The sequence below is a fragment of the Phocoena sinus genome, chromosome 9, assembly GCF_008692025.1.
Source record: "Phocoena sinus isolate mPhoSin1 chromosome 9, mPhoSin1.pri, whole genome shotgun sequence".
NCBI classification, from domain to species: Eukaryota; Metazoa; Chordata; class Mammalia; order Artiodactyla; family Phocoenidae; genus Phocoena; species Phocoena sinus.
The window spans coordinates 74,478,614-75,055,329 of record NC_045771.1 but is presented as its reverse complement, the minus strand read 5'-3'; the positions used below and the strand labels follow the sequence as shown (position 1 = coordinate 75,055,329).

The 576,716-nt window shown below is 39.9% G+C and overlaps 3 protein-coding genes across 6 annotated transcripts; 1 reads left to right on the top strand and 2 right to left on the bottom strand.

The window, feature by feature from the left end:
* The first annotated feature begins 111,407 nt into the window (after positions 1–111,407).
* Positions 111,408–163,777, top strand: CDCA7L (cell division cycle associated 7 like). Of its 3 annotated transcripts, none has more exons than XM_032643359.1 (10): positions 111,409–111,826; positions 148,479–148,619; positions 153,115–153,249; positions 156,378–156,752; positions 158,387–158,458; positions 158,573–158,743; positions 159,502–159,627; positions 160,565–160,714; positions 161,737–161,873; positions 162,391–163,777. In XM_032643359.1, the coding sequence occupies exons 1-10, from the start codon at positions 111,803–111,805 to the stop codon at positions 162,419–162,421; spliced, it is 1,362 nt and encodes a 453-aa protein (XP_032499250.1). In that variant the 5' UTR covers positions 111,409–111,802; the 3' UTR covers positions 162,422–163,777. The 3 variants fall into 3 exon arrangements, with proteins under 3 accessions (XP_032499253.1, XP_032499250.1, XP_032499249.1); XM_032643358.1 differs by having other exon boundaries at positions 111,412–111,826; positions 153,112–153,249; XM_032643362.1 differs by lacking the exons at positions 158,387–158,458; positions 158,573–158,743 and having other exon boundaries at positions 111,408–111,826; positions 153,112–153,249.
* Positions 163,402–479,715, bottom strand: DNAH11 (dynein axonemal heavy chain 11). Its single transcript, XM_032643357.1, is given in 88 exon segments — positions 163,402–163,683; positions 164,653–164,671; positions 164,673–164,735; positions 164,737–164,769; positions 164,771–164,796; positions 165,251–165,350; positions 165,352–165,364; positions 171,040–171,155; positions 171,235–171,417; positions 174,123–174,365; positions 180,421–180,540; positions 183,659–183,850; positions 188,711–188,938; positions 192,256–192,383; positions 193,229–193,377; positions 194,549–194,742; positions 198,299–198,421; positions 201,630–201,800; positions 207,071–207,211; positions 209,114–209,278; positions 210,200–210,404; positions 229,544–229,666; positions 230,871–231,106; positions 243,872–244,038; positions 251,252–251,390; positions 257,267–257,368; positions 259,040–259,222; positions 260,118–260,261; positions 262,347–262,460; positions 267,518–267,664; positions 270,768–271,001; positions 279,726–279,887; positions 291,115–291,257; positions 291,674–291,797; positions 292,729–292,891; positions 296,983–297,176; positions 297,446–297,607; positions 299,126–299,365; positions 301,074–301,176; positions 301,966–302,131; positions 304,832–305,032; positions 308,608–308,785; positions 313,688–313,819; positions 317,445–317,595; positions 326,305–326,453; positions 327,713–327,863; positions 329,821–329,957; positions 332,437–332,514; positions 333,345–333,539; positions 334,766–334,858; positions 339,794–339,932; positions 345,212–345,328; positions 348,208–348,353; positions 348,471–348,627; positions 351,928–352,088; positions 353,905–354,036; positions 367,721–367,954; positions 370,973–371,122; positions 387,564–387,690; positions 389,275–389,366; positions 390,443–390,667; positions 392,827–392,949; positions 400,690–400,812; positions 403,718–403,876; positions 405,386–405,469; positions 406,598–406,756; positions 412,329–412,415; positions 412,539–412,655; positions 416,964–417,186; positions 417,407–417,576; positions 417,660–417,914; positions 418,756–419,088; positions 425,289–425,681; positions 425,832–425,936; positions 428,487–428,682; positions 429,242–429,366; positions 429,684–429,821; positions 436,404–436,520; positions 452,055–452,222; positions 453,433–453,666; positions 458,825–458,842; positions 458,844–458,930; positions 458,932–459,038; positions 461,598–461,697; positions 462,441–462,625; positions 463,113–463,308; positions 477,868–478,011; positions 479,365–479,715. Coding segments are annotated over 88 exon segments (13,548 nt in total). The 3' UTR covers positions 163,402–163,435.
* A 12,582-nt stretch (positions 479,716–492,297) lies between these two features.
* SP4 (Sp4 transcription factor) lies at positions 492,298–564,954 on the bottom strand. Of its 2 annotated transcripts, none has more exons than XM_032643670.1 (6): positions 564,764–564,954; positions 564,233–564,354; positions 562,161–563,712; positions 525,236–525,464; positions 516,404–516,603; positions 492,298–495,725 (listed from the first exon to the last, which is right to left on the bottom strand). In XM_032643670.1, exons 1-6 carry the CDS (start codon positions 564,768–564,770, stop codon positions 495,478–495,480), a joined length of 2,358 nt encoding a protein of 785 aa, XP_032499561.1. In that variant the 5' UTR covers positions 564,771–564,954; the 3' UTR covers positions 492,298–495,477. The 2 variants fall into 2 exon arrangements, with proteins under 2 accessions (XP_032499561.1, XP_032499562.1); XM_032643671.1 differs by having other exon boundaries at positions 564,233–564,349; positions 564,764–564,906.
* Positions 564,955–576,716: the final 11,762 nt, after the last annotated feature.

Genomic DNA, 576,716 nt, shown 5'->3' with positions numbered 1-576,716 from the left:
TTCAGGCTGTGTTCACGCCGCCAACCCCAGTCCTCTCCCAGGGATCCGACCGAAGCCCGAGCCTCAGCTCCCAGCTCCACCCGCCCCGGCGGGTGAGCAGACAAGCCTCTCGGGCTGGTGAGTGCTGGTCGGCACCGATCATCTGTGTGGGCCTCTCTCAGCTTTGCCCTCCGCACCCCTGTTGCTGTGCTCTCCTCCGTGGCTCTGAAGCTTCCCCCTTCTGCCACCCGCAGTCTCTGCCCGTGAAGGGGCTCCTAGTGTGTGGAAACCTTTTCTCCTTCACAGCTCCCTCCCACTGGTGCAGGTCCCGTCCCTATTCTTTTGTCTCTGTTTTTTCTTTTTTCTTTTGCCCTACTCAGGTACGTGGGGGAGTTTCTTGCCTTTTGGGAGGTCTGAGGTCTTCTGCCAGCGTTCAGTAGGCATTCTGTAGGACCTGTTCCACATGTAGATGTATTTCTGATGTATTTGTGGGGAGGAAGGTGCTCTCTGCGTTTTACTCTTCCGCCATCTTGAAGGTCTCTAGGCCTTGGTTTCATTACAAGTTCTGTAGACGATTCCAATGTTCAGGCAGGATTGAACCCCGGCGAGGTGGTCGTGTGTGACCCCAGGGCTTCAGGAATACCTGTGAGTGTCTCGGCTTGGCCCCAGCACTCTCTCCTCTCCTGGCCTCAGTGCTACCTACTGCTTACTCAGCCTCTGTACGATTCTCAATCCGATCCCAGGGTCAAGACCAGGTACGGGTGAGTGAGGCATCTATGGCACAAAATTTAAGGAGACACTCACTTTCAGGGCCCCTCGGTACCTTTCTTGCCTCACCCTCATCCTGGACCTGCAAATTGGTTGCTCTTCACAGAAACTTGCTCTTCACAGAAACTTGATTGGCCTGGAATTGAAACCACGGACTTATTTACTTTCCCTCTTCTCCATCTAAGCCTACGTGTTATCTACCATATTTGGCAATCCTATTTAGCAAATATCATTTTAAGGAAACGAGATGTCTTTCTAAATTGCCTTCAGAGCCAGCACAAAGTCATACTTAAAGACACTGTTTTCTTCCCTTTAGAGGTACAATTGCTTTTTCTTTTAACCAAAATATCTTATCCTGAGTAATTTGTTTCACTGTTCCCTAATGCAAATCCCTCCTCAAAAGACCAAATTCCAAAATTCTTGTTCTGTTTCTGAGGAAATGCCATCACAGAGTTCCACAGGCTTTTTTACATTGACATCCCCAAACCACCTTCTAGGTGTGGAACTGTTTAACTTTGATGATGATTAAATGATATGATATATTCCAGATGACTATTCCAGACACTGAAAGTCACAATAGATGTCAGTTTTGTTACCTTTTGACCCTTAATTCCAGTTGCCTACTGCATTCACCTCCACCAGGAGGCCCCGCACCTCCCTCAAGTAACTGTGTCTGAAACTCATCTCACTGGCCTTCCCTGTGGACTGCCTTCTTCTAAACCTTTATGCCTCCCAGCCTTATCCTTGTGGCTCGCCAGACTTTCTACCCCACTGCATCAGACCAGAATCCTGCCACCCTCCCATTTACATATGCTTCCAACCAACCCAGTTCTAAGACCCTGTGAATCTCCTCTCTGTGCTGTGCCTCGTCTCCATAACCAACACCAGCCGTTTCCTGACCCGCCATGTCCTCTCACTCTGCTTTATCTTTGCAAGTGTTGCCTTCCTGCCAGATGAGTTCTTCTGACTCCTGTCAGACCAGTGCACAGTCTTCCTAACCTAGTTATTGGCCACCTCCCACGGGAAGCCTACTTTGAACCCTCTAAAGAGTGAACTCCCAGTTTTGAGTCCCGACATCCCCTGGTGAGGGCTTCCACCATAGCTTTTATCATAATCACTGCAGTTGTCTATGGCTATGATTCTTTTCTGTGAAACCCTTATTTCCTTGAAGACAAGAGCCATTTCCCATCTATCTCTATAGCCCCAGGTTTTAACCCAGTTAAGGACACTAACAGGTTTACAAGGGTTGCCTATTATGTATGAGAGAATAGCATCATGGAGATCAAGAGTTAGGACTCTCAAGTTAAACTACCTGAAATCAAATACTTCGGTACTACTACTTGCTGGTTGTATGAATCCAGGTAAGTTACTTGAACTCCCTCTGCTATAGTTTCCTTGTCTGTAAGTTGATATAATAAGAGGATCTACCTCATGGGCTTATTGTGAAGAGTAAGTGAATTAATAACTTGAAGGCAATTCCCAACTCTAACATTCTAAAATTCTATGAAAACACCCCCTTCCCCTCCTCCCTAAACAAGTGTGTAAATGAGTTCAGAGATAATCTGTAATCTTGAAATCACCTGTAGCACCTAACCCAGTGTAGTGGTAAAATCAACTATTTCATAGGATGTTTGTAAGGATGAGTGAATGAACACATGTATAGGGCTTAGTGCCTGATACATAGGAAGTGCTCAACAAATGTTAGCTACTTGTTTTTATTATTATTGCCACCCCCCCCAAATTCCTTCAATAGCTCTCCCATGTTAACTTAATGAAGTCCAAAATCTGTTGCCCAAGATTATGACAAATGTACCTGAATCTAATTCATGACCGTTACTACCTTCGCAAATGCTATTCAGTCGACCCCATACTCTGTGCCAATCTTACTCTCTCTTTCACTTGTTAGAACCTACTCAGTCTCTGAGGCCATCTCATATGTTAGTTTAATAATACATTTTCTAACTACAAATGAGCTTTTTTCTTCTGAATGTTGTGTGAACTTTCTTGGTATTTATTTTATTTTTTACTACTACTATTACTACTGGCATTTATTGAGCACTTACTATGTGCCAGGATGCTGATAAGCATGAAACACGTGTATTATGTTATTTAACTTCAGCAAGAAGGAGGTTTAAATGGAAAAGGATTCAGACGGGGCCAGCAAGGGGGTAGGGTGTGACTGTAGATACGTCTCCACCTGTGTCGAGGATATTATTTTCCTTGTTGCAGAAGAGGACCATTTGTTTTTGTCTTGGTGGACAGGAATTGTACCTTTACTCATCTTAGTAATACCTCTAATATGGAAATAATATATTTTGCAGCCAGTCATTTTTCTTTCAAATTTAGTAATGTATCCTAATGTGAAACCCATAGCAGTTTTACTAAATCTTCACATCAGAGAGAACCTAATATACTTTTTCTCTGATGATCCAGACATCTCCTCTGTCAATAGGAAGATTGCTATCAATGCTCTACAAAACACAAAAGTCCAAAAAAAAGACTTTTTTTTTTGATGTCAGAAATCAGCTGTTATTACATCCACTTGCATTTGTTCTTATTTTATTACACTGTTGGTAAGTGCAAAACGTGTTGCCCCTTCCCATGATGAATCATCTTTATTTATACACTCAAAGCATAATATTGAGCTGGTTGATTATTGAGTCCCACTAGTGGAGTAGGTTGGGAATCAGAGTATCTCCAAATGGTACGTAAATTGCCTGAGGAATTTGACTGCCCGAACCACCCAAATGGAGACTATCTTATCCTTGGAATAATTTCTAATGCACATTAGCCTATGTGGAATGTTCAACATGTAGACACCTAAGTGCATTTATAGACCTTTTCTGGGTAGTTTGGTGTGCTGGCTATCCACTCTACCTTTTAGCCCTACTCAGTGCTCAGGAAGGCTGACCTGAATCAATGAGTTTCTGTACCCTCTGGTTTCAGTTGGGTTATGGCCAATGGTAAGCACCAGTAAGAGAATGGAGGGAGGGGAGGAAGTGATTTGGGGTATTTATTTTCAAGCTTCTATCCTGCAGTGGTGCCTTTGTCACATGTCCTGTTGGCTACCTGTTCCACCCACTTCTCTCTGGCTATAGATAACCACCCCCTTCTCGTTGCCTGTTGAAGCCTAGGGGTGGTAACAGCCCCAGGATCACTAGTCTTATGGTCTCCTTTACCCTCATCACATCTTTGTAAACAGTCCCTGTATCAAACTTTCCTGAAATCCCCAAATTTAGGTATATCACCTGCTTTCTAGGTTCTGACTGATAACCTATTGTTGCTCTAGCTACATCTCTAAAGGTAATTTAGCCTCCAAGGCCAGCGAGGCAACAAAAGACATCTAGGTGCAGCAAGGAGGTCTTCCCAAATCTATAACAAGTTCTAATTCGAGGTCCTACAAAAACTCCCAAGGAAAGCCCTGACTGAGGGAGAAATTTCTCATACGGTCCCCACTTCCTAGATGTGGATCCAGAGCAAAAATGCCAGTGAATTCTGGAGATGACCTGTCAACGCAAATCCACGTTTACTTGAGAGGCTGCAAATTCATTGCAGCAGGTTTTGAGCAGAAAATATTTGTCTAAAGTGAAAAGCTGGAAGCCAGCAATGTATGATTAGAAAACAGAAAATGTCATTTTTTAAATTGGGGAAGATGGATGTAAAGTGGAAGATTCTATTCTGTCCTTAATTATGTGGCTGGGTCTTCCTGGACTCTCAGTCTAATCCGTGTAGATACAAAAATTACACAGCAATCTAGAAGCTTAAAAAGAAAGAAAGAAAAGAAAAGAAAACAGTGGCAGTAATTAAACGACAAAGAACGGTATTCAAATAAAATTAAGGGTTTAACTTAAAGCTATGGGGGGCATCTCCTTTTGTTTCTTCCTATGTACCATTTAAAGGAGAATGAAACAAAAAGAGCTTTCTGGAAGTGTCTCAGCACTGACTTGTAGCCCTAGCCTGAGGAGCAGTTTGCTGGTCCAAGGTCCTCTGTGCGTCCAGCTTGTCCATTTTACAACTTTGGGTTCTATTCCTATGCCTCATGAAAAAGCCCCAGAGAAGAGTCCAAGACTAAACTCAGAGTTTAGTTGTTACATTTGCCCCTCATATCAAGAGGTTAAAGATCCATTCTTGATAAAATGGAAGTTATGATAATAATTAAAAAAAGAGAAATATTTCAGATACAGTAAAAGCACCCATATCTATGCCCACCCATATTTAATAAACACCCTGCCATGTTGCTTCATTTTTTAAAGTAATGAAACCTTTCAGATATAGAAGCTTCCACTGCAGCACTCAGCCTTTCCATGTCTCTGTCCCACTCTTTCCAGAGGTGACCACAGTATCAGTGTCAATGTTTCCCTTTTCTGCCTATGTTTAATACTTTGACTACATAGGCATGGCTTTATAAATAGTATACATAGTTGTGGTATTTTGTGTTGTGCTTTTAGAATCTAGGTAAATTGTATTATATTCCATTGTGTTTTCGGGAATTATCCATATTGAGACAGGTACCTCGACATCATTCACTTTAAATGCTGTGGACTCTTCCATTATATGAGTATATACCATGATTTATTTCTGTTTCCTATTGATAAATATTTAGAATGTTTGCCTTTCTACCATTACAATGTTTTGATGAGCATCATTGTAAACAACATCTTGTACACATCTACAAGACTTTCTCTAGGATATATACTTTGGGATAAAATATTGGGCTGTATGTCAAGTACACCATCACCCTCCCTGCCCATTGATGTATCCTCCCCAGAGTGGCTGGACAGTGTACATGGTTACACGCAGGAGCTGAGAATATTCATTTCCCCCTGCCCCCCATCCCCATATTTTATATGATCAAACTTTTAAAATTTTGCTAATGTCATAGTGGTTTTATTTTCATTTCCCTGCTTACTAGTGAGGTTGTTTCTTCTCAGATGTTTATTGGTACTTCAGGTTTTCTCTTTTTCAATGATCCTTTCCTTTCCTTTCCTCTTGCCCCTTTTTCTTTTGGATTGCTTGTCTTTTCCTAACTGATTGGTATGGGTCTTTTATGCCTGCTTCTCATCCTTAGGCCGTTACTATGTATCGAATAGCCGTCTTAGTGGGAAGTTCCAGGTTCTGTACACTAAGCAGCAAGCATCGTGTTTACCTTTCGTGCATGATCCATTATTCCAGGTTGACTCTCGGCTTTGTCAAAAGGAAGAAGCAGATGTGTCATGATATGTATTAAGGTGAACGTGATAATAAAGCAAGTCACAGCCCTTTGGGGATGAGGGCCTGAGATATTGGGGTGAAAGCCTTGGAAGATACACCATGCAGGGAATTAGGAATCTGTTGGAGAATGGGTCAAAGCTCATATAGCCGGGAGAAGCCTGGAAATTGACAGAAGCCTGGAAATTGACAGCAGAAGCAGAGGGTTTTCTTAGAGAATGTGACTGGTGGGAGGTGCTGAGGGCTCTGGAATGAGGATGATGACTACCTTGAAGGATAGATAGCCTCTAATGGCTTTTTGGACTCAGAGAAAGGGGCATCCTAATCCCTGATGGTCAGCCCAGTTCACAGCATGCCAGTGTGGGTAGATAGCAAGGAGCGAAAGCAAAAGGGATTCAGAGGGCTTCCCTGGTGGCGCAGTGGTTGAGAGTCCGCCTGCCGATGCAGGGGACGCGGGTTCGTGCCCCAGCCCGGGAAGATCCCACATGCCACGGAGCGGCTGGGACCACGAGCCATGGCTGCTGAGTCTGTGCGTCCAGAGCCTGTGCTCCGCAACGGGAGAGGCCACGTACCAAAAAAAAAAAAAAAAAAGGGATTCAGGAAGGAAGGAACTCAGTCAGCTGCCGTTCCCCACTATCAGAGCCCCTAAGGGCTTTACCGTGACCAGCTGTGAGGATGGCGAAAGCCCCAGACTACTGTCCTCCACTGCAGAATGTGATACCTAAGAAAGGGTAGGAAACTAGAGCTCTGATCTGTTACCAAATTGTAACTTGACTTCTGAAAGTCAAGCTTTATTTTATGCTCCCTCTAACCTCCAACCAGCAAATTGCAAAACTGAATGATTTGCATTTTACCTTCTTTGCTTTCCCTTTCTATCCACATAATAGAGGTGAAGTGAGTGACAAAATGAGCCTCAAATTAGGTGGAGGCAGGTAAAAGGAAGTCCTATGCATAGATGGCTGGCCACTGAATGAGGGATTGATGAAAATCGATTAGCAATACTGCCCCTATCTTCTGCCCTGAGTGCAAGGACCTGTGTGTTATCATCCAAGAAGACAGGTAAAGGCTGAAAAGCGGTTAAATGCTAAATTCCCCCATCTCTTAGGTTTCTAGCTATTTCAGGCCCAAAGAAATAAAACTAAGTCTGTTTTCGCTTGGGCAGTGAAACACTGTCTCATCAATCAACCAAGTGAGGGAATTGAATCAACCCCAGTGTCTTGGGCACAATAAGCTATTGATACATTAGAGAAGGAATTAAGAGACACTCCTGTCCTGCCTATTTTAGCTAAATGCGGCCTTTCCTTGTAAAGCCAGACATCAATCTTTGTTGCTGTCTCTGGTCTTCTTGCTAATACATGTGAGGGTTGGTGTTCTCACCTGAGTGTAGACTACATAACAGTGAAATAGAATTTGCCGTGGACTTGGGAGGGCTTGCTGTAAGCATGTAAATAAGGCTGCTCGTGCAGAAATAAGCACACTAGTCCTGCAGTATTGATGAATTGTGCGGACTTACTTTTGTTCTGTTTCATACAGCAAAGTCTGTATTCTCTAACTTCCGCCTTCATGGTCCATCAGTACCAACTCCACATGTCCTCGAAGCAGATTTGGAAAACAAACAAAGGCAGGTCAGAAAATTCCCAGATTTCTTTTTCAGCAGCATCAAGGGGCTATTCTCCCAGAGCCAAGCAATGTTGCCAGAGACTATTTCAAAAAAAAAAAAAAAGAAAAAAAAAAAATCAACAGATAAGGGAGAATCAAACCAATCTAGCGTCACAGACTGCAGGGAGTGAATTAACGTGCCAGAGGATGTCTCCTGCCTTTTCCAACAGCTAGAAATAAACAGACAAAGAAAATCGTGGGTTAACGTGAAATTTCAAACAAATCAAATGCCTCACTCACCCTTGACATTCATCTTTACAATTCTATTAAAAGATTTTTTCATAAGAGTAGATTATTGGGTTTCCAGAAATGAACTGACAGTCATCACTATACAATTTCTTTTCTAAGGGCATCATTTGCGCCGTTTCTGGAGTTTCTCCTTCATTGCAACTTGAGGCAAAATTTACTTTCACACAGCACAGGGATATGCTCCAGATTATAGTGGGCCCTTAAGCAATAGCCCATTGTACGTTCTCTATATCCATTTTTCTCCCACCTGTTTTACTGTATTTTTTTAAAAATATTTATTTATTTATTTATTTTTGGCTGTGTTGGGTCTTCGTTGCTGCACGCAGGCTTTCTCTAGTTGCCGTGAGCGGGGGCTACTCTTCAGTGTGGTGCACGGGCTTCTCATTGCGGTGGCTGCTTCCCTTGTTGCGGGCTTCAGTAGTTGTAGCACGAGGGCTCGAGAGCGCAGGCTCAGTAGTTGTGGTGCACGGGCTTAGCTGCTCCGTGGCATGTGGGATCTTCCCGGACCTAGGGCTTGAACCCGTGTCCCCTGCACTGGCAGGCGGATTCTTAACCACTGCACCACCAGGGAAGTCCTTACTGTATTTTTTAAAAATTTATTTTATTGAGGTATAGTTCATTGAGGATGTCATGTTAATTTCTTGTACAGCAAAGTGATTCAGTTTTATATGCATTCTTTTTCATATTCTTTTCCATTATGGTTTATCAATATCCATTATATAAGGGACCCAACTCTCTCTTTACTTATGCTTCCAAGCCAAAAATATATATATATATATATGTGTTTTAGATTAGGTTTTCCTTAACATTTCCAAATCTGTTCCCAATCATAACCTGATCACCTAGTTATCTGTGTCCTTGGAAAATATTTGTATTCAACAAAGCCATTTTGCTGCTTTCTCTGGAACTGTGTAGTGAACCTTATCCCATTAGGTAAGAAGTACTGACGACGTGAAGGAGACGGAGGACTGTCTTCTTCCTGTGTGGAAGAAAAATGCAGCCCGTATTGGTCAGGTGTGCATAGGGAAAGTCTTGTTGCCCTGCTCAGTGGTTCTCCAGCCTGGATGCACATTGAATCACCTCAGGAACTCTGAAAAATGAATAATACTCAAGTCACACCACATACTAATTAAATCAAGAGCACAAAGTGAAGTCCCTGGACCAGCAGCACCCAGGAACTTGTCAGAACTGTATATTCTCGGGGCCCTGCCCCAGACCTGCTGAATCAGACACTCGGCAGGTGGGACCAGGATCTGTGGGTTAACTCCATAAACCAAAGCTCCAGGTGATTCTGATCTCATATAAGTTGGAGGGGAAGTGCCTCTGCAGTTCATATTTTAAATATACCTCTAGATGACTCTGATGTGCAACCAGGGTTGAGACCTCTTAGGTCTTTCCTTCCAGTTGTATTCATTGTGCTATGATATTTTATATAAGGGGCTTGAGCATCGGATTTTGATATCCGTGGGCTCACCTGTGGATACTAAGGGACGTTGTATTTACTTCTGTTTGGTTTCAACTGTGAAAAGGCCAACTGCCTGTTTTGTTTCTGGTCCTTTAGATCAAACAGCCATAGCCAAGAGCATTTTGGTTTCCTATGCCATGGCTCTAAAAGGCTCAGGCTAAAAATGTGTCTGGGAGAATCAATCTCCTGGTCCAACCCTTTGACAGAAATGAAACCTCATCCCAGAGTACTGCAAGTACCGCAAGATCACTGAAGAAATGCAGAAACGCAACATTATTTGTTAGTCACTATAATATTAATCATGACCTCTTTTTTTTTTTCATTTTGACAGTGTTCAAAATCTCAAGACCTTTTAGGGTTTTTTGTTTGCAATGGATCTGAGTGGCTTCCTGACAGCTATTCACTTAATAAAGTCTCACACTCCATATCATTGAGCTTGAAGTCTGATTGATAAGCAGGCTTGCGGCTTTAAACAGGAAGCGCTGTCCATAAAAGCATTTCCTCCTCTCAGCTCAGGTTTCTTTCAATTTTCATCCTCTCCCTCTTCCTTTCCATGAACCCTCCCTACACTCCGTTCTTCTCCCTTTTTTTGGCAAACTTTTATCCCTTCGGGAGACAACAAATGACTCTTACCAGAAGGACAATTCCCTTTCTGAAATGCTTAGAACTAGCTATGTTTTTTTGAAGTTCATACTCTTCAATTTTACAAGAGTAATAGACTGTGCATCCCGTACGTTAAGGTCTGAAACAAAAGGTAGATATTTGGACTAAAGAGAATAGAGACTATAAATAGCTTCATGATGGTTAGGTTTAGGTTTTACGAATTAAAAATCAAGCAAGTGAAAAGCAAACCTTGTGGGCCTCCGGAGCTGTTTGCATTTCAGCGTGCTGAATACGAGACTGTGGGCAATAGTCATTCTTGAACGAGGAGGCAAACCAGCCCCAGCAGGAATGAAAAGTCCCAGGATCTTAAAACAAGTTTAAAACATCTTGCTTATATTAAGTTTAGACCGTTGGCATTTAAGGACAGAACGTATGAATATGTAGCTTTGAATATTAGTGCCTAAGTCTGCGGTTAAAGCAGCCAGGCTTCAAACATACTTTTCTTTTTTTTAACATCTTTATTGGAGTATAATTGCTTTACAATGGTGTGTTAGTTTCTGCTTCATAACAAAGTGAATCAGTTATACATATACATATATCCCCATATCTCCTCCCTCTTGCATCTCCCTCCCACCCTCCCTATCCCACCCCTCTAGGTGGTCACAAACCACCGAGCTGATCTCCCTGTGCTATGCGGCTACTTCCCACTAGCTATCTGTTTTACGTTTGGTAGTGTATATATGTCCATGCCACTCTCTCGCTTCGTCACAGCTTACCCTTCCCCCTCCCCATATCCTCAAGTCCGTTCTCTAGTAGGTCTGTGTCTTTATTCCTGTCCTGCCCCTAGGTTCCTCAGAACCATTTTTTTCTTTAAGATTCCGTATATATGTGTTAGCATACGGTATTTGTTTTTCTCTTTCTGACTTACTTCACTCTGTATGACAGACTGCAGGTCCATCCACCTCACTGCAGATAACTCAGTTTCGTTTCTTTTTATGGCTGAGTAATATTCCATTGTATATATGTGCCACATCTTCTTTATCCATTCATCTGTTGATGGACACTTAGGTTGCTTCCATGTCCTGGCTACTGTAAATAGAGCTGCAATGAACACTGTGGTACATGACTCTTTCTGAATCATGGTTTTCTCAGGGTATATGCCCAGTAGTGGGATTGCTGGGTCATATGGCAGTTCTATTTTTAGCCTTTTAAGGAACCTCCATACTGTTCTCCATAGTGGCTGCATCAATTTACATTCCCACCAACAGTGCAAGAGGATTCCCTTTTCTCCACACCCTCTCCAGCATATATCGTTTGCAGATTTTTTGATGATGGCCATTCTGACTGGTGTGAGATGATATCTCATTGTAGTTTTGATTTGCATTTCTCTAATGATTAATGATGTTGAGCATTCTTTCATGTGTTTGTTGGCAATCTGTATATCTTCTTTGGAGAAATGTCTATTTAGGTCTTCTGCCCATTTCTGGATTGGGTTGTTTTTTTGATATTGAGCTGCATGAGCCGCTTGTAAATTTTGGAGATTAATCCTTTGTCAGTTGCTTCATTTACAAAACATACTTTTCTATGAGATGACAGTCTGGAGAGGTCACATTGCCCCTGAGCAAATGGTGTTGGGACAGTGGCTATCCACGTGGAAATGGCGTGAAGGTGGATCTGTCATGCCCTTAACTACAGTTCATCCCAGATGGAGCCATAAACATTCTAAAAAACTAAGAGTGAAGAGTCTTACAATACTAGACTGGAGAGGACTTTTCAAACCTAATGAAAATCCCCAAAGTCATAAGAGATAAGAGTCATAATGTTTGCTTAAATCCCAAGTATTTCTTTAGGACAAAAATCATTATAAAAAGCCAAAAGTGACCACAAAAAGGATTTGTAACACGTGCTAGATAAACATGCATTAAAAAGTGTGTTTATAGATCACTTAAAAAGACCATCAACCTAACTGGAAAATGGGCATATAAGCAAGATCAAGAATAAAAGAATTGCAAACGTCTTTGAAACAGGAAATGTTTCTCAACCTCATATTCCATTAAATAAGACTGAATGTGAAAAACAATCAGTTGTCAGATTGGCAGGGATTTGTACTATTTGGTAACTGTTTTTAGGGCTACCTTACAAATTCTACTCAAATGCGTGAAGATTTATGTACAAGAATTTTCAGTGCTACATCATTATCAATAGATGAAGCGTTGGAAGCAACCCAGTTGTCCTTCGTAGAAGATTGGTTAAATAAATGAATGTACCCACAGGCCAAAGTATTCTGTGGATGTTAGAAGGAATGAGATGAATCTACAAGTGCTGACATGGAAAGGTGGCCACTGCGTTGGTTGCAGAATAGGGTGACTCCATCCGTGTGAATGTTAGTATAAGCATAGAAAATGTGTGGGATCATTGCACAACATCCCTTACAACAGTGGTTATACCCCAGTGAAGGCCAGTGAAGGCGAGCACAGAGGAGTGTTTAATACAGTCTTCTGAACTGTTCAGTTTACCTACAATAGGCATGTAAGAATTCAATGATATTCTACTGTAAACTTTTAAAATCTGTGTACCCTTCTTGCAAATCAAAGACAGTCTGGCTCCAGTCTTGTTTTGGTAAACTCATCTATGACTGCACGTAGATGGAGATGGGGTTGAAGGGATAATGTCCTTTGGCAAGGATGCCTTAACATCCATTTACAAGAATACCTTGTTATATCGACGTATTGCAATAACTTTAGTTAGTGAGTCAGAGCCATTTGCCAAGGTGACCCAGACTGTGAACGGTGGCCTCACCCAAAAGAGACTTAACGGAGTTCAAGTTTTCTTGACTAAGGAATATTCTTCTTTTCACTCCTTATAACACATTCTGTGTTCCACAGTGTGTCAGGGCCAGAGGGAGGCTGTGGAGACACAATTTTGTCTGAGTGTCTAAGGCCGATGCAAGCCTAGTCCTGGGTTGGGGGGCTGTGCGAGCACCCCACCCGCGGACTTCTGTCTACCCTGCCCTGCCTAGCTTGTCAGTGTGCACAGGCCGTGTGGGTTCCTGTCAAGCCACCTTGCCCAGGCCCTCTTCTGGGAACTTTCACAGGCTGCCTACAAGGACATGACGAGGAAATTTGGAGCCAAAATTGAGATTACACAAGAGAGGAAAAATAGAGGTGCCAGCTATGAGACCCTGTTAGTTTTGTCCCTGACAGTGTGGGAAGAACAGAGCCGACGGGCACTCATAATACCAGGCAGTCGTCCCACAGACCACACTGTAGTTAGGACAGACTCAGAACACACTTTAAACCAAAACGCTACTGTTTCCTTACCTGCCAGGGCCTCGGCCCAAAGGGAGCCAGTGGGCTTGACCCTGGGAGTGAAACCTGAGTGGAGACCCCAGTCCCACGAAGAAGGCAGCCCCTTTCCCTGTCCCAGCTGGCAAGGAGTGGAGTCCAGTAGCCAGAGGTCCAAAGGTACAAAGTTTGGGACTATGCAGATTTTCTTGTCATCTTCTCTAATTTTAGTTTTTTTTTGGCAAGGGGGTTTGCTATCTGAACCTGTTTTAAGCTTTAGCACGCAAGTTGGGTTTCTATTAGTAGAAGCCAGTTGCACTGTTCACAAAATAATCGATGAGTCAAAAGGGGTTCTATCACAAAAATAAAAGCCATGAAGTTTTTTTTTAATCACTGTGATTTGCATCACTCGCTTGCTAGCAAGCCATCTGATTTACTATGATGTCTTCACAGCTCCGAATTTAGAATATTTATTTGGGAACTTTGCTTCAGTCTCTTAACAGCTACCTCCTGACAAGGCACAGAGAAGTGGATGCTGTCTGTTTTGGGTCTGCTCACGCAACAGTCATTTCTGAGATCCATACAAAGGAAAAACATAGCAATAAGACACGAAACCCTTAATTACTCTAATGTATGTACGAAGCTCTCTCCTCATAGCACCTCCCTCCCTGTCTCCCTCCTCCCCAACCTTTGTTAACTCCTCCGGGCATGATCCACTAGTTGAAGCCTCCAGCCCATCACCGCTCACTTAAACGGCTGCAGGAAATTTGTTTTACAAGGCTGGTTTTAACTGAACTACCTGCTGTGCGGCGCATTGCTACTGTTTGTGAAATGAATGATGGGAGAGGCAAGTCTGTGATTTCATTTGTTCAGACGGATGACTCACATGTTGCACACGGTATCATTTGCTTGTCACTTAATGACTGACCAGCCTGCCTGAATCATTAGTGCTGCGGCGCAGTGAAAGGGAGCCCTCGGCATAATGAGGAGCTGCAGGAAGTGGGGTGCTGCTTTACCTCAAAGAAATGGTGTGCAGAAATCCAGCACAGCTGCAGGTGTTCCGATGACAATGTGGGAAGCAGTTAGCTTCCAATTTAGCAGAAAATTAAGAGGGAAAAAACTGTTATTTGTGAGAGAAGATACTCACGGCAGGCAATCATCCTCGCTCTGTATCCACAAGAGGAGCTTTCAGCTGTCTTTGTCGTGACTTAAAACAATTGGTGTCTTGGGCTGCGTTCAACACCAGATTGGTGCTTATTATCTGCAGTTTATTCTTTCTTGGGATATTTTGTTTTTTTTTCCCCCTCTATTTTATGGTTAATTTGCTTGCTTGAATGTAACGCCATTTAAGCTGAAAAATCTGGATTGTGGCTGATCATTGTGCCAGGGCTCTGAGCTGTATGATACAAGATAATTGGCAATTTTCAAATTCATAATCCATTTTGTTTCACTCGTTCCCCCCCTCCCCCTTTGTCCCTTCTGCGAGCTCCTCTACCCTGTTCTTTGGCATCATCTTTGAAACTGGCAACAGAGGGAAGGTGAGGGAATGTAAATTCCTCCACTCAAAACCTCAGACTCCTGAGACTCACCTTTGGGGAAATTAAAGAGCTAAACTACGTGATGTAAACCTATCCACCTCTGGGAAAGCAGTCTCAAAACCAGACAGATACTTTCCCACGCAAAGATGGAATTCCATTTGGAACCAAAGCTCCAAGTTCTGTTGGTAGGATAATAAAAAGATTTTGTTTTCACTTGAGGGTTTGCTGTTCGAGGCAGACAAGAAAACCCAACATTCTATAAACCAACTGTCAGTTGCCCGTTTGGTTGTGGTCCAATGGCTAGATCTAACATAGCACATTCTAGTCCTGTTATCCCTTGCTATGTCAGTCAAGGTGATAATAGGCAAAGATGCCTAAATCTCTTTACTGGTTAGATAGCTCTAACATAGCATATCGTATGCATGTTACCCCTTGCTCTGTCAGTCACAGGGATGATAGATAAAGATGCCCAAGTCTGTGTCCGCTGATATCCTTCTCTATGTTAAACAACTCTAGCCCAGGGGATTCGATCCTAATAGTGTAATCTCTTCTTGTTTCATTTTTTGCCATTTTCCTGACAGAACAATATCATCAGAGTTGACTCATTTTAGTCAAGTTATTCCAGAGCAACAAAGTTTCCCCCAGGAGATGTCTTCAGAGATGAGGTAGCATGCTCTGGTTACTCTATCCTACCCTAACTCAGGCCAGTGGGAGTACTCTGAGGACCTCTCCACGGAATTTGTTAAGGGCGGTAACAGCAGTATGTTAAAGAGACAAGGGGACTGTGAACAGCAGTCTTGCTGATCCAGCTAAATAGAACACACAGAGAGTCTCTCATTAAGAGGAGACACTTTTTTTTTTTGCGGTACGCGGGTCTCTCACTGCTGTGGCCTCTCCCGTTGCGGAGCACAGGCTCCGGACGTGCAGGCTCAGCGGTCATGGCTCTTAGGCCCAGCCGCTCTGCGGCATGTGGGATCTTCCCAGACTGGGGCACGAACCCGTGTCCCCTGCATCGGCAGGAAGAGGAGACACTTTTTGATGATACATATTTTTTAATTCTTTACAATGGCCAGACCTTCTTTCCTTGAAAGCGGAGAGGAACACCCTTGCCACTTTCCTTCCATTTATTGATGACAAGGCATTTATTTTCCTATTCTGTCATTCTGATATTTCTATGGACATGCTTGCTCACAACACCAGTTAAAACTGTAAGACATTATGCTTCCCCATTTTGTAATGATTTTCCACTTGAATTGTAATGTTATTTTTCAGGTACATTTGTATAAACTCGCAGAAGGAAAATGCAAAAGAAAAAAATAGAGAGCACAGACGTGGTGACCAATCAGAGACCAAACAAGCAATAAATTAGACCTATCAGAGAGGGGTTAAAAGGCTTTCCACCCTCAGATGCTATTTGGTGTTTATCTTCCCTTACACTGTCTTTCTACTTTTGCCTTCCTCCCCAACGCAGATACTCACATTCCCTTTTACCGTAGCCGCGTTTAGTTTTTGAAATGCTGGCAGGCCTAAATTTCGAATCTGTGCCCTGGTTTCTGCAGTAGAGCGTGGATATCCAAGCACCCCCCATCCCATGTGTGGATTCTCATTTTACTACTTCCTCACGTGGACATTCTGCTGTCACCTGCTGGCCTGAGAAAATGCTCAGCCACGCTCTATTTTGGCGTCCACTAATAGTCACTCAGTCTTCCGTTCTGCCAATTGGGTGCATAATATTTTCATTTTCTCTATATTCACTTCCAATACTCCTGTCAGCTTGCAGCATCTACTTCATTAAGCTTCTCCTCTGGTTGAACAGCCATCAGCAATGAAGGATCCCTTGAGAGGCCGAGGGGGAATTGATCTTGTTTTCTCCCAACACTTGCAGACCTGCCAGGGCAGGGGGATTTACTGCCCATCACCCAGATTGCTTGGAGGACGCGCTCTGTGTCCCCATTTGTCACGCAGCTTCCGTTGCTCACCAGGCGAACGGGCTTGTAAACTTATTTCAGAAAATGTGAAAGGATTATCCTCTCTCATAAAATGCAAAATTTGCTTAACTGCCTTAGAAGATTTAAGGCTGCTGCGCTTGTTTTTCAGGAAAGGCTGATTTGAATTACAAAGTAAGATCACCGTGGTGTGGGAAAGAGGGTGGTGCTGGCCACAGACCGGTCATCCCCTCCTTAGGGAGAAAGCCAGACAACAAGCAGCTCCACCAACGGCACAGAAAGGAAGCTAGCATGTCGCCTTGTGTGTGATTCCACACTGCAGAACAAAGCAGTGGATAAAGGCACCTGTGTCTTTTTAATTTAAGGATTCTTGATCCAATCTGCCTAATTTTCCTAAAGGGCAAAGAAACTTCAGTGCAAACAGAGCATTTGAAAAGAATTACACTCCAGTCGTTGTTTCACTTCTATTAAGCTCCTAAGGAATTATAGATTCTAAGTAGAAGACACAAAGACCCAGACCAAGGATAGTGTCTCCATATTCAGTAAGTCCAGTAACAACTTCCTAAATATGCATGTGAAAGCTTTCTTGCCTTTCACCATTTGCTAAATCCCCCAGTTAACCTATCTGTACACTCAACCAAGACATACACCAACTCCTACAAACTAAGTTGGATGTGACATTTATAATGGACTCCAGACAGAATTATATTCTTGTAAAACCATCAATCAGCCAAAAAAAAGAAAGCCTGGTTCCCTTATTAAATCTAGTTTCTTCAGAGAACACCCCTTCGCACTAGGAATAAAACAAAAATAGTCATGGGAATCTTTCTGCTGATAATCTTTTCTTCAGGGCAAATTTAGAAAGATTGACTCACTTATCCATCTCTCCCTGAAGATTCCTTGGCAACAGTGACTATGTCTTATTTGGAATCTGTGTCCCAAGCACCTATGTTGGTGATTGATACATTGTAGGTGCTCAGTACCTGGCTGTCTGAATAAATGGATGAGGGGTGTGGTTTGGGGGTCATTTATTTCTTCTTCATTCTCAACGGTAATTTCAACTCAGTTCACTCAAGGTAATTAGTAAAATCATACATTTATAAAAGGATAAGATAGATCTTCCAGTGAGGAGAAAACTTCTGTTGAGGGAGTATGAAAATGTGAAGTTAAAGATTTATACAAGGGGATATGGAATAGAATTTTCAGGTGTAGCCTCATGGATGAAATAAATGATAGATATAGAGATGGAAGAAGGAAATGGAGCTGTTATGCGGTCAGTTGAGCTAAATGTCCATCGTCTTCAGAGGTGAGAGGAAGCAAACTGATTTTAGCAGCTGAAAGTGAGGCATTTCAGGACTGGGCATCAAGCTTGTGAGTTGGGAATCCAGAGCCTCCTCTAAGCCCCATCTTGACTGTATTTGACCATTGATTTTTTTCTTTAGCTTCCATATGATGGGACTCAATTTTTGTCCCGTCCACTTCACTGGTTCCATTTTTTAAAATTCAGTCTCCTTTTAAAAAAAATGTTTTTAGTTGATTTTACAATGTTGTGTTAGTTTCAGGTGCACAGCAAAGTAAGCAGTTATACATTTACATATATTCATTCTTTTTCAGATTCTTTTCCCATATAGGTTATCACAGAGTATTGAGTAGAGTTCCCTGTGCTATACAGTAGGTTGGTTATTTATCATATATATAGTAGTGTGTGTATGTTAAGCCCAAACTCCTGATTTATCCCCGCCCCCCCGACCCCAACTACATTTCCCCTTCTGTCACCATAAGTTTGTTTTCAATGTCTGTAAGTCTGTCTCTGTTTTGTAAATAAGTTCTCTTGTGTCATTTTAAAAAAATTAGATTCCACATATGAATGATAAGATATTTGTCTTTCTCTGTCTGACTTCACTTACTATAATCTCTGTGTCCATCCATGTTGCTGCACGTGGCATTATTTCTTTCCTTTTTACGGCTGAGTAAGATTGCAGTGTATATACGCACCACATCTTCTTTATCCATACCTCTGTCGATGGACATTTAGGTTGCTTCCGTGTCTTGGCTATTGTGAATAGTGTTGCAGTGAACATTGGGGTGCATGTATCTTTTCGAATCATGGTTTTCTCTGGATATATGCCCAGGAGTGGGATCGCTGGATCATGTGGTAGTTCTGTTTTTAGTTTTTTAACGAACCTCCATACTGTGCTCCTCTTCATTCTCCTTTGAGAGGCGCTCTCCTGACTATCAAATCAGCCCCGCCTCTCATTTGGAGATCTGGTGTTCTACACCCAGGCTCCCTTTGAGTTGTGCAGTTCTGTGCTTTCCCGTTACTGTCACCGGTGCCGCCCTCATCCCAGTGCCCTACATTTGCAATTATGAAATTACCTGGAGTCTTCTCACTCCTTTTTCCCCATCAACTAATCAGTCCCACCAAGTGATGTTGTCAAGTCACTGTAAAAGTCTTTTCCATTTTTCTCCATTCTTACTGTCACAACCCCGATCTAGACATTCATAGCTTTATACCTAAATTACTGTTTTCGCCGATGCTCTATTCTCATCACCAACACTGCTCCCCACAAACATGTACACACACCTTCACCTTCTCATGCATGTGACTTGTAGTTGTCAGGTTAATAGTGCAAAAACACCATTTCCATTAAGCTTATCTCCTTCTTAACAGCCAAAAAGGTTCCCAGTTGGGAGAACAGCATAGATTTTATTAACTATTATCCCTCAATATAAATTTAAACTTGACAATTTTTTTGTACCTTAATACCAAAAGTTTTACTCTCTATAGTTTGGAATGCAACTAAGAGAACTACCTATTTGTTCAGAAAATCACCTCTCTGCTTAGAATTCAAGGATCTCCAAACTCCAATTACTTTCATATGAAAGATGCTTTTGTCCACCCAATTCTTTCTGCATCCCTTCAAAGATAAAACTTTTCTTTTATCCATGTAGATGGTTTTCAGTGGAAAGAAGAAGAGCATAGATATACTCAGAGGATACAGAAATTACCTAAAAATTGGTCTGTGTTCCTTTTTACTTAGGACAAGCTTAAGTAAACTGGTTTTACTGACATCCATCTAGTTCGTTCTTTCCAAATTCTGCCAAGGTCTGGAGAATCATGTGCTTCATAGAAACTTAACTTATTGAAAACTTGTCTTATGTAGACTACCTGAGATTGTATTTAAGATTATATTTTCGGTGCCCTCACTAATAGGTTGAGATATTCAAGGTCATTGAATATTTTTTATAAAAGGACAATGGATATTTCTCATTCTGATTACTTTATAACACATTTGAAGAGAGGAATTTTTAAACTATGATTTTTGTCATAGTTTTCCATGGGATGGTGGGGTACTAGGGAAGAAGTAGAGGGTCCTTTTGCTCAGCTGAGGTCTTGGATGGTTTTGTAACTATACAAAGTCAAGTTGGGAGTTGTGTTTGAGAGCAGGGACAGAAGTGCTAAACAGGTGTGCTTAATAGGGAGAAAAGACTTTGGAGCTCCAGAAGGCCAGTCTGAGAGGAAGGGGATGAGGAAGCAAGTGGGCAGGGGAGAGATACATTAGACTGAGGTGTGGAGTGTTGTATGGAATGGATCAGTCAATGAGAAATCCCTAGTGTCAAATGAAAGGTGAACGGAAGGACTTTCAACAACAGGAATGATGGAACACCCTAAAAGCCCATCAAAGGGATCAATATATGTGGGTATATTCATATAATGGAAGGCTCTATAGCAGAAAAAGTAAGTGAATTAGAGCTACACAAATTAACGTGAATCGTGTAAGCTTGATATAGAGTGAAGCCTTTTCAAAAGCAGGTGTCATCGTCTGCCAAATATAATCTTAAATACAATCTTAGACAATTTAGACAAAAATTTAACACATGCAAACAATATGTCCTAAAGGTATTGATAAAGGCCTGGGAATAATAAATACCAAGTTCAAGATAGTGGTTATCTCTGGAAGAAGGGAGCTGGGAGTATAAATGAGGAGGGATACACAGGGAACTTCAACGCTATTGGTTAGCATAATTTCTTGAGCTGGGAAGTGGATACGTGGTGTTAATTTGATTTTTAACCTTTTTTTTTGGTATCTCATAAATACTTTATAATGTATTTTTTCGTATAAATTTTATTTCTTCAAATTTTAACTTAGAGAAAAATTGCAAAGAAACTAGCGAGTTCCCATATATCCACACGCACCTAGTTTCTTCTCTTTAGCATCTTACATTAGTGTGGCACATTTGTTACAATTGATGAGCTGGTATTGATACAGTATTATGAATTGAAGTCTATACTTGATTCAGATTTCCTTAGGTTTTGCCTAATGTGCTTTTTCCATGCCAGGGTCCCACCCAGGATACCATATCACAGTTAGTCATCGTACTTCCGTAGGCTCCTCTTGGCTGTGATTGGTTCTCAAACTTTCCTTGTTTTTGATGACTTGGAGAGTTTTGAGAGTATTTGTCAGGTATTTTGTAAAACGTCCCTCTATTAAAATTTGTCTGATGTTTGTCTCATGATTAGACTAGGATTACGTGTTTTGGGGAGGAAGAGGCAAAGTGCCATTTATATCACACCATATGAATGGTACATGACTTCTCACTATTAATGTTGACCTTGATCACCTGTCAGGGATAGCGTTTGTCACATTCGCCACTGTAAGGTTATTCATTCTTTCGTTTTTTATATTTTACACTTTGGAAGGAAGAGTATACAGCCCCCACTTAAGAAGTAGTGTGTTACCATTTACTTATTTCTTCAAAAATTTATTTATATCAGTATGCACTCACAGATATTTATTCTATATTTTGGGTTATAATTCAATGTTACTTTATTTATTTTGTTACTAAAATTTTTCCAGCTTTGACATCGGAAATACTTTCAGTTGGCTCCTACGGTTGTGTCGTGCTGTGTTATTTGTTTTAAAAAACATGTCCTTACCTTGTGGTACTACAAGATACTCCAGACTCACTTTGTATATTTCCTGTCCTGGTCCTAGAATTAGTCATTTCTCCAAGGAGTCTTGGTTACTTTTATTGATGAATGGTATTAGAAACCAAGGTCTAGGTGCTGGGTGTGCTCAGTGCTACTGAGATGTTGTTGCTTCTAGGCCCTCTCAACAGGCAGAGCAAGATATAATATACCAGGCATAGACATATATCTATAAATGTTTTCTATATATAGTCATCTGTATCTATATTAAGCTAAACATGCATTTATACTGATGTCTCCAGCTCTAACTCATTATCATATGGATCATCCTCTTCTCTTCCCCTTGCTTATCTGTAAATTCTCACTCCAACAGTGAGAAACTTGGCTCCCACCATAATTCATTGTTAAGCCAGTCTAGAAATGAGAAGAAGAAAAAAAACTGTATGCATATGAAGAATGGGTATTAATATATAATACAAGCTAATATATATATAAACAACCCAGTAGTTGTTCTGCTACAGAAAGTTAATTCCACTCATCCTCAGCCTACACAGAGAAATAAAAAACACAGTAACTGAAGACTGTAAATAGCCCAGAAGCAGAATATATGTACATCCTACTTTAATATACAAACTACACGCAATTTTAATACAAGATAACTGAACTCCTATTTACAAAAGAATAAATTCATAAAACCTAGTAAACCTAAGCACAAACCAATTTTAGAAATAATTAAATTAAAATTAAAACAGTAATATTCTTTTGCCCTAAACAATTAAGATATATATACACACAAGATATAGCAGAAGATTAGCAATAACCGAAACGTTCATCAAAGGGAACTGGATAAATAAATTACAATACATCCAATGACTAGCATGCCCTGAGGCAGTTCTGTATGATTATATGTGATCTCAGAGATTCAGTGTTTAGTGAGAAAAGCAAATTGTGGTATGATATTTTCTTCTTTTTTTAAAAAAAGATAACATTTACATAATTTTTATACTCATAGGCTAGCTCTTAAGGATATACAAAAAACTAGTATGAGTAGTTACCTCTGGGGAGGGCAGCTGGTAGCCAGAAGGTCAGAGATGGGAGGAAGAACTTTGACTTTTTTGTCTTTTTCATATTGTTAAATATATTGCTAAAGCTATGCATTGTCTTTGAAAATAAAATGTTTTAATTTTAAGTAAAAGAATCAAGAATCTAGTAAATAATTTTAAGTGGTTTGCTGTGTGGCAGTCCTGTAAAAATCTCTCCCCCAAATCCCTCCCCCAAATCTCTCCCAGACGTTCAAATTAAGGCTTCACTCAAGGGTCTTCTGGGAGTGGGATTTTTTGGTTGTTAATTTGGCATCAAGGAAAGCCATTGAATTTCACACGTAGGCTTAAACAATTAAGAAAGGGAAAGCAGTTTTAAGAAAGTGAAAACATTCTCAGAATCAACTAAAGCCACAGATGAAGCTCAAAGAGCTGGGGGTAGCCATAAAAGTGAAAGTCCCTCAGAATTAGATATCTTGGGGAGGGCATCAGAATTCACGCAAGACATAGAAATAGATGGAAGGGTGGCTGAGCTCATTTTGCCTAGAAGGGTGAGTGACACCATCTGGCAGGGGGTTGTGGGGAGAAGGTATGTCTATTTCTATCTGAAAACTGTTCACACCCTCATTGACAGTTTCTCAAGGAAAACTGACCATAGAAAAATAACGAGCAGGAACTATTATCAGTCTTATGGATAATAAAGCAACAGATTAAGCTGGGTTCAAAAGTTTTTCTTAAAATTCCAGGCAATGTTTGAGACTGACTAACTCATTGGAATTCTTCAGTACCTTTTTTTAGCACATGAGAAAATTCCTTATGTGGATGGATGCATGGATCCTATTAGTGTACAAATCTGACAGAAGCCTCACAAAATCTTATAAATCCATTAGGAACCCAACTAAAATATTTACATCTGTGGTAATTAAAAAAAAAAAAACTGGCTCTAAAGGCAAACCAACGATTTAGCATGAATAGGCTCTTGGGAGCTAATGGAAGAACTTCAATGCACTACCCATAATATTTACTAATTTTTTGATAGATTACTAATGGTCCATAGTAAAGGCCAATAATAGAAGCTAGAAAAAGATAATTGATTGCTTCTGGGGCCAATTACTTTTAAAATTTGGGATGTCAAGAAAACTTCCAAACAGCCAACACTTTGCAGTGAGATGTACAGCACACAAAATACTAAATGGTCGTATGCCTTTGGAATTTCCAAAGCATATCCACCAAGAATAAAGGAGACATATGACCTTTCCACCAGTCTTCTTTGCTCTTCTGTGGAACTGCTAATAGTTTTGTAACTGGCATAACATTATAGTTCCATACAGTTGCAAAGACAGCTTAGTGTGTGCAGTGTGTATTGATTAACCTTGGAGAGAAGTAACTGGCCTAACTCTCCCATTCAGATAAGTTGCATATGAGGTCCCAAAGGACATAGGAATGTCTGAAATGAACCAGAAGGTTACATCAAAAGCACTGACATCCGGATGCTTACGGCACTGGCAGGCAGTTTAACAGGGATTATTCCTGTCCTCAAAGCTTGGTCTTTAAATGACTGTCAGTACCTTTAAAATGAGGCCCGAACAACAAATTAGCTGTACAAAGTAACAAAGCACGTTTCAGCCTAATGTTCCCAAACAGGATCTTTGTTTGTTTGTTTGTTTGTTTGCGGTACGCGGGCCTCTCACTCTTGTGGCCTCTCCCGTTGCGGAGCACAGGCTCCGGACCCGCAGGTTCAGCGGCCATGGCTCACAGGCCCAGCCGCTCCGCGGCATGTGGGATCTTCCCGGACCAGGGCACGAACCCGTGTGCCCTGCATCGGCAGGCGGACTCTCAACCACTGCGCCACCAGGGAAGCCAACAGGATCTTTTAATCTTGTGGGTGTTGGGGCTAGGAGAAGGAAACGTTTCATTTGCAAGAAACCCAGAGTACTTCACGAATTTCCAGAGATGCTAGGAGATGAGTCGGGAATGTTTTTCAGCACTGGGCAACAGCGCCGCACCCTTGGCAAGGAGGGGAGGGAAGGGACCCGTGGGGTTCCTCTATCTCCACCCCAGTCTGTGAGGCACCACGAAGAACAGGCGACCGCCCTGTGTCTCCTCCTCCCCTTTTTACATTCTACCCACACCAGCTTCAGCCATCGGCTCAGCAGTGTCACGGCAACATTCTCTGTTGTTTTCATGGAAAGGACGTGTTGACACGAGCTCACGGCAACATTCTCTGTTGTTTTCATGGAAAGGACGTGTTGACACGAGCTACCTAGCTGCGAATGTAAACACGATGATGCTGGCAACAGCCAGTGCAGACGGGCTAGCAGGTCCCTGTGCTTATGTGGGCAGATGTTTAACCTTGACGTGAACAGTAATTAAGCAGAACCTCCGTAACCAGTGCCTCCCCAGGAGCCAATTAATAATTTGGTGGGGGGAGATGTTATATGCAAATTTCCCCCACAGACCACTGAGGTGTGCCTTTCCACCCTCCCTGTAGTGGTCGGGGCTGGGCAATCATTTGTAACAAAGCCCCTGCGGGTGTGAACAAATTGTAATTAGGCAAATTAAATGAATGTTGCATGTACATCAATTAATTTCTGGTCACAAGATATACAGCCATCATTTGCAAAACAAAGGCTTCATCTTGGAGCCAGCACTTACCCACCTCTGCCCGCCCCTCTCTCTTCTACACCCACCCCCAGGAAAAGCCTTGGCCCCCGCTTAATTCTCCTTGAGTTACTTTATCCCAGTTTACTTCTTCTTGAACCACTATAGCAATATACACATTCCAAGGAGTCTTCTGACTTTTAAAAGAAAAAAAAAAAAACCCTTAGCCTGCTTAAAAAGATGTTTATAAAATGCTTGTATCTAGCATATACTGCTCTTTCTGGGTCCAACACTGATAACGTCCACTTCCCCTCCCTCTGAGGCAAAGAAAATAAGGCTTCTGTGAAAGGATAGGGGGGCACAAGTTGGGGACTTCCCCACAGAGTAAATTGTACAGGGAAGGCACATGATTCAATGTAATTGTCCCAAGTAGGTCCCCCTCCTGTGGATTTCTGTGGGACTGAGTCATCCCACTAAGGAAGAAGCCTCACTGGAGATGGAGTTCAAGAAGACACCTCTCTTGGGCTTCCCTGGTGGCGCAGTGGTTGAGAGTCCGCCTGCCGATGCAGGGGACGCGGGTTCGTGCCCCGGTGTGGGAGGATCCCACGTGCCGCGGAGCGGCTGGGCCCGTGAGCCATGGCCGCTGGGCCTGCGCGTCCGGAGCCTGTTGCTCCGCAACGGGAGAGGCCACAACAGTGAGAGGCCCGCGTACCGCAAAAAAAAAAAAAAAAAAAAAAAAAAAGACACCTCTCAGTTTTTGCTGCTCAGCCAGATTGTGTGGCATCAACGCCCCTCATCGCTGTGGTCGCGCCCCTGTAGAACTGCCTAAATTTGCACACTAACATTTTAAGGAAGAAAAACGAAATAATTTTTTTTTTTTTTTTTTTTTTTTTTACTATACAGGGCCTGGCAGGAACAGAATAAATAAAAGCAAAATTCAGGCCTGCACTATAATTTAGCCCTAGCAGTCCCTTCATCTTTTTTTTTTTTTTGGGCGGGGGTTCGCGGGCCTCTCACTGCTGTGGCGTCTCCCATTGCGGAGCACAGGCTCCGGACGCGCAGGCTCAGCGGCCATGGCTCACGGGCCCAGCCGCGCCGCGGCATGTGGGATCTTCCCGGACCGGGGCACGAACCCGCGTCCCCTGCATCGGCCCGTGGACTCTCAACCACTGCGCCACCGGGGAAGCCCGGCTCATTCATCTTTGACGGAAGGTCCTGGATGCTAAACATTACTTCATGTGCTGATTCGTTTATTATTATAAACAAATTATTTCATTTTCTTCAGGAGCTGTCATCTATTTTTTTTTACTCTGGCAAAACTGACCATTCAAGAGTTGAAGAGAGGGCTTCCCTGGTGGCGCAGTGGTTGAGAGTCCGCCTGCCGATGCAGGGGACACGGGTTCGTGCCCCGGTCCGGGAAGATCCCACATGCCGCGGAGCGGCTGGGCCCGTGAGCCATGGCCGCTGAGCCTGCGCGTCCGGAGCCTGTGCTGCGCAACGGGAGAGGCCACGACAGTGAGAGGCCCGCGTACCGCAAAAAAAAAAAAAAAAAAAAAAAAAAAAAAAAAAAAAGAGTTGAAGAGTAGTTCTTCTGTCCTAAGTGCTTTGAAGCAGAGGGTGGTAGAGACCATGAGCAAAGGGACACAAGGACAACCTGCTCAGCACTCATAGCAGGACCAATGTTTCTCCCAAAATCAGAGCTGCAAACTTAACAAAATGCCCAGCTTCAATTTAGGGATGCCCTTTACAGCTAAGTACTTTTTATTTATATGTATTATGTCAATATAATCTAAATAGGTTAGAACATAGGGATGAACGGATGGATGAGTATTCATTTATATCAAAGCCCTCCTTTTCTGCCCCCCCATAATGCTTCCCACCTGGCCTCCACTTGGTTCCACCATCCTACCGTAGACGCTGCCGTCTCGCTGTGACCACAAGCTCCTCGAAGGCAGACCCCAGCCCTTTCCTTGCTTTGGCTTCACTTCCCTGGCCCCATAGCACCTAGTGCAGTGCTGAGTATAACATAGCAGGGGCGATCTGCTCAGAAAACTCTCCTTGAATTGAATATAGCCAAGGAAAGTAAAATCCTGAGGAATTTGAGGAGTTAGGGAAGTAGAGGATCCTGGAGACTTGGGATGAAGCCCCAGTTTTGGGGTGTGCCCCACGTGGCTTCTGCCAGCGTCATCAGTACCCATCTTCCCACTCCCTCCCCTTACTTTCTCTCTTCTGGTCATACTGAGCTTGTTTTAGCTTTTCAAACATTACCACGTGCTATCCTGATACTAGATCTTTTCATTCCTGTTGCGCTTTATCCTTGTCACACCAACTGATGGACAGCTTCTAATTGTCCTCCACGTCTCAGCTTAAAATTTCTCTCCTCTAGAAGCCTTCATTGCTTTCTCAGGGAGGGGTTAAAGTCTCCTTTTAAAGGAGTGATCTGCTTTCCTCCTTTGTAACCCTCATTCCACATGTAATGTTCAACAACTGTCCTTACTGATGTACTTTTTTTTTTTAATTTTTATTTTATATTGGACTATAGTTGATTTACAATGTTGTTAGTTTCAGGTGTACAGCAAAGTGATTCAGTTATACTGATGTACTTTGGATTTGATGAGCGGGAAGGGACGGGGGCTATCATGTCCATTTTATTCCCAGATAAATAGTAGATGTATATGTTGGATGCCTGGATACATGGATGGGTAGGGGGATGGAAGGATGAGTGGATGACAGGATGAATGATTGGGTGAATATGGGTGGTGAGATGGATGAATGGATGGGTGGGTGGGTAGATGGATGGGTAGATTTGTCTGTTTTGACCCTCACTGCCCCCCCTTTGGAGCTGGAGACCCAGGGCTCTGCTATGGGCTGAGCTCTCTGGAGATGAGGAAGGATTTGGACTGTGGAGGCCATCCCTGCAGGGAGTAGATCAGTGGGCAGAGCCAAAGATGTGGAGGCAACATGAAAAACCAGAGGACTAAAGAGAGGATCGAGGTGGAGAGAGAGGTGTGTTCTGAGGATGAGGGACTGCAGCCAGCCTTCCCAAGGAAGAAGAGGAGTCTGAAAACTGCCTGGTGGTAGGGGGGCTATATTTAGTTTTAGGCCCTATTAAATAGAGGTTTCCTGGTTTCTTCTGATGATGAGAAAGGAGCTGTTGATCACATTGAGCTGTTTCAGACAAACACATAAACTTGGGGGAAGAGTCACCATTTAAAGTGTTTTCTGCCAGAAGTTTAACACAGGGATATCCTCTGTTGTTGCACATTTCTGATTTCAATTATACTCCGTCATTAGTAGCATAATGACGGAGTATAAATGTCCAATTTATCACACCCTAGCTAAGTGGTTCTCAAACCTGGCTGGAGATTGGAGTCACTAGAGAGCTTTTAAAAAACATCAATGCCCAGGCCCCACCCACAAAGACCCTCATATTCACTTTGTGGAATTATCCCCAGTGAAGAAAGAATTAGGAGGCAGCTACTGTCACTGCTCAAGAAGGCTACAGTCTTGCTACTCAAAGTATGATCTGTGAACCAGTAACATCAGGGTCACCCAGGAGGTTGTAAGAATTGCAGGATCTCAGGTCTCACCCAGACTTGCTCTATCAGGATTGCATTTCAGCAAGATCCCCATGTGACTCATATTGAACATTGACGTTTGAGATCAAGGCTCTAGTTAATCCGAAAGTTTAACTGGCCCAAGATACATGGGTATCTATTCTAGTTTGCTAAGGCTGTTTTAACAAAGTATCACAAACTGGGTGGCTTAAACAACAGAAATGTATTGTCTCACAGTTCTGGAGGCTAGAAGTCCAAAATCAAGGTAGTGGTAGGGTTAGTTATTTCTGAGACCTGTGAGGCTGGGACCTGTTCCAGGCCCCACTCCTTGGCTTGTCGATGGCCATATGCATGTTCACATGTGTTCTTCCTGTTTGAGTGTCTGTGTCCAAATTTCTCCTTTCTATAAGGACACCAGTCATAGTAGATTAGGGGCCCACCCTACTCCAATATGCCTCGTCCTACCTTAACTAATTATATCTGCAGTAAACCTATTGCCTCATAAGGTCGTATTCGGAGGTACTGGGGACTCCTACATTTGAATTTTTGGAGGACACAATTCAATGCACGACAGTGCCCAAGGCAAGGCTTTTAAATTGTCATCCCTTTAAATACTCTTTAAATATGTTTTTGTAAACTAAAGTCTTATCTAAAGCAACTTTTCTAAGTCATGAAAAAAAGAAAGGAGAAAATGAGAATTTACTAGTTCTGCTTCCATGGGATAGGTGCATCCCACCTTTCATCTGCCTCTTCTCTTCCTGATTCCTTTATTTGCTTCCACCGCCAGCACTAAATAATTGCAAAATGCTATTCTTGTCTTAGCAGAGACTTAACTAAACCAGCAGGAAAATCCAAATTCCTGCTTTCCCCAGGGGCACTCCTGCAAAGGTATGGATGCCACCTTTTGACCTCACCATTAAAAAACTTTTCTCCCCGAAATACCCTTCAAAGGACCCAGGCAGCGTTAGTCCAATAAAGAAACAGCAGTATTTTCAATGAAAAATAGCAAGCTAGGAATAAATTAGGAGTTTGGGATTAACAGATACACACTACTATATATAAAATAGATAAACAACAAGGACCTGCAATATAGCACAGGGAACTATATTCAATATCTTGTAATAATCTATAATGGAAAAGAATCTGAAAAAGAATACATATATATGTACGTATATAGATAAGTGAATCACTTTGCTCTACACCTGAAATACTGTAAATCAACTATACTTCAATTTTTAAAACTACCAAGCGATTTACCCAGTGGGCAAAATAAATGGTTTGCAATCGATTCATTTTGTAAAACACGGCTTTATAGAAAGTGATTTGTGTCTCATTTCTCTTCTACCAAACTGTGAAGGCGATGGGGAGGTGGTACTACAACGTGCCAATGTAACACCAATTTCTCCTTTGTGATGGCCTCCTCAGGGTGTATTTTGAGGATAAAATCATGTGAGAGACCTTTAACCAGAGGGAAAGATTTTGTAGCGTTAAACCAGGGTTTCTCAATCTCAGACTGTTGACCCTGGGGGCAGGATAATTCTTTGCTGTGAAGGCCGTCTCGTGCATTGTAGGGTGTTTGGCAACATCCCTGGCCTCTGCCCACTAGATGCCAGGAGTGGCATTCTCAGTCATAACAAACATGTCTCCAGACATCGTCCAATTCCCCATGGAAGGCTACAGGGCAAAAATCACTCCTGGTTGAAAACCATTAAGTTAAACAAAAAGAAGGACTTACTCATCAGCTCTGTCCTGGAAATCTCATTCTTAATTCTCCTAAGACACAGTGTTCTTATTTTTTCAGTGTGTAATAAATTCCTACTTCAGTTAAAATGAGATTTCTGCTGGTGATAAAGGTAATTTTTTCCCTCCTTCCTTGTACCAACCACAGTTCTTCTGAACTTTAGAGAGTTAATAAGCAAAGGACAATGACTGATAATTCTAAAACTACTGGCAAAAGATAAAGACATCTTAAATTTGCCACAATTGACCTTAGTCTGATAATATCTCTTCTTCAGATTCAGCCAGACAGTGTCCTTAAGCGCAAGTGAGTCTCATAGGAAACAAAAAAGAGTCAAGACGATAGTTTTTAAGTTTCTTAATTTAATGAGTTCTAAATTTTATCTAAAGATAAGAGAAAGAGAGTCAATTTAAGAGCTGCGTTAAAAGCAGCATAATTTCCGGATCCATATTTTGGGCTCCTTTGTTTGTGTCAGGAGGAACCACGAGGAATGGGATTAGAAGAGTGAAAAAGGACTAGCCTTTGTTAAGGAGGGAAAGAAAAAATGATGTTCTTAACCAAAAATTCCTTTAGAAGAACAGTTCATAAAAAGCCTATAGCTTTGTTCCCTTGGAAATTTCTTAAAACAAATTTTCCTACTAAGCTATCATGTTTTATCACAAATGATAGAGGGCATAGTTTTCTGCAGTTAAATATATATACGTATATCACGTGCCATGTTTCATATGTATATGAAAGAGATCCTTCTCTGATTCAATTTTGTGCTGCCTCAAATCCTATGGAATATGATGCTATAAAAATAAGCATGCAATTATGTCTATATCTATATCAAGATAGATGCTCTTCAATTGTATATCTTCCCCATTGCACTGCACGTAAATAAATGGCCTCAGGAGAACAGAAGGAGGAGGTTGAATTCCCCAGCTGGCTGGACTGATGATGAAATTTAGAAATCAAGTCCACTTAGAGAAAACACAGCATACGATATGCTTGTACATGTGAATCTGTGGACTGAGAGTCATGCTAGTTATGTATACATAGTCTATGCTGCTGTGAGACGTAACAAAACCACAGAGAGTTGCAATTTGTCTATTTAGAAGCCTCTCACATGGTGGTATGTACGGAGTTTGTGGAGATAAGCTGGTCCAGGGAAGACCAGTCCTATCAAGTGTGGCAGGCAGACAGGAGCTGCTTTGTGTAGCCTACAACATCATCAACGTCCAGCCAGTAACAGAGACCTGAATGAAAACATTACAGATCAGAGATGATGAAGACACAACCACTGCCCTCAGGGAGCCCATAGTCTCAAAGGGGAGATGGATTTTAAAAGTATCTATTCAGTGGTTGCATAGGGAAGTAAGTAATAAATCGTTGATGAGGACCAAGGGAAGGTCAAGGAAGTTTTCCACAAGAGACAACTTTTAGGGCTTCCCTGGTGGCACAGCGGTTAAGAATCTGCCTGCCAATGCAGGGGACCCAGGTTTGAGCCCTGGTCTGGGAAGATCCCACATGCCGTGGAACAACTAAGCACATGCGCCACAACTACTGAGCCTGCGCTCTAGAGCCCGCGAGCCATAACTACTGAGCCTGAGTGCCACAGCTACTGAAGCCTGTGTGCCTAGAGCCCATGCTCCGCAACAAGAGAAGCCACCACAATGAGAAGCCCACACACCGCGAGGAAGAGTAGCCCCCGCTCTCCGCAACTAGAGAAAGCCTGCGCGCAGCAACAAAGACCCAACACAGCGAAAAATAAAATAAATTTATTTAAAAAAAAAAGAGAGAGACGACTTTTATATCAAACCTTGCAAATGCAGACCCAGTGTTTACCTGGGTGGAAGGGGAAAGACAGAATATCGGGCAAAGGAAATCATGTGTGCGAAGACAGAGGGACGTAAATTGGCAGTCAAATTCAGGAAATGATTCAGTATTAGGCGGGACCTGGCAAGAGGCAAGACTTAATACAAAGGAAATGGGCAGACAGTGAAGGGCTTATAAGCCGTACGAAGAAGTGTGGACGTTATTCTGAAGGCAGTAGGAAGCCACTAAAGGAAAGGAGAAAAGTAGCAAAACACTCATATTGATTTTATTATTTATTTATGTATTTGCTTTTGAGATTTTTACGAAATTATTTTTATTTTTTGAAATTTATTCAAGTATAGTTGATTTACAATGTTGTTAATTTCTCCTGTGTAGCAAAGTGACTCAGTTATACGTATATATATATATATATATATATACATTCTTTTTCATATTGTTTACCATTATGGTTTATCACAGGATATTGAGTATAGTTCTCTGTACTATACAGTAGGACCTTGCTGTTTATCCATTCTATTTATAATAGTTTGCATCTGCTAACCCCAAACTCCTTATCCATCCCCCCCCCATTCTAATATTGATTTTAGAAGACAAGGCAGCAAGGAATCCATGGTCTAGTATAGCTGTCAGAGACAGTGAGAATGTTCATTTCCATGACAGTGATATTACATTGCGGGTCACCCGTATGATCTCATTTACCTGAATTACCTCTTAGAAGGCCCATCTCCCAATACTGTCACATTCTAAGTTATTGGGGGTTAAGGAGGTCAACATATGAATTTTGAAGGGACACAATTTGGCCCTGGCAAACAATCAAAGTTGGTTTCAGCTGCTTGAAAAAACCAAACCAAAAAAGTAGTGCAGAGGATCCATATGTTTCAGATTCTTTAGTCATTTTGCTTAAATTGTGGCTCTTCTGATTTCAGTGCTGTGGTTCCTAACAGTCCTCTCCTACTGGGAGGAGACCAGGTCTTGTGTAGCAACAGCCCCTTCTGCACCAACCCTGCATCTTAACAAGCCTGACCCAGTGTTTGATGGGCTAGGACCTCCAGGTGAGGACTGGGGTATGGTCTTCCAGGGTCCCCTCTTTTACTCTCGCAGGGATCCCCAGTCCCACAGAGAGAGCTGTGGTCACAGAGCTGATGTGGATACAAAGCCCTGTTCGTTGAAGCAGAGTGATCCAGCTGCCGGCACCAGGGCACGGCTCTAGGCTTATATCTGTTCTTCTTCAGCACTTTGCACTCAGATTTCATAGAAACTGTCAAGTTGCTTTTCTGACCAGTTTCTCTGTTACTGATACTTGAGCAGCAAGAGAGAAAGACATGGAACAGGATAGACTAGCAAAAGGAGAAAATCTGAGATGAATTTCTAACTAGATGGGCTTTCCACTTTCACGTGTAGCCTTAATACCCATTACAAAATTTCCTATCAGGGAAAAGGCTGGGAGGTTGAGGGTACCCCTCCTCTCCATTAATAATTTTATTTATTTATTTTGCTGCATTGGGTCTTCGTTGCTGCTCTCAGGCTTTCTCTAGTCGTGGCGAGCGGGGGCTACTCTTCATTGCAGTGTGCAGGCTTCTCGTTGTGGTGGCTTCTCTTTTTGCAGAGCACGGGCTCTAGGCACGCAGGCTTCGGTAGCTGTGGCATGGGGGCTCAGTAGTTGTGGCTCGTGGGCTCTAGAGCGCAGACTCAGTAGTTGCGGCGCATGGGCTTAGTTGCTCCGCGGCATGTGGGATCTTCCCAGACCAGGGATCGAACCCGTGTGCCCTGCATTGGCAGGTGGATTCTTAACCACTGCGCCACCAGGGAAGTCCCTCTCCATTAATAATTTGTTTGAGTTGTATAGCATTATGTTCAAAATCTGAATTTCAGATGAATTCTTGTTGAATATGGATCCCATGATATGTAGAACCTAATTAAAATTCGTAATGTTAGTTAATGTATCTTCACATACATTTCTATAATGTGTAGGACTACTTAATTTAGCATAATTATCAAGATGAACCACATCTAACATTACAAGAAAATTACAACCTGTCATAAAATAAGAGGGACATATTATAGGAGAGTCCTCACCCTCTGAGATATCTTGTTAGAAAAGCCAAATAATGCAAATAAATTGTCACTCCACGATCTCATGCTGCTTTGGCTATTTGATTAATTATTGTGAAGTGAAACAGCTAACAAAGAAGGATAAATAAAAATAACTTCTTGCATCCAAAAAAGGGTGTAAATTTTAACTCCAATGGATGACAGCAAATGTAAGCAAGAATTATAAGCAATGGGGCCAGCTGAGTGAATTAATATGCATCAGCCTTTATTGCTAGAAATAGGCCCCTGTATTGTACTGGTACACTGGTTTCACTCGACTGCAAATTTGGCTTTTCTTTTCCACTGCTCCTGGGAATTCAGAAACTGTGTTCTTATTAACAGCAGTGGGGGAACACCAGGGCAAAGGGGGGCCTGGAAGTGTGTAACGTCTCATCTCTCTGGGTGCTTTGCCCTTTTTCTGACATCCTGCTATTTTTATAAAGCATTTCTGGGTTTCATTTTGTTTTTGATTTTTGCTTCTCTGCATTTCTTTTTTTTTTTTTTTTTTTTTTTTTTTTTTTCCGGTATGCGGGCCTCTCACTGTTGTGGCCTCCCCCGTTGCGGAGCACAGGCTCCGGACGTGCAGGCTCAGCAGCCATGGCTCACGGGCCCAGCCGCTCCGCAGCCTGTGGGATCTTCCTGGACCGGGGCACAAACCCGCGTGCCCTGCATCGGCAGGCGGACTCTCAGCCACTGCGCCACCAGGGAAGCCCTCTGCATTTCTTAATATGGACCGGCTAACTCTTCAGACATTAAAGTCCCACCACAAATCCCTGCTGGCCAATTTCCACTAGGCAATCAGCGATCTGTCCTTTGGTTCATTGTTACAAGTCAAACCTTAACCCCCAAAGCTATTTCAAATGTTTTACCTTCTTTTAAACCTCTAACCCAAGCTGACCTCTAGGCACTTACTTTATTGATGGCTGCCAAGCAGAGACCCAGCACCTATTAGGCACTTAATAGGTATTTGTGGAGTGACAGATCACTCCAGTATATATCTATCCACGCCTAGACTTCCCTTAATGCTCTGCCCTAATCACATCCCTTTCTGGTTCCAGGGAGAACTTCCACGCACGTACTTGCATCTTCTATAGCTTCTCACCTGCTCTCTCCTAACTGCTTTATTTTAGCCTCCAAACATGTTGCCAAGAAAAAATTGTTTTGCAAAACAACCACAAAGCAACAACAACAAAAGCCAACCAACCAACCTACACGATAAACCAAAGAACACTGTAATCTTGCCACTAAGTCTCTCCATCCCCTTAAAGCTAGGCAACCTCATTGCATCACAGAATAGGCCAGCCCTACCTGTGGGTGCATGTGTATTTACTCGTGTCCCGAGCAGGGTGTACAGCTTCCTTTACTGAAAGTTTCAGCCCAGAAGAGGCCACTTTCCCTGAGTCTCTCCATCATTCCTGTCTTGCCTGTCTGGTTATAGCAAGCGTTCCCTTTCTCACGCTTCTTGGATCTATGCTAGCAGTTCCTATTTATCCCAGATTCTCATATTCAGCACCAACATCCCTCTCCACTGCTGGTATGACTCACTTCTCACAGCACAGCATGGGTGTGTGATGTTGCTAAAAGGCTCCCATCCCACAAAGTCGGATGCCAAGGGAGGACAATGGAGGAGAGGAACAGGTTCACCTGACCCTGACTGCTCCTCTCATCTGCCTTTCCATTTCTCTTTATTTCCTGATAAATTTCTCTATATGGTCCCATTCCCTCATTATCCATGACTGGTTCTGGCCCAGCTACCACTTCTCTCATCCTGTCTGCCTGGAGCCATGCTCTAACACCTTTCTGAGTGTGCACTTTCCCTGGCTCGCAGTTTGTCTGACCCCAGGGCCCCCCCTTCCAAATCTGCTCTTGGCCCTTAGTCATCCCCTCTTCCTCACCCCATAAACACTTCCAGTGCCCAGGACTTAAACGTTTCCCGTCCCCCTCCTCGTCAAAACTTCCCTTCCGGGACTTCCCTGGTGGCGCAGTGGTTGAGAGTCCGCCTGCCGACGCAGGGGACACGGGTTCGTGCCGCGGTCCGGGAAGATCCCACGTGCCGCGGAACGGCTGCGCCCGTGAGCCATGGCCGCTGAGCCTGCGCGTCCGGAGCCTGTGCTCCGCAATGGGAGAGGCCGCAACAGTGAGAGGCCTACGTACCGCAAAAAAAAAAAAACTTCCCTTCCCATTCCTTTGGCACAGAAATGGCTGGGCTGCAAATCGTAACCCTTCACATTTAATAGCTCTGCCTGGTCTGCTAGGTTCAGGGGGCTTATGGACTGTGACTTCACCCAGACTCAAACCAGCTTGTCACAGAGTCATCAGACTCTGTCACCTCTCCAAAAGAACAAGATGCCAACATTTTTCTTTGGCATTCTCTTTAGTGCGCATCTGGTCTTAATATTGCTAAGCACCCAATTTCCCCAAGCCAGTCATGTATCCCCACATCATTCACTAAAGCCAGGAGTAGAGTAGGCATGCATGTATGTGAACGAACACACACACGCGCGCGTGCGCGCGCACACACACACACACACACACACACACACACAGCTACTGTGGGAAACTAACCTTCTCAGATTGGAAGTCTTAATGCAATTTGGAGAAAATATAGCAATGGCATATTAAGGTGTCTAAAAACATGTGATGTGTTTTCATTTTTCCTACTATAACTGCAAAGTGAAAAAGCCACAGCTTCTGTACTTAAATTTACTAACTATCCTGTGTCACTAAATTTCCATTAACATTTTATTGCTGGCACCAACCTTACTTTTGCGAGGGTATTTTTAACCACCTCATGCTCAGGTGACAGCTACACCATGAGCCTTGTGCCAACGTCATCCTGTAGCCATCACCAATATCATATACATTTGGGAGTGCCATGGTGGCACGCTATTGAAGAGCTTGCGTGCCAAGGTATATGAGGGGAGGATCTTGCCCTATAGGAGCTATAAATACATAAAATGCTAAACGCGTACATAAAATAATAACTAAAAGCTCAAAGTATTACAGAAGTGGAGTGGTAGATGGGAGCAAAGCCATAAACCAACACATATGGATCAGAGCAGACAGAAGGAGAGGCAGAAAGGACTCCAGGGCTGAGTATGAAGGGATTATACCTGGTGGGTTATTAACATATCTAAAGAAAAGGAAGTAGGTTAACAAAGAGGACACGGCCCAGGGAGAGTTCAAGAGATAATGGCTTGCAGGGTCCACTGGCAACTGCCAGGGAGAGAAACTAGTGTGAGTAGCCCATCTAGTGTGAGGATGGAGGCAACAGGCTAGCAGAGCCAGGTGCCGTGATGCACTAGAGGTTCTGATTCTTTGCTCACCGAGTAACCCTCTGATAATTTGCACCCTACCCCCCATGACCTGCAGCTTACATACATGAAACAGTTGTGTTTAAGACAACCCATCCATCCAGTCTCCTTGGAAGCAATATTTTTCATAGTAATTTTTATTACATTCCGATTTATACATCAGGATCTCATGAGCTTTTCAATGTGAGTCAGCTTCCCAGAGCATGATCAACTATGGGACACTGAAAGGATCAGACTTCTCTGAACTTTCGCAGCTGCTGCCAAACTATATCTAGGGCAGAGATAACTGATATTCCCTTCTTGTGTTAGTAACAGAACTCCTGAATTTTATCTACATGGCCTCACAAAATACAGACCATATTTCTCAGATTCCCTGTACCATGTGGCTATATGATTAAGTTCTGACAAAAGAAATAAAGGTAGAAGTGATGTATACAAGTTCTAAGTTACGTCTTTAAAAGTAAAGAATGTACCCATGTACCCTGTCCTGTCCTTTTTCTCCTTCCCACTTGCTGGAAGGTGGACTCTCCACCTAAAATGAGATGAAAATGGCCTAAAGAATGGTGACTCCAGGAACCCAGGTCCCCAATACCATGAAGTCAATTCATCCCTGCACTTCTTAATCTCAATGATTGCATGAGAAATAATTAATTCCTGTGCTGTTTAACCTATCATTATTTAGTTGGGTCATTGTTACAGCAAGAGAAACTATATCTTAACTGTGTGCCATGGTCAGTTTCTCTCTTAGAGGACAGCCATTAAATCTTCTCCAGGCTATTTGCTTCCATTCATCTCATTGGGGGCCCTTCCAGTGGAAACATCTACAGTAAGTCCAGCCAATAGTGTAATCAAACAAACAAAATAAAATGGTGAAAATAGAATAACAAAATGCTAAAGGGAATTATGCACAGGGACAAGTTAAAAGGGAAAACCAATTGCAACCACCATTATTTTTTTTAATTTTTATTGGAGTATAGTTGATTTACAGTAGAGTGATTCAGTTATACATATACATATATCCACTCTTGTTTTTAGATTCTTTTCCCATATAGGTCATTACAGAGTATTGAGTAGAGTTCCCTGTGCTATACAGTATGTCCTTATTAGTTATCTATTTTATATATAGTAGTGTGTATATGTCAATCCCAATCTATCCCTCCCCACCTTTATCCCCTGGTAACTAACTATAAGGTTGTTTTCTACATCTGTGACTCTATTTCTGTTTTGTAAATAAGTTCATTTTTACCATTTTTTTAAGGTTCCGCATACAGGAGATATATATTTGTCTTCCTCTGTCTGACTTACTTCACTCAGTATAACAATCTCTAGGTCCATCCATGTTGCTGCAAATGACATTGTTTCATTCTTTTTTATGGCTAATACTCCACTGAACATCTGTACCGCGTCTTTTTTATCTGTTCCTCTGCCGATGGACATTTAGGTTGCTTCCATGTCCTGGCTATTGTAAACAGTGCTACAATGAACACTGGGGTGCATGTATCTTTTCAAAGTATGGTTTCCTCCAGATATATGCCCAGGAGTGGGATTGCCAGATCATATGGTAGTTCTGTATTTAGTTTTTTAAGAAACCTCCAAAATGATCTCCATAATGGCTGTACCAATTTACATTCCCACCGACTGTGTAGGAGGACTCCCTTTTATCTATACTCTCTCCAGAATTTATTGTTTGTAGATTTTTAAGATTTTTTTTTGATGTAGACATTTTAAAAATCTTTATTGAACTTGTTACAGCTTCTGTCTTAAGTTTTGGTTTTTTTCGCTGTGAGACATGTGGAATCTTAGCTCCCTGACCAGGGATAGAACCCACAGCCCCTGCATTGGAAGGCGAAGTCTTAACCACTGGTGTGCCGGGGAAGTCCCTGTTTACAGATTTTTTTTTTTTTGATGAGCAACCACCATTATTAAACATTCATTATGTATTAAGTACATTAAAGGATTAGAATAGTTAATCTTCACAACAACCCAATGTGGTAGATATTATTCTTACAAATAAGTAAAATAAGGCAGGGAGTTTAAAAATTTGCCCAAAGTAACAGAGCTAGAAAGTGGCAAACCTAGTATTCAAACCCAATTCTGTTTGAATCCAACCCATTATGCTGGGCAAATCATGCCCCATGAATGAATGAAATTGATAAACGGCAATGCTCATACCTTAGATATCAGCATCATGGCTGCAGACTGGGAAAAAGTCAAGATTATATACTTCAGGAAGGTTTTTAAGTACACTCTTCAATCCCCCAACAAGGAGAGCAATGATTCAGGACATCAAATAGAAAAAAATTCATCAGGTCATTAACTTGTAGCACAACTAACACTTTAATTTAGAACTTCCCATGGAAAAACAAAGGCATCTTGAGCAGCCTGTGCCTGAAAGCTGTTGTTCAACTGTGTCATTAAATCTCATCGTGACCACCACATCCATCAGCTGCAATTGTTTTAACAAGCCCCCAGAAAGACAGTACGTGGTTTGTTTGGGGTTTTTTGCATCTTTATTGGAGTATAATTGCTTTACAATGTTGTGTTAGCTTCTGCTGTATAACAAAGTGAATCAGCTATATGTATACATATATCCCCATATCCCCTCCCTCTTGCGTCTCCCTCCCACCCTCCCTATCCCACCCCTCTAGGTGGTCACAAAGCACCGAGCCAATCTCCCTGTGCTATGCAGCTGCTACCCACTAGCTATCAATTTTACATTTGGTAGTGTATATGTGTCCATGCTATTCTCTCACTTCGTCCCAGCTTACCCTTCCCCCTCTCCGTGTCTTCAAGTCCATTCTCTCCGTCTGTGTCTTTATTCCTGTCCTGCTATTAGGTTCATCAGAACCCTTTTTTTTTTAGATTTCATATATATGCGTTAGCATATAGTATTTGTTTTTCTCTTTCTGACTTCACGCTGTATGACAGACTCTAGGTCCATCCACCTCGCTACAAATAACTCAATTTCATTTCTTTTTATGGCTGAGTAATATTCCATTGTATATATGTGCCACATCTTCTTTATCCATCTATCTGTTGATGGACACTTAGGTTGTTTCCATCTCCTGGCTATTGTAAATAGAGCTGCAATGAACATTGTGGTACATGTCTCTTTCTGAATTATGATTTTCTCAGGGTATATGCCCAGCAGTAGGATTGCTGGGTCATATGGCAGTTCTAATTTTAGTTTTTTAAGGAACCTCCATACTGTTCGCCATAGTGGCTGTATAAGTTTACATTCCCACAAACAGTGCAGGAGGGTTCCCTTTTCTCCACACCCTCTCCAGCATTTATTGTTTGTAGATTTTTGATGATGGCCAGTCTGACTGGTGTGAGGTTATACCTCATTGTGGTTTTGATTTGCATTTCTCTAATAATTAATGATGTTGAGCATCCTTTCATGTGTTTGTTGGCAGTCTGTATATCTTCTTTGGAGAAATGTCTGTTTATGTCTTCCACCCATTTTCGGATTAGGTTGTTTGTTTTTTTGATATTGAGCTACATGAGCTGCTTGTATATTTAGATTAATCCTTTGTCAGTTGCTTCATTTGTAAATATTTTCTCCCATTCTGAGGGTTGTCTTTTCATCTTGTTTATAGTTTCCTTTGCTGTGCAAAAGCTTTTAGTTTCATTAGGTCCCATTGGTTTATTTTTATTTCCATTTCTCTAGGAGGTGGGTCAAAAAGGATCTTGCTGTGATGCATGTCATAGAGTGCTCTGCCTATGTTTTCCTCTAAGAGTTTTATAGTGTCTGGCCTTACATTTAGGTCTTTAATGCGTTTTGAGTTTATTTTTGTGTATGGTGTTAGGGAGTGTTCTAATTTCATTCTTTTACATGTAGCTGTCCAGTTTTCCCAGTACCACTTATTAAAGAGGCTGCTTTTTCTCCATTGTATATTCTTGCCTCCTTTGTCAAAGATAAGGTGACCATAAGTGCATGGGTTTATCTCTGAGCTTTCTGTCCTGTTCCATTGATCTATATTTCTATTTCTGGACTAGTACCATATTGTCTTGATTACTGTAACTTTGTAGTATAGTCTTAAGTCAGGGAGCCTGATTCCTCCAGCTCTGTTTTTCTTTCTCCAGATTGCTTTGGCTATTCAGAGTCTTTTGTATTACCATACAAATTGTAAAATTTTTTGTTCTAGTTCTGTGAAAAATGCCATTGGTAGTTTGATAGGGATTGCATTGAATCTGTAGATTGCTTTGGGTCATATAGTCATTTTCACAATGTTGATTCTTCCAATTCAAGAACATGGTATATCTCTCCATGTTTATGTATCATCTTTGATTTCTTTCATCAGTGTCATATAGTTTTCTGCATACAGGTCTTTTTTCTCCTTAGGTAGGTTTATTCCTAGGTATTTTATTCTTTTTGTTGCAGTGGTAAATGAGAGTGTTTCCTTAATTTCTCTTTCTGATCTTTCATTGTTAGTGTATAGGAATGCAAGAGATTTCTATGCATTAATTTTGTATCCTGCTACTTTACCACATTGATTAGCTCTAGTAGTTTTCTGGTGACATCTTTAGGATTCTCTTTGTATAGTATCATGTCATCTGCAAACAGTGACAGTTTTACTTTTTCTTTTCCAATTGGATTCCTTTTATTTCTTTTTCTTCTCTGATTGCTGTGGCTAAACCTTCCAAAACTATGTTGAATAATAGTGGTGAGAGTGGGCAACCTTGTCTTCTTCCTGATCTTAGTGGAAATGCTTTCAGTTTTTCACCATTGAGGATGATGTTGGCTATGGGTTTGTCATAATGCCTTTATTATGTTGAGGAAAGTTCCCTCTATGCCTACTCTCTGCAGGGTTTTTATCATAAATGGGTGTTGAATTTTGTCAAAAGTTTTTTCTGCATCTATTGAGATGATCAAATGGTTTTTCTCCTTCAATTTGTTTATATTGTGTATCACACTGATTGATTTGCATATGTTGAAGAGCCCTTGCATTCCTGGGAAAAACCCCACTTGATCATGGTGTATGATCCTTTTAATGTGCTGTTGGATTCTGTTTGCTAGTATTTTGTTGAGGATTTTTGCATCTATGTTCATCAGTGATATTGGCCTATAGTTTTCTTTTTTTGTAGTATCTTTGTCTGGTTTTGGTATCAGGGTGGTGGTGGCCTCATAGAATGAGCTTGAGAGTGTTCCTCCCTCTGCTATATTTTGCAAGATTTTGAAAAGGATGGGTGCTAGCTCTTCTCTCAGTGTTTGATAGAATTCACCTGTGAAGCCATCTGATCCTGGGCTTCTGTTTGTTGGAAGATTTTTAATCACAGTTTCAATTTCATTGCTTGTGATTTGTCTGTTCATATATTCTGTTTCTTCCTGGTTCAGTCTTGGAAGGTTGACCTTTCTAAGAATTTGTCTGTTTCTTCCAGGTTGTCCATTTTATTGGCATATAGTTGCTTGTCGTAGTCTCTCATGATCCTTTGTATTTCTGCAGTGTCAGTTGTTACTTCTCCTTTTTCATTTCTAATTTTGTTGATTTGAGTCTTCTCCTTTTTTTCCTTCGTGAGGCTGGCTAATGGTTTATCAATTTTGTTTATCTTCTCAAAGAACCAGCTTTTAGTTTTATTCATCTTTGCCATTGTTTCCTTAACTTCTTTTTCATTTATTTCTGATCTGATTTTATGATTGCTTTCCTTCTGCTAACTTTGGGGTTTTTTTGTTCTTCTTTCTCTAATTGCTTTAGGTGTAAGGTTAGGTTGTTTATTTCAGATTTTTCTTGTTTCTTGAGGTAGGATTCCATTGTTATAAACTTCCCTCTTAGGAATGCTTTTGCTGCATCCTATAGGTTGTGGGTGGTCATGTTTTCATTGTCATTTGTTTCTAGGTATTTTTTTATTTCCTCTCTGATTTCTTCAATGATCTCTTTGTTATTTAATAGTGTATTGTTTAGCCTCTGTGTGTTAGTACTTTTCACAGTTTTTTCTTGTAAATGATATATAGTCTCATAACGTTGTCAGAAAAAATATTTGATACGATTTCAATTTTCTTAAATTTACCAAGGTTTGATTTGTGACCCAGGATATGATCTGTCCTGGAGAATATTCCATGTGCACTTGAGAAGAAATTGTATTCTGTTGTTTTTTGATGGAATGTCCCATAAATATCAGTTAAGCTCATTGGATCTAATGTGACATTTAAAGCTTGTGTTTCCTTATTTATTTTCATTTTGGATGATCTGTCCATTGGTGTAAGTGGGATGTTAAAGTCCCCTACTAGTACTGTGTTACTGTCGATTTCCCCTTTTATGGCTGCTAGCATTTGCCTTATATATTGAGCTGCTCCTATGTTGGGTGCATAAATATTTACAATTGTTATATCTTCTTCTTGGATTGATCCCTTGATTCTCATGTAGTGTCCTTCATTGTCTCTTGTAATAGTCTTTATTTTAAAGTCTGTTTTTTTCTGATATGAATATTGTTACTCCAGTTTTCTTTTGATTTCCATTTGCATGGAATATCTTTTTCCATCCCCTCACTTTCCCCTTTTCCCTAGGTTTGAAGTGGGTGTCTTGTAGACAGCATATATGTGGGTCTTGTTTTGTATCCATTCAGCCAGTCTGTGATTTTTGTTGGGGAATTTAATGCATTTACACTTAAGGTAATTATTGATATGTATATTCCTATTACCATTTTCTTAATTGTTTTGGGTTTGTTTTTGTAAGTCTTTTCCTTCTTTTGTGTTTCCTGCCTAGAGAAGTTCCCTTAGCATTTTTTTAAAGCTGGTTTGGTGGTGCTGAATTCTCTTAACTTTTGCTTGTCTGTAAAGGTTTTAATTTCTCTGTCGATTCTGAATGAGATCCTTGCTGGGTAGAGTAATCTTAGTTGTAGGTTTTTCCCTTTCATCACTTTAAATATTTCCTGCCACTCCCTTCTGGCTTGCAAAGCTGCTGCTGAAAGATCAGCTCTTAACCTTATGGGGATTCCCCTGTATGTTGTTTGTTGCTTTTCTCTTTTAATATTTTTTCTGTGTTTTTAATTTTTGATAGTTTGATTAATATGTGTCTTGGCATGTTTCTCCTTGGGTTTATCCTGTGTGGGACTCTCTGCACTTCCTGGACTTGACTATTTCTTTTCCCATGTTAGGGAAGTTTTCCACTATAATCTCTTCAGATATTTTCTCAGGCCCTTTCTTTTTCTCATCTTCTTCTGGGACACCTGTAATTCGAATGTTGCTGTATTTAATGTTGTCCCAGAGGTCTCTGAGACTGTCCTCAATTCTTTTCATTCTTTTTTCTTTATTCTGCTCTGCAGCAGTTATTTCCCTTATTCTGTCTTCCAGTTCATTTATCTGTTCTTCTGCCTCAGTTATTCTGCTATTGATTCCTTCTAGAGTATTTTTAATTTCATTTATTGTGTTGTTCATCATTGTTTGTTTGCTCTTTAGTTCTTTTAGATTCTTGTTAAACTTTTATTTTCTCCATTCTATTTCTGAGATTTTGGATCATCTTTACTATCATTACTCTGAATTCTTTTTCTGGTAGACTGCCCATTTCCTCTTCATTTGTTTGGTCTGGTGGGTTTTTACCTTGCTCCTTCATCTGCTGTGTATTTCTCTGTCTTCTCATTTTGTTTAACTTACTGTGTGTGGGGTCTCCTTTTTGCAGGCTGCAGGTTCATAGTTCCCATTGTTTTTGGTGTCTGCCCCCAGTGGGTGAGGTTGGTTCAGTGGCTTGTGTAGGCTTCCTGGCGCCTGTGTTCAGGTGGGTGGGGCTGGATCTTGTTCCTCTGGTGGGCAGGGCTGCATCCGGTGGTGTGTTTTGGGGTGTCTGTGACCTTATTATGATGTTAGGCACCCTCTCTGCTAATGGGTGGGGTTGTGTTCCTGTCTTGCTAGTTGTTTGGCATGGGGCGTCCAGCACAGGAGCTTGCTGGCTGTTGGGTGGAGCTGGGTCTTAGTGTTGAGACAGAGGCCTCTGGAAGAGCTCTCGCCAATTACTATTACATGGGGCCAGGAGGTCTCTGGTGGTCCACTGTCCTGGTCTCAGCTCTCCCACCTTGGAGGCTCAGGCCCAACAGTTGGCTGGAGCATCATGACCCTGCCAGCCACACAGCATTGGAAGAAAAGGAAGAAAGAAAAGAACAGACAGAACTGCAAGGCAAATGGTAAAAGCAAAACTAGAGAGACAAAATCACACAAAGAAACATACACATGTTCACAAAAAGAGAAAAAATAAATAAAAGAGAGCAGCCAAGCCAATAAACAAACCCACAGATGAAAACAAACATTAAAAACTAAAGTAAGATAAATATAAAAACAAAACAAATCAAAAGCAAACCTCAAGTCCACTGTTGCCCCCAAAGTCCACAGCCTCAGTTTTGGGAACACACATTGTGTATTCAGGTATTCCACAGATGCAGGGTTTACCAAGCTGATTGCAGGGATTTAATCTGCTGCTCTTCAGGCTGCATGGAGAGATTTCCCCTTCTCTTCTTTGTTCCCACTCCTGGGGTTCAGCTTCGATTTTGGCCCTGCCTCTGTGTGTAAGCCACCCTCAAGCATTTGTTCCCTGCCCAGACAAGAGGAGGTTAAAGCAGCAGCTGATTAGGGCTCTCGTAGTCACTCAGACTGGGGGAGAGGGAGGAGTACAGTAGTCATAATTGGGATGTGGGGAGTGCCCGCAGTGGCAGAGGCCGGCATGAAGTTGCACTAGCCTGAGGCACGCTGTGTGTTCTCCCAGGGAAGTTGGTCCTGGATCACAGGACCCTGGCAGTGATGTGCCACTCAGGCTCCTGGGAGGGTGTGGGTAGTGACCTGTTCTTGTACAGAAGACCCTTGGTGGCAGTGGCGGCAGCAGTAGCGGTCTGTGCCCACGTATGGGGTCGAGATGATAGCCGCCGCTCGTGCCCACCTGTGGAGCTTGCTAAGGCAGTGCTCTGCCATCTATGGGCGCACAGAGCAAGGAGCGCCTCTCCTTGCACACCCCAAAACAATGGTCTCTTGCCTCTCTGGCAGGTCCAGACTTTTCCCCAGACTTCCTCCCGGCTAGCTGTGGTGCATTAGCCCCCTTCAGGCTGTGTTCACGTCGCCAACCCCAGTCCTCTCCCTGCGCTCCGACCAAAGCCCGAGCCTCAGCTCCCAGCCCCGCCCACCCTGGCAGCTGAGCAGACAAGCCTCTCGGGCTGGTGAGTACAGGTCGGCCCCGTTCCTCTGTGCGGGAATCTCTCCGCTTTGCCCTCCGCACCCCTGTTGCTGTGCTCTCCTCCGCGGCTCCGAAGCTTTCCTCCTCCACCACCCGCAGTCTCCGCCTGCGAAGGCGCTTCTGGTGTCTGGAAACCTTTCCTCTTTCACAGCTCCCTCCCACTGGTGCAGGTCCCGTCTCTGCCCTTTTGTCTCTTTTTTTCTTTTTTCTTTTGTCCTACCCAGGTTCGTGGGGAGTTTCTTGCCTTTTGGGAGGTCTGAGGTCTTCTGCCAGCATTCAGTAGGTGTTCTATATGAGTTGTTCCACATGTTGATGTATTTTTGATGTATTTGTGGGGAGGAAGGTGGTCTCCGCGTCTTACTCTTCCGCCACGCCTTAGACAGTATGTTTTTAACCAAATCATTTTAGTTAGTGATTATCCTGAAATAACTCCCATATTTAAGGTGCTTTGATTTTTTTCAAGTAACTTTTTTTTTTTTTTAAAGTTGCTAAGTTAGAGTCCTCTTTGTTCCCCTGTTGCTTCTTAGGACAAATATTAAAATGGGGTGCTCAGCATGCCTGGTGTTCTGCTAGGCTTTGGGGACACAGGGATAAAAACAGCAGAGTCTTAACGTGGAGGGGTCATCAGAGTGGAAAACATTCATTCCTCTCAATAGCAAATCACAGTAAAATGAGAGAGGTAGAGTCACGGAAGTAAGGTGCAACCACACGTGGAAGGCTTTCTTGGGCCCTTTCCCAAAGGAGTGAGGTCTTCAGGGTGGCTCAATCTTCTCTCCTCTTCTCCTTATCCAACTATTCTCTGTTCCATTCCCCTGAGTCTCTCAGGAGAGAACACTTAGAGAGAGAGTGACTGCAAGGCAGGTTGATAGTTCCTTATCAAACACATTATAACAAGGCATATTTGTGCCAAGAAAGTTAAAATTAAAATGCAAGCAAACTGGTCAATGTCTCTTTCTTCGAACTATTGGCCCATCCTTGTTGTAGGAGAGGTGAACTTAGTTTCCTGAAAAACATCTTCGAAGATCAATTACCTTAGTAGTTTTTAGAAAATATAATTTGCTTAATTAATTTTAAGACTGTTGCCAAAACTCAGCTTCTGTTCACTGGTGCTGAATAGAAATGCGGAGACAGAGTTTTAGGTGAAGTAGAAAAGAATAGTTTTATTGCTTTGCCAGGCAAAGGGGGCCGCAGAGAGCTAAAGCCCTCAAGACTGTGTGTCCCACCCTTGAGGGGGTAGCGAGGAGTGTTAACGGTGTTCAGGGAGCAGGGCGTGATCAGCTTGTGCACAGTCTCTGATTGGTTGGCACCAAGCTGAAGTTTCAAGCATGATCAGCCTTCTGGTTTCAGCCAGTCTAGGATCTACGTTCTTGTGGTCAGCAGTTTTCATCTGGTGGGCTCTGCTTCCTGTAAAAACAACTTAGGAATGTGTGTCAGGCCTTTATCTGTAGCTTTCAGGGAACTGGGAATTCGGTGATTTGGCTATGTGGCAGATTTATAGTATAAATTGTTACCAGTTCCCCAGCCCGACAGCTATTCTTTGTTTCTCCATCTTCACATTTCCTAATCTTTAACTCTTGAGTCAGCCTTTCACTTCAAAAGACAAAGACACAGGGACTTGTACACGGTTTCAGGACTAGCTTTGTGTATCGTGCTGCTTATCTTTATTAAATACACCTATTGATACATGGTATTTGTTAGTAATTTGTTAAAAGAGGAGGCAACTCAGAAAAATCAATATTAAATAGAATAATCTTCAAAATTATTTTAATTTTGACTTTTTAACTGTAGAAAATTTGCCAGAGCAGTTAGGTGGCCAAGCCACCAAAAAGAGTTGAATGTGAAGTACTAAATGTGAAGTACTAGTACTGTATTTGGAGAGTCATAGCATCAGTAAAGACCTTTGACAATATAACTATTTATGGGAACTATACACTACCCTGATTTTTGATAAGTTCTGTCAAAGTCATATTATCATAATCACAAGTATCACATAGTGGGGTGGTAGAATGAAAGATGTAGCTCCAAAGGACCAATAACCAATAGAATATCAAATGTTCAAATAGGACACCTCTTATTTTCAAAATGTGTATTAAACATTTTATTTCCTGGGCAGGTAATAGCCTCATTTGTATATTTGAATACTGAACCAATTCTGGTTTGTAAGTAATGTGACATTTTATGCTAAATACAATATAATTTCAAGTGCTAAATATGTTCCATACATGTTACTACTACCTTTTGAAAAATCACTGAAAGAGTAACACCTCAGAGGAGAACAATATCTATTTCAAACAGATACACGAAAACAACCAGGAACTTACAGTAGGAAAATGGTTCAAGAAGCAATGGTATTGCAATATAATCAAAGAGTAAAAAAGTATCTAGCCATTGAAAATGTTACTTTCAACAGTTTGAACTTGTGAAAACACTGGCAGTAAAAGGTGAATTTAAAAGGCAGGAAACAGGGGCTTCCCTGGTGGCACAGTGGTTGAGAGTCCGCCTGCCGATGCGGGGGTCACGGGTTCGTGCCCGGGTCTGGGAAGATCCCACATGCCGCGGAGCGGTTGGGCCCGTGAGCCATAGCCGCTGAGCCTATGCGTCTGGAGCCTGTGCTCCGCAACGGGAGAAGCCACAACAGTGAGAGGCCCGCATACAAAAAAAAAAAAAAGAAATGCACTGACTAGAGAAATCCTGGCACCTCTTCCTGAAACCGGTGTTGGGAAGCACGATTCATTTTGTGTTCTCCCCAGAGGATCCTGGAGAAAGTCCGCTACACTGAAGTCTCAGCAGGGGTGGGCAACCCCCATCAGGAACGCTCAGCTTTGGTGGTGCTCCCACTGCATCACACCCAGCTTGACTGACCACCGTGTGACCCAACTGCAGGGACTCAAAGGGGACAGCAGGGCATCAGGATCCTGCTCGGTTCTCCTGACCCTTTGCATCCTGGTGACCTCTGATGATTGAAAGCACCATCTGTGGCCTGTTGTCCTCCTGGACTCCACTCATAATGTTTGAGGAACAAACTCTCCAGCACTCTCACCAAGGCAGTCCTCAGCAAGGACGCTGAAGGACCAGTGGTTGGCAAGACAAAAGCCATATATACCTGGTATCTGAACAGCTGAAATAAAAGCCTTTCTGGGGCTTCCCTGGTGGCGCAGTGGTTGAGAGTCCGCCTGCCGACGCAAGGAACACGGGTTCGTGCCCCGGTCCGGGAAGATTTCACATGCCGCGGAGCGGCTGGGCCCGTAAGCCATGGCCGCTGAGCCTGCGCGTCCGGAGGCTGTGCTCCGCAACGGGCGAGGCCACAACAGTGAGGCGCCCGCATACCAAAAAAAAAGCCTTTCTGTTTCTCAGATCTTACCATACAGCTTTCTTCTCCTTTCGTACTGTTCTTTTTTCTTCTTCTTTTTTTTGGGGGATGGGGAGGGAGAGGGGGGTCTTAGAGGCTGTTTTCAAAGACCACCTGAATTGTAGCTCAGGAGAAAAAAAAAATTGAAAAGACAAGTAAGCATCCAGAAATCTGGAAAGAAGAAAGAAAATCTCATGACTAAACTCTGACCTCAGCTGACTCAAATAAATTAGAACCACCGACACAGGACAAAGTGAATTTCTAATCAACAGGTAGTAATAGCAAAACCTCCTCAACAGCCAAGAAGCATTAGAGTGGATTATCCATGAAGAGAGGATTAGAAAAAGAGAGACCTGGAATCCAGCAAAGGAAACCCCAGCGGGCCAGCTGGCTAATGTTTGGGATAATAATTCCAAACGTATTAAAATAAATTGTAAGAAAGAAAAGGCTGAAGGCAATAAAAGCAAGCTTCACACGATACCGTATATTGTGGATGAATCGTGCACATTTGCAGTAATCACTTCCCCAGGAGCAAGTGGTAAAGGCACCACCAGCAGAGTCTGGTAGAATTTAAAGACACAAAGTCCTCTGTATGCGAACAAGAGTTACTAGAAGTGGGGGCAGTTATTGTGGAGTCTGCCCGACAGACAACATCCTGGTCTGTTTTTTTCTGTGGCCTGAGTACTGCTTCACAAACACAGTTGAAATGGTAAGGAAATAGCAGGGTCGACAGCCTCACTCCCGCACAGTCTTAAATGCAATCTTGCTGAAGATCTTAAACAGGGAGAGAAATGCCTTTTCTTTTTTTCTCATTTGTGGAATTTCACCAGCAACACAAATGTAGAGCACTGAAAACCCCTTTGGCCTCTCAGCTCTTGTCCGTCAGGGGAAGGACTAGAATTCAGAAGCTGACAGAGTAGAATGGTCCATTTTTCTTTTACCATATCCAGAGCCTGCCATCTTTTTTTTTTTTTTTTTTTTTTTTTTTTTTTTTTTTTTGCGGTACGCGGGCCTCTCACTGTTGTGGCCTCTCCCGTTGCGGAGCACAGGCTCCGGACGCGCAGGCTCAGCGGCCATGGCTCACGGGCCCAGCCGCTCCGCGGCATGTGGGATCTTCCCGGACCGGGGCACGAACCCGTGTCCCCTGCATCGGCAGGCGGACTCTCAACCACTGCGCCACCAGGGAAGCCCTGCCATCATTTTTTAATCTTGAATATCTGCCATTTTATTTTTAAGTTATTGTTGTTGTTTTGCCTATCTAAGGTGGCCTTGTTACTTCTAAGACATCTGCAAATGGTATTTAAATGCTCCTTATAATTTTTTCTATTTTTAGTCTGCATCAATGAGCTATAACAACTGGCCTGAACTGGGTGTGGGTGGAGAATCACTCTGGGCCAAAGATTCCTGTAAGCATGGATTCCTTCTTAAATGTTTTCTTCTTGAAGCTGGAAATTCCTTTATCCTTAATTCTTGAGCAATTGATGGTACTTTTACTGAGGAGTTTCCTTCTTGAGTTGTTTCGAGAGTGTGTGATGAGTCCTCGATTCAAGTTAATACCATCCATCCATCCATTCGATTGTTGAGTACCCAACCTGTAGTAGGCACTCTTCAAAATGAAGTGAGTTCAAGATGAATAGAATATGATTCTTGCCCTCCAGTCTGCGTGGTGCATCAGGGAAGCAGACCTGCAGGAAGGAATTAGAGCAGTGGTGTCAGGAAAGGAATAAAGGCTTTCGGAGGGCTCAGTGGAAAGTCCAAAGAGAAAGCTCCTGATTCTTCTAATGAGGACTCAGAGGAATCTCTGGAGAGGATCTGAATGGGACTTAACCTTGAGGAGAGAGTGCGAAGCCAGAGGTCAAGGACATGTGCAGAAGGACATGCCAGGGAAAGAGCGAGAGGCAAGTACTTGTGTAGTAGCTGGGAGGTCAGAAAGAGCCTGACTTGTGTAGGGGAGCTGCAGGAGCCTTGTTGTGGATGGATTGCGAGTGGTGATGATGTTTTGAGATGGGGGGAGGGGAGGGGGAGAAGGGGAGGTTGAAGGAGATGACAGAAGGAAGGGAGTCAGGGGCCAGACCTTGCCCGCAATGACGCCCCAGAAGAGAATGTGACCAGAGCAGCTGGCTGGTTATTGAATGTTGCACTCATCATGCTTTACTCATTCTACCTTCCAGCTAATTACATCTTGCTACATATTCCAGCGTCCTCCTTTTTGGATAGCTGTTCAGCTGGTCTTGATCCATGCTGACGTAAGAGGACATCAGGAGGGCCTTAAGTAACTTACCTCCTTTTGCAGATTTCTCAAGGAATCAGACCAAGGTTAGACCAGTCTGTTTTCCCATAACCTTGTGTTCCCTTGTACAACCTTCCAAACGAACAGCTGCAAGTCCTTCAGACAGAACTTAGAAGACTGGGGATCTGGGTCCACCAAGTCAATTCAAACCTGAAGGATCCTTTCCCAAGTTTACCAACCTATTGTGCTGCATGGGAAACGATGCAAGAACTGTGCACCTTTGTAAGCGTTAGAAAAAGGCAGTGCACTGGGTTCAGCCTATTAACGTGAAGAGTTATGAGTAAGAACTTTTCTTTTGGAATGACGGTTGTTTATCTATGGAATAATGCTTGTTGAAACAAGTGAAACAGCAATCTACAGATATGTATGAAGGCAAAGTTATAATTCAGATTCATCTACACCAAACACAATAAAACGATGTAAGCATGGAGGCAGTCCAGTGGAGTGGTTAATGGCCTGGGCGTATCGGTCAGACGGACCAGGTTTAAATCCTGGGCACACCACTTACCAACTGGGTGACATTAGACAACTTAGTTTCTCAAAGCATCAATTTTCTCACCTGCAAAATGGGAATAATAGTACTACCCCTAGAGAATTGTAGTGAGGATTAAATGAGATAATGGGTCTTAGGTGCATGTCTCATGATGATCGGGTCATGATCACGTGCTAGCTGGTGCTATTTTCAACCTGATGGGATAGGGAAAGTATTCGCTCATCTATCCATTCCTCCAGAAAAATTGTTGATGTTCCCCACCCACCGTTTACCCCACAAGGCTGGGCTGGTGCCCCTCCTAAGAAATATATCCCTCTAGCATCTTAGTCTACAGTACTTGGGAACCCTTTCCATTACGCACTACAATTTCCCATCAGTGGTCTGACTCCCCCTTCTCCCAAGCCTGTGAGCAACTTGAACTCAGGGACTGTGTCTTATTCACCATGGACTCTCTAGGCCCTGGCACAAGGTCTGGCACTGGGTCCACTCAGACACAAACACTCAGAGAATGACATAGCTTAAGATGAGCTATAGTTTAAAAAGAAATTTGTGGTACATTCACAATCAGAAGTGCGTCTTTTGAACTCTGAGCCAGACCGTTGTTCTCGTTATGAGATAAACAATGCAGCAAGGTTAACTTCAGTTTGCTGTGCTGTCATCTAGCTTATGGCTGGAACGTCTGCTGGCCTTAGCAGTGGGGGAGCCTGGAGTTTCAGCCAGGCTTTGTCACTTGGTGGCTGTATGGGCTTAAGAAAGTTGCTTAATTTTTCTGAGACTCTGGTTTGCCATCTCTAACACAGGGAGAGAAGAGCAAATAAGAGAAACTCCGTAATGTGTCTGGCATATAGTAGGAACCCATCAAATGGAAACTGCTGACTTGACGAACGCCATTTAAATTGTGTTAATGCCTTTGCTGATGTTTTGGAGTACTCGGAATAACTATTAGTGTATGATTTTTTTGACCATGTAGATAATGATAGCTGATATTTTTTTATCTGCCAGGCACTGTTCTAGATACTATATTAGTTGATTTTTTTAATCATCATAACAATTCTATGTGATTATGTACCATTATTGTCATCATCCCTTCTTACTGATGAGAGCACTGAGTACAGAGGGCTCAACTTGCCTAATGCACCGTTAAGGAAAGCACAGACTTGCAACAGACTCAAACCCAGGCATGCAGGTCCACACCCTTGACTCTTATTACCCTGGTCGAGGATAGGCCAAGAATATAACTTAAGAAAATAATGCACTGTGGGGGGCTTCCCCGGTGGCGCAGTGGTTGAGAGTCCACCTGCCGATGCAGGGGATGTGGGTTCGTGCCTCGGTCTGGGAAGATCCCACAGGCCGCGGAGCGGCTGGGCCCGTGAGCCATGGCCGCTGAGCCTGCGCGTCCGGAGCCTGTGCTCCGCAGCGGGAGAGGCCACGGCAGTGGGAGGCCTGCGTACCGCCAAAAATAAATAAATAAATAAATAATGCGCTGTGGAAGGAAGATGGAGGGGTAGCCTCTGCTCTGTTTCTTGGGAGACAAAGTCCCTCGTGCTCCGAGACTTCATTTGCCTTCTGTAATATATGAGGAATCATGTTTGTTTTCACAGAACTCTAACGACTGAAAAGAACGTGTCGCTTGTGAGGCACAATGAGGACTACAGCTGGGAGACAGCCTCGCAGAGAGCTCCGAGGAGGTAGGTAGTGGACGAGGGCAATCTATGTGTGATTCTGGTGAAGGGGCTACTTGCAGTCAAGTGCACATTTCGGCAGAAAGTTGCCGCTAGCCCCGAGGAGCAGATGTTTCCGTTAATGATTTTAGTGCTTTTCTAGGTATGAGAAGATGCAAGAAACGGGGTTCATAAAATTTTCTCCTGAAAATGTCTAACTATCGGAAGGCCTGTTCTGTCCGTTTTTTCCAGAGCTCAGAGTGCCTCATGCCTGATCTCTGCCCTGAACTCTCTTCAGGGTGTGTTGAAGGTCAGTGACTGCAGCAGCTGGTGACTTCATTCTAGTAGAAACAGATGGCAAGTGCCAATTTTTAGTTGGCAGCGCCAAAATCGAGTACAGACACATTACTTTTTATTTCCACAGTGGTCTCCTGGAAACCACTTTGTGAAGTAAATCGTTGCTAAGTGTTGCGTATTTTCCCAAAGGAATGGTATTCTAGTTGGGGGTTGTATTCCTGAACAAGGCCTCAGAATCCAGTAAATCATTAATACGAGCCAAAATGTGTCAAAGAAGTAGATATAGAAAAACCATAAACCTATAGCAGCCTTTTAAAAATGAAATTATCTTCCAAGTTCTACAAAATAGGCACATATACTCCATACCCAGATCAAGCAAACACGTAGAGGAAAGGGCACCGCTGACCAATTGAACCCATAGGCACTGAGGATCTTTGCTTTAATAACGCCTAACTGGTAATAATACTGCTCTTTTTAGAACTTTGAATAATTTTGGAGGAAATCATTCAATGGTTTGTGGCTTATAAATTTCTTTATGAAAAGCAGAGGCATTCAAGATAATTCCAGTGACCTCCGTGTTCCTCTTAAAAATTGGAATTAGTCTTCTACAGTGTACTCCCTCCCTACAGTTGCTAAATACTTACGGAACCCCTGAGGACTCATGGTTCAGAAACTTTTTGGAACTGGTCTTTTCATTTATTTTCTGTTTTGTGATTCAGCCTCCCCACTTCCCTTCTTCCATGTGAAGGAGTCTGAAACAAGGGGGACCTAGAAAGGGGAGAAGTATTTACTTTCTTGCCGTCTTATTAATAGAAGGTGTTTTAGGGCTGATTAAACAGATAAACACCCATGGGAGAATCAAGTCCTCACTTAAAGATGTCCTGAGACCCTGTTGTCCAAGTGAACTGAAATGTAATAGTGATGTGCATTGACCTTAAACCATAAGAATTAACATTTTTGGAACAATGGTGAGAATAAATAATAATTATTATATTACTATTGCTAATGGAAGAGAGAGTTTATAGGACGACATACAGTATGATACTACAATTGTAAATAATAAACGCCTAAAGCAATCTAAAGGGTAGCTGTTAGTGGCTAAAGCAATCTAAAGGGTAGCAAAATGGCTATGTAGCCCTTTGGCCCCTCTAAATGTTCTTATCTTTCTACAAATAACAATTTCTTGGCAATAAATTTTTTTCAGTTTCAAAAGAAAAAGAAACTCAGACTCCCAGACGCGGGTCTGTTTCTGTTTGTTCCAATATGAAATCCTTGAGTAACGTTTGTAGGCTGTTGTGTGGTTTTAGTGCACACCCAGGATTTGATTAGGGCTTTGCCCCCTACTGATGTATTTGTTAATAAGATGGAGCCGTGGGTAACAGTAACGGAGAATGGAGATCTTAACTTTTTAAAACTTGTTTTAAAAGTGAAGCAGAAAACAGACTGATAATTTCTAGTGTCCTGTAATTCTGAGTCATGCCAGTAGATGGCACTGTTGTATAAAACAGCCCATCAATTAGGGCTAAGGGACCGAAGAAAGATTTTTGCTGTCTTTCTAGGAGAACCCTCCCTCCCCCAATAGACAAATAGGAAAAAGGTGAATAATGAAGAGAGTCTTTCCTTCTATGGTACAGTATGAATGGCGCTCTTGGGAAAGTCGTTTTATTTATTTGAATATGTATGCATTTGGTAATTCCGGGGGCTGTGCGCTTTTATCTGTGTTATTAACGGAGCTGGCAAGTTTACCGCTCCACCCTCCCTCCCCACCATGTACCCTCCCTCAGCCCCGTGTATCCTCCCTCCCTCCCTCCCTCCCTCTCTCTCTCTCTCTCTCTCTCTCTCTCTCTCTCTCTCTCTCTCTCTCTCTCTCTTCCCCTCTTTTTCTCTCTTCGGGCCCTACCTCCCAAGTTTAACAAACTTTTGGTTTAAAAAAAGAGGGGTGAGAAACCTGAGCTGTATTTTCATTATTTCTCTCCCCATTATTATGACTGAGATAAAAATGTGGAGTGAGGAACTGACTTCTTTTTGCGTTGCTGCTGTTAACGCTTTCTTCAGCTTGTTTGTGTCTAGAATAGTGGGGTGGAAAGATCTTACGCTTTGTACCCTTTTTTCCACTTGCTTGATCCCTCTGAGCCCCTTGGTCCTTGTCTGGAAGAAGTGGAGTCAGTAACAAGTTCCAACTGTGTGCCTCTAAGGGACTGGAGATCTTCTTATATACAGCCTGGTGACGTACCCTGTTCAGGGCAGATTCTCAATACCTGGTGACTGTTGATATGAAAACGGATATTGCCGTAGGATGTGAGTAACTGATTAAATTGTTCAGTGATTAATTTCTGGTCTTATTTAGTCTTCCAACCTTGACTTGAGCTGAGGTAAGAAAATGGCCAGCCTTTAGGAGGGATCTGGTTCATTTCTTAAAGAAATACTAACCCCAGCAACTACTTCAAAGTAATGTATGTACACTGGAGTGCTTCCTTCATCAGAAACAAAATACTTTTTTAGTAAATCAAGATGATCGTTATTGCTCAAGCACATGTTGATGGAAGAAGGGTGATGTTTGTTTAGCGTGGTGATTGGTGATTCATGATTTCATATCCAAAATAGAGCTTAGAAAACGGAAGGTGCAAACCACGCGTTTTTTTGATAAGGAACCTCAGGTCCAGCAAGGTTTTAAAAAACAAAACCCCTTTTTCTTTTGAAATAGTTTTACACTTGTAGAAAAGTTGCAGAATTGTACAGAGAATTCCTGTATATCCTTCACTCAGTCTCCCGAATTGAACCTCTTCCATAACCACAGTAGGTTATGTAAGGAGATCAAACATTAGCACAATACTGTAAACTAAAGCTACTCGCCTTATTTGAATTTTCACTAACATACTCTTCTATTCCAGGACCCAGTCTAAGATCCCACGTTGGATTTAGTTGTTGTTTCTCTTTAATCCCCTCCAGTCTGTGACAGTTCCTCAGTCTTTCCCTTGACTTTTGTGGCCTTGTCACTTCTGAAGGGGACTATTTTGCACAATGTGCCTCATTCTACAAATCTGGGTTTATCTGATGTCTTCTCATGCTTAGATGAGGTTAGGCATTTTTAGCAAGAATACTATGAAAGTGATATTGGGCCCTTTCTGCATAGCATCAGGGGGTACATGATGTCCATGTCTTATTACTAGAGATGTTAACCTTAATTGCTGGTTAAGGTGGTATCTCCTAGCTTCTACACAGTAAAATTACTGTTTTCCCATTTATCATCAATAAATATATTCGGGGAGAAATTTTAAGACTATGTAAGTTTCCTGTTTCTTCTTAACGTTTCACGTACTAATTTTAGCATCCATTAATCCCCACAACAATTATTTTTACTGTGGAGCTTTTTCTTTATTCACCCATTCCTTTTACACTTATTAATTGAATTTCTTCTGTAAGGAAGGGTTGTCTCTTCTACCCTGTTTATTTGCTAAAATGTTTATATCAGTGTAGACTCACTGATATTTATTTTATTCTATAGGTTATAATCCAGTGCTATCTTTGTTTCTTTTCTTGCTCAAAATTATTCCAGCTTTGGCCATTGGGATCTCTTCCGAGTGGGTTCAATGTTCTGTTGACATGGCCCCATCCTTTCATGAGTATTGCTGTGTATTCTGGCATACCAAGATGTTCCAGGCTCATCTTGTATTTTGCCTATTCTGGTCCTGGAATCACCCACTTCTCCAAGGAGCCTGGTTCTTTTATTTGAGAATGGTATTTAGGAAACAGAATCTGAGCACTAGATGTGCTCATGGCTACTAGGGTATCATTGTTTCTAGGCTGTCCCAGCAGACAAGGAACATTGTGTATGTATACTAATCCATACATATATCTATACTTTTGTATTTATCTATCTACACACACACACACACACACACACACACACACACACAAATACAAATGAGTTTATAGTGATACTTTTGACACTAATCCAATACCATAGGGGTCATTCTTTTGAAATTTTCTTTCCCCTTTCCTTATTTGTACCATCTTTCTGACAGTGAGAAACCTGGCTCATTTTATCTGTATGTTCTTATTTGTTCAATTTTAGTATACACATAAAATAGTTTCAGAATAGCTAGCCCACATCCCAGTTAGAAACAAATTTACTAGCAAGGGCATCTGTATACAGTACCTTTAGCTTTTAGCCTTACAGTATGAGGTCAAAATCATGTCTTCCAAATTTACTTAGGTTAGTTCCTTTATTCCTCACCCCTTCAATATACTTATATTATTCATTAGTGATACATTTAGGTTCATATTACTGTTTGTATTCCATTTCAGGTTCCCTCCATGTTCTGATTTATATATATATATATATATATATATATATATATATATATATTATTGGAGTATAATTGCTTTACAATGTTGTGTTAGTTTCTGCTGTACAGTGAAGTGAATCAGCTATATGTATACATATATCCCATCCCGCCCCAATCTCCCAATTCATCCCACTCTCCCCTTCGTGCCCTGTGTCCACATGTCCGTTCACTACGTCTTTGTTTCTATTCCTGCCCTACAAATAGGTTCATCTGTACCATTTTCTAGACTCCACATATATGCGTTTTGCAGTTTGTGAAATATTACTTTGGTTCCGAGTCAGAGCTGTAAAAAACATATACTCAAAGAAAAGTTGCTTTTTTCCCATTCCGGCTACCTCATTCCCATTCTCCCATTTTTTCCAGTCCATCCCCACCCATTCTCTGGAGGAACCTACAGGGTTTAATTTCTGGTTTTATCAGTCCTATGTTTCTCTTTCACAGGTAAGCAGATATACATATATTTTCTTATATCCTTCTTTCTCATGTGAAGGTAGCATACTATAAATAGGCTTTTGAACTTAGTTTTTTATATAATATATCCTGGAAATTACACCATATCAACTCACAGAAATCTTCCTCTTTTTTACAGTTGTATATTATTCCATTGGGTAGATGTATTATGTTTATTCAACCCACTCTCCTACATGTGAGCACTGAAGTTGTTTCTAATATTGTCAGTTACAAACAGTATTGCAGCAAATAACCTTGTGCCTATATATTTTTCTTTTGTTTGATGTGTGTCTTCAAGGTAGATTCCTAAAAGTAGAGTTAGAGTTGCTGGGTCAAAAGATAGCTATGGAAAATAGTTTGGCAGTTCCTCGAACAGCTGAAGATACAATTCCTCTAGACCTAGCAGATCCACTCCAAAAGAGTTGCAAACAGGACCCAAACAGGTACTTGTACACCTGTTTTCATAACAACATTATTCACAATAGTTAAAAGGTGAAAGCAACCCAAGTATCCATCAACAGATGAATGGACAAACAAAATGTGTTATGCATATACAATGGAGTAGTATTCAGCCATAAAAAAAGAATGAGGCAGACTCTGGGAGGGCTCAAGCAAGGAGTACTTCCCAGAACTTCTGCTGCCAGTGTCCTTGTCCTCATGGTGAGACAGAGCCACCCCCTGCCTCTGCAGGAGACCCTCCAACACTAACAGCTACTGTTTTAAAATATATAAATTTGTGGATAAAGTACCAGTTCAGGAAAATAATTCATAAGTAAAATCATGAGTGAAGAACTAAATTTCCCTTTGGACCAACTTATTTCAATCGTATTGAATCTTTAACATTTAAAAACTAATATGAGACTGTGCTGTGCAGCTGACCTCACCCGCACCTCCCACTGGGAAGGCTCTGCAACGTCCTTCTTCAACAAGCAGGGAACAAAAACCACATTCACAGAAAGATAGACAAGATGACAAGGCAGAGGACTATGTACCAGATGAAGGAACAAGGTAAAACCCCAGAAAAACAACTAAATGAAGTGGAGATAGGGAACCTTCCAGAAAAAGAATTCAGAATAATGATAGTGAAGATGATCCAGGACCTCAGAAAAAGAATGGAGGCAAAGATCGAGAAGGTGCAAGAAATGTTTAACAAAGACATAGAGGAATTAAAGAACAAGCAAACAGAGATGAACAATACAATAACTGAAATGAAAACTACACTAGAAGGCATCAATAGCAGAATAACTGAGGCAGAAGAACAGATAAGTGACCTGGAAGACAGAAGGGTGGAATTCACTGGTGCAGAACAGGATAAAGAAAAAAGAATGAAAAGAAATGAAGACAGCCTAAGAGACCTCTGGGACAACATTAAATGCAACAGCATTCGCATTATTGGGATCCCAGAGTGAGAAGAGAGAGAAAAAGGACCTGAGAAAATATTTGAAGAGATTATAGTTCAAAACTTCCCTAACATGGGAAACGAAATAGCCACCCAAGTCCAGGAAGTGCAGAGAGTCCCGTACAGGATAAATAAATCCAAGGAGAAACATGCCAAGACACATAGTAATCAAATTGGCAAAAATTAAAGACAAAGAAAAGTTATTGAAAGCAGCAAGGGAAAAACGACAAATAACATACAAGGGGATTCCCATAAGGTTAACAGCTGATTTCTCAGCAGAAACTCTACAAGCCAGAAGGGAGTGGCATGGTATACTTAAAGTGATGAAAGCGAAGAACCTACAACCAAGATTACGCTACCCAGCAGGGATCTCATTTAGATTCAATGGAGAAATCAAAAGCTTTACAGACAAGCAAAAGCTAAGAGAATTCAGCACCACCAAACCAGCTCTACAACAAATGCTAAAGGAACTTCTCTAAGTGGGAAACACAAGGGAAGAAAAGGACCTACAAACACAAACCCAAAACAATTAAGAAAATGGTCATAGGAACATACATATCGATAATTACCTTAAACATGAATGGATTAAATGCTCCAACCAAAAGACACAAGCTTGTTGAATGGATACAAAAACAAGACCCATATATATGCTGTCTACAAGAGACCCACTTCAGACCTAGAGACACATACAGACTGAAAGTAAGGGGATAGAAAAAGATATTCCATGCAAATGGAAATCAAAAGAAAGCTGGAGTAGCAATACTCATATTAGATAAAATAGACTTTAAAATAAAGAATGTTACAAGAGACAAGGAAGGACACACTACATAATGATCAAGGTATCAATCCAAGAAGAAGATATAACAATTATAAATATATATGCACCCAACATAGGAGCGCCTCAATACATCAGGCAACTGCTGACAGCTATAAAAGAGGAAATCGACAGTAACACAATAATAGTGGGGGACGTTAACACCTCACACCAATGGACAGATCATCCAAAATGAAAATAAATAAGGAAACAGAAGCTTTAAATGACACAATAGACCAGATAGATTTAATTGATATTTATAGGACATTCCATTCAAAAACAGCAGATTACACTTTCTTCTCAAGTGTGCACGGAACATTCTCCAGGATAGATCACATCTTGGGTCACAAATCAAGCCTCAGATTAAGAAAATTGAAATCATATCAAACATCTTTTCTGACCACAATGTTATGAGATTAGAAATGAATTACAGGGAAAAAAACGTAAAAGACACAAACGTATGGAGGCTAAACAATACGTTACTAAATAACCAAGAGATCACTGAAGAAATCAAAGAGGAAATCAAAAAATACCTAGAGACAAATGACAATGAAAACACAATGGTCCAAAACCTATGGGATGCAGCAAAAGCAGTTCTAAGAGGGAAGTTTATAGCTATACAAGCCTAACTCAAGAAACAAGAAAAATCTCAAAAAAACAATCTAACCTTACACCTAAAGGAGCTAGAGAAATAAGAAAAAACAAAACCAAGTTAGCAGAAGGAAAGAAATCAAAGATCAGAGCAGAAATAAATGAAATAGAAACAAAGAAAACAGTAGCAAAGATCAATAAAACTAAAAGCTGGTTCTCTGAGAAGATAAAATTGATAAACCATTAGCCAGACTTATCAAGAAGAAGAGGGAGAGGACTCAAATCAATAAAATGAAAAAGGAGAAGTTACCGCAGACACCGCAGAAATATAAAGGATCATGAGAGACTACTACAGGCAATTCTATGCCAATAAAATGGACAACCTGGAAGAAATGGACAAATTTTTAGAAAGGTATAACCTTCCAAGACTGAACCAGGAAGAAATAGAAAATATGAACAGACCAATCCCAAATAATGAAATTGAAACTGTAATTAAAAATCTTCCAACAAACAAAAGTTCGGGACCAGATGGCTTCACAGGTGAATTCTATCAAACATTTAGAGAAGAGCTAACACCCATCCTTCTCAAACTCTTCCAAAATTTGTGGAGGAGGGAAAACTCCAAACTCATTCTATGAGGCCACCATCACCCTGATACCAAAACCAGACAAAGATACTACAAAAAAAAGGAAAATTACAGACCAATATCACTGATGGATATAGATGCAAAAATCCTCAACAAAATACTGGCAAACAGAATCCAACGACACATTAAAAGGATCATACACCATGATCAAGTGGGATTTATCCCAGGGATGCAAGGATTCTTCAATATACGCAAATCAATCAATGTGATACACCATATTAACAAATTGAAGAATAAAAACCATATGATCATCTCAATAGATACAGAAAAAGATTTTGACAAAATTCAGCACCCATTTATTACAAAAACTCTCCAGAAAGTAGGCATAGAGGGAACCTACCTCAACATAATAAAGGCCATATGTGACAAAACCCACAGCCAACATCACTCTCAATGGTGAAATACTGAAAGCATTTCCTCTAAGATCAGGAACAAGACAAGGATGTCCACTCTCACCACTATTATTCAACATAGTTTTGGAAGTCCTAGCCACAGCAATCAGAGAAGAAAAAGAAATAAAAGAATACAAATTGGAAAAGAAAAAGTAAAACTGTCACTGTTTGCAGATGACATGATACTATACATAGAGAATCCTAAAGATGCCACAAGAAAACTACTAGAGCTAATTAATGAATTTGGTAAAGTTGCAGGATACAAAATTAATACACAGAAATCTCTTGCATTCCTATACACTAAGATGAAAACTCTGAAAGAGAAATTAAGGAAACACTCCCATTTACCATTGCAACAAAAAAATAAAATACCTAGGAATAAACCTATCTAGGGAGACAAAAGACCTGTATGCAGAAAACGATAAGACACAGGAAAGAAATTAAGGATGACACAAACAGATGGAGAGATATACCATGTTCTTGGATTGGAAGAATCAATATTGTGAAAATGGCTATATTACCCAAAGCAATCTACAGATTCAGTGCAATCCTTATCAAATTACCAATGACATTTTTTATGGAACTAGAACAAAAAATCTTAAAATTTGTATGGAGACACAAAAGATCTCAAATAGCCAAAGCAGCCTTGAGGGAAAAATACGGAACTGGAGGAATCAGACTTCCTGACTTCAAGCTATACTACAAAGCTACAGTAATCAAGACAATATGGTACTGGCACTAAAACAGAAACATAGATCAATGGAACAAGATAGAAAGCCAGAGATAAACCAACGCACCTATGGTCAACTAATCTGTGACAAAGGAGGCAAGGATATACAATGGAGAAAAGACAGTCTCTTCAATAAGTGGTGCTGGGAAAACTGGACAGCTACATGTAAAAGAATGAAATTAGAACACTCCCTAACACCATACACAAAAATAAACTGAAAATGGATTACAGAACTATATGTAAGACTGGACACTATAAAACTTTTAGAGGAAAACGTAGGAAGAACACTCTTTGACATAAATCTCAGCAAGATCTCTTTTGTTCCACCTCCTAGAGAAATGGAAATAAAAACAAAAATAAACAAATGGGACCTAATGAAACTTCAAAGCTTTTGCACAGCAAAGGAAACCATAAACAAGACCAAAAGACAGCCCTCAGAATGGGAGAAAATATTTGCAAATGAATCAATGGACAAAGGATTAATCTCAAAAATATATAGATAGCTCATGCAGCTATATATTAAAAAAACAAACAACCCAATCCAAAAATGGGCAGAAGACCTAAATAGACATTCCTCCAAAGAAGACATACAGGTGGCAAGAAGCGCATGAAAAGCTGCTCAACATCACTAATTATTAGAGAAATGCAAATCAGAACTACAGTGGAGTATCACCTCACACCAGTCAGAATGGACATCATCAGAAAATCTACCAACAACAAATGCTGGAGAGGGTGTGGAGAAAAGGGAATCCTCTTGCACTGTTGGTGGGAATGTAAATTGATATAGCCACTATGGAGAACAGTATGGAGATTCCTTAAAAAACTAAAAATAGAATTACCATATGATCCAGCAATCCCACTACTGGGCATATACCCTGAGAAAACCATAATTCAGAAAGATACTTGCACCCTAATGTTCATTGTGGCACTATTTACAATCGCCAGGTCATGGAAGCAACCTAAATGCCCATCAACAGACGAATGGGTAAAGAAGTTGTGGTACATATATACAATGGAATATTAGCCATAAAAAGGAACAAAATTGGGTCATTTGTTGAGTCTTGGATGGATCTAGAGACTGTCATACAGAGTGAAGTAAGTCAGAAAGAGAAAAACAAATATCGTATATTAACACATATGGGGAACCTAGAAAAATGGTACAGATGAACTGGTTTGCAGGGCAGAAAGAGACACAGATGTAGAGAACAAATGTATGGACAGCAAGGGGGGAAAGCGGCGGGGGGGTCTGGGGATGGTGGTGTGATGAATTGGGCGGTTGGGAGTGACATGTATACAGTGATGTGTATAAAATTGATGACTAATAAGAACCTGCTGTATAAAATAAATAAAATTTTAAAATTTTTTTAAATTAATTTTTAAAAAAAGAATGAGATTCTGAAACATTATGTTTAGTGAAATAAGCCATACACAAAAGGGAAGAGATTATATGATTTCACTTATATAAGGTACTTATAGTAGTCAAAATCATAGACAGGAAATAGAGTGAAGTTATAAGGGGCTTGGGAGAAAGGGATTGAGGAGTTACTGTTTAAAAGGGTACAGCGTTTCTATTTGGGATGACACAGAGGTTCTGAAAGTGATAGTGGTGATGGTTGCGCAATGATAATGTACTTATGGCACTGAATTGTATACTTAAAAATGGTTAAAGTGATAAATTTTGTCATGTATATTGTATCACCATAAGAAAATGTAAAAAAGAAGTACACGTAGTTTTGTAGGTATTGCCAAATTCCCCCCAGCAGGATTCGATCAGATTTCAGTCCTATCAGTTAATATATGAGAATGCCTGGTTCCCCACAGACTCACCAACAGGTGTTACCATACTTTTTAATTTTTGTGAATCTTATAGGTGAAAAATCGTATCTCAGTATTGTTATAATTTGCATTTCTCTAATTATGACTGAATTTGGATGAATTTTCATGTAGTTGAGAGCTGTTCTTATATCCTTTTTTGGGAATTGTCTCCATATCTTTTCCTCATTTTTCTAGTGGATTTTTGGTCCTTATCTTCTCAATTTTCAAGAGTTAAAAAAGTATATATACATAAAGGCTATTATTTCTTCATGTATAGTATATGTAGCAAATATTTTCTTCCGTTTTGCCTGTGGCCTTGACTTTGATTATAATGGTTTTGCCATGCAGATTTTTTTGATGCAGCAAAATTTGTTGATTATTTTCCTATTTGTCTCTCCATTTTGGGTCATAGTTAAAAAGCTTTTCCCTACACTGACGTTAAAGAGGAATTCACCATGTGTACTTGTATTGTTTCTTTTTTTACACTTAGATTCCGTAAGTTTATGTATATGTATTTTGTGAGATATGGATCTAATGTTATCTTTTTTTCCAAATAGTTTCCCAGTTTTTACCCACTATTTATTAAAACGTCCATCACTTCAGTAATAATTTGAGGTGCCACCCTTATCTGATACTGAGATGCTAAATTTCCATATGTACTTAGATCTTTTTTAAAATTTCATTCAAACAAATTGCAGTATTCTAATCAAAATGGAAGTAGTAGTCAAATATATAGTTTTTTATATGTACACAGTAACTGAAATGTAGAATTTTTGTAATGAAGCTATTGATTTAAAGGAAAAAACCCCTCAGCTTGTTAGTATTCACTCTCCTCCCTGCCTTCAATTAGCTTTTAGAAACTTTTAGCTGTTGAAGAACTACTTTGTAAATCAATCTAAATGTTCAGTGATGGTATAGAACTTTATTGTAAATTAATCCTCTACATTTTCATTGGATTATGGTGAAAATCTTTAAGGCACAATCTCTAATACACAAAAATAGAGCATCAAAAAAGTTCAGCTTTTGAAACATTTAGCGTATTGCAATTACTAAAAACAAAGCTTGAGAACATTTGGAGGTAGAAATGTATGCCTACAAAAGCAAAGGGAGAACCTGAACTAATAAATTAATAAACACTCAAATGGTGTACAAGATACAGTTTTTATATTCTCCACTTGTTTTTTGGAATATCTCCACATGTAGAAAGAATATTTTGATGGTTCTCCTAATTTTAATTGGATAAATTTATGTTCTCTGCTAGAACAGAACATTAGGAGCCTCTTAATTTGTCTGAATAGTCAATAGAATTATAAATAGAGACAAGTTGTTTGATAAATGTTATCTTATAAAAATATTTAAGAAAGACATTATGAACAGAGATGAAACAGGACCCACGAGGCTCTTTGGGCTGAGATATTTTCACAATTTTATATAAAAAATTAGAATTGCAGGTAGCTTTCATTTATCAGCACTTGCTCTGACCTTACCAGGTATGTCAACAGTTAGAGAGAAAATATTTTCTAAATGAAAAATATTATGTCTTAAAGAGAAAGGTCGGTTTCAAATACATCAACAATAAAATGTAAATGTGAGGAAGATCGATAGCAGTTTTATGAAAAAGTTAAAAGTAGAACCACATATACTCTTTGGAAAGATACTGACTGTCTAGAGACTGATACCGCGAAGAAATGGATTAAAAATAAAAGAATATGTACCCAGAGTGATTCTTTTCCTTCCCCCCAGAATTATTTTTTAATGCTTATGTTATTTTTAGTATCATTCTGGGTACAATCTGGAGGATTATTTTGGTAAACAGTATAAAAACATTTTTTGTTTCAGTATACACAGATATATACTATTTTTATTTTTAGAAATTTATATGTAAAAAAATTGAATAGAAGTATGTTTACCAATTTAATAAAAACAGTTTCTTGATCAGTAAGTAAATATTCTTTAAAATTATACATTTACTTTGTGATATCTTCTTTCATGCTCAAAAGTGTCCTGGGTGGTAAAATACACGGTTCTATACTTAAAGATCATCTTGCCTGTAAAAGAAAAAATGTACCAGACAATGAAAAGATGCTTTTACTCAGGCTGTTACAATAGGAAGAATACTAATTAAGAGGAACATCTCAAAGAGAAGGAAGGGGCCAGGATTTTATAATCTAACTAGGTAATACCATTCAGAGAAAGTATTATACGTTGACCCAATGTGAGGTAAAGACTTTTCTAAATTATGTAAAAACATACAGACACAGCTTCTGGCTTCACTACTAAAACTTTAGCCATGGATAAAACGTAAACATAGAATTAAAAATTCACTGAACCGTATCAAAGAACTGTTCTCTTCCTAGTGGGTATGACTTAAGTGATTTAAGCTCAAAGCAGATAGATAGATAAACCAATAGGTGACACTAACCAACCAGACTCTCTCTCATCTTTCACCCAGCGCAACAGATGTTAAGATCTCTATGAACCATCATTCCGTTTACAGAGATCACCACATGGTCAGACCATAAAACGAAGAGAAGCAGGCACTAGAATTGCAGCAAATACTCAGAGATTCCATATGAAACCTTTGCCATGCTACCAATGGGCAAGAGTTTGCATTACAAGACCAGGAGTCGGACTCACCACTGGGTCCTTAGGTCACCAGTCAGGAGCAGAGCAGAGAGGCTCTGAGAGGCCTCATTAGTCAGGTGGAGTTAATGGAGATCTGAGGGTGAGGTCCAAGCCTGTCCAAGTCATACAACGAAAACTGGGCCAGAAGAAATGCCCCAAATTAAAGAGATGATTTTATTTAGATGACAGCATTGCAGAGAACATTTATTAATGTGGGACACCTCAAAGAAAATAAAGGGGTTCGGGGAAGCCAGTTACACTTATATGGAAGCAAGTTATTTTCTGAAGAATTTTATAACATCCAGATAAGCTGCTTTGCAGACTATTCTATTTTTTTATTGAAGTATAGTGGATATACAATAATATACAAGTTACGGGTGTACAATATAGTGATTCACAACTTTTAAAGGTTATACTCCACTTATACGTATTATAAAATATTGGCTATATTCCCTGTGTTTTACAATATATCCTTGTAGCTTATTTTTTTTTCCTTGTAGCTTATTTTATGCATAATGGTTTGTACCTCTTAATCCTCTACTGCTATTTGCCCCTCCCTCTTCCCTCTCCCCACTGGTAACCATTAGTTTGTTCTCTATATTTGTGAGTCTGTTTCTCTTTTGTTATATTCACTAGTTTTATATTTTAGAATCCACATATAAGTGATATCATATAGTATTTGTCTTTCTCTGTATGACTTATTTCACTTAGCATAAAACCCTCCAAGTCAATCCATGTTGTTGCAAATGGTAAGATTTCATTCTTTTTTATGGCTGAGTAATATTCCAGTGTGTGTGTGTGTGCGTGTGTGTGTGTGTGTGTGCGTGTGTGTGTGTATACCACTTCTTTTTATCCACTCATCTGTTGATGGACACATAAGCTGCTTCCATATCTTAGCAATTATAAGTAATGTTGTTATGAACATTGGAGTGCATGTATCTTTTCAAATTGATGTTTTTGTTTTTTTCATATATATACCCAGGAGTGGAATTGCTGGATCATATGGTAGTTCTAGTTTTCGTTTTTCGAGATACCTCCATACTGTTTTCTACAGTGGCTGCACCAGTTTACATTCCCACCAACAGTGTATGAGGGTTCCCTTTTCTCTACATCCTCACCAACATTTGTTATTTGTTTTCTTTTTGATGATAGCCGTTTTGACAGGTGTGAGGTGATATCTCATTGTAGCTTTGATTTGCATTTCCTGATGATTAGTGATGCTGAGCATCTTTTCACGTGCCTGTTGGCCATCTGCATGTCCTCTTTGGAGAAAAGTCTGTTCAGGTCTTCTGTCCATTTTTTAATCTAGCTGTTTGTTTTCTGATGTTGAGTTGTGTGAGCTGTTTATATATGTTGGATATTAACCTCTTATCAGTCATAACATTTGCAAATATTTTCTCCCATTCAGTAGGTTGTCTTTTTGTTTTGTTCATGGTTTCCTTTGCTGTGCAAAAACATTTAAGTTTAATTAGGTCCCATTTGTTTACTTTTTTCAGATTCTTCTTTTTTTTTTTTGGAGCTGAAATTTTATTTTATTTTATTTATTTATTTTTTTTTTGCGGTACGCGGGCCTCTCACCGTTGTGGCCTCTCCCGTTGCGGAGCACAGGCTCCGGATGCGCAGGCTCAGCGGCCATGGCTCACGGGCCCAGCCGCTCCGCGGCATGTGGGATCTTCCCGGATTGGGGCACGAACCCGTGTCCCCTGCACCGGCAGGCAGACTCTCAACCACTGTGCCACCAGGGAAGCCCTTATTTTGTTTTTTATTTTTTTTTCTAGTACGTTCTTTTTGGTTATTTTAAATACAGCAGTGTATACATGTCAATCCCTAACTCCCAGTTTATCCCTCCCCTGCACCCTTCCTCCTGGTAACCATAAGTTCATTCTCTGAGTCTGTGAGTCTATTTCTGTGTTGTAAATAAGTTCATTTGTATCATTTTTTAAAAAGTCTGCATATAAGTGATATCATATGATATTTGTCTTTCTCTGTATGACTTACTTCACTTAGTATGATAATCTCCAGGTCCATCCATGTTTGCTGCAAATGGCATTATTTCATTATTTTCAATGGCTGAGTAATATTCCATTGTATATATGTACCACATCTTCTTTATCCATTCCTCTACCAATAGACACTTAGGTTGCTTCCATGTCTTGGCTATTGTAAACAGTGCTGCAGTGAACATTGGGTTGCGTGTATCCTTTTGAACCATGTTTTTCTCCAGATATATGCCCAGGAGTGGGATTGCTGGGTCATATGGTAGCTCTGTTTTTAGTTTTTTAAGGAACCTCTGTACTGTTCTCCATAGTGGCTGTATCAATTTACATCCCCACCAACAGTGTAGGAGGGTTCCATTTCTCCACACCCTCTCCAGCATTTATTGTTTGTAGATTTTTTGATGATGGCCATTCTGACTGGTGTGAGGTGATATCTCATTGTAGTTTTGGTGACTTGTTTTGAAAGGGAAATCCCCCTTGGGACAGCTCATTCCCCATTTAGATAGTATTTTTATAGAAAGTTTGAGTTGATATCTGTATCTATGGAACGTCCACCCAGCTCAAATTCTCTTTTTGGGGGGAAACTGGGCCAGATCTAATAGCCCTCCTTCGCAAGGCTTAGCCTTTCAGATACTTGAGAAAATTTGGTAACCTCCAAACCAAATGTCTCTCTAGGCTAGCCATCTCCTATTCCTTTCACTATTCCTCTATGCCACGATATTTACCCAGTCACACTTGCTCTGATTATAGTTTATTTTTTCTGCATATTCTTTTAAGTGTGGCATGCACCATCCCATGTGCTCCTCCAAACACAAAGTAGAAACTGAATTAAAGTTTATTTGGGCCAGCACTTCAAATAATGCGTGATTTGGGGCTTAGGTTGATCTTGATTTTTTTTTAATTTAATTGTGGTAAAATAAACATACCATAAAATTTACTGTCTTAATCATTTTTAAGGGTACAGTTCAGTAAAGTTCATGTTCATGTTGCTGTACAGCCGATCTCCAGAATTTTTTCATCTTGTAAAACTATAACCCATTCATCAATAACTCCCCATTTCCCCCTCTCAACCCCTGGCAGCCACCATTTCACTTTCTGTTTCTACATATTTGACTACTCTATGTACCTCATAAAAGTGGAATCATATAATGTTTGTCTTTTCGTGACTGGCTTGTTTCACTTACATTATGTTCTCAAGATTCATCTGTGTTGTAGCATGTGTTAGAATTTCCTTCCTTTTAAAGGCTGAATAATAGTCCATTATATGTATAAACCACATTTCATTTATCCACTCATCTGTCAATATACACTTGGATTGCTTCTACCTTCTGGTTATTGTGAATAACGCTGCTACATCTTGATGTTTTAAAGACTAAGTAAAAGCCTAATTGGCTGGAAAATACCAAGAGCTTCAACTCATACACTATGCACTTATTCATTTCTTCAACATTTATTGAGTACTTGCTGTGGTTAAGGCACTATTGAAAGGACCGAAGGGAGAAACAGAGATGAATCAAGTAAATTCCACCCTTGGTGAGGTATGTGTAATAAACTTGACCATATACTGTTATTCTTTTTTTTTTTTTTTTTTTTTGCGGTATGCGGGCTTCTCACTGTTGTGGCCTCTCCCGTTGCGGCGGAGCACAGGCTCCGGACGCACAGGCCCAGCGGCCGTGGCTCCCGGGCCCAGCCGCTCCACGGCATGTGGGATCTTCCCGGAACGGGGCACGAACCCGTGTCCCCTGCATCGGCAGGCGGACTCTCAACCACTGCGCCACCAGGGAAGCCCTACTGTTATTCTTTCTTTTAAATTAATTAATTAATTAATATGTTTATTTTATTTATTTGGCTGCGTTGGGTCCTCGTTGCTGTGCGCAGGCCTTTCTGTAGTTGTGGCAAGCGGGCTCCAGAGCACAGGCCCAGCAGCTGTGGTGCACGGGTTAATTGCTCCACGGCATGTGGGATCTTCCCCAACCAGGGCCGAGCCCGCATCCCCTGCATTGGCAGGCGGATTCCCAACTACTGTACCACTGGGGAAGTCCCTATACTGTTATTCTTGATAAATTATGCTCTCATCTAAATAAAACTTGTTAAGGCTTAATGAAAATAGCGCCAAGAGAGGAATAATAGAGATCAAGAGAAAGCAACTGACATCAAAGGGAAAAGAGGAATTCCACAAAATGGCATTTGGGAGACTTGCTGTGAGCACACACTTTCCCACACATGTGTGAATTCTTGTGCTTTTTTGTCCCTGAGTGCCATGTGCATTTATCAAAAAGTCCTAGCACTTTCTGAACTAACATATTTGAACTTGTGGATCCCCTGAACTAGAGGATCATAATTATCCATAACATTATGTTATTAGATAATACTGGTTGTGTAATTAGATAATAGATTACCTAAAGTCATGGCAGAAGTTCCCAGGGAGAGGGAGTAAGGTTCAGAGTGGATACTGAAGAATACTCTTGGAAAAGTAAGTTATTGTGGAATAAGTACACGTATGTCTTTGAAGATTCTCAGTTTTGCACAGGCTGCTTTAAAAATCAGAGGAAACAGGGATTGTGGACACATGTTAAGTTGAATCAGTGGGTGATGACCCATTGATACTACTGATAAAGTCCCTCAATTCCATAATCTCAGGCACATTGCATATTTTATGCTTAGAAAGTCAGAATTGTTTTGCCTGTTTTCACATTTTAAAATTAATTTTGATAATTATAAGCTGCTTATTATTTACTCCTGCAATTTTGCAGTGGTCTTTGGCCAAATGCATTACAAGTTCTGTCCCTTACCTCAAATCCTCTTGGAAGAAGGCAAAATATAGAGTATAAACAGAGAAGCAAACATTCTGCCCTGATAATCAAGGGTCTCTCTCCAAAGTGAAGCCAGGTGGCAGAGAGAACTGTATCAGGAAAGCCATAGGGCAGTGCCCAGAGCAACTACCAGCAACAACTACCGAGTGTCCTGCGTTGGGGCCAACTTGGTGTCCCTCTGAGTGGCTGCAAGTGCTAGGTGTGGTCTCTGCCCTCAGGAACCTCCCTGTCCAGTTGGGAAAGCAGCTCTTGAATGAACATGAAGCAATGACAAGCAATAGAGAATAAAATTAAATGCAAAATACTCTAGTATGGGACATAGTTAACTTACTAGAAATGTGACTTTGGGGATCTTAAAATTATTCCTTTCATTGACCAGTTACACTCAGGAATCAAAATATCATATAATTAAAAAAGTAGCCAAGACTGAGCATTCCTGTGCAGCACTCAAGCCAGGCTGGTCTATGGAATGATGTTTGGGGTAGAGTCTAAACCAGTTGCTCTTGACCTTGGCTGCATATTGAAACCACCTGGGAGTTTAACAAAAATCCCACGGCCCCTGTGGTATGTCCAGAGATGACAATTTACATAGTCTGGAGTACAGCCTGGCTTTCTGGATTTTTTAAAAGCTTCTCCAGTTAAGGTTGAGAATCTCTGATCTAAATGTTTGCTATATCTTCTTATTTGCTTCATGAATATTTGTTTGGATGCCTACTATGTGCATAGTGATAAGTGCTGTGTGAGGGTGGTTGTCAATGAGGCTGTTCACAAACGTTTCATTTTTCCTTCCAGGCCCAGGGTAGGATTGTATTTCTTTGTCCCTTTAAATTAGATGAGGGTAAGTGACATGCTTTGGCCAATGAAATTTGAGCAGAAATGATGTGATACATCCAAGACGATTCTTTAAAAGACAGCACACAATTTATCATGTTCCCTTTTTCCTGATTCAATGATTAAGGAGGTAACTGTTGATATGGTCCCCTGTCATCCTGGGTCCCTTATGGCTACCATGAGCAATTGTCCCTGCTGACCTGTGCCGGGCAGGCATGTAGTAAGATTGAGCAAGTTTTGTTGGGTTAATCCACTGAGATTTTGGAATCATAATTGTAGCATAACCTAAATTATTCTTACCAGTACGGTATAATATAGAGATGAGTCAAATGTGAAGCTTGACCTCAAAAGAGGCCATTCTTTGAAAAGAGATAGAGCATGTACATAATCGTAATCCAGGGTGGTAAACGATAGTATGAAAGTGTGAAGCGTTAGCGTCTTGAGTTTGATTCCTTGTCCATTCGTTCATGTCATAAATATAATCCACGTAAGCACCTGGCCTCTGGTTTCTCAAATGTACTACAGGACTGTCATACGGACGTGTGCAGCGTGTGTGTGATAAGAAGAATCAGCCATACGAAGTGCTCGGTACAAGGCCTGAACCAGTTCGCACTCCTGATAAATAATGCTGGCTAACATTTGCATAGCACTTACTACGAACCCAGTACAATTCTGAGGGCTTAATATATGTTAATTTAATCCTCACATCAACTCTAATACTACGTATAGCCCCAATCAAAATTGAGGAAACTGAGGCATGGAAAGTTTAAGTGACTGCCCTATGTTTTCAGCTAGTAAGTGGAAGAGCCCAGGGCTCTAGAGCCCCTGCAGGTAACGACCTCACTGCTATTGCTATTACTCACAGGTAGAGGCGCCTCCGTTGCAGTCTTGTCCCGTGGTAATTAGCGTCTGGACTGTGATACTTATCTGGGGTGAGTGGCAGTTGTGCTTCTGAGCAGTAAGAGAGAACAGTGGCTCAAGAGTATGTGGGGAAGACAAACCTGGAAGCTACATTATGAATCAGAAGGTGATTTTGATGATATCAGGACATGGACATTTAATAGCTATCGGTCAATATTCAAGCAATTCTAAAATCAAAGCAAACGATCCTTCTCTCTATTTCTCAGAATACCCTTGCCTGAGAGCCACAGCACAATTTGGAGGAACAGAAAATGGTCTCCACAGGCCAAGCTGGGGGCTTGCAATTCTCCTTCGATGCAGACACACACTTACCTCTCACTTCCATTGACTGCATTTTCTACTTGTCCCCCAGCAACATAAGGGAGAGGAAAGCACGAGTTTGCTGTTTGAATTACCGTTAACTGCAGGCCAAGCTCTTTGACTCCTGCTTCCCTTTCCTCAAGGCCACTGCTCTGTTAGTCGCCTTCCCCTGAGACATTACTGGAAAACTTGAACTGTTCGCTTTCTCCCTTCTCTTCAGGTTAGGTTACAGGCCTCCCTGAGCAGTGGCACGTTGCCTCATACTCTGCAGGCACTTTGAAGATTGTTAATTAATTAATACTGATTAAACTGAAAAGAGTTGACGTTTAATTCAACAAACATTTCTCAGGTTTCTACTGCATGCCAGATAATCTTCTAAACACTGGCGATGAGGGCAGAAAGATCTAGCACGGGGATGCACACTAAATATCATCTCAATAAATCTGCGTAGCATGAAGGAAGGTACAGTTTTTGCTCTCAAGGAGCTCAGCCCCTGGGGGGAAGTGTAGAGAATTAAGAAGACATCTGCTTTTTATTTAATTTTTATTTTATATTGGGATATAGTTGATTTACAATGTTGTGTTAATTTCAGGTGTACAGCAAAGTGGTTCAGTTATACATATACATACATCCATTCTTTTTCAGATTCTTTTCACATATAGTTTATTAAAGAATATTCAGTAGAGTTCCCTATGCTATACAGTAGGACCTTGTTGACTCTCTATTTTATATGTAGTAGTGTGTATATGTTAATCCCAACCTCCTAATTCATCCTTCCCCTACCACCTTTCCTCTTTGGTAACCATAAGTTTGTTTTTGAAGTCTATGAGTCTGTTTCTGTTTTGTAAATAAATTCATTTGTATCTTTTTAGATTCCACATGTAAGTGATATCATATGATATTTGTCTTTCTCTGTCGGACTTACTTCACTTAGTGTGATAATCTCTAGGTTCACCCACGTCTCTGCAAATGACCCAGTTTCATTCCTTTTTATGGCTGAGTAATATTCCGTTGTATGTATGTACCACATCTTCTTTATCCATTCCTCTGTCGATGGACACTTAGGTTGCTTCCATGTCTTGGCTACTGTAAATAGTGCTGCAATGAACATTGGGGTGCATGTATCTTTTTGAATTGTGGTTTTCTCTGGATATATGCCTAGGAGTGGAATTGCTGGATCATACAGTGGTTCTATTTTTAGTTTAAAAAGAAAAAGAAAGGTAAAATTAATCAATTTAATGATATTGTTATTGTACTAATACCAATTTTATTAATTACTCTGTAATATTTATTGACCAAAAAAATCAGTGAATTATTATATACGCAAGGAAGACCATTACTTATCCACATAATCTAAATTATAATTTTTCTAGAATGGATCTTGTACATTGAGTTTCATAAATAAAAATATTATTTAGTTGGAAAAAAAAAAAAGAAGAAGACATCTGCCCGGAGGGGATGTTACCGTGGGCAGAGGTCAGCGCTGTGTGCTCGGAACAAGGCCATGTCTGTACAAAGGCCTGATCTCAGGACAAGCAGAAGCCAAGTCAGATAAAAGGTTGGGGAACAGTGTCCCCAAATGTGGAGGCACAGGATTCATGCTGCATTCAGTCCTGCAGAAATGAAGGCGTGTCGGGGGAGAGGGCAGAGGCAGAGCTGCAGAGTCAGGCAGGGGTCAGCCCACCGTGTGCTCATTTGCAGTTTATCCTGGAGAGGCTTTGAATGCATTTAAATGGGGGGCTGAATGATCAGATTTGTGTTTTGGAGCTCTCTGGAAGCAGTTCAGAAGGGGGATGCTACGAGATAAATGTGTCCCCCCAAAATGTGTGCTAAAGCCCAGTGTGATGGTATTAGGAGGAGGTGCCTTTGGGAGGTGCTTAGGTTGTGAGGGCAGAGACCTCATGAATGGGATTTGTGCCCTTATAAAAGAGACCCAGAAAAACCCCCTTCCCCCATGTGAGGTTACAGGAAACAGAAGATCATCTGGGAACCAAAAAGTGGGTCCACACCATGTACCACATCTACTGGCACCCTGATTATGGGCTTCCCAGCCTCCAGAAATGTGCGAAATAAACTTGCATTCGCAAGCCACCCAGTCTGTGGGGTTCTGTTACAGCAGCCTGAACCGACTAAGACAGTGGATTAGGAAAGTGGGGCACAGGGCAGAAAACTGGTGATAGAGAGACAAGTGCCAAGTTGTCCAGGCAAGGACAGGGTGTGACCATAACAGTGGCAGTGGAGATGGGTCACTTCATTTCTAATTGTCCAAAATATATAAACAGCTCATACAGCTCAGTATTAAAAACAACAAACAACCCAGTCAAAAAATGGGCAGAAGACCTAAATAGAGATCCTTGCCGGGTAATCTTGGTTGTAGGTTCTTCCCTTTCATCGCTTGAAATATATTGTGTCACTCTCTTCTGGCTTGCAGAGTTTCTGCTGAGAAATCAGCTGTTAACCTTATGGGAGTTCCCTTGTATATTATATGTCATTTTTCCCTTGTTGCTTTTAATAATTTTTCTTTGTCTTCAATTTTTGTCGACTTGATTACTATGTGTCTCGGCGTGTTTCTCCTTGGGTTTTTCCTGCCTGGGACTCTCTGTGCTTCCTGGACTTGGGTGGCTATTTCCTTTCCCATGTTAGGGAAGTTTTTGACTATAATCTCTTCAAATATTTTCTTGGGTCCTTTCTCTCTCTCTTCTCCTTCTGGACCCCTATAATGCAAATTTTGGTGCATTGAATGTTGTCCCAGAGGTCTCTTAGGCTGTCTTCATTTCTTTTCATTCTTTTTTCTTTATTCTGTTCCACGGCAGTGAATTCCACCATTCTGTCTTCCAGGTCACTTATCCGTTCTTCTGCCTCAGTTATTCTGCTATTGACTTCTTGTAGTGTATTTTTTCATTTCAGTTATTGTATTGTTCATCTCTGTTTGTTTGTTCTTTAATTTTCTAGGTGTTTGTTCTTTAATTCTTCTAGGTCTTTGTTAAACAGTTCTTGCATCTTCTCGATCTTTGCCTCCATTCTTTTTCTGACGTCCTGGATCATCACCATTGTCATTATTCTGAATTCTTTTTCTGGAAGGTTGCCTATCTCCACTTCATTTAGTTGTTTTTCTGGGGTTTTATCTTGTTCCTTCATCTGGTATATAGTCCTCTGCCTTTTCATTTTGTCTATCTTACGGTGAATGTGGTTTTCATTCCACAGGGTGCAGGCTTGTAGCTCTTCTTGCTTCTGCTGTCTGCCCTCTGGTCGATGAGGTCATCTAAGAGGCTTGTGCAAGCTTCCTGATGGGAGGGACTGTTGGTGGGTAGAGCTGGGTGTTCCTCTGGTGGGCAGAGCTCAGGAAAAATTTAATCCACTTGTTTCCCAATGGGTGGTGCTGGGTTCCCTCCCCGTTGGTTGTTTGGCCTGAGGTGACCCAGCACTGGAGCCTACCCGGCTCTTTGGTGTGGCTAATGGCGGACTCCAGGAGGGCTCACCCCAAGGAGTACTTCCCAGAACCTCTGCTGCTAGTGTCCTTGTCCCCGCGGTGAACCACAGCCACCCCCATGCGTCTGCAAGAGACCCTCCAACACTAGCAGGTCTGGTTCAGCCTCCTATGGGGTCACTGCTCCTTTCCTCTGGGTCCTGATGTGCACAATACTTTGTGTGTGCCCTCCAAGAGTGGAGTCTCTGTTTCCCCCATTGCTGTTGAAGTCCTGCAATCAAATCCCACTAGCCTTCAAAGTCTGATTCTCTGGGAATTTCTCCTGTTGTTAGACCTCCAGGTTGGGAAGCCTGACGTGGGGCTCAGAATCTTCACTCCCGTGGGTGGGCTTCCATGGTATAATTGTTCTCCAGTGTGTGAGTCACCCACCCAGTGGTTATAGGATTTGATTTTATTGTGATTGCGCCCCTCGTACCATCTCATTGTGGCTTCTCCTTTGTCTTTGGATGTGAGGTGGTATCTTTTTTGGTGAGTTCCAGTGTCTCCATGATGATTGTTCAGCAGTTACTTGTCTAAGAGTTTTATAGTTTCATATATACTGTTCTTTAACAAGGAAGAATCTAAAGCTAAGGGAGGATTATTTTGTGGTAAACAAGAAGTATCATATTTATAAGCTAAGAGGAAATACTGAAATTGAGATAGAGCTTTAAATATAGAAAAAGCGGATGATGGGTGCATCAGAGTCTCAGAGATCATAAAGGTGTGTTTTATTGGGGAGGTGGTATCCAGAGGCCAGAAGAAAGAAATGATGTAAGATATCCTGTCAGATGGCTTCTGTTATCTCTGTGAAGCAGTTCCCACATCATTTAATGAGAGTAAGGAAAGGGGAGGTGGTGACTGGTGAAGGCTTGGAGAAACTGCTGAGGGGATGGGAGAGGGAGCTGCCCATGGACACATTAGAAGAACTACAAAGCACATTTAGACCGTGGATGTGAATTGATGGTGGTACTAACCACATAATTTTATCATACAGTCTCTAGCAGCCTCAGGAGAATGAAGTCAGGCTGTTGGTTTGAATTCATGTATCAGTTTTCATCCCAGATGTTGTATTTTTGTTTGTTTGTTTTTAGAAGTTCCATTTGATATTTTCTAAAATACCTTTCATGTCTCTGCTTAATATACACATATATACTTATTTTAAAATTTTATTTATTTATTTATTTATTTATTTTATGCTGTGTTGGGTCTTCATTTCTGTGCGAGGGTTTTCTCCATTTGTGGCGACCAGGGGCCACTCTTCATCGCGGTGTGTGGGCCTCTCACTGTTGCGGCCTCTCTTGTTGCAGAGCACAAGCTCCAGACGCGCAGGCTCAGTAGTTGTGGCTCACAGGCCTAGTTGCTCTGCGGCATGTGGGATCCTCCCAGACCAGGGCTTGAACCTGTGTCCCCTGCATTGGCAGGCAGATTCTCAACCACTGCGCCACCAGGGAAGCCCTACACATACTTTTTGTCTACCTTCTCAAACATAATGTTTGAATGTCCTTGTCTGCCAATTCTGTCGTAAGTATCATATTTAGGTCAGTTTCTGTTAACTGTTTTTTCTCTCCTCATCATGGGCCATGTGTTCCCGGTTGTTTGCATGCCTGGTAATTTTTTATTTGATTCCAGACATGATGGATTTTGCTTTGTTAGGTGCTAGATATTTTTGAAAAATGTTAAATCTCCCTTGTGCTGGATGCAATTAAGTTACATGGTAGCACTTTGATCTTTTTGAGATGAGATTTTAAGCTTTTCTTGGTGTGATCATAGCAGCCTTTAGTTTAAGGCTAATTTTTACTACAACTGAGACAAGACCATTCAGAGAACTCTATCTAATGCCCACATATTAAAAGGCTTTTCGACTCTAACTTGAGGTATTATAAATCATTCCCGGCCCTATGTCAGCTACAAGGACTATTCTGCCTGCTTTTTGGGGGTTGTTCTTTCCCTGGCTTTGGGTAGTATCATCACATGCATGCACTGATCAATACTCAGATGAAAACACAAGGGGAACCCTCTGCAGATTTCTGGAGCTGTCTCTGTACAGCTCTCTCCTCTCTACCCTGCAGACTCTAGCTATGTGACCCCCAGACACCCAACTTCATCTCCTCAATTCGGAGAGACTTCCAGGTTCTGCCTGGGTTCTCCTTTATTGAATTATAGTTGCCAGGCAGTGAGCTGAGATAATCATAGGGTCCACTTCATTATTACCCCTTCTCTCAGGGACCACTATCCTGTAGTGCCTGATGTCCAATATTTAAAAACTTTTGTTCCATGTATTTTTGTCTGACTTTTTAGTTGTTTAGGGTGGGAAAATAAATCTGGTCTCTGTTACTCCATCTCGTCTGAAAGTAGAAATTTAGTATAACAATATTATAGAGTAAATATTTCAAAGGGAGCAGGAGACAAGATGGTTAAATGCAACAGTTGGTATGGAGTTTGGAATGGTTAGGAAGAGTAATGAAGAAAGAGGGAGGCTGATACAAAACAACCCATTTTTTCAGTGAGATGGGAGAAGAGATGTGGTAATGGAGCAAGAGAATTGGAGGACAACTGAGATATAATTTCCAAAAATATAGGAATTGTACCTGTTTTATTAACTGATGTATCTCCAACACCTACAACAGTGCCTGGAACATAGTAGATAGTCAATAAACATTTGTGAGATGAATGAATGAAAGAAGAAGAGGTAATGGCCAGAGAGTAAATTTTATGAATTTAAGAATCCGGAGTGTGGCATTTCTAGGTGATAGCAAGGACTGATCTTTGGCTATGAGGATGAGTAGAAGATGTGGTGTAGAGGTAAAGCTCACTGCTTTGAGAAGAACAAAGGTCTACAAGGGCACTGATGTCTCGAAGGAAGATGGAAGACTTGGAAGGGGTGATGGAGAGAATGATTCTGAACTTAGTGACAAAGTACTTCATGAATGTGGGCTATTGATCTGAGATCAATAAGGAGATTTAGACTGAAAGGAATTTAATCCCATAATCCAGCATTTCAGAAGGAATAGTGGAGAGCTTTGAAAGTATGGGTCAAGGGTGAACAAACTCAGAGCGGTACAGGGATGGGGAGACAAGAGCTCATGGTAGGGGCTTTACATTAGGAGTGGTGACCAAAGATGTCACGGGTAAAAAAAAAGTTGTGATGAGATTAAATAGTTTGAAATATCTAATTAAATTCATTTTATCATTCTGAAGTTACTCTCTTTATCTCTGGTAATACTCCTTATCTTGAAGTTTACTTTGATATTAATAGCCACACCAGCTTTCTTATACTTACTGCTCACATGATATATTGTTTTCCATTCTTTTACATTCAATTTTTCTTTATCTCTATACTTAAGGTGCTTCTCTTGTGAATAGCATAGAGTTGAGTCTTGTTTTTTTATAAGTTTGACAATCTCTGCCTTTTACTTGGAGTGTTTAGTTCACTTACATTTAATGGATACTGATATAGTTGGATATAACTCTAAATTCTTGTTGCATTTCCAGATAGACACAGCCTCAAGTCTTATAAGTTTTACCAGTTTCTAACTGCCTAACTTGGGTAATTGACTTAATCTTTCTGAGTTCTAATGTCCTTATCTGTGCAGCACAGATAAGGGTTGCTGTGAGAATTAAAAACAATGAACATGAAGCACAAGGCGCAAAGTAGAAGTCTGATAAATTGTGACTATTATCATCAGAAGTATCATTTCAGTAATTCTCTATACTAATGTTTATGATAAAGATCTTTAACTCCAGCCTGAAAAAATAGTTCAGCAACATTCTATAGTTCATAAAAATTATTTTGTTGAGGTGAAATTCATATAAAATATAAAATTAACCATTTAGAAATGAACAATTTAGTAGCACTTAGTATGTTCATGATGTTGTACAGCTACCACCTCTAGCTCCAGAACATTTTCATCACCCCAGAAGTAAACTATGTGCCCATTAAGCCATTGCTCCTACTCTCCTTAGCTTCTGGCAACTACCAATCTGCATTCTATTTCTATAGACTTACCTATTCTGGTTATTCCAAGTAAATGGAATCATGCAATGTGGACTTTTTGTGGCTGGAGTCTTTCACATAGCGTAATGTTTTCAGGGTTCATCCACGTTGTAGCATGTATCAGTACTTCATTCCTTTTAATGGCTGAATAATGTTCCATTGTATGAATATACCACAATTTGTTTACCCATTCATCTGCTGATGGACATTTGGGTTGTTTCTCATCTTATATGATACAAAAGATGGGGAACTCTCAATAGGTAAAAAAAATTAATCTTGGAAAACCATAATATCAAATGCCACATTTGAGTTTTAGGGAACTTGGAACACCTAGTCTAACCACATTTTTCAGACCAACAGAACCCAAGCTCTCCCAGATAGTTTACAGCAGAGTGAAGATTAGAACTCAGCATCTAGACTCCTGGCTTTTCCATGAAGTAAACAACTGAATAAAGTTATTTTAGGAAAAGCTCCTTGAATGAGCCCCAGCATTCAGGGAACACACACTCAGAGGGAAATGTATGAATGATGCTCCGGCCAAATGTGGAAGCAACAGCAAATTCAGTTCTTTTTTGGACTCTGTGTGTCAAGACATCAAAGAATCATAGTCCTTCACATGATTGTCTGAAACTGTTTAGTTTACCTCCTTATGACTCAACCTCATGGTTTTCCCAGAAGCAGATTCTGAGGCAAAGAATTGTACGCAGGGAGTTTATTTGAGAAAGTGTAGGAAACACTCATAGGGAAGTAGGAAAGTAACACAGAGATGGGAAGCTGGGCATTAAAGTCTCCAATGTTAAGTCTCCTGCCATAGTGGGAACTGTAGATTTATCTTGTAGGAAATGGTACAAAACACACACAGAATTTCCCCACCCAAGGGGCAAGTGAACCAGGGTATTTACACCAATCATCCAAGCGTCATTTGTTGATGGCTGTTCCCAGAGAAGTTCCCTGGTGCTCTGGCTGGCCATGGCAGCAGACAGGGTGTCTTCTGCAGTTCCAGAAAAGTAATCCTCGGACACAGATATGCAGATCCTGGCAACTGGAAGTCAGCCAGGGCACACTGCAAGATCTGAGGGCTGCAGGCAGGGCACTGACAGCATCTGCCAGAGACTTCTGACCAAGAGCAAGAAAACAAGGATATTTGGGTATTCAATATATCCTGGGTAATTATCCAAACAGCAAGATTCGAGAAGACATTTTTCATTTTAAGATTTGTTAAATCCCATGGAAAGCTGTGCCTTGACTTCTAAATTTCTTCAAGATACCTCTAATCCTAGATCAAATCTTAGAAAATATGAGCTAGTGAGAAATGGAGCTGAAATGTGGTTATTAAGAAAGAAAAAGAAAATCTATTTCCCAAGCACTTTTGGAAAAAGAAAAAAAAAGCGTATTGCAGGTGAAATGGGTTTATTGCCATTTAAAATTTTCAAACAGCAAGCAACGGGAAGAGAAAAGTTTTCAAGATACACCCCATAGTATAACTAGGAAGAATGTGATCAAATAAAATGAGAACCCCTGGGACTAAGTGTAGTCTCTGTGAAGTCTTTACCATCTTGATCTTTACCATCAAGATCTCAAGGTCAAGAAGAAATGTTCTTAATGTATTTTTCATTGTTTTTCCTACAGCCAGCCTTTTGTTATGCAGAGATCTGACAAAAGGAAACCATTATTTTCTTGTGGGGTAGTTTTGTGAGCTGGCAAAATTAGAGGATTTTGCAGGCCTGGTTGTTAAACACAGGTCAGTCGGCTCAGAGACACAAACCAAATGACCCCTGTTTCAGGGAGGGAATCTACACAGTCACATATGAGAAAGTGGGACCCCAAAAATAATTTTGAGCAATGTCAGAAAAAACTGGCAACTCGCTGATGCACAGACACTCCTAAGGCTGGAGAGAAATTCCTCCTTCACTTTATGAACTGACTTCACCACAGATAAGAAATATTTGTGGCCACCAGGTGCATGAGCTGTCAGGACTAAAGTATGTGGCATTTAGAAGAGATTTGGAAAGTGACAGGAAAATTCACTGCCTGGTAGCAAGAGAGAAAAGGGCAGAGCTCACTGCTTTAGCACTTATCTGAGTATGACCTTGTCCATTGGTGCCAAAAAATGATGACAATACAAATAGGGCTTTGAGAGGAAGCAGGATGTGGTGGGGAAAGCACTAGAATAGAAATCAGGAGAATGTATTCCCAGTCCTGGTGCTGCAGGATAAGACACTTCCCTCAGTTTCCTTTTCTCTAAGTTGATAGGTAGGACAGGTGGTTTTGAAGATGTCTTTTCCAAGTGAAGCTATGGGATTCTCAGTTGGTTCTGAAAGCTCGGACAAGCTGTTTCTAAAAAAGAGAGAACGATTTGGTTGATTAGTTTATTAATGCATTCGAGCTACCACTTACTGGAGGAGGGGGTGTTTAAAGAGGCAACATTAGTGCAGACGTTAAAAGATGCAGCCAGACGACCTAGGTTCAGATCCTGGCTCTGACATGAAATTATGGTATAATTCTGGGCAGATTGCTCAAGTGTTCTGTGCTCAGCTTACCTGTTTATAAAACAGTATTAATAATCATGCCCGCCTTTAAAATTGTTGTGAGGAATAAATGAATTAATACAGTGTGGCAGAAAATAACGAATACATTATGTGCTTACCAGAATGGATTTGCTCTTTTTCCTGGGAACCAAAGCTAGACTACATTTCCTAGCATCCCTCGGAGCATTTAACCCATGTGAATGGGTTCTGATGCATAGTGTATAGGGAAAAACTTATGTATGCTGTTTTTAAACCTGGCCCATAAAGACCTCCCATGTGATTCTCCATGGCTCTCTTTTCTCCTGTAAGAGAACTAGATGAGGATTCCAAGGAATTAGGAGATGATGGGACCACAAGATACAAGGAATCTTTCCAAACACTCATCAAACTTCAGCGGAGAAATAAACTTCTATTGTGGTAAGCCACTGAGATTTGGGGTTTATAGTTTACAGCAGCTAGTGAGTAATACCCTAACTAGTATAACATGTCAAACAATTATCAGCATCTGGCACAGAGTTGAGGTGTGAATGTCAAGCAGTGTTTAGCTCTCCTGAGAAGGGAACTGCTGGGGGATAGAACTGTTACTGAATCAAACTTGGATCCACTTGCCTGCATGCAGTAAAGCCAATCTACTGACACCGGGTTGTGGTGAAGGACAGGGCAGTGTTTACTGCAGGGCGCCAAGAAAGGAGTCCAGGTAGTTAGTGTTCACAAGACCTGAACTCCCTGATGGCTTTCAGTGAAAGGTTTTTAAAGACAGGCGGGGGTGGAGGTGGGGTTATGGGGTGTGTGATCAGCTGGGGGACATTCTTCTGATTGATTGGTGATGAGGTAATCAGGAGTCAACATCATCAACCTGATTCTGGGGTCTTCATGCTTGTGGGCAGCGTGCAGTTAACTTCTTCCACCTGGTGGGGGTTTCAGTATCTGTAAAACAGCTCAAAAGATTTGTCTCAGAATATTCTCTACAGCCCTTGCACAGGGACTAAAGGTCCCACTGTTTAATGGCTACACTATCATTATATTGTCTTGCTTGACTGTTTTCCTTTCTTTCTGCATTTTCCCACTCCTCTGATTAGATTTATTCTTTGGAACTCGGGGAAGGCATAACATTAAAAACTGTAAGTCTCAAGAGTAATATGCTTATAAAAATGTAACTAAAATAAAACAAACTGACCCAGTGAAAACGTTATCACAGTTTTAAATATCTTAAAATCCTAATAACTAAGAGTAAACACAGGCCTTTGCCTGGATAAGAGAAATGAAGTTTGCTTGGTGCAAGTGGGTGTGGTAAGATGTAGCTTCTAAACAGTGGAGAAGAGGTGTGGTTAATATCATCATATTTGAAGACAAATGTTGTGACACCAGAGATAGATGGCTCATTGTCCTGATCTTCTTTCTTCCAGTCTGGATTAAAAGAGAAATCTGCTTTTGTTGCCATTTTCAATTTCCTTCTTCCAAAAAGAAGCAGCTTGTATGGCTCCAAATAAGACCAGATTCGAGGAACTGCTAGCCTGCCACACTCAGTGTTACAGTCCTTATTTTTAATCCACTTGCAAGTGTTTTCAACCCCACTTGAAGCAGGGAAAACCATGGTATCTTAAGCTCCCCTTTTTGCTAGGTTTGCAGTCTTGTCTCTGAAGGTAAAATGCATGTTCCTGTAGGCCTGCTGCTCTTGTGATATCACATTCATTTTTCATCACTTCTTTCAAAAATTATTTCAAGATCCTCCTCCATAATTCAGGCTTTCCTTTTTTTTTAATCACGTGGATTCTTAAAACCAGTAGGCTTATTCATTTTTGGGATTCTTTATTAAACATTTTTTAACTCTTAATTTCAAAATAATTATAGACTAAGAAGAAGTTGTTATGCCTGTAACCCCTTTGCCCTCATAGTCCTGTTATTTATATCATACAAGATCCCATAATCTGTAGTAACACCTATCAGGTTACTGTTTCTTGTACATTAGCATTTCTCTGGTTATTAAAATCATTCTTTTCTTTTGTTTTCTAGCCATTTGTGTATATCTCTTTTTTTTTTTTCTCTTTTTGCAGTACGCGGGCCTCTCACCGATGTGGCCTCTTGTTGTGGAGCACAGGCTCCAGACGTGCAGGCCTAGCAGCCATGGCTCACAGGCCTATCTGCTCCACAGCATGTGGGATCTTCCCGGACCGGGGCACAAACCCATGTCCCCTGCATTGGCAGGCGGACTCTCAACCACTGCGCCACCAGGGGAGCCCATATATCTCTTTTTATAACCCTTTTGTTGTGACGTGCATGTCGTAGCTTCTACCATTTTTCTATTGGCTTCTTTGTCTTTTTCTAATGGCTATGAGATTTTAAAAATATATTCTGGATATTAATCTTTTTTTATGATCTAAATATTTTCGTTTTTTCCTCATTTTTCAACATTTTAATGTCTCTGAATTCAGGATGTTTCTATGGCCCTGCCTTTTTCTTTTCCTTTTTTTTTTATTCGTTACCTATTTTATACGTATTACTATATATACGTCAGTCCCAATCTCCCAATTTCCAGTTATTCAACATGCTTTTTTTTCTTCCCATTCTCTGTTTTTCTCAAGATAATAATGCAGAGAGTTAAAAAATAATATATTCATATCCCAAAGTGGATTTCCCTTGAAATAATGAAGCTTGAACGTCAGGGCCTTCACTTGCATGGTTCTTTGTAGAGTCCTGAGAGAGGTACTAGCAAAGTCCTCACACAGTCACATTTTCATAAAATTTACAAAAATAAGATAAGTTAATGATAGTCTGTTGAGACCGCTGCCTCTTCTACTTTCCTTTTGTGTTGGGTGGTACTGGAGTTATTGGCATCTTATTAAGAGGACTTTTTTTTTTTTAATTTACTAGGATATATTTAGTGGTTTGCAGTCACTTTAACACACAGTAAAGTTATTGTTGGCCATCGAGGTATAGGAGTTGCTTTTAGGAATACCTCTGTTGACCAGCTCACCTAGTCGTGACACGAAGGTTTGGGGCCAGAGGTCATACTGTAATACGAATGTGCTCTACTCTCCTGGCACTGGAAGCATGTAAGAGAGGAGAAACAAGGTTTGAAATTTACAGAACCAGAAACTAGGCTATGGGAAATCCTTCCATTGATCAGATATGTATATTATAAACAGAGGATCAGGTTCTCATTCATACCTGGAAGTTCTTATTTGTCATAATAAATCACTACATCAATATATGACATATCACTCCAAGAATTGTAGTGACAGCTGAATTGATGTTACAAAAAGAATCAGTGACAAATTGGTTTATGAGTATCTTCAACTTAAAGAGTATTTAAGATTAGTCTCTGTGCAAGAAAATTTTAAATGCCTTGACACTTTACTGCTTATGTCTTAAAGAAAGCAAATAGAGCTTTCCCCAAACTTGTCCTAAGTTCTAGTAATTTAAATGACATTATCAATATCAAGTCGTGAAGCTTAAAGAAACTTTTCTAAGCTGTCAGTAATAAAAAAGAATTTCAATCACCCACGCCAAAGAAAGATTATCTTTTGCTACCTCTAAAGGAAGTGTCATTACATTAGTTTCATATTACAAATGAAGAAGTATCCAGAAAATATCAGAAAGTGTATTAAAGGTCTAGATCAAGCAGTATTTAATGAAAATAATGTTTTTGCTGTATTTTAGGATGTCTTCAGTATTTGCAGGTTTCTTAAATTTGTAATTTTTGTGGTTCTTTTCATTCTAAACAAATATTCACTTTTTATAACTAATTTTTATTTATAAATGTTATTCTTTTGCTTAAAGGGGACACCCCTACCATATTATATGAACTTCAAGTGCCACACAACCTAGATCTGCCCCTGGTGATATTTTTAAAAGCTTATAATAAAAATAAGAAGTTCCTTCTATTACTTTTCCTTTCTTCCCAATCCTCAGAGTCATCATATTTTGCTTTCTTTTTAGCTGTGATTCTATTAGGAATTTTCATATTCCTAAGTAATATACTTATATTACTACTTCTTGATTTATTCAATTTTAGGTATTATCTAATGGTTTCTACCTTGACAGATAAAAATGTACTCCTCTTTACTTCTTTTCTTTCACCTTCTTAATATACTTTGATCACTATTTTTAGTCAAATAACCAGTACTTATGTCATAATTCCACAAATATCATATATTGCAGAGCCAGGACATATATCATAATTACAGTTTCTTTACAGGACAGCTTGTGTCTTCTTCAAATTGCCTCTTCCCTTGTATAATATATCCTCTGTTTTCCCCAAATGCTCCATCGGATCATATATTTTTCAATTTCCTCTTTTCCCTGGTGCCCTTCCCTTCAGAGCTCTCTGCCCTACTTCAATCTCTCTCCCTCTGTCTCTTATTTTCCACCCTGTTTTCTCTGTCCTCTCATTCTGGAGCTCACCTGCATCAGATCTTAGAATTCCTGCATTAATTCTACGTGTCTCTTAGCTTCTCTCTAATACCTTCCGTCTCTTTTTCTTTTTGCTTTACTCTTGGGGAAATTTCTTGGACCTTATCTTCAAAACCCTTTCATTGGATGCTTTATTTTGATGGTATATTTTTAATTTCTCAGGCTGCTTTACAGTTACTGTTCAGCACTTCCCTCCGACACTCTCCTTCCTGGAGCTCTTTCCCCCAGATCCCTCTCTAGTTTTACTCCCTGGTTTTGCCTGAGTCCATCCTCCAATATCTGAGAAGTACACTTTACTTGTATGATAATATACAGTAATCATAAAACAGTGGCTTTATTTTATGCTTGCACTAAACTGCTAGTTTTGCTGGGTGTTTCACGTTCTCTCTGTATTTTGGAACTATTTCTCCATCTTCTTCTAGATCTAGACTACCAGAGAAGTCTTATGTTGTTCTGATACTTGTGATCTGTTCTTTCTGTGAACTTTTAGGATTATTTTATTTTATTTTATTTTGAGTGCAGGATGTAGGTCATTTTATGTAAACGTACATACACAGCTTTACAAACACATTTTTTTTTTTACCTCTTTATTGGAGTATAAATGGTTTACAATGGTGTGTTAGTTTCTGCTTTATAACAAAGTGAATCAGTTATACATATACATATGTTCCCATATCTCTTCCCTCTTGCGTCTCCCTCCCTCTCACCCTCCCTATCCCACCCCTCTAGGTGGTCACAAAGCACGGAGCTGATCTCCCTGTGCTAATGCGGGTGCTTCCCACTAGCTATCTATTTTACATTTGGTGGTGTATATATGTCCATGCCACTCTCTTGCTTTGTCACAGCTTACCCTTCCCCCTTGCCATATAGGATTATTTTATACCTGGTGTTCTAAAATTTCATGATAATTAGGAATTTCGTGAAGATGAAGATATATTAGCACTTCTTATGTTAGCTACTCAATGAATCCTTTCAGTCTGGACATACACTTCATTTCTAGATCTCTCTCTTGCTCTCTGCATCCCGTTCTTATATATGAGTATAATATCTTCTAGTATCTCTTTGAGGATACAGAAAAAGATTTAAAAATATTTTCTCTGGTGTATGATTTATCTACTTTTTGGCAGGTTGATTTTTCCTGTTGGCTTGCTTGAATTTCTTTTATGTTGGAGCATTTCCTAAAATGTCTGGCATTCCTTATATTATGGTTTATATTCAAGAGGAGCCCAAACGATGCTGCCTGGAAGCTCTGGTGGCACGGACCTGGCTTGTCAGCCAGTGGGCTTCACTTTAGGATAATAGAGCAGAGCAGGGAATGTTGGCTTGGAAATCCTCAGGTGTCAGTATGTGGTGTTTTCCTCCTGGGCTGCCCAGTCTCTTTGAAGAAGAAACTGCTGATTTTCTGCCTGCAGGTTGGATTCCAGGCTGTGCAAGGAGTAAGGGAAGAAGTCTGGGGATCCATCCAACCACACTTTATGCAGACTCTGAACCAGTCTCCACGTTTTCAGAGTCACACCTCACCCAGCCCTTGGCCATACTTAGCCCCTCCGAGTCCTAAGCCTCTCCAGGTTGTTGAGGCAAGTTGGATCCCTTCTCTTCCTTAGTCCCCTATGGATTTTGGCTTCAAATTCTTCTGCTTCTCTAAATCAGTTACCAGTCATCCATTTGCTGTGCATCTCCCCAAAATTGGTAGAAATCTCTCATCCGTTGATATCTCCTCTTCCATTCTTTTTGCCCATGTGAGTTTATATATTTGATTGTGACTTCTCACATATTTTAGTGGAAGCTTGAGAAGGAGGAAAGATAAAAAAAGATTTAAAAAGATAAAGATCTAGCATCCTTAGCTGAAAGGTTGATTATCTTTTAGCTTCCCTATGACGATTTATTACATAGAATAAAAAAATTTTTGATGCAGTTAAACATCAATTTAATGTAAAAAATTTCCTCCTAAAGACTCACCCGTTATCCCAACAATGTTTACTAATAGTCTTTTCTTTCCTCATTAATTTTAAGTATTGATTTTGTCGTACACTAAAGTCCTATAAGTACATGCATATCTTCAACTTTCTATTCTTTGATTTTTCCGTACTAACACCACAATAATCATCGTAACTTCATAATATGTTTTGCTATCTGCTAAGGCATGTCTCTTCTGTTCTTGTTTTACAGAGCTATCTTTACTTTTCTTTTTTTCTTTTTTTCATTGAAGTATAGTTGATTTACAATATTGTATTAGTTTCAGGTGTACAACAAAGTGATTCAGTTATATGTATATATTTTTTCAGGTTATTTTCCATTATACGTTATTGCAAGGTATTGAATGTAGTTCCCTGTGTTATACAGTAAATCCTTGTTGCTTATCTATTTTATGTATAGTAGCTTGTAACTATTAATCCCAGACTCCTAATTTATCCCTCCCCTGCTCCCTTTCCCCTTTGGTAACCATAAGTTTGTTTTCTATGCCTATGAGTCTATTTCTGTTTTCTATATAGATACGTTTGCATTCGTTTTTAGATCCCACATATAAGTGGTATCATATAACATTTGTCTTTCTCTGTCTGACTTACATCACTTAGTATGATAATGTCTAGGTCCATCCCTGTTGCTGCAAATGGCATTATTTCATTCTTTTTTTGTGGCTGAGTAATATTCCATTGTATATATGTACCACATCTTCTTAAGTCAGTCGTTTGTTGATGGGCACTTGGGTTGTTTCCATATCTTGGCTATTGTGAATAGTGCTGCTGTGAACATAGGGGTGCAGGTATCTTTTTGAATTATAGTTTTTTTTCCAGATATATGCCCAGGAGTGGGATCGCTGGATCATATGGAAACTCTATTTTTAGTTTTGTAAGGAACCTCCATACTGTGTTCCATAGTGGCTGCACTATATCTTTACTATTCTTGAAGCCTCTTCTTACATATCAATTTTAGAAGTTGAAGTTTCTCAATTGTACAAAAATTCTGCTGGCCTTCTGATCATGATTAATTTATATATTACATTACAGAGAATGGAATGTTTTTATGCATAAACACAGTAGATTTGTCTCTTGATTCAGATCTTGTTTGATACCTTTCAGTGATACAATTTTCTTCATAGACTTGATATATTTATAATTGTTTCAGCTCATCACCCATTCCAACTTTCTAAAAACCCTTTTGACTTTGAAAATAGCCTATGTGATATAACGAGTTGACATTCTTTTGGGTCATGTTTTATATTGTTGACTGGTAGAATGTATTGATATACCCTGGACAGAGGAACTTTAGGTTTGATGTCCTAATTGATGAAGCTTTTGCCTTTGTATGGTGCTAAATGCCAAAGACTCTGGGTTAAGGAACACAAATTTCGAATCCAAATGATTATCAGTTTCCTTCAGTACACAGCAGGCCCATCTTGCCCTGTAGACAGGGCCCCAATATGGTCCCTCTGCTCACAGCAGGTGGTGTGTATGCATTTAAGATTGCGCCTGGTTGAATTCACTATGTCCCCATTCTACAACATTTTGGTCTACACAGAGGCCCACTTCAGCAAAACCCACTGCAGCCTACCGTGCCCTGACACCCTGTGAGTCCACTTGATCTTCTACAGGTTGTTCAAGAAAACTCTTTTTAGTAGGTGCCATTCAAACTTGACCTTGGTAGGCCCAGTTTTTTTTCAGCAACTGCTGAGCCCAAACATGGACTGTCTTACATGACCCAACTGTCCACGGTCCACTTGGCCTTATTGGACTTTTGGCAGTTATCCAGGAGCTGTTAAAAATTTTAACAGAGAAGTTAAAAGTCTTGCCAAAGGTAACACAGCTAGGAATTACCAAAGGTAGAATTTAAAATCAAGCCAGCTAGCTTCTGTGCATGTGAATCAGAACAGTTTAATGCCCCCAGATTTAATTGAAATTGTGATGATCACACATCAGTTTCGAAGACACTGAGTCCGGAATCCAGCGTTATACAGTCCAGTGTCAGCCTGAGTTGTCATAGCCGATCCACCAAATTTTATGGGATCCTATGGGGTCTGGACTCCACAAGTACAGCTCCTGTCATTGCCTTTTAGTAGTAACTTAGAACAGCTTTTTCCCCACACAGTCACTGGGGCTTCTTCCTGGTTGCCTGAGATGGAAGCTCTAATGTGATCTACAAGCGTGGGATAGGATTTTGCCCAAATCCTAATAGTTCTACCAAGTGTTGGTCTTCTTACCTAGTTTTGAGGACCTGGCAGGGCCAATGACTTGTCCTTCAGTATTCGGTATTCTTCAGCAACTGCATTTCCCGCACGTGTGATTCCCATGTGCGGGGCTGGCATCCATTCGACACAGAAGGCACAGTGCCCAGGGCCTGTGATACTTTAGGGCTTACACAAATGTTTTAATTTTCTTTTAAAATCAGAAGGTAAAATGAATATAATAATAATGAATATATAATAATAAATCCAGCCTGGATTATATTTGTCTTTATATCAACATAGTCACAAATAGAATTCGTAATATTATGGAGGAAGCCCCCTCAAAGGCAAAAGTGCCATTATGTCAAAAGTCATAGGGGCCCTGCCAGTGCGTATTAGTTATGTTTTGCTGCATAGCAAGTGTCTCAAATTTAACATCTTTAAATCGCAAACGTTTATTTCCTCACGTAGTTTCTGAGGGTCAGGAAGCTGGGAGTGGCTTAGCTGGGGGTTGCTCTGGCCCAGCTTTCTCTTAAAGCTGCCGTCATCTGGAGGCTTAGCTACAGGAAGACCTGCTCCTCAGCTCACTCCTGTGGCTGCTGGCAGGTCTCTGTCCCACACTGGCTGTTGGCCACATACTTCAGTTCCTCCCACTGTGCCTCTTCATAAGCTGCCTGAGTGTCATCACAAAGTGACAGGTGGTTTCCCTCAGAATGAGTGATACAAAAGAGAGAGACCACGATGAAAGCCACTGTCTGTTTTATTGTTTGTTTGTTGTTATTTTTGTTGTTTTGCTTACCCCAGCAAGGCATATTTTTTGCATATGCTACGTATCTCTTGAGGGTGGGCATAGAGGTTCTGCTCATCACAGTTACCAAGGCTGATAGAAATTCCATCTTCACACACGGTGCCACAATTGTAGAGCCAGGGAAAAGAAAATATGTTGCAACACGTGCTGGCTTTTAACAAATTATTATTATTTTTCGTGGCTTGAAATAATTATAGACTCACAGGGAAGCTGCAAAAATAGTACTGAATTTTTAATTTTCCACCGAGAAAGCAGGCACCTCTTCCAAATAGAAAAGTGCTTCTGAGACCCTGTCCTCTGAGCTCTGTTTATAAGCCTCAATTAGCTTCACCAAGTCCCTACAGTTCCAAGGGGTCTACCCTTTTTTCTGTAGCTAGAGGTTCTAATCTGAAAAGGACAGGAGGTTGACTCACAAACATGAAAACAAACAGGAACTCTAGTTAAAAGTAATCATGTAACACATATGTAAATGCACTAAAAAGGACCCGGCAGACACACACCATTGACTCAGGATCCCCTCTGGGAGTTGATGTTTGTCAGGGGTGACAAGAGTAAAGAGGAACCTTAAGGTTTTACTCTCTATATGTCTATATAGTTTCAGTATTTCATGAGAGTGTATTCATGTATTACATCTGTAATTAATTTTTTAAGAAAAACTAGGGTAGTCAGAAAATTTTTATTCTTTCTTTGTAATCTACCCCCCGTTTTTAAAATCAATTATGCAGATAGAGTCACGTCCATTAAAACATCTCTCAGGTTCATCCTTACTCCCTCCCACATAAAAACCCATCAGGGATGATCCAACTCCTGCCTGGAAGTCTCCAATCAGAAGTCTGGAGGGGCTTGAGGAGGCCTCAGTCCCTCAACCTTTCCTACGACTGTGGCTCCAGATATCAGATAATGGTCAAGATCATTGGTCCATGACCGAAGCTTTAAGCCTCCCCCGACTTCAGAGATCTTTGGTTACCCAAACTGCCTTGACTGTGTGGTGCTGAGGAAACCATGTCTGGGGGCACCTTGCCCTCAGCTCATGTCTCATTAACACACCACTGTGCAGAGTTGGGAGTTAGGGGGAAACAGAAAATTGCACTAACACAACACTGTTTCCATAGCACCAAGGCTATTCTGTTTCTACCCAGGGGTCCTCAGTATTCTCTGCTGTGGCTTCCAGATGCCCCTTCCAAATATAACTGAGGTGAGGTGAGGGGTGGAAGTGAGACCAATCCCAGTTATGACACCAAATGCAGCATTTATTGAACTGCAGACTGAGGGGAAACATACACCCAACACACATCCAGTACACACACACCCCATATACACACACACACAGTAAATTACCAGTTTATATTCCAAAATCCCAGCAGAAAGGAAGTGACCAGACAGGACAAGAGCAGATACAGTCAATCTTAGAGCAGCTTCCCCTAATCCTGGAAATCCTCTAAGGATCTGTGAAGCGATCAGAGACACGACAATGAGTGGTCCAGGGCAAATGAGAAGTCTCATTTTGTGCTTCTCTGCTGAACTTTTCACATTACTTTTCAGGAAGAACTTGCCCAAATCCACTGCTTATCGCTTCTATTTAAGGAAATGCTTTATTTTTTTTAACTTTTTATTTTATATTGGAGTACAATTGATTAACAATGTTGTGTTAGTTTCAGGTGTACAAAGTGATTCAATTATACATACATTTTGACAATATTGATTCTGCCAATCCAAGTACATGGTATATCTTTCCATCTGTTTGTGTCATCTTTGATTTCTTTCATCAGCGTCTTACAGATTTCGTAGTACAGGTCTTTTGCTGTAGTACAGGTTTATTCCTAGGTATTTTATTTTTGATGTGATGGTAAATGGGATTGTTTCTTGAATTTCTCTTTCTTATCTTTTGTTGTTAGTGTATAGAAATGCAACAGATTTCTGTGTATTAACTTTGTAACCTGCAACTTTACCAAATTCATTGATGAGCTCTAGTAAGACTCATCAAGAAAAAAAGGGAGATGACTCAGTAAAATTAGAAATGAAAATAGAGAAGTTACAATGGACACCACAGAAATACAAAGGATCATAAGAGACTACTACAAGCAACTGTATGCCAGTAAAATGGACAACCTGGAAGAAATGGACAAATTCTTAGAAAGGATAATCTGCCAATACTGCACCAGGAAGAAATAGAAAATATGAAAAGACCAATCACAAGCACTGAAATTGAAACTGTGATTAAAAAACTCCCAACAAACAAAAGTCTAGGACCAGATGCCTTCACTGATGAATTCTTTCAAACGTTTAGAGAAGAGCTAAAACCTACCCTTCTGAAACTGTTCCCAAAAAATTGCAGAGGAGGGAACACTCCCAAACTCATTCTATGAGTCCACCATCACCCTGATACCAAAACCAGACAAAGACACCACAAAAAAGAAAATTATAGGCCAATATCATTGGTGAACATAGATGCAAAAATTCTCAACAAAATCCAGGAAATGCTTTAAATTGTTGGGTTTTCCTGTCTTAAACCAAGCTGAACATCTAGAAGGCCTCATTTTCACTTGGGGAGAAAAGCAGTCAGTGACTGGGATATCCTGAATCAGTATCTGCCTCCAGCTTCCCAGGGCTCAGGAAAGTCTGTTTACTTTCTTTTGTAGTGTTTATTAGTGCCTTTTCGCTCTGCACTGTCATCAGAGTTATGGAGGCTTGTATAAGTTATTTATCTTTTCCAAGAATCAGTTTGGCTTTTCTATATTGTCTTTATTCTTCACTTTATTAGTTATTTTTATTGTTATTATTGCTTTCCTTCTACTTTCTTTGAATTCATTCTACCCTTTTTCTTTTTTTGAAACTTGAGTTGAATTCTTAACTCATTTATGTTCAATATGTCTTGAATTCTAATAAATGCAACTTAAGGCTATACATTTACTCCAAATTTGTCTTTGGATGCACCCCCCCAAGTTGTGATTGGCAGTGCTTTGAATATTTTTTAGTAGTATTTCATATTTTATATTCTATTCCCTTTGAACTCAAGTTAGAAGTAAATTTTTATTTCTAGCTATTTTTGGTTTCTTTATCTTTCTATTGTTGATTTCTAATTTATTTTTGCATTGAGATTAGAGAACATGATAGATGTGATTTTGACTCTGCAAATAGCTGATATTTCCTAATTGCCTAGTGGTAGTCAATTTTTGAATGTTTTAGGATATATGTATCCTATAAGTATGCCAGAGTGTATTCTATATCCTTCCTGATGTTTGCTAAGCTTGATAAAAAAATTTCCCAAAGATAGATATGTTTAAAATCTCTCACACTAACATTATGGATTTGTCAATTTCTCTTTGTAATTCTTAAAATTTTTTCTATATATTTAAGATTATCTTGGCAGATAGACAAAACACATAATTATTATAAATTCTTAAGGGATTATTCCATTTATTATTACATAATCTCTCTTAATCCCTATAGTACTTTTATGGACTGAATTGTGCCCATCTGTTGAAAATTCATCTGTTGAAATCCTAACCCGCCGTACCTCAAAATATAACTGTATCTGGAGGTAGGGCCTTTAAAAAGTTAATTGAGGTAAACTGAGGTCAAATGGATGGGCCCTAACCCAACAGGACTGGTGCCCTTATAAAAAGAGGAGTTTAGGACACAGACATGTACATACATAGGGGAAGACCATTTGAGGACACAGTGAGAAGGCGGCTATCTACAAATCAAGGAGAGAGGCCTCAGGAGAAACCAAACCTGCCAACAACTTAGTTTTGGATTTCTAGTCTCCAGAGCTGTGAGAAAAATAAATTTCTGCTGTTTAAGTCAGCCAGTCTATGGTATTTTGTTATGGGAGCCCTAGCAAACTATTACAGTGCTTTTTATGTTTTATTAATAATGCTATATCAGCTTCCATTTGGTGATTATTTGTCAGGTATATCATAAAGATTGGTAATAAAGAACAAATGTGTGGTTTTTTATAGATGCCATGATTGTATAGCTAGAAAAGCCTATGACATTTTACAAAACTCCTAGAACTAATAAGTGAATTTAGCAATATTTCAGGATACAGAGTCAATATACAAAAACCGTTTGCACTTCTAGATACAACCAACGAACAATTGAGAAATGAAATTTGAAAACAAATCAAAGTGGAGATGAAAAAACAGATGATTGAATATATAAATTGGGAGTCAGTGGATGGGGTTGATTAGAGAAAGAGCTTAAATCAATCAGGGAAGTGGTCCTATGATCCAGCTGTGGGCATTCCAACACTTAGAGGTCAAACAAGAGAAGTAGAGACAGCAAAGGAGACTAAGAAGGAGTTGCCAAGTAGATAGAGGAACCAGAGAGGATGCTGTCTCAGAAAACAGAGAGGAAATGTGGCCAGTAGAGTCCACTGCTGTTGAAAGGCCATGAACGATAAAGACAGAGATATGACCATCTTATTGGCAACATGGATGTCTTTGTTAATGCTGGCTGAAGCCCAATTAGTTTGGGTTCCAGTGTAACTAGGACATAGGAAATAAAGATAGCTACTACAGGCAACCCTTTCAGAATGTTTTATTATCAAGGACAAATATGCATTAGTAGCTGGAAGGGGACTGTGGAATCAAGGGAGATCCTCCCTCCCTCCTTCCCTTCCTCCCTCCCTCCCTCCCTTCCTTTCTTCCTTCCTTCCTTTCCTCCCTTTTCCTTCCTTCCTTCCTTCCTTCCTTCCTTCCTTCCTTCCTTCCTTCCTTTTCCTTCCTTCCTTTTCTTTCCTTCCTCCCTCATTCCCTCCCTCCCTCCCTCCCTTTCTTTCTTTCTGTTATGAGGCTGTTTCAATGTTCATAGGCTGGTTAAGGATAAGGAGGGGAGAGTTGCAGAAGTCAAGTTCTTGGGAAGAAGAGAAGAGATGAAAGCCAGGGCCCAAGCGGAGGGGCTGATCTTTGATAGAATCAGGGTCACGTCACACACTTTACAAGAGGAAAAGCAAAAAGTGTAGGCTCATATACAGCTAGGTTGGTCTGTCTTGTGACAGGAAGACATATAATTGTCTTGGCAGTGATAGGGGCATAGAGTGAATGAGATTGCAGGAGAAACAGAAGTTGTAAGTGTGAACTAGTATTTGGGATGGGAGGGAAGTAAACACACTAGAAAGATATGATCAGATTGCTGAGGGATATTGAGAACCTGTTTAAAATTTATGGTTATGGAATTAAAGTGAAACTAGATAACGTTCAGCTGCTTCGGTGCAGGCATGTAGTTGGAATGTTTGAGCTTCATTAGGGATGACATTTGGTGGGCAAGTAGGACACAAGGAGAGAAAATCCAGGGAGTCAAGGTAAGGAGGTGATTAACATGACATGGAATCCAAGGTGTTTAAGGAGGAAAGTGAAGCCATAAGAAGAAGATTGATGGTGAAAGCCCTGTCAGGGTCAATGGATTGAAGGTTTTAAGGAGGTTGAAGTGATGCTGAGATAGGAGTATTAGAGCAGGTGAGCTCTAGGTATAGGAGGTAATTGTCAGAGAGTGAGATGCTTGGAATTATCATTTCAGAGGTGATGCTGGTATTAGTGATGACAAGTTCAAGTGTATGGTGATGGGGAAAAGTGACTAAGGTGAGGTGGAAGAAAGTGTCATAGGAGATGCACAGTAATTAAGCCACTGTCTCTTAGCTCCAAACTCACGTTCTATACTTCCCCTTGTGATGCTAGGGCTGGGACTTGGCAAATCGTTTTTGCTTTGCTTAATGGTTCCCTGTTACGCGCTGCCAACAGAGGAGTCTAGAGAGAGAGAGCAAGGCTGGAGGAGGAAGAAGGGGCTTCCTGACTGTTTCCTGTTTCCGTCACCATTACCCCAGCAATGTTTCTTCACCCAGCAGCAGTTCCTTCCCATAGCAGCAGCAGAGTTCAGTTTGAGTTTTTCCTATACTCGCAGAATCAGCTTTATTGAGCCCATCTCAGAGACATCAGCATCAGGCAAGCAACGCTTCTCTTCAGAGGTGTGTGCTTCGAGTCTTCAGGCCCTCCTCTTAGGGTCTAATATTTTATAATCCTAGCCTCCTCCCTTCCCTCCACCCCAGCCCTAGGGATGGTAGCTACCTACTGCAGTTGCTGCCTCTGTGATACCTTAGCGTCGTCTTTTTACCTTTTCAGTTATCTTGTTAAGAATTTTATACCTAGCTAACAATTCTTCATATTGAATTCTCCCTGTTCAAATAACTGGCATTGTTCCCATTTCCTGACTAGACTCTGATACAGGATGTGAGGATGTCAAGAAACAGAACACTTGGATGCTGATGTCAGCTAGAATGGTGGTAGGAATAAGGGTGAACACCAAGGCAGTGATTCAGGGGTGAAAGTAATCATGAACGTGAGGAACTGAACACTACAAGAAGTGGGGCATTAGGTAATAAAGTCTGATGGATTTTGTATACTTAAAGGTTTAACTTGTGATCTTGCTCGCCACGACTTAGGCTCAAAAATGACTGCACAGGGACTTCCCTGGTGGCACAGTGGTTAAGAATCCGCCTGCCAATGCAGGGGACTCGGGTTCGAGCCCTGGTCCGGGAAGATCTCACATGCCGTGGAGCAACTAAGCCCGTGCGCCACAACTACTGAGCCTGCACTCTAGAGCCCGTGAGCCACAACTACTGAGCCCATGTGCCACAACTGCTGAAGCCCGTGCGCCTAGGGCCCGTGCTCCACAACAAGAGAAGCCACCGCCATGAGAAGCCCACGCACCGCAATGAAGAGTAGCCCCTGCTCACCACAACTAGAGAAAGCCTGAGCGCAGCAACAAAGACCCAGCTCAGCCAAAGATTAAAATAAATAAATAAATAAATAAACAAGTAAGTAAATAAAAAAAAAGTGCACTTAAAATCCACCAAATTCTTTTCACAGGTGCACTTTATTTTTTTAAATAAAAAAATATATTGAAATATAGTTGATTTACAATGTTGTGTTAGTTTCAGGTGTTGTGTTAGTAAATTAATTCAGTTACATATATTTATATATTATATACACATATATAATATTTCTAGATTCTTTTCCATCATAGGTTATTACAAGATATTAAGTATAGTTCCTGTACTATACAGTAGGTCCTTGTTGTTTATCTATTTTATATATAGTACTGTGTATATGTTAATCCCAAACTCCTAATTTATCCCTCCCCCCTCTTCCCCCCTTTGGTAACCATAAGTGTGTTTTCTATGTCTGTGAGTCTATTTCTGTTTTGTAAATAAGTTCTTTTGTATCATTTTTTAGATTCCACATATAAGCGATATCATATGATGTCTGTCTTTCTCTGTCTGGCTTACTTCACTTAGTATGATAATCTCCAAGTCCATCCATGTTGCTGCAGATGGTATTATTCCAATCTTTTTTATGGCCATAGGTGCACTTTAATGACGTCTTCCCTTCCACCTGGTAAAAATTATAAGCCAACATCTACTGTCTAGGTCAGTGTTTCTCAAAGTGTAGTCTGAGGATTATTTGCACCAAATCTACTCGCATACTTGTTAAATGTGCATTCCTGGACTACACAACAGGTAGGGGGACCCACAACTGAGAGGTGTCCCAAATAGCATGTTTTTAATGTTAAAACCAGGACAGTCCTGAGCCAATTGGGGTGGTTGGTCACCCTAACACCAGACCTACAGAATCCAAATCTTAAAGGGTAGGGCCAATGTCTGCATTCTGAACAAGTACCTTGGGTGGTTCTTAGGTACTCTAACATGAGAGCTACTACTCTAGGTATCTCTGGGCTTGATGGTCTAGGCGGACCTCTTTCCTTCTGGGCTTCATGCTACCTCCTTATTGGGAGGCATTCCCTAACGAAGGTAGGGTGTCTCCCTTTCTTGTCGTGGAATGTTGTGGAAATCCTAGCAATCTCTCTGGCTGCTGATAGTAAGACCTTGAGCATAAAAAAAAAAAAAAGAATCAATTCCTTTATTTCTTCCTTTGGTCCTTAGAACAAGATGCACCACCAGTGATTTTTCATGGTAGTGTGGGCTGGCCATGTGTAGTAGAAGCCTTATCCCCCCCGCCGAGTTTCTCTGGCACATATCCAATGTTAGATAGCAAAATCCAGGTTGCCATAGCAAAATACTATAGAGTGGGTAGTTTAAACAACAGAAATAAAAGAGCAACATACAAAAATCAGTTGCATTTCTATTAGTAGCAGTGAACATATGGAAGCTGAAATTAAAAACCACTTATAAATACTATTTACAATTGCTTCAAAGAAAATGAATACTTAGGATATACTTAAAAGCATGTACAGGATCTATATGCTGAAAACTACAAAATGCTGATGGAAGAAATCAAAAAAGGCAAATAAATGGAGAGATATAACTTGATTATGGATTGGAAGAATCAACATAAGAAAGATATAGTAACTGGACCAGGCCGGTACCCAACCCAAGTTTGGCTGCTCGCTGCTCAAAAGGCCAATACTAGAGAGACAAGTGTTGGTGGAAAAGGAAAAGTTGCTTTATTCAGGAGACCAGCAATCTGGGAAGATGGTGGGCAAATGTCCTAAGACCATCTCCAAGTTGCTGATTGGAGACAAAGGTTTTAAAGGCTTTGTGAGGGAGGGAGCTGCAGGGTACATGATCAGCTCATGCAGAATCCTCAGATTGTTGGCATCAAGGTGAAGTTTTGAGCATCATCAATCTTCTGGTTTCAACTAGTCTGGGGTCTCTGTGCTTGTGGTCAGCAGTTTTCATCTGGTGGGCTCTGCTTCCCGTAAAAACAACTTAGGAATGTGTGTCAGGCCTTTATCGATAGCTTTCAGGGAACTGGGAATTTGGTGACTCTGCTGTGTGGCAGATTTATAGTCTAAATTGTTGCCATTTGCCCTGTCCAGCAGCTATTCTTTATTTCTGAATCTTCACCTTTCCTAGTCACTAATTCTTAAGCCAGCCTGCCTGGTTACAATATCAACTCTTCCCCAAGGAATCTATAGGCTTAATGCATTTCCTATCAAAATTCCAGCAAGATTTTTTTTTTTTTTTTTTTTTTTGCGGTATGCGGGCCTCTCACTGTTGTGGCCTCTCCCGTTGCGGAGCACAGGCTCCGGACGCGCAGGCCCAGCGGCCATGGCTCACGGGCCCAGCCGCTCCACGGCATGTGGGATCCTCCCGGACCGGGGCACGAACCCATGTCCCCTGCATCGGCAGGCGGACTCTCAACCACTGCGCCACCAGGGAAGCCCATCCAGCAAGATTTTATGTAGATATGGGTAAGATTATTTTAAAACTTATATGAAAAGGCGCAGACCCTAGAATAGTTAAAACAATCTTGACAAAGATAAATGGGAGATTGGGATTGACATATATACACTACTGATACTATGTATAAAATAGTTAACTAATGAGAACCTACTGTATAGCACAGGGAACTCTACTCAATGCCCTGTGGTGACCTAAATGAGAAGGAAATCCAAAAATGAGGGGATACACGTATATGTATAGCTGGTTCACTTTGCTGTACAGTATAAACTAACACAATATTGTAAAGCAACTATACTCCAATAAAAATTTTTTAAAAAGATAAATGGGAGGAATCACTCTATCTGATGCTAAGGCTTTTAGTATACGGCTCCACTTTATGTTGTGATATTTGCAAAGAGATATCAATGGAACAGAATAAAGAATCAGAAATAGACCCACATACACATGCTCAAATGACTTTTGACAAAGATGCAAAAGCTATTGAGTGGAAGAGGGATATCCTTTTCATCAAATGGTGCTTAAGCTATATAGGAGGATGAAATGAACCTTGACCTAAATCCCACGCTTTATAGAAAAAATGAATGCAAAGTGGATCACAGACTTAAATGTGAAATGTAGAACTATGAATGTTTTAGGAAAAAGTGATAAATCTCATCAAAACTAAAAATTTTTGCTCTGTGAAATAATGTGCGAAGAGGATGAAAAGACAAACTAAACACTGGCAGAAAATATTTGCAAACCACGTATCTGACAAAAGATGAGTATCTAGAACATAAAATGAATCTCACAACGCAACAGTTAAAAAAACAATCCAATTAGAAAATGGGCAAAAGACATGAGCAGACATTTTATCAAAGAGGATATAAAGATGACAAATAAGCACATAAAAACATGTTCAATATCATTAGCCATCAGGGAAATGCAAATTAAAACCACACTGAGACATCACTATACACCTCTCAGAATGGTTAAAATAAAAAATATTGACAACACCAAATGCAGGAGAAGATGCATTTGGAACAGGATATTGGATCCTGGAGAAGAGACTGGATCATTCACTCATTGCTGGCAGGAATGTGAAATGCTACAGCTGGTCTGCAAAAGTCTGTCAGCTTCATATGACACTAAAGTTGTAACTACCACAAGACCCAGCAAGTGTACTCTTGGGCATTATTCCAGAGAAATGAAAACTACATTTATACAAATGTTCATAGCAGCCTTATCTGTAATATCTCCAAACTAGAACCAGCCCAGATGTCCTTCCACAGGTGAATGGTTAAAACCTGTGGTACAAACATACCATGGGCTACTTTACTACTCAGCAATAAAAAGGAACAGACTATTTGATAAACTACTTGGATGAATCCCCAGAGAATTATGCTGTATTTAAAAGACCAATTGCAAAACCTGACATACTGTTCTCCAAAAGGTTATGTAACATTCTTGAAATTATAAAATTTTAGAAATGGAGGACAGATTAGTGGTTACCAGGGGTTAAGGCAGTGGGGATATGGGCGGTGTATAGGTGGGAGTGACGGGCGTATGGTTACAAAAGGGCCACAGGAGGGATCCTTGTGATGTTGGAAGTGTTCAGCATCTTGACTGTGGTGGTGCATGCACAGATCTGCCCGTGTGATAAAACTGTATATGGTGGGTCTAAATACACACACACACGCAAGTCAAGCTGGGGAAATCCAAATTGGATTGGTGAACTGAATCGATGCCAGTATCCTGGATGGGACAGTGTACTGTAGTGTACCGAAATGTTACTATTGAGGGAAACTGGGCAAAAGGTACACAGACTCTCTCTGAATTATTTCTTACAACTGCATTTTGTAGGGGAGGGAAACATTTCCCTTCTATTCCTCTTGGTTCTTTTGGCTGGTCTAATAATTAAATTGACACAAGACAGATTAGCAGGACGAAAAAAACCCAAATTTAATTTTTTAGGCACATAGGTCCCATAGGTATGGCACCTCAGAAGTGACTGAACCAGGCTGTTTATAAACCTTTTTCAAGGAAGAATCCATTGTGTGTGAAAATTTGACAAAACAAAAGGATTTGGGCTTATAGTAACAGATTAATGAAGAAGTAACAAAGTTTGTTTTTACAGCTTCCTCTGGGTGGAAGGATGCCCTCCATCCTCTGAGTAGGGAGGATTCCTTCCATGGGAGTTTTGTTTCCTGCTCTCAGGGTAACAAAGGAGGTCAGCATGCTCCTCTTGGACTGGCTCTTTCTCAAGTAACTTTAATTGAAAATAATCAATATGCCAAAGTGGCATATTTGGGATGGCCTGTTGTGAACCCCATCAATGTGAATCAACAATGATCTCAGTACGTATTTCAACTAAAAATGACACTTTGAGAGGTGTATTTCAACCCTGTTTCTGTCTGTCCCCAGAGAGGACAAAAGAAGCAAAATCTACTCAGAGATGGGATATTTGCTGCAGGGCCACATAATATGCTGTATATCTGAAGCTGTAAGTGGGGAGGGGCTGTTAGAGATCTCCAGTGACTGCCAAGTGGCAGCTGAAACGTGGAAGAACAACGCTGCACGACGGCTATGGTAGGGAGGCTTGTGATCAAGATGCCGGAGCAGAAGCTGTTAGCACACAAATGCTTTGGCTCAGTTCTAGGGTTTCAGTTTAAAGAATCTCATGAGGATTAAAGACACTTAAACACTTTCAAGCACTTACAGTTTTACCCAGAAGTTAACAACTTCAGAAACTGCTGATTTCAGCCTGTGACTTTTGATTAATGTTTTTTGATAGTTTAGTTCGCCTTTCTTTTTTTTTTTTTTTTTTTTTAAACGGGACTGCAGTAGAAAGCAAAAGATGAATTTATGATGCCAGGTAAACGGTTTGCTTGCATTGCCTTTTCCTTCAGTTTCAACCTTGTGGCTGAATTCCCTTTTTGGCTGTAATGTAGACACTGTTTTACCTTTTTTCTGAACATGGTTTTTAGGCTGTGAGTACATTCCAGGCACTAATAGTCTATACAACATGAGCCGTTTCTGAAAAAGTAGAACTCCATAGATTATTATTATTGTTGTCTTGGTTTCTGTGTGATTGTTTTGCTTTTCTTCCTACCATGGGGGAAGCATGTTAAGTATATAATAGGTTGTCACCATCACATCTCCCAGCTTTCCTAAGGAATTGCAAAAATGATGTCTCTTTACATAAGAAATCCTGTCAGCCTTTCCTGAGTCACCTGGAGAACTGCAAGCTCTGGTAGATAAAATGCTTGACAGTTTGGAGTGTTTAGGAAGAAAGTGGAGAGGAAAGATGGAGTGGAAACAATTGTAGGAAAGAGACAAGGAGCTGGTCTGTTGCTTTTCTTAAAAAACAAACAAAAAACCCCTCAAAATGTAACATTCCAGCTTCTTTAGTCCGAGTCTGATTGAAACAGTCCACCTCCTCCTGTTTATAATAGGAGTGTGGCAAGGCTGTGCTTGCAGAATGACGTTCTGTAACAAGCCATACTTAACATGCTTTCACAGTAGATGGCCTCTTAACCATATTTCACAGATAGATATGATTTGCTTTGGAAGCAACTGTCAGAAAAGCCCAAGTCCTGTTGTACTCTGTTTCCTGAGCCCAACTGGGAATTTATGGTTATTGCTTTCATTACTTAGTCTTGAGATTAGACCTTGAATTTTATGCTGTCAGAAATTTTCTGATGCTGGGCTCCAGTTAGCAAGGTCAGGAGCTCATTTGGACTCAAAAGTTGTAAAAGAATCGAGACACGATAAGTAGGTCAGTGCCGAAAGCTGTGAAAGACATGGTGATCAGATAATCAACCGAGAGCAACCATTTGGGACAATTTAGTCACATCAACGTCCTGATGATGTGTAGATTTTGGAAAAGAGAGACAAGGTGTCTGTGGTGGGGTAAGGGGAAGACTCTTGAAAAGACTGCAGAAATACTTGAGATGAAAGAAATGTTCACATATTGAGGTATGGGGAAGTCATTCTGGCTTATACATGAGTTAACTTGAATATTATGCTAACTACAGTAGCCTGTTTTTGGCTACAATGTATCAAACATACATTGTAACTCTGCTTTAATTATTTAAGAAAAGGGCACCTTGACCAGAAGTAAAGAATATCCATGTTAAAAATAAAGATTAAATGCCCTTCCTCCTGGAATGCCAATGCTGGTTCTCCTTTAATGATAAGACTCCCTTCCCAGGTGCCAAGGCCATACTGTATGTGCTGGTCTGTTTTTTTTTTTTTTTTTTGGAAACTTGAAGAAATGTATCCCTGACTTGTTTAATGTTCTTTGCTCTGACAAGATATAAAACTGTGCTGAAAAACCCTGCTTCTCTGGAGCAATTTCTCAGAGTAATCTGGGAAGCGGGCTTCTGGGCTATAGTCCTCAGTTTGGCTCAGATAAAATTCTTTTCTATTCTTATTATTGATTGTTCATTGATTATTTTCGTTGACACTTGCTAAAAGTGGCGTCTACATGTTAAAATAATTACTTTCAGAAACAAATGAGGAGAAGAAACCAGAATCCTAGGCACAGTGAATAAGTAGGTTGGGATGATAGTACATAAGGGATCTGGTTCCCATTTTCTTAAGGTTTGAATTTCTTTCATGACCATCACTCCCCCTCCCCCATACACCAAGCTACCCTAATAGAGGCAAAAAGGGGAGAGTAGAGCTTAGCAGTAAGACTCATCTGGGTTCTAGTTTGGCTCTGCTAGGTCACCATGAGCAAGTTTTTTAAGCCCTCAAAGCCTCAGTTTCCTCCTCTGAAAAATGATAGGATTATGTACATCACATGTTTGTGGCAATGAATGAGTGAAATAAAGCATAAGCAGTTCCTGGAACGTGGTCAGCGTTCAGTAAATGGAAGGATTATCACTATTGATACTACTCACAACTGTCCACCACTCTAGCCTTTTCGAAATACAATCATGTCTGATACTACATGTGTCCATCTTTGTAGGAATCCTGTTGCATGGACTGGGCAGATATGCAGTAGCCCTATTTTACAGAGGGGAAAAAGGAAGCTCAATGATTAGTCCCAAGGTCACCCAGCTGGTGAGCAGTTGACCTTGGATTACAAGCACGGTGGTTCTTTAAGCCAGGATCAGAATTACCTGGATGATGATCAGAAGTCAAATTGTTGGGCGCCACCCGCAGAGTTTCCAATTTGGTAGGTCTGGGATGAGGCCCATGAAATTGGATTTCTTCGCCAGAGTTTAGGTGATGCTGATGCTGTTGGTCTTAAAACCCCACTTTGCAAACAACCAAGCTAGACTAGAGCAATGGTTCTCAAATATACCTGCTCATTGCAGTCACCTGGAAGCTTAACAGAATCAACAAACCCATAACTGCCTCACGTCCATGGATGTTCTGGTACCACAAATGTGATTCAGTCTTGGCACTAACATATAAATACTTGATTGTTCCAAGTAAAAAAGGATAAATCTATAACAACTTTGGGAATTCTACACTCTGGAAAGCTGTGTCCTTTTTTTTTCAAAAAATGTAGTAATTTTTTCTTTCCTTTTTTAAAAATTGAAGTATAGTTGATTGACAATGTGTTAGTTTCGGATGTACGGCACAGTGGTTCAGTTTGTATCTATATCCATATCTATCTATATATCTATCTTTTCTTTTTCAGATTCTTTTCCATGATAGATTATTACAAGATACTGAATATAGTTCCCTGTGCTATACAGTAGGTCCTTGTTGGTTATCTATTTTACATATAGTAGTGTGTATCTGTTAATTCCAAACTCCGAATTTATCCCCACCCCCTTCCCCTTTGGTAACCGTTAAGTTTGTTTCCTATGTCTGAGTCTACTTCTGTAAAGAAGTTCGTTTGTATCATATTTTTTAGATTCCACATATAAATGATATCATACAGTATTTGTCTTTCTGTCTGACTTCACTTGGTTTGATATTCTCTAGGTTCATCCATGTTGCAGCAAATGGCAAAATTTCTTTCCTTTTTGTGGCTAATATTCCACTGTGTGTATATACACCACATCTTCTTAAGCCAGTCGTTTGTTGATGGGCACTGGGGTTGTTTCCATGTCTTGGCTATTGTGAATAGTGCTGCTGTGAACACGGGGGGCATGTATTTTTTGAATTATAGTTTTTTCCAGATATATGCCCAGGAGTGGGATTGCTGACACATGCGGTAACCCTATTTTTAGTTTTTAAAGGAACCTTCATACTGTTCTCTGTAGTGGCTGCACCAATTTACATTTCCACCAACAGCGTAGGAGGGTCAAAAAATATAGTATTAATACGAAATACCTGTAGAGCCAACTATTGAGAGAAGTTTTATAGCAAACCTGCTACAATTTCAGGACAATTTATCTACCACCCTCCCCAACCCTTATTTCAAGCATTCCAAAACCTCCACCCACTTAATTTTTCACTCTTCATACCTGAGAACTCTAAGACGTCTTCCCTGACCTGCGTCAAATTAAGTCCCCCTGTTCTACACCACCATAGTACCACTTACCTTTTCCCTCCTGGTATCTATCATAACTCTAAATTTACATTTATTTGCATCCTATTACTGAACTTATTATCACCATTATTAACTAAAGCTATTATTTGAATTCATTGTTGATTAAATTAATCAAGTTAATTATATTATTATTACAGTTATTTACGTCATTACTACATTTATATTATGTCGCTGGCTGGTTCCCAGACTGTAAGCTCCAACAGAGCAGGGGCCTGTTTTTCGTTCAAGCTTGCGTACACAGCGCCGGACACACAGTAGTAGGTGTTAGGCGAATATTTGTTTATCAGCCTTCCTGACCTCTAAAACTCTCTGTCTAGTGAGGCTGGAAGGCCCACGTGTGCAATGGTATAGAACAGACCGTTTAAAGTTCCGGGGGGGGGGGGCTGCAATTCCCGACCCCCCGGGGGCCTTGGTTGCCAGTTTTGCAAAGCGTACCCCGAAGCGAATGTTTTGAGAGGCGTCAGAACCCCGCCCCTTTACAACTACAAAACAAGTTCTGGGGCAGCCCTAAAACGCTTTCCCGGATCAGAGACACCGATCGCCGCAGAGGCTCTGCGCTCCAGGGTACTACCTGGAACAAACCCTGCAAAGATTCGGCGGGCGCCGCAGCCGAGCGTGCCAGCAGGAGGCTGCGCCGGGACTGCCCCCTCTCATTTCTCCCGCGCAAAACCGGGCCGGACGGCTCCACTCCCTCCCTCCACTGCAGGGGGGAGACCGGCGCCCCCAGATTGGCAGCCACCCCTGGTGGCTCCCAGCTGCAGCCCTTCTTGCGCCGCCTGCAAAGTGAAGTTCACCGGTCGCGAAGTGTGGGTCCTGTAAGAGGAGCCTCGAGGGCTGGCGCCGCGGCGCCGAGTGGGCGGCGCGGGGCGCTCCCCCTGTCCCGGGCGCCGAGTGCGCCCCTCCCCCGGCCCGCCGGAGCTCCGGGCGGAGCGAGCGCGCTGCGCGGCCGCGGGCGACCTCCGTGCGCGGCCCCGTGGCGAGCGAGGCTCCCGTGGCCGCGTGCTGGGAGGAGGCCGGAGCCCAGCGGGGAAGAATGGAGTTGGCGACTGGCTCGCAGGTGAGGATCTGGCCGCCCGCCGCAGCCCCGACGCACCCTCGGCCTGCCTTCCCTTTGCGCTTGGCCCTGTGCCCCGCCTTGGGCTGGAAACGTGGCCCTCGGCTGCCGCGTTGTGGATCGGGCGCGCCCAGTCCCGCCGACGCCGGAGCGGGCACGCCCCGCAGGTGTGTGCGGTGTTTACGGTTGTGCCACCTGGAGCGGAGAGGCCGGGTGCCGCCGCACGCGGGCGCTCGCCGCTGGCCCGGGTGGGGCCTCGGGGTAGTCCGCTGGGTCGCTGCGGCCGCGAGCCCCGGGAGCGGATGAACTCTAGGGCAGTGCCGGCGGGGAGGCCGCAGCGGCGCAGCGACTGCGTTTGCGGTGCTCGTGGGACTGGGGGAGGGGGAAGCTTTTTCGGTGCGCGCCCCCCACTTTCTCCGGCATTGGCATGGAGATGAGTTTAAGTGTGATTTTCTGAAAAAGCATAGTCGAGAGTCGGGCCAATTCAACTTGGATAATGGGGTTTAAAAAGTGTTGCTTTTGTATTTGTTCTAGAACTTTTGGAAATGTTTTTAAGGAACTTGTAACCGTTTGGGGGAACTGGCAGCGTTATTAGACCAGGTTAAAAAACAAAAAGCCCCAAGCTCCCAAACCGTGTATACAGCACCACCGCAGGTACCCATTATGGTTTTAACTAGGTCTTAAAAATCTCATTAACAAGCTCCCCAAAATTACAATGGGTGGTGGGAAGTGGACTTAGCTTCAGTTTTCTTTTTTACTTTTTAAAAGCGCTTTTCTCTACTTTCTAGTAATGAATATACATAATTTATGCAGAGGTAAGCAATAAAAACTTTTTCAAACGAACTAAAAATAAACCTTTTAGAAAGGAAGCAGCTTCTAGGAGCCCGAGAGATGCTTTGTATGAGGGTTGGGTTTTTTCTTGCTTTTGTGAGCGCTTCTGACTCACTGCTTCCACCTTACCTTTGGCTAGTGTTTATCTCCTTTCTCCACCTGGGTGCTGGGCATCCGCAGGATTTGGGAGAGGCGAAGCGACCGGGGCCCAGCTGCCCAGCTGCCGGGGTGGCCGGTGGTGCCTGAGCCCGTGACGCTGTCACCTGCCTGGGTCTGGCGGCACATTAGAGACCAAGCCACTAATGGTCGTTTTGGCCATTTGGTGATTTCTGAAAGGCTTCCTGAAAGTGGACACTTGAGAAGAATCTATTGTGGATGTTTAAGAGAAAGAGTATTTTTTGAATTTCTCCAATTAAGTGAGGTATTAAAAGCAAGGAAAACAAACTTAAGAAGTGATGGGACAGGCTTAGTTATTGTTTTAGATTTTGCCACTGACATTTACCATATAATTAGTATCCTAGGCTTTTAGGAGGTTTGGGTTTCTCCAGGATTTGAACCCTTCTGGAAGGAGCTTGTGAATTTCATCAGTAAATGTATCTTGATGATGTATCATTCCTGAAACATGTTGTTCTGGTGGTGCTGCGTCACCCACTACTTACATACACAGTTCCTGCTTAAGAAATTTAAAATGGGGCTTCCCTGGTGGCGCAGTGGTTGAGAGTCCGCCTGCCGATGCAGGGTACGCGGGTTCGTGCCCCCGTCTGGGAGGATCCCACATGCCGCGGAGCAGCTGGGCCCGTGAGCCATGGCCGCTGAGCCTGCGCGTCCGGAGCCTGTGCTCTGCAACGGGAGAGGCCACAACAGTGAGAGGCCTGCGTACCGCAAAAAAAAAAAAAAAAATAATTAAAATGTCCCAGAATGTTTAGTTGGAGATGAACATTTTATTGTCAAATAATGAGGCTAACTTTTGGTAGCTCTAAAATGTTAAGTAAACTATTTACCATGTGGCGGTAAGCCACAAATTATATCTGACCCATTATGCACCCATTAGGGCAGATTACTTTTGTAAGATGATCAGGTTTGTTCCCCCTGCCCTCGTCAAAAGACCTCCTAATTGACAGGGCAAATTAAGATGTGTGAGGAGTTTTCCAGTGGAGATGTTCCTGTTCATAATTTAAGTGTGGGCGTATTATAGCCTCCTTAATTTAAATGAGTGGAGAGTGGTTTTACCGGGTGGGCAGGTGACTGCGAATAAGAGCACTTAATGAACACATCAGGCCCAGCAGGATGTTAAGTTCGTGTGGTTCTTCTCTGTACCTCAGCCTTATGCATAAAGCAGTGTGATGAACGGCCTGAAGCGGCATGAGTGCACACTGAAGGAAGGCTCAGCCCAGTGTGCAGTGGGTTTTAATCTAACGCCTACAGCAGATATAATTTCCATCCCTTGTAAGGTATAGAGCTGGAAGGGGCTTTAGTAAAGCCTCTTAGGCCCGATGTTATGAGTAACGGGAACTAGGCAGGGAGGAGACAAGAAATTCGTTTCAACTCTGAACTCCTTTCTAGCCTCTGCTTTTCTGCAGCCTTAACAGTGTGTCAGATTTGATGTCCTCTGACAGTGATCACACCTCCCCTGGGCTCTAGTCCTTGTTGGGCTGACCACTGTGTCTTTGTGCTTTTGTATTGAATGATAGGAATAATGGCCAGTAAAGATGAGGGGATGGTCCCTTACTGAGAGCGCTCAGCAGTGAAGCTTGCAGGAGCTGGAGGATGGGACTGCCTCAGCTTCCTAGCAGAGAGGCTGGGAGGTCCTGAATGTCAGTGTAGTCCTTTTACTGTCTTCTACTGCTAGGGTGCAGGTTGGACCCTTAGAGAAGGAAATGATGCTAAATGTTCTCGTGAATATGCGTGGAACATGCTGCTTGGAGGAGAAAAGGCATTTTTCTGATAGTTACCTCACAGCCACAGAGTGTACCCATCTGATCCTGTGGCTTAAAATGTGTGCCCAGGGCTTCCCTGGTGGCGCAGTGGTTGGGAGTCCGCCTGCCGATGCAGGGGACACGGGTTCGTGCTCCGGTCCGGGAAGATCCCACATGCCGCGGAGCGGCTGGGCCCGTGAGCCATGGCCACTGAGCCTGCGTGTGAGAGTCCTGCGTACCGCAAAAAAATAAAAATAAAAAATAAAAAAATGTATGCCCAGAGCCCCAGAAACTGGTCACAGAGGGGGGTCATTTGTGACTTCTTAGAAGGCCAGCACATTCGTCGTTATGATGTACTGCTGACCTCCCATCCATAAAAGAGCTGAATTCTCAGTGATCAGGAGAAACCTCAGATAGCACAGCAATTCCGATCTGGTCAGGTACACAGGACAGAAAACCGTAAGATACTTATGTGACTTAAAACAGTTTAGGAACAGGACAGTAAGTTAACAAAAAAGTTCAATAAAGCCATTCGAATAGAGTAGTCTAGGCGTCCTAGTTTTACATCGCCCTTGAGAGTTCTCTATTACTCTCTTCGAGCTGTAGTTTAGACTTTTTACATCCAAGGTACAGTTTTGTTTTGTAAAGGACGTAGCTTTATGCATCAAAGTGGAATTGATGCAGGCTACTTGGGGAGGGATTGAGGTAAGAAAATATTTTGGGGACCATTTCCTTTTCCTTTTGAAAAGCAGTGGTTTGTGAATGTTTTTAAACAGGACCATTCAGAGGCACAGTAGGCATCTCGCTGAAGTTAACGTGCATGATAGTTTTCTTCCATAGTGGTAAATGCCAGCACCCTGTGTATAGTGCAGAAATAGGTTGTGGAGTCTCACAGTGAAAGGGACCAGAACTTTAGTTCCAGTAGTTGATGGCTTCCTGCCTGTTTTTCTTCATGATCGTCAGCTTATGCCAGAAGGCCCCCTGACTGGGTTAGTCCATTTGTCAGATGTCCTTTCAGCACCGACTGTGTGCTAGATATTATGTCAGTTATGGTGGAAGAAACAAAGACAGAAAACGCTGTTCGTTCCCCAGCCCCCCGCCATCAGAGGTCACCCTGGAACTCCTTGCCTCTTCTGCCTTTGCCAGAACTCAGCTGGCTCCTGCCCTGAGCTATAGGGACCTAGGTAGCCTTGGGTTTTGGGGATGGGAGAAGACCTTAAGAGTCATCCTTCCCCAGGCCCCCAACCCACCCCGCATCCTCCAAGGAAGGGAAATGATCAATTCCTTTTAAAAGTCATGCTGTGCTAGGTACTTAATATTAACAGATTTAATCCTCACTGTAGTTCTCTGAAGTAGGTTGTATTATCTGCACTTTAAAGATAAGCCTAATAGAGTGATTTGCTCAGGGCAGCCTGGCAAGGAAGGAGCCGAGCCAGAATTCTGTCTCCAGAGCCGGGGCTTGACTTGCTGCTATAATCACCAGGTCTTGGCAGGTCACACAACTTTCGCTGAAATGTTGTGAGGCTAGAAATCCTTCCTCAACTTACATTGCCGTTGCGATTAGCAAGGACACACCAAGTTTAACCAACTATTAAAATAGAAGGGGATGTCAGCGCTTTGGGGTTTTCTTACGATACCTTTACCCCTCCTTTTTAAAGAGAAGGGCTGGGGTGTTAGCAGCAGCTGGTCTGGTTCTTTTTAAGGAACTGGACAAGTTATGCTTTGAGTAGGATTCTTTGGATGCTGTTTGTAAAAGTCAGCTTGGGAATATGAATAAGATCCACACAGTTTTTACATAGGAATGACTTTTAGAGGAATTTTGTATTGTGCAGGTAATACGCTGTTCATAGAAGCTGAAAAGGAAACAAAAATTGAACTATTCTACGTCTCTACTCCCTGAGCATCATTTTCTAGACATTTTCCATTCAGTGTTTGCCTGTGTCCAAGTCACCATTTTTGGTTAACTCTTATAGTATGATTGCTGTTTGAATTCTGCTTTCTTTAGCACTGTCAGTACTATTTTTCTGAGTAGCTTGGAGGTTTTTATGGTTTTCATTTTCAACGACTGTATAATGTTTCATTCAGCTGTGTACTTTATGTTGAAAAGTTTTAAATTATTAACAAATAAATTTAAGAAACTTTGCAATGAATGTCTTGGGGTGGTACATACCGTATGCCCTGGGTTGAAGTCAACACCGTTTTTAATTGCTGCTTCCCTGTCATGTACTTACTATCTAGTAGAATGTGCGAGATTTTCAATAGATGGGAACCTCTCACGTATTTTTTTCCTAAGGCATTTCCCCATTTGTTTTGCTGTATTAGCTGAGAGAAGGCACTTTTTGCCCAGGTTAGAATCAGGACTCATGAAAACTAACCTGAAATAATGACTGTTTTCGTCCTGAACTTAGAGCCTCTAAGTTAAGCTTTCTTTGGTCTTGCTTATTTTAACTATAAATCATCTCCTAGATGGCATTCCCGAAAATGTGTGTTCATTGAAGTTCGGATGTCCAAAGGTCAGACAGTAGGTTCACTCATTATAAAGTGGTTACTGAGAGCTAAAAAAAAAGAAACTATTTCTTCGTGTGGGTGCTGGTTATAATGGGTAGGTGCAGTTTGTAAAACTTCACCAAGCTCTGCACTTACGATCTAGGCATGTTCTGGTTGCATGTTGCACTTAAAACGTTAACAAAGTAGCGTATCGAATACCAAAGTAGGAAGTATGAGGTCTGAGGACTGTGCTTCTGCAGAGCCCAGGCTACCAGGTGTGTGGTGACACCTTCCCAGGTGTCTCGTGTCCTGCCAGTTGAACCCATATCCTCAGGGCTGGACGTGGTCCAGGGGTCCCTCCCCACAAACCCCCTCTCCCGTTCCCCCAAACCCTCCATAGCAGCAGCACTGCTGTGTGGGCAGCCCCCCATATTTAAGCTCTGCTACTGGAGGATCCTATGGACCTGGCGAGTGAGCTCTGGCCTTTGAGTCTTTTGGCACAAGGCCTGGCCCTCCCTCAGCTGCCTGCTGGTAGAACTCCTCCTCTGTTAGGAGGGCCCAGGATTTACCCCAGGGCAATGGTTGATCACCCAAAATCACGTGGCAGGCCAAAGTGATAATTATCCCTGTGTGTGAAGGGCCTGGCGTATCATAGCTGTTAAATGTTTGTTGAATTTTTTAAGAGAGATGGTTTAGGGTTGTCAATGTATAGTGAGTGCAGGCATGAGTTATGACAAGCTGGAGCAGGGCTTCTGGCAATTTTCACTTGGACTAACTAATGGTGGAGGCCAGTTTGTACCTGTTCCAGAGGCCTGGAGGTGTGCAGTCCCACCCTGCCTGTGCAGGAGATTTTCTCATTAATCTCCAGTTTTGTCTTTAAAAGTCATGCCTATTCCGTGATACATTTTTATTTGTTTTAATACAAAAATGCTATTTTAAACTATTCTTGTGGGGAAAAAAGTCTCCTCCCCTGTCCCACCTGTGGTTCTGAGAGCCCTCAGGCTGTCACTGAGCTCCCCAGCTTAAGGAATGGAACTGCCAAGTATAGAATTTAGCAAACAAACCTTTAATGAACACTGAAAGAGGAAAGATATCCCCTTGCCCTGTCCTCCGCCCCACACTATCTTTTCCCTTAAAGCTCCGTGACTCTGAGGGTGTTTAAGATGGGGGGAAACTTTCACTGATACTGAATTCCCTAAAAATATTTTTTAATGCAAAATGGCTAGTGCCCTTTATTTTGTTCTCCATTAGCATTGGTTTAAAATGGAAAGTTAAGAAAAAGTACATTTAACTATCATCTTTTTTTTAATTTAAATTTTTTATTGAAGTATAGTTGTTTTAAAGTGTTGTGTTAGTTTCTGAGGTACAGCAAACGTGATTCAGTTATACGTATATATATTCTTTTTCATATCTTTTTCCACTATGGTTTATTATAGGATATTGAATATTGTTCCCTGTGATGAACAGTAGGACCTTGTTGCTTATCTGTTTTATATACATTTTATTATATATATTTTCATATAATATTTGCCAATCCCAAAGCCTTAATTTATCCTTCCCCCACCACCCATTTTCCCCTTTGGTAACCATAAGTTTGTTTTCTATGTCTGTGAGTCTGTTTCTGTTTTGTAAATAAGTTTATTTATGTCATATTTTAAATTCCACGTAAAAATGATATCATGGTATTTGTGTTTTTCTAACTTACTTCACTTAGTATGATAATCTCTAGGTCCATCCATGTTGCTGCAAATGGCATTATTTCATTCTTTTTTGTGGCTGAGTAATATTCCATTGTATATATGTACCATACTTTATCCGTTCATCTGTTGATGGATGTTTAGGTTGTTTCTATGTTTTGGTTATTGTGAATAGTGCTGCTATGAACATAGAGATGCATGTATCTTTTTGAATTATAGTTTTGTCCAGATATATGCCCAGGAGTGGGATTGCTGGATCATATGGTAATTCTATTCTTAGTTTTCTGAGGAACTTCCGTACTGTTCTCCATAGTGGCTGCACCAGTTTACATTCCTGCCTACCACACCCTCTCCAGCATTAGTTATTTGCAGACTTTTTAAAGATGGGCATTCTGACCAGTGTGAGGTGACCACCTCACTGTAGTTTTGATTTGCATTTCTCTAACAGTTACCGATGCTGAGCATGTTTTCATGTGCCTGTTGGCCATCTGCATGTCTTCGTTGGTGAAATGTCTATTTAGGTCTTCTGCCCATTTTTTGATTGGGTTGTTTGTTTTTTTGATATTGAGTTATATGATCTGTTATTATATTTTGGAAATTAGACCCTTGTCAGTCACATCATTTGCAAATATTTTCTCCCATTGTGTAGTCTGTCTTATTGTTTTCTTCATGGTTTCTTTTGCTGTGCAAAAACTTACAAGATTATTTAGGTCCCATTTGTTTAATTTTTTTCATTTGTTTTTTCATTTGTTTAATTTTTTTAACTTATTTTTTTAACATCTTTATTGGAGTATAATTGTTTACAATGGTGTGTTAGTTTCTGCTTTAAAACTAGTGAATCAGCTGTACATATACATATATCCCCATATCTCCTCCCTCTTGCATCTTCCTACCACCCTCCCTATCCCACCCCTGTAGGTGGTCACGAAGCGCCAAGCTGATCTCCCTGTGCTATGCTGCTGCTTCCCGCTAGCTATCTAGTTTACATTTGGTAGTGTATATGTATGTCAATGCCACTCTCTCACTTTGTACTAGCTTACCCTTCCCCCTCCCCGTGTCCTCAAGTCCATTCTCCATGCCTGTGTCTTTATTCCTGTCCTGCCCCTAGTTTCTTAAGAACCACTTTTTTTTTTAAGATTCCATATATATGTGTTAACATACTGTATTTGTTTTTCTCTTTCTGACTTACTTCATTCTGTATGACAGATTCTAGGTCCATCCGCCTCACTACAAATAACTCAGTTTCATTTCTTTTTATGGCTGAGTAATAGTCCATTGTATATATGTGCCACATCTTCTTTATCCAGTCATTTGTCATTGGACACTTAGGTTGCTTCCATGTCCTGGCTTTTGTAAATGGAGCTGTAATGAACATTGTGGTACATGTCTCTTTTTGAATTATGGTTTTCTCAGGGTATATGCCCAGTAGTGGGATTACTGGGTCGTATGGTAGTTGTATTTGTAGTTTTTTAAGGAACCTCCATACTGTTCTCTATAGTGGCTCTATCAGTTTACATTCTCACCAGCAGTGCAACAGGGTTCCCCTTTTTTCCACACCCTCTCCAGCTTTTATTGTTTGTAGATTTTTTGATGATGGCCATTCTGACCAGTGTCAGGTGTTACCTCATTGTAGTTTTGATTTGCATTTCTCTAATGATCAGTTATGTTGAGCATCCTTTCATGTGTTTGTTGGCAATCTGTATATCTTCTTTGGAGAAATGTCTATTGAGGTCTTCTGCCCATTTTTGGATTAGGTTGTTTTTTTCATATTGAGCTGCATAAGCTGCTTGTAAATTTTGGAGATTAGTCCTTTGTTTGCAACCCTCCCATTCTGAGGGTTGTCTTTTTGTCTTGTTTATGGTTTCCTTTGCTATGCAAAGGCTTTTAAGTTTCATTAGGTCCCATTTGTTTGTTTTTATTTCCATTTTTCTAGGAGGTGGGTCCAAAAGGATCTTGCTGTTATTTATGTCATGGAGTGTTCTGCCTGTGTTTTCCTCTAAGAGTTTTATAGTGTCTGACCTTACATTTAGGTCTTTAATCCGTTTTGAATTTATTTTTGTGTATGGTGTTAGGGAGTGTTCTAATTTCATTCTTTTACACGTAGCTGTCCAGTTTTCCCAGCACCACTTATTGAAGAGGCTGTCTTTTCTCCATTGTATATTCTTGCCTCCTTTATCAAAGATAAGGTGGCCATGTGAGCATGGGTTTATCTCTGGGCTTTCTCTCCTGTTCCACTGATCTACTATTTCTGTTTTTGTGCCAGTACCATACTATCTTGATTACTGTAGCCATTGTAGTATAGTCTAAAGTCAGGGAGCGTGATTTCTCCGGCTCTGTTTTTCTTTCTCAAGATTGTTTTGGCTATTTGGGGTTTTTTGTGTTTCCATACAAATTGTGAAATTTTTTGTTCTAGTACTGTGAAAAATGCCATTGGTAGTTTGATAGGGATTGCATTGAATTTGTAGCTAGCTTTCTTTAGTATAGTCATTTTCACAACATGGACTCTTCTAATTAAAGAACATGGTATATCTCTCCATCTGTTTGAATCCTTAATTTCTTTCATCAGTGTTTTATGGTTTTCTGCATACAGGTCTTCTGCCTCCTTAGGTAGGTTTATTCCTAGGTATTTTATTCTTTTTGTCGTAATGGTAAATGGAAGTGTTTCCTTAATTTCTTTTTCAGATTTTTCATCATTAGTGTATAGGAATGCAAGAGACTTCTGTGCGTTAATTTTGTATTCTGCTACTTTACCAAATTCATTGATTAGCTCCAGTAGTTTTCTGGTAGCATCTTTAGGATTGTCTATGTATAGTATCATGTCATCTGCAAACAGTGATAGTTTTACTTCTTTTCCGATTTGGATTCCTTTTATTTCTTTTTCCTCTCTGCTGTGGCTAAAACTTCTAAAACTGTGTTGAATAATAGTGGTGAGAGTGGGCAACCTTGTCTTGTTCCTGATCTTAGTGGAAATGATTTCAGGGTTTCACCATTGAGAACGATGTTGGCTGTTGGTTTGTCATATACGGCCTTTATTATGTTGAGGTAAGTTTCCTCTATGCCTACTTTCTGGAGGGTTTCTATCATAAATTGGTGATGAATTATATCGAAAGCTTTTTCTGCATTTATTGAGATCATCATCTGGTTTTTCTCTTTCAGTTTGTTATTATGGTTTATCACATTGATTGATTTGCGTATATTGAGGAATTCTTGCATTCCTGGGATAAACCCCTGTTGATCATGGTGTTGATCCTTTTAATGTGCTGTTGGATTCTGTTTGCTAGTATTTTGTTGAGGATTTTTGCATCTGTGTTCATCAGTGTTATTGGCTTGTAGTTTTCTTTTTTTGTAACATCTTTGTCTGGTTTTGGTATCAGTGTGATGGTGGCCTCACAGAATGAGTTTGGGAGTGTTCCTCCCTCTGCTATATTTTGGAAGACATTGAGAAGGATAGGCGTTAGCTCATCTCTAAATGTTTGGTAGAATTCGCCTGTGAAGCCATCTGGTCCTGGGCTTGTGTTTGTTGGAAGATTTTTAATCACAGTCTCAATTTCAGTGCTTGTGGTTGGTCTGTTCATATTTTCTATTTCTTCCTATTTCAGTCTCAGAAGGTTGTGCTTTTATAAGAATTTGTCCATTTCTTCCAGGTTGTCCATTTTATTGGCATAGAGTTGCTTATAGTTATCTCTCATGATCCTTTGTATTTCTGCAGTGTCAGTTGTTACTTCTCCTTTTTCATTTCTAATTCTATTGATTTCAGTCTTCTCCCTTTTTTCTTGATGAGCCTGGCTAATGGTTTATCAATTTTGTTTATCTTCTCAAAGAACCAGCTTTTAGTTTTTTTGATCTTTGCTATCGTTTCCTTCATTCCTTTTTCATTTATTTCTGATCTGATATTCATGATTTCTTTCCTTCTGATAACTTGGGGGGTTTTTTGTTCTTCTTTCTCTGATTGCTTTAAGTGTAAGGTTAGGTTGTTTATTTGAGATGTTTCTTGAGGTAGGATTGTATTGCTATAAAGTTCCCTCTTAGAACTGCTTTTGCTGCATCCATAGGTTTTGGGTCATCATGTTTTCATTGTCATTTGGTTTTAGGCATTTATTGATTTCCTCTTTGATTTCTTCAGTGATTTCTTGGTTATTTGGTAGCCGTGTGTTTGTATTTTTTACAGATTTTTTTCCTGTAATTGGTACCTAGTCTTATAGCGTCATGGTCGGAAAAGATACTTGATACGATTTCAGTTTTTGTAAATTTACCAAGACTTGATTTGTGACCCAAGATGATCTGATCTATCCTGGAGAATGTTCCATGAACACTTGAGAAGAAAGTGTATTCTGTTTTTGGATGGAACGTCCTGTAAGTATCAATTAAGTCCATCTTGTTTAATGTGTCATTTAAAGCTTGTGTTTCCTTATTTATTTTCATTTTGGATCATCTGTCCATTGGGGAAAGTGGGGTCTTAAAGTCCCCTACTATGATTGTGTTCCTGTCGATTTCCCCTTTTATGGCTGTTAGCATTTGCCTTATGTATTGAGGTGCTCCTATGTTGGGTGCATAAATATTTACAATTGTTATATTTTGTTTTTTGATTGATCTCTTGATCATTGTGTAGTGCCCTTCTTTGTTTCTTGTAATAGTCTTTATTTTAAAGTCTGTTTTGTCTGATATGAGTATTGCTACTTCAGCTTTCTTTTGATTTCCATTTGCCTGGAATATCTTTTTCCATCCCTTCACTTTCAGTCTGTATGTGTCCCTAGGTCTGAAATGGGTCTCTCGTAGACAGCATATATACGGGTCTTGTTGTATCCATTCAGCCAGTCTGTATTGTTTGTTTAGTTGGAACATTTAATCCATTTACATTTAAGGTAGTTATTGATATGTATGTTCCTATTACCATTTTCTTAATTGTTTTGTGTTTGTTATCGTAGGTCTTTTTCTTCTCTTGTGTTTCCTGCCTAGAGAAGTTCCTTTAGCGTTTGTTGTAACACTGGTTTGGTGGTGCTGAATTCTCTCAGCTTTTGCTTGTCTGTAAAGGTTTTAATTTCTCCGTCGAATCTGACTGAGGTCCTTGCTGTAGAGTAATCTTGGTTGTAGATTTTTCCCTTTCGTCACTTTAAATATGTCCTGCCACTCCCTTCTGGCTTGCAGAGTTTCTGCTGAAAGATCAGCTATTAACCTTATGGGTATTCCCTTCTATGTTATTTGCTGCTTTTTCCTTGCTGCTTTTAATATTTTTTCTTTGTATTTAATTTTTGATAGTTTGATTAACATGTGTCTTGGCGTGTTTCTCCTTGCATTTATCCTGTATGGGACTCTCTGCGCTTTCTGGACTTGATTGATTATTTCCTTTCTCATATTAGGGAAGTTTCAACTATAATCTCTTCTAATATTTTCTCAGTCCCTTTCTTTTTTTCTTCTTCTTCTGGGACCTCCTATAATTTGAATTTTGGTGCGTTCAGTGTTGTCCCAGAGGTCTCTGAGACTGTTCTCAATTCTTTTCATTCTTTTTCCTTTATTCTGCTTTCTGGTAGTTATTTCCACTATTTTATCTTTCAGGTCACTTACCCGTTCTTCTTCCTCAGTTATTCTGCTATTGATTCCTTCTAGAGAAGCTTTCATTTCTTTTATTGTGTTGTTCATCATTGTTTGTGTTTACTCTTTAGTTCTTTTAGGTCCTTGTTAAATGTTTCTTGTATTTTCTCCATTCTATTTCCAAGATTTTGGATCATATTTACTATCATTACTCTGAATTCTTTTTCAGGTAGACTGCCTGTTTCCTCTTCATTTGTTTGATCTGGTGGGTTTTTACCTTGTTCCTTCGTCTGCTATATATTTCTGTCTTCTCATTTTGCTTAACTTACTGTGTTTGGGGGTCTGCTTTTTGCAGGCTGCAGGTTCGTAGTTCCCGTTGTTTTTGGTGTCTGCTGCCAGTGGTTAAGTTTGGTTCACTGGGTTGTGTAGGCTTCCCGGTGGAGGGGACCGGTGCCTGTGTTTTCGTGGATGAGGCTGGATCTTGTCTTTCTGGTGGGTAGGGTCACATCTGGTGGTGTGTTTTGGGGTGTCTGTGACCTTATTATGATTTTAGGCAGTCTCTCCGCTAATGTGTAGGGTTGTGTTCCTGTCTTGGTAGTTGTTTGGCATAGGGTGTCCAGCACTGTAGCTTGCTGGTTGTTCAGCGGGGCTGGGTCTTAGCATTGAGATGGAAATCTCTGGGAGAGCTTTCGCCATTTGATATTACATGGAGCCAGGAGGTCTCTGGTGGACCAGTGTCCTGAACTCAGCTCTCCCACCTCAGTGGCTCAGGCCTGACACCTGGCCGGAGCAGCAAGACCCTGTCAGCCACACGGCTCAGAAGAAAAGGGAGAAAAAATAAATAAAATAAAATAAACAAATTATTTAAATAAAAACTTTTTAAGTATTATTAAAAATAAAAAAGTAAAAGAGTAATAAAAAAAGAAAAAGAAAGAAAGAAGAGAGCAACCAAACCTAAAAGCAAATCCACCAATGATAACAAGTACTAAAAACTATACTAAAAAAAAGGACAGATAGAATCCTAGGACAGATGGTAAAAGCAAAGCTATACAGACAGAAACACACAAAGAAACATACACACTCAGAAAAAGAGAAAAAGAAGAAAAAATATATATGTATATTAAAAATAAAAAGGAAGGCAGCAACCAAGTCAATAAACAAATCTACCATTGATAATAAGCTCTAAATACTAAACTAAGGTAAACATAAAACCAGAAGCAAACTAGATGCAGAAAGCAAACCCAAAGTCTACAGTTGCTCCCAAAGTCCACCACCTCAGTTTTGGGATGATTCGTTTTCTGTTCAGGTATTCCACAGATGCAGGGTACATCCAGTTGACTGTGGAGATTTAATCCACTGCTCCTGAGGCTGCTGGGAGGAATTTCCCTTTCTCTTCTTTGTTCACACAGCTCCCGGGGTTCAGCTTTGGATTTGGCCCAGCCTCTGCTTGTAGGTCGCCTGAGGGCGTCTGTTCCCCACCCAGACAGGACGGGGTTAAAGGAGCAGCTGATTTGGGGGCTCTGGCTCACTCAGGCCGGAGGGAGGGAGGGGTACGGAATGCGGGTGAGTCTGTGGCGGCAGAGGCCGGCGTGACGTTGCACCAGCCTGAGGAGCGCCGTGTGTTCTCCCTGGGAAGTTGTCCCTGGATCACAGTGCCCTGGCAGTGGCGGGCTGCACAGGCTCCCGGGAGGGGACGTGTGGAGAGTGACCTGTGCTCGCACACAGACTTCTTGGTGGCTGCAGCAGCAGCCTTAGCGTCTCATGCCCGTCTCTGGGGTCTGCACTGAGAGCCGTGGCTCATGCCCCTCTCTGGAGCTCGTTTAGGCGGTGCTCTGAACCCCTTCTCCTTGCACACCCTGAAACAATGGTCTCTTGCCTCTTAGGCAGGTCTAGACTTTTCCCGGACTCCCTCCCGGCTAGCTGTGGTGCACTAACCCCCTTCAGGCTGTGTTCACGCAGCCAACCTCAGTCCTCTCCCTGGGATCCGACCTCCAAAGCCCAAGCCTCAGCTCCTAGGCCCCGCCCACCCCGGTGGGTGAGCAGAGAAGCCTCTCAGGCTGGTGAGTGCTGGTTGGCACTGATCCTCTGTGTGGGGATCTCTCAGCTTTGCCCTCCGCACCCCTGTTGCTGTGCTCTCCTCCGTGGCTCCGAAGCTTCCCCCCTTCCACCTGCAGTCTCCGCCCGCGAAGGGGCTTCTAGTGTGTGGAAACTTTTCCTCCTTCACAGCTCCCTCCCACTGGTGCAGGTCCCGTCCCTATTCTGTTGTCTTTGTTTTCTTTTGCCCTACCCAGGTACGTGGGGAGTTTCTTGCCTTTTGGGAAATCAGGTCTTCTGCCAGCGTTCAGTAGGTGTTCTGTAGGAGTTGTTCCACATGTAGATGTATTTCTGTTGTATTTGTGGGGAGGAAGGTGATCTCCACGTCTTACTCCTCTGCCATCTTGAAGGTTCCTCCTCAGCTCTCCCCATTTGTTTATTTTTGCTTTTATTTCTATAACTTTGTGGGACTGAGTTAAGAAAACTTTACTACGATTTGCAGAGAATGTTTTGCCTATTTTCATTTCTAGGAGTTTTATGTTGTCATGTTTTATATTTAAGTCTTTACGCCATTTTGAGTTTATTTTTGTGTGTGGTGTGATGGTGTGTTTTAACTTCATTGATTTACATGTAGCTGTCCAGCTTTCCCAGCACCAATTGCTGAAGAGACTGTGTTTTCTCCATTGTATGTTCTTTCCTCCTTTGTTGAAGATTAATTGACCATAGATGTGTGGGTTTATTTCTGGGCTCTCTGTTCTGTTCCACTGATCCATATTTCTGTTTTTGTGCCAATACTGTGCTGCTGAAAATCATTGTTTGTTCTTAATTCTCTGTTTTTTTCTCACAATTGGTCCCAGGCATTTTTTATTGGGGGATTTAAAAAAATTAAAATAGTTGAAGCCAATGGGGTCTCATCCGGCCCATGGCCTCTTACAGAAGGCTTTCCTTACCTGACTTAAAAAGAAAAACAAAAACAAAAGAACACCTCATTCTCTTTTCCCACACTGACAGCTTCAAAAACTCACTGAAAAGAGCATCTAGTTGTCCTCGTGACCTTTATGGTAGCAAGTGGATCCTCTTCCCTGACTGTAATTAGGAGCTGAGAAAGGATACACTCTTAGGAGTGTGTACATTCACTGTGGCACAAAGCCAGGAGCCCAAGTGGTGTTGGCAGCCTGCACGGGCCAGCATCCCAGGGATCGTTTGGCGTGTTTTCCACTAGCAGGGCAGAAGTGTGTCAAGAGGATCCCTGTATAAAGGCTTCCGGAGCTGGGCTGTGGGATGAAGAGTTTCCCCCCTCATCCCTCAAAAGTGTGAAGATCTGTTCAGTACTTGTCTGCATTGAGCACACGGACACTAGCCTCCCCTGAAAGATGATGTTCCCTCTGCCTTGAGGTTCTCCAGACTCCTGCTTCCACCTGTGAATTTCCTGCAAGTCCTCTAGGCTGACTTTGTCCCACAGCTGTGTGGACGTGGCCGACCTCGAGGCTCTTAGAATTCTTCCTGACCATCGCCAAATGTCTGGGTCAGGTGCCCTCCTGGGCTGACCTCCCTGTTTGTATTTATCGCACCACATTGAAATTGACTATAGAGTGTGTCACCCCACCGTTATGACTCATTGCTCATCGGATCCCTTAGCATGGTGCCCGGCACATGTTGGTACAATTATACTCTGTAATCGCTTTGAATAATGAACATTGACATAGCGTGTTCTACTTCGCAGGATGCTTTCCAGTAATAGTTTGGAAGCCGTCAGAGCTCTGTACAAATATTCTTATTCTTTTCCTTCTGGGTAAATGGGAGGAGTGCACTTTCCTGGCCCCTGAGACAGGCAGAGCTACTTGATGTGCTCTGGCTGATGACATTTGAGCAGAAGTGTTGTGTGTCATGTCCAGGTGGAATTCTTTAAAGCCTGTGCATCATCTACCCCGTCTCCCTCCCCCTGCTTCTGCCTCTGCCTGTATTCCCGGTGGTGGAAGTTCTGTCACCTTGGATCCTGTGTGAGGACAGTGTGGAGTGGTTCATCGGGCTGGCCCGGCACAAACCTGTCATATGAACAAGAAGGAAGCCTTTCTTGCTGTAGACCGTTCAGACTTGGAGTTGTTTGCTGCTGCTTTATAACCTGCCCTGTCCTGACAGACACGCAAAGGCACACGTATTTCAATTTGGATTCACTCTGGTTGTCAACTGAGTGAACTGGGGTCGTGGTGGTAATAGAAATATGTGGGCTTCTTTTGGCTTGTCGTTGTGCGGTGGGGGGAATATGCCTGTTATTAAGTGGTTCAGAGTTCAGGGATGTTAAGTGCCCTGTGGCAGGTGGGGCAGGAGAGTCCTACAGGAAGAAGCCACCAAAATGTCAATAGCAGCTTGTTGAAAAACATAGAGCAGACTAGTCTGGTTGGATAATCAGTCTTTTAGAGTACAAAGAAATCTTAACATTGGCTTCACATTTCCTGTCTGCTGACCTTTCTGGAAAAGGAAATTACCCAGAACTTTCCAAGTGGTTTGGCTCACTTCCCTACCAGGACCTCTGCCAAAACTTCTGTTCCTTGGCTACCCTTCTGAATAACTATTCTAAACCCTAGACACAGACACGTCTATAAATTTCTTCCCACTTATATTTTCTCTTTTAAAAATAGCATTGATTTTTTTTTTCTTCTGCTTTTCTTATTGTGGTAGAATGTACATAACATAAATTTTACTATTTTAACCATTTTCAAGTGTATAATTCAGCGACATTAAGTACAGTCACATTGTTGTACAACCATCACTGCTATTCATATCCAGAGCTTTTTCGTCATCCTGAACTGAAACTCCATTCCCGTTAAACAATGTGCTTGGTTCCTCCTTCCCCCCAGCCTCTAGTAACCACCATTCTACTTTCTGTCTCTATGAATTTGACTATTCTAAGTACCTCTTATAACTGGAGTCATACAATATTTGTCCTTTCATGTCTGATGTTTTTCACTTAGCATAATGTTTTCAAGATTTATCTGTATTCAAAGATATATCAGAATTTCATTCTTTTTGAAAGCTGAATAATAATCCATTGTGTGTGTGTATGTGTATATATGTGTGTATATATATATATATATAAATGTACACACATACACACACACATACCACATTTTGTTCATCCATTCATCCATCCATGGACATCTGGGCTGTTTCTACCTGTTGGCTATCATTAATAATGCTGCTATAAATATTGGTATAAAATATGTTTGAATCGCTGCTTTCCATACTTTTGGGCGTATACCTAAAAGTGGAATTGTTGGATTGTATGGTAACTCTGTGTTTAAATTTTTTGGGAACTATCATATTGTTTACCACAGTGGCTGCACCGTTTTACATTCCTACTAACAGTGCACACATGTTCCAGTTTCTCCACGTACTCACCAACACTTATTTTCTAATTTTTTGATAATGACCATCCTTATGGGTGTGAAGTGATATCTCATTGTGGTTTTGATTTACATTTCCCTAAAGATTAGTGATGTTGAGCATCTTTTCGGCTGTTTTCTGGCCATCTGCATATATTTGGAGAACTGTTGTTCAAGTCCTTTGTTCATTTTTAAATTGGATTGTTTGTTTTGCTGTTGTTCAGCTGTATGAGTTCTTTGCATATTCTGGATATTAACCCTTTTTCATATAAATGATTTACAAGTATTTTCTCCCATTCTCTAGGTTGCCTTTTTCATTCTCTTGGTAGTGTCCTTTGGTGCAGAAAAGTTTTTAATTTTGATGAAGTCCGATTTATTTTTTTCCTGTTGTTGTCTCTGCCTTTGGTGTCATGTCCAAGTAATCATTGCTAAATCCAGTGTCATAAATTTTCCCTTCTATGTTTTCTTCCAAGAAAGAAAAGAGTTTTTATAGTTTTAGCTCTTACATTTAGATGTTTGATGCATTCTGAGTATTTTGTAGATGGTGTAAGGTGAGGATCCAACTTCATTCTTTGCATGTGGAATCCAGTTTTTCCAGCATCATTTGTTGAAAAGATTGTCCTTTCCCCATTGAACAGTCTTGGCATCTTTGTCAAAAATGATTTGACCATCTAGTCAAAAATCATTTCACCATCTAGTCAAGGGTTTATTTCTGGGCTCTCTATTCTGTTGCACTGATATAACTATCTGTCTTTATGCTACGACCATACTGTTTGGGGTAGTGTAGCTTTGTAGTAAATTTTTTTTTTTTTTTTGCGGTACGCGGGCCTCTCACTGTTGTGGCCCTTCCCGTTGCGGAGCACAGGCTCCGGACGCGCAGGCTCAGCGGCCATGGCTCACGGGCCCAGCCGCTCCGCGGCATGTGGGATCTTCCCGGACCGGGGCACAAACCCGTGTCCCCTGCATCGGCAGGCGGACTCTCAACCACTGCGCCACCAGGGAAGCCCTGTAGTAAATATTTAGATCAGTAAGTGTGAGTCTTCCAATGAAGTTCTTCATTTTGAAGATTGTTTTGATTTTTCAGGGCCCCTTGAGATTCCACATGAATTTTAAGAAGAGCTGTGATTCTGATGAGGATTGCACTGGGTATATAAATAGCTTTGGGTAGTACTGTCATCTAAACAATATTAAGTCTCCCAGTCTCTGAACACGTGATGTCTTTCCATTTATTTATGTCATCAGTAATTTCATTTAGTGATGTTGTATAGTTTTCAGTGTATAAATCTTTAGCCTTATGGCCCAAGATAATTCCTAAGGGTTTTTTGTTGTTGGTTTTTTTTTTGATGCTCTTATAAATGGAATTGTTTTCTTAATTTCCTTTTCGGATTGTTCATTGTTAGCATATAGAAATGCTACTGATTTGTATTCAGTTCGTTAATTAGTGCTAACAGTTTTTGTGGACTCTTTAGGATTTTCTACATAGATGGTCATGTCACCTGCCAATAGATAATTTTACTGCCTTCTTTCCAATTCAGATGCCTTTTATTTTTGTTGTATAATTGCTCTGATTAGAACTTCAAATGCTGTGTTGAATAGAAGTGGTGAAATTGGGTGTCCTTGTCCTGTTCCTGATCTTAGGGGAAAGCTTTCAGTCTTTCACCATTGAGTATGATATTAGTTGTGGGGTTGGTGATTGTTGAGTTTTTTTAAAAAGCATGAAAGTGTTTTGAATTTTGTCAGATGCTTTTCCTGCATCATTTGAGTTTTTTTTCCTTTCATCAGGTTAATGTAGTACATTACTTTGATCAATTTTCATATGTTGAATGATGCTGCATTGCAGAAGTATATCCCACTAGGTCATCTTGTATAGTCCTTTTACTGTGCTGCTGAATTTGGTTTGCTAGTATTTTGTTGAGGATTTTTGCATCATAAGGGATATTGCTTTGTACTTCTCTTGTAGGTTATTTGTCTGGCTTTGCTGTGAGGGTAATCCCAGCCTCATAGAATGAGTTAAGAGGTATTCTCTCTTCTTCAGTTTTTTTGAAGAGTTTGAGAAGGGTCTGTGTTAATTTTTCTTTAAATGTTAAACAGAATTCTGGTCCTGAGATACACCTTGTTGGGAGGTTTTTCATTGTTGATTCAAATCCTTACTGGTTAGAGGTCTTTTTAGGTTTTCTGTTCCTCAGGAATCAGTCTTGGAAGGTTGTGTGTTTTTAGGAATTTACCCATTTTATCTAGCTAGCCCAATTTGTTGACCTATAATTGTTCATAGTACTCTTTTATTATCCTTTTTATTTTTGCACAATTGATAGTAATGAACCCGCTTTATTTCAATAATTTGGATCTTCTGTCTTTTTTTCTCTTAGTCAATCTACCTAAAAGTTTGTCAATTTTGTTACTGTCATAGAACCAACTTTTGGTTTTACTGATTTTTCTCTATTGGTTTTTTATTCTTTATCTCTGCTGTAATCTTTGTTTCCTTCCTTCTGCTACCTTTGGGTTTATTAGCTGTACTTTTTCTAGTCCCTTGTGGTATAAAATTAGTTTGTTGGTTTTTTATATTAAGCAACAAACTTTGCTTCTTTTTTAATATAAATGTTTATAGCTATAAATTTCCTTCTTAGCATTGCTTTCTCTGCATCCCATAAGTTTTGGTATATTTTGCTTTTGCTTTCGTTTGTTTGAAAGTATTTTCTAATTTCCCTTGTGTTTTCTTCTTTGACCAACTGGTTGCTAAAGAGTGTTGTTTAATTTCCACTTATTTGTGAATTATCTAGTTTTTCTTCTGTTATTGATTTCTAGGTTTATTATGATTGGAAAGATAGTTTGTATGATCTTAATCTTTTAAATTTATATTCGTTTTGTGGTGTCACATATGGTCTGTCTTGGGGACTTTTCCATGTGCTCTTGAGGAAAATGTATATTCTGCTGTTGGAATGTTCTATATATGTCTGTTCTAGTTGGTTTATAAGGTTCAATTCCTTTTTCCTTATTGATCTTCTCTCTGGGTTTCTATACATTATTGAAAGTAGGGTATTGAGATCTCCAACTATTATTGTAGAACTATTTCTTTCAATTATGTCCATGTTTTCTTCATGTATTTTAAAGCTGTGATGTTTGGTTCGTACATATTTATAATTGTATCTTCTTGATGAGTTGACCCTTTTATCAATATGTAATGTTCTTTGTCTCTTATTATTAATTTTACTATTATTAGTTTTACTTATCTATTTTGATATTAGTATTGGTCTCTCTTTGGGTTATTACTTGCATTGGATATCTTTTTCCCTTCTTTCACTTTCAACCTGTTTGTTTTTAGATCTGAAGTAAACCTCTTGTAGACAGCATATGGTTGGATCCTGTTATTTAATACGTTCTGCCAATCTATATCTTTTGATTGTAGAGTTTAATCCATTTGTATTTAAAGTGATTACTGATGGAGAAGGACTTGACTTTTACCCTTTTGTTTTTTGTTTTCTGTGTATGTCTTTTGGCTTTCTTGACCCTCATTTCTTGAATTACTGCCTGTGTTTGTGTTTTGTTGATTTCTTTGTAGTGACATGTTTTGATTGTTTTCTCATTTCCTCTTGTGTGTATTCTGTAGATATTTTCTTTGTGGTTACCATGGGAGTTACCTATAACATTCTAAAATTAAAACAATCTAATTTGAATGATACCAATTTAACCTCAGTGGCATACAAAAGCTCTATTCCTATACAGCTCTGTCTCCCCCCTTTGTTGTTGTCACAAATGACATCTTTATGCATTGTGCAGCCATGAACATAGATTCGTGTTTTTTTAATTTTATAGAAAATAAAAAGTGGAGTTATAAAACAAATTTACAATGATACTGGGTTTTATATTTGTTTATGTATTTACCTTTACCTGAAAGCTTTGTATTTTGTATGGCTTTGAGTTACTGTCGTTTCATTTCAACCTGAAGGACTGCCTTTAGGATTTCTTGTGGGCAGGTCTAGTAGTAATGAAGTCTCTCAGTTTTTGTTTATCTGGTAATGTCTTAATTTCCACCTCATTTTTGAAGGACAGTTTTCCAGATACTGAATTCTTGGTTGACAGTTTTTACTTCCAGCACCTTGAATATGTCATTCCACTGCCTTCTGCCCTCCAAAGTTTCTGCTGAGCAATTAGTTGGTAATCTCATTGAGGATCCCTGTTGTTAGGCGTTGCTTTTCTCTTGCTGCTTTCAACATTCTCTTTTCTTTCAGCAGTTTGATTAAAATGTGCCTCAGTGTGGATCTCTTGGGTTTATCCTCCTTGGCATTTCTATAATTCATGTTTTTCATCAAATTTGGGGAATTTTTTTGCCATTATTTTGTCATATCTCTGATTCTTCTGCCTCATCATCAATCTGATTTTGTACTCCTCTAGGGAAATGTTCAATTTAGTTATTACATTTTCTCCAAAATTTCTGTTTCTTTTCCTTTTTATAATGTATGTCTCTTTATTGATATCATCCTTTTGCTTATAAATCATTTTCTTGATTTACCCTAGCTCTTTGTGTTTTCTCTTTGCTCTTTGAGCATATTTAAGGCAGTTGCCTTTGTCTAGTGAGTCCCCAGTCTGTGCTTCCTTAGGGACATCTGTTTCTACCTATTATTTTGTTCCTTTCAATTTTGTTTCTTTGTATGCCTTTGCTCTTTGTCAAAAGTTGGGTATTTGAGAAACTGCCACCTTTTCCAGTGTTTGAAGACTGGCTGTATGCCAGGAAAACCATTCAGTGATTGGCTGGCCATGCTCCGAGTCCAGAAGCGTAAGGTTTTCTCACATCTTTTTTGAGAATGTATCTGTTGGGCCTGTGTGTGGCTTTCTCAATTCTCCCATATACACAGCTTCTTTTGAATGTCTTAATTTCCCAAGAAGTTTTACCCAACCTTCTCCTTGGAGTTTTAGATGGACTGTTGTATTTCTCCATGCATAAACTCTCATCCCAGGCATCTGCAGGTCTGTAGTCCCCCGCAGATTTTGTGAGCAATGGCTGGAGCTTTTCCTCACCTGAGACTGAGTTAGGTGAGACAGGGACCATCAGGCAGCCTTCTAACCCTTGACTGGTTAGAATGTTGCAGTCAGTGTCTGCTTTGCTCCCTGCAGTTTAAGGGAACTGGAAACTAGGCTCAGCATCCTCCAGACCAGAAGTTGCCTTGTGAAGGGGGCGGATGAAGGTGAGTATAAACGCCATGTAAGTTCCTGCCATTCTGAAGGTGAATGTTTCTTTTCTTTTAAAAAATTTTTGTTTTATATTGCATTACAGTTGATTCACAATGTTGTGTTAGTTTAAGGTGTACAGCAGAGTGATTCAATTATACATATATATGTATCTATTGTATTTCAAGTTCTTTTCCATTTAGGTCATTGTAGAATATTGAGCACAGTTCCCTGTGGTATACAGTAGGTCTTTGTTGATTACCAGTTTTAAATATAGCAGAGTGTACATGTCAATCCCAGACTCCCAGTCTATGCCCCCAACCTTCCCCTTGGTAACTGTAAGTTCGTTTTCTAAGTATGTAAGTCTGTTTCTGTTTTGTGAATAAGTTCACTTGTATCATTTCTTTTTAGATTCCACATGTAAGCAATATCATGTGATTATTTGTCTTTCTCTGACTTACTTCACTTAGTATGATAATCTCTGGGTCCATTCATGTTGCTGCAAATGGCAGTATTTCATTCTTTTTTATGGCTGAGTAATATTCCATTGTATGTGTGTATCATATCTTCTTTATCTGTTCATCTGTTGATGGACATTTAGGTTGTTTCCATGTTTTGGCTATTGTGAATAGTGCTGCTATGAACATAGGGATGCATGTATCTTTTTGAATTATAGTTTTGTCCAGGTATATGCCCAGGTGTGGGATTGCCAGATCATATGGTAATTCTATTTTTAGTTTTTTAAGGAACCTCCATACTGTTTCCCATAGTGGCTGCACCAACTTATATTCCCACCAGCAGTGTAGGAGGGTTCCCTTTTCTCCACACCCTCTCCAGCATTTGTTATTTGTAGAGTTTTTCATAATGGTCATTCTGACCAGTGTGAGGTGGTACCTCATGGTAGTTTTGATTTGCATTCCTCTAATAATTAGTGATGTTGAGCCTCTTTTCATGTGCCTACTGGCTATCTGTATGTCTTCTTTGGAGAAATGTCTGTTAAGGTCTTCTGCCTGTTTTTCAGTTGGATTGTTTGTTTTTTTGTTGTTGAGTGGTAAGAGCTGTTTGTATATTTTGGAGATTAAGCCCTTGTCAATTGCATCCTTTGCAAATATTTTCTCCCATTCCATAGTTTGTCTTTTCGGGATTTTTTTTGTTTTTTTTTTTTTATCATTCCCTTTGCTGTGCAAAAGCTTTTAAGTTTCGTTAGGTCCCATTTGTTTATTTTTGTTTTTATTTCCATTACTCTAACAGATGGATCCAAAAAAATATTGCTGCAGTTTATGTCAAAGAGTGTTCTGCCTATGTTTTCCTCTCAGAGTTTTATTAGTATCCAGTTTTACATTAAGGTCTTTAATCCATTTTGAGTTTATTTTTGTGTATGGTGTTAAAGAATATTCTAATTTTATTCTTTTACATGTAGCTGTCCAGTGTTCCCAGCACCACTTACTGAAGAGACTGTCTTTTCTCCATTGTATATTCTTGCCTACTTTTTTTGAAGATTAATTGACCGTAGGTGCGTGGGTTTATTTCTGGGCTTTCTGTCCTGTTCCGTTGATCTGTATTTCTGTTTCTCTGCCAGTACCATGTTGGTTTGATGACTGTAGCTTCGTAGTATAGCCTGAAGTCAGGGAGCCTCATTCCTCCAGTTCCGTTTTTCTTTCTCAAGATTGCTTTGGATGTTCAGGGTCTTTTTTGTCTCCATACAAGTTAAAATTTTTTTGTTCTGGTTCTGTGAAAAATGCCATTGGTAATTTGATAGGGATTGCATTGAATCTGTTGATTGCCTTCGGTTGTATAGTCATTTTGACAGTATTGATTCTGCCAATCCAAGAACATGGTATATCTTTCCATCTGTTTGTGTCATCATCGATTTCTCTCATCAGCATCTTACAGATTTCGGAGTACAAGTCTTTTGCCTCCTTAAGTAGGTTTATTCCTAGGTATTTTATTCTTTTCAATGAGATGTTAAATGGGATTGTTTCTTGAGTTTCTCTTTCTGATCTGTTGTTAGTGTGTAGAAATGCAATAGATTTTTGTGTATTAATTTTGTATCCTGCACGTTTACCTAATTCATTGATGAGCTCTAGTAGTTTTCTGGTAGCATCTTTAGGATTTTCTATGTATAGTATCATGTCATCTGCAAACAGTGACAGTTTTACTTCATTTCTAATTTGGATTCCTTTTATTTCTTTTTCTTCTCTCATTGCCATGGGAGGACTTGCAAAACTATGTTGAATAAAAGTGGTGAGAGTGGACATCCTTGTCTTGTTCCTGATCTCAAAGGAAATGCCTTCAGCTTTTCACCGTTAAGTATGATGTTAACTGTAGGTTTGTCGTATATGGGCTTTATTACGTTGAGGTATGCTCCCTCAATGCCGCCTTTCTGGAGAGTTTATTGTAAATCAGTGTTGAGTTTTGTCAAAAGCTTTTTCTGCATCTGTTGAGATGATCATATGGTTTTTTTTCTTCAGTTTGTTAATGTGGTGTATCACACTGATTAATTTGCAGATATTGAAAAATCCTTGCAGCCCTGGGATAAATCCCACTTGATCATGGTGTATGATACTTTTAATGTGTTGTTGGATTCAGTTTGCTGGTATTTTGTTGAGGAATTTTGCATCTATGTTTCAGTGATACTGGCCTGTAATTTTCTTTTTGTGGTATCTTTGTCTGGTTTTGGTATTGGGGTGATGGTGGCCTCATAGAATGAGTTTGGGAGTGTTCCTTCTCCTTCAGCTTTCTGGAATAGTTTCAGAAGGATAGGTGTTAACTGTTCTCTAAATGTTAGACAGAATTTGCCTGTGAAGCCATCTGGTCTTGGACTTTTGTTTGTTGAGAGTTTTTAAATCACAGTTTCAATTTCATTACTTGTGATTGGTCTGTTCATATTTTCTAGTTCTTCTGGTTCAGTCTTATGAGATTGTACTTTTCTAAAAAATTGTCTGTTTTTACTGGGTTGTCAGTTGTATTGGTATACAGTTGCTTGTAGTAGTCTCTTATGATCCTTTGTATTTCTGTGGTGTCAATTGTAACTTCTCCTTTTTCATTTCTAATTTTATTGATTTTAACCCTCTCCCTTTTTTTCTTTATGAGTCTGGCTAAAGGTTTATTGATTTTGTTTATCCTTTCAGAGAACCAGCTTTTAGTTTCATTGATCTTTTCTGTTGTTTTCTTCATCTTTGTTTCATTTATTTCTGCTCTGATCTTTATGATTTCTTTCCTTCTACTGACTTTGGGTTTTGTTTGTTCTTTCTCTGGTTACTCTAGGTGTAAGTTTAGGTTGTTTGACATTTTTCTTGTTTCCTGAGGTAAGATTGTATTGCTATAAACTTCACTCTTAGAACTGCTTTTGCTGTGTCCCATAGGTTTTGAATCATGGTGTTTTGATTGGTATTTGTCTCTAGGTATTTTTAAAATTTCCTCTTTGATTTCTTCAGTGATCCATTGATTGCTTAGTAACATATTGTTTAGCCACCATGTGTTTGTGTTTTTTACAGTTTTTTTTTTCTTGTGGTTAATTTCTGATCTCATAGCATTGTGGTCAGAAAAGATGATATGCTTTAAACTTTCTTAAATTTACCAAGGCTCCCTTTGTAGCCCACCATGTGATCAGTCCTGGAGAATGTTCCATGTGCACTTGAAAAGAATGTGTATTCTGCTGTTTTTGGATGGAATGTCTATAAATATCAATGAAGTCCGTCTGGTCTAATGTGTCATTGAAGGCCTGTGTTTCCTTATTGATTTTTCTGTCTGGATGGTCTGTCCATTGATGAAATTGGGTGTTAAAGTCCCCCACTATTATTGTGTTACTCTTAGTTTCTCCTTTTATGGCTGTTATTGTTTGTTTTATATACTGAGGTGCTCTTATGTTGGGTGTGTATATGAATTACAAGTGTTATATTTTCTTGCATTGATTCCTTGATCACTATGTAATGTCCTTCCTTGTCTCTTAGTCTGTATTTTAAAGTCTATTTTGTCTAATATGAGTATTGCTACTCCAGCTTGCTTTTGATTTCCATTTGCATGGAATATGTTTTTACATCCCCTCACTTTAAGTGTGTATGTGTCCCTAGGTCTGAAGAGGGTCTTTTTGTAAAAGCATATATACGGGTCTGTGTTTGTATCCATTCAGCCAGTCTATGCCTTTTGATTGGAGCATCTAGTCCATTTACATTTAAGGTAATTATCAATATGTGTATTTCTGTTGCCCTTTTCTTAATTGTTTTGGGTTTGTTTTTTGGCCATTATCTCCTTGATAGGAGGCGTGACTGATGTTGTGGTGGCTAGGCCTGCACTGGCCTCCCCTTTGCACTGTGGTTGTCACTGCCCTGTCAGAGGTGGGGTCTGCTCCCTAGTTGTTGGAGTAGAGGCCCCCAGATCTGTTTCTTAGTTGTGTTTCTGATCTGCAGTGTGAGGTGGGTGGGATTGGAGCACTCCCACTGGGAGGGGAGCTACTATTTCTCCTCTGGAGCTGTTCACCTGTGGGTGTGCTCTGTTGTGTCACCTTTCACCCATTGTGTGAGCTCTCAGATTACACTGTTGTTGGCACTGCTCTTGGCCACACCTTAACCATGGGTATGCTAGCAGTTGGCCCTGGTGTCTCTCAGACGTTGTTTTCACCAGGCCACCAGCATAGATCCACTGAAGTCAGGTCCCGGGATTGCAGTGATCATGGATCTGGATCCACTGTGGGAGCAGCCCAGACTCTGGTCTGGCCCAACCCCTGTGTGTATGTGCCCACACAGTCTACAGCTGCTAAAGCTAGACCCATCTTGGCTGCGGGAGCACTTGCTGTCTGTTCAGATGTTCTGTAGGCGCACAGTTTACAAAGCTGGTCACGGGGGTGTCAATTTGCAGTTTCCGCAGCTGGTTATGTGGGGATCTTTCTTTTTAGGTGTCCAAGGTCCTCTGCTAGTGTTCAGCTGGTGTTCTGTGAGAATTGTTCCATTTAAAGTTGTATTCTTGATGCATTTGTGGGGAGAGATGAACTCCACGTCCTCCTACTCCTCTTCCATCTTGACTCCTGATTTATTTTCTCTATAGTTCTGTCTTTTCCAAGACATCTTGTAAGTATAATCAGACAATGTATAGTCTTTTTCACTTGGCATAGTGATGAGCTTTATTCATGTTGCTGTGTCTGTCAGTAATTTTTTCTTTTATTGCTGAGTTAAATAACGTGGTATCGATGTTCCACAGTTTGTTTTATCCATTCCCTAGTTCACTTGGATTGTTTGTAGGTTTGGAAATAAAACTGCTAATTGCAAGTTTTGTGGGAACATAATTTTCATTTCACTTGGGTAACACCTAGGAGCAGGGTTGCTTGATCATGTGCTAAGTGTATGTTTAACTTTATAAGAAACTGCCAAATTGTTTTCCACAGTGGCTATACCATTTTGCATTTCTACTAACAGTTTATGAAAGGGCCAGTTGCTCCACATCCGTGTCAGCACTTGGTATTGTCAGGTTTTTTAAAAGCCATTCTGCTAGGTAGATAGTTATGTCTCGTAGTTGTAATTTGTGTTTCCCTAGTGACTGTGGATGTCGAAAATTTTTTCATGTGCTCACCTGCCATCCATTTATCTTTGGTGAAGCGTTTGCTCACCTCTTTTGCCTGTTTTTTAATTGGGTTATTTGTTTTTATTGTTGAGCTTTTGAGAGTTTTTTATATATTCTGGTTATAGGTCTTTTATCAGATAAATGATGTGCAGGTATTTTCTTCTTGTCTATTGGTTTTTCATTCCCTTAAGAGTTTTTTTTGAAGAGTAGAAGTTCTTGATTTTAATTGTCTAATTTATACATTTAAAAAATCTGTATTGTGCTTGGTGTTTTATTTAAGAATTCTTTGCATAACCCAAGGTTACAAAGATTTTCTCCAGTTTTCTTCTAGAAGTGTTATTGTTTTAGGTGTTATATTTAGGTCTGATCCATTTTGAGTTAGTTTTTGTAAATGGTGCAAGGTATGTGCATTTCTTATGACCCAACCAATTTAATCATAAGAGATTTAGGGAAATGATGATGTTTATGGAGAAAATGATATGAAACAACCCCCTTCGTAGTGGGTTGAAGGAATGCTTTCCTTTGTGTAAAGGGTCTCCTTACACAGATGCAAGATAGTACGCCCTACAAATTCTGCCATCCTTGCTATCAAAATTGCTTTCAGAACACTTAATGAGGAAAATGCAGTAGTGCACAGGAATTTCTTTTGTACTGCTCCTTAGGGCTTTAAATGAAACATGTTTCCAGGTGAAATACACACTAGTATTCCTGAAATAAGAAACATTTCCTGAAGCTTTATCAAAATCAGCTTTTGAATAAATTTATTTTCTTTCATAAACTAATAGATGATAAATGTATTCCTTCTGGCTGGGTGGTGGTACTTTTTAATCCAGGAAGAATGAATTTAGATATCCTTGAGATATAGAAAAACCTTTGATTAAAAAAATTTTTTAATTTTCTTCCCTTTTTTTTTTTTCCCCGCACTAGTTGATGCTGCTTATCAGTTAGTCATATTTGTTAAGGACCTCTGAGTATGTAAGACTCTATGCTTGGTGCTGGAGTGGGGCAGGGTGAGAAAGACAGACGCCAAAGAGATCCGGAGTCTGCCATGAGAATTAACTGCCTGTAGGAAGGAGGTTAAGATCTACACATGAGTTGCTATTATGAAAGTAGGAAGAGTCACATCTCATAAGAGAGGAAACAAAATGGGCTGGGCCTTGCACAAAGCATGTTCTGCAGGCCAGAGCATGGGGAGCTTGTTAGAAATGCAGAATCTCAGGCCTCTGTTGTGGGTTTTGTTTTGTTTTAAAAAAATTTTTTTATCGAGGTGTAATTGACCTATAGCACTGTATTAGTTTCAAGGCATCCAGTGTAATGATTCAATATTTGTAGGATTCCCTTTCTTTTTAAGAGTAAATAATATTCCATTGTATGTGTTCGTGACATCTTGTTTAGCCATTCATCTGTCGATGGACACTTGGGTTGCCTCTACTTTGTGGCTTTTGGGAATAGTGCTACCATGAACAAGGGAAGGGTTATTTTAAATTTAAAGTTTTTCTTTTAATTTTATTAACACTTCAGTGTCCAGTACTACCACTAGCAGACAGTAGTTAGATATACCGTCAGTAACGTTTGAAATTACAGCTTTTAAAATTTCTTTGCTGTTCCACTTAGCACTGTGAGTTCTTCTGTGCGCCTTCCCTGAACGAGTTTGAGATCCAGCCTGTAGATGTTTGGTCCTTACATTAGAAGCTGACATTTTATAACTGGGAGATTCCTCACCAAGACTCAGATTCCTCACTTCTCCGGGGAGGTCCAAGGTTGGGCACACTGAGCCCCGTGCCTTTGTAGCTTTGGTCTGCTGGGGTGCGGGAGTGACTGCCATTCCTGGACTCATGTCGGCACTGTCCAATGTAGCCTTACCCTGAGCTGCCGCCTTCACTGCCCACCTGCGTGGCCCCAAAGCCTGTCGAATGTGCGTTCTTTGTTCCCGAGATGAGCCCCAGGGTAGTTTGCAAGGCTTGTAAGTGAAATCTGCAATCCTTTCTGAAAGAGGTGCTGTGGATATGACTACTTTGTATGTAGATGCTCAGAAATTCTGGGTGAAGATCTTTAATTCCTTTTGGATGGGAATGTCACAGAGTGTACCTTTTGACCCCGTGCACCTTTCCTAGGAAACTACACCTTCCCTGAGAAAATGACTACAAGGTCACATGTAGTCATTTTCATACAAAGATTTATTGATGACCTGCTTTAGGCCAGGCCCGTGTTAGGTGCCAAGGACTCTTTTCTAGTGTCTGGGTACTGGTGGAGGAACTGCATCTTGGGCCCCACTTGACCTTTGATGATACTCACGTTGTTATCCCAGCAAGGACAGAGTGAATAGATACATACAGTGTGTGTGAAAGGAATGGAAGAAATCTGTGTATTGTAAAAAAAAAAAATAGTTATGAATAATAAGTGTTTTCACTTGCAGAAGAGAATTTTCTTGACTTCTTTCTGGTTAGCTAGATTGCATTTATCCTAATATTGTGCAAGCTTGACTACTGTAAGTATAATCCACTGGTTGGAAATATTTTATTTTCAGGTATTTGCTTTTTTTTTTTTGGTTTGTTTTGGTAGGTCTTACAGTTGGCGTTGTAGTCAAATGGAACATAAGCTTTGCAGAAAAATGTCTGTTGTAGTCTGTCTAGACTACATAGCTACAGAGTGGATCACTGCCGAATGAAACAGGGAAGTGACAAATTCTTGGGCCTAAAGTGTTGATACATTGTTTAACTTGTCTCACGTTAGAAGGCTGTCCCTATGAATCCTCTTTTATCAGGTCCACTCCGTCCCTCGCATGCAAATCTTGCCTTCTTTGTTGCATCTGTTAAACAGTTTATTGCATTGAAGACACTTGAATATTTTACGGAGACTTTTGCTAAATCCCGGGACTTATGACTGTCTGAAATGCTTCTCTTAATGCCTTTTGAAGTTGGGCAGCAAGAAACAGAGCCCTGCATGCCCCAAGAATGTGTAGTGGTTTTTGCCTTTTTGAAAATTCATTGCTTCCTTTTGTCCCTAATGGGTAATTACAGCCTCTCCCTACTGGCACCTCTGGAGCAGATACAGAAGTAAGGAGGAGGAATTAGGCAGACACAGGCTCACTGCAGTGGCCCCAGGGCTAATGCAGTTGACCGTGGAAGCAATTGATTTATATCAACAGCCTCTCCATTCCTTATATTTGCTTCCAGTGGATCATTAAGTTGGGTGCTTCTTCCTCTTTAATTCTTTTTTTTTTTTTTTTTTTTTTTTGCGGTACGCGGGCCTCTCACTGTTGTGGCCTCTCCCGTTGCGGAGCACAGGCTCCGGACGCGCAGGCTCAGCGGCCACGGCTCACGGGCCCAGCCGCTCCGCAGCATGTGGGATCCTCCCGGACTGGGGCACGAACCCGTGTCCCCTGCATCGGCAGGCGGACTCTCAACCCCTGCGCCATCAGGGAAGCCCCCTCTTTAATTCTTTATGTTAAAACAAGCTTCTGGGCCAGTGGGGTTTTTGGATTCATAGAATGGTGGTAAGTCAAAAAGCGCCACTTCAGGGACTGAACTCGATGATTGTTATATAAAGTCTAATGTACTTACACTTTCATAAATGTCACCTATGTTTCTCCAGTAAGAGTATTTTCTTGGTGTGTTGTTTCTGTTGGCTAAACAACAGTGAAAGTTGTCTTTGAAAAGACAAGCATGCCAAATACTGTTAAATTAAAACTCTTCCTTCTTTAAGAGGTAAATTTTTCTCCCAAGAACCATCTCAGATTTAGGCTTTGTTTAGGAGCTTCTTCTTAGCATAAATGTTACAGCATTTTTTCTATTGTTAGTGGAGCTCTAATTCTGTAAATGTCTGCCTGTTTGTCTCTTGAAGTGATTTCATTAGATGGTTTGTAATTAACTCTCTGACATCATTAATCTTGTATTCAGTGTCTGGATTTGTGTACTCTAGAAACCAAATGTTAAACTTCCTTTGGTTGAACCACTAGCTTTCTAATCATTTTTAAACAGGAAGCATTAAAATCGGGCTAAAAATGAGTAGATTAGGGATTAGTGATCTCTCAAATGAACCTGACTGTAAAATTAATTCAATGCACAGAAAAAAAGAAACCAAAGAATTTAAGTAACTTCTGAATACACAACTCTGTGTGTAATAGTGTAGCCATTATTTAAAGTGGGGTCTAGGGAACCCTGAAACCCTTTCAGGGTTCCATGAGGACAAAGTTATTGTCATAATAATATTAAGACATTATTGGAGGAGGGGCCGGAAAAAATGTTAAGACATTATTTGCATTTTTTTGCTGTGTTGATATTTGCACTGATGTGCAAAAGCAAAGGCAGAGAAAACTGCTTGTCCTCAGCATGAATCAAGGCAGTGGCATCAAACTGTACTAGTGGTCATTTCATTCTTCACCTCCGTGCACCAATTTTAAAAGAAAATGTGTTGCACGTAGTATGTCTTACTGTAGCAGTAAGAATTATTTTATTAAAATCTCGACCCTTGAGGGCATCTTTTTTTTATACTCCATGATGAAATGTGAAGTACACAAAAAATATCTTTGTATCTCCAAGGACAACCATGGTCTGGTTATCTCAGGGAAAAGATCTAGTACCTAGCAGGACTGTGTTCGGAGGATAGCAAGAACCCCAAAGGAATCTTGGGCGTGAGTGTTGTTGGCAGTGGTGTTGGTAGTGGTATTGGTGTGTTGTCTGAAATGGTTTTGTGTGTACTGTGGATAGAGCAAATGGGTAGGTGTATGAGAAGTACTGGGAATTGGGGTTTTCGTTGCGGGGAAGGGAGATGCTAACATCGTGTTGAGGGAGATGAAGAATCCTGTCTCGTTGGGTTTGAATTCAGGATGTCAAAATGAACTCAGATGTAAGATACTTAAAACACCTTTGTTCTGTCCAGGCAAAGCAATGATACTTTACTAGCGAGGAGCACACCTAGATCTCAGAGCTTGATTTCCAAATGCCAGGGCTCCTTGGAGAAATGGCTCATTCGGGGTCTGGGGCCAGTACAAGGCTGGCTTGGCACGCCTGTTGTGTCGGAAAACAAGGAGGTGCTCAGAGGCTATTAGGATTGTGTCAAAAGGACACAGAAGCTGGCTTGAAGGAGCTGTCAGTAGCCAAATTTGGGACAATCTGAGTATCAGAAAGAATGATGACAGAGTAATGGGTTAAAACACATTAACTTAAAACAATCCATGAAACTACCTGGGAGGGAGAGTGGGGAGAGAAGGAAAGAGGGAGAGAGAGGGATAGATCCGAAGAGAGAGAATATTACATTACAGGAGAATGCCACCTAACATACGAAGGAGGAATAGTTTTTGAAAATCACCGTTTTGTAACCGCTAACGTGGTGATTGATTCAGGCGAGGGGTATCAATGGATACCGAAACTGTTGAGTGAAATGCTATCAGGGAGAAGGATAGTCATAGAATCTCAAATATCATCCTAGTTATTACTTAACAAGCACAAAGGGGTAAAGATACTTTTGCTAAGAAGAAATCTGGCAGATCTCACTTTAACTTGGTGATCAAACAGCATCACCACTAAAGACACAACCAGATGTTACATGCGATGTGTAGCAGGAACGCAGCACTGCCCACGAAGGAGTCTGGCCGAAGAAAAGCACACTTGAGTCTGAGACTCTAGATTTAAGTACCAAATTACAGGAAATCCAGAGGGACAGAGGAGTCTGCTAGATACCATCTTGGGGCTGCAAAAATCAAAAACCAAACCTCCAGACTCTGGCAAACTGTACAGTCAGATAACCCAGTTTCTTCAAAAATCAGTTGTGAGGGCTTCCCTGGTGGCGCAGTGGTTGAGAGTCCGCCTGCCGATGCAGGGGACACGCGTTCGTGCCCCGGTCTGGGAAGATCCCACAGGCTGCGGAGCGGCTGGGCCCGTGAGCCGTGGCCGCTGAGCCTGTGCGTCCGGAGCCTGTGCTCCGCAACGGGAGAGGCCACAACAGTGAGAGGCCCGCGTACCGCAAAAAAAAAAAAAAAAAAAAAAATCAGTTGTGAGAAGAAAGTTAAATATGAAGGTGACGTGAGAAAGGACTTGAGACGTATTGACCAATGTATGGGCCTTATTTGGATCTTGATACAAATACACTGGGGGCTGAAAAAAATAATAGTAACTGTGGACACAGACTGTATATTTGCTCGTAACACAGGTTGAAATGATACTGTGTCTACAATTGCTTTAAAATAATTTAGAAGGAGGGCAGTTGGGTTGGGATACAGATGAAACAAGACTAGCCATGGACAGGTAATTGCTAGGGTGTCCACATGTGTGTTCATGATACTATTCCATCTACTTAGGAATGTATTTGAAAGTTTTACAATTAAATTAAAAATACTGCTAAATAATAGGGAATAGCTTGACATTTTGTGCCTCTTTATGCAATGCATTGAGAAGTACGTGTCATCTGTATAGAATTGTTGCCAATAATATCTGAGTCTATCAGGAAACAATCACATAAGCTCAGAATGTGTGACATTCTACAAGGCAGTTTTCTTGGGTTGTCTACAAAATGTCAGTTATGAAAAGCAACAAAAAATAATGTCATAAAAAAACAATCAAATACAATACATGATTCTTTTTTGAGCGGATCCCTTTTGCCCTTAAAAAGTTATGAAAGGGGCTTCCCTGGTGGTGCAGTGGTTGAGAGTCCACCTGCTGATGCAGGGGACACGGGTTTGTGCCCTGGTCCGGGAGGATCCCACATGCCGTGGAGCGGCTAGGCCCGTGAGCCATGGCCGCTGAGCCTGCGCGTCCGGAGCCTGTGCTCCGCAATGGGAGAGGCCACAACAGTGAGAGGCCCGTGTACCGCAAAAAAAAAAAAAAAAAAAGTTATGAAAGATATTTTGGGTACAATGCAGACATCTGAATATGGATTCATAATACATGATATTATTGAATTAATATTATTTTAGGTATGATGATGGTTATGTGGTTCTTCAGCAGAATGTCCTTTTTCTTAGAAGTGTATGGAAGTATTTTAGGATGAATTGTATGGTGTCTGCAAATGACTTGAAACATACATGGATTAGGTTGCTGCATTTTAAATCACTATTTTCCTAGGTTGGAAACATTCAAATATCAGCAAATGCCTGAGATTCAACCTAACATTTGTTGAAAGAGAAAAAAGCAAATGGGGGGGCTCTACGTGAAGCATCTACAAATGTTTGCACTATTCTTTCACCTTTCTGTGTGTTTGAACTTTTTCGAAACAGTTAAGAACAAACAGGTAGTCAGCGTACAAAAATGAACTCTCAGCAGATACATATTTGTTAGATTAAGTGTGCTGACAACGTTCTCGCTGGCAATAATTGCCTGGAATAGTGTTTGATAGAATTAATTCGAAACTAAGATTGATTCAGAATACAGAAAAGAAGGAAAGCTTTATTTCATTGTATGAACTTTCATGTGACAAAGAACAGAAAAATAACTATAGGTAGAAATTAAGAAAAGAGTTTAGTGATGTCTTAAGGACTTTTTTTTTTTTAACGTGGATAACATTTAAAGACAGATCCACTGTAGGGCTTCCCTGGTGGCGCAGTGGTTGAGAGTCCGCCTGCCGATGCAGGGCACACGGGTTCGTGTCCCGGTCTGGGAAGATCCCACATGCCGCGGAGCGGCTGGGCCCGTGAGCCACGGCCGCTGAACCTGCGCGTCCGGAGCCTGTGCTCTGCAATGGGAGAGGCTACAACAGTGAGAGGCCTGCATACCGCAACAAAAAAAAAAAAAAAAAAAGAACAGATCCACTGTAGGAGAAAATTTTCTTATTTTTTGTCAAGAGATCAAAAATGGCTTTTATCTAGGCATGGCCTCAACACTCCTTGTAAGATAGGATATATCTCTAGAATTTGAAAAAGAGAAACTCTTATCCTCTTCCACCCCTTCCCTGGTTGCCATGAGGTGTCAAGTTGAGGCACATTTTGCTCGGGGTTATTGGGGTTTTGTGAGCAACCATGGCAGGTTGATAAGGTCATGAGATGGTAATTCCTACTCCTCTACAAAATTTCCCTAAGTGATTATAACAGCCCCTGATATTATCCTCCTTTTTTCAATCCAAACAGATCCCTAAAGAAGTGGCTGACATCTTTAACGCCCCCAGTGATGATGAAGAGTTTGTCGGTTTCCAAGATGATGTTCCCATGGAAACCCTGTCATCAGAGGAGAGCTGCTATAGTTTTGACTCACTGGAGTCAGGGAAGCAGGTATGGGTGCCTCCTTTCAAGGCAGGCGTATCCGTCTGGAAGCTTGGATCTTGGTTCGGATATTCTTTTACTTGAACATGGTCTGAGACTGGTGGTATCAGTTAATTGTCGAGCATCTTATTTTATTAGTGTTACACCTTCATGTTTCAAGCAACTGGTGGGGGTACCTCGCTCAGTTTTGTTGTTTAAATCCTTTCTATGTACAATAATTTTTTTTTTTTTTTTCAGTAAAGGGGACCTCACATGATCAAATCTGTCGTCTTTGCCACCTCGGGGCTGCAGCCTGTGGCCAGGCTGTATTTGGAGCGCTCCCACACAGCTGGCGGGGGAGGGCTGATCCCCCAGCAATAGCGTAGGAGTGTGTGGTTACCATGAGACACATGGCCTCTGTGCTGCTGCGGTGAGGCTCTGTCCGCACCTCACTCATGGGATTGCTGGCGAGAGCATTGTTCTTTCTTTAATTCCTTTGATCTGTGGCAGACACAAGTTGCAGTTCTCGGAGAGGTAGATCCCTGGAGGTTTATGTTGGGATTTGGCAGGAGCATGGCCAAAGTATCCAGGCTTCCGTGGCATTTTTTTCTGAGTTCATTTGTGGCACTCAAAATTCCTCATTCTCCCTCGACCATGGCCTCCCTAAAAGGCTGTGAGTTAAACCCACCTAGCTTTCACTGGGGAAGTAGAGGAAGGCAGATAGTTAATTATGTAAGTGAAAGCCCCTGCCTTGACGGCAGTGTGTGTGGTCTCCTCACCTTATTTGACTGCCTCTGCATCATTTGACACACACCCCCCCCCCCCCCCCACCCCAGCCACCTGCTTTCACTCCCCTTGGTCTCTTTCTCTTACACCTTTTGTCTTGGTTGTCATCCTCCTTCTACTTCCTGTCCCCGTCTGTGGATGTTCTCCACGATTTTATCTTCAGACCTTTCCACTTAATGATCTCAGTGCCTGGCCGGTCTCAGCCGTTGCCTCCTGGTCCTTTGTGGTTTGGGTCTTCCCTCCAGCCCCAGAAGTACTTCTGACAGACACTTGGATCCATCGTCATTGCTCAAGGGAGATCTGAAACTCACCATTTTCCCTCCCTGGTGTCTGTCTTCCCCATTCTTGTCTCCAACTTTGGAGCTCTTGACTGCCCTCCTCTTTCCTCACCCATCTCCTCAAGTCCCTTGCAGGAGCTCATGAATCTTCTGCCATGTTCCTCACCTCCATCCCTTCCCGTCTCTTGCCTCCTCAGCTCCCGTGGTTCTCATAGTCCTTACCGCAGGTGTGGGACTGAGCTCTGGTCACCATCCTCCCCTGTTCAGAAATCACCAGTCCCTCCGTTCGAATGTGGTCAGGCAGTGAGGGGCAGCCTGCTGGGTCCAGCGTGAGTGGCCCTCCGAGCGGCGCCAGCATGAGCCTGGCGGGCAGCAGGCCTTAAGGAACAGAGCGGCCGCCCTTGCTGCTGTGACGACTGCCCCTTCTCCTGTGCCCTCACACCTGCCCCCAGTCCAGCCCTGCTCCCGAGTCTGACCCCGGCATGCATTCCGTGGCCCGTGACAACATGCTTTTCATGCAGAGTACCCTGAATTCACTCTCTCCCTGGGAAGGCGCAGGCACTGTTATTATTCCTGTTTCACGGGGGATGAAACTGAAGTGTGGGGAGGTGAAGTGACTTGGTCTGAGGCCTCACATCTGAGAAGTGGCCGAGCTGGGATGTTCCTAATCTAGGAGCCCCACTTCTCAGCCTCGTGCCTTGCACGGCTCTCTCCTGCGGGCTTTGCAGCAGGAGACCAGAAACTGCATCCATGCCCCCCGCATGCACTGTTCTGCCCCCTGTGCACACTGGTCCAGGCTCTTCATCCTGCCTCTGTGCGCTCTCAGCATCTTTCTAGCCTCTAGCCCAGTTTAGATGCAGGTCAAATGATTCTGCTTCCACGAAGTCTTACTGGATTTTCTTTCTTTCTGTGCGCCATGTCGCGTGTGTCTCCCTTACAACACTGATCCTCGCCATGGTGACCTGTGGACTTGTCCAGCTCCCTTACTAAATGACAAGCTCCTTGATGGAAGGGGCCTCATACTTGAACGGTGCTTTCCAGCTTCCCCGGCTTGGGCTGCTTCCTTGGGTTGTCCCTTTCCTCTTGTTTTCATACATCCAGTGCCCATGGGCGAAGGAGCACCCATGGGGTTGGAACTGAGGTGGGATACTTGTCTGACTGGTTCAGCCACAATGACTTCCAGTCTGTTTCTTGCACATCCCATGAGCTTCAAAAGAAAAAGTCACCACTCTGTTAGCTTCTCTCCTGATCTGTTTATTTGCTTTTTTTTTTTTTTTTTTTTTTTTTTTTTTGCGGCACACGGGCCTCTCACTGCTGTAGGCCTCTCCCGTTGTGGAGCACAGGCTTGGACGCGCAGGCTCAGCGGCCATGGCTCACGGGCCTAGCCGCTCCACGGCTATGTGGGATCTTCCCGGACCGGGGGCACTGAACCCGTGTCCCCTGCATTGGCAGGCGGACCCTCAAACACTGCACCACCAGGGAAGCCCTGCTTATGTTCTTGATCACGGTAGATGCAGGTCACCAAAGCCCACACCATACTGTCTAGTAGTGATTTTAAAGGATAACAGCCAGATTTCGGAGAACAAAGAGCTGTGTGAGGCTTGTAACCAGGGACACAGGAGACTGTGGAGTGGATGTTCGCTTTGTTACAGACCCCCATTAAAGATGGTTTTTACACCCTGTGAAATCAGGAGAATAAAAGCATGGGCCATGGTCTAGGGCTGCAGCTGACTTGTTTTCTCTATCAGAAACTAGGCCACCAAAGATACTGATCTCTCCCAAGGCTGACGGCTGCCTGTGACACCAGCTCAAAGCACAGAAAGAGCCAGAGGACTGGCAGGTTGGAACCTGCTGTTCCAAGGCATGACCTGTTCGGGCTCCAGCCGGGGACTTTGGGTCGATGATGAAGTGTGCACATGGGCCCCACTGCCCTGCAGCAGCCTGCAGGGGCTGGCCCAGGGCTCTTGAGCCAGATGTTTCCTGCCCTCGGAGGTGGTGGGTTTCCTTGGGAGCCAACCGCGCACCATTCTTCATGACAGACCCTGGCCTGCTGCTTCCCCACCTGGACCTCACACACTCTGGATCCATTTTAACCCGCCGAGAGGAGCCGCGTGAACTTGTACGTAGTGTGTGCAGCAGTGCCGGCGCTGGTCTCCCTGAAGCACAATTTGAATTTCACTTTAAAGAAACTTCCCTTTTGTGTGTGAATTTTTTTTTTTTTTTTTTTAAGCAGCTGCACCACAGCTATCAACAAAGGGAATGAAGTAATTTACATCTGAGCACAGTCACTCCAATTACCCATAATAATTCACAGGAGACATTTTTAAGCTTAAAAAAATGGCGGATATAGGCATTTCTTCTTTGTTCCCCTGGGACGTTTTTCCATTCATCTGTTACGTCTGTTTTTTCTCCAGAGACTGATGATCCGAGGTCGAAGAAGTGTGTAATTAAAGTCTAGGGAAAAGGCAGGCAGGGAGATAAAGTTTCTCCAGCCGCATGTGCTGTCATGAGGGGTCATACCCCTGCATCAGGGGTAGGAGGGGAGACGTCAGAGGCAGCAGGGGACATGGACTCCAGGCCTGGCTGCCAGCTTGGAGGAGGCTGGTTTGTGGGTCTCTGTTCTGTACTGCCATTCTTGCTTTTCCCCTCCTCTCTTTCAAGCATGCCATTTATTTTTATGAGTTGAAAAGAAAGAAAAAGTCATTACTGGAACATGTCCTTTCTGAGTCAGCCGTGTAACATCTTTCCTCGGGCTCCCTTGCTACCTGCCGGCGGTGGCTGCTTCTCACCTCCTGCGGGAGAGGGACTCCCTAGCGGTGACGGAGCAACTGCGTTCTCCTCGGAGGGGGACGGGGCGGGGCGGGGTGTGGAAGCCTCCGGGCTTCTCCTGCCCGGAGGCATGCTGTCTGTGAACCAGGCATCTCCCCTGGGAGGAGCCGGCTTGGGATGGCTGTTGGAAAGGAAAGCCAAGCGTGCGTGGAGGAGCCAGGGCCAGGTCTTCTCCTCCATGTGTTTTCTGTTGTGTGTGAACGCAGACGCTCCTGATGGCCCGCCCCGGCGGGAGAAACTGAATTCCATCAGCCCCTACCTGGCACACCAGCTGATGGAGGCCGAGGCCATTCTGGTTTTTTGAAATTGTTCAATTTGTGGGTCTAACTTTCTGCAAACTATGGAAAATATGTATATATACGTGTGTTTTTATTGTGGTAAAATCTACATAAAATTTACCATTTTAACCATTTTTAAGTGCGGTAAGTCCCAGTGCGCTGCCTGCAAGACACTGAGAGGCGTTATTCACAGCGTCTCGAGGCCTTCACCATTATCTGTTTCCAAAATGTTTTCATCGTCTCACACAGCAACTCTGTCCCCGTTAAACAGCAACCGCCCTTGTCCCCAGCTCCTGCCAGCCTCTGTTCTTCTTTCTTTCTTTCTTCATGACATATGTGTTTTTAATTTAGCAGGATGTGCGTTTCCAGTCCACAACCTTCACAGAAGAGCTAAGGAGAATTTTCAGAGAGGACAGTGACTCAGAGACGGAAGAATTTGAAGGATTTACGCAGAGTGATCTGGATGTTAACAGTAACGCAGAAGTAACGGTAATACTTATCAGCGTGAGGGAGGCTGGGTTGTAATATTTTTAGTCCTGGTTCCGAATTGTATGGTTACTTGTAAGAAGTCACTTTACACATGAAAAGGTTTTACTTTTTCTTACATGTTCATCTTATAAGCCAGTTAACAAAATATGAAGATTTTACTTTTTCTTACGTGTCTATCTTCTAAGCCACTTAGCTAAATGTAAACTTGGCTATTCTAAGGCGAATTCCTGGCCCACCAGTCCATTATGCTCTTAGAGGAAATCCAGTTGTCTTTCCTGGGTGCCTTTGGAGTCTGGGGGGATGTGTCCCAGGCGTCCCTTATTATCCTTATCAGAGAATTTATTTCAGACTTTTTTGAACCTCTTTTATCTGAAAAGAGGAGGGTCTGAGAGTAACAAGTTCCTGAAAGTCATTTTCTGTTGTGCGCCAAGTAATGTTCTTAGGTTTGGAGTTGATTTGGCAAAAATTTAGCTGTGGTACGAACTTAGTGTTTTGTCTGTGCATTCTTGATTTGGATCACGACGTGCTTTTTAATGATAAAGGTGACCTGGGCTTGTCTGATTCCTAAGGGAAGTCTGCCCTCAGCCCTTTGCCATCAAGAGACTTGTTGGTTGATCTCTTTTTAGTCCATGTGTTTAGTAGGCCAGTTGACTGCCGACCAGTATTTGAATCTCAGGGTAACTTTGAAGAACAGCCTTTGGATTTTTTTAGGCATAAAAATGTTTTTTACTAACTGAAAAGTAGCATACATTTATCTCATAAAATCAATACACCACTTCCTTCTTTGGTATAAAGATAAGGGATAGAGCGGTTAAGCCTCATTACGTTCAGAAGCTCCCAGAGAAGCACTCCTGGCGTGGAACCTGTGTGGGTGTTTAAAGAAGCTGTAACCAGTAGCGTTGCTTTGTCCTTCACCTTTTCCTGGGGGGACTTAAGGCCTGAAAGCCTTAATGGTAGGCTGCCTTGCTTGATGGTGATTGATTTCTGTGAATAGCAACACAGACCTGTGCCAACCTATCGGCCTCAGCCCCCCGCCCCTTGGCTTTCTTTACAGAAGTTATTTGCATGGCAGTTCATGTGTTCTGGCCAGCAAGGCTCCGGTTTCTAGAGATCCTTCCAAACCCTGATGGGTATCATCGACTCTTAGTGACTTGTTTATCTTCTCTTCTTTAGCTAAGTAATGTTGGGATATTCAAAGAATTTGTTTCCAGCATGTAAAAGTGAATTACCCCCAGCACCTTTTTTTTGGTTTTCTTCCAAATCTGTACATTTAGGGAATGAATCGTGACATGTTACATTGACTCTGATATAACTCATAGCTCAGGGCAGGTCCACCTGTACATTTATTTTGAAATTCAGTGAGAAAGCAAGCCTTGTTGCCTCCTCACCCAACTCCCGCCCACCCTAGTGAGTAGTGGTGAGACCACCTTTCTGGCAATAGGGTATGACGCTACGTTGGTGTCCAGTGGTCTTGTAGCCAGACGTGAAACTGCCGCAGCCATGGTGCTGGCTCTCAGATCGGAGTCTCCACTGGTGACTCCTTCCGTACTTCAGTCCTTTGTAGTACGCTACTCCACGGCCTTGGTAAAGAGACGGGGGCTAGACGGCGATTATGATAAATGAATAAAGCCAGTCAGGGGAGATAATTCCCCTGAAGTTCTCCAACAGTGTCGTCTAACAGATTCCTCTGCAGCCCACTATTTGGAATTCCAAAGCTACTAATGTGGAGAGTTCAGGATATTAAAACAAATAGGTAACTCCGTACAGTACAGTCTTATTTCTCTGCCTGGCTTTTTGTGCATTGATACATACACCAAGGTTTGGAAGTTGTCTGCTTTTTTTTTTTTTTTTTTTTTTGTGCGGTACGCGGGCCTCTCACTGCTATGGCCTCTCCCGTTGCGGAGCACAGGCTCCAGACGCGCAGGCTCAGTGGCCACGGCTCACGGGCCCAGCCTCTCTGCGGCATGTGGGCATGTGGGATCTTCCCGGACCGGGGCACGAACCCGTGTCCCCTGCATCGGCAGGCGGACTCTCAACCACTGAGCCACCAGGGAAGCCCTGTCTGCTTTTTTTTTTTTTCCCTCCCGCCGCTTTATTTTTAACTTGAGTCCAGCTGGAATTTGGGGGGGGTGGTCACTGAGGAAGAAGCAGAGTCATTAACTGAATCCCAGGCGGCTCCTGGTGCTGTTCTCAGCTCTCCTCACAACCTGAGTCCCTGACAGAGGTGCCCAGGCTACGCTGTCCAGCCTGTGGTCAAGGAAAGAGGCCAGGCGATGACCTTGATCCCAGTATTTAAACCCATCTCTACTGTTGCTAAGAGTCCTCTTTGCATCTGAGATGTCCCCTTGCTGTTGCCTTCCATTCTTACTGTGTTCTCACGTGTGAAACCAAGTTATGTTTTAATGCTGGAGACCTGTGCCGAGTGGAGACTGAAAATTGAGGCTGAGAATTGCTTGAGCTGACTGAACAGGTGCCTGCAGCCACCTGCAGAGCTGTCTGCCTGATTGCACCCCATGGCGCTGCGGGTTACAGAAAGGGGAGGAGGCTTCCCTTGAGTGAGGAGCCAGTGTATCCTGGGGATGAGGTTCCGCCACTGACCCCGATGGCAGGTCATCTGCCTGCTCCTTGGTCACGGCACGAAAATGAAGTCCGCTCTCCTGTCCCTCTTCCTCGTGCGTTGTGTTCCAGCTAGTTAGCGCAGAATGGTGCTTTACTTTTCACTCAGCACTCCGTTTTTACCTGAGGATACCTCTGATGTCACGCACACCCTTTTCTTTATTCCCATATTCCTGGGCTCCCAGGTGTGCCAGCTTGGCTGGTCCACTGGGGAGGAGCCCAGCTCGTCAGCGTCTGGCTTCCAGCCTGATGCTCTGAACAGAACACAGTCTGCTGGAGGGTGTGGCTGGGCCAGAGCGCGGAGCAGCCCGCGCTGCTGGTTCATTTGATTTTGTTCATCTACAAAGTACTTGCGCATGTAACTGAAGAGTTCAGAGGGAACTACCAATAGGAAGGGAGAGCTTTCGACTATTCACTGTTCTCCTAAAATACTGTCAGAGTGGTTTTAAGTGTGTGTCTTTCTGAAGGTTTGTTTATAGGCACTGTCTTTGTTCTTTCTCTCATTTCATTAGCTCGTGGAGTCAGAGCTCAGTGATGACGGTAAAGCATCTTTCATGAGTGAGGAAGAGGAAGATGAAGAAGAGGAGGCTCCACCTAGAAGCAGCAGGCCGAGAAGAAGCAGTATTGGTCTTCGAGTAGCCTTTCAGTTCCCCACCAAGAAACCGGCAAAAAATGCCGGTAAGAACAGTTCTCCTGAGCCGTTGTTTTCTGGCTCGCACATACAGGACAGTAAGGGTGGAATTCTTGGAAGAAAGACAAGCTGCAGACAGAGGAAGGAAAGGGAAGATTCTGCCTCTGAGTCTGAGGACGACTCCAGGGACGAGGGCCAGGAGAGCTCAGATGCCCTGCTGAAAAGGACCATGAACATCGAGGAGAACAAAGCCATGGTAAGGCCGCGCGGCCCAAGACAGCCACTGCTGGGGCTCCCAGGGCTGCGTCCCCACAGCCGCTGCTGCTTTGGCTTCGGTCAGGAAGTGTGCTCTGGGCATTGTGGGTTCTTTCTCTTTTCTTGGACCCCAAGCGGTTATCACCTGATTAGCTCTGGTTTGGGAACAGAGACTCCCAGGACCATTTTTAGCCCCCTCCACAGTGCCATGGACTAAACGCCATTTACTGTTGATCAAGTTATGTTGCAAATATGCAGTGGTATTTTACAGAGATGAGAGGCCCTGTTCCCAGCAGAAAGAAGCAGTGTGTAAACGTGGGTGTCATGAAGCCCACTTAGAAGTTGCTTTGTGCAGGTCAGGCAGGCAGCTTTCAACCTAGATGCCGTAGTGTCAAGATATCAGCTAAAGGAATGAAAGGGGTCTAGGTAGTAAAAGGAACTGAGCAGTTTTGAATCACTTTAAAATGTTTTCACCAGAATAATTAATGGAACAAGGTGAAATCTTTGTGTATTTGGTTCTTCTGTATGTGGTCAGTAACTGTGGTTTCCTTCATAATTTTATACACACAGAATTTAAAAAAATCATACCAATCATCATCACTTTTAGTATTTTGGTATATTTTTTTCTTTAATATTTTCTTTTTAAAAAGCATAATTTAATGATACTGTATATGCAGTCTTATTATATGTCTATTAAGTTGCTTAAGAAAATATAAAGCCTACTTTGGGGTATAATTTATCCAGAGACATATTTGTGCTCAGTTAAGAGAAATTTTTAGCGTCGTATCTCTCTGCATCTTTAAAGTAAGAACTATGAGGGCTTCCCTGGTGGCGCAGTGGTCGAGAGTCCGCCTGCCGATGCAGGGGACACGGGTTCGTGCCCCGGTCCGGGAAGATCCCACGTGCCGCAGAGCGGCTGGGCCCGTGAGCCACGGCCGCTGGGCCTGCGTGTCCGGAGCCCGTGCTCCGCAACGGGAGAGGCCACAACAGTGAGAGGCCCGCGTACCGCAAAAAAAAAATAAAAAATAAGAACTATGTTCATGATTTAGGATTTAGGGGTGACACCCATACCTCTGTGTAAGTCTAAAACTAAAAGGAATCCTAATTAAATTGTATGATTGGCACGTTAATGCCTGTTATTCGGTGTTCTTAGGTGTTTATTTGGGAATATTTTCAGAAATTATTTTTATTGATAAGAAATTAACCAACTTAAAGAGTCGGGGTTTCGGAGCTCTGAATAACTGGCGGAATGATCTAGTTGGGCCTTTTCTGTTGTGAACATGATGAAACTTGATTCAGGTGGGCAAAATGATAGGTTCCAGGGTCACACTGAGAGTTGGTAGCCCAGTCACGATTCTAACCGCGTGCTCCAGGCCTTGGACCTTCCAGGACAGTTTTCATCGTGTCTTCTTCTACCTAAGGAACGGGCATAGATTTTATTCCTCTCACGCTATCAGCATCTCACCTGCGTAGATAAAAATCTTTACATGTGAGGTTAAAAAAATAACAACTGCTGAGATCTTATGTAAACTACAAGTTTCTCATGGCTGCAAACTGGAAGACTTGTGATAACGTGTTAGATGAAGTAGACGTGGCAATATTTATGCACGATCCTTTCTTTCTTCTGAACTTCAGCTTGCTCAATTATTGGCGGAATTGAACTCAATGCCAGACTTCTTCCCGCTCCGAACCCCGAACTCAGCTTCTGTAAGTGGAACTCCTTATATGTATTGATTCCAGTACTCATGCACACAGTCGGTTGCTAGATGGCTTTCATTCCAGAAAGCAGCCAGCTGTGTGTGTCTGTGGTCTCACCTGCAGAAGAAGAAAGCAGTGAGGCGGGCCTTCTCAGAGGGACAGATCACACGGCGCACCAACCCGGCCCGGAGCGCACGGCCTCCCGAGAAGTTCGCCCTGGAGAACTTCACCGTGTCGGCCGCCAAGTTCGCAGAAGAGTTTTACAGTTTCAGAAGAAGGAAGACAACAAGCGGGGTATTTTCTGACTATAATGAACCAATGCTTCTTTGTCTAAGCCAGCGGTCCTCGCACGTGAGCGTACATCACAGCCCTCTGGGGCTCGGTGAGAGCGCTGAGGTTCTGACTCAGTAGGTCTGCAGCAGCTGAGAAGTTGCATTTCAGCCAAGTTCCCAGATGCTGTGGGTACTCCTGGGACCGCACTCGGAAAAGAACCCCGGGCCTGAGCTTGCGCTTGATCTAAGCTGTAGGCCATGAAGCGGGTCCTTCCTCTAAACCGAGCAATGGTTAGGACCCCAGCTTCATCTCCAGTGGAGGCCGTAAAGGGCTGATAACGGCAGCAGGTGGCTTCGTGGTTTTGCTTGTGGGCAAGTACAGTGATGTCTCTGGTCTTTCTGTTTAGGAATGGGGAGTTTGGAGTGCTTTCAGTCTAGAGCAAGACACTCTGGACCCTTCCTATTTGTGGCTTTGGCTATTCAGTGTGGTTCACTTCCCCGGCCTCACAGAGCTTGCCGCAGGTGACCATTCACTGGGCAGGGAAACCCTGAGCTTCTGATTTATCGTTCTGTGTCACCTTGCTATCAGGGAGGCTTGGCACTAAGGATAGGAGCTCAGCAAATGACTAATAAAATGTATGAATGATTTCAGGGAAATAGAAGAGGGACATAGTTCACATTCATGGTCCTAGAGCTCTGAGGAACTTAAAACTTCTACAATTTTTTTTTTTAACCGCCCAAACCATCTAATGCCCAGTTCTGCTTTGGCTCGTTCCGCAGGGGAGATGCCAGGGATATCGACGACGTCGCCGTGTATCTTCTTTCCGGCCAGTGGAGGACATCACTGAAGAGGACCTGGAGAATGTGGCCATAACTGTTCGAGATAAAATCTATGATAAAGTTCTGGTAAAGTATATCTGATGAATAATTCACGTGATCGTGACCTATGCTGGGAGTCCCAGGCACTGGTATTTGAAATCCTGCCTTGTTTTAAACTGTATCTGGGCTTACGCATTTGTGCCGTCTCCCCAGGGCGCAGAGGTGGGCTCCGAGTTGGAGCAGCTATAACTGGGAAAGGGGAGACAGGTCTCTCTCTGGGGGATGCATATTATCTGTGGGGGGAGGCAGGGGTGTAGTCTGGAAAAGCACAGTTGTAACTAACTGTTATATTTTAAATAGTTTTTATGTTTTAAACGTTGAAAAATATAATACGCTTTTATAACCAAAAGAAATATATTTCCAATATAGTATTAACACATATTGAAAACGTATGTATATATATATTTTATATAACCAACAGAAACTAAAGTTTGATCGAATATCTTTGTTAGATAGGAAATGTGTTCAATTTTTTCTAAATGGTAATGTAGAGGATGGCTTTGTGTTGTTTTGCATCCTTTTTAGATAATGGGACAGTGGCTTAAATACTGTTTAAAGGTTTTCAGTTTAATTGCCAACGTTTTAAAACCAGGAGATTTTATCCTGAACATAACCGGATTGCTAGGAACTGGGTTGGAGCCGTGTGGTGCTGCCCAGGGCTTATCATCACTCAGTCACCTGTCTCCCCTGTGGGCTCCGGTCTCTCCCATCATTTCTGTCCAGCTGATCATTTCATTTCTTCCAGGCTCCCTGCTCAGTCTCACCTGCCCTAAGAGGCTTCTCTGGCCCCAGAACTAAAAGTGCTTACAGGCTGCCAGAGAGTGCCCGTGTTTGTACCAGAGAAACAGCACTGCTCGATTCTGGGGGAGAGGCAGGGCTGCTTTGTGCACTTAGGATATCCGTGTGGCCTCGTGGGCCTCCCCCTCCAAATCCCATGTTCACCACCCACCGCCTTCCGCCTCAGGGTAACACTTGCCACCAGTGTCGACAGAAGACCATTGACACCAAGACGGTGTGTCGGAACCAGAGCTGCGGCGGGGTGCGAGGACAGTTTTGTGGGCCTTGCCTGCGGAATCGCTATGGGGAGGACGTGCGATCGGCGCTGCTGGACCCGGTAGGCACAGTGCTCGCCTCGGCCTGAGTTGTATTGGTGAGGGGAGCAAGCTGAGGACGGGGCTCCTGGGCCCTCTATCGGGTACCCTGCAGCTGCAGAGCTCTGGGTTTTGTAGACCCCCCTCGCCACCCTCCTTTTCATTTTGCCTCTTGAGACTGGCAGCAATGAAAAGTAGAGTTTCCTGCCCTAGATAGGACCGGAGAAGAGAGTGCGTTTCGCTTTCCAGGGTCAGAGGCAAGCTTTCTTAGAGTTAGGGTTTGTACAGGCGAGCCTGTGTCCCTTTCCTCCAGCAGCGTCCTTTACCTTGGATTTGCCGGGGTCAGGCCCAGGGGGTGGGTATACCGCGGTGTAGGGTGCTTTCTGTGCGCACCTGCACTGCTCTGAGACTTCACGTCTGTTAGTGCAGTTTATTTCAGTTGTTATTCCTTTAGCCTCCCAACACCTTGGTTCTCTCTGTAAAATGAGATAATACATAGTATGATGGTGTGTATGCCCTTGAACCTGGGCAGTCTGGCTCCAGAGTCTGTGCTCTTAACTGCTGCAAGACCTCTGATGCAGCAGTCATGGGGGTAAATAGACTGTCCCTAGTTTGCAGGTGAATGTAAAGTACTGCTCAGGTTGAGTGATTTGAGAAACGCTATGCTCTCAGAAGCAGGGCCGACCTCCTGGGCGTGTGACCTGTGAAGTTGTAAGGGGCCCTGCACTTGCTCTGTCTGATACCTGAAATTCTCCAAAACTTTTTGAACATACGTCTACTAACAATGCACCTGGTCCTGTTTAAAACCAACACGTTTCAGTGTTTCTGCATGCGTGATCTGGGGTGATCAACCTTTCTGGACCCTTTTGAAACATGCGAGGGGAAGGAGACATTAGTACCTGTCACAGGGTGAAGGATTCTCTGAAGAGTCTCAGGTGATTAAAGATTGGTGGAGAGGCCGAGTGATCCAGGCTCAGTCAGAAGCTCATCTTGCGGGGAGAGCCTGTTGATAACGGGGGCGTTTCTGCTGCCATTGCTTCCCTAGGGTTGGGTGTGTCCTCCCTGCCGGGGCGTCTGCAATTGCAGTTACTGTCGGAAGCGTGATGGTCGCTGTGCCACAGGCATCCTCATTCATCTGGCCAAGTTTTACGGTTATAATAACGTTAAGGAATATCTGGAGAGGTAAGCCTCACAAATCAAAAACAGAGGTGGTAATTCCCGGGTGCAGCCGGGGAGACCCTCTAGGCAGGTACGGGGGTTGCGTTGTTTCAGTTGCTTCTTAGAAACCACGTCGAGTGCCAGTCGTCCTGTGTCTGTTTGCATTGGGCAAGCTCGGGACTGGTATTTTCCCTATCGGGAAGTTCCCTCCTTTGCTAGAATTTCCCCCGATTGCCTCCAACAGTAAAGAGTCTACAAGGCAGGCTGAGGGAAAGCTGTGAAGGCCCAAGGCAGCCCTAAGGAGAGGGGAGGCTTGGGCCACGTGCGCTTGGACCCTCGAGGGGGCTGCTCGTAGGGACGCAGGAGTCAGGCGGGTGGCCCTGGGGGCCGGCCCGCACCGCTGTGTGTGCCTGAGTCGGGCCTGAGCTGGTGACAGGAGAGCTGGTTCGGGCTCGGTACTCCGGGGGACGGTTGAGCCTCTAACCTAGGATGCCGCTGTGCTCGTGCCTCCGTCCCACTAATGCTTCCCATTTTTTCTCAGCTTACAAAAGCAGCTGGTAAAAGACAACTAAGAGAAGAACCAGCCAGCTCACCATGGAGGACTCCGACAAGACATGCCATTTGTGCCTAAGATTTCTTATGGTTGTGTTTGTATACAGAAATTCTTTGTAGAGCTAAATACTGTTTTTTTTAAAGATTGTTTGTTTATATACTTCAAAAGATTTCTCAGGAAGACGAGAGAGGAATCGACCTACATGTATACGCAGGCCTGTTTATAGATTGAATTGTTAAAAGCATCTGATTTAAGAAACATAGTTTAGATGGGGGGTGGGTAGAGTTACCCCAGAGAAAACATTGTGTAAGCAGCTCTTGCCTTTGTTGCCTTGATCTTTCACCTCCCAAACCAGTCCCTGGAGGCCAGCTTGTGACGGGTTACGTCCCCTTTAAGTTTACCTTATCACAAGTGACCATAGTTTAAGCTGCTCTGGGTCACTGGAAATTTATATTGAAAAGGTTCCCCTAAATTACAAGGTGCAATTTCCCCGAAGAGCTTGAGTTTTATTTTTGTTAACACTTGAACAAAAAGTGGACTGTCAGTCACATTCCGGACACTGGAGCGCTGCTGGCCAGCAGGAGTGGCTGCCTGGGGCCAGTGGCTTCTATCTTTTAAAAGAATATAAAGGTTAATACTTTTTGTTTATCTACAAGAACTAGGCTCCCGCGTGTATGGACCGGGAGGAGACTTCCAACCATATTGTTTTGGAGGTTCAGTGGAACGTTGATGAAAATGTGATCTATACTGTACTCTTTTCTGTGTTGCAGGAAGGCTGGGGAGAGCTAAAAACAGATTTTCAGTAGGGGTCCCATCTTTTTCTACATTTGCTTCTTTTTGTCCCCCGTCTCTACTTTTCAGAGATGGTGTTTGTTTAAAAACAACGAATGCACATTTTAAGTTAGTTACTTGAAAGGTACATAAGCTGGACTCTGTTTTATGCCTCGCAGTAGGATAAACAACCGTGCGGGAACAAGGACATCTCTGCGGTGCTCCAGCGGGAGGAACAGAAGCCCCTCTGCAAGGGCTGTTGTTACGCCTCCAGCAGGAGGGCCACGCCTGCCAGGACCCATTTGGCCACCTTCTCTTTGCTCTTCAACCTGAAGGTCCAGACGCGGTTGGGGCCCCTTGTTTTGGTTTTGTACACAGGGCACTCGTAGGTGTGTTTGGTTTCCTGTCTGTCCGCGGGTATGGCTTTTGCAAAGATGACTGGCATTGCAGACCTTAACTCCTTGAGGTGGGCGTCCACGATGGCTCCTGACTGGCTGTCCCATCTGGCACCTACAGCATAAACCCAAGGGTTACGACCGTGCTGTATGTTGGTACTGAGCCTCTGTTCGTTGTAGGCAATAAACGTTCCGGTTTTGTCACTTCACTCCTCGTCAGTGGCTTCCTTAGCGAGCTGGCCCATGACTGAGGTGGGAAGGAGGTGAGGGTACTTGCTGCCCAGGGGCCACGCATACACTGTAAGCACTCTCCTCGCTCCTGTGCTAATGCCTGAACTCTCTCCTGTGAACAGTAAACTAAATGATCTGAATTTAAAAGGTGTAAACCTTACATGAAAACAGATTCCGTGAGACAGAATCAGACGCACTTCCTTTAGAGAAGTGCATCTGCATACGCTTATGGTCAGTATAAGACGTGTCCAACTCACCACATTCCCTCCCCACTGCACCTTCTTTTCTTCGTCCTAAGTTCAGGTCACTTGTTTGTCACTTGTTGTTTATACCACCTACCCCGCCTTTAAAGCACGTGCCACACGTGTTCAGATGTTGAAAGTGAAAAAGGAGCATCTTGGCAGAGACTTGGAAAGCATTTCTCCAAGTGCCCTTTAAGGTAAGAGGAAGTGTTCTACAAGATAAGAGCATGGGTGAATAAACTTGGAAGATACGGCATATTCTTCCCCTTCGCCCAGAGATTCACGATATGCATTGGCATCTTACAGGCTTAGAGAGATCTGGTATTTTTACCACAAGGGTGAAGTTAAACAGTTTTCTAAAAAGGAGAAGAAAGATTTTTGCACTGATTCAAAAGCAAAGTAAATTCAGTGTATAGGTCTTTAAGTGATAGCCACGGCCTTAAAATTTGGCTCACGTTGGACACACATCCTATCTTAGCATTCAAATTGTTCGAAAGCCGGAAACGAGGTAAATAACCACCAGTGTGAGTGAGTGCTGAGCAATGGAATAAACAAAGGACAAACACCAACGTGAAGCTGAGTGAGAAAGGTTCACTCTGTGGACGTCTCACCTTCCATGAGGAGCCCGTGGGAGGTATGGCGCCTTCCCTGGGGGGTGTCCGTAATCCTCCTTCGTTTTTTTGGTAACCTCAACAGGTCAAGCACATTTTATCCAGTGGCCACTCGTTTTCTTCGAGCCGTGGTCTGCATGATTGCTTTGGGAGGAGGACGGACGGGAATGGAGTAGGGTAAAGCCACAGACAGAAGGGTCCCGGGAGCCACCCGTATAAGCTGAGCATCTCCCTGAGTGAGGCGTGCTTTGGTCCCACGGGGTGTGCTTGGGCATTCCACGTGGCTGCACTAGAGCAGGGGTGGGAAACGAAGGCCTGCAGGACCACCTCCTGCTTTGGTGGACGGAGCTTTACTGGAACGGCTATACCCATTTGGCTTATGCTCTGCCGTGCCAGAGTGGAACCGATGTGAGAGGACCGGGCCAGCCCGTGACGGGGAAACGTTTACTGGGGTGAAACCCCATCCCACCTCTTAGCTGCTCCTGTCCTGCCGGGCGTTTTGTTTCCTCTGTAGTGGCCAGGGCAGGGGGAGTGGCTGGGGTTCTGCTAGGGGGTGTGACTCTGTCAGCATCAGGGGCCGCCCTGCCCCAGCCCTTACCAGTTAAGAAGGACCGAGGGTTGAAGAAGCCAGAAAGCCACACCACAGCCGGAAGGGCGAGATCTTGTGTCCAGGTATCCAGTTCCCGACATCGCAAGAGGAAGGTCATTAAACCTGGTGAGTAGAAGGTAAGAAGAAACAGACTTGCTTTTTGGTAATAAAGTTTTTCAGTAAGATTAGAGTCCACGGGGTGAAGAGTGGTGGTAGAGAGGTCCACAACTGATAACCAGTGAAATCATTAGCTGACGATTTGCAGAACACTGTTCCCCTTAAAGGGCTAGATTATATGTCCCGTTGACACTGGGGACAAGAAACACTGGGAAACGTGGACCGAAAAATTTGCCTCCGTTTATTCAACCACTATTTATTTAGATCCGCTCACTGATACGTGGTGACCTCTACACAGGTGATCTGTGTATGATCCGGGCTGACAGATGCCAACACGGAGGTACACAAGGACACACGGGAAAGAGCACCCCCGCCGTGTGTCTAAGGATGGCGAGGGGAAGGTTGCCAGGAGAGGCAGGGGCAGTAAAACGTGACATTAGCCTTCCCACGTGCAGTAATTACCTGAAAGCGGGAAAGGAAAGGCTATTAAGGGAACCAACCATCTTCCATCCATCCAAAGCCTGTGGTGTGAGAAACTGCTGTTTTTACACAGGTTCTCTCATCCCGCGGGCACGGCAATTAGGCCAGGTAGGAAGTATCTAAAATTTACCTGTGAGGAAGCCAGCTCACAGAAGCTAAGGCAAATGAACTTTCATAAAATGAGGAGATAATGAAATGTAGGTCAAAGGACTGCTAAAAACAGTAGGGAAATGGAGCACAGAGCAAAGAGCCCAGGGAGCACAGAGCAAAGAGCCCAGGGAAAAAGGCAGCAAAGCAGCTCTCCAGGATGAGGGCCACAGCAGGTAGCACTAAACAGATAAGGTAAGAAAAAAGTGAGGAAATTAAGTTGGAAAAATCTCAGAAAGTTACAGAATGAAAGCACAAAGTAAGCAGCATAAGGCAGAATAGTAAAAAAAAAAAAAAAAAAAAAAAGCAAAAGTAAATGGAAAAAAGGAGTTAAAGAGAGTAAGAAATAGGACGAATGCTGAATGAGACAGCACAGCGTTTAGTAATACAGTTCTAGAAAATGTGAGTTTTCCTAAGTTACAAATTTGAATCATTATAATCAGGGACACATGTTGCAAGAAAATACGACACATAATAATCAACACTAAGATACATCTTAATGTGGACTGGAGACAGAGAATCCTCTGGACAGCCAAGAAAAAATACGAAGTCTTTATATAAAGGGGAAAAAATTATGTTAGCTTCAGACACCTCCACAGCAGCATTTAAGCAGAATAGAACGATGCCTACAAAGTCCTCTGACAACGAATGGGCTAAATTACTTTTATAACCAGCCAAACTGTTATTTGAGTATGAAGACAACTGATTATATGGCATGAAAAACCACTTGCAAATCCAATAAACAGGAAGGTATAGAGGACCCAAAATATAAAAATAAGAGGAATATGAAATCAAGACTCTTAATACACTTGTTTAAACTTGAGAAAGAAAAAGGGTGGCAGTCATAAAAACAAAATTACAAAACTAGGTCAGGCAACGGATTAATCTCCAAAATTTATAAGCAGCTCATGCAGCTTAATAACAAAAAAACAACCCAATCCAAAAATGGGCAGAAGACCTAAATAGACATTTCTCCAGATTGCCAACAAACACGTGAAAGAATGCTCAACATCATTAATCATTAGAGAAATGCAAATCAAAACTACAATGAGATATCACCTCACACCAGTCAGAACGGCCATCATCAAAAAATATACAAACAATAAATTCTGGAGAGGGTGTGGAGAAAAGGGAACCCTCAAACACTGTTGGTGGGAATGTAAATTGATACAGCCACTATGCAGAACAGTATGGAGGTTCCTTAAAAAACTACAAATAGAACTACCATACGATCCAGCAATCCCACTACTGGGCATATACCCTGAGAAGACCATAATTCAAAAAGAGTCATTGTAGCAAAATGTTCACTGCAGCTCTATTTACAGTAGCCCGGAGATGGAAACAAGCTAAGTGTCCATCATCGGATGAATGGATAAAGAAGATGTGCACATATATACAATGGAATATTACTCAGCCATAAAAAGAAACGAACTTGAGCTATTTGTAATGAGGTGGATAGAGCTAGATGTCATACAGGGTGAAGTAAGTAAGAGAGAGGCAAATACCGTATGCTAACACATATATATGGAATTTAAGAAAACAAAATGTCATGGAGAACCTAGGGGTAAGACAGGAATAAAGACACATACCTACTAGAGAATGGACTTGAGGATATGGGGAGGGGAAGGGTAAGCTGGAACAAAGCCAGAGAGAGGCATGGACATATATACACTACCAACGTAAGGTAGATAGCTAGTGGGAAGCAGCCCGCATAGCACAGGGAGATCAACTCGGTGCTTTGTGACCGCCTGGAGGGGTGGGATAGGGAGGGTGGGAGGGAGGGAGACGCAAGAGGGAAGACATATGGGGACATAACGTATATATATAACTGATTCATTTTGTTGTAAAGCAGAAACTAACACACCATTGTAAAGAAATTATACTCCAATAAAGATGTTAAAAAAATAAATAAAAAACTAGGTCAGGTACTTTCCCCTCCCCTCGAAATAAGCAACATGAAACTAAAAATTCAGGGAAGAAACAGTAGGCAAGAGAACGGGAGACAACTGAAGATACAATGAAGATCGGCCAGAACTGACAGACTCACCCGGAACACACGGGGGGACACACAGATGGAACAGAATGCGAGTTCAGGCAGGTGAAGAGAGCGGCAAGGGCAATACCTGGAGAAAGAAAGGCTAAGGATTTTACAGGGTGGAAACACCTGTGGCCTCCCATTTGTAACAGCACACAGTACCAAGTAAGATGCATTTTTAAAAGACCATACCTAAATACAGCAGTAAAAATTACAGAGCATTGATTACAGAATATTACTACATTAAGGGTCAAGAGAAAAAAATTCTTAAAAACCTCCCAGAGACAGTAACTTCGTTGTGAAGGAATGACAGGTATCGATGAACAGACTCACTAGCCGCGATAAACGCCAGAAGACAATGCAGTTAGTAACACTGAAGCTTCAGAGAGAAAATCATCGTATCTAGAATTCTACATACAGGTAGACAGACCATTAATCGAGTGAGAGGGCAGTAAAGAGAATTCAGACACAATACCATCTACTCCCCAGCACGTACACTGGAAGCCTGCCGTGTGCTTCCTCCTCTAGGGCAATGAAGAGGGGATCCAGGACAGAGGAGCCCCAGGTGAGGTGCGCACAGCATCCGTGCTGCCGCTGGTGGTTGTTTCAGCGATGAGTGGCATTTTTGCATTCTATAACTGAAGGTTCCAGAGAAAATCTGACAAGTCATGCTTGATTCAGCAGCTCAGAGAACCTCAAGCCCAGTTTCTTTCCTTTCCTCTTTGCCTTTTTCAGTGCTGACCACATGGCCCCAATGTGGCCTGAACTTTACTTCCTGAATTTATGCCAACTGGAAAGGGGCTCACTTCTATTTTAGGATTAAAAGTAAATAGGACCCTGTGCCAAAGGCGTAAAAGACGAGAAAGAAAAGAAAGATACAACAGAAATACAGAAGTTTTGCAAACATCTCTCAGGGAACATCACTTTGGTGGCTCTAATGCAGCAGGGCAATTCTTAACCATATCTATGGCTGATGGCATGGTCTCTGGATATGCTCTTGGTGGCTGAGCTTTTAAAATAAGTCATCTGACATGATTTTTGCAAGTGTACAGTAGCTGAACTATGACAACCCTCTACAGGTCAAATAAATTATGTTGTATACTTTTAACATCATTTTTCTGAATGATATATATTCCATACCACAAGAGTTTTATAACTGCGTTTTCTCAAACACACGTCAAATTCACCACAGGCCATCTTTGCAAATGACCTGGACAAAAGCATCCTAAAAACATTCCCAAGGGACAGTCTGTCAACAGCAAAAATAAGTCTTGAAAGGTCTTTTTGTCTTGAAATGATAGAATCTCATGACAAAAGTTTAAATGGTTTTACTTCTCTATTTGTCATGTAAACAGATTACTTATCTATAAATCACTTATATAGAAGAATTAATACTTGGATTGTCTTGGGAGAAACATGAAATCTGTCTCAGTCGTCTGTCAGGTGGAGATATTAATACCAGTTCTACCCAAATCATTTGGAGTAGGAGAGCTTATTTGGAAATCAAAGTACAGGAAAGAAAATAAAAGCAACAATGAACAGAGAAATCTATACGTGTTATTAAGCAAAAATAATCGCCGACTGGGGCTTCCCTGGTGGCGCAGTGGTTGGGAGTCCGCCTGCTGATGCAGGGGACACGGGTTCGTGCCCCGGTCCGGGAAGATCCCACGTGCCACGGAGCGGCTGGGCCCGTGAGCCATGGCCGCTGAGCCTGTGCATCCGGAGCCTGGGCTCCGCAACGGGAGAGGCCACAACAGTGAGAGGCCCGCATGCCGCAAAAAAAATAAATAAATAATCGCCGACTGTAAACAAAAAAATACTGTGGATTAAAATAAAGTTGAACTACAGTTCCAGATCGGGAAGAGCTTAAAACATCTAAAGGAAAAAGTATTGACTTTACGTTGCGTTAGAAACACCAAAAGTGTTTATGTTACAACATCAAGAGTCTTCCTAAAATAATAGGAACTGTACAGGGATAAACATGGGATAAAGAAAACTTAAACCAACAGAAGTCAGAAAAGTTTGGAAAAGAAGCAGCTAAGAAAAATACAGAATTTAGGAAGCACAAAATAAGACGGTGGAGATAAGTCTAAAGTTATTGCTATAAAATTTAAGTGTAAATATAAACCCTTCTTTTGATTGGAAATATAAAATCTGATTTTAGATATTCATAGCATTAACAGAAATCCATTGAGAGGCTTTGCTCACTCTTCCCTGCTGTGATACTTTGCTGCCATCTGTGGCATTTCCACAGGGCACCTTCGCTGGGTTTGCACACACACCCCCCCCAGCAAACCCCTGCGTGCCTGGGGGACGGGGCAGTTTCAACGTGCGGTCACTTGGAATTCTAATGGGACCTTCCAGTTTAAGGATGAGCGTAGCATTCTGGTTCGTGGAAGAAAAATTTAGGAAGGTGAGAAGAAAGAAGGAATGTCCATGTGGAAAAGCCAAGAATAGAGCCTGCCTTGTGAAACTTCCGGTGCTGACTACCAAGGCCGAGTTGTGGCTGGAGACAACACTGGCTTTCAGGGAGCTGTGAATTTCTGTCCCTGGCTTTGTGGCACGTCACTGCGGTCACACCCCCAAATTGAAGGCAGTCTGATTTACCACATAGCACTTTAGGAGTTCGCTGTGAAATGGCATTAGTAATCACTGGCTTCGAAAATAAGGGTATATAACATGATGTGAGGGTAAACTTAAGGGTGCCTCCCGTGGCCATTTAAATCCGATCCACTCAGGGAGGGAATTCTGTTCTCCACATTTTTCAGATGAAAAACTGAAACACAAAGGTCAGGTATTTTGTCCAAGATCAGATAGCTATTCAGTGAGAAGCAGAATTCGAATCTTGCTCTAATTGAGTTTTGCCTTTCACTCAAGTGAAACTGGTGGTGGTTTGCACAGTTATGGCTGAATACAATCACAAAGTACATTTTTCATGGTTCCTATGAGGCATAATTCCGAACACCAAACCAGCCGTGAGGCTGGCGATGGCCGGCAGCAGCAGGGGTCAGGTACTTACCACAGGGTCAGGCCGTAAGTAGACGGGTACGCCAGTTTGCTCCAGCTTTCTGGTACTGCATCGTGACTCAGCGCAGACTTCTGGGCTTCCATGTCAGGACACAGCATCAGCTCCCCCTTGCAGGGAGAAAAAAGGCCACATAGTGAGTATCGTTTAATGTGAAGAAGGCCGCTCTAGTCTCACTTTTAAACTTACCTTCAATCCAAGGTCTAATTGTTGAAGTGACACCCGGATATCCCGAAGGAGAATATTCATCCTCTCACATTCTTGGAAGCAGACAAGGACATAGGGGCTTCTGTCTGGGCTTTTGTGCATTATCTCTGCCATGTTGAACTCTTCTGGAAGTTTCTCCAAAATGTCATCCAAGACATTCTTAACCTTAAATCATTAACAAACACAAAGATTTAGCTCCTTTGTATTTCATTTTTGGTCACGGTGACTATATAGCCTCTATTTTTTTTTTTTTTTTTAAGTCTAAGACTGTACCATACGACTCCCAAAGATGCTTGCTCATGAGTTTAAAAGATGCCTACTAACTCCCGGGAGGGGGGCAGAGTGGCACCGCCAACTCCCTCAATCGGTGCAGCCCTCCCCTCCTTGACGTCCCACAGTCTCGTCGGGGAGGTGCTACTATTTGTTTATAGTTTATTTACTGTTAGTATTTAGGGAACACAACTCTCTCTCATCGACTACGTTTCATTTCTTTGTAAAGACATGATCAGAGGATGGAGAACCCCAATATCTGGGTAGTCCATTTTGCAATCTGCTATTTTAGAAAAGTTATTTGAAAAGTCACATAAACCAAAGATGCCCTTTACACTTGAGTTAATTCTGGTGACTCTGCGATGCTGCCCTTGCAACTGACACATCCTAAAATTTGGGGGGCAATTTGGATCAGTATTTCCAACAACAAGGAAGCCTCTATCTTTTGTAGCTGTTGCCCTAAAGAAATGAAGGATTTGTTCACTGAAGACGTGCATATGTACATAGTACTCTGATCTGGATATTTCTTCCAACGATGCAGTTTTACAGAGCTGGGAAAACCAACAAATAACCTAAGAAGGACAAAAGACTGGAAGATATTGCCTGTCTTCAGCCTCAGGCAGCTTTCCCTCTTTCATTTATTTCTTGCATTATTGCCTGTGGCTCTGACGGGATGCGTGCAGATTGCTTTATTAGCACCCTGGCAGGTCATTTGAAATCTTGAGCTTATTTACAGCAGCAGTACAGAGTACGAAACACAGTGCTGTAGAGAACTTAGGTCAAAGAAAGGCTTTGGGACTCAGCTACAATCTGGTTTCCTTCACTGGCCCTTTCTAGCTGTCTGGCCTTGGGAAGTCACCTAAGCTTATCTCCAAAAGAGAGATTCCGATACTACTCAGAGCTGTTGCAGATTAAATTGGCATATTTGTAAAGCACTTTCTATAGTGCTTAGTATATAAACACCTAGTCGATGGTGGTTGGTACAACCAGTCTGCTTGTAGGAGATGCTGAGGCATCTTTACCTCATTTGCTTTGCATTTTCTGGTGTAATGATCAGCTGCCTCCCTGGAGAGATTGAAGCCCCAGAACTAGATGAAGACCTCACCCACCTCTCTGTTTCTATTAATACTATAGATCTTCCCAAATGGATGGATTTTTAAATACGTTCATCTTTTTAAAAATCTAAATTCACATAGGGAAGATGTTAGTATATAGGATAAAACGTGCTGTAACAAATTCTAACGCTTCTAAATTACAAACAAGTGTCTCAATGAATGGCCTCCTTTCAAGAAATAATTGAAAAATTTCAAGAAATAATATGGCAAGTTCTTGGGACCTCACTATAATTAGACCTGATGTTTATTGTGTTTCCACACACTGAATCCTTGATTCATAATTCTGAGAGAAACAGAGGCTAATTTATTGAGGGAAAAATAAGCTATTCAGGTTTTAAATTAATGAGAAGTAAGATTTTAATCCAAAGGTAAAAAAAATATTTGATGTCCATTTCTCATCCCCATCATTCTACGGTAATAAGAACCTTCAAAAGAAGGATAATGCCAATCTCCCAAGAAAAGGTGAAAAAAGACACTAACAAAATGACAGAGCCAAAAACACACTGAATGAAAGGCAAGCCACACATGTGGAGAAGAAATGTGCAATACATACACCTAACAAAGGACACACATTTGAAATAAAAGCGTTCTTACAAATCAGTAAGAAAAAGATTGACAACCCAATTAGAAATTGGGCAAGCAAGTGGAACAGGTACTTCACATGAAAGTGTATCCAAACGGCCATAAGCGTATGAAAAAAGGTTCAGTATTATTCCTTAACTGAGGAATGCAAAGTTAAAACCACAAAGAAATACCATGACTCCTAACAAGACCCCAAGAAGCACTTCCACCCACTGCTGGTGGGTGGAAGTGTGTAGGAGTGGTTGAACCACTTTGGAAAACGGAGTATCTACTAAAGCTGAACATTATACCCTTTGATCCAACAATTCCACTTCTGGGTATACAGGAATGAGTATTATGAGCAGATAGCTTTGGGAGTTAACCTTTGTATGCTGACAAAAGACTATACAAGAATGTGCACGGCTGTGATAGTCATTGTAATGAAAAGCTAGAAAGAACCCGAACACCCATCCCCTATAGAAGGAGCAAATTACGAATTTTATATATATAAATAAAGAATTACATAGTAAAATACTAAACAGAAATGAACCATTGGTTCATGCAGCGACATGGATGAATCTCACAAATCTCACAATGAAATGTGGAGTGAAAGGAGCCAGACATAAATTAGTACATCCTGTAAGGCTGCATGTATGTGAAGTTTAAACACTGGGAAATCTACTCCATCTAGTCTGTGGCGACAGAGGTAAGGAGGGTGGGTACCTTTGGCCTGGGGTGGAGAGGGTACTGATCGGTAAGGGGCAGGGGTATCCTTTTGGAGTGCTGGAAATGTTCTGTACTTTGATCCAGGTGGTGGTTATGTGCACACAAAGGTAAAAACTTCACTAGCTGTGCACTTAACGACTAGTGTACTTTACTGTACATACAGTATAACTCAACAGAAAAGAAAGAATGACCCTCTACCTTGTCTTCTGTGGACTGTCCCAGCCCTTCACCGCTGAGTGCATTCCTGGGCTGCATCTCCAGCAAAGCTCTGAAGAGAGTGTTGGATGTGACTGTCAGGAATTCTATTTCAGCATCTGGGTGGAGGCCATACAGTGCTGGGCTTTCCGGAGGAAGCATCTCTTCTATGTACTGGTGGTAGCCTGAATAATCCAGATTGGGTGGGGCAGCAAATCCTGGTGCCAGCGTCAGTTCACCATCAACCTTCAACCACAAAGGAAAAGTCAGTTATTCCAAATCTAAGTGGACATCAATCTTCATTTCCCAAACACCTTGAGAACACTCCGGTAAGATGGTCCCAGCACAATGCTGGATCGATCGCGAGCTCTCTAGACTATCTCTTGACCCTCTTGTAATCAGTCACTCTGCTCTGTGTATGGTACCACGCTGACCTCTGGGGAGGAGTCCAAGGAACACACATGAATCCCATCCTGAAGAAGACCTGGTTTGCGGTTTGCTTGGGGTAACACGATACATGCACACAAAGGGAACGGACAGGTGCTGAGCCATCTACTGTGTATTGGTCACCCTGTTGCATGCTTGAAGTCATTGATTCTCCCAGATATCCCCATTTCGCAGAGAGAAACTGAGATTCAGAGTAACTTGCCTGGGCATATGTTTGATTTTAATCTTAATTCTGAACTCATTTTAGTATGACTTAATAGTACTTAATGCAGTACTACTTCAAACTATTGTATGTATTACGCACGTAGATTTTGCATACATGCATGATTATATGTGCCTATCTTAAAAAATACGTGGGAGTGTGTGTAACTAACATGTTATAGGGCAGTATACACTAAAAGTCAAATGAGTGCTACCTCCCCGTGACTTGGAGCTTCTCAGGGCAGAGTCTGTGTAGCTCATCTCGATCTGTAGACCCTGGGGCAACTGCGAGCTAGCACACACTGGTGCTCCATCCAAAGTCGCCTAATGAGTGAGCGGCGGGAGTTATCAGGCATTAATCACACACATCCACTTCATTCAGGCCGGAGAGAAGGGTTAGACATTCCACCGGGAAGAATGTTCTCAACCAAGGCAATGCAAGCAGAAATACCAAAATGTAACTACACGATTTATGGGCCTCAGTCTCTGACCAGCTATAAACGCAGTCAATCCAGCGCTTATACTTTTCTGGTTAACTCAGTGTAATCTCAGATTTTTTTTCCCCCTGATTGTTCTTTAGTTCCCAGGGGACCATTACACTTCTTAATTTTCCCGGCCTCTCTTGCTGTGAATTCTGTCTACATGCACTTAAATGTACAGGGAATGCTAGTTTTTAAAAACCATCACCTAATGTAGCTATTTTAGGCCTAGAATTTTAAAATCATTTTCTGAAAATGGGGTTTATCTCTGTAATTGTGTATGTCCATGCTATCTGGTCCCCTCACTATCACCTGGAGACAAAGCGACTATTCATTAATTCATTCAATCGTATGAGCTGATCACCTAGTATACCCCAGTCAGCTGTGGACGTATAAGAGATTCGTATGACCTGCTTCTTAAGGAACTCACAGTCCAATGGAGACAAAATCAGCGCGACTTTCTACACAATCATGTCATCTGTGAGTAGTGGCAGTTCGTTCCTCCTCAAACCTGCAATCCCACATTGCCCAGGGAGCCCATGTCCTTAGGGATGATGCTAAATTGCTCTCCTGAATTCCAAAAGGCACTTTAAATGTTAAAGTCAGAATTTCTATTTTTATTTTGTATCGGGAGGATTTTCAAGTTATCCAGTCTTTCGTATTGCCAGAAAGACAGACCTGGACCCAGTAAACATGAGAAGGAGCAATGCAGACTCTCTCGTGACCAGTATCCATCAGCTAGGCTTGTTTTATTCATGTATTCACATTTCCTATCATTTCACATTTATATATCAAAATAATCAAAATTAAAATTTTACCTGACTCAGCGTGACCAAAACAAAACTGTGAAGGGGATTTAACCTCACCATTACTGGATAAATTAGCCAAAATAAAAATGTGGACACAAAATATGAATACTAAAACCAGAAGTTAGACTAAACATCTCCAAGCCAAAAGGTATTCCCTACAAACAAGGACTTGATTTTCCCTATTAGTGCTCAATAGTTAAAAGAAAATTTAAGAGCCACAGTTAATTGTTTTTCAATGCAGCCAAAGTTAAAACAGAATTTCAAGCAAAGAAAGTAACCGAAAAGTAGAACCACTTGGAACTTTTCAAAATGCCTGGGGACTGGACATTTGAGTGAATATTCGTAGAATGCTGGTGGGAGTGCAAATGGTCCATGCTTTCTGGAAAGACAATTAGGCAGTCTGTTTACAAATATGTGAAGAGTGCCTTCCCCATGTTGGGCAGTGAGCAAAGCAAAGGCAAACAGCAAAGTCAACGGGAAGGGCTAGGTTTATAGCCAGACAGATCTGGTTCAGTTTCCCCCCACTCCCCCGGCCCCCGAACGGTTTGGTGGTTTTCAAAAAATGACAGTTTATCTGAGCTTCAATCTCATCGGTAAAATAAGGATCCTAATAGCAACCTAAAGATTGTGGCCATGAGAATTTAACGACAATGTATGCAAATAGCTAGGCACACAGCAGCCTTTTACAAAGGTTAGTTTTAGTCTTTCCTGTGCCCTAGAAACAGACATGATTACCTCAAGCACACCCTAATTTTCTAGAAGGAAAAACAAAACCTGAGAATGTCCTACTGTAAGTTCCTACTATGATGTCAAACAAGTAAAGCTCGATAAGCAAGGCTTAGTTCACACAGAGACTTCTGTTCTCTTACTTTAAGAAATCTGTGAGAATGTCAACATACTCAAGGAGCTCTGGGAATCCTACTTCTAAATCCAAGCCTTCTCCCATCCCACTGAGAGGCTTTTATGAAAAGCTGCTTCTTGCTGATGGGACCCTAACTCTGCACCGTGGCCACCTGTCTTGCCTTTGGGGGAGGGCTGTTTGATAAGGTTATTGTTAGGCCTCAAAGAATCAGTAGTTCTAAATTAACATGTCTCCAAAGAAGACACACAAATGACTGATAAGCACAGGAAAAGATGGTCAACATCATTAGTCTTCAGGGAAATGCAAAACAGAACTATAATGTGATACCACTTCACACCCACCTCGAGGACATGGAGAGAACGGAACCCTCGTATATTGCCAGTGGGAATATAAAATGATGCAGCCACTTTGGAAAACAGTTTGGTGGTTCCTCAAAACATTAAACATAGAGTTACCATATGATCCAATAATTTCATTTCTATGTATATACCCAAAAGAAGTGGCAATGTATGTCCATGTAAACACATATATGAATATTTAAAGCAGCGTTATTCATAATAGCCCCGAAGTGGAAACCGCAAATATCCATCAACTGATGAACAGGTAAATAAAATAGTGTATCGATACGATGGAATACTATTTGGCCCTTAAAAGGAATGAAGTACTGATACATGCTATAACGTGGATGAACCTTGAAAACATGCTAAGTGAAAGAGGTCAGACACAAAAGGCCTGATATTGTGTGATTCCATTTATATGAAATGTCCAGACTAGGCAAATCTATAGAGACAGAAAGTAGATTAGCGGTTGCCTGGTGCTGGGGAGTGGGGCAGGTTGAGGAGAGGATGCTGAGTGACTGCTACTGTGTACCCTACTTTCACAAATGAATAAGCAGAGGCTCAGGTTCCGTGATGTATCTAAAATTGCACAGCAAACACAAGGGAGCACTGAATTTGAACCCGAGCTTTTTTGTCATTTTGTTTTACTTCAGAGCCCAACTTTTAAGCTGTTAATTCTGACAGCTTTCAGGTGACCTGATACCTTATTTTCCAAAAGTAACTTACCGTATTACTTGTTTAGCATTGCCAAGTGTGCACCTTACATGAGAGAAGAATATTAATTATAATTCCCTACCTTTGGCCAGGAACCCTCTAAAGCACATTGCCGTTGGGGAGCCCTCTCTAAATGCCGTGTCATTTACCCAACAAGAAACTCATTCATCCTCCTAACAGGACAAAGCCACTGAAAGCATTCCAAGGTTTGACCACGTGCCCATGTAACCAAAGACACTAATTGCCAAATAAGTTAACCGATGTGAGAAGCGGCAAAAAGACATCCTGCAAGATGCTGAAGTGTTAGCTTAAGTTCCTCATAACGTAAACAGCATAAGCAGGAAACATCCGTATGAGAACAAAATAACTGGGATTTTGCAGTTTCTGCCACCAAACCAGTCAGTGCTTTAACTTGCTCTGGTGAGTTGACAAGGTAGTGCTTTCTGGTGAGGATGCAGGACTGCAAATGAGCATCTCCATCCTGAAAACCTCACCAGAGCAGCATGGAAGGGCAGGTACCTAAATTTCTAAAGGGCTAATGCACACACCAGAGATGCCCCTCAGGTTGCATCATCTATATTTACTTTACAATTATGTGAATGGGAGTTCAGGCTTGTTAAGGTTAATGGACTGTCTCGGTTGGCAACAGTAATTCACTCTCATCCTCGGGCCAGAACCAGAGAGGGAAGAGCAGAGTGAGTTTGTCGCTCTGCCCCTTGACCTCCACCATCATTCAGAGAAATCAGCCTCTGTAAAGGTAGCACACCCGACCCTGTTTATCTTTCCCATCTCCATGGTAACGTACTCCCAGACCTCTTCTGAGGAGTGACTTCCAATTGTGCTAAATTGAAAGTGTCTTTCTGACCCCTGAAACCTTGCTCATTAGAACTAAGGAAAGACCAGGAGACTCACAGTCAAAAGAAACAAATAATGGTCACATGGCAGAAAGTCTTTTTTTTTTCCCTGCCTTGTCCCCAAATTGTTTAACATTATTAAAAGTAGCAAAAAAAGAATCTGTCCTCAATTTTCTATATGAGACTACAGTACACCATGTTTTCTAATACATGATTATATTACTTCTCAAAATGGACTTGAGGAAGGCATAATACTTTTAGGAGATGAAGTTCGCAAGAAATTATAAACAGGAGGTTGCTCAAACTATTTTTTAAAAAAATACACGGCACAGCTCTAAACACAGTTGGTGTCTTGCCCAAGTGGGAGTAGAGATGGCACGGTGGAGGGTGCCTTGGGTTTCAAGGCAATGGCCTTTAACCTGGAAACCTTTGGAGAGAGACATGAGAAAAGTATGCCACCACTTTCAGCTACTTCAGTATGGAAAACAAGGACTGAGTGCTTTTTCCAGAAAACACAGCACCAGTCACAAACCATGTGGGTGTGTTGGTATACACAGACGTAGGGCTAGTAAGATGAGAAATGGGAAAAGGGTACCTGGCCTCTTTAAACTCCAGTACACGGGAGCTCTGCCCCTTCCTCACAGAAGGAAGAACTGCCCTCTCACATCACGGCCGTTTTCTTGAGCACATATTTAGTTAGGAGTTAGTGATCAAAATTTAGAATACTCCATGGCTTCTGTGCCAGAGAAGGAACTGTAGAGTTCACTTGCATCAGAGCCGCTGAATTGAAATCAATACGTCTGGCTAGAGCCCCTGCCTGGGATAACTGGGAGACCTGGGGCAAATCACCGTGACCCAGTCTCTTTGTCTATGAAATGGGGTGACAGTGTCAGTGCTGTGTACCTCACGGGGTTATCTCAAAGATCCAGTGAGTCTGTGCATGGGACAGTCACGTGGGCACAGAAACCACCTGCGGTGGTGGCAGGGAGGTGTCTTGCTAAAACACAGATTCGGATTCTGTGGGTCTGGCATGGGGCCCAAGAGCCTACACTTCTAACAAACTTCCAAACTCCCTGGAAGGTGTGCCAGAATATACTCACAAAAGGCCAAGAATCCTCAATAACGTTCAAGAATTATTTACATAGTGAAATCAGTTTGAAAAATTCTTAGAGAAAGCAAACTATCGCTTATATGCAGAATCTAAAAAAAAAAAAAAAGTGATACAAATGAACTTATTTACAAAACAGAAACTGACTCACAGACTTAGAGAACGGACTTTTGGTTACCAGGGGGGGAAGGGTGGGTGGAAGGGATAGTTAGGGGATTGGCATGCACACACCGCCATATTTAAAACAGATAACCAACAAGGATCTACTGTATAGCGCAGGGAACTCCTCTCAATATGATGTAACAACCTAAACGGGAAAAGAATTTTGAAAAGAACAGATAACGTGTATGTATAACTGAATCACAGTGCTGTTATACCTGAAACGAACGCACCATTGGTAATCAGCTCTACTCCGATATAAAATAAAAAGTTAAAAAAGAATCTTACTAGAACTTTCTCCTCTGTGAAATGACTTAAGAAATGTCTTACCAGAGAGGGATTCATGAATTCTTCTAGATACACCCGACACAGTTTGCGATCCCAGTCATCTGTGATGTGGCCCCCGTACATGATCTCACCAAAGAGGTAACGGAGGTCTTCCCATGGGACCTGGCGGGAGAGGGGAGGGGAATCATGCAAACGCTCACTTCCGGGTTCGGGGCACCTGCCTCCGAACAGTCAGTCAGCAGCAAGCGCCTCTCTACAAGCCCCCACCTACAGGAGCATTTAAAAGAGGTTCAGGAATTGTCTGCATTGCCAGGATTGAATTGGCTGAGAATTATTTTCAGTGCGTTTTAATACATTCAGTGAGCTTTTAATGAAGCGGAGCTTTTAATGAAGATTTTAAAGCAAACCGGATTATTCCTAGAACATGTTATGCAGTTAAGGTTTACACATTCAGAACCTCATCTAAAAACCACAAGAGGGTGTCGGTTCATAGGGCCTTTGAGGGATGACATTTTTATGATCTGGTTTATACCAGGTTTTATGATCTCAATCAGGGAAACGAAAGAAAAACCTATACAATTTGAATTCCGGGTGTTACTTAGAATTCCATCACCTTCCGAAAGTCCAGGCAAACCAAGCCGTTTGCCACTGACTGATTTGAGGGCTCGGTCTGTGGCATGACTGGCCTCCATGACTGTTCCAAGTGCTGTAACTAATGCCTGTAGTATGTTTTATTCAAGGAATCACCGTATCTCCTCTTTATTTGGCTTCGCAGGGTTTGAAGCCTCTCTTTGCGACCCTTTAGCTTCCTCTGGGTTTGCAAAACATGCCAGTTTATGATGAAGCCTTTCGAGACAGAAACCTTTATACCCTCGGGGGCAGTATACTGCCTCCCAGCAGTTCAAGTAAAAACTTAATTATAGCCTTCATTTGTTTCATGATGTGACAGAACAAGTAAAATTGCTTCAACTATTCCAATGTACTTGGCTACAACTTTATTTGAATTTGAATAATTTGAATAAATGAACGTCTTCCTTTTAAGCCACTTGGATGTGAATGAAAAATTAAAGTGGCTACACTGTACCATGCTCTCTCAGCCATGCCATGGACTACCTCCCATAGAACAGAAATGGATGGGAAACAGAGACCTCTTTATTTCTCTGATCACATTTAATTAATGCCTGCTATACATTATTATCTGATATATAGCTCCCTCAAGATTTTAATCAGCTAGGGATCTATTCTTCTCAATAATTGATTTTCTTCCCACAAATCTTTTTTTACAAATACTTTTTTTTTTTTTTTTGTAACCCTTCCCTTGGCACAGTGGTACAGCCTGAAAAAAATGTGAACTTGTTGTTACTCAGTAGAGGTCTTCTTGGGCATGTCCCCCAAACTGTACTCCACAGGGTGGGAGAAAGGTACTGCTACAGAAAAACAATTTTTCTTCCTACTCCCTCTAGGCTTTGTAAAACCAAAGTCAGACGTTACATAGCCCCATCCCCAACCTTAAATGTAAACAACCAAATGATGTTTTCAATTAAAGCCTTCCAACCTACATTCAAGAATTTCCGTATGGTGAGACTTACGAAATTCATACGGAAAAATATCGAAGTTCTTACAATAGTTAAACGTTGGCATTCCCTAAGACGTAATCTTTAGATCTCTCAGTTACACTCTGTAACCTTGATGATCTCATCTAATCTCATGACTCGAAATATCATCTATCATCTGCCTACTTCCAAGTTTATACATATACCTTCCGGAAAAGGGCATCTTGTACAACCAAACTATGTGGGCACGTCAACTTAATTCCCAGATCTAACTAACTTGCTTCGTGATGTGATGTGTGGTGAATGACTTGGGTTAAGACATCTGAGACACAAGAGCGTGTGTTTAAAACCTAAAGCTGTCTTGATGCTGGGACACCCGTGGGAGAAGCAGCAGGACACAGCACGATTCAATCGGCCAACTGGTGTTGCCGAGCCTCGGGATGTGAGAGCCGGAGAGGAACATGAGTCAACCCCTCTCTTGCTCCCCTTCGTTCCCACCTCAACTGTGTACAGGGTCCAGCTGAAATAGGATAATATTCCTGGCCTCAGCCTCCTGGGACAGTAATGAAGGACTTGAATAAAAGTACTCAGTGGTCTGTTTCATTTTCTACCCAGAACTCTCCAGAACTATTATAATAGTCAATTCTACCTGCAACATTTTAAACAAAATGTGCCAAGATCAACACAAAATAGTATTTATTAGAATGGTCAAAGTATGCTCACAGTGAATTTCATAAATTAAAAAAAATGCTAGATATGGAACAGTGATCATCACATACCATATTAAAGCCATTGATCTTGGATTCCTTGGGAGAACACACCCATGTTATGTACAAAGTGTACATATTCAGATAGTAGTCAAACCATCTTCAAAGCTTGAGAAAACTTTGATAACAATAATTACCAAAAGAACAAAAAAGAACCATTTATACATAGAAACACGGTTGAATGGTTTTAAAGGCCCTTTAATAGAAAGTGTGGCCTAAAGCACCATGCCTGGTTGGTTCTGACAAACATACCTCGATTTTAACAGATTTAACTTAATGGAAAAAGTTTCCCTTATGAGGACTAAGCCAGAATATCCTTACAAATGATTCATCCTTCTTGAAATCCAGTCACTGAGTTTATAAGAGTTTACACAAATGTTCTTGATGAAGCATTCCCGTTCCCATCTGTAGAACACATTTTAGCTATGAAATAAAATGATTCATCTACCTTTAACTTCAAATCAAGGGGACCATTACTGAAAAAGTCACAACAAGGTGGCATCCCTAATACATAATAATGACATATGCAGGAAATGCGCCATCATTTATACATGTGGCGTGCTGTAAATTGCTTCCGTCATCAGAACTAATTGTAGCGATTATTGATGCAGTGTCACGAACTGTCAGAATTGCTGTATGTAATCACATTTGTGCAAATGCTTCATTACCTGCCTAATGAATCTGGCATACATGCACATGTAAACCACTGTTTTTGTTAACATAATGAAGGACATTATTTTTTTTTGCACTAAGCTGCTGATGTAGAACTGGCTTGACCCATCTCATAAAGTTCGAGCATCCACTGTTGTAAAACATCACACTTGGCAGAGGATGCATACGTAGTGTCAGCTATTTCAATAATAGCTTCGAAAGAGAAATTATGGTCCATTTTGATAGTGCCCAAAGACTGACAGATTCAGTACACTCCTCGGAAGAGGTTATCTGGCCACTGGCACTTACGTTAGGGTTTGCCTCTAAGTAGTTGCAGAGGACGTTGGCGCAGATGGTGAGGTCTCCAGAATTGAACGGATAGCAGCGGCTCCAGCCCTGGGGGCCAAACCTCAGTCTCCCAGCAACACAGGCATGGAAGTAGCACAGAGAGAAGAGAATGCTTTTAAACTCCTGCCCCTTGGAGCACACTTCAAGTGTATCCTGGGAGAAAAGAAAGAACGTTCGATCATCCATCTGTATGGTTTCCAAGGGCAAGGGTCTGAGTTTTCAATCATCTTGCAGAGGACTTTGAGGGAGACCTAGAACAGAGGTAACATGCAGTTTTAAGCTAGGAGAGCATAAGAGAAGACTGTTTGGCATTTGCCAGTCTGTTGATTTAAGAGGAATGCTTTTATTTTGCTTCAATTATTCTTCTGTTTCACTAGAAAATGAGACAATTCATTTTGCCAGTGGTAATACTGCCTGACATCAATATCCCCTGCAAAAATGTTCTTGTACAATCTGTTTGACAAAAGGCCATCATCTTAATTTCATCACTGTAGTGGAATATAAGTTAATGCCAATTCTCCATTCCTCCTGGTTCCATAGTAATACCGATTATCTGGGCACACAGCCACTCATGAAAAAGCAATCTCCCAGCCCCTCTTGAAGCCAGATGTGCCACGTGACCAAGTTTTTGCCAACAGAGTTTGAGCAGAAGTGACGTATGCAACTTTCACATCACTTGTGTAAAGGGAAATTGCTTGGTCTGGTTGTCGTTCTTTTCCCTTTCCTGTAAGCTACAAATGATGATGACTGGACGACTTGGAAGCTGGGAGTTAGGTACGGTGGAGGCACCACAAGCGTGGGTGTGTGGCTGATCTCATGCACCAGAGCTGCCAATTACGTGTGAGAGATTATCTTGTATGAATCACTATCATTTTGTACTGTCCCTTGACAATACAACCACCACGACAAATGGTTTTCTTCCAATGAGCTGAAAATAAAACTCACTGTTGGAATAACAGAACAGCATATGGAAGATTGGAAAACATATGTCCTGTAGAGTAGATCCGTAAGATTATTTTTTTGCAAATGCAGAGGGAAACCTGGTATGCTACACTGATATGGTTATGGCCCCCAAAGCCATAAAATTAAAAGGTGAAAAACAGCCATCTGTGTCTTAAGGGTAGTACTTTACCCATTCTCAAATCTGGCAGCCCTGTGAGGCAAACAAGGAAAAACGGAGGATGACTCCTTCAACTGATGGTGGGCAGCGGAGGAAGGTGAGTCCAAAACAGCACCTTCCCGCCTTGTCCTTTAAAACGGTCAAATTACACCCGGTCTACATTTGAATGGATCTGACAATGTGGGCATCTATAATACAAAATATGTTTAGCCCGTCTGGGGTGGGAGCTCAGATCTGGCCTCCCAGAGGCCCTTCAGTAAAAGTCTAAACCAAGCCTAGATTTGTTCTCTTGGTCCAGGACCAGAAGAGCATTTTAGTTTCTTTCTCTATCGCTTTCATCAGAATCCAGGGTTACCACCAAATACAGTTCTAGAATTGGCCAGGCCACATACACTGCTGACCCAACTAAATCACTAGGTTATTCTAAATGACTAGGCCACGTCTAGGAAATTTATGGGGCTCAAAAATATATAATCATTACAAATAACTTCTCCACAGCTAAACCTCAAGTAAAAGGCAAGCTTGTGAAAGAAGAAAAGTGGAAACCACATAAGTGGAATTAATGTTGAAGGATATAAAAATACATTGCTTTTAAAAGGAAGACATTTCTAGGAGACCAAATGGAAGTGACAAAATTTTATGATCTAACAAGTCACCTAACACCCTCCCTGAATTACACAGAGTCCACGGAAAACCCAAGTACTACAGTTAGGACATTACTTCCGTCTATATACTTCATATAACTGACCTGAGTTTAGCCTCACTGCTAAAAAAACCAAAATCATAAGTCAATGCCCATTTCATTACGCTCTGATAATATAAATGACATGAGAAGAAAATGTGAATCAGGCATTCCTAAGAAAAATACGAGTCCACCTAACATTCTACACTTCAGGTCAATTGTATTTTTACAAAGCAAGTGATCAAGTGTTTGTATCAGAAAATATACAAACAGCATTGTGAACAGAGAACAGGCATCCACACACACATAACAGTGTTGCATGCACACAGATGCCAATTTTACATGCGCAATTACCATTATTTGTTTCTGCTGCAAATCTTACAGAAAAAGAAATTTACATTCTTGCTTCAAAAATCTGGTTATCTGGGGATGCAGGGAGCCCAAACATTTATGACATCTTCAAGAGGCAGCGCTACTGAGCTGAAAGAGTGTTAGGTAGGCAGCATCCTAAAGAAAAGGTCCTTTACATCTTGGTCACTTACTGATCATATTTACATAAATATTCTAGAATGTTCAAGGTAATAAAGGATCAATATCAAATGCACTTTGTTCGCTATGAATACACATGTCAAAATTCGAGGATCAATTCTGACTTGGGGAGAAGATTAAGAGCACAGATTTAATTTGACTTGAAAATCAAAGCATGAAAAATGAAAATACCTAAACAGAACAGTTAACTTGTCTAGATCCCTTAGGTGCTTTTCTCATCTAAGAAGGGCAGCCAGGCAATAGGAGCAACTGGGACCCATTTACCTAACCCAAATGAGAACCAAGGTAGATGGCATTCATCACCCTCTGTCCACGTCACAGGCTTCAGCAAGACAGGGCCACGGCAGCGACACAGAACATCCAGGATGATACAAGGAGACTTGGGAGAGGAGGAGGTCTGTGATGGAGACCACTATCTGCCCGCCCTAAAGTGCCTTCCTGCTGACTTTTAGCTGGGCATACACTGCCCAAGATAGATTTACTTTTCCAGCCTCTCTTGCAGCTAGGTAATGCAGTGTGAATTAGTCTGACCAATAAGTTGAAAGAAGTATTGTGTATTAACTTGCTGAATGAATCTTTACAAGAAAGCAAACATGGTCCCTTTGTCATCCTCTCTGTTCCTTCTCTCATCCTACTTTCTGGAACACAGCTATGGGAGCTGCCACCCTCACTGCCACTTGGGACCACGGCAAGCCCATCCTAGAGATGGTGAAATGTAAGCAAACTGGGTTGATGACAACTTTGTGGTGACACAAAGGAGCTCTGAATGACCTAGCTCCTGAATTCTCATGTGGCAGAAATACCTTTTTTAACCTTGTTTAAGCCACTGTTGTTTTGTACTTCTTTCATAATTCTGATAAAAGGGTTCTAGAAACCTATACACAGGTAGCCAGGGAGCACAGGCTAGTACCCTTGAATTACATAATCTGAATAAAACCCACATTTTTTTCTAACATAATAACAGTTCGGCATTCATAAAAGACTCTTAAAATTTTTAGATTTTCTTTAGAATCTTTTTTTCTTTAAACATCTTTATTGGCATATAATTGTTTTACAATGGTGTGTGCTAGTTTCTGCCTTATAATCAAGTGAATCTGCTATACATATACATATATCCCCATATCTCCTCCCTCTTGCGTCTCCCTCCCACACTCCCTACCCCACCCCTCTAGGTGGTCACAAAGCTTTAAAATCTCAGGTTTGGGCTAGAACAGGTTTGATGGAAAGTTTATTTAGTGAATCACACTGATTAGCTTTGCTTTTGCTACTTATGAACAAACTTAATCTTAATATTTCAGAGGAGCCTTTCCAGTAAATAAGAAATATTCCCCCCTGAAGTTCTTAAGACCCTTTCCAATAAATGTAACCAATTATTGTAAGGGGTTTCCCAAGTAGCAGTAAAAAAAAAACCTGATACTTTCATAAATAAACTAGAACATGCTGTTCTTAACTGGGGAAGGAATTCATGCATAGGCTTTGGGGGATCTGGTCATCCCTATGATTGTATGCAACAATTTTTTTTTAGTGTGCATTTCCCTGGGGAGAGAATCCATAGTTTTATCAGATTATCAGAGAGGTGCTTACCCAAAAAAAGCTGAAGGACAACTGGGCTGAAGTCTGTTTACTCATGAACTGCTCACTTTTCACAAATAAAGACAATTGTTCTGGGAAGTTGGACAAATCCTATTTAAATACGTCAAAGTCCTCTTTTGTACTTACTCTGAGAGAGAGAGCTTGAGAATGTCACAGATGGCCAGGAATTATAAATTGAGGGAAGATAAAATACATGCCTGTCTTAGTTCGCAAAAAAGGATACTTCAAACATGTAACAGACTCAACAGAGTTTTTGAGTGCCTTTTGTTTACACAGCCCGTTGGGTAAACAGGCACAAACTACTCAATTATTGAATTGAGCAATTAACTGTATTCTTCAAAACTATATTCTTAGGTAGCCAGTTATTTTAATGCCTTCATAATGTTGGTTTTCTCATCTTAGCCCAGAGGGACCTAGAGAAAAAGTTAAGCATGTGGGCATGGTTCATAGAGGATAATAACATTTCTAACACGAGGCTGAATATTTATCACCACATCATACGTGTTTCCTCTTTCGGGCTTATTCTACTTCTCCTAATAAGAATGCTGTTTACCAAGGATTTCTAAGAAATTAGAGGAAGGAATGGGAGCTCAGAGAAATAGCAACAAAGGAAACTGACAGACTTGATTATGACACTGACGTGTGGTAATTTGAACAAGGAGACTAATGGTAATAGAACTATCATTAAGTTATAAAGGTACTCATTTATTTGTTTTATTTTGGAAGGACATGAAAATGTAAATCTGAAGGCAGGATGGATATAATCTAAAAAGAAGGGCTTTAAATTGACTAATATCAAAACCAGATCAAAATATTAAGTCATATACTAAAACTCCTGCCACGTCACCGTTAGCGTCATCGATCTTCTCAACGACGTCAATAAGAACAATGGCCTTTTCTCTTTCTATGGTTAGAGATACTAGTCTGCCATGTTTGTCTTCAATAAGCAAGCTCCTCAGAAAGGCACGTGGTTCATTCTCGTTACACGTGTGGCTGTGGTTTTAGGTCTCACAGTCTTGTGAGAAGACCCTGACTTCAGTGTCAGACCAGGCCGCTTCTGCATTCTTACCTGATCAAAGTTGTCGAGTGCAGCATGCAAATTGGCCAGCATTCCTGTGGGGGGCTCATTAGTAATCTTGATGGAATTTTCCAGGAGTCCTGGAGGGATGACATGTTCATTTGGTGTAGGTGCAGACTCAGCACTCATGAAAACCCTGTAATCTCTGTGGCTTCCCTGGCTGAATCTTTCAAGGAGTTTCTCCAAGGTTCCGAGCCACTTGGCTACCAAATGGACATTCTGAAAAACAGCATGGTTTAGAATTCCTGTGAGACTGAAGTACATTACTTAAATTATAGGATTACAACATTCTCCTGTACATGAATGAGTTGAAAGCTCAGAGAACCACGATTTAAAGTTTCCTTTACTAGCGCATTAGGGCAAAAAAGTAAACCAAGTCAGAATTGAACACTGAACACTTTAAGTGCTCCAAATCACTACAGTTTGTCTTTGTGAAACAAAATCTCCTTCTAACACTCACCTACTTCCAACACCCGCCAATCACTTCTGAGATGGAGTTCTTGATGCTTTTCTTTGTTACAGTTCAAACTCAACTGCTAAGACTTATCTGGGTTAGTTTAATCAAGTATAAAAACTAAAGGCGGGGCTTCCCTGGTGGCGCAGTGGTTGAGAGTCCGCCTGCCGATGCAGGGGACATGGGTTCGTGCCCCGGTCCGGGAAGATCCCACATGCCGCGGAGCGGCTGGTCCCGTGAGCCATGGCCGCTGAGCCTGCGCATCAGGAGCCTGTGCTCTGCAATGGGAGAGGCCACAGCAGTGACAGGCCCATGTACCGCAGCAAAAAAAAAAAAAAAAAAAAAAAAATAAAGGCTAGAAATGCACCTGATCCCCTACTTCATTGTTACTGATGGAAATCTCCTCTACTCAAACTCCCACTCATTAGTATATGAAACAAACATAAAAATATTTTAACAGTGACTTTGGAGTCAGGGAACAGAAAAATCTCCAAGTGAGCCATCGTTGTACACTGGCATTCTTTGGAATCCAGCCTGGGGACCATTCTTGAGGATACTGGCTTTGAGACCGGCTAGATTCTTGCGGCCATTTGTCCAAGGGTAGCAATGTTTGTGCGACATTTTTAGCCAATACACATATCTTGAAAACCACCCATTTTGCCCATGAAAAATGATTTTTTTCCATTATATTAATTCACAAATCATCTGGTGTGCATCTGAGACAAAGACAGTGCCAGTCTGCTACCTTAGTGATAGTTTTCTCTGGAGTGTGGGTTTTTGATAAAACGCCAACTAAATATCCTTAGAGGGGCTATCTCTGATCATAGTAATTGACCAGCGCAGAGTTTGGTTAGGAACTCATTAACATGTGCATACATATCATCTGCCTACACTGACAGACTTTAATGTAAATTACAAACAATGTAACAAGTTCCCATTATGCTGGGCTTCTCATTCTTCAAAGAATGCTTCTCTTTTAACTGCCAATCAAATGTATCCTAGAAACCTTCAGAAGCTGCCAAAAAGCCTGGGATAGTCTCTCCTCTCCAATTATTCTATGTGTGGAGAGAACTAGTGAAAGTTACACTCTCAGTTACTGGCTTACCACTAAAAACAAAAATCAAAGGTCTAAAATAGATACCCAAAAGGAGATCCTTCACCAAATAAGGTCTTTTGAGACGTTTTTTAATGGTAAAACTTACAACTTGCATTTTTTTGGGGGAGGGGGGTGACGGGTAGCACAGCATATATATAAAAATAACAGAAACATTTTACTTTGACCACTATGTTCTCTGGAGGAGGACTGCACCCCTCCCAGTTTCTCTCCAACTGAGCCGCCGGATGCATGAGAACTCGCAAAGAACGTTCTCTTTTGTGGGGAGAGCTCAGCATCTACCCAACGGACCCAGCAACAACTGCTATCTCTGGAAAAACAAAACCTCCACTATTACCCGTCCGACTCTGTGAGGCTCAGAAGGGACACACCATCCCAAGTCCCCATACTGAAGTCTCATCTAAGCGGTAGGTTTTACTCTCCCAGAAGGTTATATTCTTCTTGGACACTGGGCAGTTTCTTAGTGAAGCCAATTTTATTTCAAGCAGAAACGCAGAATGCATCAACCCCAGATACTGGAGACATTAAGGAAGGCCAATGTCATATCTGCATGAGGGTGGCAGTGGGGGCTAGCGGAAAGAACGTCGCCTGCTGGCGGACAGACTCTGCCACTTTCCTGCTGTGTGGCCTTGAGGCTCTCCAAACCACTCTGAAGCTCAGTTTTCTCACCTTTATAATGGGATGACAATACCTACCCTTGCAACTTTGCTGTGATGATTAGAGATAATTTATCCTCCAAGTTGCCTAGTAAAGAGCCTGACATATAAATAAGAACCTTTGGGATCACTGTGCTGCAAGTCAAATGGCCATTTCCAGACCTGCTGAGACAGCTGGCGCACCCTGCTGAGGAAGGAGTGAGCTTGGAGTTAGCTCGGCCCCTAGGTGCCCCCTAAAGCTTGCCTGGGCTCCACTGGTTCCTGGATTCTTGCTAGTACAAACTAAAAAATGTCACTCGCCATCTGGTTCTATATGAACGAAGTCACTAGCCACTGCAGGGGCTGACTTTCAACACACCCTGAAAGGAGTTCAGGGCAGAGATCAGGAATGAGGCTTTCTGTGCTCGGGGAAAATCTGGTAGAACAGGCCTTTGGATACATATTTTCGGGAGAAAATTTTATGAACTCAATTCCTTGCATCTTCTCATACCTAGAAAAAGCACTAAAATCATGAATGGAAACATCTGCTCCTTGTGGCTAGCAGCAACCTTCAACCGAGATGTGTGCCTGACTGCAGGTACCCCTTCACCAAAATCACATAGATACTGACCTCTCCCCTGCTACCTCTTCGGATCAGTTCCTCACAGCTGAGAGGCTGTCTCCCAGGCTATAGTCCTCATTAAGTCCCAAATAAAACTGAATTCACAGCTCTCACGTTGTCCGTTTTTTTTTTTTTCGGTCGACACTAGAATCCCCAGTGAAGGGAACCACCCCCAAAGGACACCAGATTGTAGAATCATAGACCCACAAAATGTGAGTCCTAGAAAGGCGAAAGGGACCAAGTACTCAACCTCTTAATTTATAAGCCAAGGGAATGCGACACAACTAGTTATGGGCAGAGTCAGAGTTACGTGACATAATGAGATATGAAAAAACACTCTGTCAACTTTAAAGCCACGTGCAAAGGAGAGATATTATGCCAACGGTCTTGGTATTCCATACGAGCCAGTCTGTCCTCAAGCACTATTGGAGTGTTCCAGATATCCGTAAGTCAGGAGAACGACGGGGCTCCCTGTAACATTTAAAATTTTCAAGCACAGTGGCTAGAAAATCCCTCAAAAAATGGTAGTCATCCTTGTCAGCAGAGCTCCTTGTCACCGTAGGAGGTGTCATTACTGCTGAGAGAACCCCACACCTCCCACCAGCAGATCACCGTGTGCTGTGTGAAAGGCTCATTCCCGCTGGGCAGGGGTGCTCTGCACTGCCCGTCCATGTTCACTCCCAGTGTTTTCAGGAAAACGTAATTACTCACTTGGAGTATGACCCAGTGTCCTCCTCGGGAAGCTTTCTCCAGGGCCATTTCTGCCACCATCTCCTGACCTTGTCCTAAAGACACATTGTGGAGTTTTCCCGAGTCAGTTGTAAACCCAAGTCTTTTGCCTGTGGGAGGACACAACATGGCGAGAGGAAAAGTGAACCAAGGAGAGGTGAGAAGAGTCTGAAATCCTGCGGTCCGATGTTCATCTGTGGTCACTGCCGCCAACTTCCAGGTCACTTTCCTGAAGAAGCCAAACTAAATCTCTGTCGTTTCAACAAGCGTCATTTCACGCTCTCAACAGCTGCCTCCTCACAAGCATTAGCAAAACCTATGGGAATCAGTTCCTCTGGTTTTGTGGTAATAAAGCTTTTGACATTTTGATAGATGGCAAGCATTGTTACCCAGCTTTACAAACTCTTGCAGGAGTAGCAAAGCATTGCCCTCATAAAAAGGAGCAACATGGGGTAGATATCACATCATTTTTTGACCGGATTGGCTCACTGGGTAAATGCAGGAGCCCCTCACCTTGTGAAGCTGTGCTTGAATCCAGCAGTCAGGTCACAGCTCTATTAACCTGGAATTCTCCGTGCAGGTCGCGGGGGATAGTAATCCAAAGCACAAAGCGACAGTGCCTTTCACACTCCAATAGGCTTGCTCTAATGACCATTATTTAGTCACAGGGGGCACAAGATTACAAGAGCACGGGGAAAATTGCCCTCTGGCCCTCATCTAGTCAAAAGGTGGAGAACAGTACAAAAGAAACTTGCATTATGCCAACCGGAGGAATGTTCCATTTAAACATTTCTCCAGACTACAGGGTTATTAACCTTACATTTTCCATACACTCAATCTCCAACAAATGAGAAAGAAAAGAAAAAAGCAACTAAGATGACTACGAGCTGAAAAGAAGGCTGCGTTGGCGACGGGTGAGAGGCAGGGCTGGGTGGCCAGCCTCCCGGCCACTCACCAAGGATCTCTAGGTCTTTAAGGGCATCTACCCCTGGGGAGAGGATGAAGAATACTGGGGTGGCTGGGCTGCTTTCTTCAAATGCTTTAACTAAGTCCAATCTGGTTCTCTCCACATACTTCGTACCCAGTTTTTCCTCCACGAAATTCCTGTAAAAAGAATAATGCCAAAGACAGGATCAGCGCTCCTGACCTTGAAAAGTGTCACAGCTTGAATCAGCTTAAACCACAGGCACGGGAAGGAAACAAACTATGTTTATTACACGAGATGTTTTGTAAGAATGACAATATGAATCCACACTAGATTTATGCAGTTGGGTCCGTGAAATCCCTCTCTGCTTTAGAAGCTCTGAAAATCAGAAGCCTACCTTCCATTTTGGGGGTGTACCGAGACTCTCCTCGGAGAACCATCCAAAGCCTGCATATGGCTTTGTATCCCCCAAATCCCCTGCCAGAGCCCCCGTTACTTATTAACAGTTCATTAGATTTGCCACAGTGCAATTTTCCAGCCTGCTGGGCTTCTCATGAATATACAAATGCTTTTTGGGGTGTTTCTAACACAGGGAAGCTCAATTAAGCGGGGATTATTTGCCAGCAGCATCAGATTTAGCAGAAAGTAAGGACTACTAAACAGAATTAACTTGTAAAGTAGGGTGTGGCGGGGGCTTCTGCAAAGGGAAACTTGGCTAAACAGACAAAGCCAAGGAAGAAAACCTGAGGCAAGTGAATACTGCTGACAAAAAAGCAGCTCGCTAGGGAAGGAACCTGGGAACCCTTTGACCGTTGAATTCAAATTAGAATTAAGCACCGTATTACCAGTTAGGAGCCAAAAGGGCAAAGGAAAGGGACACTTAAACCAAGATGTAGGCAGGCATTTCTGCTTTTAAATCCCGTTGGTTGTAAAGTTATAGGACTATGAGTGAATCCACAAAAGGCATTCATTTTTTGTTTGATGTGCAAAATCTCTGGAGCCAAAGGGCCGCTCTAAATATAAACAATGGGAATCACACTTGGGTAATGCATGTTCCTGGCCTCTGAACTCTGCCAGCCCTCTTCCTAGAATATTTCCATAGGTTCCCTGTTTCCCCTATTGATTTCAGAAGTAAGCTTTTCAGGAAGAATACGTTCAGTCTGCCGACAGACTAGTGCACTGTTCAATGTCAGCAGGTTTGAACAAAAGTAGTGATTGCAGTATAAAAATTTCTGCAGAATCACTTTTCATGAACATGAACCATAAACGCGTCCACCAGATACTTCTAGTCCTTAAGACAAAGTTTCCTCTAGGTTAACTTGCATTTCCCAAAGTGCTAACTGCGCCCACCTGAGAGCATGTGTCATTCTGTCAGGGCGCACTGCTCTCAAAATAATCAGCTTCTGTATTAAACTTTTCTTCTTCCACTCTTGTGGTAACTTTTCCTTTTCTGGACACTCGGATTCTGCCCACTTCCTCCACTGCTTCGCTGATCCTTCCACATCTCGGTCTAGGCCTTGGAACTCTTCCATGAGGGCTACTGCCTGTAATACAGTAGGGGAACAGATGGGAATGGGGTGTAGAATAGCACAGAGTTTGACAGAAAGATGAATGTATCAAACCCTGTGTAAGTAACTTGTGCTGGATAGTGTTTGTTTCCTCTCTAGATTTACTCTGTACCCTTTCCTGCCCTGCAAAGAGGGTGATTGCTAAGGATGGCTTGAACAAAGTTCCCTGGTTCTCTGGCCTGGTTGGGTTTGACCAATAGGGTTGGGTTTGACCAATAGGAACCACTGGCAAAAGGGTTGGAGAAGAGAGGCGAGGTTATTTCTTCCCCAGCTCTTTCCTGTGGTGACATAGTTTGGCAGTGGCTATGTTTCTTTACAGAATGCCACAGGTTCCAAAGGTAGGCTCTCTCCCATAACTTCATTTCTCAGTAGTTTCAGTAACTGCCCCTTTTCCACCTTTTTCCATCCCCATCCCTGGTTTGTCCCCTCATCTTTATTCCCGTATTATAAAAATATACTCTTTGTTCAACTTTTCTTAAAAATCACACTTTCGTGTGCCATTTGTTTTCTGCCGAGAGCCTGACTGATACACTACTGAACTTGAACTTGTAATTCTAAAGTAATAATCTAATTAAAAATGCTATTAAAATAAAACCTAGGGGACTTCCCTGGTGGTCCAGCGGTAAAGAATCCGCCTTCCGATGCAGGGGATGCGGGTTCAACCCCTGGTCAGGGAACTAAGACCCTACATACCACGGGGCAACTGAGCCTGCTTACCGCAAACTACAGAGCCCACGTGTCCTGGTGCCCGTGCGCCACAACTTGAGAAGAGAAAACCCGCACGCCACAACTAGAGAGAAGCCCGTGCGCTGCAGCGAAGAGCCCACGCAGACAAACAAACCAATATTTAAGAAAATCTAAACGCACTATAAAAATAAGGAATAACATAGTTATTTTTAATACATAGAAATGTTTCTGCTTTAGAAAAAAAGAGTAGGGTGAAACTTAGCCTATGATGAGCATCTCTGAGGAATTCCAGAGCCTCAGAGAATAAACTTTTAATAATAGGATCTTCTAACAGAAAAATGGAAAAAGGATTGATGACTGGGGTTGAAGAATACTACCACTTTTTCCTCTACAGCATTCTGCTCTGCTTAAACATTTTACAATTATAGTAAATTACTATATTGCTGTATAAATTAACAAAACTATTTTGAAAAAGCAGAGAAATACTATAAAAAAGAAAACAAAGTAAAGAAACTAGACACAGGTCAACTGAAAAAAGATTATTCATTGGGTTGACCAAAAAGTGCCTTTGTTTCTTAAGTAAAAATAAAGGACACATTTTTCATTTTCACCAAGAACTTTATTGAACAACGTATTCACCCTTTTGTTCTATTACCTTCTGCCATTTTTCAGGCAACTTCATAATTCCATCTTCCCAAAACTCTTACCTTTTTGAACAAAGAACTGTTCCAGGTGCCTTTTACAGTCTTCCAGGGAACGGAAAATTTTTCCGTTAAGAGAATTTTGTAAAGATGGAAATCCGAAGGTGCAATGTCTGGTGAACACGGCTGATGAATCAGAACTTCCCAGCCAAGCTGTAACGGTTTTTGCCTGGTCATCAGAGAAACATGCGGTCTTGTGTTGTCCTGATGGAAGATTATGCGTTTCCTGTTGACTAATGCTGGATGCTTTTCATTGAGTGCTGCTTTCAGTTGGTCTAATTGGGAGCAGTACCTGTTGGAATTAATCGTTTGGTTTTCCGGAAGGAGCGCGTAATAGAGGACGCTCCCTTCCAATCCCACCATATACACAACATCACCTTCTTTGGATGAAGGAAGACCGGCCTTTGGTATGGTTGTTAGTGGCTCATTTCACTTGCCCCACGATCTCTTCCGTTCCACATTACTGTACAGTATCCACTTTTCATCACCCATCACAATTTGTTTTAAAAACGGAACATTTTCCTTACGTTTAAGTCGAGAATCGCTTGGGGAAATATGGTCAAGAAGGGTTTTTTTGCTTAACTTATGTAGAACCCAAACATTAAAGCAATGAACATAACCAAACTGGTGCAAATGATTTTCAACGCTTGATCTGGGTATTTTGAGTATGTCGGCTATCTCCCACATGGTACAATGTTGATTGTCCTCAATTAATGTCTCAATTTGATCGCTATCAACTTCAACTGGTCTACCCGACTGTGGAGCATCGTCCAGCGAGAAATCTCCAGCATGCAACTTTGCAAACCACTTTTGACACGTTCGATCAGTCACAGCACCTTCTCCATACACTGCACAAATCTCTTTTTTCATTTCGGTTGCATTTTTACCTTTCTTGAAATAATAAAGCATAATATGCTGAAAATGTTGCTTTCTTTCTTCCAACTTTAATATTAAAATGGCTACACAAAAATTCACCAATTTTGAATAATTAATTAACTTCTTTTTGGCTTTGTTGGGTCTTCATTGCTGCACACAGGCTTTCTTTAGTTGTGGCGAGCAGGAGCTACTCTTTGTTGCGGTGCACGGGCTTCTCATGGCGGTGGCTTCTCTTGTTGCAGAGCACAGGCTCTAGGCACGTGGGATTCAGTAGTTGTGGCGCACAGGCTCAGCAGTCGTGGCTCATGGGCTCTAGAGCACAGGCTCAGTAGTTGTGGCACACGGGCTTAGTTGCTCTCCGGCATGTGGGATCTTCCCGGACCAGGGCTCGAACCCATGTCCCCTGCACCGGCAGGCGGATTCTCAACCACTGCGCTACCAGGGAAGCCCCAGATTCACCAATTCTGATAAGTCTTTTTTTAATTAATTAGTTAATTAATTTATTTATTTTTCGCTGCGTTGGGTCTTCGTTGCTGCGCGCAGGCTTTCTCTAGTTGCGGTGAGCGGGAGCTACTCCTTGTTACGGTGCGCGGGCTTCTCATTGCGGTGGCTTCTCTTGTTGCAGAGCGCGAGCTCTAGGCACGCAGACTACAGTAGTCGTGGCTCACGGGCTCTACAGCGCAGGCCCAGTAGTTGTGGCGCACGGACTGAGTAGCTCCGAGGCATGTGGGATCTTCCAGGACCAGGGCTCGAACCGGTGTCTCCTGCACTGGCAGGCGGATTCTTAACCACTGCGCCACCAGGGAAACCCGATAAATCTTCTTTTTAAAATGCACGCTGATATGACAGCTGTCACATACAATCTAACAAAATGGTTTTGAATCAAGTTAAAGACAACTAAGTGCTACCAGAGCCATTTACGGAAAAAAACGAATGAACCTTTTGGCCAACCCAATATATTCCTCGACTTTAACCAAAGGTCCTATACTTTATACATATTTATTAACAACTTTCCCATCCATAAATAGGTCACAAGTTCCTTTACTTCCAAATAAGAAAAGGGAAACTAGTAGATGTTTGTGGAAATGTAAATTGGTTCAGCCACTGTGGAAAAGAGTATGGGAAATTCTTCAAAAAATTAAAGATAGCATATATCTACAACGGAAATGGTGTATATCACCTGTATTTTTTAAACTACATTTCTACATCTTAGAGAACAGAGATTTGAAACAAGATTTAGCAATTGAAAAATCATGTTCCTAACATACCTTAATAGCGCTCCAGGACTGATGAGTTAGGAAGTCAACAGGACTCATGTAAGCGTATTCAACTGTGAACCGAAGCAGGAAATCCAATTCAAGAGGATCTATCTCTTTCTTTCTCAGCAAAATCTTGAGAGTACACAAAATTGAAAAGGTCATTTGGCTTGCATCAAAATCAAGGACGCAGTCACCACTTAACAGATATGATTGAACAGACAGAAGTAAGCCTTCTGAGAATTCCTCTAGATATATATCTGTTCTGTAGTTGAAATAAGGAATCTTAGATTATGCTCGTGATCTCAAAATCTTGATTGGAAATCGAATAGCAAATAATTACGAAGCCTGGTTTATTTCAATTTTAATACCCGTGCCTATTAGCAGCATATTTGAAATATGCTTTCATATTTAGCCTTCTACTGTTAGATCAAACTTGTCTTGAAACTTGTTATACAAATTGAGAAAGCCTCAGATGACAATGGATTGAATTACTAAACAAAAGGTAAAACTAGTATTGTAAGTTAGTCCTGGTATAGAAATTATATCCAATAAACTGCAAGATGTATAAAAGATTTTTCTTATATGGGAGATTATGCTGAGAAAAACTGGAAATTGTTGCTTTACAGATACAACTAAGCAAACACATCACGAACTGAAACTTTAGACATTCTGGTTACAGAATTGTTAAGGAGTCCATAAAACACTTGAGTGGAGGGCACAAATGACATATTTCTAATTTCCTCATAAAAACTGTAACATCTTATAAAATTAAGCAGGTAAAATGTTTGAGGTTTGTGCTACTTAAAAATTCTAGATATTTTCAAAATGCATTATGGGTGGTAACGTGTAGCAAAATATCTTATTGGATAATTTTTCTTTTTTTTTTTTTTTTTTTTTTTTTTTTTTTTTTGTGGTACGCGGGCCAGCGGCCATGGCTCACGGGCCCAGCCGCTCCGCGGCACGTGGGATCCTCCCGGCCCGGGGCACGAACCAGTGTCCTCCTGTATTGGCAGGCGGACTCTCAACCACTGCACCACCAGGGAAGCCCCTGGATAATTTTTCTTAATTCAATTTGATTTATTTCAACACACAAGAAATTGTCCAAATATATATGAAGCTTTGATTTATGTAGACTGTCAATATTTCAGATAGATTATAATTTATCTAGATATTCTAAAAAGAAGTTTTAAATAGATGTGCACGCATGTGTATGCATGTCATGTTTTATCATCCCTGGTCCATTACTGTTCATGAACAATATGTATAAACACAAAAATTTCAGCAAAACCCACAAACAATCTGATTAAAAAATGGGCAGAGGAACTGAATAGGCATTCTACCAAAGAAGGCATACGAACGGCTGACAGATAACATGAAAAAGTGCTCAACATCACGAATCATCAGGGAAATGAAAAGCAAAACCACATGAGATATCACCTCACACCTGTTAGGATGGCTATTAGCAAAAAGACAAGAGATGACAAATGCTGGTGAGGATGTGTACACTGTTGGTGGGAATGTAAATTGGTGCGGCTACTATGGAAAATTGTACGGAGGTTCCTCAAAAAATTAAAACTACAACTATTACAGAATCCAGCAGTTCTACTTCTGGGTGTATATTCATAGGAAATGAAATCACTATCTCAAAAAGATATCTGTACTATGTTCACTGCAGCATTATTTACAATAGCCAAGTCATAAAAACAACCTAAGTGTCCATATATGGATGAATGGATGAAGAAAATGTGGTATATATATGTGTGTGTATGCGTGTGTGTGTATAATGTGTATATATGTACACACATATATACAATGGAATATTATTCAGCCATAAAAAGAAGGAGATCCTGTCATTTGCAACAGTAAGGATGGACCTTTAGGGCATTATGCTAAGGAAAAAAGTCACACAGAGAAAGATAAACACTGTATGATCTCACTTTTATGTGAAATCTTAAAAAACAGAATCACAGATACAGAGAATCAACTGGTGGTTGTCAGAGGTGGGTGCTGAGGGGTGTAGAAATGGATGAAGCTAGTCAAAAGGTATAAACTTTCAGTTATAAGTCCTGGGATGTCATGTACAGCACGGTGACTATAGTTGCCATTACTGTACTGTATATTCGAAAGTTGCTCAAAGAGTAGATCTTAAAAGTTCTCATCATGGGAAAAAAAATGTAACTATGTACGGTGACGAATGTTAACTACACTTATTGGGTAATCATTTCATAACATATACATATATAAGATCATTACACTGAACACATAACACGTCATGTGTCAACTATATCTCAATAAAATTGGGAGAAAACTGAAAAGAAAAATTTTGTTTTGTAATGCATTACTCCTGTTTATCACATACATTATAAAATGATTACACCCATATATTACTTTTTTAACCCAAAGGAATCTATTAATACCAAAAGTATTGAAAGAAGTGCTAATTTATCACTATTAACAGCAGGTATTTTATTTTATTTCATTTTATTTATTTTTTTAACATCTTTATTGGCATATAATTGCTTTACAATGGTGTGTTAGTTTCTGCTGTATAACAAAGTGCATCAGCTATATGCATACATATAGCCCAATATCCCCTCCCTCTTTCTTCTCCCTCCCACCCTCCCTACCCCACCCTTCTAGGTGGTCACAAGGCACCGAGCTGATCTCCCTGAACAGCGGGTATTTTAAAATGCCTTCTTTGAGCAAGGCACTTGGGAGGACACAAAAGAAATGACATCTTTCATCACAATTTGAACTGACAGAAAAAGATATACAGTAAATGAACTAATAAAAGGACCACATTCTTATTTCATCGAGGAATGTGGTCCTCAATGTTTCTTTCTCATCATGGGCACTTTTATTTAAACAGAATCTATTGCAGAAGTCCACATCAAAAAGAGTAAAAAGGGTAGTAGGTCTCACTGAAGTTAGGAGCGTGAAATGTGGAGCTCCCTTCACCCATTCACTGTTTTTTAAAGGGGCTCTGAAAATCTCCTAGGGGCACTCAGATCTGGAAAGCTGAGCTTGAGATTCTCTCCAAGGAACTCCCCGGCAGTACCTGGGAGGTCTGTACAGGACCTGGGAAGGTGAGGCCAATGTCTTCATTGACCTGTTTTTCAGGATGACAGCTGATGTGGCTGCCCAAAGTGCAAACCCACCCAAGCCAATGCACCCTGACCTACTAGCAGTTTGTCATATGCCCAAGCTCCCTCTGCAAAACGGAAACTCTCCTCATGCTGCGAAGAGCTTCCAAAACAACTTCACTTCAGCAGCAGTACATAATAAACAGAGATGCGGGACTTTGGTTCTGGGGCTGCTTTTGAGTGACTGATTTCCTTACCTGAAAAGCCATCTGGGACAGAAAGGTGAGTCTGTCCTTCTCAAACAGCGCCCGGCTGGTATAGAGGAAGACGGCGTGGGTGATGCTCTCGGTCAGGACTGAGATGCGTCCCGGCGTGTCCTCCACCTTGTCAGCCTGCTCGATGGCTCTGTGGAACAGCATGTTGAAAGCCTGGGGAATACAAGTGACCGTTAAAGGGTGACAACTGGTGGCTGGATGTCTAGCTAGTCTCAGGCACACAGGCTACAGTTTATCTATGGGGAGAGAGAACAGGACGGGTTTTACAAGGATTCTATGAGCTCTTAGAACAGCTTCCGGCACATGGTAAGTGCTCATTCAAAGTTTGCTGCCATTACTATTATTTGTAACATTATTTCATAAAATCTACCCACATTTCCTCCCTGACCAATTGAATTGCACTGGCCTCTCTTCTTCTACCCATGCGCTTTTAAAAAATTTTTATTTTTAATTGTGGTAAAATACCCAAAGTGTAAATTTACTGTCTTAATAGTTTTCAGTGTACCGTTAAGTAGTATTAAGTATTTTCACAATCTCCAAAATGTGGTACAACCAATCTCCAAAATGTTTTCTTCGTGAACTGAAACACTGTTAAACAACAACTCATTTAAAAAACTCATTTAATTATAACTCCCTATTCCCTCTCTCCCCAGCCCTTGGCAATCACTGTTCTACATTCTGTTTCTATAAGTTTGACTGCTCTAGATACCTAATATAGTGGAATTATATAGTATTTGTCTTATTGTGACAGGCTTGTTTCACTCAATATAATGTCTTCAACGTTAATCGATGCTGTAGCATGTGTCAGAATGTAGCCTTCCGTTTTAAGGCTAAATAATATTCCACTGTGTGTACGTACAACATTTTAATTTATCTGTTCATCCAGTGACGGACATTTGGTTTGCTTCCACCTTTTGTCTGTCGTGAATAATGCTATGAACATGGGTGTACAAGTAGCTCTTTGAGACCATATTTCGACTGTTTTGGGTATATGTCCAGAAGTGGCGTTGCTGAATCGTGGCAATTTTTTTTAAAGAACTGTCATATTGTTTTCCAAAGTAATTGCACCATTTTACAATCCTACCAACAGTTCAAAAGGGTTCCAATTTCTCCAGATAGTTGCCAACACTTGGTATTTTCTTCCTTTTTCTTTTTTTTTTAATCTTGTAGCTATCTTAATAGTTGTGAAATGGTATCTCATTGCGATTCTGATTTGCATTTTCCTTAAGATTAGTGATGTTGAACATCTTTTCAAATGCTTGTTGGTCGTTTGTATGTCTTCTTTGGAAAAATGTCTATTCAAGTTCTTTGCCCATTTTTTAACAGGTTATTTTTTTGTTTCTATTATTCCACCCATGTACTTTTGTGATCCCCTTTGATTATCTTGTCCTTTTTAAAATCACTCAATATTTCTTTCTTACTCCATTGTATGCCTTGGTAACAAGGGGGCTGAATAGATTTTTACATATATCTACATATATTTAAATACATAGGTAAATATATCTAAATATCTATATCTATAAATAGACATAACATAAAATATTAAATTTTTTGACTGGTGGACAGGGGCCAAAGACCACAGACTGATTGGCCTTGAATTATGTATATTTGACTGAAAGTAAAACCCTACAATGACAGACATGTAGTAAATATTGGTAAGAAGGTATTAACAAAGTACTCATTTAATATTTACATTTTAAAATCAATTTTTAATTTACACACAATAAAATGCACCGTTAGGGACACAGCTCGAGTTTTGACAAATGTATATACTTCCGTAAAAATCACTGCAATCAAAATGTAGAAACGATCTATTCATGTCACGCCCCGCCAGAAGTTCTCATGTGCCTCGTTGCAATCCGTTCCCACCACGATACCTACCCCTGCCCACTGCTGAATGTTTCTGTCACACCAGATTCATTTTAGCATCATATAAGTATGTACTTTTAGTACTTTGTTTTTGAGTGCACATACGTTTTCATTTCCTTTGGGTAAATACTTAGAGTAAAAATTTTAGGATCATTTTGTAAGTGTATGTATAACATTATGAGAAATTAACAAATTGTTTTCCAAGATGGTTTTAACACTTTGCATCCCCACCAGCAACATGCAAGAGTTGCAGTACCACATCGGTGCTAACACTTGTTACTGACAGTCTTGTAAAATTTTAGCCATTTTAGCCATTACCGGGTATACGGTAATACGTCATTCTGCTTTTACTTTGCATTTCTCTGATGTCTGCTGAGCATCTTAAAAATGTGCTTGTGGGCAATACTTATGTCTTAGTATACATGCACAAACCTTTCTATTTTTTTAATTGCGTTGTCTTACTATTGAGTTTTCTATTCTGATATAAGTTCTTTGTTAAACATGTGTATTGGAAATAACTTACTGGTCTATGGCTTGTCTTTTCATTTTCTTCATGTCTTCTCAAGACGATAAATTTTTAATTTGATAAGGTGCAATTTGTCAATTTTTTTCTTTCTCTGGTATCCTAAGAATAAATCTTTGCCTAACCCAAAGCCCAAACATTTTCTTCTATTGTTCTCCTAGAAATTTTATAGTTTAGCTTATTCATTTTGAGCTCACTTTGTATATAGAGTAATGTAGTGGCTGAGGTTCGTTTTATTCCAAGTGGATATCCAGTCGTCCCACCACCACTTGTTGTAAAAACTATCCCCTCCTCATTGAATTGTCTTGGCATTCACTGCAAAAAATCAGTTGACCATACATTTGTGGGTCTGCTGCTGGACTGTCTATTCTGTGCCATTGATCAGTGTAGTTTCCTTTAGGCCAATCAGTGTAATAAGTCTCGAAATCATGTACTGTAAGTCTTCCACATTTGTTCTTCTTTTTCATTATTTAGTTATTTTTAAATACTCTGCATTTCTACACAAATTTTATTTTTTTATTTTATTTTTTTTATTTTATTTTTTTTTTTATTTTTTTTTTGCGGTACGCGGGCCTCTCACTGTTGTGGCCTCTCCCGTTGCGGAGCACAGGCTCCGGATGCGCAGGCTCAGCAGCCATAGCTCACGGGCCCAGCCGCTCCACGGCATGTGGGATCTTCCCACACCGGGGCGGGAACCCTCATCCCCTGCATCGGCAGGCGGACTCTCAACCACTGCGCCACCAGGGAAGCCCTCTACACAAATTTTAGAATCAGTTTGCCAATTTCTACAAAAAAAGCCTTCTTGGATTTTGATTAAGACTGAATTAAAACTATAGATTAATTTGGAGAGAACTGAAATCTTAATAATATTGACTGCTCCAAGCCATAAACATGGTCTCTCTCACCATTTAGTTAGACCTCCTTTAATTTTCTCAACAATGTTTTGTAGCTTTTAGTATGCAGATTTGTATTTGTTTGGTTAAAATCATCCCTAAGAGTTCCAAGATTCTGGAAGCTATTGTAAACACGGTATTGAGGTATTACTTTTATTTTTCAGTTGTTTGTTCCTCATATATAGAAATACAATGAATTTTGTATATTGACTTTTTATCCTGCCATCATGCTAAAAACTCACTTCAGCCTTTTTGTAGATTTCTTATGATTTTCTACACACCTGGTCAGGTCATCTGTGAAAAAAAAAAGACCGTTTTTCTTCTTCTTTTAAAATTTCTGTGTCTTTTGTTGTATTACTTCACTGGCTATAACCTCCAGTGCAGTACTGAATAGAAGTGTTAAGAGAAGATATCATCGTTTTGTTCCTGATCTTAGGGGAAAGCATTCAATTTTTCGACATGAAGTATAATGTTAGCCGAAAATTTTTACAGATGCCCTTTATCACACAGAGAAGTTACCATCTATTCCCAGTTTGCTCAGTTTCTTTTTTGTCTCTTTTAACCAGGTGTTGAAATTTGTCAAGTTCTTTGTCTGCATCCATTGAAATTATTATATGATTTTTCTCTTTTTTATTCTATTAATATGAAGAATTCCATTGTGTGGTTTTTTCATGTTTAACCAACTTGCATTCCTGGCATAAATCCCACATGAGCATAAAAGATTATGCTGGCGGGGGCTGCTCTGTAGTTTTCTTTCCTTGTAATACCTTAGCCTAGTTTTGGTAGTTGAGTAGTCCTGGGCGGTTTTATTTTTCTCCTTCTACCCTGCAGCTGTTCTAAAATCCAATTCCACTGTGCTACTCAGAATATCTGCACGTGTTTCACATTACTAGACACTTGCTAGTTATTCGTGACTCTTCCTCTTTATTTTTGCCCATATCCAATCCATCTCCAAGGGCTGATTATTCTAGCTTCAAACCATAAGTCTATTCACTTCTGAGTCTTCTGCCATCATGGCAGTCATCTGCTTACAGCCTTTCAATGGCTTCTTTTTGCCCACACGCTATAATCCAAACTCCCCAGCATAGACCTCATGTGACCTAGACCCTCCTACCTCTCAGGACTCATGTCTTGCCATCTTCTCCCTCTCTCATTACCCTCCAGCCACATAGATTCATTCACCTGGAATCTCGAGAACTCTTTCTCATCTCACACATCCTTTCTTTCTCCAAACACTCTTTACACGGCCAAATCCTATGTCACCTTTAGGAATCAGCTATAATCTCACTTCCTCTGAGGCCTTCCCTGAGCCCCCAGTAAAACAGCCCCTCCATCCCTACTGTTCTCTCGCATTGTATTTGTCACTTTTATACACACACACAACTACACATCTCCACTCATATCTGTGTTTTCCAAACTGTACACTCAGTAACCAGCACAGCACCCGGCACTATCATTGATCTCAATAGCTATTTGTTTAAAAACTGAATGACAGAATGAATGAATACTGCCCAGAGGCAGAATGGTACAAAGTAAAGAGCGTGGGCTTTGGAATCAGCCTTGGGTTCAAATCCTGACTCTTACAGTTATGAAATGTGAATTCTTTGGCAATTTATTTAAAATCTGAACATGTTAGTTTTTTTTTTTTTTGAACATGTTAGTTTTTTAAATAGGGATATCATAATATACTTTAATGAGATGTTTCAGGCATAAGAATGCACCAAAGTATGAAAGTGCCTTGCATGTAACAGTGGCTCAATCAATAGTTATTCTCACTTTTTATCCCTCTATACCAAAATAAAATGCGAAATCTTTTTATGAAACATGTACACTTTCATAAGGAAGGTAGAGGAGCCTCCAGCAGAATTCCCTTATATATATTAAACTCCTTAAGACTCTGTGTAGGAACAAAAACTATGTACTGTGATGTTGCACAGTTTATCTCAAAGCTTTATTGAAAATTAGAAATGAAAGTTACTGAGAAAAGTGAGGATTTTTTCTTTGTCTTGTTTTTTTTGCTAGCTAGGTCCTGGAGACTCCTTACTGTATGCACTGATTGCTTAAAAATAAATTTTAAACTTCCAGAAACAAGTTGAACTCCTCAAGTTTAAATTTTTTCTTAGTCTAGTCATCATTACCTTCAGAGAGAATTGATAGATGGGGTTGATTTTTCTGAGGTCATTAATAACAAAATAAAGCAGAGATGCTCTTGCTGCCACGGGTCTGTAACACTGTCGGGCCTCGTTGATTTTTCTTTCATTTTCTTTAGCTTCAATCACCTACGGTGGGATCAGACAACATAAGTAACTTACTCGTCATATTGTCTATGTGATGGAAGGGACATATCTGAAATGAGAAATTAGTAGTATTAAAATGGATAACATGTATGGCATCTCTGTGCTTGGGCTTTTCTAAGATCATAAAATTCATATTTTAAAATAATCTTTTTATAAGTTGAGTTTTAAGTGAGAATGGACATAACTCTAGCTGTGTTAATGATTACAGAGTAAACAAACCTGACTGTTTTTGGTTCTACAGAATTTATTCTGAGTAATGTCACCTTCCTGCCTCCCCTCTCTCTTTCGGGGGTTAATAACCCAGCTATATCACCTCCCAGGGATAGCTCTGGAAAGTCTGCTGGGTCAATTCAATGCCAATAACTTTATTAGTCAACAAGGTATACAAAAGCAGCCAAGGTCAGTAAAATATCCAACAGCCGTGCTTACTAAAAAGCCTTTATAGAAAGACTCGTGACGGTCTACTTCTGACTTTGCACCAGATCATCCATATGCTCATATAGTTCCATTTAGTTTATCTTTGTATTAGCCTCTGGGTACATTCAGAGTGATAATTAAACATGCACACCATCATCAACTAACATATACATTTTTATTCAAGACACAAATCTCTTCTGTCTAGGATTACTGCTGGTCCTACGGCTTTATAAGATACAGTATTTGTCCAACCTTTTTTTTTTTTTTTTCTGCGGTACATGGCTCTCTCACTGCTGTGGCCCCTCCCGCCGTGGAGCACAGGCTCTGGACGCACATGCCCAGCGGCCATGGCTTACGGGCCCAGCCGCTCCGCGGCATGTGGGATCTTCCCGGACCGGGGCACGAACCCGTGTCCCCTGCATCGGCAGGCGGACTCCCAACCACTGCGCCACCAGGGAAGCCCATGTCCAACCTTTTTTTTATAGACTTGATTCATCATACTTGTATGTAAGAGAAAATAAAGAAAATGTAGAGGAGAGAGGGAAGTCCCAAAATGGCAATATATTAGGAAGATAGGAAGAGACATTTTAAGAGACAGTGAGAAGTTAACTTCAAAGCTAAGACCTAATTTACTTAATTGCTCTAATCTTTACCATTTAGCAGCCACCTAGAATTCACTTACTTAAAAGGATAGAGTAACCTGGGATTCCATTTCCTCGCTTAAACTAAGACGAATATATTGGATGTGTGGTGACACAGCCTTGGCTGGGTAATTAATAGATTACAGTAATGAGGATACTCCAGAAAGCAAATGAGGGTTCCTCTCATTTTGAAACATCAGCATTTTAAGGGCTAGTGGCCATTTGTGAACGTCCAAAGTGCATGCAGAAGGCACACTGGAACACATGTTGGACATTCAGCAGGAAGTCGACTAAATGAACATTTTTTTCTAGCTTTTAGGAAATGTCACTTTCCCGGGGGAATAATGCATTTGAGAGCAGCAGGAGATCACCCCTGGCTCAGTCTCCCAGCACTGAAGGCCTGTAAACAAAACTGCAACTCTAAGTATTTCTCTAAAATGTACAATAGACCAGGAAGCCTGTGGTGAGACTGTAGGATGTCAGTTTCCCAAAGGAGGCTAAGCCTTTTAAGATTTTAGACTACATAAGCCAGCAGGGCCCAATTTTCTTCAAAAATTTAGTCACTCAGGAAAAAAATAATAGCCTGACAGAGTCTAATCTGAAAGATTGGATCTTTGCTGCGTTAGGAGAAGCACAAGTTCAACCACCTCTATCTCCATTCAGAACCCCACACAGTCCACTTTTTAAGGGCAGTTTATGAAAAGACCTGAATTCCACAAAGTGTCAGTACTCTTAGAGAACGGCCAAGTTGGATCACATTTTCACCCCAAGCACTTCATTCAAATAGAGCATTAAACCCCGCCAGGCAGCCTTTGCCTTTTCCTACCTTGCACTCTATCTCTGCCGCAGTGGCCTTTGCTCTCTCCAGGCTCTCCACCAGTTTGGTGTCATCTAGAAAGCTCCCCTCTGCCCCAGAGAGACGCAGAAGGAGGTCGTCCTCCAGATACTTCAGCTCTATCTTAAAGTCATTTTGGTGCTTTGTCAAAACCAACTAAGGCAAACCAAGCAAAATGTGAGAAAGGTGATTAAATTCAGGTTTTTAAGCAGAGTTTCCTTAATCATCAATTTCATGGAATCATATATGATGAAACACATGTAGCATTAAAATTGTACTAATCAAAAACTTTTTTAATTCTTTAAAAAAACATTCAGAAGGCGTGGTGAGAGCTGGTTGCACTCCAGGGTCCAGAGCATGACCATATATCATTCATTTAACCTACAGGAAGAAACTTCGGGTTTCTGCTTCACATTGAAAGACAGAAAAGTCATTATTTCCATCCTCACACAGGAAAAAAGCTAAACGTAACAGCCCTTACTTACCCATCAGAGGACTGAGGTCACGGGGCAACTGCTACCCTGAAAACTACAGAGGTGGGTGGATCCAGACAATCACGGGTTCTCAGAAACATTTAAGTAGTAATCAGCTAATTCCTGGAGGCAGAGCTTGAGAGTTAAAAACTCCCGGGGGCCCAGGCAATCACTTGGGGAGAGGAAGCCTGGGGAACAGTCCTCTATAACCTGGGCAGAGAGAAAGAGAGCCCTCTCTACCCTGATCAGAGGAAGAGATAGCTCTCTACCCTGGGCAGACGGAAGGAGATCCCTCTCTTCCTTCTAACCTTCCAGGGCACGTACCTGCTTCTCTAGCCCTGCTTTCCATGACTAGTCCGCGTCTTTGCCTGCCCTAGTCACCTGCATCAAACAAGACCTACAACTAGCCCATCTCCTGTGGCACAATCCTAACTACTTATCAGAAGTACCCTTGAGCTGCTCCTTGACTGTTCAGATACACCCTCAGTTTTCTCAATTAGACTGAAAGATCCTGGAGGGCAGGCAGCCCATCTTACACTCCTGTGTCTGGCACTCTCATCTGTGCCCTGAATAAGTGTGGGGGGAATGATTTCACAATTTTTACCTTAAGTTTCTCCAAATCTGGCCTTTCAATACTGACAACCGCTGCCAGCAGCTGGGCTTCCAGACCATCTTCTGTGACCGTGAAATTGAGGAGGGTTGTCTGAGCTTGCAATTCCGGCTTATAGTGAGGATTTGCCAGTTTTGTGTGAAGGATAAGACGAAAGCTGTGGTTAAATTCACACTCTTTATCCCCAATCTTGATGTACCTAAAGGGGGCATAACAAAGACAGTCAGGAGGCTCTCATGCACCATAACTGATACGAAGGTGTCACTCCATTCCTGTATTCTAGTAATGTATATAGGCCATAAAACCAGGTGATTTATGATTCTTCATCTACTCTCTGTTTCCCTAAAGTGTAAGAGGAGGAATAGAAGTGATCCACGAAACCTCTATATGATTAAGTTTCCTGAGGTGGAAAACAGTGATAATAGTAGTACTCAGCTCAGTGTCCCTGTAACAGTTAAACACAATAAATCATATAAAGAATCTATAACAACAAATACTAGCTTTATTTACTATATTATGCTTTCTGTGATTAATCTTAAACATTGTTATTCTTTAAGGATAAACTGAAATGAGCATGTATGCATTTATGTGTGTATATACATATATACATGTGTATATACATACACACGTAAAATTTATGTACATGAAAAATACACATAGACTTGTCCTTAAATATGCTTAATTTAAGCCACTTAAAATGAGGCAGAAGTGATTCTTTTTCCTAAGCCCCTGTCATGTGACTATGAGTAATGGTAACAAAAACAATTTTTCAATAAAAATAAAAAACATACAAATTCCTTGGGCACTTTACCCAGTTTTAATACTTTTGGCACTGGCTCAGAAGCAAAGTTTAGGAAGCCTGTTGTGTGGGATGCATGGACAGCATTCTTGCAAGCTCCGTCTCACACAGGGGTGGGCTCTCAGCGACCACGCTTCTTTTTGTGTCCCTGTTCCTCTGGCCAGGAGCAGGTACTTCATCTGAGCTGTTCCAACAAGAGTAACCTTTCCTGGGATTTAGTTGGAACTGGAATCTCTAAGCTCATGTTGAAGTCACTCTGTCTTGCTGGTGAACCAAGCAGCAGAGAAAGACTGTCCTGGTTGCCCAGAAAAGAAGAAGTAAACCAGTATTCAGATGAAAGAGTAACACAAAGGAAGCATGTTCTGGACTTCCAGGTCCCCTCTTCCTTGAAGCCTGGCTGCATCTTCCCCTAAGTTGCCATGGCACCCTGCAGCCTTCTAATAGTCTCTGTTTTGCTTCACCTAGATAGATGTGGTTCCTGTAATTGCAAGCAAAGCTATGAATGAATGTGGTCTCCCCCGCCGAGGGGAGGGCCTGATTTTTCTCTACCTCAGATGCTGGTAGCTAATCCCTAAAGATGTTATCACCTGGGCTCCCTTGCCCCCCGGGTTTTGGATGGGCTTGGCCGATGGAAGAACTGGTGGGAGACAGCAGTACAGGAGGAGAGAGAGGTCCAGTGGATCTTGCCAGCTTCAGGGCCGTGGTCTGGTGAAGGCTATGTCCTGCTATGACCCGTTTCATAGCTCTGCTTAGAGGACCTAGTAATACCTTCAGGCCTACAGGCAGTAAGGGCTTCCCGCTGCTGTAAATCCTATGTACCCTTAACACCTCTACTGGGATCCCTTTGCCCTTTGCTCTGCAAATTCTTTTTGTAAATAGTCACTATGTTAACTCTGTCAAACAATTCCAGCCTACTGTGTGGTCTTTTTCCTGCCAGGAACCTGCTATGAGGCTCTAGCCACGGGGAAGTTATTTTGGCACTCATGCATCAGACAGACAGAACCCATGAACTCTGGAACTTCTCAAATTCTTCCATCAAAGTGGCCTGAACTGCGCTGGAGTGAAAATTCATCTAAGGACCCTGGGAGCATGGCTGAAGCAAGGAGTATCTTCTCAGTCTCCTATTTTACCTTAAATACTTACTAAGATTCTGAATTCTTCCCTATTTAGTGTATATTTTCATTATAGAGGTATCATCATGACAATGATAAGAATGTTACCCAAAGCCCATATTGTTTTTAATTTAAATATAGTGTTTTAAATAATCATGAGGGAAAAAAGTGACTACTTATCTCACTGACTTACGGGAGAGATGTTACCTTCCTAAATTTATCAACTTTGGTAAACTGGATCAATTCAAAAGAAAGACACTGTACAATAAGTTCAGCATTCAGGCAATGCTGAATCCTCTTTACTAAAATGTCACAATATTTGCAATAACTCTTTTTAAACTTGAGGAGAGATACTCAGAATGCCCTAATGTGACAATATCTTAGGCTGCTGTTGGTGGATGTTTCATAACTGTGTCTTGCTCTGAGATGAAGTCTCTTGCATCGAATAGTGAGGAAAGGGTACCTGATACACTGGCCACTCTATGTGACTAGGGAGATTTTTATAAAACAATTTTAGTGTGTAAAGATTATTTAAAGATCAGAGTTTTTTTAAATCGCTGAAGCTTTCATCACTAAATCACTGAGTCACTGAAGCTTTCATCATCACAGCTAAGAATCTCAAAAGATTGATCAGATTCATGACCTAGTGTCTACATCCATTTCTCAACTTTTGTTTCCATTGTAATGATCCTATATTTCAACAAAAACTTTCACAGTTCTCCACAAACCTATGGACAATTAATCTTCGACAAAGGAGGCAAGAATATACAATGTGGAAAAGACAGGCTCTTCAGCAAGTGGTGTTGGGAAAGCTGGACAGCTGCATGTAAATCAATGAAGCTAGAACACACCCTCACACTATACACAAAAATAAACTCCAAATGGCTTCAAGACTTAAATATAAAACAAGACACCATAAAACTCCTAGAAGAGAACATAGGCAAAACATTCTCTGACATAAATCATACCAGTGTTTTCTTAGGTCAGTCTGCCAAGGCAACAGAAATAAAAACAAAAATAAACCACTGGAACCTAACCAAACTTACAACTGTTGCACAGCAAAGAAAACCATTAAAAACAATGAAAGAAAAAAAAAAAACCTATAGAATGGGAGAAACTATTTGCAAACGATGCAACAGACAAGGGCTTAATCTCCAAAATATACAAACAGCTCATACAACTCAGCAACAACAACAAAAAACCAAACAACCCAATCAAAAAATGGGCAGAAGACCTTAATAGACATTTCTTCAAAGAAGACATACAGATGGCCAGTAGGCACATGAAAAGATGCTCAGCATCACTAATTATTAGAGATATGCACATCAAAACTACAATGAGGTACCACCTCTCATCGTCAGAATGGCCATCATTAAAAAGTCTACAAATAACAAGTGCTGGAGAGGGTGTGGAGAAAAGGGAAACGTCCAGCACTGTTGGTGGGAATGTAAGTTGGTGCAGCTACTACGCAAAACAGTATGGAGGTTCCTCAGAAAACTAAAAATAGAACTACCGTATGATCCAGCAATCCCACTTCTGGGCATATACCTGGATGAAACTATAATTCAAAAAGATACATGCAACCCTATGTTCATAGCAGCACTATTCACAACAGCCAAGGCATGGAAACAACTTAAGAGTTCATCAACAGATGAATGGATAAAGAAGAGGTGGTACATATATACAGTGGAAAACTACTCAGCCATAAAAAAGAACAAAATAATGCCATTTGCGGTAAAATGGATGCAACTAGAGATGATCATACTAAGTGAAGTAAGTCAAAAAGAGAAAGACAAATACCACATATCATTTATATGTGGAATCTAAAATATGGCACAAATGAACCTATCTACAAAACAGAAACAGACTCACAGACATAGAGAACAGACTTGTCGTTGTCAAGGGGATGGTGGGGAGGGAGAGGGATGGACTGGGAGTTTGGGGTTAGTAGATGCAAACTATTACATTTCAAATGGATAAACAACAAGGTCCTACTGCATAGCACAGGAAACTATATTCAATATCCTCTGATAAACCATAATGGAAAAGAATATAAAAAAGAATATATATGTATAACTCAATCACTCTGCTCTACAGCAGAAATTAACACAACACTGTAAATCAACTATACTTCAATAAAATTAAAAAAAAATCTTTCACAGTTTTTGGTTAAGTGTCCAAGCTTGAAAAAATCTTCCCAACAAGCTACTTTGGAAGCCTTTTTTTTATTAAGTTGAATGGTGAAGTCTTCAAGTTTTGGTTTGTTTTCACTTAGGACTTCCTAGTGTTTAATTTTGTTCCAGAAGGAAAAAAGCTTAATTCAGGTGGCAACCCTCTTCTAAGCCAGTATATCTGTATAATACAGACTTCCCTTTAAAAAAAAAAAAAACGATCAAAAAAAGAGTATTCACATCACCGTTAAAGTGAAACACTGAGAACAGCAAGAGATAAACGAACTACAGGCCAATTGTTAAAAGTGAACCAAGGAGTGGCTGCTAGTTAACACTGTTGCACATATCTTCCAGTTGACACGCTCATTAAGATAATCATTACCTTATAATTTCTTCAGTTATTTGTTTTTATCATGAAACATATTGCAACCAAATATTCATTCACTCAGCAAGCAGTTACTGAACACCTACACAGTGCCAGCCTGTCAGAGAGTCTTCTAGACACTGGGGCTTATAATCGTTACCAAAACAAGCATGGTCTTTCCTCTAACATTATTACTTACTCTCTCATAATAGGTATATGACTACAACATTTTACATACCGACTCATTTATTCTTTTACTTATCCAGTTCAATAAATAAATGTGTATTAAGTGCCTACAATGTCCGGTCATATAAAGATCAAAGATCTGCCCAATTAAAAGAAAGGCAAAGGATCTGAATAGATACTTCTCCAAAGAAGATCTACAAATGTCCAATAAGCACCTGAAAAGATGTTCAGCATCATTAGTCATCAGGGAAATGCGAATCAAAGCCACAGTAAGGTGCCAGTTCACACCCACTAGATGGTTATAAAAAAAAAAAAACACTGACAAGTATTGGTGAGGATATAGAAAAATTAGAACCCTCATACATTTCTGATGGAAATGTAAAATGGTGTGACCAATTTGAAAACCAGTTTTCAGTTACTCACCATCTTAAACATAGAGTTACCATGTAACCCAGTGATTCTACTCCTAGGTACATGCTCAAAAGACTGGGAAGCATATGTCCCTACATAATTTGTACACAAATGTTCACAGCTGCATTATTCATAATTACCAAAAGGTGGAAACAACCCACTGTCTGTAAACTCATGAATGGATAAACAAATTGTGTTATATCCAAACAAAGGAATATTACTCAGCCATGAAAAGGAAAGAAGTACTGATACATGCTACAACACAGATGAACCTTGAAAACAAGTGAAAGAAGTCAATCACATCTAAGTCCACATATTGTATGATTCTATTTATTTGAAATGTCCAGAAGGGGTAGATCAATAGAGATGGAAATCAGATTAGTGGTTGCCTAGGGATTTCAATTCTAAAACTGATTGTGGTAATGGCTGCTCAATGCTGTGAATACACGAAAATCCACTGAATTGCCCACTTTAAATGATTAAGTTGTATGGTATGTGAATTACACCTCCATAATGGTGTTACCCAAAGTGGACAAAAATGAACAGCAATCTAACAGAAGGTCAGTCACTTACATTTGAGCTTTTATCAATCTGTAAGGTAAGTAACGGTGCTAATTATAGTTTCTCAGAGGTTCAGTCTTCACTTTTGAGCCTAGTGAGGTGTGTTACAGGATGGTCTTAATCGGTAAGGACACCTTTCTTAGTCAATCTGCTTCTTTTTGACTGAAGACATATTCAACCATATCTACATTGACTGCACCATCAAAATTTCTCCCCTTAATGGAGCTTCCCTGTCCAAGGGTTTCCAAAACTGATCTCACAAATAGCTTTGAGAAAATCTTTCTTTGCTAGTGTCATTCGCTATATTACTATTGGCCTAGATTTCAAGACTTCCATGATTGGCCCTTAACGGAAATTTCAAGACTGATGGTTTCACGTAATTACTGCCTGGGGTTCTCACACATAAGCCATTCCAAAGTTTATACTCATTTACATCTCCATCATAACAAAACTCATACTTTAAAATAAACCTCTGTGTACGTCGTCTTGTGATTTTCTGACTACTGCTCCATCTTGGTTTGAATTCATTCCTCCCTCGTGTAATGACTCTGAGAAATGCCAGGTCTATCACGACCTTCTGTGATTTCACACTGAATTTGCTTATGAATTTTCACTGGGTTTTGATTCACATCTCATAAACTTCATTTTTTAACCACTAACCTCTATCCCCAGATGAAAAAGGACTTTAAACATTTTTTCACTTGAAAAATGTACATTTAAACGAACACTGAATGAATCAAGTCCAGTATTTTCATTACTGTTGTCTAATGGGACAGCTCACTGTGGCAGGGTTAGGAACTGCGGTATGCAATTCAGATTTGAGGTGTGTGCAGTGGGTGGGGATGGAGAGGGTACTTGAGAATCAAAACAAGCCCCTAGCAAGAAGGCTAACATATTCTACTGTACAGCACAGGGAACTCTGCTCAATACTCCGTAAGAACCTAACTGGGAAAAGAATCTGAAAAAGCATAGATACATGTATCTGTATAACTGAATCACTTTGCTGTACACCTGAAACTAACACAACATTGTAAATCAACTGTACTCCAGTGTAAAATAAAAAGTTAAAAAAAAAAAAAAAGAACCCAGATGACTAACACATTTGAAAGTCAGAGGTGTTCAGGCCTCATGGAGAAATCCCTGTAGAGGAGTTGAAGAATTCTTTCTGTAAATGGCCGGAGAGTAAGTATTTCAAGCTTTGTCAGCCACATACGTCTCTGCCATATATGCTTCTTTGTTGACAGCTCTTTAAAACCATCCGCAGCTCCTGGGCCACATCAAGACAGGCTGCTTGCCCATCGCCACGCTACAGGGTCCGCCAGTTAGTGGTATCAGCATCCTCTCCTCTCAGTGCAACAGCAGCTAATGCCACTGGACTACCCAGTAGCAGCAAGTTACAATTTTTCCAGTTAGCCACTACACCTAAGCGTGCTTCCCTCTCTAGGTTTCCGAGGAAAAAAAGGGAGGGACCAGCCAATACGGAGCATGAGGTTCTGACAATTTTGCTTGTGGGTGCAGGTGACACTAGCTTTTAACTCATCAAATATGTATTAAACCAAACATCTCAGTTAGAGCCACACTCCATAAGGTGACTGACAGATGATTCTGTGGTTCTAAACCTCCCTTGCATACCCACATATGCCCTGAGGCATTCACACACCCCAGTGTGAGAACCAGAAATCCATCTGCTAGAGGGACAGAGCTGACTTTCTCTGTGAAGAGACAGTTAATCCGGGAACTTGCCGCGCTGATGGCAAAGAGAAGGATATCTGTCTATAAAACTGGTTTTCTATTTTGCTCTGAAACATTACTTTATAGGTTTACATTTCCCAGGGATAGTAAATTATCCTCAATTGGGGTGTTTATGATCTATGAAAGGCAAAAACTACATAATGACTCAGTGGGTTTTGTCATTGCTGCTAGGTTAATTTTTGGTTAATCTCTGATCTGGGAAAAATAAACTGACGGCTAGCACTCTCTCTTGACTTGAAGGATCCAAAAAACAACGGAGTTAACCAGAGGGGTGGGAAAAGCAAACAATCACTGTGTTGTTTTTGTGAAAAACAGGAGTCCAGAGTTTGTAACTTCTAGAAAACACAGCAGGCAGCTCTGAGCGCTTGAAATGCAAAGCCAAGGAGAAGCAACAGCAGGTGTGGGAAGGGCAACCTGAAACTTGGACCTCTACTCTCTTCCAGCTATTCGGTAAAAACTGTAGTTCTTAACCCACCCTCCAGCCCCACGCCCCCCAGGAACAGGAGTCGGGCCCCTGACACTGCATCGCAGTGAGAAGCAAGCGGGGCAGGGGTCTCTGAATGTGGGCTGGAATTGCTCCCAGAGGGTTTTTACTCATCCCTCCAAGGGACTGGGTTCCTCCTGCCCCCTTTTCTCTCTGGCTGAGAAGTGCTGGTTTGGACATGACAGACTGATTATATGAACTCGCAACTGAAATAAAACGGGTTTTCCCAGTAAAAACACCATATTTTAATTGGATAGGACAGAGAGTGAGCTGTCCACATTCTGTCTCACCTAGCAGAGTTGTAATTTTAGAGCCAGAAGGGCCCCTAGAGATCATTCAATGGATTATTTTTTATGGACCTTAAAGGTTTATGACTTGTCCAAGGTCATATAGCTTAGTGGCAGAGATGGGACCGGAACCTGGGTCTCTAGACTCCTAGTATAAAGTTCACTGCATCCCACTGCAGGGTAATTTGCTCTGTTTGATGACGACAGCTTGTAACCCTGGCCTCTGTGGACCTGTCTGACCACTGATCACAGGAGAGTGCTGAGAGAATATGACTGACTCAATAACAATCAATGACCACTAGAGAAAAAAAATATAAGGACACAGCTCAGAGGACATGCCCAGCTGATCTTTGGTTAGACATGCTGTCCTTGTTTATAAAAGAGACTAGCACTGATTATCGAGGTGCCCAGCCTGAACCCAAGGGCTATAATTTCTGATGGATATTTTCATAAAATGAATTACTTAATTTATAAAATTTTAAAAGTAAAAAACTTTACTTACAGAAGTTTTCTAACTTCTGGCTTTCAGGAAAAGAAAACATAATACTGAAGTATGCCAAAGTGCTCAGTGAATTATTGTAATGTTGAATGAGTTATTGTATAATAAAGACAATCATCTATAAATTGACTATAAATTTAGTTTTCCATGTGTCAGGCTGGCATAAAAATCAGGTACTTGGGAATTTCAAAATTCTTTCAAAGGTTATTCACAATCCAGCCAAAAGTTATCATGGGGATGAAAAGATCTGTAATTTCTTCAAGTCATGGGAGGTCATTACTATTTTGGAGGATGGATATGCAATTACATTTAAAATACTTGAAAATAATTTCTTGGCTAATGTTCACAGCATTTCTGTGATAGACTCGGGGGAACATCTCTCCCAATTCTCGGATTTACCTGAAAACCAGAATCTCTGTGAGTTGAGAGATGCAGCATCATCTCAAAATAACCAAGATGAGAGTCTGAAGTCTGAGATTACCATCTGCATTTCTTATTTCTGAGAAATATGTCTAGAAACTAAGGAAATGTCTTTCACTTCTGTTGGCACTGAACGCCCTCAGTCTTGGATCATAAAAACCTACATGAATTTCTCTAGTGATCAGATATTCTTACTACGTGAACAAACCTGCCATTATTTTTTATTGCCATGTAAAACCAGATATGGAAAAGCAGCAATATTCAATGTAGAGTAAGGACTTGCTTCTGGGGCAGATCCAAGTCTTTACTAGGAATGGCTGCAGTAAAATGCTATTTTTAAAAAACATTGGCAAAACCTTTCTTACAACACAGTTTGGCGAGAAACTTTTGAAAATATTGTATTATTATACTGAAGGTTGTCCCTCTAGGATGGATGATTCAGAGAGCTAACACATTCTCTGAATAGGAGGAAGTCCATTCTCCAGGCCTCACCAGAGCTGCTTTGTCAAGGTGAAGAGATAGCAGGTGGGTTTTGAGATAAGTAAATAAAATAGTTCCAGGAGTTGGGGGAAAAAAACACACTCAGGAGAAGCAAAAAACCTTCTCAATAGACATCTAAAAGCCTTACTGCATGTCCCGCTGTTTCAAATGAAAAGCTTCTAGATTAGACTTGTGAGCTGCAATAGCCCTGGCTGGGCGCACAGCTGAAGGGTCAGGTGCCGTGCGGGCAGCCGGGAGGGGTTACTTAACAACCTCGGCAGGAAGGCCGGAGCGAGGTGGTCAAACCCGGCTCGGGAAGAAAGGATTCGGCTCAAAGCTGCACAGCTGGCCAGATGTTCAAGGAAAGGAAGGAAAGAAAGTCCTGAATTGAAATTAGTTGGCTCACTGCTTCATGCAGTTAATATAACCAATATGTCCTTCTTAAGATAAAAGCAAACTTCGATTCGAATTTTTTAAAAAAAGATTAAAGTCACAAGAGTCCAGATACCACTGAACAGGAAAAAAAAAAAAGCGAAAAAAATCATAGCTTATTTCCCCTTTGATATACGTATATAGCCTATATGTATAAAACATACATGTTATATATATTTATAAATGTACTTCAATATATCCTTATTTAAACATTATAATGTAGCATGAAAAATGAAATTCTGGTTCCATTTGTATTGTTCTTTTTTTAGAAAATTGCTTTTTTAAAGAAAAGATTCTAAAGGTTATGAATCTGTGGCCCTGTTTGATATTTTCTTTCAGATAAACTCAAACAATGTTAGCAAGATGAATGAGAAAATGTACTACCTGTAGACCCTGAATATTACACCTAAAATTTTTTAGATTGAATTTAGGGACAGCAAGGTTGCTGGAGGTTTTTTCTGCAATTAAACTTTGTTTTTTCAACTTTAGAAATTGGGAGAGACTAGAATGCCGAATTCTACCAGATGCGGGCTTGAACTGACTTGAAAATAAAAATATACTTACCCCTAGGGACATAATGAGAGAACTACATCACTCCAGAGTTTATTGAAAAACCATAAGCTTCCAGCTCAAGAGAGCGTGTTCTATTCAGTGTGGGGTTTAATTTAACGTGGTTCTATCTTAAATTTCGCCCAGGAACTCATTCAAAGAGATCCATAATCAACTACAGAACAAACGCATGGCAGCAACTCCAAGAGCAGCGACATAATCATAGTTAAACTGGAAACTTGCTAACTAAAACAATTCTTACTAATTTTAGCACAACCTTCAGGAAATTTAGTCATTATAAAATAAATACTATCTGTAAAATGCTGTCTCTCATTTGATTATTTCTATAAAAATGAAATTTCTATCATATAGCTAATATTTCTATTAGTTTTAAGTTTCTTTCTAGGAAATGCTACTTAAAAGACTATTACTAAAAGAGTAACCATATGAAGTTAAATATAGAATGAAGTATAAATTGTCTTTAAGAAACATTTATATGCTCAGGAACAAGCTGAAATACATCTTGCAGTAAGGTTACTCCAGCTAAAATTAAAGTTCAAAAAGTACTTCAGTAATATTTGGGGAGATTCGAAAGATTAAAGAGAGAATTTTATGAAGATGCTTTACAGATCAACAGCTTCTCTAATATGTAAGCAAGTAAATTTGCTTTGGAAAAAATACGTGTTGATAAAACTTCCCAGATAGGTTTTCTGTCGATTGATACCATATGATATATTTTACTTAAGATTAGGATTATCTGGAGTTTGGTGGATTTAATTATTTGTAATTACCCAGCTGTTGTCAGCCTGTGGTCATTTTATGACTGGGTATCTACTGTGTGGGTCAGGTTCAACTGTATATCTTCTCAAGCACAGATTTAATGTGCTATTGATGAAACCATTACTACAGCCAAATTAAAGTCTGGGCTGATGTATTGGTCCACAGGGAGCTGTCAGACATGAAAGGAGTAATTAGTATTCATTACTTCATACTGCACAACATTCCAATTATTAATGAACTTCAACTTTTGGACTATGCTGTATATATCACAAGCATCTTCTCAGACATTCATTATTAGGAAGAATAGACTAATACTGTTTTGTTTTTTTTTTAAGGCCCCCAGAGCAAAGAGAACTAAAATAAACAAAAACACTATAAATAGCCAAAAACTTTCTGAGGGATGTGGCTTTCTCTCAGGAGTATGAAAGTATTATTCCACATGCCCTTGGAGAAGATGATACAGTACAGACATTCTGGGTAAATGCACCAGTTTTGCAATCCCTGCGGGTTGTTTCCTCTTTCTTTTGCTTGTTTTCAATGCTATTTTATGTTTACAATACAAAGGGTAACATATTTGTAACTCCACAGGGGATCTCAAAGAGTAACATAGAAATGTAAAGATAGAAGGAGATGGAAACAAAATCAAGTAAAATGTTCATTGTTCGAGATCAGAACAGAAAAGACCTATTAGAAAGCTGATAAACATGCAGATTAGTTTGGGATGGGATCAAGATAAAGTCAATAGTTTTCTGTTCCTGTTTACCGATGGGCAACTCTATTATTAAACAAAACCATATCAACATGTTTCTATTAATTTTGTTTTCCATTGTTTTCTCCCAGTTTTTATTTACTGTATTAAAAGAAAGGTAATTCCTATTTCTACCAATCCTTTTTTTTTCTATATCCACTTATAGGTTCCAAATGTATACATATTTTTAAAAAGTTCCTCTCTCGCTTTTAAAACTTACATGAAGGAACAAAAAAGCATTTGCTTTGCTTAAACATACTTCTTGTGAGGTAAAAACAATACAGTCACTAAAATACCAAATTTTATTCCAAAGTACTTTTAAAGCTTTTATGAATAAAACTTCTTAAAATTTGGAGTGTCCTCATTTTTTTTCACTCAGAAAAAGGGGTGGAGAAAAAAACCCAGGTGGTAGGAATAGTTCCTCATAGGAAGAGGTAGCTAATAGTATCAAATATACAAATCTTTCGTGTTATTAAAAAAAACAGCAGAAGAATGAAAGTTCCTAACTCAGTTCTCTGGAAGACTTCACAACCCTTAAATACTATGGTGAGCACGTAAATGTGTACAGCTTTGGAAAGCAATTTGCCATTTTCTTTTAAAGCTTACTGTGCGTACTCTCTAGAACCCAACTATTCTACTCCAGAATATAAACTCTGAAGAACCCCTTGCTGTGTGCACCTTTAGATACGTATATGAGTATTCAGTATGTTAATATTCATAGCAGCATGTCTTGAAATAGCAAAAAAAATCGGAAAATCACCTAAGGGTCCTTCAATAAAAATATTCAATAAAGTGAGAAAGAGCCACGCCACTGAATATAACAGTGAAAAAAATGAGATTAGAGTTAAATGAAAAGAATTAGAGCTAAAAGCAAGAATATAGCTAAGTCTTAGAAGCATAATATTGAGTAAAAAAATTCAAGCTCCTTTTAACTATATAAGCTATGATGGATTTTTATAAAGTCCCAAATCAGACAAAAATAAACAGTACATTGTTTTGGAAAATGCATATATATAATAAAACTATTTTAAATAAAGTAATGAAGTGATGATGAAATTTAAAATACTGACTATCTTTGGAGATGAGGCAGAATTAGAAACGAGAGGAGCACAAAGGTGGATTAAAGAATACTGGTCATCTTTCAGTTCATAATTTGAATGGCAGATACCTGTCTAAATTATTATTATGATTTATAACTTCTATATATTATATATTTTATATGTATCAGTATTAAATAATAAAATTTAAATAACCAAAACCCTCTACTGCTTTTAGGTGGCAACTTAAAACATCAAAAGATATGACGGATTCCTCCCCTCCCCACCCCTCCCTTTTGCTGATACGCTTTGTGACTCAACTCATGGTTCATCCACACTTCCCATGTCTGAAAGACAAGGTCTTACTTCACTAGGTCTGTTTGAACATCTGGTCCATGCTCCCAATCACCCACACACTATACCCATCACTCGTTAAAGATTCAAGGGAAATAATACATATTGAATATCTGTATGTGCCATGCTTTTCGTAATTTTTTTCCTCACTAGACGACAAAACATAAACAGAAAAACAGGTTAACCAAACTTACCCCCAATCACCAAACTAGAGTGCAGCAGACTAAGATTTGACCCAAGTTCCATCTTACTACTTGAACCCCAATGCTAGTTTCTAACAACAACACACAGTGCATAAACCCCACCTCACAGTCGTAAAAGTCTCTCTTGAAAATGCACAGGTAGCAACCAAGACAATGGGTTGAGCACTGTATTTACTTTCGTTCCCTTTCTTTCCCCTCCCATTGTATTTACTTTTCTTCCCTATGGAAATGATGGAAAGACGCATGCTTAAAGAAACAATGTTTCTTTAAGGGTGGAAGGGATAGATTAGGAGGTTGGGATTAACATATATACACTACTGTATATAAAATAGATAAATAATAAGGTCCTACTGTATAGCACAGGGAACCCTACTCAGTACTCTGTAACAGCCTATACAGGAAGAGAATCTGAAAAAGAATATATATATATATATACATACATATATATATATAACTGATTCACTTTGCTGTATACCTGAACCTAACACAATGTTGTAAATCAACTATACTCCAATATAAAATAAAAATTAAATAAAAAAGGAAGAATGAATTAAAAATCATGTTAAAAGATAAGAAAGAGTACAATGAGTGGAAATTTAAAAATTGAGGCATTAAAGAAAGTGATGAGAAGCTTAATGGAAAGTATTAGCAAAAGTTAACAACAGGCATTCACGGAAGGCTAATTAACATATCCTTATTAACAATAAAATATAAAACAAAGCAGCAATGAAATAAGGATTCTATTATTTGATGTTTCTATTGGCTCTTGCTCATGGTGCCTTATTTCCTCGTGTGTTCTGTGATTTTTGTCTGTGAACTCATGTACCGTTGAATTAGATCTTTCACAATCCTCTAAAGTCTAGATTGACAGACATTATTCCAAAGAGGGTCTTCGTTTGCTTCTGCCAAGTGCACTAGGGTGTGACCAACCCAAGGCCACTTTAAAATAAGTTAATGGTTTGAGGTATTTTAGGGCACGCAAGTAATAAAAATTTGTCTTGGGGCTTCCCTGGTGGCACAGTGGTTGAGAGTTCACCTGCTGATGCAGGGGACATGGGTTTGTGCCCCGGTCCGGGAAGATCCCACATGCCATGGAGCGGCTGGGCCCGTGAGCCATGGCCGCTGAGCCTGTGCTCCGCAACGGGAGAGGCCACAATGGTGAGAGGCCCGGGTACCGGAAAAAATAAATAAATAAATAAATAAATAAATAAACAAACAAACAAAAAAATAAAAATTTGTCTTAAACATTCATAAGAAAGATGGATGTGGTAAGGAATTCTCTGGGGATATTTTTCCATCTCTTCCCAGCACCAAAGTACAGAAAGGAAAGTTTCCTTTCTGTAGTGCTGGGTTTTGCCCTTAAATAGAAGGTATGGCCCCTTGACGCTCTAGCATTAAGCAAGAATCTCTTAGCAGACTCCACACCCTGAATAGGCCCTAGACTTGGTCCAAGCTCTGTACATCCATCAAAACAGAAACCCAGTATTATCAGGTTTTAGCAGGTACCCTCAGGAAAAAACAGCTTTGGTGTTCCTTATCTTTCTATTTCCTGCTTTTTGGTCACACTTTTTTTTTTTTTTTGGTCAACTGAGTGATACATTTCAAAAAGTGTTTTTAATAATGTAACTAACATATTTAGTTGTTTTCCAGTATTCACATATCTAATCTGCCACAGTGCCAGAAATAAAAGTCTATGTTTTTATTGTTTTGTTTTTATTTTAGTTAACCACATTTTAAAAGGCATATAGTATGATTCTTTTCCATAGAGAACTTGTAATCTAATAAGGATATATAAGAGAATTTAAGCATATTTTAAGAATGACATATAAAGTCAAAATGACAGTCACACAGTATAGCATGTAGTATGCATGGGAAGCATTAAATGCAGAAAAGTTAAATTCCCATTTGATTGACTGAATAGCAGTTAAATTCCTAATGAAGTGAATTTGGGATTTGCATTGATAGAAAAGGTAAATAAAATAGCACATTATAGAAAGGGGGATTATCTGTGTGAAGTAATGAAAAATGAGGTTGGTAAAAGGAAACTCAGTAGTATCAAACAGGTAAAGCATTTTGCAGGTTTCACAGAAAAGCTTTAATTCAATTCAAAGTAATTGACAATAGAGAATTCTTAATGGGAGTGATGAAACGAGCAATATTAAAAAAAATTATTTTAACCACTCTCTGGGTTGGAGAGAAGTAAGTAGAGAAAGGATGTAAAGGGATCACTACAGTCAGCATGAAGAAATGAATGGCCTAAACTACACTGTAAGGTACAGATATGAAAACAAAACACAAATGAGAAAATAAACAGAGTTTAGGGGAAAAACAGAATGGAAGAGTAGGAAGAGTCAGATTGGCAAAGGAGAATTCATAGGAATTCTACTGAAAGATGGTAGTGCCTATGTATTTGGAAAATCTGGTTAAGAAACTAGGTTTCCATGCATTAAATTTCATATAGCCTTGAGCATCCAAGAAGACAGTGACTAAGCTCTTTCAGGCCCCATTTTTCCATTCTGTGAAGTGAATGTTCCCTGTTCTGACTATATAGCATCTCCATAGATAATCACATCTTCCATGGTGCTTAACCAACTCTCTATGGAGATGTTCCCCAATCTACATGCTCAGCCAAGATTTTAAGCTCCATACTCACGTATTCCATGGCTTCTTAGACTTTTTCGAGAATGAGTGTTTAAAGTAGCACCTCAATCTCTGAATGTCTAATAAGTGAAATAGTTACCTCTTTCCCTGCACTTACTCCTATTCCTATATCACATCTCTCCATAAACCATACCATCATTTAACCTGGCAGAAGACTGGAAATCACCTTGAACCTTCCTTTTCCCTACTAACAAAATCCCGTTATTGACCATGAACTGATGATATTAACTCCTTGAGAATTCTTTGGTTTGCCCTCTCCTCTCCACCTCTACTGTCGCTGGCTTAGTTTAGGCTCGTATCATGTCTCAACTGGAATATTGCAATTGTTTGCTAATTGGACGGACCCTGGCTTTAGGTCCACGTGCCTTCAATCAATACTCCACACAGCCAACAGCGTCCTTTCAAAAACGTAAATCTGATCTCATTATTCCTAACATGCTTAAGAGTCTTCACTAGCTTCCCCACTGACTTATGCTCATAATTTTCAAGTGAAAATACGGAAAGTCCAGATGTGTTACTCCAGGAAGGCAAGGTCCTTTGGTCAAAAACACTGCTGTTGTCAACTAGTGTTACTGATAGGAACGGACCCCTTTAATGTCTTTGGGGAAAAAGCATTATCACCCAAGGCCAACCTATGGTCATCTGTGGGTACACAAGGATGTCAACATTCTGGGTACTGATAATCCAGTCTCATCTCTCTGAGTCCATACACCTCCCTTTCCCACCCCCAGAATGGGGCTTTCTACATATTTGAATCCTAACTGCAGGTCCCCAAAGCTGTTGGGCTGTTTTGTGTGTTTTGCTATTTGGTATTAGCTCTCTTGTTCCAGAATTCCCTTCTCCCAGTCTTCTGTCTGACAAATGCCCACTCACCTCTCAACTCACATTAAATGTAAATGTAATCAAACGCAATTTTTTCCACAAAGCCTTCCCGGGTCTCCACTATGGAGCTGATGATTCCTATCATGCATACTTCTATCATCACACCAATGGCAAGCATTACTTTTACTGTTTGTAGGTCTGACCTTCCCCTAAGGAAATGTAGCTCCTTAAGGGCAGGGTCTGTACCTTATCACGCTTTGAATCTCCAGCCCCCAGTACAGTGCCTGGCATCTAGCAGTGCTCAGAGAAGGTTTATTCAGTGACTAACAGAATATGAAATGACTCAGATTCTCTGAATAAAGAAACTCTAAAAACATCTAAAGAAACGGGAGATAAACATCTAAATTTACCTTCATAAAAGTGGTTGTTTCCACACGTAAGAGTTTAGGAGCTAAAACTGTGACGGTAACAACTGCATGCAATAAACACCGTTTATTATATTCTTACATATCATTTAAAATTCTCTTGACCTTCTAAAAAAAGCTAGAGTGATATGAGCAATTCTATAAAGCCTAATAGAGAGTGCTTATTCAGGAAATATTATTAATTTGGAATAAATTGTCCTGCTTTGATATTTTGTGATAAAGAATTTGATGCTTTATGAAAAATAATTTGTTTCTGAAATAAAATAAAAACCCTCTGGGATTCTTACTTACACTTAACTATAACCACACTGAGAAAAAAGTCAGGACTGAAGTTTATCAGGCTCTGGAAATTTCAGATTATCAAAAAAAAAATATATATATATATACACATAAATACAGAGAGAGAGAGACCAATTTTCTTACACCTAAATTGTGTTATTGAAGGTCCAAGTTAAAGCTAAGAGAATATTATTTCACTGACAAAACTTCTAGGTCTTCATAATAGAGTCAGAACCTTAATAACAAGGATTTCACTTTAGTGACATTCAAGATTCTACACTGTATCTTTAACACATCAGACACAGCTACAATTATATTTATGTTAGAGCTGCAGTTTGTCAAGTGCGTTATTAGATTGTTCTAAATGCATGTCTGGGTAAATTTTGGTTTATTAAACAATTATAAGTTGTCACTCACTATAAATGGATTTAGTTGGTGAGTTGTATAATAAATACTAATCAGTTAGAGACTTTTTACAAAATAGAAGTTAGTCACCCTTAAATAGGCCTATTTCCACTTAAAACTGACAGGAATAATCTAGTGATGAAAAGGGAGACAAGACACCTTTGAGGCAGAGAGTGGGTATCAAAGAAGAAGGGTGTTGGGGAAGTTCTGAATTACACCTTTGTGAAGAGAGAAAAAAAAAAAAGAGAAGGAAATCCACTGAAAGAAGCCTAATCAATGTTGATTTCTTGAGTGAAGAGGCACAGAGAGCTGTGGGAATGCCACAATCTCCCCTGAGCCCCACACAGGCTCAGAGACATAAGTGCTGCATCTTAACTTTTACACATTTATAGAAAGTGTGTGATGCCCCCTTGGAAACGGCTTCGCTGGCCCTGGGAGAATGTCCTGGACAGCCAGTGTCCGGGGGGATGGCAGCATTCGGAACATCACGTAGAGTTCACCAAGGGTGTGCCCAGTCCGCCACTGCCGGTATGCGGATCATCTTACGGGTCCGCTAATGAACTCTTTTCTTTCTAATGGTTATATATATTTTGAATGTATAGGGAAAGACAGAACCAACACAGTAAACCCATGATTTCGTAGATGCTATGACTTGGGGTAAGGCTGAGTTAAAAAAAAAAAAATAGAGTGGATTTAAAATAGTTTTTTAAAAATATTAAGTAAATAAGGATACAAGCAATATGCAGTTAAGGCAAACATACTAAAGGTGTTTTGCAAAGTACTGAAGGTAGAAAAACATTCAACTAATAAAGGAGCTAATGAAGGAACAACTAATAGAGGAGGAACTTACTCTCAGATTTGTGACAATGCATTTTTGGAATCTATAAATCAGGAATTGGGTAACATGAATCTAAATCCACCAAACAAAGAGTCTGAACATCTGGATCACGTCAAGGTTGCTTTGGTCTTAGAATGCAGGAGGCTTGGAATGGAAACTCAGAAACATCACCAAGAATATTCCCATAGATTACACGCGATTATGAGGCCAAGAAATAGAAGCTGATGATCAAACTCATATGTAGCACAAAATGTATGTTAAAAATTCAATAATACTTACTTTCCTCTTTTAATTGTGTTCCTGCCAAGCAATGGATCAAGGACTGGATCTATCGTTTCCTCAAGGTTTTCAAGTAAGATGACATCTCCAAAGGCCAAAGCGGTTTCAATGTCATTCAAAAACCTTAAAGTTCAGTCAGAATCAAGAAAAAATGTAAATGAGCACAGGGAAAGTGTTCAAAATTATTTATACTCAACTGTACTTCATTTAATGTAAATACTTTAGATGGAACAAACTAACTTAGAGAAAACTAAATATTTTATAAAGTAGTGTTTTCTTCAACTGGAATACATGGAAATTAAAGATTAGATTTTGAGGTAAATTTCAGTTATATTTTTCCAAGTGAAATTCAGTAGCGTGAACTAATAAGTCCATGTAAAAATTACTTACTTTTGATAGTAATCATGGTTGAAATAAATGTAACCTACCCAAACATTATAAATTTAAATTTACTCAATAGGTCCTCTTTTGATAAAAAAAAAAATTAAAATTATATTAAATGCCTTGTGGCTTTATCAAATTTTCATTTTTTAAACATTTAGATTCAGTCATGTAAAGTGGTGAACTATCTTTTTATTTCATTCCCACTCTCCAAAAATAGTTTCTCCTATTCAAAAATAATTTCCTCCAAGTATTCAGATAAGCAGAGACCATTTATCTGCACGACTGCAGACATTCCTTATTCCACTTTACATGTCAAAAGATGATGGAGGGGTGAAGTGAAGTATCAGTATGACTAAAATTATTTATTCTGCATTAACTGAAGACCAACTACATACCACAGAGCTTTCTACTTATCAGAAAACACTATCATGCGGACCGAGAGACAGAAAATCTCAGAGTAGATTCAGTTCTCAAAAGTGACATGTAAAGCTTGACTAAAAAATTATCTACAGGCACTCTGTTGGGAATTGAGCCATGTTAAATACCCACTGTAGGCGAAGTACATATTCAGGAATATAACTGCAACCACTGTTAAACCTATAGGTGCAGCTGACAATTCTTGGGTTACCATATGCCAAAGTCCTAAACAAGGATTATAATACATTGTATTACCATTCTTGGCCTTAGGAAATTTTTCCTCTCACGTTCAGTGTTTGTTCTAACCTTCCAACTAATTTCTTCTTCAGGTAAGTGGATGCCACCCAGCGTAAATGCCCTTTCAACAGAGATACTTTATGGGAAACGGGAGCAGGCAGATAAACAAGTCGTACCAAACTATCACATTTCAAAGTGGCAGCGAGGTCTAAGAAATGCCAGGACTTGGTAAAAGCCAGACCCATTTCCGGCAGCTCAACGGAAAGTCAACCCTTCAGGTTTCACATACCCTTTCCGGCCCACATGTGTGATTTTCAGGTCAGTTCCGTACTTGTTCTTGATCCACTTAATCCCCTGCTGCTGGGGATCTATCAGCAGGGGCCAGCGCTCGCAGTGTGTTAGGATAGCCGCGTTCTCCGTGGACATTCTGTCACTGGGCAGTCCTTCATTATTCCAGGTGGCAACCGTGGCATCATCCGTCAACAAGGCAATCATGCCCAGGCCTTCAGTTATTGGGATGGAGACCTTTAAAATCAGAGTTGAAGGCAATAAACTGTCAGTGTGGCAGAGCACAACAGACAAGAGAACAACAGACCAAAGAACACATACAAATTCCCCTGACTCTCAACAGCCAAATAAAACTCCCATCATGAAATACAATGCGACCCGATAAGCCCCCTGTTCACCTCTTGGAATTCTGCCCACTGCAGCATCCAACATCTGATTTGTTCCTGCATCTATCTGGCTTCAGGCAAAAGGGACTTTGCCCTCTATACACACCTATAGCAGCCCCAACAAGGTGAGAGTGAATTTAGACTCCAGCAAGGATGGCAGGACAACAGAAATGTATAATATTTGCCCAGTGGAGTAATCATCCCACATACGCAATGCTACATGGCACTCTCTTGCTTCCAGCATTTCATCTTTCTTCTACAGATCAACACTACAGAGAGATGACTTCTCTCTCTGGGGTGGGTTCATGGAATCTATTCAGTCCGCTGGAACTCCGGCAGCTTGTGGTGGTACCCAGCAACTTCGACTACAGCCTCTCCTCTGAGAGGGAACTGTCTACAGTGTGACTGTGAAGAGAAGCATTACAAAGTGGGGAGTTGTTGGGGGAGGGATAAATTAGGAGTACGGGATTGACAGATGCAAGCTATGTTACATAAAATAGATAAGGAACAAGGATTTACTGTATAACCTAGAAAACAATATTCAATACCTTGTAATAACCTATAATGGAAAATCACCTGAAAAAATATAAATACATAACTGAATCACTTTGCTGTACACCTGAAACTAACAAATATTGTAAATCAACTATACTTCAATAAAAAATTGTTTTACAAAAGAAAAAAAACCAAACTTGCCTCCTTTAAAAGAGAGAAAGAAGAAACCTATTTTTTTTTTGAAACCTGTTTTAAAGATAAGCATGAGTTGTTTACAAAAGTGGACTGATTTTACAAAAAATAAATAAGATTCTAGAAAGGAATTTATTAAGGAATTTATTCGATCAGTCATCAACGACCAAACGTTTATTGAGCACCTCCTACATATGTGTGGAGACACCACTATCAGCAAGATGAATAAGGAACTAGTCCCCTGGCTGGGTAAGGGGGCTAACATGGAAACATGCCTCCATAAGAGAGGGCAGTAAGAGCCCGACCTGGATGAAGTAGGCAGGGGAGGCTGTAGCAGCAGTAGGGGTTTGATTTCTTGGTTGCCCACAAAGCTTCAGCAAACAGAATGCTGGAAGAATTCCCACAATAAAGCTGGGATGCAACGTGAGGTTAGTATAGGAAAAGTTAGCATAATATGTCTACTGTTCCTACTGACAATGGTATCTTATAAATAAAGCAAACTCTACCTCCTAGTGATAGGAGCAAGCAGCCTTGATATCTGACTCCACAGGCAAATCGCTCTCTTACAGAATTAGCATCCTCTTATTAGCAAGAACTCCATGGCTTTAATTTCTTAACTTCTACTTAATACAAAGAACTTGAAACAACTAGAGGCTTAAAATAACTTTAATTTCTGATGCTATAAAGAATAAGCGTGTAGATCTTGTGTCCGAATTCAACAATTTGAATTGTTTGAGCACCTACTGTGTACAGAGTACAGTTCAGGGGATCAAAGAGAAGTCCCCCTTTGTTAATGGCCACTTTAACCTAGCAGGGGAAACAAAGCAGGTAACTCACACTATAGAATATCATAAATACTTTAAAATACGTTGAGACTTAAATTTTTAGAAACAAAGTTTAGGATATTTGCTTTACAGTATGATATTCAAATAGGCAGTTGCGTGACACAGAGAAATTTTTCCATCAAAAAATTTTTTGATAGTTGCAATACAGTTATCACTTTCACAGTAATTTTAACCTAGGTTTACAGTGGGGAAAATCAACCTCAATTCATATGTTATCTTCTTTTTAATCCACTCTTCTTTGCACAATTCCTTCAAGGAGTCTGCAAAAACAGAAACCAAGTGCGAAGAGGGAGTCCAAAGTCAGCCTAGCAATTCAGTGAGAATCCATTTAATTGCTTCATTTTAAATAGTGCAGCATGTGGTCAGTCAGGATGGAGCTGAAAAAAAAGGGAAACAGCCTCCCCTCTTAAGAAGTTTTACTAGAGGGAAAAGAACAGGTTGGAAGCACATACCCTGAGCCAAGCTAGACTAATCCTAACACCGAACGCCTATTAGGATCCTCTGAGAATTGACCAAGTGGTATATTCCAAAGGATAAAAGGGAACTTCCTGATGAGGTAAGACTCCCAGTTTCTTTTAATATGACGGTAACAAAACAACCAGTATTCGTAAGGTTTTAAGTGCTTACAAAATTTACTCTTATACTTACACTCTGTTCATTGCCTCACTTAAGCCTTACTGGAGTTCTGCCAAGTAGATGTCTCTCTCACTCTCTTTTTGCTCAGGACACTGAAGCTTAGAAAGGTTAACTCCATGTATAATACTTCCATGTATTGGCTCTGACTATAAACTGCTAGGTCAGATTAATGAGTGGAGCGCAAATGCCTCCTTGAACCTGTCCATGTCTTCATTTGTCTGCCTAGCAGACGATAACTTTGGAAACAATTTTGGGTAACAATTTTATCTGGACCCTCAAGGCCACGTACGCCCACTGTCCCTGTCCTTTTCAGTTACCACCACGCTGCTCTGTTTCTTCCCCATGCCATCCCCACTGTCACACTTTCTGACAACTGTTCCCACACATCCTATAGTATCCTAGTCCTATTTGGGCCAAACTCTCTAGCTCCCTCTACCTGCTTGTCTCAGCTAAAACCCAGCTCTTCACTAGGGCAGTGGCTCTCAACCCCAGGCTGTATATTAGAATCACATGAGAGCTTTCAAAGCTGCCAACATACCCCCCACCCCCAATCTCTAATGATTCAACTTCAATTGGCACCTATATGTTTTCAAAGTTCACTCCTACATGATTTAAATGTGCAACTGGAGTCCAAGAACCAATGCTCTAGGGTCTCACTTCCCTTGAGGGCTTTCTTAAGTAGACAGTTCATTTTCTTAATATTCCCATTACTGAAAAAATGTGTGTGGGTAACAGTGGTCATTCTTCTTACTCCCCTGCACATCATTCCAAGACCACAGCTCTTCCGTCCTTGAGGAAAAATGCCACCTCTGAGGCCCATGGAGTCCAGCTCTACAATCCTCTATGGTATCCTCCTCATATTAAAGCCTTAGCCACTGGTCCTTCTCACTTTCCAAGTTTGGCTATCAATCTGTGACAACCTCAGTGCTCATGGAGATGACGAATCCACTCTCCAGCCTTGACATCCTTCATGCCAAAGCTCTACACTTCCTTTCCACTCTAGCATTCTGGGGGAGGAGGCAGAGGGAGGGGAAAATATCAGAACCCGCTGGGAAGATCACACAACACCCCCATGCCTAGTCTCCCTTGCATACCCCACACCCTCAATGATGTTGGTATATTTTGGAAGGGTATTACACCATCTCCTTCTTTAGATGGAAATGCTATCCCAGACCTTGTAATAATCTGAAACTGTTTCATTATTGAAATCTAAACATCGAATACCCAATTCTTTAACCATGATTATCTATACCTCTCTCATACCTTTAAACATAATATCTACTCTTACCAATAGCATTAAGACATGCAGTCCTTTACCCATCACCTATTTTTCATTGTGGCAAAACATACATATCATAAAATTTGTCATTTTAATGTGTACAGTTCAGTGATATTAAGTACATTCACATGGTTGTGCAATCACCATTACAATCCATCTCCAGAATTTTTTCATCTCCCCAAGCTGAAACCTCATACCTATTAAACAGTAACTCCCGTTACCCCCTGCCCCCAGCCCCTGGCAACGACCAGGGTACTTTCTTTTTCTATGAAGCTGACAATTCTAGGTACCTGATATAAGTGGAATCACACAATATTGGTCCTTTTATGACTGGCTTATTTTACTTAACATAACATCTGCAATGTCCATCCAAGTTGTAGCATGCGTTAGAATTTCCTTCCTTTTTTAGACTGAATAATATTCCACTGTGTGTATACGCTACATTTTCTTTATCCATTCATCTGCTGATGGACACTTGGATTTCTTCTACCTTTTGGCTATTGTGAATAATGCTGTTATTAACAAATGCACAAGTATCTGTTTGAGTCCTTGCTTTTCCTTCCTTTGGGTAGTAGATCCCCCAGAGTGGAACTGTTGGATTATAAGGTAATTCTACATTTAGCTTTTTGAGAAACTCTATCATATGTTTAACCACTTTTTTTTTAACATCTTTATTGGAATATAATTGCTTTACAATGTTGTATTAGTTGCTGCTGTATAACAAAGTGAATCAGCTATACATATACATATATCCCCATATCTCCTCCCTCTTGCGTCTCCCTCCCACCTTCCCTATCCCACCCCTCAAGGTGGTCACAAAGCACTGAGCTGATCTCCCTGTGCTATGCAGCTGCTTCCCACTAGCTATCTATTTTACATTGGTAGTGTATATATGTCCATGCCACTCTCACTTCGTCCCAGCTTACCCTTCCCCCTCCCCGTGTCCTCAAGTCCATTCTCTATGTCTGCGTCTTTATTTATGTCCTGTCCCTAGGTTCATCAGAACCATTTTTTTTTTAGAATCCATATATGTGTGTTAGCATATGGTATTTATTTTTCTCTTTCTGACTTACTTCACTCTGTATGACAGACTAGGTCCATCCACTTCACTATAAATAATTCAATTTCATTTCTTTTTATGGCTGAGTAATATTCCATTGTATATATGTGCCACATCTTCTTTATCCATTCATCTATTGATGGACACTTAGGTTGCTTCCATGTCCTGGCTACTGTAAACAGTGCTGCAACGGACACTGTAACCATTAACTTTTAACTACACTCACATCTCTACCGAACCTAAACAGAGCCTTCCTTTCCTTAATCATTTTTCTGACTGTCACACGACCGTCCCTGTCTTCTTTTCCTTCTGGCTTATCTGCCTATAAATCTTGTACCCTGGCTGAAATAAACATTCTCTGTCTTCTCTTTCTGCTCCCAGACTGTGAGTATTGCTGATGAAAGCTTTATTACTGTGACTACAAATTTATCCTTTCCAAATTCATCTTTGGTTTCCTAAAGCTGCTTGGCAACACTTAACATCTACTCTCCAACTGCTCTCGATGGGTATTTTTGATGTTTTCACCACCCTCCTCCCAGCGTTCTTTGAGTTTCAATTTTCTTATCTTTGGCCAGCTGGCACTGCAATTTCCAGCTTCCCTGAGAGAAGAGAGACCAGCAGCTATGACTACATCAGCTTTCTTTCCCTGTATCAGTATCTCTGCCTGTGTCCACCTTTGTCTCCTTCCCTCCCACCTAAGTTGAAGGAGTCTTGCGTCTTCTACCTGAGGGTCATTCCATTTTCCTCTATTCTGATCCCTTCTTCCCAATTTCTGATGGATCAGGCCTCTTCCCCCTTTTATCATCAGCAATTCCTTTTCCATTCCTTCTCTGGAAGCATAGAAACGTGCTCTAGTCTCATTCATACTGAAAAAACAAACCCTTCACTTACTTCATGTCTCTAACTAGGCACTTCTGTTCATCTCCTTCTCTTCACAGGCAAATTCCTACAAGAACAATCTGCTTTTCCTGCCTCCTTTCCTCACTTCCTGAATAACTCAGGCTTCTGGCTCGTTACATCTTCGTGGTCACAAAAGACCTTCACATTACCAAGTCTGATGACACTTTTAGTTCTTAGTTCTTTTCTCACTTGTCTCTATGGCTTTGGCATCACTGACCATCCCCATGTTTCTACTCTTATCTCCTATGACAGCATTCTTGCCTGGGGCTTCTCCAGTCTCTGACTGGCCTTCTTCAACTTCCTCGACTTCCTGTTTACATGTCAGCACTGACTCAGCTCCCTTTGCTCTAAACCTCTTCCCTAGAAGATCTCACCACACCTACCTTATATAAATGACTCCCAGATATGACTCCCATCCAATAACACTCTTGTCCAGCTCTCTACTGGTTATTGACACTTGAATGTTTCAAAGACACCACAACGTTTCTAAAACCAAACTCTCTGTCTTTTCTCTCAAACTAATTGTATTTTATTTTTTTAAGCCTTATCCATATTTTAATCGTATTTAAATGTGCTTACATACATATGTTTTTAATAATGTAATGTCACCACTTTCTAAGGCCCCCAAATTCCTTTGAAATACTTTAAAAATTTTTTTTTAAATTTAATTTTATTTATTTATTTTTGGCTGTGTTGGGTCTTCTTTGCTGCACAAGGGCTTTCTCTAGTTGTGGCGAGCGGGGGATACTCTTCGTGGCGGTGCATGGGCTTCTCACTGCGGTGGCTTCTCTTCTTGAGGAGCACACGGGCTCTAGGCACATGGGCTTCAGTAGCTGTGGCACTCGGGCTCAGTAGTTGTGGCTCGCGGGCTCTAGAGTACAGGCTCAGTAGTTGTGGCGCACAGGCTTAGTTGCTCTGCAGCAGGTGGGATCTTCCCGGACCAGGGCTCGAACCCGTGTCCCCTGCCTCGGCAGGGAGATTCTTAACCACTGCGCCACCAGGGAAGTCCTCTCAAACTAATTTTTAATCTGAGGGAATAGCACCTTCATCTATTTACTTTCTCCCCATCAATCAATCCATTGCATTGTTTCATCAGCTCTTCTTCCTTGCCCCCTCTGGAATCACTCCCCGGCTTGCCATGTCTACTGTCATCACTTTGTTCAGTTCATTGTCTTCTGGACCGTCGTTCTAACAGATAACAATAGTCTCTTCCCCCTCCAAGTCCTGTTCCCTCTGTGGCCAGTGTGAGCTTTCAAATGAATAATCTGATCATGTCACAGACCTGCTTAAAATCCTTCAATGACTCCCCATGCCTCGGATTAAGTTCAAACTTCTTTTCTTAGTTTATTATATGGGGTTATAATATGGCCCCTCACTAATTCTGTAATGTTCATCTGTATTGTCCATTTTATAATTATACATCAGTTCATCTACAGTTTCTAAGTTATTTAACATTCTAACACTTAAATCACTTGGAACTCTTTTTATTTAACATGAAGCCGTGAAGGAGAGCCCTAGCTGTATTTCTGCCCAAATGGTTGGTCAGTTGTTCTATCACCATTTATTGAATAATCCATTACTTCCCCCACTGATACACAATGTACATTTAAGCACAAATTCATTTAAAAATATGTATTGGTAGTCTGGTAGTTCCTCAAAAGATTAAACATAGAGTTACCATACAGCTTAGAAAATTTCACTCCTAGGTATGTACCAAAGAGAAATGAAACATGTCCACACAAAAAATCTGTACATGAATAATTCAAACGTTCATAGCTACATTATTCATAATAATCAAAAAGTAGAAACAACAAAAATGTCCATCAACTGACGAATGGATAAATGTAATGTGGTATATCCATCTAAGGAATATTATTCAGTCATAAAAAGGAGTGAAATACTGACACAGGCTACATTGTGAATGAGCCTTAAAAATGTGCTAAGTGAAAGAAGTCAGTCATAAAACACCACATATTTTATGAGTTCATTCATATGAAATGCTGCAAACGGGGAAATCTTTAGAGACATAAAATAGATTAGCGGTTGTATAAGCCCAGTAAGAATGGGGTGACTGGGGGTGATAGCTAACGGGTGTAGGGTTTATATTGGGAGTGATGAAAATGCTCTAGAATCGACTGTGATGACAGTTGCACAGCTCTATGAATACACTAAACACTGAATTGTATACTTCAAACGGGTGAATTGTATGGTATACAAATTACATCTCAATGAAAAGGAATACTGAACATCCACAATGCTCCAGGCACCATTCTAGGACGGAACAGTGAACAAAACATGCAAAATACTTGCTTCCACGGATCTTACATCTTTTCTGGGGGAGGGAAAAGATATTAACCATAACAAGTTTATAAATGAGATAACGTATTAGAAAGTAATAAATGTTATGGTGAAAAATATGGAGCAGAATGAGGCATGCTAAGGGATGAAGGCTGTAGTCACATCTAGGGATGTGAAGCTGTTGTTTGAACAAAGACCTGATTGATGGAAGGGAGTGGGACAACGTATGTCCTCAGGGAAGGTACTTCAAGACAGAAGAAACGGCTAGTGCAAAGGTCCTGAGGCTGCAGCGTATCTGGCATATTCAAGGAAGGTGGCCGGTGTGATTAGAGCAGAGTAGTGAGGAAAGGCATAACAGGTAATAAGACAAAGAGAGATAACAGGGCCAAATCACATAGGGTTTTATAAGCCTCTGGAGGGTTTCTAGCTTTTGCTCTGAGTGCGATGGGGAGTCATTAGAGGGATTTTAGAAGAAAACTCACTTAATCTGACTTGCATTTTTAAAGGGTCACACTGGCTGATATGTTGAGCTCCGATTTTGGAGAGAAGCCACGAATGTAGAAGCAGGGAAAACAGTTAGGAGGTTTTCACACTAACTGAAGAGGAAGATAATGGCTTGGCCCAGGATGGAAGCGGTGAAGGTGGTGAAAAGTGGTCAGGTTCTGAATATATTTTAAAGGTGCAGCCTACAGAATTTCCTAGATGGACTGGATGTAGGTGTCAGAAAAAGAATGACAACAAAATGACTCCAGGGTTTTCAAGCCTGAGCTAACAAAAGGATGGGCCTACATTAAACAAATCAAGAATACGTAGGTAGAAGAAGTTTTAGGGGGAAGATAAGGATTTCCGCTTGGATGTTCTATATTTGAGACATCTTTCAGACACAGAAGTGAAGATGCCATTGTCTGGGCTGCAGGAGTTAGTGGTATCCAGGTGGCATATAAAGCCATGAACCTTAGCACAGGGAACTATACTTGATATTTTGTAATAAAAGGGAAAAGAATCTAAAAAGGAATATATATATATCTGAATCACTGTGCTGTACACCTGAAATTACCACAATATTGTAAATCAACTATTATTCAATTTTAAAAAAAAGAATTAAAAAATACATAAATAAAGCCATGAACCTAGTAAAAAGCAGTTCAAAGACTGAAGTTTGGGTCATTTCAACATTAAGAGATTGGGGAGAAGAGGAAAAAAAATCAAAAAAGAAGTCTGAGAAAAATTGACCAGTGAGGTATAAGGAAGATGCGGGGAGGGTGATTCCTTAGAATCAAGTGAAGCAAGTATTTATGGGAGGATGGATTGCTCAAGTGCATCAAATTCGGTTAAGTACAATGAGAATGGCGAACAAACGACTCAACTTAGCAGCGTGGTAGCAAAATCTGACAAGAGGCGTTTTGGTGGAGCGGTGGGGACAAAAGCCTCTCTGGAGTGACTGAGAAATATGGAGGGAGGATTTACAGACAGTGAATGTACATTCCTCTTCTGAAGTGATGACTGTAAATGAGAGCAGAGAAATAAAGGAGTAGCTGGAGGGACAGGGGGCGTCAAAGAGAAATTCACTGGTATATTCTTTTTTAATGCGAGGAATAAGTGAAATAACTATGTTTGAATGCTGGTGGGAATGATCTAGTAATGAATTAGTTGAGACAGAAAAATTTCTGATGACAAAGAGGGGAAAAGCTGTCTAGAATTGTCCTCAAGGAAGGGAAAGGGGATGGAAAGTAGAATACAACCCGAACGGCTGGCCTTAAATAGAAGTACCATCTTACAGCATCAGGAGGGAAGACAGTATAGGAGTAGAAATGCTGGGAGGTGACAGACGCAGTTGTGGGAGTTTATACATTACCATACATTAAATATATCAAATATCTCTCTACATCCTTAAATGCTTCTGAACTCTATTCTATTCTCATTTTCTACTTCCCTTGAAGAACCACTTTGCTGCAATTATTTTAGCTTTAGAATATATTTTAGTATCTTGAAGGATAAGTGCCCTCTTCCCGTTCTATTCCAAAATTATGTTGGTGTTGTTAAAAATATATTCTTCCAGCAAACTTTAGAATCACTGGGTCAAGTTAAAATATAATTCCCCTTGAAATTCTGACTTGAACTGAGTTCAATTTGTTCATTAGATTTTGGAGTTTTGACGCATTTAGAATATAAAGTCTTCATTTCTAGGAACACATTAAGGATTGCTGTCTTACTTTATAAGAGTTTTCTCTCCAAGGTTACCTTAAATATGTCAACAGGTCGTTAATAAATGACATGCTTAGTTCAGAGATTTTTAAAATGACATAAATCATAGTCACTTGTTGACTGGTTAATTTACAAACTGTTGTAATCCTCAGGACACCCAAGTCAAACTGACAAGCCAGAGATACTCAGGAGAGCAATAGGGTAAGAAAATACCCTCTATACTGTGGAGCAGTGAGAGGAGTTGCTTCTTGGGAGGGCAGGATAAGGGAACACTGCTGAAGGAAAATTCATCAAAAAATGAAGCTGAATAAGTAATGGCAGCTCCTCTTGGACCCTGGCACATGTTCATAAAGATGTGACTGTCTTTCCACTTTGCTGTGACTGAATCTAGAAGGAGTAGAAGGTAAGTAGCTCAGAGACTGGAAACCTCCATTCCATAGGACAGACATTTTTTAGGTTTTATGTAGCACTTTCTGCCAGGGGTCCTGGAGACAGAAAAGTCTCTTCCAAAAGGACGTCATTTATACAATTTGGAATCTCTTTCTTCCTTTAGCATAGCTCTGTCCAGAGATGAGTGTGAGTAAGCTGGTCACATTGGAAGGTCTGTTTCTCATTCAGCATGATGCCTACATGCTCAAGAGGAAAGGAGAGAGCATTGGGATGACTGAAAACAGACATGGGGGTCTTGAGAACTGTGGGCCCACAGTGAAACACAGGCCCATAGTTAAACTGAATGTTTGGGGCTTCACTGGTGGCGCAGTGGTTAAGAATCCGCCTGCCGATATGGGGATGCGGGTTTGAGCCCTGGTCCGGGAAGATCCCACATGCCGCAGAGCAACTAAGCCCGTGCGCCACAATTACTGAGCCTGCGCTCTAGAGCCCGCGAGCCACAACTACTGAGCCCACGAGCCACAACTACGGAAGCCCGCGCGCCTAGAGCCCGTGCTCCACAACGAGAGAAGCCACCACAATGAGAAGTCCAGGCACCACAATGAAGAGTAGCCCCTGCTCGCCACAACTAGATAAAGCCCTCATGCAGCAATGAAGACCCAACGCAGCCAAAAATAAATAAATAAAATAAATACATTAAAAAAAAAGTTTGTTTAGCATAGAGCATCAGAAAATTATCATTTTTGCTTTGGCTATATGTTTAGACAGTTTGGATAAGTCAATTTTATTTTATTCTTCAAAACAAAATGTTATCTTCATGGAACTCCACATTTGGAATTTTAAGTCAATGGGAATATATAAATTGATTGATGGGAAACTTCCCAGAAACACATACACTAAAGAATGCAATACCAGCAATTAAGACTCAATTTTAAAACTTAAATTTGAGAAGGCAAGTTTTCAAGTTAAAAAATGCAAAATGACTGATAGCCTAAGTTCAGGCCGTTAATACTATTACATGATCCAAAGTGAAGAGTAACTGCAACAATAAGAAGACTATGTGACGTTCAATAGTTTGCACATCAGGAAATGAATTTCCCTATAATTGTGGAAAGAATGCGAAAACTTTATCGATGGTGGAGAATGCAGAGAGGACCACAAAAGAGGACAGTCATCAATGTGAAGTAGTCATAGGGCAACCCAGACCAAGACACCCACGTAGAGGATTAAAGTTTGGAGAAGATGGGACTGACAAAAAAGAGAGAAGAATTAGACAGCTGACACCTTCTGAAAGTCACAATGCAGTCGGAGGTGGACAAAATTACCAGAACGCTTTATCCTCTTATATGAAAGGCATATTTTATGGCAGAAATACTTAAAGAAAACCCTGAACATTCAGGGGGTAATACAGATAACCTCTTTTTAAAAATCTTCCATATAAAAATATGGCTTGATACTACAGATATATTAAATGATATAGCTACAAAAGGATTTTTCTTTTACAATTATTAATTATGGGATGCCTTTAATAACAAGCTTTCTCCAAAATATTCAATATTTAATTTTAATTTGCAGAAATTCCATTGGCATGTATTTATGTCATGAAAACAACTATTGTGAAAACTGAGGCATAATTACCAACATAGAACACAAGTACACAGAGAGATTTAGGATTTCTTAAGGGCTAGATATGTAAGTGAAGAACCTACTTTAATCAAGTGAGATAACACAGTGCAGCTTAGAAAACAGTGGCCTGGTTTCCTATCATTTATGACCTTATCAAGTCATTTAAACTTCCGTGTCTCAGTTTTCTCCTTTGTACAAGGATGATCTTAAACTAGACGACTTGAAATCTCCCTCATCTATGATTTCACTTTGCTTATGGGTTTGAATTTTCAAATTGAGGATAAGCTATTTTTATACTTATATACAAGTGCTACACTTTTCATCTGAAAGTAGTCATGAAAAAGATTTTCAACAAGTAACCTGTAGTATTATTAACAAAACAAAAAGATTCACGCTATATGCTAACATGATAATCCAACTTTGATTTCAGTTAACAGTTTTGTTAAAAGCACTTTTCCAACTACATCTCTATGGTTCATACAAATAATTTTTCTATTTTCCATCTCCTGGTTGAAACCATCATTAAAATAAGAAAAACTGCAACACACAAGAAACATCTCCTTCAATACTAGAATTTCAAGTCAGTTGAGATTACAGAGGTACGAAAAAGCCTGGTACATATACTGTTTTTACTACTGAAATTTCTGTGTGATGCTTCTAAATGTGGCTAAGGTTAGGAATTGATCTTACCTTCTGTCGAAGAAAGGGAACCCACTTGCAGTCTACCAGTTCCTGGCGATACTGCTGTGTAAAGGATCCAACGTAAGACACATATGCCGCCATAAGGAGAACATCTCCACAGAGCGTCTTCTCTTGAGCTTCGAAGGACTGAACAGACTGACCCCAGCGAATCTTCTCTGACTGAAAGATAAGATTACTCCGATGTAACTGCAGGGTGAGCAGCAACTCAAGAAACGTTTAATGTAATTACCTTATTCCTCAGTTTACGTCTAGGTCACTCTGCACAGCCTTGAGAAGGAACAGAACATGACTGGATGGCATGACCATGATAAGCGTTCATATATGTGACCCATCATTATGAAGGTGCTCTCATAGCATCTTCAGTGGAGTTTACGGCAACATGACATTAGATCTTTAACATCTCCTTTTGTTGGATGCCCGAACTCTAATTATGACTGAGGTCCTTCTTAAAAGGCTGACAGTCACTCTCCTCCCCTCTAGGAGTAGAGGACCAAGAGCTGTGGCCAAGACTGAGTGATGTTAGGATTTTTAATGGCAGCTTGGATGCTCTCCATCGTTCCTGATTTTCAGCAATATTACTACACCACCCTAAGCAAACATTAGGGCCATGGGCTGATTACAGAAAAAGGAAAATGACAAACACCAGTTATGTCAATTAATTAAAACATAAAGTTTAAAGAGCCACCTAACAAGGATTCTGTAAATTAAAGAATAGTGCTGGTAGTTACTAAACTCAGGTTATTTTTATAGTATAATCACTCAATCAGTGAAAGAACTTACAGCCCAGGTAAAAAAGATGGAAACCAGGAGGACTTCACTAGCTCTGAAGACAGTATGCTCGGAGAATGCTGTTCAAATCCTTACATCTAGTTGGCTAGCCATTTAAAATCTGATTTCCGGGTTAAGTATGTGGAGCCCTTCATATTGGATTTGACTAAAACTGCAATAAATATCTATGGATTGACTGAACTGCAGAATACTTCACTAATTCATTTGGTTTCAATGCATGCTAAAATTTAATACCACATTCTAAGAACATGTAAATTAATAGGAACTGAAAACAACACCCAGCAAATTGATAGTACAAGCAATGAAGAACGCTGTGGAATCTAGCTTTACTCATCAAAGAGGAGAGACAGCCCACAGAAAGCAAAAACAATGTATGTCAGAGCAGACTGCAACGCCAGTTCTCTGCAAGCCATCACAATACCGCTAACACTGAGGTAATGAAGCTAGCAGGTGACAATGGTTATGAAAGCTATTTTAAGATAATCTGCTTTGCTCGATAAAGATCACCCCAAGTTAGCTCTATAATTACACACTAGAGAACTTCAACTCCCTTGCCCTCTTTATAGAATTTATTACTTTCCTTCTTCAGCTACAGATAATATATCCATTAATTTTGAAGAAGAATCTCTCATTTGCTTTTCCTCCAACTTTGTTGTCTTTGGTTAGTAGATGATAAACAATAAAGGGCACCCACCTCATTCTCCAAAACAGCTTTGAAATTTGAAGATTTACTAAACATAGACTTACCGGCGATTGAAATCGTCAATAATTTCACTATACCACCCACGCAACATAAATCATTACTGACACTGGCTAACAAGGGTTTAAGAGTTGGAACATGTCCTGTAATAAATTTCTAGACAGTTAAAAATCACTATAATTTTATTCTAATGCATTATAGATTGCCTGTAATGTCATCCTGGCTGGGGTGACCCATTTCTAATTTTGAACAGCTGTTCAGCTCCAGAGCTACTTAATGATTAAATATAAATTGCCTGATTTATTAGTCTGAATGGTTGAGACTATAGCTTCCAGGTCAATGCTATATAGACAAAATCATCAGTCTTGGTGTTTTTCAGAAGTTAACTGTCTCCTGTTCTAGTCAGAAAGAACTTATCCTCAAAGGAAAAGGTCTGACGTTTTCAATTAATCCTTTAAAAATATATATATATATACACACACACACACATATGTATTTTTTTTGTTAGTTAACATTATTCAACCATTTTTTCCTGTCCTTTTCTAAATCATCATGAATAAATAAAGCCTTTGGAAGACATTGTTGTGTGCTAGAGATACAACGTAAAGCCTGTTTTTACCTTGATAAAACTTTCAGACATTCTCTACTTCAAGTAAGTCTAATTCAACGGCACTTTTACTTTTCCTCAGGTACCTCATAAACCGTAAACCCTAGAAGCTCCACTAGAAGCTGTGGAATTTCTCAACTGATCTAAGAAAAATGAGTCTTCAAAGGGCTCCGGAATGTTTTTTCAACACAGGAGGCTCCCAAAACTCACCCATTCATTCATTCAACAAATACATATTGGAACCTATGATGTGCCAGGGACCATTCTATACGCTTGGGATCAAGCAGTGCAGAAAACAAATGAAGTTCCTGCTCTTGAGAGCTTATATTTTAGTTAGAGGAAAAAGACCACAAAAAAGTATATGTGTTCATATATGCACATATACAGTGTGTGTCATGTGATCGTAAATGCTATCAAAAAATAATAAAGCAGAGGAAGTGGAAAGAGCTACAGGTTTGCGTGTGTGGCTGTGTGTGTGTGTGTGTGTGTGTTTGTGTTTGTGTGTGTGTGTGTGTGTGTGTGTGTGTGTATGCAGGGGGCAAGGTGAATGCTGTTTAACGTAGGGAGGTCAGGGAAAACCGTGTGATAAGGAGAGCTTTTAGCAGACATCTGAAAGAAGTGCGGGAGCCACAGGGAGGAAAAAGGCAAAGATTATGAGGTAGGAGAGTGACTTGCAGGGTGAGGAAGAGGGAAGATGGAGTCGGAGGGAAGGTGGCAGAAGCAAGGACAGAGGTGTCCAGGAGCCAGATCACGGGGAGCCCTGTAGGCCAGGTAAAACCTTTGGACTGTACTTTGAGTGAGACAATTAGTTACCCGGGAATTCTGACAGAGTGGTAACATGAATGGACTTAATATGTTCTTTTTGCAGTACGCGGGCCTCTCACTGTTGCGGCCTCTCCCGTTGCGGAGCACAGGCTCCGGACGCGCAGGCTCAGCGGCCATGGCTCACGGGCCCAGCTGCTCCGCGGCATGTGGGATCTTCCCGGACCGGGGCACGAACCCGTGTCCCCTGCATCGGCAGGCGGACTCTCAACCACTGCGCCACCAGGGAGGCCCTGGACTTAATTTTTTAAAAAACATCACTCAGCTGCACAAAGGGGAGTGGACCTTGGGGGTGACGGTGGAGGCTACGGCGGTACTCCAAGGGAGAGATGCTGGTGGCCTGGATCAGTGTGGCGAGGACAAGGTGGTGAGAATGCTGGGATTCTGAATGGACTTTGAAGCTAGAGCCAGTCCAACATGCTGAAGGATTGGACATGCGTGTGAGAAAGAGAGCAAAAGGGTGATTTCAGAGCTTCTGACCATAACAACTAGAAGAAAAGACTTGCAATTAATGAAACGGAATGGAGGTGAATTTTGCAGAGTGAACTATGAGTTTATGTATAATAAACTATGAATTTCAGAGGGATGATGGGTTTAAACTTGTAGTAAATTTAAATTAGATTTTTTTTTTTTTTTTTTTGCGGTACACAGGCCTCTCACTGCTGTGGCCTCTCCCGTTGCCGAGCACAGGCTCCGGACGCACAGGCTCAGCGGCCATGGCTCATGGGCCCAGCCGCTCCACGGCATGTGGGATCCTCCCAGACTGGGGCACGAACCTGTGTCCCCTGCAGCGGCAGGCGGACTCTCAACCACTGCACCACCAGGGAAGCCCTAAATTAGATTTTTCAAAGTCTACTCTATTTATAAGAAATAAGGCTATCACCCAGCCCCACCCATTGTACCTTACATTTCTCCCTTCTTTCTTTGTAAGAGAACTCTGATTCTGAAATGAGGGTTAATGTGTCCAGCCCTCTGGGATGAACTGTGACTGGCTAAGCTGATTATGATCACACCATTTCTCAGTTTCCCTGCCTTCTTTGCAGCTAGGTGTGGTCACTCTAGTTCTGGCTAAAGAAAGTTAAGTGCTTTCGTTAACTTTGCTTAAGGGGTTGCCAGGAAAACTTCAGTTTCTGTTATGAAAGGAGAAAAATCCAGCTGCTACAGATTCTTCTCTCTTGCCTGAATCTACAGGTGTCGTATCCATCGGTGACCAGGCTGCAGTATGCGTGAGGGTGAATGGACACATGCTAAGTACGGAGCAGCAGAAGGCTGTACAGAGATTAGGGGTCTGATCTCTGAGTACCTGAATCAACACTGATAATGGTCTACCTCTGGAATTGTTTTAATATGTGAAAAACTCCCATTTGTTTAAGCCACTGTAAATCAACTTTTCTATCACCTTCAGCCAAATGCATTTCTTTTTTTTAATTTTTATTTTCTTTATTTTTTTACCATCTTTATTGGAGTATAATTGCTTTACAATGGTGTGTTAGTTTCTGCTTTATAACAAAGTAAATCAGCTATACATATATATATATATATATCTCCCCATATCTCCTTCCTCTTGCATCTCCCTCCCACCCTCCCTATCTCACCCCTCTAGGTGGTCACAAAGCACGGAGCTGATCTCCCTGTGCTATGTGGCTGCTTCCCACTAGCTATCTATTTTACATTTGGTAGTGCATATATATCCATTCCTCTCTCTCACTTCGTCCCAGCTTACCCTTCCCCCTCCCCGTGTCCTCAAGTCGATTCTCTACGTCTGCGTCTTTATTCCTGTCCTGCCCCTAGGTTCTTCAGAACCATTTATTGTTTTTTTTTCTTAGATTCCATATGTATGTGTTAGCATACAGTATTTCTTTTTCTCTTTCTGACTTACTTCACTCTGTATGACAGACTCTAAGTCCATTCACCTCACTACAAATAACTCAATGTCATTTCCTTTTATGGCTGAGTAATATTCTATTATATATATGTGCCACATCTTTATCCAGTCATCTGTCACTGGACACTTAGGTTGCTTCCATGTCCTGGCTATTGTAAATAGAGCTGCAATGAACATTGTGGTACATGTCTCTTTTTGAATTGTGGTTTTCTCAGCGTATATGCCCAATAGTGGGATTGCTGGGTCCTATGGTAGTTCTATTTTTAGTTTTTTAAGGAACCTCCATACTGTTCTCCATAGTGGCTGTATCAATTTACATTCCTACCAACAGTGCAGGAGGGTTCCCTTTTCTCCACACCCTCTCCAGCATAAAAGGGGAAATTGACGGTAACACAATCATAGTAGAGGACTTTTAACACCACACTTTCACCAATGGACAGATCATCCAAAGTGAAAATCAATAAGGAAAAACAAGCTTTAAATGATACATTAAACAAGATGAACTTAATTGATATTTATAGGACATTCCATCCAAAAACAACAGAATATACTTTCTTCTCAAGTGCTCATGGAACATTCTCCAGGATAGATCATATCTTAGGTCACAAATCAAGCCCTGGTAAATTTAAGAAAATTGAAATCGTTATCTAGTATCTTTTCTGACCACAATGCTATGAGACTAGATACCAATTACAGGAAAAAAAATCTGTAAAAAATACAAACACATGGATGCTAAACAATATGCTATTAAATAACCAAGAGATTACTGAAGAAATCAAAGAGGAAATCAAAAACTACCTAGAAACAAATGACAATGAAAACATGACGACCCAAAACCTATGGGATGCAGCAAAAGCCGTTCTAAGAGGGTAGTTTATAGCGATACAATCCTACCTCAAGAACCAACTCAAATAAACAACCTAACCTTACACCTAGAGCAATTAGAGAAAGAAGAACAAAAAGTCTCCCAAAGTTAGCAGAAGGAAAGAAATCATGAAGATCAGATCAGAAATAAATGAAAAAGAAATGAAGGAAATGATAGCAAAGATCAATAAAACTAAAAGCTGGTTCTTTGAGAAGATAAACAAAATTGATAAACCATTAGCCAGACTCATCAAGAAAAAAAGGGAGAAGACCTAAATCAATAGAATTAGAAATGAAAAAGGATGAGTAACAACTGACACTGCAGAAGTACAAAGGATCAGGAGACATTACTACAAGCAACTCTATGCCAATAAAATGGACAACCTGGAAGAAATGGACAAATTCTTAGAAATGCACAGCCTGCCGAGACTGAACCAGGAAGAAATAGAAAATATGAACAGGCCAATCACAAGCACTGAAATTGAAACTGTGATTAAAAATCTTCCAACAAACAAAAGCCCAGGACCAGATGGCTTCACAGGCGAGTTCTATCAAACATTCAGAGAAGAGCTAACAGCTATCCTTCTCAAACTCTTCCAAAATATAGCAGAGGGAGGAACACTCCCAAACTCATTCTATGAGGCCACCATCACCCTGATACCAAAACCAGACAAAGATGTCACAAAGAAAGAAAACTACAGGCCAATACCACTGACTGATGAATATAGATCTTCAACAAAATACTAGTAAATGCGTTTCTAATACTGCAGTTCTATATTTTTAGGTAGCACTTAAATACAAAATAACAGTTTTATTGAGATTTAATTCACATATCATGAAATTCATCCTTTCAAGTATTCAACTGCGTGGTTTTTAATATATTCACAGATCCGTGCCATCATCCCTAGTAATTTTAGAATGTTTCCCTCACACAATAGAGAAACTCTATTCCCATTAGTAGTCACTCCCAAACTCCTGCCCCCTTGTCCAACCCCTGGCAACCACCAATCTACTTTCTGTCTCTATAGATTTACCAATTCTGGCCATTTACTATACATGGAATCATAAAACATGTGGCCTTTTGTGTCTGCCTTCTTTTACTGAGCATGATATTTCAAGGTTAGTCCATATTGCAGCATGTATCAGTAATTCAATCCTTTTTATGGTCAAATACTATTCCACTGTCTGAATATATTAGACATGGGAGAGCAAAAAGATCTGTGACTTACTGATGTCAAGGGCCATATGTTTTTCTACCACTCATGTTCAAAGCGGAGAAAGTTAATGAGATTTTAAAAATCTTTTTTTAATGGAATAACTATTAACATTAGTGTATCAGTCACTTGTAAAAAGATGTCAAAGAAAACCAATAAACCAAGCAGGTTTAGCTTGAGGTAATATTTTATTGGTAGAACTCAATTGCAAATGTGTACTAAAAGATTCAGACCTCTGTTATCTAACAGCTGCCCTGAGTTTATAACAGATCTTAGGAAAACCACTGAGTCCATGGCTATAACTGAAAAACACACAGAATCCATCACTTATTCCTTTTGGTAAGCTAGAACTACTGTGTGAATGATGATTATTCCCGTTTGTTGTTGATTCCATGCTTGGTTAGTCCTTATTGACCACAAATAAAGATAAAATCCCCCAAAGCTGATTCTGAATATTTCAGTTAGAATTTTGGAAGAAAAGGATAACTTGCCTCAAGTTCCTTGACAAGTCTGTTAGCCAGTTCGATAGTTTTGTTGGTTTGGTTCACCTCTTCTTGACACCGGACTTTCTCGGCTATTGCTTTTTCAAATGAAGCTGTGAGTCTGCTCAGATTTCGATCCAAATCCTACAAGAGTCAAAATTAACTCGTGAGCCATTTGTAGATAAAGTGCAAACGTTACAATCATCTTGAAACACCTACTACCTGAAGGTAAATGAAATGAGCCTCTTTCCCTCCTTTGACCTTTGCCCCTGAGAGCACACACGTTAGGGAAGAAATATATCAGGGCTACCAGGCAGTTTTCTCGCCTTCCTCCTGCACTGGGCAGAGTGTAGACAGCGACCAGGGTGAGTGGATGTGCCCTGCTGACTCAAGCACACCCTGAGTGCCCTGTCCCCTCTCTTGTGCCTACACCTCACCCTCCGTCTTTATTAGGGATGACGGGCATCTTGTGGTTCTCCACCTACTGACTCTCTTTCCACTTCTCAGGGGTCTATAACTCAGGCAACAAAGAGCCCCTTTAGACCTCAGCAACCTGACCTGGCTTGGACAACCAGATTTTCTCTTCTGGAAACTTGGGACTGAAACTCAGAGGTATGTCTCTGTCTTTAGCATCGTAAGACCCAGGAAGATGTGTACATTTTGGAGGGCTTCATTTAGAGAGGGACCATCTTCCACCAGGGCCATGGGAAAGCAGGGGAAACCATTCCTGAGAACAAGAAAGAATGAAAAGATGGCACAGTGAGAAGTCACACAGCCCTAAACACGTTCCCGGCAGCTTCCCATTTCCTGGATCTCATGCCTCCTGAGACCTAGTCATATACTTTTTTACCTCAGAGCTCCATGAGTCATCCTGGTCTCCTTTTTGGCTTAAGGTTTGCTATGTGGGTTTCTATTATGTGTAGCCAAAAAAGCCTTGACTAAGATATCAAGTACTTAGGAGACTCCTTACTATATCGTCTTGCTACCTGCAAGTTCTAACAACCCTAAGTAAGATTTATAACATTGCTTTTGTAAATACATGCAAAGTTCCAAGAGACTTTAATAAGTAAACGTGTAGTACGTACCATATTTATAATTTAGAGACTGCCGCTATTTGTCAATGACCCAATTATTACATTATTATTTAACTTATATCATTAATTAAAAAAAGAAAAAAGTGTGCATCATATTTAAGGTTTACAGCCGAAATAGGTCAAATTTATGAGAAATGGGAGGAGATATTACACATTAACGGTTAGAAGTCAGATAAAAATGAATAATACCTGGAGGTATATTTTAGGTTATTGAAAGTACTTGTGGTTTTATAGAACACAGAAGCTCATGTAAACTCTGGTATCAGACACCCAAGTTCGTATTTGGACTCTGCTATCAGCTAAGCAGCCTCAAGGTGGGCTGTCTACTTAAGCTCTCCATGCCTCACTTTCATCATCTAAAAAATGGAAACAATAATGTTACCCAATTCATAGGGTTGACCTAAATATACATAGAAGTAAGGTATAAACTCTTATCCTGGTTCCTTTCGTAAAGCTGGGAAGGGGAGCTGGGTCTTGGGAGACCACAGGCTCTCACGCTTGTTTCTCTGCCTCTTGTGAAGAGGCATTGACAGCTCTTGTTCTGGACTATCTTCTGCAAGATGTTTGCACAGCAAATAGGCTTAGGAAATAGAGACAGTGTTTCTTTCAGGGCAGAGGACAGATTTGCTTCCTGACCAGAACACTAAAGAGATGTTTCCCCGTGGGGCAAAGTTGGGCAGCTTTACTCGCTGCCTTCTTTATATGGGGCATTTTCTAAGCTTGGGATTTCTCAGCTGTGACACAAACCCACTGTGAACAGCCTCAGCTGGTCCACTGTGCGTCACTCCCACGGGAAACGGCAGACAAGGGAGCTGAGGCACGCACGAGGCTCACGCTGCTTGCCGGGCTATGGGTAACAAAGTCCTCTGCTCTCTGACCCACGCATCCCGTGTCTCACGTCTTCTGCCGGCATCTATGAAACTGTGGCAGGTAACTTGGCAGCCTGTGAGTAGGGTAAAATCTTGGTCCCTTCACAGTTCCTGACAGGCCCTGGCGTTTCAGGTTCTAGAAGTAAATGGAGTGAGGAAGGAGGGGCTTAGCCCGAACACCTCAGCCCACCAGACACCCTAAAAACCAGTGCTCTCCAACTTAAGTGAGCATCGGAACCACCTGGAGGGTTTGATCAAACCCAGATTCCTGGCCTCCCTGCCTGAGTTCCTCATTCAGTGTGCCTGAGGTGGGTCTGAGAGTCTGTATATCTAACAAGTTCCCAGGCAACACTGATGCTGCTACCGGTCGAGAGAACACACTTTAAGAAACACTATCCTAAAGAGACCGAATTTGGACTTTTTCATGGCCATTCGTAGGCCCTGTGTGTTTGAAAGACAAGATGGCCTTTTTTCCCCTCCAGCTCAGCAGTTTGTTTTTTTCTACTCAACCTTCAATATGAGGCCATCTTTTAGTCTGAAACTAGAGATAAAGACTTGAAAGAACAAAAACAAAGAGACTAATACTGGTTAACGAATGCATTTCCATCACAGCATAAGTGCTGAGAGACACAGCCCTGCTTTTCTAGGTGAGATGGCAACAGGAGGCATAAGGCAAGAAGGAGGGAAAGCCCATGAGGGAGGAAAAAAGAGAGGCTGAAGGAGATGAAAGCAAAGCTAGCAAAAAACATCATTTCACCTGGGCTCAAACCTTGATTTGACTGTGTACCAACAGAAAGAATCTATGCAGAGTTTGTCGTTGACTTTGGCATGATCAGTCTTCATAGAGAATTTTTTTTTTTTTTTACTTCAGGGTGTAGTGTATTTCCTACAAAGGGCATTCTCCTATACAACCACAGTATAACCATCAAAACCAGGACATGGGGGCTTCCCTGGTGGCGCAGTGGTTGAGAATCTGCCTGCCAGTGCAGGGGACACGGGTTCGAGCCCTGGTCTGGGAAGATCCCACATGCCGCGGAGCAACTGGGCCCGTAAGCCACAACTACTGAGCCTGCGCGTCTGGAGCCCGTGCTCCACAACAAGAGAGGCCACAAGAGTGAGAGGCCCGTGCACCGCGATGAAGAGTGGCCCCTGCTTGCCACAACGAGAGAAAGCCCTCGCATAGAAACGAAGACCCAACACAGCCATAAGTAAATAATTAAAAAAAAAAAAAAACAAACAACAACCAGGACATGAACACTGACACGTTACTACCATCTAACTGAATGTTGGAGGGAAATGCAGCCAGAGATTCTGTTGCATTAATAACTACTCTCTGGAAATCCATTCTTGGAAGGGGGATGGAAGGGACCAATCTACATAAAGACATTGCTATTGTTACTCTGTCTTCTTTTCTCTGTGTCTGCAAACTTAGTTTTGCAGCTTATTAATATAAGAACCTCTGCTTCTACTGTTGGTCTTTGAAATCAACTGAGGTGAGCAGTTCTTTTCAGCTCGTTGCAGGCTGTGTCCAAAAGATGACTAGCTCCACAACCACAGAAAGTCTTAACTTTAGAATCACACGTGAGCATTCTCATCACTTTTCCATGAACATTAACTTGCTTCTAATATTTACATAAAGCCATTAATAATAGATGACAACATTTTTCTAAAGGTCTTACTCAAGTTAACAGTGAGAGCTTTGACCAACGAATGAAGCTAAATTTAATAAAATTAATATGTTTTTCCTAAATTTGTCTAAATCAGCTGTCGTCGTTGTTGACAGTAGTGGCCCCAGACATAATCAGGCCAAGTTCAAGTCCTGTTCTATAAGAAGCTGGGCTTGGCTGCGTGGCCACTGTGAGCACCAGAGCCCAGGTGTGGTGATGGCGGAGTTCACCTGCTCAGAGACCCATGGCAGGATTTCCTCCAAGATGGGAGCATCCTCCTTCAGGTCTGCCCTCAGCTCCCACTGCTCCCTATTCTTCGCACTCCCATTGGACAACCTCTCTACACACATGATCTTCACGCCAGCGACTCCCAAATCTATGTTGCTGAGCCAGGCTTCTCTTTCAAACTCTAGTTCTGACCCCGAACATCTTCACTTGGGTTTTCTACACAAAGAGAGTGGGAACGAACATTTATGAAGCATCGACTGTGTACAGCACACTGAATAGCAACTTGATCCACCAGAATTTATAGGTGGGAAGCAACAGAAACCATCTCCAGCTAATTTAGGCTGAAGGGAACTTCCTCAAAATGGGGGAGCTCTTCCAAAGAAGAGAAAGGCAAAGAACTAAACATAGGCTCCCGGAGCTCCAGGGAGACTTGGGAATAGCAACTCTTGGAAAGTTTCAACTGGACACTGTCTCTACAAAGCATGAACTCTGTTTTCAGTTTTATTCTTTGGCTGATGATTCAAATTCTAGAGCTGGGGGTGGGGGGCAGGCGGGGAATCAAATCGGCAAAACTTGGACCACATACCTAGTCATCAGCAATGACAGGAAAAGGTACCCTTGGTCAAAGTCCTACCTGAGTGTATCCAATGAGGAAAGATAATTCCCCAGAGATAAACCAGGCTGTTATCACCCAAAGTAGGTAGGACTGGATTCTGGGGAGCCCCAAATCACAAATGCCCACCTTGAGAGTTAGCTGTTATTATCACTACGTTACAGTTAAGAGACTGAAGCTCTGAGGATTTCCCTAAGTTGCCAGGGTTACACAGCCTTATCACTCTGACTGCATTACTGCATGCTACCTCGTCAGGCACCTCTAACTCATCATCTCTATTCTGTACGCCTCCCCCTCCCTCTCTATCCTGTCAGCAGCCTTGAATCTATCTCGCCATCTCCACTGTGGCTGCTCCTGCCTTAGCTGAGGCCCTAACAGGACCCACTGCAGACCCACAGACCCACTAACAGGACCCACATGCTTCTAACTTGTCTTTCTGCAGCTAGACCCCCTGCCTCCAGCTTCCATTCAGTCGATGAAAAGTGAGTCATTAACGTACTAAGATCTTTCCAACGCCCAATACTACAGGTCAGATGAAATTTAAATTCTGCAGCACGAAAGGCAGAGAAGCCTTTTGCTCACCTTTTGCTTTTGCTCACCATTACTTCCTGCTATACCTAACCTTCCCCCAAACCCCCATCTTCGGCATCTGGCCTACTAGGACTCTTCAAGTCTACCAACTGCTTCTTCCCTCTTTTTTTCATTCTTTACCAGGAATACCCTTCCTGACCTAGTTATCCTGGTGACTTGCAAGTAATTTTCACAGCTCATGTCAAGTACACCTTCATTATAAAACTTTCTCTAATTTCTCTGGGCTCTCTTCTGGCACTCCTACTGCACTCTAGATATAGTCACATATATACTTATAACACTGGACTACAATGACTGGTTATATATTTGTAAAAACAGTCATGGTGATAATATTTGTAGTTAGTGTTTTCTAAGCACTTACTATATGCCAGGCACCATGCGAAATTCTCAATATGAATTCATATTGATGACTAAATTCTCAATATGAATTCATATTGATTACTAAATTCTCAATATGAACTACTGTCATTTTATCCTCACGATCCTAAGAAGTGGATGCCATTATAATACCTCCTTCACAGTTGAGAAAAAAGAGGCTCAGAGAGGTTAACTAACTCGTGCAGGGCAAAACAGTAAATACTGGAGCCTGGATATAAACCCAGGCACTCTGGTTCCAGAATCCTTGCTTTTTAATCACTGTGGGCTACACTCTTTCTACTTAATTAATACATAGTTAATTAACGCTTGCAAAGTTTATTAACGCTACATAGTTAATTAACGCTTGCAAAGTTTCTTAAGTGCAGAAACCATCAAAGTTCCCACTTTCCCAGCTCAGTGTCCAGCATACAGCAGATAAGGAATATGTACTGAAGGAGAATATAAAGGAATACATCCATGAAAGGTCAAATTCCTTCCTGTTTGGTAGGTCTCCGAGGTGGTCCTCTCTGAAAGTGGGATCCTAAGGCGGGGAGGGGTTCCATGTCTCGGGAACTTCTTCAGCGTTAGAGTCTGCACTTACCGCCAGCTTTTTCCTGATAGCCTCTAGTTTTTCAGTAGCTGCAGCCAGTTCTAAGTTTGCTTGGGCTAACGCTTGCCGTTTGGGCTCCACATCACAGTAGACCTGAAAAGCCACGTGGGGGTTATTTCACGAGGTAATAAAGATGGCAAAGACAAGTAATCATTCAGTCTTACGTTTGCCGGAAGCTTTACAATTAAAATCTCTATGTGACCCAGAAAATTTGGTGTTTATTCTTAGCCATGGTACTACCTAATGGCAGAACAAAAATCCACCCAGCCTGCCAAGTCCTCTAAACTTTCTACTGTTTATTCATTTATTCTGGACATTAGAGTTACAAGCACTTGCATAAAATGCTATACACGTCAAATACTATTAAGATACTAAAATTAGTTTTTCATAAAATTTGGAGATAATCCTCATATCATCAGAAATTGTAGTGTATAGGAACTACAGCTGAAGGTGGGATCAGGTCTAGCCTTTAAGGCAGAAAAGCTGTGTAGAGAAATTCTCTGAACCCAGAAAGGAATGTGGGAGATGTCCTCACCCAGTATTAACCACACTTTCTTTTCTAAGTTCCTGGCCACCTTAAATGTTATTTGAATGAGTGGTTTAAGCATTTGAGTACATCAATTATTCTCCTGTTGGGGAGAGAGAAAGAAAATTAAATTTTATTTCCTATTTTATAGCAAAATGACACAGAACACAGCCACGGTCTAGCTCTGGGCTCATCTTTTCACCTAGGATGTAAGGCCAGCACAGCGGTCAGGTGTGTCATTATGGGGAGAGGCTGCCCATCAGTTGTGATCTGTCTGCAGTCTTGCCTGATACAGGCTTCCACTAAAGAGATGGAGAGACTGACAGGGTCCTATTCCTGTGGGTCTCCCGTGTAAAGGACATAATCCAATTTTCTGAAAATCATTCTGGGAATGACACTGGCATTTCCTCAGCAATTCCATCTTTGGGTATAACACACAACCATCCAAGACAAAAAGGAGACAGTTCCTCCCAGTGGAGGGCCATGTACTGTTCCCTTTTTACATCTAGTCCTTTGCAAAGTTCTTGGGACATAAGTGACGGACAAGTATTTGATAAATAAATATAATTAATAAATAAATATAATTAATCTACCCAACATGCTTTTATCTAATCAAATCAAATTAATTGCTGCTATTTGATCTAAAGAAGCTACTCACTCGGGCTTCCCTGGTGGTGCAATGGTTAAGAATCTGCCTGCCAAGGCAGGGCACATGGGGTTGAACCCTGGTCCAGGAAGATCCCAAATGCCATGGAGCAACTAAGCCCGCGGGCCGCAACTACTGAGCCTGCGCTCTAGAGCCCACGAGCCACAATTACTGAGCCCGTGTGCCACAACTACTGAAGTCCACGGGCCTAGAGCCCGTGCTCCACAGCAAGAGAAGCCACCGCAATGAGAAGCCCATGCACCGCAACGAACAGTAGCCCCTCTCACCGCAACTAAAGACAGCCTGCATGCAGCAACAGAGATCCAACACAGCCAAAAATAAAATAAATCAATTAGTTAAGTAAAAAAAAAAAAGCTGCTCACTCTACCCTAAAAAAAGATAGTTTCCAACATTTCAAATATCCTCCTGTAGAGAATTCTGTTTAATCTGACACTTTCATGTCTCATTCTTAGAACTTTATCTTATTCAGATAATGTTAAATTATTTTACATTTTTTGCTGGCCTAGAAATTAATATATGTACGGCCTTTCCTGAATAACACCCGTAAACCATCTGATCACAACTGATATACCTCATAGAACTTAATGATGTTGATGACCCAGGCACAGAGACCAGCTGCTGCAAAAGATTTGGTCCGAATCAGGTTTGGGTTGAACTCCGGGTCTTTCAAATACTGTTCATTCACCACTTTTAGACAGTTCTCTGGAATGTGCTCTTTGTCATAGTTAATTAACGCTTGCAAAAAATCATCCACCTGTAAGGCAAAAAGACTTATTGCAATGAGCCATTTGGGTGGCAGAGAAAATTCCAAGATCAAAAGTTAAAATCAGCTTTTAGGACTCACATTACAAAGGCAAAATTGGCAAGCTCCATTTATCCCACTGTTTGACTTTTTCAGTGTTTAGAGTATAAAGTTAGAATTAGCAATGGACACTTTTAAAATCCCTTCTATCCCAGGGTAAAATATTCAGTCCCTGCACAGGAGGCATTCACATTTTGAAGAAAAGAAAAAGAAAAACACATACCCCAAAATCCCTTTGCTTCACCTTCGTGTACATTAGTAACATTTTTCCAGCATAAGACATCCATGTAATTTTCTCCCTCCTACACTTAACTGCTTTCATAATTTTGAAAATAATTAGCAACCTTCCAACGGCTGCTGGTGTTGACTTAGGTGTGCTACAACCCTACGCTAATCTCCAACTTGGCAAACAAAAATTCTAAGTCTAGAGAACATACAGCAGATCACACTTAGCAAATATGAAGATGATTTTTTTTTTTTTTAGCAGTTGGGAATTTTATAGCTTTCCTCTTTCTCCTCAATTTGTATGTTTTTTCAAAAATTTATTTTTTTGAAGTATAGTTGATTTACAATGTTAATTTCTGCTGAAGAGCAAAGTGACTCAGTTATACGTATATATACATTCTTTTCGTATTCTTTTCCATTTTGCTTAATCACAGGACATGGAATATAGTTCCCCGTGCTATACAGTAGGACTTTGTTGTTTATCCAATCTATATATATAATAGTTCTTATCTGCTAATCCCAAAGTCCCAGTCCATCCTTCCCCCACCCCTGCTGTCAAGTATAACCACAGAACTGAACAGAGAAATTGTCGGGATTTTCATGTTGCCGGGCTGCCTGATACCTTTCCCATGAAGACTTTAGCTGCCTTCCAACTCTGGTCTTTTGGCACTCTGCCCCGGGGAGCCAGAAGGACCATCACGGCTGCAGTAACGTTGGTAACTGCATTTGGAGGGTTGGGAAAGGCTTTCAGCTCAGTGAGATTGACCTGAAAAAAAAGCACACACACTCTCAAGACCAGGAGAGGTCTGGTTTCTCAAGACCAGCTGTTAGGTCATCAAGCTGGTCTTCAGTGGCTGGTCTTTTCCACCCTCTCCTTTCCACACCAGTCTCGGTTGGGCAGTTTTTGCCGCCCACCCGGGGGTCCCACCACCGTGGAACTCCAGGAGGTTCAGTTCTTGCTGGGCGCTTTTCTGGTACTTCGGAAACATCACTGCCCTTTCTGGCTTCCAAGTAAATTTATCTGCCTGATCTACCAGTCCTGCAGAGCCTTGCACACTGAGTCCAGGGGATTTCATAAACATATAGGTTTTAAGGTATTTATGGGTCTATCCCACCTATGGAATATATTTGCCTTTTAACCAGGCCCTCCCAGAAACAAAGTCCCTTAGTTCAGAGTCTCTTAGTTTTGTTTTTCTGCTTTACATGCACAAAAAACATCTTCTATTACACTATAATGACTGTCAACTGGGAAGATGCCCGCATAGGCTGAACCTCCTTTCTGCGTTCCTCCTTAACCTCCGCAGGTCAGAATCTTGATTTACTCAACAGATGGTATTCATGGGATAAATCACCAGTATCAGGACAAATACTTTGGAGCAAGAATTAGTATCTATAAGAAGTATATGTAGGTTCATGATACATGTTTTTTAAAAAAGGATTTCCTGTGAAATTTCCTGAGCTATATTATACACTCTTGCTTATAAAGCCTCATCAAATATTGAACCTGATTCTCCTCCATTACCATAAACTGGCTATTTATTTGGGAAATGACTGCAAAGAACAGAAAGGGTGTGAAAATAGGAGCAAAAGCAAAAACTTAAAATATGCTAATGCTAACTGAGAGCTGGGTAACCAAGATTCTTTCATCATTTATAAATATACTGAGCTTTACATCTAAGTGATATTATTTTATTTTGACTGAGTACATAATAATATCTTCAGAGGAAAAGTTGCCAGTGCAAAGCACAGAGAAGAAAATAAACGCTCTAGTGCTCAGAAAGAGGAAAACACAGAATTCCATTACTCAGAAATAATCAGTTACTACTATTCTTTTTTCCCAATTGTTTCCTATGCACAAACATATTCTTATAAAAAAACGTTACACTAAATCCTACTTTATAATCTGCTTTATTCACTTAATACATCACGAACATTTTGTTGCTAGCTAGGATTCAACAATATAATTTTAATGGCAGCAGGATATTTGAATGCAGAATAATCAATCTTCCATCATGGTATACTTACGTTCTTTTAAATTGTTCAGCTTTATGGTAATACTATAAGAAACATCCATGTTTCTTATAGTGAACATCGCTGTTCACAGTCAAAATTACTTCCTTCAAAAGAATACTTAGAGAAATGAATTGAATATTTCTTTGAAGAGCAGGGAATGTCTGGATCCTTTCCTCTTTGAAGCTGAATTTAAGATTCTCAGGCCTAGTAATGCCCTAGGATTCACCCCAGAGGCCTAGTAGAACCCAGGGGCAAGACCAGCTGTAGGCTCTTAGAATCACATTGCCCATAATTCCATCTCTCCTTCTGACCATCACAGATTATTTTCTCTTATGGGAATTCGAATGCTCAGTGAGGTTTTGCTACTAACATGAAGCCAGGAAAAACGGTGTGGGTCAAACCTAGGTGTCTTTGATTCCAGCCTGTTGCTCTTTTCCTGAGGGTCTCTCATTAATACTATTTTTTTATATCCAGAGGAAGTAGAGAATCCCTCACTTGGTTCTTAAAGCAACACATAATATGAATCACTGGACTTGGGCCGAATCCAATTGCTAACAATAGAACTGCCTTTCATAAGAGTATAAACTGCATGGCACTGGAAGTATTCAAAAGGAGACCGCTTGTTGGGGTGAAGAAGGACAAACTCCCGGATGGGAAAGGAAGGTCAACTACAATGATGACCTCAAATATTTGTTTCAACTGTAACATTTAATGGGACTTTCTTTCCTTTTTCAAAACTCTTTGGTTGCATGAATTTCACCCTTAGTTCAGTTATTCAAACTCTAATAATCTCCAAATATTATTTTGAGGAAACCCTGAGCCAAGGAATCATCCTTACCCTGTTGAGTGTATTGAGAGCAGCTGTTGCGGCCACCAGAGCGGGCTCAGCCTTAAGTAAGTCGGCCTCACACTCCTTCTGTTTCTGGGACACTTCAGTCTGAATAGCTGTCACCTAATCAAAGAGGAAAAACACAGAAACCCACGTACACAAATTATCATCTCAGATAACTCTACTGAAAAATGCAGGCTGCCTCCGAGGCACTGTTCAATAATTCGTCTGTATTTGAACAGGGGAGGAATTTGTTGTAGAGACTAACTTCCCTTCAGGTACAGTGTATACACAAAACTTTGCACACACACAAAACACACAACACAAATGGAATCAAATATCAAAATGCTCCAAGACAGGCTCTATCTTAGTTACAAGGTGCCACTAATAATAAATGCAAGATTAAGCAACTCCTCTGTTCTTCAGTTTTCTTTTTCAGCAAGTCCTGAACAAGTGAAAATCCAAGCTGGCTCAGTAACCTAGACCACAAAATATGTTTGCTAAAATTCTCTCATTTTTCCTTACATTTAGCTTGCCTACATTACCTAGATTACTCACATTTACATTACCTAAAGGTCACGTTAACTAATTTTTAAGAATAAATGTGAAGCTTTTTTGTTCAACTGGCTAGAAGATATTGTTCTATCCCATGCATGCTTAATCACAGAAAAAATTTTTATGAAGATTAATTCTCGGTTTCTCTAAGGACTTGGTAAGAAACTACAGCTGCAACAACCCAGGTCTATCTTTGGCAATGGGACCGTGATGTTTGCTGTCCGCTCTACTGTTGAGGGTCCAGGGACACTATTCACATGCCAAAGAGGGTCTTGCATTAGCTCCCTGGCATGAACACATATAATATGGATATAGGGAAGCCATGTTGGTAAACTCGAACCAAGCCAAAATGAGAACCTTTGGGGTTTCTATCCTCCTCCCTTTAGAACACTGATAGAACTCGAATGTCCAGGAAGAATAAAATCTTTGTCCTCAGCAGAAGTGTGACTTTCAAAGCTGTGGTGCTGGGCACCAGGATCCAGTCAGCATATGGGATGGTTGCTGATGTGATGGGGATTGTGAATGATCAAGTGTGAACAAAAGTGCATTTGTTCAGATGTGTTTGGATTGAACAGGTTTAAAACTGTACCCATAAACGTAAACACTGCTCACAACAAATTGTGTTGTCTACCACAGCTTTATTAGCAGAAATTACCCTTCTCCTGATTAACCGTTATTCTGCTATGTACTGCACCTTTTATGAACATAATTGGTCCATGGTAGATACGTGACCTCCGGCCAATACTTACGGGCTACGGTTAACACCTGTAAGGAAACTGCGTGCTTACAGAGAACTGCTCTAAAACCACAATCCTCAAAGCTGCCAGGAATGGACCATGAAAACTCTAAGGATACTATTATACATTTTCAATGCGCTGGAGAATACTGCTACGGATGAAACAGAGACTGTATTGGAGTGAGTTATTACATCAGGCTTATTTATTTTCCTTAAGGATATATTAAATCTACACATGCTGTTTGTGCCCATTTGTAATAACATCATTTTAAACTGGACTCAGGATCATGGTTTTTTAATACCTAGAGAGTATTTCTTCTAAATGCTATTTCTATGAGACTGGGGGTCATAGACTCTTCTCCCTCTAACTCCTTTACTGTTAATGGAGTATTATTCCTTTGGGTAATTTTGATAAGCAGAGCAATTTAGAACATTTAATAACTAAAATCCCACAAATGCAAATGAAAAAAATACTCTAGGGGCTTCCCTGGTGGCGCAGCGGTTGAGAGTCTGCCTGCCGATGCAGGGGACGCGGGTTCGTGCCCCGGTCCGGGAAGATCCCACATGCCGCGGAGCGGCTGGGCCCGTGAGCCATGGCCGCTGAGCCTGCGTGTCCGGAGCCTGTGCTCCGGGAGAGGCCACAGCAGTGAGCGGCCTGCGTACCGAAAAAAAAAAAAACAAAAACTCTAGGTTGGTCAACTTATTTCTTATTCCCAATCCCTCTCACCCTAAGTGCAACTACACTGGAGTTGTGAAAATGCTTTGTATCTCAGGGACTTGGGAAGCCTCACTGTGCAATTTCCTCTGCCCTCTCCCACCCCAAACAAGGTTCCTGTGGACTGGTTAGTGAGGCCCAACCTGGAGAAGGTGGAAGAGCTACACAGATGGCTTAGAGTATGTGCTTTCCCTCTACCATCGTCCGTTAAAGCAGATTTGGAGACTGTCCCATTCTTGGGTACACCAGAATTTTTCTGCCCTCTGCTAGTCAAAAGCTCCTTGCAGATGGTTCATGAAATTTAGTGGCGGTCACAAGAGGATAAAGTCACAATAACTGCTTGTTTTGGGCTGAACTGTGTCCATTCAAAATTCTCAGGTTGAAGCCTTAACCCCAGGACCTCTGAATGTGATCGTATTTACAGAGAGGGCCTTTAAAGAGATGATTAAATTAAAACAAGCCTGTTAGGGTGGGGCTTAATCTAATCTGACTAATGTCCTTATAAGAGGAGGAAATCTGGTTACACACAAGAGTTGGCAGGGGTGTGTGCACAGAGGGAAGGGCATATGAGGATACAGAGAGAAGGTGGCTGTCTGCAAGCCCAGAGAGAGAGAGAGGCCTCTGGAGAAACCAAATCTGCCAACACCCTGACCTTGGACTTCCGGACTTCCAGACTCCAGAGCGCTGAGAAAATAAATTTCTGTTGTTTAACCCTCCCAGTCCCTGATATTTTGTTATGGCAGCCTTAGCTAACAAGTACATGGCTCTCACCTGTCTTTAAGAAATTCCTGATGGTCCTAAAATTCAGCCCCACCCATCTTTAGAAAAGAAACATTAAAAAACTGAAGATCATTCAAAATCAGGGCGGATGTCCACCTTTTGAAAAGATTATATGAGCTCTGCAATTTGGAAGGCACTTTCACTCATAAGGATTACTATTCAACAAAGAAAGCAGTTTGAAAGGATCAGAGGATCCTTAGAATTTGGAGCTGATAAGTGAAACAAAGATGGAAGATCTAATTTTCACAAGCTTAATGGTGCTTCTGTTACCTGAGGTCACTGCTGGCAATGTCCATGATTTGAACAGCCCTCGATGATTTTATAAACTTGAAGCAACAATTTCAACCAGCTTCTCTACATGGGTTGTCAAGATGCACAGCAAGACAGCCTCTAAACCCCAATATTTGTTTAGCCATATTAAATGTGGCAACATACTTTTGTTATTTTTAAATTACTTCTTAAGTATTAAATCTTGAGGCCCCAATTTTATAGACTCACAGAGACCATATACACCCTTTTTTAATAACCACATAGAATCTAGCACGGTGATGAACATATGACCAATGTGAGCCCATAGCACATACTTGGTCTTGATTAATTCCTTGACTCTACATAGTTTAATTACAAATAGATTCTCCTTCCATGACCACCAACTTAAAAGAGTTCTTTCCACCATAACATCACTTGACTTTCATCATAGACTTATTGCTAACCCAAAATACCTTGTCTATCAACATGTCACTTGTCTCCTGTCTTTCCCATTACAATGTAAGCTACGTGCAGGCACCTTGCATATCATATATATATATATCCTCAAGAACCTAGAAAAGTGCCAGGCAAAAAAATAGGTGCTCAGACAATATTTGTTATTTATAACTAAATTAAGCCTCATGGATAAAATGAAAATAATTTTAAGTATTATTTTTATTTCTTGGTACGGATTAGATATACAAAATACTATGTGTCCTTTCCATGTTTGGAGAACTTCACGAAACAACCCGTCAGATGAGTTCTAATTTGCTAAAACATTTTTCCCCATTTGTGAGGATAATTTTGCCTTAGAAAGTCACATGCAAAAATGTGAAATGTCCTCCAGAGTACTTGTCATGTTTTAAGATCTGTAGAGATGGGTTATGATATAGTAATTATCGGAGTATCACAAATTTGTGTAATGCCTGAAAAACATCCCCTGGGTGGAATTAGTTTATGATAATCACACCATGTGTGAGACCTAATTACTTTAGATAAAAATACACGTTTAAGGATCTCTTCCATTTACCTGAAACTCAATGGAAATATTTATTACCAGAATTAGGAATCATATGCCTCTCGGCCATGCCAAACATGCCTTATCTTTAACTTCAAAAATAAGTTAAAAAAAAAATCATTAATTTAGCATTTTGACTTTCACTATGCTTTTAAAGTCTTTAGCTGTGCAAGTTAAAGGCAAACATGCTCAATACACATTACAACAAAAGGAAAACAACTCAACTGCCTATTAATGAACGGCAACATCACTGGTAAAACAGATATTTTCTCATGTCGTTAATGCAGAATAATAGCATAATGGCTACTGATTCCCAGGCTATGCGACTCATAATTTACATTTTTTAATTAACTAAGCCCTGATTATAATCTTTTGTCTAAAATAAGATAACTGACCTTGCACATATACAGTCATTCAATTTTTAAACAAATATTTAGTAAGCATTCTGTTTGCTATAGTTCTTTTGGGAAGTGAGATACACAAAAATAAAATACCTTCTACTTGTAGCTGAAGTTTTGGTAAGAGAAGATGACAATATAACATATTTATTCCAGAATTACTGGAAACCCAAGTACAAAGAAAGCAGAAGCTATATAATCTGAAAAGTAATTGTTTCCAACAATAAAACATCACACAGAATGCCAGGGCCTCCACTGACTGAAAAAGAACAAATTTAGCTTAGGATATAATAATAAACTCAAGTTGTGTTATTAAAATGCAAAATTCGAAAACCATCTTGCAAAGTGATGGAATGGGCTTTGTTAACAATTGAGTTGTTCAATTTGCCTAAAAACTGAAAAGCTTTAGAAACCTCCGGAGGTGACTTCCTGACCTTTACTGTATTACAAATAGGCCTGATGTTCAAGATCCACATCCATTATATGCTTGAATGAGCTCAGTATTTATTGTTCTTTCATATCATTAAAAGAGCTAAAAGGTTGGGAAAATGCATAATGTAAAGAAAGGTCAAGTGGTAATCATGGTGTGAAATGCTGTTACATGTTAACTATAATAATTCTTTAGATTTTACGCTCCCTGGAGAGGAAGTTGTTCAAAACTGTTCACCTACAAAGGTTTATTTTGTGCTAAATATAGCTCTGTACGCTAAATGGTGGAATTAGCCTGACCTTTCTCTCTTCGGTATCCGCGATGGCCTTTTCCCGGCTCACTTTCTCCGTCTGAAGCCCGATCTTTGTGATCAGAGCTTCAGCATGGTGATTTCTCAGTTGTAACTCAGCTTCTTGAGAGGCAAGTCTGGCTTTCAGATCCCCTACCTAAAGGAAAAGTCATGACTTTGAAGAAACCTGTGTCAATAACAACAAACATCAGATATAGCTTATTTTTTTAAGTGAATTCAGGGGGCCTAGCAATTTCTATCTTGGTTCTTCTTCTACCCTGATTTGACTTTAATTCCATGTGAAAAAATGCAGGCCCTGTGTTTAAAAAAAAATGCATTTCTTTTTAAACACAGGAATCAACAGAATAATGTTTTCGAATGGTTTTGTGGAAAAAGTCATTAACTTAATGTCAGCACCAACCAGACATTTATCTTCTCGGCTCAGGGAAGCACCACCAGCTGTCCCCACCTGAGCACATGTCACCCGAGCATGTGTCATTCATGCCCCCTGTGGGGTATAAATATTACTGTTTGTGTTTGTGTGTGTTTTTTAATCACAAAAAAACAATCACAACCATTTATTTTGACTCCATTGCTAAAAACACTTCAGGAATTTCATCTTGTGGAACCACACTCCACTGCTATATCCAAGGATGCCTGTAACCTCCCCGGCCAACATGGGTTATTTACACTCTACCCTAAAAGGCACAGTTGGTACTGTGACTGCTACCTGTACTAGGAGAGTTTAAGCTAAGACTGATTTTTTTAGCCTCTTTATGAACTCAGGGTCACACTGCACAGTGATGTTTCCTTCTCTCTTCCTTTTAGCCGTGTGAAACTAGTCACATGTTAGGCCATAATCAAAATCATCATCCAAGAGATTAGGAGGAAACTTATTTCAAGTCCTGATTTCAGTCGCTAAGGAAGCTGTTAAGTCTGAAATATCGAAAGCAACTCAAGCCCTGGATGTGAGCCTTATGGATGAAGAGAATTCACTTGGGCTCTCTATTATGACCTACGCTAAATCTGCAGAGGGGCTACCTGGCTAAAGAAGGGGTTTAGGGCTTTGCTGAGATGCATGAAGAGCGCTACGGTTTGGACATATTTCAGATGGCATGGATATCCAGCTCTGCGGGACTGCTGCAAGGGCACACGCTCCAAGATGAAGACATCTTGCTCTGCACACCACCTGATCTTACACCGTCAGCCTTTCTGGTTGTCCACATAGGAGACTATGCTTCCTCTTCAAAATAAATCGATTTTAAAAACTCTTAAGGTGCTATTAGATATTCCAACCACATGCACAAACACCTAATGGCAAGAACTCATCAGTAGTCCTTCCATCAAGACCTTGTGTATCTTCTCAGACTTTCTGCCTATTGTTTATAGCTGAGGGGGAATAAGGAAACCCCAGACAGCTGTGAACATGGCAGGCACCCCTTTTCTTTCTTCCTCTCCCCAACCCCCAGCTCAACAACACACAACTGAGATGACTGTCAGGAAACCACAGACTTTCTCTTCTTCTTCTCTGTGAGTGAGATGCTGCCACCACTGAGATGAACGAGGATGCTACTCCCCGTGCTTTAGTCTCTGTCATTTGGGGAGAAAACTCTCGCAGTGTGGCAGAGGCCCCACTGGTATTGAGTTCACTTTAGCCAACACTGTCACTTCCTGGGACAAGGTCAACAGGCTCATTTTGGGTCATCCTTCAGAGGGACATAAATGCTCTGGGATACAGATCTCTTCCACTTTTAGCTTAACAGGACTCCTAGCAAGAAGTCTTTACTAGGGAAAAGGGTTTTGATTCAAGTGAGACAGAACTGGAGGGACAGGGAGAGGGAAGACAAATGAAAGAGAAAGAAGGCAAAAAGAGTAAGATAAAACATTTATAAAAAGAGAGAGCAAAGAAAGACATTCTTTGAAAGTGAAGGAAAAGATGCACATATAGGAATATATTCTTTGGGGGTTTTCCAGCAACTATTCTTTGCAACACTCAGTCTTGGAAACCTCCTCACTCCAGTTTCTCTTTCCCAATCGTGGTCCATCTACTCACTGCTCAGCACAGATCACAGTGTTTCACCGAAGAGCCATTCCTGGTGTATGAAATGAAGGGGGAAAGAGGCAAGTGATGCTTTGGCCTTCAGACATACTTGAAGGACATGGCCAGAGAGTCCTGCAGGGTGAAAGTCACCAACATACACTCCCCCAACCAGGTTCTGTCTCATTTCCATCCTAGGCATGGATGGGCCACCAGTACTCTTGGGGGGAAAACTGGCCCAATTTCTTGAAAAGCATATGGGTGTACAACCTGATGACAAATACTCTGAAAAGGCCCTGGGAGTTTCTGGCCTTGAGGTGACCACCAGTGAGGATTGTTTTTTTCCTCTAGCTCTAGAGCCTGGCTGGCCCATCTCCAAAGTCTTTTGTCTTCTCTCATTCTAATTTCTTTTACCAGTCACAGAGAAGCAGCTTGGAACTATGGGCTTTACATAGATCTGGGCTCCAACTCAAAACTCATGGGCTCTGTGGCCTTCAACTCTTGAAGCCTCATGTGTAAAATTTCAGTAGGAACACCTACTTCATATACTTGTTTGATTTTTAACCATAAAATCTGATAATATGTGTGCAGACCCACACATGATTAACATCCTATGCAAATTCCCTCCTGATTGACTCCAGGAGGTTAGAGGTGCCGTCCTTCAAGGTAGTGGAGGCGTTATGGTTGAGGATGAAAGCAACACTGGATATTTTCACCTAAGAGAGATAGTGGCTAAAGGGAACAGATCAGACACCAAGGCCAGAGAAGACTGCTATACTTAGGGACCCCAATCCCAACACCCTTTATCACAGCGTCGGCCAGGAAACGCTGCTTTCACTGGGGGTTGAGAATCTGAGACCAAGAGGGATCTGATTTCCATTGTCCTGTGACAAAGTTCCTGATGATAAGCCCAGAGCATCAAAGCAGTGGAAGAGGAGAGGGGAACCAGCTGTGCCTGTTCTGTTCAACATCTCGACACTGCCCGGCACGGAGACAGGCCAACAACAGAAGGGTTCTCTCCAAACCAGCTGTGATAGTGTAACTGGCTGATCCCTTTTCAGCCTTAGGAAAGCAGGAGCTGTGTGTTCTCTGTATCATTAAACTGTAAATTTTAGCACGATGCATCTTATACAAGTAGGTTAAACTGCTGCTTCAAAAGCAAAGGTATTTTTTAATTTTAGGAGCGTTGATTTCACTCAGTAGTAACATACCCGGGTCATACCTGAGAGGCTGTGGTTTGTAGCTTCCGGATGCCATTCACCAAGTGCTCTTTCTTCTGGGATATCTCGTTTTGTTTCTTCTTCAACAGGTTCTTAAACAGTGATATTTGTTCCAGAAAACTCTTTGGGGTGGTATAGTTGTGTCTTCTCTCATTCTGGTAATACCTGGTACTCATTTCCTTTACGCTAGTGTGAACGTGTGCCATGAAGAGGCTAACAGAATCTTTATCCAGGGGCTGAAACATACACATGGCAATTCACATGAAATTCTCTCAAATGAAAACAAAAATGCAAATTTATAAAAGAAGAAAAATCAGCGAAATTATGCAGTATTTATTTTCTAAAAGCCAGAACAGCTTAGTTTCTAGGAACACGTAGTCTTTCAGAGATGTCCACGGGATTGGAGAGATGACAAGAAACCTTCCAGCTTAGTAACCTCCTCTTGCCAAGTAGGCCAAAGGATTTATATGTGCTCCACATACCAAAACCAAAAGCCAAGATGCAACACAAGCACTGCTTTTCACGACTTGATTTTTATCAAGCGTGTGCAAGAGAAAATGGAGAAATTGAGACACAGTACTCAGAGAAGTATTTTTGGTGTTGCTTTCAAGCTAAACGTCAGCCAAAGAAAACTAACAGTCACTGAAAAAAAAAAAAGGTTAAACTGAGAAATACACAGTTTTATAAGAACCCATGTGGAAACAAACTGGAGGATAAGGTATAAAAGTCACTGCTCCTGGGAGAAAAATAGTATGATTATATGTATTCTCATTTGAAACAAACAAAAAATTGAGCAACTCTACTTTGAAGACTTACTGGAGAACCCCCCACTAGACATTCTTTCCATTTTGTCCTCTCTGAGTTCTGAAGTAGTTCCCTTTTTAATTTGTGGAGTCACATCTCCCGCATTTTAATGATTATTTATTGCATTCTGTAGGAGATGAACCAGGTTCAATTAATCAACGGGAGCCTAAAAATCAATTAATATGAATTAAATGAGCTACACCAACTCTTAGGAAAGTCACACATAATTTACCAAAGTGTTGTCAATAAAGCTCAGACAGCTTTGGGGAAATTGCACACAAGTGGCTGGTGATGCAGTTAAACGTTTCAGACCTGCGCCATTAATATCACAACCCGGGGTGCGAGGAGAGACAGGCCGATTCTTGTCAGAGAAGAATGGCTCCAAAGCAATTTCTAAACACTTGGCTCTCCAACCTCATGGAAAACGCCTGACTGGGTTTAAAATATGTACATACCAGACTGTTCTGCATATTAAAAATCTATGGCGCTAGTAACGAAAATGTTTTTAAAGCAAAAGTTAAATACCGAATGATACAAATCCTGAATATTCTTTGTTTCTACTAGATCTGAGACGTATGTACATTACCAAATAGTGAATTCAGAATATAAATTTATAAGGAAGTTAAGCAACACCATATAAATATCCCCTTAGGGATTTTATTTTTTAGAGAACTTGACTACAATATAAACATGGGCAGAAATTCACGCCTGTCCTGTGTTGTTTTAATGAGACTAAAAGCCAGCATGTATATCTCTAAAATATAAATATGTCCCCAGCCAAGTGCAACCTCCTTGCAGAAAAGAAAAACAAAACAAAACCTGGCCTCTGCCCAACCATGATCCTATGAGGAGGCTCCTCGGCTGCCCTGAAAAGCTTTCTTTAACAACAGTTTCATTTGTAAATCCCCGATGGAAGAAGTGGTTTCCGGTAGAGCTAGAAGTGGCCCGAGACAACTTGTCTCAATGGGGCAAAATAACTATTGTTATCGGACTTAACAAAATGGCACAGCATGGGAGACTTGCAGAGCCAGGGAGCAGCTGGTTGTAATTCACACTGTTTTTCAGAAAACTCTAATCGTTCCAGAACAGACCTCTTTGATGACTGGTCTTCCCTGCATTCTCAATTTGTCACTTTCTCTTATGATAAGGTCAGTAGTGACAGCACTTCCTGACATTAACAGCTGTGGCTTTTAAAAGGGTCATTGTAGAACTACTAATTGCAGTAATTTCATTAGCATAAATTATTTATTCTGCCATTCATTTATCTCCAGTTTTCTTTTGGGGGGGTGGCAGTGTGGGGTGGGGGGTGACCCGGGAGGAGATGGCTGCCTGTGCTGGTGCGGCTACAGTAATGGGGACGCAACGCTGTATTTTCACTTTTAGAGCTGGGAGTGGAGAACCTCATTCCTGCTACATTTGGCCCCTTAATGAAAACCGGTTGATCCCATTTGTAGTCAATTTACAGCCAATCATGGTGAAAGCAAAAATAAAAATAAGCCAAGTGCCAGTATCCAATGGTTATAAATCCAAGGTTTCCCCACTAAGATGCTTTGGAAAACACTGCTGAAGCCAATGCATAATCGGATGCAAAGAAGAAACTGTTTTTTCCTCACATTAAGAAAAAGTGTTTAATTTCTACTCTCTGTGATGGCTCACTGTAAGCACAGAAACACAAACAAATCTCTTCTACTTGGTGACCTGGCTCTCCAGCAGGGGCAATCGCTGCCACTCTGGCCACCTGACTCTTCAAGCACGTGCCCAGCATGTCCCCGTGGTTGAAAATGACAGCAAAATCTGAATGAAAACCAACGCCTGGAGGCCAGAATGAAATCAAACACTTGAAGTGTTACATAGGATTTTACACCTTCCCAAGACCAGCAAAGACGGCTATATATCTGTACTTTTGAATTCAGTCTTTCAAGGGTATTGTATTCAAGGAAGGGAAAGGAGGCAGATAAAAAAGAAAAAGAAAATCGTTTCCCTTTCAAGTTTTTTTTCTTTTTTAATATATTTATTTATTTATGGCTGCGTGGGGTCTTCATTGCTGCTCGTGGGCATTCTCTACTTGCGGCGAGCGGGGCTACTCTTCGTTGTGGTGCGCGGGCCTCTTATTGCGGTGGCTTCTCTTGTTGCGGAGCACGGGCTCCAGGCACGTAGGCTTCAGTAGTTGTGGCACGTGGGCTCAGTAGTTGGGGCTCGCAGGCTCAGCAGCTGTGGCGCATGGGCCCAGCTGCTCCACGGCATGCGGGATCTTCCCAGACCAGGGCTGGAACCCACGTCCCCTGCACTGGAAGGCAGGCTCTCAACCACTGCACCACCAGTGAAGCCCTCCCTTTCAAGTTTAACTTGGGATAATTTTGTAACGTATAATGTCATACACCTACTGTCCATCTTGGTAGTTTATCTCAGAAATTATTTCTATGCTAATTTTTCACAGCTTTACTGAAGTATAATATACAAAACTGTACATATTTAATACCTACGTTAATTTTCAATAATTCCAAATCTATTTTTTAATTTCATTTTTTCTGTTTTTGTTTTTTTTTTTTACAGTAGGTCCTTGTTATCTATTTTAAATATAGCAGTGTGTACATGACAATCCCAGACTCCCAATATATCCTATTTGTACTTTTTAGCTCCTTTTGGGTCTGGTCAAAGTAGAGAATCTCTTAGATACTGTGGTTCTAAGTCTGATTTATTAAATAACAAAAATTTAATAACGCACAAAATGGCAGTATTATATTTGAGCTACTCTCCTAAACTACTCAAAGTGCTAATAGGTTCCCAGGAAAAAATTGTGGAGGCAGCCAGGGATGCGGGGTTTGAATCCTAGGACCTGGGTTAGATTTCCAGTTCTGTCAAATTGGGCAAGTTACTGCATTCCCTATACTTCCTACTGCCCACAAAATCAACAGTTAGACTTTCCTCACTCCTTTTTACTCTATTTCTTGTCTTCCTTTCCTTTTATTCCTCCTTCGGAAGAGGCAAACATTTGTGCAACAGTCCAGAGCAGGATTTAAGAATATGAGCTCTGGCATGAAAGTGCCGAATGGGCCCCTCACCTGCTTAAGGATCTTGCGCTTATGGCTGCCAGCCTCTCACCTGTACAACAGGGAAACCAGTGGTCCCTGCTTAGAAGGTTGGTGATGAGAGGTGGGAAATAATGCAAATGCAGGGCAGGTGTTACCCTGCTCTTGGTGATGGTAATAGTACCAACAGTAGTCCCAGGAAGATTACCACCAGACAGAGCAGCCACAAGTGTTAAATGCAGAGTTTTCTAAATTACATGCTGGTTTTTTGTTTTTGTTCGCTACTTTGGTGACGGCATTTTATTGTTAGTTTGTTCGTGTTTTTTATTTTTCTCTTTAAACTTTAGAGACCAAGCCTGGGTTAAAGGCAAGTTTAAGTCCAGCATAAGCTAGCCATCTTCCAGATGAGTTTCCAATCCTCGAAAGAGGTAGCCTTCAATGGCTTACTGACAGAACATTAAAACAAAGATGCTAGTTGAGGACTAGGGGCATGGGGAGGAAAGATGGAGCCCAGCTTCCCCTCTCAGAGAAGCAGACAAGGCAGGAGATGGATCTGGGGAGGCCAGCACTGTAGGAAAGCCACAAAGCTATAACTAGGATGTAGCGATGCCTGCATTTGATTTAGCTAAACTTTCAACTTCACAGCACGTCCAAGTTCCTGCGCAGCTATAAAAACTGGACCCTACTTTCCAGGTAGGGGGGATTCCTAAAGTTTTCATAACTGCAAAAACCCTGGAAAGCAGCATTCTACTGCTTTTTGCAATTCTATCCTAAATTTAGGTAACTTGCACAGAGCAAGAAATGTACGGCGAACAGTATGTTATTGTGTGTATGTGCAAAGGGGAAAGAGGGCTGAAGAATGGGGAATATATGAACCACCACCTGGGCCTTTTCCCATCTGTTTGAATATAGGTTTGAGCCAGTATGAGATTTAGGCAGATTCAATAGAAATTTGGTTGCACTTGTTTTTGTCTTAATCTTTTAAAATGATTTCAGTAGTCCTCAGAAAGAAGATATTTTTCACAGATTCACAGAATTTCTATTGTACAAGGTTATCTTTCCACTTTTGAAATTCATACTGAATAACCCTCACTTATGTTTCAAAGCAAGAACTGCGCTTAAAATCATTAACAGAAATGCTGCTGCTAACGTACCTATCACTAACAAAGTGCTGTTTACTATGCTTCATGCTTGGCCTAAGGTTTTAAAAGGAAGCTAGAGACCAGTCACGAAATCAGTCTTTGAAATACAGCAGCAGTACAATAACTTCCCTCCTTGAGTGGACATTTTCCCATGATTGGTTTGGAAAACGGTAGGAGAATGTGCCATTCTTATGTTGCCAAACCTTCAACAAGTTCTGGATGGAAGAGGTGGCAGCATGTGAAATAAAGTCATTTTATTGATAAAGCCGATGATATTGCGCCTGTGTGACGATCTTGAAGTATCACGGCAAAAGGACAGAGAATTTTTACTTGCCAGTTGGACAACATGACTGAAAAGGATGGGCATGGGCTTCTCCATCTTGCTCAGACCTTTTTTTTCTACTCCTTCCGAAGCAAATCTCACTCCTCAGAGAACTCGTCTTTTCACTTCCATTCAAAAATTTCTCTTTTCATCAAGCCCTGCTTTCAAGTAGGTCGATTATTCATTTTGACTTGAAAAATCAAAAATATTACTTATCTTTTTTTCACAATAGGACTTATTCATTTTTTTAAAAATTTAATTTGTTTTTGGCTGCATTGGGTCTTCATTGCTGCGCGCAGGCTTTCTCTAGTTGCGGGGAGCAGGGGCTACTCTTCATTCTGGTGCGCGGGCCTCTCATTGCGGTGGCTTCTCTTGTTGCGGAGCATGGGCTCTAGGCGCGCAGGCTTCAGTAGTTGTGGCTCGCAGGCTCTAGAGCGCAGGCTCAGTAGTTGTGGCGCACGGGCTTAGCTGCTCCGCGGCATGTGGGATCTTCCCGGACCAGGGATCGAACCCGTGTCCCCTGGGTTGGCAGGCGGATTCTTAACCAGTGCGCCACCAGGGTAGTCCCATTTCTTATCTTTTAACACCTGTTTCTCCTTCCTTTTTTCCTGGATTCTCCTAACTGGGACCCATATACTTCTCAACAAGATCTCCCAATTATCATTTGTAACCCAATTCCCACGGATGGCTGGAGGGTATCCTCTCCCTCCTTACACTGTGTCTTTCCATCTCCATTTCCAAATCTCCTATGAGGAGTGTATGTTGACACAAAGTCTTCAGATAAATACCTGGTGATACTTCAGTGTCAAACTATTTTGGTCATTCTGTCAGCTGTCATTTTAGTTCAATACCAGGTAACAGAAAAGTAGCACAAACATTAACTTAGACTTAGTCAGTCCACACCCCTGGGTGCTGAGTGTGTACTACCTGAAAATTATATGTCAACACACACAAAACCGCTTGCCTTTAATGAATCCTTTCTCTGGCTAAAGGCGGGGGGCGGGGGGGCACCTTGTATAAGTACCTTACACTCAGCAAATGAGGCCAATAATTAAGAAGTGCTAAATTATGCTGACAACTCTCAGTCTTAACGGTGGAAATTAAAACTAAGAAAGTGATCAAATTAGTGCTCATTCAAAAAATGTAAAAGCTGTTTTTGACCTCTACTGAAAAGGCCCCACGCATTTGGAGAAGGTGGACACGTTGCATTCTGAATTATAATTACTGCTCCTGAGTAACAAATTAGGAAGGTGGGAAAGTTAAATAAGCACACAGCACTGGAACGAAATTGACTAATTTGTTTCCAGGCATAATTCAGCTCCATAGAAATGGGAAAGTGCTTTTTAAATTCCTATTTGGCACCCAGCATCCTATAGGAGGCATCATGATACCGCCAAATAGAGCTGAGGACCTGCGAGGAGCCCTCTGGACTTAAAATGATGCAAGTCCTGCCTCATCCAGTAGATGTCAATGGTCACTGGCATATCAAAGCTCCTTCAGGAGGAGCTGTTTTCTAAGTGGCACCTACTCTGACAGGAGAGAGTCTGCACCAAAGCAGCAAAGGCAAGGGGCTTAAAGCACTGTGCCAGACACTAAATTAAACCACACCACCGGCTCTGATTTCCTCCCATTTGAGAAATGAACATTAAGAAACAAAGCACGCTGGTCCTCTTCTCTTCCTTACCAAGCCAGCCTAATCAAATGATCTGGATGAAACAGAATTTTGCTACCAAAAGATACATACAGGCTCTCTTCCTCTTAGTAAATCGGCATTCTTAATGCTTCTTGTAGTTATCAGAAGACAAAATAATTCCCTACATAATTCCAGAAATGCAGTGGACCTAGCAATAGCTGAAGAAATTTGTATTAGTAACTGACCATCATTAGTCATATTTAATGGTTTTCCAGATTTTAAAGTAAAAAATATTTCGGGTAGACTTTATGTAACGCTAGCGTTAGTCTCCACTAAATGGGGTTCCTCTGACTCGAGGAAGACACATAATGTGGAGAACAGCATTTCAGACAGAAATCAATCACTCCTGTGACAGTCTACCACTCTGTTCATGGGAACAAATTTACATATATTTCCCTAAATGTAAGAAAAGCTTTGCAGTGTCCCCCAACCAGTGGGGGAAAAGTGAATATCACTTAAAAAAAATAGAACCACACATTAATATTACTCACTCTTTACCCCCCCAAATCCTGATGATGATGTTGTTTTAAAGGTCTAGGCAAGTTCATTCAATGTTAGGGGTGAGTGTAGAGACAGGCAAGAGAAAGAACTTTCTGGATATGAAGAAAACAGTGAAATAGAGGAATTCATTTTTTTTCATTAATTTATAGAAATGTTTTAAGTGTGTGTGTGGAGAAAAGCAAGAGGAGGTATTTGAATATGATAAAACCTCTATCATATACATCTTTTAGATGTTGCATAACAGTTCTTCCCTGGCAATCCAGCAGTAAGTAATTAGATTAATAGACATTTTGGAAAATACAATAAACCATATATGATAAAGCTGTATATATTATGTATATAAAATATACATAGAAATATAAATATGCAATAAAGCTAGCAGCATTACAAATCATTAATTGAAAAAGTAAATATGCCCAGATTTCTAACCCTCTGGCCACCAAAAGATATAATATTCAACGAAATGTGAAAGGACTGCTTTGGAAAAGCAGCAGTTACGGTTTTGGGAGGAAAGGAGGCTACAGCAGGTTGTCCCTGTTCACAGCAAAGTTTCAGCTGGAAAGAGCCATCACTCCTTACATATCCCTGATTTTATTTTTGGCTCTGAGAATCATTCTTCCTGCCTGACTTATTCTAGGCACCGTTCGACTTATCACTCCAAGGAATCAGAAGACAAACCTCCCTGGGAAATGTTCACAATCACCATCCATCCAAACTTTCCAATCAGAAAGGTGCTTGATGGATGCACAACTTCATTTCCAGGAGGTCTAAATGACACCTTCATATCTATTGGTACGTTCCTTTCTCACTTTGAATCTGAACGCTTGAAGTTGTTTCTTTTTTTCTTGTTTTTCGTTTCATGCAACTTTTTAAAAAGGCAATAGGAGGTGGAAATTTCAACATGAGCAAATGACAAACATAATCTATAAAACATACACCCATAAAACAAAGAAGCATATACATTAGTTGACTTAGTGATTGCAAAATAGATGGGGCCTGATTTTTCACCTATCAATACCATAATGAGAAAAATCACAATGAATTGCCTTACTTTGTTAAGAACAAGCATTGCATGGCTATGGGTGCCTACTTTTTTGTTTAGTTGTGAATGTAAAGGATTTATATTCAGTACGTTCTGAATATCCTGGCCTTCTGGTGAGTCAGTGGATGAGTAAGAACTCGCGTGCTGTTTGTGTGTCTGTGTGTGTGTTAGTGTATATGTGTCTCTTGTATGTGTGTCTGTGTGTATCTGTGTCTGTGTGTGTGTATGCACCTCAACCAGATACAAAAAGATCAGCCATCATATTCAGTAAAATGTAAACTCACAAAGATGATCTTATCATCTTAAACAAACAAGGACAGCTTTCTGCTAGGAGGTGTATTTTGGAAATGTTTTACTGAGGACTTGGGTCAGTGAGAGTGTGTGTGTTTGAGAGAGAGAGAGAGATTTAGAGGCTGACACGGCATACCTCAATTCCCTTGGTTTCCTCAATGAACCTCCTGCTGACTGTGACCAGAGCCTCCTGGGGCCAAGCATGGAACCAGTCAACAGCCGTGCAGTTAACCAGGGCTGGGAACTTCCGAGCTCTACTTCTCAGCGTGTGACCAACCGGAGAGAAACACAAAATGATCTGTGGAGACACGGGGGCAGGGCAAAACCAGGAGGCTGATGAGTGAGCAAAGAATTACACCGCGACCCTGGACAATGAAAGAAAGGAGTGCAGCCAACCGTGACATTAAACTAGCCTAAAGCACCACAGAGTGGAAAGCAACATTAACCTCCTTGCAAATCAAAGTGCAAACCTGCCCCACGGAACATACAGAAACAGTGCTGTGTGCTTTCCTTAAAATTGGTCCCTCTCCTTCTAAACATTTTTGATGATCATCAAGCACAGTGGGAAATTCATTCTTTTCTATCACACAAGTTGCATTATGACAATTAAAAATAAAAACCAAATCTCTATGATAAAATAATACCAAGACTCTCATCTTCTGTCTCCTATCCTGTAATTCACCAGTCTCCATAAAACTGTGTAAGATACTTTTAAGAAAACAGTTTTATCACATTCAATGTTTACTTTGTTTCCACTTAAAATAAAATACATTCACTCGAGTTCATACTTAACATTTTTAAAGGAGTAAAAATTTCAGTTTATACATGATCCTGATGAGAAATTTGTAAGTTTTCAAAGTTTTATTTAAGTATTTAATGACTTAAGAGTTAAATTGGAAAGTTTCCATACTCTTTAGTGACACAGGGCTGCTTTCTGTCAGGAGTGCCGGAGTTCAGCTGTGACACGTGTCACAGAAGCTCAGTGAGGGAAGCAGGTTATCAGGACTTCAGTGGGTCTGAATATCCTTTCTGGGCTCGTCAGATGTGGTGCCCTGTGTAAAGTACTAGCACAAAAGAGGTGTTTAGGGAGCTCCCTTTTTGTCCTCTGTCTCCTTTCCCAAGTCACTGTGGACTTGAGGGCACTGGGGAGACTGATGCCAACTGGGGTAAGGTCTGAGGATGAGTCTTGGTTTCCTTTTTTCTAGACGCGGCTTGCACTTGATGTGAAACAAAGCTCTGCAGTTCTTTCAATGAAGTCTCTCACACTTTGCGATAAGGCAACTAACCAAATCACTTTTCAAGGGATATATTTTTTCCACATAGCATTTTAAAATTCATGTCATAAAAATCATAAAAATATGTGAAACCGTATATTCTCGTTTAACAGGTGTTTTTACCATATTAATTTTATATACTATGGCTCTTCAACAACTCAAGAGATGAATCCTAAGATCTAAAATAATTTTCAATAATGCATAAGCTGACCGATTTCTTTTTTATATTCAAGAGTCTAGTTACAAACTGAATAATTGCCGTAATATTGCATGTGCTAAGTTAACAAGCCTCAGTTACAAGGCAGAATTTTCACTTACATCTCAGTGTTTAGGTTTCTCCTAACTGCCTTGTCTCCCCATACATGAGTATTTCTCCTTAATGTCCTAGAAGTTGGTTTTCTGCACCCAACTTACCTCTCATTCATGACAATTTTAGAGGCTTCATTTATACATAATTGTAGCAAAGAGAGGGGGGTGGGGGAAAGCATCATTTATTTGAGGTCCTAAATATTTCCATCACTTCTACACTTACTCTGTTTCTACACTTACTACAGGCATACTATCAGGTCTGAAGAATGTGTTAGAAAACAAAGTATCTGAACCATGTGTGGTGAGCCTCAGGAAAATAAATACTTTAATTTAATGATATGCCTTAATTATTTATTGAAAGATAATATAGAACACTGATTTAAAGAATTATTTTCCTTTTCTACAATTTTACAGTTGAATACAGTTTTTTTTCCTACGTTATAAGGATCCTCACAATGCCATCTAAATTTCATGTGGAGGGCAGAGGGCAGATGGCAGGAGACGAGGGGTTCTCAAAGGATTTTTAGGAGCTGGTTAGAAATGCAAATTCTTGGACCTACTCCAGACCTGGGGAATCAGAAACTCTGGATGGGGCTTGGCAATCTCTGTGTTTGCAACAAGGCTTCCAGGTGCTTCTGACACCCACAGCTATAACCTAATAGTCTTAAAATTTCTATGGGAATACCTAAACGGAATATTTACACTTTTAACACTTTTGCATTTGGTGAAATACTCATAGAATCTAAGTCTCTATTATATACAGAGTGAAGTAGAAAATTTAGAGAATTTTAAATAAGTTAGATAATCATTAATAACCTCAGTTCTATCAGATAAATTAGACCCTGGGAACTAAATTAGAGAAGTATGCTTGTTCATTAGTACTTCCTACGAAGGGGAAGGACAGTAGCACACTAGCCTTGAGGAGTGCAATGACTGCCCCAATTTCTAGCTTTGCTAGAAATCTAGCACAGAAATTCTCTCCATCCAGCTTCCTGGGTAGTATTCTGAGAGCCTATGCTAATATCTTGAAAGCATTGGCTGTTCTTCTCTTTTTAAAAACAGTCTCCACAACTTTTTAGACAACCTGGAGTAAACTCAAGTTGTTGCCTCAAGGAACACTACTGTGTGTGTGTGGGAGGAAATCATCCTATAATTTTCCTGCTGCATTTCCCTAATTTCATGAGAGATTAACATAGCAAAGAATTTATAAGAAAGACAAATAAGTGATTAGAAAAAAGGGTGTGATGCTATCTATAATTTACTTTTTCAGCATCGTTAAAATTGTAAGACATTTAACGTGTACAATGATGATTTTGTAAACAGACACTGTGAAAGGATTTCCCCCCATTGAGTCAATGAACACATCCATCACCCCATATATTTACCTTTTTGTTGACTAATTGTTCTGGCTGGGACTTCTAGTATTATGTTGCATTGGAGTGGTGAGAGTGACCATCCTTATCTTGTTCCTGATCTTAGAGGAATAGCTTTCAGCTTTTCGCCATTGAGTATAACGTTAGCTGTAGGCTTATCATATATGGCCTTTATTATTTCAGGTGTGTGACCTCTAGATCCACTTTGTTGAGAGTATCTATCATAAATGGATGTGTATTTTGTCAAATGCTTTTTCTACATCTACTGAGATGATCATATCATTTTTACCCTTCATTTTGTTAATGTGGTGTATCATAATGATTGATTTGTGGATGATGAACCATACTGCATCTCTGGAATAAATACCACTTGATCATGGTGTATGATATACTTTGAATGTACTGTTGAATTCAGCTTGCTAACATTCTGTTGAGGATTTCTGCATCTATGTATCAAGGATATTGTCCTGTAATTTTCTTGTTTTGTGGTGTCCTTATCTGACTATGGTATCAGGGTAATGCTGGCCTTGCAAAATGAGTGTTCCTACTTCTTCTATTTTTTTTGGAAGAGACTGAAAAGGATCGGTGTTAATTCTTCTTGAAATATTTGGTAGAAGTCACCAATGAAGCCAGCTGGTCCTGTAAATTGTACCTTTGAAATACTTCAGTCTACTACAATATGCATGTGAATACTCATCTTATTTTACAACTTAGGGGCCATTATCTGGTTATTATCATTATATAACCAAGAGAGACACATGGGCTCGGGATGCTTAACCAGCACTTCACACATGCGAATGGAAGCCTGCATTGCAAAGTCGGCTACCTGAGCTCTTAGCTAACTTCTCTCATCAACATAAATGGTTGGTTACTTAGCATCATGAATACTGGATATGATTGTTCAGTGATGAAATGAGTAGTGTTCAAGGTATCTTAGAAAAATAGAAGTATCTGTACTTGCACCTCTACTGTTCTACGAACAAAACAGGAAAAGCTATATCTCAAAGTAGCCGAGTAATCCCCGTGACTCTTTAGACTTCGGATTTTGACCGGTCCTGTGTCCTGTGGTAAACAGCTTATGGAAAGTTTCTGTACTTTTATGTGATCCCAATGAGAAGATCAGCTTAATCCTACCATGAAAATATTGCTATATCTGCCTCAAAGGAACTTTCCAATTAGGGCTAGTCAGGTTCCTAAAAGGACAGAGTTGGGATTCCAACAAGTTTACAGAGCAGATTTTAAGACTTCAAGACTTGTTTTAAGTTATGTGCTACACATAAACTCTATGTGTACCAGAGTTCGGTCTGAGACTTCTTTCTTTGAAGCACATCTTAAATTGGAAGATTTGGGGAGAACGTTCCCCATCCCCCGAACAGGTGTCATCTACCTCCAAGTATTGAAGGTCCCTGAAATATACCCCCAAATAGTTCCTGACAATTGCAAATGACCAAATTGGCTTAAGTTAGTTTCCAGCAGTGGATTGGAAAGAAAAGTTGGCTAAGAAAATAAAGTTAAAAATGCCTTAGACACCTGTGCTCTTTTCTAAAAGCAAACTCTCACAAGTGAAAAGCAAACCCTGGAATCACCATCTATATATTTTCTACAGCTCTAATATTTGGATGTCAGGAACTTGATTTTGGAATCCATACCATAGAATTTTCTATTCCCTTTTTTTTTTTTTTCCCTCTACACTGGTGTTAGGACTAGTTTGCAATAACCCTCTTTTCATTGTGCTTTGGAGTACATTTCAATTTCTTTTAGATAAGATCCCATGTAAGTACACATTAATTTGCATATCACTAACAGGCCTCAGTCCATTTCCTCTTGTAATGGAAATCTGAATTGCTATTATCAGTGTATTTTTTTCCAGCTGATATAGTTTATTCTCAGAGGGAATCTTCCCACACGTTCACTTCAGAAGCTTCTATCCATAACTTGTGTTTGCATTTATACTCAAAAGTCTCAGTATTTTTCAAGACTGATAAGATCTGAATCTTACTGAGAGAATCCTCCCAGGAATGGAGGTTTAGCCTAGAAACAATTCCTCGGTTTGATTGTTTTAACATCACCCTATTATCTTTACGTATTTTCCTGGATCATCCCCTCACCTAATAACCTTTTAACTTCAATTATTTTTATGAGATTCAACAGAATTTTCACCATACACACATTCTATGCATATTTACATTTATTTTCTTTCTAGGTAACACACAATGAAATCATTCCCACAGCCTTTCATGTGTGTATATTCTTCAGTACAGATTTTTACAAGAGTTAAAAATTTTTTTCATTGGGGAGTTTTAGTTCTTTTCTTTTTTTTTTCAAATGCAGATTCAAAAAGAAATTGCATGTGGAAGCCCAATAGACAGCAATGAGCAAATGCATTCTTGAGGAGTAAAAATAGTAGGAATTATATTCCCCACTATATTTCCCTTCCTATATATTAATCCTGTATATATGAGGAGAAGAATCCCTTGCCATAGTTGCCCTGCTTGTCTCCAGGGCTGGCGCTGCCCACACATTACCTTCCAGGCCAGTCTGCAGCCCCATAACCTCATATAATAGTGTTTTTCTTTTTCTAAAACAGAAAATCAGATGCCTGAATATCTATTAAGTGGGTCCATATGTGAACCATGTTATGCAAGGCTTTTGCGTTATGATCTGTGCTGTTCTGCTAGCAGCGTGGTTGCATTTTTGCTGACACAATGTGATAACTCGATACATGTGCAGTTGGGAGAACAAGCGCCATCGGTGCTGGCAAACCCCATTTTTAGGCATTTAACATATGATATAGGTAGCATTTCAAATTGGTAGTATAAGGAAAGATTCTATGATAAGAGGTGTTGGGACAATTTGGGGGAGAAAAAGTAGAAAAGCCACCTTATACTGCACAAGGCAATCCAGGGCTAAACATTAAAGATACTATAAATTAATCTAAAGAAAATTCAGGATAATACTTTCATAACCACAGAGTATGAAAATGCTTCCTAAAAAGCCTTAACACACAAAATCCATGAAGAGAAAAAATCAGACTTATTTAATATATAAATGTAAAACAGAAGTCATTGTAAACAAAGTTAGCAGAATTATGGCGAACTTTGAAAAGAACTGCAACACTAAAACAGACAAGGACATTATGGACATATGGCTATTATTTAGCTATATAAAGAGCTCCTATAAATCAATAAAAAGTCTAACAGACCAATAGGAAAGTTGGCAAAGGGTAAAAATGGATAAAGGTTTCCTACACTTATTTAAAATAAAGCATGTTTGAGTTAAATAGTTCACTCCATACACCAAATTCTTAGAATCATTTGATTTTTTTTTTTTCCCCTGTGGGAGACTTCGACTCAAAAAGGCAGAGGGAGGTAAAGAAAATAGTGAGAGATGTGAAAAAAAAAAAACATAGTTCTGAGTATGTACTTTGTATGTGTGTCTATACACATAGAAAACTGAAAGAAAATATACAGTATGTTTCCAGTTGTTATCTCTAGGCAATATAACTGAGCATAGTTTTTATTTTCTTCGTATGGTTCTGTATTTTTAAGTTCTCTAAAATGAACATATATATCTTATGTTATCAAAAATGAATCTCCTCTCTCTATATATATACATATATAACATATACTTATGTATGTATATAATACATAATATATATAATTTAAAAATACAGAACCATATGAAGAAAATAAAAACTACACACACATACCCCCACCCATAGATAGACAGACAGACAGTTAGATAACCAAACACACAGATAACTAAATTCTTGGGAAAGAATCAGGGGCTGCTACATACACTAAGGGTTCTTTTCCTTGCGGCGTCACGTAGCCAGGAAGGAAGGCAAGAAAGAAGAGTTTTCAGGTTAACTAAAGTTATTAGGAGAGAAGAAGAGAGTACTATACTCTAAGGGTAAATAAGAATTATGCAGGAAAGGATGCACACATACACAGATGTGAAGGAGAGGAGGCACTTGGCATTGACTCACCGGTTTACTTCAGCTGCCAACAGGTTCTCACTACCCCTGCATTCCAAATAGGAACTGAGTTTGGGTGGTGAGCATGGGTAATGGGGTGGTAACTACACATCATTTAGCTTGACCTGCCAGGTGTGCTTGCCAACTCTTGTAACACATTAAGCTTCCCGTGTTGCCCAGCTAGGACCATATGCAAAGGAAGCATCAGCTAGCTCATCAGAAATTCTGAGTCTTTAGCACATGCTGGTGAATATCACAATATATGAAACTAACAGAGAAATCCATTATTCCTTAGAAAAAATTCTGAGGATTTGCGGGTAATACACACAGATGAAGAGAAAGAAGCTGCCATTTTCTTGCTAAAAGGAGACCCGTTTCTTTGCCGCATCATTTCTCCCTCAGGGTAAGGTGCTGACCACTGAACTTTCTCATGATGCAGCAAACTAAGTGAAGGCCAAGAAGGATGAGAAGTATTCGAGGGAGAGATCTTATTCCTCCTCAGCATTTAACAAACAAAAAACAAACAAACAAAAATCTTCCTACTCATTTTAGTAGCGAAGAGATAAATTATTCAATTAGTAATCCTGTGACAAGAGGGAAAAATGATCCATACCTAACTCCAAAATAAATTCTAGCTTGTACCAAGGTGCATACGAAAAAATGTGACTGTGAAAAGGCTCCGACAACAACAGAGGTAAACATAAAACTGATCTCAGTTTCGGTAAGGCCTGCCAAAGCATAGCATCACAGGAAACGCACAGAAGAAAGGCCTGATGGATTTAACAATATGAAAGTGCAAAACTTCTGTACTATATGAATATTACTAAGTTCAAAAAGAACAACCATGTAATTATCTCAAGAGAGGCTGCAAAGAAATCCAACAGGTAGATAGTTCCTTGACAATACACATCCTGAGTCAAAAGCCAACATACAATGTAATAGTGAAACATGAGCAACACCTTCTTTTGGAGATTTGCCAATGCAGTGAGGAAGGAGAACGGATAAACAGAATATTAGGAAAGACAAAATATCATTATCTGCAGGCTGTATATCAACTAATAGAAAATGATTGATGAGGCAGTAAGGTAGCTGGTTACAAAACTAAAAATCAACAGCTCTCCTATATAGAAACAATATACCAGTAGAAAATTTCATGAAGGAAATAGTTCTTCTACAAAAGCAATGTGACCTTTTATCATGAAGATTCAATTCTCCCTAATTTAAAAAAAAAGCTTTCAGCAGGATTTCAACCAAAATTTAAATGTGTTCAGAATCTGACAAAATGATTCTGCTGTTTATCCAGACATTAAAAACATGTAAAAGCGACAAAGAAAAACTAGATAAGGGCAATGAAATACTAGATACGAAAAAGTATAATAAAGTTTTCATACCTTACATAGTACAGAGCTGGAATCAGTAGGAGTAACAAGAAAATAGAATAGAGGACGTGGAAATAGACCCAGTTAACATGGCTATCTGGCATATAATAAAGATGGTCCTTTAAATTAGTAAGGAAGAAATACATGGTGTTGAGATAAAAACACATCTTTTGGGGGGGAAAAAAAAGTAACCTGAAACCTCTCGGCTCACTCTTTGTCATAAACAATAATAAGTATATTCCAGATGTAGCATAGTTTTAAACATAAAGCATGAAAGCATGCAGGCCCTGGAATGGCTGACACTGCTTCTATTCTAAACCAATTTCCAATTTTACTCATAAAGCCTTTGTGACAAGATCAAATATTCACTTCCCCATACTCCCTGGTAGGTGGAGGTGACAAGGGACACACCTGTGATCAGTAAGACATCAGCTGAGGGACTTGCGGGGAGCTTTGGATTCCTGATTCAGAGAGCCCCAAGTCTCCTTCCCCACTCTTTCTTCCTACCGGGAATACAGACCCTACTGCACTCATCGTGTGATCATGAGGCAGGAAGCAGCAGGGTGGTCACTGGCGGGAGAGAAAGATGGAAAAGCATGGGTTTGTAAGGGGATTACTGAGCTAGTCTGGACTCTGACATGGGAGGGAGGCTTTCAGGAACTGGTCTTGGACATTCTCTTCATTTGTAGCCCAAATGAGTTCCAGTTGCTTCTAGTGAAGAGTTTTTAAATCTTGGAGAGAAAAACGCTTTCCTAAATATGTAAGAAACCCCAAATCCATAAAGGCAGACACCGATTAATCTAGGATAAAAACTTAAAAATTTTTCCAGAGTTATAAACAAATAAACAGACATGTACCATATATACATTTAAAAGATAAATGATAGAACAGGAAAAATATCCAACACATATATATAAGCCTAATCGCTTAATATGCACAGAACTCATAAACAAAAAACCATGTACAATTCAATGGAAAGGTGGGTCCTTTATGATTCAGCCTCGGAGGTTACTCAGCATCACTTCTGCTGAACTACACCCTACTCTATTAGCTGAAGCAGTCATAAGCCCACCCAGATCCAAGGAGAGGGGACCTGAATCCCACCTATGAGTCAGAAGAACATCAGAGAAATTGCAGGCACAATTTAAAACTGCTACAAGCTGTAACCATTGAATTTAGCAATTCCCGTGTTAAGAATTTATCCTACAAGAGCAAGCAAAGCTGTGTATACAAGATGCGTGTAAAGGACGCTCATGCTAGCATTATTTGTAACGGTGGTTGTCAAATTGCAGCATGCTTCAGAATCACCTGGAGGGTTTGTTAAAACATAGATTTCTGGGTCCCACCCGGAGTTTCTAATTTAAGAGTTCTGGGATGGGGCTGGAGAATTTGCATTTTTGAAAAGTTCCTAGGTGACGTCGATTCTGCTGCTCTGAACAACAGACTTGGACTGCTGCTGAGTTATTACATTACTGTCTCAAATTCTATTATTGTACTTATTTTCCCATTTCACAAAGACAATCTGATCCAAGTATATTGCAGTGGAACAGGGAGAAATCCCCGGCCTTGTTACAACCTGGCCAACAGATGCTAAGTCACATTTCTGATGGACAGAAAACTCTTTGGGCAACTGAACCTTGAATTCTGATTTCTAACCTCAGCCCAGAATTGCTCAGTAAGACCAATGTGGAATTTGAAACAGGAGGGCGGAGAAGAATCATAGTTACTCTATTCCTTAACCTCCTCACAGAGGTATATTCACAGCTAATGCCACTTCCCATCCCTTCCTGCGTACTCCAGGCTTTACAGGAGCCGCAAAGTCCATTCCTAACTTTATTTATTCATTTATTTTTGGCTGCGTTGGGTCTTCATTGCTGCGTGCAGGCTTTCTCGAGTTGGGGCGAGCAGGGGCTGCTCTTCCTTGCGGTGTGCGGGCTTCTCATTGCGGTGGCTTCTCTTGTTGTGGAGCACAGGCTCTAGGCGCGCAGGCTTCAGCAAATGCAGCACGTGGGCTCAGTAACTGCAGCACGCGGGCCCTACACGGGCTTCAGTAGTTGCGGCACAGGGGCTCAGTAGTTGTGGTGCTCAGGCTCTAGAGCGCAGGCTCTGTAGTTGTGGCACACAGGCTTAGTTGCTCCGTGGCATGTGGGATCTTCCCGGACCAGGGCTCGAACCCATGTCCCCTGCATTGGCAGGAGGATTCTTAACCACTGTGCCACCAGGGAAGTCCTCTGTTCCTAACTTGACAGGTGTGGAATACTAGAAGGAGTAGCAAAGTAGTCACTTTTCTAGGTTACTAAGCATTACTATACTAGGAAGTCTCAATTTTCCATATTAGCATTTTCAATTGGCTTTCTGCCATGAGTGTGGAGGGGCTTCTTGTTCTAATACTTCATCCTTCTTGCTGCTCTTATTCGGTTATATTATATTCCTATATGCTACACTAAAGCATGGAGTAGTTTCTGTGGAGGAACCCTGGGTTGAGCCTCAGATCATCTGAGTGATAGGCCATAATTATTTGCCCTGAAGTACTAACGTAAGAGTCACTTCCTTAACTCAAACTCTTCCTCTGCTCCCTTAATGATTTACAAAACCCTTGCTTCACCCCAATTTACTTTCCCAGCCTGATCCACCTGGTTCTTCCTTCAGGAATTCTCCATCCCAGTCATTTAGAGCTATCTGGGGTTTCTCCAAATATGCACCGTGCATTCCACCTTTACTCTTATATACATGCTATTTCCTCTTCCTGAAAGTTCTTCCCCACCCCACCGCTTCCCCATGAATTCTAAGCCACACTTGACACACAGCACATCACTTCCTCCAGGAGGGTCCAGTGCCGTTAGGAAGGATGCTGTATGCCTCTGGAATCACATAGCACCATTCACACTGGTCCCATACTACCATTATTTGTGGTGTCTCTTGTCTCCTGTAATAGTGTAAGTTCCTCAAGGACAGAGACCATGTTCAGTTCACTCGAGGAGTGCAATCTGCTCAGAGCAATGCTTTGTAGGAGCCCAGCATCACAGGAAACTTGAAGAAGGTGCCCTCCAGACACTCATGGAAAAATGCAAATGTCCTTTCAAAATTAATGACTGGATGTCCTTACAAAATGAATGAGTGGAATTCAAACTTCTCATATGAATTGCGAAACAGAACCATAGCAGAGTTCTAACAGCATGTTTAACTAAATGCAAATAAAGCAAATGTTTCTTACTTTCAGCTGTAGTCGCACCCGGGCCAAAAAGAACTTCCAACAATTTTCTCTGGAGTCCACCATGCCCAGACCATGAACTTCACTACGAATTCCAGAAATTATCTTGTCTACATCTTCATCACTGAACAGATCAGGGATTTCCCCTGCCCCCAAAGGAATGAGTAGAATTATTAAAAGACTGCCACAATTTAAATTTTATACATGACTTGAAATGCTTTATAATACAAAGTTCACCTTTAAAGAGTTTGAAACAGAAACGCAATTTTTCTTTTTGCATTTACAAGACACACAACACACTGAGGACAAGCTATGACGAATCCACCCACTAAACTCGCCCATGTAATAACATTTACTTCACTGAAGGCCTCTCCAAGGCATCTCACGTCCGCAAGCAGACTAAGAAAGAATATACTTCAAATTAGTTAGGTTTATAGGTTTCTCCTCAAAGAATGCCCCAGTAAACATCTCAAAGACAAATTGTCTCTATTTAAAGTTCACTGAAACTACAGATCATTTGTCTTTAGGGAAGATCTTTCATGAAATGTGTTGATTTAATCACCTGATGCCAGCAAGCCATTAATCAGCACAAGAAAGCTCTCATCTAGAACCTGTGCATCTGTCAGCAGGAACGCAGTGGGCATGTTCTTGGCTCCGGTTCTGACGTACAAATTGGCAAGATCTACCTGTAAGGAAAGGAGGCCATTATTCACGCTGTATTAAAATGCTGGTGTGACGTTGGGAGTGTGTGTGCAAGGGCTAGGGAGAATTGAGGCGCTACAGTGGGAGGGCTGTGTGCTGTCCTTTCCCCCGTTTACATATTCTTTCCTCACAGTGACCATCTTCTTACGGGGGCAAACAGCATGACGTCACCTCCATTTCTGGCATATAATGATGAGTATCATGTTTGTGGCCTAATAGAGCCCTAGACGCAAATAGGCTCCTGAGAAACAACTCCCTTCTCTTCCAGTAAAAGCGAATGCAGTAACGCCACTGTCAAGCAACGCAGTTAAAAGAAGTTTTTGTCTCATTTCAACAGCTGTCTACTCCATTGGCTGGTGTCTTATGTAGTTAGTTTTATTTAGTAATATTGAAAGCATGTGGTGTTTTTTTTTTTTTTGCTTTAAAATAGCACTTGCCACAAACTCTAAGTACTATTTTGTAAGTACTGTTGTAACTAAAAAGCAAAATTTTAAAAACACGTCAGAGCTTCTTGACTGTGTTCCCATCATATTTTATTTTCATAATCTGCTTCAAAGTGGAAGAAATCTCTTCGTGCTTGTAAAAAAAAAAAAAAGTAAAAAGAAAAGTATCTTTTTTCCCCTCACTCCATCGTATGGGGCTATGAATACTGCTGATTATCAAGTATGGTCAATGCAAAAGAAAAAACATGTTTGTGTAAGCAAGTATTTAATAAAATATTTTCTGAGCCAGTTCTACAGGCTTATAGGCTTATATACCTATAAATGTTGGTAGCAATTTGCTATTACTAATCTGACCATGAAGGAGAAACCGCCAACTAAATCCTCTAAAGAGCTTTCCCCCCTCTCCATGGATGACGGGAGCACTTATATCCTGGGGCAGAAGGGGCGCGGGGATGCCCATCACTGTACTTACCCGAAGTTCTTGGATTCCAAAGCCTTCGGTCAGAGTGATCTGGAAGACCTCGAGGCTGCAAACGTGGGCCGCCAGGCGGGACAGGCTCTGCTTGCCACTGCCCCCCACTCCAATCAAGAGCGCGTAACCCCGAGGAGCCCGCAGGATCCGGCTGATGCGACACCTGGGGAGAGGAAGCACACCCCCTGCAGATGATATCCAATGAGCCCCGGGGCCACGTCTGTTTCGTTTTTCACATATTTAGATACTAAATTCCGATTTTCATGTCAGACTTTCCGTCCCTGTTCCTCTGTTTTCCCATTAAACAAAGATGCTGCCCGAGTCTGCCCCCGCATCGCTCGCCTAACAAACCATCCTGGTTAATGACATCTGGACTCTCACTGCTGTATTACTCTCCACCAGAAGAGGACAGAAAATGAAGACAAGGCCTTTCATCAAAGCGTCACATTTTCCTGATAAGCAAGAAAGATCCTAACCTCACATCAGCATCCCCGTACAAGGACAGCAAAGGGGGAATATTTTTGGGCCAGAAACCTTTGCTGTAGAATTACTGTGGAAAGAATGGATTTGTTCAAACCGACACACACCTCACATGTGACTTGCTTCATACATTTTAAACACCTGCCTTTTTGTATGATTCTTAACGTCCTTTGCACTAAAGCTTTCCCTGTGCCTCGAGCTGTCTAAAACATTTACTGAAACTGTTAGAATCCCAGAGTTAAATTTCCGGCAAGGTCAACTAATCCCTTGTTCTGTATTACTGAAGAGATTCTGAATGCTTAAATTTTTGATACTATTGCTATATCTTACAGTTAGGAATAAGTTGGCTTTAACATGATCAAAATATGCGTTTGGTTGAAGAAATTTGCCATAATTAGGTCATAAATATTAAGAAAAGTAACAAAACAAAATATAAGCATATTGAAACCCAAATGCAGAAAAAAAAAAACAACCAAACAAAAAACCACACTGTTGTATTTGCTCTCAGCTTCTTTCCTGAATGAATTTAAACTTCAAGCCCCGAATGATCCACATAGACTTTTTATTTTTTTAAAGAGTGCTTTTTGAAAAAATGAAGTTGGGGTCACTTATACAAGGACCAACACATGTGAGCATTTCCTGAAAATCTTCAATAGCTGAAAAGACAGGTTATTTTTCCAAGCTCAGCCATCGCATTACATTTTATTTTACAGGACCACACAACAAGACCACCTTGGGAAAGCTCCGAGGCTACTCTAACACGAGTGACACCCCAAGTTACAAAGCAGGGTTGTCATTTCATTTTAATGTGTGCTTTGAGGTCTGCACCTCACCAGAGTCTCTCAGTGGCAAAAGTCCCTTTCCACAACATTCTAGGACACTCTGAAATTATCTCTGACACTGAGTAAATCAGCTTCTAGCTCATAATCCCTGATCAAAGTAATGGTTTTCCCTTTAGGTCACCGAGAACTCTGTGTTGAAGGATTAGAGGGGAAGACTCTTCAGCGCCAATGGGACATCTCCTCCACCCGAGCCACGACAGACGGTCAGCGTATACTAACCCAACCAGCAACAGTGTTACTAATAACTCACTTACCACCACGGTCAGAGATTCTAACTGAAGCTTCCTGTCTGCGTAATCAGAGGATTGCGACTGCAAAGGGATCGATAAAACAATCAACACCTCACATGCTATAAAAACTGAAGATGGGGAGGCCTCCCAAGTTTTTCTTAGGCACTTGGGCTCAACATTTTATGGGGGAACTCTTCTGAAAATTGAATTCTCCACGTTTTTTTGGGTCTGTTTGAGTCGCCTTCCTCACATACTTCCTTCTTTCTTGATTTATTTCATTATTTTAATCTTTGCCCAAATATCACTTGTTTGAAAGGCCAGTGTTATTCATTGAATGGCCTCCCTCCAGATTCATATATTGAAGTCCTAACCTCCAGTACCTAAGGATATAAGCTTATTTGGAAAGAGGGTGATTGAAGAAGAAACTAGTTAGGATGAGGTCATAGGCGAGTAGGTTGAGCACCTTATCCAGTATGACTGGTGTCCTTATAAAAAGGAGAAATTTGGATACAAACACACACAAACGGAAGCTGCCACGTGAAGATTGGAGTTAGGCTGTCACAAGCCAAGGAACTACCAGAAGCAAGGAAAGAATTCTAGAACAGATCCTCCCCAGCATCTTCAGAAGGAGCACAGCCCTTCCAGCCCTTCAGACTTCTTGCCTCCAGAACTGTTGAGACAATAAATATCTGTCTTTCTAAACTGCCCAGTTTGTAGTGTTTTGTTAGAGCAGCTCTAGGAGACCAGGACAGCCACTGAGAAATAATGGTGACTAGGAGAACAGGATTGGAAGGAAAGATGCAATCGACTTCCCACATGGCAGCAGCAATGGCAAGCTGTTTAATTTTTTTTTTTTTTTTTTTTTTTTTTTTTTTTTTTTTTTTTTTTTTGCGGTACGCGGGCCTCTCACTGTTGTGGCCTCTCCCGTTGCGGAGCAACAGGCTCCGGACGCGCAGGCTCAGCGGCCATGGCTCACGGGCCCAGCCGCTCCGCGGCATGTGGGATCCCCCCACACCGGGGCACGAACCCGTGTCCCCTGCATCGGCAGGCGGACTCTCAACCACTGCGCCACCAGGGAAGCCCTTGGCAAGCTGTTTAGACTCTTCAACAAATCCTGTCATTCCCATGCTAAAATCTGACCCAAAGCTTCTCACTGCAGTTAGAATGAAATAACCCGCCCCCCCTCCTCTGGTAAAAAGGAAACACACTGTACACGTGAGGCCTGTGCCCACCTCCCCATCTTGTCATATACTGCTCTCCCCACTTCGCCAGGATGTTGCCACAATGACCCTCTTTCTGCTTTTGAACGTTCAGTCTTGAGGCCACATGACATCTGCCCATACCTAGAATGTCCTTCCTCCAGATCTTTCCATGCCTAGCTCCTGCATATCATTTCGATCTCACCTAAAATGTCACCTCCTCACATACATAGCCAGTCCCTCTTTGGAAATCCACACGCTTATTTCTCAGAGTCAATCAATTTTATTCCTCAGCAGGACATACCACTTTCTGCCATTTTTCTCACTTGCTTACTTGTTCATATCCTTATAAATGTCCCATCGCATCACTAAAACATAAGCTCAATTAGAGAAAGAACTAGACTGTCTTTGCTGCTGTCTCCCCAGTACCTCAGGCAATGTCTGACAGCAGGGGTGCCACAGACAGTTGCATAATCTGTGCCCTGCACAAGATGCCCAGGCTAGGAGGTAAGAGCCTCGTCAGCCATGCTCTACACCAGGAGAGGGGCCTTTTTCTAATTTTCTGCCCAGAAAACATGGCCCTCCCTCTTTTTTTCTAATACGCACATAAGTACTGAATAGGCTGGCAATGTTCCTCTTTAGCACTAAGTAGGCACTCAATCAACATTCTTAACCAAAGAAAATCAGTTTGAGTCCATCCTGCCTCTGCCATTTATGAACTTTAAGACTTTGAACAAGGCACTTACCTTCCTCTTTCTTAATAGTCTTACCTAACAGAGGTACAGTAAAAGAAAATGAAATTATGGCTCTGATGGCACTTCAAAAAGTAGTGTACCTATGTAAGACCTTATTAAGATTGTGACATAATTTATAGAGACACTTAATTTTTTTTAAAGGATCCAGAACACCTAAACCTATTATTTATTTATTCATTTATATAAAACTTATCTACTATTATACAAAGAATTACGTTTGATATTCTTGTATTTGCTGCAGGTAAGCAATAAAAGCTCTTAGTGACCTTCTCTGAATCAGGCCCATACATTCATAGTTATATAAACTAAGAAGATTTGAATGACTTTTTGCAGAAGATAATTTTCTCATCTAACTCAGATTATCCATTACTTTTCTTTAGTGTAAAAGTCAATTTCCTTCCTACATATGTACATTCTTGAGGTCTTCTACAAGTTGCCTCTTGCTTATGACATGGTAAGTGGCTGCATTTACTGGGGTGTGACATATTTATGTCATTTAAGAGGGTTGTGGCTTACCTTTGTTTTTTCTTCTTGCGTTGTCAATCAAGTTTTATTTTTTTCTTTTTTTTGAGGTAACATTGGTTTTTAACATTATTTAAGTTTCGTGGAGACACTTAGTTTTATACTGTATGGCAAACAAGAAGTAAGAACTGATAGTTCCAAGTATTCAACAGATCACACTGAACAACAATTGTGGACACCCAGCCATTTTTACTTTGTGGAAAAGCATCACAGCCAGTCAACTCACACATGTTGCATGGCGTCTTCAAATAAAACAAGGTGCATGGCGGCATTGAGCTCGTTGTAGTTATCTAAGGCTTCGGTCAGAAATGTCCTCAGCACCTCCCAGTCTCTCATCGGCAGGTAACGTGGGTCTTTGCTGCCATTAGCAAAATGGCAGTAGATGAGGGGCTGTTGAAGCAGCACGGAGCTGTCTACACCCTGCAGGAGGAGGAAGAGAAAGACACGGTCGTGTCAGTCTCCAGAAATGATTCATCTGGAGGCAGAGTGGCCTACGCAGGGAAAAGCTTGCAAATCAAACCATGAGTAGGTGGGTACGCTGCTCCCCAGTACAGGCCAACTGCATCCTGGGGTCACAGCTGTTTCAGCCAGGTAAGCGTATGCACAATTCGTTCACATCCTTATCCCATTTCTGCCCAATGCCAATTTGTGCCAGAGCAAATAGTGACCTCTGGCATTCATTTACTTACTTCAAAATATTTACTAGCAGTTTCCAGCATGTTTTTATGAAACGAATTACGATCCTTTGTGTCTATCAGTTTGTCTCCATAAACACGAGAAGATTCATGAAGCCACAGGCGTATTAAATCATTTGGACCCTTTAAACACTCAGGAGAAGCAAATAAAATCCCCTACAAGGCAAGAGTGATAAATATTAAAACTTCAGAAGGTGGTGGCATTCCAAGATAATATTTCCTTTTAACGTTTTCTTTAACTGTGTACTGAATTTAGCAATACACTAAGTTACAAGAAGTGTTATAAAGACTAGTAGATACATATTAGTAGTTGTACTCTCTGATAAGCAACATTTAAAAAATTAACTGTCATTTATACCCATTTTTAGGAATGCAGCTAAGACTGTACTTCAAGAGTCAGCCTAGGAACTGAATACCAGATTTTAGAACTTGTACCTGCTGCCTTCAGTGAATTAAGTTTCCAAAACCAGAGTACAAACAGCAAACATGCAAGTCACAGCATGATAATACTTTTTACTCTAAAATCCTGTGATATCATTTCATCTAACCCGTTCATTTCAGAGATGAAACATATGAGACCCAAAGTCCACTGCCTGAATTCACCCTTCATGGGTAGTCAAAGCATTTTTATTCCCCCCTTTCCTCAACACTGTCCTTCATATCTTGGATTCATATAGACCCAGTCCTCCTGGAGAGAGTCACTGTGCTCTGGGCTTATGGGACAACACCAAGGGAGTCATAGAGACTTAGCTGCAAAGGCTAAAGAACTGGTTGATATCAGGCGTAGCTGAAAGAATGGATATGAACTGTGAGAAGACAGGCTTCTCACCTCATGGTCTCCCTTCCCTCCTGAGATCAAAATTCTGCTTTTAAACACCACTTTACTGAGCACAGTCTTTCAGGCAGGTGCTAGAAATATCGAGATGAAAAGGAATGGTCCACGTTCTGCGGAAACTTCTGCCTAATGCGGTGTGAGTTCTGAAGCAGTTGTGGAGTGATTTAGAAAGGAGGGCTATAAAAGTATAAACAAACAAAAATCACCAAATATAAAGAAGTCTCATGAAGTTTTCATATTCAATCAGTTTACTACTTCTGTCACAAAAGAACTTTGAGCCATAAATAACTCTTCAACTGCTTTTACTCTACCAAGTAGGCCACATAAGTTGAATATTTTCAGAATTCGAAAGTTTTGAATTCCTTCTTTGGAACTTCCTTTCTAAATCATATACATACATACTGTCCTTTTACCAGATAAGCAAGTTAAGTGTCAATGACAAACCAAAATAATCTAGGAATTTAAGAAATTATAATTTCTCTTGATGCATGTTTAAAAACTATCACATACATATTAAAAAATGAAAAATTATCCCTCTTACTTGCACAGAAAGAAACACTCAAATATTTATATGGAATAAATGAAATAGGGAACTAAGATTTCTACCTTAGCTTCTGTTGCTAAGTCTCTAGCAACCTAAGAGGACTCGCTACTCTCACTGACAAAACGGGACTAATAAACCTGCCATACTAACTTCATAGAGAAGTTTATGGTGGAAAATGAAAGAATGCATGCTCAACTACGTAGCACAGTTTTCGACTAAGTTCTATGAATGAACACCATTAATATTGCTATAATCAGTGTTCTACTCAAGACACAACACAGAGCCACTGAGGTACCTGGAAGACGTTTGACAGGTCTCTCAGATTAAAGAGGTAGTGGAATTTAATGGCTGTGGGTAAAAAGTTGTGTGTCATCGTCTGATGGAATGCGATTGTTGCCTGTATCAAAGTGGGGCCACTCCTGAGAACTGACGGCCCAAATGCTTGCTGCTGGAAATGGAAATTCAGGATTTGGCTGTAGATGGTGTTTAGTGCATCCATGGATGGAAAGTTGAATGCAAACACTGTGAAATGTCTCTGAAAAGAAAAACAAATATAAGAGTTGCATAAAATACAAAATGTAATGGGACCAGATTACAAAAAAAGGGGGGACCTTATTTTTTCAACTCTTCTTCTATCCATGCCCATTGCCATGTAACTTGGTAGTGCCTTCCACTCTCTCAGACTTCCCATAAGACTTGTTCAAGGTAGTGCCTTCCACTCTCTCAGACTTCCCATAAGACTTGATCAAGGCAACAGAAGGAGGTAGAAGTAACAGGGTACCAGTCACTGTCAGACGCTTGTGTGTTTCCACTTGCTGTCTTAAGGCTCTACCTCTGCAATGAATTCTACATGCCTGCCAAAGGATGAGAGACACATGACACAGGGCCACGTTGTCCCAATCACAATCACTCTAGCCAAAGCCACCCTGAGTAGCTGATAGTTAACTCCCCAACATGTGAACAAGTCCAGCCAAGATCAGCAGAGTCACCCAGCTGAGCTTCAAGTGACCGCTCATAAACTAGTAAACAACACTGACTCTCGTATGCTGTTGTTGTATGTACGGTGGTGGTGGTGATGATTATTTAAAAGCTTACATGCACTCAGAAAACCTGAATGTAAATATTTACTGTAGCTTTCCTCAGAATTGCCAAAATGTGGAAACAACCAAGGCATCCTTAAATAAGTAAATGGATAAACAAACTATGGTACATCCAGACAATGAGTAGTATTCAGTGATAAAAAGAAATGAGCTATCAAGACATGAAAAGACATGGAGGAACCTTAAATGCATATTTAGGCTAAGTAAAAGAAGCCAGTCTGACAGGCGTAGAGAATGGACTTGAGGACACGGGGAGGGCTAAGGGTAAGCTGGGACGAAGTGAGAGTAGCACTGACATATATGCACTACCAGATGTAAAACAGATAGCTAGTGGGAAACAGCTGCACAGCACAGGGAGATCAGCTCGGTGCTTTGTGACCACTTAGAGGGGTGGGATAGGGAGGGTTGGAGGGAGACGCAAGAGGGAAGAGATATGGGGATATATGTGTACGTACGGCTGATTCACTTTGTTATAAAGCAGAAACTAACACACCATTGTAAAGCAATTATACTCCAATAAAGATGTTAAATTTAAAAAAAGAAAGAAAGAAAGAAGCCAGTCTGAAGAGGCTACATACTATATGATTCTAACTATATGACCCTCTGGAAAAGGCGACACCATAGAGACAGGAAAAGGATCAATGGTTGCCAGGGATTCGGAGGTGAGGGGGTTGTGGGGCGGGGGGGAGGGCTGAACAGGTGGAGGGAGTACAGGAGATTTTTAGGACAGTGAAACTACTCTATGTGATACTTTAATGACAGATACCTGTAATTATACATTTGCCAAAACCCACAGAATGTGTAACACAAAAAATGAACCCTAATGTAAACTTCAGACTCCAGTTAATAATAACGTATCAGTACTGGCTCATCAGCTGTAACAGATGCAGCACACTAACGCAAGGTGCTTTTAAATGGGTCACGCGCATAGGTGGGAACTCTCTGTGCTTTCCGCTCATTTTTCTGTAAACCTAAAACTGCCCTAAAAAGTCTACTAATTAAAATAAGCTTCCACGCTTCACCAAATGCCCAGTAGAACCATACATCCTAATCTTTACCCAAAAGCACTAAGAATCGAGATCTACAACGTGTGAGTAGGATATTCAAGGGCTCTTTGGAGGAGAGCAGTATTCAACACCTTACCTGTAGTCTAGGATTGATAGTGAAACTGCCCACCATCGGATTCATGCAGGCAACATACTGACAGCTGTGGATTTCTTTAAGCATCACTTTCTGTCTATCATACCTGCAAGACAGAAAACAGAACCTTAAGTCCCAAAGCTCAAAATGACAACAAAAGCCACCAATCCATAAAGGACTTCACAAATTGTTTCTTTCGATCTTTACAATTGCTCTGTGACGTTGAGCTTGTTAGCCTACCTGAGAGACATAAAAACTAAAGCTCAGAAAACTGAAGACTACACGGCTCCTTTGATGCCAGAACCAACATATGGAGCCGAATCAATAGGTACTATTGCTGCTTATAGATTCTCATGTGAGTCTGGTTAGAAACATCCACAGCAAGACTGGGGGATTGCAGACTGCAATGCCCAGATGTTACCGGATAGTTACATCCCACAGAAAAGCTTCTCCTAAGTAACTGAGTGTGAGTTAATGCATTAAGGAGCTTAACGCTTAAACTAGACAGTTTACGTTTCTAAGATACTTTTCAATCCACTTCTTCCAAAGATTCAAAGCAAACCTATTCCATTTAAGATGAGCAACAGGGGATGCAAAGTGAAACCCAAAACGGATCATAGAAAACGCTCCTCAGAAGAGGAAGAAACTGGGGTAATTCCATTTTCTTTTAAACATCTTTATTGGAGTATAATTGTTTTACAATGGTGTGTTAGTTGCTGCTGTATAGCAAAGTGAATCAGCTATACATATACATATATCCCCATATCTCCTCCCTCTTCTCTTGTGTCTCCCTCCCACCCTCCCTATCCCACCCCGCTAATTCCATTTTTAAATGTTTATCCATAGTCATAATAAGTAGATTTTGGTAGAAAATACAATACAGACAATCGCTTACCAGTGACCATAATCAATATGCTGTCGAATCAGAGTGTGGGGCTGAACAGTGCCATATAAGTCCACTGCAGGCATATTCATGTCGTCGATAAAATAAACCAATTTTTTATTTCCTCCTGGACCATAGTTACGACCAGCTTTTTTCTCTAGAGGTTTCTCAAGAATTCCTGAAACCAATGTATAATTCTGTCCACCAAATAAAGTGTAACCTTCTGTTTATATATAATAAAATATAAACATATTTATATATGAATATAAAATAGAACCTTAGTCCTTCTTTCTTGTTTTTCCTCACCCTCTCCCCATTTCACCCACTCTCTGGCTTCAAGTACCATTTCTCTGCAGGTTAATCCCAGAAACATGTCTCTGCTCACCACCTTCTATGTCACACTCTCCTCGAGCTCACCTTGACTCTCCTTTCCTAGAGAGTCAGTATCTGCAGCGTGATGTCACACTGGCCATCACATCTGAGACCACACCATTGCTGACCTTTGCCCCTTCCTTCCCTGTACCTACTGTAAAACATGAACCACTGCTGGTCCACCCAGAACCTGGTGGATCAGTCTTTCTTTATCAAAATAGAGCCTAGGGACAGCTCAAGAATTTCTCACACCTCTCTTCTTGGGCCACAGGGTGCAGAAGTACAAGAAGATACTGTATGTAGTAGACATTATCCTGTGTATACATCAAATTACATTTCTTCACATGCGTATCTGACTTTGCGTCGGTATGTTTAAGAGAAACTCATGAGTATAGAAAATCTTGAACGGTGTGGATCTGAGATGTAGCATCTAATTACTTGCCTACTCTCTAAATGGACTATAAATAGCTTGAGGACGAGGAAGTATATCATGCTCATCTCTGTATTCCTGATGACAACCACAACAAATAAGTAACTGTTAAATGAACAAAGGAATGAATGAATGAATGAAGAAATATACAATGAATAAATTAACAAACCCCTCTTCCAAGCAGCATATCTGCATTTCCAAATGCTTGCTGGACTACAGTTCCTATTAGCCATTGGCACCTGGACGTTTGGCCAACACCAAATACGCCTGTTCCCAAACTCAATTTAACAAGCCTCTTCCCCACTCACAACCCATCTCTTCTCTTCAGCCTTCTGCGCTCCTGTTTATAGAACTAACATCTCCCAGTCAGCCAGAAGCAAAGCCTGAATTTAGTCTTTCCCTCCTGGTCCCTGATTGGCCCAACCATAGCCTGTACATGTCTCTTCCTTTTCACCTTTCCCTCTACAACCCTAGTCCAGGGCACCATTTCATTTGGCTAGCACACTGCTCAAGGGGACTGGTCTCCCCACCACAGACTTCTCCTCCCAAAGCAGAGCCTGCATCTTGTCAGTTCCTTGCTCCCCATCAATGGCTCACCATTTCCTACCATATGAAATATGTTCTCTTCCACTTGCATCTCAGCTCTCTCCACAGTCACAGTGACCAACCATCCCAGGTTGCCTGGGATGATCCCAGTTTTAGCACTACAAGTTCCATATCTTCCCAGCCTTTGGCAAAGTAGACAATTGGTCACTCCATCTACAATAGAACTCCAACCCGCCACTCCAGCCTTTGCCCTATCTTCTGCCTGACCACTATGCTTCAGTCAACTTAGAGATTCAATTAATTGAATATGTCCCACAATTTCCTCTCTTTCATGTCTTTGCTTAAGCTGATCCTTCTATCCTAAGTTCCCTTTTTGCCTGCATACCACCCCATCTCAAAGGTCTGAAACCCTTTCTTTAGAGTACACTAGCTCTTTCTATTCCTCATGCTAATAGGCAATGTCTAAATCTATTCATGCCTGTATCCCTTCCAAGAATTAGCAAGCTGAACTTTGTTCAACTACTGAATTGCAGCCCTAGTCTTCCATTTACAAGCGATAAAGTGATCCCTTCTTCTGTGTCTGCAAATGAAAAACATGTATTGTACACAGTGTCTGGAGAGAAAGTACATAAATCATACATATTTGCTAAAGAAATGAATGAAAAACTGCTGAGTCAGCTTTTTAACTGTTCCAGTCACAATGATGAAGAAGACAAACTTGATTAAGAAAGAGATTACAGAAAAATCGTTCTTGGCTGAGTTGATGTCCGTGATAAGAAAATACGTTATTAATCTTTACTGACAGAGCTGAGAAAACAGCAACAACACACACGACAAGAAAACACGTTCAGGGCAACAGGTTTCCTACAGCAGCGGACAGAAGGGAGTTCTGCTGCCCCCATTCAGCACAGCCCCATTGCTGTGCTGGCCAGAGTGACAGAGTTACCACTATCAGCTCTTTATAGCGACATCAGTGCTTCTCTACTTCTACACATCTACTTCACGTGCCCTTCCAAACTCAGAATGCCCCAAATCTATGTGGTTCCTTTGATTACGCTGACACATGTATTCAACAGTTAAAAATTATTCTCATAGCTCTTCTAAAATTTAACTAACAACCCGGGGCCTGTCATTTCATCAATACAGTTTGAATGAACTTCCCCCTAAATCAATCCCTTACTTGAAAAGGTAACCAGTGCACTCTTCCTGGAGTATATTCTTTTGTTGCTAGGGCTCCGTGAAATTGATTAAAGCTAACCAAACGGTTTAGAGGCAAAGCAATGAACACTGTTGACATAAATTCTTGCTGTTCTATAGAGTAGTAACCCACATAAAGCCAGGAGTGATATGGAAAGCCAAAAATCACCATATTTAGACAAAGTATATTTAGCCAGAATGGTGATAAGTAAAAATGCATCCTAAGCAAAAATGTCTAAAGCCTAGCAAAAGTAATCATTTCTTTGGGCTGCATGTTCTGCCCTTGACAGTTTCTGATCTCGTTTCTCAAGTATAAACAGGAGGAACACTTACTCTGCAGAGCTGCCGATGTTGTGTAGTAGTTGAAAGGCACATGGGACACTATATAAGCCTCGGAGAGACCTGCTAGTATGTCACCTACAAAGACTGTTTTTCCCACTCCAGCGTTTCCTACCAGCATCAGCGGCTGTCCTTTCTCAAGCAACAACTCTATGAAATATTGAAGACGAGTTGTCTCTGATGTGTGAACCAGAACTCTCTGGAGAGAAAAATAGAATGAGAGAAAGATCAGAGAGAGAGGCATTCCAAAATTTTGTATCTGAACCAACCCAGTCATTTTAGAATTGAGACCAAATGAATTCTTAGTTCTAAACAGCCAGTAGGAGAGATTCCACTTAATTTCTTGTTTTGAATGAGCAGTTCAGACATCACAGCTTGAGAAGAGCGGTTGGGTAGCGCCATCAAAGTGCCACAGCAGAAGCAACTGGTTTATTTTTTCCAGTTAAGAGCTAGCACCGAAGGCTCCCTATCACGGAATACCTACGCTCTGCCTAACCTTGTGTTACACATACAAGGGAATGCAGTAAATGCTTAAGAAACTGTCCACCACTCTTTAGGAGATGATAAAGCATGTGAAAAGTCAAGCCACATATAACCAAAAATTGGTAGCAATTCCTGGGCCCAGTAAGATTAATGTGCAAAATGATCAGGCATAATCCACGCTAAAGGAGTTCAGTGCGAGGAGAGACCAGCTTGGAGGAAACATTAAGTGAAATTAAGGCATTAAGTGAAATATTCACAAATCCAAAGCACTGTTGAAACTTACTGTGCCTTGTTTTGTTAAAAATTCTCATAACATGTTTCCGTTTTGAAAATTGGCTATTTATTTAGATGCTACATCGTTTCACAAAAAGTTAGAGGTGGCTTACAAGAATACGATAAAACGAAGAATACAAGTAAAAGCCAGACTCAGGGAACAGAGACTAATATATAAGATGAGGAAAAGGGGAAGCAGACACAGACACGCAGGAAAGAGAAGCCTGCATGGTGATTGAAGAGAATTGAATATGTCTTACATTTCTTGGTGGCCAAATTAAAAAGGGGATTAAAAAAACTACTTGCAGGATTTATATTGCTCATAAGAAAAACACATAAACTCTGTAATAAGGTCCGCACATTAATACCCATAATTAACACCTCCTGAGAGCTGAGTATGTGACAGGTTCTATGCTGAGCCCTTTGCATGCATTACATCGTATGACACTCATAACAAACCTATGAGGAGAGTTTTGTTATCATTTCCATTTCAGAGATGATGAAGTTAAAGCTTAGAGAACATTCATAACTTGGCCAAACTCATAGGTGGTAGTACTTAGATTCAAACTCAAATCTGTCGGGAGCCCACGCCCTGTCTTACCTACCACAAAGAATGCTCTGCGGATCACGGACTGTATACACATTACCTGATGTCTTGGTACCTCTATTTCTCCATGTGTAAAAAGGCTAGTAACAGTCCCTGCCTTAGAAAATTTTCATAAGGATTAAATCAGTTAATCTATGGAAATAAGGCACTTAGAAAAGGTCCTGACATATTATAATGTCATATTAGTATTTGCTACCATTATTGGCTCAGTATGGTTCTCCTCTAACATGTTAAGAGGTTTTTAATCAAATAGCCACATTTGGTGCAGTTGTGTACACAGTAAGACTATGAAGTCCTGATAGGTTCTCTGTTGAATAAAATGCATCACTGATAAGGTGCATCAACCTTGTGACACCACTTTTTTGGTCGTGTGTGTGTGTGTGTGTGTATGTGTGTGTGTGTGTACGTGTGTGTGTGTGTTTGTTTTGGTTAAGTACAAATCCTCAGCTTTCAACCACCTAGATAATACTGGTAGGTAGCTGAAGTCTAGACAGGCTGAGCGGAAACAGAGATGTCAAAATCTATAAAGCAGATGGAGCAGACCTTGCTGGTTGCCTCCCAGAATCCATCTGTCCACTTCTTCCCTCCTGCCAGAGCCCCACTTTGTTCAAGTCTCTGCCCCTCCTCCACACAACCTGACTCCTGCAATGGTGTGATGACTGTCAAAGCTTAACCTCATTACCCTGGCCTGAGACTGGGTTAGAGGTGGCATGTGACCCCTTGTGAATTGGGTACAGGGGGCAGTCTGCTCTGGGGCTTCTGCAAAACGTTTCTTCAGTCTTAATAAAAAACATGAGAAAGTCTTCTTTCCCCCTAACTTGTTTCCTTCGAACTCCTGGGACCACTAGAGTCATCTTGAGATCAGGAGGGATACCAGTCTTCAAGTGAGGCCAGTGTTAAGGCGAGAAGACCTGAATCCTTGGTGATATCACCAAGTCATAAGGCCTTCCTACCTCTGAATTTCTGGTTTGTAAAATGATAAGTTTCCTCCTAGTTAAGTGGTTATAGGGTGAAATGTGTCCTCCCAAAATTCATATGTTGGAGCCCTAACCCCAGTGTCACAGAATATGACTGTATTTGGAGATAAGGCCTTTAAAGAGGTGATTAAGTTTAAATGAGGCTGAGAGAGTGAGATTTAATCCAATCTGACTGATGTTCTTGTAGGAAGAAGAAATTTGGACACACTTCAAGACAGTGTCCAGGGATATGTGTATACAGAGGAAGGACCATGTGAGGACACAGCAAGAGGTGGCCATCTACAAGCCAAGGACAGAGGCCTCAGGAGAAACCAAATCTACTAACACTTCAAACTTGGACTTCTAGCCTCTAAGACTATGAGAAAAATTAATTTCTGATGTTTAAGCCACTCAGTCTCTGGTAGTTTGTCAGGGTATCCCTAGCACACTAATACAAGCAGAGTAGGCCCCTCATTCAAAATGAATGGTAAAACGGAAATGTAAATACAAAGAAGACACACGGGGAAAATGCCATCATGTGAAGATTTGAGGGATGTTGCCACATTACAAGGAACACCAAGATCTTCAGCAAACCACCTGAAGCTAGGAGAGATTTTCCCTTACAGCCCTCAGAAGGAACCAATCCTGCTAACACCTTTATTTTCAACTTCTAGCCTCCAAAACTGTGAGACAATAAATTTCTGTTGTTGAAGCCACCTAGTTTGTGGTACTTGGTTACTGTAGCTCCAAGACACTGACACTGGATTTTCTTTTATTTCACACTATGTGCCTCCTAGTTAGTGTAGAAATCACCTATATGCATTTCATATGGCACTACTTGAAATAATAAGCTCCAAAATCAATCAAAACGACGTGATTTTGAGAAAGAAATATAATGAAAAGCAAAACAGATTGAGGCAGAATTAGAAGATGGTTAAAGAATAACTTGATATATAAAAATGTAGGACAAGTTATAAACAGTTAAAAGATGATAAAGATTCATTTACATTTGTGAGCTGCCATGTGAATGTGAAAATATGAGTAAGAAGATCAAACATTCATTTTATAGCTTGAGGAATAAAGGAAAGAAGTTATATGTGAAAAGCACTGTTTAAGAAATTCACGCTAAGGTCAGAAATAAGACTCACCAAACTAATAGAAACGTGCTTCCAATTTTTATAAAATCACACAATTTCTAGGAAAATCTAAAGAAAGCTGTTACCACAGAATTAAATTGAAATAAATTAAAAAAAAGAAGTTGTAGAAATATAGAAACCATCCCACTAGTCATTCCTATAACTTGAGATTCTTCTCTCCAAGGAAATACGTTATATGCTGACCATGCCAACAGTAATTTATTGATCAGGGAGGGAAAAAAAGACTGCTCAAAAACAAACAAACAAGGCTCAGACCAGCACCATGTGGCTTGAAGAGCAGTATGTTCCCCACACCTACCTGCAGAGGTGCCTCTGGATCCATAATAAATTGGGGGATTTTATCAGCCCAAGGCAAGAATTTCTTAGTTTTGTGGTCCAGATAATAATCAAAAATTGTTCCCTGGGATGGAAACTTCACTGCTTTCATCTCTTTATGCCACCACTGACTGAATTCAGCTTGACAACCAGAAACCTAAGGAGAACAAGACAAATTCTTATTGCAGACTTAAAAGTAATTTTGAACCCATAGAAAGCGCCTGCAAATCTGGCTGATCACACAGTGTTTGCAGTGTACAGACTCATAATTACAAATGGGATTGAGTAACTGACCCAAGAAAAAATAAATAACTAGAAGGAAGCTATAATGAATGACAATACCATCAAGGCAGAAAGCTATAATTGCCATATGTCCATCAGGTACAAATTTTCTGGAGTAATTATTAACTTAAAGGACAAGGTAAGCTTAGATGAACCTTCGATGACCCCGAGGTTGTTCAATTCAATAATGGGCTATCATGCAAATCACCATGCTATAAGACAGTGGTTAGCAAATGGTGGTACTGATTTCTACTAATATCTCCATGAACTGAGGGTAAAATGAGAAAAGTAAGAACAAAGGAATACTTTAAAAAATTAGTAACATTATTGATTTAAATAGTGTTCTTTGAGCTTATAGCCTTCCTGGAACATTTGGCATTAAAATATCCTTTCCTTTATAAAGCTATGGTGATAATAAATGGTCATTTTAAAATAAATGCCCTTATTTAGAAAAGCAGACAGTTGGTAACCCTATTTCATTCCTCCAAATCATTATTGAAATGTTGTTGGCCTTTGAAATTGGAAATCTGAGAAGCTCTGCCATGAGGGAAAGAACTTGGACTTGGTTTTCTAGCACAGCACAACTGAGTGGTCTAGCTGAAAACTCCACAAATCCCTGCCCTAGAAGAGAATCTTCCAGAGAAGATGACAGCGTAGGAAACAGGTTCTCCTTGCTAGAAGGTGTTTTTTTTTTTTTTTCGGTATGCGGGCCTCTCACTGCTGTGGCCTCTCCCATTGCGGAGCACAGGCTCCGGACGCGCAGGCTCAGCGGCCACGGCTCATGGGGCTAGCCGCTCCGCGGCATGTGGGATCTTCCCAGACTGGGGCATGAACCTGTGTCCCCTGCATCGGCAGGCGGACTCTCAACCACTGCGCCACCAGGGAAACCCGAAGGTGCTTGCTTTTATACAACAACAGGTACAAGCCCTTTGCTGCTAGATTAGGGTTTGGAAGATGGAGGAGGTGAAATTCCAACTGCGTACTAGCAACTAACAACCCCTTCTGTATCTACAGGATGACCTGGCCTAGACTCTTACATCCACAGGATGAGCTGGCAAAGTGAGTCTTGGTGAACTCTAAGAACACTGCATGGTCCATTGCATTCAGCAACCTCACTTATCTAAGACTTCAACTCCCATTTTTCTCCAGAAGAATTCTTAAACTTGCTTTTACTTTGGTGTCCTTATGTCTGTGGACTACGGCCCACTTTTTGTACAACACTATCTCACACACACAAATAGAGACAGACAGGATGGCTGGAGGATAGGAGAGTGTGGTCGGGGCTGAGAGGGGTGATCAGCCTTAGCAGGGAGAGCTGATCCCAACACTTTCCAAACAAGCCGAGCTCATATTCCTACCCACCACCACTCATATGTCAATGAGTTTAGGTTCATTTCAGTTATGTTCAGATTGGTGTCATGAGATTTTTTTTATCACCCTACAGAAGTTGGTCTGAAATCAAGTTCATTCAGAAGGTATTCCTTACCTGGCACCATTCTCTGTAGGCAGGATACATACGACTTCTACTTTACATCAAAATTTGCTTCACCTAACCGTTACATCAGCAAAGTGGTTTTGATGACAAATTTTGAATCATTCATTCACTCACTGAAATGTATTTTGTTCTACAGTGGGGTAGAAAACAAACAGGGTTTCTTCCCTCATAGAGTTTATGGGAAAGAGAAAGGGGGAGCCATGAGGAAGCACGGTGCAAGCAGAGGTGAAGCCAATAAAAAGACAAATAAATAAACAGGCACCTTGAAAGGCGACGTTGTGAGGGAAATGGGTGAATCTGTTTTAACTGGATGTTCAGGGAAGCCATCTCTGAGAACAGGCACATATTAGAGAGAAGACCATTCCAGGAAGCAGGAAGAGGTCAGCATGTGCAAATATCTTATGGTACGAAACAACCTGTGTTCCAGAAACCGGCCGGTGCAGCTGGAGGGGAGCGAGGGGAGGCAGCAGCAGAGGAAGAAGTAGGGAGAGAGGCAGAGCCAGATCCAGAGGCCATGTAAAGAGTATTAAATTTTAAAGTTTTATCTTAAAAGCAATTGAAGTGTTGTAAACTTAGTAGTGTATCATATAATCCAATTTACATTTAAAAACAAAATCACTCTGGCCGCTGAGTGAATAATGGATTATGGGGCAAGTATAGAAGCGGAAAGACCAGTGAGGAGCTTACTTCAGAAGCCAAGTGAGAAAGGATAACGGCTGTTTACAGGAAGCTCAGGGAGGGTTGATGGGGGACCACTTTTGGAAGGAGTTTGCAACAGCCTGGGTTAAGAACACAGGTCCTGAGTCAGTCTGCTGCAGCTTGAATTTGCCTCAGACATTAGTTAGCCATGTTCCCAAGCAGGCTAACTTATCTAAGTTTCAGTTTCTTTTTTGTAAAAGAAGAAGAATAGTTGTACCTATATAGACAGGTTTTATTTTTTTGAAGATTCAGCGAGCTAGCCTATTAAGAGCCCTGAGCACATTCCCTGACATACAGTAGGCACCCAAATTTGTTGAATAAATGGCTATCCTAAGACTCTTTCTTGGGTCTGCTTCATTCATGTTTCCAACTTCATAGCCTCTCTTTTGAATGCTTCACAGTTAAAGTCTTTTTGAAAATTTAAAGACGATGGTGATGATATCAACTATTAATTGGGGAAAGAGTGGGAGAGGAAGGGGACCATGCGATGCCCAGCTGCTGGCTTGAATAACTGGCTGGAAGGCTGCCAGGTTGGGAAACTGCAAAGATGAAAAGAGGATCAGCTGGGAGGAAGGTGAGCTGTTATGATCAGGAGTAGAAAGATCTCAGCTGTCAACCTCCTACTCATGTGATTTTACCTGGTTGTAGGCCCTGGAAAAGGAAAACCCTTCTGGAGAACACCGGAAAAAAAAGACAAGACCCATGAGGTTTTGGGGGAGAAGGGGAGAGGGGGAGAGAGGGAGAGTCTGCATGTGGTCTCCATGAAGGAGAAATCCACACATGTAAATTTTGCCTTTGAGAAAAACCATGTGAAGTCACCCAATATTCTCACTCAGGCAACAGAGGCTATATTCTTTAGAAAGCACTTGGAGATTACCGAAGGAAATGTGGCTTCTGAGAAGGGTCAGAATAAGATATAGAATGCCAAGTGAATGCCAGATTTATTTATAGATATAATTTATGGTTACCTAGTAACAAGAAGAGGAACTGGCCCTCAGGTTACAGCAACCATGGATTTTAGAACCTACAGTGAGTAAACCAACAAATTTGGGTCATTCTTGGCTGTGATGCCTTCCAATTTAAATTCCCTGTTTACATCTGGAAACATTGAGGGAAGCCTGGAAGACATATGCTATCTATTTTTAATTCAAAGATTCAGAGGTACCCATAGAAGCACTACGACCATGAAAGATCCTGGGGTACCATGGATAGCTTGTGGAGAGAGAGATACATGAGTGGGAATCCTGATGTCATCATTTCCCATCAGTCAAGTTACTTTGCCTCTCTGAGCTTTACTTTATCTGCAGAGTGAGGATACCTTGAAAAATTACTGTAAAGATTACATGAAAAAATCTATACAGAGAGGTGCATGGGAGAGATTAGATGTGAAAATTTCTAAAGGTGAAAAACTCCCACTTTGTACTTCGGCAAGTCTAAGCAGTTTGTGTGTGGTACGTGTCGTGTGTATGGGCGTGAGCGCACGAGTGTGTGCGCACATCTATGCAAGTTCGTATCTCAAGTGTTCGCCCAGAAGAACTCAGAAGCCACAAATGGACTGTACTAGCAATGCTGTGTAGGAATGATAGCTTCACTTTAGCCTGAAGGAAAGAACAATGGAAAGGAACCAGCCTGAGGCTGACTATGGTTCACAACAATTACCCTAGGAATCATGTGTGAGACTACTGAGAGGGTAAGAGGACTAGAGACCTGGAAACCAATTTGAATGTTATTATGTGCTGTGGATTGAATTGTCTCCCCACCAAAATTCATATGCTGAAGGCTTAATCCCCAATGTGATGGTATTTGGAGATGGGGCCTTTGGGAGGTGATTATGTTTAGATTAGTGACTTTACAAGAAAAGACATAAGAAAACTTTTAATCTTTCTCTCTCTCTGCCATGTGAGGACACAGAAAAAGGTATCCATCTGCAAGGCATGAGGAGGGCCCTCGCCAGAACTCAACCGTGCTGGCACACTGACTTTGGACTTGCAGCCTCCAGAACTGAGAGAAAGTAAATTTCTGTTGTTTAAGCCACCCAGGGTATGATACTTTGTTATGGGAGTCCAAGCCAAAACAATGTGGTAGCCTACAACAATCTAAAGATGATACACTCCTGAATTAAGGCTGTAGGGATAGAGAAGAGGGGACAGATGTGACAGCTATTTTGTAACTGAAAGGATCTGATGACCATGGGATGTAGAAATAAGATGATGTCTCCCAGGTTTTTAACTAGAGCAACTGGGAGAAATGCATCACTGAGGAAAAGACGAACGAGGAAGAGCAAATATGGGGGTGGGGCAGGTGAAGCACCCTGTCTCAGGCACACTGAAACACTGCTGGTATTGACATGGAACCTTGAATTCAGAAGACAGATCTGATGGAAGGCTATGGATTTGACCTTATCAGCCAAAGAGAGCACCACCAGCCTGAATGAGCTTGCTGACAATGTTACAGGCTTAGGAGAGAATAGGGCAAGTAGGATAGATTTATGATAATATACATTTTTAAAAACCCCATAGGGATCACACAGAATAATATTTCCCCCCAAATAAAACTGGTTCTATAAACTATTTCTACACATACCTGATCTTGTAGTAGAATGCCTCCAAATGCCCAGATACAAGCAAAGACAAAATAGACCTCATAAACTTCCTTCAGGCTGTCAGAAGGTACATTTTCAGGAGTCAACAAACATTCCAAAAGAGTGCAAAGAGTCTAAAGAAAAAGAAAAAGCCATTGTTTCAGGGAAACTTTTTTCTTTTTTTAAAACAGTGAAGTTCACAGGGCTTATTAACAAATCCACTGTACCCTTAAGAGATTCTGTGATTTTTCTCTGTTCTGTGTGATTTGCTACCCCGTGAGACACAAAAATGGCGGCCTTGGGTTTCTGAGTCAGCTGTGGACATCCTTGGCCACTTTCAACCAAACTAACCTTCTAGGTAACAACAAACTGTTAAAAAAATCCTATTATCATAAATCCTCCAATAATCACTGTAATAAAGAGAAATACATAAAACCAAAAAGAAAAAAATAATGGGGATATTGCTGTACTGTCTTTTTTATAAATAGGGAGTCATACTACTACATACTACACATAGTGGGTATATTCTATAGACCACTTTCTCACTTAAAAACAAACTAAAGGCATTTTTGCCTTTTCCGTAAGTGTTGCCCTACAACATCACTGTGAATGAAGGCACTAGATGGAAAGGCTATGTAACCATTTCCTACGGTTGGACGTTTAGATAACCCAGTTTCCCTTAGTACTTTGGCAGCTGTTTCCCCCCACCTGTTGTCATAAATTTAGAAAGTCGGACTGACAGCCTTAGCCTGTGGCATTTTTTAGACAGGACACTAAAGTTAACACTGGAAGAAATGCTGTTCAGGAACTTGCTCTTCACCTCTGGGTGAAATGGCTCTATTGGTCTGAAACACACTCCATGTCCAGGGCAATCAGGTCAGCAAGGAGGGAACATGGCTGCTGCAAACACCTCTGTCATGTGAAATCACAACCATAATGAACATGTTTTTGAGCTAGTTCTCTAAAGCAGCAGTCCCCAACTTTTTGGCACCAGGGACCGGTTTCGTGGAAGACAATTTTTCCATGGACGGCAGGGGCAGTGGGGGGATGGTTCAGGAGGTAATGTGAGCAATGGGGGGAAGCAACGGGGAGCGAGAGGCAGATGAAGCTTCCTCGCTGGCCCGCCGCTCACCTCCTGCCGTGTGGCTCGGTTCCTAACAGGCCATGGGACCAGTACTGGTCTGAGGCCCGGGGGTTGGGGACCCCTGCTCTGAAGCACAAAAATGGCTGTCATGACTTAGAACTGTCATAGACCCTCAAAACTCACGATACCCTTCCTCCAGTGTCTGGAGGCAGCAGTAGATTTTTATCACGATCATACACACAGCTACGGAAGCTATAACAAAGCATGTCATGTGTGTGCCTCTCCTTCCCAACCATGAGAGGTGGGGAAAATCCATGGTAACATTGAAAATGGGTCCTGGACATAATTTGGAAATGTTTCCAAAATTTAAATAGTTGAGCGCCTGTTATACTTTTCAGTCTCTCTTGATTTCCATTATTTTATATTGTGCCATGATTGCCAATTTAAAATAATCTTCTAATGGGATAAAACTCACCAATTTGTTATCAAGAAAAATAATGTAAAACTCTGAGGCTTTGCTATTCCTGAGTAGAAGCCACGTGAGTCTAAGGAACTGTTCAAATCAAAATGAAAAAGACTGAAAGGTCTGAATACGACATTATCCACTGATTTGAACATGCCGATAACTCACCTGATTTTTTCTGTTTTCTCCCAAGCACAGTACTTGGAAAACATTTTAAGCTCTGTGCCAGCAATTAATAAAATCATACCTTGGTGCATATTCTGAGTGAGTTAAAACACCTTACCAAATGTAAAGCAAAAAAGTTTCATATATTGGAAAACATAGTACATTAATTTCTTAAAGTAGCCTTTTAAAAAGAATGAAATAATGCCATTTACAGCTACATGGATGGACCTAGAGATTATCATACTAAGTGAAGTCAGACAAAGAAAGGCAAATATCACATGATATCACTTGTATGTGGAATCTAAAATATAACACAAACGAACTTATCTATGAAACAGAGACAGACTCACAGACATAGAGAACAGACTTGTGGTTGCCAAGGGGAAGTGGGGCTGGAGGGATGGATTGGGAGTTTGGGATTAGCGGATGCAAACGAGTATATGTAGAATGGATAAACAACAAGGTCTTATTGTATAGCACAAAGTATATTCAATATCCTGTGATAAACCACAGTGGAAAAGGATATGAAAAAGAATATATATACATACATATATATGCGTATATATGTGTGTGCATATATACATAACTGAATCAGTTTTCTGTATACCAGTATGTATAACACAACATTGTAAATCAACTATACTTCAATAAAAATAAGGTAGTCTTCTTAAGCTATTCTCCTGTACACTCATTTTTGTCTCAAATTTTGTCCTTATAAGCAATCACTGCAAAGAGACGACTTTATACAACAGCAGCCAAAAAAGGAGTTAAGGATAAAATGCCATTTCTGAGTACTACAAAAGGAGGAAGTGAGAGCAAAAATCATATTAATTCCTACTGACTTATTTTCACACTACTCTTGAATGAAAAAGTTCGCACCACAGAGAAACACAAATACACAAGTCAAGTTGAGAAGGAACTTGATACTTGCTTTTTTGCAAGTATTACACCAGAGGACATCTAATTAGGCTAACCACAAAATGAATTCATTATGAATAAATTCAGACCTGCTTTCAGAAATAAATTATACCTCAGATAATTACTGTTGAAGACTATCGTTTTCTTAATTGGTGTGTGAATTATCCGAAAACCTGAACTTTCTCTTCTTATTATGCTTGTGACTATTTCTAATTTAGCTTCAGACAAATTCTGTATCATAGTAACTTCACGGTAACAAAGTACTTCAAAACCAGTTTTGCTCCTAAAGAGACACAAATAAAGGTTTCTAACTGTTACCCTTCTGTGAAGTTTTAGACTTGTAAAGGCTGGGGATAGTTATTCTTCACGCTGAGATTAAGATCACAACCTTCATTTCTGTGTGCTGCGAATTATTTTCATTTGCTGCCATGACAATGTATCATATATACTCTTCACTCTAACCAGCTGTCTCACAATGAGGATCAGAAAAAAAAAAAATCTATCCCTGAAATACTATGAACTAGACTGACCTGATTTGAGGACTCTTTTTGGGAGAGGGAGAAAAGAAAGGGAAGAGAGAGTGGGAGGCGGGGCAGGGTGGTGCCCGACGAGGCGGAGTTCAGAAGCTTTCTCTTACTCACCGGCCAACATCTTTAATTGCATGAATGTTTTTGTACTCAAAAACAACACACTGAGCACCTTCTCTGGGCCAGTTACTTAGGAAACAGAAAAATAAATGAGGCTGTTACTATCCTGTTCTTCTTATTCCACGCAAATATACTTGGGAAGAACGCAATGATTCAATAATGTATTGGGCACCTACTATGTGCTTGGCATTACGGAAATCTCTGTAGATATAAAAATGGTAAAAGGTGGCTTCAGTCCTCTGGTTCACAGTCTTGTGAAAGAAACAGACCACAAACCCAAATGGTCATAGCATGTGATAGGCGTGTGATAGAGGATTGCAAAAAGCACTGGGGAACACGGGGGCTGGGGTAGGGGAGGGTTGGACCAACCTAACCATTCCAGAAACCATTGCACCTTTTTGAACAAGCAAGAACTTCTATTTTGATCAAGCCACACTACCACATCAGGACTAGAGTGTGAAACGGTGTGACCCAGGACAAACCTGCACCAGGCTGCTCTCTGGAATTGAAGTGACGGTTTTAAAGCTTCTTCTCAGCTTATCCAAGCACGCAGGAATGTATTTATCAAAAAGAATCGTTAAATTGGCCTTTTCTGACTGATGCTGCCTTCTGTCTATCCAACTGGCCACATACCTGAAAAAGAACACAGAAAAGCTTTTATGGGGCACCGGGCTTGAAAAGGACAATTCCACCAACTCAAAAGCTTCCCCCTTCAACACAGCTTGGTCCAACACTTCAGGGACACGTTGAGTGGGTTCATTCTATTTTTCAAATGGCAAATATTTTTAAATGACCCTTTAAAAACTTGTTTTAATGGCCATTTTTACCTTAATGAAAAGAATGTAAAAGAAACTCCTAATAGCACTTAGAAACCCAACATAATAGACAGTAAGCAGGCCATTACTGAGCATTTACACGGAAGTACAGTTTGTCATTTCCTAGAGGACTGAAAGTATTCTCAGAGGGTAGGCTTTATTTATGAAAACAGCTTGGGATCTTTCTTGATGAAAACTGGCATCAATTACTTAGTAATGAGAAATCAGTTACAAATAAAAAGGTGAAAATTCCATAGGGGCTACTTCCAAGTCTCTCCTTGTTCACTGGACGGAATGTAACTCTAACCTGATAGCTGATAATGTGGTTCCAGTAAGTGGCTCTAAAATGGTATCTCACACTTGGGTACATGTGTATGAATCTGAAGCTTATAAAATGTTACCAATTTTGATACATTCATGTCTCTAACACATTAATAAAACACTACTTATCAATAAAATGAAACATGACTTAGTAGCACCCACAGTAGTCTCTGGAAAGAAACTGTATGATGTGACATGAGAAACAACTGCTCAAAGAGTTCTCATCAAATAGGAAGCAGTGATCACAAATACATATAGCTGCCACCAGAGACGCAGTGCAACCAGACCCATGACAGCTACACCTTGCTTTAAGCAAATCAGATTTCATATATATATATATTTTTTTTCCGGTACGCGGGCCTTTCACTGCCGTGGCCTCTCCCGTTGCGGAGCACAGGCTCCGGACGCGCAGGCTCAGTGGCCATGGCTCATGGGCCCAGCCGCTCCACAGCATGTGGGATCTTCCGGGACCAGGGCACGAACCCGCGTCCCCTGCATCAACAAGCGGACTCTCAACCACTGCGCCACCAGGGAAGCCCAGATTTCATATTTTTAATATCAGAAGAAATTAAGGCGAGATGATTATCTTAGAAAAGGCTCCCTTTGATATTCACAAGCCTTCACAATAGGGTTTTATTCAATATTCAACTACCTATACACTACTGCTAGATTTATAAAATATCTACTGTCAAAACTTTTTCAGGTCCAAGAGGAATGATTATCAGCTGCAGTCCAGTTGCATGATGGCAACTGAGAGACCACTTCTGGGGCTCCATGAGTTGCATCCAGTGGGCGCCATGGAACAATGGAATGCAGGTGTTAGGTAGTGGGAATGAAGGCTACACCTACCACTCAGCTACTCATTTTACTCTTCATAAGCTGTCAGAAGTGGAATCTTAGTATCCAAAGCTTATTGTGGTGAGGGGGGCAGGGGAGAGAACTGTTTAGGGAGATGCAGCTCTAAGACTGCCTGGGTCTTTATCCATTTTTTAACTCTGTTACCTTGGGCAAGTCAGTTAACCTCTCTGTGCCTCAAGTTTCTCATCTGTCAATGGAGATAATAATGAAATGCACTTCCTAGGGTTGCTGCGAGCAGCAAACGAGTTCTCATGTATTAAGTGCTTACATTAACATCTGGCATATAACAAATTCTCAATCAGTGCTACTCATTAGCACAGAGTTGGTGGATTTGGGAGAACTGAGAGAACTGAGTTCAGATCCTGGCTCTGCCTCTCTGATCATCGCCTAAAGACAGTCTGTTCGGTAGGGCTTACGGGTTGGTAGGCAGTGCCCTGATGCACGTAGCAAATTCTACCCCTACTCCCCACCCCTGTCTTTGGTCTCTGTGGGGTCAGAAGGCTGTGCAGGGGTAACTAGGAGCTGCAGTGTCAACACAGCCCCAAGAGGCGGAATTGGTCTTTGCACTTAGGGGACATGTAAGAGCTACTTCATTGACCCACGTCGGCAGTAGCCAAAGTCTCAAAGGGAGAGCCGACCAGGCCCACGAGCAGATGATGCTGTTGTACCAACTACGTCCACAAATAAGAAAGTTAGTTCTATCAAACCAGGAGACGTGGTAAGAGCTGATCCTGACCGGGGGAAAAAAAACAACCAACCAAAATGACCTCTGCTAGAGGTCAAGCACACCACACAGCATTGGAAGTAAAAAAAAAAAAAAAAAAGTCTGTATTGTTAAATATGGACAGTTTTAAACTTTATGTATAAATTACTGCTGAATTTAGTAAACATTAAAAGACAGCAAATTATCTTCAGCAACGGCAAAAACTGAAGCTATACTTTTGTACTGTTGGCAATTCCTTTCACCTTACTTCATATAAAAGTGTCTCCTGATTTTTAAAAGATGCTGTAGATCTGAACATGGCCAAATGAAACACACTGCTATCATACAACATACAAGTGAAAATATCATACTTATTTATTCCTTACCTACATAAGTGATCACCCACATTGCTGCCCCTGCCTCAGGAAATAGCTACTTTATGATGCCTTAATGCATCATCTTAATGCCAACGTCTAGGTCACTAACAGAGAATCTTTGGCTCATCAGTGTTTGCAAATATATTCCATATAAGCAGCTGTGTTGCTCTTCTTCCTTCTCTAGAACTGCTATAGGCACATCACAGGAAGTCTAAAGTCCAGCAGTTTAGAAACTATATAAGTAGCCAAAGTCTTCAGGCTTCTGAAGACTTTTTTTATTTATTACTCTGTAGTCTGTGGTTGGAATCCTGTCATACAGGATAGCAGGAATTCATCAGAGTTCTCTATAGTTTGCCCCTCACAGCTACAGCTGGGTTCTCTATTATTCACAGTGGCCTGGAAAATAGCGGAAGTTAAAAGGACCCACAGATCAGGAGTGTACTTTGATGATTTCTGAATCTGTATGTTTACACATATAAACAATATCCAAAGATGAAAGGGTGGGATTGCAGGGGTAGAAGACAACAAGCTTATCCAATACAGGTGAGAGAATGAGTGAGACAAAGGCAAAAGAATATTTTCAGCTAAATTATTAGAGAAATATAAATCAAAACTACAATGAGGTACCACCTCACACTGGTCAGAATGGCCATAATTAAACAGTCTACAAATAATAAATGTTGGCTAGGATAGGGAGAAAAGGGAATCCTCCTACACTGTTGGTGGGGATGTCAATTGGTAAGGCCACTATGGAAAACAGTATGGAGGTTTCTCAAAAAAACTCAAAATAGAATTGCCATATGATCCAGCAATCCCACTCCTGGGCATATATCAGGAAAAAAAAATAATTCGAAAAAATACATGCACCCCTGTGTTCATAGCAGCACTATTCACAATAGCCAAGACATGGAAACAACCTAAATGTCCACTGACAGGTGAATGGATAAAGAAGACGTGGTATATATATATATATATATATAATGGAATATTACTCAGCTGTTGAAAAAAAGAAAGAAATAATGCCATTTGCAGCAGCAGCAACATGGATGGACCTACAGATTATTATACTAAGTGAAGTCAGTCAGAAAGAGAGACAAATACCATATGATATCACTTATATGTGGAATATAAAATATGACACAAATGAACTTATCTATCAATACAAAAAGAAACAGACTCACAGACACAGAGAACAGACTTGTGGTTGCCATGGGGGAGCGATGGATTGGGAGTTTGGGATTGGCAGAGGCAAACTATTATATATATATATGTATAACTTAATCACTGCTGTATACCTGAGACTAACACAACACTGTAAATCAACTATATTTCAATAAAGTCAATTTTTAAAAAAGGAGTATTTTCAGCTAAAGTAATAGAGAAAGAAGTATGATCTCAAGTTGTGGCTACCAAAAGTTATCTTCCAGGAATCAGACAAAATTCCAGAAATACTCCTGCGTTTTCCTATCATTATGTACAAGCCATGTGATACACAGTTTGGTAGATCTCACCTTCATTTATGCTCACTTTAAATAATTTTAATAATTTAAATAATTATAAATGAATTTAATTCATTACCCGTTTGTTTTTCCCTTTCTGTGCATTTTATTCTTTTCTACTAGAAAAACTTCTCGCTGATCATAATCTTCAGAAATTTTCTTCTAACTCCTGCTTTCTCTATTATCTCAAGATCTCAACAGACATATATGAACTGTCTAGGATTCTTCCAGTAAACTTACTTAGAACTCAGAATTAAAATAGTATTTGATTTCTAGAGCTAGTCACATAATGATGTAACTTTAAGGATGTTGTTTGACCTCATAACCTGTAAAATGTGGACATAAAATTATGCTTTTAAATAGCTCAGTGAATTTTAACAAAAATATTCCAAGTAGCTTAAGCAATAATGGCATTCTATTTAGTCCCACAGAGATACTATGAACATAGTATTTCATAATCTCTTCTATCCAAAATATCTTATCAGTTCCCATAATATGAATTAAGAAAATATATTTCCTAACTCTGTTCACTGAAGGGTCTAGAAGCAATGACATACCAGTGGCAATGAGCCCTCCTAGCATCCCTATCTTGGATTCTAAATACCACTCCTTATACAGAAAGCAGTCACTTCCAGCTCCTTAGAGAAATGGGTGAAAAGAAGCGTAGGGGAAGTAAAGTCTGAGATGAGCCAGAAGCATCTGTGTTAGTCAGAAAGCAAAATACTCAGACTTAGGAGAACAAGTACAAAAGAACATGCAAGGGTCTGGCTTGAAGGGGGTCCTGCTGGCAAAATTTAGGGCAACTTGAGCATGCAAAAGAATACTTTTGGCAATGAGTCATAACTCACTGAACTAAGACAAAAGAAGCCATGAATAGAAAATGACACTCCTCAAAAAGAAAAAAGGAAGGGGGGAGAGTAAAAAAGAGAGAGAGAAGGGAAGGAAGGGAGGAAGGAGAGTAGAAGGGAAGAAGAGAAAAAGTTCTTTACTAAAAATGTCACCTAATATATGGAGACAGAAGGGTTGACCCACTTTGTAACCACCAATGGGTTATTCTTCGAAATGTCTGGCTTGTTCTCTTCAAAACTGTAAATGTGGGCTTCCTTGGTGGCGCAGTGGTTGAGAGTCTGCCTGCTGATGCAGGGGACACGGGTTCGTGCCCCGATCCGGGAAGATCCCACATGCCGCGGAGCGGCTAGGCCCGTGAGCCATGGCCACTGAGCCTGCGCGTCCGGAGCCTGTGCTCCGCAACGGGAGAGGCCACAACAGTGAGAGGCCCGCGTACCGCAAAAAAAAAAACAAAAAAAAAAACTGTAAATGTCATGAAAGAAAAAGGTGGGTGGATATTCTAGATTAAAGGAGAAAACAGAGATAAGTAGATGCAATGCATGGTCCTTGCTTTGATGCTGGATTTTTTTAAAAAGCTACAGAGGAAATTCCCAGGGTAGCTGGGAAATTGTGAAATATTACTGTTTGTTTTGATAGTATTATATCAAAGATGAATTTCTTAGGTATGTTAATTGAATTATGTTCATACAGGAGAATACCCTAGTTCTTAGGAGAGAGATGCTTAAGTACTTAGGGATGAACTGTCAACGTCTCCAACTTACTTTCAGATAATTCAGCAAAAATAAATAAAAGTAGAAAATATAGGGGACTACCCTGGTGGTGCAGTGGATAAGGCTCCATGCTTTCAATGCAGGGGGCCCGGGTTTGATCCCTGGCTAGGGAACTAGATGCCACAGGCATGCCGCAACTAAGAGTTCACATGCCACAACTAAGGAGCCCACTTGCTGCAACTAAGGAGCCCATGAGCCACAGCTAAGACCCGGTGCAACCAAATAAAAAAATAAATATAAAAAAATAAATATATGTCTCTCTTTTCCTGTGAGAGGGAGTGTACGTACAGCCAAAGGAAATTAAATTGGGTAAAATTGTAAAAATTGATGACTGCAGGAAAAGAGTGCATGGTTGGACAATGTACTACCTACCACCTTTCCAATTTTTCTATATTTTTGAACACTTTTGAATTAAAAAGTCAGGGAAAATTGAGACAGATACTGGTTTGGGAAATTAGGTTGATAACTATATTGATCTCAGAAGGTAATTAGGGATTAAATGAATCAATACATGTAAAGCTATCACATTTTTAATATTATGACATCAAAGTAAGGTAATAAATTATCCAATAAATATGGAGTTAAAAATATACCACCCCCCACTTTTTGGTAGTTCATTGAAAGTTTCTGGCAGTAGGAGGTAAAAATATAAAAATATCCTTTACAGAAGAGTCCCATTATTTTGGATAATGACCTGGATGGACACTTTGGTCACACATATGAAAATTAAAACCTACCCATCGATCTTAAATTAAAAAAAAGTCCATGAAAATAAAATCTAATGGTGAAGAGGGGTTTAACTTTCTCAAGAATGTAAATTGGGTGACTCTTTTGCCAAACTGTGACCTTTGACTTATGAGATAAAAGTCTTTCTTTAAATGGGGATTTAGACCGCTTTTGTTAGCACAAATCTCTGTATGTTATTAAAACTGAACTACAGAGACCTTGGGAACTGTGAGATTCACTACTGAAATCAGACCACACCAGTGGGGGTGAGGGGTACAAGACTGCCTCTGCTCTCCATATGGGGGAGTCAAGGGGCACTGGAGATTCTCCGTCAGCTAGCTCCCGATCAACAGAAGCATCCTAGGAGATAGTCAAAATCCCAGCTGGGGGAAAGGAGCTATTAGCTCAAGAAGAACTCTCCATTTTAGAGTTTTAAAAATCACTCCCTCCCCTAGCCAATGAAAGTTTACCTTCACAGAAACCTGGGTATGGGTCTACTTGGCTGCTGAGTTAGAGGATGAGACTTTTAGTAAATAAATCAGTATACAGAAAAGTAGCCTGGAGGAGTGCATGAGTCAGGCACCTGGCAGGGAGCAGAGGTCATCCTCAAATTAGGATAATAGAGAAGGATCAATAAAGGGACTATTGGCAAAGGTGTGGGCAGAAGCAGGGAAACTGGAGAGTGCCATGTCATGGGGTGATGGCTGAGAAATGGTGAGAGCACCCGCGGCTGCAGGGACAAGAGAATGAAGGGCTATCAAAACCTGGAAGCAAAGAATCTCATGGAGAGATTTAAGAGGACCTGCTGATGAAGGTCACGGTCACCCTGCTGTGCTCCTGCAGGGAGGGAGCCAAGGGAATGAACAGCCTAACCTCACTCTCTTTTCTCCCTCTCATTTCCTGCCAGGGCTCCTCACTGGCCAAACCAACCAGAAGCCAGAGGGCAAGGAGCCCATTGATGTGGTCCACACAGGATGGCCGCTGGGGGCACAGAGCAGGGTGGAGGGGTAAAGAGAAGACATCAGACACAAGAAGCATGCCAGGCACCAGCACGCGTTCACGTGCAGAGCTCAGATGTTTCTACAGCGCAGAGTGGGAATACGAGAGAGGGTGACAAGGGACCACCAGAATGAATTATGGAAAGCGTAAGCATCTGAAGAGTAAGCAAGTGGGCACAAAAAACTTGTTTATTCTAAATCAAAGCATCACCACTGTTCATGTATGCATATTATATGTATACATACAAACACACAAATGTTCACTAAATGATATACTTACATCTATGTGCTCCATACGAGCTATTATTATTACTTCTTCACTTAGCCAACAAATATGTCTTAACATGCGCAAGGTGTGAACAGGGTAATGTCCAACTAAAAATGACAACTGCATACAGGTGCTAATTTAGTGATTTTTAAGTTAGCCTAATTAATTAACTTTAAATTTAATTGCTAACATTTTCTTCAAATAATCAAATACATGTTTAGCATTCTTACAAACCTAAGATTAAAACCAGAAATGTTCACAAAAACAACAAAGAACCCAAACAACTAGATTAAAAAATAGGCAAAGGACTGAAATGGGCATTTCTCCAAAGAAAATATACAAATGGCCAATAAACACATGAAAAGATGCTCAAATGATTAATCATTAGAAAAATGTAAATCAAAACTGGAATGAGATACCATTCCACACCCATTAGGATGGTTATCATAAAAAATAGAGAAAATAACAAGTATTGGTGGGGTCATGCAGAAATTGGAACTCTTGTGCTCTACTGATGGGAATGTAAAATGGAGTAGCCACTAATGGAAAACAGTATGGCAGTTCCTCCAAAAATTTGAAGCAGAATTACCATATGATCTAGCTATTCAGCTTGTACATGTATGTATCAAAAAATAATTGAAAGCTGGGACTCAAAGAGATTATGCCCGTGTTCACAGAAGTATTATTTGCAACAGTCAAAAGGGAGAAGCAGCCCAAGTATCTACAGAAGGATGAATGGATAAACAATATGAGATATATATATCTCTACCAAATGGAATATCATACAGCTCTGAAAAGGAAGGACATTCCGGCACCTGCTGTAACATGCGTGAACTTTGAAGATATTATGCTAAGTGAAATAAGCCCAGCACAAAAAGACAATTACTATATGATTCAATTTATAAGAAGCACCTAGAGTATTCAAATTCATAGAGAGAAAGTAGAAAGGAGGTGGGGATGCTGGGAGGGCTACTGCTTAGTGCCTTTGGGACTTCAGTTTGGGAAGATGCAAAAGGTTCTGGAGATGGATGGTAATGATGTTCGTACAACAACGTGAATGTACTCAATGCCTCTGAACTTTACACTCAAAAATGGTTAAAATGGTAAATTCGATATTCATGTATATTTTACCACAATTAAAATAAAAGCAATACTCACGGATTCCAGCCTAAATCTTGTGGGTTCACGTATAGAATACCAGCCCTGGAAACAGTAGCTGGGGTTGCTGTCCTTAAGTGATGAACCTCGAACAGCAGCCTCATAGAGGGAGTGAGAGCTATGCGTTCATTGCTGGCCAAGGTCAGCACCTGGACAGAGCAGCACAGCACAAAAGTGGCCATTTCATTAGGGAGCAAAGGCAAGGCTGCTAACTTTCCAAAACAGCACAAAGTCCTTCCCCCAGGAGGAGTGCCAAAGGCTATGAGGTCACTGCCTGAGCTAGAAATGCAGTCTGAATATATATAGGATGGATAAATAACAAGGTTCTACTGGATATCACAGGGAACTATATTCAGTATCCTGTGATAAACCATCACGGAAAAGAATGTGTGTGTGTGTATGCATAACTGACTCACTTTGCTGTACAGCAGTAATTAACACAACATTGTAACTCAACTATCCTTCCATTTAAAAAATGTTGTTTGTTACAAAAACAAATAAAAAACAAACAAACAATGAAATGCAGTCTGAATAAAGATCTCGGTTCATCCTCAAGGGAGCTCGCTAACCCCTGAGGAACAAACTCAGCAACATGGACTCACTCATGCCAACCTTTAAATAACTGTGGTAATTATTACTAAATATAAGACCCTTGTTTTAAGAGTTGATTACATAAAAAGGCCTGAATGCCATAAGAAATAAACTTTACTTAGAATCTGAACTATCACATTTTAAATTGTCCTGTAGAAACTCATGCAAGTATAAAGATCTCAGACCTGTATTTTATGATAGACAATGTCTTGGTTCAGAAAACAGTAATTACTCTTAGGTTAAGGGGGTTACTACTACTATTCTATAGCAATGAAAATTAATGATTTCTTTCTCCTGACCCTAACAGTAGACTTTGGGTTGCTTCAAAGGTGTCTCAAAGACCTGTATCTTCACCTTTTATTTTTGCTGGAAATTCTGGATTAACCACGGCAAAATGCTTAGGAATGCATACTCAAATCTGTAGTCATAGGAACTACTTAATTTCAAGAGCTAAATTTAGCCAATTAACATAAGGCACAAACTCATTCTTTTATTATCCAAGTAGTCCATACTTAAAGAGAAGATATAATAATAATTTACGCCTAGCTCTTAGAAAACGGTAAGATTGGATGAACTAAATCCTTGGATACATATCTCTCTTTAAAGATGGTTAAATTTATAGACAAGAAAAAATGTATTCCCTTGAATTCTTTAATAGTGAAATTAAGAGAATTACCAGGAAGGTGCCACATCAAAGTAGTAATTACATAAAGAATATCAGGTTAATGCCTGAAACTGGTATTAAAGTCAACAAGTGAATGGAACTCAGTACACTCCAGGTGTTACATTTAAGGTTTAACACTGAGGTATTACTCACCTTGTTATCGTCCATGACAGTATTTAGTGATTCAATCCACATGGGATCAATATCGCCATCCAGCACTATCCATTTTGGTCCATCATGCCTAAGATTTGCTTGTTCTCGCAGAATGGATGAGAATAGACCTATAAGTTAAGAGTCAGCAATCCTAATGTATAATGGAGTTGAGTGCTATTTACTTCTAAAATAAATTTGTCTTATTTGTACTGGAAGCTCTTTTATTCAGTAAGTAAATTTGCTATAAGTTTGTCACCTCTTTCAGGTGGGCAAACAGCACTACTTTTTGAGCTATCCCTGAGATCTAGACCAAAGGACAAGTTTTACTTCCATGAGAAGGTTCCTTAGCTTCTCAGACTAAGCAACCCCAAATGTCAATAAAGATGATAGTACCTTCCTTGAAAAACACCTGTGGAGATTTATAGCAGGTGACGTACATGAAACTCAAAACTTACACCAAATGAAAATATTAACCTTTTTCATGCACATATATTCAGTATCTATTTTAGGTCAAATATTTATTTATTCCACCTTTCTCTATTTTTCTATAACATTATTCGAGAGAGATCATTATAAAGCTAAAGTATTCAGAAGTGCGATACATTTCTTTGGGAAATGTGTTCACTGGCATTATAATAAGTTATCATTATCTCACAAGATGTAAAGATAGAAACATTTAAAATCCAGAGTCCTTTTTGCTAAGTATTATGCGTGTTTCATGGCACATTTAATAGCTGCTGACTGTTCAAAACTCAAGTATATAATACTATGGTGAAAAAAACTGTTTTGAGGCAGGTATGTGGAAGGTTTTGTTTCCTCTGTGAAGGATTTTGTGCAAAGACAAGTGATAGTCTATAGTAGAACCTGCTACCATAATTCATAAAAAAGCCAGCAACCTGTTCTAATGGACACTAATTTGAAAGACTTCTACATATTTTCAGCATAAACAGATATTATTCCCTTCCTGCCACAGTCCTTAAAATAAAAAAAGAAAGCCTAAGAGAGCAAATTTTGACTGTCCCACAGATTAAGGAAGCAGGGTGTACATGATACTAGGATGGAGAATGACGAGCTCTGCTCCTTTGATAGGGTCACCAGGGAAGCCTTCTCTGATGCGATGTCTGACCAGACATTCTAGTAACATAAGGGAGCAAGCCATGCAGGTATCTCCAGTGTTGCAGATGGTGGGAATACCAAGTGCAAAGGCCCGTGACAGGAAGATGCTTGGCGGGTTCAGAGAAGAGCAAGGATGCCTGAGTGTATGTGTAAGTGAAAGGCAGAGAACAGGAAAGGAGATCAGAGATGGGGAAGAGGGATTCAATCACATAGAACCTTGTAGGGCTTGGATAAAGGTTGGATTCTAACGGTGATGAAACACACTGGAAACCGCAAGCAGAGAACTAATATTCTGAAGACCGCCTTCTGTCTGCTGCATGGAAAATGAATTAACGGAGACCCATGAGGTGTGACACTGCAAATGCAGGCAGGAGATGCTGGTGGCTTGGACTCATGTGGGAGCTGCAGAGAAGGTGAGAAGTACTGGAATACAATACATATGTTAAAGGCAAGTAAGGCCTATAGGATTTGCTGGGAGGTTAAATGTATGGTGTAAATGTGGGAAAGGACTCAAGGATGATGTCTAGATTAGTGCATTTACAGAAATGAGAATGTTACAAGTGATTTTAACAAAGGAATCTGCTTGTCCACAAAAGCTTTCAGGGCAAGAAACATGTCCCACTGACTTTTGCCCTGGCACCTAGAATAGCACATGCCTGAAACTCAGTATCTTGTATCAGGTACTTTATAAATGTTCCCTGAGGCATCTGTGTTGACTTCTCTGCTGGTTTACAGGGAGCCCTGACATAATTGATGGGGGATAAAATACACAGCTCTGAGCACAAACCTGCTGAATGCTAATCGACCACTTAATCAAATCTAGTTTTAATTTATAGGTTATAAATGCTGTTGTGAGCTGCTGTATTTCCAATAACGCCAACCCATAAACAGTAAATCTACAACCATGACTAAAATTGGCTTGAACTGAGAAATGATTTTCTGGATTAAAAAAAATAAAGAAAAATTTAGCACTTCAAAAGGGGAAATACTACTTGCCATCTTTCCATTCTCGGGTAGCATGATGTATGAAACCAAAGAGTTCATCTGTTGTCACAGCTTTGGGGTTTAAGTCATTCCAAATGGGTTTCTGTTTCATGTTAACATATGTTCGGTTCAGTGTTCTCAAAATCTGAAAAAGAAAGAAGGAAAAACGCTAAGAAAATTAATACTAATGTAAGCCAAATGGGAAGCAAAAGATTTCTGAAGAGTTTTCCTTAGGTATTATATGTTCCTAGATATTCTGTGTATATTGAGAATGGGAAAAAATTTACATGTGCACATTTTCATTCACATCTTGAAAAATTTAATCCCACAATCCCTGAGGATCAGTTCACCTGATTCTGTCAAGAGGAAGTCACTATCAACAGAGATTTTTAACCATGTGTGCAAAGTAAAGGACTATATGTAAATGTGCTCCTGTACGTGTTATTAAAATCCACTCTGCCTGTATTATTTAGATTGCTCTTAAAATTCAGCCTGCATCCAAAGTGCTTAGAGGGTATTAAAACAGACTAATGGACCCGATCTCAGAGTTTCTAATTTAGCAGCTCTTGCAAACGACTGATTTGAGTTCCAAGAAGGTCCCAGGTGATGCCTAGGATGCTGGTTTAGACATGCTTTGAGACCTAGCGACCTAGAACAACAGTTCTCAGGAGGAGATCATCTTGACTTGGGGGAAGAGGACGTGCTACCGGGCATCTCGTGGGCAGAGGCCAGGGATGCTGCTCAACAACCTGCAATGAAAGACCAGCCCCCAGGACAAAGAGTTATCCTGTACAGATGTCAATAGTGCTGAGGTTGAGAAGCCCTGTTCTAGGTAATTGAGGAAAAGAAGGCTTGGTGATAAGAATTCACAGGATAGGTCCTCTCTGGAGGGTCCAGTGGTTAAGACTCTGTGCTTCCACTGCAGGGGCACGGGTTCTATCTCTGGTTGGGGAACTAAGATCCCGCACGCCACACAGCGTGGCCAATAAGGCAATAAAAATAAAACATAGGGCTTCCCTGGTGGCGCAGTGGTCGGGGGTCCGCCTGCCGATGCAGGGGGCGTGGGTTCGTGCCCCGGTCCGGGAGGATCCCACGTGCCGCAGACTGGCTGGACCCGTGGGCCATGGCCACTGGGCCTGCGCGTCCAGAGCCTGTGCTCTGCTGAGGGAGAGGCCACAACAGTGAGAGGCCTGCATACCGCAAAAAAATTAAAAAATAAATTTAAAAAGTAAAAAATTAAATAAAAAGAATTCTCAGGATAGGTGCTTAATACATGTGTAGTTAATTAATTGACACCTTAACCCAAATATCTGCCCAACTATCCTTTCTGCTTTCTCTGAAAAGCCATGGCTTTTATTTTAGATATTATCATCCTGATCTCCTCTCACAGGGGTTTAAAGGACTGATAAACAGTTGCCAAATACTTTAGAATAATCAGTTGCTAAATAACATGGCCCAAGCTTTGGTGCTCTAGTTCTATAAGCTTAAGCAAAGGTTGAATAGGACGGAATCAATGAAGACTAGATGAAAGAAATTGAATGTCTTAGAAATATTAAGCTTCTATTTTTAGAAACCATTAATCTACTGAAAATTATAGAATTTAATTTTATCCTTCCTTGCACCATGGCTCACATCTGAAACTTACTTTTAACAAAATAATTACAGGTCTATCAGTAATCTACTTTACTATTTCAAGGATCACATTTTTCAGTAGAAAAAGCCCTATACAGGGCTTCCTTTTACACGTATTCCACTTTGGGTTCTGACCTAAATACTGGCAAGTTCTAGACACCCATGCTCTAAAGTCTCATATGCCCACTCTGCTTATTTTTAGTTGCTGGTTACTAAATATGTTTATACCCAAACACCCTCAGTTAAACCGCATGCGGTTCTGCATTATACTGTCTGCCAAGCAAGAAAAGAAGTATGTTGCCAGGACTGTCAGTAAGACCAAACAAAATTAAGCAGTGAACTAAAAATGGGGATAATAACACCCATGGCCTATCACCGCTGTGCAGAGTAAATCACACATAAGGCACCTAGCAGAGTACATAATAAGTATGTCGTTTTTACTTCCTGCCTTTCTTTTCAAGTTGTGTTCTGGCCCTATAGAGGGCTATATTTCTGGGGGAGTATTGAAGAAAGCTATTTGGGTTTTTCTTAATGATATGGGGAGGAGACACTAGGATAACTTGGGAAATATAAGAAAATAGTTTTGGTCAATGTGGGTAGGGCCACACCAATCCTACAAGCCAGGTATCTTACTCTAGAGTCTCTCAATATGTTTACTTTGGATAAAAGAATTCAGGTACATTATCGAAAGATGAATAGAGCAGGATGGCACGCATCTAAGTTAGCGAATAGGATGCTATCTCACGTGGAAAGCCCAATCTTCCCTCAGTTTACTTACTCGAATGCAATGTTCTACTAGCTCCTCTCTCCCTGCTCCCGGTATAAAGGAAGGGTTTCAACTGATCAAATAGCAATGTTAGAGTCTCAGATCCTAACTCAAAATTATGAGCAACTTCACTGAAGGGAACTCTCAAATGGAAGTGAATGTAGGTCTCCCACCCTACGCAATTTTGTTCCTTTCACGGCTGAAAGCTAACAGGCGTTTACTATACCTTGCTCTTTCCTGTGCCTGCACTTCCAACGACAAAGACAGAGTGTCGCAAGGCCAGCAGCTCCTCAAGCTGGACAACCTGCAGACCAAACAACCACACACTAGTTTCCTTTAATGAGTTTGTGATTAAAAAAAAAAAAAATCTGCCCATTTTCACCCAGTTCTTTCCTTACAACTTGAGTCAGCCCCCACTGACAGCATTACATTCCTGGAAAGTTAGAAAAGATGACAAGTGCAAAGTACAGTTGCTCCCAGATCTCTCAACGTAGAGTACGGGGATGAGGATGAAGAAAAACCATTACTTGGTGAGTCAGTGACACAGGGAGAAGTGAAGTACAGAGGTACCTGGTACATGGCAGGGGTTAGTTACAAAAATCAATGACTCTTCATGAAGTGGGACCAGAAACAGCATACGGTCAACATCATCTACAACTGACTAATGACTTACATCCTTTGAAATATCTATAACAGATAATCTGTATGGATTTTAACATCCATGTATTCACTACACCCCAGACGAGTGAGTATATGCACAAGCCTTTGATAACTCAGGTGATATCATATGTTTCTCCCCCATTACAAGCACGTGCTAATGACATTATTTCCAACTTTCTCTAATATGGAGAGAAAAGAAAGCAAAATTAATTTTTGGTGCACACCACCGAGAAGAATCAAGGAGTTTTATAAACTAATGAAAAGTCTGCTTACATTGAAAACCATGACTTACCCTCTCTGTGTTTTCACCTTCTCACAGAATGGAACTATATTAGAATGCTTTGATGTATATATTAAGGGCATCTTAAGGTCAGTGTAATATGTAAGTTAATGTTTTGGCTGAGTATCACTTAACCACAGTTATTGTCAATGCACCTCCCAAGGGCTGCCATGACAAGGAAATGATCCTTTTACTTTGAGGATGAAGCTTTCCTCGGGCTGCAGGCGGAGCTCCACGGTGGACTGCCTGACCATCTGTTCAAAGTGGGGCACTCTCCTCCGGGGCACATCCAGGGCTGGAAACAGGTCACCAACCAGGCCCAAAAACACAGGGATGTCATCAGTCACTAGTTTAGGCATATTGAAGTCCCTTAATGCTCTCATGAGTACCTAGAAAGGGAAAGAGAAAACGTTTCATTAAAAAAGCCAATACAAGGTCTAACAAACACCTAAACAGCTAAAGATGTAACCATGAGATAGACACTGTTCTCTATTAGAATGGCATTCTATCTACAGGGAGGGTAACTGCTTACAAGGTCATATATCAGAACAGCAGAAAGCTCTGCTGATACCATGGATAATCTCAGACTAAAACCAACAAAGAGGCCCCGTTCCTCCCTGGATAATGTTTTGATCTTAAGAAAGGGTCTGAGGTACTTCTCTCTGTAATCTTCAAACTCCAGGATGTAAATTAACCAAGGCCATGAGACCGTTTTGTCCCAACTACTCTAAGAATCTCAGAATGATAAACTCAACCCATTTTTAGTTTCGGTTTTTCTTCTATTTTGGCTGAAAACCAAAGAGGCCTTTAGATTTTAAAAGCAGTAACTTGAACATCAGAATGACTTTTACAGAAAGAGGTAAATGTATGAAATCTTGACCCAATCATGAAATGTGACTCAGAGGAAGAGGGAGAAAGGTTGGAAAAGAGAAGTAGAAAATCACATGATAAATATCCCTTAACATGTAAAGAAACTCACAGGAATAGACCTTTTTCAAAATCTCAAGCCATACTTACTGCATCTTCACACAGGCTGTATATCCATTACTCTCACTACTTGTTTAACAGAGAAAAATGCACGATGTGGGTGTTATTGTTTTTCCCCACGAAGGATAGTGGAACATTCCCCTAGTAGCTCTAAATAACCAACTAAATATATCATTGGTGTTAGGTGAGCATCCCCCCTGTTGCTTTCTTTAAACTCATCTCACAACCCATGAAATGGACATACTTTCTTCCATTAGATTATGTCTTCATGGACTTTTTCAGGATTAATATCCCAACTCAATCAGATTTTCTAAATGTTCCTCACAGAAAATCAAACATTGATTACTGAATTATTTATGATCGCCAAAATATTTTTCGTGGCTGATATTCCAGAAGCACTTACAAAATCACATTTTCTTTCATATATTCATATCCTTTTACTCAAGAATACTTGTGGTCTTTTACAACATAAGAAATGCCAGTCCTCAAAATATCCTGTATTAAAAATAGATGTGATGCTTTTTAAAAAGTCATGCTATGTATGACCCACCATCCAGATATATATACTTTTATTTGTACAAAGCCATTAAGCTCTTCACTTGACAAAATCATATTAGCATTGCAGTACCTGATCTTCAGGTCTATTTTTATCTCCTCGTTTCAGGGAGCCAGCTACAACCAAGACAGATTTAATAGCACGAAGTCCCCAATCATAATGATCCTAAAATCAAAACACAGATACATTTTTTCAAAGATTTTATGAGGGAATCAGATTCTCATTCCAGAAGTAAAAGCCAAAAGCTAAAAAAAAGAGTTCAGATAAATATGTGTCTTAATGATGTAAAACAATATTCTCTTCCCCTCCTTGAAATTGCAAAAACCGTGTCCCTTCAGCGTCCTGCTTCTTTTGCCTGATTCTCCACCTCTGTCAGCAAATCTCTTCTTTCCATAGCGTTTAGTTGCAGTATTTGCCCAAGGCTCCATCCGCCTTCCTCCCTCTGTTCTCTCAGTAAGCTGCTAACTCAGGGGTTCAATTATTCCAGTGTTTTCACTTCCAACCACAAGCACACTCCTCGTTTTCTACCGGCAGCCCTGCTATTCCACCCATTCCCAGCCCTGCATCTCTAACTTCCCTCATTACTCTTTTTTTAAATTTTATTTTTAATTTTTATTGGAGTATAGTTGATTTACAATGTTGTGTTAGTTTCAGGTGTACAGCAAAGTGAATCAGTTATACATATACATACATACAGTCTTTTTTAGATTCTTTTCCCATACAGATCATTACAGAGTATTGAATAAAGTTGCCTGCGCTATACAGTAGGTCCTTATTAGTCATCTATTTTATATATAGTAGTGTGTATATGTCAATCCCAATCTCCCAGTTGATCCCTCCCCCATACCCCTTACCCCCTGGTAATGATGATATTGCTTATGTGTGGAATCTAAAAAGGGTACAAATGAGCTTATCTACAAAACAGAAATAGAGTTACAGATGTAGAAATAATCACTGAACTTTAATAATCCAGTTTTGACTGTATTAAGTGCCAACATCCAGGCTGGAGCATCTGAGTGATTAAGAAGTGGAATCTACAAAAAGGGGTACAAATGAACTTATCTACAAAACATAAACAGAGTCACAGATGTAGAAAACAAACTTATGGTTACCAGGGGGTAAGCGGGGGAGGGATAAATTGGGAGATTGGGATTGATATATACACACTACTGTATATAAAACAGATAACTAATAAGGACCTACTGTATAGCACAAGGAACTCTACCCAGTACTCTGTAATGGCCTATATGGGAAAGAATCCAAAAAAGAAAAGATATGTGTATATGTATGACAGGTTCACTTTGCTGTACACTTGAAACTAACACAACATTATAAATCAACTATACCCCAATAAAAATTAAAAAAAAAAAAGTTCAGTGATTAAACCAATACCTCTTCGAGACTTCCACATTACCCCTACACGAGATTCCTTCACAGGCTCCGAGCTCCTGGAGCATAGACCCCATGCTGATTTTTTGCCTTCTAGGTCCTAGCACAGCGCACAGCGCACAGCACACAGCACACAGCACACAGCACACAGCACAGGGCAGGAGGCTCAGGAAAGATACACTCTATTAGCTGACTGACTGTATGTACCCCATCTTCTCTCCTTTGTCTTCTGTCCACAATCCACATAGTAACAACCCTTCTCTCAATATCTCCCACCTGTGCGTGTGGGAAAGTCACTTAACCTCTCCAAGCCTTACTACCATCATCTCTAAAAAGGTAGATTAAAGTATCCACCCACTTCACAAGGTTGCTGAAGTAAAATGAGTTAATGCTTTGTAAGTAGTGAAGCAACACGTGTAAATGTATATGCTTTTCAGTACATTAATAGATAATAAAATCAATTTAGTGGGTCTTAACCATCATTTTTGTTGGTACTAAAATAGAACAGAATGGAATGAAAAATACCAGGGTGCACTGCAAATAAGGGTAAGAAGTGTTTGGTGAAGATTTTTGTTTCAGTGGTGCTTCGGTGTGTGTGTGTATGCATGTATGTGTATATGCATGTATGTGTATACTGACTCTCAACAGAAAGGTATTTTTTACTGTGGGTCATGTTAAAAATCATTTGAAAGCCACTGATATACAAAGAAGACTAGGGCTTGAGAGGAGGGAAAGAGAGGGGAAAGAGGAGGCCAGGGAGATTGGGGAGGGCCTAAGTCATCGCAGTAACACTATTAAAGGAGAGGATGTACAAAAAGACACATACACCCCAATGTTCATTGCAGCACTATTTACAGTAGCCAAGTCACGGAAGCAACCTAAGTGTCCATCAACAGACAAATGGATAAAGAAGATGTGGTACATATATACAATGCAATACTACTCAGCCATAAAAAAGAATGGCATAATGTCATTTGCAGCACCATGAATGGACCTAGAGATTATCACTCTAAGTGAAGTCAGAAAGAGAAAGACAAATATCACAGGATATCACTTATATGTGCAATCTAAAATATGACACAAATAAACTTATTTACAAAACAGAAACAGACTTACAGACATAGAAAACAAACTTATGGTTACCAAAGGGGAAAAGGAGGTGGAGAGGGATAAATTTGGAGTTTGGGATTAGCAAATACAAACTACCATATATTAAACAAATAAACAACAAGGTCCTACTGTATAGCACAGGGAACTATATTCAATATCTTGTAATAACCAATAAGGGAAAAGAAGATGAAAAAGATTATATATGGGGCTTCCCTGGTGGTACAGTGGTTGAGAGTCCGCCTGCCAGTGCAGGGGACACGGGTTCGCGCCCTGGTCCGGGAAGATCCCACGTGCCACGGAGCGGCTGGGCCCGTGAGCCATGGCCGCTGAGCCTGCGCTCCGCAACGGGAGAGGCCACAACAGTGAGAGGCCTGCGTACCGCAAAAAAAAAAAAAAAAAAAAAAAAAAAAAAGAAAAAGATTATATATGTATGTGTGTGTATATAACAATCACTTTTCTGTACACCAGAAACTAACACAGCATTGTTAATCAACTATACTTCAATTAAAAAAAAAAACAAAAAGACGACTTGATGACACTCCTAAACATTTAAACAGCACAAACAACTGCTAACATAATCTTCACCATTTTCATAAGGTTATTCCTTTGGTCAAAAATGTCCACTGATTCTTCTCAAATCCATTCCTACAGCTTAGAAAACTATCACTGGACTGTGTTCCTAACTCAGCTTTTCTGTCTGGGACAAATTTCTTTCCCCTCATCTCATCTCTGACACTTACTTCTGTTGAGTTGGAGAGCCCTTTCCTCAACTACTCTACCCCTCGCACCCTCTCCCTCCTGTAAGTGGTTACAGATGTCCTAGAAAGGGTTAGAAAGGACTGGATTTAAATCTTGCTCCTACCACTTATTAGTTGGGAACTTTGGATAGGTTATTTACTCAGTTTCCTCACCTGTAAAATGGAACAAATAAGACCAAATTCATAGTATTTTGTCAAGATAAAAAGCTAACACATGGTGCGTGTTCAGTAAATGTTGGTTCCTTTCCTCCTTCAAACTATGATAATTTTTTCATCCTCCATTTCCTTCTAATTTTTATTGCATGTAAACTAAATCTCCTACATAGGTTCTTTGAAGTCAGAAATCTAAGTGTCTGCTTCATTTGTTCTGTGTTTACCCCATTCATCGTTGTCAGCAATAACTACATTACTTGAATATAGTAAATGCTTACTAAATGTGTTTAAGTATTAGTACTGGGAATGGGGTATGGTTGCAACTCCACGTATCCTGGGTCCGGTAACACTTTTTTCTTCTGACGTCTTCCCATTATAAAATTAAAAGGGGCTCATTGAAAAAAAATAAAATGGTATCACAAACAAGAATAGGTAAAAAACTTTAAATACTCACAATCTTAGTACCCAGAAACAAATGTTAAAAATCACAATGTATTTTCCAGTCACTTCATATGTATATAAAACACACAGTGTAATATAAAATGTACTGAATAAAACACACGCAAATTGTAGATCACATCGACAGTTTGCTGTACTGTTTTTTGCATATAACATTGTCACAAGCATTTTTCCACATTATCAAATTCGATATGTTTTACCCCAGAATATAAATTCACAGTTGTTAAAATGACAATATGAATTTGCCTCTCAGATTCCAAATTTCACCCCAACAAAGGGTAATTTAAAATGAGTACATCTGGCAGTACAGGTAACTGAGTGGTTCTAGCTGTGATATTTTAATACTTTCATCCTTCATCCTGGAACAACTGCAAAATAATGTCACCAGGAATTAACAAGAGGTCACCAAAAGAATGAAGTCAAAGGTGACCAAAAAGCTAAATTTAAAAACAGTGATGCTGATATAGATGGCATTTTTGCGGCCCACCAGCAGCTTCAACGAAACAAGAAGAAGATAGTAACTGGAGAGTAATGCATTTATTAATTTGGCCCATTTCAGAAACAAAGGAATTGTAGAGCAAAAATAAACACAAACAAAAAAGCCAAGTCTACCTTCAAATAAAGAATTACCAACAAAACGAGAAAATCTTTCATTTAGCATTTCTCAAGGGTTTTTCAGAAAATCAGCTTTCCCTGGCTCTTATGAACACTCCCGCCATCTTTCCCTGGAAAATAATATTCCCACCAGGAAAGGGAGGCATCATAAAATTCATATCTAATTACAGCACTGATAACATTTAAAGAAAATCACATAGCCCACTGATAAAAGGTGCATTAAGTACAAATAAAGCCTTCAACTTAAAATGTCTCAAGTTTTTTTTAAACAACCTTTATATGTGCTCTCCGTTACTGGCTCCAAGTTGAAGATGAGGAAATTGAGGCACTTAGGGACTAAAGCCATATCCTTTTTAGCACAAGGAGTATATGATTTTTTTTGTTCTTTGTTTTTGAATTTTATTTATTTTTTAATACAGGTTCTTATTAGTCTTATTTTAATTTCAAAAAAAAAAGAAGAATTGTAAAATTCAGATTTTCAAAATTTTGGGGAAAATATAAAACTACTCCTAAATGTCTAACTGTAATTTGAGTGATAAATTACCCAGTGTCCATACTTCAGAAGCTGTTCTAATGGGGTGTAAAAACCCAGAAAAAGTAACATAATACCCCTCACCTGCTTGGACAGGAGCTCCTTGCAGAGCGTGTACAATGTAATAAACTTGCGGGCTAGTGAGCGTGCGTCCACAAAACCTTCAGCAACTAACAGGATTTCACAGATTAGCTCTATGTCAGGGGCCACCATGGCACAGGGTCTACAAAGTAAATATGAAATTTTGTTTTAAAATGCGATAAGGTAATAAGTACAAATGGCTGAAACCCAGTGATTAATGTGTACCAACATTCTAACCATTCCCAAGCAGGTCACAATTACCCCTGTCAATCATAGCTAACAAGACCCTTCACTTCAACTAAAAAATGCCCAGGAGTTACTAGACACATAGAAAAAGGTGGAAAATATGCAAATGGCCTAAGCACGGGTGTAGGAGCTGAAGGGAAATCTGTGGGTACAATCGGTAAACTTCCACTTTAAGTTGTCACTGCACAAAGATGAGTGATGTTTTGTGCTTAGAGGCCAGCCTTTATTTGTGGCCAGTGCTGTGCTGGTGAACAGTTAACAACTGGCTCTCCAAAAAATAATGTTTGCTGATTTCCATGGAATCAATACCTCCACCGTGGCTGATTCCAATCTATCAACACGGTATCACTAAACTTGCAGCTGGCACGAGATGTGAGGCTGTACACCACCACACAGACACAAGAGACACAAGTACCCTAAGAGCGCAAGTATTGATAAACTAATTAGGAAATCATGAGTTTGAATGCTTATCACCTTTGTCTTTAATAGATGTTAATCAAAAGTTTATATAATTTGTTTTTTTATTAGTACCTGTGCTTTACAGCCACCTCACAAAACTCATGAAAAGTTAACCATCAGCTCCTGGGCTTCCCTGGTGGCGCAGTGGTTAAGAATCCGCCTGCCAATGCAGGGGACACGGGTTCGAGCCCTGGTCCGGGAAGATCCCACATGCTGCGGAGCAACTAAGCCCATTGCCAGAGCTACAGAGCCTGAGTGCCACAACTACTGAAGCCTGCACGCCTAGAGTCCATGCTCCACAACGAGAGAAGCCACTGCGATGAGAAGCCCACATACCACAGTGAAGAGTAGCTCCCACTCGTCGCAACTAGAGAAAGCCCACGTGCAGCAATGAAGACCCAACACAGCCATAAATAAATAAATAAATTAAAAAAATTAAACAACAACAGCAACAAAAAGTTAACCATCAGCGCTTTCAAGCTCATACCAGCCATCTCCAACACTGCCTGTGGCCAGCTTGGTTAGACTTCTAAGCTGAAAATTTATCAAAACATAACTTTCAAATTCCCTTCCTTTTGGAGGAAGACTTCCAAAAAGTTCTCGCAGGACAATTACCATTAAAAGCAACATTTGAGGGCTTCCCTGGTGGCGCAGTTGAGAGTCCGCGGGCCGATGCAGGGGACACGGGTTCGTGTCCCGGTCCGGGAAGATCCCACAAGCCGCGGAGTGGCTGGGCCCGTGAGCCATGGCCGCTGGGCCTGCGCGTCCGGAGCCTGTGCTCCGCAACGCTAGAGGCCACAAACAGTGAGAGGCCCGCGTACCGCAAAAAAAAAAAAAAAAAAGCAACCTTTGAAAAAATTCCACTCAACTGAAGTCCAGTGCAAAGAAGGAGCCAGAGTAAATAAGCCTGTCATTTAAGACTTTTCCAGTAATATTTACCCATCTGCTTTTTGTAAATATTATTACAGTCTACTGCAAGCCTATCTAATTTTTCATCCTAAACATTCCTGAGTCTCTGGATCTATGTTATTCACTGCTTCTACCTAAAGTAGCCTCATGTTTTTTCCCACAGTTTTTTATGTAAATAGGGGAGGGAAGAGGCTAGCATATTTACTTCACTGGTACTTCCACTAACACTGACAACTGATATTCAATGAGTATTCTTCATACCATAAGGGATGCTAAAAGCTTTTCAGGCACTCTCACTCAGTTCTCTCAACTCTTTGATGTGGCTACTCTTCTTATCTGTACTGCACTGAGGTGCAGACTAAGGTTCTGAGCAGTCCAAGCACACAGCTGAGGCCACGTGGTGGGGGTCATGATACTCTCAAGGCTCAGGCATGCTGCTTCCGCTCAGGAGCACTACTTGCATCACCCAGTTGTCCTTCAGACTTTGCTGACACCAGTCCTGACCCCCATACACAAATGAGTCTGCACTTACTTAAACCAAATTTATGAAAACTTCACAAAATAATTCCCAATTTTAAGACCCAAATGAAAACATGTATTGATGCAAGATGAACCGTATACAAATGTAAAAGTACTGCAGAGATGTACAATTTTCAAATGAAAATATTCTACAATCATTACATTTATTTCTAGGACAGTTATTCTCTAGAATGTTTTTTTCAAGGAAAATGGACATTATAAAATTGCTATGCTAGAGAGAAAGCTATTTTATGAGGAAAGGAAGATGTTCACTAAAAGTTGCTAGAATAATTGACAATAACAGAAAAGAATTCCGTTTAAATACTCATTTCATGCTACTTATCAAAATAAGCCCTTAACAGATGAAGTACATTTGAAAAGTCATAATATAAAAATTAAAAGAGAATACAAATGAAGTATGCTTAAACATCTTAGATGGACAGACAAGCAAATTTTAAGCTTAAAAGAATTTAAAGACATCACACTAAAAACTACAGAGGTTCTTACGTTATATGTGAAGTAGCATATTATTTCGAAGGTAGACCGTGAACAAAGACACATATTGTAAACACGAAAGAACTCTTAAAAAGTAAAACTGATAAGCCTCTAGCTCATCAAGGAAACAAAGGGAGAGAAGACACAAATTACCCTTACCAGACATGGATCTCAGGACATCACCAGAGATAATAAGAGAATATTATGAACAAATTAATGCCGATAAATTCAACAATTTAGATAACATAGAGAAATTCCTTAAATGATGCAAATCATCACAACTAACTGAAGAAAAAAATCTGGAAAATCTCTGTATCTATTAATTTAACTGATCACTAAAAAGATTCCCACAAAGAAAAATCTAAGCCCAAATGGGTGAATGGCTTCACTGATTAATTCTATCAAATATTTAGGGGGTAAATAATACCAATCCTACACAAACTCTGAAGAAAATAGAGAAGGGAACGTATGTCAAGTCATTCATGGGGTCAGCATTACCCTGATGCCAAAACCAGATGAAGATATGACAAGAAAGCACACTACAGAGCAATGTCCCTCATGACAGCAATTTTTAAATCCTCAACAAAATAGTACCATATTGAATCCAACAATACATATAAAATAATATCTCCTGACCAAGTGGAGCTTATCCCAGGGATACAACGTTGAAGAACTGTTTAGCATTTGAATAATCAATGAGTACAGTTTACCACATTAACAAAAAGAAGGGGGGGAATCCATACAAAACCTATTAAAAAAAAAAAAACTTCTAAAAGAAACATAGTTGAAAATTTTTGCAACCTGGGGCGAGTCAAGCGTTCTTAAACAGGATATTTTTAAAAACCATGAAACAAACTGATAAATAATATTTTATTGAATTTAAAACTTTTATCTTTGATGGGCACCATTAAGAAAATGAAAAGGCAAGCCACAAATTGAGAGAAAAATATTTGCAATATGGGTATTTAACAAAGAAACTGTATGCGGAGGGCTTCCCTGGTGGTGCAGTGGTTGAGAGTCCGCGGGCCGATGCAGGGGACACGGGTTCGTGCCCCGGTCCGGGAAGATCCCACATGCCGCGGAGCGGCTGGGCCCGTGAGCCATGGCCGCTGAGCCTGCGCGTCCGGAGCCTGTGCTCCGCAACGGGAGAGGCCACAACAGTGAGAGGCCGACGTATGGCAAAAAAAAAAAAAAAGAAACTGTATGCAGAATACAGCACTTCACAAAAGAGGGTACGGGAATGGTCAGTAAGTTAAACATAAAGATTTTCAACATTACTTACCATCGTGGAAATGCAAGCTAAACCCACAATGACATACCACTACCTATCTATCAGATTCGCTAAAACTAAAAAGACTGACGATACCAAGTTTTGACAAGAATGCAGAGCAGCAGAAATTTTCATACATTGGTGGTAAGGGTGTAAAAGGGTACAGCCATCTTGGAAACCGTATTGGCACCTTCTAATAAAGTACACCTGCCATGTGACTTAGCAATTCCATTCACAGATATCTACCCCAAAGAAAACATATATTCACACAAAGACTGTACGTGAATGTTCATAGCAGCTTTATTCATAACAGTCCCAAACTGGAAACAATGTCCATCAACTAGTGAATGGATAAATAAATTGTAGTATGTCCCTCCAATAGAGTGCTCATCAGCAACAAAAAGGAAGGAACTAGTGATATGCGGGACAACTCAGATGAATCCCCAAACCACAATGTTCAAGGGAAGCAGACAACACAAACAGGTACATACGGTAGGGTTTCGTTTACAGGAACTCTAGAAAAGGCAAATTTAACCTCGAGTCACAGAAAGGACATCAGTGACGTGAGGGCTTAACTTCAAAGAGGCACAAGAGAATGTCTGGGGGTGTCAGAAACATTCCATATCTTGACTGTGGTAGTGCTTTCACCAACTGGATACTTAAGGGGGTGCATTTTATCACATGAAATTACACGTGAACAAAGTTGATTTAAATCAGAACAGGTTTGTATACAACAGCACAAGTTCTCTGACAGACTGCTAATAAGCATATAAACTGTCAGAGTACATTTGGAAAGCAGATCATCGATCAAGATTTTAATCAGTCACCAAGTAATTCTACATGTAGGAATCTATTCTCGGTAATAACCTGAAATAAGGATGACTCTTCATGTGAAGGGATGTGTACGGCCGGCTACTTTATGATCATAAAAAACTGACAAGAAAAACACAAGCCCTCCATGTCAGACAACAGGGGATGGTTAAGAAAATTATGGATGAGCCCTGGGAGAGACCATTTTGGAGCTACAAAAAATGGTATTTCCAAAGAATTTTCAATAATATGACAAACTACTTATGTCAACACATTAAATGAGAATTAATGAAAATCTAACCTAATATCTTAACCTCATAAAACAGGAATTATAAGAGACTAGATAAAAATACAACAATCATTATTTCTGAGTGGTAAAGTGGTAACTTTTTCTTTATTCGCTTCCGTATTTTCCAAATATTCTGTAGTTTGTGAAGATTATATTTATAATAAAAATATCATGACAAGAGAGCTAGTATTAAATGTTCAAATGTACTATGTAACTTTTAAGGAATGATTTTCAGTCCTGGTTTCATATTACAAAAGAATTAATTTATCATGGTGAAAGTTCTCTCTATAAAGGGATCCCAAAGATATAATAAAGGGTTCTCCACAGAAGTTCCCAAGTAGAAACAAATCATTTAACAGTGCAAACCAGCAACGTTAGGTGACATGAGTGCTCCAGATGCTAACCCACAAAGCATAACACTTGCCTGAAAAGAGCTTTGAGATTTTCCGGTAATTCGGTTCGACCAGCATATCCTGGGTTCATAGTAATAAATATTCCAACTGATGGCTTCAGTGTGATAGCTTCCCCAAGAAATACAAATCTATCAGAAGAAAAATGTTGATGGAATTAAATGTGTTCACTGAATATGAATGCACATTGACAAATGCAAACCAATGCAAAATGCAAATTATTATTAGGAAGCTGTTTATGCTGTGTAATTTTCTTTAAAATTCATAAGCATACGTATTTTGAAGAGTGTTTATTAAAAATACATTCCCTTCCCCCAAAGGAATTACAAGTATGGCAAGTATTCCTTTGTGTTTTAGCATGGCTGCAGTACGCTAGAATATAAAAATGAGGACTCGACTACTTTAACAGTTAATGAAAGGTGATGCCATTTTTGCCTTCAACATGGGCTGCAGTTTCTCGAATGTGATACGGTACAGATGCAGAATGTCCATGCTAAGAGGAGAAAGGGACTCCTTGTTCTGTTGTTATAGTGTCCATTTGCTCACCCTCCATCTCTCCTTCCCTCCCATTTAGTCAACAAATATCTGCTGACCACCACTGAGAGGGAGATTAGCGTGGTGCTTGTGACAGCTAGCTCTGGGGCCAGACTGGGAGCATTCAGAGACCAGCTATATCACTTTATGCATACTCCATTCCCTCATCCAATAAAAAAGAAAAAGCATGGAGGATAATGATATTACCTACCTTATTGGATTACATGAGAATTAAAAGAGATCATGTACATAAATGGCTAAGGGTACAGTGCCTAGGGCCTGGTAAATACGCAACAGATGTTAGCTATGACTATGGCTATCGTCATGACTTGAAGGTTTTGGAGAAGCAGTGAAGGATTTTCAGAAAGCTTTGAAAGGGCCATTAGCCTGCTGATGGCCAGGGCAATGGAACGGTAAAGGGCAGTAGGAGCCAAACTGAAGGACATGTGGAAGGAAACTTCCAAATGGAGGGAAATGAGACAAACAGAAGGCGTTCTCCTGTTGAGAAAGGGGAGGGCTAAAGCGGTTAAGGAGCTGGGCCTCCAACACGGACTAGGGAGGGAAAAGAGACAGCCACAGTTTTTAGGACTAAGAGTTTCTTAGATGCTTGACAATGAAGAGAAGGTGGATTGTGTTTAGTCAAGGTAAGAATGGAGAAATCTTCATTCTCAGAGTATCAGGCTGGGGAAGGCAAACAGGCCTGGCAGGTGGCTAGGGCAGCAGGGTAGCTGAGCACTCTTCCACTAAACAGAGCAGGGACAGCCATAAGCCAGAGGCATGGACCTCAAGGGGGCAGAGCCAGCAAGATGCTGGAGAGCTTTGTGGGTGAGGCACCGTCCCATCTCTTAAATCCTTGAGGGGAAAGAGAATGTAATAAAACTCATGAACTCATGAAGGAGCCTAGCAGTTTGCACATGGGCTAGCATGATGATGAACAGGTACAACTCACATACGTGCAGACATGGAGACTGTTGAGAAGCATGGTTGGAAATTTTCAGAAATCCTTGCATTGATCAGTTATCTCAATCTCCGTAAGAAAGGATGGCCTCAAAGGCACCTGGGTTACATCAAATAAGAAGATTTTCACTAAAAGCTAAATCAAGTATATCTGGGGATCAAAGGCGAAGAATCTAACTTCTGTAACATGACATTAGATCAGGGGTAGTTAAGGCAGCAGACATCTGGTCACAGGAAACTGGTTTCCCAGAGCCATGTGGCGGAAGGACTGAGAATTTTTCTTGAAGGTAGAAATATCCAGATGTATCTACAATAACTGCAAACTTCTGTAATAGGTTCACAGTTTGAAAGGGCTGGATGATCTTCCCCTGATGGGAGACTGACATGTTCTTATGGATAAGACAGCTAACTGAGCAAAATACCCTAAGAAATGGGAGTCAATGGGTAGGCCAGATACATGAGATTTCACTGTATACAAAAATGTTACAAAGAAAACCACAACTGGGTATTATAATACTGATTTCTCAAATGAAGCCATCAAACCCTAAGCACCATGTTTTGTCTTTCAGAGTGCGGCACCAAGTTGGGAAGCGATTAGGTTCTAGCTCCATCTGGAAAAGTTTTGGCCTGAATAACTGGAAGAATGTGGGGGTGTATTCTACTGGGACAGGATAACTAACAAAGCAAGCGTTAGTGGAAAGACCAGGATTTCGACTTTGGCTATATTAAACATGAGAGGCCAATGAGACATCAAATGGAGCTTTCAGATGCCCCAAGACAATTGCTGACGTTGTATATGTAAGTCTAGATATCACAGAAAGGAGGTCTGGGCAGCTGGTAGCCAGCACCATCAATATGGTATTGAAAGCCACGTGACTAAATGAAATGACCAAGGGAACAAGTAGACATAGAGAAAAGAAGACACCTGAAGATTGAGGCCTGTGACATCCAACATTAATAGGTCAGGAAATAATAATAAAAAATAATAGCTAACACTGACATGGTGCTATGTGTCAGGCACTTGCCCAAGTGTTCTGCATTTAATTCCCGCTGTAATCCATAAGGTGGGTACTGTACTTCTCCCCATTTTATAGATGAGAAGCAATCAGCAAAGGAGCAGCCCTGAGGGTGGGAGAAAACTGGGAGGATGTAGAGTCCTGGAACCGATGTGAAGAAAGCGTGTCATGCAGAAGGGAGGGAGTGACTGTGTCAAATGCTGCTGAAGGTCAAGTAAGATCAGGACTGAGAATTGATAACTGGATTTCGTGTTGTAGAGGGTGCTTATTCTTCCACTGATTAAAGTATGTGATACACCTTTGTTGTAATGAACACTTAAAAAACACGGCTAAAACGCAGGAGGTTATTCAAAATAATTCTTCACAATTAACCAGTCTCTCTCATTTTATCCATCTCCTGGGACAGGAAGAGGCAGCTGGAGACTGTGAAGATGAGGTCTCCTGCATTGCTCTAAGGTTCTCTTTCTACTTGTAAGAACAGGAAGAAGCTACACGCCGCTCACCTCTTCTTCCTGTTTCTGATGGCATCGTGTATCATCTTCACTTGTACTGCCACCACGGAGAGAACTTCCACAGAAATTCGATTGAACTCATCAAAGCAGCCCCAAGCTCCTGTCTGCACCAATCCCTTATAGATATTTCCTATGGACTTAATAATGGAGTGAGGCATTAAGAATGTAACAGAAAAGGGTTTTTAGCTATTAGTTTGACTCATTCCAGGTCAGGAATAATATTGTTAGGATGTATCATTTTATAACTAACTTACTTTGTAGTCCATTTGCTCTGAACAGTTGAATACATAAACCACCATGCCCAGGGCACGGCCAAGATCTTTGGTGGTTTCTGTTTTCCCTGTACCAGCCGGGCCAGCGGGAGCCCCACTCATGGTGAGATGAAGTGACTGAGTTAAAGTAATGTAACACCTTTAAGCAAAAGAAAACAAATATTACGATCTTCTATGAGATTCCTAAAAGATGTAAGGGACAATCCAATATTTTTTAAAGTTTAAGAAGTCACGGTCTAAGAATCTGGTTGTAACACAAAATACTGACACATCTCTGATTCGTTCATGGTAAGAGTAAGGATAATATCAAATTTAATTTTAGTTTGGCTGTTTAAAAGTAACAGAGAAGAATGTACTGCTTTATTTGTCTCATTTCCTAAGAGCTGCATATTTGAATACAAATGACACTTAATTTGCAATGCCCTTGAATTTCTGATATTCCTAGGTAAACATATTATTAATGCAGCAGACATCTCAAACTGTTTATAAAAGAAAAATAGATACTTGGATGATGAATGAATGAAACACTAACTTCATTAAACTGCTATTTAATAAATACATTAAGAGATGAGATATGTAAACATAAATACAGAGTATGCAAATAATATATACCTATTTCACTGTAAAAAGCAAATATAACAAAGACGTAACAATTTATTACGTTAAAGTGTATTCAGGAATTCATTTTGAACGTGTCGCTACGTGTCTTTAGATTACGATAATAGTTATTTTTGCAGGGAAGATTCAGAGGTTCTTAGACTGAGGAAAATTATGCAAAGACAGAATTTAATACTTGTAAAAGAAGGAAAACTAATAAACGGTGAGGACCTAACGTGAGGTTTCTGCAGACTCATGAATTATTTTTGTCTTAGTACAGACAGTGGATCTAGTGGGAAGACACACACGCAGAAGACCCAGGACTAGTGTCTACTCTGCCACTCATCAGATAAACTTAAATTACATTTCTGACATCAACATGCCTCAGTTTTCTCCTCCATGAAATGAGGTTTATCGTAGGACTTTATTAAGAAAGCCAACCCAACACGGTGCCCAAGTGGTGACGGCAATGGACTGCTAAGAAGGCCAAAGGTAAATGCCTTAAAAAATTCAAAGTACTACGCAGATAGAAGCAGTTACTTATGGAAATGGAGAGTGTTTCTGTATTTTACAGCCATCACGTTTCAGAGCATCTTACAATGAATATGAAATTGAAAGACCCCTGGACTAGGAATTATAGCACTTTTTATGGTGCAGACTATCCCTTATTAATCTTTTCTTGTGGTTCCAAGTTTTGCCTGACATATGACCACCTATATGCTGCAGACTACGTTTCCTCCCTGCCTTCCAGCCAGGAGCAGTCAAGTGACCAAGCTCCAGCCAACATGCTATGTACTGAAACGAGTGTGCTAACCCTGGGATGCCTCCTTTGAGACGTTTTCCCCTTTCCCACTGGCTGAAACAAATGTGCAAACCACGTGTAGCATGTCAGCCACCCAGAAGCCTATACAGCTGGACCATCCTCCTCGGTCACACAACTGAGACCCCAGCTGCCATGTTATCGAAGGACTTATATTCTGGGTCTCTCTGGAACAGCAGCTTAGCACCCCCAAACCAATCCACCTGTGTTCCAGCCCAAATCTCTCAATTACAAGCTTGGTTGACTTGGTTCTCTGAACCTCCCCACGTAGGGGAGAAGGAAATGCTCTCTGTCTAGTCTACCACACAAGGGGAAGGTCGGCATCAAACAAGACGTAGTGAAAGTGTTTGAAAGGCAGCATTGTATTAATCTAAACAATTAGTAAACAATCCAAAGAAGGAAATGGGAAAGATATGTACATAGTGTGAACATCTTATACGGCCCTATTCACTCTATGAAAGGAACTTTCATCTTCCTTTTAACTTCCAAATAAACCACATAGTGATCTTTAAATTAAAAAGTTAATAAGCTATGGCCTCACACACCGGTAATTTTTTTAAATGCCTCTTCCCCATTTCTCCTGTACGCCGTGCCTCTCCCCATCCCCTTCTCTATGTGCAAGGGCACGTATACAGCAGACTCTGGCATTTGCAGTTTTGACTCTTCAAGCGATTTTGTCAAGCTACGAAGTTTAATCTCTCACCCTGAAAGCAGTACATAAATTAATTAATTAAGATAGTGAACACTGACTTTTAGAGCCAAGTTAAAGGGAACTGAATTAGAGAAACAACTGCAGAAGCCATACGATTTATCAAGGACAACATCACGAGCAGATCAGTGTGTGCGAGAAAGATCACAAAGCTAGTGAGGGAAATCCAGCAGCCTCCCAGGGCCACCGCTACCCAGCTCGACAGACAGACTTGCTACCGTCTGCCCTTCCGTTCCCAGATCAAGTATACAGCATCGTGGTAACTGGATAACTGGGAACACGCACATGATCTTGAGGTGTGATTTCTCTTTCATGAATACCAAGGACTAAATAGGCTTTCTCCCACCAAATAATTCAGCAGAGGTTGGAATACGAACAAAGAATCTCACGTCTGACCGCATGTATCTATTAACTTGGAGTCAAGTGGCAACGAACGTTTAAGAATCCCTTGCTCCCTTGACAGGCTTGAGCCACACTGGGCTCTGTGTCTACCCCTTGAACCTACCAAGCTCCTTTCCATCTTAGAAACTTTGTACTTGTCTTTGCCTGTAACTTTCTGGCCCAGGATGTGTGCATAGCTGGTTCCTTGTTATCATTTCGGTCTTGGCTGAAATGTCCTCTCATACAATCTATAGCCGGCTCTCCCTTCAAGACGCTTTCTAACCTATCATCCTGTTTTATTTTTGTCACACCATATATTACCACCTAACACAGCTTTGTTAATTTGTTTACTCTTCCTCTTCATTCCCAGCCACTCACACACCACACTCCCCTAGAAAGTGTGCTCTGAGAGAGCAGGAACCCTACCTGCTTGACACTGGGACAGTTCTCAGTACAGTGCTTCAGAAGTACTGTATCTGATGAATCATTTCTGTTCTCCTTTTCTTCCTTTCACTGTATGTAATCCTTCAAAAATGAATTCACCACAGGCAATTCCCGTTTTTACACTTCTAATAAAGGGAGGCAGTTTTTACACTTCTAATATCAGGGCGTTAGCCATAAATAACCAGAGGGAATGGACTCCGAGATCAAAGATGCTGCCTTCAGCCATATTAACTGCTCATGATTTCATGATGTGCATACCACATAGCGTCTGTAATTCTGCTTTTGTAATTTGGTTCTCTCTAACGTGTCTCTAACACCAACATTTGCTATGTCACTCAATTAGTGCATTTACATTCTGCTTTCATACAGTTTCGCAATTTGTTCATCATTTTCTCACAGTCCTTTATTTTCAATCTCAGACATCTTTACCCATGCTGGGGAACTTTTGGCTTGTTTTTTCCCATCTGACTCCAACTTATCATTGTTACCTGTCAGTCAGAGGAGTGATCACTAGTCGAGGGCTGTTTCCTAAATACTCGTAGAAGTACTGCAACTGGGCATCACAAATATTAACGAGGCAATGTTTCTGGGTGTCCTCCCACCGGTGACGAAGTTGAGAGCGCCAAGCAAAAGCGTGGGGAGTGGTGACCTAAAAACATCACATGATCATCACACACGGGACGCTGATAGTTTTAAGGCCACAAATGTAATCTATTAATCTAATCAACTCGGTTGAGTCGCATTTTACTCTTAAAAAATCTCACAAAAGGTAGGTCTCTTGTATGCTACTGCAAATTGTAATTGCATGTAGATGGATGAATACTTAATCAGAAATATGTGTGTAATAAACGTCTTCATTTTAAGAAGCCTATTACTGTAAAACAACATCAATTTGCTGAAGCAATGCTTTTTCCCCTTTCATGAATCACCCCAGGTGATTTGATCACTTTTGTGACTTTATATTCATTATCACCGAAGTCAGATGGAAAAATACACTCTGTATTAAAATAGCACATAATCCATTATTTCTGCATGTCAGAGGTATAAATAAACTATACTTTCAACCAAGTCCATTCTCAAACTGTTCTGCTTTTAGTAGAGATTTCCACGTCATTTTTCATTAAACCAAACAACAGTGGTTTTTTCGTTGCTATTCCTTCTTATTTCACTCAATTCTATCCATTATTTTCCCAGTTTGAAAAAATAATTCCAGTCTCTTTCAAAATCCAATTGACCCAAGGGTTTCTTAGGAATCACTGGAAGTTACAAAAATTATTATCTAGTCATTTGTCTGATATCTACATAAGTCTCGACATTGCATACTTATACATACTAAATGAGCAGGAATTAGACAGTCTCTATCTCTTTAAGTACAAAATAAAGAACATATTTTAAATCAAAATTTATCCTGCTGCAAGCAAATCACCACTGATAAAACATAATAAAATATGCAAGGTCATATTCAAAGAGTAGTTATCAATCAAAATGAGAATACTTGGTAATGGTATTTTGCAAGGATCAGTTTTCGATTAGCAATTAAGCAACACTCTTCACTGATGGTCCTGAACCTGGATCAAGAAGTTTTTTTTTTTTAACTTTATCCTTACATAAGGAAGCATTTGCTAGCACTTTGTGAAGAGAATTAAAATTCACTTTGCTTTTAATAAATTGAGAAGGAACTAGAAAAACAACAGCAAACATCTCACAATACAAGCATGCATTCAAATTGTGAAAGGAAATGCCACTCTCAAAAAACAAAAGGGATTTGGAAGAAGTAGGTTATGGGCATGGTATGTCAATTTTGTTCACTAGACAAGCGTATTTCAGACATTTTAAGTAGCAGTGTATTTTGGAAAAAGGGTGAGAGATTCTCCTTCCGCATTAAACACTGCCGGTATCTAAGAGACACGTGGACTTTTTAAAGAGATAAGAAGGTTAATAACACACTGAAAGGATTAGAAAATAACTTCTTTAAAGAAAGTAATTTAGCTTTGAATGGAAAAGACAAGGGGTGGCCAACATTTCTCTTTTTTCAAAAGGAAAATAATCAAAAGCACACAGAGATGGTTTAGGTGGTACACAATCTTACTGCTACTGGCTGGATAAGCCACAGTGGTGGTTATCACAGGCCAATGGATAATTATGTGTAGAGAAGCTGGAAGACAGGGAAATGAACACGTGACTTCCTATGGCTCCTCCATCCTGACTTAATTTTTGGTTGATCTGAATTAGAGGCTCCTGACTTGGCCAAACCCTTTGGGATAACTCTCATGAGGATAATATATTTGCTAACCCAAATAAAAAATACCCAAAGTAAATGCACTCAGCTTCTTAGGACTAATTAAAATATACAACCTTAAAAAAACAAACAAACAAAAAAACGACTTTCTTAGAAGTACTCTTGATAATAAATACCACTTTTAGGAAACAGCAAAAAACACATGAAATTTCTACAAATAACTTGCCTTCTGAGAAATAAGTTTTGCCACCACGTCTCTGGCATGGACATCTATGGTACAAATTGTCATGATCTTCTGCCTGTCTCCAGGTAGAAGTTCTCCCAGCAGAAGTGCAATCAGTGTATTCAACTGAGAAATCTAGAAGGCGTATTTTTTAAAGGAGGTAATAGTTACAAATACAGAATCTTACAGCTCAGTAGTCTTTATATTTGTAAAAGTCCCTTTAGTTTACAAAACTATTTCAAATACATTGTCCCAGCTGGCTGTCAAACCACCCTGGGGGTAGGAGCAGGAGGGAGGGATTTAATTAAATTATTTAATTTAAATAGAATAAATATTATTACTGCCCCTCCCCCCCTCCGCCTTCTGAGCTGAGACTCAGAGAAGACAGGTCAACCTGGAGGTAATGACAAAGCCAGAGGCAGAAGCAAAGTTTCTTGGCTGCACTGAACTCACTCTCCATGTAACCACGATCTGCTCTGCAACTTTACTGGAAGAGAAATGACCGCAAAAATTTAAAAGATCAAACTGAGTTAACATCTGTCGAAGTATACTAAGGACTAAATACCAAGTGCTGTTTTGTTTGGTTGGTTTTGGGTTTTGTTCGTGTGTTTTTGCATGGGATGTAGGATGATAACTGAGAAAAGATTTAAACAGTACAGCTGATGACTAACCCACTTAATTCTTATTCATACCCCTATTCTTATCTAAACAAGAATTGTCTTGCCCACCAATTTCTTTTTTTTTGATCCCCAAATTATTATTATTATTTTTTAACATCTTTACTGGGGTATAACTGCTTTACAGTGGTGTGTTAGTTTCTGCTTTATAACAAAGTGAATCAGTTATACATATACATATATCCCCATATCTCTTCCCTCTTGCGTCTCCCTCCCTCCCACCCTCCCTATCCCACCCCTCTAGGTGGTCACAAAGCACCGAGCTGATCTCCCTGTGCTATGCTTGCCCACCAATTTCTGAGATCAACAGTTTTCAAACTACTGGTCTCTTTTCCTAGAATGGAAAGGAATGAAATGGAATGGAATGACATAGAATAGAATGAAATAAAAAAGCTGCACTACAGTAGTAAGAATATGTACTGTTTTGTGAAAGTTTATTTCAGTTTCACACTTGAGTGTGTACGTATGTGTGTAAACTTGATCTGATATAAAATATATCTTACTGTTAACTGTGGTCAGAAAGTTCTGAAGGATACTCTTAGGTGGTCATTTTGTTAGCATGCTTATTTACACAAAACATTCCTGTCTTACTCAAAGCTTATTAACAACAACAACAAAATTCTGCCTTATTCCGGGGTATCATATTGTAAAACTATACTGTCCCCTTTCCGGTTTAGCTCTGCAAAGGACAGTCAATGACAAGCTGTTAGAGCCTGAAAGAACTGGTTGCAACTGAATATATCATATCATCAAAGGCTCTCAAACCTTTGTACCTACTGTAACAAACATATTCCCTACAGTACTATTACCACATTCCAGAAAACACCAAACAATGCAAACTGCCCAGAGACTGCTGTGCAGCTGCCCTGGAGAAGATTCTATAATTACAGTAAGCATGGAGAAGGCAGGCAGGATGGCATAACCGCAGCGCGCACAATTCACATTAAATCAGAGTCTACAACGTGCCCGGCACTAACTAGGATTATCGTCTGTGTCACCTCGTGTAATCTTCACAACGATCTATTATCCTCATTTTGCAGAGGAGAAAACTGACTCGTAGGCATATTAACCACACTTGCTAAACAGGGCAGGGGGAATTCAAATCCAGACACTCTGACGTCAGAGCCTGAGTTCTTACTGATCACATCGCATAGATTTCCTGTACCAGCCTCCACAAGATCAATCCACCCACCACTTTCAAGTTGGACAAATGGTAGTTATGCAAAAAGTATTCCAGAGAGACTTAAAATCAAACACAATGAATAAGTGGTTCAAAGGAATAAAAAGTACGTACTTTAGACATTCAGCATATACAGCAGCCTTATAGCTGTTGCTGTATATTCTACTTTCAATATCCTACATCTATCTACAAAATGTAGTTACATGAGAAGAAAAGCAGAGGTGATTATTATTTCAGTATGCCATGTTCAGTGTTCATCATGATTTTCGGTTCCATGAGGGCAAGGTCTGCATCTGTCTAGCTGAGTGCTTTGTCCCCAGAGCCACTAGCTGTTGAAAAGTAGGTGCTCAGGGACTTCTCTGGTGGCGAAGTGGTTAAGAAACCACCTGCCAATGCAGGGGACACGGGTTTGAGCCCTGATCCGGGAAGATCCCACATGCCGCGGAGCAACTAAGCCCGTGTGCCCCGACTACTGAGCCCATGCACTGCAACTACTGAAGCCTGCGTGCTCTAGGGTCCACATGCTGCAACTACTCAAGCCCGTGCCCCTAGAGTCCTGCTCTGCAACAAGAGGAGCCACCGCAATGAGAAACCTGCGCACCACAATGAAGAGTAGCCCCCACTCACCGCAACTAGAGAAAGCCCACGCACAGCAACAAAGACCCAACGCAGCCAAAACACAAACAAACAAAACTGAAAAGTAGGTGCTCAATGCATGCTTGAGTACTGAGTAGATGACTGAATGAACAGTAATAGCGTATACACATGTAAGTTTCTCAACAAAATTTATAGGCATGTTGGTTAGAAAGAAGGTACTTTGGCATTGGATATTTTCTATCTCGGTCAAGATATCCAGTCTTTAGAGTCACAAATCTTACACCAGTACCAGTACTTGGTTAGAAAGAGTTGGTTGTAACAACAGTAATAATATTTTATGTCTCTTAAGAACATTTTTCAAGTGCTTTCACAAGCAATGTCTTGTCTGAGCTTCCCTGTGATTTCTCCATTATTGATTCTTTTTCTACAAAAGTTCTGTCAAGTGACAGATGATTAAAAATACAGCTCATCAACATTATCTGGACAGCATTATATGTTGGGGATCTTATACTGTCTGTCAAGATTAAACTTTCCCAATGATGCTCTTTTCTAAGTAATAAAATTCTGTACCCACACACACACACAAATAGTAGTTATAAAATATCTATCATCTGGACAGTGGCATCAGGAAGCAATTACTATACATTCATATTGTAACTGCATACAAGTTTATGGTCTGTGACATATATAAAATGTTCCTCAGCAGCTTTTAAGAAATATATACCTTATCATGTAATCAGCACTTATTCTTGCCCTTGATTAAAGAAATGTCGCATGATTTTCTACTGGATCAAGGATGTTTGTCTCAGGTCAAAAATGTACCTATGAAACTCAAGTGGCTCTTTTCCCAGTACACCTTGGTTTAGCTGGAGCATATGTACGGTGTATCTTGAACCAGAAAGAAGCCTACCTTCACTTACAGTCCAAACTCCTATCCATGAACACAAAGCCTTCCATGACCTCCCATCACTCTTTTCCTACCTGACATCACTCCAACCATCCTGGCCTTCTCTGTTTCTCCATCATGGCTGCTTCAAGGTCACAGAGACTGTTTCACCTGTGTGGAGTCATTTTCCCTCTGATCTTTGTAGAGCTGGCCTCCTCTCATTATTCAAGTCTTAGTTTAAGTTCACCTCCTCAGATCAGCCTTCCTTGGCCATCCTATTTCCACCTACCCAGTTATTCTACATGTTCCTAATTTATTTTCTTCATGGTTCTTACTAGTATCTTATTATTCACTTATTTACTTCCTTGTTTACTGTTTGTCTCCTCTGCTTGACTGTAAGCTCTCAAGGAGCAAGGTCCTTATCTGTCTTATTCAACACTACACTCCCACATGTAGCATAGCAGCCAGCACAAAGCATGTGCTCAGGAAACACTCGTATGAATAAACAAAGGAAGAGATGAATGACAGCAATAATACACACCTGAACAACATTTTCTTCTCTCACCCCTCAATCACACAACACTAACGTGGTTACTGTTTCCAGAGCTTACAGGCCAATGAGGAATGCAGATAAATAATTACAATTGTTTTGCTAAGGCGAGTACAAAAGTACTATGACAGCACGCAGAAATAGGACTTGGCTTAATCGAGAGCTTGGAAAGACATTTTACAGGAAAGGGTATTTATGGTGAGAACTAAAGAGTGAGTACGATTTAGGCTGTAGAGAGTTTAGGGGTTTCCCACCCAGGGAGGCAGTGTTTAAGCCACAGGAAGCAGCTCAGGATATGGCAGGGGGCCCCGGGAGGGAACTGAAAAAAGTCTGGGATGGTGAGAGGGAAACAGAGAGGCAGACCAGGTATGTAAGGATGCTGTAGAGGGAAGCAGGGTCCCAAACACGCAGGGCTGGGCCAACTTTCTGACGGTCTGAACTTCAATTCAAGGGCAAGAAGACACTGGTGAAGGGTTTAGGGAGGTGGGGTGATAATCGGATGTGTGTTTCTAAAAGATCTCTCTGCCTCTAGTATGATTAATTGGAGGGAAACAGGATTGGAGAAAAAAGACCAGAGAAGAGGATGCTACACTCATGGCAAGAGAAGAGTAGCTGGGACCAGGTTATTAACAAAGTAGCGAAGGAAACAGTAAGAATAACTATATTTAGGGCAACTGAAGAGACTTGGTGGTTGACTGGGTATCAGGTGAAAGAGGAGTCAAATGGGCTTCTAGTCTGAGCAACTGGTGAAGAGTCGGTGTTTTTTAATGAACTTGGGAAGCACTGAAGAAGCGGGTTTGAGAAAAGTAAATGTATTTTGAATGTTCTACGCTGGATGTGCCTGTCAAATTTCCAGTGGACAAGTCCAATATGCCCCTTACTCCACTTCAAGAGAAAGGTCTGAGCTGGAGGTCAAAGTCACCAGCATATTACAACAGAAACTGAGCAGCCATAAGGGCAGATGAGATTAGCCAGGGATATGTGGTGTGGTGAAAAGAAAAAGGGATCTAAGTCAGAGCCACAGGGAACAGTTAAGAGGCAGGAGGAGGAAGAGGAACAGGAAAGAAAACTGAAGAATAACCCAAGAAGTACGTGCAAAAGTGGAATTCAAATAAAGATGAATATAAGGGAAGAGGGCATTTGAAAAGGAAGTATTTCTAACGTTAAAAAAACAGAAATATACTCAGTCAAGTGATTAGAAATGGTTCTTGGAGAGAGATGAGGATGAAAAAATGGAATGAGTAAGTATAGATATTTAGTTCAAAAAGCTTGGTTATGGGCTTCCCTGCTGGCGCAGTGGTTGAGAGTCTGCCTGCCGATGCAGGCGACACGGGTTCGTGTCCCGGTCCGGAAAGACCCCACATGCCGCGGAGCGGCTGGGCCTGTGAGCCATGGCCGCTGAGCCTGCGCGTCCGGAGCCTGTGCTCTGCAATGGGAGAGGCCACAACAGTGAGAGGCCCGCGTACCGAAAAAAAAAAAAAAAAAGGCTTGGTTATAATATAAGTTCCAGCGACAGAGTAGGAAATGGAAGGAGGTGTGACATCAAGGAATACTTTTTGGTGGTTGTATTGTTTTTAAGCAATGTGAGAGATGGGGATGTTTAATTGCTGATGGGAATGAGCCAGTGGAAGAATTTGAAGACACAGTAGAGAAGGAAGTCACGGAAATCCTGCGAACGAGACCCAAAGCACAGATGGAGACAAGGCTCCAGATGGTCAGAGGCCATCCTTCCATTTTAACAAGAGGATGGTGCAGAGGGCAGAACACCAGCCCCACTGCCATTGATCTAGTTCCTCTCTGATGGCATCAGCAGATAATAAGAACTAACATTTATTGAGCACTTACTAGCTAACATATCTGACAAGCATTATTATATATGTGTGCATGTGTATGTATATATATAGTATGTGTGTGTATAATATCTATCTTTGTGTATAAATACATACACATAGTTCTAATTTAATCATCACAAAACTCTGTGGGGAAGGTACTATTATTATTCTCATTTTATATATGAGAATATGAGGTAATTTGCCCAAGATCACACAGTTATAAATGGTGGAGCCAGGATGTAGTACAGGATTCTAGGATTTTATTGTATTTTTTATAAACCCAAAAGTTTCCCATGTGGATAACATATTCATTAACAGAACACCTTGGCCAGACAAGAGTTGACCTCTAATGATTCCGGTGGATGGAAGGAGGTAACTAGGCAACCCCCTCTTATAAATTCTCATGTTTAGATAAACATGGAAACAATTCCCAAGAAAGAGACATGAATCTTGATCACTGAGTTTATATGTTACAAATGTCTAAGACACCACAGTGTTCTTCCAAAGAGGACCAGCTTGCTTGGTGGGACGATGGAGAGCTCACCATGAAGGAAGGTGTCAGGCATACACAGTAACATACTCAAGGTCAGAGAGAAGGGCTGGCTCCCGATACATAATGGTGGTTGATTCTCAATTTTGTCCCCACCCAGCTCCTACGGCGGTATGGTATAAAGAGGCTATGTCTGTGAACTTAAAGAAACATGTCCCTAAATACTATAGGTTAAATAAGGCAACACAGGAAGAACATTTTCCTTGTAGTAGCAGAAGGACTGCAATTTTACCAGGATCAAGGCATGGCAGATTTCCCAGCTTAGGCACACCCAAGCCACAGCGGCAAAGAAGCTGGAAGCGCCCCTCGGTAGATATGTTAAGATCTGGAGCGTGTAGTCCTCAGCTCAGCAAACTGAAGTGAACATTACAAGGTAACTACTACAGCACTTTGGGAGTCAGCTACCAGAACCTTCAACCTCTTTCCATCTGGACATACACAGAAGTAATGCTCTCTGAGTCTCTTAACAATAGTAACAAGATCTCTAATCCCGAAACCCATCAATGTTTCAACTTAAGCAGTATCAGAAACAATGGATTTTCATTTCAGCTAGAACCAAGAAAATTGCCAAAGAGACCAGGTCCCACACTCTCTGACACTATCAGGTCATGGGTTGTGGAATCTCGGTTTATCACCTCCCTTTGCACTGTTCGTTTCCTACTTCTCCTTCAGTCATGTTGCGAAAACCAGCACAATACTGAGCAATGTATGTCAGAGGCAGTGAGCATAAGTACCCCGTTCCTGACATTAATGGAAATGATGCTAATGTTTCACTATTAAGCATGATTTTCTCTGTAGGTTTCTGGTAGATAATCTTCATCAAGTTATCAAGTTTCTTTCAGATGCTATGTGGGAAAAGAAAAAGGTGTAAGAATTGATAATCAAAGCTCCCACCTTAAGAAACTTGAAAAAGAGAGGCAAATTAAACTCAAAGTAAGTAGATGAAAGGAAGTAATCAAGATAAAGCAGAATTCAGTGAAATACAAAACAAACAGTAGAGAAAATCAACAAAATCCAAGATTAGTTTTTTGAAAACTTAAATAAAATTGATAAACACATAGAAAGTCTGATTACAAATAAAGGAGCGAAAACACAAATCACCAACACCAGGAATGAAAGGGGGACACGATGCCAGACCCTCCAGATGTGCTAAGGATAACGTCGATATAGGAAGAGCAACTCACATCAGTAAGTTTGAAAACGCAGATCAGGGGTGGATGACCATTTCCTGTAAAGGGCCAGACAGTAAATGTTTCGGGCTTTGAGGGGTACATGGTCTCTAGTGCAATGACACCACTTAGCCAGTGAAGCGTGAAAACTACCAAACACATAGGTACCGGGCCAGGTTTGGCCAGATGGCTGTAACTTGCCAAACCCAGACTTGGAAAAAATGGGTAAATACCTTGATAAACAGAAATTCCAAAAACTGACACAAGAAAAAAGGAAACCAAAAAAGCTACACAACAGCATGTACATAAAAGAAATCAATTTATAATTTATAAAGAAAGAAAACCTCAAGCCCAGATAGCACTACCAGTGATTTCTATAACAAACTCTTTCACAAAATACATGAAAATGCAATACTTTCCAATTCCTTTTAAGGAGCATAATCCTCATCCCCAAACTGGCAAAGATATTATAATAAAAGAAAACTACAGATAAATGTCCCTTATGAATACAAATGCAGAATTTCTGGACAAATTAGCAAATAGAATCCAGCAAAAAATATATACATCTATAAATGGTAACACATCATAAATGCAAAGTTGCCTTAGCATTCAAAAATTCACCTTAGTAACAGAACAAAAGAGAAAAACCACAAGAGTATCTCGGCAGACTTGAAAAAGTTCAACTCCTCTTCAAAATAAGAATTCTCAGTGTGTAGTAATAGAAGGTATTCCCCTCTATTTGAGAAAGGTCATCTACAAAAATCTAGAACTACTATCGTACTTAATGGTAAAACATTGTCCTTCCCTAAGACTGGGATTACTTCTATTTAACATTATATTCAAGGTCGTAGCCAATTCAATGACTCAAGAAAAGGAAATAAATGGCAAAAGAGAATGGAAGGTCAGAAGTAAAACTGTCATTATTTACAGATGGTATATTCATGTACATAGAAAGTCTGTGAAACTGTACTTAAAAAAAAAAACCTACTACAACTAGCAAGCAAATGTGGCAAAGTCTCAAGACACAGGTAAATATTAAAACATCAATATATTTCTGTATACCAGCCACAAACATTAGAAAATTTTAAATTAATTAGCATATGTTTACAGCATCAAACCATATCAATTATCTAAAAATAAATCTAGCAAGAAATGTATAAGACCTCTGCATTGAAAACTACAGAAAACACTGTTCAGAGAAATTAAAGAAACCATTGGAACAGGGCTCTATTTACGAGGTACCTATCTTTAAATTTAAACTTTCTTACCATTTCTATTATTTCTGTGGTTACTGGTCTACTCAAGTTTTCCACCTCATTTTGAATTAATCTTAGAAACAGTGTTCATAGAAAATTATCCATTTAATTTAGGTTTTCAACTTAAATATTTGTATAAAATCACATGTAGTGTTGTACAGTCTTCTAAAAAAAATCTCTTTCTCATACAAGAGATTTTTCTTTTCTCTATCCCTTTATTGTTTCTGCTGTCTCCTCTGAACTGCAAATCTTTGTCAGTGTTTGATCTGTTCAAAGAACCAACGCTTGAGTTAATGGATCAGACTGGACTCATGGCCTATATGGGTAACAAATCTCTTTTCCTGTTACCTCCACTTATTGCGGGGATCTTGAGTTACTTCAGGAGCTGTTCTGCTTTTTCCTCTAGAACAGGAATTGGTAGACTACAGGTAATGAGCCAAATATGGCCCACCACCTGTTCTTATAAATAAAGTTTGATTGCAACTCAGCATGCCCATTCATTTAAAAATTGCCTATGGCTTCTTTCCTCCTCCAACAGCAGAGAGGAGTAGTTGTGAAAGAAATTACAAAGCCCATAAAGACTAAAATATTTACTATTCCATCCCACCCAGAAAAAGTTATCCAACCCAAGATCTACAGTCAAGACAGAGTCATGGCAGAAGTCCTCAATAAACGTCTCACTTTGTTTATGAAGTATTTCTCAGGCCTTTATCCTGGGGACAAACTCACTGATAATCTCTTGGGATGTACAGGAGGCAGGACTGGTTCCAACTGTCCACCTCTTACATACGCATTACTTATCACTGACCATGGGCCATGAGCCCCACATGTTTTTTACCTTTACTGAATCTCAGTTTGTAATTTCTCTGGAGTTTCATTGGGATAAAATAGGCTTATCATGGCAATAGGTTCTTCTTTTTAATATGTTTGGACTGTGATTTTCTCAGCTCTTAGTCATCTATCAGTTTGATTCCATCTGTTATCAACTTCTAGGCATTCCTCAAATTATCCGGTCCAGTATTTCCAGGTACAATATGACTTTTTTCCCTATACCTTGTCATTCAATATAATTTTTGATGCGTTAAAGTAACCAGGTTGGGCCTAAGATGGAGTCGCTCACGTTACCCACATCGGCAAACCAAAACTTAACTGTTTCTATGTTGGGCTCTCCCAGAAAAAGCAGGCTTAGGTCAACCAAGCAGTGTTTGCCTGTTCAGCACACGTTACCTGACCTGGCTCCAAGGCTTCCCTTTGCTCCTTACAAGGAAAGTAACCCTGCTTTAATTAATCAGCAAATGCCCCCTTCCTTGTTCCTGCTTACTTTGGTCTATAAAAATCTCTCATCTTCTACAGCTCTTTGGAGCTCCTTTCCATCTGCAGACTGAATGCTGCCTGATTGATGAGTCACTGAATAAAAGCCTACTAGGTCAGTAAATTGTCTGTGGAAAATTTTTCTGTTAACAGATGAGAGGGGCGGTAGAGAATATGTGTTCTACTCATCATCTTGTAGCTTCCTGCTGTTATGAAGCAGGAGCCTATCAGGTCACAAATTTCTATAAAGACGAAAACAAACAAAAAACTCATTTCCAATATACACTGTGTAACTGCAGCCTTCACAGCCTTCCCTATTTGGGTCAAAGGGTCAGGGCGAGATAAGAACACTATCAACACGGTATGCAATTGTTTCTGAGAAATTTCTCAACGATTAAAAATGAGGCCCAAAACTGACCCTAAGCAGGAAAATGAGAGTCTCTTTCTTATACCTATAATATTTCTGAATATTTGTGGTCAGAAAGGATAAATAGTTAAATAAGAAAAGCTTTATATTGTTTATTGTGAGTCTTAGTAAAAGTACCCTAGGCAATGTCCCAGCACACTTGTAATTAATATTTTGAATCCAAAATGCTTCCATCTCTTTTTCGCTGATTTGCACACAGCTCAATGATAAAGGAAGAATGGAAAAATTTTCTTATCAGATCCCAAGCCTAACCAAATACTTTTGCCAAGGAACGCTCAAATTTGAGAAATTATATTTTATTTGTTTTACTTTCAAAGACTCTGGCGAGGCAGGGATATACATTCAAAACGCAGTATTTTTGCCTTTAATCCCAACACTACCTAACATGCAATTACAATATGTCTGGTGGGAAATAAAGTTTAAAATAATTATCTTCGTTTACCTCACTACAATTTGGAACTGAGAACTAAGGAAAGAAATTACTTGTTCAGGTAGATTGTCAGTTACAGCCAACTCTGATTTCAGTTTTGAAATTGAGCTATTTTAAAGGACTGAAGTTCACCTTAAAAACTGCTCACAGTATTAGCAAGAGTAGTTTTAATTAAAAACAAACTCCAGCAGACTGTTACCACCATTTTTAAAGAGTGAAAACTAATGGGGTTTCAATTTAGACGCACACACTTCTCATGAACCAAGCTGCAGCTTTAACAATATTCAAATGTTAGCTGCTCTGGTGTGCGTATTAGTACCAGTGGCAACATTGAAATGCTGTATTGAAGGCATCTGTTGGCTGGTCTGTCAAACATTTCAATTCATGCTGGAAGTGTTTCATAATTAAGCCCGTAAATACTGTCTTCATAAACCACCCTCTTTGTCTACTTCTCATCTAACACGAAAAAGAAGCATTATTATAACTTGAACAAAATGGAAAACTTTAAAATTATTTTAAAGGAGAAAAAAGCTAAATTTTCTTAATTAGCTGAATAACCTAAGGCTACTGGAATATAAATAACTTTAGCTCTAAGAATAAAAAGGATCAACCCTTACATTTAGGTCTTTAATCCATTGTGATTTTATTTTTGTGTATGGTTTTAGGGAGTGTCCTAATTTCATTCTTTTACATGTAGCTGTCCAGTTTTCCCAGCAGCACTAATTGAAGAGGCTGTCTTTTCTCCATTGTATATTCTTGCCTCCTTTATCAAAAATAAGGTGACCATATGTGTGTGAGTTTATCTCTGGGCTTTCTAACCTGTTCCATGAGAACCTAGGGGCAGGACAGGAATAAAGATGCAGATGTAGAGAATGGACTTGAGGACACGGGGAGGGGGAAGGGTAAGCTGGGACAAAGTGAGAGAATAGCATGGACATATATGCACTACCAAATGTAAAACAGACAGCTAGTGGGAAGCAGCCGCATAGCACAGGGAGATCAGCTCTGTGCTTTGTGACCACCTAGAGGGGTGGGATAGGGAGGGTGGGAGGGAGACGCAAGAGGGAGGAGATATGGGGATATATGTATACGTATAGCTGACTCGCTTTGTTATAAAGCAGAAACTAACACACCACTGTAAAGCAATTATACTCCAATAAAGACGTTAAAAAAAAAAAAGAATCAACCCAATGTTGATGACAGGGGAGGCAACAGACAATTCTCATGCACTGATATTGGGAAGGTAAACTTGACATGATGTTTCAAAGGCTTAAGAAGGTATAGTCTCTGACCTAGCAATTCTACATCTGGAGGTTTATCCTGAAGAAATAAAATATGCAGTATGTTTACATGGATGTAAACACAAAGCTGTTTACTACAGTATTATTACTGAGAGCCAAAAATAAAAACCACCTAAATAGCAGTGATAATAACAACAGGCAGTCTTATAACATATTGGGTTAAACTGAATGGACAATTCCTTTATTAACACAGAAGATATTTGAGTAAAACGAAACACATCCACATGCAAAGTACATAGCCAAACATGAGAGAGGGGGAAACAGAGAGGCAGAAGGAAGAAAGGGAGAGGGTTGGGGGAGAGTGGGTGATAGTCCCTAATGCCAAGGATGTGAATCCAAGCTAAAGCAGTAGAATGAGGTTAACAGGCTAATGCCACGGCAGCCGAAAGGAGAATTTGAGTAGAGACCCACACATCGGAGACTGAAATTTAAATTGCCCACATGGCAACACAACATTTCTGTTCTCTGCCTCTTATACTCCCTGAGCAAGGCAGGGAGTTAGAACTGAGATGCTGACATAAAGCCAAGATCCTCAGAGTATTACACAGTCCAATAAAAGGTTCTAGAAAACTCTACCCACCAGCTCAGAGAAGCAAGAGGAAAGCGTGAAACATCTTGGGGCTTTGGATAGGAAAAAAGTCGTCTAAAAGAAATCAAAATCTCAGGCCTAAGCCATGTGAAGCTATGGCATCCAAAATGACCTTGCCACTATGATCAGTAAATCCCAGACTGAGTAACTAACCACAAAATTAATCCCGAACTCACGAAACCTGTAGAAACCTGCAGGCAAAAAGGAGAAAAACACGTAGGGACATCTGCTCAGTGTAGAACACACAGAATTCCTCCAGAAAAAAAAAAAGCCAACCTGAAGATAACCTTTAAAGATAAACATACAAAAAGTAAGTTCAAATTAAAAAAAACAGCCTCAAAGGAACAGAACCACCTAAATAAGACTATTAATGAGATAGAAGAATAAAAACCATAATGAAGACATGTCATTATAAAACTGATTTTTAAAGAACCAAAAAGAACTTTGGTAAATTGAGATAGAGTAACTGAAATTTAACTTATGAAATGGGTATGTATTAATAAAAGTGTTTAGGGGTAAAGATGACTGACATCTGCAACTTCCTTTGAAAGCGTAATTGGAGAGTCTTATATAGGAGGAAAAAAATATGTACAGTATCTAGGTGTGGGTGGTATACTAGATCCTTGGGAGATAATGGACAAAGATGGATGTTTTTTATTTGTTTGTTTTATTTATTTTTTATTGAAGTATGGCTGATTTAGTGTTGTGTTAATTTCTGCTGTACAGCAAAGTGACTCAGTTATATATATGTATGTATGTATATATATATACACACATTCTTTTTTATATTCTTTTCCATTATGGTTTATTTCAGGATATTGAATATAGTTCCCTGTGCTATACAGGAGGACCTTGTTGTTTAAGGATGGATGTGTTTTAAATCCATGTAGAAAACAAGAAGGACAACACCGAACTATAAAATGGAAAGCTAAACGAATGATTGCTAAAATCTTCCTAGCATCATACCTTGAACACAGAAGACACTCCATAAAACAAGAATGAATGAATGAAGCTTACCTCTTCAAGTCCCTTTAAATCTCAAAATCATAAATCTTATAAAATACCTGTTTTTTATGGAAATCCTTTAGGGCCGTTTCGTAGCCTTCCTCTAGCCTACTGAAGGCTATTCCTACATCTGTGGTCCACCAGATTTGTGAGCCAGTTAGTGCGACTTGAGCCGGGAAATCAAAAATCCACAGTTCCCTGGGTTTGTCCTCATAGGCTGCGATGGCTTCTGTGATAGAACGTCGCACTGTCTCTTTCATGGTCTGTTCCAGCTGCAGAAGCCACGTTTCCACCTTTTGAAGCAAATGGAAGTGTTGTAACACAGGCTTAACTATGGAAAAGGGATTATTCCATCCTCTCATGGCCTTGAAGGCTACGCAGTTATATGTATAACGAGCCAGTGAACTACTGATTAATGAAGTCCTTCCTACATGAACCTGGATTCTACCGGGATACTGCTCATCTTATTTCACCTACCAGCTGGCTGATAAAATTCCACATCCTAAACAGACAAGGTGTTCTCCATTATTCATTTTTCAGATTTGAAGACCTGATGGTTCTAGACCAAGATCCCCTCTGATAACACACAGTGTTTTGAGAAACCAAGCATCATAGCCAATATGCTGGAGTAAAATTCTAGAGGTTTGGAAATAATAGGAAATTGATTTTTAAACCAAAGTACAGTTGATTTACAATGTTGTGTTAGTTTTAGGTATACAGCAAAGGGATTCAGTTATATTCTTTTTCAGAATTTTTTCCATTATGGGTTATTACAAGATATTGAATATAGTTCCCTGTGCTATATAGTAGGTCCTTGTTATTTGTTTTATATATAGCAGTGTGTATCCATTACTCCCAAACTCCTAATTTATCCCTCTGCCCCCTTTCCCCTTTGGTAACCATAAATTTGCTTTCTATGTCTGTGAGTCTAGGAAACTGATTTTTTAAATGTATCTTTTGATAATTTTTAAATCCACTAAAGATTCTACCCTCAAATCTACATAGTTCCTAGTCTTAAGCCAAAGTGTTTTCAGCAAGTATCTTAATTATATTCCCTACTGGCTCTCATCCTCACACTTGTCATAAATTACACAGCAGGAGAGTATGAGAGGACAACTGCCGACTTGTGAAAATCTTTTTTAAAAAAATTCATTTGAAGTTTATTTTGCTCCCACAAATATATTTCAGCCAGTTTTCCATCCTATTCAAATATGCTTTGTTATATTTATCCATATATCTGTTTCTTTGGGATGATATTATATAACAAAAAGGATACCTATACCGTTTGCAAATAATTGATCATATCAATAAAAAAATAACTATAATAAATTAATTCCAAGGACTATATGAGATCTTGAAGATTATACAACTGATTTCTTTCCCCGCCTCTGTGAAGATGACACAGCATTCATTCCTACAATCTCTTTCTCTGGAGAACTGGGAAGGAGCGGTACGTGGTCAGTGAGCTGACAGCCTTCCCTATTGGAAGAAAAAGGGAAGAACCATCCCCAACATCCTAAAAGACTTCTCTCCCGGCTTCCTAGCTGGGCTTTGTTCAGATACCTGAGAGAGGGTGACCTAATCACTACTGCAGTCACTCCACACAACTCTTAATGTCACCAAGCAGCAAGCTCCTTTAGTAAATTAGGTATCACTTGATCATATCCCAGATACCCTAGGATCCATGTCCTTAGTATGGCCACCCGTTCTCGAGGACTCTCCAGTCCATCTGGGAAGACCAAACACACATACAAGGTGACACATCAACCCGTGTTCACAGACTATGCCACCAACGGCAACTCAGCTCAATATAATTTGAGAACTAAGCCCTGATGAGGTGCTTGCTTGATCTCCCACTTCTTGGTCTTTCATCAGCTTCTGTCCAACCCTCTATAACAAGAATTATCACTTCCCATTATCACTAATTATGTGAATATCCATTTATTCAATAAGCTTAAGAGGTCCCCCAGGACAGGTGCCATGTCTTATTCTTTTCTGGATCTCCAAAAGCCAAACCCAGCAGCTGGTACATAGTAGGTATTCAATAAACACCTGTCGAATAAAACGCAAAGAGCCGAAACTGGGGAGGAAACAATCATAAAAGTGTGGGGGGAAGGTGGGGGGAAGACCTAAAGTAAAAGCATCTTTTTATAAAACAGGCAATTAGAGGGTAAATGTGCTACATGCCCAAAAGTCTCTAGCATAAGTTGCTTATATAAAATAAGTTAGAGCACTGTGAAAACTTTCAGTACCAAGGGTTCCTGCTAGTGACACCCACATCTATGGTTGGACTGTCCTCCTGGGCACTATGCCAGTCAGCTAGCAGTCTGCCGGGGGGAGGCAGACAGCAACACACTTTTGTCAAGATAGTTTATGGTGATTTTTTTCTAATCATTGTAATAATATCCTAAAGAGCCCCAGAGATCACAAACATACTTTAATCAAAGTATTCCACCATCTGCTTCCCCTGCATTTGGCAGGATTTTTCTGGTACAATATTAAAAAGCAACAGAGAGGAATAAAGGAAACCCTTGTAAAAAAAAAAAAAAGGTTGCCATCACATTTCTGCAAGGGACCCTTTAAGGAACCCCGTGCCTCAACCTAAACTGTTCTGCAATAGAGGCTACTGTCTCAGTTACCCTGTGGATTAACTCAACCTATATAAGCATCGTCGTAAAAAGATGCAACTCCTCTAAATCATCTGAAAACACCAAGAGCTGCTTCGTAAATGGTTAAGAGCCATTCTTACAGATAACTGTTAAGAATGTGTTAGAGGTGTTTGGCTGTAAGAGAAGAGAGGATGTTAACTGTCTGTGCACACGGTAATTAGTGTACGTGACATTAGCTTAGTGGACTCAATCAACTTTATTTACGAGCAGCCATTTACAACACCCACGTCAGAATCCTGAACCACAGCCTCTTTAAAACGTGCTTCATTGCAAGGTGCTGCTTCGCCCTAACCCTTCCCTGTACTCTGAGCAGGGGCGAAAACAGCGTGCTCTGTAGGAGACTCAGTCACTGGGTGGCATTTGCTACTAATTCTGGAGTTTACTCGTTCAGTCTGTGACAGTCCCTCCCGTCTGGCGCAACTGTGAGCAAGTGTGAGCTCCTGCAGGGTGCTGAAGCCTGATGGTCAGAGTGGGAAGCACGGCAGAGGAGCCCTGTCACACCGGACACAGGTAAGCGGGAATCTCTGAGCACAGAACTAACCAGAGCCTCATTTGACATGAGTTGATTTTTTCTTGGTCAACTTTTAAAAATTATCCCCCCAATACTTCTCTGGCATAGAGAACCTCATAAGCAAATCTTACATGGCCTATGCATTCACACTCAGCTGGGAATGGGACGTATTCCTTTTCTTTGCTGTACATTCCAACGGCCCTGTGCGCAGAAACATCCTGATCGCCTTCAAACTGCAGATCTACGATGCTGTCAAAGAGTTTGGAAAGGTGGTGTGTAACCTAAGACAAGATAAGAAGAAGAGATAAGAGCATTTCTTACTGCATGTATATTCTGGTAATCTACAGATGTGGCTAAATGAATTCACAAAACTGTCTTTATATCGTTACAGAGATGCCTCAAAATGTTTTTCTTCCAAATAAAAATCACTTCTTCAATTCCAGAGTTTGAAATGACCCAGATGGAGAAGTGGCCAGGCACTCTGATCACATCAACAGGTGTTGGGAGGTGAATACTTACCCTGCTAGGTTATCTATTTTCTCCTTAAAGGCTGGAGACTTACCAACTTCTCTATCTGTACCATATTCCTGTAGCAATCATGCTGCTGGGAATTTTGTGGTCAGGTTATTAAAATTCAGACATGGTATTTTACTTACACCATAAAAGACCTTATATTGTTTAAAAAAAAAGCTGTGTTAAAATATGTGAAACAAAAATGTAAATTAGATAGTCTTATTCTTGGGTCAGGTCCTATGTTATTGTACACTTGCTTTGCTATTTACATGAGCCCCAGAGCGTATCTGTTACATCAGAAAGGTGAATGGGGTTCCCCCATTTTCATTGACAAAGAAATTGAAGGCAAAGTATCAGGTGACTTCATCAAAGTTGACACTGCTAAGAATAAGTGGCCGTTAGATCTTAAACCTCCAAGTCCAAGCCACATCTACAAAGTTCAAACTCTTCGAGCATCATAACCTTTTACATCCTAAGTTGTGGGATCTCCAAAAGAACCCCCAGTAAATAGCATACTGAACCCTGTGCAGGTTCTGGACTCCTTGAAAAATAAAACCAAGTTAAAAAGACAAAGAGCAGCACTTGTTCTGCTAGAGGCCAGTTCAGAGATGAAAGCCCAACTGGCCTCCAAACAGAACACAAGAATCAATAAGACATCCATCTGGTCATATCAGCACAGACTGGGACCGGCCTCTCCACCCAGCAGAACTGGCAAGGAGGAAAGGAGAGGAAGACCCGTGTTCTGCAGGCTACCAGTAAGGGAAGCCGCTCTACCTCCCCCTGGGGTGGACTGAATAGAGGGCAGAGTGAACCACAGGAACTATCAGGAAAGGGAACAAGCGCTCCCTCCTTACACTTGGCAAAATTACTGTAAAACCTGAGAAGTGGGAAACGGTTTGGTGATTCCTCAAAAAGTTAACTAACTATAAACTTGTCATAGGACCCAGTAATTCCACTCCTAGATATATACCCCAAATTACTGAAAACGTACTCAAATACTTGTACAAAAGTTCAGAGCAGTATTATTCACAGCAGCCAAAAGGTGGAACCAACCCAAATGTCCACTGATGGATGAATGGACACATTGTGCACTGTGGCATATCCATACAATGGAATGCTGTTCAACCATCAAAAGGAAGTAAGTACTGGTACTCTACAACATGGATGAACCCTGAAAACATCACGCTACGTGAAAGAAGTCAGTCACAAAAGATCATATAGTGTATGATTCCATGTACATGAAATGGCCAGAATAGGTAAATCCACAGAAACAGAAAGCAGACTGATGGCTACTAGGAGACAGGGGGACGAGGGAATGCACGATGACTTCGTAATGGGCACGAGGTTTTTACTGTGGGGTGATGAAAATATTTAGCAACTAGACAGAAGTGATGGATGTACAACATTGTGAACAGACAAAACGCCAATGAATCATACACTTTAAAATGGCTAATTCTGTGTTACCTGAATGTCACCTCAGTAAAAAAAAAAAAATAATAAAAGGTGCTGACATTTCCCAGCACATAGCATTAAAGCCATCTCTGCAATGAGTTTTTCTTGAAACACAGTTTAAATGGCCTTGATAACTATACCAACAGCAGCTTCTACAAACAACAGCAACCCGCCTAAATTTCCCATGTGAAAAGACCAGTACCAATATTGGTAAGGAACTCCTTAAGGGTGATTTAATCTTCGAAGCTTTTAGCCTTAACATTTTTGCTGTATTCACAGTTTTAGTACTGAAGAAAAGCACAGCAAGGAATCTTCCGAGTTTAAAATAGATGAGTTTCTGAGTCTCTCACTTTCAGTGTAGGCAGAGTGGTAGCTGATGATCACTGCTTGGGTTACCACAGTCTCCCCCATCCCTGTACATAACCCACAGGACATTATACACAGAAAGTATCTCCAATCCTCTAACAACTCGCTGTCACAGCTGAAGTGGCCAGGAAGTGCACAGATGTTTAATGGCTTCTACTGTGTAATGGGCCTAGTCAGGTGCAAATAATAGTCAGGTACAAAGCTGCGGGATAAATGAGACCTCGACCGTCAGACATCCTCACACATCATTGCTTTGGTGAGGAAAGCATTTCAAAAGAACTCTAGTCCTCTAGTCACTCAGTGGGTGACCAGGAAACACAAACCCCACGGCTTGAGGTTCTCCCATGACTTATGCCTGGCGTGTTGGAAGTTGGATATTTTCCTATTCTGCCTTCCATTTAGAGCTTCTGAGAGAACAGGACCATTTTTTTAAACTAACAAAGGATGCTGTTGACCTCAGATCTGTTCCATTTCTAATGATATCCCTTTGTACCTGTTAACACAAAATTAAAATTCCTTTTTCCTAGTTTGTCTTTGGAAAGACTTATTTTACAGTTCAAAAAATACATAAAAACTAATGCCTCAGAGGCCCCCTCTTTGCACCACACTAAAGAAACAGAATGGATTTGAACACTTCAAATCATGAAATTCAATAATTTTGTTGTATCTTGAGTAGGTTTCTAAAAGGTTAGCAACAAAAGTTGAAATGCTGTTCCACTGGTTTACAGTAAATCAGGTGCATCCACCCACTGGTGCGTAGACAGACAGGCAGCCCCTGCTTTGTACAGTAGGGCGCGATCGTAAAAACCACCATGCAACCTCCACGATCAATGGGCAAACTTACGATTATGCTTTGGCCGCTAAAAATTTTCGTTAAAACATTAAAATCCCTCTCACTCTTGGTTATAAAAGTACAGAGAAATAAAAAGTGTAAACTATACTTAGTACACTAACTTAAAATACTAAAAGAAAATTAAAAGTTAAGTGTTTTACTCCTTTATAGGAAACTTATCAAGAGTAGTTCGAACAGTGCTTGCCTCCTTCTTCTCATCTTGTAACTTAAAATACTGAGTGAGCACCTTCCCTATGCTTTGTGTAGTCGCCATATTCCTTTGGAAGTTCGGATTGGCTGCCAACCTTTCATCCTTTGAGGTCTCCACGTCCTGATATTTCTGAGAGTTTCTTTAATGTCAAGTTTTTTTTTTTCCTGGTATCACTTCCTCTAGGACATCCTTCATCCTTTTTATCACAACCAGTGTTTACATTTATATCAATGAGTTCATTTTCACCATAATCCTCTGGCTGCATATCTAGAACCTCTCAAATGGTGTAGTGTCATTTCCACAATCACCTTTCTCTTCCATAGCTACATCTATGATTCAAATTTCATGTCTAGCGCTATCAATTTTCACTACTTTGCTATACTATCAACTTCATTACTAATTCCCTCTTTCGAAGGTTTATTTTTGTAAACCGTCACGTGGGTTCTTCACTGGGGACAAGGTGGTAACACACTACGTTCTTTGCTGATTACATCAGAATCAAACAACAAATGTGTGACAGCTGACCACAGACAGACTTTGAAAGGTGTGACGTAACTGGTCACGAGTCAAGATGTACATCTGTTACTGACATGGTGATTTTTGTGGACTGAGGAGGCAGCAATGAAGTTTGTGCCTCTCGAGATCACTCACAGTTAACACACCGTAGTATGTGAAATTTGAACCATGTTATTGGGGGAACAGAGTTAAACTGATCCTTGGTAACTGAAATTCGTATTTTTCAGGTCTGTGCACAGGGAGAGCTGCCTTTTTAAGAGCTGACATTTATCTACCTGTAAATAAAGTCAAAAATATTTACTCATCTAGGTAATTTTATAATTTAAAATGCAAACTGATACAGCAATCAGATCAGCAGTCTACCCTACGTTCACCTAGAAAAGAAAGGGAAGAAAAACGAAATCATACAGCTTCTACATATGCTTTTATGTATATCTCAGATGTATTGCTATGTCCTAGTTTCCCTGTATGGCTACTATACATTCACAAAGCTTACCCCTTGCTTTTTGCCTATATCTCATTTCATATTTGCCCCATCTATGAAAGATGCTGCTGCTGATTAACTGAGATAAAATAGACACAAAGTCCTGATATTACTCCTGGCATGATGAACACCTCAGGATTCATTCACACGTAGTCATTAGCTCATTTATACATAATGATGGTAATACTCATGATAGTATTTGTGAGAAGATAAGTAATGTCTAAAATGTAGGCAGTCCTGTCTATTGTGAATATTATCCTCTAGAACAAGAGAAAAATGAGTCCTTTATTTTTACATGTAAAAAAATTTAAGTCTGTCATAATGTTGAACAGTTTATTGTTGTGTTTTATATTTTTAATAATACTCAATATAGGTGACAGTATAGGGAAATGGACACGCAACATTGTTGAAAGTCTAAATATGCAAAAACTTTCTAGAAGTTGGTTAAATCAGTTATAGCACTTTCAAATAATGAAAACTTTTTTCGACATTAAACATCATATTGTAGAAGAATATTTCAATTTTGATTAAGTATATATGTTCTTACCTACACAAACACAGACATATAAAGAAAAACTACAACCACTCAAAACTAGCATCTAGGAGTATGTTATTCTTACCTTTAGTATTTTTATATTTTTCAAATTTTCAATAGTGAACATGCAATTATATAATTCAGAAAGACTAAATTTGTTATAAATTTTGTAAACCATTATAGCCAATCCTAGGTATTGGGTATTGCTTGGTTTGCTTTTACCAAAAATAAAATCATAGTACACATAATATTTTGCAATTTGATTTTTCACTAATTAATATAACTTGGACATACCTATATTATCGGTGCTGATTCTGTATTTCTTCCTTAACATTTTTAGCATGTGTATGTAAATATATATAGATATGCTGACAATACAAACTCTTGAGTTTTTAAATAACCTTTTGAAAATTTAAATGGAGAAAAGTGAAAAAAATCACGTGTGTAGAGCTTAATAAATTTTAGCAAAGTGAACACAACTCTTGTAACCACTGAGACAATTAAGAAACTGAATACACCTGAACCCCCCCAAAAATCCTCATGGCCCATGTCAGTCACTAGTCCCTCCTCTCAAAAATGGACATTACCTAATAAAGCCCATATATGACAAACCCAGAGCTAACATCACTCTCAATGGTGAAAAGGTGAAAGCATTCCCTCTAAGATCAGGAACAAGACAAGGATGTCCACTGTTGCCACTTTTATTCAACACAGTTTTGGAAGTCTTAGCCAGGGAAATCAGAGAAGAAAAAGAAATAAAAGGAATCCAAATTGGAAAAGAAGTAAAACTGTAAGATGATATGATACTATACACAGAAAATCCTAAAGATGCTACCAGAAAACTACTAGAGCTCATCAATGAATTCAACAAAGTTGCAGGATACAAAATCAATGGAATTTCCTGGCGGTCCAATGGTTAGGACCCTGTGCTTTCACTGCCAAGAATGCAGGTTCAATACCTGGTTGGGGAACTGGGATCTTGCAAGCTGTGTGGCACGGCCAAAAAAAAACCCAACAACAACAAAATTGATACAAAGCAAGCTCTTGTATTCTTATACACTAACAATGAAATATCAGAAACATAAATTAAGGAAACAATCCCATTTACCGTCACATCAAAAAGAATAAAATACCTATGAATAAACCTACCTAAGGAGGCAAAAAACTTGTACTACGAAACCTATAAGACACAAATGAAAGAAATCAAAGATGACACAAACAGATGGAAAGTGATACCATGCTCTTGAATTGGAAGAATCAACATTGTGAAAATGACCATACTACCCAAGGCAATCAACAGATTCAGTGCAATCGCCATCAAATTACCAATGGCGGGCTTCCCTGGTGGCGCAGTGGTCAAGAATCTGCCTGCCAATGCAGGGGACATGGGTTCAAGCCCTGGTCTGGGAAGATCCCACAAGCCGCGAAGCAACTGGGCCCGTGAGCCACAATTACTGAGCCTGCACGTCTGGAGCCTGTGCTCCGCGACAAGAGAGGCCGCAATAGTGAGAGGCCCACGCACCACAATGAAGAGTGGCCTCCACTTGCCACAACTAGAGAAAGCCCTGGCACAGAAACGAAGACCCAACACAGCCATAAATAAATTAATTAATTAAAAAAAATTACCAATGGCATTTTCCACAGAACTAGAACAAAAAGTTTCACAATTTGTATGGAAACATGAAAGACCCCGAATAGCCAAGGCAATCCTGAGAAAGAAAAATGGAGCTGGAGGAATCAGGCTCCCTGACTTCACACTATACTACAAAGCTACAGTAATCAAAACAGTATGGTATTGGCACAGAAACAGAAATAGAGATCAATGGAACAGGAAAGAAAGCCCAGAAATAAACCCACACACATATGGTCAATTAATCTATGACAAAGGAGACAAGAATATACAATGGAGAAAAGACAGTCTCTTCAATAAGCGGTGTTGGGAAAACTGGACAGCTACATGTAAAAGAATGAAATTAGAACATTCTCTAACACCACACACAAAACTAAACTCAAAATTGATCAAAGACCTAAATGTAAGGCTGGACACTATAAAACTCTGAGAAGAAAAGGTAGGCAGAACACTCTCTGCCATAAATCGCAGCAATATCTTTTTGGATCCACCTCCTAGAGTAATGAAAATAAAAACAAAAATAAATGAATGGGATCTAATTAAACCTAAAGACTTGTGCACAGCAAAGGAAACCATAAACAAAACAAAAGGCCAACCCACAGAATGGGAGAAAATATTTGCAAACGAAGTGACTGACAAGGGGTTAATCTCCAAAATATATAAACAGCTCATGCAGCTCTATGTCAAAAAAAACCAAACAACCCAATCAAAAAATGGGTGTACGACCTAAATAGACATTACTCCAAAGAAGACATACAGATGGCCAAGAGGCATATGAAAAACTGCTCAACTTCACTAATTATTAGAGAAATGCAAATCAAAACTACAGTGAGGTAGCACCTCATACTGGTTAGAATGGGCATCATCAAAAAGTCTACAAACAAGAAATGCTGGAGAGGGTGTGGAGAAAAGGGAACCCTCCTACACTGTTGGTAGGAATGTAAATTGGTACAACCACTATGGAGAACAGTATGGCAGTACCTTAAAAAACAAAAAAATAGAAATACCATATGATCCAGCAATCCCACTCCTGGGCACATACCTGAAGAAAACCATAATTCGAAAAATACATGCACCCCATTGTTCATTGAAGCTCTATTTACAACAGCCAAGACATGGAAGCAACCTAAATGTCCATCGACAGAGGAATGGATAAAGAATATGTGGTACAGATGTACAATGGAATAGTACTCAGCCATATAAAAAGAACCAAACTAATGTCATGTGCAGCAACACAGATGGACTTAGAGATTATCATACTAACTGAAGTAAATCAGACAGAGAAAGACAAATATCATATGATATCACTCATATGTGGAATCTAAATTTTTTCTTTTTAAAAAAGTTTTATTGAAGTATAGTTGGTTTACAATGTTGTGTTACTTTCTGCTGTACAGCACTGTGAATCAGTTATATAAATACATATGTCCACTCTTTTTTAGACACCTTTTCCATGTAGGTCATTACAGAGTATTCAGTAGTTCCCTGTACTATACAGTAGGTCCTTATTAGTTATCTATTTTATATATAGTAGTATGTATATGTGAATCCCAATCTCACAATTTATCCCTCCTCCTTTTTCCTCCCTGGTAACCATAAAATTGTTTTCTACATCTGTAAGTGCAATCTAATTTTTAAAAAATGATCAAAACGAACTTAATTACAAAACAGAAACAGATGCACAGGTATTGAAATCATACCTATGGTTACCAAAGGGGAAACACTGTGGGGGAGGAATAAATCAGGAACTTGGGAGTAACATACAGACACTACTATATATAAAACAGGTAACCAACAAGAACCCACTGTATAGCACAGGGAAGTCTACTCAATATTCTGTAATAATCTATATGGGAAAAAACCTGAAAAGGAATGAATATATGTATAACTGCATCACTTTGCTGTACAGCTGAAACTAACGCATTATAAATCAACTATACTCTAATAAATTTTTTTAAAAAAATGGATATTACCTTTACATAAGGGGAGTCATACAATATGTATTCTTGCGTCTGCCTTCTATCATTCAACATCATGTTAGTGAGGTTTATTCATGTTATTATGTATAGCACTAGTTTTCTTCTTCATTGCTATGTGGCACTCTGTTATATGAATATTACACGATGTATTTACGCATTCAACTGTTCAGAGACATTTGGATTATTTCCAGTTTGGGGGTGTTATGGATAATGTAGCTATGAAAATTCTTGTCACATACTTTGGTTCACCTATGTATTCATTTCTGCTGAGTATACACTAAGAAGAGGAACTGCTGGATAATAATGTATTATTATATTCAAATTTAGAAGATATTGTCAAACAGGTTTCCTGAGTGGTTGTACCAATCTACAATCACACTGGCTAGATAGGAACATTCCCATTGCTCCACATCCTTACCATTATTTAGTACTGTGAGTCTTTTTTTTTTTTTTTGTGGTACGCAGGCCTCTCACTGTTGTGGCCTCTCCTGTTGCGGAGCACAGGCTCCGGACGCACAGGCTCAGTGGCCATGGCTCACTGGGCTAGCTGCTCCGCGGCACGTGGGATCTTCCCGGACGGGGGCACGAACTCGTGTCCCCTGCATCGGAAGGCAGACTCTCAACCACTGCGCCACCAGGGAAGCCCAGTACTATGAGTCTTTTTAACCTTAGGCTTTTGGTAGGTTTGATCTTGATAGCTCATCATGTGAATGTATGTGTTTTTCTAATGAAAAATCATGTCAGAGTTTGACAAAATATCTGTACAAATTGAAAAAAGAGGGGGAAATGAACACATTGCTAGGCAGAGTATTTCAGCCTAGCGAAGATTCAGAAACACACCAACTCATATTTTCACCAGTTCTTTCACACTCACGAATGTCAAAACAATGCATAGCTAATATGAAGGTACCTTCAGGAAGAAGAAAAACAAAACAAAAATAAAAAGAAAGAAAATAAAGAAAACTAGCTTCAGGGATTAGTACTTGACATTTATCATTTTGGGGTTTTTTTTGAATTTCAGGTAAAATCTTTTATATTACATCAGTAGCACATAAAGTCCTTGATATTGATTGTACATTCTGTACTTAGACATGTCTATGTGAATATATAACGTGCATCAATTAGTTTTTGCAGTGTAACAAACTACCTCAAAATTTAGTGGCTTAAAAAAGCAACAATTTCAGAGTTCACATTCTGTGTCGGGGCTTTTGGGTTCTTTCAGTTGGTCCCAGCTGGGCACCCTCACACCTCTGCAGTCTACTGGTGATCGATGGCTTCTCACATGTGTGTGATGGTTGTCCAGCTGGTGGCTTGGGTATGGGCATGTGCTTCTCCTCAACCAGCAGGCTAGCCTTGGCTTATTCATGAGGAGGTGGCCATAGGTTTCCAAAGAGCAACAAGAGGGCAAGCGCAGTGTACAAATGCTTTTCAAGCCTCTTGCTAATGATACACTGGCCAAAACAAGTCACACAGGAAGCCAAATGGAGAAATAAGCTCTACCCCTTGATGCAAATTGCAGCTTCACATTGAAATGGCATGGACGAAGGGAGAGGAAGAATTTGTGGCCATTTTTATATTCTATGCTAGCATTTTTCTTAGTTCTTTACATGTTTGCTTTACTGCTTGCTCAAAAATCAAAGATATAGTACCTACTGCTTTCCCCATTTGGTATATAAGGAAACTGAGGTTCAGAAAGGTAAAGCAGTAACATAGTCAATAATCAACAGATAAGGTAGATAACTAGTGGGAAGCAGCCGCATAGCACAGGGAGATCAGCTCGGTGCTCTGTGACCGCCTGGAGGGGTGGGATAGGGAGGGCGGGAGACGCAAGAGGAAAGAGATATGGGAACATATGTACATGTATAAATGATTCACTTTGTTATAAAGCAGAAACTAACACACCGTTGTAAAGCAATTATACTCCAATAAAGATGTAAAAAAAAAAAAAAAAAGAATTATACGTTACTTTAATGATCCTAAAAATACTAATGCTGTGTTCATTTTGACCCCCAAAATGACAAAATAAGTGTTATGATAATAAGTAAAAAAGAACCAAATATTTTTGTCTTTCCAATATCTATACAAGAAGTTGAGAAAATGAAATAAAATTTTAAAAAAATCAACAGAGCCGGGATTTAAACTCATGTCTACATGATTTCAAGGTCTCTGTTCTTTCCTACTATTCTACCTTCTGATGGATGGCTAATGTGCCTATGTCTAGCTCCAGAAAAGTTTCCTTTTCCTGCCTCTTCCCTATTTCATCCTCGGTGCCAAACTAAACTCAAGGGCAACCCCCTCCCTCCACTGTAGGTACCTACGAGCCCTTCAACCTTCTACTCACTATAAAAAAGTAGGGATTTTTGACTGATTTTATTTCAACTAAAAGTCATTCACTCGTGCATGCAGCCAACTAACCACTTGCATCTTGAGCCTTTTTCCTCTTGCTTAAGAGCTACTGGTTTATTTATTTATTTTGGGTTGCACTGTGCAGCTCGCAGGATTCCCCCTTGAACCTGTGCCCACTGCCGTGGAAGCATGGAGTCCTAACCACTGGACTGCCAGGGACTTCCCCCTCTTGATTGTCTAAGGAGGACTAATCCATGTCAAGAAGGCTGTGACACACTCTGAGTGAGTGCTGAGCTGCATCATCCTGATTCCTGAGATTCAGACGGTGAGGCACCTTCACTCTACCATGGAGACAACCAAATGGAAGCAACTATCCAGGATAGCACTATCCACTATCCAGCACTATCCACTGAGCTTGTGGGGATGCGGGATCTTAGATATCTGCCCCCTTGAAGAACCGGAAGTTCTTTTTATTACCTAATATTAAGCCCATTTCTCACAAGCACCTGTCTAAGTGCCAATATTGACATTCTATTAAGGGTATCAGTTGAGTGCCATCTGTCTCATACTGAAATTTGGGGGATTTCTCAAAAGACAAGTTGGCAGATTTCTTCTTATGTAGATTCGGTCCAATGCCACTGAAGGATATTTTTGATGCAAACATTTCTGAGCATATATATTCCTGATCTTGTCATTTTCGAAAATGCACTGTGGCCTCAACTGCCACAGCAGTGGCTTTCTAGTAGCCACATTAAAACAAATAAAAAGAAACAGGTGAAATTAATTCTGATGTATTTTATTTGACCTAATGTATCCAAAGTATTGTCACTTCAATATGTAATTAATAGAAAAATCACTAATGAGATATTTTACCTTCTTATCTTTAAGTCTTTGAAACCAGGTGCATATTTTACATTCACAGCTTATCTCAATTTGGATTTTTCATCAGAAATACTTCATCTGTCTTTACATTTCACAAAATACACAGTTGTGAAAGTAGAGTCACGTTCTAGTTGTTTCAAACTTGTTTTCCAATAACTGAATCAAAGATCAGTTTTTCTAACGTATTGTAGTTAAAAATTCAGCCCCTCAGTTGACACATTTCAGGTGCCCAACAGCCACACATGCGGCCCACGGTTACCCCCCGTCACACAACACAAAGGCAGCTGATCACATGGAAAGTGTGTCATTCTTTAGTATACCTCTATCATGGGGAAGCTTTCACTCATCATCACATAGGAGATGAAGGAAGACAAAATGCACCAATGCTTCTAGGACAAAAAGATCTTTCAAGTCATAAGGAACCAGTGGCTAAAAACACCAAGTTGTCAGCTATTTCAAGGCACAGTATCACAACCTGGAAGGGCACAGTGGGGCCAACTGATGTTACTCAGGCTGACTTTAACCACTACATTCGTTTCATTGAAAAACACAAAAGGATGTTTTTCTAAGGCGGGGGAGAAAGCACAGAATTTTAATACTGAATCATGTGCAACTTCATAACTACTGCGCCATGACCATTAATCCTGCAAATATACCTCTAAGTTTGTATTTCCATAAGTAACCACCAGAGATTTTGACCATGGAAGTTACATAGCACAGCCACACCCTCAGTCCTTTAGATAATCTATGCCACTGGGAGGTCAGGGTGAACTCTAGGAGGAGAAAAGTCTTTAAAACTTGACCTTAACCAAACTTACCAACAGCTGAAACCCACTGAAGGCATTCTAGACACACTGATTTCATCACTCTGACATTCCAACTCAAGTATCTTAAATTGGACATTTCTGCTTATAGAACACAGGATGTAATAATATCAGACTTTCCTGGCTGATGTACTCAGGCTGATCAAATTCCACAATCAACTGCAGAAACCCTCACTTGGACCAACACTCTTAAATTGAGTGTGGCGGGTGGAGGAGGGGGGCCTGAGGAATTCAAGTCATTCACAAGATGTCAGCATGACTCCTCTGCCCACAAAGGGTCATCTTTTCTGGGGCAATTGCATTGTTATCCCACAAGCTGCAGTTGCCATGTTATCTCCGTCACAGTACAGGGCGCATATTCAGGATGTTAGCACAAAAGGCAGAGACGGAAAAGCTGTGTCTGGTGGACTGAAACTGATTCTGATGATGAAAGAAAGAGTGTAGCAAGGCTAGGCCCTTTGGCATAACTGCTAAAAGCATTAACTATTCCACAGCAAGTGACCAAGGGCTGAGATCACACCTTGACTTTGCAGAACCACTGCAGGCAAAGAAGCTGACTGCGGCTCTAGATGACTCAACTCATCCTTAGCTCCTTTTCAACCCTTCACCCCAGCAAGTTGCTCCCAGGTGGTATTTGCACTTCAGAGGCAGCTAAACACTTTCGCTAATGACAAACCTTTCCTAAAAGGGTGATAGCATTTGAGGTGAAATCGAATTGTTCAACGTTTAATTCGTGTAACAAAAGGATCTCAATGACATCACATTTTGAGCAAAATTCAAAACAATGTATCTCAAATGTCAAATGTTTCAAAAATCGAATCATTTCAAAGCTGGCAGGACAGGAGAACTGTGTACCGCATTTACTCTGGAGCCGCAAAGCCAGACCCCTTCAGCTCGTAAGCAGAAATATCCCACCTCCTTTTGTTGATATGACACAGACAGCACTGTTGTTAGTATTTATCAGCATGGCTGTGAGCCATTTTGGAGATTCTCTATGTGGTGACTTCAATATTCAGCTACATAAAAATTTAAAATCTTTTTAATGTCTTACATTACCTAGTCATTCATTAAAGAGTGTTACTAGTACTACTACTGAGAAATGTATCTGAGATTCAGGGGTTTAGAATTTATGATTACAACACTATGAATTAGGTAGACAGGAAGACTTCCACGATAAGTCGCACTGGTATTAACAATAACATTTTGAAATACTGAAGTGATGCTGTGAAAATAAAAAGAATGATTTTAAAGGTACACCTTTTAAGTTTATATATATATATATATATATATATATGTATATATATATATATATATATATATATATATATATGTAAAAGCAAAACCTCATCCTGTAATTTAGGAAGGATAATGAAAAAAAAAATGTTGGCATCAGGGATGCATATCCCTGAGCCAACAGGTTGTCTAAGGCCTGAAGCACTTTTTGATGATTTGAAAGGACATAAAGAGAATGGGTGACAAGTGTATATTGAGTCATCTGCTCCTCGAGCACCAGCCTAGGACTTCAATTAAGGACAAAGAGGCATCGGGCAAGTGCATGCGCTGAAGACAGCAGAAAGGAGTGAGGACAGGTTGGTCCCTCCAGGGCTTGACAAGACACATCTCAATGCCTTACCATCATCTGCCTCCATACGCTCCTTCTGGGAAAGTAGAGCAGGGAGGAGGGGGGGACAGGTGGACATCCTCACACCTGTGATTTAGCAGCCCAGAGGAGGATGCTCTGGCTTTGCCTCACTCCTCCTGGGGCTTCAAGGTGAAGGGCTGTTTCCCCCATCTCTGCCCTTTAAGTTGTCCAGTGAGAGGGGTTGGAGAATCACTAACAGAAACTACGGATGCCCGCAGCAAGTGAATCTGCGATGTGTCCCTACTTCAGACATCTGTCTAGGTGGAAAAGGAGGAAGAAGATATAACAAATGATGGATTACACTGCCAAGGGCAAGAACTGGAAGTGCTGAGATGGACTTGTCTCTGCAATATATACCCCCTGGGGGTTTCCCCCTGCCCCTTGAGGACTTGCTTCTGTTCCACAAGAGACCCAGCATGTGGGTACTGGCTGTCAAGGGTCAAGGTCGACAGCCACTGCCAAACAGAGAAGCAGGAATACGCATTAAGAAAGGGCAATGACTGACAGATGACACCCTTCCTTCCTCCCCAAGGTAAACTGACAGGGAGGAGAAATAAAAGATCCCAACTCCAAGTTCATTATGTAAAAGCCTGGTCTTGACACAGAGGTGAGGTTGGAATTTTAAACTAGATCTTGTTGAGTTGCTTTGGGTTTCTTTAATTTTTAATAATAAAAAGGGACCGGAGCATTACAGTACCTATCCAAGATGTTATAAAGGGACCTGTTACTCACTGTAAAGACATTCAGCAGGGCACATTTGAGCTTAATAATTGTAGAAAGATAAAACTGTTTCATGTCTATATTCTGGATAATTAATACTGTTCAATAAAACAGTCCCATATGTGTTTATTATGTTTAAAGAATATAAAAGAAAAGCCATGTTCCCACTTGCAGATTTATGCATCTAATTTACATAGTGAAAATTCAGGATTCTAAGTATTTCAGATTTGCAAGTGTTTAGGAACATGTAACTGGAATAGAACATGACATCCTCTATCTCATATGATCACCCCGGGCAGAGGGTCCAGTTGCCGGTCACAAGGAGGTTCTCAGGAGATTACTGAAGCTTAAACGTGGTAGTAACTGCCATGTTTAAACTACTTTAAAAAAAAAAACAAACCCCAAAACATCCAATTTACATGTCATTGACATAAACGAGAGATGGAGATACTGGATTCCAAGTCAATCTAATTAGATGGATTTTATCTACAAAGCCATCTGGAAGTTAGCATAAATATACAGAATGATACCTGAGTGGTAATCCTGAAAATGTTGCCAAAGCTGACTAACAACTTTGCTCTTCATAGCAAGATTGTACTTGTATTGCCGACAGCAAGAACAGCCATCCATCTGAATTTAGCTCCAAAGAGAAATGATGAATGAGAGAGAAATAATCAAGATAAATACTGTGGGGGCTTCCCTGGTGGTGCAGTGGTTGAGAGTCCGCCTGCCAATGTAGGGGACACGGGTCCATGTCCCGGTCCGGGAAGATCCCATATGCCGCAGAGCGGCTGGGCCCGTGAGCCATGGCAGCTGAGCCTGCGCGTCCGGAGCCCGTGCTCCGCAACGGGAGAGGCCACAACAGTGAGAGGCCCGCGTACCAAAAAAAAAAAAAAAAAAGATAAATACTGTGTCCAGAGAACAGTAGTATTCAGGAAACCGTAGTGTTAGGTGACACATATTCCAAAGAAAATGGCAGAAAAATACCTAGAGCAGGAACATGGAGACAAATCCACAACGATAAAGCACAGCCTTTGGCGTCAAAATAATCTGTGATATATGGTCAAGTCTAGGAGTAACTGCCTATGTCAGTTGTAACAATTCTAAGATCTAAATGAATGTGAACAACTGAACAGATATAATGAAAGGCAACATCCACTAAATGTTTAGAGGAAGGAGAGCTTTGGGATTTGCACAAAGCTTGGTCTCTGATCTGTGCTCTCAGATTACAAAAGATAAGAGCTGCTTTTATTTGCTTTACATATTGTCATGGGTGCTACATTATTTTTGAATGGATAGGAGAAAATTAGAGTGTTAGGTAGAGGATGAAAATATACCAATACACCTCTGACAGCACGGAAGCCTAGTCCAGCTTCAACTATGAAGGTTACTCGGGAGTCAAGGTTGTTGTAAGAAGGTACCAGCCATGATCTCGTTCCCAGTGACTCAGTCTCCCCCAGGAAAGCTGCAAACCAGGCAATGGAGCTCCAGTCCTTGTCCCAGAATTCTGGGGGTTTGGAGCCAGTGTTTCTTCCGTTAACTTCTTGCAGGGCCCTAAGCCTTGTACATTTGCTGTCCCTTCCTTGTGTTGAGAACCAGGCAGTTACCTTTCCTAGTTCCTTGAGCACCGCTTCTAACATCCCTCTGTTGCTGCATTAAGAATTCTTACTGCATATTTTCTGGCTCCTGGCACATGTGACATGGTAGGTGGCATTTGACAATAATAAAGAAACTGTGACATTCCTTAGCTAACATAGGATAATATGAGACTCTCAAAAACAAATATTTACCTCCATAGGTTGAGCTCCCTTTGAGAGAATGTCAAGTAAGTCTGCAGAAGAGATGAAATAGAAGCGCGGAAAAGCCACACGCTTGGTTTCCAGGTACTCAGCAAGAGCTTTTTCACAAAGAGAAAGCCTGCAGGAAGGAATGAAAAATCATTGTAAGCATATCTTGCCCATTCATTTATTAAAACGTCACCAAAACCCAGAGCCTCTCATCTGTCCATTCACCACAAGAAGCTCACCATTTAACACGGAGCCTACCTCCTTCTCTTTGACATCATCGTCTTGTTCATGACTCGTGTACAAGTCATGCCAAGTGGGAGGAGAAACACACACACACCCATCGTTAGTTGAGACTAAATATAGATCAGACTTAAGTTGATGTTACTTATCACTTGTCTGTTTTTTGGAGGGAAGCGTGGACATTTAAAAAAAATTTTTTATTGGAGTATAGTTGATTTACAATGTTGTTAGTTTCAGGTGTACAGTGAAAACAGAATCAGTTATACATATACATATATCCACTCTTTTTTAGATTCTTTTCCCATATAGGCCATTACACAGTATTGAGTAGAGCTCCCTGTGCTATACAGTATATCCTTATTAGTTATCTATTATATATATAGTAGTATGTATATGTCAGTCCCAATCTCCCAATTTGTCCCACCCCCTCTTACCCCCTGGTAACCGTAAGTTTGTTTTCTACATCTGTAACTACTTCTGTTTCTGCTTTGTAGGTAAATTCATTTTTACCCTTCTTTTAATGACACTTCTCATCAGCAGGAGAGAAGACCAGATTTGGCATCACTCGCCCTGAGCACAAAATGCTTTACTTAACACGTAATTGGTTTAAGGTCTTCCTTTTCCCACTGAATGTCTACAAAACACAAGCACCTTCAACTCTCTCTGGTTTTCAGAAGAGTCATAAGATCCAGAATCATTTCCACATTATTTTCTTAGCAGAGCAGAGATGACCCAGAGGCAGAGCCCCACAAACCCTCCAAGATTACTGACTAAGAAGTAATTAACTTCTGTAGAAATCCACACTTTTAAAATTATGGCCAACTCTCTCTCTAAAAAACTTCCAGATTATGAAATAATTGTATGTGATATATATTTTTATCTAGAGGGCTCCTCTGCCTTGCAATGAAAAGTGGTCACAATTCCACACAAAGCTCTTTTTTTAGTGGCTGATCTGCCCATTTTTAATCAAAAGCCAGAAAATTCTTATGACCACTAGCTGTTGTATAATTTTATCTGAAAATTATAAATGCCTTTTAGGACAAGGATTTCAAAAATACTAACATGCTGTCTAAGGATAATTTCTAGTATAATTAAACTATATACAAAATAAAGGACTTAAAATGAGTGCAATCCCAGTTCCTAGCATACAGTAGCTGCTTAATAAATATTTGCAGGATACTTTGATAAAAGAATTGGTTAAACAACCATGCTGATTCTCTTGATAATAGGATATTCTAATTTTACTATAATGATATTCCTTTTTGGAAAACAGAAATATATTTGGATCTGTTTACGTTAACTCACAAAATATGTACCACCTAATATGTATAAGGCAGCTAGATAACTATAAGCAAAATTATAAAATAATTTAGTAGAAGTTGTTCGTACAATAACTTGGTGTTAAATACTATTAGATATTCAAAAGAAATCTCAGAAGTATAACAAATTGATCACTTTGTAGTTTTATTCTTACCTGTACTGTAAATCTTTAAGTTCTTCAAAAAGGTTAGGTCTGCATGTTGCTTCTAAAACATTTTTTATTTTAGCTGTCCTGAACATTAACTCCTGAGTGAAAGTAAAACACGGAGCCATTGATATTAGAAATTAGTTTTCTAAATTTTTCATCCATTTAGGGAATTAAAAAGTGAAGAACAATCAAACTACGGGAAAGCAAGATAAATGAGATTTCTAACACCATGTCTGTTCTGCTTTTAAACTTTTAGATAAACATCAAAAACAAAGTGTAATCACATAGTTTTTATCCATATAAATTCGATAGGCATTACCACCACTCTGGGTCCAGGCAGAATTTCTCTCTTCTAAACCCAACGCACAATAAAACAGAGAGACAGAGAACCAGAATCTTAAAGAATACACTCACATTGGAAAATGAGATGAATATGAAACAATCTACCCACTCTTTCCTCCTTAAAAGTTAAATAAAATAGAATTCCTCTGGTGTTCTACTTTAGCTAGTAAGACGACAATAATTCATCCCCATTTCTAGATAAAAAGTAAAGCCATTATTCTCTGCTTAAAGTCTCTCAAATCATTTATTATATGTACATCTCCATGTGTTCTCTGTGGCTCTTATGAAACAAACCAGTAACTGATAGTATAACTTTGTTACTGGTTTCCCCTCCTCAGTCTCTTACTTCATGAAGATGAATCTGTCTCCCAGGCCTTACTGTTGGTATAGGCCTCTGGGAAACATGTGGCCTGCTGCCTGGTTTTGTACGGCCTGAAGCTAAGAATGGTCTTTACATTTTTAACTAGTTGAAAAAAATCTAAAGAAGCATAATACTTCGTGACAGATGAAAATAATATGGAATTCAATTTCTGGTGTCTATAAAGTTTTACTGGTACACAGCCACACCCATCTGTCTACGTAGTGTCTATGTTTTCTTTCACAGGACAATGGCAGCCCTGCTGAGTTGTGACAGAGACCACATACAACCACAAAGCCTAAACTATGGACTATCTGACCCTTCACAGACAAGTTTCCTGACCTTGTCTCCTGAAATTCAAATACACACATATATTTTTCATAAATACAGTACCCCAAATCATGTTTCTTTACAAGATTTTTATATTGTTTGGACAAAGCTGTTACGATAGAAAACAGCCTTTCTTCCACGAACCTTAAATTCAGCATCTACTCTGCCGAATCTCTGAGCATCTTTCAAAAGCTGAATTCGAATATCTTCTGAATAAACAAAGATGCTTTCCAGGTGAGACCAAGTGCGCTGTACTTCCATCCAAGTAACGATGACCGAATCTGCTGTGTTTAATTTGTTTTGCCAGCTTATGACTTGCTCAATGAAATATTCCACATACTTGCTTTGAAGCAGAGTCTGTAACTGAACCTAAAAGGAAGGCAAAGAATTTCAAATACCATCTAAATTGGTAGTCTGTAAGCCTCAAGAGGGAGCACACTTCTTCTGTTTATTGCTGGATTCCTAGGACCTAGCACACAATACATGCAACAGGCATTCAGTAAGTATTTGCTAAGTGAGTGAACTAATGGCATTAAATATTACATAATAACATGTTTTTTCCAAAAGGAAAAACACAAATATAAGCAACGACATGTAATGCGTCTTCTAGAAGAAGGCCACGTGTCTCTTTGAAGGCAGGAAAAAATATTGTGCACCAGGGTGCAGCTTTAGGAATTAAACTTTATTCTTTCATCCTCTCTCACTCTTCTTGGGGTCTCTGCCTATGAATCATCCTAAGGGTTGAGTCTTCTTTTTCAATATTGAAAATACGAAACAAACTTCCTTCCGGTTTGCTAAGACCTCAAGCTCCTGTTTTCCTCCTCTTTGAGTTTACTACCAAACTTGGCAGCCTTCCTAACACCAAGCCTTGCTTTAAGGTCGTGCAGTTCAGCGAGCACTTCCCATCATTCTCTGACACGGAAATTCCAGGAAGTCACTGAGAACAGCTCCTTTTCATCCTCCTCCATCTCTAAGTGTTTAATACATTTGACTAGTCTTCCCCCCCCAGCTTTATTGAAATATTACTGACATACAGCATTGTGTAAGTGTAAAGTGTACAATGTGATGATCTGATACATGTATATACTGTGAAATGGTTACCACAGTAAATTTACACCTCCACAACCCATGTAACTGCCGTGTGTGTGTGTGTGTGTGTGTGTGTGTGTGCACGTGTGTTGATAACATTTAAGATCTACTCTCTTAACAACTTTCAAGCATACAATATACTATTGTTAACTGCAGTCACCATGCTGTACGTTAGATGCCCAGAACTTATTCATCTTATACCCAGAGGTCCGGACCGTTTGACCAATACCTCCACACTTCCCCAAAGCCCCAGAAACTGGTAACCGCCATAATACTCTGTATAAGGTCAGCTTTTTTAGATTCCCCATATAAGCAAGAATATTCAGTACTTGCTTCCTCTGAGTGAACTACCTCACTTGGCATAATACTCTCAAAATCCACCCACATCATCACAAACGGCAGGATTTCCTTCTTTTTATGGGAGAATGATGATATTCCACTGTATATACACCACATTTTCTTTATCCATTCATATGTCAATGGACGCTTAGGTTGTTTCCATGACAGTCGACTCTCCTTTGTAGGAGAAACTTATCCTGTGATTGCTGATGATACTACACAGTCTTCTTTTTCTACGATTTCTCTGCCCACTCTCTCTCTCTCTGCCTCCTTTATGTCTCCTGCTCTTGTTCACTACACGCAGCCTTTCCCAAAGCTCTATTCTCAGCTGGATTATCTTCTTTACGTCTCATTATCTAGCTCATCAATTCTAAAGACACAAAAAATGACCTCCCAGACTACAGTTCTAGACTGAACCTCTGCACGGAGCTCTGGGTCAGACTTTCCACCTTTACATCAATGTCCCTCACTTCAAATAAACCAAAAATAATAGAACATCATCTCTTCAGAGCAGGTTCTTTCCTAAGTGCCCCATGTCTAATAGTAATAACACTACTGTTATTATTTCCTCTGAATAGCTTGTCTCTTTCATCTTTCTTAGGTCTCATGTCCAAAGAGATGCTAACTCATAAGCTTAGAATTCAAGACCACATAGGCTGCGCTCTGGACTGTCCTCCAGCCTTATTTTTTATTACTCCTATCAAGAAAATCTATATTCTAAGGAAACCAAACTCTTTAAATTACCTCTGAATGGCAGGTACTTTCTGGCATTCCAAGATGCCACTAACATTCTCCCCTTTGCTATAACACCCCTTTCTGATCACCATTTTTTGTTGAATACCAGCCCATCCTTCAAGGTTCAGCACAAGTACCACCACCTTACAAGACCCTTTGGAACTTTGTCTCTGTCTCCCTACTCAAGTGCAAGTTCCTTGAGAACAAGTGTTCATACTTTTTGAGCCCAAATGGTACTATGCCTGGAGCCTGGTACAAGCAGATGCCCAATGAATGACGAAAGAAATATTGAGTATTGGAACTTGGGAAAAATCTAAAATCGTAATTTAAAATGAAAAAATCTGTAATAAAAATATCCATCTTACTTGGTTGTGCTCTAGAGTTTCAAACAATTGTTCATCAAACTTCAGTAATAGAATGCCTGTCCGAGAGTGAACTTCGTAAGAGAACTCCATGGTTGCCCAGGTCTGGCTGATTTCAGTAACAACCTAGATGTAAACAGTATTTAGTTATGTGCACAAAAGTTTAATTTAGGACCGATACTTAGGCTATCATCTGGAATTTTAAAAATTGTTTTTACAATTTAAAAAAAAAAACAACAGAGGGACATCAAATATCACTGGCCTCAATTTTTTTCCTCCAAATAATTCACGGTGATGAGGTTTAGAGAATGAATTCCACCACACAAAAGGAACAAGCGTCACACCAATATCAAATTTTTTTTACTGGATCTGAGCTTTATATCCTTCACTGAAACACAATTCCAGAGCAGGAGGGGATTTAAAAGGTTATCTTAAAAGTCTGATAGACACTCAAGACTCAGAATCCGAGAGAGGGGGAAGATGGCGGAAGAGTAAGACGCAGAGATCACCTTCCTCCCCACAGATACACCAGAAATACATCTACACATGGAACAACTCCTACAGAACACCTACTGAACGCTGGCAGAAGACCTCAGACCTCCTAAAAGGCAAGAAACTCCCCCACGTACCTCGGTAGGGCAAAAGAAAAAAGAATAAACAGAGACAAAAGAATAGGGACGGGACCTGCACCAGTGGGAGGGAGCTGTGAAGGACAAAATGTGTCCACACACTAGGAAGCCCCTTTGCGGGCGGAGACTGCAGGTGGCGGAGGGGGGAAGCTTCGGAGCCGCAGAGGAGAGCGCAGCAACAGGGGGGCGGAGGGCAAAGCGGAGAGATTCCCGCACAGAGGATCGGTGCCTACCGGCACTCACCAGCCCAAGAGGCTTGTCTGCTCACCTGCCAGGGTGGGCGGGGCTGGGAGCTGAGGCTCCAGCTTCAGTCAGAGGCAAGAGGCTTTTTCTTCCCTCTTTGTTTCCTGGTGCGCTAGGAGAGGGGATTAAGAGCGCTGCTTAAAGGAGCTCCAGAGACAGGCATGAGCTGCGGCTAACAGCGCGGACCCCACAGAGGCGCAGGAGACGCTAAGGCTGCTGCTGCCGCCACCAAAAAGCCTGTGTGCGAGCACAGGTCACTATCCACACCTCCCTTCCGGGGAGTCTGTGCAGCCCGCCCCTGCCAGGGTCCCGGGATCCAGGGATAACTCCCCCGGGAGAACACACGGCGCGCCTCAGGCTGGTGCAACGTACTGCCGGCCTCTGCCGCCCCAGCCTCGCCCCGCACTCCGTGCCCCTCCCTCCCCCCACCCCGGCCTGAGTGAACCAGAGCCCCGAGTCAGCTGCTCCTTTAACCCCGTCCTGTCTGAGCGAAGAACAGACGCCCTTCGGCGACCTACACGCAGAGGCGTGGCCAAATCCAAAGCTGAACCCCAGGAGCTGTGAGAACAAAGAAGAGAAAGGGAAATCTCTTCCAGCAGCCTCAGGAGCAGCGGATTAAATCTCCACAATCAACTTGATGTACCCTGCACCTGTGGAATACCAGAATAGACAACGAATCATCCCAAATTGAGGAGGTGGACTTTGAGAGCAAGATTTTTTACTTTTTCCCCTTTTCCTCTTTTTGTGAGTGTGTATGTGTAGGCTTCTGTGTCAGATTTTGTCTGTATAGCTTTGCTATCACCATCTGTCCTAGGGTTCTATCTGTCCGTTTTTTTTTTTTTTACTTAAAAAATTGTTTTTTCTTAATAATTATTTTTTATTTTAATAACTTTATTTTACTTTATCCTCCTTCTTTCTGCTTTTTCTCCCTTTTATTCTGAGCTGTGTGGATGACAGGCTCTTGGTGCTCCAGCCAGAAGTCACTGCTGTGCCTCTGAGGTGGGAGAGCCAACTTCAGGACACTGGTCCACAAGAGACCTCCCAGCTCCACATAATATCAAATGCGAAAATCTCTCAGAGATCTCCATCTCAACACCAACACCCAGCTTCACTCAACGACCAGCAAGCTACAGTGCTGGATACCCTATGCCAAACAACTAGCAAGACAGGAACACAACCCCACCCATTAGCAGAGAGGCTGCCTAAAATCATAGTAAGTCCACAGACACCCCAAAACACACCACCAGACGTGGACCTGCCCACCAGAAAGAAAAGATCCAGCCTCATCCACCACAACACAGGCACTAGTCCCCTCCACCAGGAAGTCTACACAACCCACTGAACCAACCTTAGCCACTGGGGACAGACACCAAAAGCAACGGGAACTACGAACCTGCAGCCTGTGAAAAGGAGACCCCCATAAGCAAAATGAGAAGCAAATGATAAGCAAAATGAGAAGACAGAAAAACACACAGCAGATGAAGGAGCAAGATAAAAACCCACCAGACCTAACAAATGGAGAGGAAATAGGCAGTCTACCTGAAAAAGAATTCAGAATAGTGATAGTAAAGACGATACAAAATCTTGGAAATAGAATAGACAAAATACAAGAAACATTTTAAAAGGACCTAGAAGAACTAAAGATGAAACAAGCAACGATGAACAACACAATAAATGAAATTAAAAATACTCTAGATGGGATCAATAGAATAACTGAGGCAGAAGAACGGATAAGTGACCTGGAAGATAAAATAGTGGAAATAACTACTGCAGAGCAGAATAAAGGAAAAAGAATGAAAAGAACTGAGGACAGTCTCAGAGACCTCTGGGACAACATTAAACGCACCAACGTTCAAATTATAGGGGTTCCAGAAGACGAAGAGAAAAAGAAAGGGACTGAGAAGAAAGGGACTGAGAAAACATTTGAAGAGATTATAGTTGAAAACTTCCCTGATATGGGAAAGGAAATTGTTAATCAAGTCCAGGAAGCACAGAGAGTCCTATACAGGATAAATCCAAGGAGAAACACGCCAAGACACATATTAATCAAACTGTCAAAAATTAAATACAAGGAAAACATATTAAAAGCAGCAAGGGAAAAATAACACACAAGGAAATCCCCATAACGTTAACAGCTGATCTTTCGGCAGAAACTCTGCAAGCCAGAAGGGACTGGCAGGACATATTTAAAGTGATGAAGGAGAAAAACCTAGAACCAAGATTACTCTACCCAACAAGGATCTCATTCAGATTTGATGGAGAAATTAAAACCTTTACAGACAAGCAAAAGCTGAGAGACTTCAGCACCACCAAACCAGCTTTACAACAAATGCTAAAGGAACTTCTCTAGGCAAGAAACACAATAGAAGGAAAAGACCTACAATAACAAACGCCAAACAATTAAGAAAATGGGAATAGGAACATACATATCGATAATTACCTTAAATGTAAATGGACTAAATGCTCCCACCAAAAGACACAGACTGGCTGAATTGATACAAAAACAAGACCCACATTTATGCTGTCTACAAGAGACGCACTTCAGACCTAGAGACACATACAGACTGAAAGTAAGGGGATAGAAAAACATACTCCATGCAAATGGAAACCAAAAGAAAGCTGGGGTAGCATTTCTCATATCGAACAAAATAGACTTTAAAATAAAGACTATCAGAAGAGACAAAGAAGGACACTACATAATGATCAAGGGATCGATCCAAGAAGGAGAGAGAAGAATGGTAAATATTTAGGCACCCAACATAGGAGCACCTCAATGCATAAGGCAATACTAACAGCCATAAAAGGGGAAATCGACAGTAACACATTCATAGTGGGGACTTTAACACCACACTTTCACCAATGGACAGATCATCCAAAATGAAAATAAATAAGGAAACACAAGCTTTAAATGATACATTAAACAAGATGGACTTAATTGATATTTATAGCACATTCCAGCCAAAAACAACAGAATACATATTTTTCTCAAGTGCTCATGGAACATTCTCCAGGACAGATCATATCTTGGGTCACAAATCAAGCCTCAGTAAATTTAAGAAAATTGAAATCATATCAAGTATCTTTTCTGACCACAACGCTATGAGACTAGATGTCAATTACAGGAAAAGATCTGTAAAAAATATAAACACACGGAGGCTAAACAATACACTATGTAATAACGAAGTGATCACTGAAGAAATCAAAGAGGAAATCAAAAAATACCTAGAAACAAATGACAATGGAGACACAACAACCCAAAACCCATGGGATGCAGCAAAAGCAGTTCTAAGAGGGAAGTTTATAGCAATACAATCCTACCTTAAGAAACAGGAAACAACTCAAATAAACATCCTAACCTTGCACTTAAAGCAATTAGAGAAAAAAGAACAGAAAACCCCAAAGTTAGCAGAAGGAAAGAAATCATAAAGATCAGATCAGAAATAAATGAAAAAGAAATGAAGGAAATGATAGCAAAGATCAATAAAACTAAAAGCTGGTTCTTTGAGAAGATAAACAAAATTGATAAACCTTTAGCCAGACTCAACAAGAAAAAAGGGAGAAGACTCAAATCAATAGAATTAGAAATGATAAAGGAGAAGTAACAACTGACACTGCAGAAATACAAAGGATCATGAGAGACTACTACAAGCAACCCTATGCCAATAAAATGGACAACCTGGAAGAAATGGACAAATTCTTAGAAATGCACAACCTGCCAAGACTGAATCAGGAAGAAACAGAAAATATGAACACACCAATCACAAGCACTGAAATTGAAACTGTGATTAAAAATCTTCCAACAAACAAAAGCCCAGGACCAGATGGCTTCACAGGCGAATTCTATCAAACATTTAGAGAAGAACTAACACCTATCCTTCTCAAACTCTTCCAAAATATAGCAGAGGGAGGAACACTCCCAAACTCATTCTATGAGGCCACCATCACCCTGATACCAAAACCAGACAAGGATGTCACAAAGAAAGAAAACTATAGGCCAATATCACTGATGAACACAGATGCAAAAATGCTCAACAAAATACTAGCAAACAGAATCCAACAGCACATTAAAAGGATCATACACCATGATCAAGTGGGGTTTATTCCAGGAAAGCAAGGATTCTTCAATATATGCAAATCAATCAACATGATACACCATATTAACAAATTGAAGGAGACAAACCATATGGTCATCTCAATAGATGCAGAGAAAGCTTCTGACAAAATTCAACACCCATTTATGATAAAAACCCTGCAGAAAGTAGGCATAGAGGGAACTTTCCTCAACATAATAAAGGCCATATATGACAAACCCACAGCCAACATCGTCCTCAATGGTGAAAAAGTGAAACCATTTCCACTAAGAGCAGGAACAAGACAAGGTTGCCCACTCTCACCACTCTTATTCAACATAGTTTTGGAAGTTTTAGCCAGAGCAATCAGAGAAGAAAAGGAAATAAAAGGAATCCAAATCGGAAAAGAAGATGTAAAGCTGTCACTGTTTGTAGATGACGTGATACTATACATAGAGAATCCTAAAGATGCTACCAGAAAACTACTAGAGCTAATCAATGAATTTGGTAAAGTAGCAGGATACAAAATTAATGCACAGAAATCTCTGGCATTCCTATACACTAATGATGAAAAAGCTGAAAGTGAAATCAAGAAAACACTCCCATTTACCACTGCAACAAAAAGAATAAATAATCTAGGAATAAACCTACCTAAGGAGACAAAAGACCTGTATGCAGAAAATTATAAGACACTGATGAAAGAAATTAAAGATGATACAAATAGATGGAGAGATATACGATGTTCTTGGATTGGAAGAATCAACACTGTGAAAATGACTCTACTACCCAAAGCAATCTACAGATTCAATGCGATCCCTATCAAACTACCACTGGCACTTTTTACAAAACTAGAACAAAAAATTTCAGAATTCGTATGGAAACACTAAAGAGCCCGAATAGCCAAAGCAATCTTGAGAATGAAAAATGGAGCTGGAGGAATCAGGCTCCCTGACTTCAGACTATACTACAAAGCTACAGTAATCAAGAGAGTATGGTACTGGCACAAAAACAGAGATATAGATCAATGAAACAGGATAGAAAGCCCAGAGATAAACCCACGCACATATGGTCACCTTATCTTTGATAAAGGAGGCAGGAATGTACAGTGGAGAAAGGACAGCCTCTTCAATAAGTGGTGCTGGGAAAACTGGACAGGTACATGTAAAGGTATGAGATTAGAACACTCCCTAACACCATATACAAAAATAAGCTCAAAATGGATTAAAGACCTAAATGTAAGGCTAGACACTATCAAACTCTTAGTGGAAAACATAGGCAGAACACTCTATGACATACATCACAGCAAGATCCTTCTGGACCCACTTCCTAGAGAAATGGAAATAAAAATAAACCAATGGGACCTAATGAAACTAAAAGCTTTTGCATAGCAAAGGAAACTATAAACAAGATGAAAAGACAGCCCTCAGAATGGAAGAAAATATTTACAAATGAAGCAACTGACAGAGGATTAATCTCCTAAATATACAAGCAGCTCATCTAGCTCAATATCAAAACAGCAAAAACCTAATCCAAAAATGGGTGGAAGACCTAAACAGACATTTCTCCAAAGAAGATACACAGACTGCCAACAAACAAATGAAAGGATGCTCAACATCATTAATCATTAGAGAAGTGCAAATCAAAACCACAATGAGGTATAACCTCACACCAGTCAGAATGGCCATCATCAAAAATCTACAAACAATAAATGCTGGAGAGGGTGTGGAAAAAAGGGAACCCTCCTGCACCGTTGGTGGGAATGTAAACTTATACAGCCACTATGGAGAACAGTATGGAGGTTCCTTAAAAAACTAAAAATAGAACTACCATATGACCCAGCAATCCTACTGCTGTGCATATACCCTGAGAAAACCATAATTCAGAAAGAGTCATGTATCACAATGTTCATTGCAGCTCTATTTACAATAGCCAGGAGATGGAAACAACCTACGTGTCCATCAACAGATGGATGGATAAAGAAGATGCGGCACATATATACAATGGAATACTACTCAGCCATAAAAAGAAACGAAATTGAGTTATTTGTAGTGAGGTGGATGGACCTAGAGTCTGTCATACAGAGTGAAGTAAGTCAGAAGGAGAAAGACAAATACCGTATGCTAACACATATATATGGAATGTAAGAGAAAAAAATGTCATGAAGAACCTAGGGGTAAGACAGGAATAAAGACACAGACCTACTAGAGAATGGACTTGAGGATATGGGGAGGGCGAAGGGTAAGCAGTGACAAAGTGAGAGAGTGTCATGGACATATATACACTACCAAACGTAAAACAGATAGCTAGTGGGAAGCAGCCGCATAGCACAGGGACATCAGCTTGGTGCTTTGTGACCACCTAGATGGGTGGGATAGGGAGAGTGGGAGCGAGGGAGACGCAAGAGGGAAGAGATATGGGAACATATGTGTATGTATAACTGATTCACTTTGTTATAAAGCAGAAAGTAACGCACCATTGTAAAGCAATTATACTCCAATAAAGATGTTAAAAAAAAAAAAGGTCTGATGGATATTATTTACTTTTTGGGTAGTGCTCTGAGTGCCAGAATCTGAATCCCAGGTCCCTTGTTGAATCTGGGTAAGTTAATTACTTCTCTATACCTCAGTTTCCTCATCTGTACAATAGAGATAATCCTCAGAGAATTAAATGAATTAATATAAAGCACTGAGAGCAGTGTTTGCTACCAAGTTAACGATATATAAATGTTTTCTGCTATAATCGTCATCATCAACTGGGTCAACTCTCTCGTTTTACAAATTTACTGTGGCCTAGAAGGAAGCTGTTTCCTGCCCAGGGAAACATGTCTCCACACAACTATGGCAGGAGGACTTCTCCCTGAGTCTGCTTACGTGCCAGTGCACAGAATTAGCTCAGGGTGAAAAGAAACAGCCCAAGGACAACACCTTCTCAGTCCCCAGCTCTTTCACTGCTTTGTCCACGATGCTTCGGACATCCTCTTCCATTTGGTGTAACTGCAAGGCTAACAAATCTGCCAAAGTTGTGGCTTCGTTTATAGAAAACTTGACCTGATTAGGAACAAAAAAAAAGGCAGAATTTATATTCCACATATATTAATGGTTCCTTCTACCTAATGGCCAGAGGAATGAAACACAGCTAAATATACTCAAGTCACCTGCTGAGTACATTTCGAGTTCTGAAATGTGCAGACAACCAAAGACGTTGCTTTTTTACTCACAGTTACAGAGGCATCACCCATCGAAGTGAGGGCTGAGGTTTAGGCCACGTTCATACTACAGTACTTTGTTTAGTTTCATAACCTTCCCTTGTCAGCTCATTTCTTACCTCCTTTGCCCACAAAACCCATTTTTAAAGAGAATCACATTGTTCATTTATTATAATTTGGTTGAAATCCCAGGAATCAGGTAATAGCTCATTTGTCTTCTCTTCCTTAGGTACTCTATTCACTGAACATAATTCCCAGTTGCTTCCGTGCTTTAACCTAGTTTCATCATTGACTTAATCTTAGTTCCTTGGCAAAAAATAATTATTCTTATACTGTCATTATTGATATTTACCATGTGAAAAAGTCACTCACGTTTCCTCATCATCTTATTGACTCCCCACTTTCCCCCCCTCCATATTTGTTAAGAAGCTCTCAGCTCTTCCTAAGTGCCCAGACTCACCCATGTCCCTCACAAATGAACAGCTGACCCCACCACACAGTCGCAAGGAAGCCATTTCCTTTCCTGCCCCTGCTAAGAATATCCAGTCCCTGCTTCTCGGAAGGTGCAGTCCTCTCTGGCTCTCCTCAATCAGTAATGTTGCTCATCACCATGCACGGCTCTGAACAGGATGACTAAACCTCCCTGTTTGCCCAGGACTGGGCGGTTTCCTGGGCTAAAACCTGGGAAGTCCTGAGCAAACCAGATGAGTTGGTCACCCTATCTCTGCATCACTTTTGACCTCACTCCAGAGCTGATGGGAGTCAGGTCTGTCTTAGAGAAGGAATGAGCAGGGATGCATAACAAGGCCCCCCTGATTAGCTGCATAGTTTGTGCAGTGAATATGGACCCTCTGCCCAGGTGACAACTGGAGGTTGGATCTAGTCACTGCTCTGATGCCCCAGATCAGCCTGGAGGAAGATGCCTTTTTCTAAATTGCCAGAAAACTACCTTTTCCTAGCTCGCAGAAGGGCATGACACAGGCAAGACACTGTGGTGAGAAGAAAGCTCACTGGGGCTAATGTGAGAAGGGGGCGGGGAGTGGGACACACAGTATACCTTCCATGTTGGGAGACTCAATAAAGATTTTCTGAAAGAATAAATTAATCAACTATAAAGCCTAAATATGCAATGCCTAAAAGACTCTATGGAAAGTATTATAATAAAAACTTCAGGGACCATTTATTGAGGATTTGCTATGTGCTAGGGTCTACATATAATCTCATCTCACCAAGTCTTAATGGCAGCATTATAGCATTACTTGTATTTCATAGAAGGGGCAACTGAGGTACAAAGAGCAAGTAACTGGCCCAAGATCTAAGAGATACTAGGTGTTAGAGTTGGACCAATAAAGCTTAGGCCACCCCCACTTCACCAGGCTGCCCCTTTCCTCAGTTTCCCCACCCTGCAAACTTTGTCTTCAAATCATGAAAGCCCTTCTTCATGATGTGTGCCTAGCAGAAAACACACACATCAGGCTGCATTTTATGCATTTTAAACTCATGAAGGTCACCTTCCCCGAAAAATAAAGTGTAAGCTTGGTATATTTGCTCCTAAATAGATGTAGAAAGGCAAGAAAATATAACCTCAAATGGTACAGACACATGAGAAATAATTCTATATTTTGCAATAAAATAAAAAACCATTTGGGACTTCTCTGGTGGTCCAGTGGTTAAGACTTCACCTTCCAATGCAGGGGTGCAGGTTCGATGCCTTGTCGGGGAGCTAAGATCCCAAATGCCTTGCAGCCAAAAAATCAAAACATAAAACAGAAGCAATACTTTAACAAATTCAATAAAGACTTTAAAAATGGTCTACATCAGAAAAAAAAATCAAAAAAATGGATCTCTAAAAACAAATTAGAAAAAAAACCATCAAAAGACCATCAAAGAAGGATGCCATTATTAAATGAATTGTGGGGTGAAAAAAATCACTATTTCTGAATTCTCTCTCCCCCTAAATTCACTTCTAATACTCTCTGATCCTCTCCACAAAATATAAGATTCTTTGCAGCCATGTCATGCTCTGTAAAATGCCTTCACATTATTTTACTTGATCCTTACAAGATCCCTCTGATTATGAGAGTAGATAGCATCACTCTCACTTTATAAATAAAAAACTCAAAACAGAATAGTTAAGTGTCTTATTTCAGGTCATATAGGCCAGTAAGAGATAAAAGTTTGGCGGGGGCAGGGGGTATCTTAGTCACTTCTGTCTGCTCTAACAGAACACCATGGACTGGGAGGCTTAAACAACAAACATTTATTTCTCACAGTTCTAGAGGCTGCAAGTCCAAGATCAGGGTGCCAGCCTGGTTGGGTTGTCGGTGAAGGCTCTGTTCTTGGTTAACAGATGTCTGTCTTCTTGTTTTATCTTCACATGGTAGACAGTAGAAAGCTCTGGGGTCTTCATCCCCTTACAAGGGCACTGACCCCATACATGAGAATTCTACCCTCATGACCAAACTATCTCCCAAAGGTCCCATCTCCAAACACCACCATATTAGGAATTCAGCCTTCAACGTATGAATTGGGGGCATTGGAGGGGGAAACACATTTAGTCCATAGCAGGGGCTAAAACTAGAATATCTGCAGGTCTAGTCCTTGGTCACATCTGAAAGAGCTGGACCTTCTTGCATCTGACCAGAAACCTTTTCCCAAATCCCACTTCAGCCCAGTTGAATGATGTAAACCAAGGAATCACACTTCAGTCACAAAAATATTCAATTAGTGAGACTCAGGAAACTGACCCCAGTGGCCTTCATCAGCTGGTGCCAATGCCTGTCTCTGAGGGCAGGGCTCTGTAACTCCGCAATGGCCCTCAGGGAGGTCATCGTGTCCTTCACTGTGCCTTCCAGGCCTGAGTAAGCGTCCCACACGTGGACTTCCTTATCGAGAGACCAAATTTCCTAGAGAAAAGTGACAAAAAACTAGGTCCCCCAAAATAATAATATGTTTTATCATTTTCCTCCTTTGAAAGAATAAATTTACATTTCCCTGGATAGGAAGAAAGTAAAAACATTTAAGTCCCCAGGTTAAAGACTAAAACTAGAGAAACAGAAAAGGATCCACTCACTCATATATTACGAGTCCACTGTGTACAAGCCACTTGGATACATTGGTTTCTTATTCACAGGCTCTAACTTGATGTCCCATGAAGAAACCCAAGGGTCATTAAATGTAGAGAATTAATAGAGTTTACGGGACATGTGCAATGAAGAGTGCTTCCTCTAGAAACATAAATAAGCAGGAAACTGAGATTGTTACCTGGATTACTAACACCTTCCTCGGAAGACCTGGCTTGGTTAAATGGTAGCCCTGAAATGCTGATTACCTTTGAGTGTTTGTTCCTTGGAACTAAATTGTCATGATTTTAAGACGTGTCAAATAGGGCCTTTGACTTGCCTGTCTTCTTGGCTCACGGAACAACATTAACAATTGTGAATGAGAAAACCCCTAATAAAACAACAATCCCAGCACAGCACAAAAGGACAGTGCTACTTCTTTTTAAAAAAAAAAAAAAAAGAAAGAAAAGAAAAAGGCAAAAACATCTTCAGCTGAGAGTGGGGGTCAAACTGTCACTCTGAAGTGAGACAGTCCACTGGGCAAGGAGACGGACAGGGAGTGAGTACAGAAAAGAGGCACAGTGACCCCAGGGCATGCAAAAGAATGATGGGCTATTCTAGTTAGGGTTCTTGGGACCAGGATAAAAAGAGAAGAAAAAAATGGGAAGAGTTGGCTGGAGTGGAGCACAGGACTGAGTCGGGGTGAGGATGTTCTGGGGCAAGAAGAAAGCAAAAGGCCTTGCTACTTCTGAACTGCCTTTCGTGGCTACGCATTTGGCTTTATCCAAAGAGGCTTTACTCTCTTCAGAGGGCACAGGGCCGTGGGGACTAGCTATCAAAGCACGAAATTCAAAAAAGCTCAGTTCTGTTACATTGACCCCCCTTGCGATGTTGGAGTGGGCAGCAATAAGAACAAAGATCACAGTATTCCATACACATCCACAAGTTACCCCAACTAGCTGCCCCAAAGTCCACAACCGAAAGGTACCTTTGAAGATACAGTATGCTTACAGCTGCTAGAGAAAGAATTCGACAGCTTTCGTAAGCCTAACCCCTCAGCCCTGCGCTTCACCTCCCAGCCTCCATTCTAGACAGCCATAGGGAGTGCCTGATGATAGCCACTGCTCATCAATTCGTTAGCCCTAATACGCTTTTATCCACTCATTCACAGAAAGGTAGGCTTGATTACAAGTGCAACTGGCTGAGAGTGAAAAACAAAATCCTGTCTCAAATCATCCTGTTTGAAGTAAATAAGGACATGCGGTGCAGCACAGCAGACGCTAGGTTAGGGAAGATGGAAGAAGGTGGTGCTGAGGAAGATAAATCGTCGTCACAGACAGTTATGGAACTTGCCTTGGCAAACCTTCTGAGTTCCACGTCCATCTGTTCCACATTAATCTGTCTCCACTGGGTTTTAGTCCAATTATCAATGCTTCTCTGAAAACGCACAAGCAGATAAAAGTGTCAACAACATTTGGTGAAAGCAAGTCTCCGCGGCAAAATATCTGAACTGATGATGCACAGCGACTCCATCATCCAGGGGAAAGTCAATTATTTAAGCATTAACTGCACCTGTCAAAACTTCCCCAGCACAAAAACAAAAACGTTGTCAGAACACGTCAAACCTAAGGCGAAAACATTGTGATATGATAATTTCTAGAAGCAATGACAAATTCCATACACATACCATCATTATCATTTAATCCTGAATACTCTGAATGAATTGATAAATAATGTTACCATTAAATACCATATTTTTATAATTCTACATACAAGATAAGCTTTCATAAGAAAACCTTCATCCATTATAGACAAAACTCTCATGAGCTTCTTGACCATATTCTATGCCTTGTTAATATATTTCTTTACTGGCTTTCAACTAACTTCAAAGAAAATAATGTATAACACATATTGCAATACACCTAGTTCCTAGAACTTATTATTATTTTTTTTTGCGGTACGCAGGCCTCTCACTGTTGATCCCGTTGCAGAGCACAGGCTCCGGACGCGCAGGCCCAGAGGCCATGGCTCACGGGCCCAGCCGCTCCGCGGCATGTGGGATCTTCCCGGACCGGGCCACGAACCCCTGTCCCCTGCATCAGCAGGTGGACTCTCAACCACTGCGCCACCAGGGAAGCCCCTAGAACTTATTTTTGCACTTAAGTTTGCAACTTAATTAACACAGACAAAGTAACTTTATTTTTAGTTAGGCCTGTTTATATATGCACACGTACGGAAGTATAACCATGGGTGTACACATCAGTTTGTATGCACAAGTGACCACATGTGTGTGGTACATATTAATTTTTGTCTATATCCTACATAACTCTCAGGAAGGATTTGAAGCAGTCAACTCATAATACCAAGTTTCATTCAGAATGGCAAACAAAAAGCACTGATAATTCAGAGATATCTGAACTCTAATTCTGGGGAAAAAGTCTAATACCCACATATTTTAAGACATTATAAAACCGAAATAGAATGACAGAGACACTAAAAATCGCATACTTATACAAAAGAAATACTAAAAGAAAAAAAGCATGCTTTCAAAAAGCAGTGTCTTACCTTAACATAAATAATGACATCCCAGAGCCCCTTGAGCAATGTTATCTCTCTGCGACACTGCTTCATTTGTTTGTACTCTGGAAGAGCCACTTCAAAAAGATGAGTAGATTCTTGCATCTGCAACAGTTCTTCTTCTAACGCCTCAAGCTCTTGATGTGCCTAAGGAGAAAACACATACACACGCACACAAACACACTTAATATCCAACGACCTGCCAGAGAAGAAGAGCCACAGCGTTGTGTAGCTCTGGTTATATCAACTTGTACAACTTCGATTTTTAAAAGAAAATAGAAAGAAATCTGAAGTGGAATTATTGGTAACATGGGGGCTTTACAGGAGCAAACTCACAACTACTCAGAAAAGTTAGAGTACACTATCAGTAAACACAGTAATGTTATCAATACCCTCCCTATACATTATTTCAGCAAAATCTGCTCTGGTATCAGATTGCTATGAATACAAATTTTCCTCTTGATTTTCATCATACAGCTGGGGACAACTTTGCTGGGGAGCAAAAGACAAGGTTCTAGAAACTTCCACTTAAGAATAAATCACTTCTTTAAAAAAAAGAACTTTCAGATTTAAAACATACCCTAGAGATTATCAATACACAGACTTTTCTCTTAATCTGTTAATATGACAAATTATATTCATTTCCTAATGTTAAACATTTCCCCGGAATGAACCCAAACTATTTATAAATTGGATTATTTGATTACTTTTTGCTTAGTTAGTTTGCATCTATGTGTACCAAAAAGAGTGGCTTATCAGGACTTCCCTGGTGGTGCAGTGGTTGAGAATCCACCTGCCAATGCAGGGAACATGGGTTCGATCGCTGGTGCGGGAAGATCCCACATGCCGCGGAACGACTAAGCCCATGCGCCACAACTACTGAGCCTGCTCTCCAGAGCCCGCGAGCCACAACTACTGAGCCCACGTGCCTGGAGCCCATGCTCCGCAACAAGAGAAGCCACTGAAATGAGAAGCCAGTGCACAGCAAAAAAGCGCAGCCCCCGCTCGCAGCAACTAGAGACAAAGCCTGCGTGCAGCAATGAAGACCCAGTGCAACCAAAAATAAATAAATAAATTTATAAAAAGAAAAAAAGAATGGCTTATCATTTTTCCTTTCTTATACTGTCCTTTCACAAAAATAAGACATGCTTCATAGAGTAATTTTGAGTGTTCATTCTTCTTCCGGTCTCTGGAATCATATGAATGATATCTGTTTCTTGAAAGCTTCTTGGAATTAACCTGTAATGCTATCAGGGCCTGCTGTTCTTTCTGTTTTAAATTAATGGTTTATCTTTTCATTTTCCTACTGGTTAATTTTTCATAGTTATAGGACTATTCAGCTGTGGTCTTTTTTTAAAACTAATTAGTTTATTTTTGGCTGCATTGGGTCTTCGTTGCTGTGTGCAGGCTTTCTCTAGTTGCGGTGAGCAGGGGCTACTTCTCGTTGAGGTGTGCGGGCTTCTCATTGTGGTGGCTTCTCTTGTTGTGGAGCACCAGCTCTAGGTGTGCAGGCTCAGTAGCTGTGGCTTGCGGGCTCTAGAGTGCAGGCTCCGTACTTGTGGTGCATGGGGTTAGTCACTGTGTGGCATGTGAGATCTTCCCGGACCAGGGCTCGAACCCGTGTCCCCTTCATTGGCAGGCAGAGTCTTAACCACTGAGCCACCAGGGAAGTCCCTGCGTTACTTCTTGAGATAGTTTTAGTGAATTATATTTTTCTAGAAATATATCCATTTTGCTTAAATTTTAAATTTCTTATTGATTGTATTCTATGATCTTTTGAATTTCTGCTCTTTCTGTACTATCATTCCCTATTTACTCCTAAGATCGTTGATTTTCCAACAGAGATTTGTCAGTATAACTAGCCTTTTCTAATTATATTGAGAATCAAATTTGGCTTTGTTTGTCCTCTCTTTTCTTATAATATACACACTGGAACTTATTTCAGTGATGATTTATTGGTGGTTAATGCACTATTTTTGTTTATCTGAAAATGTACTCTTGTTAATGAAATATAATTTTACACAGGAGAATTGGGAAAAAATCATCCACTACCTTTTGGCTTCCATTGTTGCTGATGACAAGTATGCTCTTAGCCCAGTCATCATTTCTAACAGGTAATCTTTCTTTTCTATCTGGTTGCTTTAAAGGTCTTCTCTTTGCCTTTGGTATTCTGTAGTTCATTGTGATGTGTCTAGATGTTGACTTTGTATTTATCCTGGTTGGCGGTCAGTGAATTTCCTCAATCTATTGATTCATGCTTTGACCAGTTCTAGAAAAATCTCAGCTACTACATCTCTATTGCTTGTCTAATATTCTGTGTATTCTCTCTTCCAGGAAGTCTGAGTAAAACAGTTAGACATCATTCTAACTTCTTACTCTGTGTCTCTTAATCTCTTTTGTATTTTGCATCTCCTTTCACCTATGTGCTGCCTTCTAAGTGAGATCTTCCAATGTCATTTGCATTTCACTAATCCTTTTTTCAATTAGTTCTTTAACCCCTGCTGAGTTGTATCTTTTTTTTCATTTCCATAAGTTTCTGACCCTTTTTCAAACTCAGTTGATCATTTTTGATAGTCTCAAAACTGAGAACTTGCTCATTTTTTTCAATGTTAAATTTTATTTCCTGAATACATGTCTTCTTCTTTTTTTTTTTTTTTTTTTTGGCTGTGCCACATGAAGGATCTTAGTTCCCTGACCAGGGATCAAACCCCATGCCCTGTGCAGTGGAAGCATGGTGTCCTAACCACTGGACCACCAGGGAAGCCCCAATAAATGTCTTCTAATATCTGACATTTCATATGGATCTGTATCTGTGGTTTGCTCTTTCTGTTGGCCCTTATGCATGATGGTGTGTTTGTTTTATTGTAAACTCAAACTTAACTGAACTTAATCTGTTGGACCCCTGAGGAGATTAGAATAAGAGCACCTTATTCTCTTCTACCCAGAGAAGATTTGGATTTGCTTCTACTAGGTGCTAAGAAGAGCTGCTTGTAACCATATCAGTTTCCTGGCCTGGAAATTCCTTAACCATAGGGGTAGTATAAAATTACACCATAACCCTTGGGAGAACAGACTTATGTTTACCAATTCCCAGAGGATCCTTTTCTATTTTTTTCACCCTATTCAGAGCAAGGTCTGATGGGTCATCTCATAGGCTCCCTGTGCAGGCCGCAGATTTTTCCCAGCCCACCCATTCACTAAGGGTGTAACCTCTTAAAAGCATCTCCTAGTTTACCCTGAAAGGGTTAATCACAAAGTTCTAGAGTTCTGGTACTTTGATTTGCCCCTACAGCAGCACAGGCTTTTATGTTTCCCGCTGCTTTCCATCCTGGTTTCAGCTACTCTATTTCCCTGCCTCTTGCTTTCTTGGGAGATCAGCAATAGATTTAAAGTTACATATTTGTGAACATGTTTCAGCATCTGTTTTACAAGATGGATTTTCAAAATGTCTAGTCAACCATGCTCCCCAGAGCCAACAGCCCTTTTATTTATTTTAAATTATTTTTCCTATTAGTTATACTAATTCAATTATTCCTAGAAATATAGATCCAGTTATTTTAATTCAACTGTTCACTGTATCTTTGGCTATGAAGAAACAATAGCACATAACATAAATTACCAAGGTATCAGTTATAAAAGGAGAGATTTACTACACCACTCCCCTGTTCCTGGAGGGTCAATGGTTTCCATCTTTTGGAGTGAGGTGCCTTGAGTGCTAGGACCTACCATACCAGCCCAGAACAAACATATACATGACTTTGGTTGAATCTAGTTAGATAAACACTAGATATGCTTGCTGAACAAACACACAAGAAAATGACTTCAAGATAAAGGTAACCTAGTCCTACTATATTCAAAACATCCTCAACACATTTTGTAGGTATGATAAATATCTGCCTTTTAAATATGTAACTATATGGTGTTATAGTATAGCATGCAAATGGTAGGAGTCAATAAATGATAACTGCAGTAAATGTTTACACACAGCACATTGGTTAGTCAAGTAAAAATGTCTCCATATCCACAATCTGTTCAGACCACCTGCAGTTTAGATATAATCTTTTTTAAAAACCAACTCTATTCGCATACTCTAACCAACTCCCTTTTCAGTGAATATATTAACCACTTTTCTTTAGCCAAGTGAAAGAGAAGACCTCATGCTACTGAATGGCTGAAAGCAGTTAAAACTAAATTCAATCCAAAATTTGGAAAGAGAAGTAAAAACTGTCAGTTCCAAGTTTTACAGCAGTCTAAGGAGGAAAGGCTATCTCCAGCATGAAGTCAAATCAGGATGGCAGCCTAGATGAACTCAGAAAAATTCCCAGCCCCCAATGCAAACATCAAAGTCACTTCCTCATTTTGGCTGCTAGGTTAAGAATTCTTAGAGAAACAAAGATATTATTTTTCTAATAAAAGTTTAAAGCATTTTTTCAATCCTCATGAATTATTCACCATTTTCGGAGATTACGGTCATTCTTATAGTCAATTATAATAAAGTAGCTCATTATAATCTAGGATTAAATGACTCAATAATATTTGTATCCAGAATTAAGAATAAGTTACAGGCATTCATTTGAAACTCCCTGAAACACTAGCCACCTCCAGAAAACCACATAACACATACTTGGGGAGTGGACGTGGGGGCAGATACAATGTGTAGTCGGGGGTCAGGGAGAGGACACGGAATCAGGCCTAAGGAGAAAGTACAGGATGAGGCAGTAAACATAAATCAGAGAAAAGAAACGAAAAAGTTACGGGCTTTCCTTACTATGAGTAAGAGTTACTAACAAAGTATCACATGGGAAATAGCATAATGGTTAGTGTTCCTCACTCAAAAAGAAAGTAAACAGCTAGAATTTTAATACTGCTTCTGTCACTAACTGTTATCTCCAACAAGTTACTCAATTATACATGATTGTTTATCTAAAAAAAGGCGAATAGAAGCTGTATCAGAGAGATATTGCAAGAACTGAAAGAAATAATGTAAATAATATGTTTAATAAAGTTCTTGACGTATAAAGTGTTTATATGTCAAGAGAAAAACAAATATCGTATATCAATGCATATATGTGGAATCTAGAAAAATGGTACAGATGAACCTATTTGTAGGGTAGGAATAGAGACATAGATGTAGAGAAGGGACATGTGGACACGGCAGGGAAGGGGAGGGTGGGATGAACTGGGAGATTAGGTTTGACATAAATACACTACCATGTGTAAAACAGATAGCTAATGGGAACCTGCTGTACAGCACAGGGAGCTCAGCTCAGTGCTCTGTGATGACCTAGATAGGTGGGACGGGGGGAGGGTGGGAGGGAGGTCCAAGAGGGAGGGGATATATGTTATACATATAGCTGATTCACTTCATTGTTACTTAGATAAAAAACTAACAGCAGAAACTAACACAACACTGTAAACCAATTTTACTCCAATTAAAAAAAAAAGTAAAATAAAATAAAGAATAATAGTATTTGTTAGTTTCACTAGTATGTGTACTTTGATGATGACATGATTTAAATCACAATATAATTTCTGGAGAGACATTTAAATCACAATATATTTTACTTGGGGAAAATTGTTTGTAACTGGGTTTTAAATAGTTCATTCTCAACCCATAACTAATTGCAAAACTAAGGCAAAATATAGCAGTATCTCAGTGTCCAAATTTATTTTTTGAAATAGCTATTATAACACACAAGATAATTGAGATCAGAATTACCTTATCAAGTACTCCATATGGATTTTCTGCATTAAAACGAAGAGGAGCATAGAGTCTGAATCGCTCTCTGAACTCTGCCTGCTTCTCCTGATCAAGGAAGAAAAAAAACTGAAAGTGAATCTCAAATAGCTTCAATTAGCCTTATAAAACCCTTCTTTAAAAAAAAAACCCAAAAAAACAGAAAACCACAAAGCTTGTTAGCTAGCTTACATCAAACAAAATACATTTTTTCCTTATAAGAGTGACTTCTGCATTTTGGAGAGGTGAGATTTCATGTCTGACAGTTGCTGCAATCTTTTTGGTAGTTTTCCATCTTTCAGGTAATTCCTACAAAAACAAAGGTGCAAATGGGAAGTTACTTCAATACCTAAAACAAATGTACTCCACAGGATTAAAATTTTCTAATCTCTTTCCACTAACTCATGACATCCTTTCATTCTTGTCTAAGAGAAAGAGTTTATTCCCAAAAAGATTAAAGGGACTAAAAGGCCTAGAGCCAGGCTGAATCCCACTGGCACCTTTGGAGTCACATCTTCCAAGCGTAAACCAAAGCTGTCCTCTGGTATAAGATCTACCTCAGCATAAATGAAAACCTTTTCAAAATAAACAGAAATTTCCAAATTGTCTTACTATTGAGGGAATAACATTAAAGTGCTCTGAAAATGACTTTGCCGATCTAACAACTAGAAGTGGAGCCATGTTTAGCAATTTAGCAAGCGAAAAAAGACGCTCTGACTCTGGTGGGCAGACATGAAAATGTGACTCAATCTTATCCTTCGTTTTCCTCTGGCTCCCAAAGCTGTGTTATCACTTGGTCTGGATGGAGAGTTTGACCATTTGGGTTAATTTTAAATGACTAGGATTTTTGAAGTAAGATGAGGGAAGGGAAGGTTAATTCCTACTTGATGGAGGACAAAAGCAGCCATCAATTGTTCAGGTAGCAACTCAACTCTGCTGTCCCTGACTACAATGCAACTAGGACAACAGCAACTTACTTTCTTTGAAGAGCCCTTGTGCTCAACTGCTGTTGAAAAGCATTCCTTGTATCCAGACTAAGAAAGCATTGTTTCTCTCCCAGGACACTGAAATTGTTTTGTCACACAAAACCACCCATGGTGATAGGACTCTACTTGTGTCGCTGAAGCACAAAAATCGGTTCTAAAGACTATTTTGTAACCCTGATAAATATCTGATGAATGATTTCGTAACTGTCAATTACGAAGAGTGCGCTGTGCTAAGTATAAATCGTATCTGAGTGGTGGAGGAGGGCTACAAAGATAAAACACATTCTTGAGATTTAAACTGTTGTATCATCTGTCGGAGTGAATGAGAGGTACAAAAAATTAACTATTCTACATGACAGAATGTATTAACTTCAATCAGGAGGTCTATATGTTATGGAATTAAAATGCTTGGGAGGCAACGTGGTATCACGACGGCAATACACGACCAGGCCAGGAACTAAAACACTTGAGCTCTAAAGCTCCTTGTTTTTCATCTTGCTCTTCCATCCTTCTTCTCGTCAAAACTCTGCATCCTCATCTGTCCAGAGTGTCACTTTGCATTTCCAATTGACCCCACGGAACCTAAATGTCACAGGGAGTCCCTTCGGGGCCATGGGAGAGAAGACTTGAAGAGGTCACATCAGTGGGTTCAGGCTCCTTAACCTTAACCTTCTTCAATGACACTAGACCTGCTGTTACCTGCTTTATATTTGGGGATTCCAAAGAAGCTTCCACTGGATAAAAATAAACCTTCATTGAAAACCAAAAGATCAGATGACCTCCAAAGTTGAACTGATACTGATCCACTCAAGGAACGAACACTGCATCAGAGGCGCAAAACAATGACTGGATTTCCACAGGCAGAGATGAGGGTGAGACCCCTCAACATCCCGTGAGGTAAGATTTCCAATGCAGGATGGGGTGAGAGTGTGGGCTCTACAGAAACTGGACCGGATTCTGAGGCTAGAGGCAGTCAATGAAGGTTTCTTAACAGGGAAGGGACTTGATAAAATCTATAGATCAGAAGTGTAATCTAGCTTCAGAGCACACTATAGATAGGGTGTGAGGACACAGCCATGCCTAGGGGCTTTTTTAGCATCAAACCAAGCACAGGCAAGTTTTGGGAAATGTTATGACTGCTAATGATTATGAAGGAGAAACAGCAACTCTCACAGATTGCTTAAATTAAAACAAAATTGGGACGTTGTTATCCTCCACGAGCAACCTGAGCTGCCTGTATATCTTATTTTTCCTCCTGACCAGCCTGAATTACCGACATCGAGACACACACAGAGCTAAGAGTGTGGCTCACTTCTGAAATATTGAAAAGCCTAATATTTTCAATCCTGCAGAAACCTTAGTGAGCCAAACTTTTATTTTTATAGAAAAAAGGCAGAAGAGCACATTTGCTTTTATTCATCTTGGAAACATAAAGAGTCCATTAGAAAGCATATAAACTAAGAAACACATAAAAGATTTTTAAATCTTCCACCTGACCACAGCACTGAAACTGAATACATACACCTCCATTTTCATAAACAACTAAGACAACAGTCAGAACTAAGTGACCTGATCAAACATGTCTGCATCCTTACACTCTCCTAATTAGCTTACTGTTGAACAATGTATATAAGGTGTCATATGTATCAGGAAAATTTGTTAAAGACCTAAAAACAGACAACAGAAATGACTGGAATCTAGCTTTAGTGAAGTGGGAGCCAAACTTCTATAATACAAATTCTGGAGGCCATGGCCATAATCCCCCATCAATTACTTGTGTTATGACTGGTTTCTCTATATGACATAAAATTTTAAGGTTCAAGGTCTGACTCAAAGAATATCCCAATCTTCCTAAAAACAGACATTTATAGTGTGTTCTACTGTTGACTATTTCACGTCTCACTCTTGTTATGTATCTATCTATCCACATCATCTCTCACTCCATGTCTAACTGGATTTTCAGTTCTAAAGACAGTTTTATACTTAAACAGAATCTAATAATTCATATATAGTAATTCTTTGTAGTCAAGAGAGCATCTACAAACACATTGTTGCACTTCATCCTCACAAAACAAAATGAGGAATATAAAATGGAGCAGCTGCTGTGAAAAACATTTTGGTGGTTCCTCAAAAAGTTAAACTTGGAATTCCCATATGACCCGGCAATTCCACTCCTAGGTGTTTCCCAAAAAGATCTGAAAACAGGTACTCAAACAAATACGTGTGCACCGATGTCCACAGCAGCATTATTCACAATAGCCAGAAGATGAAAAGAGCCCCAATATTCCTCAATGGGTGAAAGGCTAAACAAACTGTATATGTGTGTATATACACACATACACACACACACACACACACACAACGGAACATTATTCAGCCATAAAAAGGAATGAAGTAGCGATATATGTTACAACGTTCATGAACCTCAAAATCGTCGTGCCAGGTGAGAGAAGCCAGATACAAAAGGTCACACATTGTATAATTCCACTTATATGAAGTATCTACAGTAAGTAAACCCTTAAAGACAGGAAAGAATCAGCAGTAGCCCCAGACTGGTGGCAGGTAGTAGGGGAGGAGTGGGGAATGACAACTAATGGGTATGGAGTCTCTTTGGGGGTGAGGAAAATGTTCTGAAACTAGAGACAGGCAGTGATTACACAACCTCCTGAACGTACTAAATGCCACACACTTTGAAATGGTTACTTTTACGTTATGTGAACTGTGAATTTCACCTCAATTTTTTTAAAAATGGGGAACTGGAGACAGTATAGACAAATTTAAAAAGTGAGGGATCTTGAGGGATATTTTACTGAAGAGGAAGCATGCTCTGAGGCAAGCAGATGAGATGGACTAGCAGAAATCTAAGTTTCAGTTCCATGCTCTAATCACTGAACTAGATAGAATTCAATAGAAGCTCTTTAGTTAATGTGTCCACTGATCACATTGCAAGGTTAAACCTAAGCTCACCCTGGAAGTTGGTGGATGACATAAACATATAAACTACCTACAGAACCTCAATATGGGCATGGGAATAGAGCCTCAATTGTGAGATTTTTATTCGTGATTTCAGTTATAACTACAAAGACTTTGTACACTGTTTGGCACACAGCAGCCACCAAGTCATTCCAGAACACGGAAAGAGGAGGATGACACAGAAATCCTGTTTAGGAAAGTGATTTCTCCAGCCAAATTGGGCTTTACTTATTCTTTCTTAACATGTCCATGATATGTTTCCAAAGACTAGGTCACTTCTCAACCGACAGGCAATTTAAATGAAAGAGAGCTGGAATTTGTTTCACATGTGAAAGTGATGATATAAGTGGAAGCCAAAAAAGTAACTTAGAGGCTCTCTATGACCTGAATACCTTCTAACATGAAGGCAGTGGAGTACAGCCAGGCAGAGCGAGGATGTGGGCATGAAACACCCCTAGATTCATGTGGGCTGGCTTTACTACTTGTGTGACCTTGAGAAAATTACTAAGTCCCTTTAAGCTTCAGATTCCTAAGCTGTAAAATGAAAACATTAATGTCTACAGTATAGGGTGTTATGAGGGTGTCATAAGAGAGTGCATGAGAAGAACAGGAGATGCTCAGTTTATGGTAATCATGGTTATTTTAGCACCTCACTGACCTCTAGCTGAGCATAGACCTGCTCAGGCATCTTCTGGCCATACGTTTCCAAGAGTGTGATGGTTTCTTTTAGTGGTTCAAAGAGTTCATCAGTAGCTCTCTGGCGGCTTCTTACAGCCAGAAGATGCCCCATAATGTCAACTAAACCATCGTGATCGCCTTCACTTAATTCTCTCTGAAGTCCAGCATCTGTCTCCTTTATAAACTCTTGTAGCTCATTCAGACTATAAAAACATGTATACACACACACAAACACAAATTAAGCTCATTAAAACATTCAGAAGTATGACTTCTGACTGAATCTAATTTTCACTATTTACCTAATTAAACATTACTTGCTATCTCTCTTACAGAACTGGCAGTTTTAATGCTCTTAAAATTAATATCTCAATTTTAAGAAGGAGTCAGGTGTTAAAAGTTATCATTCCAAATACCAAAGACTACCTGTCAATGACAAATCTCAAAAGATGCTCCTGAAACATCCAGCTCCATTTCCTGATAATGTTTAGCAAGCTCACTTTGAAAGGCTTCATGTCCACCTTGAACCAACCATCAAACACTCTGAAGTCATCAAACTTGCTCATCTGAACATACAAAGCCTCATAAATGTCAATCTACAATTAGAAAAAAAAATAGTCACTGTATAACAACTCAATCAAAAGCTAGTAACTACATAAATGCAGAGGGTTTGCCTTGCCTCTTCTTTGAATTGCTCGAGTGTTGGTGGTTGTCCGGTAATGTCTTCATTTGCGTGAGGCCCTGTCTCCTCAGATGACACAGTATGGCCATACAGGAGAAAGCGCTTCATAAACTCGGTCCGGTCATCCACCCAGAGGTAAGCGTACGTGTCCAGGGTGTTTCTGAAGTCCAAGACTTTGTTGATGACGTCTGCCACTCTCTTCATGATCTCCTGCCTGACCTCCACCAGGCCCAGCATGTTGTCCATATCTTTCTAAATGAGGGGAGAACCAAGCACTTATGAAAGCCAACCCTGCTCTAGCAATTATGTGCAACCTAACATTATCCAAGGCCATTCTTCAAAAGAATAGTCGGTAAAATCAAAAACCGTGTTGCTTTTCCCACTTCTCCTTTCCTTGTGCTCCCCATTACCCCAATTTATTTTGAATCATTAATATAAAAGCTAATTTTATAAATAATCATAATTGTAATTAATATATATGTATATGTATGGGCATTCAGCATTCAAATGACTGGGTAGTTGAGTAAGCACATTTTTTTTGAATCCTGGGAAGTTGCAACCCTCTATATCCTTCTCTGTCTTTTCATCGGAAATATTGCTTCTTAATATTTTCTCTTTTGCATTTATATATCTAGGAATGAGGCATTTTCTTTCATGTGGCTTTATCCTATTTTAAAGAGCTGTTCTAAAATTCCTGGTTTTCCTGGCTGCCTCAGGATCTGCTCACAGCATCTTGCTTTTACGTTAAATACAAACAAAATTAATCATACTTGGTGTAAATACAGCAAAAAACAGTGGACATTAGAATGGGGAACACTAGAACTCAAAATCGAAGTATATTCAGATTAAAAGCTTTGGAATTAGCTTGGCATTTATTTGTAACTCTAAAGAGATGTGCGAAATTGGTTAACATATATGTAAATATATTGAATTTTTTTAGAGTAATATTTCCTGTTCAGTGCTGATTTCTTTGGATTCTGTTCTCTGAATTCAGTATTCAGTAATACTACCAATAAACATATTTATAATCTCTTAATCTATTAATATGTATATACTTCACAATAAATGTAATACCCATTTACAAAGAACATACCTGGTAATTTGCCATTTCCAGATGTGCTGCTACTCGCTTCATCTGGGCAGACATTCGGAAACTACTGCACAGCATTTCTTCCACCAGATCGTAGAAGCCATCCCCAGCCTCTCTTTCTAAAGAAGGTTTAAACAGAATCTCTGGGGGCATTAAGATCATCTGTGCTTGAAAAAACGGTGCAGATTTCAGTTGTTTCTCTGTGTTCATCAGGAAGAAGTCTAAGTCATGCACTATTGCTTGAAAAAAGCCTTCCACCACGATGTCATCAATGAATTCTACATAAATCTTCCAAGCATCCAGAGAAGGAGTGGCTCTAAACAGCATCCTATTTTCCTACAAACAGACAAGTATTAATAGACCAGTATAGACAACAGTGAGTATAAAAACAAAAGCTGTCCATTTAAATGGCTTGTTAAAGGGGCTACATTTGGGGGCACAGCATAGAAACATTCAAATGCTTAGTTGCAGAATTTTAACCTAGACGGCAATGATCTAAGCAGGATTTTGTAACATTTAGTTCACTTATAAGATACATTCAAAAGTCATTCTTTAAAGATGCTACCAGAAAACTACGAGAGCTAATCAATGAATTTGGTAAAGCAGCAGGATACAAAATTAATGCACAGAAATCTCTGGCATTCCTATACACTAATGATGAAAAAGCTGAAAGTGAAATCAAGAAAACACTCCCATTTACTATTGCAACAAAAAGAATAAAATATCTAGGAATAAACCTACCTAAGGAGACAAAAGACCTGTATGCAGAAAATTATAAGACACTGATGAAAGAAATTAAAGATGATACAAATACATGGAGAGAGATACCATGTTCTTGAATTGGAAGAATCAACACTGTGAAAATGACTCTACCACCCAAAGCAAACTACAGATTCAATGCAATCCCTATCAAACTACCACTGGCATTTTTCACAGAAGAGGAACAAAAAATTTCACAATTTGTATGGAAACACAAAAGACCCCAAATAGCCAAAGCAATCTTGAGAACGAAAAATGGAGCTGGAGGAATCAGGCTCCCTGACTTCAGACTGTACTACAAAGCTACAGTAATCAAGACAGTATGGTACTGGCACAAAAACAGAGATATAGATCAATGGAACAGGATAGAAAGCCCAGAGATAAACCCACGCACATATGGTCACCTTATCTTTGATAAAGGAGGCAGGAATGTACAGTGGAGAAAGGACAGCCTCTTCAATAAGTGGTGCTGGGAAAACTGGACAGGTACATTTAAAACTATGAGATTAGATCACTCCCTAACACCATACACAAAAATAAGCTCAAAATGGATTAAAGACCTAAATGTAAGGCCAGAAACTATCAAACTCTTAGAGGAAAACATAGGCAGAACACTCTATGAAATACATCACAGCAAGATCCTTTTGGACCCACTTCCTAGAGAAATGGAAATAAAAACAAAAATAAACAAATGGGACCTAATGAAACTTCAAAGCTTTTGCACAGCAAAGGAAACCATAATCAAGACCAAAAGACAACCCTCAGAATGGGAGAAAACATTTGCAAATGAAGCAACTGACAAAGGATTAATCTCCAAAATTTACAAGCAGCTCATGCAGCTCAATAACAAAAAAACAAACAACCCCATCCAAAAATGGGCAGAAGACCTAAACAGACATTTCTCCAAAGAAGATATAAAGAATGCCAACAAACACATGAAAGAATGCTCAACATCATTAATCATTAGAGAAATGCAAATCAAAACTACAATAAGGTATCATCTCACACCAATCAGAATGACCATCATCAAAAAATCTACAAACAATAAATGCTGGAGACGGTGTGGAGAAAAGGGAACACTCTTGCACTGCTGGTGGGAATGTGAATTGGTACAGCCACTATGGAGAACAGTATGGAGGTTCCTTAAAAAACTACAAATAGAACTACCATATGACCCAGCAATCCCACTACTGGGCATATACCCTGAGAAAACCATAATTCAAAAAGAGTCATGTACCAAAATGTTCACTGCAGCTCTATTTACAATAGCCAGGGGGTGGAAACAACCTAAGTGTCCATCATCGGATGAATGGATAAAGAAGATGTGGCACATATATACGATGGAATATTACTCAGCCATAAAAAGAAACGAACTTGAGCTATTTGTAATGAGGTGGATAGAGCTAGAGTCTGTCATACAGGGTGAAGTAAGTAAGAGAGAGAGAGAGAGAGACAAATACCGTATGCTAACACATATATATGGAATTTAAGAAAAAAAATGTCATGAAGAACCTAGGGGTAAGACACGAATAAAGACACAGACCTACTAGAGAATGGACTTGAGGATATGCGGAGCGGGAAGTGTAAGCTGTGACAAAGCGAGAGAGTGGCATGGACATATATACACTACCTAACGTAAGGTAGATAGCTAGTGGGAAGCAGCCGCATAGCACAGGGACATCAGCTTGGTGCTTTGTGACCACCTGGAGGGGTGGGATAGGGAGGGTGGGAGACACAAGAGGGAAGAGATATGGGAACATATATATATATGTATAACTGATTCACTTTGTTATAAAGCAGAAAGTAACACACCATTGTAAAGCAATTATACTCCAATAAAGATGTAAAAAAGTCATTCTTTACAGGTGAAATCATTAAGAAGATTGCTATCTTCAAATATTATGCACACAAGAAATACACTAGTTCCCAATGCATCCTAGATGTATGGGGCCTGGGCTCTGGTTCTGGCCCTGTCCCTGACTCTCTGTGGCCTTGGACATTGCCTGCCCTGGCCTCACCTGTAAATGAGGTTTCCCAAAGTGGTCCTCCCGAGAACGCTGTTCTGGGACATCTAAAGATCACCAAGTCAGCAAAGAGCTAAGTGTTTTAGGCCATTCTTGGAGACTCACAGTGTACCTATTATGTTAAAGTCCATTTAACCTGGTTTAACCCATTGTCTCCCAACACAAAGATATTTTGTGCCAACCACCTATGAGCAGCTTGTGGAAAGACAGTAACTTGGCTTGGGAAACACTGGCCTGGAGAAGTCCAGGCTCCCTCTGTGCTTCAACAATATGAAAGTCTTTGACCTCAGCATCTCCCTAGCATGTGGGTAAGGTAATGGATGGGCCAGGGGGCATGACAGGGCCAGACACGGACATGGTTAAGGACTGCTAGAGGTTGGGCACAGTGTGGCAGGCCTAGGGACAGCGATTTGAAAAGGTCAGGTAAGCAGCAAGGTTGATTCCAGAAGTACCTTCTGAGTGGCAAAGGTTACACAGTCTATACAGGCCAGAGGGCAGATGCCCAAGGCAGAAACTACTATAGCACACAGAAAAGACAACACTAAAGTGGGAGCTGATTATAAGGCAGATTATGCTCTCTGCTTTCTGTGATTATTCACTACTGTGGATATATGATCCAGGATTCAAAGGTGTGTGCTACAGGCAAGAATCAGAACTACAGAGGTGAGTCTGGATCCTGATAAAGCAGGGCAGAGATGAACAAGTTCTTTGAGGGTTTTTTGTCCTCAAACAAATCTAAGAACTGCTCTTTTCAGGGATGCTGTCTTGCCTGCCAACCACGTGGAAGCATTCACATCTGTGTAGTGTATGTGACCCACACCCCTGGAGCTGGGCAGTACACATCCCAGGCAGCTGTACACAGCAGTCCTGGCTCCGTTGTAGGAGCTAGTTTAGGGGTTGGAAGGGTGAAAAAAAATCCTCGAAGACTATCTTGTTCAGGCTCTTCATCTTTAAGGTATAAAACAAAGACCTAAAGCACATCCAGCGTCACATTCATAGGAAGTAAGCAGCTGAGCTAGAACTAGAAGCCAGTCCTCTTGACTCCCCAGAGTAGGGCTCTTTCCAACATATCACAGTAATATACCTGTGATTACCTCACTGTTCATACTTTCTCATACCAAGAGGTCCAGCTTATATCACTACAGTGCCACTTTTAAGAAATTGTTGTATGTTCAACAATCTAGGGTAAAGGGAGGAAAAGGAAAAGAAAGGAGGGCTTTGGGTCACTACACGATCGCTCGGGTCCCTTCCAGACCCAACCTTCCACGGTTCTGCCCTTCTCTCTTCATCTGAGACACTGACTGCAGACCATCCACAGAGATCCTACAGCCACAAAGGATGCAGCATGAAAGGGCAGAACTCACACACCTTCTGCTGTGCTTCTATGTCTTTCCCCTAAACCACATTCCTTGCTGGAAATCTGAGAACCAAGCTCAATTTCATGTGCTGATAAGAGGGGGAAAAGTCACTTAAAAGATAACTTACAGAAACAAATAATCATTTCATCTCTATTTTGAAGTTGAGTTCCCTCAAGTTGGAAGCACTCCACAGGTGTAAGTGACTTCCAAGCTTCTTAGTTTTTGATTTAAGGGAAAAAGAGTCCATTTACTAGTAGAAAAATTCCAACTTTATTCTCCGAGAATACCACTGCAAAACCTTGTTTGTAACTATTTCTAGTCATGTACTGGCAATATTTTCAATGCATTATAATCAACATTCATATATCTTACTTGTCTAAAACCCCCAAGTTAGTGTTTAGGGAGCCCACTTTCCTATTATCAATAAAATGTATCAGAAGAAACTAATTGTAATCCATCATCTGTCCTCCATGAGGCAGATTCCAACGCATAAACACTTGTAAGGATGTCCTGAAAGTCGCAGAATAATTCACAGCCATCTCGGCAAACTAGGAACAGTTGAGGTCATGACTAAGTTAAGACATTGCTGAAAAAACAACTTTCCAGATATATACCTTCTTTACATATCACAACATCCCCGAGATTCCCTCAAGGCTACCCAGGCCTTAGGGGGAGCATTCAGAGGGAGCATGGCCCTGCCCACACCTTGATTTCAGACTTCTAGCCTCCAGACTGAGAGAGAATACATTTCATTGCTTTAAGACATCCATTTGTGGTACTTTGTTATAGCAGCCCAAGGATGCTAACACAGGCAGTCATCTAAGAAGGCAAAGTCTTTGCCCTAGCAAATTGTTACCAGTAGGGAAAATTAAAACTTTCTTACATGTTTCAGACAAACTTGGAAGTCAACAGAAACTTTGAAATCCATATGAATTCTTTTCTTTCTTTTCTTCTTGTGACACATACTCAATACAGCATATCAAATGTACCACATCTTACTTTTCGGTGAGCAAGTTTGTTACTCTTCAAACCCTTTCTTCACACAATTGCAATGCCAGCCTATGCAAAAATCTGCCCTTGGGCAGGCATCTCCAACTAATGTGCCCCCAAACAAATCCTGTCTTTTCTCTGCAAAATCTGCTCTGCCATAGCCCTCCCCATATCAGTAAAGGGAAACTCTATTCTTCCAGCAGCCCAGACCAAAAACGTCAACGTCATCTTAACTTCTCTCTCCTCTGACTGATCACAGCAAATTCTCTTGGCTCTGCCTTCAAAATACATCCAGCATACGACTGTTTTTTATCACTACCGTCTGGACCCAAGCCATCTTCACTTGGATTACAGACTCATCTCCTAACGGTCTCCTTGTCTACCATCTCCTGACCCCCCTGTAGTTTACACTCAACAGGGAAAGCTTCTGAGCAGAGAGTCTCCAGCTGCTATTTTCCCTCAGAGTAAAACCCAAAGTTCTCAAAATGGCCCGTTGATCCAGTGGGATGTACCCTTAAGCCCTTTCAAACTTCATCGCCTACTATTATTCCCCCTGGAAATTCTGCTTCAGGCATGTTGGCTCTCTAACTGACCCTTAGACAAGCGACCCATACTCCTACCATAAAGCTTGTGTACTTTGATACCTAGAACATCCTTCTTCCATTTCCCACCTAGCGCATTCCCTTTCAGTTCTCTGCAGAAATGCTACCTTAGTAAAGAGGCCTTTCTAACTACCTCATACACAGTGTCCACCCCACCTGCTACTGCTTCTCTATCCCACCATCTCTGCTTTATTTTTCACCATTGCTCATGTGACCGATTGAAGATACTACTATATATTTGTTATTTTCTCTTTCTATCTTCCCTAACTAGGATGTAAGATCCAAGATGCAAGAGACTTTTTTGTTTTATGCTTTTGTTTCTCTGCCTTCTGTTCTTTGTTCTTGTTGTTTTATTTGTCTTCTCTTACACTGATAACCCTGGAATAGTGCCTATCACTGTTGTAAAAACTCGAGTACTTGTTATAAGGAGAGTAACTACTGTTGCCACCCTCAGGAGATGGCTGAAAGGGTTACAGGAGATGAGGTAAACAAGATGGATGACACATAGAAGCATTCAGCAAAACAGGAGATAACTATGACCAAGGTAAGGACACCATCTCTAGCCTGTTTCATCAAAAGATCTCACAGTCCTGTCTCTTCCCTCAGAACTGAGCACAGCGAGGGCCACAGAAATTACAGACAAGTAACACAAATTCCTCCATTTGCAATGCTTAACAAAACCATACCTAAAGTTCTTTTGGGCCCAGAAAAAGGGCCCTCCATTATTAGGTTACCTGTTTTTGCTCTTTTCTAAACTGAGTGAAAGGATCTGCTATACATTTCGAAGGCTTTAAAGCAAGTACCTCAACCAAGTTGTGTATCTTGCAGCCACCTTCCTGGATTAGCGTGTATTTTTTCGTAAACAAATCACCCTTGTCCTCCCAAGTCAAGGCGGTCTCCCGCCTGTGTTCTCTCCGGGGAAGGAGTGTGCACTCCACCCAAGCCCGCATCGTCTGCTGAATCACTTTGACGTTGTTCTGCGCACGCTCCACTCTGCGCTCCAACGCTGAGGTGGCCGTCTTCATCCTCTCGATGTCCCCCCAGCAGTCATCCTGCCATGTCAGTGATGTGGCGGCTGCCTGCAGTTCCTCATCCACAGACCTCAGCTCTTCCTCAACCAGGGGGTATTCAACTTCCAGAAGAGTCTGTTTCAGCTTATTATATCCTTGCACAAGAAGTTCAAGATTTCCAATGGACTGATTCAAAAGAAAACCCCAAGACAAAAAGGGCCACATGTGTTAAGGCTACTTTCTCTTGGAGGCATGGAAGTATCTTAGGTCTACATGTTAATAATTAAAATTCAAACTTTCTATTCAAAATCCACCCTAATATCTGAAAACACAGACCTTTAAAAGAGTGTTTCTTTTTTTGAAGATGGCTAAGGCTGAATCCGGTATGTCTGATTTCTTCAACATCAAAAGGTATTTAACTTCTCTTAATACGGCCACTAGCTATTAAAAGAAAAGCAAGGATTATTTAACATGATTTAAGAATATCATTCTTTTTTTTTCTTTTTTTTTTTTTTGCGGTACGCGGGCCTCTCACGGTTGTGGCCTCTCCCGTTGCAGAACACAGGCTCTGGACGCACAGGCTCAGCAGCCATGGCTCACGGGCCCAGCTGCTCCGCGGCATGTGGGATCTTCACGGAAGGGGGGCACGAACCCATGTCCCCTGCATCGGCAGGCGGACTCTCAACCACTGCGCCACCAGGGATGCCCAAGAATATCATTCTATTTTTAAAATCAAACGCTTAAAATTTCATCCAATGATTACAATATTTTCAAACTGTCAAGGCAAAGGGGCTTTTGTTTCCTATGCTTTTTAAAAGCAACAATCATACATTCCATATGATGCAGAAGTATAAATAATAAAGGTAGAAATCATTGGCTGTGGCCCACTGTCAGAGAAAGAATTCAAGCAATAAAAGAGCAACATATGGGCTTCCCTGGTGGCGCAGTGGTTGAGAGTCCGCCTGCCGATGCAGGGGACACGGGTTCGTGCCCCGGTCCGGGAAGATCCCACATGCCGTGGAGCGGCTGGGCCCGTGAGCCATGGCCGCTGAGCCTGCGCGTCCGGAGCCTTTGCTCCGCAGTGGGAGAGGCCACAACAGTGAGAGGCCCGCGTACCGCAAAAAAAAAAATAAAAAAAAAGAAAAAAAAAAAAAAAAAGAGCAACATACACACGCCAAGATCTGAAATGGGTGGCCATAAGCCGACCTCGGTCTTTTCCAAACACCGCTAGCTCTATAATAATGCTTGTTTTGAAAACACAACATGATTATACATGAGGGAGGATTGTAAACATGCCACAAGTTTTGTCTTTGCTTAACTGTAGTTTCATCAGCAATAAACAGCTAGGTAAATGCTAAAAACTGCAACCAGCTGAACAAAAAGGCTTAGGAATATGCAAAATGCTCATATGCACACACCACAAACATCCACCCGGTACCTCCACTCATAGGTGTGTGATGAGCCAGCCCATCCAACTTCTGGCGGCCCAACTTTCTGTCTGGTTTCAAATGACCTTCCTTCCACCACCTCACAGTAATGCACAAGTCATAACGCACTTCCCTGAGCAAACTTCAGGTCTTTGTCAGGGAAAGTACTATATTCATTGGAGCATTTATATATTACTTGACCACTTAAAATGTATAAAACTATGCTACTGTTCTTCCTAAGTTCCTTTTTTTGTTTTTCTGTTTTTATTGTTTTTTAATTGGAATATAGTTGCTGTATATTAGTAAGTTATATGTGTACAATATAGTGATTCACAATTTTTAAAGGTTATACTCCATTTATAGTTATTATAAAACATTTACTATATTCCCCGTGTTGTACAATAATATATCCTTGTAGCTTATTTTATACCTAATAGTTTGTTCCTCTTAATCACCTACCCCTATGTTGTCCCACCCCTGCCCTCCCCCAAGGAGTAACCACTAGTCTGTTTTCTATATCTGTGAGTCTGCTTCTTCTGTTATATTCACTAGTTTGTTGTATTTTTTAGATTCCACATATAAGTGATATCATACAGTATTTGTCTTTCTGTCTGAGTTATTTATTTTTTTAAACGTTATCACTGAAAGAGTTTTTGAGTACTGTACCCTAACCCTCATTTTCCCCGTCAGCAATGTACTTTTTATTGTGCAGTCTTCCATAGTGCAGTGAATTTTAGGAATGCATATGTCGTGTTGTAGCAAAACTGACTGTAGCCCTAAATCACAGTTTCTGAGGAAAAGACCATATAACATGCTTTAGAAGGTAAACCAGTTGACTTCCTTAGGCTGTCACTCCATAGGTCCACTAGTATAATATATTTGGTATGTTTATAATCCCTTCAGGTAAAATTGTAGGGATTATCCCTAAAACATCTCAGGAATTCAGTTTCTATAAATTGGTTTTATGAAATCAGAAGGTAAAGCAAACCCTCAGTCCTCCAGGTCACATATTTATATACCTGAGCTGAGGTTAATAAGAAAAAATAAATGATGCAATTCTTTGTAATATTTCGGGGAAAGAGAACAGAATTTGAGTACAGACTGTGACTATTAAACTCAGTGAGGCTAACTTTCACCTCCTAGGCATACAGCTGGACTGCCATGAGGCAGGGCAAGAAAACCTAAGCCAGGAAACATCTGATCAAAGACTAACAATTCTGTTCAATTGAGTTAATATTTATTAAATGTTACCAAGTGCCAGACACTATGTTAGACACACAAAACACAAAGATGAAATCCAATGGACCCTACTCTCAAGTAACTCATTATCCAGTAAAGTGGGAGTGGCAAATAAATAACTACAAGACAAAACAAGAAAGAATAATTAATATAGAATTTGATGAGCAAATCCCTAAAACAAAGACCTATTAGAAGTTGTTTTTAGTTATAGTCCTCGTAGCACTGACATTTTCCCAAAATAAAATACAAATGAATGGAGGTATGAGGAATATTCTTATAATAAAAAGGGCATCTATGAAACATTTAAAAAATATCAAACCCTTACCTTTGGGTCAAAGTTGACATTGAGAAGACCACTTACGGCACTGAATTTAACCAAGGGTTGATTCAAATTGAATTCACAGATTTCATCCACATTACTTTTCCATTCATTATAGATACGATTTTCAAACTGGTCTAGCAAAGCTGTCATTTCAGTATACTTCTGATAAATCCAGGCATCATCAGGACTTTCCAAGAATCTGTAGGAATATGTTTTTTATTTTTTACTTTTCTATACATTAGATAGATCTCAGCTTAGCTACTTTACAGTAATATATGATAGAAATAAGAAAGTACACTATAAAAATCAGGAAGAAAATCAATAAAGGTCAAATAATGCTTCTGCATAGTCTGTGCCTTAAAAGATATGAAATAAATGGAACTCCAAACATTTTACTAAATGCAAACAGCAACAAGTTATCAATTCCTACAAAGAAAAGAAAAAGATACAAAAGTCTGCAAAATAACGGGAGTGCTAGCTATTGGAGAAAGGAAAAACAATAACAAAAAGCTATCAACATATTGTGGGTGAAATGGAAAAGTGAAAAAAGATCTAAAAACATGGAAATATATGAAGTTCTAAGTCCTAAACATACTCCCAAACCATGGGGATAAATCCCTCTCAATGAGTCCAAGCAATGACAAGAGTTAAGTAAGGCAGTGACTCTTTAAGTGCTAAAATGAACAGCTCACTACCCCATATAAAAATTGCCTGTGTCGAAGGCATAATGTTACCACGAAAGAATCCTAGCTACTTACAGATCACGAAGAGATGCAAAGTTTGACCAAAACATTTGAAGTCGGTCCATGACCTCTTTAGCCCATGTGATGTTTCCTGAGGTAAATGGCATATTCTTGTTAAGGACTACATTTCCTTGTTCAATCTGCAAATTGATATTGTGGTGAAGATGGTGAAAGGGAACATTTAATCAGGGTACACTCCAACCTTGTAGGCAATTGTTAATTTTGGAACATTTACAGTACAAATATAAAGAACATACGTGCAAAGTAACCTGATTAGTAGAAGAGTTACTGTCCTAAAGCAGGCTCTTCATATCCATAAGGAAATCAATTACATAAAAGCATAAAAATTTTAGGGCCTGTATCTACTCTTCAGTTATCATTCAGTGGAGCTCTACCTGACACCCTGACCCACAATATGAAACTGTGGGTCTGTCAGACTTTATCCCCCCCCACTCACCTGTTGCACGTGTTCATTATACAATTGCTTACACATATCCAACTCTGCACTGAACATGTGCACAAGTGTGCTGTAACGTGGGCTGAAAATTTCCATGACAACTGGTTTCTCAAGGAAATTCCCAAATACAGTCAAAAGCTATAAAAATCAAAGTGAAAGAAAGGTTAACCACCATGGGTTTTTAATACAAATACTCGATTCACTATTTCCTCTATTAAACTTCCTATGTGACTAGATACAAAGCAAAAATCTAGATCCCTGCAAGTATCCTGCAATGTCTTCAGACTGAAAACACTTTAGCATCTCACTAAAATTTCTATGCATCCAGTAAAGCAAATTCTAAATGTAAAGCAGTTTCCCTTCCTCAGCAGAAAATGAGGAGTCAGAAGCAAACCACTGTCTGTTAGAAATCCCTGATCACAGCCGACACCCCTACGTCCTGTTGGACATCAGGAAATGTTGTAGAAGATGCTTTGCAGATTTAAGAACAGAAGCAAGATTGCGTACTTCTTATTTGCTCTTCCCTACTACACATATACTCTTTAGAATAAGGAAAGCCATATCAAGGACCTCTAGGTCACACGTTAATAATTATACTGTTATCCTGTGATAAACCATAATGGAAAAGAATATGGAAAAGAATATGGAAAAGAATGTATAACTGAATCACTTTGCTGTACAGCAGAAATTAACACAACACTGTAAATCAATTGCACTTCAATAAATTTTTTTTAAAAACATACAATTTGAGGAGAAAGAGGAAAGCTATAAAATTCCCAACTGTTAAAAAAAAAAGAAATCATCTTCATATTTGCTAAGTGTAATCTGCTGTATGTCCTCTAGACTTAGATTTTCTGTTTGCCAAGTAACATCTTATGGAAAAATCCAAACGAACTTTTTGGCCAACCCAATAAATCAACTATACTTCAACTATACTTTTATTTTATAAAATAAATTTAAAAAAAATAGTTACACTGGAAGCGTCAGTCACAGTGACCGTCCTGCCCATGGTCTCCCGTGTTTTGTACCACAAGACCCAGCTACCCCCAACACAGCAGCTGGGGCAGCAGTGGCGACCTGTTCCAAGGACAAGCACTCCACGGGCTGACAGTTCCTTCAGTGTCAAAGTACTGGTTGAAACCAATGCCTTGAGATAATTGGAGTCTTTCTCAGAAAAAGAATGAGGGCATGGCAGGCTGAACCTATGCCGGCAAAATTTACGAGTGAAAAGAACCTACAGTTGAACCTTGACAAAACGAGCTTGAAATGCGTGGGTCCACTTTTACACAAAACTTTCTCAATAAATACACTGGTAAATTTTTTGGAGAACTACGACAATTTGAAAATTGTTCTCAGACGAGACAAACCACACTGCCAAGAAATATCAAAAAATTTAAGAAAAGGTATGTCATGAGTGCATGAAATACATAGGTATAAGGTGTTATTTAAAATCAAATTAATAATGTGTTAGTTTTCTTACTGTTTTATAACTTTGCTTTCAAAAAATTACACTACCATACAGTATGCCTTTCTCTCATAATTGGAGAAACTGAATATCAGCCTATCATCACAGGTGGTTTTTTTAAAATAATGTTTCCAATATTATATTAGAGTATGACTGTAATACTCTATGCCATAAAAATTTTATAATGATTCATTCATTAGTGTATAGGCTAGGCTCCCGTGAAACAACCCTATTGATTACACTAGGCTACCATAAAGCAATCATATTGCTGCTGCTTTTTATCAATGAATCATTATACCTGTAAATAAATATGAATTTCTTTTTCACATTATCTTTTCATTTCTTTATGTCTCGTGTTAGTAATACATATAAGATCTACAGTGTTTTGTATTGTGCAAGGCAATACTGACGTAGGTCCTGATGATTCATCTTGTAAACAGATGACGTAAACTCACGGTATCGATGGAGTACAGTCTTGTGAAGATGTTTTCTCTTCCTTATGATTTTCTTAATAACATTTTCTTTTCTCTAGCTGACTTTATCATAAGAATACATTATATAATACATATACAAAATATGTATTAATCGAACGCTCATTATTGGTAAGGCTTCCGGTCAACAGTAGGCTACTGTTAGTTAAGTTCTGGGGGAGCCAAAAGTTAAACAGTGATTTTCAACTACATAGGAGGTCAATGCCCCTAACCCCTGCATTGTTCAAGGGTCAACTGTACTAGCGAGCAGAGGAAGCCAGTGAGTAAGGGGACAGAAAAAGCAGACACGTGAACTAAAACAGAATCATATGACCGGTAAGGAGAAGTATGTAGTTCCAGAACTCCCTCCACTCGGTCATCTCACAGTAACCCTGACCCCCTGTTTCCACAAAGCTGAGCTGTCTGGTGAGCCTAACCTTGGATTTCTATTTGCCTCCTGTCTTGTCTTCTGTCCCACGGGGATTCTTCTGTGCATCAGTGTGAGACAGCTTTCTTTGCAAACAAAATAATGTAATAAACATACATATTTTTGTACAAGCAATGTTTATAGAATGCTGACTAGGTGCCAGGCACTATATTTTAAGGGTGTTAAAAATGCTATTGTTATCACATGCTCCAGATAGGGAAAGTGAGTTATGGGAAGGGGATAACTTGCCCAAATTTTCACAGCCAGTGCAGAGTTGGCATTTGACATGAACACTGGGCAGTCTGGCATCAGAGCCTCTGCTGCCTTGTGTAGGAACTCATCAGCCAAGGTGCCATTTAAAATTGCTATTTTGTTATTTACTTACTCTGTGTGGGCTTCAGAAAATGTTAGCTATTCGGTCTGTTATATAGATATTTTCTCTGAAATAAAAGGAGATAGTTTCTCAAAATAACTAAATATCATCAAGGTGACAGAAAACCATACACTAAGGTTTGTGCCTTGTTAGTGATGTGACATGGCAAGAGAAAGAGCTTTGTTCTTCCTCTTAGAAAACTAATAGGTGTTCCCCCAAATTTGTTTTTATTAAAAAACAGCATCATTGTAAATAATTTGTAAACATTTCCAAAAACTGTACTTACTAAAAAAATCAACACAAGGAAAAAATTATACCAACTGAAATATAAATCTAACCATATCTTAAGAGGCCAGTTTAGACAAACACACACTGGCTTTTCTTCTGGTAATGTCAATTATACCTACTGTAGAACTGTTGGTGGGAACGTAAATTGGTGCAGCCGCTATGGAGAGCAGTATGGAGGTTCCTTAAAAAACTAAAAATAGTTACCATGTGATCCAACAATCCCATTCCTGGCATATATATCCACAGAAAACTTTAACTCAAAAAGACACATGCACCCCAATGTTCATAGTAGCACTATTTACAATAGCCAAGACATGGAAGCAACCTAAATGTCCATCGACAGATGAACGGATAAAGAAGATATGGTATATATATATATATATATATATATATATATATACGATGAAATATTACTCAGCCACAGAAAAATGAAATAATGCCATTTGCAGCAACATGGATGGACCTAGGGATCATCATACTAAGTAAGCCAGACAAAGACAAGAATCATATGATATCACTTACATGTGGAATCTAAAAAATGATACCAATGAACTTATTTACAAAACAAAAAGAGACTCACAGACATAGAAAACAAACTTATGGTTACCAAAGGGCCGAGGGACTGGGGAGGGATAAATTAGGAGTTTGGGATTAACATATACACATTAGTAAATATAAAATAGATAACAAAGACCTACTGTATAGCACAGGGGACTATACTCAATATCTTGTAATAATCTATAAGGGAAAAGACTCTGAAAAATATGTATATGTATATGTGTGTGTGTGTGTGTGTGTATATATATATATATACACACACTGAATATACACAAACTGAATCACTTTGCTGACCACCTGAAACAAATCAACTATACTTCAAAAAAAAAATTACTGTAGAAACTACTAAATATTTAAAATCTACTTAGTTAGCTGCTACCTAGCAAAATGCAAAGTATTAACTTTCTTCTAACAACCACTGTTTTGTTAACTTTGGACTTGATGTTAACATTCTGAAGTAAACATTGCCTCATAGATTTCACAAAGAAGTGTACTCCAACTATAGTAGGGAAACATATTTATTTCACAACATTCTCTTTCAAGCCCTTATCATATCAACCGCAACTGGAACAATACCAGAAGCTTCCCAGCCACATCTCATTTTGACCACCTGATACGCTTAGTGGGACTTAAGTCCAAGTGTAAAATAGGAAAGACAGAGAGAAAATATTCTTTGGGGAGGTTGTAAAGCCAGAAAGTAGTAGTAAACACAGTCTTAACCTTTTATGCAGTATACATTACCTTAATTTTTCAACATCACAGATACATAAAAGTTACCCTCCAGGATGAGAATAAACGTCATTTGAACTTGCGGTTTCCTTGTCACATTGGAACTAAGAGTTTTTTTATGGAGAGTACGACATTGTCCTTCATATCAACCTCAAAAGATTCAAGATTGACTCCCAATACATGCTTCCTTCCTAAATATCCCACTGGAGATCTGTAAGGTTTACCTTGATTTTCTTCTACTTCTCAGTTTCATTATGTAATATTTATATTTTTCTTGGGTTTGTCTTTTTCAAAGATTTTTTAAATTTTTTGCCACTTGAACCATATATACTTCACAATTTTCTAGTTTTCTATTATTTCATCTAAAGACTTTTCTAGACACTTGTCTTACATACTTCAGTCTGCCTTCATGTAGAGAAACTAAATTTTAGAAAGCCATCCATCAGCATTTTGTTTTAATTTTTACTGAGCGCCAACCCTGTAGGGTCTGAGCCACAGCTTTATACTGTTTGGTTCCAGGGCCCTTCCTGCTCATGTCTTTGCCAAGAGCAGGTACTGAATCGTGGCCTTCAGAGAACAGTCTGCAAGTATTTATTCCCTGGGACACAACAGTAACTGGTCAGAGTTCATCATCCTGTACCTATGGTAGAAATCATTTTCTCCCCTAAATACACAACCCTGTAATTTTTTTCTTCTGCCACGACTCTTGCTGCACTTATCTTCATCTGTGTGTCATTTCAGGACTCTGACAACCAGTCAGCCCTCCTAATGTCACAGTTCTTAAGTGCCTGCTTTATACAAGGCGTTGTAGAACGTGATCTAGATATAACAAAAACTCTAAGATGATGTCCCACCCCTGGAGAGCTTATAAGGGCACCATCTCACGTTATATTTTGCAGCAGACAAGGTACAAATATGTGGAAAGTTAAAGAAACAAAATACATGACAAAAAAGAGATAAAATTCTTTAGAAAAAATAACTGGCCATGTACTAAAATAGAATCCATATGAATGGTTGTGAAAAGGGGAAGGAGAGAGGTTTGAATTAGAAACGGTAGGAGCCTCTGTAACCTCTGTAACTGAGATTTCATTCTACATTCTTTCTTGAAGTTATTTCTAAAAGCATGAAAAGAGGTCCAGTTACAGAGAATACGATAGACTACTACATAGCCACTAAAAATAATACTGTTGAATTGTTACAAAAGAAAAATTTTTATGATTCACTGCTTCCTGAAAGGGTTACAAAAAGATTACAAGGATCAGAATATGTCATCTTTTGCAAAGAGAAATATGTATGCATATCTAGTCAAAGAAAAGGAAGGGCAGTAATATATACAATAGTAATTTCTGAGAAATGGGATGACAGGTGGTGTTATTTTATAACAACAGGCTATATATTTCAGCTGGCAGCATCTCAGTTTCATCCAAGGGCTCTTAAGAGAGAACTATTTGAGTCTCGTGACTTCTCTGTTAAAATGCTTGATGGGGGTAGAAGACACTAGCCACTTAACCGCCATCTGACCCATTTATTTGAATTTTAAGATCAAAATCAAACAAGTATCTCCGACAAAGTCTGTGCCCGTTATACTGTTTTGCACTGCCATCTTCAATGAATTGTGTCCGTGATTCTCTAGCTGTGTTTCTGCTGTCACTGAGGCCTCATTCCTCTTTGGGGATGTCATCTAAGTTTACGCTTGACTTGCAATTCTCTTCTTTGACAAGCAAGTTTCACAAGGTGCCCCGATTACCCACATTACAAGCTTTCTACTTGGGAGGACTCTCAGGATGCTTTTCTTTTCTGCAACTATTCATACGTTTCTACTGTATTTCATCAATTCTATGACAAACACTCTTTCATGTTTTAACACCTCTGAAACTAGACTATGTTATATAATCAACAGCATCATAATTTTTTGGCAGCATATTCTTTTGTTGATAAACACTAGTGTGTTTGATAATCAACGGTGTCTTATGCCTGATGAAAAACAGTGTATGAATTGCTATTTATTCCAGTCAGATTAATAAAGTGGGCAGATGAACCCAACCTATGTCAACAGTGGCAAAGAAAAGAAATTCTTGAGTTAACAGAGAGTTTTCACTTTTCACTGTAGCTTAATTTTGAATTGACAGTTCACAGGCCATACCAAACTTGCTCTAAGGGTAATGAAAGCTGCAACAATGAATTCAAGCAAAGCTCAATAGTCAAGTATCCTAAAACTGACTCTGCCCAAAGTAAACTTCATCATTCTTTAGTGCATTATTCAAAGTTTCTAATTCAGTGAGCTTCATATGAAGAGAATGTGACTAGTTAAGAGTTTACCTGCATGAGAAAGGAATGTATTCCCTCTTTTCATCCAATCGTCTTATTCACTAGTAAAACGTTTTTCCCTGATAACTTCTTCAGAACTAACCTTAAATGCAGCTTCCAGACCACTGCAGTTAAAGAAAGCTTCACAAAGAATTGTCCCGAGCCTTCTGTCAAAATCCAAAGTTTTGGACTTAAACACAACATAATCACTTTCAAATTCCTATAAAATTCAAAATAAAATATTAGTTTACAGGAAAGAATCCAACAGTGAAAATATCAACCACAAAAGTGTGACACCTCTCTCTCTCTGAATGAATTTATTTTTCATAGCAGGATTCCAGGAAAGACAAAGAAAGAGCTGTATCCGACTAATTATTCAAGTGGCAGCCTTCTAGGCGCACTGAACATTTAGCACTTTCAGCTCACATTCCCACAATCCTTTTCACTGGCTCAGACCCCAACATTAGTGCTTTGGCCTATCACTCTATCCTTCTCCATACTATTTTGATTATAAATGAAAAAGCAAAGCTTTTCAGAAAAGAAAAAGGAAAAAAAAATAACCCGTCTTATTATAACTTTAGTCCATCTATAAGTTTAAACAGGAAGTTTTTTATTTTGTTTTTCATGGAGCAGAAACCCTGCCAGGAAACACTATTTCTTCAAGTGAGAACTAAAATCCACAGGTCTGTCTGTAAGAAAGCATCATTAGAGATACAGACAAAACATACTACTCTTCCTGCTTTCCCAGTTTCTTATTAATATGCAGTTAACAACCCCCAGTTTTCTTGTAATACATAAACACCCACTCCCATAATTACGAAGAATGAAACAGTGAAAGAATAACCATCATCTGCACAGCATTACAATTCAGTCTTCAGTGAAGTCCCAGAAATTCAGAAACACTTTGGGCTTCCCAGTCAAACCGCCCCAGGAGTGCACGCCACACACTTAACATAAAGAAGTCCTCTGTTACCACCATAAACTGAGCCTCCTCTTATTAATAATAATAATGACAGCTAACATCTATTCAATTCTATTCTAAATGCTTTACATTATTAACTCAATTCTAACCACATGATGTAGGTAATATTTTTCCATTTTGTAGGCAACAAAGTAAACTCAAAGAAGTTTAATGCCCACAATCTTACCCCTACTTAATGGCAGGGCCAGCATTTAAAGCCAGGTAACCTGGCTCCAAAGTCCACACTCCAAGCATGATTCTGGATGTTTGTATGAAGAAATGCACCTTATGCTGAATTGAACACACACTATAAAGCAGTGTAACGGCAAAGTTCTAGAGCACTATGTGTCATATACCACAATGTCATATTTAGCATCAAGAGGAAGTCTCCACTTATGAAGTAGGGCCAAACAGACTCTTCATTCAAGGCTCACTGACTTTTGAAAGTAAACACAAATGCCCAACAAGTTGTAAACAAGCTTAACTTACTCTTCTTCTCAGTATGGCAACAAAGAACATACCACTTAAGATCCTCAAAGGTTATCTGAACAATCAGCAAATAAGATCTCAGGGAGGAAACGAACGTTCATTTCCATAATTGATATCTCTCCTAACCTCTTTTTTGTCACTCAACCTGAATTCAGAACTGCTGATAGAACTTCTCCCCTAGGAAGTCCCACAGATAATTGAAATTTATTTTATACAAATCGGAACTCATCATCCTCTCTATAAAGCCACTCCTCATTCTGTAAACCCTAACAGAAACTTTGGCAATCTCTTTCACTTCTTCCTCTCTCGGTCAACTGCTGTCAATCTTTTCTCCTAACTACCTATTCTTCATTAGTCCAGGCATCACCCTCCAGATCACCATTACCACTTAGCTGGATTTCTGTTAACAATTTTCTAACTACTCTCTTTGCCTTTAATCTCATCTCTCCCATCATTCTAACTGCAATCTAAATAAGCTTTCTAAAACAGAAATCTTATGTCACTCTCGTACTCACAGTTCACCATTATCTCAATTCAGAATCCTAATTTCTTAGGGTAAAGTCTAGAAGTCTTAACCTCATCTACAAGCCCTCTGTGATCTGGGCCCTACTTACTGCTCCCAACTATTCCAGTACCTCTCCCCCTTTCATACGCTAGGATCTAGCCACACCTGCCTTATCATACTCATTCTGTGTGTGTAATACAATTTTCTGCTCATCACTTTCTTTTCACCTACTCCTCACTTGCTTCATTTCTTTTTTTTTTTTTTTTTTTTCAGTTCCATTTATCTTTCAAGTATTGTCTCAGTTTCCCTTTCACCTCCTCTGGAAAGGGGCCCTTCACAAATGATCCCATAGAACTCTGTACTTTTCATACCCTAGCACTAAGCACACTGTATAATTGCCAACCTGGATTCTCCCCCTAGATTTTAAACTATGAGTATAGTAGCCATGTCTCTTTTCACAGTGACAGTGCCAATATTTAATGAGGTTCCCAGCACAGAGCTGTTTCTCAATACTTACTGAAGAATAAACAATATGCTGGTATTACTGAAAACCATTTTTTCTATATTGTAAAAACTCCAAAATTGCCCTTATTAGTGACGTGGGAAATTTGAAGTTTTAGCTAGAGAAATGCCATGGTCTGATTTAGCTCCTAAAAGGCAATCAAGCTGCTGTGTGAAGAACAGACCCTGATGGAGCCAAGACAGGGGCTGAAGAAGAGGTTTAGGAGCAAATGCAATAACCCGGGTCAAAGATGAGATCCGGGTATATTTTCAGGGTTTATCTGAGGCTTATCATAAGAAAAGAGCAAGATCATGGATGACCCCAAGGTTTTGTAATAAGTAGTACACTATATGGACTATTTAATGAGTTGGAGAAGACAAGGAAGAATAGGTATGGGGAGAGGTAAAGCAGGGGTTCAGTTTTGCATGTTGGTGACATCTATTAAGTATCTAAGTGGAGATCCTAAGTAGGCAGCCGAATATATGCTATGTGTTTGGGATTTACGCAGGTCCTTTCCATTATGTAAAATATCCTTTAGGCTTTTGGTAGATACTCTTTATCAATTTGAGGAAGGTCCCCTCTATTCCTATTTCTAAGAGTTTTTATCATGAATGGATGTTGAATTTAGTCAAAAATTTAACGCATCGAAGTTTTTAAACTACTAAACTATCACAAAGGAGGCAAGAATATACAATGGAGAAAAGACAGTCTCTTCAAGAAGTGGTGCTAGAAAAACTGGACAGCTACATGTAAAAGAATGAAATTAGAACACTCCCTAACACCATATACAAAACTAAACTCAAAATGGATTAAAGACCTAAATGTAAGGCCGGAAACGTAAAACTCGTAGAGTAAAACAGAGGCAGAACACTCTGTGACATAAATCACAGCAGTATCTTTCTGGATCTACCTCCTAGAGTAATGAAAATAAAAACAAAAATAAACCAATGGGACCTAACTAAACTTAAAAGCTTTTGCACAGCAAACGAAACCATAAACAAAACAAAAAGACAACCCACAGAACAGGAGAAAACATTTGCAAGCTACGGACAAGGGATTAATCTCCAAAATATACAAACGGCTCATACACCTCAGTACCAAAAAGCCCCAAACAACCCAATTAAAAAATGGGCAGAAGATCTAAACAGGCATTTCTCCAAAGAAAACATGCAGATGGCCAAAAAAGCACATGAAAAGATGTTCAATGTCACTAATTATTAGAGAAATGCAAATCAAAACTGCAATGATGTATCACCTCACACAGGTCAGAATGGCCATCATCAAAAAATCTACAAACAATAAATGCTGGAAAGGGTGTGGAAAAAAGGGAAAACACTCCTATACTATTGGTGGGAATGTAAATTGGTACAACCATTATGGAGAACAGTAGGGAGGTTCCTTACAAAACTAAAAATTGAACTACCATATGATTCAGCAATCCCAACTCTTGGGAATATATCCAGAGAAAACCACAATTCAAAAAGACACATGCACCCCAATGTTCACTGCAGCGCTATTTACAATGGCCAAGACATGGAAGCAACCTAAACGTCCACTGACAGAGGAATGGATAAAGAAGATGTGGTACATATATACAATGGAATATTACTCAGCCATAAAAAATGAAATAACGCCATTTGCAGCAACATGGATGGATGTGGATACCATCGCACTAAGTCAGACAGAGGAAGACAAATATCATATGGTATCATTTATATATGAAATTTAATTTAAAAAATGATACAGATGGGGAATTCCCTGGCAGTCCAGTGGTTAGGACTCTGTGCTTCCACTGCAGGGGGCACAGGTTTGATCCCTGGTCAGGGAACAAAGATCTTGCATACTATGCAGTGTGGCCCAAAAAAAAAAAAAAAAAAAAGATACAAATGAACTTATTTACAGATCAGAAACAGACTCACAGATTTTGAAATCAAACTTGTGGTTACCAAAGGTGAAACGTGGAGGGAAGTGTTAAATTAGGAGATTGGGATTGACATATACATGCTACTATGTGTAAAACAGATAACTAATAGGAACCCACTGTATAGCACAGGGAACTCTACTCAATATTTCATAATAACCTATATGGGAAAAGAATCTGAAAAACAATGGATATAAATATGTATAACTGATTCATTTTGCTGTACACCTGAAACACATTGTAAATCAACTATACTCCAGTAAAAAATTTTAATGCATCGATTAACACAATTATGATATTTTTCTTCTTTCACCTGTTAATATTGGGATTACACTGATTTTCAAATATTGAACCAGCCTTGCATCCCTAGAACAAATCCCCTATGGACATGGTGTAGAATTCTTTTTGTATACTGTGGAATTCTATTTGCTAATAATTTAAGGATTTTGTACCTATGTTTATGAGGGATAAGAGCTTGTACTTTTCACTTCTTTGCACTGTCTTAGCTGGTTCTGGCAGCAGAGTAAAACCTACTAGCTTTGTAAAACAAATGGGAAAGTGTTATCTTCACTTGTATTTCTGGAAGAGACTGTGTAGAACTGGTGTCACAGGTATAACTTGGTGACATTGAAGGTTTGGTTCCAGACCACTGAAATGGTTACCACAATAAAGCAAGTCACATGAATTTTTTTTGTTTCCCAGTGTGTATAAGAGTGATGTTTACACTATACTGTAGCCTATTAAGTGCACAATAGTATTATGTCTAAAAAATGTATATACCTTAATTGAAAAATACTTTATTACTAAAAAATATTATCAATCTTCTGAGCCTTCAGTGAGTCACAGTAATAACACCAAAGATCACAGATCTATCATAGATGACCATAACAAATACAGTAATAACAAAGTTTGAAATATTGTGAGAACTACCAAAATGTGAGAGACACGAAGTGAGCAAATGCTATTGGAAAAATGATGCTCAACACAGGGTTGCCATGGACCTTTGATTTGTTTAAAAAAAAAAAAAAAATTGAGGTGAGCCTGTAATTCTTAAATATTTGGTAAAATTCTCCTAGGAACAACCTCAGCGTGAACATTTTCTTCGGGGGAGTCTTTAATCACAAATCCAATTTCTTTAATAGTTATAGTGTTATTCAAATTATCTCACCCTCACAAGAAAAAATTTATGTGTGACAACAGATGTTAAGTAAACTTACTGTGACAATCATTTCACAACATATACATGTATCATATTATTATGTTGTACACCAGTGGCCCCCAGCCTTTTTGGCACCAGGGACCAGTTTCATGGAAGACCATCTTTCCACAGACCAGGCCAGGGTGGGGGATGGTTCAGGTGTTAATGTGAGAGATGGCGAGTGGCAGACGAAGTACAGCTCGCTCGTCTGACACTCACCTCCTGCTGTGCGCCTCGGCTCCTAAGAAGCCATGGACCAGGGACCTGTTGCACACTAAAACTAATACAATGTTACATGTCAATTATATCTCAATTTAAAATATTTATTTCGTATTGAGTGAGTTGTAGTTCTAATTTTTTTAGGAATTGGTTCATTTCATCTAAGTTATCAAACTTATGTGTGTAGATGTTATTCCTTTGTTTTTTGGTATTCCCCATTTTTTTGATATCTGTTGAGGATGTAATTGTAGCTATTTTTTACTCCTGATATTGGTAATTTGTCTTTTTTTCTTTGTAGTCTTGCTAGAGCTTTGTCTTTTCAAAGAACTAACTTACTTTCACTGACTTTTCTCTATTATTTCTTTTCAATTTCATTGATTTCTGCTCTTTCCTTCTTCTGATGATTTCCTTCTTTCTGACTGATTTCTATCTTTGCTCTCTTTTTCTAGGTTCTTAGGGTGGAAACAGATTATTGATTTGAGATTTTCTTCTTTTTTAATGTATGCATTTAGTGCTATAAATATCCCTCAGAACTGCTTTAGCTGTTGTCACAAATTTTGATATACTGTATTTTCATTTTCATTCAGTTCTCTATACTTTATTTCTCTTGAGACTACTTCTTTGATTCATGGAATATTTAGAAATGTGATCTTTAAGTGTTTAGAGATTTTCCTGTTAGGTTTCCGTTACTGATTTCTAGTTTGATTCCACTGTCATCAAGGAACATACTATGTAGGATGTCATATCTTTTAAATTTGTTGAGGTTTGTCTTATGCCCAGGATATGGCATATCATGGTACATGTCTCACAAGCACTTGAAAATAATGTGAATTCTGCTGTTGTGGCATGGAGTGTTTTATAAATGTCAATTAGATCCTCTTGGTTGATGGTACTGAGTTCTTTTATATCCTTGCTGATATTTCATCTACTTATTCTTTCAATCGCTGAGAAGGAAGCATTGAAGTCTCCAACTAGAATTGTGGATTTGTCTATTTTCCTTCTCAGTTCTACCAGTTTTTGAATCACATATTTTGCTGCTCTGTTGTTTGATGCATACACATCTAGGACTGCTATGTCTTCTTGGTAGATTTACCCATTATTTTATCATTACATAATGTCCCTTCCTGGTATTCTTTTTTTTTTTCCTGCTATGAAGTATACTTTACCTGATATTTATATAGCTATTACTGCTTTCCTTACTGCTATCCTTTGATTAATGTTTGCATGATATCTCTTTTTCTGCTTACTTTTAATCTGCATATATGACTATATTTGAAGTGAGTTTCTGAAAGAAAACATATAATTTGGTCACTTTTTTAATCCACTCTGCTAATCTCTGTCTTTGTATTGGTGTACTTATACCATTTACATTTAATGTAATTACTACCATGTTAGGGTTTAAGTCTGCCATTTTATTTGCTGTCCATTTGTTCTGTTTTTTGTTTTTCTGCAACTCTATTTGAAATTTTTTATCATTATATTTGATGTACCTATAGTGTTTTAAGTTTGTCTCTTTATATTGCTCTAAATATTACTTTATTACGTTATATATACATCAATGTCTAACGTTGCCATCTATCATCAGTCCAAGTAAAGTATAAAATCTTACCTCCCACAACCAATGAGTCAAGGAAGAAATCATCTAGGAAATTAAGAATACATTAAGACAAATGGGGAAAAAACCCAACATACTCAAACTTAGGGAATGCATCAGAAGCAGTGTTAAGAGAGAAAATTTATCACTGTAAACACATACATTAAAAAAGGATCTCAAATGAATAACCTAATTTTACACCTTATAGGAGTTGAAAAAGAGCAAACTAATCCCAAAGCTAGCAGAAGAAAAAAAATCAAGATTGGAATAGAGATAAAGGAAGTAAACAACAGAAAAATAGAGAAAATCAACAAAACCAGAAGTTTGCTCTTTGGAAAAAAAAAAAGAAATTGACATTTAGCTAGATTGACTAATGAAAAAAGAGAAAAACTCAAATTCCTAAAATGAATGCTGGGTAATTCAGAAATAAAAAGGATTATAAAAATATGCTATGAACAAGTGTACACCAAACTCTACACACAGATGAAATGAACAAACAGAAACACACAACCTACCAAGACTGAATCGTGAAGGAAAGAAAAACTGAATAAGCCTACAACTAGTAAGGAGATTTAATCAGTAGTCAAAAACACTTCAACAATAACAAAAAAGCCTAGGACCAGACAGCTTACTGATGAATACCACCAAACATTTAAAAAAGAATTAATACCAATCCTTCTCAAACCCTTCCAAAAAAAAATTGAAGATATAACACTTCCTAACTCATCCTGTCAGGTAAATATTGCCCTGACACCAAAGCCAAATAAAGACATTACAAGAAAACTACAGACTGGTATTCCTTATAAATAGTGATACACTCTCAACAAAAAGTAGCAAATCCAGCAGCATACTAAAAGGATCACACACCATGACCAAGTGGATTTATTCCCAGAATGCAAGGATGGCAAATAAAAATCAATGTCAGTAGACCACATTAATAGAATGAAGGAAAAGACCACATGATCATCTCAACTGACGAAAAAAAAAAAAAAAAAAATTCAACACCCTTTAAAGATACAAACACTCAATAAACTAGAAATGGAAGGAAACTTCCTTAACATGATAAAGGCCATCTATGAAGAACCCACAGCTAACATCATACTCCGTGATGAAAGACTAAAAGATTTCCCCCTATGATCAGGTACAAGGCAAGGATGTTCCACTTCCACCACTTCTATTCAACACTAGCTAGGGAAACACTAGTTAGAGCAATTAGGTGAGAAAAAGAAATAAAAGGCATCCAAACTGAAAAGGAATAAGTAAAATTATCTCTGTTAATACATGACATGATTTTATACTTAGAAAACTCTAAAGATTCTGCACCAAAAGCAAAACAAAAGCCAAAACAAAACCACTAACAGAGGTAATTCAGCAAAGTTGCAGGATGCAAAAATCAGTTGCACTTCTATACATTAGTTATGAGCAACAAAGTGGGATCCTTACAAGATATACAAAAATTAACTCAATATTTATCAAAGACCTAAATGTAAGAGCTAAAAGTATAAAACTCTTAGGAGAAAATACTGGAAAAAATCTTCATGACATTGGATTTAGCAATCATTTCTTGGATATGACACTGAAAGCATAGGCAACAAAAGATAAATTTGACTTCATCAAAATTAAAAACTTTTGTGCATCAAAGGACACTACCATGGGTCTGAAAAACAACCCATGGAATGGAAGAAAGTATTTTCAGGTCATACATCTGATCAGGGGTTAATGTCCAGAATATAAGAACCCCTACAACCCAACAACAAAGGAATCCAATTCAAAAATGAGCAAAAGACTTGAATAGACATTTCTCCAAAGGCATAAAGATGCCTAATAAACACATGAAAAGATGACCAACATCACTAATCATTATGGAATGCAAATCAAACCACGATGAAGTATTACTTCATGGCCACTAATATGGCTATTATCCAAAATAATGAAAAATAGTAAGTGTTGATGTGGATGTGCTAACATTGGAATCCTGCATTACTGGTGGGAAGACAAAATAGTTCAACCACTATGGAAAACAGTTTGGAAATTCCTCAAACAGTTCAAAATAGAATTACCATATGATCCAGCAATTTTAATCTTAGGTACGTATCCATAAGAATTGAAAGCAGGGACGACACAGATACTTGCTCAACAATGTTCATACCACCATTATTCACAAGAGCCAAAAAGGTGGACACAAGCAAGCATCAATCAATAAATGAATAAACAAAATACAGTATATATATATATATATATATATATATATATATAAAATAGATTTAGCCTTAAAAAGGAATGAAATTAAAAAGGATGATTTAGCCTTAAAAAGGAATTAAAGGAAATTGTGACACATGCTACAATATGGATGAAACTTAAAGGCTTATGCTAAGTGAAATAAGCCATACACAAAAGAATTATTTTGATGAGTCCACTCATATGAGGTATCTAAAATAAATAAATTCATAGAGAGAGAAAGTAGAACAGATATTACCAGGTACCAAGGGGAGGGGGCAATGAAGAGTTATCATTTAATGGGTGTAAAGTTTTTGTTTGGGATGATGAAATGTTCTGGAAGTGGACAGCAGTAATGGTTGCACAACACTGTGAATATACTTAACGCCACTGAATTGTACTCACAAATGGTTTAAATGCTAAATTTAATGTAAAATACATTTTAACACAATTTTATATATAGAAAAAAAACCTTCCTTCTCTTTTGATCCCTTTACTCTCTTCCATTTATAATGGTCTTAAATACTTTCTGTACATACATTTAGAACCACAGAGAATGTTATAATTTTTGCTTCCACCATGAAACATTATTTAGAAAACTCGAGAAGGAAATTCTATTGTATTTACACTTATTTCTACATACCACATTCTTCCTGCTGTTCCAAGGTTCCCTTCTTTATCACCTCCTTTCTGTATTAAGAACTTCCTTTAGCCATTCTTTAAGGCTCAGTCTACTAGTGACAAATTATTCGTTTTTTTTTTTTTTTTTTTTTGGTCTAAGAATTTCTTGATTTCCCCCCCTTTATTCTTGAAGGGTATTTTTCACTGGGTAGAGAATTCTGAGTTAACAATTCTTGTCTTTCAGCACTTAAAAATATTTTGCCATTTCCTTCTAGCCCTCGTGATTTCTGATAAGAAAACCACTGTCATTCAAACCATTTTTTCCGCTTGGGTAAGTCGTGCTTTCTCTCTCACTACTTCTGAGATTTTTTTCTTTATCTCCAGTTTTCAGAAGTTTAATTATGATGTGTCTTGGCATGGATTTCTCTGGGTTTATCCCTGGGTTTATCTTTCTGCTACTGATTTCCTCTTCAATCTGTAGGTTTACGTCTCTTGCCAAATTTAGGAGGTTTCCAGCTACTTCTCTGAGACTTTCAGCTTCATGGTCTTTCTCCTCTCTTTCTGGAACTTTGTGGACACTAGTGCTAGATCTGTTACAGTCTTACAAGTCCCTAAGGCTCTGCTCATTTACTTTCAGTCTACCTTCTCTGCTGTTCAGACTGAGTGCTTTCTATTGTTTCATCTTCCAGTTCACTGATTCTTTCCTCTGTCACTCCATCCTGACACTGAACTCAATCACTATGCAGTGTATTTTAATTTTTTTCAGCTCTAAAATTCCAATTTGTTTTTAATATCTTCTATTTCTTTGCTGAGAATTTCTATTTCTTTACTGAGGTTATTTTTTATTTGTTTCATTATGTTGATAATTGCTTGTTGAAGCATTTTTGGCATGGCTCTATAAAGCCTGTCAGATAATTCTAACGTCTTATCTCAATGGTGACATCTATTAGTTGTCTTTTTGTTCAGTTGAGATCTTCCTGGTTCTTGGTATAATGAGTACATTTTTATTGAACCTGGATGTTTTCATACTATGTTTCATATTATGAGACTGGATTTTATTTAAACCTTCAGTTTTTGCTAGCATTCTACAACACTGCTCTGGCCCCTTTACTGTCAAGTGGAGACAGAAGTCCAGTTTCTCCACTCAGCAACCATTAATACCTAAGGGTGGGGAGCTCCTGTTATGGCTGGGTGTTCCAGCTTCCCATGTGGTCTCAACAGATGTCACAGTACTGGTGACCTGGTTACCATTTGATCATGGTGAAAGCACTGACTTTCTAGAGGCTTCCTGTGACACTACCCTAGTGGGGTAAAGGACACTGCTGGGTGAGGAAAGAAATTCAGGATTCTCATGTGTTCTCCACTGACATCACAGAGAGTGAACTCATAACTGGCTAGCTAGGATGAAAATCATGACTCCCTACTTGGCCATCACTGACACCACCCCAGTGGAGGTGTGGACTGGGTGTGGGGTAGCATTTTACAGATTGGCTGTAAGTCTACTCTCCCCATACAGTCTTTGCTGGCATGGATGGGGGTAGGGAACAGTTTCTTCTGTGACATTTTTCTGGACTAGAGAGACTGCAGTCTACAAGTCTTCTGTCTTGCCAGGCTGTCCCTTTCTTGAGAGGGATCAGGCTTTAATTGAGGTTTTTAATGTCTGTGTCCACTGGTGTTTCCAGGTTGCCAGTGTCTTCACCTCTAGGTCTGCATTATTTCAGGCAAGGAGGAAATTCAGGTAACTCATCACTATGTTGTCTTTTGGGTCCATCTGTCTTCTTCTTTTCACCTTTCAGAGTCTTCTTATGTGTCTTTTACACATAGTGACCCGTACTGTAGTTGTACTTAGAGGAAGATGGAAAAGTACGTCTACTCCATCTTCCCAGAAGAAGCTCCTAAGTAAATTTTTAAACAGTGATATCTACTACTTTAAATAACTTAAAAAAATAAATAATACATAAATTCACGGAATAATATACAACTGTTTTTTTAAAAATAGGTAATGCTATTGCAGTGATACAGAGTGACTGCTAAAATATATTAAGTGACAAAAGGTATACATGATCTGTAGAGGATGCCACGAGTGCAAAAACAGAATTCAAAATACATACGCCCATGTATACACTAGTACATGCATCATGTATCACTGGAACATTATATAAGAAACTCATAATGCTAGATGTCCTTGGGGAAGGAAAATGAAAGACTAGGGCGAAAAGCAGGGAATGAGAAGAAGGGGACTAAATTTTTGCATTTTTGCGTATGTTACCTTTCCAAAAGAACAAGTAATGTTTTTAAATAATAAATTTTACCTTGAAAAGTAAGCAGGCAAGACCTGAAAATCCTGCAGATGACTAATAAGACATTTATGTAGTTAAAATTTTTAAATGCTACACACTGTAATAGCAAAAGAATTAATAAATAGTTCAGGAGACTAGAACAGAACAGAAAACTAATTGTAGGAACTAGAACACGAGCTAGTACAGATTAATAACTACTTTTAAAGTGAATTTTAGATCCTGGAGTAATGGCGGGCTAGGTACCTGGATCAATCTTCCTACTAAAATCTAGCAGGCAAAAGGAAACTAGCCACAGCATCTTGGATCACCCCACCTCAGGGCACAGGTCCTCAGGTGAGTTCCTCCAGTTGCCCCAGATGAATTTATTCCCTTCATTTCTAGGAAGATGCAATGAGGGAGATAAACACTAAAGAACTGACATGGCACAACAAAAAAACAAGTGCTAGGTTGAGAGTTCTGGGTTGGAATCTCTGTTCCACTCCCTGGAACTGTGTAATCTCGGGTAATTTACATATCCTCATCTGCCTGGGCAGTCACTCTCAGGGTTACAGCTAGAATTAAGCAGGAATGTGTGTAAAGGTTTGGCCTGATGCCTGGCACCCAACACTTGTTCAGCAATTATTAATGGACTCATTAACAGACACTAGTGGAGCCAAGAGACTACTCTCAAGAATATCCACCATCCTTGCTTAGTTATCTAGGGAATTTTATTTAATCAAGCTACACCTCAGAATGTCGGTGAAAACCAAGCTGCTGAGCCTCAAGTCACCTGCCCATCAGTTAAATACAATTAAGAAAGCAAGTCTCTTATCAAGTTCAATATGATACAAATTGTTGTCTATATTCACTAACAGCAAACTTGCTAAGAGACTACAACTTAATGATTTCCACCACTAAAAAAGAAAGGATAACTATGCAACACGATAGAGGTGCTAATAATCACTACATTGGCTATTAAAATATATAAATGTATCAAATTAACATGCTATACACCTTAAATATGCACGATGTTACATGTTTCAATTAAATAAATTAGAAAGCAAGTCTCTCCCCCTAATGGTCTGGATCTCAAAGAGTCCCATAGGAAGAAGTCAAAGCAAATACTTAAAGTGACCTTTATATTCAGTATTAATAATTCAGAAACCCAAGAACATTTTTATGGACACACCCGAGAAATCCCCATCTTCTGTAAATAGACCACAGTGGCAGAACTTCTGTCACACCAATAAAGGCTCAAAGCCTGATTGATAGGCTTGAGATTAATGAAGAGAGAGACATAAACAGCATTTCCAAAAGCAAATTACCAGTCACTGTTTCTTTAATTTACCAGAACATATATAAACCATTTCTACACCAGAGGGCAGGAAGGCTGACTATGATACACTGGACAGTTACATTAGCACTATTCAATGGGGATTGGGGAATGCAGAGGGGTGTGTGCAGTGGCAGAGGAAGGGCATGGGGTGGGCATGTGTCATGGGGAAACACCTGTATGAATATATGAGCTTGCAGGTAGTTTGCTAACATAATATCTCCTAAAAATTACCAGCTGATTTCATCATAAAAACCAGAACACAATGAAACTCAGCTAAAAAGCCCCCAAACGAACAGTTTATTAAGCAAAAATATATAATCATTGCAATATTCTGAGGCAACACTGATAACCAAGACACATTCAAGAAAAGCAAAGGTCATCTTTGACTTAAGCACACCAATTAAGTGAACTTTTAGTTAATTCAAATTTCGATTTCGAGGAATAATCAAAGTCAAGGAGCTTTTAAATTATATTCTAAAGCAGGATACAGTAATCAGATAAAAGGATGAAGGGGAACTTTGAGGGCAGGTTATTGATGTCTCTAACCCAGATCTGGAGATCACAGGTAAGCCTTGCCCATTTTATACTAGATACAAATACCAAGCAAATATATATATGTATGTATGTATGTATGTATGTATGTATGTATGTATGTATGTGTGTGTGTGTGTGTGTGTGTGTGTCAAGAGCAAGTGAATTTTCTATTCTATGTTTGTGACTGTGCAGGGTTTGGGCAGACACAGGGATAAATTCAGGACCTTTAGCACTACCAGGGAAGTGATATCAGCTAAACCTAGCCATGTCCTCCAACCCTAGCACACTGAAAACCTGCCAGGATTTGTAATCATGAGCAAATCAAGGCTCTCCTGCAACTCGAATGCACCCGACAGTCCTGTGCACGCTGGGTTTCACGCTCCTCTGCTTAGTTGCTCAGAAGAGCTAAATCAAGCCACCCCCCAAGAGTCCCATCCTGTCCACATTCACTGAATTCCTGCTGGGTGACAGACATCTTACCAGGCTCTGGGGATGAGCTCATGCATCCCCTAGATCATCACCACAGATCTAGGTTTCTCCTACTTTCCCACAAATTAGCAGGACACACAATGACCGTATCTTTCTTACCATTAACTCCACTTCCCAAAAACTGTCAGCAGTTCAGAGGGATTAAGTTTGCTAACCATGTCCTTACAAAGCTAACATACTGTACTTGTACACTTCAGAGAGTCAAGTATTTGGCCAAATATACACATAATAGTGAATAAATTCACATTCCACAAAAAACAATGATGACTAGAGGTAATCTTTTTTTTTTTTTTTTGGTACCTGGGATTCACTGTCATGGCAAACCACTAAAATGAAGCTATTTTTACCCTAGAGCTGCAGGGATGCCCACAGGAACTCCTTGGCTCCTAACCTGCTGGCAGTGACAGAAAACAGAAGCAGCTTAAACCTGAAAGCTTCCCTCTTTTTCAGACAACATACATGTTAATAACATATGTAATGAATGAGCTGAAACTAAATATTCAAGTAGATGAAAAATTGACCTAATGATTCAAGAAAAGGCTAAAATAAAACACACAAGTTACATGGACACCACATGATCAGATCTAAATGAGTTAATATGGAAAATTCCTTTTCACTATTCATCAACAAGAGACAAATCCAAACTGAGGTCCACTGTTATATTAGAAACAGTTTAAAATATTCTAAACTGAAAATGCAAAAGTTAGGGACCTAACTTCTGGTCCCTGATCTACCGCTGAGTAAATGAGAGACCTCAGACAAGTCATTTCCCCTCTTTTCATCCGGGAGAGGTTGGACTGAATGGGACCTATTATCACTGTGACCTACTGTCCTTCCCAGCTTTAAAATACGAGTCTATGAAATTGAAAACACAAAGATACAGTATTACCATGTTATTGTAATCAGATGGGTCATATGTGCTCTGTTTAAAAATCTTACAGAGTTCCATAAATTCTTCACTCATCTCGTGGATTTGTCCATTTAAAATTGCTCCCTTGGTACCGCCAAATTCAAGTCTTTCCAGCTTTTCAAATTCCAGTATGGTGACAAATATATCCTTTGAAAAAAACATCGTAAAGATTTTTCCACCCTCTTGAGTAGGAAAAGAACATTTTAAAGTTTCAAAGAAAGAACATTTTCCAACATTCAAAATCAGTGAGTCAATGGACACTTACATGACATAAAGTGAATATTAATGATGTAACTGAACTAAGTAACTGCCTACTTTTAAAATCATATTCCCATTTTCACATGGACTGAAAATTATCAAGCAGTACAGGCAACACCTAGCTTACCATAGTTAAACATTTGACTCTCTAATTTCATATCCTTCTAATCATAAGTCAGACGTCCGGGTGAGATCCAAAACTCATTTTCAGCCACCAACACTGCAGTGATGGGCTCTCTTATTGAAAAGGAGCTTAAGAGACTGTTATGAACGGGTGATGCAAGTTACCCAGAGTCAGGCATTTGGCACTCAAACTTTAAGAGGCATTCAGGCTGCTTAGGTGATGAGAATTTTCAAAACATAAAGCTCTAATTTTGAATGAAATTCAACAAATCTATCAACAAAAAAGCCCAAACTTGCTAGAAAGAGTTTTACAAAGAAAATAAGGAAGTTCAAAATGAAAACAAAAACAAAAACAGAAACCTTAGCCAGTTGGCTCCATACAAGTTTTGGTGTGCAAGTTTACATGTATGTAATTCATGTTTGGTTTTTTGGCATTTAAAACATTTATAAAAAGCACGTTTTCATGTTCTTTTCATCTATTTTTATGAATAGTTATAATATTTGAATAGTATAACATATATATTTATATACTAAAAGTTACCATGATATTTTAGATTATCAAATGGGTTTTCAGCTATGGAATCCCAATAAAACCATCAAACATGTAAAGAAAAAAGGGGTTATTTTTTAGCTTCCTGATTTACAACCATTTTCTAGGAACGTAGTAAGCCGTAGGACAAGGGTCACTGGTACATAGAGATTCACTTACACTCAGTATAATAAAATAATCAAAAATGAATTTTTTAGAAAAAGAAGCCAAAGCTTTAAAACTAAACAAAGCTTTGAAACTAAACAAACTAAAGCTTTTACTGTATCTTGAGAGCACGGGCCTCGTAAACTCCTCATGAGGATCACCAAGAAAGCAGACTTCCCACCTCCCACCCAAGCAGAACTATTCCCTAAATCATATAAAAAGCTATAGGGTTTTCTGAAACAACTTACAATATGAATAAATTACAAGTCAATAAATGAATACCTCTATTTTCATGAAACGGTCGAGAAATTTGTCAAATCTAAGAAACACCAGATGAGACTGGAAATCCCATGGTTTCAGCTCCTTATTTCCCATAAAATAGCTTGCCAATCCTTCTCTATAGTTAAAAAAACAATTTTTGAAAGTCTTTAAGATGTTAACGGCCACCTGCACCTTTTCCAGAGAGTCTTCAATTTCTCGCTTCAAAAGGTCTTCAGGCAAAAGGTAAGCTAGTGCCTACAATTCAATGAAAGGAAACAATAATAAGAAAATGTTTACTAGTTTTCCTGAAAATGACTGTTTCAATGAACTGTTTTATTTTTTCAGTGCATGATTTTTAAATTACAATGTCTAGAATTGGGCCAGCAATGCTGTAAAACAGGAAATACAAATTCTAGAAATTCAGGCACTTAGGTTTCAATGACATACTTGCATACATTAGAGACTTCTACAGGAGATGCTGCAATTTCTGGAATTAAACATTCTGCCAATACTACATTTTTGCTAAGCTTCAAAGATACAACAACTGTGTAACCAGAATTTGCATGGCTATTCCTGGCAGCAAATATTCTGCACAACTGTTTTTTCATATAAAGAAATGTATAAGCCAGGAAGGGACATCTATCAGACCATGTATTTTAAAAATATGCTCACGTTACCTGACAGCACAAGGTCTCTTGAAAAGGTGAGAAAGAGCTAACATAGGTGATTATACCATTGGCAATTCTTTTAGGTTAGCAGACTTCTCTTCTGGGGGCTTAAACTCATTATAGGACATAAAATCTGGCCGAGATATGCCATATGAACTAGTTTTCAATAGTGGAAATGCAAAGGCGAGAATGATTATAGAAAAACCAGCAGATTCATGTAGCAACTCTCATAGAACCATCATTCAGTTCTTCCCTTTGCATATTTGTTATGAACTTTCACAATTTCCCTATTTAGGAGCCTCAGGAACCTATAAAATCTAATCCTGATGCATCTTCACCACATATAAATTATAGGTTTAAACTGCACACCTTTAATTCTTCAGTTGCTTAAAAAGTTGTCACAGATCTCAATGGAGAAAGTATTGAAAGCCATTGGGTTCAACACAGCAGATAGAAGAAATGTTTTTCTAAATGTAGACATATTGTCCTCCATCTCCCAATAATGGCTATGGTTTTACATGCAATATAGACTCTGTGCCATAAATGTGTAAAGTAGTAAGAATATCATTCATTTGGTGTCTAAAAAGCCTACTAACTAGTTCCTTCAATTCTAGCAGATCAGGAACAGTGAACAGTGGAGACCATGGTCACCTGGACAGCACATGACCCATCTAAAGGGGTACGTGAAGCTCTAGCAGCTGACTGTGTCAATGGGGATGCAAGAGCCAATGCAGTGAGATCTGGCTTTTCAGTAGAGGCTGGGATGTTGGAAATTCAATGAGACCTACTCAATTTAAGCATCAGAAACAATTTTTTTTAAATTTCAAAATACTATGCAAAATAAAAACAGCAGTGCATTGATCCATTGGCCAAAGACAGTTGACAGAATGCCAGCTTATGACTTCTGACGTATACCACAGCAAGGGTTCAAATGTTTCATAAACACGTTGAAGTCTACAGTCACAAAAACAAAGTACATGAAAACGATATAAGAAAATTATAAAAGGCACATAAAATGTGTGATCACACAAATCATGCAATGTACAAAATTAAGAAACAACATGGTACAAGTGTATATTCAATGAATCACTGCAAATTTTTTAAAGCTGGTAATGCTCAAAGCTGCTGAATTATACTAAAACTTTTTACACATTGATAATAGCAATGCAATTAACATAATCTTTTAAAAAAGAATTTGTAAATATCAAATAGCGTTCAATAGTCATGAAAAGATTGTACCCTTTGATCAACATCAGGAATTTATATTAAGCCAATTATCCAAGTTAAGGAAAAGGATTTCTGTATAAAGTTGTTGTCTGCATGTTGTTTGTAATACAGGAGGCTGGAAGCAACGTAAATATCCAACAATAGCAATCATTTTTCAAGAAGATAGTAAAAAAAAAAAGAATTATATGATAAAATGCATAAATACGTGTAAATTTTGGAAGAAGGAAAATTTTTAAATGCTGAATTTTAGGGTGATAGAACTGCAGGACTATGTCCATTGTTATAAATTTTATGCAATAAGAGTATTTTACAATTATTCATATACTACATATTAATAGTAATTAGAAATAAAAACTTACATTAAAATATGGAGCAAAATGAGTAAGAACTCTGTCAGCTGGGTGACCTTGAGAAAGCTATTTATCTTCTCTGAACTTTTTTTTTAAAAAAGGGTTTTTTTTTTTTTTTTTAATACATAAAGTATCTACTAATAGCACCTATATCATAGTGTTGCCAGAGAATTAAACTCGTAGATTCTTGTAAAGGGCTTAGAAGAATTCTGGCAAATAAGAGGCACTATACAGTGCTTGTTAAGTAAGTATTAAAAATAAGTTAGACAGCAAACGACTGGGGGTGGCGGCAGGTGGTGCGGAGTTTAGCTCTTCAGAGAACCCGGGTATGAAAGTTGACTCATTGCCCATTTTTGATTCCTAACATGTTGGGGCAGATTTACTACAAAGTCCACTTGGAGAATCTAGGAAATCAGGTCGACGGAACCTTTGGACATAAGCCAAGAATAGTAACTAAGGAACAAGAGAAACGACATTATTTCCTTGGGAGCTTGGCAAACTCTGACCATTGACACAGCCTAGGACCCGGGGATAATAGGTTTATAGGCTTACAGGTAACCAGGGCTCCTTGCAAGCCAACTACAATAGTGAATGACAACATTTGAGGTTTCTACACTAACAGAGCTCTGCAGTAAAAGTTTGGATCATTCTCAAAATGAGATGAGGATCCCTCAAAAGGGGTTTGGGAGAAGCGGTGGTCACAGTGGTTAATCCTGCAGTAGGGATCCAAGCCATTAGGACGCAGTGCACTCACTTAACAAAAGAGCAAACTGAGTCCTGCACAACAGAGAAACAAATAGAATGAAGCCAGAAGAGATGCTAAAATATAGCAAGGAACAGACCTGTTATCTCCTATCAACAGCTGCAACTATTTTGTAAGGCAAGAGTTTGGAACTAACTTTTACTGAGTCTCTGTTAAATGCCACACATAGCATTTCATTGAGGTTCTCTCTTTTGATCTTTACAAAAGCCCATGAACAGGGCACTTACAAGTTGGAAAGTGAGGCTCAGAAAAGTGATTTAACTACTCTAAAATGGTTCAACTTGATCTTTTTTATTCTCAGCTGTGACACACGGCTTGTGGAATCTTAGTTCCCTGACGAAGAATTGAACCCAAGCCCTCAGCAGTGAAAGTGCGGAGTCTTAATCACTGGACCACCAGGGAAGTCCCCTGGTTCAATTAGATTTGAATCCTGGTTGGTCGGAGCCCAAAGCCCTTTCCATACACCATTCCACTTCTTTGGAAGCAGAGAGGAAGACACACAAGCACACCTCAATCTCATATGTATTCCAGAAACGGTAAACTACAAGTCAGGAAACCTGTTCTTTAATTTGGATTTCCCCCTAAATGCTCAAGCAAAGTGAGCAAATGATATCTTTCAAGTTTCCATTAATTCACCTGAAAAAGTATCAGGATTACAATGGCACACAGTTCCCCAACCAGTTTCTGCTACAACACTGCTCTCTTTAACATTTAGAAAAGAAAGGTTCTGGGGCCTGGGGCAGCAGAAGCTCCAAACAGCTTGCCCTGTCTATCAACAGACTTTCAGGGCTCCCAGTCCCCTCCAATTTTACCCGACTATGCAATGAAAAATTTTTAATTTCTATGTGAGTCATGAGGTGAAAACCACCACGAAGCATTAGACTAGATCAGGGATTTAGGTCAATCACAGTTGTCCACCCTTCTCTGAGCTAGTGATCCAGGCCTGTCCAAGATATCCTATCTCCCTGGCCACATGATTGTTCCAGGAGTGAAAATAAAACCCACTGGTCCAGAACAAAAAACAAAGTCAGCCTCTTTCCAGGGAAGTTCCTCTACTAGAAGGATATCCATCTGGTACTACCAAAAGCCACCTTGGTTAACACGTGATGAGAGCCTGAGAATCAAGTCAAACACAAACGAGCAAAACAGAGCTTTGAAATTATCATCTGTGTCCCCTGGAGCAAGCTAATCCTCAAGTCTTTGCACTGTTAGACTTTCCACTTCACATGAACTTAGACACTTCTCTTTTTCTGCTTGTTAGCCAGTTACAGCTGGAAACGATCCAATTCTCATAGGAAGCGCTCTTACTTAGCAACTCAAAGGCTAAGCCATATGCACAGATTCTGATTCTCTGGCATCTGTTTTACAAAAACTCCTTAGGTGTTCAGACACACACCCTGATATAGACCCTGCTATGGACTAAAGTGTGACACCCGCTCCAAAAAGTGCCTGTGTTGAAGCCCTAACCACCAATGTGACTACCTGGAGATAGAATCTTTAGGAGGTAATTAAAGTTAATGAGGTCATGAGCACGGGACCCTGATCGGACAGGACTGTGGTTTTTTAAAAAGAGGAAGAGGGAGATCTTTCTCTCAGTGTGAGGGCACAGAGAAAAGGCAGCTATCTGCAAGCCAGAACACGACCATGCTGGCACCTGGATCTGGTCTCCCAGGCTCCAAAAATGTGAGAAAGCAATTCCTGAAAATAAAGCCACACAGCCTGTGGTATTTTGTTATGGCAACTCAAGCAGACTAAGACACACACACCCTCAACAAAGAATCACTGGATGATATGCCCTGCAAGTATCTTTTAGCTCTCAAATTATGAAATATTCTCTGATATTATGGACACAAGAGTAATTAAAGTTCCCACAGGATGAGGAAGCAGTCCAATTTTTTTAAAACATTTTGCAAGTTAAGTGAAGAGTAGAGAAACAATTATAAACAAGATTTTAAAGATCAACCATGAATCAGAATTCTTTTAATATAATTCTACTACTATTTTTGGAGGATCATTTTTTTTCTGCCAGATTCTCTTAACTTACTTCCCTTTCCAAAAGTCTTCCCCCAGCCAGTGTTCCTGTGGAAACCAAAGGGAAAGCTACAAAGAAAGTACTACGTGTGTGTGCCTTTTATTAGAAGCTGCCTTAAATCTCTTTTGAAGAAAAGTAGGATGTTAAACAGAATCCAGTAACAACCTGTCCCTTGACTGTAATCTGACTTATTCCAGAGCTCCTTTGCCTTTTAGGATACAGTCATCTGGCCTTTGTTACCATAAAAGTCTTATGAAAAAAGAAAAGGGAAAAAGGTGTTCTGTAGACTGGATTTATTCATTCCTCCTTGATCTCATAAAACCTACCAAACGGCAATAATTCTCATTGTTCCTATGTTTTTCATGCTACGTACCCGGTCAATGAAGAGATTAACAAAACTCCTGCAATAGAACTATAATCCGAACAGGGGTATTATAAAACGTGGAATGACTCCAGATCAGACAGATGGTATGAAATAAACGGGGCAATTAATACACCAGTCTGTGGGAATTCCGTCTCCTGAACACATTGAAGGTGTCTCCTCAGGGTCTCAGGAAAAGTTCCACGTCTTGGGCTTTCGAGAAGAGCTGAAAGGAAACCACCGTTAATGTGAGGCAGCCTCTTTTATCTGAAGTCACTTCACAAGGTCAAGAGAACAATGCAAAACAACATGGCTGTACTTAAATGCTGCCTCTTTCTTTTTATATCACTTACCCTAACCATTGACACAAGGGCAGGTTAGGAAGGCTTTCGACACTGTCCAGCTGTAACAACCCTTCAAGAGAACCCAGGCGTAGTTACTCACAAGTAAACAGCGACTGAAGACTCACCAGAAAGTTAACTCCTCCCATGCACTTGGTACCAGCACAATTGAATCACTTATTATCTCATTCTAGTGTCCTATAAGAGTAACTCATACCATGAAAAATTTTCCATTATTATTACCCACAGTGTAACTACTGAAATTGTCAAGCATGGGTGATGAAAATATTTTGAACTAGATAGAAGCAATAGTTACAGGATATTGTGAATACACTAAATGCCACCAATCTGTACACTTTAAAAACTTTTTTTAATGTTAGGTGAATTTGCCTCAATTTAAAAAATTGTTATGCATGTAGGAATAAGAAATACTTTTTTAAAAAAGGTATATATGAAGACAACATTGAAATAGTTATGATTAATTACTGGTTAATCTAATCCAAAATTTTCTCTTGATTAAACTGGTCCTTTTAATGTACCCTAAATGGATCTCCATCAGACTTCACTGTACTCCTGAGGCTACAAATACCTTTGATTAACTGAAAATGGTCTTTATTTATGAAGGTAGGGAATGAAGGAAAGTAAATTCCTTAATTTCTGGTGTTATCCCAAAAGACTCCTGTCAGAAGTTAAAAACAAAACAAACTGCCAGACTTTTTTTTTTTTTTTTTGGCTGTCAGAGTCAGGTATGCACCCACCCATGTTGCTCTTCTTGACATGTAACCAATTAATCTCTCCACCTAACAATAAAGACCTGAGAAGAAAGAGAGGGTCCAGGAACTATTTTTTCCTCAGATGCACTCACGTTTTGAAATTAGTGTTTTCATCAGTGTTAATTTCAAAATCCAATAATTGCATGTAAAGGTAAAGTGCCCTTAAAATGTGATAAGCACTTCTAGTGATTTTACAAAGCCTCGAGTAGGTCTTTGGGAGAGCCTTCTACCTCTAACTGAGAATGGCTTTGTGCCACTTGTTCTACTGAAAGTGTTTTCTCCTGAATCTCCAGTCCATATGCTCAGAAGGCTTTGAGGACCCCTGGGATTCATTCCTGGATAAGTTTTATCCACAGAAAATGTGAATATTACTACCAGAAAAAATGCAAGCAGCCTCTGTTTATTGAGGGTACACTTACTATGTGCCTAGTACTCTGTGCACTGTATATTAGGTCTTCAATTCATTGGTCCTCAGCCAGGGGAGGATTTACCACAAGGGTCATTTGACAATGTCTTGAGACACTTTTTGTCCTCGCAACAGGCATGGGGGGAGTGGACAGAGGCCAAGGATGCTGCTAAATACCCTGCAATGAACAGGGTGGTTCCCCACAACAAAGAATTATCCTGCCCAAAATGTCAGTGGTGACAAGGTTGAGAAATAGTGCTCTAATTCTTGCAACAATTATACAAGGAAGGTGTTAGTATGCCAAGTTGGCCAACAGAAACCAGGGACGCAGCAAATTTAAGATGTACTGAGTGGATCTGGGATAGAAATACAGATCTAATGCCATCTTGTCTTAAGGCCTCTTTTCAAACAGAGTTCATGGAGAAAAGCCTAAAGAGATAGCAAAACATTTTCAAAGTAGATTTTAAGTATTTCCTAACCTTCCACGTTACATAGGAAAAAGTTTAAAAATAATTTTCTCATGTTAGAAACAAAAACAAGCTATTGGGCCATGTTATCTTTCAATTTTATCGTTTAAAACTTCAGTATCACGGATCATATCTGTATTTGCTTACACACGTCTAAAGAAACAGAAACAGAAATAAACAAATTACGGAGGGGTGTTACGCCTGGGTGAGGTTGAAACTGGGTACTGAGAAGATAAGGAAACTTTTCACTTACACAATTTCCTTTTTAAATTAAAAATACCTGTTTATAATTTCTGAGTTTTAACAACGTACATGCATTACCTGTTCAAAATTCAACAAACAAACCCTCCTCTCTGTGTGTTTAATCTTCACCAAAACCTCAATGATGACTTCGCGTGCTTATGAGTTAAATAAACGGTGGATGTTAAGCAAATACAGAGATTCTACTGGAGAGTCACTGGACTAACTGCAGCCCAACTGTTGATTAGAAAGCCTCCATGCTGGGCATTCAGTGACCCGCTGCTAAACACCGAAGGCCTTTCCCCTCCACACACATACACTCTCACTGAAAGTTCAATCTAGAGCCTCTGTGGTAGGTACTTACTATATACCCGAAAAATGGTTTAATATAGCCGGAGAATCAACGGCAGATAATTAAGATGGACTTATCATTAGAAGAGTCAAGTGCAGTCATTTCATGAGCATGCTAAGGGGAGAAGGGTAGAGGAGGCTGAGCAGACAGTCAGGAGTCAGATCAGGAGGGACCACTGATGCCAGGCTAAGGAACACGAGTCTTACCATTTTCCACAGCCATGAGGATACCCTTCAAAGTTGGAAAATAGCTGCTTTGCTTATTTTTCAGGATCTTAACCATCTTGAGGACAATGGGAACCTGAAGCTAAATTGAAAAAAAAAAAAAAATATATAAGCTAGATTAACGACTAAATAAATGCATTCTGCAATAAAATATTTAAATAATACTCCATTCATGCACAGTACACACAGTATTTAACACTCAAAGACATACCTGGTTTCAAGTTAAACATAATCTTTTTCCTTAAGACTGTATGTTATTTTACATTTATAGCTCTTAATTTGTATTTTCAAAAAGGCTGTTAATATACATTTTATTATACATGTAAAATATTAACTTTTCCATATAAAATCTGTTTCAGAAAATCTCTAACAGATAGGTGAACATGTGAATGAATGTCGTAGTTTTTAGAACATTAAACTGAATAACTTCTAATGGCAAACACCAGCAGAGGAACCAGTTAGTTCTTCCAAAGTTGCATCTCTCCACTAAGCAAAATCTACTCCTTTCCCAAATTAATTACATCAACTAGATTAATTAAATCTTACAATCTTCAACATTTCCCTTGGGAACTACTCTTTCTTTGCCACAAAGTGTTTCCAATTACTGTCAAAATAGTCGCAAAAAGGCAAAATTACTTTTAATTCCCATTAATTTTAAGAATGCATACCATACAGAACTTTGGAATAAGAAAACAGACAATTAAGTTGTTCAAAGACAGTGCATTAAACCTTTAACATTACTGGAAATCATGGCTTTGGAGACCAAATTCTACAACTGACTTTGCTAATTCAACTGGCAAGCAATTTCTAGGGCTCTCAACTTACTTGATCATAAACGAATGCTAGGTTCTCTCTCCTCATCATCCAGAAATCCAGTTCAGTTTGAGGATCTGAGTGAAGACCATTCAGTAAAGACCGCACTAAATCTTTCTCTACAATTTCTTGGATTTGATGCGACCATTTAATAACCACTGATTCAATTGCATGGAGTACTGTCCTTTCATTTGGCTCTAGTCTACAAACACTGAAATGATTAAAAATACAAAAATGAATCATTTCATCCAAATAAGGATAGGACTTGAATTTTAATAGGTATTTTATGAATCCATAAGCTAGTTTTCTAAATATAAATTCTTCAAAATCACATCTATTATTTTTATAGCCTCAATTTGAGTTGTGACATTGTTATTCTGTCATGGGCATGTCTCTAACATTTAAAAAATTGTTAAAGAATCATAACGTCCTCAAAAACATTTTACTCGAAGAGTACTGTTGACATTATGGCAATTGGTACTGCTTGCTTTTTGTACAGTCTGCTTTTAGAAAGAATACTTTGAAAGGAAATAATATATATGGTGTTTCTGTACATTATTTTTAAAAATATGCTGTAGTTATAAAAATTCTGATATTTTGCTAACAGTTTGCTGGGGCTATGATATTAAATGGGTGTGCTGGCTCTCCATGTTGATATCCTGTGTAAACCATATCATTACGTACTTGGTCTCTGAATATTTCTCATCCAGGTCAACATTTCTGCAATAGTGGGAACTGGTAGAAGAGTTTCTTCTCAACATTTTGCCCCTAAAAATATGCATTTTATTTTCATGACTTCTATGTGACGTTCCATGTCTTGTGAAATAAAACAGGACCAGGATTTATGGTTGTTCTTATTAGAAATAATTGGCATTAAAATCTAGAGAAAGAGAAACATTTTAAAAAGCAGTGAAATTAATTTATACACAACGTGCTCCTTCAAAGATTTTCTTGTCACACAAGATCAGCAACAAAACCACCCAATTTCAATTTCATAAATATCCTCCTGTGATATCAAATCTACAAAGAGATGACAAAGTCACTGACGCATTTAGATTTAATCAATTAGACAAATTCAAAGTGGAAATACTATACTACTTGTTCATTCATTTACCCATTTATCAAACATTTATGGAGGCTCCCAATAACTTAAACTCTGCATGAAATAAGCAAAATCATGTCAAGTAAGTAAACTGCTTTCTTAATGCAAACTGCGCACACAGCAGGTATAGTAATGTAAAAAATCTTCTTGAATCACATGGAGGCAAGAGTAAATTAATCTTCTCCAGCCCCTGGGTGACATCCCAGTGGATAAATTTGATAGAAAGATGTTCATTTAATCATATGAACCTTTTTTGAACTCCTTCCACCATTAAGTTGGAAATACCAATGAAAATTATATGTGTGAAAATACTCCAAAATTATTTTGTGTTCCCAAAGCCCAGCATATCTTACGTAATTAGTAAGAGTTTGTTGAGTTAATGAAGTTGGTCTCTTCTTGCTTCCTCACTCATTTTCAATATGTACTAATTAAACATTTTCCTGACACAATCTGTCCAGATCATCAGCATTACCTATAAAATTTCCATTAGCTAAAATGCTTAGAAAATAGGTATTCCACCTTTTTAAAGCTGATTTTGAGAACACAACCTTCTAGTTAACTAAAAACAAACTGAAAATTTTATTTTATTTTCCAATGGGATAAAACAAATCTTTCCAAATTGTATTATTATTACAATTGCCTGCTTTGTACCCACTACTTGTTGAGCTAGGAGATTAGTAAGGAACAGTGTGTATTCCATGGAAACAGCCTAAATGTCCATCAACAGATGAATGGATAAAGATGTGGTAGGGGAGGAGCTTCAAGATGGTTTGAAGAGTAACACACAGAAATCACCTTCCTCCCCACAGATACATCAGAAATACATCAACATGTGGAACAACTCCTACAGAACACCTACTGAACGCTGGCAGAAGACCTCAGACCTCCCAAAGGCAAGAAAACTGCTCATGTAACTGGGTAGGCAAAAGAAAAAACAGAGACAAAAAATAGGACGGGACCTGCACCAGTGGGAGGGAGCTGTGAAGGAGGAAAGGTTTCCACACACTAGGAAGCCCCTTCGCGGGCGAGGAGACTGTGGGTAGCAGAGGGGGGAAGCTTCATGGCACGGAGGAGAGCATAGCAACAGGGGTGCGGAGGGCAAAGCGGAGAGATTCCCGCACAGAGGATCGGTGCTGACCGGCACTCACCAGCCTGAGAGGCTTGTCTGCTCACGCGCCGGGGCGGCCAGGGGCTGGGAGCTGAGGCTCAGGCTTTAGTCGGATCCCAGGGAGAGGACTGGGGTTGGGGGCGTGAACACGGCCTGTAGGGGGTTAGTGCGCCATGGCTAGCCGGGAGGGAGTCCGGAAAAATGTGTGGAGCTGCCGAAGAGGCAGGAGACTTGTTCTTGTCTCTTTGTTTCCTGGTGTGCGAGGGGAGGGGATTCAGAGCGCCGCTTAAAGGAGCTCCAGAGACGGGCGTGAGCCACGGCTATAAGTGTGGACCCCAGAGACGGACATGAGACGCTAAGGCTGCTGCTGTGGCCACCAAGAAGCCAGTGTGCGAGCACAGGTAACTCTCCACACCTCCCCTCCCGAGAGCCTGTGTAGCCCACCACTGCCAGGGTCCCGGGATCCAGGGACAACTTCCCCAGGAGAACACACGGCGCGCCTCAGGCTGGTGCAACGTAATGCCAGCCTCTGCTGCCACAGGCTCGCCCCGCACTCCGTGCCCCTCCCTCCCCCCCCGGCCTAAGTGAGCCAGAGCCCCCGAATCAGCTGATCCTTAACCCTCTCCTGTCTGATCGAAGAACAGATGCCCTCTGGCGACCTACACGCAGAGGCGGGTCCAAATCCAAAGCTGAACCCTGGGAGCTGTGCGAACAAAGCAAAGAAAGGGAAATCTCTCCCAGCAGCCTCAGGAGCAGCGGATTAAATCTCCACAAACAACATGATGTACCCTGCATCTGTGGAATACCTGAGTAGACAACGAATCATCCCAAACTGAGGAGGTGGACTTCGGGAGCAATGATATACATATTTTATTCCCTTTTTCTCTTTTTGTGAGTGTGTATGTGTATGCTTCCATGTGTCATTTTGTCTGTATAGCTTTGCTTTTACCATTTCTCCTAGGGTTCTGTCTGTCCTTTTTTTATTACTTAAAAAATTATTTTTCTTAATAATTATTTTTTATTTTACTAACTTTTATTTTATCTTCTTTCTTTTTTTTTTTCCTCCCTTTTATTCTGAGCCGTGTGGATGACAGGCTGTTGGTGCTCCAGCCAGGTATCAGGGCTGTGCCTCTGAGGTGGGAGAGCCAAGTTCAGGACACTGGTCCACAAGAGACCTCCCAGCTCCATGTAATATCAAACGGCGAAAATCTCCCAGAGATCTCCATCTCAAGGCTAAGACACAGCTCCACTCAACGACCAGCAAGCTACAGTGCAGGACACCCTATGCCAAACAACTAGCAAGACAGGAACACAACCCCACCCATTAGCAGAGAGGCTGCCTAAAATCATCAGTCCACAGACACCCCAAAACACACCACCAGACGTGGACCTGCCCACCAGAAAGACAAGATCCAGCCTCATCCACCAGAACACAGGCACTAGTCCCCTCCACCAGGAACCCCACACAACCCATTGAACCAAATTTAGCCACTGGGAACAGACACCAAAAACAACGGGAATTACGAAACTGCAGCCTGCGAAAGGAGACCCCAAACACAGTAAGTTAAGCAAAATGAGAAGACAGAGAAACACACAGCAGATGAAGGAGCAAGGCAAAAACCCACCAGACAAAACAAATGAAGAGGAAATAGGCAGTCTACCTGAAAAAGAATTCAGAATAATGATAGTAAAGATGATCCAAAATCTTGGAAATAGAATGGAGAAAATACAAGAAACATTTAACAAGGACCTAGAAGAACTAAAGAGCAAACAAACAATGATGAACAACACAATAAATGAAATTTAAAAATCTCTAGAAGGAATCAACAACAGAATAACTGAGGCAGAAGAACGGATAAGTGACCTGGAAGATAAAATAGTGGAAATAACTACTGTAGAGCAGAATAAAGAAAAATAATGAAAAGAACTGCAGACAGTCTCAGAGACCTCCAGGACAACATTAAATGCACCAACATTCGAATTATAGGGGTCCCAGAATCAGAAGAGAAAAAGAAAGGACTGAGAAAATATTTGAAGAGATTATAGTTGAAAAATTCCTAATATGGGAAAGGAAATAGTCAATCAAGTCCAAGAAGTACAGAGAGTCTGATACAGGATAAATCCAAGGAGAAACACGCTAAGACACATATTAATCAAACTATCAAAAATTAAATACACTGAAAAAATATTAAAAGCAGCAAGGGAAACACAAGAAATAACATACAAGGGAATCCCCATAAGGTTAACAGCTGATCTTTCAGCAGAAGCTCTGCAAGCCAGAAGGGAGTGGCAGGACATATTTAAAGTGAGGAAAGGGAAAAACCTACATCCAGGATTACTGTATCCAGCAAGGATCTCATTCAGATTAGATGGAGAAATTAAAACCTTTACAGACAAGTAAAAGCTAGGAGAATTCAGCACCAGCAAACCAGCTCTACAACAATTGCTAAAGCAACTTCTCTAGGCAGGAAACACAAGAGAAGGAAAAGACCTACAATAACAAACCCAAAACAATTAAGAAAATGGGAAGAGGAACATACATATCGAAAATTACCTTAAATGTAAATGGCTTAAATGCTCCAACCAAAAGACATAGATTGGCTGAATGGATACAAAAACAAGACCTGTATATATGCTGTCTACAAGAGACCCACTTCAGACCTTGGGACACATACAGACTGAAAATGAGGGGATGGAAGAAATATTCCATGCAGATGGAAATCAAAAGAAAAATGGAGTGGCAATTCTCATATCAGACAAAATAGACTATTTTTTTATTTTTTTTAATTTAAAATTTTTTTAACATCATGTAGAGTATAATTGCTTTACAATGATGTGTTAGCTTCTGCTTTATAACAACAAAATAGACTTTAAAACAAAGACTATTACAAGAGACAAAGAAAGAGACTACATAATGATCAAGGGATCAATCCAAGAAGAAGATATAACAACTGTAAATATTTATGCACCCAACATAGGAGCACCTCAATACATAAGGCAAATACTAACAGCTATAAAAGAGGAAATCGACAGGTACACAATCATAGTAGGGGACTTTAAAGTTTAAAATCGAAATCATATCAAGTATCTTTCTGGACCACAACACTATGAGAATAGGTATCAATTACAGGAAAAAGTCTGAAAAAAATACAGACACATGGAGGCTAAACAACACACTACTTAATAACCAAGAGATCACTGAAGAAATCAAAAAGGAAAACAAAAAATACTTACAAACAAATGACAATGAACACAATGACCCAAAACCTATGTGATGCAGCAAAAGCAGTTCTAAGAAGGAAGCTTACAGCAATACAATCCTACCTTAAGAAACAAGAAGCATCTCAAATAAACAACCTAACCTTATACCTAAAGCAATTAGAGAAAGAAGAACAAAAATCCCCCAAAGTTAGCCGAAGGAAAGAAATCATAAAGATCAGGTCAGAAATAAATGAAAACGAAATGAAGGAAACAATAGCAAAGATCAAGAAAACTAAAAGCTGGTTATTTGAGAAGATAAAGAAAATTGATAAACCATTAGCCAGACTCATCAAGAAAAAAGGGAGAAGACTCAAATCAATAGAATTAGAAATGAAAAAGGAGAAGTAACAACTGACACTGCAGAAATACAACAGATCATGAAAGATTACTACAAACAACTTTATGCCAATAAAATGGACAACCTGTAAGAAATGGACAAATACTTAGAAACGCACAACCTTCTGAGACTGAATGAGGAAGAAATAGAAAATAGGAACAGACCAATCACAAGCACTGAAATTGAAACTGTGATTGAAAATCTTCCAACAAACAAAAGCCCAGGACCAGATGGCTTCACTGGCGAATTCTATCAAACATTTAGAGAAGCGCTAACAGCTATCCTTCACAAACTCTTCCAAAATATAGCAGAGGGAGGAACACTCCCAAACTCATTCTATGAGGCCACCATCACCCTGATACAAAACCAAAGAGGTCACAAAAAAAGAAAACTACAGGCCAATAACACTGATGAACACAGATGCAAAAATCCTCAACAAAATACGAGTAAACAGAATCCAACAGCACATTAAAAGGATCATACACCATGATCAAGTGGGGTTCATCCCAGGAATGCAAGGATTCTTCAATATATGCAAATCAATCAATGTGATAAACCATATCAACAAATTGAAGGAGAAAAACCATATGATCATCTCAATAGATGCAGAGAAAGCTTTCGACAAAATTCCACACCCATTTAGGATAAAAACCCTCCAGAAAGTAGGCATAGAGGGAACTTTCCTCAATATAATGAAGGTCATATATGAAAAACCCACAGCCAACATCATCCTCAATGGTGAAAAACTGAAACCATTTCCACTGAGATCAGGAACAAGACAAGGTTGCCCACTCTCACCACTCTTACCACTCTTATTCAACATAGTTTTGGAAGTTTTTAGCCACAGCAATCAGAGAAGAAAAAGATATAAAAGGAATCCAAATCAGAAAAGAAAAAGTAAAGCTGTCACTGTTTGCAGATGACATGATACTATACACAGAGAATCCTAAAGATGCTACCAGCAAACTACTAGAGCTAATCAGTGAATTTGGTACAGTAGCAATATACAAAATTAACGCACAGAAATCTCTTGCATTCCTATACACTAATGATGAAAAATTTGAAAGTGAAATTAAGAAAACACTCCCATTTACCACTGCAACAAAAGTAATACAATAACTAGGAATAAACCCACCTAAGGAGACAAAAGGCCTGTATGCAGAAAATTATAAGACACTGATGAAAGAAATTAAAGATGATACAAACAGATGGAGAGATATACCATGTTCTTGGATTGGAAGAATCAACATTGTGAAAATGACTCTACTACCCAAAGCAATCTACAGATTCAATGCAATCCCTATCCAACTACCACTGGCATCTTTCACAGAAGCAGAACAAAAAAATTCACAATTTGTTTGGAAACACAGAAGACCACGAATAGCCAAAGCAATCTTGAGAATGAAAAACAGAGCTGGAGGAATCAGGCTCCCTGACTTCAGACTACACTACAAAGCTACAGTAATCAAGACAGTATGGTACCGGCACAAAAACAGAAACAGATCAATGGAACAGGATAGAAAGCCCAGTGATAAACCCACACACATATGGTCACCTTATCTTTGATAAAGGAGGCAAGAATATACAGTGGAGAAAAGACAGCCTCTTCAATAAGTGGTGCTGGGAAAACTGGACAGGTACATGTAAAAGTATGAGATTAGAACACTCCCTACCACCATACACAAAAATAAGCTGAAAATGGATTAAAGAGCTAAATGTAAGGCCAGAAACTATCAAACTCTTAGAGGAAAACATAGGCAGAACACTCTATGACATAAGTCACCACAAGATCCTTTTTGACCCACCTCCTAGGGAAATGGAAATAAAAATAAACAAATGGGACCTAATGAAACTTAAAAGCTTTTGCACAGCAAAGGAAACCATAAACAAGACCAAAAGACAACCCTCAGAATGGGAGAAAATATTTGCAAATGAACCAACTGACAAAAGATTAATCTCCAAAATTTACGAACAGCTCATGCAGCTCAATATCAAAAAAACAAACAACCCAATCCAGAAATGGGCAGAAGACCTAGATAGACATTTCTCCAAAGAAGATATACAGATTGCCAACAAACACATGAAAGAATGCTCAATATCATTAATCATTGGAGAAATGCAAATCAAAACTTCAATGAGATATCATCTCACACCAGTCAGAATGGCCGTCATCAAAAAATCTACAAACATTAAATGCTGGAGAAGGTGTGGAGAGAAGGGAACCCTCTTGCACTGTTGGTGGGAATGTAAATTGATACAGCCACTATGGAGGACTGTATGGAGGTTCCTTAAACAACTAAAAATAGAACTACCATATGACCCTGTAATCCCACTACTGGGCATATATCCTGAGAAAACCATAATTCAAAAAGACTCAGGTACCAAAATGTTCATTGCAGCTCTATTTACAATAGCCAGGACATGGAAGCAACCTAAGTGTTCATCAACAGATGAATGGATAAAGAAGATGTGGCACATATATACAATGGAATATTACTCAGCCATAAAAAGAAATGAAATTGAGTTATTTGTAATGAGGTGGATGGACCTAGAGTCTGTCATACAGAGTGAAGTAAGTCAGAGAGAGAAAAAAAAAATACTGTATGCTACCACATATATATGGAATCTAAAAAACTAAATGGTCATGAAGAACCTAGGGGCAAGATGGGAATAAAGACGCAGACCTACTAGAGAATGGACTTGAGGATACGGGGAGGGGGAAGGGTAAGCTGGGACAAAGTGAGAGAGCGGCATGGACATATATATACTACCAAACATGAAATAGATAGCTAGTGGGAAGCAGCTTCATAGCACAGTGAGATCAGCTAGGTGCTTTGTGACCACCTAGAGGGGTGGGATAGGGAGGGTGGGAGGGAGGGAGACACAAGAGGGAAGAGATATGGGGACATATGTATATGTACAACGGATTCACTTTGTTATAAAGCAGAAACTAACATACCATTGTAAAGCAATTATACTCCAATAAAGATGTTAAAAAAAAGAAAAGATGTGGTATATATATATCATGGAATACTACTCAGCTATAAAAAAAGAATGAAATGATGCCATTTGCAGCAACATGGATGGACGTAGAGATTATCATACTAAGTGAAGTAAATCAGAAAGACATACCATATGGTATCACTTATATGTGGAATCCAAAATGTAACACAAATGAACTTATCTATGAAACAGAAACAGACTCACAGACACTGAGAACAGACTTGTGGTTGCCAAGGGGGAGGAGTGTAGGGGAGGAATGGACTGGGAGTTTGGGGTTAGCAGATGCAAACTATTATATATTGGATGGATAAACAACAAGGTCCTACTGTATAGCACAGGGAACTATATTCAACATTCTGTGATAAACCATAATGGAAACGAATATGAAAAAAATATATATATATAACTGAATCACTTTGCTGTACAGTAGAAATTAACACAACATTGTAAATCAACTATACTTGAATAAAAATAAATTTTAAAAAAGAAAAGAACTAGCGTGTCTTCTATGAGCTCCGTGGGTTAGGTACCTCGATATCAGAACTGCCATGAAAGGCACGTTTTTGTGTCATGTGGAAACACAGGAGAAACACCCATCTCTGGCCAGGAGGGTTATTAGGGAAGACTTGCCAGGAAACTTGCTACTTGGTTAAAATCTTTAAGATGAACGAGGCAGGGCAGGCAGAAAACTGAACACTGATGCAAAATCACTGAGGGTTGCAGGCGTAGGGTTGTGAGAAAGTTCCAGTCTGGTCTGCCTGAAACTAGAGCCAGCAGCCCTAAGAGGTGGGGCTGTGAGAAATGCTGGGAAGGTTCATAAAGAACTTTGGAAACCAGACTGAAGACTTTAATCTTACTGGGCTGAACATGCACTGATCCACTGAAAAACTGCTTTCTAGATTAAATTCCCAATAGCGACAGCTTTTTCTAAAAGTCAGGGTTGAGGATAATTCTGGTTCTTCAACATTTCTAATTTACTAGATACTGTTTCAAACCTTCACTCTATTTACTGTTCTGTGACGAGGCCAACTTCTTTTAAAATTAAATATTCGTGTCACAAGCTGTAGATAAAATTGTTAGGAAATTCTGAGCCCCATGCTTTGTAGAGCAATTAGGCGAGCAACAAGAGTAACTCCATGAACATCATTTAGAACAAATTGACCTGGGATGTGCTCTTTAAGGACAATAAATCTTGTTATCAACAAGCTGTATACAAAGTAATTCAATTAACCTGGGCTTTTGTCTTCAGCTGTAAATTTTTTGGTCTAGGTTTTATGACTTATAAGAAAAATCCGTGAACTTTCTCTGAACCAAAATAATTTGGACATGTTTACTAGGGGATATACAACTACAGATAAAAGAGCCATGGTGCCTTTGCTAGAGTTCTCTTTACTCACCTTTCTTTTATCTCTTTTTAAATCTGGAGTGTTTCTTTTTACAGTGGTTCTTAAATCAGTAGAGACTATTGTGAGACAAACACTTTCAAAGTACAGGAGCCTGGTCCTCTGCCAGACTTCTTAAACGGAAATGTCTAGGAATGGGCCCCAGACACTAACTACAAAAATCAAATCATAACTTTCATTCTGGCTTGATAAGCATTTACAATTATTGTTTCTTTCAAGATTTGGGTCAACATAATACTTAAGGAAATAACTACATGCCATTTTTAATACTTTTGCTAATTATATAATACAGTTAGAAATAATAATGTATAGGGACACATAATAATGTTGAGCAGCAGATCGGGAGTAAAATTTCGGAGAAGCTGGATTTGAGATGTCTATTACACAGCAAGTGCCATGTCCGTAAGGGCAGTGGAAGTCTAAGCTTGGAGTTCAGGAGAGAGATCAAGGCTGGAGAGAGAAGTTTGGAAGGTCCCAGCTTATCAACATAAATTACTGTTAATCACTGTATATCTGAGTCAAACTTCAAAGACTATACAACACTGAATACAAGTGAGAGTATATTAGGTCATTAAACGAGAAAAAATAGTCAAATGACCTTCCCCATGTTCCTTTCAAACACTTGGTCCATCCCTTCTTTATTCTACCCCAGTTAAGAACCACAGCACTGGAAAACTACCTCAACCCTTTTCATTCCAATCACTACCTCAATAACACAGTCCCTCCTCGCTCCTTGATTGAGTCACCAATTCACCAATCCTTGCATTAAATGTTTTTCTTCTTCATATACAAAGTACCCAGAAAGACAGAAGTTGTTTAGCTTGGAATGCAAGTCATAAATGACCATTTGATTTCAAAACTTTCCGCTGAAGCCTGTCCTGATAAAAACCTTCACAGAACATGCCTTACTGCTACCATCTTCCAGTAAACACACGGATATGAGTTTGACAACCGGCTTTGGTGGCAACCATTGGATGAAAAAGTTACATGCTGATTAATTTTCTAATCAGCCTCTCCAGCTTTATTTCTCACCACCCTCCAGCTCTTCTTCCCCAATCTAAACATATTAATGCAGTCCATTTTTTAAAATGCAATCTGGGGCTTCCCTGGTGGCGCAGTGGTTGAGAGTCTGCCTGCCGATGCAGGGGGACACGGGTTCGTGCCCTGGTCCGGGAAGATCCCACATGCCGCGGAGTGGCTGGGCCCGTGAGCCATGGCCGCTGAGCCTGCGCGTCTGGAGCCTGTGCTCCGCAACGAGAGAGGCCACAACAGCGAGAGGCCCGCGTATGGCAAATAAATAAAAAATAAAAAAATAAAAATGCAATCTGCATTTCCTCACCTCTGTGCCTTTGCACTGCTTCTCCCTTCTTCCCTCTCCTACATCTAGCTATGCCTCCTGTCCTTCGACACTATGGGGACCAAGTAACTTACTATACAACTGAGGATGCTTTAGAGAGTAAAAACAAGCAATAAAAACGAGATGTTAACTGATCTGTAACAGGAGGAAAGTGGAACCGCCCCCAAGCAAACCAAGACCTATAATCATCCTATTTGAGACTCCCCCACCTTCCCTGCCAGCCCTGTAGGCGCCACAGCATCCTGCTAAAACCACTACATCCACCACATCATATCACTGCTGGCTCACACTGCATGCTTTCCGACGGCAGAAACGTCCTAATTGCCAGGTGTGTTCAGTCACTGGCACCAAGCAGATATTCATTAAGTTCTGATTAAATGAACAAATGACAACTATGGGCTTATTTAGCATACAATTTCCCACAAAGTGTCCTTTTCATATAAATGTCCAAAAAATTCAAATGGAGATAGCAGAGATCGTACACCAAATGCTTTTTCTCTAAAGAAATATCTTGCCACTTCAGTGTTTTGTCTCTTATAAGAACAGGCTATCTTTAGCCCTTATTTAACCTTCATTTGTTTAACAAGTACTTACTTAGATCGTACTATGTGTCAGGCAGAGTCTTTTGTGTTTGGGACTCATCAGTGAGCAACAAAGATTAAGAGCTCGGACTACTGTAAGGCAAGTAAGGCACTCACTTTGGAGCATAAGAGGGCACCAAAAAAAACCCCCAACAAACCTCAATAATTGAGATGAATAATATTTTAAAATATTTTTAAAGTAAAAGCTAATCCAAAAATGATGAATAAAGTATCAACATTTTTGAGTAAAGACAGGATGAGTATTACTGACCTTTTGCCTCAGCCTCTAATATGACTTGGCATGGCACTGTTAGTGATCCTACTTTTACTTCAAGTGTTGATTTTTTTCTGCATTAAATTTTATTTTTTAAAATACTGCGTTTGGGAATTCCCTGGTGGGTCCAGTGGCTAGGACTCTGTGTTTTCACTGCAGAGGGCCCAGATTCAATCCCTGGTTGGGGAACTAAGATTCTGTAAGCTGCATGGCACAGCCAAAATAGTAATAATAATACTGCCTTAAATTATTACTCCTCTTGATTACTGGGTTGTTTTTGTTTCTCCCCACCTCTCTGGAAGTTTTGTTCTTGAAGTGCGTTTCTCACTTGCCTGACCCTAAGTCCCTGCCCTTCAAAGATCCCTGCTCACCTGGAGGGTGGCTTCACAGAAAATAGATATTTGAGCAAAAAAGACTTGCAAGACATGAAGGGGTTGGCTGAGTGGATTCTGGGGAAGATGAAGAAATGGCAAGAGCAAAGGCCCTGGGGCACCAGTGTGCCTGAGACAATTAAGGAAATGCAAGTAAGCCATGAGTTAGCAACTGAGATGAGTTGAGAGGTCATGCGGAGGTCAGATCACAGAGAAGTCTAACGGATGCTTTCATCCTTTAACAATCCTAAGAATCACCTGTGCTTCTTGGTCCTGATTTAGCGGCTCTGGGGTGGGGCCTGAGATTCTACAGTTTTAACAAATTTCCAGCTGATGCTGATACTGTTGAGCCACAACGAGCAACAATGCAAAGTCTAGACTGCTATAAGCTCTTGGGCCCTTACTCTGAGTAAAAGGAGAACCAGTGCAGGGTCTGAGCAGAAAGTGACATGTTTTCTCGTGTTTCAACAAGGATCACTCTAGCTGCTGTGTTGGGAATAGGTTCTAGATGGGAGTCATATAGAAACAGAAAAACCAATTAAGAGGCTGATTATTACTAGCACAGGTGAGAGATAATGATGAGCTGGACCAGGGTGGTAGCAATGGAGGCGAGAGGGGAACTGATTCTGGTATGTTTGAAGGCAGAACTTGGAAGATTTCCTGACAGAATGGATATAAAGTGTGAGACAAAGCCAAGAGTCAGGGCTGACTAGGAGGTTTTTCTGGTTTGGGCATCTGGAAGGATGGAGTTCACATCCATTATTCTGGGAATAATTCCAAACAGCACAGGGTGGGGAACATCAGCTCAACTTGGAATGTTAAGTATGAAATGTCTATTGCACCCCAAGTGGAATGTCAGGCAGGCATATGGAGCTCTTTGGAATTTGGGAGCGAGATCTTGCCTGGAGAGAAAAGTTTGGGAGTCCTTCAAACATCGTAAGCCACAGTTAATTAGCCAATTATGTGAGCCATTGTGGATACTAAGCAAAGACAAGCTTTGAAAACTTTATCTAAAAATCTATAGTATTGCCTTAGGGCCCCTTCATTCTGAATTTAAGCCTTGTCCATAAAGAAACCCAAGTGACATCTTGAGTGTGACGTCCTCCCTTGTTTCCTCCCAATGCTCATATCCTCAAGCATAATTAAATAAATGAGAATCTTCCAAACCTGTTAAACCCGTGAGGTTCTGAATGTTCTGTGCCTTCTATAGGTGTGCTCAGGGACAGCTTACTCTCTTTCACTTAAACTTTTCAGAGGACTATGCAGACCCTGGTATTGAGTTAAATTCCGAGGAACTGGAAAGGGTTTTGTATCTTCTGTCGCCGTACACAGACAGAGTAAGAATTCCAATGAAGAGTGCTGCCTTGCCCTTCCAAGGCCAGCTGATGGCAGCCTGGATTCACAGGACCAAAGGTCATTCACATAACATGTGAAATCCTTTCATCAGATTCAGTTCAATAAAAATCTCTTGAACACCTGCTACATACCGAAAACTGTCTCAAGTGCTGAAGACAGAAAACTCTCTTCCTAGTTATCTCCATGAAATCAACTAAAACCATGTAAATTCAACAGAAGAGGAGTGAAACCAAGGTAGAACTGAAGTTGGGGGACAGAAGCTTTAGTTAGCCCAGAGACTGCAAGAAAACATCTCCTTTCAAGAAGACAGCAGAAGAGACTCAGGAAGGAGAAGAGGTGTGAAAGATGGAGATTGACAAATCATTAGTAAAAAGTATGTTGGCAATTATTCCTATGTTAAATATTGGCCTTGGCAAGACTGCTTTGGCTACTGAAATCTGGTTTACTGATACTAACCCAGTGTTTCCCAGAGTTTGGGGTGCATTAGAGTCACCTGGAGATCTTTAACAACTACTGCAGCCTGGCTCCCACCCGCCCCCAGACATTCTGATTTAACTGGTAAGAGGTGTGACCTGGGCCGAAGCATGTTAGTTCCCCAGGTGGTCCAAATGTTCAGCAAAGTTTGAGAACCACTGCTCTGGTTCTGCCAAACCTAGTTATTTGGTATGTTGCTCCTCAAAGCTGGTTCATGAACAAACAGCATCGGCACCAGGTTAGAAATGTAGAATTTCAGCCCCACTCCAAACCTCATTTATCAGTTTGTCTTTAACAAAACCCCTAGGTGGTTCTAATGCACATTAGAGTGCCAGTAACACGGGTTTAGAGAGCATTTCTCTGACTTAAGGGGAGAGAAAGAGGAATTTTAAGGCAGTCATTCCTAATACATTATTTCCATTACCCTTTTCCATTATCTAACATGAGTGCACTTAGAAACTAACAGGAATCTGAAAAACTGATAATACCCCTTTCCAAAGGGTAAATTTGTCTCTACTCTGAACGTGAAGTTTAATACCTATAGCTAAGTACAGGAGCCTATTCAATTCAAGCTGCTTTTTAATTTCTTCCATGATTTACAAAGAGAGGAAAAGGAGGATCCTGCAAATTACCACCTGTTGAACATCAGCATCAATATCAGCTCATTTCAGGAACAGCCTAAATACTATCATTTTCCGTCCACCTGGCTAATGAGATGACTGGCTTCTAAATTCTCTTTTTAATAGCCACAGTTGTCCTGAATAATTCCAAGTGTCATAAAGATAAATGAAATATTAAGGATAGACCAGTACCTCGTCTAGGAAAGCAGTTACATGTCCAAGGGATGAGGCAGGTAACTCTCCAAATAAAACCGTTTGAGAGAAATCATTTACTCCAATGTTTTCAGTACTCTTCTTGGCAATATAAATAAGTTTATGTTTTGCATCTCTTGGAATCTGCAACAAGAGTAACATAATTATTTTAACTCCACAATGTAGCTTCCATGTTAACAAGCAGGATTTGCTGTATCTAACTTGTAAGTAGATTGCTAGCATACGAAACAAAACCTGGCATCTTACCTACCTTTATAAATAAGATTGCTCCACTGCTCTTCTGCAAAGTTTATACAATTTTCTTTGTTCTTTTATAATGTTAATTTCACAGTATTATTGGTGTGGAATGTCCTTTCAAAAGCATGTCAATTAGGATCATCATATACCATAGTCTCATAATTAAACAAATACAGGAAGAAATTAGAATGTTTCCATCTTAGCAAAGGTTATTCTTTTGTGTAACATTTTCTTGTTCAGAAGTAAGCCAAACCGAGATAAAGACCAAGAGGTTAAATTGTATTTCTATACTCAAAGCAGTGTTTAATCAAGATATTCTAACATTTCCATAACTATCAGGTCATTTCTTCAGATATCATGACTGTTTAACTTAAGTAATACTAAACTGTTCTTGTCCACTCCACTGACAAACTTTTAAAATTAGGAGAGTAGCAAAACAAAAACAATTCAGAACTCACAAAACCCTAAGGCTAACTCCAGTGACTCTCTTTCTTTGGGTTCCTATTTCCCCGCCATTATTACGACCACATCTAGTGATGATGGCATCACTTTACAACACTGACAGTGAGGCATCTCAAGATTGTAAATCTTGGTCCAAAGTCTTCGCAAACTCTTTAAGTATAAATGCTGTGATCGTAGGTGATACGTTAACCTTCAAGTGTACAAGAAGTCTAGATTTAAAAAGGTAAAAGGAAAAAAACAAAAAAAAACAAAAAAAAAAAGGAAGAGAAAAGGGAGTGGGGAGGGAGAGGGAGAGAGAACTGTCCTGAGCGCAGATTCCCGGGCAATTCTTTTTTAAAAGGAGTCCTAAGTATTATTCGTTGGGATGAAGTGTGCTTGACAGGCAGACTGAGCCATGACAAGCTATTTGGGCTCCGCCAAACACCACATTTGGCTCCGGAGTGACACAAGAGCGATTTAAAGTTATCTGGCAAACAGAACTCACCTCGCGCCTCACGCCCAGGCAGCTGAAGGACGCGCTGCTTTTTCCTGCTTTATCCGGGTGAAGCAGGCCCAAAGGCTGACCTTCTAGAAAACTAACCAACGACCACTTAACAGCAGAGTGGGCACACGTGGGGGATTCTGCGGACTCTCGGCAGGCACTTGATTGAAGTTTTTTAAAGCGCCCGCATATGTGCCCCGAAAGAACCCAAGGAAGCACAACTGGCCTGTCCCGCTCAAGTGTCCGTCAGGCTGGGCGGGAGGCGTGACCTGGTTCCCTCGCCCGTCGCCCCTTACCTGTTGGGACGCCGCGAGCCGCTCCACGGCGTCGACGCTGAACACAAGGCAGGCGGGGCTGGGGCTCTCCAGAAACTCCCCCAGGACCTGCCGCTTGTCCTCGCTCTCCAAATGCTGGCTCCATTTCTCCTCCGGGAGCCCCAGCATCTGCTCCAGACGGCCGCCGACGAAGCGCACCCGCGCGTCCTGGGCGAAACTCCGCGCTCTCCTGGCCGCCGCCACCTCCTCGTCTTCGTCCTCCTCTTCATACTCCACCAGGCCCACCGCCTCCGGGCCGGCGCCCGGGGCTAGGCAAAGGGTCGGGACTTCCCGGAAGCCTCCCGCCTCCCGGGCTGCCACCTGGGCTGCCATCCAGCACGTCCGAGGGGACGCGGGGTTGGCCGGCTCCACGCGCGCGCCCCTGTCCAGCCCCGGGTAGGAGAGGCCACCTCCACACTCGCGCTCCGAGAGGCGCCCACCTCCTCCAGCGATCACCGGGAGCGCGGCCGCTAGTCCCACACCTGCTCCCACTTAGCAGCCGGCGTCTGCGCGCACTGCGAGCGCAACTCGCCAGGGCTCTGGCGAGCCTTGAGCCGCCGCGTCCCGTTTCCAGGGGAACGACGTCCCCGCCCCGGCCCTCTGTGGGCGGAGTGAGAGCCGAGTGGAGCAGCTTTCTGGAGGGGAGGAGCGTGCCCTCGACCGGCGTGAGCCACTCGGTGGCCTCCTCCGCTGCCCTCTGACGCCCTGGCACACTGGACATCTTGGGGCTCCCGGGAAGGGAGAATGGCAACCCAGTATTGATTAACTGCTGTCTTTTGAGCAGTGCTGGGTTGTGCTGAGCTCCGTGCTAAGTCCATCCCCTTGATTATTTTATTTAATACCTAGAAAGGCAGGGCTTCGACTGGTCAGCTTATTTAATGAGCAAAGAAACTAAGTCACAAAGTGACTAAGCAACAAGGAGATGGTGGAACCGGGATTCAGGACTTGCGCCGAGGGCTTTTAATTTACCTTGCCCATAGCTGTTAGAATGTTTCCAGAAAAGAGCCAACACTGCAATTCAGCTTTCCTAGTTGTGGCAATCCAAGATCTAGGTATTCAAAATCCTGATTCTGAACCTCACCTGCCAGTTACTGGGATGTTAATACACCTAATGAAAGAATGCATGACGTCTCTGTAAACAGCAAAGTGCTCTGAAAATATATAGAATTATTATTCAATCCAAGAGTAAAAGCTCAAGGGGGAAAAGTTCCAGATTAGTAACAGTCTCCGTGATGTTGAAATGGATTTCAGTATGGTCTATTAATGACATTTGTTGAGACTGAAGTAGCCAGAATTTTGAGGGGCAGTCCTCAAAAGTTTTTTTTAGTCCTTTCCATTTGTTTATTTCAAAGTAAAAACTTCAAACCCCTTGTTTCCCATAGGAACTATGAAGGAGTGTTGCCCTCAATAATCCATTATAATAACTGATTATTGATAAATAGGTTGTATCCAGCAAGATTTGGTGCCTTAACAGTTTTTCTTTTTAGGATGTCAATTGTGTCTGATAACCACCTATAAGATTTTCTAGTTATATCATCAGACACGTGAATGAACACAGGCTCCTGGAAGGCTGTTTTGCAGAGTCCAAAGCAATCCTTGGGGCACCCAGTGGCTACTAAGCAAGCCTGGAAATCACTTGTGAACACCTTACAATGCTTCTTAGTCTCTCCTCTCACGCCTATATTCTACCTTTGCATCTCCTACCCCAGAGACACAGGAATTCTGTAAATAAGAGTTGAACTAAATTGAAGTGAAAAACCACTTTAAAATTCAGCAGAAAAATTTAAATCATAGTGTTACTATTTAAGTACAATTTTCAAAAAGTCACACAGTAACTCAAAATATAGAATGAAGACATGTCAAAGATGTCTTCAACTCATTAATGAGGATATCAACAAAATGGTGAAGTTGGTTCCAGGAGAATCAGAGAAAGAGATTCAGAGGCAGTGGAGAAAGACTATTGAAATAAGGTCGCTAGGTTAGATACAATACTCCTTAATGTCCTATAGGACAATATAATCTTGACTTCTGTTTTGGGCTTTTTAAAAAAATTGTGTATTTCAGAAGTAATTCATATCTGTAATGAACAAAAATCTGCAGTTAACTGCAATTAACAGAAAACCCAAGTAATAGTGGCCTACAATAAGAACATTTATAATCTCACCCAAGAAGTCTGGTTGTAGAAGAGCCAGGGGTTGGTTAACACAAGGACTCTGGGATGAGACTGTTGTTCATCTCCCTTTTCTGTGGTCTCCAACCCGTCAGTTATTCTCCTATCATGGATGCTAAGTGGCAATCATGTTTTCTAGCATTCCTTGCAGGTGACAAAGTCCAGAAGCAAGAAAACAGCATCTTCATTTTTGTGTAAAGAAAACTTTCTGAAGCCCTCCAGAAGATGTTCCTTTTCATCTGATTGGCCAGTATTCCATCTCATGTCCATATCTAAACTTGGGTTTGTCAAGGGAAATGAGATCAAGATCTAACTCCAGCTTCCTTTTAAGGATATGCCCAGTAGGAGGAGCCTGAGCAAAATGTGGGTTCTGCTAGTGAAGAAAAAGGGTAAAAACTGTCCATTTGGTAGTCAACCAAGAAAGGTATGGATGTGTTTTTTTCTGAGATTCCCCATAAACGTATAACATCATGGGAAGTATCTCTTTACACTAACACAATTTCCCAAGAATTGTGAAGACTTTATTACTTTTTTTCCCCCCTAAGTGTGGCTAAACATTAAAAGAACTTTATTCTTGGAGAAGCCTGGATTAAGGTCAACTTGAGATTTTGGAAGGAGAAAAAGGAAAACAGGGTAAAACTGAGAAAACTATGTGATTTGAGGAATTTTACTGTCTGGATTTCCAGAGATATCAAGACAGAAACAAGTGGGTAAAGGACAAATATAATGAGGTGCCGCTGTTGAGGCCATCAGATATGTGCCATGGTCAAGAGTGGGGGCAGAGAAGGGTTGTATACCAAGTGAAGGGACATGGAAATCAAAGGCAGGAATGTCAACTCATAAGGTCAAGGCCATTCAAAGCAGATACACAACAATAGTTAAGCTACAGTTTCTTACCACTGCTGGTTTTGATTAAAAAAAAACAAAACAAACAACAAACAATAATAACAAAAAACAAGCTAAAGCATCTTTGCAGAGTCTAAGCATGAATTTAGGAGACAGAGGGGGAAATGTAATAGAAAACCAACAGATTTGCAGGAAAGAATAATTTTGTAACATTTAGAGAGACAATTCTGAGGTGTACTTGTAATGACTGACAGAAGCAAGCAACAAGGATCACAGGACTCTGGAGAGGAAATCCTCACCAGTCTACAGTGTAATCTCTTCCTGTACCTGTATGATGCACTCTACCTTGCATTATAGTTATTTGTGCAGCCTTCTTATTTTTCCTTATTAGCAACAAAGCCCTTTGAAGGCAGGTGCTGTCAGGGACTGTGCCATTTAATTATTTTACCCCCTGCAGCATCTAACACAGACCCTCCAGCAATACTACCGTTCGAATATTTGTTGAATTGAAATAAGCACTTCAAAATAAAATGCCAACAAGGGAAGGACTTCTGTAACCCAAAAAGTTTTAGTCAAGGAAAGCGTTAGAGCCTCTGAAGGGAGAAGAGAAAAATAAATGTGTAAAAAGAGATGAATTAATTTAATTAATTAAGAGAACAGAAAAGAAGTTTTATGTCTGGAGCACTAGTTCCAGAGAAGGAAGAGGATTTAGAGATTAAATAAATTCTACAAAAGAATATGTGAGTTAAGTTGTAGGGAGTACAAACACAATTATTTCTGAATATCTCCTACATCGTATCAAACACATTATTATTTCTGTTCCTGCTTGTTAAACCTTTCTTTGAAATCAGAAATGAGGAGAAAGCTTAGAGAAAGTGCTCAGAGTTGGGCACAGGTAGAAATTAAATGAGGATTCGTGATCCCTCCCCCCGTGGAGGCAGCGCACACATTTGTCTAGTGCTCAACAGTTTACAAAGCCCTTTCATAGGTGCTACTTAGTTAGTGGAGGGAGATTTGAGGAGGAGAGCAGTGTGTTTATATCAGGTAAATCTGCCTTTCTCTTTTCTATTTACATTGCTGATGTACCCATTGTAAAGCTGCTAAGCTTTCTTCCTAAACCAGTAAGCACTGTTTGCATTCTTGCTTTTCTCCCTAAATATATATTTATGTTCCTAATATGAATCCCTAATATAAATATATATTTATATTCCTAATATGAATTGTTCCAGGATATAGAATATCACATATAATTTGTAATATCCCCAAATCTCCAAGGATTAGAATACCCTAATTGAATGCCCAAATTCTACCAGCACCAAGAAGTCCCCAAAGCTTTCCCAGCAATTCCAGCTCCTTAAAGAGAGGGCATTCTCTGTGACACACAACAAGGTTACTTGGGCTGGGAAAGGTTAGAATTAATAAAACATCCTTTCAGTATGCACTAACAGTTCTTTTCCTGTGGCCATCCAAACCCGTAACTCCCCATGTAAACAGACAATGCAAATAAAGTAATCTCCTGTGAATCTCAGTAGTTTGATCCTGAAATGGTCAACAAAACTACAGTTGGCAAGCTCAGGGTGTTGGGGAAGACAGGGGATTGATGGAAGCAGAAAGGAAATAAACATATCTTGAAGTGTAGTTCATTGATTCTGTGATGCACCTTTTTTCACATTTTAACATCTCTGCAATTGGGGTCTGTCTTACTTTTGTGGTCTGCCAAGAGGCATGTCTGTAGACGTTATTACTGCCCATACATCTGCAACAAGACTTGCAAAATGGAACATTATCAGCACAGAAGAAATTCCTGGAGGTAACAGTGGAGCATTCTTTTAAGAAATGCTACATCATTAATACTCTTCATGGCACACTTTGGAGTATAAACCTACCTGTCCACTGTTCACATTCAGCTAGGATGCCAGTATAGCCACACCGGTTATTAAAATGCTGAGATAATGCCATACTGGAAACTAAATAGCCACTCTGGTTCCCAATCCCCCTACTACCACCCCATGACCTCCCCAACATCTAGCAACTGAAAGAGTAATGCCAGGGGGGTGGGGGTGGAGGGATGGATGGGGGTGTGGAGTATAGGATGGAGAAATAGGGAGGGGCTCTGGGACCTCCCTCCAATCAATCCCTTCTGATTGATGGGTGCTGTGCTGTGTCTGTTATTAAAATTTTTGACTGTTATCTCTATCTATAATAATCAGGAACAATAATTATATTCTTTTGTTTACAGGGAATGAACTGAACTTGGAACAGGGTAACTCTTACTCTGATAGCTAAATATGTCTAAATTTTGATTGGGTGCTGTAGATTCTTGAGAACAAAGCAATGTCCTCTGGATTCACAAGCCTGATGTATTTTAGGCCAAGTTATAGCTCACCTACAAAAAATAAAATAAAACAGAGTTATTTTTTTTAGAGATCATAATTACTTTGAGAGTATTCTGAACAATGCCAGAGTTAAAAGACATATTTAGTAAGAGGCATAAATACTTAAATCATAAATCTGATTAATATTTCTATTAGAACAAAATGTATAAACTGAAGACAAATATTTTATTTGAATATATTCTCTGGTGATTATTACCTCTTTTCTCATCGCATTAATTCTTTAAAGAATTTGTTAAGATCATGGATTTGAATAAGGATACTATTTAAAAGAAAATTAATATTTTAAAAACATTTTGTAAACAAGGTAACACTTTTCCTAAAAATACAGAACAATAAATCTTAGATCTACAAAATGGTCAGTAAAATTCTTTAGGAAGGTTCACCCTTTTATCTTTTCCTATTTTATGTCAAAGTCTGGATTTACAATTGGACATAAGAATAAAAGTACTCCTAGTTACTTATGGAATTGGTGGACATACTTACTTGACTGTTTTTTTTTCCTTCTTTTGTTTTATTAGTTTGTTTGATGTATTTTTTTGAAGCATGATTGACCTACAACACTATGTTAGTTCTGTGTGCCCAAGATACTGATTCAATATTTCTATATGTTAAACCTGGTGGCGCAGTGGTTGAGAGTCCGCCTGCTGATGCAGGGGACGCGGGTTCGTGCCCCGGTCCGGGAAGATCCCACATGCCGCGGAGTGGCTGGGGGCGTGGGCCATGGCCCCTGAGCCTGCACGTCCGGAGCCTGTGCTCCGCAACGGGAGAGGCCGCGGCAGTGAGAGGCCCGCGTACCGCAAAAAAAGAAAAAAAAAATGATCACTGCTTACAGACTTTTAATACAAATTGACATCCCCTGGATTTTGAAAAACAAAACAAACAAGAAAATAAATGAAGAACTGAGGTTCTTTTCATAGGACCCATAACCCTGTTCTAGTCATGATTTATTCCATAAAAATGAGAATTAAAGGTTATATATCATCATTAGAATACGGTATAATTTTCTAACAATACTACCTTTCTGTCCATATAATTATAGAAAATGAGAGGAAGCGACTATAATACAAAACCATAGTAACTTATAATTTAATTCTGACTTACAAACAGCAATTAGAAATGTATATGATGCTTCACCAAACATGCACACACACACACATATTTCACATACATATATATATTTGACAAAGAATAAGCTAACATAAAAGCTTCAAAGACATAACACAGTTAAAGTCGTAACCATTTACAACATTGCTGAATTGAGTTGGAATCTTTTTTCAGTTAGCTTGCCCTTTGCCTTTGTACTATTTTCCTCAACAGTGGTTTTCCAAACATGTTAGGGTGACCAAACATTTCAAAACCATGATGCCCTTTAGAACCATGAATTACTGATGTATTTAATTCCAACATAAAATTATACAAGCTAGGAACAATTTTACCAGCAGAAAATATAACCTTATTATGGCTTCCACATCTCAAAAATAATACTGCTCTCAGTAAAATATTTATTAAACCACATTTCATAGCAAGATAATAAATAACACAATTTGAGTCAAGCCAACCGTCTAGAAAGGTATGCTTCAAAGACGAATGAGTGTGGGAGACAACTGCTCAAGTTTAATTTCCTCCTCTTCCCTGTAATTTGCTTTTGTCTGATCTTAGCTCCCAGGGTCTGACTTCTTGGCTCTCTGATTCTGACTCGAGACTTGTTCATCTTAACCTGTGGCCCAACATGATCTGAGCCTTGGCTGCTCCCTGTGGATGTGGGCTTACTGTACTCCCATCTCTGCAAGTGCTGGCCAGCCCATCCTAGGAGTCGGGGAAGGGGATCTCGAGGTGCTCTAGAAATCTAGCCAAGGGAGAGATGGAAGGAGGCAGGATTAATACAGAAAAGAGGAACAGCATCCCTTACGCCTGAATCTGGTGGCACACAATATGTGCTAAATGGACTGGCTGATTGGAAAAAGTATCTCTACAGGTTAGCTTGGGAATGAAAGAGGCAAGTCAGAGTTAAGAACAGGATCTGAAGCCCAGTTAAGGTAGTCACATGGAAGAGGTGCTGGAAGTGGAGGGCAGCAGCTAGCGGAGGTGCCTCTGAGCCTGGCAGGGCACGAAGCCAGTCTGGACAATTTATTTGTTTATATCTTATCTTATTCCGCAAAGAATCTGAAAAGCTAAGTGAAGATAGCTTAGAGCTCATAAATGCAGAGCATCCTATCCTTTTCTGAACCAAGTCTGAGAGGAAGTTGTCTAGGATAAGAAAAGGTTTGGACACCAAAATGCACATTGTTTTTTTTTTCATGGTTGCAATTTAACAGGGAACTGAAAACACAGGAGTACTTTTGCCCTGTAAGCTCAGGTTCATTTTGTTTATTTAAGTGTATCTCTAAACACAGGGGATGATTTTAGATATAGCAAGTTTTCCACACGTTAACAACAAAATAAAAGTTTTTGAACAGCAGATGGGCGATGTTTCTGTTTTTCACCACTTGGTTTGCTTCTTAGTTCACTCGTTTGGTTGTCTGCTATCACTTAGGTAGGCAAGTAGTTGAAATTAACATTTTAAAATCAGAAAATAACTGGGCTTCTCTGGTGGCGCAGTGGTTAAGAATCCACCTGCCAATGCAGGGCACACGGGTTCGAGCCCTGGTCCGGGAAGATCCCACATGCCGCAGAGCAACTTAAGCCTGTGCGCCGCAACTACTGAGCCTGCGCTCTAGAGCCCACGAGCCACAACTACTAAAGCCCGCGTACCACAACTACTGAAGCCTGCGTGCCTAGAGCCTGTGCTCTGCAACAGGGGAAGCCACCGCAATGAGAAGCCTGCACACCACAACGAAGAGTAACCCCTGCTCGCCACAACCAGAGAAAGCCCACACACAGCAACGAAGACCCAACACAGCCAAAACTAAATAAATAAAATTAATTTTAAAAAATTAGAAAGTAACTAAGGCTTGAAACTTTAATTTTGCTTAGCATTGGGAAAAGATGACCATCATATAAATCTGAGATAGAAACTAGCTCATAGGTAGTTTGAGAAAAAAGGTACAGTTGAATCAAGAAATTCTCACTGAAATTTCTCTTTTTTAAAATGGGATATTGAGCATTGACTTTTCAACATATTGGTACCCAAAGCATTTCAAGATTGGTCCAACTGGGGACTATTGCATCCTCCCTGCCCCCTTTTGGGTTGAGTTATGATAACAATAACTTCTATCTATTAAATACTATTGTGTCAGAGGCTTGAGAGTTACCTTATTTGATCCTCTTAAGACACCTACAAGGTATTATTTCCATTTTGGAAATGAGAAAAAGAGGATGCAGAAGTGGTAGTTAGATAATTTGCCCAAGGTTGTGTAGGAAGTGGCAGAACCAGGAATCAAGCCCACACTCCTCAGCCTCCCAGTTGGTGATCTCTGTGTCACACGGCTTTGCTTTTACCAGGGTGCTCAACCCTCTGCGTTATGAGCAGGCCTTTATCTCCATGGCAAGGATGCACCGCCACCTCTTACCTCTCTCCTGCTCTCCTCGTTTTTGGCCCCTCTAGACTAATGCGCGTTAGCTGTGGTCCAGTCAGGCGTAGGGCTCATCCCTTTTGCTGATTCCTCTTCCCCCAGCTTCCTCTCAGATACTGATCGGCAAGGTTTGCTTCCTCACTTCCAGTTTTACTCAAACATCAGTTCAGGGAGGCTTCCTGACCCCCCTAATTACAATCGCAGCCCCAGCACTCTTCACGTTTAGCCTACTTGTCCCTGTTGCCCTTACCACTTTCAAATCTATGTGTGAAATCTGTGAGGGCAGGGGATAGGGTTTTTTGTCTCCTTCTTGGTCTGACACATGGATTAGTGCCTGGTACCAAATAGACCCTCAGTATTTGTCCAATGAGTGGAGACTCAAAATACAAGCCTATTAGTCATCGCTATCATTAAGTCCTGAAGCAAATTAATTTCCAGAAGTAGAAGGGCTAGATAAAAATGTAGTTTTATGGAAACTACTGGTACAAATCTTTTATACAGAATTTTAGGGTATGTGTGTATTTTTAGGCCTATCTGTATTTCTTGCAGTCTTTCTTTCAGCAGCTTTAAAAACAAAATACTTTTATGCTGAAGTTTGAACTTCCTAATCCAATCCTAATGTTATAGTGATATATAGCTAATATGTTACACATAGCATATATTTTATCTATATACATGTACTTAATTTTATTAAAATACATACAGGAAACACAAAACCCTGTGGATTACGTTTCCACTGAACAAAAATTTTAAACAGTGCCACAATTATGCAAAGGGATTACTGTTAACTGGAAACACAGCTACTGTTTCCTTGAAAAAAATTTTACTGTGGTAAAAATATTGTTTTTATGGAACATTTCAAATATCATAAGCTCATGTGAAAATTCCGCTTAACTATCACCCAATTTTCCTGGTTGACTTCGTAAGAGAATGTACAATGTACTTAAGGCTTGAGTATCTGTACTTAACTGTGGGCAGCATAGTGATGCATGATTTATCAGGAAAATACCTTTTCTATTTAAAGAGAATAGATTTTATGTCAGTACAGTCTAATACAAAATATGTAATTTGCTAACTCATTTGCTAAATCAAATCCTTATTGTAAAGAGCTGTTATATATATGTATATGCATACATAACTTGCTTTTCTTGGCTAAAGTACTATAAATAGCATACTGATTTCTTTCTTTTTATACATGAAAACTTGATTATTAAAATTCTGTAATCTAGAAACCCTATTAATTGGAACATTTTCCTCCAGGAGAAATTGTCCTAGCAGTTGCCAAACTATTACCTTAGACAAAAACGAAGGTTTGTACCATCTTTCTTCCTCCCTTGCTCTGTGTTTCTTTCTTACTATTTGTACTTGAAATCACTCTCAGGTACCCAAAAATAAATTATTTCATTGCCACCTGCTACAAAGAAGAACACAGCCTAAGACGTACACTAATCAGCAACTCTTAGAAGAAGGGAATACGTGCCTTAAAAATCCTGCTACAAAATTACAAGTTGGTTGTGTGTGAATCAAACATTATTGCTTGGGCAGTAAATACAGTAATATGTAATTCAGATGTATTGAAGAATATTTATTTCTTGTACATGCCTGAAGTCTGCACTCTTTAAGCAAGCTATGCCATCTTTTTTTCTTGATATCTTGACTTTATCATGAACAGCATCGCGAACTATACCTTATTATATTTAGTGTTGTGCTGAGCACTGCTTCAACTTTCCTAACTTATTACACCAGTGTTTTTATGTCAACAATCTATGATATTCTGACATAAACTGCAGCAAGGTCTTTTTTGACCCACCTCCTAGAGTAATGAAAATAAAAACAAAAATAAACGAGTGGAACCTAATGAAACTTAAAAGCTTTTGCACAGCAAAGGAAACCGTAAACAAGATGAAAAGACAACCCTCAGAATGGGAGAAAATATTTGCAAATGAAGCAACTGACAAAGGATTAATCTCCAAAATATACAAACAGCTCATGTAGCTCAGTATCAAAAAAACAAACAACCCAATCAAAAAATGGGCAGAAGACCTAAATAGACATTTCTCCAAAGAAGACATATAGTTGGCCAACAAACAAGTGAAAAGATGCTCACCATCACTATTTCTAATAATGCAAATCAAAACTATAATGAGGTATCACCTCACACTAGTCAGAATGGTAATCTTCAAAAAATCTGCAAACAATAAATGCTGGAGAGGGTGTGGAGAAAAGGGAACCCTCTTACACTGTTTGTGGGAATGTAAATTCATACAGCCACTATGCAGAACAGTATAGAGGTTCATTAAGAAACTAAAAATAGTACTACCATATGACCCAGCAATCCCACTACTTGTCATATACCCAGAGGAAACCATAATTCAAAAAGATACATGCACCCGCAATGTTCACTGCAGCACTATTTACAATAACCAGGACATGGAAGCAACCTAAATGTCCATCAACAGAGGAATGGATAAAGAAGATGTGGTACATACATACAATGGAATATTACTCAGCCATAAAAGGAACGAAATTGTGTCATTTGCAGAGATGTTGATGGACCTAGACTGTCATACAGAGTGAAGTCAGAAAGAGAAAAACAAATCTCGTATATTAACACATATATGTGGACTCTGGAAAAATGGTAAAGATCATCTTATCTGCAAAGCATTAACAGAGACACAGATGTAGAGAACAAACATATGGATACCAAGGGCAAAGGGCAGGAGGTGGGATGAATTGGGAGATTGGGATTGACATATATACACTATTACGTATAAAACAGATAATTAATGAAAACCTACTGTATAGCACAGGGAACTCTACTTGGTGCTCTGTGGTGACCTAAATGGGAAGGAAATCCAAAAAAGAGGGGATATACATATATGTACAGCTGATTCACTTTGCTGTACAGCAGAAACTGACATAGCAGTGTAAAGCAAATATAATCCAGTTTAAAAAAAAATCTATGATAAAGTAAAAAGCATTATTTTTTTGGTATTTTCTTTGACTCACTCTTGGCGCCTGGTTCCTGGTTCCGAGTATGAAGTTCCTAGAAGTCCAAGAATCAAACTGGTACTACCACATAAAAAATAAAAAAATATAGAAAAAGTTTACTACTTGCATTATCCCTTTTATACAATATCATTCTGATGCTTCCAAATGTGAATTTTTCAGATAACTGAAGTTTACATTTTTAGTTTGATACAAATCTTTTGAAAAATTTATTCCTTACTAGTTTTGTTTGGCAGAGTAGAATAAATTTAACTGTTTCTTGATTCAGGAATTGTTAATGAACACATATTATTACACTAGCCATGTCTTTACCTTAGGGTTTTACTATACAACGTGATCTACCCAAACAGTATTGGTCGCTACAGATTTAAAAAGAATTTTTGGCATCTTCTGTTAGTAGATCAATGTACTTCCCTGCTGCCTAACATCCCCTGCCCCTCACTTGGCCGTATCTAATCTGTCCTGGGTTTGGAAATCTGTTAACTAAAGTTGTTATAGTAATGTATTCATTATGTCCATTAAGGTTCTGCATGAGATTTGCAGGGCTCTCCCAAGAGGAAAAGACAATAGCTTCTGCTTATAGACTGTGGCGTCTATATACATGGCATACATTGCTTCTTAGTGTTTCTGTAAGCTTAAATAACATCTTAATTATGTTTTCGTTTTTAGGTCTTCCTACAATTTCCTAACATTTACTGTTTAAAAATATTTAAGTAAGAAATGTCCCTAAATCAAATTTTAATTTCCATACATGTCTAGAGCAATGGCTACAAATTAACATGAAATTTGAATTGGTGTTCTTTGGCGGTATGTTCAGAGAGAGAAATGGTGACCGGATCTTAATACCAGGAATTATGAAGAGTTGCCAATATGTTTTCTAGTGAGAAGCATTTACTTTCCAGTGTTCATCATTATAAAAAGGTTGATAGTTCAAACAATTTATTGCTGTTTTATAGCATACATAATTAAATGAAGAAACATGTTAAACTCAAGGGAATTTTTAATAGGTTACTTGCAATTGTTATTGCAGGCAACAACTTGTACATGATTTTATTTCCAAATCCACAAAAAACAAATTTTATACAAATCAGCACTGTAAAAATGTCAATTACAGCCCCAGAGGCTTTGCTGGCAGAATAATTGTCTAAATTCTAGGATATGGGAAACAGGTTTTTTTCTGGACTCATCTTTTTTTTTTTTTCTTTTTTTTTACAAAAAAAAATTTACAAGTGAAATGTTACTACAAAACTTTTTATAAGGAATTTTTGCAAAACATTTACATTTTACCATCAACTATTTCTGTTTTAAAATCATTATGTAGATTTAATACCCTATGCTGCACATCAATTTATGTGGGATGACAACTTAGTGACATGCATAAAAAAACACCACAAGGCATTAAAATGAAGACTTAAATACAAATATTGTTGCAATAAAACAGTTATAAAATTGAAAAATAGGACCTAAACATCATGCTTATCTAAGTTTGACAAATTAACTTTTTCTCCTAGATTACACACTTTGATTACTGCTCTCATGAGAGTGTGATAAATAATGACTTAACATCAAGTTCTAATGTAATCAGCAACACATACACAAACCTAACCAAAGAAAGTATACTGTAAGAAAAAACTATTCTAACACTGGAGTTCTACCATGATAAATACATAGCTTTGCACTGATAATTACAATAAAGAAAAGTTTTATAACAGTGGCAAAGGGAATGAACAGTGAAATGTCATTAAACAAGACTCTACTGCACATCTGTGCCCTATTACTTATAACAGCTATATCCCACTGAGTCAAATAAAGGACACTGAAATTTACGATTCTTATAAGACAGAAGAGTGGATTCAGAATGGTATGCAGAACAGACTGTCAAAAGATTTCTAATTTCAGTGGTGAAATGTGCACCTGCTAACACAAATTAATATATTTTATATGCTATAAAGCTATCCAAATTCAGTTTGTTAAATTTATAATAGGCCTCATTGTTGATTAAAAAATAACTTCGATTTCTGAGGAGCATACATAGGTATGCATTAAAATTGGTTCATGGAATAATGGTGCAGAGAGCTCATACTCGGTATTAACAACAACAAAAAGTGTCACTCTGAGGAAACATGATTCAAACATTACGAAAGTTTCTTTGCATAAAAAAATTTATAGCACTGATTGTGTAGCATAATGATAGATAAAATATATATTTGATGTTTCAGCTCCTATATAATAAAATTAAAATTAATACTACCAAATGCTCCTCTGTACCAAACAAAGCAACAAACTGATTCTGATGTTTTAAAGCCAGATACATCAGTTGTTAAGAGTACGTTAAATAAAATATACAAAACAATTTACAAAATCCAACTAAAATTTAAAGACTTTGTTACAAGTCTACAAAAGCTTTAAGAAACTTGAAATTTATAACCACAGTGTAAAAATTTTTTTTTTCCTTTAATCTCAAAGCTTTTTTATACAAACTGAAAGCACAAAAGACCTTCAGTTTTATATAACGCTACAAAGGGCTGGCCTAAAGTGTACATAGTGTAAACAGTGATCATTACAGTATTTCTCCTTCATCAAAAATACAAGAAACATCACAATTTCGGAAGAGAATTCGCATGAGTAGTACTTTTCCTGAAATAATAGGGAATGCACAAGAAAACATACACCTATGTTCAAACAGTCCCCAAACTAATGGTGTTAATAAACCGAGCAGTTAAAAACTTTAGTTTTCAAATGGTCAATTCCAATTCCATTATAATTCTTTGTAAATATATTTTTAAACTATTAAATATCTTACTAATATTTAAGCTACTGGTATACTCCCAATTTTTTTTATATGAAACTTTTGGCCATCTTTCCTATTAAGACCCTTGTATAAACAATGAAATACATTTTTCTTTAGTCACTTAATTGACTGAAATTATTCTGATTTTTAAAAAATAATTTTTGTTTCATAGTATCACATCTGTTATATATTTGTTAGGCTGTCTTCTTAGGGAAAATTCAGGTATTGGCATAACATAAAGAAATTACTGTGTTATAAATTCTTAATCAGCCTCTAACACAGTGCTAGAAATAAAATGGGATTCGCTAATTTTTAGTAAAGAGGAAAACAGAAATTGTAAAGTAGTTAAAAGATAATTTTCTGCTGGCCTTAAAAAAAGTGTGATAATTCTTTCTTTGGCTAACAAGTCAAAGCATAAAGAATTTTGCACATTGTCAACATAATTCATATTTACAGAATACGAAACTACAGAACGATTTAAACTCTATGCAAATATTTCCAATATAAACATTTAAAATGAACTTTGTGGTTCAACCTAGGGTTAGGAATATAATCAATCCTAACTTCAAAACCTTACCTGTTAAATTGCCTCATTTTATTTTTCTGAAGCTATTATGAGTTTTGTTTTCCCCCCAGTATTTTCCTAAGGTTTCAATCTAAAATTTAACCTAAGGTTTAGCTCTAAGTTCCTCTTTTGTCTCCAAATGGAGAAAGTACTTGGACTTCACTGATTGTCTGCATACGCACTACTACAATGTAGTGGTAATAAAGATCTGAGATGCCTCTCAGATTACTTTTTTGGAACTTACCTAATTCAACTGTTGAAGAATTTCTAATATTTAGAAAAGACGGCCAAAACTATTTTCAGTTGATTTTTCAAAAATCAAGCTAAGGAAATAAAGTATTATCTCTATCATCAGTTAACTATTTGTTTTCTGTGCTACTGCAAAAAAAAATAAATCCACATAAATTATTACTGACTGAATTTATAACAAAGTACTTTCAAAGAAAACAAGTCCAATTAAGGTCCAGCCTACAAACTACTGAGGTCTGTCTTTTTAAACATGTTAACACATGATGTTAAGAGAGGGGAAGATTCAGTTTAAAGATTATGTGATAGATCTCCAAATAACTACAACGTATAATATGGAGGAAATACTTTTCTACCTGTTTCCAGTACATCAGTTTGCTTTTTATATTTTTAAAAATTCAACACTTCATGTGCTGACCCAAAATCTTGGAATACTTAAAGAAGCCAAGAATGAAAACATGATTTCCTACTTTGTAATTCACCTGACCAGCCCATTTCCAGATTTTCAAATGTGTGTAAACTTAAGTGCAGCACTAGAGGTCTCTGTTATAAATAACTTTTCAGAATTCTTCCATGTTGGTTGAAACATTGGGAGTTGCTGGGTTTGAATCTTGAGAAATGGCTGCAACTGTGACAATTCTTGGGGAGCCAAGCACCTCTGTTACAGATGAGTCCAGTTCTCCGGAGGTAACAATGGCAAGAGCTGTCCCACCACCTTTCTTATTCTGGTGCGTTTTGACATGTTTGGAGAGATGATCACTCCGCATAAATCTTTTAGAACATTCCGGACATTCAAATCTCTTTTCACCTAAACAGAAAAATAATAAATGAATAGTAATTCACTTTATCTAAATTAAATAATAATTTAAAATAATTTCTCTTCTGGTCATACTATACTTTTGAGTAGTTGCAAAATACTTCATGTTTTTATTTTAAAATGCCATCAAACACACAGTGCAGTACATGACTTTAAAGTCATGATTCTGCTAAGAACTGAAAATAAAAGCTGTTTCCTCAGTTTCCTTATCTACAAAATAAGAGGGTTTCTAACAGATGATCTCAAAAATCTCTTCCAGGTATAACAATACATAATGTTCAAGGCTCGTATCCGCCCTTCCTTAAAAACTATTGTCTAGGTCTTGAATATAATGCCTAGAGGCAGGAAATATCTTAGAACTACTTCAAATAAAATCAGTTAATAATTTTGTAGTGTACTGAGTTTCTTCACAAGGCAAAAATAAGAGTGGGGCAAACACTACATTTCAAATTTAACAGAATTTTTAGGTCTCACAGAATTAAGACTATTAGGTTCTGGTACACGGAGTGATCCTTATATATTCTCCCTCTAAGTTATAAGATAGTTCTACTGGAACTAACTACTTCTGTATTTCAGAAAAAAGTCCTTTCATTTTGCGTATAATGGGTGGGGCACATAAAAATTTGGTTAACTGGTATATCGTCACGTTCATAATGGATAAACTATTAGCTTTAGTCCTTCCCTTAAAATTGTTGTTACTTAAGGGAAAGAAGCAATATTTTTTCCCAGTCTGATAGTAGAACTTGGATAATAAGAAAATTCAATTCAGCTGGCTTCTTTTACCTGGCCCTGCTTTTGACTTACTAATAGAAAATCTATAGTGTCCATGTCAGATATTATCCCCTATTCTTTATGTTTGTTTTATTTTAAAAAATTGCATTTGAGGTATCTCATTGAAATTTTCTTCCTCTTTCAGTCTTGAAAAATTAAATGAAAGGATAAATAAATGGTTGAGACAAAATTCTTAAAGACATTAAAAATAAAGGCAGTTGAGGTTTAAGGTAAAACGACTTGCATCTTATGAATGCTAACAGCCAGACAAGGGCTAAAAACAATTAAATGAGGGTTTATGTTTAGGATCAATCTTGAACTCTTTTATCTTTCAAGTTTCCCATTTTACTTCAAAAGAAAAATTCTAAGTGTAAAAATTTAAAAGCTGGAAGAAATTTTAAGGATCTTATTTTACATTTTCATTTTATAGATGAGTAAGTTGGGGCTCAGAAATTAATTAATTTGCTTGGGAAACATACAATTTATTAATATCAGAGCAGAATTCAAGGCATCTGGTTTCTAGTTCAGGCTTTTTGTACTAAATCACCTGTAGTAGAGACCTCTGTTCTTTTACAGCAACAGTGGCCAAGAATAATCAGAAAGAAATCAGGTAGTGACGGCTTGAAGGCACGAGATCATTCAGTAAACACTGAATCAATGGGTGATCAACTTGTACACACTGGCTGTTTAATAAACATTTGTTAGCTGTAATATTCATGAGTTCAGTCGTTTTTCAACAAATATTTGTGGAACATCTGTAATGTGCCAGGCACTGGTGATACAAATCTGAACAAGTCAGAGTCTCTGATTTTAAGAAGCTTCCGTTATCTTGAGAGAGTCATTTGTAACCACATGGAGCTACTGGTACCAAATGAGAAAGAAATTCAAGTCCCCACCTACTCAGCAGCAAACTGTAAGATAAATGAGAAATGATGGGGACATGGTTTGTGTGTGGACTTTCTAGTCTACTCCTAAGAGGTGTGGGTATCCAATTGATTTCAAGCAATGAAAGTTGGATAAAATCTCAAAATAAGTAAATTATGTTGTACAATTCAACTGTCATTAGGGGAATGACATTTCAGTTTATTAACCTTTTCCACAAAGAAGTGTGTTTTCTATGGTGTAAGACAATTTCTAAATTTCTTACCTCTTAGCAAACATTATCATTATACTTTATAATATATGGATACAGGGAGGTACAGGGTTCTTATACTAACTAAATACACTATAATATCTTTTCTGTATTTACAATTATTTTAATTATTTTTATAATTATTTTTAGTAGGGTTAATACTTTTTATAATTAATGCAACTAATAATTATCAAAACTGTTGATATTAGTTACTTACGGTGGGCAAAATGCCCCAATCCCCCACAAAGATGTCTGTGCCCTAATCCCTGGAACTTGTGAATATGTTTTATTACATGGCAAAAGGGATGTAACTAAGTTTATAAAGGTTAACAAAGGGAGAGTGTTCTGAATTATCTGCGTGGGCCCAATCTAATCACATAAGTTCTTAAAAGGAGACTGCTTTCTTCAGCTGGAATCAGAGAGACGCAGCAAGAAAAATCAGAGAAATCAGAAGTGTGAGAGGAACTTGACCCGCTGTTGCTGGAGGGGTGCCACGTGGAAAGTGTGAGAAGGAACGTGGGTCAGCTCCAGGAGCAAATGCCAGCCCCACTGCCCACCTGCTGACAGGCAGCAAGAACACAGGGACCTACGCCCTACAACAGCAAACGCTGAATCTGGCTGATAGCGTAAGTCTGGAAGCAGATGCTCTCCCAGAGCCTTCGGGCGGGAACACAGCCCAGCCAACACCCTGATCTCACCTTTGTGAGAGGCTAAGCAGAGGACCCCGGCTGAGCCTACTAGGACTTCAGACTTAAACAGTGATATAAAAATGTGTGTTATTTTAAGCTGTTAAATTTGTGGTAGTTTGCTGTAGGAGCAATAGAGAACTGATAGTCATATAAGATATAGTCTTGAAAAAGGTAAAGCCTAATTAAAAAAAAATTACAGTTGATCTGTTACATGGATCAAGATCTGTGAAATATCTGCATCACAAGTATCAAAAGCATATCAAGAAGAAATTCCAAATTTTATTTCTCTAAGAATATCTCAAGGATGTAATCAAAATGATTTTGGTTTAATACACTGAATATAGGAAAAAAATTGCTTATTTCACCTATATTATTAATAAAATGTCAAGCTGTATTACACAACTATTAAAATGTGGTAGTATTTTAAAAGGATTTAAGTAGAAGATTCATATTTAGAAATTATGTAGATTATTTCCTAACATGATGTTAACAGTAATTTCTCTCAGAAAAAAAATTTGCTGAGATTTTCAAATGGAATCATAGACTTGAAAGGATAAATGGAACTAAATCAGATCTTTTAAGCTTTATGTATTTGAGGTACCCATCAAGAGCCAATTATCTAGCTGCCATAGTTCTGCCTACAATCTCATTTTCAAAGTGTTACCCTCAAACTTAAGCTAATGTAATATATAAAACATACTTTATAGATTACTGATGTTATTTCTAAGTTTGTCATTTGATAACATACCTGCATATTTATCAATTAAAATAATTTCAGGAGTGAACTGAGGGGCTATATTAGTTTCCAAGGGCTACTATAAAAAAGCAAAAACAAAAAATCACAAACGGGGTGGCTTAAAAACAACAGATATTCTCTCTCTCACAGTTATGGAGCTAGATGCCCCAAATCAAGGTGTCAGTAGCACAATGCGCCCATCAAAGGCTCTAGAGAAGAATACTCCCTTGCCTCATCCTAGCTGCTGGTGACTTCTGGCAATCCTTGGCATTCATCGGCTTGTAGGTGCAGCTCTCCAATCTTTGCCTCTGTCTTCACATGGCCTTTTCCCCTGTGTCTCTGTGTCTTCTCCCTTCCTTACATGGATGCCAGTCATTGGATTTAGGGTGCACTAGGTCCTAAATCCTAGACACTAGGCATAGTATGACTTTATCTTAATTCACCTCATCTGCAAATAACTATTTCCCAAGAAGGTCACATTCACAGATACTGGGGATCAGGACTTAAACATATCTTTCTGGGAGGCACAATTCAACCCACTACAGGGACATTTTTAAATGTCTGGCATTTGTTACAGCTAAGTAAAAAACACACCCTTTGCTCAATGAATAACTTTCAACTAAACGTCCATTTGTAGCATATATACAATTTCTTACCAGACTTTTATATATAACTCACTCTACAGAAATCATATTTTGATTTGTTCTAAAAAACCTCATTATTCAAACTGAGAAACCTGTAGTCCCTGGATCCCTCCAATGTCTATCAGGAGGGACCTATCAGTCCCTCCTGGACACTCTCCCTTACCTGCTCAGCCTAGAATATCTAAATGAATCTTTTCATGAGTACACTCAATTCTCCTCTATCATTACCTGTGGATAAAAGCAAATTAAAAGGGGGAGGAATGATAGTTTGAGAGAAGTTATATGGCTCAAATTTTCTTGAAGTAGAAGACAGAGTAAGGGGAAGTTAACTGGGAGTGACAAGGGAATTAAGAAGACTTAAGGAGGTTTAGGTAATTGCTAAGGTAATGAGGAAGCTGAAAAAAAGAATAAGATTGATAGGCTGTCTGAGAGACTGGATGAGATTTGAGACCATAAATTTGTAGATATCAAATGTGCATCATGAGTAATTTTTCACTTCTTCCTTCAGCAATTATCTACTCAAATATAGAAGCCCTTTGGTCATTTCATTATAAACACTTTTTTTTGTTTGTTTGTTTTTTGGTGTGTTTTTTTTGCGGTACGCGGGCCTCACTGTTATGGCCTCTCCTGTTGCGGAGCACAGGCTCCAGACGCACAGGTTCAGCAGCCATGGCTCACGGGCCCAGCCGCTCCGCGGCATGTGGGATCTTCCCGGACCAGGGCACAAACCCGTGCCCCCTTCATCGGCAGGTGGACTCTCAGCCACTGCGCCACCAGGGAAGTCCTAAACATTTTTTTAAAGGCAATCTTATCTACTCTAATGGTTTTAACTATCATCTATAAATGGATAGGTACATCAAGATCCCGATTCCTAAACTATGAATTTAACATCTCCAAGATGTGCCATAGAAAGCATCATTCAACATGTCGCAAACAGAACTCATTAACTTTCCGATCCTTATAATTCTCAGAAATAAAGGGGAAAAGTCCCCCAAACTATGAAAGAGGTAATGTCAGTAAACATGGTGATCTCCAAAAATCCACTCCTCTGTGAAAGGAATCAGAAACTGGGAAAAAACAATCAAATCAACCCTTTCAGACTCTGGAAATTAATCAAGGGTTCCAGTAACTCAGGGAGTGTTTAATAAAGAAAATGTCTGAATCTTGGTAAGAAGAGCAAGTTTTGTGGTGTTTTAACTTGCCTAGTTCCACTTTCTACTCCCCAGCAGCCTGGTAGTCACCAGAGGGAACAGAACAGAGCTGGAGCCCTTTCAAAACTTCTTTCCCAAAGAATCATCATTGTTTCTTTGGAGGACCCCACTTAAAATACTTTTCTATTTAACCTTCCTTGGAAATACCCAATGCAAAAAGTCTTCTTCCGGGGTAGAGAATGGCATGTGTTTGTCTAAAACAATTATAGGAAAGTGTTTTAACTTCATGGATGTCCAAAACAAAGAATAATACTTGGGCCAAACAATAAACAGACTAAACAAAAAGCTTAAAAGAAAAAGCTGACATACTCCTTGGAATCTAGAAGGCCACATACATGCTTAGGGCTGTGAGTCTACTCAGGAAAGGGCTGAGAAGAACCAAACTCTCACTTATGCCTATCCTTTGAGGTTCTGCAAAAGCAGAAAGTGAAGGCTATGGTAGCATTGTCAACTGTCTGGCTGAGTGTTGATGGGGGCCCCAACATGCACACAAAGCCTCTCAGCAAAGAGGGAGAGATTTATTGGTCCTAGGTTTTTAAAAGAAAGAATATTTGAAGAAATGATGGCTGAAAACTCCCCAAATTTGATGAAAAACATTAATATACACATTGAAGAGGCTCAGTTAACTTCAAGTAGGTTAAGTGAAAAGAAATTCACACTGAGACACAATAATCAAACTGTTTAAAGCGAAAAACAAAGACAGAATCTAGAAAGCAGCAAGATAGAAGTGAATCATCATCTACAAGGGATCATCACTAAGAAAAAAGCTGATTTTTTTCATCAGAGATCACGGAGGTGTGAAAGCAACGGGATGATATATTCAAAGAGATAAAAGGGAAAAACCTGTCAATCAAGAATTCTATATACAGAAAAATTATCTTTCAAAAATAAGGATAAATTAAGATGTTCCCAGATTAATAAAAACTGAAGGAATCTATCACTAGCACATCTGCACCTATGAGAAATACTAAAGGGAGTCCTTCAGGCTGAAATGAAAAGACACTAAATGATAACTGGAATACACATGAAGAAATAAAGAACACCAGGTAAAGTAACTACATAGATAAATATAAAAGACAGTGTAAATGCATTTTTTACTCATTTTTCCTGTATCTAGTTTAAAACACAACTTAATAAAACAGTAATTACAAATCTGTGTTGATGGGTACAATATACAAAGATGTAATTAGTGAAAAAAACAGCAGAAGTGGAGGCAGAGCTATGTAGGAGAAAAGCTTTTGCGTGCTATTGAAATAAAGTTGGTATTAATCCAGACTAGACTGTTTTTTTTTTTTTTTTGCGGTACGCGGGCCTCCCACTGTTGTGGCCTCTCCCATTGCGGAGCACAGGCTCCGGACGCGCAGGCTCAGCGGCCATGGCTCACGGGCCTTGCCGCTCCATAGCATGTGGGCTCTTCCCGGACCGGGGCACGAACCCGCGTCCCCTGCATCGGCAGGCGGACTCTCAACCACTGCGCCACCAGGGAAGCCCCAGACTAGACTGTTTTAAGATGTGAACTGCAATCCCCAAAGCAGGCAACCACTAAGAAAATAACTTAAAAAAACATACATACATACATATATATGTATGTGTGTATATATATATATATGCATACATATATACATACACATACATACATATATTAAAAGAAATTACAAGGTAATTAAAATAACACATGAGCAATATTTGTTTAACACAAAATGTCAGTAATGGAGAAACACAGGAACAAAAAAGATAAAAGACATGAAGACAAATAGAAAACAAATACCAAAATGGCAGAAGCCCTTAGCATTAATTGCATTAAACATGAATGTATTAAACACTCCAATCAAAAGGCAGAAATTGACAGACTGGATTAAGAAAAAACATGATACAACTATATGCTTTCTAGCAGAGGCTCACTTTAAATTCAAAGACATGAATAGGCTAAAAGTAAAAGGACAGAAAACTGATACACTGTGCAAATAGAGTTGGAATGGCTATATTAATACTAGAACAATAAGATAAAAATTACTACTAGAGACAAGTAAGGATACTTTATAATAATAAATGTGTCACTCCACCAAGAAGATATAACAATTAGAAACATATATGTACCTAACAACAGAGACCCAAACCATAAGAAGCAAAATCGACAGAATTGAAGGGAGATAGACAATTCTACATTATACCTATCGCTTTCCTGTATTCTCCATTTCAACTGGTAGTAGTCATCATTGGTACCTTTCATCTCTTTTCTCACATCTAATTAATCACCAAGTCCTGTCAATTTTATTACACAAACATCTCTTAAACTGGTCCCAAATATACCTTACAACTTCTGTTTTAGTTGGTATCTTACCAAAAGTCCTTACTGTCCTTGCTGATTGGTCTCAAAATTATTCCCTATAAATTTATCCTCCATACAAATACTAAATGGTCTAAAATGAAAAGGTGACCGACCATCTAATTATCTGCTGAAAACTTTCAATGGTTCCTCATTTACTATGGCTGCAGAAAAAAACAAAATCAAGTAGTACATAACATCCTACTGACCTCTGCCTACCTTTTCTGTTTTATCTATTGCCACAAATATCATGGTTCCCAAACACTGAACTGCTTGTAGGTTCTGACATATCATACTTTCTTTCTTGTATGAGTTAGATTCTAGTCCAGGAGACTCTGCTCCACCTCCCAGTCATATAATTTTAGGCAACTTCTCTCTCCAATTCTCAGTTTCTTCACTTTTAGCTGGGAATAACAGAAATACCTACCTCATATTATTGCTCAAAGGATAAAATGAGAAAATGGATTTTAAAAAAGCATTTAGAAACCCAGCACACTGAAGGGGATCAGATACGTTAACTACTACTGTTACTGCCTGTCTGAATTTGTTTACTGCTTCCATGGCTCATTCTTCCCCATTACTAAATAACTCAACTTTGCTCAAGGAACTAAGCTTCTCATTACTCCTTATTTATAAAATGATGGAATTGCACAAAATCATTTTCAGGAGTCCCTCTGGCTCTAACTCTTATCATTTTTTTTTTTTTTTGCCTTACGCGGGCCTCTCACTGTTGTGGCCTCTCCCGTTGTGGAGCACAGGCTCCGGACGCGCAGGCTCAGCGGCCACGGCTCACAGGCCCAGCCGCTCCGCAGCATGTGGGATCTTCCCAGACCGGGGCACGAACCCGTGTCCCCTGCATCAGCAGGCGGACTCTCAACCACTGCACCACCAGGGAAGCCCAACTCCTATCATCCTTGATAAAGAGACATGTTGCATGACATTGAGGCATAGGCATGAGGCTGAGCAGGAAATTCTTTGGATTGTTAAAATAAAAATAAACTAGAAAATCTCTCTCCCTTTTTAGACTGCAATTTCGCAAAGATAAGAGTTGTCTCACACTTCTGAAAATGTATTAATTTACATACAGTAAAATTCATTCTTTCTGCTACATAGTTCTATGAGTTTTGATAAATGCATTAAGTCATGTAGCTATCTCCAAAATTCAAATGTAGAAGAACTGCTGTCACTTCCAAAACCTCCTTCATGATGTCTCTTCAGTCAAACTCCCTCCTCCATCACACACTAGAAAACACTGATCTGTTCGCCTTTTGTATAGTTTTGATTTTTCTATTACATCATACAAATGGAATCATTCAACAGGTAGCCTTTTGATGCTGGATGCTTTCACTTAGCATAATGCATCTGAATTTCATCCATGTGGTTGTGTGTATTAATGATTCATTTCTCTACGTTGGGGAAGAGTACTCCAATGTATGGATATACCACAATATTTCATCCATTCACCAGCTGAAGGACACTTGGGGTGTTTCCAGTTTGGGTGATTATAAATAAATCTGCCATATATATTCAAAGGTGGGGTGAATACTTGGGAGTGGATGCAAGGTCATATGGTTAAGTGTATGTTTAACTTTTATAACAAAATTCCAAAATGTTTTCCAAAGGTGCTGTGTCATTTTGCATTCCCACCAGCAAGGAAGTTCCAGTTGCTCTGCAATCTCCCCGGTACTTCTAACTGTCAGGGTTTTGGTGTCCTTGTTTTTTATTTTAGCCATTCTAATAGGTGTATACAGGTATCTTGTTGTGGTACTAATTTGCATTCCCCCAAATAAAAGACGATGTTGAACATCTTTTCATGTGCTTATTTGCCACATGTATAATGTTTAGTGAAGTGCCCAGATCCTTTGCCAATTTTTAAAAAGTGTACTGTTGTTCACATAACTGTTGAGGTTTGAGAATTCTTTATATATTCTAGATAAAAGTACATTGTCAGATGTATGATTTTCAAATATTTTCTTCCAGTCTGTGTCTGGTGTTTTCAGAATTTTTCACAGAGCAAAAGTTTTTAGTTTTTATGAAATCCAGTTTATCAATTTTTCTTTTATGGATTGTACTTCTGATGTTGTATTAAAAACCTTGGTCTAACCTCAGGCCACAAAGATTTTATCCTATATTTAAAAGGTTTTACAGTTTTAGGTTTAGATTTAGGTCGAGTGATTTTGAGTTAGTTTTTATAAAACATATGAGGTATGCAGGTCAAAGTTTCTTTTTTGCATGTGGCTGTCCAACTCTGCCACATTTTGATGCTGAGAACTTCTGCCTTTCCTTTTATTGTAAGCATGCTTACCTTTACTCCATGGATGATGGTTATAATACCTGCTTTAAAATCTTTGTCTAATAATTCTAACTTGTGGATTATCTTGTATCATGGTCAGATACAGAGTATGTTGAGTAATTTTGGATTGTATCCTGGACATTTTAAAAAATAAATTTATTTATTTATTTATTTTGGTCACGTTGGGTCTTCGTTGCTGCACGCGGGCTTTCTTTAGTTGCGTTGAGCAGGGGCTACTCTTCGTTGGGTGCGCAGGCTTCTCATTGCAGTGGCTTCTCTTGTTGTGAAGCACAGGCTCTAGGTGCGTAGGCTTCAGTGGTTGTGGCACGTGGGCTCAGTAGTTGTGGCTCACGGGCTCTAGAGCACAGGCTCAGTAGTTGTGGCTCACGGGCTCTAGAGCACAGGCTCAGCAGTTGTGGCTCGCGGGCTCTAGAGCGCAGGCTTGGTAGCTGTGGCGCACGGGCTTACTTGCTCCACGGCATGTGGGATCTTCCCGGACTAGGGCTGGAACCCGTGTCCCCTGCATCGGCAGGCAGACTCTCAACCACTGCGCCACCAGGGAAGCTCAATAAAGTATTTTTTAATTAAGGTATATGTATTATATTTTTAGATGTAATGCTACTGTACACTTAACAGACTACAGTATAGTGTAAACCTAACTTTTACATGCACTGGGAAACCAAAAAATTCGTGTGACTGGCTTTACTGAGATATTCACACTTCATCGAGGTGGTCTGGAACCGAACCTGGCATATCTGAGATTTGCATGTAACAATGGGATTGGATCATAACTCTATAAATAAATACTCATGAATCCGTACCATAGTGGTAAAAATAAATGTCTGAATAAACAAAGAATTGGGGAAGAAGGTATAGATAGGTCTTCCTTATATAAGAGTCACAATTAAAAATTGTACAAACGTGAGGGAAATAGAAAATGACCTTTAGTACATCACAGTAACATCACACAGAACATCACATTGTATCTGCAGGCAAGATACAGGTGGGCGGGGCGATGCACCACACCAGCAAGAAAGTCGCCACGGACTCCAACACCCCACGGACTCTGACATCCCACAGACGATATCAGGCGTCCCCCGCCCTTAACTGTCCCAGTCGTTTCTGCACTCGTCGTGGGACATGTAGGAGGGACTCGGGGAGACCCCAAAAAGCTGGATATGGACTAAGTGACCTTTAAGGATGTGGCTGTGAACTTCATCCTGGAGGAGTGGGCTCTACTGAATCCTACAAAGAAGAAACTCTACAGAGATGTGATGCAGGAAACCTTCAGGAAGCTGGCCTCAGCAGGAACAAAATGGGATGGTGATGACATTGAAGAGCAGTACAAAAACCAGGGGGGAAAACCAAGAAATCATATGACAGTGAGATTCTCTGAGCGTAAAGACAGTAGTCCACGTGCAAGAAACTTCAACCTTACTCCACCTCTCGACCAGAACAAGAAAACTCCTGGATTAAAACCATGTGAATGCAGTGTACGTGGAAAAGTCTTCATGTATCGTTCATCTCTTAATAGACACATGAAATGTCACACTGAACACAAACCTCAAGATTTTAAAAAAATATGATCAGGGCTGTATAATACATATAAATGTAAGGAAAGTGGGAAAGTTTACAAATATTACACTTCCTTACAGAGGCACTCACAAGGAACTTACACAGGAGAGAAACTGTATGAATTCCAACAATGTGGAAAAAGTTTCAGTAATCATTCATCAAGGTTTCCAAACACATGAAAGAGTTCACTCTGGAGAGTAGCCCTATGAATATAAGCAATGGCATAAAGGTTTACGTTCTCAAAAGGTTTCCAAAAACACGAAAGAGATCACACCGGAGAAAAATCCTATGAATGTAAGGAATGTGAGGAAGCATTCATTAACCCCAGTTCTCTTCAAATACATGAAAGGAGTCACAGTGGAGAGAAACCATATGTGTATAAAACATATTGTAAAGCATTTAGTATTCCCAGATAGCTTCAAGAACATCAAAGAACCCATACTGGAGAAAAACCCTATGAATGTAAAGTATGTGGGAAATCCTTCGCTTCCACTTACGTTCAAGTGCATGAAAGAGCTCACACTGGACAGAAACCCTATCAATGTCAGGAATGTGGGAAAGCCTTCGTTTGTCCCTCAGGCATTTGAAGGCACAAGAGACTGCACACTGGAGAGAAACCATATAAATGTGAAGAATGTGGGAAAGCATTCAATATCCCAGTTCTCTTCACATACTTGAAAGAACTCACACTAGAGAGAAACTGTATGTGTGTAAAACATGTTATAAAGTATTTAGCATTCCCAGATAGCTTCAAAAACATGAAAAAAACCATACTGGAGAAAAACTATGAATGTAAAATATGTGGGAAAACCTTCAGTTCCACTTATGTTCAAGTGCATGAAAATAATTCACACTGGAGAGAGACCCTATAAATGTAAGGAATGTGGGAAAGCCTACATTTTTCTCTCTCAGGCATTCAAAGACACATGAGCCTGCACACCGGAGAGAAACCATATAAATGTGTAGAAGTGGGAAAGCATTTATTATTCCCAGTTTTCTTCAAACATGTGAAAGGACTCACACTGGCAAGAAACTGTGTGTGTGTAAAATATGTTCTAAAGCATTTCGTTTTTCTAGTTCTCTTCAAAAACATGAAAGAACTCATACTAGAAAAAACCTATGACTGTACAATATGTGGGAAAACTTTTGCTTCCACTTATGTTCAAGTGCATGAAGGAATTCACGCTGGAGAGCAGCCTTATGAATGTAGGAATGTGGGAAAGCCTACATTTGTCTTAGGCATTCAGAGACACATGCATACTACAGAGAAACCATGTAAATATGAAGAATGTGGGAAAACCTTCTCTGATCTCTCTACTTTGCAAAAGCATGAAAGGGTTCACTAGATAATAAATCTAGTTTTTATAGAGCCTAGGAAAGACTTCAGTGGGCCCACATACTTATATGTGAAAACTCTCATGAGAAACAATATAAATGTCAGTAACATGAGGTAACTTGTTGGAAAGTAATCCAAGAATAATGTTTTAGAAAATCTTCAATATAAAAGACTTGTTATAAAAATTTATAAATATGTGTGTTTACTAAGGATCTTTATGAAAGTGTCTTTCTTGACATTGGATTTGTACTAGTTACCTTCAAAAATGAATATTTAGGTGAGGTAATTCTGGAAGTCATCTTTTAATAACAGTTCATACGGTTAAAAGGTAGCAATTTTTCCTTTAATCAGATAATGATATTTTCTCTTTCCATTTTTAAGTCTGTTGGACCTATGGGTGATTGAAGTGTATTTTTTTTTTTTGACATCTTTGTTGGAGTGCGGTTGCTTTGCAGTGGTGTGTTGGTTTCTGCTTCGTGACAGTGAATCTGCTGTACATATGCATATATCCCCATAAAGTGTAGTTCTAATATGCAATTAGGCTTGGTATTTGTTGGGATTTTCCTACTGGCCTTGGGTGGCAGTTCTCGAATATCCTTAATCTATTATATATACTGTACCTTTATTACAGAAAGATCTTTTTTGGGGGGTGGTGAGTATAGGAGCCTTTTTCCATTTTCTCTACTATTAAATACTTGGAATAATTTTTTCTGTATGGCCAGGTTGTCAAAGGGTGTACATTCACGTAAATTATGTTTTTCCATTTGCTTCTTCATTCCTTCTGACTGGTATTTGGTGAATAGACTTTGAAGAAGAAAGACTTGTGATAGGACAAAAAATCTAGCGTTGGAGATATCCTGCCTGTGAGTAATATTAGGACCTAGATTTTCCAGAATCTATCCCTTTTGTGGTTCCATGTTAGAATTCACCAATAGCGTCACCTGTGTGCAATTTAAAGGCAGATGAGAAGGCATACTTCAGATTTTGGAGCCACCACGCTGGGAGAGAGACAGATACATAGGAGGTTTGAGGACACCACCTTTCATCCTATTTTCCAGATTCTGGGTCTTTGTATTCAAGAGTATCTTCAAAACCACCAACAACTGTTTGATTCCTATTATCAGAAGTGTAGTTTTCCTCTGATGTCTTCACAATTCTACATAAAAATCTGTCAGAGTTTGAATTTTTCTGTGAGGCATCCTGTGTCCAGTTGGAAAATAATTCAGAATTTCATGGTTGGGAATATTGTCAGATTACCCTTCTGTAGATTTACAGCTTCATCATGTCTAATTTGTGTAGGAAACACCTTATGCTGGTAACATTGTTAGTGAGTATGTTTTCCTGATTCACCATACATTCACAATGGTGCAGCGATAAACAAGGACATGAGAGTTTGCTGCACTGTGCAGTGGCTGCCTTGACCCACTCCTTCTATGTGAGAATAAGCCCCTTCCTCATATCAGGAAAAGTATGGGTGCTTTCTGTTACTTGTAGCTGAATATAATCCCTCTTTGTTTTCAGTTATGTTTGATTGTACGTGATTAAAAGTCTGTTCATGTTTTGGTGAAAGAAATGATTCTGTAGTTGTTTCAGAGAGAGATTTTATCCACTCTTTCCTCAGCTTTCGTATGCTAACAAATATTGTGGTTTTTATTTCCTCAGAAAATATATTAAAATACCCATTATAATTATGGATATTCAGGAAAAAAGAAAGGATACAATGAGGAATGCTAAAAGTGAAAATAGTATTTTCTTTAAAGAGAAAGAGGACATTTGTGCAGACTCAAAAAATCTCCTCTAAAATATTTACTAATTACTGTGGTTGTATTCATTTAAGTCCACAGATTCTTTGATACTCCTCCCTCTAGGAGGTGGAGCTTAATTCACTTCCTCTTGAATATTGAATGGACTTAGTCACTTGCTTCTAATAAACAAAATATGGAAAGGAAAAAAGAAAAACTTCACAGTGGAGATACCTGGCAAACATTATCTTAACTAATTCATCAAGGTTAACATCACCAATAATAAAACATCATGTACTCCCTGATATGATGCGATTAGAAGGACAATAATGTCTGTGATATTCTTCCCAGCAACAATTCATAACCTCAATGTAATCATGAGAAAATATCAGACAAATCCAAATTGAGGAATATTCTACAAGATGTTTAACCTTTAAGTGTCAAAGTATGAAAAGACCAGGAAAAAAAATGAGGAAATTTCATAGACTGCAGGAGACTAAAGAGTCATGACAAATAAATGCAATGTGGTACTCTGGACTGAATCTTGGAATAGAAAAAGTATATTTGTAGGGAAGCCTTAACTGATAGTATTGTACCAATGTTAATTTCTTAACATTGTGCTATGGAAGACATCAGTTATAGAGGAAGCTGGGTGAAGGGTATTTGAGAACTCTCTATATTATCTTTGCAACTCCTCTCTAAGTATAAAGTTACTTCAAAATAAAAAAGTTATAAATAAATAAAATAAATAAGTTCCTTAAAGCTGAAGGGGTAAAATTAGGTCACCTACAAAAAAATATGAGAAGAGAACAATGAACTTCTTATTAGTAAAACAGATGTAAGAAGACAACAGAGCAGTGCCATTAATGTTTTAAGTGAATATAATTTTCAACCTAGAATTCTGTATTAGCCAAATTATCAATGAAGTGGAAAAGTAAAATAAAGGCATGTTCAAACAAATTTACTTCTGTATGCCTTTTTGTAGGAAGCATTTCATAATGTTTTCCAGAAACCAAGGGAATGAACTGAGAAAGCTGAAGATGTGAGATCTGGAGAACACTGGATCCAAACCATTAGAGCAGGGAAGAAAAGTCTCAGGATTACAGTTGTGCAGCAGCCCTAGACAGGAATCAGTGTTTGAAAGTTGGAGTCCTCCAGGAATAAGGAGAAACCTGATGGAGTTGATACTTTTCTTGAAAAGTTAAAATAACAAAAGGAGGTAATAAAGTTAACCAATGCGAAGGGGAAGAAGGCAATTTGAAACTTCAGGAAAAAAAAACAAAAACAAAAACTGCACAGGAAAGGACAGGTAATCACAGTCCATTACATAATGTAATTATTATTTATTTACTAATTTTCAACTTTAAAAACTAAGCTATAAAAACACGGAGGCAGTGGTTATTAAAGAAAATGTAAGCATTGTAACATCAAGAGAAAGAGAAGAGATAGTAAAAGTTTAGGTGAGAGAAGTTAAAAGGTGAAAGGGATGGAAACTGAAGGACAGACATGGTAATACGGTATCACAGAGTGGTGAGTCATGAGACAACATTTGGCCTGCACACAGTTAAAGAAAAAATGCAATGTCATTGATTGTGTAAAGTCAGGTAAATTATTTTGGGGGGAGTACTGATTTCTGTCAGTTTACAACTGAGTGTTCATTTTTTTAATTTGAAGTATGTTTATGTATAATACTGAATAAGTTACAGGTGTACACTACACTGATTCACAATTTTAAAGGTTATACTTCATTTATAGTTATAAAATATTGGCTATATTCCTCATGTTGTACAATATATCCCTGTAGCTTATTTTATACCTAATAGTTTGTACCTCTTAATCCCCTACCCCTAAATTGTACCTACCCCCTTCCCTTTCCTTACTGGTAACCACTAGTTCATTCTCTGTATCTGTGAGTCTACTTTTAAAAAATTATAGTCACTAGTTTGTTGCATATTTTAGATTCCACGTATAAGTGATATCATACAGCATTTGTCTTTCTCTATCTGACTTATTTCACTTCATGTATTGATCGACACTTAGGTTGTTTCCATATCTAGGCAACTGTAAATCATGCTGCTATGAACATTAGGCTGTGTGTATCTTTTCAAATTAGTGTTTTGGGGTTTTTTTCGAACACATATCCAGGAGTGGAATTACTTGGTCATATGGTAGTTCTATTTCTAGTTTTTTGAGAAACCTCCATGTAGTCTTCCAGAGCAGCTGCACCAATTTACAGTTCCACCAATAGTGTACAAGGGTTCCCTTTCCTCCGCATCCTCACCAACATTTTTTATTTGTATTCTTTTTGATGATCGCCATTCTCACAGGTGGGTTTGACTTGCATTTCCCTGATGATTAGCAACACTGAGCAGCTTTTCATGTGCCTACTGGCCATCTGTGAGGTAAATTCTTAACTCTTAATGCAAGAATAGTCAGTGTCTAATATTGCTGTATCAATAAATAACAGTGTAAGCATATTATACAGGTATGCACAGCCATCACAGGATGAATAAAAATGTAAAAATAGTTAAAGGATTAAACATGATTTTCTCCAGGGAGCAGGCGGGGTGGGCCAAAGAGTCTGCTTAACAATCCAAGCTCTTCTACATGATTTGATTTTTAAATACCATATCCATGTATCTTTTGAAAAAAAATTTTAATTTTACAGAAAGCAAAAAAAAAAAATCTGCACTATTTTCAACAGTGAATAAAAATAACTCATTTGTCCACTCAGAGTAGGATGATGACTGAATTTCTACTTAGTGCAGTGGTTGGACATTAAAGAAAACACAGTTACTGCCATGAATGGCCAAGGCTTTCAACTTAACATATTAAATGCTTAATCAATACTTATTTATTTCAAAAGACTTGTTTCATTTTCTTTTCAACAACTTTAATAAACACTTAGAATGAAAGTTACTTGTACTACTTCTTTAAAAGTAAAAGGTATCTGATGTTAAGCCAAACACTTTAAAATAACATGTTTAAATAAACAATTTCGTGTATGATGTATTCAAGATGTTTGAAACACTGAAAGTAAGCTGCAAGTATATTAAATTCTGAATTATTCAGGTTATTAGAAGACAATAATGGTGTGGACCATTTAAAAAGAAGAAAGAGGGCTTCCCTGGTGGCACAGTGGTTGAGATTCCGCCTGCGGATGCAGGGGACGTGGGTTCGTGCCCAGGTCCGGGAGGATCCCACGTGCCACGGAGCGGCTGGGCCCGTGAGCCATGGCCGCTGAGCCTGCACGTCCGGAGCCTGTGCTCCGCAACGGGAGAGGCCACAGCAGTGAGAGGCTCGCATACCGCAAAAAAAAAAAAAAAAAAAAAAAAAAAAAAAAAAAAGAAGAAAGAAATTATGCTTCCAAGTCATTAATCTTTTGAAGTAGTTTATATAAATCCTTCAGTAAATCTGCCTTGTGTTATCTGTATGAATATGAATGTGCAACAGAAAGGAACTTTAGAAACTCATCGCTTCTCAAACAAAATGATGAAATCACAATGTGAGAGGTTCCAAATTTTCTTGGCTTCACTAATCTGCCCCACTGTTAAACCAGGGCAGAAATACTGCATCCACTCATACTGACATAAACAGCACAGTATTTTTCTAAAACAGACATCAATATTGTTATGGGCTTAATTTTTTTTTTTTAACTGTATATTTTTTTTCTATTTTCTTAGTGGTTACTCTAGGGCTTACCTCTGGACAGTTTACTATACTGTCTTCCTGTCCCATTCCGGTAAGCTGTCCCCAGGAAAGGTCCTGAGCAGAGCGTGTGGGCAGGAAAGTTGCCTGAAGAAGGATGGCCTTGGACGATGAGGCACAGGAGGGAGGACTGAGGCACTGAGATGGCCACAGGGTGGCAGCCCCAGTGATAGAGAGGCTGCAGCTTTTTTTTTTTTTTGCGGTACACGGGCCTCTCACTGTTGTGGCCCCTCCCGTTGCGGAGCACAGGCTCCAGACGCGCAGGCTCAGTGGCCATGGCTCACAGTGGGCTTAATTTTTAATCACAACATATTTGCCAATATGAAAGGTGAGGTGGCATTAGAAACCCAAATGTAATACCATACAGAGTTTTTAAAACTTTTTTTTAATTAAAATTCTTATTTTAATATAATGTTAACTCAGTGATTGAGCCATTACACTAAGACTCTTCTGTGTTACTAAGTTGTGTGCATATCAAACTAAGTAATTTTTATTTATCACTTTAAATAGATTTAGCAACCATTATTTCTTCTCTGAGACTATTTTCTAATCTGTAAAATGGAGCCAATTTCTAGCTTACAGTGCTTCTGTTAGAATTAAATGAGCTGATATATTTGAAACATCTGATATTCAGTAGTTGATCAATAAAAGTCAGTTCTAGTTCCCCTTTTGTCCTACATGTACCTTGATACAAGTTAAAGTTTAATGTCTAATTCAAAAACATCTACCCAAATTATTACTTTATTCAATAATTAAACATTGAGTCCCAAATATATATACCAGACATGTTCTAAATAGAGAAGGTCAGTGTTATATACCAAAACAAGGAAAACTGCCCTACCAGATATGAGAAGACTTAATATAAGCTTCTGGTAATTAAAACAGTATAGTATTACTGTAGGAAGTGACAAACAGACAAAACAAAGGACTCAGAAATTGAGCCATTCTTAAAGGGGACATCAACATATGAGAGAAGTTCCATTACATATCAATGAAGAAAGAATTGGACTATTCAAGAAATGGCTTTCCACATGAAAGAAAAACAAAATTTTATCCCCTTTTTAGTCCATCATCAAAAAAAATTTTTTTCTAGACTAATAAACTTACACAAAGAAAACCTTAAAGCCAATTAGAAGAAAATGTTTTTAAAAACGTTATGACCTTGAGATAGGAGAAAATTTCATTTTAAAAAAAAGCAAAATGCAAAGGAATATATTTATATATCCTTATATTTTACTAAATAAAAATATAAAACTTCCATATGAAAAAAGATAGCACTAAGATAAAAAGATAGCCATACTGGGGAAAATTGTAATATATAATCAGTAAGAAAAAGAAAAACAACAACAACAAAAAAGATCAAAAGAATCAACAGAAAACAAAATATAAATGACCAATAAACATAGGAAAAGATGCTTATCTCACTATAATCAGGAAAAATGTTAATTTAAAAAATTAAATAGAAACCATTTTAGACTGACAAGAACTTTCAAAGCCTGATGCTACTGAGTGAACATACAGCCAAGTGGAAACTCTCAATCAACACTAGTGAAGTAGAGATGGTAACAGGCACTTTAGAGACTCTAGTGGTTATCTAGCAAATCAAACATACACATTCTCTAAGATCCAATAATTCTACTTCTTGTACATGTTCACTGTATGTTCAAAGTAGTAAAGTTTGTGACAGCAAAAATCTTGAACTCATCTAAATAGTGTGGGAAATGGATCAATACAGGGTAGTAGAGTCATGTGATAGAACATTACATAGCAGTTAAGAGAAATAGACATGTATTCATACACATATATGAACTTGGATAGATGTCAAAACATAGTAAGTAAAATTATGATACTGTAATATATCAGTTACATAAAATTTCATAGAAAACACAAAACAATATTCACATATATATCCATGAAGAAAATATGTAAGAGTATTAAAGCTACACTAAAAATTTACACTTGAAATTCATGGTAGCTGTTGTCTTTGAGAGGTAGGAGGACAAAGATGATGTTAACTTTATAATGATTTGTTTTGTTAAAAAATAACAGATAATACAGCATGTTAACAGCTACCAGTTCTGAGTGAGAGTTAAGGTAGGTGTTTGTTATACTTTTCTTGATACTTCAGTCAATTTTCTGGATTGTAAAAAAACAAAAACTAATCAAGGTCACCAATAAGATGATAATTCAACTCTCTTCTCATCAACTTAAATACTGACAAAAAGTAATATGTGAGTTCAACATGCTAAGAATGCAAGATAAGCAAATGGAATAAATTCCAAGTCATGTAATTATGCTGATAAAGCTTACGAAAAGTAGAATAAAATATATCTCAGAAATGAGGTAAAGAATTTTGATCTTAAACATCTTTCATATAATCACTAAAATGAATTTTCTCTCTTTAATTTCCATATTTCCCAATTTGATAGCTAACTATCACTATAATTTTCATCTAAGCACTGAGAAAAGAAGTAATAAGTACAAGTCCTAAAGTAAATCAACTAACCTGTATGGGTTCTTCTATGTCTCTGAAGCTCATCACTCCTTGTAAATCTTTTGCCACAAAACATCCAGTTGCATATAAAAGGTCTTTCTCCAGTATGCCAGCGAAGATGTGCTCGTAGGTGAGATGTTTTGCCATAAACTTTTCCGCATCCTTCAATATGACAGATATGTTGTTTCTTTTTTCCTGGTTCATTACTGCCTCTACAAAAACAAAAACAAAAACCAAATATTAATTACACTCCCAAACACCAAGCTTATAATTCAGGAAAAGTAAAAGGGAATCAAGGTAATTAAATGGTGCTTTTCTAAATGAGTTTTTTAAATCATGATGCCACAACTGTAGTTAAAAATCAGAAAAAAACAGCACTGTGTAGTAAAACTCAAAAGTGGTATGAAAACACACTAATTTTAGAGAATGTATGTTCTGCCATGGAATTCACATGTTCATTTCCTAGTACGTTCCTCCCCTGGGAAAAAAATCTCTTTAAACGTTTCAAGACACTTGAAAACTCTCCTCTAAAATGCCAAAGAATGGTAATCCTCATTTAACAGTGTAAGGTTCAGAGTTTCACTTCCAGCAAAAGCAGCACGAAGAGCTCCCTGGACCTACTCCCCAGCGAAACCAGTGCAAATGATAACAAAAAAAGCAAATAACATTTACAATCTCTGGAAATGGCCTTATGAGTATACAGCAAATAAAGAAGCATTTATTCATGAAAATCAAATAGAACTTGGTAAGAAGAATGAGAGTCTGCTGTATTTGAACCAATACTCACTCTGTGTCTCCCTCCTCCTTCCACCTCCCCTGACACAGAAACACTACAGACTTGTGAAATCAACAACAGGGTTCTCTCTTCTCCCACCCTTCTAGTTGCTGGGTTATCTCCCCAAGAGAGGCAGGACATCAGCATTTCTCAATCTACCCGCAGTTACTTGTTACTGAGGCTAAGTTTCAGGTGAGTGTGGCTGACAGATGGGGAACAACCTTCTTCCACCCAATCCCAACCCCTGAGACACAGGCTCGACCTTGGATAAGGCATGATGAAAACACTGGGGTCCAGATGACCCTTGACCCAGCTCATTTGTAGTTCATAAATCAGAGGTTCCAAGCCTGGAGTGACCAGCCAATAAAACTTGAGGCTACTGCTGACCTCCTGCCCCCACGTACTCAGCTCCTAGAGCACAGAATGCATAGGGAGAAATGTGTCACTGTCCCAACCCCCAGTTCAAGAGCCGTGACACAGAGATTTTGGCCAGAGGGAGAGTATACCATAAAACAGAAGGCTCCAAATCTCTTCCCAAGAAATTGACTTCATTTGCAACAAAGTGTGGAGAGGTTTGAGCCTAAGGATGATCTTAAAGACAGTGGAGATTGTTGCAAAAGGCAACTGGGAGAAGACTAATAGATTCACTGGAGACATAAGCTAAACTATAGACTGATAGGTTGCCAGAAAGAACTGAGGAAAGAGGTAGCCGGTAGGAGTCCTACAGGATCAGAATAAATCTCAAGCACAGACTTAAGTTCTGCCTTTTAAAACTCTGATTGGATCGGTCTGTGGAGCAATATATGCTTCAGGGTATTACTGAAAACAACAGAGCAATCAGCTGGCAATTAGTGGAGCTTAACAGCTGGGTGTGGTCAGGGAAAGAGCCAAAAAAATCCCTACCAAAACCACTGTCATCCCAGGGTCACTAAGGAACAACACACTTCATACTGGGGAGGGGCAGGGGAGTGGGGGCAGGGATTTTCATTAAAATAATCCAGCTCCTCACTAAACAAACAAGCAAACAACAGTAACAAGCCAGAGATGGGAGAAGGACAGAAGGCAGTACTAGGAGTTGCTACAATATATTATTTCTCTAGTTTCCAACAAAAAATTATGAGACGTGCAAAAACCAGAAACAAAGAAGGAAAAAACGATCTATACACTAGAGAAAAAGCAGGCAAGAGAAACTGCCTGTGAGAGCAAACAAATTTAACAAGACTTCAAAGCAGCCATTATGAATACGTTCAAAGAACTAAAGGATGTCATGATTAAAGAAGTAAAGCAAGGTATAATGACATCACATCAAACAGAGAATATCAATAAAGAGCTAGAAATGATTTTTTAAAGAATTGGAAACTCTTGAGATAAAAGGTACAACTGAAATGAAAAATTCACAAGAGGGACTCAAGAGAAGGAAGAAACAGTGAAACTGAAGACAGTTCAATAGAGATTATGCGACCCAAAAAGAAACAGAAGAAGAATAAACAGAATGTCAGAGAAATGTGGAACACCAACATATGAATGAGAATACCAGGAAGAGAGGAGACGAGAGGGAAAAGGGGAGTGGGGGATGAAGCAGAAAAAATATTCAAAGAAATAACAGCTGAAAACTTATGAAAAACATTAACCTACACTTTCAGGAAGCTCAACAAACTCCAAATACGATAAATGTAGAGATCTACAAATAGACACTTTACACTAAAAATCCTGAAACCCAAAGACAAGGACAAAATCTTGAAAACAGCAAGAAACATGACTCATCACTTACAGGGAAAGCCCAGTAGGATTAAAGGCTGACTTCTCAGTAGAAATATACTCAAGTACTCAAAAACAAAACAAAAACCAACAAAAAAAAACAAAAAACGCTCACAAAAAAACCTCAAACAAGAATCCTATATCCAGCAGAGCTATCTTTCAAAAATGAAGGTGAAATAAAGATATTCCCAGATAAACAAAAACTAAGAGAATGTGTTGCTAGTAGACTTGCTTTGCAAGAAATACTAAAGGAAGTTCTTTAAGCTGAAAGCAAGTGAAACCAGCAAGTAATTCAAATATATATAAAGACACAAAAGCACACTAGCAAAGGTAATTACGTAATTATAAAGAACAGTGTAAGTGCATATTTCTTCTCACCTGATTTAAAAAGCAATTTTGGGCTTCCCTGGTGGCACAGTGGTTAAGAATCCACCTGCCAATGCAGGGGACATGGGTTCGATCCCTGGTCTGGGAAGACCCCACATGCCACAGAACAACTAAGCCCATGTGCCACAACTACTGAGTTTGCGCTCTAGGGCCCACGAGCCACAACTACTGAGTCTGCGTGCCACAACTACTGAAGCCCACATGCCTAGAGCCCGTGCTCTGCAACAAGAGAAGCCACTGCAATGAGAAGCCCGTGCACCACCACAAAGAGTAGCCCCCACTTGCCGCAACTAGGAAAAGCCCGTGTGCAGCAACAAAGACCCAAAGCAGCCAAAGATGTGGTTTAATAAAAAAATAAAAAGCAATTTTATAAAACAATATGTATAAAATGCATTGTCAAGACTGTAACATTAGAGAAATGCAACATATGTAACATATCTGCCAATAACACCACAAAGGAGGTGGCTGGGAGCAAAGCCATAAGGAAATGACCCCAAATAGTAACTCAAATTCATGGGAATAAATAAAGAGAACCAGAAATGATAAAGTTAACAGAACAAATTTAAAAGACATAAATTTATAAAAATAATAATTAAAACAACGTATTGTGGGGTTTGTAACACTTATGTATTTAACAGTAATACCATAAAAAGAAGCACAAGGGAATAGACCTATATAGGAGTAACATTTCTATAACTCACTGGAACTAAGTTACCATAAATCTTAAACTGATTATGATAAATTAATATATTGTAAGGCCTAGAGCAAGCACTAGAGAAATAATCACAGTGAAAACATCATTAATGAAATTATAATGCTATATTACAAATTAAAATATTAATTTAATTCAAAAGAAAGCAGTAAGGGAGGGATAAGGGAGCAAAAAAAGACATGAGACATAGAAAACAAAAGGTAAAAATGGCAGACATAAATTCATTATACTGATAATAACATCAAATGTAAATGGATTATATAAACTAATAAAAAGGTAGGTTTTGTCAGATTAGATTCAAAATGAGATCCAACTATGTACCATCTATAGCTGACACACTTTACATTTAAAGACACAAAAATACAAAGATATTGAAAATTAAAAAGATGGAAAATGGTATCATGCAAACAACCACAAGAAAGCTGGAGTGGCTATACTAATACCAGGCAAAATAAACATTAAAACAAAAGATGTTATTGGAAATAAAGAGAGAAATTTGATAAGGATAAATGGGTCAATCCATCAGGAAACATACATGCATTTAAACAAGAGTAAAAAGAGAGTGCCAAAACAGAAGTAAAAGCTGACAGAAATGAAGGGAGAAATAGACAATTCAATGATAATAGTTGGAGATTTCAATACACTATCTTCAGTGATTTTCCACAAAACAACTAGGTAGAAGATCAACAAGGAAGCAGAAGACTTGAGTAACACTGTAAATAAACAAGATCTAACAGACATACACAGAACACTCCAGCAACAACAGCATTCTTCTCAAGAGCGCATGGAATGTTCTCCAGGACAGATCATATACTAGGCTGTGAAACAAATCTCAGTAAATTTAAAAGGACAGAAATAACAAAGTTTTCTGACCACAGTGGAAGAAAACTAGAAATCATTTATAGGAGGAAACTGGGAAATTCACAAATACCTAGCAATTAAACAATATACTCCTAAATAACCAATGGGTCAAAGAAGAAATCAGAAGGGAAATCGTAAAAGACTTTGAGATGAAGGAAAATGAAAACACAACATACCAAAACTTAGGGGATACATATAAAGTAACGCTTAGAGGGAAACTTACAGCTGTAAATATCTATATTTAAGAAGATCCTACCTCAAACCTGTCAGAATGGCTAGTATCCAAAAAAGAACAAGTAACAAACGTTGGCAAGGATATGGAGAAAAGGAAGCCCTCATGCACTGTTGCTGGGAATGTAAATTGGTACAACCACTACACCAAACAGTATGGATACTCCTCAAAAAATTAAAAATAGAACTAATATAAGACCCAGGAATTCCACTCCTGGGTATTTATCCAAAGAAAGTGAAAACACTAATTAGAAAAGATACATGCACCCTTATGTTCACTTCATCGTTATTCACAATAGTCAAGATATGGAAGCCACCTAAATGCCCATCAATACATGAATGGATAAAGAAGATGTGGTATGTGTGTGTGTGTGTGTATATATATATATACACACACACACACACACATAATAGAAAATTACTCAGCCACAAAAAAAGAATGAAATCTTGCCATTTTTGACAACGCAGATGGACCTAGAGGATATTATGCTAAGTGAAACAAGTCAGACAGAGAAAGACAAATACTGAATGATTTTACTTATATGTGGAATCTAAACAACAAAATAAATGAACAAACATAACAAAACAGAAATAGAGTTATAGATACAGAGAACAAACAGGTGGTTGTCAGAGAAGAGGGGCGTGGAGGGAGGAAAAAAAAAATAGGTGAGGGAGATTGAGAGGTACAAACTGTCAGTTAAAAAATAAATGAGTCGGGCTTCCCTGGTGGCGCAGTGGTTGAGAGTCCGCCTGCCGATGCAGGGGACACGGGTTCGTGCCCCGGTCTGGGAGGATCCCACGTGCCGCGGAGCGGCTGGGCCCGTGAGCCATGGCCGCTGGGCCTGCGCGTCCGGAGCCTGTGCTCCGCAAAGGGAGCAGCCACAATAGTGAGAAGCCCGCGTACCGCAAAAAAAAAAAATAAAATAAAAAAAAATAAATAAATGAGTCAAGGGGATGAAATGTACAGCGTGGGGAATAGGGTTAATAACTATGTAATAATTCTGTACAGTGGTAATATCCTAACTAGACTTACTGTGATCATTGTGAAATGTATAGAAATAGTGATTCACTATATTGTGTAACAGGAACTAACAGTGTTATAGGTCAGTTACACCTCAAAAACAAACAACTCACAGAAAAAGAGATCAGATTTGTGGTTACCAGAGGAGGGGAAATGGATGAAGGCAGTCAGAAGATAACAAACTTCCAGTTCTAAGGTTAGTACTAGGAATGTAATCTACAACATGATAAATATAAGTAACACTGCTGTATGTTATATATGAAAATTGTTGAGAGCTAAATCCTAAGAGTCCTCATCACAAGGAAAAATATTTTTTCTATTTCTCTAATTTTGTAGCTACACAAGATGATAGATGTTCACTAAACTTATTATGATAATCATTTCATGATGTATTAAGTCATATTATTATGCTGTACACTTTAAACTTATACAGTGCTGTACATCAATTATATCTCAATATAACTGGAAGGAAATAAAGATCTTAAATAATGTAAACTTCCATCTTAAGACAGTAAAACAGAGCAAATTAAATCTAAAATAAAGCAAGCAGAAGAAAGACAATAATAAAGAATAGAGCAGGAACTAATGAATTAGAGAATACAAAAACAATAGAGAAAAATCAATGGAACCAAAGGCTGATTAAAGGTCAACAAAACCAACAAGCCATTAGGGAGACTAACAAAAAAAAAAGAAGACTCAAATTACTAGAATCAGAAATGAAAAAGGGGATATCACTACCAACCTTACAGAAATAAAAAGGATTATAAAGGAATACCAAGAACAATTGTATACCAATTACTTAAAAACTATAAGATGAACAAATTCTTAGAAAGATACAAAGTACCAAAGCTGACTCAAAAACAAGACAGAACTCAGAACAAGTAATGGGGTTGAATTAATAGTCAAAAAAATACACACAGGAAAAGCCCAGTGACCTTCACAGGTTCACAAAACATTTTAAAAATTAATACCAGTTCTTCACAAACTTTCAAAAAATGAAACTGGAGAGAAGACTTCCTAATTCATCCTACAAGGCCAGTAATACCTTTGCCCAAACTAAAGGCATTATAAGAAAACTAGAGACCAATATCTCTCATGAACATGGATACAAAAATCCTCAACACAATAGTAAAAATCCAAATCCATCAACATATAAAAAAAATTACATAGCATGACCAAGTTGTATTTATCCCATGAATGTAAAAGTACTTTAACATTTAACAATCAATTAATGTAATATACTATATTGACAGAATAAAAAACAAAACTACATGACCATCTCAACAGATGAAGAAAAGCACCTGACACAATCAAAAACCCTTTCATGTTGGGTGAGTTGGAAGACTCATACTCCCCAATGTCAGAAGTTACCACAAAGCCAAAGTCATCAGGACAGTGTGGTATTGGCATAGAAACAGACATACAGATCAATGAAACAGAATTGAAGAGTCTAGACATAAACCTATCTGTCTATGATCAACTGATTTTTGACAAGGGTGCCAAAACCATCCAAAGAATGGGGAAGGGACAGTCTTTCAACAAATGGTATTGGATGAATCCTTACCTCACAAAAATTAACCCCCAAATTGATCAAAGACCTAAATGTAAGAACAAAAACTATAAACCTCTTATAAGAAAAGTGGGAATCTTTGTGACCTCAGATTGCGCAATGGATTCTTAGGTATGACACCAAAAGCAGAAGCACCCAAAGACAAGACTGGACTTCACAATTAAAAACGTTTGTGCTTCAAAGGACACTATCAAGAAAGTGAAAAGACAACTCAGAGACCGGGAAGAAATATTTCAAATCATAAATCTGGTAAGAGACCTGTATCTAGAATATATGAAGAACTATTATAATTCAATAATAAAAAGACAAATAATCTAATTAAAATAGGCATAAGATCTTAATAGACAATTGTCTAAAGAAGACACACAGGGACTTCCCTGGTGGCACAGTGGTTAAGAATCTACCTGCCAATGCAGGGGACATGGATTCGATCGCTGGTCTGGGAAGATCCACATGCTGCAGAGCAACTAAGCCCGTGAGCTACAACTACTGAGCCCACATGCCACAACTACTGAAGCCCACGTGCCTAGACCCTGTGCTTCCACAACAAGAGAAGCCACCGCAATGAGAAGCCCGTGCACCACAATGAAGAGTAGCCCCCACTTGTCACAACTAGAGAAAGCCCATGCACAGCAACAAAGACCCAACGCAGCCAAAAATAAATTAATTAATTTAAAAAAAAAGAGATACACAAATGGCCAACAGTAAGCACATGAAAACATACTTTATATCATTAGTCATCAGGGAAATGCAAATCAAAACCAAAAACTTGTATAAGAATATTTGTAGCAGCATAATAGCCAACAGGTGGAAAAAGTTCCAAATGTCCAACAACTGATGAATGGATAAGTAAAATATTGTATATCCATACAATGGAATATTTTGTTCATTAAAAAGAATGAAGAACTGACACATGCTATAATATGGATCAACTTTGAAAACATGCTAAGTGAATGAAACCAGTCACAAAACCCACATATTTTGTGATTCCATTTATATGAATGTCTAGAATAGGCAAATCTATACACAGAAGTTAGTTTAGTGGTTGCCTAGAGCTGGGAGGGAAGAGGGAGTGATAACTAAATAATACAGGATTTGTTTTCAGGGGAACAAAAAAGTTCTAAAATTGACTGTGGTGATGGATGTACAACTCTGTGAATATATTAAAAACCACTGAAATGTACAGTTTAAATGAGTGAATTACATGGTATGTAAGTTTTACATCGATAGAGTTGTTTTAAAATTTTACATAAATAAATGAAGAAAGAAAACCACAAAAGAAAGTATAAGGTACATGGTAGAGGACCACTGAAATCCCATTCCCAGAATAGCTCAATCTAATCCCCTTCATAACAATACTGTATCTCAACTCTTGGGCTATAAAGCTAGTGATGTTCTAATGATCGAAGTACTCAGCCAATGGCTTGATTTTAACTAATACCCTACGTGCCTTGATTACATGTAATTGTTCATTACATGTTAGCTATTATACTAGTCTCCACTGAGTTGGGTGGCAATACAGCATTTACCTTCCTTCTCCTTCCCTACAATTAGGACAGGAACAGGCAACTCTTCGAAGCCTCTTGCCAGGCTGCACCTCTTGATCAGAAGCCTGCTGGCCTTGCTGCAAATGCACTTGTGTGAGTTGGTCAGGACTAACAGCACCTATAGTTGCATTAGCAATTCCTCCAACTGCTACGGTTACAGGAGCTATTGTAGCTTGTTGGACTTTCACTCCATCTTGTCCTTGCTGCTGACCTAAAAATGAGAGGGGAAAAGAGTATTACAATGTTTTCTCTTCCTAAAAAAAGGATTTAGAAAATTTCCATATGGACACTTTAAAGCTACCATATTTGTTCTAACAGATTATCTGTGTAAAGTACAAAAGCAAAGGGGTTAATTTAAGTTTTATACTATGCCAATCCTCCTAAAATATAATATTCTAACCTTAGCAGCTCAGGCTTCCTCTATATCTGGTTGGTGGGACTATACATAAATTTTAACCCCCTTGTGGCTTAATTTCTCCATCCATAAAATGAAGATTAATAATCCTTGCTACCTTACTACCTCACTGAAGTGCTGTGACGATTCATGAGACATTCTTTGAGATCCTCAGATGAAAGATGTTATATAAATAAAAAGCATTATTATGACCATTTCCACAGTAAGCAACATCTCATTCACTCCATGAAAATACAGGAATAAAAAGTAACTAAACAAAGGATTAAGTATAATGGACATTTCTCATTCCTAAACACTTTAAGTTAAGCAAACATCTCTTTACTGATGAGTCTTTTTCTTTTATTTTACACATTGAGTTAAGCAGTTTTTTTAAAATGCAAAACCATGCATGATTATTACATACTGTCACTAAAATCACAGAACACACATTTAGGATACTATTACTTCATTCACTCATGTTATATAGCTTAGTTTTCACCTCTCAGGTCAGTACACATACCAACTTGGCTATGTTGGCTTAGGGAAAAATATGATAAGCAATATATAATATGACAAAATTTACATGGCTTAAGTTGATCCTGAGTGCATATGAGTATGCCTTATAATTATACTTTCTCTCAACATAGTTCTACTTTCTCAGGTGTGGGAATAGCAAGTATGTGAAGGGGCAGAAAACACCCATTTATGAAGGAATGCTCCCACCTCAGAGTTGATGTAAGAATTAAATACGTTAATTTTTACAAACGCCTTACCACCACCAGCGCCTAGCAAAGAATTGTTCATTACATGTTAGCTATCATTATTACTAGTCTCCACTGAGTTGAATGGCAATACAAGAATAAAATACGGTTGCAGAACAAACATGTGAGTACTGCATATAAAATAAAAGGGTTTATTTTAAAGCTGCATATGTAGTACTTTAAACATGAGAAGCAACCAAGAAAAGACAGTAAAAATTAGCAAGTGAGAAAATAGCACACATTTTCAAAACAAATTAAACCTTTGACTCTGCCAGCCAAAGGCAATCTCACCCTCCTCTGTGTAGTCACAGCAATCTGAAACCTTTGGTAGTACCAATAACTTTACTACAAATAAAATATATGTGGAGCTTCCCTGGTGGCGCAGTGGTTAAGGATCCGCCTGCCAACGCAGGGGACATGGGTTCGAGCCCTAGTCCGGGAAGATCCCACATGCCGCAGAGCAACTAAGCCCGTGCGCCACAACTACTGAGTCTGCGCTCTAGAGCCCACGAACCACAAAGACTGAGGCTGTGTGCCTGGAGCCTGTGTTCCACAACAAGAGAAGCCACCACAATGAGAAGCCCGCGCACAGCAAGGTAGAGTGGCCCACGCTCGCCGCAACTAGAGAAGAGCCTGCGCGCAGCAACGAAGACCCAACACAGCCAAAAATTAATAATAAAAAAAATGTGTTCTGTCACTGCTTTAGTAGAGACACATAATTTAGTTCTTCTAGTAAAGTTTAAATTTTCATTCACCTTTGCATTAACAAGGTGTGATAGGTAAAGAAATGAAAAGTAAAGTGAGAAGTTGTGAGTTCACGTCCCATTCAGTGACTGTACACTTGGAGATCCTCACTTTCCTCACCTCTAATAATACTGACCTCCCTAAAATTCCTGTCCCTCACGTACTTTAAAGAGTTGTTTATGAAGATCAAATTGATTTTCTAATGGGTAAAGGCTTTGTAAACTGTAAAGCAATATGTAAAGTATAATTATTATGCCTCAATGCAGCTTTCGGGCACACATAAGTTCTACATACTCAGTAAAACCAGATTCCTTAAGGATGACCTTGGCTAAGCAAACTATGCAAACTACTTATGCATCTAGAAGCACAGTGATACACATACTCCCTATTTACTGGGGAGAAAAAAGCATTTTTGGAAATGGGAGTTCTATCCAAGCCAGCACTAAACACTATACAAAGTCTTTATAGCTTGGTCCCTATGGAGATGCAGGTATTTCAGGTTGGCAAGTATTCTTTATGTCCCCTGAAGTCATGAGATATTTCTGGCCGTAATTTTTCCAGCTACTGTTTATACAACAGTTGGTCATTCCTTTCAGGTTGCAATGATATTTATTTAAGATGCCCTTCATTATGTCAAAGAACTGCTAGAGATCCATGATCACTGGCTGATCATACCATTTCAACAGACTCTCAAGCCTCCCTACAAACGTTTATTTGTTGAATGCCTAAACAACTTGAGGAGTTATTTCAAGGAATAATACTAAGCAAACCATATTTGAATTTAAATATTTAAGCCTGACAACTCTCTTGACTTCTTAACCTAGATGTCCCAGACAGTTCAACAACAGCTCAATACTACTTTTCTTTCATTTCTGTGACCAATCAAGAACAAGCCACCAAACTCCTTACTAAGGCCTCTAAGGCCCTGCTCAAGTTTAACTCCACCCACCTCTCAGACCTCATCTTTTATTAGTCTCTCCCTTGCTCGCTCTACTCCTAACACACTTGCCTTTTCCTCTGGTCCTCAAACAAATCAGGCTCATTCCCTGCTTAGGGCCTTTGCACACACTCTCTAGTCCGGGCGAGGATGCCTTTGCACCCAGATCTCTGCACAGCTGACTCGTTAGTAACAGTCTGATCTCAGTTCAAATCCTCCTCTTTAGAAATGCCATTCCTGATCACATCATCATAGTTCCCCTTAGTCCATTTCTGTATCATCACCAAGTTTTGTCTTACTTGCCTTAAATTATCTTGTCCTTTTATTTTTTTCTGTCTTCGCCTCACTTCTGAATGTTCAGTGCCATGGTAACAGAGATCCTGCCTGTTATGTTCACTGCTGTATCTCCAGATGTGGAACAGAGCCCAAACAACAGAGCCACTCAATAACATAAGCTTAATAAAGGAAAATTTAAAAGAAAAACACATTTTAATACTGTTTTGATCATATCACTTCTGTGCTCAATAACTTTCATTCATTCCCCATTGACCAAAGTCTGGCATTCAAAGGACTTCCACCACAGGGACTCAGCTCCTGGCTCACAGATTTCCTCCTAAAGGCCAAATCCAATGTGCATTTTCTCAATGCACATAAATAAGACTGCACTGCACTGCTCCATGTGACACCATTGACTACTCTGTCCTTAAAACTTGACTGTTGGAGCTAACTCCCTACAATCTCAGAAACTCTTCCTCTCTGTTAGCTTTCCCTATCAGCATTTAAACCTAAATTGACGTCACATTCTTAAAAGATTTACCTACACTGGTTGCCTTTACTCCTCATTTCCCATTCTTTCTTTCTTTCTATCTATCTGTCTATCTATCGGCTGCGTTGGGTCTTCGTGCTGCACATGAGCTTTCTCTAGCTGTGGAGAGCAGGAGCTACTCTTCGTTGCGGTGCTCAGCCTTCTCAGAGCGCAGGCTCAGTAGTTGTGGCGCACGGGCTTAGCTGCTCCGCAGCATGTGAGATCCTTCCCATATCAGGGATCAAACCCGTGTCCCCTGCATTGGCAAGTGGATTCTTAACCACTGCGCCACCAGGGAAGTCCTTCCCATTCTCTCTTTAAACTACTGAAACTAGGTGTCCAACCCATCATTCTGCTAAAATGATGACAGAACGAACGATTTCTCTGATGGTAAACCCAAACATACTCTTCCCTTTGATCTTATTTCACCTCTGGAGCACCTGGAGCTGCTAATCCCACCCTCTTCTTGAAATGCTCTCCTTCTTGGGCTTCTCTGGTACTACTCACCACTGCTGTTCCTCCCACTTCTCTAGCCACCCCCACATAGTTCCAACTTCTCATTCTAACTTGCTCCTTGGTTTATTCACACACTTTCATAACTTTTACTACTATGTGTAAGCTGTATCTCCCAAATCTGTACCTTATGCTCAAACACCTCTCATGAGTGTCAGACTCTTCTTGTCATCTGCCAGGGAACATTTCCACACAGATTTTTCACAGGGAATCTGTCTAAGAATCAGACAGGTTATCCCACAAAAACGGTACTCCTACCGACCTACCATTTTCTCTTGCTTGATTACAACAATAGCCTCCTAACTGGTCTCCTCGCTACCACTGTCCTCTGTAAGTTCATTCTTAACATTGTTTCCAGAAGAATCATATTTGCAGAACTATTATACAATAAGAATATCCTGGGGCTTCCCTGGTGACTCAGTGGTTAAGAATCCACCTGCCAGTGCAGGGGACACTGGTTCGAGCCCTGGCCCAGGAAGATCCCACACGCTGTGGAGCAACTAAGCCCGTGCGCCACCACTACTGAGCCTGAGCTCTAGAGCCCACATGCTGCAACTACTGAAGCCCAAGGGCCTAGAGCCTGTGCTCCGCAACAAGAGAAGCCACCACAATGAGAAGCCCATGCACCATAACAAAGAGTAGACCCCGCTCACCGCAACTAGAGAAAGACCGCGTGCAGCAACGAAGACCCAAAGCAGCCAAAAATAAATAAATAAATAAATTTAAAGTGTATATTGGAAAAAAAAAAGAATATTCTGTAATAGATAAAAAGAATGAAAGACATCTTTATGCACTAACCTAAATAAACCTCTAAAATATATGGCTGAATGAAACAAAGTTACTGATGTTTACGTTATGATATATACTACAGACACTATATATTTCCTACAATGATTTTCACACCTAACACATAAATTGAAAAAAGTCTGAAAGGATATGTAACAAACAGATTAACAGTGCTTACTTCTAAAAGGGGGTCTGAGATTGAAGTGTAGTCAGCAGGAGTGTTAGCCTGCACTTTTTTTTAAACAAGGAAAATGTTTCCATGTATTACTAGCATATTAAAGATTAATTTTAAAAGGAAAAAACCTGCTGGTAATTAACAGACCCAATATGGAACTTCATTATTGCTTTTATCTGCATTTATCTGATTCCTAATAGAATTGAACATGTTCTTCAAATATGTGTTGGCCATCTGAATACCTTTTCTGAATTGTGTGTTCAAATCCTTTGCCATTCATCTACTATGGCTTAGATCTTTTCTTTTGTGTAGTTCTATTAAGGACACTTTGTCTTGTTTAAAATATTTTCTATGATGTATAAGCTTTAACCACATATATTAAAACCAAAGGAAATATGGCTTGGTCAAGCCCTGCAAAGTCAGCTATAAATGACATTTAAAAAACTCTGATGCCTTCACAACATTTAAATACAACGGGAACACAAGGGGAGAAGTAGAAATAATAAAAGATGAAGATACAACCTTATTGTCCATTTCCTTTGACTGATTTGATCCTCTTAGCATTTCACACCAACCCTTTGAGGGAAGTAGGACAGTTAATATTTTTGTTTTATAAATAAGAGAATATAATCCAACTGGTCCTTATTTATTCTTATGGAAAAAAACATGACTTACAAGATTTGAACGACAGGTAACATTACTGTGTATGTAAAACAGGCCTATACATTTGAAAAATAAAAGAAACCCCAACTATCTATCGGTAAAAAAATTAACCCAACTACCAATTCACTGAAAATGATCTATTTAATAATAGTGAAGCACAGGTTCAAAATACTATTTTAAGTACATGTTTCATAATTGTGTTTTTTACATAGTCTAGGATATAAGGTTATCTACTAGATTTGAACAGGAAAAACAAAAACCGTTGACTTCCATAATATAAAACTTGCTGTGGAGGGCTAGAGGGACTTCTTACTCTTGTGAAAACATTAAAATGATTCTTAAATCAGCCTATTTTGGTTTATTTATTTCCTCTACAGATTTAACTGGGAGTCTGTCTATACAAAGGCCTCTGAAGGAAAGAATATATGCCTCCTTACTTTGATGCAAATAATTTTCAATAACTATACTCTGAAATAGGATTTGGTTGCCTTATAATCTAACTTAAAACAGACAAGAAGGCTGTGTATTCCTAAACATAAAAAGATAACCAGGTATGTCTAGGGCTGGGGGGCAGGGGGAGTAGGAAGAAGAAATGGGAAGTGACTGCTAATGTCCCTGGGGTTTCTTTATGAGGTTATGAAAATGTCCTAAAATTGTATCATGGTGATGGATACACAATTCTGTGAATACACTAAAAGCCACTGAATGTAAACTTTAGATGGCTGTATCATATGGTATATGAATCACACCTCAATAAAGCTGTTCAAAAAAAAAAAGTTAACTAAAAATTCTACTCTTGTTGGCTGTAAGTCTCTTTAAACTAATGATTCTCACCTGGAGGTATTTTTGTCTTCCAGGGGATATTTGGCAATATCTAGAGACATTTTTGGTTTTCACAACTTGGAAGGTATTACTGGTATTTAGTGGATAGAGGCCAGGGATGCTCTTAAACATCTTACAGTGTACAGGACAGGCCCTCAAAACAAAGAATTATTTGGTCTAAAATGTCAGTAGTGCTGAGGTTAAGAAGCCCTACTTAAACTGAGCTTCCATAACTCAACTAATGTTCATGGCCCTCATTTATTCATTATAAACAACCAAAATAAAATATATGGAAAATTAAAACATGGTACATTTATATGCCTAGAAAAATGATAAACTATATGCGTCTCCATTAAAAAAAAAAAAGCAACTACATGACTCTGAATTAAAGCCCTTACAAAGAGAGTAATATACATTTGGGAACAGACTTTGACAGATATATAACTTGGATAGATTCCATAGTACAGTGGTAGTAAATAGAATAATACCTTGAGTTTGAAATTATGCTTATTCCAAAATACTTCTTTACTTATTGAAGAGCTGTCAACTCTGTGTTTTTCTACAGATGAATTATAACCTGAGAACATTAAGAAATAACTGAGGCTTCTCTGTACTTCTTAAGTGAAGGTGAACTATATATTAGCAAATGATTTCCATTACCTATCATGGGTCATGTACAAGTTGTAAACCTATACTGAGTCCCTGAGTAGGTACAACAGACAGTTTAGCAATACCTATAGATTAAACAGAGCTTTGAAGTCAGGCAGATCTGTCTTTGAGTTCTAAATCTCTGTAGTTTCTTCCTTTGAGTGGCAGGAATTAACTGAGATAACGCATGTAATACACTTAGCACAATGTCTGGAGTACAATAAACACTCAATGTTAACTCCAATACATCTGAAATTGCATAACTGGTTAAGTACAAATACTTAATAACAGCCGTTCAGATTTCTCTAAGTCTTAGATCTTTGCATGAGAACTTAGTGTACAAGTGAGATTTATTCATTCGACAAACATTTCCTGAGTACCTGCTACATGCTTAACACTGCTGGAGAAATAAAGATAAATAGAGTCTGACTTGAAACTCGAACGTGTGGGGAAGACAAGTTTAAACAAATAATTATAATATGTGCTACAACAAAAACATACATAAGATGCCTAAGTAGTACAGAGGAAGATGATTTACTGGAAAGGAGAAACAATGAAGGTTTCATGGAGGAGATAAAACCACTGCCAGGTAGAAAGAATAAAGGTAAACAGGAAGGCAATGGGAATGGGTATATTTATAGGCATAACTCTGAGACAGCATATTGCTGGAGATTACAGTTCCAGGAAACTGAGGGGCTTAAAGGTAGTGCTGGAGGGATAGATCAGGAAGGTCCTTATTCAATTTCTTAAACAAGTGACTTTCTGGGGTGGGGGTGTGAGGGGTGGATCCTTGTTAAAATATCATGGCCACCCCTCCCTTCCCCAACCAGAGAAGAGCTGCCATATAATAGTCACCCACATTTACTGAATGTATTAAATGGCCAGAATACATAATCAACTACTTTATCCTTTATCACCTAATGCCCTCTCTGAAGGCTCTGAGAGGTTATGTAAATTTCCCAAGGTTATACAGCTGCTATCAAGTACAGCTGCTATCAAGTTACAAAGCCAGGGTGTGAACCTTGTTCAGCCTGAATCCAGAGCCCTGCACTCTTTTCCAGGTGGCTATGGTATCTCCTTGGGAACCAGGGATATTATTTGGGCTTTGGAGGCAATAGAGAGTTATCAATGGTCTTAAACAGAAAATTAATGGATTCAAGGTCACATTTTAGATACAACATTGCCAAACAATCAAGTGAATGGAGTGTGGAAGTTCTATTCATAATTTTCAAATAAGACCTGTAGAAGACCCATCATTATATCCTCCATATTACATTATGGACATGACTTTGTCAGTGTTCTAACATGACCTTTACACAGATTAGATAGGAAAGCTGCCTAAACCAGCCCTATGTATCAATTTAAGATTCTGCTTTTCATTACCATTTATTGAAAAAAACAAAACTCCACACACAACCAGGTCAAGCTTGGTTTACAAGCTGTGCATCTCTTAAAATGGGTCAGAAATTCAACAACACCTAATAAGATACTAGGCTGTATTTCAAGAGCAGGTATCTCAGAGGTATACCTAAGTAAAACCTGCCAACCAATTTTCATGCTTGAAGGTGTTGCTCTTTTGAACCTCCTTGAACTAGGAAGGAAAGGCAACTCCAATCACTTAGGATCCGCTATTGATGAGGCATGGCAGGTGGTAATTAAGCTTTTTCACTCTCATTTTAAGTCCTAAATTGGTTGCCATTATTCATGAAAAGCAGATGTCGACCATGAAGAGCAGATTTGGGCAACGTTTTAAAGATGAACCCTAAACTTCACTAATCTGATACCTGAATTCAAGAAAGTGAAAGGAAGAACTATCTTTTTTTACAGAATGAATACACTTAGAAGGGACATCTAAGCAGAATTAAGAAGCAAGCAGTGAGAATGCTGATTGTAAGAAAACAAACACTAGGAATCGCCAAAGTTTCTTTACTATATAACCCTATCAGTAAAAATATCTTAACTTCGTAACCCAAAATATTTCTTTAGGGCTTCCGTGGTGGCACAGTGGTTAAGAATCCTCCTGCCAATGCAGTGGACACGGGTTTGAGCACTGGTGCGGGAAGATCCCACATGGCGTGGAGCAACTAATGCCATGCGCCACACTGCTGAGCTTGCGCTCCAGAGCCCGCGAGCCACAACTGCTGAAGTCTGGGAGCCTAGAGCCCGTGCTTTTCAACAGGGGAGGCCACCGCAGTGAGAAGCCCGCGCACCACAGCGAAGAGTGGCCCCTGCTCACCACAACTAGAGAAAGCCCACGTGCAGCAACAAAGACTCAACACAGCCAAAAAAATTTTTTTTAATTAAAAAAAAAGCACTAATAACTTGAAAAGTCTGCAACTGGAAACCTATGAAGGCTCTGACGAAGGGAAAAGGAGTACACAATCAAATCTGGGTTTTAGGAAAACTCTGGAATGTCAAGTATGTGACAGCAAAGCTAGAGACAGAGAAGCCCGTTAAGAAGAAGCTATTTTACCTTCCAGATGATGAGTCCCTGAAAAAGAACACTGACAATAGAAAGGAAGAGCTCAATAAAAGAAAAATAATTATAATAAGAAAAAATGGTTGCTAGCCCTAGTGAAAACTTTTCTGTGCTCTAAGCACTGTGCAAAAGACTTTACATATATTATTCCACTAAAGTAACACTATTATTGCCATTTTACAGATGAGGACACTAATATCTAGAAAAACACTTAACTGAGATTTAAGTGGTAAAACCAAGACTTGAATCAAGGTCTGTCTAATTCCAAGGTTCAGGCACAGAACCACAAACTCTGGCTAAAATCACTGCTAATCCCAAAACTTCTGAACTTCACCCTCATCCTCATCCTGCTCTCTAGTTATCTGACTGCAAACACACTCTCAATTCAGCAACCTCTTCTGGCTTCATCTGGCATCTTTTGCTAATAGTCCCTTGCCTCTTTGAACTTCTACCATATCCAGTGGTAATTCCCCTCAGAAAACAAATTGATTTCGTCTTCTAATACTGCCTCAGAAAACATATTTCTTCTCTCTCTCCAGTCCTTCCCTCTCCACTAGTTCTGTATTCCTACTGAACCAATCTCCTTGAAATCAGATTAGCCCCCTCCCATCCAAGTCCATATTATGCAACCTAAAATGAAAATTTGACCATGATATTCCACTTCTTAAGGTTCCCCGAGGGCTCCTCATAGCTTTCAGGATACCTTTTCAATTCTCATCATGACAAGGGAAGAATCTCCATGACCTGGCCCTTGCCACCACAACTAGAGCATATAAACTCTTGGTCTGAACACATGAAACTATCTGTCGTTCCCTGATCACATCATGACATGACTCTGACCTTTTGCCTGGAATATCCTTTCTCTGCCAACCCGGCTAATTTCTTGCCATCCTATCTGAGCTATCCTGTATCACCTCCTTAAGAATCCTTCCTCACAAATTCCCTCATTTGATTACACAGTACTGTATCCTCAGGGGACTGGTTCCAGGACGCTCTGTGTTTAACCAAAACCTGCTCAAGTTCCATAGTCAGCCCTCCATATCCACAGGTTCCGCATCCATGGATTCAACCAACCACCGAAGTGTTTACCTGTCCTTTGTCTATGTTCTGCAGTTGGTTGAATCCACGGATGTGGAACGTGCAAATATGGAGGGCGGGGCCAACTATGCACTTTTATGTCCCCACAGAAGCCAGTTACTTCTATTTAAAGCATTATCACACTACATCATAGCTAATCTGATTTCTAACCAACCGCCCACATCCCTGCTCCACTTACATATTTACGTACTCTTTAATGCCTTCTTTAGCATTGTGGTCTCCATACCTAGCATAGTACTTAGCAACTAATAGGACTGCAATAAATTTTTACCAAATGAATGAACGTAATCAATCCTAAGAAGCCTTTCTCTACTAGCCCCCAATATAGTGTCGTCTTCCTGTTTTAATCAAACTTATCCAAAGTGTATCCTACACTTGCTAGGTCGTATTTTCACCACTCATTCATCCATTTAAATGCTTTCACAGTTTTGTTGCAACATTCCCTAAGCTGTACAACATAGTACTATCCTATAGAACTTTCTGCAATAATGGAGAAATTCTGTATCAGGGCTCTCCAATATGGCAGCCTCTAGCCACACGTGGCTATTAGCTATCGAAATGCAGTCCAACTGAGAAAATAAGTTTTTAATTTTAATTAGTTTTACCTTAAATAGTCACATGTGGCTTGTGGCTTTCATATTGAACAGCACAGTTCTCAGATCTCATCAAGTTTCAAACACAAAATTCAACGAACTTTTCTCAACACTCACTCTCCAAGTCATCTTTTCAATGTTTAACACTCTGAGATTCCTCTTAGTTGTCGACATACAACCCTGTCCTCCTCCGATCTCCCTGACTGCTCTCACTTCTCTAGACTCAACCCTTCCTTTGTCCCCAGAAGACTGAGTGTAACCCTAAGGCTAGTTGTCACTCTACTGCACTTCTAACTCAAAACTGTCTCCCTCATCAATCTCACATACTGCCATAATTTCAACTACCAGCTCTATGTAGAAGACTTCCAAATCTGGAACGTCAACTCTGATCCCTCTTCTCAGATACAATCTCCAAATACAAACTGGACATCTCCAAAGAAATGTTTTACTATTAACTCAAACTTCAAAAATATCAAAATTCAGGTTCATCACTTTGCTTTTCTCAATGTCGTTTCTTTTAACAGTGCAATCATTCTCATGGCCACCTGGGCTCAAACTATTAAGGATTACCTTTACCTTATTCTTTCCTCTCTATAGTCATGCATCAAATCCTGTCAATTGTTTTCTTAAAGTCTCTTGAGTCACACTTTACACCCAAGTTCTGATTTCCCATCACTGATATCTGAGCTAACTCTACGGTCCCAAAATTGGCTTTCCTGTTTCTCCTACGTCTGCCAGATAATAAAACTAAAATACCACTTCATAAATGAAACTTCCCTTCCTCTATCCCTCCAAAAATTAACACATTCACACACTCCTTCAGTGACGTGTGCCCTGCCTTTGGTCTGACACTCTCAGTCTATAACCAAACTTCTACCAATCTTGCCAACCGCATCTTCTACCATTTCCCTCAAAGTCTCCACTTTGATTACACAGTACTGTATCCACAGGGGACTGGTTCTAACTAAAAGGATCTACCAATTCTTTCTTAAATATGTAAAGCACATTACAGCTTCCTCTCTTTTGTACCTGTTGTTTCTTTGGCCAATAATGCGTTCCTTCTTACTTCATGCTTTTTGGGGGGGCTTCCCCCCTTTCCTTCAAGAATCAGTTCAAGCCTCCTAGGCATCATAAAGCCTTTCATTTCTATCCTGGCTCTCAGTGGCATCTTCCTGCTTTTAATTTCAATATAACTACCTTTTATCATTCAGCTTGCTTTTACTATATTATTTCTATGTACTGTCTTTAATTTTAATGGATATTCTGTCTCCTCATAGAACAGAACCTTTTTTGAAGGCTGGGACTATGTCTTATACCATCTTTATGTCCTAGGAATTTAGCTCTGTGCCTACACTTAGTAGGAACTTAAGGACTAATCACAAAAAAGATATGTAGTTGAGAGGTTACAAGTAATAAGAAAAAGAGCAAATCAGCAACCAGGGACACTAACAACTCAATGATAGGAAATAATAGGGGTGAAAGCAGTCTGACATGACAGCAGAGAATTGGCAAAGGCAATCATGGAATCAGGAAATAGTGTACTGGTATATGAAAACAGCAAAATCTTTAAACAATGATCATCAAATGACGGGATTTTTCTCTTTTATAGGCAGTTCACCCAAACAAGCAGTGCTCAAAATAAACAGGTAAAATATAGGGTTTCTGTTTTAATTATCTTTCTTTCCCCCCACAATGGTATTTATTTTAATGAAATCTGATACATCAAGGCAAGCTAGCTTGTGTAGTTTGGTATGAGGATTCCTAAAACATTAGAATGCTAGTCTTAATTGCACAGAAGTTTACAGCTGATCTGTCCAGCCCTGGAAACACAGAAGTGGCCCTCAGTGCTACCAGGGTACAGTATGCCCTGTCAGTTCTTAGGCTCACAGCTTAAAATAGTTGTGCAGTTCAGGGCCAAGGGAGGCTGAGCCAACACTGTTAGGCTGTCACAGATCAGTCTAACCCCATAGATGGCTATTTTAAGATTCATCTCTAAACAGCAAACTGAGCAACCAGGAAAGACTAGCTTTCTACTTCCAAGTGTACATGAACCAGGCACAGATTTTCTCTAAAACCATAGAGGGAATCATTCTAACCATATAAGAACCATCCTACATCCCCTACCATGCAATCCAGACCCATCTTCAGTTGTGGGGAATTCAGTTCTAGTCACCTCTTTTCAGTTCCAATTAAGATGAATATGAGCACATCTTTGGGGGTGGGGGGGAGAATTTTAAAAATTATATTGACTTTCTTGAACAGAAATAACATGTGGCATATTTTGGGGGGGGGGTTAGAACATAGACAAAGAAAAGGTTCTATTCACTTACATAAATTCACAGATTAATTTAAAATCTCATTTTCAGAAATAAACCTTAGAAGACAGAACTGTTTGTGCATTTGATGGAAGAGACTAACTTAAATAATTTAAAGATGTGTGCAGACAAGGAAATGAATGAACTCCACTGTAAAACTATAATCAAAGCCTAATTCTTAACAAATGATCTCTACATTTCCTCTTAAATAGTTCTAAGAACTCCTAAGTTTATTTTGTCCTTTTAATTTCTTAATCACAATAAAGCACCAAAAGACCATGAATGAATTACAATACACCTGTATTAATATTTTATTTCATTAATTACTCACAGCTAAGGTATCTCAAGATTATTTCTACATACATACATTTAACCATGATATATAGCAATAGCTGGGAAATGAATCATATAAAGTAAAAGAACTAATTTAAAAAATACAGTGGATCACATTCATATCCCTATCCCCTTTGTCACATTAGGGAGTTTAGTTATTATTTTCTATTTCTATTTTGCTGTTCCTCGGAAAAATTCAATGTGCTTTATCAGCTTGGGCAGATGATGATCTATTCATTTTCAAGGAAGACTCTTGCCTGCTTACCCTTGATGATTTTGAAAAGGAAAGGAACATGCAAGTGTTATTTCTCAACCTAGTAAATCCTCTATAAACTTAGAGAATAGCCTGAAAATAAAATAAAACTACATTTAGTTATATTTCTTACAAACCCTAACAACTTACTAACTTAAGTTCAAAGGCCACCAGTAGACCTGTATCACATAAAAATTTTAGTTTTAATTAGTAAACAAAGAATTACGAATGATTTTATTTTATTTTATTTTTTGTTTTTGTTTTTGCGGTACGCGGGCCTCTCACTGTTGTGGTCTCTCCTGTTGCAGAGCAACAGGCTCCGGACACGCAGGCTCAGCGGCCATGGCTCACGGGCCCAGCCGCTCCGCGGCATGTGGGATCTTCCCGGACTGGGGCACGAACCCGTGTCCCCTGCATCGGCAGGCGGACTCTCAACCACTGCGCCACCAGGGAAGCCCACGAATGATTTTAAAATCCTAAAACAACAAGGTGTAAAATTTGGCCAGATTTACAGTATCTAAACTATGGCTGTCCAATGAGTATCTAACATTTCAGTACAAAAAGGAACTACAACGCTAAAACACAAGAAAAAATTGTCTAATGTAACTTTTATTAGCAGTTATAATACACAAACTCAATATAGAACTAATATGTCATTAAATAAAATCAGAAGATTTTATAGTAATATAAAATATAGAGATTTTGGGTTTCCCTGGTGGTGCAGTGGTTGAGAGTCCACCTGCCGATGCAGGGGACACGGGTTCGTGCCCGGTCCGGGAAGATCCCACATGCCGTGGAGCGGCTGGGCCCGTGAGCCATGGCCACTGAGCCTGCGCGTCTGGAGCCTCTGCTCCGCAACGGAAGAGGCCACAACAGTGAGAGGTCTGCGTACCGCAAAAAAAAAAAAAAAAAAAAAAAAGAGATTTCCATGCTACCATGGGATTAATAAGATGATCATATCTTATTCAATTAACAAAAAAGGCAAAGCATTCTAAAAGGTGAAATCCAAAGTTTCTGTATGCTTATTATTACTACAGTTAAAATGAATATCAGTCCTTAAAATAACTGACAAGTTTTGAAAAATGACCACATACTATGGAAAATGGAATCAAGTATTTTAAATACAAATTTTTTTTCAATAGAGCTGCATCTCCTGAGTCACATATTTATTAAGCGCCAACTATATGCAAGGCACTGTCTCTGCAGACTGGAGGAAGCCAAGATAATCAGGCTACTGTTAGAAAAAGCAGAGCAGACCATTACTCACCTCCCATTTATAGCTGTTCATTTTCAACTACAAAAGCTGAATGCTTTTGTAATAAGAGTGTCTCTGGGCCTCTAGCAGACCAGGTATAAGAGCTGGCAGATGGGAAATCTGGCAGGAAGTAGCCAGATTTATTCTATGATCAAAAAACTTAGTTTCTCTTATTTATTTATGATCAAAAAACTTAATTTCTCTTATTTAGAAAATTAGAGGATCCCTGGTGAGCAGCTGACATGCAATTCTAGAACAATCCGAAAGGTAGTTAATATATAAAAGATTTTCAAGGGTAGAGATTTAAATCCTCCCTCAATAAGTTATGCCCTATTTAATTACTTACATTATTAAGAATATATTTCTTTAGTTTAACCTAAATTTCTCCTTCCAATGTAATTATATCACATTTTATTCAGTTTTCTGAGGAAATGGAGAACTATCACTAGTATCTGTGTGGAGGACCAATTTAAAGCCAACTGTCCTTTCTAATCCTTAAGATGCTACCAGAAAACTACTAGAGCTCATCGATGAATCTGGTAAGGTTGCAGGATACAAAATTAATACACAGAAATCTCTTGCATTTCTTTACAATAACAATGAAAGATTAGAAAGAGAAATTAAGGAAACAATCCCATCTACCACTGCATCAAAAAGAATAAAATCCTAGGAGTAAACCTACCTAAAGAGGCAAAAGACCTGTACTCTGAAAAATATAAGACACTGATGAAAGAAATCAATGATGACACAAACAGATAAAGATATACCATGTTCTTGGATTGGAAGAATCAATATTGTCAAAGTGACTACACTACCACAAGCAATCTACAGATTCAGTGCAATCCTTAACAAATTACCAGTGGCATTTTTCACAGAACTAGAACAAAAAAATTCAGAATTTGTATGGAAACAAAGAAGACACCAAATAGCAAAAGCAATCCTGAGAAAGAAAAACAGAGCTGGAGGAATCGTACATCCTGACTTCCGACTATACTACAAAGCTACAGTAATCAAGGCAGTACGGTATTGGCACAAAAACAGAAATATAGATCAATGGAACAGGATAGAAAGCCCAGAAATAAACCCATGCACCTATGGTCAATTAATCTACGACAAAGGAGGCAAGAATATACAACAGAGAAAAGACGGTCTCTTCAGTAAGTGGTGCTGGGAAAACTGGACAGCTACATGGAAAACAAAGGCAGAACACTCTCTGACATAAACTGCAGCACTATCTTTTGGGATCCACCTCCTAATGAAAATAAAAACAAAAATAAACAAATGGAACCTAATTAAACTTAAAAGCTCTTGCACAGCAAAGGAAACCATAAACAAAATGAAAAGACAACTCACAGAATGGGAGAAAATATTTGCAAAGAAGCGAACAACAGGCGATTAATCTCCAAAATAAACAAACAGCTCATGCCACTCAATACCAAAAACAAGCAAAAACAAACAACCCAATCTAAAAATGGGCAGAAGATATAAATAGATATTTTTCCAAAAAAGACATACAGATGGCCAAAAAGCACATGAAGAGATGCTCAACATGCTAATTACTAGGAAAATGCAAATTAAGACTACAATGAAGTATCACCTCACATCAGCCAGAATGCCCATCATCAAAAGGTCTACAAACAATAAATGCTGGAGAGGTTGCGGAGAAAAGGGAACCTTCCTACACTGTTGGTGGGCATGTAAATTGGTACAACCATTATGGAGAACAGTATGGAGGTTCCTTAAAAAGGTAAAAGAAGAATACGGAGTATTACAGTATGATCCAGCAATCCCACTCCTGGGCACATACCTGGAGAAAACCACAATTTGAAAAAATACATGCACCCCAATGTTCACTGCAGCACTATTTACAATAGCCAAAACATGGAAGCAACCAAAATGTCCATCAACAGAGGAATGGATAAAGAAGATGTGGTACATATATACAATGGAATATTACTCAGCCATAAAAAAGAATGAAATGTAGCCATTTGCAGCAACATGGATGGACCTAGAGATTATCATCCTAAGTGAAGTCAGACAAAGAAAGACAAATATCGTAAGATATAACTTACATGTGGAATCTAAAACAGTGATACAAATGAACTTATTTACAAAACAGAAAGAGACTCACAGACTTCAAAAACAAACTTATGATTACCAAAGGGGAAAGGCTGGGGGAGGGATAAATTAGGAGTATGGGATTAACATATATGCACCAGTATATATAAAATAGATAATCAACAAGAACCTACTGTGTAGTACTGGGAACTCTATTCAATATTCTGTAGTAACTTTTATGGGAAAAAAATCTGAAAAAGAATGGATATATGTATCCTAATCACTTTGCTGTACACCTTAAACTAACACAACATTGTATATCAACTATAATATAAAATAAAAATTAAATTTAAGAAAAGCCACCTCCCCTTTCTATTTCTTCAAATGTGGAAAAGCCAAACTTGATCCAATATTTATATAAAGACCCAGCAATACAGAACACAGCAGAAAGCTATTTCACCCCACATCTTGTATTATGTACCTCTTACGATTATGTCTACCAAAAAAATTAAAAACTCACTGAGAAAACCCACGAAAACTCCTAACTCATTTTTTTGTCCACTATAATTCACTGATCTCTCAACAACTTCTCCCCATATTATCTCAGTTCACAAAATGATTATTTGGCCCAGTCAAATTTACCATAAAAGTACAAACACGGAAAAATGTTTACAACAAAGTGTCTAACATAAAAGCTGCTACAAGTTTCTAAGTTTGAAAATCTAACATCAAAAATTTTAAAAATGAAGAGCTGAGATACAAAATGGGTGAACTGTGCACATAAAATATCTGGATTCTAGAATTAAATATAGTTTATGAAATAAAATTTAATAACTATATCAAATTTTAGTTTTGCTAAATGTAAAAATTATAACAACTGGAACAATTATTTAGCAACCAAAATACTGACACTTGGGACAGGAGAAAACAAAATTAAGTTTAAGATCTTATTCCTTTGAGAAAGAGAAGAAGCAAGAAAAACTTATCTACAGTTTTCTTCCTAATAAAGATGCTTATGACACTTGCATGTCTATTTAAGCCTCAGGGAGTTGGACCTGGGTTATCCTGACTTTGCCAATAACTAAAGATGTGATTTGGGTAAACTACATATCCACTTTGGGGTTTTTCACTTATAAACAAACTTTAGTTTTTTCACCTATAAACAGAAAGAGCTGAACCAAAGATGGTGTGTAAAGGTAGCTTACAGATGAGAATTTCTGTCATCTTCCAATATGGTTAAAAAAATTTTTTTATATACATGAACATATGTATATATTCACCTGCACACAAACATACATATCTCAATACCATTCTGAATCTCTGTTTTAGTTAGTTCTGAAGAAAACTTTTTTTTTTTTTTGCGGTACGCAGGCCTCTCACTGCTGTGGCCTCTCCCGTTTGCTGTGGCCTCTCCCGTTTGCTGTGGCCTCTCCCGTTGCGGAGCACAGGCTCCGGACGCGCAGGCTTAGCGGCCATGGCTCACGGGCCTAGCTGCTCCACGGCATGTGGGATCTTCCCGGACCGGGGCACGAACCCGCGTCCCCTGCATCGGCAGGCGGACTCCCAACCACTGCGCCACCAGGGAAGCCCCTGAAGAAAACTTTAAACTTAGCAATATTAAGTACTATTTCTTTGTAATAAGACTCTTTGACATAAAAATTAGAAAATAAATCAGCAGTCCACTGTTTTAAAATATAATGTATTAACAGAAAATCTGAGGTCTAGTAAGCTGAGAAGATTGCCAATGAAAAGACAGCTTGTTATTCAGTTACCCAGAGGAGGGTAAGAGTTACCATGCCCCAGCGGGCCACACTGGGGGGCACCAGGGTGGATCAGGAGGCAGAGGGCCGGAGAGGAATTGTGGACAGGATCCTTTATTGTGGTTTCCACAAAAAGGAAAAGGCACGAGGCAGGAGGAACAGAGGCAGGGGAAACAGGCTTAGGATTGGCCAGTGTGAATAATTTCAAAGGGCTCTGGAGCATGAGGTCTGTCCTTTGTTGTCTGGTACCTGGTCCTGTGATTAGAGCAGGTAGATAGTGGCCTGAAGTATGACGGCCATAAAGGATGTGGTTGTGGGGTGGGCTCTGGAGTGGTTTGCATTTGAAAAGTACACTCAAGGGCTTCCCTGGTGGCGCAGTGGTTGAGAGTCTGCCTGTCGATGCAGGGGACGCGGGTTCGTGCCCCGGTCTGGGAGGATCCCACATGCCGCAGAGCGGCTGGGCCCATGAGCTATGGCCGCTGAGCCTGCACGTCTGGAGCCTGTGCTCCACAGCGGGAGAGGCCGCAACAGTGAGAGGCCCACATATGGCAAAAAAAAAAAAAAAAAAAAAAAAAAGTACACTCAAGGTGAAGTTGTTTACTATCTCTAGGAACTTGTTAACCCTGGAAAGGGCAGTCCCTCCAGGGTCAGTGAGGCCCCAGATGTCAAAGCATCAGAAAACAGAAAATAAAACCCATAGTTAACACACCCAATTAAGCTAAGTAACAGAGAAGTCTCACTTCTTTCTACTGGATATTTATTGAATGTTTAATACATTACCAGAATGGCACTGTATGTTGCAACAAAATGAACATGTGATAGAAAATGAGACTGCAAAATACTAAACACATACACATATTAATTTAGAAAAAAAGAGTAAGGGTAAATTTATAATAATAATAGTTTACATCCATTCAGTGCTTTGCTATTCACAAAACATTTCCACATGCTACTCCATTTAATCCTCAGAAAAACCCAGTTTAGTAGGCATTTTGTTATCTTCATTTTACAGGTGATTACGACTAAGGCTCAAGAACACTAAAGGCCATCCCCACATCATAGACAGTACCTGGCAGACCAGGGGGCTGAGGGCAGGTCTTGATTCCTGTCCATCTCTATTTCACCAGCACCACAATGTCTCCTTCGTTTTAAGTTAAGCCTACAGTATTATTATGCAAAAACAAATAGCTATTCCTAACCAATGAGAACTGAGTGCTCGATTGCCTTTACTATAACAACTGGGCTAACATATTGAAAAGCATGTAGGATTCTAAGTAACATAAATAAATAAGTAAATCCTTTACTAGGGGTGCTTTTAACGGATATTTGAAGGCACAATTTTCTTTATGTTTTTTTTAAACTTCTGTATAACAGTTGAGTGCTAGACCTCACATAACCTTTTTAAGACATGATTCCCAAAACAAATCTTGTTTCTCAGTAATCATAGAGAATTAAATACATACTTTTAAAAGTGTTTCTATAAATTAAAATTAACTTTACCAAATGAAATCCAAGCAAGTATTATATTAAAAATTGCTTTTGAAACTCATTTGTTTAAAAAAATCCTGTTTTATCATTATTTAATTTTTTAAAAATCCCTCATAGAAGTCCCCCTACGAATCATCTTGACATCAGCACAATCCAGCATTTAAAGAAGTACTTTCTTCCCGAGGTAGCAGCTGGAATCTAGATTAAACTCCCCTTTGCCAGTAGTTGTGAAGCTGAAAATGGAGTTCTCCCTGCTTTAATACCCCAAGCAGAAAATTCTAAAGTTTAAACAGATGAAAATACAACTGCTCTTATGAGACCTCTTTGGACTACAAATCAGCTGTCATATTCTTCACCTTCTAGAATAAGAAGTAAGACAGTTTCTCCTTTGAAACTGAGATACAGAGATCCACCTAACTCTTCTACTTCTAAATTTGTAGATTTTACACTATCATCCATGGGGCAGGCTGACTAGAAATCTAAGTCATGAGGTGCTAAGGTAATAAAATAGTTAGGAGGATTGAGATGGTTACTGTAAAGTTGGAAAACAGGAAGGCAGCAAAGACAACAGTAAAATCTCTGGTCTGAAGATCAGGAACTAGCTTTTGGAAAGGTTAGAAGGTAATACTGCATAAGAGAATTCTCTGGCTACTGCGGCAGTGTTTGTTCTCACAGGGCTATCGATGCTGCTTCTTGGCTAGAGAAGCTCAGGCCTAGGCAAGCATACTCCCTTGGCTTAAAGGGCAGCTGGTCTCTGACCAGGGATCTTCAATGCCTATATCCACCAGCAAGGGCATTCTGAGTAGTCAGATGAGGTCCCAGACGGCGATCTGAATGCCCAAGTGTTTAGGGCCCTGGTCCTCATCTTCGCTGTTGCTGATGGCTGGGCATACGTCTAGTTTAAAAGGATGGTGGCAAATCATTTTCTAAAAAAATTCTGCAAATCCTTAGTAATGACTCAAACCTAGATGAATGACCTTCTTTAAAAGGCAACAGCATTAGATTCAATACCAAATTTGGCTTCAAAGGTTTGCCAAAACAAAAACAAAACCCGACATTTTTGAAATACTGACATATCTCTTTCACAGTTTTACTCCAAAAAGTAACCGATTCGATTTAAACACTAGAAATATTGTTAAATGATATTTTTCCTGAGTCTTCCTCTTGGCTCAAATGGGCTTGAAATAAAATATAAGCGTAGGGCTTCCCTGGTGGCGCAATGGTTGAGAGTCCGCCTGCCGATGCAGGGGACACGGGTTCGTATCCCGATCCGGGAAGATCCCACATGCCGCGGAGCGGCTGGGCCCGTGAGCCATGGCCGCTGAGCCTGCGCGTCTGGAGCCTGTGCTTCGCAGCAGGAGAGGCCACAACAGTGAGAGGCCCGCGTACCGCAAAAAAAAAAAAAAAAAATATATAAGCGTAATTTGGTTTCTACACATTTGTGCTTAAAATTATAGAATTTTTAACACTAAACAAAATTACCTCAAATATTTCATTTTACAAAATACAAACACAAATATTTCATTGTAACAAAAGGAAAAAAACCAAGACCTCCATTCCCAAAGGTAACACAACTATTTAATGGAAGAGACATGTTACCAGCACAGAGCTCTTTTCTTAAATATGTCAGTTACCTCTGCTCATCACAAACTGCTCATAGAATGAAACGTGTTTATCTTCCAGTTTGCAAATTATACATAGTTATCATTGCCAGCTCAGATAGCTGCCAAAGGATCCTTTAAAAAGCACGGAGAGCTGTCTGAATACTTTGATTTCAACAATCCAGTTTTCTCTGTGACTTGGGGTGTGGGTATAGTGTGAGGAGGTGTGCTAATTTTTTAGGATTACCCCAAAATGGGTTGGTATCCTTAATTATAGGGTAGGGTTAGGAGAACAAGGATGGTGATGAATAGGTCCACAGATGTAGAATATAATCCCCTTAACTTTTTACTCAATATGTTTATAATGAGTAAATGTATATATGTAAACGTGTACACACACACAAACTTACAGATAGACAAAATGAACTCAATCACATCTTTTGAAAATACAGACTAAATTTACTCCGTCCTCATATACTATAAATTTACTCTGGTGTATCAATCTCTTAGAAAATGTAAATTGGTCTTTAACTCTCTTTGGTATTTTGTTACTTTAAAATTGAGGGGGAAAAAAAGAAAAACCTTTAAAAACTTTTCATGGAAGCAACTTCCTTGGCCCCAAGGACTTAGGATAAAACAGCAAAAATAATTTTGAGTCTAGGTGGAATCTGGGTTCTTTCCCCAACATTCCCATGTGTTAATTCTGTAACACTGGGCAAATTATTTAACTTTTCTGGGCCTTGATTTTTCTCATCTACTAAAAATAGCAATAACCTAACAGTGATATAAAATAAAACTCACAAAAAAAAAAAAAAAAAACAACTCACGTAGAACAAAGTATAGGCCCCATGAGTAGAGAAGAAATATCTACTCTACAATGTATGGTATACATTGTATGGTATATAGTGGCAGATACTCAAATATTGATGTATCTTGTTTCTTATTTATCCAGTAAACAACAATAATAAAGTTATAGCACCATCCCTGTCAAATGAATAAAGTTATAGCACCATCCCTGTCAAATGAGTTAATGCTACATAAAAATGACATGCAGGATTATCTGAAGAACACAAATTCTATACATATAATTTTTATGATCTTTGGATTTTCTTTAAGTCATTTCGTGGCGATATTTCCTTCAGATAGTAGAAAGTTTATATCTATACTGACATGTCACATCCTGATCAAGAAGCAAGTGATGAAAATGCAGGCCTCAGGAAGTATATATTTTTTGGTATACTTGATAATTTTATTCATTTTATATTAATACAATTAAATAACAGTGTGTATAAATTAATATAGCACAGACATTAATTATCAATATATGCTGATTTAATAATATTGCTTAATACAAATTAACATATTAAATTCTAATATTAACAGTTTACAAATATTAATGAAAATAAAATATAAGACTCCTCTGTGCCTTACATTCTTAGAATCTGGTTTTCAAAATTCATTCAAAATTGGTTTATGGTACACATATATTTAGTAAAGGAAATATCCTTATTAGCCTCAAATTCCCTATCAACACAGGATACCACAAAGTAATAAAACCTTTTTTTATTCTAATTCTCTCTGTGGTACATATGCCCTGTATCCCAAAGGGCGATAAAGAGTCAGAGTGCTCACCTAAAGAACTTATTGAACATACTACAACAATTACAGTAAGGTAACTTAAAATTATATTGCTTAGCTGTAAAGATAGTCCTGTTCACCTAGACCAGACTTACAAAATATTTTCACTTACTAGCTGCCTAACATAGTGGCTATATGCCCTTGGTCAAGATACTAACCTCTGACAGCCTTGGTTTCCTGTTCGAAAAACTAAGGTCACCATCACTACCTTCTTCATAGGACTGCCAAAATTAACTGAGTTAACATATATATAATGCTTAAGCACAAAGTCTGACACATAAGAGACAATGAATTGTTTCCACAACTGGTCACAGGAAACACACTGCAGTACATAGGGAGTATACGGCGAGAGACTGTAAGTGGTAATGGTGCCAGGGTTCTAGAAACAGAATGTGTTTGGATTAGGTGGCCTTGAGCAAATTATTTACCACTCTAGGCCTCATTTTGCACCTGACAGTACTTAACTTTTATAGGGTGCTCTAAAGAGTAAATGAGTTAATATACCAAGTGCTGCATACAGTATCTGGCATACTATAAACATGCAGTAAATGTGAGCTTAAATATAAAACAAACATTAAGGGTTAAAGCACACTTGTTTCTTGTTTCATTCATGAAAGAAAACAGAATGACTTCTTTCCCTATTAGAACATTATGGAAGTGGGAGTTCAGCCCCATGTTATTCAACCTCATAAGGAACATATCAAGCCTCACAATACAGATGCTGGGTACCTATTTGCTGACTGAATTTATGGATGCAGTCAGCCAGCAGGGAGTCCATGAAATGGATGAAAGTCTATCAAGAGGTTACTAAAACTATTACCCGCCCTATCATTAAAATCAATTTAAGTACTGACATCCTACCAATGAGGACAAAAGGTGAGAGAAATTCTAGAAATAAAAATACAATGTGCGGGCTTCCCTGGTGGCGCAGTGGTTGAGCGTCTGCCTGCCGATGCAGGGGACGCGGGTTCGTGCCCCGGTCCGGGCAGATCCCACATGCCGTGCAGCGGCGGGGCCCGTGAGCCATGGCCGCTGAGCCTGCGCGTCCGGAGCCTGTGCTCCACAACGGGAGAGGCCCGCGTACCGCAAAAAAAAAAAAAAAAAAAAAAAATACAATGTGCCTTAACTTTATAAAACTAAAAAACAAATAATCAATTTGATTATTTATGAAACAATCAAATTACTCCTTCAACAAGCATATTATCATAGTCTGTCCTATTTATGACACATATCTGTCAAATGTCAGTGTCTCAAATTGGTTCGTATGTAGATTTAAATATATGGGAAAATGCGTAGGATTTACAAACCACTTTAAGTGTATCTACCTTACATAAATCCAATTAGTACTCGTCATCATATGCATCTAGTGTCTTCCTCTTCCCTCTTCTCCCTCAAGTCCCTGGTTTAGACACCCTCAACTACAACAAGGACTTTCCACCCTCTCCCCAACCCCACACCAGGCACAGGTACCCACTTACCACAGCACAGATCACTATCTGGTTCCTATACTTCTGTGCAAAAGCAGCTCCGCTTCTGTGAACAAAAAGCTGTGGTGACTTGACTCATTATTACAGAACTGTACTAAACCCTCTATGACTGGCCACATTATGAGGCACCTACATGAGAACTTCTGAGAGACAGAAACAACCTGGAGACTTTAAACACCTTTGATTTCTCCTCAAAACTTCCCCCACTGCTAAGATTCTCACAGCAACTGTCTCTCAAAACGTATGAAGCAATCAGATGTGTAAGTTCCTCTGTTATTTAATTTTACTACTCATTTTTCCTTTTATAATCATAAACTCTCATTCCTTTTCAAGTATTTGTCTTGAATCCATCCCAAGGATCTACCCATCCCAGTCTCCTATGCAATCAACATTCTCCACCTGTGGGCCTTCCCCTAGTTCAGCATCAGGATTATTTATATTGAGCAATGTTCATCAATGTGTGAAATAGAAAAAAACATACACGTAAGACACAGCTCCTGCCTACAGGAGGTTTACAATTCAACTTTAATGTATACTAATATTCCTTGATCTAAGCCTGAATTTTGCATTGTTTACAGAAGACTCCTTAACTGAATTTCTGACATGTAAAATCCAACATAACCTGAAATAGCCCTCCTCATCCCAACCTTGCAAACTTTTTAGTCATCCTTTTAAGGCCCAGCTCAGTTATCACTCTCTCCATGAAAATATCCCCAGAATTCTACAAGCAGAACAAGTTTTTCCTTCCTTTGGGCTTCTATAACACCTCATTCACAGCCTTTATAAACCAAATGCCATGTTGTACTTTAATCGATTATATAGTCATCGTATTCCATTAAGTCTAAGATGCAAGTGATCATAAGAAAGAAAAAATATTCTGCTAATTAAACTATGACATGCCTTTGCTTACAAGGTGGATTTCAATTTCCAAGATGTTAAAAAAAAAAAAAGTATGTTTTAGAAGCAAAGAGATATGGTTATGTCTCCCCAACAGGTAATATATTCTGTGAGAGAGGCAAATTTGTCTCACTTCATTTTCAGTTTCTCAATGCCTATTACCATACTTGATACAGAGGAAAGGAACCAGCAAACCTGATGTTTTTACCTAATTCCTTAATACTTATTTCATGTCACCATTCTGTGTACTAAAGAGAGGTTCAACAACCTGTCTTTTGTATTAAGCAACTTCACTGCCATAGCCTTTCTCAAGACCACTGTGAATTCGTGGCTAAATTATTCCAACAACATCCTTTCCACTGGGCTCCTGATTTCTTACTTCTCCACACTTTTATCTATAGAGAAACGCTCTAACAATATCATTTGCAAACTTATTATTCATGTTTTTCAAACTTATTATTATTTTGGCAGAATCTCTTCTTCAAACAAAATGTAAGCACACAGTCCAATAAACACACAACTTCTCTGGCTGAAGCAGGGGTGGCAGGCTGTCCACTGGGCATGCCCTGAGCTAATCTGTGAGACCACTATGCCTCTATGGAGTACACAGATGAGAGAACACAGCTCCCTGTGTTAACTATAAGCTTCCATGCAAGGGCTCTACCCTTTTCATTCCAAGTTCAACTGCTTGGCTCAAGACATCCTCTCTTCACCTCTCTACCCTCAAAGTTTCAAATACCCACTTCCCAAACCAATCTTCACCTCAGAAAGCCCTCCCTGTTTACTGCAAACCACTGATCTCACTTGTCTTTGAGCTCTCCTAGTCATTTTCCATAGCTCAAAACCCAGCACTTAAGTATAAACTCTCATATGCAATTGCAGCAAGCCATATAATTGATTCATGTATGTAAGTCTTATCTCCCCAACATAAGTATCCTTTTTAGACAGGCGAGTACTTTCAGAGCTTACATAGACAGTACGCAGCAGACATTTAGGTCTTAACTATACTGAAACACACTGCTTCGTTTCCACCTGTAGATACACCCCTCCCCATATCCTTAGCTGCACTTCACCAAAGCTTTCTGATATTCCTTTTATACAGATCTCTCTTTTACTTCTGATCTTTAACTCAAGCTAATATACATATCGAAAACTACTCATTCTCCCACTTTACTACTTCACATTCTTCTAGTGGGCGAGAGTCGCCATGTAGAGATTTTTAACAGGTTACCAACTTCCAAATATAGTTTTCTTTACAATATCCAAAGCCTTTTTATACATATCATCTCATCTGATCTTTGCAGCTCTATGAGGCAAAAAGGGAAGGAATTAATAGCACTACTTTACAAATGAAAAAAGGATTGAAGCTCCAATTATAATATGTTTGCCCAGGATGGAATAGCTAATGGAGAGCAGTACCCTAACAAAAATATACGAGTTCTAATTCCTAATCCTGTTGTATTATATATTTTAAAACGTTATTTTCCCCTGCTGCCTCAACATCCCCACAAGCAGGCTGTAAGCACCCAGCCCAGGCAACCAGGTGCACCAGTGTGATAAGGGTTGCTCCTGCCACAAGGTTCCCTTCCTACCTTCCCCTGACTGTGACCAAGCAGCATTTAAACAAACCAATGAAATCCCCTCACACACTGATCCTTCAATAAAGGCACCTGCCCATGGATTCTTGCGCTCTCTGCTCCCCACCTGCTAGGTTGAGCCAGATCCCTTGGCATCACCTCCCATGTGTGCACCTCCCCTCTCAGTGCACACTGACTGTCTCTCTAGGACCTGTGTGTATAATAAACTTTTTTTCCTGGGCCTCTCCTGTGTCTCCTCTTCTGGTTGCACCTGACTGATGATCACCTAAAAGAACACAAAATACCTGTGATCTAGGAAGCCTCTCAGAGTACATACATCTGCAGTAGTAATAAACCTACTACTTGAACTACACAGCTGATCAAGCCCAGATAGTCCCTACTCCTAACTTTATTACCATACCTAAGGCAAAAAGAACTTCATATATGGGAATTATTACTTTTTCTATTCAAAAGGGTCTCGGGCCTCAAATATTTTTTTAAAAGCGCCTATGTGCTAGATATTCTGAGTCAAAAAGAAAGATCTACTTGATTTGTTTACTCCACAGGATAAATTAACAAATTTGAAGCTCTGAGCGCTTCCCACAGTTTGAACTCCATCAGTATACTGGATTTTCCAACGGCTCTCTAAGTCTACTGAAGAAAAAGTAATCACATTGTTCATACTAAAGTGTCATTATCAGAAATATGACTATGGCTAAAGAGCTACTGAGATAAAATATCCTAACTACAAATTCAATGTTGGGCACTTTAGTGTGTTTTTAAAATACTAATGCTTTGGTAGTCACCTAATAGAAGTGCAAATGACATAGAAAAATAGCATCTAAGAGCACAATCAGTAAGTCTAACAAATAACGAAGAACAGAAATCTATTAATTTATGAATTAAAGTATTGCATTTATTTCTTAATAGAATTTATCTCAATAATACTGCCTTTGTAATAAGAAAAATGGTAAATGTGACCCTCAAACCTCCCCTCCACCCTCACCAAATCCCTACTTAGTCAATCATGTAAGTTTAACACGACTTACAAGGAACTCTCACCATATGCTGGATGGAAGTACCCAGAATAGAACTACGTACTCAAATATTCATAGAATCCTAAATTTTAGAATTAGAAGACTCACAGATTATCTAATCAAACCTTCTATACAACACAGGAAATTCTGTATTTTAGTGTCTCTGATAGATGGACACCCAGCATCTAACAACAGGAAGATCACTACTTCATGAAACAAACCATTCCATTACCGCACAGCATTAGCTCATGTGTGTGTACATATACTTACTGGTTTCCCAGGGCCAAAACATAACAGAACTTTATTAAAAAACAAAAACAACAAAAAATAGCTCTTCACATATCCAAAGAAGCTGTCACACTTTCTCTTATTTTCTTTTAATAACAACCCCCCTCTCTCTGAGTACTGCTAGTGTGAAATGTTTTCCACACGTTTCATCCTGGGAAGCCTTCTCGATATGCTCGCCAGTTTGTCACTGTCCCATTTAAAATGTGCCACACCCAGTATTGTACGCAGTATTGCAGAAATGGTCTGACAAGCATAAAGTACAGGAGCTTTACTCTACTCTTAGTTCATATTAAGCCAATAAATCCCAAATCATCTTCACATGTCCTGCTGCCAAACCATGTTTTCCATCTTGTAGGTGAACAATCCTGCCCCCCACCCCTCAACTTTAAATAGAGGATCTTACCTGTTATATTTATGTTGCTAATTCTGGCCCAGCATTCTGGTCTATTAAGATCACTGGGCATCTCAATTCTATGCTCTATCATAATTGTTAGCAACATCTCCTGGCTTTGTCTCATCTTTGAATTCAGTAAATAGGTCACTCTTCAGTATAAAATTTGAAAAAAATGTTCAACAGGACTGTATCAAGGATAGAACCCTATGCCATAACACCAGAGACCTCTACCTCTACTGAGGTAGACAATCAACATTTTTCACGTAATAGAGCAACCAGGTATGAGCCTTTAAAGAAATCATGACTATCAAGGCTGAAATCAAGATATACTGTACTGCCGTTATTTTGTATACTCATCTGGAAACTCTAAAGAAAGAATTTATGAACCTTGTTCCTTAGTGAACCCATACTGGTTCCCAATGATCCCTGAATTCTTTTAAATGCTCAGAGGCCAACTACTCCATAATTCATTCAAGGACTTTGCTTGGACGGTTATCAAGCTCATTTGTCTGTAGTGTGGGATGTTTTCAAAAAGTGAGGTGCTTATTCATACTCAATTCTTCCATGCTGCATAATTTTTAAGTTACTGATATTGCCTGAAATGAAACCGGAAAGTTCCTCTGACTTTAGGATAGCATTCGTCTAGATCATCCTGACTTCCGAAGAGCAACTAAACGTCCCCTACCTCCTCACTTACCTTGAATAAATATCTTGGAGTGAGTTACAGCTCTAGTCATTTCAGCCGGAACTGCATTTTCCTCGCTGGTTAACAGCAGCAGAGTGGAGGAGTTCTGCCTTTTCTTGATATTACACCATTTTGCTCAAACAATGAGCATCTCTTTCTCTGACTGAAAACCTTATAAGTTGTTTGAAAGAATTTTAAAAGCCTGATTTTATTATGAGCTTCTGTTTAACTGACATTATTCTTAAAATGTCATGCTTCTTTTTGTTTTCATCCTATGCCCCTACTCCTATCTTCCACATACACTATTTTGAAATCTGAGTGTAACATGGAGGTCTCCATGCAGCCACACTAGTTTCTTTCACTACTTTCTATCATAATTGTCTGTCGATGCCACATTGTCAGGGCTAGTAGAAACCTTAACTGCATAGTCAGCATTTCAATTTTCAAAACTGCTTACCCTTTAAGGGATTCAAGTATACATCAGATACAAAAGGGTGAAAAACAGCCTGTATCTGTAGACTTATCCTTTTACTGTATGTCTTGTGAACACCTTGGAATCAGAGATGGCTTTAAACCATGGCTCTACCACTTACTGGAGGGCAAATTTTCTTTTCTTTTTTTAAAAAAAAATTTATTAGAATATAGTTGATTTACAATGCTGTATTAGTTTCAGGTGTACAACAAGGTGAATCAGTTATACATATATCCACTCATTTTTAGATTCTTTTCCCATATAGGCCATTACAGAATACTGAGTAGAGTTCCCTGTGCTATAGAGTAGGTCCTTATTAGTTATCTATTTTATACATAGTAGTGTGTATATGTCAATCCTAATATCCCAATTTATTCTGCCCCGCTTCCCTTTACCCCCTGGTAACCATAAGTTTGTTTTTTACATCTGCAACTCTATTTCTATTTTGTAGGTAAGTTCGTTTGTACCCTTTTTTAGATTCCACATATAAGCAAAGCTCAGTGAGGCTATCTGTAAAACAGGCACAGTAATCCCAAGGATACTGTAGGATATACTGAGATAGCATAAATACCTGGCTCAGCACATAACACACTCTAGGAAAACAATAAATGTTTGTTTTCTTCCTCAAATCTCATTTTAAAAAATCCATTTCTAACTACTGTTTGGGAAAAGATGCAGTATCTCAACAGCCCTAGAACTTGCTTACCTACATACAGAATTTACTAATCTCTTCAAGTTCTGAATTTTCTCTTTCAAAAAGGACAAAATTATACCACTGAGATTTCACCATTAAATTCAATAACAAGGAGGCAGATAGAATTGTGTTTTCCACCAATATTATATTCAATATATTAATGCTGAATATCCAGGAATAACAGACACAGTCTACCTGGGAGAAGACAACTCAAGCTGGATACTCTCCCCTCTCTGATCCCTAAACCTCAGCTACATTTACTCATAACCTAGCAAAAGATTTGGATAACAAAGGCAGAAATATGAGAAAGACAACTGGAGCAGAAGCCAGGATTCTAGTCCTCACTTTGCCACAAAGTACACGTCGTTCAACCTTCCTGGCTTCAGTTTCTTTAGTTCTGAACTACCACTAAGGGATGAGGGAGGGGGAAGGATGCTCAATTATCTTTAAGTTACCTTAGTTAACTACAATTTCAGTAAGTCTTTATCTCACCACACACACTTATATAAGTAACAGGTTTCCTCTGCCACAGTTTGCTCATTCACTAGGTAATAAAATGACAAGCATTAGGAACATACAATCTTATCTCATACCTAGATCAGAAGGGTACAGGACAGCCCACATATACATAGGCATATGGTCCGGTATCAGGCCAGGTTCCCTCTTTTACTGTCAATCCGTACTATGTCATCCCCAAGTACCTAATGTAGCACTGCAGAACCTCTGACCCATATTTCTCCTTTCACTTATAACAGTAAAAACACAAAATTCCTTTACAGACTTTAGCAGCAATAACAAAAGGCTACAAGTAGTGAGCAATAATCTCAAAGATCCTTTTAAACTAAAATTCTCTCATTTTGTAAATCTGTGTTATTTGTGCAAGATCTATGTAGAGCAAATTTTCCCTATCTTCCTTCTTAATCAAGCTTCCTTTCTTCCTCTTCAACTTGCTTTTATGCCTGCTCCAATATTTCTTAAGTATTACTTGTTATATATTCCTTGATTTAGATTTGAAAAGCAGATGATTAACACTCTGTTTTCCTTCACTCTCTTATCCTGAAATCCCTCGCAAAGATGCCCTTTTAAAAAATTAATGTGGCTCTACAATGAGTACCTTACCTTCCAAGAAAAACTTAAAACTACGCAATGATATTGTTATGTCATCATCAACAAATCTTAAAGGTCATGCTATACATTTTCTAATGGGTAAAACCAACTTGGTAGATCAGAACCCAAATCTTGTACAGGGCACAAGATGTAAGTTCCTTATGATGAATTCCAATCTGTAACAAAGATTAGTAGAAGATTTTACTGGAAGAAAATTACAGGAGTAAATGTGACTTCTCTGAAAAAAGAAATAACCAAACACAGGAGACATATGTATACACAAAAACAGATGTGTATATGTTTATATATGTACATATACATATGTGTATAACATATATGTATATGTTATTTTAAGATGCCTACTAGAGAAATCCAAATTAATACAACATATGGCAAAGGAAAACCATATTTGTATTGAACTTCTAGTCAATTTTCTACTTTTAGTAGCTCTGGAAAAAAGTTTGGTGCAAGAGGTTGATTCTACCGGATTAAGTTAGGTTTTTAAATTAAATAAAAATGTCAACTATTTCCTTTGGTCTCCATTTTCACCAATAATGAAGAACTGGCTCTCCCATTCCTGGTTCTGTTAATCCCCAAAGAAGTAAAGGAAGGTAAGAGAGAAAGTTCTTGAACAACCAGCAACATCTCCTCAAGTCTGAACTACCTTTATGTAAGAATTTGCACAGGAATGTTAATTTCCATTAAAACTGACAAAGAAATATCCATCCACCAAGCAAAAACATGATCTATTACCATATGTGATTAGGGCCAAAAATAAATCAAACTGCTGGCCAATGCAAGTTAAAATTCAGAAACCAATGGTCCCTACATATTCGAAATCCTTTAACTAAAGAGAAGTAACTCCTAAAGTTCATTTTAACTACGGCACTTTGGCTACCAGAATACATCGTGAAAACAGATAGTTCTTTTTGAGGAAAACATCATCCCCTCTCCTCACTTAGTTAAAACAAAGGACGTTCTTAAGCCAGCAGCATGATTAGTTATTACCTTCGCTCTTAACTTGAAATAGGATTTCAAACTCTGAATCCCAAAAAGGAAACAAACAATATGTAGCAGGAGTACATGTATTCAGTTCCTACTACAATTCTAACTAACTAAATGCTAGATGCTCAGCCTGGAACACAGAATTTCGAGCTGAGACCAAACCACAGAAACACATTACGCTGAATACATTCTCAAGGAAAGAGGTTCCCCGTAGGATGTCATTAACATTCTTATTTCATAAAATCAAGTATGAAGCGTCCCAGCTTCAAAAACTGGTTTCATTTGATTTACCTTGTATGATTTTTTTTTTTCTTTTTCTGTCCATATTATCCAGAACCTTTCCTATACTTCCTGAAGTAATATGAGGATGGACGGTGGAGAACTCTTAGCCCCTTGTCCTTGAGCTAGCCATTACATTCTGTCAAAGCTGATAATTTTTTCAAGCCCTGGTAATAGTTGTTATGAATATTCAGAGCAAAAATTTTCCCATAACTCAAACAATACCATTCTCCTGGGGGTGAACCAGGAAATAATCAAAAAGTACTAAAAAGTGAATGGGGACAAAAAGTAAAAAATCTCAACTTCCAGGGCTCATTTATAAAAGGGATACAGGCACTTGTTGCTCACTCTCTCCCTTTCAGAGACGGTAAGTGTCTTAAAAGCTCAAAACCAAAAGAAATTAATGAAAACAGAGTTAATTCCTTAGCTTCATTAAAACCACTCCAGGGTGCTGCTCCCAATTCCAAATTGCTATCTTCTCCATCACCATTTATACCTTAATCCAGCAAACATTTGTCAAACACCTATTATGCCAGGAAGTAAAGTAAAATCTGCAAACAACCATACCCAGATTAACTGCACAGAGTTGCTGAAATCGGGGTACATTTCTGGTCTTTGTAACATGGCTACCTTCTTAAACGATAGAGCATATGTATTAGAACATCAACAAAATTTAAAATCTTTGGTTTCAGGAAAAAACCAACTACATAAAGTTCAAATTTCCTTATACACATGTGCCCCCCAAACCATATAAACTCTTTAAATAAAAAAAATATCCCTGAAAATGCAGGACTAAACACACCTATTGGGAGTGCTCAACACATAGCTAGTCAATATATATTTGTGGAATAAAAACTATAAATGTCAGAGAAAGCCACCCTCTGAGGCACTTATGAACTAGGCTCGAAATCCATCACTTCCGAATTTTGCCTTATAGTTCATTGCGGACAACTTGATCCTTGGTTCTCAAACTTAAATGAGATTTACAATCACCAGGACAGTTTGTTTGAAAGATTCCTTGACCACACCCCCCAAAAACTACAGTTCCAGAAAATGGATCCTGCATTTACCATAATATATCATTCAAGTGAATCTGAGGTGGTCAGAAGATCATACTCTAAGTTACACCGGCTTACCCTCACAACAGGCAAAGGAAAAACTCTGGGTCATAATTGATGTCAATTAAAGAATAGAAAAACTGACTATTTCTAACCTAAATTATAAATTATTCAATTCTCTTCATCATAATTCACTAACTAATGCTTAAAAGGCAAGATGAAATATAAATGAAATAAATTTTGCTTTGACAATACAAATCGCCACTCAACCCACCCAAAACAGATATTTTTCTGAAATACTTAACTTATTATCAATGTTTAGAAAAAGAGTAGAAACAAAGCAAGGTAAGGACTATAATCCACAGAAACACACATATAATTGTGCTGTAATAGTCTTAGGGGAAAATGTACCACGCTCAAAACGCTCTTTGACTACGTTACTGTGTCTGTCAATACAGGAGCCACTAGCCACGTGTGGCTATTTAAATTAATATTAAAGAAAATCAAGTAAAATTAAAAATTCAATTTCTCTGTTGCATTAGTCACAATTTAAGTGCTCAATAACCACACGTGGCTAGTGGCTAACATACGGGATAGAACAAATATAGATCATTTCCATCATCACAGAAAATTCTGTTGGATACCTCTGGTTTATAATCAACGGGTATCTAAATAAAACATGTTACCTCTGTTCTTCTTAATCAGAGAGCTCTGACAACTTCCAAATTTTAAATATATACATCTACTTTAGGTAGTAACTGTAAAACAAGAACCCTAGCATAATTTATCTGAAACTTGTTTCAAGAAAGGTCATTCAAAAATGATATGCTTATTCATTTCAGATTATCAAAACAGAAATAATTTAACTAAAGAGGTCTTAAAGTATCAAAGACACCAAAACCACAACTAGGTTTTCATAATCAAATGAAAAGTACTTAATTACTAGAAAACAAAAGGCATTAGACGAAAAAAGACTGGTCCAAAATGATTAAAATACTTAATAAGACTGGTTTTCCAAATGCTTCGGAAGTATCTATTTACATGCATTAACAAATAACTGCTTTATAACTGATTTTAAAACAACCTTACTACAACAAATTCAAACTATTGACAGTTTACTGTCTATTTTTTAATTGCCTTCCACCAACTTCACACTAAAAACACCTATAAATAACATAACCATCACAGATTTTACTTAAATATAATCTTCTGTGAAGGACTATTCACTCAAATCCTGGTTTCAGCAGAAAAGTAGACATAAAAGTAGACATAAAAGTTATCAAAATTATCTCTCTCAACTGTATCAATATCTAGTTTAAAACAACACCGTGTAATAAAACGCAAAAGCACGGGCAACAAGATGCGGAAGCATGAGGAGTAACATACAGTAGCATTAAAACTGTAACAGACTCATAACTGTATTATTTCAGGTTTAAACCTACTTTCCCTTAAAGAAGATATAAACATCATTTTGACTAGGGTTCTTTCAGAAAAGTTCAAGTGTACACAAATTTGGTCTCTGAATTACAAAAAATTATGATTCTAATCAGGACATTTTGCTCCGCAGAAGAATAATTTTATAAAATTCTCCAACGAATTTAACACATAAAACCTAATGCTGAATAGTATGAATGTGAATGGGTCACACTGATGATTACAGAGTCACGGTACTGAGTGTAATACTCCCGGGTATTTTAGTTTCCTTATGATTATCTGTTTACCTCAGAGGTTTACATCAAATCTGAGTTAGCAAAGAAAAACAATAACCGTTATTAACAACCAGAGAGAAAAGATTGCAGTTGACTTACCTGCAACACTGGTGATTGTAACTGGAACTCCTTGCACTTGAACGCCCGCAGCACCCAGGTTGGCAACACTCACTGTCTGAAGATTAGGCACTGATGCAAGCTGGGCAGTATTCAAAGTTATTGGGGCGCCAGCAACAGCCACGGGAGCTATCTGAGCAAGAGTTGTACCACCGCTTGAAGACACTGGGGTGATGGTTAATTGTTGGGATAACCCAGCATTCTGAACTTGCAAATTTGAAAGACTCTGAATATTCTGAACCTGTACAGTTTGCCAGCTGATTTGCCCTGAAGGTGTTAAAGTTGGAGCCCTGATAAGCACCTGAGTCGGATTTACTGCTTGAAGTTGAACATTCTGCAAAGGCTGCTGCTGGATGGTCTGAATCGTCTGCCCGGACTGGAGTTGAAATGACTGTGGTGGAATAGCCTGAATTATCTGTTGCTGAGGCTGTTGGATCTGGATCTGTTGCAAGATAGGCTGGCCTACAATTTGCACCTGCTGAAGGGAATTTGATTGATCCTGTGTATTCTGTATTCCATTAGACTGAAGCTGACTGGAGCTCTGGGCTTCAGACTCAGTAGCAGCAGGTGTTTGAGAATCTTCGATGGTGCGTTCAGAACTACTGGCTGATGTGCTTGCATACTGGCCCGTATCTGCTGAGCTCACTAACGTGTCACTGCTGCTCAGAGATGCTGATGCAGTGGTGGTGCAGGCAGTGGAGGAGGAGGGCGATTCTGGCATAGTACTGGCAGAAGCAGTGGTGGTGGGTGTGGGAACTGACTGACTCCCATTGGAAGTCCCGCCATCAGTAGTAGGAGCAGACTGGCCGACCTGTCCAGTCCCTCCTCCAGTGGCCACACTGTTTATCACTGGCAAAGCTAAAGTCACTCCTCCAATGTTAATTGGTAGAGTTGTTACAACTTGAGCCTGAGTACCAGGAAGGGTCTGTAATTGCAGTGGTATTGAGACACCAGGTCTAATTTGGACTGGAACTGTCTGATTTGCCAGGTTTTGAGCAAGAATATTCCCAGAAGCTGTCCTGTTAGCAGCTGTGAGTATAGCTTGATTATTACCTGCAGAAATGAGCTGAATTTGACCCTGCAAATCCTGTAGAGATGAACTACTAGTTGGATTGATTTGAATTTGCTGGCCTTCCACTGTTTGAAGTTGTGGAATCACTTGGTACTGTACACTACCACTTGGATTTTGTACTTGTATGACTTGAAACTGACCAGGGGAGGAGGAATTACCTGATTTAGTTTTTGTGGGAGATGCACTCCCGTTATTACTGCTGGAAGAACTAGATGAACTAGAAGCTGGTTGAGAAACGTTATTTTCTTTTGAAGCGGGAGGAGTGGAGGCAACAAGTTGCCAAGCGTTTCCAGCAAGTTGTGTTGTTACCAGTTCTAGCTGTTGTGGTTGATTTTGAAGTTGCACCAGTCCTTGGCTTGGGTCTATAATGATTTGTTGTTGTCCAGTTGCTTGATTTTCACCAGGAGTCCCTATTTTGCTGCAAGTAGCTGCCAGTAAAGCCAGAGGAGAGGGCTGAGAGTCCTACCCAAAATGGGATGGTAAAGGAGAGGGGGGAAAAAAAAAGTGGGCGGATTTAGTGAAGGCCAAGTAGCTGGGAGGGGTTTATTTATTTATTTATTTATTTTGACAGCTCTACATTTCAGAACTCACTCAGGAAGTGGCAAAAATCAAAATAAATATTAACAAAAGCAGTAAGATATAGGAATAAGGAAGCAGATCCCGCACTATGAAGTTTAAATAAAAGGACATTTCTAACAAACTTTCTTGAAGTGTTATTTCCCTAAACTCAAAATGCCCTTGGGAGAATACACACCTTTTTCTTATAGTCTGAGTTCGTTCCTGGTGGAATTTTAAACAGCGATATCCCAAACATGTGAAATCTTTATGAATTTATAATTTAACTTCCTCACTCTCAGAAAGATGCTTTGAGTGGATAAAACATTTTTATTCTGTTCTTCACTTCTGGGCATTTAAAGGGCATAACTCCCCTTTCCCCTTATGTTTCGTGATGAATTTTTTTTTTTTATATGTTTGCTTTTACCTGGGAGCCTGAGGTTTTGGGTTTTTTATTGTTATTCTCTGGCTCAGAGGTTTTCCCTCCTTCTGTAGCCATCGCCGCTGCCGCCGCCGCCGCCGCCTCCTCCTCCTCCTCCTTCTTCTGATCTGCAACAAACACCCCCATACACGACAACAGGTTATTAGGATTATTATTATTCGCCTTCCCCCTCTCCTCTCCTCCCCCTCTCCCCGAACATTAATCTCCATAAACCCGCGATCCACGCACACCGGCAAGGGGTGGGGGAGAAGGAGGGAAGGGAGGAGGGGGATATCACAAAACGTGGTTTGAAACCCGACCCATCGGCTCCAGAGCAACACCCAGAAGGTTGTTCTCTCTCAGACATTAAGACAAAACACAACCCTCCTTCCCTCCCCCTGATTCCCTCCCTCCCTCTCCTCCTCCCCTTAAAGCATCTCAGCGGCCCCGGGGGAGGGGGGAGAACCGAGCAGGGTCTGGGGAGGGAGGGAGGGAGGGAGGCGGTGAAGGAGACCGAGGGGGGTGGAGAATACGTACCGCTCATCCCGCATTAACAGGACAAACCCTCAGACGGAGACACAGGGATAGAGGTGGGTGGGGGTGGGGGCGAGGCGGGAGGAGAGGCCGGTCCCGCCCGCCCGCGGTGGCTCGGAGGAGGCTGTAGCTGGCACAGGCTCTGCCTCTTTTTCCGCGAATGGCCGCCGCTGGGCTGTGGCGTAGCAGCTCCTCTCTCCGCCCGAGCCCTGCTGACTCGCCCTTGATTGACAGCGGCGGCGCGCCGCGCGGGCGGCGGCGCGGGCCGGGGGCGGGGCCAGGGCGGCGCGAGCCCGGCCGACTCCCCACCCCCCTCGGCCTCTCTCTGCCGGAGCCGCCGACTCTCCACCCCTTCCCCCAGCGGATTGGCCGCCGACCTGCCGGGGGCCGGGGCGCTGGGGCCGCCTCCTCTCCACCCCCTTTCTCGGGGTTATTCTTTCAGCAGCTTTTCTTTTCTTCCCTTGGCTAGCCCGGAGCTCGCTGTCACGGTGTTCTAGCTCAGGCGCGCTGCCGGTAGGCCCTCCATACAGCCAAACTTGTTGTCTCAGGATATCCCGCCCCCTACTCATTTCCCAGCGCCCTCCCCTCAAAAGCCGGCTCCAGCATCCCTTGGAATTGCCACGAAAAAAAAAAGCAGGGCTCTCGTTCAAGGGAAGCGAGAGGAGCGGACGAGGCAGCGCGCGAGCCACCGCCGACTCGGCGAACCCGGTGAACTGCCCGCTGCCCCCGCGTCGGGAGCATGGCTTTCCTGAGGTGCATCCGGACCCGGGCGCCCTTTTTCCCTGGTTCGGTCCCCATTGGTTGAGCGCCTAGGTGACGCGCGCTGAGTGGTGGGAGAAAGAGGGCGGGGCGATGCCGCAAAGGCTGTCGGCCCTTGTAGTTTGCTATGGCCGCAGCGGCCCCTCCAAGGCACCGCCTTCCCTCCCGCCCCCGACCGAGGCCTGGCTGCCGAACGGAAAGCTGCCCGAGGGGGCGGTGGCGGCAGGGCGTGGCCCGGGTCGAGTGGGAGTTGAACTGAGCGAGGGGGAGGGGGAATGGGTGTTGTTTGCCTGGGCCTATCCGCCGCGCAGAGCTGCCCAAACCACCTCTACCACCGCCTCCTCTGCTCCAAGCCGCTCCCCGCAGGGCGAGCTCACACCCGGAGCGCTCGGCGATTGAGCGGGTGGCGGCGTGGGGAGGCGGGGTTTGCTGTCCTCCGGGTTTGAATGAACCCGGCTTCTTGGAGCGGCGCCTTTGCCTTTCCTTTCTTTGCTCACCTCCCTCCCTCAGGCCCTGTGTTTCAGATCCGAGGCCTGCTTTCCCTCAGAGAAAGATCTTCCATTTTATTTTTTGTCTCTGGCTGGCTGTTGGAGCAGAGCAATGACCCGCCCTCTAAGGTTGCTTTGGGTTTTGCCGAATAGCCCGCATGCTTGTCGGACTTCTCACTGTATGGGTCTCATAAGATTCTCGAGTGGAAGAAAAGCGCAGCTTCATTTGGGCCAGCCCTGATCACAGTTCAGCATAAGCTTCTGGGCAGGTGGAATTCACATCTGGCTGCACAAAGCACTTGAACAATCTCCTGACCCAGCTTTCCTCCGAAGTCCTGAAGTCAGGATGATGCCATACAATATAATAATCGTCTGATTAAACGTACCAAAGGTGGAAGTGAATTGCTAATGTAAACACCGGCCTTGGGGACTAGGCGCCCTTACACACCGAGGCTCACGGCCATCCGCTCCCTTTTTACAGGGGCTCCACACACAGCCTTGAGCGTTTTTCTCTCATGCCAGAGGCCTTATATGTTGCAAGGGTGAGGAGGTCCCAGGTGCTGCACTTGACTGGCATTTCCTTTGCTTGTTAAGGTAATTGCAACGTTGGCTGATGACAAAGCCAGCAGTGCAACAAGACAAAGCAATTCGAATAAAGAATTAAATAGTATTGTCTACCCCTTAAAACATGAGCCTAAGATCCGTAATAACCTGCTTTTTCACCATCATATACAATATAGAAAGCTCAAAAGAGCTTCTTGCATTTACAGATATACTGTCTATCCTCGTCCTTTTTTTTTCCCCCCCAGTTCACTATGATGAATGAAGGAAGACATTTTGCAGTCTTATGAATTGGGGCATTCCTTGTAGTTTTTCTTATCTTACAAAACCTGCCTCAGAGGGGCAATGTCACTGGCTCTGAACATGGGTTAAAAAAAGAATGTGTATCCATTCAGTGTGGATCTAAAAAGTGTCCTAAATATTCTGCACCCTATAGATAAGTGGTAATACTGGTAATTCGTGAAACATAGTGTGAGGGAGGAAAAATCATTTTTCCTCTACCCTTTTGAGTTTTTAGCTGAGATGCCCCTCCCCCCAGTAAATCAAATATTAACAAGAGAAAAAACCATGTTATTAACATGTATGCCTCAAGTATACATGTGAGATACCCACAGTAAAATGAATAACTCCTTAAGGTGTCTTAGAATTCGGACTTAAAAATCATCTTAGTAGGGAAAAGGGAGAGGTAATGTAGCCCTCTTAGGGGAGAATAAATAATTTTTAGGAAGGATGAGTGGGCCCATAGTGAAATAGTTTGTGACAAAGTTGTCTGGGTGTGGTATAGACTTCAAGTCCCTGTGTTAAGAGTCAGTCTATCCTGGTTGATGAAACCTGGGGCAGGTGACCTAAATTAATCACTTCTCAGGCACCATCATTTTATCTATTTAATAGAAGGTTTAGCTAGATAAGATAGTTCCAAAATTACAGTCATTCTTACCCTACCTTCCTAAGTTAAGTTATATACCATCTATACTATGATTTACTTAATGTTTTTCTTTAAACCAATTTACCTTATTTCTAACATAATTAATTTAAGAAGTTGATATTACCATGGAAGTAGAAAGCCAGTATTTGCCGTAGAGGTAAGTGTAAATATACAATAAAATTCTCAGCCTCAAGTCTTCAAGGGTGGTTTCTTCCCAGAGGATTCCTTCCTACACACATATTGGCCACAGAACAGTGGCTTTCAAACTTTTTTAATCATAACCCACAGGAATAAATATAGTTAATATCATTACCTGATACGTACACACACACACACACACACACACACACACAGGAAATGAGCATTTTTATTCAAACTATTTAACAACAACACTGAGTACTGACAGATCAAACTCTGCCTCGATGCTTTAACAGTATCCTAGAGGCTCCCAGCATTGCCCTGGTAGATGCTGAGGAGAGCTCCAGAGGGTGAGGAAACAATGTTGGGTGTAGGGAGGGGACTTGGACACTAGTTATTTGTTCAGCGGTAACAGCTTTTAGAGACGTATCAATATGTATTAGTTGAATATCAACGAATTATGTTAACTGAAACAAATCTTCAAAAAAAAATCGTCTTCCTACTCTTCCCTCTCTCTGCCCTTAAAAAAAAAAAACGGTAGGAGCAGCCCAAAGTTTGGGATTTTTTTTTCTCCCTCCCACCTTTGTGGAGCAGAAAGTTCTTATTTCTAATTACACTGTAGAACAAGTCTAGAATCTAGGTAGATTTCCTGTGCATTGCTCTGCATACCTAAATTAACTCCCAGTCTACATTTGGAAGAATGCTGCTGGAATTTTTCACAGGTATCTTCCAGATATAAGCTATCTCCTGGTCCCCACTTTCTAGGACCTGGCATTTTTCAATTGACCATTCATTCATTCAGTCAACAAGTCTTGAAAGCTCAGGTAATCATACCGAAACCAAAATGCCCCCCCGTACCCCCCGCTCCCCTGCACCAGTGCAAGCCCTTAGCCCTTTGAGGGCAAAAGGCCAGGGCTTTTAATCCCCCACAATGCTAAGGATACACTTAGTAAGACTTTACTAAATATGTTTATGAATGAATGTAATAGAAGCAGTTCCAGAGAATACTTAATAGTACAGAAGAAACTAGGCCCAGACATAACAGGTGACTTGAATGGAAAAAGGGACCAATTTTGAGTGTCTCCATCAGCAAGCTACTTGTTGAAATAATTGTGAAACGACTTCATTTTGGCTTTAGGAAGCAGAAAACAGAAGTTCTGGAGAAGCCACAAAACAGAGAAAGATCAAAGTTTAACATCCACCTCTGTTCCAAAGTGTATTAACTGAGAATATAGCCAACCAGGAATTAGATACAAGCTCAGTGAACATATTTCATTTAGGACAGTAGCTTCATTTGTCTATCTAGGAGATCATGCATAATTCCTATCATAGTAAAACCCTGGTAGTTTACTAAATTATACTAAAAAAAATAAATTCCTTAAATACCAACAATAATTGTTTTCAAAAAGCAGAGAAAGTTTTAGAAATTTAATTGTAATTGGGACCCAGATATAAGGCATTTTATATTGAAACAGGTAAAAGAGGTGACTGTACATGTGTAGGCCTTTTAAGAGTTACAAATAATGTTTGTAACCGACACTGTCAAGTAGCAAAGATAAACTGTCAGATTGCTTATATTTCTCCAGCAAGAGTTGATAGCATTGCTGTTCCTCATATGCACTTAGGTCTTTCATGGATTGTTTATGTACTTGAGAAGATTTATTGATAATTCACAATTTATAAATGGATAAAGTTTATGATTTTAACCCAGTAACATTTATTGTTAATTCATAGAAAATAATTAATAGCGATTGGCAGTTAATGGGACATAGTATAAACACCTATTCAAAATTTAAATCAATTTATGTAAGTAAAGGAATATTATGAGGCTCATTGTGGCCACAGAACAAAAGATATTTGATCAGTGTAGAAGTTGAGACAAATTAATTTTCTTAAGACTATAGGTAAATTAGTGATTAAACATCTTTAAATATAGAGCACAAATGCCTGGTGTGTTTGCAGCTGTAACTTTCCAAAGCATGCTGATTCCATATGCTCAATTTATTATGTTTTTTATTAGTAAAGAAATCTCACATTGGATTTTTGTTTAAAGAGCATAAGAACTGGAATCCAACACTTAGATTTAAATTTTGGTCTGCTACTAAAAGTGCAGCCCTGTAAAAGTGACTTTATCCCCTGTGAACCTCATTCCTTCATCTATAAATTGGCAAAGATGATAATATTACCATCTCACTCTTTGTCAAGAATCAAATGAGATTAAAAGTTCTTAGGATAGAATCTCTCCCAGCAGCCACAGAAGCAGCGGATTAAAGCTCCACAATCAACTTGATATACCCTGCATCTGTGGAATACCTGAATAGACAAGGAATGATCCCAAATTGAAGAGGTGGAATTTAGGAGCGAGATCTATGATTTTTTTCCCTTTTCCTCTTTTTGTGAATGTGTACGTGTATGCTTCTGTGTGAGATCCTGTCTGTATACTCTTGCTTCCACCATTTGTCCTAGGGCTCTATCCGTCCATGACTTTTTTTTTAAAATTCTTTTTCTTAATAATTAAGTTCAATTGTAATAACTTTATTATACTTTACCTTCGTTCTTTCTTTCTTTCCTTCCTTCCTTCCCTCCTTTAGACAACGAATCACCCCAAATTGAGGAGGTGGTCTCAGGGAGCAGGATTTATGATTTTTCCCCCTTTACCTCTTTTTGTGAAGGTGTATGTGTATGCTTCTGTGTAAGATTTTCTCTGTATAGCTTTGCTTCCAACATTTGTCCTAAGGTTCTATCCGTCCCTTTTTTTTTTTTTTTTTCTAAATATTTTTAATTCAATAACTATATTATACTTTATTTTATTTTTACTGTATCATCTTTCTTTCTGTCTTTTTTCCTTCTTTCCCTCCTTCCTTCCTTCCTCCCTCCCTCCCTCCCTCCCTCCTTTCTTTCCTTCTTTGCTTCTTTCTTCCTTCCTTCCTTTCCTCCTTTCCTTCTTTCTTTACTCATACTTCTACTAATTCTCCCTACTTTTCCTCCCTTTTATTCTGAGCTGTGTGGATGAAAGGCTCTTGGTGCTCCAGCCAGGAGTCAGGGCTCTGCCTCTGAGGTAGGAGAGCCAACTTCAGGACACTGGTCAACAAGAGACCTCCCAGCTCCACATAATATTAAACGGTGGAAATATCCCAGAGACCTCCATCTTAACACCAGCACCCAGCTTCACTCAACGACCAGCAAGCCACAGTGCTGGACAACCTATGCCAAACAACTAGCAAAACAGGAACACAACCCCACCCATTAGCAGAGAGGCTGCCTAAAATCATAATAAGGCCACAGACACCCCAAAACACACCACCAGACGTGAACCTGCCCACTAGAGAGACAAGATCCAGCCTCATCCAGCACAACACAGGCACTAGTCCCCTCCACCAGGAAGCCTACACAACCCACTGAAACAACCTTAGCCACTGGAGACAGACATCAAAAACAACGGGAACTACGAAAGTGCAGCCTGCAAAAAGGAGACCCCAAACACAGTAAGATAAGCAAAATGAGAAGACAGAAAAACACACAGCAGATGAAGGAGCAAGATAAAAACCCACCAGACCTAACAAATGAAGAGGAAATAGGCAATCTACCTGAAAAAGAATTCAGAATAATGATAGTAAGGATGATCCGAAATCTTGGAAGTAGAATGGACAAAATGCAAGAAACAGTTAACAAGGACCTACAAGAACTAAAGATGAAACAAGCAACAATGAACAATGCAATAAATGAAATTAAAATCACTCTAGATAGGATCAATAGCAGAATAACTGAGGCAGAAGAACGGATAAGTGACCTGGAAGATAAAGTAGTGGAAATAACTACTGCAGAGCAGAATAAAGAAAAAAGAATGAAAAGAACTGAGGACAGTCTCAGAGACCTCTGGGACAACATGAAACGCACCAACATTCGAATTATAGGGGTTCCAGAAGAAGAAGAAAGAAAGAAAGGGACTGAGAAAATATTTGAAGAGATTATAGTTGAAAACTTCCCTAATATGGGAAAGGAAATAGTTAATCAAGTCCAGGAAGCACAGAGGGTCCCATACAGGATAAATACAAGGAGAAACACGCCAAGACACATATTAATCAAACTGTCAAAAATTAAATACAAAGAAAGCATATTAAAAGCAGCAAGGGAAAAACAACAAATAACACACAAGGGAATCCCCATAAGGTTAACAGCTGATCTCTCAGCAGAAACCCTACAAGCCAGAAGGGAGTGGCAGGATATACTGAAAGTGCTGAAGGACAATAGCCTGCAACCAAGATTACTCTACCCAGCAAGGATCTCATTCACATTTGATGGAGAAATTAAAACCTTTACAGACAAGCAAAAGCTGAGAGAGTTCAGCACCACCAAACCAGCTTTACAACAAATGCTAAAGGAACTTCTCTAGACACGAAACACAAGAGAAGGAAATGACCTATAGTAGCGAACCCAAAACAATATATAAAATGGAAATAGGAACATACATATCGATAATTACCTTAAATGTAAATGGACTAAATGCTCCCACCAAAAGACACAGATTGGCTGAATGGATACAAAAACAAGACCCTTATATATGCTGTCTACAAGAGACCCACTTCAGAACTAGAGACACATACAGACTGAAAGTAAGGGGATGGAAAAAGATATTCCATGCAAATGGAAACCAAAAGAAAGCTGGAGTAGCAATTCTCATATCAGACAAAATAGACTTTAAAATAAGGACTATTAAAAGGGACAAAGAAGGACACTACATAATGATCAAGGGATCGATCCAAGAAGAAGATATAACAATTGTAAATATTTATGCACCCAACATAGGAGCACCTCAATACATAAGGCAAATACTAACAACCATAAAAGGGGAGATCAACAGTAACACATTCATAGTAGGGGACTTTAACACCCCACTTTCACCCATGGACAGATCATCCAAAATGAAAATAAATAAGGAAACACAAGCTTTAAATGATACATTAAACAAGATGGACTTAATTGATATTTATAGGACACTCCATCCAAAAACAACAGAATACACATTTTTCTCAAGTGCTCATGGAACATTCTCCAGGATAGATCATATCTTGGGTCACAAATCAAGCCTTGGTAAATTTAAGAAAACTGAAATTGTATCAAGTATCTTTTCCGACCACAACGCCATGAGACTAGATATCAATTACAGGAAAAGATCTTTAAAAAATACAAACACATGGAGGCTAAACAATACACTACTTAATAATGAAGTGATCACTGAAGAAATCAAAGAGGAAATAAAAAAATACCTAGAAACAAATGACAATGGAGACACAACGACCCAAAACCTATGGGATGCAGCAAAAGCAGTTCTAAGGGGGAAGTTTATAGCAATACAAGCCCACCTTAAGAAGCAGGAAACATCTCGAATAAACAACCTAACCTTGCACCTCAAGCAATTAGAGAAAGAAGAACAAAAAAACCCCAAAGCTAGCAGAAGGAAAGAAATCATAAAAATCAGATCAGAAATAAATGAAAAAGAAATGAAGGAAACAATAGCAAAGATCAATAAAACTAAAAGCTGGTTCTTTGAGAAGATAAACAAAATAGATAAACCACTAGCCAGACTCATCAAGAAAAAAAGGGAGAAGACTCAAATCAATAGAATTAGAAATGAAAAAGGAGAAGTAACAACTGACACTGCAGAAATAAAAAAAATCATGAGAGATTACTACAAGCAACTCTATGCCAATAAAATGGACAATCTGGAAGAAATGGACAAATTCTTAGAAATGCACAACCTGCCAAGACTGAATCAGGAAGAAATAGAAAATATGAACAGACCAATCACAAGCACTGAAATTGAAACTGTGATTAAAAACCTTCCAACAAACAAAAGCCCAGGACCAGATGGCTTCACAGGTGAATTCTATCAAACGTTTAGAGAAGAGCTAACACCTATCCTTCTCAAACTCTTCCAAAATATAGCAGAGGGAGGAACACTCCCAAATTCCTTCTACGAAGCCACCATCACCTTGATACCAAAACCAGACAAGGATGTCACAAAGAAAGAAAACTACAGGCCAATATCACTGATGAACATAGATGCAAAAATCCTCAACAAAATACTAGCAAACAGAATCCAACAGCACATTAAAAGGATCATACACCATGATCAAGTGGGGTTTATTCCAGGAATGCAAGGATTCTTCAATATACGCAAATCTATCAATGTGATAAACCATATTAACAAATTGAAGGAGAAAAACCATATGATCATCTCAATAGATGCAGAGAAAGCTTTCGACAAAATTCAACACCCATTTATGATAAAAACCCTCCAGAAAGTAGGCATAGAGGGAACTTTCCTAAACATAATAAAAGCCATATATGACAAGCCCACAGCAAACATCATCCTCAATGGTGAAAAACTGAAAGCATTTCCATTAAGATCAGGAACAAGACAAGGTTGCCCACTCTCACCACTCTTATTCAACATAGTTTTGGAAGTTTTAGCCACAGCAATCAGAGAAGAAAAGGAAATAAAAGGAATCCAAATCGGAAAAGAAGAAGTAAAGCTGTCACTGTTTGCAGATGACATGATACTATACATAGAGAATCCTAAAGATGCTACCAGAAAACTACTAGAGCTAATCAATGAATTTGGTAAAGTAGCAGGATACAAAATTAATGCACAGAATTCTCTGGCATTCCTATATACTTATGATGAAAAATCTGAAAGTGAAATCAAGAAAACACTCCCATTTACCATTGCAACAAAAAGAATAAAATATCTAGGAATAAACCTACCTAAGGATACGAAAGACCTGTATGCAGAAAATTATAAGACACTGATGAAAGAAATTAAAGATGATACAAATAGATGGAGAGATATACCATGTTCTTGGATGGGAAGAATCAACATTGTGAAAATGACTCTACTACCCAAAGCAATCTACAGATTCAATGCAATCCCTATCAAACTACCACTGGCATTTTTCACAGAACTAGAACAAAAAATTTCACAATTTGTATGGAAACACAAAAGACCCCGAATAGCCAAAGCAATCTTGAGAACGAAAAAAGGAGCTGGAGGAATAAGGCTCCCTGACTTCAGACTATATTACAAAGCAACAGTAATCAAGACAGTATGGTACTGGCACAAAAACAGAAAGATAGATCAGTGGAACAGGATAGAAAGCCCAGAGACAAACCCACGCACATATGGACACCTTATCTTTGATAAAGGAGGCAGGAATGTACAGTGGAGAAAGGACAGCCTCTTCAATAAATGGTGCTGGGAAAACTGGACAGGTACATGTAAAAGTATGAGATTAGATCACTCCCTAACACCATACACAAAAATAAGCTCAAAATGGATTAAAGACCTAAATGTAAGGCCAGAAACTATCAAACTCTTAGAAGAAAACATAGGAAGAACACTCTATGACATAAATCACAGCAAGATCCTTTCTGACCCACCTCCTAGAGTAATGGAAATAAAAACAAAAATAAACAAATGGGACCTAATGAAACTTCAAAGCTTTTGCACAGCAAAGGAAACCATAACCAAGACCAAAAGACAACCCTCAGAATGGGAGAAAACATTTGCAAATGAAGCAACTGACAAAGGATTAATCTCCAAAATTTACAAGCAGCTCATGCAGCTCAATAACAAAAAAACAAACAACCCCATCCAAAAATGGGCAGAAGACCTAAATAGACATTTCTCCAAAGAAGATATACAGAATGCCAACAAACACATGAAAGAATGCTCAACATCATTAATCATTAGAGAAATGCAAATCAAAACTACAATGAGATATCATCTCACACCAGTCAGAATGGCCATCATCAAAAAATCTAGAAACAATAAATGCTGGAGAGGGTGTGGAGAAAAGGGGACACTCTTGCACTGCTGGTGGGAATGTGAATTGGTTCAGCCACTGTGGAGAACAGTATGGAGGTTCCTTAAAAAACTACAGATAGAATTACCATATGACCCAGCAATCCCACTACTTGGCATATACCCTGAGAAAACCAAAATTCAAAAAGAGTCATGTACCAAAATGTTCATTGCAGCTCTATTTACAATAGCCAGGACATGGAAACAACCTAAGCGCCCATCATCGGATGAATGGATAAAGAAGATGTGGCACATATACACAATGGAATATTACTCAGCCTTAAAAAGAAATGAAATTGAGCTATTTGTAATGAGATGGATAGACCTAGAGTCTGTCATACAGAGTGAAGTAAGTCAGAAAGAAAAAGACAAATACCGTATGCTAACACATATATATGGAATTTAAGGGGAAAAAATGTCATGAAGAACCTAGGGGTAAGATAGGAATAATGACGCAGACCTACTGGAGAACGGACTTGAGGGTATGGGGAGGGGGAGGGGTGAGTTTTGATAGGGCGAGAGAGAGTCATGGACATATACACACTAACAAACGTAGTAAGGTAGATAGCTGGGGGGAAGCAGCCGCAAGGCACAGGGATATTAGCTCGGTGCTTTGTGACAGCCTGGAAGGGTGGGATGGGGAGAGTGGGAGGGAGGGAGACGCAAGAGGGAAGACATATGGGAACATATGTATATGTATAGCTGATTCACTTTGTTATAAAGCAGAAACTAACACACCATTGTAAAGCAATTATACCCCAATAAAGATGTTTAAAAAAAAAAAATAAATAAATAAATAAATAAAACCTTAAAAAAAAAAAAAAAAGTTCTTAGGATAGCAGGGAGACCTTCAAGATGGCAGAGGGATAAGACGTGGAGATCACCATCCTCCCCACAAATAGATCAGAAATACATCTACATGTGGAACAACTCCTACAGAATACCTACTGAACGCTGGCAGAAGACCTCAGACTTCCCAAAAGGCAAGAAACTTCCCATGTACATGGGTAGGGCAAAAGACAAAACAATAAACAGAGACAAAAGGATAGGGACAGGACCTGCACCAGTGGGAGGGAGCTGTGAAGGAGGAAAGGTTTCCACACACTAGGAAGCCGCTTCACTGGTGGAGACGGGGGATGGGGGGGAGGAAGCTTCGGAGCCATGGAGGAGAGCGCAGCAACAGGGGTGCAGAGAGCAAAGCAGAGAAATGCCCGCACAGAG

Coding starts and splice junctions, on each gene's coding strand:
- SP4 (XM_032643670.1), bottom strand. Junction 563,713..564,232: donor CCAAAACCTCAGGCTCCCAG/GTAAAAGCAAAC, acceptor CATTTTGGGTAG/GACTCTCAGCCCTCTCCTCT. Junction 516,604..525,235: donor TGTAGGGAAGGAGAAGGAAG/GTAAATGCTGTA, acceptor TTGTTTTTGTAG/AGGCAGTAATGAACCAGGAA.
- CDCA7L (XM_032643358.1), top strand. CDS start 111,803: ATGGAGTTGGCGACTGGCTCGCAG. Junction 148,620..153,111: donor CACTGGAGTCAGGGAAGCAG/GTATGGGTGCCT, acceptor TTTTTAATTTAG/CAGGATGTGCGTTTCCAGTC. Junction 161,874..162,390: donor GTTAAGGAATATCTGGAGAG/GTAAGCCTCACA, acceptor ATTTTTTCTCAG/CTTACAAAAGCAGCTGGTAA.